Genomic DNA, 540,990 nt, shown 5'->3' on the forward strand with positions numbered 1-540,990 from the left:
CTGAAAAAAGACTGTAAAAATTAATGGCAACACTTAACATTGTATCCAGAACGCTTAAATATTTGTGTACAAACGTACGCTTAAATATTTTGTTATTTTGTTGTTAAATTTTATCTAAGAAAGGGATGTATGGTAATAACGATTAAAAGATAAAAAAGTTGTGTACTCATCTCATTAAGAAAATTGAACACTGATATGATAAACTGAAAAACGACCCCAAAAAAGTAGGAAATGTAAGGAAGCCTCTAACACTCTATCGAGTATTCTAAACATATGCTGCTTTTAAATATTTTGAGATTCTGCTGTTGCATTTTATGTGACGTAAGTGTGACAGAAACAGTGTTTAATAATAAAGTTAAAAGATAAAAAAGAGTTCCCTTATAAGGTATTTCTCCCACTTCCCTAGCGTGCCTTTGTGTTGTAACGGTAGCACGCTGGGCCGGTATTCCAGATGTCCGTGGTTCGATTGCCGGCGAAGGCGGTTGTATATTTTTCATCTTTTCTGCTTCTAATTAACCTAATGACTCTACACCCTTAGCTGGAATAAGTCCAAGACTATATTAGTAGCCTGCGACGCTCAGTGAGATCCTAAAAATACTTTAACCTGATGCGACGTTAAAATCTAAATCTTTTCAGTTTTTTTTTTTTTTTTTTTTTTTTTTTTTAAATCTTTCAGAAGACTTTGATAATAGTTTTATAAATTATACTTTTATTTGTCACGGAATGAGTTTCAGAATATATAAATTCCTACAACATTAATTAAACATTCTTTGTGATCAATGTAACGCCTGCTGTATTCTGCAACTAACTTAGCATGTCAATTACCATAAAAGTAAGGTTTTGTTCCTCTTTATTCTATCTCACTTCTTGTGAGTGCTAAAATAGCATATTTTCTTGTGTATTTCCCCTTTCCCTATTCCCCCCTTAGGTTATAACATGGAGGTAGGAAGTAAGATGGAGTAGCCCTAAACAGGTTTCTCCCGTACCCTGCTTTGAAGCATCGGCGATCCCTACGTGGTGACCAAAACATAGAGTCATTTACCATTAAGTTCAATGGGTTTTGACGGGATCGGATGTAAATATTTTGTAATTATGTCGTAAATATACATATAAATGTATATATTTTCTTTTTCTACAACACTTCAGAGTCCTAAGTATATGCAAACAACATATTTTTAAACATTTCATTCTGAATGGAATTAAATGCTATATTTTTCGCAGAATTTATACTTTTCTCAGAATGGTTTAATTTGAATGAAATATTTTCACACGTTTTGGTTAACTACATTATAAGAAAATTTAATTTAAGGTAATTGGATTTTATTCGGTTAAGGTACAAAAATTAAGATCAAAGTTTATTGTATTATTAATATTAAAATTATGCATTATTTCTTTTCTATTTATAGAGCTTCTTCTTAAAATACTTTCTTAAATATGACATGATTTTTTGGCTTCTGAAGCATTTTTTAAATCGAAAAATAGCATAACATAATTAATATATCTCTCAATCTCTCTTTAATATCTTTAAGCATAACATAATTAATTTATCTCTCATGCCCATTCAAAGTCAATTTATAATTAATGCTCTATTCGGTTCATTTTAAATTAGAGAATTGTTAGAAATTAGCGAAATACTTTAAATAGTACTTAACTTTCTCTGAACATTTCTGAAAGGGAATAAAATAAGGATTTTTTTTTTAAGTATTATTTAAAACTTGTAACTGAGTTATTATAAAATGTAAGGGGAATAATTCTTTTAATTATACTTATCAGATTTTTTACCATTAATTTCAACAATACATATTCCAAAACTCTTTATTACTTTCTTAAGTGCGCATCTCATAGCTTTTGCTTTACAATGCCTTTTAACAGATTGCATTCCAGTACGAACAATTCTTGCTTAAATAGTTTTATAACGTATTTGTGAACAGGATTTCAATTTATGTTTACAATTCAATATTAAGGTTATTATATATTTATATAACATTTATAATCATTATAAATTAGATACATTTAATAATTAGATTTCTTCACAGCTGTTCATAAATGAATAAATTCTTTATTTCAAATACATTTATAAATAATTTAATGAATATTTATGTATTTTGTTAAAGGCAGATACATGCTTTTTGCAAGCACATGCATAAATACCCATACATATTTCCTATTTTTCATTTCCGGCATGTGCAAATCTTTAATTTCTGTGCATTCACTATATTTTATTTTTAATTAACCCAAATAAACAAAACGTGTAAGCCCAAAAGGATTATTTTTCAGATATGTAAAATTAAAATGATGAGATTAAAATGAGCAACAGTAAAGCCTCTCCTCTAAAACATTTAAAAAAGGTACATGTTACAATAATATATGGATGTGAAAAAAATTTATTTTATTTAAAACATTTTGGCGTTTGGAACATAAAATAAAAGTAACGAATACTCTATCAAGGGTATCGAAAGACGTATACAATTTTAAAGGTACCGTAAGATATTTTTCATTCTTTAAGCATAACATTTTTGTTAAAATTTATATTTTTGTAGTTCAACAGCTTAGAATTTTATAAAACAAATTCATAATCAAAATGGCTGTTGTTAGTTATCGAAAAATAACCAAGATGTGATTTTTACGTAAATGTCACTAAACTATACAAATTGCTATTATCTATCACACTCTGAATGTTTCTTTCATGGAAAGTGTCCCTTTTTCGATTTGTATGGAACTGTCATGTGTCGAAATACTATCAGAACACTGTCAAGCGAGCTTCTGAATGTAAACAAAGAACTCCCCAATCTGGTGACCGAAGCTTCAAAGCAGTGCTTCACTTCTAGTGCCGGTTGGCCACTCCTTCCTTTCTTACCTCCATGGGTTATAAGGTATTTCTCCCACCTTCTTAGCATGCCTTCGTAGTGTAGTGGTCACCATGCTGGGCGCGTATTCCAGAGGTCCGTGATTCGATTCCCGGCAAAGGCGTTACTCATTTTTCACATCTCCTGCTTCCAAAAAAATCCTAATGTCTCTACAAGTTTTTAGCAGTAGGTTCTGAGAAAAAAAAAATTGCTTCTCCCCCTTAATGCCTTCACCAAATGACCTTCCATAAATCTTAAAAGGGATTTGCCCACTTATTGATTGTTTTTGTTTACTAACAACGACAAACAGCTTGCGAAGATCATATCGAAACTTTCCGTTTTAAATTTTCAACTTTATGCCCGCCTAATACAAGAACCGACTTATTGCAGCGGAGCAAACACGAACTAACATTTTCGTCGATTCGGCTGCACATTTATCTTTTCTTATTATTTATGGAGGATTGGAGGCCTAAGGAGTGGCAGAGACAACAAGAAGAATGGGCGAGTTCCGAGTGACTGGGCAGTAGAAATGAAACTAACTTATAAGGAATTTTAATATCTGTATCGTTTTGTATTCTTATTGGAATGTAGGTCCCTTTTAAGGAGATAATATTGTTTTAGTTACCTGTAGTTAATCCATGACTCGTTTTCATTGCTATTGCAGCTGCGTCATTCAAAATGAAATGATTCGCATAATTACCCCTTTCGATTTTTGGATGATGAAACTAGCAGTAAAAAAGGGAAGGAATTATACGAAGAAAGTCGCCAGCAGCAATAGTATTAGCGTTTCCAACAGTGTGTTTTTTCAGTAGGCAGGGCGGAACGCATTCCAAACTCTCACACCGCTATTTGTAAAATTCTAAACTTCATGCTAAAACTATTTGCCATTCAAAATCTACACAAATTCTGAAACCAGTGAAACCTATATAAATTCTGGAATGAGTGAAGTCTACGTAAATTCTCAAATGAGTGAAATCTACGTAAATTCTCAAATGAGTGAAATCTACATAAATTCTGGAAAAGGTGAAATATACGTAAATTCTGAGATGAGTGAAATCTACATAACTTCTGGAATGATTGAACCTCGTGACGAAAACAGGCAGAAAGGAAAGAATTAAATTAAATAGAATTTTCGTTAGTAAAACTTAAATATAAATGTCACAACATTGCATGCATTTAAGGTTAAAAAATATGTAAATAATACGGCCGGAACTGCATCCGTTCTCAGTTGTTGTTGTTAGCTATTAGCTCAGCATGAATTCGGAATACTATCTCCGGTTTAGCTTCGTTGTTTAGCTCCGCTTCGCCTTGCATTATGTTTAACGTTCTTAGCAGCTTGAAGTGTCACTGTGATACTGTGAAGACTTTTGTAGAAGGAGTATTTTTGTAGACCGTTCCAGAAATGCTTGAAAAAGACGATGCTGTGCCGGAAAAATAAATTACAGTATAAGGTATTTCTCCCACTTCCCTAGCGTGACTTCGTGGAGTAACGGTAGCACGCTGGGCCAGTATTCCAGAGGTCCGTGGTTCGATTCCCGGCGAAGGCGGTTGCTAATTTTTCATCTCTTTGGCTTCCAAAAAATCCTAATGTCTCTACAAGTGGCGCCGGAGCTAAAAGGGTTGTGGATGATGATTTTCCGCACCCAGGATTTGGCGACTAGGTCGGCTAAAACCCTAGTCGCCCTTTAAAAAGGGGAGTATATAAGGTATTTCTCCCACTTCATTAGCGTGCCTTCGTGGTGTAACGGTAGCACGCTGGGCCGGTATTCCAGAGGTCCGTGGATCGATTCCCGGCGAAGGCGGTTGCATATTTTTCATCTTTTCTGCAAAAAAAGATGACTTTAATTTAAAGTCATATATTTCGTATCTTAGGTACATATTTAAGTGATGTTTTATGAGTCATAAAATTTTAACTATGAAAAATATAGTTTCAGAACACTTAATTTATTTTTATATTTAAAGAGACTATGGTATTTGATTTTCAATTTGCTCAGTATGATAGCTGATATATATTTTTTATTCTAATCAGTTTTTTATTCATTTTAAATTCTGTTTAAAAAAATGTGTCTAAAATTACGAAAAAATAGTTTTGTATATTGTATAAATTTTGAAAAAAATTCGAAATTTATTTGTTCGAAAATTCAGGCTTGTCGGAACCCCCTTTGTGTTTCAGTTTCATATAAGTAAAATAAATATCTGATGTGGGCACCACATTGACTTCCTTGTACGGTCTATGTATTGTACACACTTTTTGTTGCATTATATTAAACCTATTTTCTCGAATTTCATTAGACATATACACTCATGTCCATAAATTAAGGATAATGCAAAATCAGGCAAAGGAAGATTTAGAAGCAAAATAAATTTGACTTATTTTTAAAGCTTATTTATTAAACAAAAGGTAAAGAGCAAAAAAAGATGCTATATGTTTGATATTATTAAAAAACTTAACGATTTTTTCTCCCTGGAGCAAATTAAAAAAAAAACCTATTTACAAAAAACCAATATTACATGGTTGGTATGATTGTTAATACATTGTATGTCTCCCAGACGATGCAATACAGTCCGTACAATGCCTAGGAATGCTGAGTATCAAGTTATCGATCTGATCTTGGGGTATATTACACCACTCAAAAAGCAATGCTCTCCGAAGTTCCGGTTGACATGTAGGAGGAGGTTGACGGCCTGCAGCTCGTCGGCCAAGTATGTCCCACACATGCTCTACTGGATTCAAGTCCGGTGAGAATGCTGGCCAGTCCATACGGGTGACATCCTCCGATTGAAGGCATTCGCTTACGATGTTTTCACGGTGAGGACGGGCGTTGTCATCCATAAACACGAATTGTGCGCCCATGGCGCCCCGAAACAAACGCATATGTTGTTCCAGAATGACGTCCCGATAGATTTGGCTTGTCATGGTTCCAATTTGAACATGCAGGTCAGTTCTGGAACTCAGAATAATTCCACCCCAAACGAGCATTCCTTCACCACCGTAACGGTGTCGTTCAATGAAGTTTTCTTGGTGGTAACGGGTACCTGGAGCTTTCCATGTGAAAGTCCGGCGAGAATCAGACTGCAAGCTAAACCTGGACTCGTCGGAAAACATCACACAAGCCCACTGCATGCTCTCTACTCCAGGCTAACCGCAGGCGACAGTGAGTTGCAGTAAGTGGAACGCATCTGACAGGTCTACGAGCATATAGACCAATCTGCCCTAAGTGTGTGTACACGGTCTGCCTTGAAATTGTCGTGGCCATCAATCCCGATCAACAGCACAGCAGTAGGACGTGACCTACAAGATTTTATGTATATATTCATCTCTATCTAATTGTAAATTTACGCGTCAACAACAGATACAGTTGACAAAGTCTTTATACTAAATTAATCTAAATGTTGTAATGTAAATGTGTTTTGTTTTGTGTATATGTTTAATAATAAAGGACAGTTAGTACGTCCACTCAAGCAGTAACAGGCGGCCTAACTGCCTAGATTACTAGCGCAACGATCGGAATGATTTCAAGCCCGGTAGTGCCTTATCTTAATGGCGGAGCCGGTTAGTGTCCCAAACACTAGTACCAGTGTCTGAAGAGAGCTGACGAGACAGGTCTGAGGCTGTGCTCCGCCTGTTTCTTTTGGCAGTAACTGCCAAATACCGGTCCTCATTCGGCGTTGTAACTCGGGGGCGACCTGTGCTGTAACGTCTACTCACATTACCATCATCTTGGAATCGTTGCCAAAGCCTGGAGATGACACTCTGGGCAATTCCAAGTTCGTCTGATACTTCCAGTTGGGTACGCCCACATTCCAGACGGCCGATAATTCTACCACGTAAAAAATCATCCAAATGCGTCCTTCGTGTCATAACTATTCGGTTATTGCACTGAAATGCTTATAAAGCGCCTGCGAACAATTTTACTTCTTTGCCTATACTCCTTTTATATCACTCTCTTACACTCTCGTCATTGTGACGAACCATCGGTGTCATCTGGTTACTTCCTGAAATTTGCATATGATTCTTGAAGATGTGTGTAGTGATTTTACAGGTGATATATTTATTTTAGAGTTCGATTTCCGCGTGACTCCGAATTATCCTTAATTTATGGACATGAGTGTATTTCTTATTCAATCAATTTAGTTCTCATTTCTCGGCAAGGTAAAAATGCATAAAAGCTCAAAATACGTTCATTAAAAGGCACAAAATACAGAAAAATTTAGAACACCAAATACAATTAAAAACATGTAAAAAAAACAATATTTACAATTAAAATTAAAGTTTCTATGCCAAAACAAGCGATTCGACCAACGTGCAAGAAGGCCACATTTTCAGTGCACAAAAACTGAAAGTTAACAATATAGTGAATTAGGCAGCTGAACCCACTGGTCCCACTGGGTTCAGCTGCCTAATTCACTATATTGTTAAGATTTTTGAATGTGAGCAAACAGACGCCACAATAGGCTTAGAGCCACTTAAATGTTTAAATTGTTAATTCTACAACTCTTGCATGTAGATTTAAAAAAGGCATAAAAACGTCACCAGAACATAAGAAGAACATAATCCAATCACTTTTAAAGCAAAAAATACACAATTAGCCAACACATAAGAATAAAATAATTGAGCTCACCAAGTCGGGGAGCAGAGTGGGAACATATATGTATGTCTGGTGAGGCCGATTGCAAATAAAGAAGCAAGTTCACAACTGCGTCTTATGGTAGTCCCATACACAAAATTTGAACGTTCAACGTCTGCTCGTTTTTGAGTTATGCTATGCGTAAATACAGACGTCGCAAAAAAGTCTCTTCTGAATCCATTTTTAAATCCATTTTATAATTCGTTTAGTAAAACGAGCGCTTTATCTTGACCAGATACAGATGTCACGCAAAAAAATCATTTAAATGGGTTCGAGAGCATCATCATCGAGCATATAATGGGCAAATTGAATATTTCGGTTGAAATATGATACCCGAGAGCGAGCAAAATGAATATTTTGATTGTAACATGATACCCGAAATATTTCGCAATTCGATCACACTTTTACTTTCTTCATTCCCCGAAGTAAAAAATAATTTTTTTTAAAAAACATGGAGATTTAGAAAAGGCATTTTTTCTGCACAAAATATGGTTTGCTTGAAATATCCATCGGAAATTACCCATCGGTGTATTTCTTAAATTTAAACATGAAATATGAAACAAAATAAGACAAAATTTTAAAAACTTGATGTTGACCACGAAGTCTTTTTAAATTTTGACATGACTTCCAGCCAGCTTCAAATTTTAAATGAAATATCACTTCCGGTTGACCCCTTGAAAACAAAACGTAACTGGATATTCTGGTAAGTAGAAAGAAGCGTAATGCGAGAATTTGGATAATCTTTTATTAGGTATAATTTGTCATATAAAAAATGGTTTTTCTAAAATAATACCAACATAATCTAATGTTTTCACCCTTGTACTTTTTATTAAAAACTGTATTTTATTCAGCAGTTGAATAACATATTTATTTGATTGATTTTAATTTAAGAAAATGAAATCTTTACATTTAAATACTTTGAAACAATTACCGTGTAGGGATTGATATTTAATTTTAATAACCAGCTAAATTTATGTTTACATGCTTTCCTATAAGCCTTCATTCTCCTAATTGTCAATACCAGAATATTTAAATTTGGTAGCTCTCGTGAAGTAATGCAAATTCAATCTTGAGGAGAAAAGGTTTAAAGACTGAATTCTAGAAGGCCCTGTACAGTAATTCTACTGCTTGTTAATATATTCGAATTTTTAGTTTAGTTCTTGTTATTTGAGTTATCACCCGAGTAAGGCATAGTGTTTTAGCGTCAAGTCAACGCACTGTGAATTTTTTCTTCTGACACCAGTTCGTACGGGGTTCGTAGATTTGGAGTGAATAACGACGATACTTGATAAAGTATTGAAACACACTTTATTTAGCCAATACTAATCAAGACAGCTCCAAAGTCGCGTTTTTACAATCGTCGATGAACTACTATAAACACGCTGACACGATCAGTGACACAGCCTTCAGGTTATCAGGCTATCACGGTGAAGACAGCTTCACTGCAAAGCTCTCGACTCTGCTCGGTCGTTCTCGGAACTCCACGTACTCTCGAGACTCTCCACGCTACAACTTGCGATGCACTCGGCGATACACTAGAGCACGGCTCCCGACTCTTCAGTTCAGTCGTTCCCGGAGCTCAACACGCTCTCTCGACGATGCACTAACCGCGATACACTACGAGACTCTTTCGGTGCACTCGACGATCCACTCGGCAGTCGCTGCCCGGCTGCATATTTCACAAGTGCACATCTGTGTAGCCACCGAGGGAATGGCTTCTAGGATGGGCCAATGAGGATCCGGTAATATTTCTGTCATGTCACATGACCTTTCGTGTGCTTTAAGATTTAAGCAAGATGGTTGAAAATATTCTGCAACGCAATTTTCTGTACAAAATAAACTTTTCATTGCGAAGTTAGATCAAATATAGGCAATTATGAAGAATTCACTACCTGGTTGAAATAAATACAAACACATGTTGGATACTTCGCAAAAATATCGATGTGACATATTACTTAATAAGTGGTAAATAAGATGAAGAAAGAAATATGTGATAAACATCTGAGCCCAAATGCAATCTTTACATAAAACTATGCGTATGAGAAAAATATTTACATCAATTATATATGTAAGTAGAAGTCAGCACTTTTTATTGCAGTCTATATGAAAAAGATGTGTTATAATAATAACCAATGCAGAATTTTATTCAATGCGAACTTTTACTAATTTACATTCGTATACATTTAGTGTGTTAAATTTCACATTTAATAACTACTCACTCTTAAATACACTACCTACACAAGAAATACTCATCAAACATTTATCTTTTTCACAACGAATATGTTCAATTTATTTACATATAATTTTTAATGTTAGCAATGGATCAATGTATTCTGATTCTTACACTTTAAAAATCAAAAGAATGCAAGCACTGAAATAAGAAGATTCATTGTAACCCTTTCAGTCATTCTCAGCTCAATTAAAAAAAATATACACTTGAATTCTCTTAATCCACATAATATGCCGTGAACATCAATACAAATATTAATGCGTGATAAAAATCACGAAAGTGAAATATCAGCGATTAATTAAAATCAGAAAACGAAAGCACTACAAGATTTCTACTATTACGCCATATATTTAAAACTACGAAACAAATGCAAATTAAAATGCAAACAACATATGCTCACATGCACGAAGATTTAGCGTCACAAGAGCAATAGCAGCTCATTGGTTCATATTCGAAACCCCTCCCTCAGTGGCTACGCTGATGTGTACTTGTGAAATATGCTGCCCGGCTGTCAACTCGATCGACTACGCAGGGATTAAATCGCTAGACGAGACACCAACTCGATACTAACTATCTCTCACTTTACGAGGTACTCTCACTCGCCCTCTCGACGAGGCACACTCAGAGACACTAACTGACTGCGAACCGGCAGAGTTTATATAGCTTTCGCCTTGTGTTCGAGAACATTCTGGGCTAAACTGGTAAGAATTCGTTCCAGAAGGTTCTCCAACCGTCCATGGTATATCGCCAATTTTGTCGCCAAATGGGTGATTTCTCACCAAATGTAGCAACCCTGCGCTTCCTTGTCATTTTATGGCAACCCTAAAACTGCTCTGCGGGGAAGCCATCTTACCGCGCCTTGACATTTCATAACAAAAGGATTCTTTTTACCCTACTCCTGTGTAGTTCCTACACGTACTTCAGTTGTCACATTAGAAGATAAACGAGTAGATATTACATCTACAATTGAATTTTCTTCTGTTATTTCTACAGTAATGACAATTAAAATTCATTTTGATCTGCACGTTTGTCTGGAATTAAAAATTATTATTGTATTCAGGTAATGTGCCATTTCCGGTTGTCCAATTTTACCCAAAATCTAATCAACTATTTATATGAATGCAAAAAGTTTAAATTCGAAAAGCAGAAATTTTTGGAAGTTTGATATAACAGTTATAGTAGACGAAAAAAATTATGGCACACACAGAGAGACCGTTATCATCGTAAAAATAACCAAAACATGTTGTGGGACCCTTATTCATGCTTATTCGCTGAAAACTCACCTTTGAAATTTTGGACTATATATATGACTGTTGTTTTTGTCGTATCTATAATAAAGCCTATTACTTCCCTCACCTATGTATGCAGATTACCGAAAGGTAATTTTTTTTTTATTCAGTACCCCGTAATATTCGATTTACACACACGATAATATATTTTGTCCCATCTTTCAATGTCGACCTACGCATCAAAAACATAAGCATCAAAGTCATATGACTTTTTGATAACTGAATAACAGCATCTCTGTTTGCTGCCATTCATCAAAAACTGAATGGTGGCACTTTTTTTATTGTTGCACTTAAATCAGAATTGAATGATCAAATCTTTCGCCGCTGGCAGTTCATCAAAAGAACGGTAATATAAATTATTGTTGCCATTTAAAATTTATCTTCATATGACAAAAATTATCTTTATGTGACAAAATCCTGATTTTTCAAACCCTTTTGGAAAAAATAATATTAGTAAATTTATTTGGTGTAATGGATAAATTTCCAATACAAAAAATAACTGAAAAACGGAATATGAATATATACAACTTAAAACAATATTCTGAAACAAATAAAACCAAAATAACACAAAACATCGGGACTTAAGAAAATGTGAGAAATCTTCAGAAATTAATTAAACTTTCGGTTCTGATAGGAAAGACAATAATTTTTCTCTAATTTGTACACACACCTTACAAAGCAATTTCAGATTGTGAATAAGGTGATTAATTAGAAATACGTAAAGTAACTTCCACTCCTCCAGCTAATATCTCCTTCAAAGTATACAGCAGGCATAACAAAACTCCCTCTGTTTCGTCTCTTAAATGTAGCTCGCCTAGTAACAAACAGTAATCTGGTTTCTGAAACATTATTCCATTCTTTTAGGTGGCATTCCAATACATATTTAAGGAATATTTCACTACGTATTTAAGTGATATTTTAAGTAATATTTCCCTTTATGTTTAAACGATGTATTAAGAGATATTCCGTTACATATTCAAGTGACATTCCACTACATATTTAAGTGATATTTCAGTATATATTGAAGTGAATTTTTAAGAAAAATTCCATTAGGTATTCAAATGACATTTTAAGTGCTATTCTACAACATATTAAATATTCAAGTGATATGTTAAGAGATACTGTAATAAATATTTAAGTGATATTCCGTTATATATTTAAGAGACACTCCAGTACATGTTCAAGTGATATGTTAAGAGATACTCTAACTAATATTTAAGTGACATCCCTCAACTTATTCAAGTGATATTCCGCTACAATTTAAGAGATATTCAGTATACATTTAAGTAAAATTTTAAGAAAAATTCCATTACATGTTTAAGCGATATTTTAAGTAATATTCCCTTGCATATTTAACTGATATCTTAAGAGAGATTCCATTACATATTTAAGTGATATTCCGTCACATATTGAAGAGCTATTAGGCCCCCATAAATACAATGCCTTACTCAGTTGGGGGGGGGGACAGAAAAATATATGCCAACACTTAACGCTGCATCTGAAATTATGCTGTGATGTTTTTAATTTTTTTAAATTTTGTTGTTGAATTATATAGGGCGTAAGTGCGAAGAAGATTCTGCTTAATAAATAAAGCTAAACTGACAAAAAAAATGGGTTAGTAGGAGTGAGGGTAACAGCAGACTGGTAGACTGCGAGCTCAGCGAGAGCGTAAAAACCCTTAACAAATCTTTTAGGCGACCATTAAAATCTGAAACCTTTCAGACTCCCACCTTCACCCCTCCAAGTAGGAAACATTTTTTGTTTGCTCTGGTTCAGGCGACGCTGATTAAGCTTTCTGCAATGATTGTGGACAGCGAGATTGCTTTATTTTATTTTTTATTTATTTATTTATTTATTTATTTTTTTGGTCTGTGGTTATAGCATTTACACCTTCAAATTTAAATTCATTAACGGTTAGTACTCCTGAACTCCCTAGCCAGAGTAATAAAGAATTACGTATATAAATTATAACACAATTAAATATCCGTTGATATCTAGGGTGGGCATAAAAAATTTCCCCGATATATGAAATCATAGCGGCTTATCCGCTCATTCAGTCGAAATGAAATTTCAGATATTATTATTTGAAGGTATGCGTTCGAGGTTGTGTTTATTCAAAATAACAGAGCTCGCCCAGTTACAGTTACAGCGAAAATTTCAGATATTGTTATTTGAAGGTATGCGTTCGAGATTGTGTTTATTCAAAATAACAGAGCTCGCCCAGTTACAGTTACAGCCAAAATTTCAGATATTGTTATTTGAAGGTATGCGTTCGAGATTGTGTTTATTCAAAATAATAGAGCTCGCCCAGTTACAGTTACAGTGAACATTTCAGATATTGTTATTTGAAGGTATGCGTTCGAGATTGTGTTTATTCAAAATACAGTTACAGTTACAGAGAAAACAATTTTGAAATTTCAAACGGCAACATCCATTGTTTTCCTTTGAAAATTGATCAGCGCATTGAAAAACCATAAATATCTTTGAAACGATAAATATATGATGAAAACTGTAGGCTGGAAACATTTAGGGGGGAATGCATTGTAAAGGACTCAAAGCAACATATGAGAAGAAAGGGAAAAGAAAAACTTTTCTTGGAATTACAAGTTTTCAACCTATACAGCGTTTCAAGATAGAGTTATCTACCGTAACTTCGCAGTTTTCTGGCCACCACGATCACCCGATTCCACTCCGATGAATTTTTGGTTCTGAGGTTATCTGAAATACACATCAGATCCACGAGATGTGTCATAACTGAAAGGTGACATAAAGCATGAAGTTATACGAATTCTGTCTGCGACATTACGTTTGTCATTGTTGTCAACAGTATCCCGTATGCAGTGCGTTATCGTCTACGAAGGTGGACACGTTGAAACTTGTAATCACAATGGCAATTTTTCCCTTTCCACTTTTGTATTTCCAAGAGTCCTTGATAATGTACTTCTTTGCAAATGTTTGACACCGTCAATTTTCGTCACACGTGCATCATTCGAACGCCATTTATGGTTTCCTGATCTTTTTTCCCAGGAAATAAGATGGTGTTTGTTATTCGAAAATTTTGATATGTTTTCACTGTAACTATGAGAGCTTTGTTGTTTTAAATCATCACAATTTCGAGCGCATACCTTCAAACAACAGTATCTGAAATTTCATTTCGATTGGTTTAGCGGATAGGCCGCTAGGGGTTCATATATCCGAGAAGTTTTTTTTCCTGACCACCCTCTACATTTGTTTACATTTCCTCCAAAATTTAAAGGGCAACGGTTGTGTTATTAACACATTTTACATGCTTCATAAAAATATTTTAATACGATTTTTGCATACGATGCAGTTAAGCGTGCTGAATGTTGTAAGCGCAAAAATCGAATTTTTGGCCGATTTGAAACTAATATTGGAAATCCACCGTCTTCTTATTTCATTGTTGCTTTGGGGGCTATTTTTCTCATCGTTTAATATTATCAAAATAGTGGTGAGCAAACGTAATCCATTTAAGCGGCGCCTGCTGTTGTTTAATCAGAAAAATTAGCGATTAAAAAGAAATCTATTGCCACTCATTGTGGCAAGTTTTGTACGATGCAAACGACAAACATACATACAACATGCACACGTGCGTACACATTCTTCATTTGATAGCAGAGATGAAGATAAATTTAAGGAAATTGTTTTCGAAAATCTGAAGGGAGAATCTGCAGCAAGAAATACAGAAAATGGCGCAATCTGGAATTAGTTCCTGGCATATCACGTCCGAGAAGGTCGTCCTGATTTACATCAGAGAGTTATTCAAAGCCTAAAGAGGGACTTAATCAGAATCTTTTAGAAGCGGAAGAACGCGCAATCTGAGGGAATCTATCTTCCATTTGGAGCTCTAGATATCGAGCCTAAGGTGAAGGTCATGATATGTGTTGAAGGTCAAGGTCTGTTAATATTGCAATGAATAAGGCTTTTCATAATAATACTGAGAATTATTGTTCAAGGTTTCCTTTCACACGATTTTGCTTTTTCGAGGAAGACTGGACAGTTTATCTTTTGGCAATCCACTCCAACGTCACTGAGCGATTGATTCCGAAAATAAATGGACCATATATTCCACGTATAACGCTCACTTTTAATGCAAAATAAAATCGAAATTTATGGATGCACGTTATACATCGGATATAAAAACGGTAGATTTAAAAGTAAGGAAAAAGGGAGCATACACTTTTTTTTTTTTTTTTTTTTTTTTTTTTTTTTTTAATGGCGGGCTCTAGCCGGCACCTAATAGGCGGCCACCCTTACTTCTGTGATGGAACAGACAATTTTACATCCATCCCTTCTCCGGGATTCGAACCGCCTGGATGGCGCATACAAAAATTAGGTTTCTACATGTACCTAAATGCTGTTTGCTTAAAAAATAATTAAAAGTTCCTCACATTCATCTTTCGTCATATCTTCAGGCACATCATCGAATTCTGTTTCATCTCCACCATCACTGTTAATTTTGATTCATAAGAAAATGAATTATCTTCCGTTCTATCTAGGTTGTTAGATATACTACATTTTTAATGACTTTTCAATTATTATGAGTTTAATTTACTTCCATGCTTTCATTATCCACTCACACACTATTTCTACACTGGCATCTCACATTTGGCTTCCTTTTTCTTCCTTGCCTTCGATGCTCATTATTACTCAAATAATGCCCCCCTTTGCTCGTAACACTAGAATAATATTCTTGTGCACACCTGCATTATATGCAACGCACTCTTCTTGCAGAATTATTTATTCTCAAGCGTTTCCTCCTCACATATTATTTCTCTTATCGCTTTGTCAATTCGGTATACTGTAGTTCGAAAGCCTGAGAAAAGACTTCTGACTGAAAGACTGAAAAAAGTCGGATGAATGACTTCAAAAGATAAGAGCATCGCACATGTATCTTTCAAGTCTCTTTGTAAAGAAAAGAGTGCGCGTTATTACGAGTATTTATTACGAGTTACGTTATTACGAGTGTAGATGCGCATTATATAGTACATTTTTGGTAACGTATTATGCTCTTTGGTTCCGTAATATATGTATATATATTTTTTAACTTTTGATGGATTTATCTTCTATAAATAGGATTTAGAAGCATTTGGTTTATTATATAGCTCCGAACAGTGTTGCCACCTTTACTAAACTGAGTTCATTTTAAAATTAGAATGTTTAAAATAGTGAAAAAAAATTTTGGGTTGTTTGTTTTCTTTATTTTTCATTTTTTTAGAATTTATTTATTATTATTATTATTGTTACGATTATTGTTAGCATGTAGTGAGAATTAAGTAAATTTTTTTATTATTTTATACGGTATTTTATTTTATTATTATTTTTATTACATTTGTTATTTTATTCACTTATTTATTTAAAATTTATTTAAAATATTTACTTATTTAATTAATTTAATGATTTATAAACTACTTTGTCTGCTTTTACTTTAAAAAAATTTCACTAGTAAAAGACTATATTTGTCTCAGCTAAACGAAACGTTGAAACAGGAGCAAGACAAAAATTATTAATTTTAGCTCTTTAATTGTTTACTTTATTAGCACAAAAAATCTATGAGTCTCGAAGCACGATTTTGCGTTGTTTGACTTCTCATTCGAGTCTGTTGCCATTCGTCAAACGTAAGATATTTTTCTTTCATGTTTAATCTGTGAGTTATTCATTAACAAACTGAACTACTCAAAGGCAATAGAAGCAGTTCTTAAAATTACTTTTGATTTGCTTTTGAATGGGATTGATTTCAATAAAAAAGCATTTAATTCGATAAATATCTAACTAAGAATATTAAACGTTTTTATAAAATTACATTGCGTATTTTATCACTTTTTAAATTTACAGAACATTCACTGACGTTAAAAAAATACAAAAATACCAACACCAAGAAAGAGTTGTGCTAGAATAACGAAATTTGGTAGGCCTGCTTATACATCTAAAAAATGACTTCTATTCAAATTTCGCGCTAGGCGCATAAGTGTGGCGCTAGCAGGTCCACTATGAACACGCAAATCATATTTGCTTTAAATTCGCGCTGTGAAGGTCGTGAGCGTTATTTATCGTTGACGTAGTGAGTTGATGTTAGTCAAGAGTGCCTTTAAGAAGACGAAAAAGCCATTACCAACAGCTCACCAAGTTTGAACGAGGTCGACTAATAGGGCTACGAGAAGGTATATTTTCGTTCCGTAATATTACAGAATGATTCACTATGCAGGATTGTTGGCAGCAGTGGTCAAGAGAGACACTATGCAGGATTGTTGGCAGCAGTGGTCAAGAGAAGATACTCCCTCGAGAAGCCGGGTTCCAGGCGACCAGGTGGCACTGAGAGGAAAGACTGCCATGTTCGGCGTATGGCTGTGGCACATCGTACTGCGTTTGCAGCAGAACTTCGAGCTGCAGTTGGCACCACAGTGACAACTCAAAGTGCGAGGCAGCTCTGTCCCGGTTACATTGCCACTCAGATTAGCACCGCCCCACACAAAATTCAGTCTACTATGTTGCGACCCCACAGAGCAAGGGCAGACAATGTCCCTGCCGAGCTTTACTCTGTCCCGAGAGCCCTCAGGCCTTTTGTGAAGTCTGCTTTTATAACCCCGTGGTTGAGACTGCCTAGGTACAGATCCTAACCAGTACTTCCCAGGCATTCGCCTGAGTCAACCCCCGGGGGGGAAGCACCACAGTGACACAACGAACTGTTACAAATCGGTTACTTGAAGGACAGCTCCGAGCCAGGCGTCTGTAGCGTGCATTCCACTGACTCCAAACCACTGCCGTTTTCGACATCAGTGGTGTCAACCTAGAGTTCACCGGAGAACGGAGTGGAGGTCTTCTGTGTTTTCTGATGAAAGCTGGTTTTATCTTAGTGCCAGTGATGGCCGTATGTTAGTTAGAAGAAGGCCAGGTGAGCGCCTGCAACCAACCTGTCTGCGGCCTAGGCACACTGGACCTACACCTGAGGAGCAAATTTGTATTGCAGCAGGGGCACTCTCGTGCCTATACTATGCACCTTCACTGCAAATTTGTACGTAGTGTGGTGATTCAACCTGTTTTGCTGCCATTCATGAACAGGATTCAAGGGGGTGTTTGCCAACAGGACAACGCTCGCTCTGATATTGCTGTTGTAACCCACCAGGCTCTACAGTGTGTGGACATGCTGCCTTGGCCTACTAGATCACCAGATCTTTCTCCAGTCGATTACGTATGGGACATCATTGGACGACATCATCTACAACGAGCATTAACCGTCCCTTGACGGACCAAGTGCAACAGGAATGGAACGCCATCCCACAAACTGACATCCGCCACCTGTAAGACACAATACATGCACATCTGCATCCAATATTCTGGCGGTTACACTGATTATTAGTGTACCAACACTTCGCATTTGAAATGGGTCTTCTCGCGCTTGCATTAACTTGTGATCTTGAAAAGTTAATCAATTAAATATATTACCCAGTTAAGTGAATTGCCGAAATTTCATTTATCTACATTCGTTTTTTCTTAGTGTTAGGAATTTTTTCCCCGTCATTGTATATGTAACATTCCCACGTTACATATACACTGCGTATTCATCACATGTTACATATACACTGCATTCTGTCTAAATGCATATTCATATCCCATAAAATGTTTCGCTATTCTGCTTGAGCGAAAACTATCGGTAATTTCTGCTAGTAAGCCATATTATGTTTTAAAAGAGCCGTTTTGAGCGATCGTTAAAATCCTGAGCCCTTTCAGACTTTTTATGGTTTTTTAGCCCAAAGAAGGGTTAGCTCAGAAGGGCTATTCATTTCGTTTTTGCATTTTGCGTCGATTCACTTTCTGCGTTTATTCACTTTTCAGACTGTTGCCACCAAATACTACAGCCCTGTATTATATTTAAAGAAATTAAATAATGAAGAATTTGCATAAATGTATGTATGTCTCTCGCATTGTGATAAAACAACGGTACCTAGAGCCATTAAATTTTGAATAACGTAATCCTCCTCCGAATATGGGCATCTGGAAACCCAAATTTGGAATTTGTTTTATTATCGATTTCATATTTTGTAACACTTTAACAAATTTTTGATTAAGGAACTAAACGATTTCAAAACGAGCAATGGGAACACTGTACCGGAAAAAAAGAAAAAGAAAGAAAAAGAAAGAAAAATTATTTTCAGCGCGCGAGACTGTGTACCGGAAATTCTAAAGATATGATAATTTTAAAATTATTTTGCGATATGGCTGTTGAATTGAGTTTTATAGTTTAAGTGCGAAGAACATGATATTTAATAAATAAAGGTAACCCAGAAGACACATTTTTACCTTCAGCGCGCGAGGCTGTTGTATCGAAAATTCTAAAGACATTCTCTTTTTAAAATTATTTTGCGATATTGTTGTTGAATTGAATTTTATGGTAAATGTGAAGAACATAATATTTGCATGATATTTAACAAATAAAGGTAACACACAGAACATTAAAAAAACTCCCCTTTGGGAGTAATGTAAAATCTGAAAGCTTCCAGACTTTTTTTTGGGGTCCTTTTTCGTATACAAAAGAAATGAAAAAAGAAAAAATATATGTTTGTATTTTTTATAATAAGTATTTTATGTGAGGCTGGCGGAGCATGAGGCTAATAAAGAATTATAAAAACTGATATCAGCTGTAGAAATCCAGACGTCTGGATTAAAAAGGAAAGTGAATAAATAATTACACGCATTTATATTCGGGATGAATGCGTGAGACATTTTTAATGGTTTGGAAAGAGTGATGCGAGTGGTTTATGGAACGGAAACCCGACTTCAAGCTTGTTAGAGCGCGTGACCTTGTGAGTAGCAAAGAGATCTGTTTAACGATGGAGATCTGGGTTACAGAATACTTATCGCGTATTATTTTGTTTATCAAGCTGTGATGCTCTTCAAACTTTCATGCAAATGCGTTGAAGATATGCAGCTTATTATAAAGAGTTTCGAGGAGAATAACAACTTCAGCCCAAAAGAATCTTTTTTAATGGTCACCCGAAAGGGTTTGTTAAGGTTTTTTACGCTCTCTCTGAGCTCGCAGTCTACCAGTCTGTTGTTAAACTCACTACTACTAACCCCCCTTTTTTTTGTCTTTTTAGCTTTATTAAGCATAATTTTCTTCGTACCTACGCCATCTACAGTTCAACAGCAAAATTACAAAAATTTTAAAAGCAGCTTAGAAGTATACGTTTAGAATTTCCGATGCAACATCAAATGTTTGCATACATTTTTTTTTTTTTTTTTTTTTTGTATGTGTGTGTGTGTTTTTATTTTTTTTCCCCAGTCTTTTCTCAGTTCATCGTATGAATGTTCAGTTTCTTACTAAGATGGCTTTACAAAGATTTCTTTTTTTGTCTTTTTATTATTCACGCCACATAAAATTGGATTCAACAACAAAATCACAAAATATTTAAAAACAGCATATCTTTAGAATTTCGGATAGACAGTCTCGAGCGCTGGAGATGAAAATATACCCCCCACAGTGTTGCCACTGCTCGCTTCAAAATCGTTCGTTGAGTTTGTTCGTTAATGTTCGAGTTCGTTCATTAAAATTCGTTAAAGTTTTACAAAATATGAAATATTTAATAAAACAAATTGAAAATTCCGGCTTTCAGGTGCCCATGTTCAGGTCGAGGACTACGTTATTCAAAACTGAATTGCTCTGGGTATCGTCGTTTTTTCACAGTACGAAGAATATGCATACATACATGCAGATTCTTCATTATTTTAATTACTTTAAAAATAAAAGAGGGTGATAATATTTGGTGGGAACAATTTAAAAAGTGATTTACTGTGAATAGTGGAAGACGCAAAATTCCGTTTCGAGTGGCCTTTTGAGCTAAAAAAAAGAACTAAGTAAATAAAAGAGAAATCTGAAAGAATTCGGATTTAACATCGCACCAGAGGATTTTTTTTTTTTTTTTTTTTTTTTTTTTGATGCTTCCGCTGAGTATTGCAGGTTACCAATCTGCCCTTGGACTCACTTCTGCTAACACATTTTTTTTTTTTTTTTTAGCTTTATTATTAGCATCGCTTTCTTTGTTCTTACGCCGCATACAATTAAACAGCGAAGTGACAACTTTTTTTAAAGCATACAAAGCATATGTTAAGGATTCCTAATACACTGTAAAGTGTTGACATGCATTTTTCTTTTCTTTTTTTTTTTTTTTTTAGTCTTTTTCTCAGTTAATCACAACAATGTTCAGTTTTGATTGAGTAAAAGGACTGACAATTTTTTTTTCTTACACATCATTAGCGTTATTTACTAAATACCACGTTCTTCGCATCGACGCCACATTAAATTCAACAGCAAAATCGCAAAGCACCTTGAAACAGCATATCTTTAGAATTCCTGCTGTAGTGTTAGGAGTTGCCATAGATATGTTTATATTCGTACATCATTTCTTTAAAAACTCGCGTATTTACCACTGAAAAGAAAAAACTGTATACTGATTCATTCAGTCCAACTAGTGTAATTTCACGAAAATATTTAATATTTCTGATCAGTCATTTCATAATTTTAATTCATTTTACTTCGATCAATCAGTTCAAAAATCAGAAAAAAAAAAATATTTTTAAGAACTGCGTTTATTGCTTAGATTCCAGTTTAAATTTGAAAGTTAAATATCTTACGCTTTACTGAATGGCAACACACTTGCGCTTGGAGATAAGCACTTTTGTTTGTGAATCAAAAATAAAAGATATTTACTAATTTATTGCTTTCGAATTCACTTAAATATACAACTAATCGCGTTACAGTAACTATGATATCACCAATCAATCAGCTTCACTTCGAGTGGTAGCCTCTTCAATAACTCAGTGCTTGACTTCCCTCCCGTCAGCTACAGATGATAGCACGCACTTTTCAGCGCAGGAAGCGGAAAGTGCCATAAAACTGAAACTGCGTATGAAATACTTATCCACCTCAAGGACTTTACCTCATGCATTTTACACAGCAGGATGCTGCTAAGTGCTCCGCATGTGACTTTGAAATTTTAGGCACTTATTGTACGGGATTAATCCGTATCAGCCTGTCCTAGCTTCTCCATCTAAGCAATATTAGACACAGAAAAGTGATAGTTTAAATAAAGTACACTGCGAAAAAAAAATATGCGACAGTTCTATATCTTCCTTGCTACTGGGCCGATTAATGAAATTCAAATTGCGTTTTTCATGTCCGAAAGAGCGACTTAGGATATATGTTAGATTTATATATAGCATTGTTCTAATATAGGTTTTTTGACACAAAATCGGATATTTTCTGAAGTGACATACCAATTTTTTTCCATAATTCGATTCTACAACTCAGATTATGCCTAAATTTTGTAAAATTTGGTGCGAAATTTATGGAGAAATTTAAAAATTTATCTTGGCAAACTTTTTTTTAGTTTACGCCAGGAATAATTTACTTCGCAAACTTCTTAATTTATAGCAACCTATTTTGCATGCACTTTAACTGAGGATATTCACACAAAATGATCTCCTGGCATTCCAAAGATTTCTAAATTAAAGATAAACATCAGTATCCGAAGCTTCAAAAAATTATACGACGACTCTCTTTCTACGGCCTAGATCTCTGTCAAGTATAAGTTCTCATGCTGCATGACTCAACCTGTGAACTTTAAACTGTAATAACCTTATAGCTGAAATAACCCCATGGAAACCTATCTTCTTAGTATTATTATTATTACAGTTCATTACAACATTGTGCTCCCATTATTTATTATAGTCATCTCATTATGTTTATCTGTATACTAATCATGTTTATCTGTTATTTTTCTAAATCATTTGGAAAGTTTCAGCTGTCTATTTTCTCAAACTTTCTTTGTAAATTCTTATAAAGCAAGGATCTTCTTTTTACTTCATTGTAAAGTCAAAAGGAAGTACTGTAATCGCAAAAAATTTCGTGTATCATATTTCAACGAAAATATCCATTTTTACGGTTATCCAATACAATTTAACGATGTTTTTGCGTGACATCTGCACGTAAGGACAGAATAAAGAACACTCCCCCCCCCAAATTATTAAACTGATTTAAAATGAGTTCTGAAAAGAATTTTTCTTGGCGTCTGTGCGTACGTATCTCGCATAACTCAGAAACGAGTAGCCTCAGAACATTGAAATTCTAAATGTAGGACTGCTATAACATGTAGTTGTGCACCTCGTATTTTGTTTGCAATCGGCCGCACGAAAGTATATAAATACATGTATATATGTTTTCCTTATTTTGCATAACAAATTTATTTTAAGCGTTCCTGTTCTCAACTTCTTAACTTCCCCACACATTCTCTCGCCAGGATGTAAATTTAAAGTTAAGTGAAGTGCTATTTAAACGCGTGATTATCTCAGTTTATTCAGAGCGTGTTTCGCTAGCGAAGTGCACGTTTCGTTATTATTTCGCGGTCACGCTAGTAACCCTCTTGGCCTTATCAGTTTAGTATCATGCAGGTTAGGTTTCTGTATATCTTAGGTGTAATTTTGAAGTGCGTTCTTCCACTCGTTTATTTTTCAGATTTGATTTGTATTATAGTCTACGTTTAGTTACAGCCGCAAGTGAACGGTATTTTGTAACGCACGAAGTCCGTGCTTTCTGTTAAATTAGTTTGATTTAATAAAGGGTTATTTTGCACCCTTCTTCTGTGCTGGTATTTAATTCACGCCTGTGCGAGAATTCGCCAGGTTCTTTGTAGGATCTAAATTAGTTTATGTGGAAAAGTAGAGATAGGTCTTTATATATCCACTCTGTTACTCGCTCAGTGAGCTCAGTTTCTTTATTCTTATATGTTTGTAAATGTGCGTTTTTTGCTTTAAAAATGATTGAATTATGTTGTTCTTATCTTCCGGTTAAGGTTTTAATGCCTTTAATAAATCTGCATGTAATGTTTGTCGAGTTATCAACAGCTTAAAAGTTGTTTAAGAAGGGCTAAACTTAAGCATTTTTACCATGGTGGCCATGTTTGTTTACATTTGAAACTTAGCAGAATAGTGGATTTGTTGCCATTTTAGAGAAACTAAGATTCTCAACAGCAAAGATAACGCCTTCATTTATTATTGCGAATTAAATCATGCTTAATCCATTCTGGAATTTATTCGAGGAAGTAACTGAGTTAAGATTTACTTCGTAATTTTTAATATAGATAGTTTGAGTTTTTGAGTTTTTATGTATTTTTGCCTTGTCGCGAAGTGAGAAATGAAGTAATTGAATGAGAGATACTGAATAGTCTGTGAAAAACTTTTTTTGTTTTTTTGTTTGTTTAATTTATTTTTATATATCGTTTTAGATTTATTATAGTATTTGAATAGAACATGTGGCAACGATTAGATAATTTTTCAGATGATATAAATTTTGTGCATTCTGAGTTATAGAATGAATGAAATGTAACTCTGTTAAATGAACCTAGCGCCAGAGTGTCACTATGGTAAATAAGTATAGTGAATTTTAAAGAATGCATGTATTCAATTGTGGTTTATGCGTTATCAACGAAGTAGATTTAATTCAGTCCAATAAAAATTAAATGAAATGCAAGAAAAAATGCGTATAGTTTAATATTCCGTACAAGGAAGTCATGTGGTGTACACATCAGATTTTTTTATTTATGTAGAATGGGAATGCATTAGCAGCTAACCTATGGTACATCGCTGGTGTCCCCCACACTTTTATCTCTACCTGTACATGTGTTGCCCAGAAGTCTGTATCTAGTGGCGCCTTCACCTTAATAAAGCGGGAGAAATATCTTATATTTTGACTAACAGCAATAGTCTGGCTCATTGGAGATTAAATAAGAAAGGTTTTTATTTCTAATAGTGTTTCCTCTCTTTGCCCTGTATAACTGTAATTCATACTGTAGTTCAATAACTGTAACTGACCCCTTTATGTAACTGTAACCGTATCCGACCCTTATATATAAATTTACATTTGAAACTCTCATTAGAATAGTTTATTAAGTCATTCGTGGACGGAATTCAGTATCTTTTTGTCGAGTGAGACCAAAAGTTAACTTTTAATTTTATGCACTGAAAATTTTGTCTTCCTGCCCGCTGACCGAATTGTTTGTTTTGGTGCTGAAACTGTAATTTTAATTGCGAAAATCTTTTTTTAACTATTTTTAACTTTTTTTAATGATGTTTTAGATTTTTCCGTTTTACGATTTTTTGTATATTTGTCAATCGGCGAAGTTAGAAATGAATTAATTGAATGAGAAATATATCTGTAATGAAATTTAGGAAATAAGTTTAAATAAAGTGTAGCGAAAATGTGTATTATTTAAGAGGCCGTACAAGGAAGTCATATTAACAACGTTATTTGTATAGGAAACTACATATTATACGCTTTAAATATTTATCTCTTTATGAAAAATAGTTTACGTAGTAAATACGTATTTATATAAGGAAAATATGTATTTTTTGTCGGTTTTAATATGCAGTTAAATAGGCATTTTTGAGAGGTACGTATCTTCGTAGGGAAAATACGTATACGAGATTATAATTTAAATACAGCCCGAAATGCAAGCCTGGAATTTTGAATTTAGAATTTTTATTATTATTATTTCATATTTTGTATCTATTTAAAAATTTTTTGAAGAACGAGTTCAGCGATTTGACAGCGAGCAGTGGCAACTCTATTCGAAATAAAAAATTTTTGAATCCAATGGACCAGACTGTTGCCATTCGGAAAAATGTAAGATATTTATCTTTCAGTTTTGAACAACAAACTGGGCTATTTAAAAGCAATATATTGCTACTTTTATAGATTAAATTTGAAACATAAATATCTTATGTTTTGATTAATGGCACCAACAAAGATTTTATATCGAGTTTTCAAACAAAAGTTTATTAAATTTGCACAAAATACGAAATAATTAAATAAAACAAGAAAAAAAATTCTGAAAGATTTAAGAATTTAACAATCGACCAAAAGAGTTTGTTAAGGACTTCTACTCTCTCGCTGAGCTTGCAGTCTACCAGTCTGCTGTTACACTCACTTTCCTACTAACCATTTTTTGGGGGGGGGAAGCTTTTTAGCTTTATTATTGAGCATCAATTTTTTCGCACTTGCGCCATATACAATTCAACAGTAAAATCACAAAAAATATTAAAAAACAACATATTTTTGGAATTTCAGATAGACAGTCTCATTCGCAAGAGATAAAAATGTTTTATTCCGAACAGTGTTGCCACTACTCGCTGTGAAACTGTAGAGTTTGTTAATCAAGAATTCGTTAAAGTTTTATAAAATATGGCATAGATAATAAAACAAATTCGAAATTCGGGCTTCTAGGTACGTTTTTTTTTTTTTTTTTTTTTTTTTTTTTTTCACAGTGCGAGAAACAGGCATAAGCGTTCATGCATATTCTCATTTTTTAATTTCTTTAAATAAAATACACGGCGATAATATTTGGTGACAACAATTTGAAAAGTGATACAACGCATTTAAGTGTTTCGACGCAAAATGCCGTTTTGAGACTAATATACCTTTCGTAACTAACATCTCTTTTGGGCTAAAAAATTTCAAATTCGGACTTCGAGGTGCACATGTTAGGGTAGAGGTCTATGCGTGTTCTAAATTTGTAGGTTCTTATCCCTGTCGTTTTTAAAACAATGCGAGTGACATACATACAAACATTATCTAACAGCGGACATTGATTTAAATGAAAATACATGTCCGATTAGAAATATGTAATATTTCTGTAAAATGAATCGAACTCATTAAAATCATTTAAATTTTTTTTTTTTTTTTTTTTTTTTTTCTTTATGATAATGCTTCGCATTTTCCTCTTTAAACTCTGGCTCGCAGTGAAGCTGCGTGTGGGAAGCTGCAGTGACGCGATCCTCTATCGCAACAGCGATCTTTTCATAACCAGTTATTTAAAGTAGAACGTGGAGAAATCTGCGGCACGATAGACAATGTTTCAGTTCACTTTCTCCGTTTATTCTTTACGAGGTCAACGTGCCTGAGAATTCGTAGCTTTTTAGGAGTCTAAGTACTGCGCTGCCACTGCTTGCTTTCAAGGTCAGGACCCCAGGGAACCCATCAGTTGTGGAGCAAGTTTTCGTTTTCATTTTGCTCCGATACCCTCTCAGATGATATCACTCTGATTTATTCAATGTTATTTTGCCTGAGCGCTCTTCCCCAGGCAATGAAATACTTGGGAATCTCGCAGTAGGAAAGGTGAGAAAAAAGGTGTGTGCCGTAGACGCAGTCAGCTCTACAATGTTCACGTTTACAGAGTGCTAAGTATTGCCAAACATTTTTTTATATATATGCTCCGTACTCTCTATATAGTTGTGGTGTAAACTTATGAAGATATCGGAAAGATTTGCACTGGAAAATATCGAAATGTTTAATTTAGATATTCTTTGCTGCGAAGATGTAGATGGCGACGGTTTGTAAACCAACCTGAAATAGAGTCCTAAGTTTTAAGACTTTTATTTTGGAATTTAAGGAAGGTGTTGTATTTATATATTTAAAATTGTGAATTTTGTGATTTCATAGGATGTTTCCATAGGATGTTATAAACATTATTATAATGATATAATTTTATGACCTGCATTCTTGAAACTCTTTTGATGTTAGTTTTAATGTATTACGAGTCGAGAGAGCTTTAAGACAAAGTTGCCTACTTTAGTTATTATTCGTGACATCAAAAGTGGTTAATAGAACACAGAAGAGTGAAGAGGACCTCCCAACCAGGATAATCATCAGTGACGCTGACTGCCCTACCTAAGGGCCCGGAGAATACATGGATGTTTGTAAATGTGTATGTGCGAGGGACCACCTTGCTAAAAATGCCCCGTAGAAACCCATAAAATTTTTTTACGGGGAATTGGCCTACGGGTACCCGAACAGCTCTCATAAAAACCCACAGACGGAAACCCGTACAGCTGTACGGGTACCCGTAGGCCAAATCCCCGTAAAATCCCATAGAAAGAAACTCGTACAGCTGTACAGGTACCTTATAAGGTATTTCTCCCGCCTTCCTAGCGTGCCTTCATGGTGTAGCGGTTCTCCACGCTGGGCCGGTATTCTAGAGTTCAGTGGTTCGATTCCCGGAGAAGGCATTGCATTTTTTTTTCATCTTTCCTGCTTCCAAAAAATTTCCTAATGTCTCTATAACCTGTAGGCCAAATCTACGTAAAAACACATTGAAAGAAACCTATACAGCTGTACGGGTACCCGCAGCCCAAATCCCCGTAAAAACCATAAACAGAAATCCGTATAACTGTATGGGTACCCATACGCAAAATCCCCGTAAAAACCTATAAACAGCAACCCGTACAACTGTACGGATACGAGTAGACTAAATGTCCGTAAAAACCTATAGAAACCTGCAGAACTGTAGGTACCATAAACGAAATCCCGGTAAAAACTCATAGCTAGAAATCAGAATTTTATGCGTATCCATACGCCAAATCTCCATAAAAAAATGGTTATTCCGTAGATCTATTCCTCATAAAAACCAGTAGATAAAATCCTGTACGCCTATTTAGGTACCCATAGGCCAAATCCCTGTAAAAACCAGTACACAGAAACCTACGGACCAATAATGGTACCTCTTGTCAAAATCGCTGCACAAAACAGTAGACAAAAATTCATAAACAAAACCAGTAGCGTAGAAGTATCCATACACAGAATCGTACATATAGCGAGTACCCATATACAAAATCCTTATAGAAAACAATGCACAAAACTAGAACTGTAGATCAAATTTCTATAAAAACTAGTAATTAAAAACATAAACCAACAGAAGTACATAATTAGCACTGATGAACTGTACAGAACTAAACGGCGGAGAAAGCATGTAGAGTAATTTTAAATAAAATTGAATGCGAGCACTGTAAACATGCCGCGAGCTGAAAATTCTCGGGAGGTTGGTCGTAGAGGAAGAGGGTTGAAAAATCCTTGGACCTTCCCCCCCCCCTCAGGGTGCTGTTTCCCCAAGTGCGCCAACGATAGGCGCATTTGACTCCTTGCCATGATGAATGTCGTGGGCTTGTGCTGACCTTCCATTTATCACAGAGTTGACCGTTCATTTGTAGCGTCTTCCCATGCTCACCTCAGATCTGAAATTATTGATATATTTTGCTAAACAAGTAAAATGTCCAAATTGAGATGATAATTCTTGTGATGCATTTTCATTTAAAAAATAATCTTTCTTGGGCACCACGTGACTTTCTTTTACGGCCTATGAAATTATACACATTTTTTGCTGCGTTTCATTTCTTTTCAATATAACATAGCACAATCAATAGTTACCACTTCGAACTGTTAACAAGGTTAAACACGACAAAATACAAAGCGTATCCAAAGAGCAAAGGTCGCACGATCTCTCAATACTCCGAAATCAACTCTTAACTAAAAACAGAACAGATGCTCTATACGACCTTATATAGTTTTGCCCTGGCCATTTCTCCCCAAATTTGGTGATAAAAGTTTGTCGCCAAAATCATCCCCAATCTAGCGAGATAACCTTGGGAAGAGGGCGATGTTATAACAAAGTTTATAACATTGTCCTCTTCCCAAGGAATGCATGTCCCGAGCAATGCAATCCCTGGACAGGAAGGAATCCATGCATACAACCAAGGAAATGCAATACTGAAACAATTTCAATAAATACCATATAGCAAATCAAAATCAATAATTAAATGCATGACGTTAAAAATTTCTATGTAAATGCAATAATGCTCTTAGTGTATTATTTGCATTAAATGCACTATGGAAACTACGTCCTGTGGAGCTAGCCTGTCATAATGAAAGCCCTTAGGCTTAAAATTTGATGACTTACGTATCCGAACTACGACCTACTTCAACCCGTTCTAGACTGTGCAAGGAGCGTCCCAAGGTGATTGTAGTTTAACAAAAACCATTTCCATCGAATTGAATTGAATAACCACGCATTGTCACCTTCGTTGAATCGATGTCTTGCTGCTCTCGTGTCGTATCGGGTCGTTTCTCCGTCGTCAAGCTGACTCGCTCTCGTGCAAAACTGTGCATCCCTTCCAATCGTGCCTGAAGATTTTGAATATATTCCTCAGGCTATAAAGGCACATCCGGAGGGCGAATAAACAACAATTCTGTTGGTTTCTCAAAACTATCTACGACGAATTATTAAAGATTTTTGATTAAAGCTCTCTATCAGGCCGTGAGACTATGCATGTAAAAGTGCGGTTTGCATTTTGTCTGTGCCGAGTAGTTTACAAAGCTCTTTAATTACAGCCGAGATGAAATTCCTTCCTTCATCGGAATGTAACTGGAGAGGCACTCCAAGCCTGGAAATCCGATGCTGTGTCAGAAAACCGCTGCTACAGTGACAGCCTCTTGATCAGGAATAGGATGCGCTTCAGGCCACTTCAATCAGTGACAATCAGTGACAACTGTTGCCATCAGCAGTTCGAGGCAGAAGTCTCAGTATATTGAAAGTAACGCGTTCAAGAGATTTCTTCGGTCTTTTCCGAATCGCAAGTTTGCCACCACTTTTGCCCGTCAGCCCTTTTATTACTCCAGTAGAAGCGCTTTTGAACTCTACACGAAGTCTTCATTACTCTGGCGTGGCCTCCAATCGGAATGCTACGCATCATCTCCTTCGAACTTCCTGTACAAGAAGCCATTTCAGATGTGGAGTGAGTCCCAGAGCCCAGTATTGTTTTGTCTTAGGGCTGTAGATCGAAGTGCCACTGAATTAAGGATAAGAATTAAATAATAAGTTGGGCCTTGTCTGGCTGCCACATGACGAGGCATAGATTCAATGCGTTTGCGGAAGCATTCTACGAGAACGGCGAGCCAAACATAGGATAGAACTGTCCATAATTTAGGGAAGGTCGCTAGTGTTCTGATATATGACTTCACAACTTTCTCCAAAACATCCGAAACGTGCTAAGTTGGATTTAAGTCAGGGCTTCTAGGTAGCCAATTTATGACACAGAAGTCAGAGGAATGCCCATCCAACCAGGCAGTAACCAACCGGGACCTGCGTCAGAGGTGCAGGTATCTTGTTAGAATATTCCATTTCCGTGTGAATGACAGGACAACATAAATGATTGGGGATGATCGCCCAGCAACAGTACGTACCGAATCACATTGAGGGAGGTTGGTACAAATATCAAAGATCTCAAACGATGCCAAGAGAAAACACCCCAGACCATGACTCAGTCACCATGGCCTTGTACAGTTCCAACCTGGCATGCAGGATCGATGTATTCGTGAGCCTGACACCATATTCCCAGGCTCTCAGCGGTGTTAACTAGTCGGAATTGAGACTCGTCCCTCCAAGCTAATCGTTTCCAGTCCTCTAGAGTCCAATTTCTGTTTTATCTTGCCCAGGCAAGACGTGCAGCTTGATAGCATGCATTGAGCAATGGTACTTTCGTGGGTCTATAGCTCCTGAAGCCGATATGGTGAAGCGAGCGTTGCACGATCAGTTTTCTGGACTGGCGCCTTGATTCAGCTAGGTGGTAATTTAAGCTAATGTGTGGCTTCACTGGCTATGTACTGTACGCCTGAGCCTTCTCACACAACACTCCTTCAAGGCTAATTGTTGTTTGGAATTTAACCGACCTTGAAAATCCTAGCCTTGTGATGACTTCGAAAATTGAATGGCCCATGCGTCGAGCGCCTGCAATCTATTCGCTAGAGAAGATATCTAAATCAGAAGTTTTATCCATACCAGCAATTGACAAAACTGATTAACTATAACCATAGTACTAGCTGTATATGCAGTTACCACAACGCTCTCAAGTGAGCATAAATGCGGCGCAGTGCTACAAAATTTGCATAGCCATGTCTATCCCTAATTCTTTGACACTTCAGGTATATATATATATACAGTGGTGGCCAAAATTTTGGACACTTTTGGAAATTTTTATGTTTTTGAACTTTGTATGCTTATAAAAAATGTTACGTTTTGCAAAATGCAAACTTGTATATATCATTTTAAAGAGAATTTATTACTGAATTCAATACAAAACACAAAATTCAGTTATTTGCAATACAAAAAAAAGTTATATGTACTTTAATATATGAAGTGGTTTGTAAGTTATGAAGAGGTTTGTAATGTCTAGCTTTCCTGGCCAATCACTGTTCTTGTTCTGAGAACCAGTCAAATGTTAGTAACTGCCAGGAGAAGCTGACATCATGTTTACACTTGAAACAATTCATTATTTTGCTTTGTTCTGTAGAAGGAGGACCTGTTTCTTATACACTGCAATTACAAGTAGGAATTTTTGTAAAAATTTTTAATATTTAGTCAAGAAGCAATGGCATCAAATAAAAGAGTAGATTGGACACCTAAAAAGAGGTGTAATATTATTGTGTTACGAGAAAGTGGTCTTTCCTATGCTGAATTTGCAAGACAGGTGGGTGGTTCAGCAACTGCATCTGGAGTCCGAAAATTTTGTTTACGATATCAGAAGACAAATTCAATAAAAAACAAAGAAGGAAAAGGCCGAAAAAGGTGCACCACATCTATTGATGACAGAAGAATAAAAAGACTATGTCTCCAAGATAGAAAAATGTCATCAGCGGCCATTAGAAGTTATCTGAATGATGCTGGTGTTTCTGTCAGTTCAAGAAAAATCAGGAGAAGATTAACAGATGTTGGACTGAGAGGTAGAATTCCACGAAAAAAGCCTTATTTTAATTTTCAGAAAGAAAAAAAGACTACACTGGGCAAAGGAGCACATTAATTGGACAGATGATCAGTGGTCACAAGTTATATGGAGTGATGAAACTAAGATATCGTTATTCGGTAGTGATGGGCGAAAATATGTAAGACGTAGAATAGGAGAAGAGCTACATCCTGACTGCATTCAAGCAACTGTGAAGAACCCAGTTAGTGTTATGATTTGGTCATGCATGTCAGCAGATGGTATTGGTCGCCTTCATGTCATCGATGGGACACTGAATGCCAGAAAATACATTGACACTATTCAAGAACCAAAACTTCTACCTTCCATCAGAGATCTCTTTCCGAACAATGCTTCGTTCGTTTTTCAGCAGGATTCTGCTCCTTGCCACACGGCCAAAATATCGAAAGAGTGCTTTCGTACAAAGAGCATTAAATTGTTGTCATGGCCAGGAAACAGTCCTGACCTCAATCCTATCGAAAATTTGTGGCACCGTTTGAAAACTCTTGTCCGAATGAGGCGCCCATCAAATACACTCCTGTCCATAAATTAAGGATAATGCAAAATCAGGCAAAGGAAGAGTTAGAAGCAAAACAAATTTGACTTATTTGTAAAGCTTATTTATTAAACAAAAGGTAAAGAGCAAAAAAAGATGCTATATGTTTGATATTATTAAAAAAATTAGCGATTTTTCTCCCTGGAGCAAATTACAAAAAAAAAAAAAAAAAAAAAAAAAGAGAAAGGAAAAAAAAAACTATAAAACTATTTACAAAAAAACAATATTACACGGTTGGCATGATTGTTAATACATTGTATGTCTCCCAGACGATGCAATATAGTCCGGACAATGCCTAGGCATGCTGAGTATCAAATTATCGATCTGATTGATCTTAGGGGATATTAAACCACTCAAAAAGCAATGCTCTCCGAAGTTCCGGTAGACATGTAGGAGGTGGTTGACGGGCTGCAACTCGTCGGCTAAGTATGTCCCACACATGCTCTACTGGATTCAAGTCCGGTGAGAATGCTGGCCAGTCCATACGGGTGATATCCTCCGATTGAAGGCATTCGCTTACGATGTTTGCACGGTGAGGACGGGCGTTGTCATCCATAAACACAAATTGTGCGCCCATGGCGCCCCGAAACAAACATACATGTTGTTCCAGAATGGCGTCCCGATAGATTTGGCTTGTCATGGTTCCAATTTTAACATGCGGGTCAGTTCTCGAACCCAGAATAATTCCACCCCAAACGAGCACTCCTGCACCACCGTAACGGTGCCGTTTAATGATGTTTTCTTGGTGGTAACGGGTACCTGGAGCTCTCCATATGAAAGTCCGACGAGAATCAGACTGCAAGCTAAACCTGGACTCGTCGGAAAATATCACACAGACCAATTTGCCCTAAATGTCTGTGCACGGTCTGCCTTGAAATTATCGTACCAGTGGCTGAAGAGAGCTGACGAGACAGGTCTGAGGCTGTGCTCCGCCTGTTTCTTTTAGCAGTAACTGCCAAATACCGGTCCTCATTCGGCGTGGTAACTCTGGGGCGACCTGTGCTGTAACGTCTACTCACATTACCATCATCTTGGAATAGTTGCCAAAGCCTGGAGATGACACTATGGGCAATTCCAAGTTCGTCTGATATTTCCACTTGGGTTCGCCCACATTCCAGACGGCCGATAATTCTACCACGTAAAAAATCATCCAAATGCGTCCTTTGTGTCATAACTATTCGGTTATTGCACTGAAATGCTTATAAAGAGCCTGCGAACAATTTTACTTCTTTGCCTGTACTCCTTATATATCACTCTCTTACACTCTTGTCATTGTGACGTACCATCGGTGTCATCTGATTACTTCCTGAAATTTGCATATGATTCTTGAAGATGTGTGTAGTGATTTTACAGGTTATATATTTATTTTAGAGTTCCATTTTCGCGTGACTCCGAATTATCCTAATTTATGGACATGAGTCTAAAAGGGAACTAATTGAGGCTATAATTGTTTCCTTGCATCATGTAATAACGAATGAAGAGCTCAAAACTCTTGTCAGCTCAGTGAAACGTTCGATGTGAAGCTGTAATCAAAAATAAAAGGTACCCTACTAAGTAAGTACTGATAACTCACTACAATCATCACTATCTAATGTGTATCGATAACTATTATCGTTTAACTTTTTTTGTATTGCAAATAATTGAATTTTGTGTTTTGTATTGAATTCAATAAAAAATTCTCTTTAAAATGATATATACAAGTTTGTACTTTGTGAAACGTAACGTTTTCTATAAGCATACAAAGTTCAAAAACATAAAAATTTCCAAAAGTGTCCACAATTTTGGCCACCACTGTATATATATATATATATGCATATATATAGAGAGAGAGAGAGAAAGAGGGATGTTTGGTACGGCTTATTGCAGCCAAAAGGGGAAGTGTACAGGTACATACTATAACAGTCCATATAGAAAATTTCAACGTTCTACGACTACTCTTTCTTGAGTTATGAGATATACATACACACATACGTACAGACGTCACGAAAAATTGTGTTTTAAGTCTATTTTAAATCCATTTTACAATTCATTTTGGAAAAAAGAATTCTTTATTCTGTCCGTCCGTACAGATGTCCCTCAAAAACATTATTAAATTGCATTCGATAGCGGTCAAAATGGATATTTTCATTGAAACCCGAAATTTTTTGCGATTTCATTACGTCTTTTACTTCGAACAAGGAAGTAAAAAGAAAAGTACACTTGGCGTTTGTAAAATTCACGGTAAGCAAAAGTTTATCACATTGGAATAACGTTCTATTTGCAACTAAGTCAAAGTTTAACACATTTAGGTACGGTACAGGTATTATTGTGGGACAAAAACCTGAATGAAGGCTTGAATAAAAAAAAAATCTATTTCCTATTGATAAGAACTGGGTGATTTGAGGATGTTTCGCTGTCTCTTGGATGGAAAATTCTATTTTTATAGAACATAACAGACATCAGTATACACCTGTAAATATTCTTAGTGACAACGTAAAAATAACTGCAAGAAAACTTGAAATGCGAAATGTATTTAAATTCCAGCTGAAAGCATTTAAGTTCTAAACATACAACCCTGAATGTTTTCTTGTATTTAGTAGGAAAATATCCTAAAATTATCAAAACTTCTCCATATTCTCTTGACTTAAATCCTATGGAATATGTATTTAGTGAGTTGCAGAAAACAATGACAAAGCATGGTACTTCTTCGAAAGCGTAATTTTAGCTGAAATGTACCAAATTAAATACTGAATGCTCCTGTTATTTTCATGTTTTCATCAAGTATAAACTCTTTGTTCCAGGTGCCTAATACTTCAGTTTCATACCTTTTTGAATAAACTATTTTTTTTACCCAAAACATTTTGAATAACTTGTTTTCAAAACAAGCGTGTTTTAAAATAGATGAACAATACATATGAAACGAAAATGAAGATATATCTCTAATTTAAGTAATTGATGCTTGCAAATTAAACCGAAAAACATTAGTGCCCAAAAACAAGCCAGTGTACTTCGGCAGTTCTCTAAAATGGCGAATGTATTTGAGCAAAGGACATGCATCAAATACGGTTTACCGAAAATTAATTATTTATAAAGCAGTACACGATGTACTGCTTTTATTTACTTATTTATTTTTTTAGATCGCAAATCTAAAATTACTGTTTTAATCATTTCTTTATATTCGAATTTAAAATAGTATGCTGGTGGCGCCATCTGAGATCTAAAAAGTAAATAACTAATTAAAATATCAGGTCTATTTATAATGCAGGTGGAATGGATGAATCCATTTCGCAGTCTCTTAGTCTCAAATTGTCTCAAATTGGTTGTCTCTGAAATAATTTTATGCCGTTCGTTAAGACATTTCAAATTTGTATTTGTTTCAAATATGGTGTTACAGAGATTTGAAGATTTTAGTTATTTGAAATCCGAGTCAATTGGTAAACACTCCGAGAAATTATATTCCAATATCTGAACATCCAGATAACTTTTATTCGTATTCGTCAAAACTTCAGTGCGCTCGGTTATGAATATTTTCACAAAACAATCGCATTGCAAATGCGGAAAACATTTATGTGATTTTTTTTTTTTTTTTTTTTTTTTTAAGAACCGTTGAAAATTTAAAAGAACCGTTTGACCATTCAGCATCTGCAATCCCTGATGAAGATAATTCCTAATAATTTCTCACCAAGACTACAGATTTCATCAGAATCGAAATGCCATCGAGTTTCAACTAAAGAAGTAAGCTATTATTTACGCACAAATATATATACCATTAATGATTCGAAAAAAGATTTAAAGAAATAAGAGAAAGAGTCGTTGTTATGTTTTATTGTCAAATTTCGTCACGCTTGAGACATCTTCATTGAAAACTTAAGAAATATTTTATAATTTATTTTAGTTTAAATTAAAGTATGTTATTTAATGATTAATTAAAGATGTTAAAATTATTTGAATGAAATATCAGTCCGAGAATTTCATATTTAACTGTCAATATATTTGAATTACAAAGTGTAGCCAACAAAAATATCTTACAGATAACAAACTTTAGATTTCAGAGAGAAAATAGATATCATTTTGATTATTTTCCTTTGTGATATAATTATTAGCTCAAAGAAACGTTAGCCTAGAAGGGCTATGAAGAATCTACATGAATGTATGTATGTTTCTTGCATTGTGAAAAAACAACGGTATCTAGAACCATCAAATTTGGGAATAACAGAATCCTTTACTCGAATATGAGCACCTGAAAGCCCGAATTTGGAATTACGAATTTATTTTGCTGTCTATTTCATATTTTGTAAAACTTTAACGAATTTTTGATTAACAAACTCAGCTATTCAAAGCGAACAATGCCAACAATGTAAGAGAAAAAAAAAAAATTTTAACTCCAGCGTGCGAAACTGTGTATCGGAAATTCCAAAGATATGCTCTTTTTAAGTTATTTTGTGACATTGCTGCTGAATTGAAGTTTAAGGATTTTAAGTGCAAAGAACATGAGATTTAATAAATATAAAGGTAACACACAAAGCGTTGAAAAAACGCTTCTTTGGGCGTAATATAAAATCTGAAAGCTTTCAAATTTTTCTTTTTATTTCTTACGTATGTTTTGATAAATACTTAGCAAGCGAAATTTAAAATTTATTAAAATTTTTTAAAATTTTGTTATTAATTTTTTAAATCATTTGTGTGTGTGGGGGGGGGGAAGATTTCTGGCCCATGAGGTCTTTTCAGATCGTGAGACCGACACGCATGCAATTTGGGTTTGAGACTACTGATGATTTCAGAAATAGGTAGCCTTGGAGCGAACGTCTTATGTTAAATAGAATTCATTTTCTAAATATGTTTGTAGAATTTAAAATAAATAAATTGCTTTTTTAATAAAAAAAAATTGCGTGAAACTTTTATTGTTTTGTATGTTTTGAAAAGATTGGAAGAAAACATGTTATTAAGTATTAATTAGAAATAAATAATCACTTTTTTACTTCCAAATTAGTTTTTACCTTTCCTTTTATAAACTAATCAAAAGAACAGTATAAATTCCTCTTAGATTGATTTTCCTGCAGACAAACTAGGTATAAAAAACATTTTTTTCGATCATGTGATTCTTTCTCATTCAGATATATCGAACATATACTTGATTTTTCATATTCTTTACTGAAAGCTACATTTTACAAATTCTTGCCGAACACTTTAAAAATACCAGCTGCTTTCAAAGGGCTACTTGTTGTCACAGATACTAAGGAACATTCACAATTTATGTACTCAGCGATAGATGGCGGCACCAACGCTATCAATTCAATGTTATATGTCTGCTTACCAATAGATGGCGCCACTAGAATTAGTAATTGATGGAATATTAAATATAGATAATAAAAAAAAGATCTTCGTGAAATACGTTTTTATTTAAAAATCATTAAAAAACTAATGAATTAAAAAAATTATCATATAGTTAATAAAGTTTTAAATAATTCTTTATACAAAATTCATCTACAATTTGTTCTGACGTCTAATAAAGAGCCTTCGGGCGACCTTCATAAATTTGTAAACACAATTCGTTATATCTCGTTTCTTTTAAGTGAACAGCATTTAGATACACGTAGAAAAATAACTTTTGTATGCTCATCATTTCCTTATTTTTAAATCTATCCTTTTTATATATCTGACGTACAACGCACACCCGTAAATTTCGATCTCATATTTTGTGTTAAAAGTTCATGCCGGAATGTACAGTAAGTCGAATTCGATGACTCGGTATTTTTTGCTGGCTGACTTAATGTCGTCTCGGTTGAGCGAGCAGTTCTATGGCAGTAAGACACAAGTATAAAAGAGAAATTAAGAAGCAGTGACGTCAGCTTTCAAGAAGAGGAGTTCCAGATGAGAACGTTTCTTCAGCAGTTACGGGTTTCCCTTTTATCAGAGTGATCATACACTTTAAGTCACGGGACATCTGCGTGTCTTCTCGATAAAAGTAATTCAGTAAAGTTGCAAATATTTTGGCGTGGCTGCTTCTTAACAGTCATCGGCGAGTGATTAAAATCTGATAACGTAGTCTGGAAATTTCTTTTGACTTCACAGTAAGTGTACGCGAAGGAAAATCTGAGGAGAGCTCTAAGTTCAAAGGACAGGGAAATCATGGGAATGAGACGCAGAATCGGCAGGTTGATTGCCCGCATACAATCCACGAAACCTCTCAAGAAACGACATCCATAGCAAACTGGTACCGTCAACAAAATCGTAATTTAATCAGTCTCTCAACATTTGATTTTCTAATTCTTCAGTAAGCCTTGTACGCGTTTCACTAGCGTCGACACGATCATAGTCAGGTACACAGTGCAAGGGCGGCGGCAGTTCTGTAATCTCCCGTTCTACTGGACCGATTGTCAAAATTTAACTTGGCCTTAGGATATGTATTACGTTTATATTTAGCGTTGTTCTAATACAAATATTTTGACACAAAATCTTACTTTTTATGAAATGGCATGCATATTTTTTTTCCATATTTCGATTATACGGCTCAAATTGTGCCAAGTGTTGCAAAAATCGCACGCCTGGTTTTTAAAAAATTAGCTCTCAAAATTTTAGCTCCTCAATCTTAACTGAATTTGGTATATATTTATTAATATCTCTTTTCTTATTAAACTTACTTGATTCCTTCTTTCACGATTTCTAAATTTAGGTTCAATCTAAATAAAAATTCCCAGATATTTTCTGATTGGTTTTCAAAATTTGTATGGTTTAATAATTTTTATAAATCTTTCGAAAACATTTTTGAACTAAAGCCTATAAAATTTCTGCCATCATCTTAAAGTAGATGTATTTCTAACTATACCTGCAAAAAATGAGAGCGTTTAATTTACACAAAATTTCCTAAGATATACGTGACTTTACGCATTGGCGAATTTTGAAATTTGGCATATTTGTTATAAGCTATAATAACGCCAAATGTGCTTCACACACTTTAATTTTTCAAAAAGCATGAACGATATACCCCCCCTTTTGTTTAACCGCTCGTGCACAATGAAAAAAAAAATGGAAAAGGAAAAGATGTTACTATAAGTTAAGAATTGCGTCAAGTGAATTATTCTTGGCACAAACAGAAAAGAAAAAAAAAAAAAAAAAAAATGTGCTCCGAGGTAAATTTTTGAATTTATCATTGCTTTTCACCAAATTTTACAAAATTTAATATTTATGCATAATTTGAATCGTAGAATAGAAATATGGAAAAAAAATTGGTACGCCGTTTCAGTAAATGTCCGATTTTGTGTCAAAATACCTATGTTAGTATAATGCTGTACTTAAATTTCATATATATCCCAAGTCGTCCTCTCGAAACATGAAAAACGCAAGTTAAATTTCGTCAATCGGCCCAGCAGAACGGGAAGTATAGAACTACCCCCCTTTTTGTGTGTGTGTGCAAATTGTACCTTTGGTAAATAGTAATAACTTAACTGAATTCTTTTCCTTTTATTAAGTTCTTCAGCTATCGGTTACGCGAGTGTCGATCCGAAACATCGATTTCTTTTTTCCTTCTTATAAATGAATAATATTTTTTCATCACTCTCAAGCGGTTACGAATATCTTTAATGAGGTAAGAACATAATTGACAAACTGGGGTAATGAGTAGCACCATGCACAGAAAGAACGCAGAAGGAAATCTTTCTCACTTTAGCTTGTACTCGAATATCCCGCACATTGGTGGGACAACATCATATCCTTGATCGCTGATGTGTTTCAAATCTAATCGTTGTAATTGATTTGAATTATGATGTGTATTGATGTCAAATTTTCTCCGCGTGCCAATATTACAGTTACGAATAGATACTTGCTTTTGTAAAGAAAAGTATATGCTGAATTATTCCTGCAAGATTCTAAATGGATTTTTAATGCGTCATCTCCTTCGTTTATTCGAATAACCCCTCCCCCGAACGGAGGGCAATATTTTGTCTTTTCCGACATTGGCCACTCATAAGTGGTAGAAGAAGGGCTGGAAGGGATGGCCATTTTATTATTTTTATGCTGGCCATTTTATTATAGAGGCATCTGATAGGCATCCACTGTTACCTCCTATGAAGGGATGGACAGTTACAACCATATCTTCTCCGGGATTCGAACCCGGGCCCTTTGGTATCGTAGTTGGCTCCCCTAATTACTATACCATCTCGGCGGCATCGAAATATGAAGTGTTGGCGACAATCTCCTTCATTCTGATGAGGTTCAACGCTATGATTATTTAAATCAATTACGTCATTCATTACAGAATCACGATATATACATATATATGTATATATACAGGGTGATTCTAAATTGCTTTTACAAATTAAGAGGGGATAGCACCCACCCAAAATAGCAATAATTACACTAGGACATAGGGTTGCATTCCACTCTGAGAGACAGAAAACAGGAAAGTAGAGACGCATCGAGGAAGGACAAGGAGACTATCAAGAATTAACCGTATGCAAATTTTCACTGAGACGAAGGAGCATTTTGCTCTTAGTTGGTACCGGAGAAAGCCAATCAGAGCAAACGGTGTCCTTGAAAAAAACCACATCATCGCTTCAAGTATTAGGGTAGACATCCTAGTTGATTAACTGGCAGGCCCTTACATATTGCTAAGACCGTTTGACCGGTGCAGCATATCGTATCTTCTTCGCACAAGTACTTCCCAGTTTATTGCAGGCTGTTCTGCTCCCCATTCAGATAGAGACGTGGTTTATGCACGAGAGCTTCAACACATTTTTCCGTCACGGTCCGTAACCTTTTGAATGCCACATATTCCGCACGATGGATCGGACGTGGCGCACCTGTGGCTTGGTTTCCTCGCTCGTCGGAACTCAATATTTTCTTCTGGGTGCAGATGAAATCTTTAGTGTACGAGACGCCTGCGCACTCAGCTGAAGATCTCATGATGAGAATCGTTGTTGCCGCGGATAAAATTAACACGACACCAGGAATCTTCGGGAGGGTGCTCCAGTCGTTCCTTCCGATGTCAACCATGCATCGACATGGGTGGTCGGCATTTTGAGCACTTTCTGTAAATTTTTCACTAAACGATAAATCTGATTGCGCAATTTTTGGTCTCGTTCATTCTCTTTCCCAACACTGTTGTAAGTTCAGAATTTAATTCTGATCTTCCTCTTTTCTGCCACTCAGTGTGGAATGCCAGCCTATTTTTTATGGTAATTATTGCTCGTCCGGATGGGTACTATGACCCCCCCTAAATTTGTAAAAGCAATTTAGAATTACCCTGTATAATGAAAAATCTGTAAGTACGTAGTTATGTCACATGGTGGAAAAACGGCAGCACCTAAAGAAGACACCCTAGTTTTGATACACGTAGTTCTCCACCCAAACACGTACACCTCGAAGACCAGAGTTTGAATTTCGAATTTTTTTTTTAAATTTATTTCATATTTTATAAAAATTTAATAAATTTGGATTAACAAGCTCGGTGATTTAAAACTAAGAAGTTAAAACAAATTTTCAAATGATCTTCGCGAAGACTTACGAAATACCATATTTCCTTGCTTATTTTTACGCCCAGCTTTTAAACACCATTTTTATTTTTAGAAATAATCGCGTCATTTACCTCTTCCTCGATGAGTTCAGACAACGAGCTTCGAAAAATTGTCAAATGGATTCGTCCACATGATGATTATTTCCTATTAAGACAAACCCTTGCAAACGACTGCGAAAGTTACGCCGAACCTTTTGCTTCTAAAGCTGTTGAACTTTATGCTAGACTAATACCAGAACCGACGAAACTCGGCGAAACAATCATGAACGGACAACGATGCCCAGTCGGCTGCGCATTCACCTTCGCAAATTATTTAAGAATTACTGGAGACCTAGGGAGTAGCAGAGACAATAACTGGCGAGATTATAAGTCACAAGGAACTAGAAAGGAAAATAATTTATCAGCTATTGTAATGCTAATATTACTGGGTATTCTTATTGAAATGTAGGTTTCTTTCAAAAAGTATAATAATAAATTTTTATAAAAAATTTTAAAAAGTATAATAAATTTCAAAAAGTATAATAATTCCAGAAGTTTTCTTTCAAAAAGTATGATAATTAATTGCTTGTAGTTTACCCATGACCACTTTTCATTTTGTAATCACGAACTTATTTCCTCAAATTATCCTAAATTCATGGATCCCACGAAGCAAGTTGAAAATGACATCAGAATTGCAAATTTTAAAATGAAATATTCCGGTCAATTTCTTTTCGTACGGGAGTCAAACTTCTTGTTTTTTTAAAATAAAATATAACGCGTATAAATCGAATATTTCATAACGAGTATAAAACTTCCCCAAATATAAGTATAGGAACGGGAGTCTGCATTCAAAGTTTAAATTTCGTTATTTGAAAAAAAAATTATTTTTTTAAAATTTGACATTGCCAACACATGAATATTTCCTTTATTTAAAGCACTTCTGTAACTAGAAGTACATAACTACGACTAAGGATTTCGAAAATAAAGGCGGTTAAGGACTTTTAAGCTCTGTAAGGGAGATGGGTATCTATGGGTATGTAATATATTCAGGAGCAGGAATTTGGAGGCGAAGACTGATTAAATCTTCAGTTTTATTTTCGATAACATGTTGCGGCTACACACAAGTCGGCACATTAAATGTGCTGTCCAAAAGGCTTACATTTTTGATAATTTTGTAGCAAGAAAGCAGCGCAGACAGACAGCAGTGTAGCTAGGCAAAAGCTTGGAAAACGAGTGCGTAATGTTCAGGATGAAATCTCAAGTCAGACTGACTTAGTTTTGGTTCTCAAAGCATTTTGATTGGATAGTTAATATTGCTCTAAAAATGACTATTGGCTGATTGAGTTTAAGTTCCATTTACATCGTCATAATTACGTAAGAATCATACGGCGTAGATTTTTCTTGAAATGACGCAGTGCAGAGAGGGGTTATTATTTTTAGAATTGAGAATGGAAATTTACGTTGCTAATTTATTCTTTTACATATTCTTTATATTCTTACATATTCTTTATATTCTTATGATGATTGAATTATAAAAGGGAATTACACAACTAGATGCTATTCATATATAAAATTTCAATATTCTACGGCTAATAGTTTTTGAGTTATGCGAGATACATACGTACGTGCATACAAACATCTCAAAAAATTCCATTTTACAATCCGTTTTTGCAGAATTCGTTTTTATCGTTATCGGGTTTATTGTATCCATACTTACAGACATCACGCAGAAAAAAAATTGTCCAAATGGAATAGCGAGCGGTCAAAACGGATATTTTCGTTGAAATATGGTACACGAAATTATTCACGATTAAAATACTTCGTTTACTTCGTAGGAGGAAGTAAAAGGGAGAAAAATATGTGAAGAAATTCTAACGAGTTACTAAACTGCATCATCGTTTCAAAATCACGTTCTAAAAACAAAAAATAATAAATAAAAAATAAATAAAATAAAATATTCAATATCTTGGTGATTTCTCAACTTTTGAAAAAAGAAATTTATTTCTGCGTCCCCCTCCCCTCCAGAAGGAAATGACAAAAGTAAATTTAACAGGTTTTGTTTTCAACTCAGTTCTCAGGATTAGAATGGCTTCTGCAAACACGCGTACCTTTCACCGCTTGTACTGTCTATTATCTTTCGTTGAGTTTTATATTGTCACTATTCGAAGGTCTGTTGCTTTTTTCGCTAGTCGTCTGTGAACGAATAGTTACTGCTATCTGCTTGTTCGACACACTTCGCAAAATCTTCTGGAGTGCGTCTGTACCACTGCGGATTCGCTATTGTCTGCAAGGTAAGATTTTACAGCACTAAAAATGCTATTATTAGCTACAGTCAGAGCTGGATTTAGACTTCATGAGGTCTTAAGTTAATTGAAATATGGATCCCTTTATAAGGAATATGGAGCAATTTTGGGGGGCCCCCAAGAGAGAAAGGACGCTAATCTATAGTTTTTGTAGCTTATACGTAAATTTGGCGCTGGTTATAGTAGGTGATCAAGTTTATACACCCCTATTTTGGTAGCATTAGTCGAATGGTCATATTAAACGATGAGAAAAGTATCATTCAAAACAGCAATGGAATTTACCTTATTTAATATAAATGCTGAAAGAAACATATAAATATGCACTTTAACAGAATTTTTATTGCTAAACTGGAAACATTTGTTTATGAACTGTTCATACAGACTGCAAAAGTTTATTCGTGAACTCTTGATAACATTTCTGGAAATTATTGAACCCATGATACACCCCTAATATTAATACTATTAACTATTGATAGTATTTAAATTATTAACTATTAACTGTATCAAATCTATTTAATGTCTAATAATTCTCAAAATAAAAATTCTTAATCGTTTACAGCAGCGGTTCTCAACCTTTAGACTAACGCGTACCATGTAAACAAAAATTGAAAAACTTCCGTCACAACATTTTGCAATAATTATTTTTCAAATTCTCAATAGAAATATTTAAAAATATATATATATTGCCATTTTCACAACTTATCGACTATTTGTATTAAATATTTACACATAAAATTTGGTTACCATTTTAATTATCAAAATTGAAGTTATAATACTTAAATTCTAAAATGTAGTGTTAAATTTGGGTCTGTTTAAGAGAGATCAATTTCTTTATGTCTGGCCTTATTTCACTTAGTTTTAACCGTAAATTAGGATCCACTTTTAATTTTGTTCTGCACTTATTTTTTAAATAAAACATGGAAGGAAATCCTTGTTCACACAAATAGTTGTGCAAAAGGCAATACAAATTTAATAATTTTATTTGAGATACCTTTAAATTCTGTTTTTTTTTTTTTTTTTTTTTTCCCCGGTTCAGCCAAAAGTTAGCAAGTGTGTTAGTTTCGAAATCCTCAGTTCGATTTCGATCACAGGAACTAACTATTAACTATTATCGAACAATAAATTAATTATTATAAAACTATATTAACTGTATCAACGTAAAATATAATCCTATACCTATAACTATAAATTAAATATTGTTAAACTATTAACTATTTAAATCGCAAGGGACAAATTTGAACGGTCGCCCAAAAGGGTTCTTTTAAAGTTTAATGTTAATTAGTTAGGCAATAAATAGTTAGCGGTCATAGTTGCACAAATAATAGAGAATAGTTATAGTTAGATAATTAATAGTGACTATATATAATTAGACAAATAATAATTGATATGTTTAATCATTAGATAATTAATAATTACTGTTTATAGTTAGACAAATAATAGTTCGTATTTTAATCATTGGTCAATTAATAATTACTATTTATAGTTAGACAAATAATAAATAATAGCTTTAATTACTGTACAATTAATAGTTTGTAATTTTAACTACGGTGTATTTGTTTATCATTTTGACATATTTGTTTGTGCATGACTATTTTGATAATATTAGCCGAATGATAATAATAAACGATGAGAAAAATAATAAATAATTTAATATAACCAGGAACATGTAGATATGTGCTTTCGCTGTACACTTCACTTTAGTAAAACATTTTAGTAAACAAATTGAGTAAAATTTAGTAAAAAAATTTTTCGACGATATTTTGATCATATTAACCGAATTGTTAATCGCGATAAGCGATGTGTTTTATGTTTTTGTATCCAAACGGGCGGGACTTCGGCAGCTCGATAGCAATATCCGAATGCTAATATTAACCGCAATTACATTAATTGGCGTCTCTTGTAATAATAATTATAGGAAATTTTTTATTCATAAGAACGCATTAATTAGTTTTCCTTTGTTGGAAATGCTCGTTTCATACATATCAAGAATATAGAATACACTAATGACGTACACCAAGGCATCACTCAACTGTATTTGGTTGAAATATACACAGCTATCTCATTATTTGATCTGAAATATATTTGATTTTGAAATTCAAATGGAAGGAATTTTTCCCAGTTGTCATGCATCGCCTGCACTCTATACCATTTAAATTTTGTAGCATTTATGTACGAAATACAAAGATTATTTTAGAACTATAAATAAATGAAAGTTTCAAAATAAATTAAATGAAAGTTTCAAAAAAATTAATTAAAAATAAATGAAAGTTTAAACATTTTTCGTTTGTTTGTATTTCTTTGTGCGAAGTAAAGGAAGTACATAATCGCGAAAAATTTCGGGTCTCATTTTTCAAAGGAAATATCCATTTTGACCCTTCCCGAATTCCTCTTGACTATTTTTGGCGTGACGTCTGTACGTATGAACAGAATAAAAGAGTATTTATTCCGAAACCGATGGAAAACTGGATTTTTTTCGTGACGAATGACTATGTATGTCACGTAACTCAAAAACGATTAGCCGTAGGAAACTTGGCAGCCGAGTACGATTAAATATTCAACTTTATTTCAATTGATATATGCAGCCAAAATTTCCTTGGTACTCTACTCGCGCCTATTCAGGAACATTAACATTTTTGATACTGTTGTAATAGAAAGATAGCAGAACATAACAGCGTCTTAACGGGAAGAGAGGTGGAAGCTAAAGGTGCGTAGTTATCCAGTATAGGAACTCATCAAGAGAAGGTTTCAATTTAAGTTCCTTATTAAGAGAAAGTTTCAGTTCTCAAAATCTGGAGTTCGATTGCTGTCGTCTTGTCCATGAATTTTATGGAAGAATGGTTACTAGAGCTCCAAGGAGGTTGGACATCTATTCTCCCCACCAGATTTTAGAAAGAGTATCCCGGAGAGGAGTGCGAGGGTCTACCACCCTTCTTCCCTATCACCAGTCCAAATCCCGCGAATGGGTTGGCTGCATGGGAGTTTTCGGGGTTTTCCCCATGTGTAACGTGTATACGAGCCAGTTTCCCTTAGAAAGTCCTCCACAAAGGCATCCCTTCCCTTAGGCAGATAGCCCTAGTGTGCTTTGCCATAATTAAATAAACCAACCAAACCAAACCCTATCACCAGTCCACACGAGAGGACTTTCAGCTCGCCATATATTTAGAGTGCCCCCATGCCGCATAGACGCTATATATTTACAAACATCCATGCCTTCTTCGGGATTCGAACCCGTGCCCTTTGGTACCGCAGTAGGCTTCCCTAACCACTATACCTTCTGGGCGGAAATTTTGAGTTTTCGAATGATGAAATGCTCTTACGAAAAGCGGAAGTGCAAATAGTAATTTTCAGTTACACAGACTTGAAGCACATTAAACTCAGATCGACGACCTTGAACCTATTATAATGCTAACTCAATACGTTTCAATACGTAAGATAAAAAATACGTAAATCAAAATTAGAATTTAAGCCAGCAATAGCCTCTCAATTCTCCCTTTCTATTCTAAAAATACTAATGCCTCTTTCTGCACTGCGTGACGCTGATGACGTAGCTAATTCGGAACTTGAACTCAAAATTTCGAGAACTGAAACTTTCTCTTAATAATCAACTTAATTTAATTAATATCAGTTAATAAACGCCAGTCCGAAAGTCACTTTTCACATTGCTGCCACCAAATATTATCTCCATCTATTATTAAAAAACTTAAATAATCTAGAATATGTAGTATGTTCCGTATATTCCGGCATATAAAGAGCACCTAAAATTTCAAACTGCAATTTAAAATTTTTGTGTATATTCGCCGTATAACACGCAACCTTTTCTTTAGGAAAAAACCTGAAAGATACGTGTGCGATACTCTTATCTTTTAAAATCGTTCATTCGAATATTTTTCCTGGGCTTTCGAATTATGGCATACTGAACTGACAAGCGATGAGGGGAACAATACGTGTGTGGGGAATTCGCTTGAAGGTTGTATTCAACGCTGCTGTGCACGAGAATGTTATTCTAGGGTTTTGAGGAAAGGAAATAAATTGGAGTAAAAATGCACCTCCCGACCCAATAAATTGCTGAATTAGGAGTCAGATATTTTCTCTTTCTGTAATCATTTGAAACCGTGATTTTGAAGTGAATATCGGAAGCTTTAATAATTCTCATTTGCTTTAGTCAAAATACAGTTGCTCTAGTGTACATTTAGTAGTAAATTTATCTCCTGCCAAACGAACAGGCTTTTGGTTTCAAATGCAAAGTCATTCAGTTTGCGAAAGAAAATGGAGACCATGCTGCAACAAGGATGTTTTCATGTCAGTGAAAACACATATGCGAGTGGAAAAAATGATATCACAGTTAATTAATATTCCAAAGAATTAATGTGCTCTGCGTAAAGGAGTACCGAAATGGAATATCCTAGAAGAAATAGTTTCGAAATGGCTCCTAGAAAATCGCCGGAAAGGACTAATTATAACAAATAATAGCGTACATTTAACCTTAAAGTAAGCGAAAATAAATGCATCAAGACTTTAAAACAATTTTGAGTTGGTGTAGTCTATTTATGACACAGAATAATTTAGTTCTATGGAGGGGGGGGGGACGAGAAAATATGAAAGTTTTGTAAAGACTTCCGAGATATTTAGTCAACAAATTAAAAGTTTCCAGAAGTATTTTATTGATCTACAAAGGCAAAAAAAAAAAAAAAAAAAAAAAAAAAAAAAAAAAAATTCTATTGCCACATACAGAAAATATGCATGAAACTTCAGTAATGTTTGATAGGATAGGAAGTAAAACAATTGATGTGAAAAGAACCCTAACACTCTATCAGGAATTGTAAAGACATACTATTTATAAATATATTGTAATTTTGCTGTGGAATTTGAGGCGTAAGTACGAAGAAAGTGACGTTTAATAAAGCTAAAAAGACAACCAAAAAAAATATTGTGTTAGATTCGAGAACAGAGAAGATCCGAGAACAGATAAGTAATCTGCGATTCTCAAAAACCCTTAACAAAATCCCTCTGATGCGACGTTAAAATCTGAATCCTTTTAGGTCTTTCATATTTCTTTTGATTCATTTCTTTTTCAATTAGGAATTTTTTAAATACATTTTTTTAAATAAAAATTAATGACAATTTTATTTCAAATTTTCTCTGAAAATTTAAAAATTTCTTTATCAGATTTTCTTTTGAGAATTTTATTTCAATTTTCTTTGACCTTTCCGAATGAAAAATGTTGAATATCTTAACATAAAATGTAATTAGCATCAGTAACATCTACTATAATGAAACAAACTCTTTCTCCCTGGCTGCCAGTTTTATAAATTGGATCCTCATTGTCGATTAATGTCTGTCAGTCTGTTGGATACAGTGCGTATTTTTTATGTGATTTAGCTTTCTAGCGATATTGTTATTTTTTTAAATAATCGGTTTTCAAATAAAATACAGTAAAGGAAAAATTTTAATTCTGTAACTAATGAAGCAAATAATAAGAGTAGTGGAGCCACCCATCCGATATAGCGTTTAGTGTCACTGACTGCCTTTCGGCATGGGGGCACTCTAAATATGCGGCAAGCCGAAAGTCCTCTCGAGAGGTTGATGGTAGGGGACCCTCAGACAAAATTGTAGGTTGAACTGAGCTAAATCTCACTGTCACCTGTAAGGTGCTCAAGTCTATTCAACGATAAGCGTAAACTTGGGCTCCTTACCACGAGGAATTTTGTGGACTTGGGCTGATTATAGGTCGGACACGTGAGCATTGACAACAACAACAATAGTAGAAGTTGTGAAACGCCGTTGAAGATATGCAATAGAACGAAGAACTGGTAAAAATTTCAAAGCTGCTAGGAATTCTATTGTTATGTATTGTGAATACGAAGTGCTGTATTTCTTCGAGTACTTTTTTCTTCTTCTTTCGTTTTTTAACTCATTTTATCATCTCAAATTCGACAGGAGAAAAATATGCAAAACATTTAAATTCCGAAGGATGGGGCTACAGTAAGAACATAACAAATGAATGCAATATCTAATAAAAATATCTCCATTTCGACTTCCTGTAACTCGAATCTCGCTCCTTCTTATTATTGTCTGTGTTACTCTTATACCTCAAATCATCCTTAAATAATTGGAGAACGCAATTGTGCTATTGATTCCGCGAAATCATTTACCGTATGTCGGTTTGCGTATGCTTCACGGTGATAGATCGGATATCGTATTAGACTGGCATACATTTTCACAATTAGAACAAAAATGTTTCGGCGTGACCTTCGCAGGTAGTTTGAGGGGATTTGTCTATGTAAGCACAACGGAAACAATCCCTATTGGACAAATCTACTTTAAATTTATGGGAGCTCCTTCTCTAATGCATTAAGGAAGGGGGAAAGGACGCAAATATTTTAAAAATTTTCAGAAACATGTGCTAAAAAGCTAACAAGAAAAATAAGGTATTGAAATTTAATGCAGATTCGTCTTTATATCTGATTGAGATCGGAGCTAACTATTGAAACTTAAGTATTTACTTAAAATTCATGTTAGCTCGATAACCAGAATGTTAGGTCTATTTAATTTTTGGAATTGTTTGTGAGTTGAAAGTTACGCTGGCATTGTTTCAAGAGCTTTATTTTAGTTATCGCAAAAATTGTTTATTTGTTTCGGTTCAAGATTCAAGCCAAAATATTTTTTAAATGTTACGTCTGTCCTGTTTACTTTAAAACTGCTCTTCTTTAGTTTTAAACTTTAGTTTTTTGCATTATATCAAGCTGGAAATGAAAAAAAAGGCCATAATTTAATTTTTAATTTGCATGACTTATTTATCATTGACGTAAGTGAGAAGGAAATTGGGTATCTGGATGTGATGCTTGACAAATGTATTTGACAGATGCATGATTTTCAATAAACGCCACTTAATGTGATCGTGGTTAATATGTATCATTTGGATATTGTTATCGAATGGCCGAAATCCCGCCCGTTTCTATATGAAAACGTGGAAAATGCTTCTCTGATTTTGATCAATGATTAGGATTAATATTATCAAAATATTTTACAACTAACTGCTACATGGCCAGCCTTCGCCTGACTTTTAAATGTACCGGAAAAATGCTTAAAGGGAAGACCAAATATTAAATTTAAGAACTGCAAACTGCACAGAATTTTACTCTGCAGAACAGCTTTATCAAAGAAAAAAAAAATAACCCATAAATTTCAATAAAAATGTATTACATATAAAAAAATTACAATGAAATAAGCAATATCCCTTAATACAAATATTAACTATCCCAATAAATAAATTAATCAACTTACTGTTGCTGTCTCTCGATAAATGTCCAGTATACAAGAGAAACATTAAATTTAAAAACTGCACAGAATTATCTCCCCCATGTATTCGAGTGGCAACAGTGCTGATATCGGGAACAATGGCAGCAGTGATATATCAGCAACAATGGCTGCGTGCCATTGTTGCTGATATAACGAGAGAGAATTATCCATTTGATGCGATTTCATCAAAAAACGTAAAATAAAAAAACTCATTCGAATTTTGAAACAATTGCTTCGAGATGCACTGGCTCTTGTCTAGATGCAGCTACGTACCAAATTTCGTAACCCTGGCTCTATTAGCTGACGGGCAGCACGAACGAAAGACACACACACACACGCAGGCAGGCTCTTCCTTATATATATAGATAGATAAATTTATTTTTTTAAATCTCCAAATATGAAAAAAAATTATAAAAATCTACAAGTGACAGAGAAATGGCTCCAAGTCAGAGATTAAATCACTAGATATCTTGGTTTTGATTTCAATCAACCATTTCAAATTAACCAAAGAAATAACCTTAGTCTGACGTAGTTTTCAGCAACTCTATGGATTCTGTGGGCGATCAAGCACAGGTCCCTCTTCTTCAGGAGCAAACACATTTCCGCAGAATAGTTTAAATTTTAAATTTTATATTTGCTATTTCTTTCATAATTAGAGGTATTCTCCTAATATTAGGATGAGAGGCGCAGCATCGATCAAATAATTTCTAGAAGAGTTAGGAACAGTTCATAAATGAGCTTTTGCGTTATAGACATTATGAACTGTAAGTTCATAAATAAACTTTTATATATTCCTAATACTATGAAAGTATTCCTATGTTCCTATCTATACTGTTGCATAGATGCAAATAATTTAGTGAAATTATATGCAATTTGTACTATATCTCGTATAATGTAATATGAAAAGCCATGGGAAGCATCGTTCGAAAAATAGAAGTACAGCGTTGAGGCCATTTTAACATTAAGGTAAACCGCTTTCTCTCCTAATTGGGGAGAAAGTGCGATGGCTATGACAACTAATGTTTAGTCACCAAATTTGGCGAGAAATAGCCCAAACTCGCCAAGCTTGGCTGCCATATTTTGATATTTTAGTCCGATTCCTATGTAACTGTATGTGTATCCGACCCTGTAACTGTGTATGCCTTCTAGCAATTTCGAGAAATCGAAGGTTCTGAAAATTTCTCTGGCAGACGGGAAAAATCCATACATAAGACCGGAGAGAGCATTACTTTTCGTGTTTTTAGTTCGTTAAGTTTCGAGAACTGAGAAATGGCCGTGCGAGCTTTCACTATTTAATGCGCTTTGAATTGTCTTACGTTTAACGTTCAACAGATTGAGGTGGTAACTCCTGATTCTGCTTTGTCGTACTGTGAAGAATTGTACAAATATACTTTTGTGTGGAAAATGTTTTTGGAAATGTGAAAGAGTTTTCGTAACTGTGAAGTGTTTTCCAAACATAAATTTTGTCTGGCTTTCACAATTTCTGTGTGCATTCAATCCATTACGAACCTATACACACTTAACAGTATTGACGTTAAATTAGTTGATTACAGTTGCTATTTTGAAGCGTGTTTTTTCTCAACGTTTCATGCAATCATTCAGCACATTTCGCGGCGCCGCCTATATTACTCAGCAGTTTTTATAATAAGCCTTTATCATAATGTTTATTGCAGGTGAACGTAAGGAAATTTAAAATAAAAGAAGACCACTCTGATATCACAGCACTAGGTAAGAGTTAAATTGCATTGAAATTCCTCATTTCAAAATTTCGAGTCTTTTGTTTATCTTTTTTTTTTTCCTGTCCGGCGGAGAAATTTGACACCTCGATGGAGAAAAATCCATACTTTGACATACTTTCATAAGTCCTTTGACAAGAACTGGTTGACCAAGTAATTCTGACAAGTCTGATTAACGATTTTTGCGGGGATGCAATCTTTCTATCTATGTAAAAACGCATCTCCCTTTTTCCCCGTTTAATCGTCCAGAATGCATTTTCTAAAATACTTTGTTTCATATTTGGGTCAACAGATGGCATTACTGTGGCTTAAGTATTCGCATTGCGTAGGATTTTGCATCGGCTCCCGCTGCAATCGTTTTCATTTCTACTTCTTTGTAAGAAACAAAGGAAATATCGCAATCGTAAAGGATTTCGGGTATTATACTTCAACAGAAATATACATTTTGACCGTTCCCGAATCCATTTTAACTACTTTTTGCACAACTTCAATACGTACGAACAAAACAAAGAAAATGAAATATGAAAAATTTTCCCCGAGCTGCTGCCTCATTTTATTTTCTTGGCAATTCAGATACGGCTCCGAATATTTGTTTTTCCAAATGGCGGGCCCTCAGCCGACTTCGGCTTGGTCACAACTAAGGCCAGAAATGGTGGCCACTTTATTATGAAGGCACCTAACAGGTGGGCCACCTTTACTCCTATGAAGGGTCGGACAGTTACAACCATGCCTTCTCTGGACCCTTTGGTACCTCAGTCGACTCCCCTAACCACTCATAATCTCGGTGCCTAAAACACAAGCACTCATAATCAGTCGATGCTTTCCATTACGTCGATGCTCTTGGGGTCCTCCATTAAATGTGTTAAACAATTTAAGTACCTAGGGAGTAGTAATAGATAATAGGCTTTCCTGACAACTACACATCTCTTTAAAGTTAAGAATCAACAGACTGACTACTTCCATGCGATCAACAACCTCGTTACGATAGGGTATCCCATGTCACTTACTTAGAATATGGTACAATACAGTGGTGGAAAGAATTATTCTGTATGCCGTTGCTATTTGGGGAACTAACATCCCTTCCCAAATGAGACGTTCACTACTCTCTGTACAGTCACACCAGCTTCTTCTCATTTGCAAGGCTTATCGTACCACGTCCACGGCAGCCTTACAAATTATCGCAGGCACGCCGCCTCTGGACTTGTTAGTTGAACGAGAGGCTGCAGAGGTTAACGTAAGCAGGCTACGACGCATCATGAGTCTCTGGGGATAAGCCTATATACATACTGATTATGAGCATCACATACCGCAAGCTCCCTGCCACCCTGTGGACACTATCTACTTTAATAGAACACAGGGCGCGGGATTTGCAAATGGTGTTTTCACTGATGGCTCTAAAACTCCAGGGGGCACGGGAAGCGGATTCTGTATACTTTCTGGAGGAGCTTTAACGTATGAGTGGAAAAGAAAGCTCGCTTCTGAAAACTCGTCCAGTCTCCGACCTAAAGAGTCGAACATTCCATCAGCTCCTAAGAATATGGCAAGAACGTTTGGATTAAGCCTCCACAGGGAGACGTGTTTACAATCTCATCCTTAAGGTCAAGACAACAATCCAAACTAATAGCAATTACATTACGTATTTCCTCACTGGTCATGGGCCCTTTCCTTCATACCTCTGCCGCTTTGGCTTGAGAGAAAATGGTAACTGTAAATGTGGGGAGGAGGGTCATTCAGACCATCTTGTGTTCTCCTGCCCACATACAGCACTTAACAGCCTCAAGCAACCAGGAGCCAGATTCTGACCAAATTATTTCCAGAATCTACAAAGTAACAGAGTTGCCCAACGGAAACTGAAAACAATAATTGACTACTGTACTAGCAATTACTCTTCTGACGCTGGAAGATAGTAGGTAGCCATAAAAGTCTATATAAGCTAGTTCAATATGTCAGCAATAGTGTATGTGATATGTATGTTCAATATGTAATTTTGTATTTATGCTGTGAAAGGTTTTCATACACAAAGTTCGTACTGTATCTGAATGCTGTAATATATCTGTACATTTTTATATCTTTTATTTATATTACCTAATTTATACTAGGGATTACGCGTACATCAATGGCATGCTTCATGTAAACTTTAACTATCATGATAACGCATATATATATAGATGTATATATGAATATGAGTGAAAGTATGTATACTTTTATTTGTTTCGGAATATATATGTATGTAAGTGTGTATATACCTGTATCTGAGTTGGCATCTATTATGTATATACATATACTTTGATTTTATTCTTCTTCAAGTGCCTTGTATGCACATGCATATTTCTTTTTTGCATTTTATAAATGTCGTCTGCTCAGCCGGGGATGCCCAGGGCTGTGGTCTGGCAGCTAGTGGTTGACTCCCGCTGAGTTGGTAACCAATTCTGCATGGATATATCTATACCTGGGTCGGAAGCCAACTCAGCGGTTTACTCCCCTAACCACTAAACCGTCTGGGCGGCTAAGCTCTGAATATTATGACTTCATTCAACTATTTAGGACTGTTTTGAACATGTGGGAAGACTTAGATTTACTCTCAATCCTTTGAGATTGCGACGCGTCTTTCTGCAAGCCATATAGCTCCTAATCTCATAAAAAAAAAAAAAAAAAAGAATCTTCGCAGACAGTGGGCTGCTTATTGCTCAGAAAAAGAACTGCCGCTGACGGAAAAAAAAAAAAAAAAAAATTGTGAAGACACACGAATTTGGTGCAAAAGAAGACTTTACACCAAATTCGTGAAGCAGAACTTTTCCCTGGGACCTTGTTTTGAATTGACACCACGGAACTTATAGAGTCTCACTCTTTTTTGTAACATACTACATTAAGTCGGTACCCTAAATAGAACTAAGCGACTTATCGCTATGTCTAGTTAATCAAACAGAAACGTAAGAAGGATGTAAAATACCCTTTTATTAAGAACTCACATAAGTCGAGCAGAAGGTACGCCTGGTACTTACAAAACCAGCCAGCACTTATGGCGTAAACTCTAAAAGTAGAATTTTCAATCAAAACTAAGTCTTAGTTAGCCAAGAGAAATATTTAACGCGCAAGTTCGTTCAAACCTACACCGGAGTGCCAGCACTACTTTCAAGACTAAAGCAACGCCATAAAAGGAATGCTATCGTAGACTATGTAATATTACAGTGACGTGGCCTTCAGCAGGCGGAACACGCTCTGACTAAAGCAATCTCAAACCCTCACTTAAATAAGCGCGAGCTAAAATTTGCATTCTGGCAGGAAAGCATGGAGAAGTGACAATGCAGTTTCGAAACATAAAATAACTGGTTATCTAAAATAAAAAGCTTAAAAACTTAATTTCTAGGATAATTTTTATAAATATTGAATATTTTCGTTAGTATACGAACTTTACATTTGTATTCTGTAAGGTAAAATGTAATTTAAACAAAGTTTATTTTCAGAATTCTCGTTCTTGTATGATTACTTTTAAAACTGAGTTTTATGAAAGCCTCTTCTTATGCATGAAATCTAGATTTAAAAAGTCTTGGATACAAAAATATGCTACATATTTTAACTCTCAAATACGGGTAGGTTTGAAATCTGTAATAAAGAAGTCTGATGCGGAAGCCACATGAGCTTTTTTATATGGAATATTAAATTATAAGCATTCTTGTTACATTGCATTTAAACTTATTTCTTCGAATTTCATTAGAGATAGATTTCTCATTCAATTTCAGTTCTCACTTCGCAGCAAGGCAAAAATACATAGAACCTCAAAATATCTTTTTAAAAATTGAAAAAACATACAAAAATATAAAACATCAAATACAGTTAAAACAATTTAAAAAAACGAATTTTATCGGCAAAAAGACACTGAAGATGCAGAAACGGACTTAATTCACTATTCTGAACCCATTTTAAATCAATTTTATAATCCGTTTGGAGAGAAAAAGTCCTTTATTCTGTTCTTACGTATAGATCTCACGCAAAAACATCGTTTAATTGCATTCCACAGAGCGGTCAAAATGGATATCATAGAAACTTCTTTCTCCTAAAGAAACAAAAGAAAATGTTTTTTATTTTGTTTATTTATATATTTATTTAATTTTTAGCCTAAAAGAGACGTTAATCCCGAATGGATTATTAGTCTCGAAACGGCATTTTGTGTCGAATCACTATCAATGGCGGTATCACTTTCCAAACTGTTGCCATCCTTGTCCTTGTATTTTATTCAATGAAATTAAATAATGAAGAATCTGCATGAATGTATGCATGTTTCTCGCATTTTGAAAAAACAATACTTAGAAATATCAAATTTTTAATAACTTAGCCCTTTACCCGAGCATGGGCACCTGGAAGCTCAATTTTTTAATTTCAGATTTGTTTTCTTATCTATTTTATATTTTGTAAAACTTTAACGAATTCCTGAATAACAAACTCAAAAATTTCAAAGCGAGCAGTGGCAACACTGTACGCTAGAAATAAAAATGTTTTATTTCGCGCGAGACTGTATATCTGAAATTCAAAAGATATGCTGTTTTTTAATATATTGTGATTTTACTGTTCAAAACTCAACGATTTCGAAGCGAGCAGTGGCAACATTGTCCGAAAAAAAAAACATTTTTCAATTCCAGGCGAAGGCGTCGCTAATTTTTCATCTTTCCTGCTTTCCCCCCCCACACACAAAAAACCCTAATATATCTACAGTGAGGTCCGAACTAAAAGGGTATTGGATGATGATTCTCCTCACCCAGGATTTGGCGATTGGGTCCCCTAAAAAATCCCAGTCGCCCTTTAAAAGGAGGAGTATATAAGGTATTTCTCCCGCCTTCTTAACGTGCCTTCGTGGTGTAGTGGTCTGCACGCTCAGCGCGTAATTGAGAGGTCTGCGGTTCGATTCCCATAGAAGGCGTTGCTAGTTTATCATCTTTTCTGCTTCCAAAAAAAGTACCTAATGTCTCTACATCTGAAACCTTTCAGGTTTTTTTAAAGGGGGGTCTTTTCTTTTTTAAATGTCATTTAATAAATATTATTTTTTTAATTTAATTATTCAGCATCTGTTGTAAATAAATCGAAGAATGCCTCGTTTATGAAAAGCAGAAGGTTACAATGAGTCGTGTTTTCAATTAAAGGGGGCTTTCAATTCCTCTCTAACTTCTTGTCAGTAAGCCAAAGCGAGGGAAACAAAACACGACTGTTGCCAGAAACAAATATGTTTGTTTGAACCTAGTATAAATGTACGTCGAGCATCCAGAAGATGCAAAAAAGTGTAATGTCGGCAAAGCACTCAGTTATTTTGCACTGTATTTTTACCAAAGATATCTAATTTTTATGCAAAACTGTACTTCATATAAAAGAAAAGCTCGTAAAACATTTGAAATGTTTTTATAATTCATTTATTAATTCATTAACTAAACCTTCAAAAAACATAAATATTTTTTAACACATAACATAACGCTTTTTTAACACAAAAATATAATGCTGATTTTTGTTGTTTGACTTCTAAATTAATACTTGTTCGGCATGTTATTGTGTCTTAACGTAAATATTGTTTCCAAGAAAAGAATTATTTCTGCATAGTTAAACTTGTAAATATCATTCATTAGGTATATCAGGGGGTTCCCAATGGGGTCGGTATTGATGCCTGAGGGTCGATGAAACTGTAAACGGGATCCATTATTATCCAGGAGTCAAATGGAAGTCGATATGCACCGATAATTGATCGGCGTAATCAAATCAAAATGATTACAAAAAATGTTAATAAAATTGATAATTAAAAAAATTATCAATCTTAATCTTTATCAAAGTTATGTCATGTAGTAAAATAAAAATGAAGGAAAAATACAGTGAAATTATTTAATGTATTATTTAAATATATAAATTTTTATTCATCAAATGCAATATAAAAAGTAAAACGCAAGAACACAAGAAAACGCAATCAAAAAGTGCAAAGAACACAAAACTGTTTGTAGAACGAGAAACAGTTTGAAGATTATGCAATTTTATGCTATATAGTATTAAAATTTTGCATTAATATATCGAGCGCAGCCTTCGCATTGATTAAAATCGAACTTTATTAGAATGTGTGATTTTTGTTTCTGAAAAATTGTTTATATTTATAAAATAAATAATAATAATAATATAAAAATAATTATACCTATAGATTATAAACCATTTTTGGAAAACTTGTGTTCATGTTTTTAACTTAATCGTTATCTTTGTTACTTTACACAAGTGTTTAAATTCTTTTGCGATTTCTCTTTTTCTTCTGTGATTTATTTTTGTCATAGTTGAAATCGCAAAATCAAGCATAATTTATTATTTTAAAAAACGACATTTTGAGATTTCAACTTTTTTATCATCAGATCGCGTCTTTAAAGTCCCAATTTTGAGTCTTATTCGTAAAAAATATTTCCAGCTGTTGCTTAAACCAACAGTCACATCAAGGTTCTGTATTAAATTCGATGAGGTCGAGGTTGTGGCTTAAACCATCAGCCACATCCTGTATTCTCCTGTATTCTGTATTCAAACACGTACAGTAAAATTTTAATACTTATAACAATCGATTGTAATCGGAAGAATAGGAGGACTGAAATACGATTAGGACGAAGAATGCTCAAATTGCGTGTGGGCCAAAAAGCACGATCTGAATACAGTTGACGGAACAGATTTTTTTTTTTCCTCCAAAATGTAAAATAGTATTTACGAAATAAAAAATATTTTACAGAAGTTTTAACTTTCGCTTCCTAAATATTTATTAAAACGTACATAAGCAATAAAAATAATAACGCAAAGGAAAAAATTCAAATTTGTATTTATTTTTCGTCTGAAATATAAAGTTTGGTATCTTGAAGACATTTTTGCCGGTTACACTTTGGCATTCAAATTTATTGATACAGCTAAATTTTAAATTTGTGTCCTGACATTTCTTTCAAATAATTCTAACCTGTTTAATTAATAACTAAATAACTTACTCATATTTAAACTTAAAATAAAGTTTGATTTGGACACTACATGACTTCTTTGTTAGTCTCATCATGTTGGCTTTCTTTCACTAAGGTTCAAAGGTTCACTTTCACTAAGTTTCACTAAGGAGTGCCGACACCTTTTTGAAATTTAACATCATGACAATAGCAACCATCGTCAAGCTTGCCGAGACCGCCCGTTTGAATATCTTAATCTTGGAGAACGGTCTCCAACTTCCGCAACGGTACCGGCACCCTTTCAAGTTGACCATCGCTCTTTGAGGCGCAAGGACGCCCTAACATAAACCCACAAGTGTACCTGTTCCCAAGCTTCGTTCAGACGGGGGCGTAAAGGGCATAAGTGGTTAAAGCCGAGCTCCGTTGCCAAGGCAACCAGTCTGTGCAACGTCACAAAATCTGGTTTAGGACTCGTGACATAGGGTTCAAAGTTTTCAACTTTACGCCGAGTTTGGGATAAGCGTCGACCAATCAGAGCGAAGCTAAAACGAAGCGGCGTTTTACAGAAGATTTCGCTGTCACAAAAGAAGCAGAGCGAATACGGGAAATCAATCGAGCCGAAGAACAGCGCGGGAAAGTTGTAGACACATCCACGCATGTTCAAATTTAGCTTCTCTGATTGGCCACGGCCTAAACCTCGTTCTCGCAAGTGTGAATGGAATTCCCGTATTGACTACGCCTCTATGCCCTTTACGCCGCCGTCTGAACACAGCCTTATGAACCACCAGCGGTAAAGTCGCTGAACACTGGTAGTTCGGTTTCGAGTTTCAAATCCCGCGAATGGGATGGCTGCATATGCGTTTTCGTGGTTTTCACCATGTGTAATGGGTGTACGAGTCAATTTCTCTTAGAAAGTCCTCCACAGAGGCATCCCTCTCTTTAGGCAGATAGATAGAATGCAGAAATAAAAATAGATATGTTTATATGTAAAAAAGCTATAAACTTCTCTGTTTCTTACTACAGCCTGATATCTGATGGCGTTTCGAAGTTTGTAGCGGATTTTAGATGTTCATCGGTTGGTGTGGAACTCTATGTTGTTGTTATTGTCTATGACTAATCTCATTTGTCTGACCTAATCAGGAAAAGCTCACGAATTTTATCCTGGCACTGTGTGCAAGACTGCGTCTTTCGTTGAGCTCTACAAATGATAACACGACTTCCCTCAATACCGCCCCAATTTTTGAAGGAGAATAATTCGGGGGATGGTTCCTAGAGTTTCCCACCCCTCTTTCCCTACCAACAATGTCTCGAGAGACTTTTCGACTTGCCGTATATTTTCAGAGCCCCCATACCGCACAGACAATATACATTTACAAACATACATGCCTTCTCCCTGATTCAAATCCATGCCCTTAATTATAGCACTCAGAGTCACTAAACACTTTCCACCTGCGCGGCAGTCGGTTTCATTTCTTATTAACTGTCAACACCGAAAAAAAAAAAAAAAAAAAAAATACCCGAAAACAAAGCGATTATTTTAAGTGCAAAATCTTATTTATTCTTGTTCTTCATTCTTCTAAACTTATTTGTTTTTTGGCAAATACTGTTTTGATTTATTTGATTATTAAAAATCACGCTAAGGCTATCTATCTAAAGGTAAGGATGCCTTCGTGAAAGACTACCTAAAGGGGAATGTGGCTCGTATCTGCGTCAAACCATAAAAGCGCCCATGGAGCTAGGGCATTCACCTGGAATCGAACGCAGATTAAACTACCAGTATTCAGGGACTTTACAATTCGGCCGCTGGTCCGCTTTTGACAAACACGAATCAAATCTGTATCTTCATGTCCTTGAATAAGATTTATATCATACTGTAATTTAATAAGCTCCGTTTATAGATAATTCTGGTGCATTAATCATATTCGTGTCTATTGGTAACGAAAGTATTGTTAATTCGGACCTCAAGCAAGTAAATTTTTTTAATTTTTGCAACACTGTATCTGCAACAAATGCATAACTAAACTGTTTCGCGGACCACGTGAAACTGCTTCAGGTGCCGCATGCTTCTCCTGGGCCTGTCAGTTCGAGACCACTGCAATAAAGAATTAGATCCAAGAATTATGAATTTACGACAAGCTAACGACGACGGGATAGGATACCGAGTTTAATACTGTTACTATTAATTCATATTTCGAATTTCACTTTGTAAGGTATTTTCTTCCTCCTTTCTGAATGCCTTCGTGGTGTAACAGTAGCACTCTCGGCGCGTATTCGAGAGGTCCACGTTCGAGTCCCGGCGAGGGCAGTGCTCATTTTTCACGTCTCCCGCATCGAACAAAAACCTAATGACTCTACAATTTCCTTATATGAAGTAAAAGAAGCATTGCAATTGCGAAGAGTTGTAGATATCATATTTCAAAGGAAATATCCATTTTGATCGTTCCCGATTTGCACGATTTTTTTCCCTCCTGACGTCTGTACGTATGGATAGAATAAAGTACTCTTGTATTCAAGACGGATTGTAAAATGGTTTCAAAAGGGACTTTTTTGTGACTTTTGTACATATGTCCCTCCTTTACCCAGCTTAAAAGTCTTTACCCTATGAAATAATAAGAGTACAAGATGTTTGAGTCCCAGATACGATAAAAACTGACTGCGATATTGAAGTTCAAAATCTGCAGTTTTTAATGCCATTTCAGACTTACCTTGAGAAATCGGTTAATAAAGTTAGAATAATTCGAGGAAATAAGTTTAAATGAAGTGCAGCAAAACATGCGTATAATTTAACGGAAAGCGCAAAGAAGTCATGCGTTGTCCACATCCGATTTTTTTTTTTTTTTTTTTTTTTACTTTGTCATTGTTTTAAATTCAATAACTAATGTAAAAAAAGTTCTGACATCGCTGCGTGACTCAGTCATTCTCGAGGATGAGTTGATAGTCACGTGGTGATGAAAGCAAAGTAATAAATAACTTGCGGACAAACTCGCCAGATGAGCGGGCTGCGCCCAAAGCAAAATTTTTGTGTGAAAGTTGTGGAGATATTTCATATTTAAACGAAAAACAAAAGAATATTTTTTAAATCTACAATTTTTAAGAAAATTTCATAAAAAACTTCACTGTCAAAAAACAGAGAAAAGAGACGGAAGAATAAACAGGCTGCGTGATTCCATAAAAGAATGACTCTACTTCTTTTTTAAAAAAGACAGATGGCAATTTTAAAATTCCACCTAATACGTGCTTCGGCGCAGCAATAGCAATGAAGACCAGCGAAAAGAGCAGTTTTGCAGGATGCGAAAATTAGCGTTTTCAGAATTTTTAATTAATTTGGAAAAGATGATCAATAATATACCCCCTCCCCAAAAAAATCATTTATCTAATCATATAATTAAGCAAAACAACGAACTTCGGTTTGGCGTATATTTTAACAAAGACTTTATCGATTTCGAGGGCAGCAGGTGCAGGTCCCCTCATCATCAGGATAAAAGAACTTCTGCTTTGATACTTATATGCTAGTTTAACAAGAGCCTTATATTCCAATTTTAACGAACCAAGTGACAGGTGAGAGCGGATTACTAGGACTAGTGGATTACTAGGACTAGCCGATTACTAGCAGGCGTATTTCTAGACCATTCGGGTATCGTCCAGAATCCGCAACTGTACAACGCGAGAACTCTTGGCGCCCCAGAAGCGCGGCGTCAGGAGCTTAATAGAAACTTTTGTTGTTGCTATATACTGAAATGTGAGCATTTTAAACTTTTGTTGATGCTGTATACTAAACGTGAGCATTTTAAACTGATATTTAAACATTGTACACAATACAATAATTGTATACTGATGCACGCATTGCAGCTATTATTTAACGAACCGGGAGGCGGTGATTGTAAGTTTGAAGCTTATTAAAGTGGATGTTGAATATCAGGCTGCATGCCGGCAAGGAACTGGTCTTAAAATTGAAGTATATATACGCTTTTTCCTCGGAAGATGCAGTGTTGATGAGCTAATCGGGAAAAACAAAGTTTTCTGGAAACTCCTAAGGCATTTCCGAAACAAATGACATGAACTGCTATGGCTTTTTCAAACAAAACAAGTCGTTCTAAAAGTGGGGAAACACCTTCAGTATTTTCCATGTTTTCGTGGGCAAACGGGCGGGACTTCGGTATTTTGATGAAAATATCCGAATGATAACATTAACCGCGATGATATTAAGCATCGTCTGTTACAGTTACTGCGCAATTATGTTCAGCCTTACATTTGTTATGAAAGATTTTATTCTTTGATTTTGCTGTAAACTCTAACGCAGCAAACTACGTCAGACCATATCAATTTCCCCTAAAAATGCCTTGCAAAGAATGAACTGATAAGAAACAGCGTCGTTTATCATCATCGTCTTATCACCATTTCTAAATCTTGGTGCTACGTAAGGAACGATAAGAGGGAAGTTTCATGTTCGATAACCCGAGTAATGTTCTGAAAGGTCAGAACCAAGCTGATTTTAATAAAATTTACAAGGCTTCCTCGGAGCTGAGAGATCGCCTCGCTTTGTGAAAATAATTCCTAGCTACTGAGCTAGATCACTCCTTTAGAATAGGTAAGAAATTTCTCAATTTTGAAAGGAAAGTTTATTTGTTGCCATCTGACGATAACTAAATTCATTTAATTTATTGAGTTTCCAACTCATTTACTTTTAAAAGAGTATAGAGTTAGCAAGCATACCTCTATATATTTATTAATAAATAATTATTATCTTACTTAATCATTCATGTGAATAATTGGCGAGGTATTTTTACCTACCGCCAACCTGTATGCATAAGTAAGGGAGGTAATGTTTTCTTTCCAAAAATTCGATAGGGAGTCTTCAGTGAGTAAGTACAAATGAGGTACACATTTTGACTATTTTTACAATGATATCTTACAATTTATATGTATTTGTATGACAATTTTTTCCACGATAATTCTTACATCAAACTTACAAAAATTTACGTTTTCCGTATCTAGCTTTCCGAATTCATATTAAGAATTGATTAGATTTTCGGTAAAATTTGTCAACCGGAAGTGGTATAACCAATAACAGTAACAACTTGAAGTCCGTAACATAGTTTCAATGAAAATCTGTATTCAAATACTATCCAAAATTTCTCAGTTTTAGTATTTAAGACTTTAAAATTAGTGTGAATAACCCATTAGATTTTAGCTAAAACCAAAAAAAAAAAAAAAAAAAAATACTTTGCTTCGAGTACTGAAAAAAATATCATGAAAAAATATATTATGAGATCTCTAAGTTTTACAAAATATAAAATAAAAATAGCTTTGCCAAGCATTAAGTATATTATAAAAATTTGTGGGAAGCCATTTCACCATTCTCATCTTCATACGACTTTAATCAGCCGAGAAAAACTCTGAAAGCGTTAATTTTCGTGTTCATTTTTCCGAGTGGCAATAGTCTCGGGAGTGGTTGGAGATAAAAATGCTTTATTAGGAAAAATGTTGCCACTGCTCGCTTTCAAATCGTAGAGCTTGTTATATTAATAAAGAATTTCTAAGTTTTACAAAATATGAGAAAAATAGCATTACCGAAATTAAATATGCTATTATTATATGATGTCATAATGATATAATGTCATATTTTGACGTTGAAGAAAGCACGCGATTGCATGTGACGTCATTGTATGCCGAAAATTGGGCGTTAATGTCAGAATTTTAAATTAATAGCTGCTGCTGGCAGCTTTCGTGTTTCTAGTTAGGATAATTATATATATCACGGTATATTATTGCCACGTTAATTCTTTTATTGATATTGTGAAAAAGTTGTTATATTACGTTACATTTAAATCATGACGTCATACGTATACGTATTAACCTTGTAGAGTCATTAGGTTATTATTTTGATTGAGGAAACATGAAAAATGAGCAATGCCCTCGCCGGGACTCGAACCTGGATCTCTCGAATACGCGCCGAGTATGCTAATGTATTTTCTCCCTTCTTTCTGCATGCCTTCCTGGTGTAACGGTTAGAATACTCGGGGCGTATTTGGGAGGTACAGTTTCGAGTCCCGGCGAGGACATTGCGCATTTTTCATGTTTCTTGCTTCAAGATCCTAATAATTCTACAAAATATGTTAAGTGCGTTAGAATTTTTAGTTGTATTCAACACATCGAAATTATGGCTTTAGGCGTTTCAGTAAGGTAAAAATATTCCGTTTTTCTAGTGTTAAAGCATGCGAATCGTTGTTTAGAGAGATCTATATTAAAACTCTTATACTAATCAATTTACTAATTAGATAAGATAAAAATGCTTTTAACATTAAAATTTCAACGCGGGAATGCTTTGTAAAATTCTATAATAGTGTGCTGTAACAGTCTATTCGTCACCACCAGGATTTGGAGATTGGATCTCCTAATTACCAGTCGCCTTTTAAAAGAAGGAGTATATAAAGTATTTTCTCTCTCCGTCCAGCATAACTTCGTGGTGTAACCGTAGCGCACTCGAAGCGAATTCGAGAGGTCCAGGTTCGAGTCCCGGTGAGGCCATTACACAATTTTCACATCTTCCGCTTCGAAAATCCTAAAGGCTCTACAGTATTTAAAAGGTGGTAGATGATGATTCTTCATCACCAGAATTTGGCGATTGTTTACCTAATCCCCAGTCGCCCTTTAAAAGGGGGTATTTTCTCCCTCCTTTCTGCGTGTCTTCGTGTTGTAACTGTTAGCACACTCGGCGCGTATTCGAGAGATCTTGGTTCGAGTCCCGACGAGGCATTGCTCAGTTTTTCACGTCTCCTGCTTCAAAATACCTTAATGACTTTACAACCTGATGTATCAAAAGAAAGAATAAAAAGTTCTGCTCACCGAAGCAGGTAGGAAAGTGGATAAATATATATAGATATATATTTATGTAGGTTTGTTACCGCCGATTGCAACCAAAATGGGAGGCGCATATCTACATGTTATAGTGGAGAAAGAAGTCTGCCAGCTGAGTATTCTAGAACTCATTTTTAGGGGTTTTGTCGGGAATATTCTCGAAGTAGATTTAAGCTATATACACCCGACCTGTACGGGGAGAAACTAGTGCCTTGAGTTCAGAGATTAGCTGGAGAGCGATCTCAGTACTTTGCCAAAGCTGTCTTCCCCGTTATAATCTGAAGGCTGTGTTGCTGATTGTTTCAGCGTGTTTGTCGTAGTTTTTGGATGAGTTCAAATAGTGTCGAATAAATTGATGAATGGCGAATAAATTGCGTTTTGATTCATCACCAAGTGTTATCATCAATTACTCCAAATCCACGAACCCGTAAAAAGCAACAATACATGCGTACGTACATACAGACGTCGCGAAAGAATCTTTTTTAAATCCATTTTACAATCCACTCTTCCAAACAATGCGATTTCCTTACTTATTTTCGAACCTTCCATTATGAGTTACTGAATGAGGATAGATATCTTCGACCTCTTGCAGCTCATGTGTTTGCCGAAAATCAGAATTTTCCCACCTAACTGAATTTTTCGGACTGGACATGACGTCACTGCCTACCATCAGTTTATTATTCCCACTCCAAGACGTGCTGTTTTATTATTTCTCAGACCTGTGCTGATTTGCGGTCTCCCCTTCTCACCATGAAAACCTCGCTTTCAAGCACCAGGAAAACTTTACTGTCAAGCGGACCATAGGGCAGTTATTTCAAAAAGCCGGAACACGTCATACAAATAGTATGATATTCGCGGCATATCAGCGGCACTTGGACTTTACAATCCGTTTTGGAAAAAAGAATCCTTTATTCTGTCTGAACATACAGATGTCATGCAAAAGTATCGTTCATATGGATTCGAGAGCGGCCAAAATAAATATTTTCGTTGAAATAGTATGATACCCGAAATTTTTCACGATTACAATACTTCGTTTGCTTCGTACAACAGTGAATTGCTTAGCATAAATACACGGTGAATTGCTTAGCATAAATATCAGTGGTCTCCAAGGTCTCCAGATATAAGTCCATTAGGGTGTTTTTTTTTTTTTTATTTTTTTTTTTAAATCGAGAATCACAATGTATTTCCATTTATCTCCTGCTAAATAGCTCTAGTCACTTTCCTGAAAAATTCAGAAATACAACTCCTTGCGTAAAACATTCGTCAAAATGCTTCAAATACGGTATTAGATGAAATCATCTCTGACCAGCAAGTTCAATAAGTCAGATCCGCTCAAATTTTGTTATTGGAATGCTGCAGGTATTATTAACAAAACTGATGAACTTTCGGACTTTTTTTATAGAACATAATATAGATATTGGTATGATCTCTGAAACACAAGTTGTTCCTGCCGATAGACTGTATATTGCCAATTATCGCACCTACAGAGGTGATAGACTTTCACAACGACGAGGAGGAGCTGCACTCTTTGTTAAAAACTCTCTACAATCATGCCTAGTCTCTACTAACTCTTCTTCTAGATACGAAAGTGTGACTGTTGCTGTTATACTCCCGCAGTTTAGTACCATTCATTTTACAGCTATTTATAATCCACTACGCAATCGTCTTTCTGAAAATATGATAAAAAATTTACTTCCTGAAGATCAGCAAGTTATTATTGCAGGAGACATAAATGCTAAGCACCCGGAATGGGGTTGTCGTCGTTCTAACACCAATGGACGTATTTTGCACAATTTCATCTGCAATCATCCTATTGTATTACATGTCCCTACTGAAGCCACCTATCGTCCAGCTACACCAAATCTCTGGGACATCCTGGATATCATCCTTACAAATACTTCTATCCCTATTTCCTTGCAAGTCAAGGCAGAACTAACATCTGATCATGTACCAGTCATTGCTTCTCTTGGTGTTTCTAAAGAAGACCCTCCTATAACCAGAAATAATATTGATTGGATTACTTTTCACAATATCTTAATCAAACATCCTCCTGTTTTCACTTCGCTTTCTACCAAACAGGATATTGATCTTGCCATACAAATCTTCACTGGCAGTATTCTGAAAGTCTTCAGAGATGCTACAGTTACTATTCAATTAACTAACAATAATATTCGACTTCCTTGCAATATCAGAGACAAAGAAAGAAACAGATTGTTCAAACTTTGGCAACCTAATTGGGACCCTGGCCCTTAAAAGAGAAATCAATATTTTTAATAGAAGAATCAAGAAGCTTATCACTGATTTTAAAAAGGAAACAAGAGAAGATTTTATATCCAAACTTAATATTAATAACGGCTCTTTGTGAAAGTATCTGCAAAATCTTAAAAGAACCAGTATTAACAAGAGACCTGTTCATACGGATACCAAAATTGCCTACTCGCTTAAAGACAAAGTTGATATCTTCGCTGAACACCTGGAGAAGCAGTTTACTCATAATATGGAACTCATGAATCGGACCTTTAAAGATGTACTGGAAAGCTATGTTTATTCCTGGCTCCACTGTTCTTCGCCTCATAACATCCCAAGGCTTACTTCTCCTATGGAAATTACTAATATTATTAGATATCTCAACATCAAGACAGCTCCTGGAAGTGATCAAATTACTAATAAAATGCTTCGTAATTTTACCTAGAAATCTTACCAGTAAATTCGCCAGTATTTTCAACGCTTGTCTTACTCTCAAATATTTTCCTGATCCTTGGAAGCAGGCCAAGATCCTTTTTTCTTTCCAAATCGGGTAAGCATGCAATCAAACCTGATGGCTCTCGTCCAATCAGTTTGTTATCCAGCCTTGGCAAAATTGACGAACGACTTATAAGATTAGAATCATTCCTTCACCTTTTAACAAATGATCAGTACGGATTCAGAAAAAAACCTTAGTACAACTCGTCAACTTGTAAGAATTGTAGAATTTATTGGATCTGCATTTCATAATAAGCAAAGTGTTGCGCTCCTTATGCTGGAAGTGGCGAAAGCCTTTGACCGCGTCTGGCATGAGGGACTTATCTTCAAGCTAATCAATTTGGGACTTCTTAGAGAACTTATTCTTCTGATTTTCTCCTTCTTGCAGAAACGCACTTTCTTCGTCGCTCAAGGAAATGAAAATACAATTCAAGACCATTCAGATCCATCGTCCTACAAGGAAGTATTCTCGGTCCAGTGCTATATCTTTTCTACATATCGGACTTTCCCCATCCTGGTTTGGACAATTATTCTCTGTTAGCATGTTATACCGATGATACGGCGATTACAATTAAATCTATCAAAGCAAATCACGCAATAGACAAAATGCAAAATTATCTCTATGCTGTAGAAGATTGGTGCACAAATTGGCGTGTAAAAATCAATGCTAGCAAGTCACAACTTCTAATCCTCAGTAAAACTAAGAAGCACATTGTTTTTAAAGGTCTCTACCTTTTTCAAGAAGCTATTCCTTTGGTCACAAAGGCTAATTATTTAGGAATTATTTTGAATCAAAGACTCACATGGTCCAACCACATTAAAAGTGTCAAGAGCAAAGCCATGGGCATCATGTGCAGATTTCTCCCTCTCATTCATCTCTGCAGATTCCTCCTGGAAAATTTTGAAATCTTAGCTTACGTACTAAAAGGCATATCTAGACCACTTGCATTCGACCAATACTTTGTTATGCTGCTTCTGCTTGGAACACGGTCACTGAAACTCAACTTCATCAATTGCAATCACTCAACTTCATCAATTTTTTATTGTTGTGGACATTATGTGTTCAGTCGTTTTAACTACTTGTAGGACAAATCTAAAGAAAATGCTTGTAATATCATGTAATCAAAAGTTAACTACATGTTATATGCCAGGATTGCTTTCTCAAGTACTGAGGGATAGGTAATACTCAATCTGCTCTCTCTCTCTCTCTTTTTTTTTTTTTTTTTTTTTTAAATGTTTGGTCATGGTATTATTCATTGCATGTATTTTCTATAATATATATAGAATACTAATATTTCTATTACAAATGTCTTTTTTCATTTTTAAGTGCTTTGTTTGTTGATATTCTCAAAATTGCATCTGATAATTAGTGTTATTATGTATATAATAGATATAAATACAATAGACGAATATAATAGATCAATATATTTTTAGTATATAATCATTCAATATCATTGTTATGGGAAAAAAGACACTTTTGACTGCACAGATTTTCTGCAAATCCCAAGTTAAATACATATGAAATCTTTTGTTTACAATCAATGAACGTTAAAATCAGCTACCTGTCGCAATACAATACAGCAGTGACACAATTTCCTACAAAGCCAGCAGTTCCCCTTTTACATGAACAAGAAAATTCTTTAAAAAAAAATTTACTTCTTTTTAACAAGGAATGTTCTTCGATTTCATGCGATCAGGACGCTATACAACTTATCCTTAAATAAGAAGCGAAAATTTGTAAATTGGATTTTTCAAGTAAAATTCCGTGCATTACCAAATAATCCGCGTTTTAAAATTCGCTCTGCTTCAGTAACACAGCGAGAATTTACATCTCCTTGAACAAAATCAAACATTTCGGAAAAGCTAAGCAACTCCATTTTTGAATGTACGAAGTCAGATCACAAATCAAAATACCGGTTTTTATCCGCCACATTAATGTGTGAAAGCGCCACCTATATGTGAATTGAATCGCAGATTGCATTTCCAGTTTTATCCTCGTTATGCTTATATGCCAGAAAGAAAATCTGTTTCGAGACTTTATGTACAGACTTTGTATTCCGGCTGCCTTGAACTTTCCGTTATTCAATGTCTAATAGTTAGACTTTTTTGCTTTACCTATTTTAATTTTTATACGTTTTTCGCAATGTAAAAATACAATATGTGTTTATATTCATAATGTTGTTATAATTAAATGCTAGAAACCATTTAGTATGATTGAACGGAGTGCAGCAGTTAAAGTACTACCGGAAGACATTCAGTTATTAGACATCGTCAAAGAGAAGCTACTAAAAGTGTAGCAAATACAGAGCAAAACCTTTGAGTAGAAGACTTTCTGTGCAAAGCTTGCTTCTATTTACATGGCACACGAGTATAATATGAAGTACAGGCAACCATACATACAGTAACGCTATAAGCATAGCTATATGGATTACGGCAGCCTTTCTTGTAACCTGAATCGCTTAGCTACTTTTTTTCCAATGCCGAGCGCTAGCAACACTTTCTTAAACACAAGCCTCCCTACTGAAGGCTCGTAGTTTAGTGACGTCACAAATTGTTGGCCTTCTCGATGGGGTGCGAAAAATCGCCCCTAAACCAAGGACATCTAGATGGCATTAGCAAGTTAGGGGAATTTCGTCCTTGGTCGTGAGAAGGCGCGTGCACCAAATCTCCTTAATTTGATATTGATACTTTTTTTTTCGATTTCAATCATGCCTTTAAAGTGCTGTGTGTCGTTATGCCGATAAAATTATTGTGACGGTTCTAAAGTATCAGTATATAGATTTCCTGAGCAACAAGATGGTTAAAATTGATACCGCGAGAAAATTTTACCATTTCGAAGTATTCTCGGGTAAGTTAAGCCTAACTTGAAATTTAAATTTATTAAGGTATTTGCTTCTACATTTAAAAGAATGGATTTGTTAATAATAAGGAATTTCATTTTTATAGAATACATTGTGTAATTATGTATCGATTAGTATCATTATGTATCGAACTGTATGGTTAATAATTATGTATCGAATTGTATGCTAAATATTTACTTACTTTTTAAAATATCCAATGTTTTACTTTTTGATTAATTTTATAACTTGGAACTTTTAACTTCATACGTATATGTCAGCAAATGAAATTATTTAGCTTAATATTTAATATATTGTGTTATTAAAAGTTTTTCTAAAGAAACTGTGAAGGCTGTGAACTGTGAAGAAAACTGTGAAGGCAATAAATATGCTTAGGGTTTTTTTAAATTGTAATATAAAGTGCACAGTTTTGCGTAAAACAAGAAATAATTTAAATTCCTAATACATGAAAATTCAAATGTTATTAAAACTTATGTCACTAAGCATCCTTTTCTTCCTCCCCCCTCCCGAGTGGGAGACAAACACACATATGCTTGCTATTACCTGTTTTGTTAAAATATAAATTGCATTACTAGAAATCCTACTTTTATTAATTTAAAATTAGTAATTAGGTAATTATAGGAATCTGAGCGAGCTTTCATCATGTCTAAAAAATGTTAAGATACCTGATGATTTAACAGTTGTGATTAAAGAAAATAGTATATTTTTTCTCCAGATAAGCACAGAATTTTCTCCTTTCATTTCTGCATCAGTCGTTATCCATGATGATCTGCAAGTGGAAGCATATTTTAGAGATATTCCATTAATAAAAATTAGTAACCATGAATTCCCTTTAAAAATTAATGATGTGCATAATCTCTGTTCATTGCTTAAAGAAGTTGCAAAAATTAAAGGTGATAATAATGAAAACAGCTTTAAAAATTTATTATTCGTAACTTAAGGCCTTCGTGAATTAGAAAAAAATGCCCCTGAACATAAAAAGAAAGTAGTTCAGTTTATATTTGAGCAGCTGACATTACTCGTTTTGCATAAAAATAATAATAGGTATAGTTCTGATCTGTTAATATTATCAAGTTTGATGTTTTCAATTTCTCCACATTGCTATAAATTTTTAAGAAATAGTGCACATGTTACTCTGCCACATCCTTCTACATTGAAAAGATTGTATTCTGAATATAATGTTGATCTAAAGTGGAGCAAACTCCTGAAAATTTCCTGAATTATGCTAAGGAAAAAAATCCGCTTTTTAGACGAAAACGATAGTATGTCACTTTAATAGTTGACGAAATTCACATATTCTTAGATTTCAAAGGTGAAAATATAATAGGAATCTAGCAAAGTATAATTGTGAAAACGCTTCTAATTCTGCTTGTGTTTTTATGCTGCAGAGTATTAGATCTTCATATAAGGATGTTATAAGTATTGTCCCAGTAAAATCATTATCAGCACAATTTTTGCATGGATATATTGTGAAAATAATAAAAGGTTTAGAAAATTTAGGTTTTTCGTGTAATATGTGTGCTTATAAATCTACCTTGCTAAAATTTAAAAACTTCTAACTTCTAAAACTATATTTTTTATGCAGTTAAGTGACTTGAATATTATTAGTATGAAGAGAGATTCCAACATTACCTTAAGTCCTTATCAAAAGTCAACCAGTACTTTAAAGCATTATTTTAACTGTAAACATACAATATAAGATCATACAAAAATTAATAATATATATAATATATTTTGTGCAAAGGAAAATGTTTCCAATATTATATCCGCGAATGAATTGAAAATATATATTTTCAATATATATAAATTAAAAAAAGAAAAATAATATGTATCTACATGATTAGAAAATACCCTCCTGTTAGTAAAGCTTTAAAATCATACATAGTTTAAAGACAGGTAGTAGGTGACCAACTGCGATTGTAAGCCGCCAGTTTGTGACGTGACGATCTCGTAGTTGGGCTTCTGTTTAAGAAGGTGTTGGCGCTAGCCATTATAGGTAAGGCTCCTCTAAACCAGGCTGAATCACCAACTTTTCTCTCTTGGCGAGGGAGGGAACGCGCTACCAATTTTGGTGCGTTTATCGCACACACTGGCTGAATGTCTGCTGTTTTTTTAAAGATTTATTTTATAGACGCGCGGCATTCAGCGCACATAAACTTTTCGGATAATTTATTAATTCTCGAATAGTATATAGACGTTTTCACTTAAATAAAAATTTCGTGTATATTTTGTAAACATATTCAAAATAACTTATTCTTTAGATGTTTTAGTTTTGTTAGCAGACTAAAATAAATAAGATATGAATAAAAACTTTCAATAGTGTCAAATGGGGAAATAGTTAAAGCGTAGAGTGTGCAAATAAATTTATCTTAATGACATTTTAACAAAAATTTCCATAAAAACACTGTAAATTCATACTAAAAAAATAACTTAAGAATATGTTGTCATTTTAGTCTGAGGTATATGGAAATAATTGTGCAAGACTCTGAAGAAACACTTTCTTTTAAATGTGTGAAATATTTCATAACATATATGGAAGAAGAAAGTACAGCATTCTGTGTTTTGGATGATTTTCACCAAATGTAATATAAATACGAACTAGAAACCGTAATAAAAAGTCCTTCCTCTCCAATCAGATCACCTTTGTGTTGCATTGTATTTGTAATACTTCTAAAAATGCAATTTTTACCTAAATTAAAAAACAGTTATTCCATAAAAGATAATAAATTTGAACATATATAGAATGAATTTTGTAATTTGAGTTATGTTACAAAATAATTCATAGTTTATATATTTTATACTAATAATTTAGATAAAACCTGTCCAATTTAAGAATGTGTGTTAACCACATTCTTAAATTGTAAAAGGACGACTTAACCCCACGTAATTCATTTCAAAGCATAAAAGAAAGCTTATTTTCTATTTTACACAGCAACAGCATTTTCATGCAGTCAAGGTTTTTTAATTGCTAGTTATTATACATAATACTTAATTTTTAATTTAATAATTATTAGAAAGCATAACTAACAAACTTCTTTTTAAAGCACCACAGTGATTGCAAAGAATGTCGTTAAATTTACAAAAGTATTGAAGATATATTGAACAGCATTATAACAAGAAACTACTGTACAAAAAAATTTAAAAGTATTAAAATGGCCTCTATTTAAGATGTAACTGCATTTATAATTATTTTGTAATTGTGAATAGATTATATTATTGCAATTAGATTATGCACTTACATAATTGCATAAAGTAATGAAATTAAGAGTTCCCAGATACAATGTAATATAATTACAATGCAATTATCTAAATTGTAATTATAATCACTTATTTAATACCACAATATTATTACAATCACAATGTAATTTAAATTGGGTACTATATTTGTATAACCTCCACTCAAAAGGAGGTACTGATAAGCCTGGAAGTTATTATCAACTAAAAGCCTGTTCAGGACAGTTTGATGACAATTTTCACCGGGCGAAAAGTACATTCTTAAGCCCAGGCAAATCATGACAATAAAAATCATTTAGTCTCATGATTCACTATATTTCAAACCCTAAATTTGAATTCTGCACCAAATTATTTACCTATATTTTAACATACTTTATGAATTATTAGAAGCAAATATCTTCTAAAAATAACTGTAAAATATTTGTATCCATTAATTGATTCAGATACACACTTTTATTATTTAAGTATATCAAAATAACAGTTTCATGTTCCTGAAATACAAAAATTATGAAAAAAGTTAAAAGTAATATTCTTAGAAGCATGATATTAGTCACCAGCTGCAAAATAGTTAATTTTTTGCCCTAAATACAAGTTTATTACACAGTAGTCAAACATGTAACTTAATAACATGTTATATAAAAAATTAATGATAATAAGTTTATCAGAAATGAATTAATTCTGCAAATAAACTTTCTGCATTTGAAAATTTTCTACACCTGAGGGGAGAAAGAGATCTAGTAAAATTAGATTTATTATAACTTCAGTTGGACCAAATACCTTCTCTCTCTATATATGCATCACTAAAGAAATAAATAAAATTATCATGCTTAAAAAACAGATGTACCATACCAGTTTTTTTCCCCTTGTTACCCTTTACATTGAGAAATAACCAACAGTACAACGCTGAAAAATACTATCCTTGAAATTTTGTTTAAATGAAGAAACACACGCACTATCTTTTTATTTAAGCATTACACTTCAAAAACATATACACATACCAATTTATTTTCACTAGCCTTTATACTGATAACATGCCATATAAAAATGAAAAGAATTATCCTTGAAATTTAGATAAAATGAAGTAACACAATGGGAAAATTTATGCACACGGACATCAGTTACAGATGGTGGTGGATTTGGAATGCTAAAGAGTGTTGGTACTGCAGTTTTTCTTAGTTTTTTTCTATCTTTGCATAGTGACTCAAATTGAGATTCCTCAAAATGATCCTGTAAATACATAAAGTAATAAAAAAAAAAGTATACAAAATAAATAAAAGTACAAAAAACAAACCACACAGTGAGGTTGTGCCAAAGGCAGCAAGCATGAACTGTAAGTAAGTATAGGCAATAAATAAACCATGTCTAACATATCAGCAGCAGCATCTTGTAAGCTTGGGCAGAATTTAATTATCCAATATTTATTTTTTGCCTATAATTTAAAGTGTTCTTTAGAACATTATCCAAAAATTAAATGAAGTAGTGTTTTGCTATAACATTAAAAACAACTAAAATAAAACTTTATATTTCTTGCTATAGTGCTCTTACAATAGATAAGAAAATAAGAGTTCACTTCACCCAACTTTTAAGATACTAGGCCGATAAATACATTTATAATTACAGCAGACTATGATTCTTGTTATAATTGTAGTAATGTTTATTGCTCTAATTGAAATATTTAATTTTTAATTCTCTAATCATTCAAAACATAGCCCTAATTTCGGAGCACAGTGCCAACATGCATTTTAAAAAGCATCAAGGCCAGTTTAAACAACAATTTTTTAAATTACACCGGCACAGACATATCCAATTAAAGTTATTAAAAACTCTAGAACGTAGTTCAGTAGCTTTCTGAATTTGTAGGCAATTTTTTATTTAGAGATGACAACACAAAATAACGCTTCAGAAAATATTATTTATCATGTATAAAAATCTGTTTTGTAACACAGATCAGTAATAACTGTTTATCAATGTCATGAGGATTTAATTTGACGAGATCACATTCTTTAGAAGTATCAAATTCATGAAAGGATTTTGGCTTGGCCTTTGAAATTCATCATTACAGGCAGATTTATTTGATTGTTATGCATGCATTAAACACTACACATGCATTAAAAACACTACACATGCATTAAAAACACTACAATTATTTTTGAAAAATACACATGCAGTTTCACAAGTTTTCTGTGCTTATTTGAAAGTTCTGCATTCATTTCTAAATCTTTACTCCATTGCCAAATTGTATAATACTGGATTATAACTATATGGTACTTGCAATTATTGATTAGATTATATATATTTTGTCTCATACTATTCAATTTATTCTACTGACATCAGATGTCAATGTCAAAATTCTGGAAGTTATTTTAACCAAGAAACAGTAGTGGGCACCGTGCATAAACAACTCATCTAACTTTTTAACAATAGTGATTATAAAATAAAGAAAAAAATTATATATCATTCCAACGATATTGCAACTATAGTATAATGTTACATATATCTTTAGCAAACATTCAGATTTTATCTTGACTTTCCAAATTATTATTTATTTTTTAATAAATTTCAATATGCTAATGATTTTCATGTTACATTAGTATAAATTCCACAATTAGCACAGGAAAACAAAATCTGCGCTTTATATTAGAAGAGAAATTTCTTTTCCACATTCAAAACATCCACATTGGCGATGTTTGGCGACGGGTACATTAACCCTAGACTAATTTAATTATAGCTATTATTACAGAAATTAGCAGATACTCAGGTTATTGTACACAAGAATTTCACTTTACTTGCACATTATAAACATCAGAGAAGATATAAACTCTAAATGAAGGCGTAATTAACATTATACTTACTAAGCAAAGTTCAGCGCCTGGACCAGGTTTCCAATTGTCTCTTCGGCAATTATTTACCCATATTTTTCTCCTTTCTTCATTTTTAGGAAATTTTACCAATGTATGACCTTTCCGTGAATGATTTGAACAATTAATAGCTGCACATCCGCCCATTTTACACAAAAAATCACAAAAAATTGTTGCACCGTAACTACACAGCCGCCATTAAATCTCCCACTTGGGATCGCGAATGCCTGATGATTCAGCCTGGTATATATGAGCCTTAATTATAGGCGTTGAGCACTCTTAAGGGCGGAAGTGGCCACTTTATGACCCTAGTTGCTTCCTATGAAGTCCTACGAAGAGAGAGACAATTTACATCCATGATTTGTCCAGGATTTGAATCCGGGGCCGGTTTATTTGTACCTAGCAAGCGTTGAATCACTTTTCAAATTGTTGCCACTAAATGTTATCACTCTATATTATATTTAAAGACGTTAAATAATGAAGAATCTGCATGAATGTATGTGTATATCGCAGTCTGAAAAAACAACGGTACCTATAGCCATCAAATTTTGAATAACTTAGTTCTACGACCGAATATGAGTCTCTAGAAGCCTGAATTATGCATTTCGAATTTGTTTTATTATCTATTTAATGTTTTGTAAAACTTGAACGAATTTTGTTTTAAAAAAACTCAACACGTTCAGAGGCAACATTGCATGGAATAAAATATATTTAACTCTAGCGCGTGTGACTGTCTATCAGAAATTCTAAAGATATGCTGCTTTTTAAATATTTTAGCCCAAAGTGACGTTAGCTCAAATGCTCTCGAAATGGCTTTCGAATCGTGTATATGTGCGTAAATGAAAGTAACACCTTTTTGCACGTAATATAAAATCTGCAAGCTTTCAGAATTTTTTTTATTCTTTTTTTTTTTTTTTTCATATTTGCCTAAGCTTAATCCGTCTGCGCTTTTCTGTAATTGTTACTGGCAACATTTACGATTGTGCGTGTGTAATCTGGCAACAGCGGTGTTTGAGTTACTTCTGTTATCAGCTGAAGCGTGCGATAAACTGAAATTTGCGCTGTACGCAAATGTATTTAAGAGCCAAATAAGAAATATAAATACTCTTCTCATTTTTCTGTATAACGTAGTAACCATTTAAAACTAAGCAGCATGTTTTGCTATTTTATGAATAATCCGTCGTGAAAATATCAAGTTTATTTGCATTTAGCAAGCTATATTTATCCACCTGTGCACCTTTAGTTTTATTAAAATATAGATTGTTGACATAAAGCTATGCTGCAATGAATTAAAGCTGTGCGCAATGAGGGCAGCTATCATCCCTATGAAATTTTTTCTTGAATAATACCGCTGAATGCAGAAGAACTAATCGGTGAGATTAGAAAGAATTGTACTTAATCTAGTACTAAATGGAAATATAAGAAGCGATTGTTGCGCATCAGATGTACAATAGTAATATATTTTCTGACATGATGTTTGAATAATATTCTAAAATGTTTTTCATGTTTGAATAATATTCTAAAATTTATTTTGTATGAAGTTTTTCTTGAAGAATTACGCTAATATATATATATATATTTATTATTACTTTCTTCAGATAATCGTCTGCTTCTTTAAAATGCCGAATAATGCAAATGGAATTATCACAAGGTTGGATATTACAGTACTAAATGATTCGTTTTCGTCTCTGTGTTCAGGTGCAAAAGAAGTAATAAATATGGTAAAGAGTTGGAAATCTGATAGCATTGATTTTGAGGTAAGTAGTGCCTTTATTTATTAATTATATTTATTCTCTAAGTACTTGTTCTTTCTGTTTATTCTGAAATCAAAAATCCTGTAGTGGAAGATCACCTGTGATAGTGACCAGTACTTCTGGAGATATACATTGGTACTGAACATTTCTTATGAAAACGTTTTAGAGAATTCTATAAAAAAAAAAAAAAAAAAAAACTGTACTTTTCTGTTATCAGAACAGGATTCAGACAGGTATGTACGTTTGTGCATATAACACACACATACATATATTTCTGAACCTAGTCCAAATAACAGAACAGTACCAAAAAATCTTTAGAAGCCTGTTGAAATTATGATCCAGTTTTCTATAAGCTAGGTCAAAGATGTTCTATAAAATTTTAGGTATAGCTTTTATAGAGTTATGTATAGAAATTTTTTAGAGATGTGTGTAATATTTTAGATATTTGTGCAGAGTTTCTAAAGGTTCCACGTACAGAATCTGTGTCATGCGTATGGAAACAACAAACAGAATTCTACGTAAAACATTCACTCCAGTTTATAGAATTCTGTAAGACAAAATTTCTATAAATTTTTATAGAATTCTTAATAAATTTTCTTGCTATAGTTTTCTATTAAAAATCATATAGGAGCTTTTGAGTATTTAAGAGCATTATAAAGAGACCAAAATTTTCCTTTGGGGTTTAAAAGAATGAATTTAATTTTCAATTTTGAATAGAATTGTTTAACCCAAATTTTGAAATAATCATGGAGAACAAAAAAAGAACCTCTGTAACAGAGGTGTATCCCTTCCAATAAAAAATTTCAATATTGTTTTGATTTAAAAAGTATTTAAATAAAAATTAAATCATTTTAGATAATAGTTTAATTAAAATTAGATGCTGTTGGCTGAGTGGCAGATTGGCCAAAAAATCGGCCCTGGTAGGAAAAAAATGTGTCAACCCTGAGGCCCCATATGGAATCTCATTATTCAGCAATATCACAAATTAATATTAAAATGAGCATATCGTAAAAATTTCTAATACAGTGTCTCGCACGCTGGAGATAAAAATGTTTTTTTTTTCGTACAGTGTTGCCATTGCTTGCTTTGAAATTGTTGAGTTTTTAATCAAAAATTTATTGAAATGTTACAAAATATGAAATCGATAATAAAACAAATTTTAAATTCAAATTAGGGCTTCCACGTATATTCTGTGGAAGATTACGTTATTCAAATTTTGATGGCTCTAGGTACCGTTGGTTTATTACAATGTGAGAAACATACATACGTTTGTGCAGATTCTTAGTTATTTAATTTCTTTAAATATAAGACAGGGCGATAATATATGGTGGCAACGATTTGAAAGTGATACAGCCTTTTAAAAGTTTTCGACGCAAAATGCCGAAACAAAATTAATAGTCCTTCAAAATAAATTGTCCCTTTAGGCTAAAAATATAGCTTCACAGAAAAGCAACACTTAAATCACATACACACACACATATATATGCAGTACAAAGTCCGAAATCCGGATTTGTCAGGACTTTGGCGATTCCGGATTTGGGATTTTTCTGGATATTAGATTATCAATTTAAATCTGGTAAGATGGCATGCAGAAATTATACAATTAAAATATGAAATCGTAATTTATGAAATAAAGAACAATTATGATCTAAAGGATATCAAAATTTACAAAAAAAGCTTAATATTTATTTGTTTACTTTATTAAACATTTCTTTCAATGTAAGTTGTTTAAGTTGCTTTCACAAAAAATTAAAAAAGTTCCTTTTTCTTATGTCATATACAGTTGACTTTTTAATGCCATACTCCTTGCATAATTTTGAGACGGATATGCCTTTATCAATTTTTTGTAGCAATTCCAGTTTTTGTTAAATAGACATCGAAACATGGTTTCTCTTTGTAGATACTTTGGCAGCTCCAGAATTGGAAATTCTTTTCGACATAATCAAAAGTTCAAGCTTAGCTTTTATAAAATTGCCATAATAATAGCGTCCGTTATACATTATTGATTGTGTATCAAAAGATTGGCGATTTTTCCCGCGTCTAAACTTTGGATCACAGTGCTTTCCTTAAATCATAAAAAACATCTCATCTCTCAATTTTGCCTCTTGGTGCTTTCCTAAATTCCAAAAATTTCATCTTCCCTAAATTCTGTTGTCCGGTGACATCATATCCTGCCGCCGCTTCTGGGTTTATGGTGAATAACATATCAGTTATTCTTAATTAAAATAGCACTAAATGTAATCTTTTGGCCTATGAATTTCATTAACAAAATCTATTTTTAGCATATGAAAAGAAATTTTTGTGGAATTTTTCCTCATCAACATTTCTTAGAGCATCTAAAAATCTATAATCATCGCCAAGCTTAATGTTAGCATAAAAGGTTGCCATACTCTTGTTATTCAATTTCTAATATAAAAAAAAGTTTAGCCATTGCTGCATGAGTTATTATTGAAGCTGTCATGTATTGATAAACATGCGGTGATGAAAGCAAAATATAATAAAATAATTACTCGCTAGGTTGGCCTCAGGGGTATAAAAAAGGTGAATGTTTCAGTTTGAGATATATGCCAAGCACACTCAGCTACAGAGCCAAATTATTAATCTCACAAATTTATGCTTACATGATTTTTTTCCCATAATGAGGTATTTTATTTAGTGCGTAAGTGAAATTAAGAATCAGAATTTTCAAGTGAAAATCTTCACATGTTTTATTATGGAAGGAAAAATCAAATGCGCATGTGTAAAGAATACGAAAAAAAAAATAAACAAAACATGGTTGATTCATAATTAGCAATTTAAATATTTTTTAATTCCAGGTACCAGTATAAAAATATTTCCTTCAGTTTATATAATCTTCAGTTTTTGCATTAGCCAAAATATCCTTCTCTGTGATCATCAATAGCAATGAATCCAAATTAGCTTGCTTCGTAGTACTCCTTGGCCCACCAGCGGCCGAGCGGTAAAGTCGCTGAACACTGGTAGTTCGGTCCGAGGTTCGAATCCCGCGAACGAGCTAGCTGCATGGGCGTTTTCGTGGTTTTCCCCATGTGTAACGTGTATACAAGCCAGTTTCCCTTAGAAAGTCCTCCACGAAAGGCATTCCTTCCCTTAGGCAGATAGCCCTAGTGTGCTTTGCCATAATTAAATACACCATTGTAGTACTCCTTAATCTACTTTTTACAATTTTTAATTAAAAAAAAGTTCTTTCGCTTTCAACTAGGGTGAGTACAAAGTTATTAACAAAAAAGACATTGGCGTATGCATTACTATATAAATTATAGTTCAAGTGTAATTTATATACACACAAGATGCAATTTTGACAAAAATTGCATTTAGCTTTGCATGAATGCTCATTAATAGATAAAGCATTCTCTCCTTCTGACACTATCAAATTTAAAATAATGATTTTCAATTGAATTTTTTAGTATTTCCAATTTACTTACTAGATCCTGATATTCATCCTTAAGATTATCAATTGTTACACCTGCATAGTGCATTAATAATATAGATAAATAGTCAAAAGAGTTTGGCGACAATGGCTTTTACGGAAAGTTTTTGGGATCGAGAAGTGATATGTCTTCATATAACTTCCTGTGCCATTTAAACCTATTTTTGATGGATGAAATGGTTTTATGCATTATAAAATTAAAGATAGTAACTTCGAATTGTTTGATTAATCGGACGAAGTAATCGGACGATTCTTCATCGTCCATTTGTTTCACATTTTGGCATCTTCTAGCAGGTAGTTCTTCTATAATTATTGCAATCCATTGCAAATGATTTTGATGTGTTAAATATTAAACCTAAGTTTCTAGAAATGGCTTTTAAAGAGCCTGTAGCCTCCCTAGCCATATCATATGCTAGGATGTAATCTAATCCTTTAGTCTGCAAATATTTCGTTACTGTCTTAGTGTATTGAGATAGTTTCAGATATACGCGAACAGACAAACTTATTCTAAAAGTTGATATTTTATTCCAGAATAGATTTTGTCATTTGTCGTATCTGTGCATTTTCTGTGTCTTCCTGAGTTGTCTGTGTCAATTCGATCGTTAGAGTTTCTTGATCGGCCTGAAATTGTGGCGCATAGCGAAAGCACTCCGGCTCACCCTATGCGCCACTGTGTTGGCTCAGCTTTTGTGACAGTGATCTTAGTAGTTACTATTTTATGCATATATTATTAACTCTAAGCATCAAAGGAAATCAACATTTTTTATTTTAGTTTTCAGAGGGATATACAGCTGCTATACCTCTCATCCCAGGAGCTGCCACTGCTTCTGGGTACTTATGGAAACATAGTTCACTATAAGAATAGCATGCAGTAATACTAGCAGTAAATTCTGCCGCAATAATGCCAATTAATTGGAATAGAATGAAACAATTACATCCGGCTGACTGATTTTGTAGATTAGTAGATGCTTGAATAATGTTCTCTTTTCTGAAAATTTTCTCTTCCAGAAAATATGATTGTCATCTAATTGCAAATTTCTGGACCTTTCTATGATATCTGTCTAGTTTTTTTTATTGTTATTGTGATTTTCTTAAAAATGTTCTCAAACTGTGAATATTTATCATAAGTCAGCAAACATTATCAGCATATAAAAGAATGATAATTTCAAATACAAATTTTAGTTATAAAATAACCATATATGATGTATTCAAAAATAAACACTTCTTTTGTAATTTTTTTTTTTCACTTTTCTTATCTCCATGTACAAAATGTGATCTGTTTCTCTTAAAAAATATCAGAGAATTCCACAAACTCTAGAATGTGCATCAGCTATCTGCCAGAAAAATCTCATCATTGTTTCCTTTAATGATTTTGCAGCAAAATACTGTTTTGCTGCAGAAATTTAACTGCCATTTTTTCTATTAAAATTGAATTAAGGATTGCTTTGAGCATGGTAGCATGAAGATAGGTTACGCATATAGTTAACAAAATTTAGCACATTTTGAAAATTTGGCGACATTTGCTAAGGTAGTTATGATAAATACATATGCACAGTTTTTCTTTTGAAATCTGTTAAAGCTTCTAGGGACTGTGGTGGAGAAACGGTGATTTAGACTGCACTTTTGTAAAGAACTGCTATGAAAATTGCAATGAAATTTTCCTCAAATAACCATAGGTTCAAATGATTTCAGTATTATTGCCTTATCATATCTAGTGACACATCAAGGAATAAGAAATTTTCTGAAAAACATGTTTCTTTAAATAACAGTTTGAACAGAAAGTTTCCAGTTGAAACAGTTGTATTCAGTGATGTGTTGCATGCACGTAGTCACAATATTTGATGATAGTAAGGAAAAGTCATTTATTTCTTAGCTATTTTTTAATATGAAAATAAATACAAATATTTCAGAATACATAAATGAAACTGATTTCAGTAATTAATTTCATACCTATTAAGGTTTTAATTGTGTAAAATTTTAAATTTCAACTTCTTCATAATTCAATAATAATAGCTTCATAAAATGAAAAATGTAATAGCTTTCATACTGAATTGTGTGATAAAATGGAGGGGAAAAGAACTGATGGTACTTATGTTATCATCCGGTTAACCAGGAAACTGTCACCAAGCAACAGAATTTAACATCAACTGTTGATAAGCATAGTGAAAAACATGCTTACAACATGTGCGTTTTCGTTTGATATAACCCCAACTGATTCTCGATAAACCATCTTTTATTTTAATGAACAAGGATCAGACCATCTCCCTGGTAGTTTGCCCTCAAAATTAGGTAAGAAGTTTAACAGTTAGCTAGGTACATCAATCCCTCAATCACCTGGGATACTACAAAGTTACTGGCCTAGATTCTACATGTGCCTGTCAGTATGGCTTCATTTCCCAGTGTCTTCTCACTCAAAATTAGGATTGAATCTTAACAGTTATCTAGATTCAACAATACCTCAATCACTAGTGGTATTACAGAGGTGCTGGCCTATTTATACCTGTACCTTTTGCAGGGGCTTAGCCGTACAGCTGGTTTAGTGCTTAGTGACTCCGCCTTCCATACCAATGTCCTGAATTCAAATCCCGGAGAAGGCATGGATGTTTGTAATTGTATAGTGTCTGTGCGACAAGAGGGTTCTGAAAAGGCATGGACAGTTGAAAGTCCTTTTTGAGAGGTTAATGGTAGAGGAAGAGGGGTGGGAGACTTCAATGGACTGTGCCCTCTGGGGCTGTTTTTCCTCAAAACTGGGGTGGAAACTTAATAGGAGAATGCAAAGGTGCCAACCTTGCTTCAACCTGTACCTGCTGGAGTAGCCTTTCCTGTAATGAAATCCTTCAATGCTAGTAAGTAATTGTTATAAAATACAAACAATATACCATCATTGAGTTCCTAATAAAAGAAGATGAGGCTGTCTGATATCATACATGTGGTATAACCGAGAAAAGCTATATGCAGAGGCATAAATGCAGTGTGTTTAATGGAGACAATGTTGAATAATGCATCCATATACAAAAAGAGTCACTTTGACGATAGCTGTAATTAGATTGATGTGAGTAACATTAACAATTTAAAATTTTTATACTGTGATTCTGTAGTTTAAACTTTAGATGACTTGACTAGAACAGAAACACGTTAATGTGACAATCAAAATCGTAAAAACAACCTTGTATTTAGCATAAGTATAATGAAACACTCAATCGATTTCGAGGGCAGCTAAAGGTCCCTCCTCATCAGGAGAAAGAAATACCAAAGGAGAAGGAGTCTCAGAAACATGTGGTCCTTATCAGCACTGCATGTGATTATAACTGGATTTTTAATCAGAGTTGCACTGGCCGCCTACTTTTACTGTTTTTTAATTTTTCTTGTCCTTTATGCTTGATCAGATAGCCTGGCTCAGTAAAAGTAGGCAGCCAGTGCAACTCTGATTAAAAATCCAGTTATAACCACGTGCAGTGCTGATAAGGACCACGTGTTTCTGAGACTCCTTCTCCTTTATTTTCTTCTTCTTTGGTATTTCTTTCTCCTGATGAGGAGGGACTTTTAGCTGCCCTCGAAATCGATTGAGTGTTTCATTATACTTACGCTAAATACGAGGTTGTTTTTATGATTTTGGTTTTAGATGACTTCTCAAAGATGCTATGCATCATGCAAGAAATCTATAATGATAAAAAAAGTGTTTGTACAAAAAATGTCGTGATTTAAAAACAACCAGTTTTTTGGGGGGGCTAAAAAATCCTCAAGTTTATTAAATTGTCTGAATTAAGAGCATTGTAAAATTTGCAGATTTCTTTAAGACTGTACAGTTCTTTTAAACCAGTATCACACTACAGATTTAGAAAATCTCAAGTTGTAGCTCGCTTAATTTCTATCAAACAATCTATAAATGAACTGTGACTATCAAACAATCTATAAATGAACTGTGACTATCAAACAATCTATAAATGAACTGTGACTATCAAACAATCTATAAATGAACTGTGAACTGCAGTCTTGAAGAAGCAGCTAAAGAAAGAAAGAATACAGTACTGTAAGAAATATGACTTTTGTGCCAAGGGTAAGCTGCATGTGGCCCATCAGTCCTAGTTTACCGGGGTCTTCCTCTACGTTCATCATTTAACACATATAAAAAATTTCCTTGGACTATATTTAAGTAACCTTTTGATTTCTTATGTAACAGAATACTGAAAAGCTGTTATAAATGTATAGTTATTATTTAAAATGTGTGATAATGATATACTATATTATGCTGATAATATGTATTTATATGACAGCTTTTTAAAGACGGAATAACAAATCATCTTGTGAAATGCTATATGAAAGACAATCCGGACAATGCCGTCTTGATTCGAGTGTATGGGGAGAAAACCGAGCTTTTCATCGACCGAGATTTGGAAGTTCGGAACATGCAGATGATGTGTGATGCGGGACTCTGTGCACCATTATATTGTGCCTTCACGAATGGACTTTGTTATGGATTTTCACCTGGCGAGGTTTTGGACACTAAAACGGTGCGAGACCCCATCATATCACAGTAAGTATTACTAACAAAATCATACACACACACATATGTACAGATACATACATAAACAGTGTGCTAAAAAGTACAGTAAAATTTGTAGGAATAATGCAAAATAGCAAAAAGACTTTTATAATCTTTTTGTTGTTTTGTTCAAATAGATAAACTTTAAGCATGTGGGCTATATCAAAGATTCAACAAAAAATGTATGTGTATAAAATTATTTTGATCTTATAATTATTGTATATTACTTATATGAGGGTTCCCTAAACATTTTTTCTTCGACGACCTGGTTGTTTTAATATTTTCCTTCATTACTCAGCAAAAATGTTTATAGCTTATTGGTAAATTAAACAAATTTTAATGTTCGAATATTTTTTCTTTATTGTGAAATTAACAGAAATACATACAAAAAATAAATAAATAAAAATAAAGGGAAGTGTGATGTTGTTTCTTGTTAACTAGAACTTTAAGGTCTGTTTAAAAGCTGGTAACTTTATTCTTAAATCTGGTTTATCATCTACTCAGTTTTTGTACTTATTTTTTTAGAAAAAGAAGTATTGAAAAGGTAGTTTAACATTTGTGAGTTTTAACAAAAGGCAGTAGAAACTTGCTTATCTTTTGTGCCCAAAATAAATATTCTCGAGGTCAGAATAGCCAAATATCTGACAGTGGTATTTTCTTGAAGCTGTCTTTAAGCACTATATCACAAGGAGTTCAGTTATGGATTCAGCATCATGATTCTATATTAATTGTGAAAAGGTTTCTTATCCATGCTTTGTTGCTATGAACTGGAGGAAAATATTGTTTCAAATTTTGTAGATAGATAGATGATTTTAGTGCAGTTATGTGGGAAATTGTATTTTTCTGTGCAATGTAACATGAAAATTCTGGAGAGCCACACTATGCCAGAAAAGCATGAATGGTAAATGAACATTGAGTAAATAAATGGGTATCTCGGTAATTTGGTGAGGTATCGACAAGCTGGCAATGGTTTTTGGCGACTAATTTTTGTCACCAAATTTCGCGAGAAATCGCCAGTCACCAAATTGGGCGACATTTTGATCTGGTTCTTGTATTACCGTAATAAGTATTGTAAGTGAATAAATGTAATTGATCACTATTTGCTGTTAGCATAATTCTACCCTCATATTGCCTTCCAGCAATTTCAAGAAGCAAAAGTACTTGAAATATCTCTGTGGCTGGGTTGAAAACTATATAAGGCCGGAGAGAGCGTCTGCTGTCAGTTTTTGTCATTGTTAATTATTAGCTTAGCATGAGTTCCGAGTACTCTCTCCAGTTTAGCTTCACTCTTTAGCTGCACTCTGCATTGTGTTTAACTCTCATAGTAGTTTGAAATATATCTACTGATATTGTGAAGAGTTGTATGACTATTTTTGTGGAAAGTTCCAGATCTCTGAAGTGTTTCTTTTGATGAAATAAATTTTATCAGCCTATCATGAGAGCTGTATGCATTCAATCTATTATGAACCCATATACATGCAGCACATTTTGGTGTCAGAAGTGAGATTGAATGCCAGTGACAAGAGCGATGGATGAGCAAGACAGCTGGTGGCAACCTTTCCTGCATTCAAAGAAGAGATGAAAGCAAGAAAGATTCTGTTAAAAAAGAGATGAAAGCTAGCCAAGATTCCATTAAGAAGAGATGAAGGCTGTTTGAAAAAAGATGGAAACTTGTCAAGAATCTGTTAAAGAAGAGTTGAAACTGTTCAAGAAAGATAGAGACAGTCGAACAGGAAATGAAAAGAGAAATTACTGCCATAATAGAAAACAGATTCAAAGCTATGGAAAGCAGAATAGAAACAGTTGAAAATAGGGTTAAAGAAACTAAGAAAGAGTTTCTTCTATTAAAGAAAAAATTGAAGAGAGGATTTCTGCCATCACCAAAGAAGTTGATACCTTAACTTCATCAGGAAGCAATTCTGATGGTTTTAAATTTTTACCGATGCCTTGTCATCCTACTTTGAAGCTATCCACATATGATGGTAAGACTTCCTGGTAAGTGTACTGTCAAGACAAGGCTTTGTTCGTGACTTTTGTCTGCCTTATTATCTCTTGTTTGGTCGCCCTCAAGGTTCACCTTCATCACCTGACGAGTGCATTCAAAATCTCCAAGCACAGTTTGAAGGGATGCATAATTATGCACGAGAGCGAGTCAACTTGGCAACAGAGAAGATGAAGACCCAATATGACATGAGAGCTACAGGACATAGAGTCAACGAAGGTGACAAGGTGTAGTTGTGGAATTTGTTGTCCAATTTGATGGAAAGGACTTTGCCCTAAACTTAAAAACCTTTAACCTTAAAAAGAACACTGTCATTATTTAAACTGCAGCTTTTAAAATGCATTTATAGCATCATGAAGCTAATTTAAATCCGAGAATGGGAATAGATTTTGATTTTACATCGTGTTAAATTTATTTTAATGCTTACAGACTTAATTTCCTCCAGGGCCAAAGCCTTTAGGTTTTTTTGTAGTTTCTGAGGCCTTTTGCATAAAAGGGTTGATAAATTTGCCAAGTTATTGGCCTCCATATTTAAGGGGTCTATGAGTATAAAAACAAACAAAAAATTTTTTAACAAAATGAAAGGTTTTATTTTTCAACAAAACAAAATTTTATAAGTAAATTTTAAAGTGTTTACTAATTTTTTATCAAAACATACGTAAATAATAATAATGTCAGAAAGGAAAAATTTTCAACTTACACTCATTAATTGTCCAAATCTGCAAGAAATTTCTATTGATTACACTTTGTAATTCAAACGTATTAACAGCTAAGTATTAAATTTTAGACTGTTGTTTTATTTCAGATGATTCTAATATGTTAAATTAACCACTAAATTACTTACTTTTAACTCAAATTAAAAAAAAATAAATTACGAAAATTTTTTAAGTGGGACAGAACTTGACAATAAATGATGACAGCCTATTCTCATTCTTTTATTTACTGAATTTCTCTTTGAGACATACATAAAAAATACATACATTTGGGTATATAAATAATTACAAACTTCGGAACTACTTTGATATACCCCCCAAATCGGAAATTTGGCGACTTTTTTTTCTCGCCAAGCAAAATACCTGTTTTTGGCGCCTTTTTTCCTCGCCAAGATGGATTCTCACTAAATGCAAATAATTAATACATAAAAATTACGGAATCATTAAATACAAAAAAAAAAGAATACATAAAAAATACAATGAATACATAAAAAATACAAATAAATGACACTGAATAACATATTATATACAATTTACACAAAAATTTTAACAAATACAATTGAAAATACATGTCGGCAATCTAATAAAAAGAATTATTTATACAGAAATTTTGAATTCCTCCCAATTTACCCCAGCAGCAATTTCAATAAATTTATTGAAACAATCAACATTAGCCGCTAAATATGATTTACGAAACATGTACATCGCAAGGTAAAATTTATAATCTGCCTTGCGATTGTACGTAGGCAAAGAAGCTTTAACATGCCTCCACGTACTTTCAATTGTATTTGTATGACACCCGGAATTGGGGTCTACAAATGTTAAAGAATGATTTACCTTTAAATGCTCGAAACCCTCATCCGTCAAACAATCATAACTTTTCCAACAATCAGAATAAACAGATGTACCTGGCTTAATCCATTCCTTAATTACCGACAACAACGTTTCCTGAGACCTATCATGCACAGCAACTAAAAAAACCTTACCTGATTTTTTTTCAACACCACCAAATTCAACTCATCTATTTTCACAACAACACCATCACCACCTACCTTCTCAGAATTCTCCTCAATATAATTCAAAATGGTCTCGTTAATGAATTGCCTCCAATCTGCTAAAGTAGTACTAGAGAAACCATATTCCTCTGCAATCCTACCTGTCTTAGTGCCTCTCAAAATCTCATACGTGATCAACAAAACCTCATACGTGATCAACAAAACCTCAAACAACTTAAGCTTAGACTTCGAAAACCAAGAATTATGCCTTATCGACATTTCAGTATTGCACTGATTACCACCTACCATTTTGCGACAAACATACACAAATCCATCCGAATATGACTTCTTCAACTTCTGTTTCATACCAGACCCACATTTCTTACACACTGCAGCCTTCAACAATCCAACCTCCATCAAAAAATAAATTAACATTTGCATATCCTGAGCCAAATGATGCAAAAATAAACAATTAACAATACATGGCCTTCAAACTGTCGGCCTACCCGACGAAAATGAAGCACAACTATCAATTTTCCGACTCAAAATTCCCTGAAACTTTTCAACAACACTATATACAGTAGGCATATTGAAAGCTAAAAGATAAAAATAATTAATAGAAAAAAAATATAATTGGAAAATACAACCAGATTTGCAGCAAAATACAGAAAGTCAAAAATCCGCTTGATCACTTCACAAAGAAATGGCGAATGAATGAAATGGCGGTAAAACATATAGGAAATCCAAAAATTGTTGCCACAAAACTTTAAAAAAAAACTCAAAAAATGGTACAAAATATAAGAAAATACTAAATTTGGCAACAGCAAAAACCTAAAAGCTGAAAATACCTAAATTGGCAACACCAAAATAAGAAACAGCAACCCTAAAAAGTCCGTAGGGAGTGCCAGATTTGGCGCGTAATTTTTGGGGGGTATAACAAAGTTGTACCCAAACTTCTGTATTTTTTACTACAAGTTTCAACTACAACAAATATCTCATGGTATTTCGAGTTTTATAAAGTTTGTAACCTTGAAGAAAAATTACTAGAAGCTATTTTCATTGCAAACTGTAGATGATCGTTTGGTCAATTTGATTCTTTTTTTACATTTATTAATTTAAAACTGGACCAAAAAAAGTCTGTTTACATGTAAATATACTCCTAAATAAGGTAATTATTATGTGAGAAATGAAAGAGGTATTAGAGGTTAAAAAACATTTACTGAAGGAGACCAGTTGTGTCATGCTTGTCCAGAAACGGTGTGTGAATGGATAATAAAAATCTGGAATGAAATTAAACCTGACATAATTCAAAAGTTCTTGAAAAGTGTCTTATACCTAACAATGAAGATATGGAACATAGGTTATTCATTATAAAAGTTTACTTTATTATGTAAATGAATTATACAAGCTTATTTTATTATGTAAGTTAATTATACAAGTTTATTTTATTATGTAAGTTTATATTATACAACCTTATATTTATTTTATATGATTTCTTCTTTACTACATTGTACAGTTTTATATCAATAAATAATTAATTATAAATTTTATTTATAAAACATTTTGGAATCATTAGAATCTTGATTCTTTTGATCAATTGCCAGTGCATATTCCACTATCAATCCACTAAATTGTCATAAACCCCCATTAAAATTTCATCAACTTTAAACGGCCGTTCGCACTGGGGTTTATCTGAGCTAACGGGGACAACTAATGTAGCCGACCCAGCTCCAAAACCAGTTTTTCTCCATTGGGCAGCAAGTTGAAAAATTTGTACTGCAGGCATAGCGGAGCTAGTTGACACAGGGAACTGACTCCGTTAGCTCAGATAAGCCTCAGTGGGAACGGCTCTTTAGGGGGTCAGCACCGACCTCACTGGGAACCTCACTAAGGAGATAACATAGATTAAGTATGGGTTGTTTCTCATATGTTGGTGCCTTTGATTTACAGTGAATCAGCAGATCTTGAGTAACACATTGAATACCTTGTAGAGTTCAGAGTCTGAAATCTGGTTGCTCAGTATCCGAAATGATCTAATCTCCTGACTGCTTGAATTAAATAAATAAAATGAAAATAATAAAAAAACCTCCCTCTCAACTACCATCTAAATAAATAAAAAAATAAAATAAAGTAGTATAGTCTAGAAATGGAGAAATAAATATAGTCAATGAAAATCAATAAAAAATATAATCAATAAAAGGAAACAGCTGTGCTGTAAACGTTGTTTTTCTCGGGACTAGTTGAGATTCCTGCATGTCTTTTTCAGGCATCTGCTGCCTGCACTGGGGCCATTGACAATACATTAATTAAAACTGTATGGATGTTGTTGATCAGGATCGCACTTTTGTGGTTCTGGGGAGGTTTAGCATTTTCCTGTCTGATCTAAATAATAAGACCCAGTATTTCCTGTTTACACATCAGCTTACTGCATATTTAAACTAATGATCTAAATCCAGAATTGCTGAAGTCCCAATAATTCTTGAGATCCGGAATCATTGCGACTTCAGTGATTCCAGATCTCAGTCTTTGTACTGTAACCATTTTTATTGCAGTTTGATATTATATGGTTTTTTTTCCTCTTTCAATAAATTTGTAGATTAATAGCTAGGAGGCTTGCAAAAATGCACAGTATTCGATCAAATGTAAATGGTGTCATCCCACAGCCATCATTATTCCCAGTACTACATAAATATCTCCAGCTCATACCAACAGAATTCTGCGATCCTATAAAGGATGAGAGGTAATTTTTTTTAGCTTTTCATTGCCATTTAAATTTGAAATTTATTTTTAAAATGTTTTATTATGAATTAAATTATATTTTATTTAGGTTTAAAAGTTGCATTCCATCGAAAGATGTACTGGAGATAGAAATAAACTCGCTGAAGAAACATTTAACTACTTTAGAATCTCCTGTTGTATTTTGTCACAATGATCTTTTATTGAAAAATGTTATTTACAATAAAGAAAAAAGTAAGAAATTCCATTATATTTTCTAGTTGGAATGAGATAAATTTATATTTGTCAAGAAACTTAACTTAGCAGTTTTTATTTTTATTTTTTAGATGAAGTAACATTTATAGACTATGAATATGCTGACTACAATTATCAAGCTCTTGATATTGGGAATCATTTTTGTGAATTTGCAGGTATTGTTGATTTAATGTAGAATATTTTTCTTGAAACAAAATTATATAATTAATAAAATTTTGAGGTTATTTATTAAAAATAAAAAAGTAAGCAGCTAAATTTGATTTTTAATTCCTACACTGACTATAAATAACTATCAGTTTAACTATGATAAATTTCCTGTTACTGTGTTTCATATAGCAACATTTATGCTATGTATTCTGCATCTTTCAATTGAGAATAATTTATATTAAAATTTAAGACAGTTATTTTAAAATTTAAAATTTGCTTGCTTATTAACAGTAATATTTAAGAATAAGTATGTATAAAGTAACTTCTACTTGCTTGATGGATTAAAGGCCAGAGCATTGTTAAGATAAAATATTGTTAACGCTTTAAAAAAAGTTAGCTTTCCCATTCTTACTGCTTAAAATCATAAAACATGTACTATGTGTCATTTGTAAATGTTAAGTAGTACAGTACAAAGTCTTTAATCCGGATGTCCGTAATCCGGAATGATATATAATCCAGACCTCAAAGCTACAAACTTTCTGCGCAGCGCATGCACATATGCATTTACACATGCGCATAATACCTTTACGCATGCACGTTTAATGTATAATGGACGTATAAGCTAGGCTAATATTGTCTAATTATCTATTTCAGTTAATGTTGTAGATTGCATTGTTCCTTAATCTTCTAATTGGATCCAGACTTATTATTTTTTGCAGACTGTTAGAGCAATTTTATAAAAAGTAAGCTTGAACTTTCGATTATGTCAAAAAGAGTTTCCGATTCTGGAGCTGCCAAAGGATCTACAAAGTGAAAGCATATTTCGATGTCTATCAAACAAAAAGTGGAATTGCTGCAAAAAATGGATAAAGGCATGAAGAAAGTGACAGAGAGGTTAGTGAAAATGAAAAAATTTCGATTGACAAGAAAAGAAATGTTTAATAAAGTAAAAAAATAAATATTAAGCTTTTTTTTGTAAATTTTGATACAAAAACCCTTTAGATCATAATTGCTCTTTATTTCATAAATTACGGTTTCATATTTTTAATTTTATAATTTCTGCATTCTATCTTACCAGACTTAAATTGATTATCTATAATCCGGATTAAAGACTTTGTACTGTACTATCAAATACAGTAAAATTTAAACAAAAATGTTTTTTTTTTCAATGATATACAAATAATGAATACATATTTGAGTATCATAATTTATACATGGTAATTATATATTGTATATGTGCATAGTATATTTGTGCATTTGTACAAGGCCGGATTTAAACTTGATGATGCCCTAAGCTATTTCAGATATGGGAAGTCTATTATACTCTATTTATAATTTTTGGGGACACCCCCGAGAAAGTGGGTATCCTAAGCTATAGCTTGTATAGCTTATACATAAATCCTGCACTGCATTTGTATATGCTAATTAAAAACATTGAAAGAAAATAACTGAGACCTTGAACATTAAATCTGTCTGCAGAATGTTGATGAAACAAAAAAAAAAAAAAAAAATATTGTTCTGTAACTTTCTGTAAAAACGATTATTTCTGAATGGAACAGAAATCAAGACTCAATGGATTCAGATTGCTTTCTTCTGACCAATTTTTTCTAGCATCAAAGAAATTTGCCAATTGTACTGAGAATACACCACTTCTAAAATCTTATTTTACACTGATGTCATTTGCAATACACTGACTACTACACTCATTTGGTTTGCCTGCAGAGCATAACCGGCTAGAAAATTGTATGCACTCCATTTATGTATTGCCCGTATTAGTTCATAATTTTGTCAAAAAATGGCAAAAGCAGTCCTCGAAGCCTGATCTCTAGTTAAGTATTTTTATGCCTAATTTTGTGGGAAAATTTTTTTTAATGAAATATACAAGGAGAGATTTTCTGAAACACAAAATACAAGTTAAGTTTGGGATAAGAAATTTCATGCTGTAAATAATAATAAAATTATAATATTATATATATATATACTATAAATATTTTTTTATAAAAACAAAATTTTTAGTTGTTGCTCTAAATTCATAAATTTAACAGTTAAGGACAAAAAGTTGCTCTAAATGGATAAATTTAATAGTAAGGACATTTAAAAAGAAATTGTACTCTGCTGACACCAAACTTTAAATGAAATTTAAATTTAAAAAAGTGACATTTTTTTGTACCAAATTGGATATGAAAAAACAGTTAAGCCAGTGGTTTCAACCTTTTTTTACTCCATGCTTTCTTTTATCCATTGGTAAATCATTCTTTCTTCTCTTTTCCAAAACTTGAAAAATACATTTATGCATTTATTTAGATTTAAATTATTTTTTGACGTGTTTTATAAAATATACATCAAAAAAGGTATAGAAAATGTTGATACATACCAAAACTTCAATAAAATTAGTTTTTATATTCATAAAATAAAGCTAAATACATAAGAGATAAATAAAAGGCTGACTGCCTCCCCCTACAAATATGAAATCTTCCCAGGGGTTGGGGGAGAATCTTTCCTGTTTGAGAACCCCTGATTTAAAGATTCTTTTCTTCAGCTTTATTCTGTATGTCAATTTAGAAGCTAATTATTCTTCCACCTGTGTCTATGATCCACCTGATTAACTTCTATAAATCATTGTTTCACATAAAAATGCCATCGCTAAAAATGTGTTGTCCACGGCTGACTGCCCACCTCTAGCTGTACCATTGTCCACAAGTACATTTTTTATTAATCACTATGTATTTAACTGATAAAAAAGCTGAAGATTTAGGTTTACATTCCGTGGCAATGAATAAATTTGGGAAGCATTGGTAAACACCAAAACTTGAATAAAAATAGTTTTAGGATTAGAGAAAATTTTCTTCTCTTTTGAATTGATCTGTTCAAAATAATAGAATATTTTATTGCATGCAGCAGGGGAGAAAATGTTTTGTTTAATTGTATTGTTCTTATGATGATGTAGATTTAATTCTGTTATTTAATTTTATTTATTTATTTTTAATTTATTTTATATATATGTGGGGATTTTAAACGATGAACAAATTAATTAACGAAAGACATTTTAATTAGACAAACGATTATTACATAAATTTAACATTTAAGAGAATTAAACAAGTAATGATTCGTCAAAGTTCTTTTTGAACAGAAGCAGCGTCTCTGCTTTCACGTCAATCGTCTATCATCTCAAAACGGTAATTCCCCTAATTTTTGCTTGGCGCCTTCGCAGCTCGTAGAGAGAATGACGTCACGGCATCTGGTTTTCATCACAGCTCCAAGCGATCGGCACTACATTTCGGCCATCCGAGGGTGGACTGGCCCTCCAGGACACTGCAAAAAACAAACAACAACAAAAAAAAAAAACAAAGCAACAAGCAAGAATATACAATAACATAAATAAGTGTTCGTGAAAAATTTTAAAGCGCCGTCCATTTCTTGAGGAATTCGGCACATGTGGTAGTGCATATGGGCCCCTCATGGCATCCTTCCTTTATTACGTCATAGGTGTTACCACCCTTAACTTTCTTGATCTTATAAGGTCCGAAATACTTCGCTCTTAATTTTAAGTGTGGTCCGAATTGAGTCCTTTTGATTGCCACTAAGTCACCAACTTTGTACAGCTGTGCTTGTCTTCTTTTGGCATTATATGTCTTTTTATTTTCCTGTTGGACTTGGAAAATTTGCCTCTTGGCTTGCTTTCGTAATTCTTCTCTTTGAGACTCGAATTGAGATTGAAACTCACTTTCTATCAGTTCTTTGAGCTGATCGGTGCCCTTACTGTTCATTTTAGTACCGAAGAGTAATTCGAACGGAGTGGTGTTAATGCTTCTTTGATATGTTGAGTTAAGCGTTCTCTGAACTTCGTGTGTATGTTTATACCATTCGGTTGGTTTCTTTAAGGACAGTTTCGCTAATACTGATATAATGACTTGGTTGATTCGTTCGACTTGTCCATTTGCTCTCGGCAGGCCTGTGGTGATTAGATGATGTTTAATATCTTCTTTAGCACAGTAGTCAGAAAACTCACTGGATGTGAAAGCCGTTCCTCTATCAGAAATGATCTGACAAGGGCTTCCAAAAATGACCTTCTGATTCTCTAACTTCGCTATCACCTCGGCTGAGGTCGTAGATTTTGTTGGATAAATCCAAGTAAATTTAGTAAAGGCGTCGACCACTACTAATAGGTGCTTGTAGTTTTTATGGGTACTTTCCAGAGGACCCAAGTGATCTATATGATAAGTATGCAACGGAATGTCCTCCTTGAATCGCGGATGTAAAAATCCTTCCTTTTTCCCTGCTTTGCGATTTATTAAGATGCAATGAACGCAATTCGCGATAACGTTTTCTATCTTCTGCCGAAGTTTGGGAATGAAATAGTATTCATCCAGGTGTTTCTCTGTATGTTTGATACCGGTGTGCCCTTTCTCGTGAGCATCTTTTATGATTTCAGTCTGCATACTTTCCGGTACGACTATCAATTCTTTACCGTCAATAAACTTGTATAGTACGCCATTTCTATTACAATAATTTTCATAACTTGAGGTTTTCAATAATTCCTTAATGGTTTTTATTTCAGTGTCATTTTCTTGAGCAAGTTTTAATTTAGGTAAGATATTTTCAATAGAAATGCATAAGACGTTTACAGGAGCTCTACTTAGAGCATCTACATGTGGCATTCTAACACCTTTACGATGCTCTATAACATAATCGAATTCTTGTAACATCAGAGCCCAACGAGCAACACGCGTCGCTAAATCTCTTTTTTCCATCGTCCGTTGAAATGCTGAACAGTCCGTCACTATCTTAAATGAAATTCCCAAAAGGTAAACACGGAACCTTTTCAGTGCTTCTACGATCGCGAGGACCTCCAACTCGTAACTTGAGTACTTTTTCTCTGCATCAGAGGTTTTCCTACTCATAAAATAAGTGGGGTGAAAACTGCTATCACCTGGGGGTTTCTGCATTAGAATCGCCCCGTATCCTTCTATACTGGCGTCTGTGTGTAGTTCGATTTCATAATTAGGGTTATAAATTGCAAGTACAGGCTTCTCAGCTAGCGCTGATTTCAAACGATTGAATGCGATCTTTTGTTCTTCACCGAATTCGAACTTATTACCCTTTTTTAGCAGGTTGCTAAGTGGCTTGGCAATTATAGAGTATTTATTAATAAATTTTCTGAAATACCCTGTCAGCCCAAGAAAACTTTGGATCTGTTTTAAATTAGATGGTTCAGGGAAATTTATAACAGCTTGCGTCTTCAAGGTGGATGGGAAAATTTGACCCTCCTCTATGACATGACCTAAAAAGTCAATTCGTTTCTTTAAGAATTGCGATTTTTTAAAATTTATTTCCAATCCGTATTCACTCGCTAGATTTAAAACTTGACTCAGCCTCTCGATTCCCTCTTCGTATGAGGCGGACAAAATGATGATATCGTCCATGTACGGCAAAACGATGCCATCGTTAACTAACGGTCGGAAAATGGTATTTATGAATCTCTGGAATACAACTGGTGAGTTACAAAGTCCAAACGGCACTTTCAAAAACTGGTACTGTCCTTCATGCGTAACAAATGATGTGTACTTCCGACTTTCCTTTTCGACGTCCACGTGAAAAAAGCCATTTTTGAGATCAATAGTGCTGAAAACACGTGCTTCTTGAAGGCAGTCTAGGATATCCTCAATCAGGGGAAGGGGGAATCTATCCTTTACGACAACTTTGTTTAAACGACGATAATCAACGCAAACTCTTGGTGTCCTGTCTTTCTTTTTAACGATGACCAATGGGCTGGAATATTCCAAAGAACTCTGTTCTATAATTCCTGACTTTAGCCATTCGGATATTTGGGTTTCAACAATTTTCTTTTCCGCAAACGGTAATCTACGCGGTTGATGCGATACTGGTTCGTTATTTTTAACGCAAATTTTTAACTGTATGTCCGTAGATTTGGTCTTACATGGCATATAGTTCGAAACTAGCTGTTGAACAGTCTCTTTAAAGTAGTTTGGAACACTAGGTGCAATGTTTATTTCTTCTTCGTTACTAGCTAGGTCAACAGGTAAAACAGATACAATATTTACTTTCTCTACACTCTGTGACTTACTTTTTATGGTAACCCCATTTTCATTTATTAATATTTCACCTTTTAATATTACGTTTAAGCCTAAAATGGCTTCATGTGTCATTACATTGTTGTCTACAACACAAATATCTGCAGTACACTGGAAATCATTAATTTTAATATTACCTTTAAAGAAACCTAGAGGTTTTACTTGACATTTACCGAACGCACTCAGCGTTGAACTTACGGGCACGAGGCCTTCGATATTCAGTTTATCAAAAGTCGATCTACATAACAAAGTAGTTTGACTTCCTGTGTCTATTAACGCGGTTACATATACATCATTAATTTTTACTTCTTTGGTCAACTTCGAGACTACATCAATATTCACGGTTGATACTTCTGGTTTCGAATTCGTATTTGAGCATTCGAAGCTTCGGTGCCCAAATTCTTTACATTTAAAACACTTGACTCCGTTATCTTTATGAACACATTGTTTGGAAATATGATCGCTTTCACCACAGTTGAAACAGGTTGTATTAAGTTTAATTTCAGGAATTGTTCCTCGACTATCTGTTACGTTACGCTTTGTTTGGTTAACAGAATTTTTTCAGTCATATTTATGTCTAGATTCAATTTTTTGTTTACTTTCAAATTTTGTTTTAGACGTTCGCGACTTTTCTTCATCATCACATATCTGTTGATAAAGCTTCAATTTGTTCTTAAAATCAGTTAATGTTTGTGACCCATACAAGCAAGATTTTTTAAATGCGGAGCCTGGTATACCATCTATAACATATCGTATTAAAGCAACATCTTCAATTTGACCATTTTTAGCAATTCTTTTCATATTTAAAAAATACTCATCAAATGTTTCATTGCTCTTCATTTTTTGTTTTGATAATAACTCGTGCAGTTCGGCCGAATTGCAGCTGGACCGGAATTCATTAAGAATGGCATTCTTAAAAATTTGCCATGAGTTCAACTTTGGTTCACTAAGAACAAATAGTTTTGCTTTGCCTGTCATCAGGCGTTTAGCAAAAATCAGTTTTTGTAAATCATTTAACTGAAGAATGGTAGCTGCATCTTCAAAACTTTCGACCCAACTACTGACATTTTCGTGGCTTTGGCCATCAAATTGAGCAACAAAAGATTTGATGTCTTCAATAGTAACATTTATACTACAGTTATGAAATACATTCGACTTGTTTTCAATTGTACTAAGAATATTATCATTAGCACATTGGGAAGGAAGTTGTCTCACTGTGGCACCAGAATTGTTTCTTAGTTTCGTTTCATCTCGAACATTATCATCTACTTCATTTTTATCCCCACCATCCACACCCTCTAAATCACTTTCGTTTTCACTTTCTTCTAAAATTACATTATTTTTAAGCAATTCTAAATTATTCAGATAAGAAACGATTCGGGTTGCTAAGTCATCTTGTGCGCCAGAGCTATCAATGCATAAAACATTGGCAATAGAAATTAATTCATAAGCCTGAAAATCTTGTTTGATTTTTTCGAGTTTTTCATTAAATTCTTTACTATTCTCTTCTAAAGAGAAACCACTAAATTGTCTTAACCTTTTTCGATTATTTCTGTCGCCCACATCGTTAAATATTATTTTGTGTAATAATTTTATATTATGCGCTTTTTCACTTTTCAGGACATCTTCCATTCCCGGCACATCAATTAGAAACATAGTTAATAAAATTGAGAAAATCACTCACTTCATATAATGGTAATCCACGATGTTCCTGGCTCTATAATCCGAAAACAGAAACGAAACAAATTACTTCCATACCATCCAATGGATCACAAATGGTGTCGACAAAAGGCGAGTAGAAACAGGTTATGTCCGATGGATTTTTGGCCACAATTCACGTCTTGACACTTGACATCCAGTATTATTAAAATTAATTCCAGTCCTTAATAGAGCCGCACACTATTTACTCACTATTACGCAGTTTCAGTTCAGGTAAATCAGCATACATTCCTAGGAGCTTGATGAGGTTTTTGTTCGAAACATAGTTGATTATACATCGTAAAACAGTCCAGCACAGCAACAGTTATTCTTCAAAACCGGTAGTAATCCAGCAAAGCAGGTAAAACTACAGTTCATTCGAGTGCTTAATTGCTATCCCACTTCTGAGAAAATTTTTGTGGGGATTTTAAACGATGAACAAATTAATTAACGAAAGACATTTTAATTAGACAAACGATTATTACATAAATTTAACATTTAAGAGAATTAAACAAGTAATGATTCGTCAAAGTTCTTTTTGAACAGAAGCAGCGTCTCTGCTTTCACGTCAATCGTCTATCATCTCAAAACGGTAATTCCCCTAATTTTTGCTTGGCGCCTTCGCAGCTCGTAGAGAGAATGACGTCACGGCATCTGGTTTTCATCACAGCTCCAAGCGATCGGCACTACATTTCGGCCATCCGAGGGTGGACTGGCCCTCCAGGACACTGCAAAAAACAAACAACAACAAAAAAAAAAAACAAAGCAACAAGCAAGAATATACAATAACATAAATAAGTGTTCGTGAAAAATTTTAAAGCGCCGTCCATTTCTTGAGGAATTCGGCACATGTGGTAGTGCATATGGGCCCCTCATGGCATCCTTCCTTTATTACGTCATAGGTGTTACCACCCTTAACTTTCTTGATCTTATAAGGTCCGAAATACTTCGCTCTTAATTTTAAGTGTGGTCCGAATTGAGTCCTTTTGATTGCCACTAAGTCACCAACTTTGTACAGCTGTGCTTGTCTTCTTTTGGCATTATATGTCTTTTTATTTTCCTGTTGGACTTGGAAAATTTGCCTCTTGGCTTGCTTTCGTAATTCTTCTCTTTGAGACTCGAATTGAGATTGAAACTCACTTTCTATCAGTTCTTTGAGCTGATCGGTGCCCTTACTGTTCATTTTAGTACCGAAGAGTAATTCGAACGGAGTGGTGTTAATGCTTCTTTGATATGTTGAGTTAAGCGTTCTCTGAACTTCGTGTGTATGTTTATACCATTCGGTTGGTTTCTTTAAGGACAGTTTCGCTAATACTGATATAATGACTTGGTTGATTCGTTCGACTTGTCCATTTGCTCTCGGCAGGCCTGTGGTGATTAGATGATGTTTAATATCTTCTTTAGCACAGTAGTCAGAAAACTCACTGGATGTGAAAGCCGTTCCTCTATCAGAAATGATCTGACAAGGGCTTCCAAAAATGACCTTCTGATTCTCTAACTTCGCTATCACCTCGGCTGAGGTCGTAGATTTTGTTGGATAAATCCAAGTAAATTTAGTAAAGGCGTCGACCACTACTAATAGGTGCTTGTAGTTTTTATGGGTACTTTCCAGAGGACCCAAGTGATCTATATGATAAGTATGCAACGGAATGTCCTCCTTGAATCGCGGATGTAAAAATCCTTCCTTTTTCCCTGCTTTGCGATTTATTAAGATGCAATGAACGCAATTCGCGATAACGTTTTCTATCTTCTGCCGAAGTTTGGGAATGAAATAGTATTCATCCAGGTGTTTCTCTGTATGTTTGATACCGGTGTGCCCTTTCTCGTGAGCATCTTTTATGATTTCAGTCTGCATACTTTCCGGTACGACTATCAATTCTTTACCGTCAATAAACTTGTATAGTACGCCATTTCTATTACAATAATTTTCATAACTTGAGGTTTTCAATAATTCCTTAATGGTTTTTATTTCAGTGTCATTTTCTTGAGCAAGTTTTAATTTAGGTAAGATATTTTCAATAGAAATGCATAAGACGTTTACAGGAGCTCTACTTAGAGCATCTACATGTGGCATTCTAACACCTTTACGATGCTCTATAACATAATCGAATTCTTGTAACATCAGAGCCCAACGAGCAACACGCGTCGCTAAATCTCTTTTTTCCATCGTCCGTTGAAATGCTGAACAGTCCGTCACTATCTTAAATGAAATTCCCAAAAGGTAAACACGGAACCTTTTCAGTGCTTCTACGATCGCGAGGACCTCCAACTCGTAACTTGAGTACTTTTTCTCTGCATCAGAGGTTTTCCTACTCATAAAATAAGTGGGGTGAAAACTGCTATCACCTGGGGGTTTCTGCATTAGAATCGCCCCGTATCCTTCTATACTGGCGTCTGTGTGTAGTTCGATTTCATAATTAGGGTTATAAATTGCAAGTACAGGCTTCTCAGCTAGCGCTGATTTCAAACGATTGAATGCGATCTTTTGTTCTTCACCGAATTCGAACTTATTACCCTTTTTTAGCAGGTTGCTAAGTGGCTTGGCAATTATAGAGTATTTATTAATAAATTTTCTGAAATACCCTGTCAGCCCAAGAAAACTTTGGATCTGTTTTAAATTAGATGGTTCAGGGAAATTTATAACAGCTTGCGTCTTCAAGGTGGATGGGAAAATTTGACCCTCCTCTATGACATGACCTAAAAAGTCAATTCGTTTCTTTAAGAATTGCGATTTTTTAAAATTTATTTCCAATCCGTATTCACTCGCTAGATTTAAAACTTGACTCAGCCTCTCGATTCCCTCTTCGTATGAGGCGGACAAAATGATGATATCGTCCATGTACGGCAAAACGATGCCATCGTTAACTAACGGTCGGAAAATGGTATTTATGAATCTCTGGAATACAACTGGTGAGTTACAAAGTCCAAACGGCACTTTCAAAAACTGGTACTGTCCTTCATGCGTAACAAATGATGTGTACTTCCGACTTTCCTTTTCGACGTCCACGTGAAAAAAGCCATTTTTGAGATCAATAGTGCTGAAAACACGTGCTTCTTGAAGGCAGTCTAGGATATCCTCAATCAGGGGAAGGGGGAATCTATCCTTTACGACAACTTTGTTTAAACGACGATAATCAACGCAAACTCTTGGTGTCCTGTCTTTCTTTTTAACGATGACCAATGGGCTGGAATATTCCAAAGAACTCTGTTCTATAATTCCTGACTTTAGCCATTCGGATATTTGGGTTTCAACAATTTTCTTTTCCGCAAACGGTAATCTACGCGGTTGATGCGATACTGGTTCGTTATTTTTAACGCAAATTTTTAACTGTATGTCCGTAGATTTGGTCTTACATGGCATATAGTTCGAAACTAGCTGTTGAACAGTCTCTTTAAAGTAGTTTGGAACACTAGGTGCAATGTTTATTTCTTCTTCGTTACTAGCTAGGTCAACAGGTAAAACAGATACAATATTTACTTTCTCTACACTCTGTGACTTACTTTTTATGGTAACCCCATTTTCATTTATTAATATTTCACCTTTTAATATTACGTTTAAGCCTAAAATGGCTTCATGTGTCATTACATTGTTGTCTACAACACAAATATCTGCAGTACACTGGAAATCATTAATTTTAATATTACCTTTAAAGAAACCTAGAGGTTTTACTTGACATTTACCGAACGCACTCAGCGTTGAACTTACGGGCACGAGGCCTTCGATATTCAGTTTATCAAAAGTCGATCTACATAACAAAGTAGTTTGACTTCCTGTGTCTATTAACGCGGTTACATATACATCATTAATTTTTACTTCTTTGGTCAACTTCGAGACTACATCAATATTCACGGTTGATACTTCTGGTTTCGAATTCGTATTTGAGCATTCGAAGCTTCGGTGCCCAAATTCTTTACATTTAAAACACTTGACTCCGTTATCTTTATGAACACATTGTTTGGAAATATGATCGCTTTCACCACAGTTGAAACAGGTTGTATTAAGTTTAATTTCAGGAATTGTTCCTCGACTATCTGTTACGTTACGCTTTGTTTGGTTAACAGAATTTTTTCAGTCATATTTATGTCTAGATTCAATTTTTTGTTTACTTTCAAATTTTGTTTTAGACGTTCGCGACTTTTCTTCATCATCACATATCTGTTGATAAAGCTTCAATTTGTTCTTAAAATCAGTTAATGTTTGTGACCCATACAAGCAAGATTTTTTAAATGCGGAGCCTGGTATACCATCTATAACATATCGTATTAAAGCAACATCTTCAATTTGACCATTTTTAGCAATTCTTTTCATATTTAAAAAATACTCATCAAATGTTTCATTGCTCTTCATTTTTTGTTTTGATAATAACTCGTGCAGTTCGGCCGAATTGCAGCTGGACCGGAATTCATTAAGAATGGCATTCTTAAAAATTTGCCATGAGTTCAACTTTGGTTCACTAAGAACAAATAGTTTTGCTTTGCCTGTCATCAGGCGTTTAGCAAAAATCAGTTTTTGTAAATCATTTAACTGAAGAATGGTAGCTGCATCTTCAAAACTTTCGACCCAACTACTGACATTTTCGTGGCTTTGGCCATCAAATTGAGCAACAAAAGATTTGATGTCTTCAATAGTAACATTTATACTACAGTTATGAAATACATTCGACTTGTTTTCAATTGTACTAAGAATATTATCATTAGCACATTGGGAAGGAAGTTGTCTCACTGTGGCACCAGAATTGTTTCTTAGTTTCGTTTCATCTCGAACATTATCATCTACTTCATTTTTATCCCCACCATCCACACCCTCTAAATCACTTTCGTTTTCACTTTCTTCTAAAATTACATTATTTTTAAGCAATTCTAAATTATTCAGATAAGAAACGATTCGGGTTGCTAAGTCATCTTGTGCGCCAGAGCTATCAATGCATAAAACATTGGCAATAGAAATTAATTCATAAGCCTGAAAATCTTGTTTGATTTTTTCGAGTTTTTCATTAAATTCTTTACTATTCTCTTCTAAAGAGAAACCACTAAATTGTCTTAACCTTTTTCGATTATTTCTGTCGCCCACATCGTTAAATATTATTTTGTGTAATAATTTTATATTATGCGCTTTTTCACTTTTCAGGACATCTTCCATTCCCGGCACATCAATTAGAAACATAGTTAATAAAATTGAGAAAATCACTCACTTCATATAATGGTAATCCACGATGTTCCTGGCTCTATAATCCGAAAACAGAAACGAAACAAATTACTTCCATACCATCCAATGGATCACAAATGGTGTCGACAAAAGGCGAGTAGAAACAGGTTATGTCCGATGGATTTTTGGCCACAATTCACGTCTTGACACTTGACATCCAGTATTATTAAAATTAATTCCAGTCCTTAATAGAGCCGCACACTATTTACTCACTATTACGCAGTTTCAGTTCAGGTAAATCAGCATACATTCCTAGGAGCTTGATGAGGTTTTTGTTCGAAACATAGTTGATTATACATCGTAAAACAGTCCAGCACAGCAACAGTTATTCTTCAAAACCGGTAGTAATCCAGCAAAGCAGGTAAAACTACAGTTCATTCGAGTGCTTAATTGCTATCCCACTTCTGAGAAAATTTTTGTGGGGATTTTAAACGATGAACAAATTAATTAACGAAAGACATTTTAATTAGACAAACGATTATTACATAAATTTAACATTTAAGAGAATTAAACAAGTAATGATTCGTCAAAGTTCTTTTTGAACAGAAGCAGCGTCTCTGCTTTCACGTCAATCGTCTATCATCTCAAAACGGTAATTCCCCTAATTTTTGCTTGGCGCCTTCGCAGCTCGTAGAGAGAATGACGTCACGGCATCTGGTTTTCATCACAGCTCCAAGCGATCGGCACTACATATATATATATATATATATATATATATATATATTCCCAGTTTTGCTTTCTTTTTCTTGCTTTTCTAAATAATTTTTATTTCATAATTTTGTAATCAATATGAACTGAAATTCAGTTTCAGAATTTGTCTAAATTCATGGATGTGAAAGAAGTCTCATAACAAGAGGACAAAAGTGCATACTTATATATATGAATGTAAAAAAAAAAAAACAAAAAAAAAACAAAAAAAAAAAAAAAAAAACCGATGGCTTTGTACAGGCTAGTATGACACAGTAAATTTAAAGTTAATCCTATTTAGTTTAACTTTCTATTGCATATGTAATTTTGGAGAATCTAAAAGAATAATGATCTGCCATTTGCATTGAATAAAGATATGGGGCTATAGAATTAAATCCTTATGCTTACATTCAGCGACATCAATGTCCAGATTCTGTGCCAAGCTTCGTCATCCCTGTGCTTGACTGCCACAATATTACATGTATACACTACACATTGGAAAATGCAAAATTCATTATTAATTTATACAAAATTGTTGTTACAAGCTACTTGTATTTAATAACTTTTAGCTAATTAGCCTCTCTAAAAAAATATCATGTATCTTTTCCAGAAATTATGACTTAAAATTCAATTACTTTTGTTTTGCATTGTTTTTACATTACATAAAAATGTTTAATTTCCTTCTGTTTTGTACCTATTATTTGGCTATTTCTTCTCTTATATTTCAAAATTTTTTTTTTTAATTTTAAATTTAGAACTTGAAAATTCAGTTTTCAGTTTGATAGTAATTGGCCAGTTTTCCCTTTTCTGAGATTCCCGAATTTCACATGTCTTAATGGCTTGTGAATTTGCCATGTTATTTGGCAAGTTTCTAATTTTTTTAAGTTCGACTTTAGGTCCTGACTTTATATTGTATAATTAACATAGAGACTTGAGTCCTATTGGATCAGATATAATATCTTGATGATTAATTTCCAATAAAACATTTTACTTTTTTAATTTCTTATTATCATTTTAATATTTTTGTGTTTCGATTGAATTATTTATATTATTTTCTTTTAATTTTATGAATACGTTTTGTTAAACATACAGATATAATTCAGAAATGTAATTCTGTTGAAAATTTTTTGTCTTTTCCTTAAAAAAAGACCAGAGAGTTGACAGCTGTTATTTATTATTTAATTTTGAATTTATTTGGCTACATTGTTTTTGTTTTAATTTCAGTTTTGATCTTTATTCTAAATAGTTTTTCTATTAGACCGTTTACCACTTTAAAATAATTTAACCATATTAATTATCTCTTAATTTTATTTATGTATCACATTATATTTGTGTGTGTGTATATATGTATGGTTTAAAAAATAGGGTGATTTATATACACAATTTGAGCTTGGACAGCACGAGTACAGGTATGTATGATTGGCATTCACGGCTGTTTTGGATGGCTCTTTTTCATTACCCAAACGATGATAATATCTCTGAACTCTCTTGCAATGAGTCCTTAAACTCATGCAGGAGAATTAAGGCTCTTCTAAAAATAGAGAACTTTCTAAAAAGCTCTGCCAAAATCAAATCGTTTTCAAATCAAGAAGAGGAAGGACAGTAAGACTTTGTCTAAAGATTTAGGGAAAATTGCACGGCAGCTCGTAATTCCAGAACAAGTTATTAAAAAATTTGAAGAAATGAAAAATATTATTAACAGAAATTACCCAAACTTATTTTTATTGCACAGCAATACTATGCAGGAAGTTAGATATTTAAAGAAAATCCTAATACTGAAAATGAAGATGGCAATGAAATCAAAATTCAAATTGTAAATTTAGCTCAAAAGCTGTACAAGCAGTGAAACTAACACGCCATTTCTCAGCTTAGCATTTTATTTAAACCACAAGAAGGGAGGAAAAACAATGAAGAAGACGTAAATGAAAAAAACATTGCTGACTGGAGTTCCCCAAGTAAATCAGCAAAGTCGTATAGACAAGAAAGAGCTAATGGAAATAGCACAGCAAAATAGATTCTCACACCTCAGTGATGAAAGTGACATTAGCAGCAAAGACCGGGGTGCCGATACTGTAAAGATTATGCTGGTTGTCCTTGCTCACAATGAAACCGAATGGGCGAGCATCCGCTGTCATTTACTAAGGGCTTGTAGTCAGAAATTCAAAGTGCAAGTAAAAGAAACCTGATATTCCTCTGCGCTAAGAATATTCAAGACTACAAAAACCTGCAAGAAAGATTGAAATTAAGAAACATTCCATCCCATACATATCAACTGGGTAACAAACGGACAGTAAAAGCAGTCCTTAAAGATATGCCCAGGGCAACTTCGAAAGAAAAAAATTAAAATAGGTTTACTGAGATGTAATTCCTCGATCCTTAAAGTTAAAGAATTAACACAGAAAACTCCATAAAGCATTGAAAAACACCCCATTTATTTCTTAGAATTTGAAAGAGCTGATGCTGACCTTGCAATTTTAAAGTTAACAACATTATGCATATTAATGTGCACATAGAAGAATTTAAGACTGAGAATTGAGGGCTGACCCAATGTTTCAACTGCCAGATATTCAGTCATATGCAACATCTCTGTTTCAATAACATGATGGGTATTTTGTAGGAAAAGTCATAAGAGCTAAGAATACCCAAAAACCAAAGAAGAGCCTCCAGTCTGAATTTTTTTTCAGGCTGACATGCAAGCAATTATCATGATTATTCTGAGTATCAAAAACAACTTCCGAAGATCCCAAGAAAACGCCCAAAAATATCAAGCATCCTGATAAAAATCCCAAAGATCTTACAATGAAATAGTGTAGAGTAGTTCAGAAAACTCGGAAAATAAAAATTGGATGAACATGAAAAAATAAATATTTAACATTTCAAAAGGAAGAAAGCTGAAATGTTAACTACAATCTTCACTACAAGTCAGCAGAAAAGTTTTTAAGTTTAAACTCATCAGCAAAGAAGTAACTTCGAATAATCTACTGAATGGAATCGGAGAACTCTACCAACTGAACTCTACCAATTGAAAATATTTTTTAGACTTGTTGTTTTTAATTGTTTCTATGCATGTTTAATTATTTTAATGTCATTCAAAACAGTAAAAACATTCTAATTTTTATAGCCTTGGAAGTGGGATGAAATAAGTTAAAAAAATCCTAATTAATACATTGAGTGAATCGTATCTAATTATGGAATAAATCAGATGCTCTCAAACTTTTAAAGTTCTGCACGACATAAATAAGAATCAGAAATATATGTACACCTTGCATTAAAAAAACGTGGGGACAGTTCTATATCTCCCATTCTACTGGACCGATTCTCTAAATTTCATTTTCCATGTCTAGAAAGTGCGACTTAGGATATATATCAGATTTATTTATGGCATTGTTCTTCTAACATAGGTATTTTGACACAAAATCAGTCTTTTTCTGATATAACATACCAATAGTTGCGCTTTCGAGACATGGAAAGTGCAAGTTAAATATCGAGAATCAGTCCAGTAGAACAGTGGAGATATAGAACTGTCCCATTATTGTTTTTTTGTGCAAGGTGTACATGTATCATACTTTAAGAAACCTTCAAATTGATCACTATGGAGTGGCAGGTACTTGCAGTTTATAATAATAAATTATAAAGTTGTGTTACTATTATAATAATAAATTATAAAGTTGTGTTACTATTATAAAATTCAATTAGAATTTAAAATGCTTTTCAGGTGTTGATCAGTATGAACCTGAGCTTTATCCTAATAAAGAATTCCAGCTGAAATGGCTGAAAGATTATTTAGAAGCATGGTATGAAGTGAATGGCTGGAGCCTTGACAACATCACAGATGAAGCTGTACAATTGTTGTACATTCAAGTTAACAAATTTGCTTTGGTAAGTTAGTTTCTTAACATATTAGATAAGTGCTGACATTCTTTTCCCGGGTATAAAGTATTGAGTGAGTTTTGCAATCTTTTCATTTACATATAATTTCAATAGTTAATATCAAACTTAATTTCATAAATTTAATTTTTTTAAGCTTTGTCCAAAAGAGTAAAATCTAAAATTACATAATTGTACCATGACAGTTATATATTATCGTATCTGAAAGCATCACATAGGTGAAGAATGGATGTAATATTGGGTCATATGGGAAACTCTGTCATTTTTCAAATTATCAAAGCATATTTTCTTCCAGTTATTTTATTGCTGCTGCTAAGAAGTGACCTTGATTGGTACAGATCTTTAATACATTTGCTCCTGATAATCCACTGTCACGTAATTGGCTTTGTTGTTGAAGAGCCAATTGCGCTTTGGCACATAGTGTGATGTTTCAGATAGCATTTATGTGCTGGTGCGGGAAAGCCCATGCCTCATTTTTTATTTTCAAGTTCAACCAGCATTATATTTTGGATATGAATGCTGGTATTGGTATGGAGGGAAGTTTAGAAACTAGTTGCAATTGTATGTGGTTTGGAATGAAAACAAAGTTCCATTTCATGCGAAGATCATATACAAATATCATTCTGAAATAAATAGTTTGAAGTAATATCATTGTAACTGTCTTGTAATAAATTCATTTGGAATATGTATGTATTTGTTTGTGATATAGTTTCATAAAAAATGCATATCGTTACTTATTTTGATTCATTTTTTAAAATGCCATGGCATTGCAGAAATAAAATTTACCCCTAGTGCCGATCACATGCTGGTGCATAGTCATAAAATTCTATGTTTAACAGTCAATGTGGTACACACAATAATTTTTTATTACCTCTTTTAAATCATATTTCTTGTAATAAGTAAGTTGGCATATGGGTACAATCTATTTCTATGACACAGCATTAATTATCAACTCAATCTCACATGACCAACAGCAGAAATATGAAATATACTCTTTTTTGCTCATGTTGTATAATTCTTACCAAGTGTTCTGGCATTATTTTCACTTCATTGAGATGCTAATAATGGAGAACCCAAAAGAACATATTATTTTCGACACATTATGTTCTTTAATTTAAAAAAGCTTGCTTGACCGCTGTATAAAATATGTGCAATATATGGGCAAAGTGCTGTTTCAGATGATACAATTGGAAGGTGATTTGAGAAGTATAAAAGCAAAAATTTCAGCCTCAAAGATGATGCCCGCTATGGCCGACCAACCTCTGTAAATAAGTATCTATTAAAAGAAGCTGTCACTGAAAATCCACATTATGCAGTTCAGGAACTATCTGACAGAATAAATATTCCAAAAAGTACAGTATTTCATTATTCATAGAAGAATGGGTGTGTAAATTGCTAAAATATGTGAGTATCCCATTCTTAACAGACCAAAATATGCTTGCTCCAGTTTTGGCATGTCATTCTTTGCTGAAAAGAAATAAAGAAAATCCCCTTTTTTTTTCTTAATAAACGCTGCTTACTGGAAATGACCATTTGTTATTATTCAATAATGTTACAAGAAAACAGTCATGGGTCATGGGGCAAGCCAAAATACTTCGTTTAGTAACATCTAGATGGGGGAAGGGCTCCCAAAAATGTTATTGTTTTGTTTATGGGGTGGACAAAGCGATTATGTACTCTGAATTGTTACCAACAGATCAGAAAATAAATTCAGAAAAATATTGTTCCCAAATGGTTTTTTTTTAATAGTAGAAATTGAAGCGAAGCAATGGAAACGTCCAATGGTCAAAGTGTCTTCCATCGTGACAATGCTCGGTCCCACATTTTGATGAATATCTGACGAAGATCTATTGAGCATAGCTGGAATGTTTTGTGTCACCTTCACAAGACCTTGTCTCCTCAGATCTTCATTCTTCTAGTCACTCAAACTTCTGTGAAAAGCCTCAAGTTCTCTAATTTGAAGATCATAAATAGTAACCTCTGTAACTTCTTTACAAATAAGCGCAATGTTTTTTTTTTTTTTTTTTTTTTTTAAGGAATTCTAGCTGCCACAGGAAGGGCAAGATGCTGCTAATGCGATTCCATGAAATTTTCAGTACTTACAGAAAATCCCATCGAGCATTTTTGCCTATTAAAGAAAAGACGGCAAAGTACGCGATTTTTTTGCCAAAAATGGAAAAGGCTTCTTCAGACACGTTGGGTTTGGTGTAACCTTGATTACACGTATTAGTTATTATTCTTGATTAAAGACTTTTTTGCCCTCTATCATGCATTTTCGAAAAAAAAAAAAATTATTAAAATTTGGGACCTGCCTACTACAGAAGAGTACTGATTTTTCATTATTATTTGAGGTGAAGAAAAAGTATTTTGCGAAAAATATTTCCTCACAAAAATTAAAACCTAGCGAAAATAATTGCTTTTACGGTATATCTCCTTAATAAAAAATAATGGAAATTTTTGATGAAAAATTAAATATAAATAAATGATAGTATAATAATTTTGAAAGAAAAATAAGAATAGATTGGTTTTTTTTTTCTTGTATTTAGTAAATGTTTTTTTTTTTTTTTTTTTTTTTTTTTTTTTTTTTTGGTTTGGCGCAATTGGCTCCGTCTCTTGTGATCGATGGGATCTTCCATAAGTACCAAATTTTCTCTCATTTTTTGTATTCATTGTCAGAAAATGACAGAACTTTCTGTCATCCGATAGTGTTTTGAAGTGCATTCAGTGATTCCCAGAATGTGGACTGGAGATAATTTTCGGTATTTCACAAAATGTTTTTAAGCCTTTTTTTTTTTTTTTTTTGTTGTTGTTGTTATGTTGTAATTATTAATTTTGAATTACAAAATACTGAATCCTTTTGTAGGATGGCCACTTCTGAAACTGATCAGTATTTTTAAAGCATAAAGAGACATTGCTGAGAAACACTAGCATACAACAACAAAAGTAATTAAAAAAAATTGCTAATTTATTTTCTTTCTTCTATTGACTAAAATCGCAAAACTCTGACAGTGTATCACAAGTTCTTCTCTTAACAATATTCTAGCTATACAAAGCTAGCTTCCTCATGTGTAATATGAATATAAGCCATTTTCCTTTTAAAAAGGTATAAGAGAACATAAATATCTTTCATAAATGCATGAGAATATAAATATCTTCTATCTCGTACCTATGAGAATATAAGTAAAATGCATGAGCAATTAAGTAACTGTAATGTTCATTCCTTTAAGTAATCCTTTTTAATACAAATTTAATTTTATTTGTCAGCCCTGTTATGCTGTGTGAGTGTTACCTATTTTTTCTACTTCAGGGTCAGTATAGAATATCTTGTTAAATTCTCATGATTTATTTACCTGTTTATAGACAAACTTCTTTTTAAGATCAGCATGCTGTTTCATTAATTATGTGGCAATAATGCTTTAACATCTTCTTCTTTAAGATTAAAAATTTCTAAAGTGACCTGTTTAATCTTGAAAGTGGTAGCATCATTAAGAAGCAAAGGCCATTGGGAAGATTTATAAATGAATGCTGTAGGTTGCATGCATCAGTTGTTGCTATTGTGCTTTTTACACCCCCCAGTCAATTTATATGAAAAATATAGTCCTCTTATGAAGATTATTATCAGTCTGAACAGACAAGCATTTTAGTTAATGTAGTGCACATTCATTGTAAGTAGGTGGCAAAGAATCCGTTCAGAAACAGTTTTAAGTAGCACTACTCGTGGATTTCAAAAACAGCAAACAAAATACAGTAGTACTTCAATTATCCAAATCAATTGGGACCGGACCCCATTTGACTAATCAAAAATTTGGATAATTGGATTTTTTCCGAAGAAGGAATATATGTACATATTTGCTAATTACTGTATGTACTGCATGTTGAAAATGAGAGAAAAAAACTATTTTTTAAGAAAAAGAGGTTTTAATTAATTAAAATGGAAAGGTAACACTTTTACGTACATGTTAGATAGCGTACTGTACAGTATGTTCAAGTGCTGATTGCTTGCTGAACATCTCAGTTAAAGTAAGCTGCTTGATGAACACCGTGCCTGCACTTAAAATTTCTTAGCCAGCCATTGCAGGCTTTAAAGGATGACGAGCCAAGCTTCTGAGCTAAGATCTTAGCTTTTTCACAAAGAATTGGACCCAAAATTGATTTTTCTATAGAACGTTGCTTCAAAAACCACTTGAAAATGACATCTTCTACATTTTTGTTTGTTGCTGCCTTCGTTGATTTTCTTGAAGAACGTCAATCTTCGTTTTCTGCATGAAGATTAAAAGTGTAGGTTTGCTCCTTTTAATGTATGAAATCGTTGACTGTCCAACACTACGTTTTCATCTTAATTTTTTTTCTTAAATTCTGAAAGCGATTCAGATAGTCGGAGTTTGGATAATTGGAGTAATACTGTAATAACTTTCCAAACTAGTACTTATCTGTGTACCAACTGGTACTTATCTTGCTCATCAAGCATTATCTTGTTTAAGTATAAATGCATATAATCAGATGGCATGTAAATAAAAATGCATATAATTAGATTTTTTTTAATACAGTCAAAAGTCGTTAATCCGGACTCGTCGGGACTTCGGCGATTCCGGATTATCGATTTTTCCGGATTATAGATCATCAGTTTAAATCTCGTAAGATGGCATGCAGAAATTCTAAAATTAAAAATATAAAACCGTAATTTATGAAATAAAGAACAATTATGATCTAAAGGGTATCAAAATTTACAAAAAAAAAAAAAAAAGCTTAATATTTATTTGTTTACTTTATTAAACATTTCTTTTAATGTAAGTTGTTTCGTTTTATGTGATAATACTTTCTCTTTAATTCTATAAACAGACATAATTTCTTGTTCAGTTACAAAGTTACGTTATTCAAGTCCCGTATTTTAATATGCATATTAAAAATACCCATCACAAGTAGAAAATATCTTTCTAAAAAGAATTTCAATGACTAACTCTATTTACCTTATCAACATTATCATATTAGCGGAGTAAACAAATTCTGCAAGTCTGTTCAGCAGCGTTTCTAATATGGTATCTATAATCATATTTTAGTCAGTTTGTGAAATTAGATTATAAGATAAACTTTTTTGAGACTTCATAGCATTTTACAATTTTCTCCATAACTAATATGCATTTGGCCTCAAAATTACCTTCATGGGTTTCATACTCACCATTTGATGAACATGGTTTGATAGCATGGTCAGTTTCAATAAGGCATGGCTTGATCTTGAATCATTTTTAATATTAGTCTTATGCCTTCCATAGTATAAATTACGCTAAAAACATCAGAGAATACCAAAATTTTGACATTGCACACCGACTGTCTACTAAACTTATTTTCATCATTGTTCCCATTACAGATTTTGCAACAAAATGTATTCCTGGAGAAATTTTGCTGCAGTTTCTTCCATTACTGTCAAATTAAATTAGTTTAAGATGAAAAATATCACAGTTTGTCTTCAAACATTGGAATTTGGAATGGAAAAGAAATGTACAAAAATAGTGATATTGCTTGACAGAAGAATTGTTATGAGTTTGCTTGTCCAAAGAATAATTCTCCCTATTGTTGGCAGAGTTTGGCACAATCTGAAAATTTTGCAGCTTCTGTTAAGCTAGTTGCGATAATGTGTAAATACTAAAAAATGCTTTGAATTATTTATTTTGCATATTATTTATTAATTCTTGATCTTGAATCTTTCTTTCTTGATGCCTTCTTATAGTGTATAACACTTTGTTCAATAAGTCTTGGGACTAACTGACAGATGGCGTAGTAATATCAACCTGACTTCGTTGTTCAAAAGAACTAGCCTTCAAATGACACGTGTCTGATTTTCATGGCATTTGCACCGGAAACAGCAAAGCTATTGTGGTAAACATGACACTACTTGTGCATTTGTGGACAAAATGGAGAAAAATGAATTTCGAGTGTTGACCAAACATTGCTATTTAATGGGCAAAAATAACGTCCAAGCTCAGAAATGGCTTGAAAACTAATATCCAGACTCTGCTCCATTGAAAACAACCATTTGTCGTTGGTATACTGATTTCCGTCTATATGAAGGCCGTCCGAAGCGTCCCAAAATGCAACAGTCAGCTGGCAAAGTCATGGCTTCAGTGTTTTGGGATGCGCGAGGTATAATTTACATCGACTACCTTGAAAAGGGAAAATCTATCAATAGCACCTATTACAGTGAGTTACTATTGCATCTGAAGAATGAAATCGAAAAAAAAAAAAAAAGCACATGAAGGGAAAAAATCATCTTCCAATGCCCCGTGCCACAAGTCAATGCAAACACTGGTTACATTGAACAAGTTAGGCTACACTCTGCTTCCCCACCCACCATACTCCCCAGATCTAGCCCCTAGCGACTACTGGCTGTTTGCTGATCTGTAAAAGATGCTCCAGGGGAAAAGATTTATCTCGAATGAGGAAGTCATTGCTGCCACTGAAGCTTATTTTGCGGACAAGGACAAATCGTTTTACAAGGATGGTATAGAAAAGTTAGAAAAGCGTTGGAATAATTGCATAGCTCTTGATGGTGATTATGTTGATGAATAAATGTAAATTTTGTGAAATGGATGTTATTTTCTTAGTTAGTCTTGGGACTTATTGAACGATGTGTTATTTTTTTAGAGTTAGCTAAATGTTAGTTAGTTAGATGTTCATCAAAAAATTATATATAAGCACTTTCAGATGATGAACTTCTGATTCATTTTAAAAGCTTACAATTTTTCTGTGTAAATGAAGTATACACTTGAGTCACTTGAATGTATGATTTTTCTTTTAGAGTTATTTACTAGAAAAATTCTACTCAGTTGTATGTATATGTATACATATATATAGAAACTTTTTCAGAGCTTTTCAACTTTCATTTTAGGCTGCTCATCTTTTTTGGGGAATTTGGGCATTGATTCAATCGGCACATTCCACACTTGGATTTGATTTTTTAGGGTAAGTGCTTTATTTTTAATACAAACTATTTAGTTGCTGTTAGATACTATTAAGTAATAGTACTTTCCAATGAACAAGATGCCATTTAGCAGGAAATGTAAATGTTAGCACAAAATCTTAATGGGAGATGGGAAAAACAACTCTAAAGATATTAAAAATGAAGTAATAAGTTGTCTGAAGTGTGATCTCACCAAAGCTGCAGATGTCCTGAGGTGGGCCATTTTGTGTCACTTAGAAACTGAACGACATAGTAGTTTATATCTGAAGAACACCTAAACTCTAAGCAGTGCAAATGGGTTAGCAGTTAGTTTTGATAGTTTAAGTGCTATCAAATTCAAAACTGAAAGATCTACAACTCTCTACGAGAAAAAAAATGCTTATATACAAAAAGTTGCCACAATCAAACCCTAAAATTATCACCCCGAAAGTAACAAATAAATAAATAAATTCTTTAAAAAACATTGTACTAAAGGGTTTGTTAAGGTTTATTTTTGACTCTTGCTGAGCTTGCAATTTAATAATCTGTTCATGAACGCACTCTTGCTAATAAAACTTTTTTGTCTAACTTTAATTTTAAACATCATGCCAGATAAAATTCAACAACAAAATCATGAAATTTTTAAAAGATGATGATATGTTTAGAGTTCCCAAATAGTGTTAGTGCTGCTCTTATTTTTTCAGTCTTTTAGTTCATCATGTCTGTATTCAGTTTTCTTAGTAAGATGACTTACATAACTTTGTCTTTTTTATCATTTTTATCTTATTGTTATTACTCATGCTGCCTAAAATTCAGCAACAGAATCAAAATATTTCAGAACAGCAAGTAATACATGGTAACGACATCTTTTTATTTGAAAAGTCAAACAGACAAAAAAGTGAGAATTGAGATTTTGTTGCTAATAGATAAAATAATGCAGAAAGACAGCAAATGAATTTAAATATTTACAGAAATTAACAATGTTCCCCTTTGTTAAGGACTGCATGTATGGGCTGTGCAAATCCCCATTGAAAATTTAGTGCAGATCCAGAACAACTAACCCTCATTGTCAAAACAAAGTTTGTCATTGTGATAGACTGGCATTTAGTTGTACTTTAGATTCAGAAGTTCATTCACTATATCCCTTTTGTTTCTTGATGACATGCGAGATCCCTCAACAACATTTGAGGTTCTGCAACCAGACTTGATCTCTCTCTCCATGGATTTGATGTTGTGTCTTGTCTTTATCCTCTCGATCATCATGTTGATCCTTTCTCTGATGAATTGATGAACTTCTACCCTACAGATCCCCTAGGTACCGGTTAGACAAAGAAGGCATGCCCAATAAGCAGATTATATGATAAACAAAGATCATGACCCAGAATCATTTATGATGGAAAAAATACGGTGATCTTGTTCACTGTTACCTGCTAGCAGTAATGGTAATTTTTGAAATACATGTAGCAATATAATGAATACTGTATAAATTTTCTTACCCTTTCAAGCATTAATGAATGAGTTTAAAACAGGTTCTATTCTTAAATAGAGCAAACTGCCAGTATGTGAAATTCTTAGTATGCTTAACATGCAGCAAGTCACATTATTCATAAATTTGCAAACTATAAACTTTAATAATAGTTTGTCTAATATTTGGACATTTTATTTGAATTATTCATAAGAACTAGCAAATCAGTCCTAAAAACAGGGAAAAAATTTTTAAATCCTGCTCTAGAAGACATTCCAGCTGGCAATTACATTAGTTAATTTTATATGAAATAAAAAAAATGGTAAAATTTAGTAATTTTAATGTGTAACCTTTGTAGGAGATATAAATATCTATAGAGAGAGAGATGATCTACTATTGTTCAATTAAATTTCTCTACTGTACCATCCGACTATGGCTGTAAAGGAATGGTTTGAATTTTTTCCGTACAGAGAATTCTACAAAGTCCTTTTAATATGGGAGTTGTGAAGTTTGTTCCTTGCTCAGAGTGAATAAAAGTAAGCACTCCAAATAGTGAAATCTATTTCTCCAGTAGGACTTCTGAAATAGTTGAAGCTTCTTGATCAGGGGTGGCATAAGCTTCCAACCATTTACTAAAATAATCCATGACAACCTGGATGTACTTTTCATTCTTAATTGTACCAGAGAAATGATGTAGAATATCTAGTGCATCCTTCTCTTTAGTACTGTATCTTTCTTGTATATGTGACATTTTGAGCTCCACATGCATCATTTTGCTGCATCACTTTGTCCCACAAACTTTATATGTCTTCATTACATCAAAATGACTTCCAACTTCATTTCATCGATGGAAATTTCACAAGTCTCACAATCTTTCTTCAGGCTAAAACAGATGTAGAAATGTGATGCAACTCCTGTGATATGTGTGGAGCTCATAAATCTGTACACAAAGATGATAATGCTACTGCGAAGGAGCACAATTTAGAAAGATTGCTATGGATATTCTCAGTACTTCACATAGGAAAATAAGTTTATCTTAGCTGTTATGGACTACTTCAGTAAATGGCCAGGAGCTGAATGAAATTAAAGAATGGCAGCATCAACTGCCACATGAGTTCTTGTAGAAAACTGAATTTTCGAATTTGAAATGGCATTCTTCATTTCTGCCATATCTAAAGGACTATGTATTATTCTCAATATAAAAATGACTCAAACTTCTTTACTTCCACAAACAAGAGATGTGACCAAACAATATTGAACCATCTCTCTCTATTTATAACCCATAGGTTGGGACTAAAAATGTCATTCCTGCTAGCAAATAGGAGAGCTGTTCATGAGAGCACTGGATTTTCACCATCATAAATGATTTTTGGCCGTGATCATTGTCTGGCATATGGCCTACTATTCAGACAACCAATGATATATCAGTGATTATGCCTCGTTCAGAGATGGATTAAAATGACTGCATATGTTAATGATTGCTTGTTCAGATGTTTTAAAATTTTACAAAGTATTAACCCTTTAAGCTAGCAGCTCCACCCATAAGATCTTGTATATTTTGACTCATATAGCATATCGCTATTTATTTTATTTTGTACATCGGCATTTCCATTCCATTATTTATTATCCTTATTACACCTTAATGTGTTTCTTCAAGTGGACGCGTCAGGAAATTGGAACAGAGAATTGAGACTCAAGATTCTGACAAAGTTCATTTAATTAATTGAAAAATGTGTCGTGTACAGTATCAATTGTCTGTTTCGGAAAAACGCGTTATGGAGTTAGTTTAGTTCAAAATTCATTAAAAAATACTTCCCCTGATGTGCCTTAATGAAGTTCGATTTGGGCTAATCTGTCATTTACCGCTTCTTAATTTTTATGTTTTTACTCGAATAATTAGTTAATACTTTTACTAATGTTTTAAATATACCTTAATTAGATTAGCATATTGCTTACTATTAGTATTGATTTTTACTTGTAAATAATCAAATGTTGTATTTTTCTCTTATAACACATTTCATTGCTACTTATTTTGCTTATGTTAAAGTTTTCTTGGAACCACGGTATTTCAGTGGCTTTTTAGCGTTCAAACTAGGATTTTTCTTTTAATATTTTTTAATTTTGTAGCACAATGTGCAAGTTTTTGACCACATAGGTCTTTTATTGTTTGTTCTTTCTATTTTACTTTAAATTATATATATATATATACATGTAGTGATGATACTAACTGGGTCAGACGAAGTGCAATTAGCTTTCAACACTAAAAAGCATCTGGTATTCACATCTGTTCTGAGCAGCGGCTTTCTGTCTCTAAGCAAGCAGTTGCAATGACAGCAGGCAAGCTTCTGTTGTGAGTCATGATGATTATCATTTTACTTCACAGTTGAACTCATGCCACTTAACATAAAATTTGCGTATATCTCTGGACTGAGCGAATATGTGACGAAATGAGGCATAAAAAGAAGAATCAGTATTAAGCTAACTCTTAGTGCAATTTGAATAAAAACCACTAATCTTCTTTAAAATATGTGAGACTGCTATAAGTGTAAAATATAAATGTTTGAAAAAGTTGTATAATTTAATGCTAAATACTTGAAAAAGTTTGTGAAGTTAATTTTATTCTTGAATTTGTTTTGTAATTCAGTTAAATATTAGATTATGTTTAATAATAATGTATCCTACTCACAGATTTATTTTATTCTTAAAAATTAAAAAGAGAAGTTCTGAGTGTAAATAATTGCTTTAGTTTACTGAGTTCCTATTTGTTTGATGGATCCTTAATTTTTTTTTTTTTTTTTTAAATTTATATCCTTAAAAGTACTTAATTTCCACATGCAGAAATGTGTATGTTTAATCTGTGTTGTTGCAATTCGTAAAGTTTCCCCCTAATGTCTGTCTGTCAGCCGTGTTCTTGTTTTCGACTTTAGGATTTTCGTTTTACTAAAACGCGGTTCACATATGTAGGTACTGCCAAAGATAGAAAACATGAAGAGTGTGTGTTTACAAATCCCTGGATACTCATCTTCGATCACGTACTTCAAATAAAAATAAATTAATGTAGGATTTTCAAGAAACTTGCATTTTACTGCAGTCACACTGTAAATCTATAAATTCTAATTGAAGTTCAGGTGGAACACTTCCAACGTCTACTGAAAATGGTGAGAAGAACAAACATTCTGATAAAAATTTCATTTTCACGAAAATTGGAAAATCTACTTTTGAATTCCATGTTGTAGAATTGAATTCCATGTCCTTCACACACTCATCAATTTTGGAAAGTGAGTGGAATTCTCATTTAGCAACTGACTTTCCCACAGGTTAAATTTTGTCTGAAAAGTTTTCATAAAGTATTAAAGATTATGAACAAGTAAAACTTTTCCCAGTAAATGATAGTTCAAATCATTGAGATGACCTGTAATATCGGCAAGAAATGCAAAGTCCTCAACGAGTTCTCATCACTGAACTCGTGAATAGATTTTCCTTTTAGATTCCATGAATTGTTGAACTCTCTTCAAAGAAAACAGATGCTGAAGCATCTTTCCTCGTTTCAACCAATGTACTTCCACGTAATACACAGCATCACCATATTCAGCTTCCAAATCACTCAAGAACTGTTGAAATTGCCTGTGATTAAGTCCTAAAGACCGAATGAAATTAACCACTTTTACAACAATATTCATCACATGTTCAAAGTTTGAGAAGGACTTCTTGCACAAATTTTCTTGGTGGATGATGCAATGGAAAGTCATCATAATACTATTTCCACTTGCTTTCACATCATTTGAGTAATGTTATTACTCCTATTTTCTCTCCAGTCATAGATTTAGCACCGTCCGAGGTTATAGCAGATATATTACTGAAGTCAACATTACATTTATCCAAATATTGTGTCAGACTCTAACACAAATCTGTTCCTTACTACCTGTAAGTACAATGACACTAACTAATTCCTCTACAATTGTGAAGTCTCTATCAACACCACGAATAAAAATGGCTACTTGTGCTTTCTGTTGCATCTGTTGATTCATCCATCGCTACAGAATAAAACTCAAATTTTTTGCATTTGGATTTTAATTTACTGAATATATCTGTTGCGAGATCCTCTATGTGCCTCGCTACTGTCACACCAGACAAGCTAATATTTGATATGACTTGAGCCTGTGATGGACAAAGTACATCAATTGCACTCTGAAGACATTCTTCTGAAAATTCTTCATAAGCAAAGGGTTTTCCACGCTTCGCAATTTTTTCTACTATCATGTAACTAACACGAACACTATTTTCAAATATTTTTATTCGCAGTGGTGAAGAAAGGCTGCTGAAAATTTAGTTTTGATTTTAATTCACTCACCTTATCACTTCAAAAATGACCTTGCAATGCAGAATATTTCTCACTGTGCTTAGTATCATAATGTCTTTTAATGTTGTATTCCTTCATCACAGCCACACTGTCATTGCAAATAAGGCAAACTACCTAAAATTCGTCATTTTCAGAAAATTTTTTCTCAAATAATATCAGGCATGTCAATAAAACGTTTAAATATCAAGAATAAGAGGGGGGAGTTTTTTTTTACAACAAAAGTCTCTAATTTAAACAATACTCCAAAAATGGGTGGTCCACTTTAGCAGTTTATTAATTGTCTGTTACTTAATACTATTTTTGACATTAAATTTTTTTACAGGTATGCAAAACAAAGGCTGGATGAATATTTTGCACGGAAAGAAGATTTTCTTAGTCTGAAAATGAATCAAAATTGTCGTAATGGATCGACAGTCAGTGAACCTTAGACTATATTTTTATGTTAATAAATTTATTGGTATTTGGGACTAATTTATTTCAAGTTTAGGAAATACATATTTTATAAGGATTTAGAATTTTGATTATTCATATTATCCCAATAAAAATAAATTATTTATTTGTGTCATCTCAAGGAAAGCATTTAAAAGAAAAACTGGTGCTAAGGAATAATATTTCCCCTAAAGTTCAAAAGTTATTTAGTTTTACAATATTTTAAAGTTTGCATAATCATGCTAGTCATTTTTTGTTATCTTTTCTTTGATGAAATCAAATACTCAAGAAGTTTCTTGAGGGTTCCCCTTCCCCTGTTTAGTCAGTATCTATGTAGTTGTGTAAGCAAATTTATTATATTTAGTAAACCAGAGTAATTTTTATACTAAGCAATAACTATCAAGAAAAGAGAAAATTATGAAAAGACAAATAGATATGTATTTCCTTTTCCACAATAATCATTTTTATATTTTATGTATTCTAGAATTATTTTGTACTCAGGAATTAAAAGGAAATCTAATTCGGTTCATTTCTTAACTAATGTTTATTGTGTTTACTGAAATGGAAAGTGTATTTAGATAAGATATTTGATTAATTGGATAATTAATATTGAAATATGTAAATAATAAACAAATAAATATGCTCAAGACCAGGCAAGAAAATCTGATGGACGAATAATCCATTCCATTCTTTCTGATTAATATGAAGTGGAAAACATCCCAGCAGTCTTTGATGGAATCATTTTAGCAGTAAAGTGTGAAAATGAGGAAGCATATTGTGTCAGATATTTGAAATCATTTGATGATATATTTACATAAATTAACAGAATTGGATTTGCCTCAGATTTCCTTACTATCTGCATATTTGGCAATATTTTTCTGTCATGTTTTTTGTAAAATATGTGTCAAAAAAATTTTTTTCCTGAAGTATTGTTTGATGAGAGTATGTATTTATTTTTAAATTATTTGCTTCAAAGTCATTTTACTAAGAGTTTCATTTATTGTGTTGCAGTGTAATTTTTATAATGTAATGCCTACAATTTTCCATTTCTTAGAATGTCACCTAAATGGAATTTTTATACAAGAGTGTATGTATTCTGTTCTTCTTAATAGCAAAATTTGCTTATCTTGTTTACTGCAGATTCTTCTAATTAGGTACTTTTTCAAAATTATGAATCATGTTAATGCACATAAACACAATAAAAAGTCTGCAAATGCAAAATTAATTCTGATACAATTCATTAGAATAGTAATTTTCCAAGAAAAAAAAGAAATGCTGACATGCTTTTGCGATGATTTTGCGCACCCCCACAAAAAGTTGCCAACAGCAAAATTTCATATATCATTTCCTAACTGTTCATCAAAGCATAAAGAGCATAAATCAACATGCACTCAAACACATGAGTGGCATGTAAATATGTCAATTGGCTATTGCCATGCTTTTACTCCAAAGTATAGCGAGAAACATGGTGTTTTACTACATGTCAATTGGCTATTGTCATGCTTTTACTCCAAAGTATAGCGAGAAACATGGTGTTTTACTACATGTTGAAACTGGAGGTGCATATAATCAGGAAGAACCTTCCTTTTTTATACAGTTCATCTATCTTGTCATTCAGAAAATCAGAACAATAAAAAAATTGTACTCCACAAATGAAGGGAGGGAAATAAAAACCTTTTTGCTACAAAGGCTTTATTTTTTTAAGATTTTCTATTTTAGGTTTTTTTTAAAAATTTAGTTGAAAGAAAAATAGAAACTTTTCTAGTAATACCCACTTTATTAATGATTTGGAGACTCAAAATGCATCTAGTTGTATTTTGATTTTAAAATACGGTAACAATATTTGAATTTTTCATTTTTTTTTGCTTTTAAAAAGGTTAACAGAATTTGAAATAGTTATTAAATATAGGATTTGAATAAATAAGCATTTTATTTAAAGCATTTAGTCACCCAACATATTTATGGCAAAATGTTGGAATACTAAGAAATAGTATATAGTTTCTTGCTAACTTCTCTGAAGCAACAACTGTCTCATTCCCAAAATGTCCACATTGTCCAGCAACGTAAGCAGAATGAATGTTCAGCAGTATTAACAATCATTTTACTAAACTGCCATCGGTGCATTCACCAAGTTGTTGAATGCACCGAATCCCGCATTCACCAAGTCGTTGAATGCACCGAATCCCGCATTCACCAATTCGGTGAATGCGCCGAATCCCATCCTTGCTTGTAATAATAAAAGTGACTACGTGTAGTGTTGTAAGTTTTTGGTCGCGTTCTTGGATATCTCGTTTTCATGTACGGTAAAAATTCGATAATTCAGCACTCATGGTCTTGTTATATCAGTTAATCTGGCACTTTTTTCACTAATACTACTGTTGTAAGATGGGCTGCTACTGGGCATTTTGATTTGCTAAAACTCAGCATTTGATTTGTATGTATTTCCTATTTTTCATTAGTTTTGTATCAGTTTGTCGTGTTTATTTAAAAAGTTTCGAGAACTTGATTCAGTTAGATAAATACACATTTTTGTTTTATTCAAATAAAACATATTAAATAATATAATGGAATAAAACAAAAATGTGTATTTATCTAACTGACTATAAAAAATGTTGAGACAGAAGTGTTATAATGTTAAATATATATGCATATATATTTAATACTAGAAAAATATTCATATTCTAGGATTTTTTTAAGAGCGAAATTTATGGAGCAGGTGCATATTCAAACTTTTTATTAAAAAGTATCTTATACGAACAGCAATAACGATTTCAAAGCAAAAATGAAAATTAACTATGAATAAATTTTTCACATTAAATGTATTTGGAGAATTACTACATGTAATTTTTCTTCCCTGTTCCTCAATATATTCAATAATGTGCAAAATTATTATTTTGAGGTGCTGTATAATTTTATTCCAATAATCTGGCCTCTCCGAAGTTTGTTCACATAAATTTAGAATAGAATGTAATTGTAATGGTTAAAAATTAAAGTGAACCTTTCTAATCCTATTGAAATATTAATCATGTTTTCCAGCCAGTAATCTTGTCAAGTAATTTGGTAGCTAATTTATGTTGTGATACTGAATTTTAGTCATTTGTATAGAGCTGTGATTTGGAATTTGTATTGTGCAATGTTTACTATTGTTAGCATAATTGCATTTTAAATATTTATGGTACATTCACTTCTGCTTTAATGAATGGCAAATGAGTGATTGGGGAATTCGGATTTCGAATGCTGTATACACTGTGTAATTCCACCCCAGTCCAGTTTGTTTTAAGAGCTTTAAATGTGGTATATATAATTATGAAGAGAAATTTAAGTAATATGTTATTTTATGAAGGTAAAATATAATTTTCAGTATACATGTTAGACTTTTTTGACAAATTAATGTTATTTTGCCAGATTTTCAATTTTTGAAATTCTTAGAGGTTGTAATTATTATCCAGTTCGATTCCCTAGCTTAATTTAACAAAAATTCATTGTTGTGAAAATGTACATAGAAAGTCTAATATATTTATAATCAATATTTGTGTCAAATTATAATGTATAAAACTTCCTGTGTCTATCAAACGTCTGCCAAAGATTTTATGTGAAATATATGTATGCATGTCATGTAAAAATAATTGGATGAAAAATTAAAATGTCAGAAATATCAAGAAGTGGAAATTTTGAAATTTATTTACTACAAAATATATGATTAAACCATGAAACAGTCAGTTTAGGAGTTATCCTAATATATGACAAAGTTAAAAATACGTTTCATCAACTCCTTTCCCTTCCCCCTTGAAAATTTAAAATTTTTATAACATCTATAAATGGGACAGTTATTAAAAATTTGTTTTGTATTTCACGTTTTTATGTATTTACTTTTTATTATTATTATTTTGGCTGTATTGTGATACTAGTGTGAAGGATGCCTGGCTTAAGTACTTGCTCTAAAATGGTTGAAACATTTTAATTGCTTGTTCAGTTTAATGTGTGAACTTAAACCTTGAATTTTTTAATTAGTACTTAAGAAGCCGTTTTTGGAGTCATGGTTTGCAGTCATAAGACTTTTGTCAGTTTCCTAAATTATTATTTTGAATATTGTATCATTTCACTTTATTTTCTAGTCATAATGTTTTAGTTTTGTTATTAGTGTTAGTCTGAATAAATAAAAAATTAATTATTTCTTAATGAAAACAATTTATTAGTTTGTTTTGTTATTAGTGTTAGTCTGAATAAATAAAAAATTAATTATTTCTTAATGAAAAAATTTTTAGTCACTGAATGTTTCAGTAATTTTTAAATGCATGTATAAAATGAAATTTATTTGAATATTATCGAAATAGAATATATGTATATATTTGTTCTCAACTATCACATTTGTTTGAAACCAAAATCAGAAAGCAAAGTCTTGTATCATTTTAGTAATAGGGGCGACACATGCAAATACACGTTAATAAATTGCATTCTGAATGCATCAGTTCTATTTTGTTTTGTTTGTACCTCTAAGTTTTAACTACAAATATTGTAAATATAAGACTGGGTAAATTTATTGATATTATTTATTATATTTATGATAACTTGTATATTTTTGGAGTGTGTAGTGTTGATTTTTTTTTAATATGGTGTACTGTTATTTTGAAAAAAAATTGCACTGCCTTTAACTTCCTGTACTGTTCTTAAAGATTAAAATATGTCTGTAGCAAAAGTACTTTAATGTTATTTTTTTAACTTCTATGTATATATGTAAATAATAAAATGTGAAGTTGTGCTACATAATCCTATTCTATTAATATTTATGTAAAAAAACCGAAATGTGCACAAATGTTTTCATATTTTGTGTGTTTTCAAAAATGTAGGCAACAAATGTGCAAGAAAAATGTCTGAAATATGTCTTTAGCTAAACTAATGAAATACTGAATAACATCACATTAAATTAATTGAACTGTTGTCATAGTAATCCTAAATGTCTCCTTAATATTTTTATTGAAAAACACTTAAATATCTTTACATATGATGAGTTGTTTTTCCTCTGTTATACGATGGATTATTTTTGAGAGACTATGCACACATGAACAGGAGATCAAAATTATGTTTTATTCGAATAGAAAATGCAGTGTGATTCTTCAAAATAAGTGACTGAAGTTTTTGAAGTCTGAGAGACTGAAGTCCTATGAGGAATGAATTTTAAGTGATTTTTTGTGCAAAGAAATAAACTTCTGAGGAGCAACAGTTAAATATTATACCTGTATTAACATATTAAACAAAGGCTTTATTAAAAATTATGCATATTCATATCTGTCAATAGGAAAAGGAGACAAACCTTAATTTTTACTTTTATGCTTTTAAATTAACTGATATTTGAATTCACCTATATTATGTAATTCATTTTCAATTCAGTTTTAATGCTTTCACAATACAATAAAGAAATTAGAAACAATATATATGCACTGTGCCCACAGAAATTTCTTATGCAACCTTTATTTTTGCAACCGTTGGTCACAGATGTGTACTTCTGATTGCGGAAAGCTTTAAGTAAGAAAAATACTCATGCTATGACACTTTTAAGAAATCCATTTTCTAAAAATCACAAAATGTAACTTTTTCCATGGCTTGCTGGTCTCTATAGTTCTGTCTAAAAATATTAGACTTCCGTGCAACAGAAATTGACCAAGGTAATTTAATTTCAAAATTTGAGATCATGTTTAGAGCTCATACTCAAATTGAAAAGCGAAGTGTTTCCGTTCATACATATTTAAAGATGATATCAGTTTAGGAAAAGCTTTTTAATGTTAATGTATTAAAAATGGGCATTGCTATGCAAACTGCCCAGAAAAGTATTCATCAGTATAATAGTTTCAAAAAGTAGATCTTATTCACAGAACTCTATAAAATTGAGTGATAGATTTCAGTATTGCTGCAGAACCAATTTATAATACTATTTGCATAAATTAAAAATGAAAAATATTTCTTAGTTTAATGATTTTTTATATTGTTATTAGGCTATGATTCAAAAATAATAAAACTACATGTTAGTATTAACATATTTTTAGCATTTGAAAACTTATAAATTACTTGTTATGAAAATTGTTTCACTTGTATGATAATATGTAACAAAATTATAAATTAAAGAATGTTACACACTAGTAAATGACGAAGAAATATCACTGCATAATATTCAGGGGCGTAGCTAGAGGGGGGCATCTGTCCCCGGGCGCAGAATCCAAGGGGCGCCAAACTGATGTTACGACATTTTAGAACTAAATGTTTTCCATTGTTGGCAAGCAGTAGGGGGCACGAAACCTTCAGTTGTCCCTGGGCGCTGAAAACCTTAGCTACGACTCTGATAATATTAAAGGAGAAAATTAATGTCAAATTATTCTTTGTTTTTTAACCAACCATCTAAGGCAAGGCAGAAATGTCAAAAGTGCAGACTTTTAAATTTGCATTATTTAAAAAAAAATTTTGTTATTGGAGATGTATATTTGCAGTCGGTAATTGCAGAAATAAAGGTTGCATAAGGACTTTACGTGTATAATTAAATTTCCTGGCACAGTGTATATTAAATTTACTGGTAATTATTGAGAATTTTCTTTAGCATCTGAAATATAAGATTATAATATATAGTGTATGCCTGACTTCATGATGCACACTGCTGAATGTTATTGGTATTTATGTATTATCCCCGTCAAAATTTTGTCAGTGGTCACCAATCACTAGTTGTTACTGTGGAATTCTAAACAACATGGTGATCCATAAATGGCGCCAAATTGTGCTACTTGGCCAGTCAGCAGGATAATATTTAAGTACCATGTTATCTAATATTACTAGCAATGCGTGTATGTTTGTAACTTTTAAACATGTAGCATTGTACTCCTTCTTGTCATAAAGCATATGCATGTTAAATATTGGTGAATCCATGCATGATATCACTGCCTGTGGATTGTTTTAACAGTTATTTTCAACAAATTTACGTATTAATAGTATTTTGTAAGAAGTTACTTTTCAATAAATTTTGGGAAATTGTTGAAAAAAAAAAAAATCACTTTTCTATAGAATCGCTTAAAAAGTTTTGCTTTCATGTGATAAATCTTTCGCATTCTTACAGTATGTTCCCGTTATATTAAAATAGATGGAAGTGTTATTCAGACGAAAAGAATTATTCCAAGATGATAAGAATTAAGTCAACTCCTGATTAACCACACTGCAGATCAACTGGGCCCTGTCTTAAAAAAAAAAAAAAAAAAAAAATCATTACCATCCCAATTCTTATTTTGTCATTGGGAGTTCTTAACTAGGATGGAATATCCCCCCTTGGGAAGTGAGAGAATTTCACAGTTTCAAGGGAGGAATGCACTTTTATGCAAGTTTTGGTATGTATCAGTATTTTCTGTACTTTTTTTTGTTTAATTTACAATACACGTTATAGTATAATTTTGATTCAGATAAATGTATACATATTTTTCAAATCCTGAAAAGGGCGAGGAATGATTATGAAAAAGGTACATGGAGCAAAAAAGGTTGAGAGCCACTGTTACAGACATTACACGTTTCAATTATTGTATTAGTTGTGTTGTTTGCTGTACATAATGCACAGTTTTGTTGAACAAGACTCGGAACATCAGAGAGGGGGAGGGGTTGGCTAATTACTGTAAGCTTGAAGGTGTTGGAATGTTTCTGTTTCATTTCGCGATAAATCTAGTGAACTCCTGGTGCAAAATGCAGTAAAAATTAACATGAGACGAATAAATGTTGTCCTGAGAACTTGCCATGAAGAAAAAGTTATGCAGTGCAGATATGCACCTGGTCTAATTGATCTGAACTTGACATTAAAACAAACACAAAGGAAAAAGTATCACCACTTTCATTTATTCCATCCAAAAAAAGAGAACATTAATCAAAAGAGGGTACCGGAAATTTTTATTACCAGAAAAGCAGCAGTTTTTTGCTGAAATTTACCAGAAATTTCAGCAAAAAATTAGTTTACAGGTTAATATAAACTGAATTTATTTTCATGTTTGAATTCGGGTGGTATGAAGGTTTACTTTGTGTCACATTTTATTTAACTCTTTAAAAGGCAATTAACCTAATTAGCAAAACTCTTGTTTTATTTACTATATCAGGTGTTACAATGAAATTATTTGCGACAATTACTCATATTTTGTCCAAGACTCGGGGGGAAAGAAATGACCACTTCTGGTGGTTAGTGTCAGTGACCACCGCCCGCAGAACACATCCGTAGAGAACAGTCTCTATAGTACTCATGGAAACAGTTTTTCTTTTTCAAGCAGAGTGCAACTTTGCATGTGCTGCATTCCCACACTGTTCTGACAGGCCTTTTCTTGCTACATTTATTCTTACAGGCTTTTTCATGGTGCTACATAATTCACATCGTCGTGATCTTGTCTTCGATGGCTGATGCTTATTTTCTCCAAGACGTATTGCGGCATCAACTGCTGGCTTATGTTTCTTGATTGCCATCTAGTGAGCTACAAGGGAACTTCAGAACTTCATATTTTCTTTAACATTTTAATCAGTTTTATTTAAATAAAAATGCATTGAATTCATGCCATATCTAATTAAATATCCAGCATTTTTTTGGAATTACATTAAATATTTTTTCTTCTTTTTTATATACAAGAGGTATAGTATATATAACATTCCTATATTAAGCTAAATGGATATTTATCAATTATCCTATAAAATGGTTTGGTATTTCATGTGAGCCTATTGATAATCTCTACTGATAAACATATTAATTCTTAAAGGAGCCCTTTTTAAGGGACCATTAAAATCTAAACGCTTTTAGATTTAAGATTTTGCATGCACTTAATCAGAAGTTAATTATAATTTGAGTAATTGCTTGTGTGAAATTTTACATCCGATGGCTAATAAATTCATGTGGAAATTTTTCAGTATTTATTATTTTTAGCATTCTTTTATATCATTTATAATTTTTAAACTGGTGGCCGAGAGAATTTTAGGCAGCTCGCAAATGCATTTCAATTATACATTTGTTGCAAAGATTTCAAAATTTTAGTTATATGAGGTTCAAATTTACATTATTTTCATTACCATTAAAAATGCACACGAAACGCACTACAAAATCGATAAATGGAGCTAATTAATTTACATTGTGATATAAATTTTATTCTGGATATAAGATTTTATTAGCGTTTTATTCGTACTTGGTAAAATATACATAAACTCAATTATTTTGCGCTAAGAATAATCGCGTTTGGGAATACATTTATAAGTGAATAGCCTTTTTTCACAATTAATAATTGATAAGAAAAGACTGATGAAAATTATTTCTAGTAATTCTGAAACGTCATCAAATGCCAAGCTGTAGTAAGAAATAAAGAATTTTTTCATTATATATATATATATATAAACGTATATTTTTATTTCGGTATCAAAATAAAATTTAATATGTAAGAGAAAACGACTAGAGTTGCTTGCAAGTTTTGTATCACGTTTGAAAATTTTTCTCTGAAAACTTAGAAAGTTTTTATAATTTATTTATTTTTAGTTTAACTTAAAATAAGTTAATGTTTAAACATGTTAGAATTATTTGAAAAAGTATCAATTAGCTGTCAATATATTTTAGGTTGCATGTACACTACGGGAAGGGGTTGAAATGTGACAGTTCTATATCTCCATGTTAGAACATTAGGAAAAGCCTACTTGAGATATGAGAAGCTATTTACCATTCTATGCGATGCGAGTATTCTAATCAATGCAAGACTGTTAAACTACTTGTCTGAAGATTTAATACTTTCAACACCCTCAATGTTCAAGCAGGATATAAGAAAGGTGGGCGCTACAGTAAAGTGACCACACATCCCGATTTTGGCGGGACAGTTCCGCGTCCCGCCAATTTTTAAAAATGTCCCGCTTTTTAGAAAACATCTCTGCATTTCTTATTTTAAATGTGTAGAGACATTGGGTTAATTGGAAAAACCAGAGAGATGAAAAATTAGGAATCGCCTTTGCCGGGAATCGAACCACAGACTCTGAAATACCGGCTCAGTGTGCTGATCACTACACCACGAAGGCACGCTAGAAAGGCGGGAGAAATACCTTATATGCTTCCCGTTTTAAAGGGCGACTGGGTTTTTAGGGGACCCAATCGCCTTTTAGTTCGGGCGCCACTGTAGAGTCATAAGTATTTTTTGGAAAGCAAGAGAGATGAAAAATATGCAACCGCCTTCGCCGGGAATCAAACCGCGGACCTTTGGAATACCGGCCCAGTGTGCAGAACAACTACACCACGAAGGCACGCTAGGAAAGTGGGAGAAATTCCTTATAAATGTACTGTAAAAATATTACCTATTATTTATTAATTATTGTAGTAAATATAAAGAAATAAAAAATACATAAATGAAAAAAAAAAACACATAAAATGGATGCACAGTAAACTAAATTAGGCGATGTAACGAGTTAAATTTACTCGGTGGTGTTTTATCGTTTTCGTTACGTCTCGTCAAGGAATATGTATTATTAACGGAGGAACTGCTAGCATTAGCTGGAGGGCTATTTGCTTTCCACACCATAAACCACAATCAAAGTTTCAGATCAGTTGATTGTACGTCGCAAATGATCGAAACATTGTACGACAAAAAATTTGCATGTGCAAGGACAAAAGTCGAAGCAATTATTTGTAGTGTTTTTTTTTTTTTTTTCCACTATATTTGTTGTCGCAATTGTAGAAAGAATTAGATAAATGCACATTTATATCCATATATTATGATGGTTCCAAGCACAAAGATTTAAAATTATTTCCCACAATTGTTAGACTTTTTGATCCAGAAACAGGAATTAAAATTAGAATATTAGACAACCAAGCTACATAATTTCCCAATGCTGTGAAAATTATTGAAGGGGACGAAATTTCAATTACGGAAGTGTCAAATGAAATTAGAAACAAAATTCCGAAAAAGACTTGATAATGACTACGTTCCTTTAGTTATTCGAAAGGACATCACTAAACGTCCTGATTTTCTGAAAGATGTCAGAAATTTTTATAATAACTGCTTGGAATATCTTGAAGAACGGATAGTTCAATTCGAGGATATTAAAAATTTTCATTGGGTGACATTAAAAAAGAAGATTTTAATGGGAATATGTGGAAAAATCTTTTTAATACTATATTAGTAACCATTTTCCGAAAAATAATATTTGCGAAAAGGATCTTTTTGATGAGTGTCATTGGTAAAAAGATACGTTACTGATGAAAAAAATTAAGTGTTAGTTGTCTGCAAATGTTGAAACAGACAAAAAATGGACGGAGTTATTCCTTCATTTTAAACAGAATAATATTCCTTATGAAAATATTTTGAAAATTGTAGAACACGCGCTCTCCCTTCCAGGAACAAATGCAGCAACAGAACGTGTTTTTTCTTGTATCAATAAGATATGGACTATTGAAAAAATTCAGTTGAACATTAAAACTTTAAAATCTGTATTAAGCCTAAAATGTAATTTGTACAGTTCATATGACAAATTTCATGACATTTTAAAATGATCCGAACCTATTGCAAAGTATTCTCTCGGATAAAAAATATGACCGTGAAAGAAAATCATAATTTTTTAAATAAAAAACATCATATTCAAATTATAATTTTTACAAATATTTTTATAGTTACCAATTGTTAATAATAAATATATTTTTGTATATTTATAGACAACTATATGAATGTATACAATAAAACATATTTTTTTGAATTATTAGTGTGCTTTCATAACTAAATTACAATTTTCAATTCATTCCATTTGTCCCACTTTGTCTCAATGAAAATCTGGTCGCTTTACGCTACAGACATAAACCATGTAGATGGTGTCTGTATCACTAACTAAGAGATACAGATATCGACAGAGATTACGTCAAGAGCTCAGGAAAAGATTTAGAGATGAATATTTGAATCTGCTAATCTAATGGGAAAATAATAAAGCCATTCAGAGACAAATACATTTAGGAGATACATTAGAGTTGCAGGTGAATCGATCCGTTCTCTGCAATGATTGTATCCTTTAGAAATGTTGGACAACGAGAGCTTGTTGTTATCTAAACAAAAAAAAAAAAAAAAAAAAAAAAAAAAGTATAATACTCATGTTGGTAAATATATTAACTTTAATGTTCCTGATAATATAGTTAAAATTGAATGCGGTACGATAACTGTAAAACCTTCACATTATGATTAGTTTTTCTGCATAATTGTGCTAAATGTATTGCTGTTTAGTGTTCTTGTTAAATATCTTGTATTTTGATTTATGTCACACCCACTATAAATGAAAAGGTGGGAGGAGATGTAGAGAGCAACTGAATGGTTGCATTAACGTAATTTTCCTTAAAGTTATTTTTCACGGTTTGGCAACACTGTATTTATCGTTTATGTTTGGAATAAAAAAGAAAAACGGAAATGCGCAATGAAATTCAGATAGAGTCTGGCAACAGCCTGTGTTTCGGTCGCAAATATGTGGTTACTCCATCCGGCGTTATCGGAGATGCCGGAAATTGCGCGATAAAGTTCGCATTAAACCCAAAGTGTCAAAATTGAAAAGCGACGTCAACGGGCGAGTTACTTGTATACCTAATAAGAAGATTTAAGTTGAGGTTCAGATTTTAGAACCTTGCATAAAGCTGAGTGAAAAAAAGTCTGGAAAATGACTTATTGTTACACTGTCGCTGATTCGGTGGAATTCTTGGATTTATCTGCTCCTGAATTTCACGAAACACGAGACAACAACGGCACTTTATGCTCTGGATTTAAGTGTAGCCCCTCGAAGATATGGATATCTATCGTATTTGTCTAGTCGAGTCGAAATAATTGCAAATCTGACAAGAACACGTGAAAATGGATACTTTCCTCCCGTTTCTTATCAAGAAGGAAATTCCGTCTGTCCTAGTAGGAAATTGATTCGAGTTTCGAGATTTGCAGCCTGGGAAATGCCCTCTTTCTTCAGCGATTTTATTATAAGTGTATTAGAAAGATTACCAAGGAACTCAGAATCAGGAAGAATTAGATTTTGTTTAAAATATATGAAAGAATTTTGCCGTTACGTAGAAAAATCGATGATTATTCTTGACGATAATTCTAGCGTATTTAGACAAATTATCTTGACATCTGAGAGACCGCCTATAGCTTATTACGCAGATAATCATTTATATTTTATAGATATAATAAAGTTTACAGTGGCTCCGAAGTTAATAGCGATGCTGTTCGAAAGCGTTTGTGCAGATTCCGATTTCGTTGCCGGAATTTTTTGTATGGTGCTCAGAAAAGATAGAACACCACTTTTATTCATGAATGAAGCTAAAGTAATGGAATATCTTTTACACCATCTGAAAAAAGAAAAGTATAATATCAGAAAAATTTTAGACACTGTTCAAGAAAATTTTTGGCACTGCCCACTGCTTCGAAGTAATCCGGAACATCTGGTAGTGTTTCTCAACTACGGATTCAAGATTAAATTCCGCCCCAAGATGCAATCAGTTGACTTTTTGCAGCTTTATCCAATGCGCCAACAGGAGATGTATACGTAAGCATGTACTTTTTTTTTTTTTTTAATTGGTTGCTTGTTTTACGTCCCAGCGTTTTTTCATTCAGAAATAACCAGTCCAAAAATATGGTAATTATGAGAGCTCAGTTTAACAGTTATAAAAAACATCTAAACGTAACCTGAACTTAATGAGGAAGTTGACATATCAGTAAAATACTCTGAAAGGCAAATAACACATTTTTAGGCTTTTTATTCAGTAAATAATAAGATATCTTGGTAATATGTGGCTTAAAATTAAAATCGTCTGATTTCTGAATGATGATAGCTTTTGAAATCAGTTTATGATTTCATTGTGACAGAATACTTCTTTGCTTGGGAAAGCTGAAGAAGGCCTTCGTGGAGGACATCGTAAGGGAAATTGGTTCGCATTATTATTGCACATAATGTATTAAATCACGAAAACCCCTTTTAAATCAGTTTGTTTGTGTAAATTCGAAATGGAATCAAACTGCTAAAATAAGTATTCCCCTACTTAATGCACCTATTGAATGCTTGCTTAATAACGAATGTATCTTGTTAAAAGCCGAGAAATTTTCTAAATATCAAACATTCACCATTAATTTATATAAAAATCTGACGTACGTCTAGAAAATTACCTTAAAAAGTGTTTTCGGGATGTTTAAAGTGCATGCGCTTTATTTCTTCCTGAAGTGGAGTCGCTACTTATAGCTTCCTACGTTTCTCATTTCGTAAAATCAAACTTGTTGATTCAAAAATGAAATTTAGATTAAGTCTTATCAACGTGGCCGACTTGCATATTAAACATAACGCATTCTTCCTCTGCATACATTCGTAATATTCAAAAAGTTTTAATTTTGAGAATTTGTACTTGAGATTAAAGTAACAAATTTAAATGATGTAAAAATAATTAATAAATAACAAAAAGAGAAGGAAAAACTGATTGGCATTGTTGCATTTCCCAAAGAAAAGAATAATAACTCAAAAATTAAAAAGAAAGATTAATAATTAATTGAAATTATAACAACGTGCAATTTTTTTAATTTCCTTTTCTTCGTTTTTTTACAGTTTCACCGTTAGTAATTTTACACGGTAAATAACTTAGTATAAAATTCCTGGTTTTAGATGGCCCCTTCAATTACACATTTCCATTTAAAATACACATTTATAAATAGCATGCTGCACAAATTCTAACGGATTGAGACTGCTTTGAATGGTGAATCATTCCAGAAAAGATTCTTCTACATTCTTATCCTTGGTCTTTTTAACTGTTTACTTGCATTCATTTTTTTTTCTATGTATAAGAATTGATATGTTGTAGCAGTATTTGAAATAAACGCACTAAAAATGTATTAGTTAAATCTTAAAATCTTTACACGTTAACTTATCAGCTAAATTCTTAATCTTGAATTAGAGTAAAAAGGATAATTTAAGGTTTAAGGTGAGATTTTCAAAAACTTAGCTGAATCGAAACAGATTTATATTATTATTCTCTTAATTTTTCACTGCTTTTGAAGACGAGAACTGTGTATTGAAATAGTAATTTTTTTTTTTTTTTTTTTTTATTCTTATTCGTACAAACAAAATACCGTACTAGTTGGAATGAATCAAAGTACTACAAACCAGTTTATCCCCCCCAGATTCATTATTATTCCTTTAATCTTTCAAACTTTATTCCCAAAGCCCATTTATTATAAATCACTGTCCAGTAAATAATTTCATAACAACTCAGAAGAATTCATCAACACAAACGTAATATTTCTCACTTGGAATGAAGAGATGAATGATGTCGAAGGAAATTTGTTAAGTTCTTCCAATAATGTTTAGTTTGTGCCACTTAAATCTGATACTATGGCCTTCACTAGGTATCTGGATGTGTTCTTTAGATTATAATTAAAATAGATTTCTTATTATAGTTTTTATTATCAAAATCATAACAAATTATTTATTTTCCTTTCTCTAGCCATAAAAATCATCACAAAGTGATAAGATTCAATTAACGGCATCATAGCAGAGCTTCGGTAAAACTTCCATTTATCAAAAGAATTAACACAATATTTACACCTTCTTTCTTTTAATTTTCGTTTCATTAATTCTAATACTATTGCTTCGCATACCCGACTGAGAAGATAATTTGGTGCCCGACTTTTGTAGAGTAGATAGCTTTAGGAGCGAAATTTTAACTTCACGTTTTATAATATACGACTTTCGAGATATATAGTCCTTAAAGCAACGGAAGTGTCAACGTCTTTCGAATTAACTGAACGCTTGACCAAGCGCTGAAAATCGGGTTGTCCGAAAAATAATGCAGGTTTTTGAAACTGTTTATATTTCCTGTACATTTTTAGCAACAAAAATATTTTGAATTACATTGGTTTATACATCATTTTGAAGCTCTATATTCGCTCTATATTTTTATAATAATCATTTTGTTCCAAAATTATTTAAAAAAATTTTTTGCTACGTGTTTTTGTTTAGATGTCATAACGGGATTTTCGGAAAATTCACTTTTATGAGTACAAGCTCGGCCACAGAGCAGCACAAACTGCTCGAAATGTCAACGAAGTATGGGGCGAAAGTGTTAATGAATCTACAATTCAACCGGTGGTACCAAAAGTTTCGCCGTGGAGAATTTGACTTGGAAGATCAAGAGCTTCATGGACGCTCTTCAGCTGTTGATGACGACGATTTGAAGACTTTAGTTGAAACAAACCCGTGCAAAACTGTTCGAGAGCTTGCGAAGGAGCTTGGCGCAAGCAAAACAACGATTTCTGATCACTTGAATCGTATAGAAAAGTCAAAGAAGCTCGATCAGTGGGTGCCTCACGATTTGAACGAAAATAAAAAAAAAAATCGCCGTTTTGAAGTGTCGTCTGCTCTTCTCCCCAACAAAAACGACCCTTTTCTTGATCGAATTGTTACGTGCGATGAAAAGCGGATTCTCTATAACAACTGGCGACAATCGGCTCAGTGGTTGAACCGCGGTCAGACACCACAGTACTTTCCAAATTTGCACCTAAAGAAAATTATGGTGACTGTTTGGTGGTCTGCGGCCGGTCTCATCCACCACAGTTAAGTACTGTCAGCAAATCAACAAAATGCACCAAAAATTACAACGTGTGTGCTCGGCATTGATCAACAGAAAGGGGCCAGTTCTTCTCTACGACAATGCTCTGCCGCATGTCGTGCAACTGACCCTACAGAAATTGAATGAACTGGGATACGAGACTCTCCCTCTTTCCCCATATTCGCCTGACCTCTCGCTGAGCGATTACCACTTTTTCGGCTCAGGCAAACTCGACGAGTTTTCGCTGTTCGGGTCCCCGCGTTATGACGCTATCCCGGCGTAGACGTTTTTCGATTTTCGAATCTGTGAGGTTTCGAATACCTGGTGAAAAATTCGAAGAAACAAATTGGGGTTCATAACATTAAAGTCTAGGGAGAAACGATGTATGAGTCCGAGGAAAATACTCCAGTAACTGCAGGCCTTGACGGAGATAAGCACGCATGGCAATGGCATATATGGATAAAAGAAATTGCCTATTCTCACTGAATTTTAGAGTCCAAGTGGTGACCAAAAGTTTACATAAATGAATATTAAAATATACAGTAATAGGAAATAATAAAATATACAAAAGAAAAATATATACAATATATACAGCAGACAGCATCCAAAAACAAAACACAGAAAAGTAAGGAAAGTGTACATAAATAAGTTATAGATTACATTATGGTAAATATCTTAAGACCGCAAGCGGCCGTTTACTAATTGTTACATTTGTAAAGTCGTACTGAATGACAGGTATTGTGCTATTGTTGATACTAAGAATATTATTGAAGAATTTCTCAGCCAGTAGGGCAAAGTAAGTATAAATTGTAGGAATTTCTAATTCCTCATGTATTGCCATATTCCTAATGAACCAGCGGCAGTTGGTGGCTTGTCTGAGTGTTACTTTTAGTAGCACTTGAATTTTCTTAATATTTGTGAAGCTGGTATATCCCCAAACAGGGCAAGCGTAAGAAAGTATGGGACGCAAAAGGGTTTTGTAAATGAGCAATTTGTTATCTATAGAGAGAACGGAGTTCCGGCCAGTTAAGGGGGTAAGTGTTCGTTTACGGGCACGGAACTTGCAATAAGCTGTGTAATGCGTGGGGTCCGTGTGAGTCGCCTATCTAAAGTAATGCCTAGGTGTCGGGCTTGCTTAGTCCACTGGATAGGAATATCGTACATGGTAATACAGTCTTCTGAGGCAAAAAATTGATAGTGGAAGATCATTTCAAGAGACCTGGACAGAATCATTTGGAGTTATTGAACAACATAATTGAACAACAAAATAAGCTCAATAAAGTCAAAAAGGAATGTATGAAATCTAAAGTTAGAATGTTAGTGAAGAGATGTCCGGGTTAACGTTTATTGCTGGCCCGGTCTTGAACGGTCTAACGGTCTTGGACCCTCACAAATGACTCTAGCAAAAAAGGCAAAAAATTGATAGTGGAAGATCATTTCAAGAGACCTGGACAGAATCATTTGGAGTTATTGAACACAATAGGAAAGTATTATACATTCTGTGCGGAAAACGTGTTACGTGTCGCACATCTGGTGTTAGACAGCACTTTAACACCAACCATAAGATTGTTCCCGAACTTAATGAAGATGAACGGAAAATGTTTATTGAAGGCAAATTGAGGAATTATAATTACCAGAAAGTTGGTTTTTGCAATTATCTTTCTAAAACAAACCACCTAACAACGGTTAGCTTTCAAATTTCACTGTGCTTGTGAAAACATGGTAAACCGCTCTCCAATGGGATTTAACCAAAGAGGTTTTGGGCACGCCCCCCTCAAAAAAAGTGTTTTGGGCACGCAGGCCCAAAAAGGTTCGCCACCACTGACGTAAAACGTGATATTTCATAAATAAAGGTAACACACAAAACGTTAAAAAACGCCTCTTTGGACGTAATTTAAAATCTGAAAACGTTTCAGATTTTTTTTTTTTTTTAATTTTAAACTTTTGTTTATTATTTATTTTTTATTTTAAGTTGTTTTATTTCAAGTAAAAAAATTTGATCCTATTCTAAAGATATTACCGATTCTTCTGGTTTATTACTGCCACCGTCTCTATCGTTGTAAATTAATTCTGGGGATGTTTTTCCGAGGACTTTATTTATTTATTTATTTATTTATTTCTATTTTTATTTTTATTTATTTATTTATTTATTTATTTTTATTTTATTTTTTATTTATTTATTTATTTATTTATTTATTTTTAATCTTTCGCTTGTCTTTTCGGTGATTTTCTCTTTTGAATACTTGACAAATTTATAGATGACAACACTTCTTTTAAATTTCTGTGAAGGATTTCCAAAATTCGTTTTTCAAATTTCTTTGAGTAACCTCATCTTTAGAGGAAATGGGTCCATTTTCAGTCTTAATGTCAATTCTTCGTTTGGATGTTGTAGAGTTGCGCGCCTCCAACCTGCACGCAACCAAGAGGTGACTGTTGAAACTGGAAAATAGACAGAGTCTTGCTAAGGGTTTAAGTCCCTTTTTATTCAACTTAAGAAATTACAATTGCGTGCTCTTGACGCTCACAAACTACGCCGACCCGGCGGTAAAATAAAATTAAGAACCTGAAAAGAAATAATAACAAGACTCTAACTACGAGGCTCTCTAAAAGTAACTAACCTCACCGCGTTTTACAATACCGCTGCTAATTCAGCAAACTTTGAATATCACGTTGAACGAATAACAATTCTCCGAGGCAAGCACACAGGCCGAAACGCGGGGTTCTTCAATTTCTGGCTAACTACCTCCGCGCTCGTGAAGTAAGAACAGCACATCTCGAACTCGTTTCCTTTCTATTTAACTCAGAATACTTCCGCTGATAATTTGAATCCTTGCGCGTTCTACTAAAATTTACATACTCTGGCATTGGCAGTTCCAGAGGAAAGTAAGGCTTGACAGGAAAGGTGTATTTAATTACGGCAAAGCACACTAGGGCTATCTGCCTAAGGGGAGGGATGTCTTCGTGGAGGACTTTCTAAGGGAAACTGGCTCGTATACTCGTTACACATGGGGAAAACCACGAAAACGCCCATGCAGCCAGCCCGTTCGCGGGATTCGAACCTCGGACCGAACTACCAGTGTTCAGAGACTTTACCGCTCGGCCGCTGGTGGGTGCTTGACATTAAAGACAGTTTAAACTTAAAATAAATGTTAGTTAAAATAAATATAAACCCTACAATGTAGCTACCCAACAGTCCACAACATATTTTTGTTTATTTTCAGGGAACCTATAATTCTTCCTTTTCCTTTGTATAATAACTATTACATGTAACTATGGCACATTTGCACATAGATTTATTGATAAATTTTAATCTAGTTTCATTTAAATAAATAATTGTTAAGAAATCTAGTTATTAAATATATCTAAATTTACAATGATTATCTAAATGTTAATGTTATAAAGTAAAAATCCAATTGTAAGATCTGTGTTAAAGTAAAGATTGTGTTAAAGTAAAGATCCAATTGTAATTCATAAAGCAAAATTACAATATGTATGAAATACTAATAAAAAAATTAAAAAAAAAAAAAAAGATGAAAGCTAAATTTGATTCAAACTTAAAAGTTAAAATGCATGTAGAATAAAGTTTAAATTATATATATATATATATATATATGTAAGATAAAAATATATAATGACTTTAGCATTTAATTGTAAACACAAATTGAAATTCTGTTGACATATATATTTATAAAACTATTTGAGCAAGAAATGTTCGCACTTGAAAACAATCTATTAAAAAGTGTTGTATATCACAGTCTGTGAAGGAAGTAGTAAAGTAGAAATTTTAGAATGTGTATTCTTGAAATAAAGGGTCAAAAAATTTTGGTAAATATTAAAAGAATTATTTCTTTACATTTTATAGTAATTCAGTTATAAGGTTTAAATGATATTAACCTGTTCAGTGCCGCGTTTTAACTCGGCAAGCACGAGTTAACTCGGGTGCGGCACTGAACGGGTTAATAACCTCCCTTTTTTATCCCTTTCAGAAGTACTTATAAATATATATATAATGGAAGAAAAGCAAACTAACTAAAAAAAGGACCTGTGAGGTCAAGAATTTTGCGCATTGAGTTGCAAAATTTGAAATAATATTAAAAAGTAAATTCTTCAAGCTATTGCCTATGAGCTAAAGTGATACTGCGGTTCCTTTGCAAAGTAGTTTAAACACAAAGTAAAGATCCAATTGTAATTCATAAAGCAAAATTACAATATGTATGAAATACTAATAAAGTAAAAAAAAAAAAAAAAAAGATGAAAGCTAAATTTGATTCAAACTTAAAAGTTAAAATGCATGTAGAATAAAGTTTAAACTATATATATATATATATATATGTAAGATAAAAATATATGAATCAGAATTATAATATAACTATAAACATTAATTCTTTCCTCTCTATTCTAAAATCGTAATAACTTCTCTGCATTGCGTCATTTCTAGATCACTCTATGGCCCGCGCAACTCCGATGACGTAATAATTAAGAACTGAAACTGTCGTTGTAAACCAAAACTTTTCTCTTCGCGTGCTTCCATCTTTCATAACTACGCACTTCAGCTTTTGCTCTCTACTGTGCTAAGATGTAATTTCGCTGGCTTGCTTTCTATCTCAACAATATCAAAAATGTAAATCTTCTGTGGAAAGGCACGACTAGAGTGCGAAGTGATTGTGGCCACAAATATCAATTGGAAATAAAAATGGAATTAAAACTGCTTCGACTGCCAAGTTCTTTAGATATTACCAAGTTAGCATTACTAGCATACTACGCAATCAAATTCTTCTTCAGTATGGGTCTAATCACGCATCTACAGTGTTCCGTCTTTTCCTTGTGCTTTTATTATGACATATATATACAAGGGTTGGGGAAAAAGTCATGGCAACTATTTTTTCTTGTAGATATGTGAACAGATCCCTTAACGTATATGTGTCGTGTGAAAGTTCTGCAGTAGTGTGTTTGCAGAACAACAGAAGGCTCTGTGATAGCGAGGGCTCTTAAATCAGTCAGTTGGTGAGTGTCGTGCGAGATGGAAGTAACCTGTGTTGAGCAGCGCGCTTACATCAAAATAGCCGTTCTCCGAGGGATCTGTAATTCAGAAGCACTCAAAAAACTTTCTTTTCTTAATGGTGGATTGGTTCTACTGTTGTTCACAAACCTTAAACAACACGCAGTAGTTCTAATCAATTTGCTAAATGATGAATACCTCTTAATGAATTCGTTCTCAACGGAAGTTTCACCTGTGACTGTGGAGTTCATCACAGCTCCCTTTCGAAGTTCAAGCATTTCCATTATCGTCGAAATCCTTTACTGATTCTGCGAATTTAGGCCAGGGATCGATGCTGTGTAATAACCACTTAGGTCCATGCCACCATATCTCACTATTTCGTTGCTCAGCTAACGTTATTCCTTTCGTGGAATTTGTCTTCGTTCCTCTGCTCAGCATGTCAGCTGGATTTTCCTCTCCAGGGCAATAATTTCAAGACTCCGGTGATGTTTTCTCTCGTATTTCTATTACTCGATGTTAGATGAATGGTTTCCATTTATTTAAATCGCCTTTTATCCAATGTAACGTCACAGAAGAGTCTGACCAAAAATATACATTCATCTGGAGTCTTTTTCTCTAACTGTTCTTTCACATTTGAGGCTAATCACGATGAGTGCCCCCATCAGCTTTAATCTTGGAAGGGACAGCTTCTTCAGTGGAGCTACTCTGGGTTTGGAAATGACAAAACTACTTCCTATTTCACTGTCCGTCGTGACATATCGCAGGTATATTACAGCTCCATATGCCTTCTGACTTGCGTCGGTAAAGCAATGCATTTGAATATCTCTCAATTTAGACTTGTTAGTCCTTCGGAAGTAATGTCGCGGAATGTTTACATTTTGAATCGCTGACAGTTCATTCGTCCACTTTTTCATTCTGTTTTCAAAGTGCAATGGTAACGGATCATCCCAATCTACCCAAAGTTGCCAAATTTCCTGCATTAGTATTTTTGCCCTAATAGTGAATGAACTTATAAATCCAATAACATCGTGAAACTATCCAATACTTTTAAGAACTTCTCTTTTTGCCATTAGCTTTGTTTTCCTTTGAGCTTGTGTAGTTATATTTTGTGGTTCTATCTTCAGATCTTCCTTATAATTCCATTTATATTCCAATACCTTCTGCTCCAGAACTTTCTGGATGTCATCATTTTCGTATTTGTCGAAAACTTCCTGCAGTTTCGCACAAATTGTTTTCCATTTTCGCATGTTGAAACCAGCAGCTTTCAATATGTATCTAATATCTTCATATACAAGTTTAGCTTCGTTTTCATCTTTATCCCCACCTGTTAAATTGTTTTACTGATAAACTTTCATTCAAAAGTTTAACTGCTCTCTGATTTGTTCTCTGATTTATGTGGTGTTTGATAGTAGCGGCGAACAAATAATGAGTCATCCAAAGTACTTTCGTGTTAGGTTTCCCATCCTTGTCTATAGGGTTATTTGCCAACAAAAATCTTACAGCATCCCTATCTTCAGGTAACAGAAAAATTTGGAGAAAGGCTTGTTCGATGTCGGTAGTAAATGCTATATTATGCTATATTATTTTATTAATATCTCTAACAACGGTGGATTTAAATTAGGGCCGGAATAGAGACAATCATTTAAAGAATATTCGTTTTTCGAATGGCTGGATGCATCAAATACAACTTTTAAGGATTTATACTGTTAAAAAACTGGTGTTGAGGCATGTAATAAATTCTTCCTGTTTCTACAGAACTTTGAATAATTTCCTTAGCTATACTCATTTTTAAATGCTTTCGTTAACTGATTGATACTGCTGATGAAGCAGTGGATCGTTTCTCAATCTTTTAACCAGTTTATTAAGGCAAGCTTCTGCGTTTACATAATTCGTTTTTAACTCAGAGACGAATTTTCATTCTAAGGAATTTAACCTCGTATCGCTCTTCTCTGAATTTGATAGTTCTGTTAAAATTCTCTAAAATGTCATTATCTATTTTGCTACTTTCCTTCCCTTGTTCAATTCCCAGTGCTTCTAATTCCCAAAACTGCTTTAACTGTGTTTATCAGGACAGCTATTTCTAGTAATTGCTTTTGGAAACATCACTGGAGTCCTGAGTAGGAACAGGGAGTTTACTTAAACTATGTTCGTGTAAGTGTAGAAGATATCATAAAAGTAGGAAGGGTTAAATTATCTCTTTATTTTCTTACAGCTTACAGCCGTTTTCGCCCTTCGGAATAAAAATACCATTACTTATGGTCTGAAACATAAAAATAAGAACTAAAACTACTTGAATTAAATAAGAACTAAGATTCTTTACAAAGACTAGTAACGCGAAGATTGGCCTTTTAAACTTTACGCATGTAATGAGCAGAATGCAGGAAACAACAATACGTCTTGAAGTATAAAAAAGAACTAAGTTTCTAGCCTCAAAGGCAGACAGCAACTAACTGAAATGCGCGCGCGAGGTAAGGTAGCGAGAAGTCTTTCGCTCTTGGCTAAAAAGCCACAACTTAAATACTTAACAGTTTGCAAGCACAATTTGCATAATCAAATTTGTTCGCTTTTATTCTGGACGGAAATGGAAAATAAGAGAGGAACGACAAAATTTTATATAAAATAAAGGTTAGTAAAACTTAAAATCCTTACATGTTGAGATCAATTTATCGTCAGCAATAATGTCCCTGCTAAAAAATTCACCGTTTTAATCAGTCCGGTCTTGAAGGCTATTTCGGAAAGTTGAAGTCTACCAGTTCTTACTTCATGATAGTAATCTGCTCAGAATCAGCTAACTGTAATTCTATTAATTCTTTGTTAATTTTGAAAATTGAGATAGCAGTAAAGTGTAAATTAGTTGCGCATATTTGGTTAGTTTCTAAAGCTTCAATTTCTATATTTAGGGATGGTTCATTTCTGCTTTCAGTTTTGACTCTCACAACATTGTAATTTTGTTCTACTGCCTGGCTAACCCCAAAGGCAAAAACAGACAGTCTCCTTTCGAATAACAGGTAATTTACACCTTTAATAAAACTTCTCATCGAACCATTGTCTGATAGAATACAAGTTGTTTCTAAATTACCCTTATCAGATAATGGACGTATCATCACGGTGCATGTTTGTAGCAATGTACTGCGGAAAGTTTCGGTTTTTAATTGGCTAGTCTGAAAATCTTCTTTACTTTCTTTACTGGGTGGAATTGCTAATACGATTTAGCTTTTTTCTAATTTGGTTTCGAGCTGGAAACAAATAGACCTATTGTGTTTTTACTACATATTTCATACATTTTTTATTTCTTACATTCCTTTGTTCTACGCTGAGGTTCAAGGCGTAAAAAACAACGAGCTTACCTTCTTAAAATATTTTTATCATCCACGGTTTTAATTTCACAATGCTCAGAATCGTGTGGTTCGTTACAATATATACAATTACTCCTAGCGACTGGAGAAATATATTCATAAATTTTAGTTTATTGCGTTTGTTGTTTATATTATCGTGAACGGGGTGGAGACGATCGCTTGGTTTATGCCTCCAGTTATGAATCATTTTGGCTTGGTGTTTTATTTTTGTTTCTCGACTGTCATTTAATTATGTAGGTCAGCGGTTCTCCACCTTTGACTAATGCGTACCACCTGCACAAAAAACTGAAAAACTTTAGCACGATCACTACATTTTGCAATGTTTATTTTTCTATTTGTCAATGGAAATATTTAAAAAATATATATTTTGCCATTTGTGCAACCTATTAGAACAGTCTCGCTGCTGGAGATAATTTTTTTCCGTGCAGTGCTGCCATTGCTCGCTTTGAAATCGTTAAGTTTATTAATCAAAAATTCGTTAATGTTTTACAAAACATAAAATACATAATAAAACCAATTCCAAATTCCAAATTTGGGCTTCCAGTTGCCTATATTCGAGTAGAAAAGTACGTTATTCAAAATTGGATGGCTCTAGGTACCGTTGTTTTATCACAATGCGAGAAACGTACATACATTTGTTCAGATTCTTCATTATTTAATTTCTTTAAATATCATGCAGAGATTATTATATTTGGTAGCAACAATTTGAAAAGTGAACCGACATTTTAAAACAAAATGCAAAAAGAAATTAATAGTCCTTCTAAGCAAATTGTCCCTTTGGACTAAAAATACTTTGTTTCTTTGCGTACCACCGGTTGAGAATCCCTGGCGTAGGTCTTTTGCGGCTTTCGATTTCTTTCCGAATGAATTCCATTAATTCATTAAAGTTCCATTTTTAGTCATTGTTTCTAGTGAGACTGCATTCTTGTGTAATCTCTGTTGGAATTAATTAAGATTTAACAGTTTATTCATGTGACAATTTATTATCAAATCTTTCCTCCCAAACCTGTTAACAATTCTATTGCTGAATCGTAACTCTCATTTGTAATCGAAAGTTCGGAAACTGCATTATAAGCTACCCACCTAATAACGACTTTAAATAATTGAAATTATTTACTTTCGATAATGAGTCATTGCTGTGTATAGCTGCTTCGAACTGACTTCACAATTCCTGCCAGTTACTTGAATCACCAAAAAAATGTAGAGATAGTTAATTTTGGAAGACGAATAAATTTATTACTTTCGTGTTTGAAATCTGTAGCGGTATTATTAGGAATACTCATACTTTCCTTATCCGAATTTTCGAGTTTATTTAATTCCTTCAATTTTCTTCTTCTCTCTAAATTGTCATAATTGGATTTTCTCTTCGTATTCCAGAGTAGATGTAACTTCGGTGAATTTTCGGACTATGGTAACTTGGCGATTTTTTGGCGAAACTCTGGCAACCAACCCTGCTACAGCAACCTGCTAGTTTTTTTTTTTTTTTTTTTTTTTTTGACGCCATTTTGTTTTCACGAAGTAAAACCATGTTCTTTTTTTTAAAGAACTTTTATGGAACAAAAGTGCTTAATCATGACGAAGATTAGGTCCGAAATTGGGAGAAAGTATAGAATCGCAAACTGCTTGCCGCGCTTTTAAGAATTGCATATACCCGATATCCATGTACGCGTCGACCTATTTTCACTTAAAAAAACATCCCAAAATTGCACAAAAATGGCATTGCGCACACTCTTTCTTGATTTTATCCATGTACACGTCGACCTATTTACACTTAAAAAGTCAAAGAAAATTGACAAAAATCCAATTCTTCTTTTACTCTCGTAAAAAGCGCCAAACAAATAAGTGGGCGATTCTGCACTTTAGCAGCGAAATTGTTTCTCTGTGCTTATTAGCTGAAATCCCGACTGGAATTTTCTGGAAAATGTCACATTACATGTCTCATGATCTCTCATTTCTCTGAGACAAAATAATCTGTGATTCGAACTGTGTACTTCTCTGATTACTGCTAAAGTCCTAGCTAATAACTTTTATCGCCTTACCAAAATATCGCCAAACTCCCTGTGGTTGATCTTTGGATTATGGTAACTTGGCGATTTTTTGGCGAAAATTTAGCGACCAACTCTGCTACAGCAACCCTCTGTTTTTTTTTTTTTTTTTTTTTTTTCCCGCCGCCACTTTGTCTTTACGAAGTAAAGACATGTTTCTTTTCTTTTTATTTACTCAACACTTTTTCCAACAATCTACTAGCCGAATTACACTTATGCTAGAAATTTTATGGAACAAAACTACTTAATCATGACAAATATTAACTGCAAAATTGGGAAAAAGTGAAGAATCGCAAACTCCTTGCCGCGTTTTTCAAAATCGCACATACACAATAACCATGTACACATCAACTTATTTTTACTTAAAAAAACATCCCAGAATTGCACAAAAATGGCATTGCGCACACTCTTGACTTTATCCATCTAAACTGCTATTTTCTCATAAATTACAAAAATTTGCACGAAAATGCAGAAAAATTTTGTGAATCTTTAAACTCGGTAAAAAGCACATATATGAAATTACCTGATCGCGAAAAATTATATACCCTATCCAAGGATGAACATTTCCACGCATAATATAAATAAAATATCCAAACACTTTTATCTCTAAATTATCTATTATAAACGTCACCAACGAACAAAACATTAAAAATGGTTACAAATACTTAGTGTCTACTTAGTGCCTACTACTGTAGTTATAATACTTAGTGCCATAACAAAACATTCAAAATGGTTACAAATACTTAATCTAATATTTAAATTATTATAGTCTAATATTTAAATTATTTCCATGCACGTTTACTTCCACTGAAACGTATACCAAATTGCTACAAACATATAATTCACAAAATAACTATCATTTAATTAAAATATAATTAAACCATGTACACGTCGACTTATTTTTACTTAAAAAAACATCCCAGAATTGCACAAAAATGACATTGCGCACACTCTTCACTTAAGGCTCCTCTAAACCAGGCTGAATCACCAACTTTTCTCTCTTAACGAGGGAGTGAACGCGCTGCCAATTTTGGCGCGTTTATCGCACACGCTGGCTGAATGTCTGCTGTTTTTTTAACGATTTATTTTATAGATGCGCGGCATTCAGCGCATATAAACTTTTCGGATAATTTATTAATTCTCGAATAGTATATAGACGTTTTCCCTTAAATAAAAATTTCGCGTATATTTTGTAAACATATTCAAAATAACTTATTCCTTAGATGTTTTAGTTTCGTTAGCAGACTAAAATAAATAAGATATGAATAAAAACTTTCAATAGTGTCAAATGGGGAAATAGTTAAAGCGTAGAGTGTGCAAATAAATTTATCTTAATGACATTTTAACAAAAATTTGTAAATTCATACTAAAAAAGTAACTTAAGAATATGTTGTCATTTAAGTCTGAGGTATATGGAAATGATTGTGCAAGACTCTGAAGAAACACCTACTTCTAAATGTGTGAAATATTTCATAACATATATGGAAGAAGAAAGTACAGCATTCTGTGTTTTGGATGCTTTTCACCAAATGTAATATAAATACGAACTAGAAACCGTAATAAAATGTCCTTCCTCTCCAATCAGATCACCTTTGTGTTGCATTGTATTTGTAATACTTCTAAAAATGCAATTTTTACCTAAATTAAAAAACAGTTATTCCATAAAAGATAATAATTTTGAACGTATATAGAATGAATTTTGTAATTTGAGTTATGTTACAAAATAATTCATAGTTTATATATTTTATACTAATAATTTAGATAAAACCTGTCCAATTTAAGAATGTGTGTTAACCACATTCTTAAATTGTAAAAGGACGACTTAACCACATGTAATTCATTTCAAAGCATAAAAGAAAGCTTATTTTTTATTTTACACAGCAACAGCATTTTCATGCAGTCAAGTTTTTTAACTGCTAGTTATTATACATAATACTTAATTTTAAACCCATTCTTATTAGAAAGCATAACTAAGAAACTTCTTTTTAAAGCACCACAGTGATTGCAAAGAATGTCGTTAAATTTACAAAAGTATTGAAGATATATTGAACAGCATTATAACAAGAAAGTACTGTACAAAATATGTAAATTTAGCATTACTTCTTTTTTAGTATTTGCATAGTTTCCTCCAAAGGAACCTTAATGGGAAGTTATCTTGCGAAAATTTAAAAGTATTAAAATGGCCTCCATTTAAGATGTAACTGCATTTATAATTATTTTGTAATTGCGAATAGATTATATTATTGCAATTAGATTATGCACTTACAACATAATTGCATAAAGTAATGAAATTAAGAGTTCACAGATACAATGTAATATAATTACAATGCAATTACCTAAATTGTAATTATAATCACTTATTTAATACCACAATATTATTACAATCACAATGTAATTTAAATTGAGTACTATATTTGCATACCCTCCACTCAAAAGGAGGTACTGATAAGTCTGGAAGTTATTATCAACAAAAAGCCTGTTCAGGACAGTTTGATGACAATTTCCACCAGGCGAAAAGTACATTCTTAAGCCCAGGCAAATCATGCCAATAAAAATCATTCAGTCTTATGATTCACTATATTTTAAACCCTAAATTTGAATTCTGCACCAAATTATTTACCTATATTTTAACATACTTTATGAATTATTAGAAGCGATATGGCAAATATCTTCTAAAAATAACTATAAAATATTTGTATCCATTAATTGATTCAGATACACACTTTTATTATTTAAGTATATCAAAATAACAGTTTCATGTTCCTGAAATACAAAAATTATGGAAAAAGTTAAAGTAATATTCTTAGAAGCATATGGTATTAGTCACCAGATGCAAAATTATAGTTAATTTTTTGCCCTAAATACAAGTTTATTACACGGTAGTCAAATGTGTAACTTAATAACATGTTATATAAAAAATTAATGATAATAAGTTTATCAGAAATGAATTAGTTCTGCAAATAAACTTTCTGCACTTGAAAATTTTATATACCTGAGGGGAGGGAGAGATCTAGTAAAATTAGATTTATTATAACTTCAGTTGGACCAAACACCTTCTCTCTATATATATGCATCACTAAAGAAATAAATAAAATTATCATGCTTAAAAAACACATATACCATACCAGCTTTTTTTCCCCTTGTTACCCTTTACATTGAGAAATAACAAACAGTTTAACACTGAAAAATACTATGCTTGAAATTTTGTTTAAATGAAGAAACACACACCATCTTTTTATTTAAGCATTACACTTCAAAAACAGATACACGTACCAACTTATTTTCACTAGCCTTTATACTGATAACATGCCATATAAAAATGAAAAGAATTATCCTTGAAATTTAGATAAAATGAAGTAACACAATGGGAAAATTTATGCACACGGACATCTTTTTTTCTATTGCATGTTCTCTGACATGATCCACAAGTGCCTAAAAATGTAACCAAAGAAACGCATTTCAATATTAACAAAAAATTGTTTACAGATTAAAATTCATTCATTTCATACCAGTATTATAAAGATGATGCATGAAACAAATCTGCTTTCCCATACTTTTAAGTAAAACTTAACTAAAATTTTATACTGGAAAATAGACTATATTTCTATATATTAGAAACAAGAAAATAATAATTTGAATGTTCTGCATTCATTTCTAAATCTTTACTCCATTGCCAAATTGTATAATACTGTGATTATAAATAAACTTGCACAATCCTTGCAATTATTGAAGTCAGATTATATATATTTTGTCTCACACTATTCAATTTATTCTATTGACTTCAGATGTCAATGTCAAAATTCTGGAAGTTATTTTAACCAAGAAACAGTAGTGGGCACCGTGCATAAACAACTCATCTAACTTTTTAACAATAGTGATTATAAAATAAAGAAAAAAATTATATATCATTCCAACGATATTGCAACTATAGTATAATGTTACATATATCTTTAGCAAACATTCAGATTTTATCTTGACTTTCCAAATTATTATTTATTTTTTAATAAATTTCAATATGCTAATGATTTTCATGTTACATTAGTATAAATTCCACAATTAGCACAGGAAAACAAAATCTGCGCTTTATATTAGAAGAGAAATTTCTTTTCCACATTCAAAACATCCACATTGGCGATGTTTGGCGACGGGTACATTAACCCTAGACTAATTTAATTATAGCTATTATTACAGAAATTAGCAGATACTCAGGTTATTGTACACAAGAATTTCACTTTACTTGCACATTATAAACATCAGAGAAGATATAAACTCTAAATGAAGGCGTAATTAACATTATACTTACTAAGCAAAGTTCAGCGCCTGGACCAGGTTTCCAATTGTCTCTTCGGCAATTATTTACCCATATTTTTCTTCTTTCTTCATTTTTAGGAAATTTTACCAATGTATGACCTTACCGTGAATGATTTGAACAATTAATAGCTGCACATTCGCCCATTTTACACAAAAAAACACAAAAAATTGTTGCACCGTAACTACACAGCCGCCATTAAATCTCCCACTTGGGATCGCGAATGCCTCATGATTCAGCCTGGTATGTAGGAGCCTTCACTATATCCACGTACACTGCTTTTTTCTCATAAATTAGAAAAATTTTACGAAAATGCATGGAAATTTTGTGAATCTTTAAATTCGGTAAAAAGGACATATATGAAATTACCTGATCGCGAAAAAGTATATACCCTTTCCAAGGATGAATATTTGCACGTATAAAATAAATAAAATATCCAAAAATTTTCCCTCTAAATTATCTATTATAAACCTCACCTACCAATTTCTAACGCAAACATTAAAAATGGTTCCAAATACTTAGTGTCAAATACTTAAATTCTTTCCATGCACATTTACTTCGACTCAAACGTATTCCAAAATACTACAAACATATAATTCACAAAATAACTATCATTTAATTAAAATATAATTAAACCATGTACACGTCGACTTATTTTTACTTAAAAAAACATCCCAGAATTGCACAAAAATGGCATTGCGCACACTCTTCACTATATCCATGTTCACTGCTTTTTTCTCATAAATTAGAAAAATTTCACGAAAATGCATGAAAATTTTGTGAATCTTTAAATTCGGTAAAAAGGACATATATGAAATTACCTGATCGCGAAAAAGTATATACCCTTTCCAAGGATGAACATTTGCACGTATAAAATAAATAAAATATTCAAAACCTTTTCCCTCTAAATTATCTATTATAAACCTCACCTACCAATTTCTAACGCAAACATTAAAAATGGTTCCAAATACTTAGTGTCAAATACTTAAATTCTTTCCATGCACATTTACTTCTACTCAAACGTATTCCAAAATACTACAAACATATAACTCTCAAAATCACGATCATTAAATTAAAATATAATTAAATTAAAAAACACTACTTAAAATAAGCACATACATTAAATTAATAAAAATTAGCTTACAATCCTAATTACTTTAAACTAAATCATTGCTAATAACAATTTTCCAATAATACCATATTAATTTATTTACTCCTTACGTTTAGAACAATGCATAAAAATAATATCCTCAAATAATTAAAAATACTAACTTATCTAATCTTCTACAGAATCTTGAGTGCATGGCGGATCACAAAATGTCCATTTTCCCCAAGTGCTACTTTGGTAGACGGTTGCACGGATTTTTGGCGATTTACGTTGGCGCAATTGTTGGCGCGATTTTTACAATTGTCAGCCATCTTGAAAAACGCTGTTTTTACGCATAGTAAAGTATTCGAAACTTAAAAAAAAAAAAAAAAAAAAAAAAAAAAAAAAAAAAAAAAAAATAATAATAATAATAATAATAATAATAAATATCGTTAAAAGTAATGGATTAATTTTTTGTTGAAAATGTCGTTTTTTAAGATGGCAGGCAAGTGTAAAGAAATACATTTACTATGAGTATAAAATACTAAAGTAAGGTTATTATTACAATCATATAGCAAAGAAGAGAATAAAAACACCGCTATAAAATCATTGTGCCAACGTTTAATTAGATTAAAATATTACTGAAATTGAATATCGAATTAAAAACCATCATACCAACATTTAAAAGAATTAGAGTTTGATCTTTAGATTATGGTAACTTGGCGATTTTTTGGCGAAAATTTGGCAACCAACTCTCCTACAGCAACCCTCTATTTTTTTTTCCCGCCGCTATTTTGTCTTCACGAAGTAAAGACATGTTTCTTTTCTTTTTATCTACTGAACACTTCTTCCAACAATCTACTAGCCGAATTACACTTATGCTAGAAATTTTATCTAACAAAACTACTTAATCATGACAAATATTCACTGAAAAATTGGGAAAAAGTGCACAATACCATACTCCTTACGCGTTTTTCAAAATAACACATATACATAAACCATGTACACGTCGACTTATTTTTACTTAAAAAAACATCCCAGAATTACACAAAAATGGCATTGCGCACACTCTTCACTATATCCATGTACACTGCTTTTTTCTCATAAATTAGAAAAATTTCACGAAAATACATGACAATTTTCTGAATCTTTAAACCCGGTAAAAAGAACATATATGAAATTACCTGATCGCGAAAAAGTATACACCCTTTCCAAATATGAACATTTCCACACATAAAATAAATAAAATATCCAAAAACTTTTACCTCTAAATTATCTATTATATTATAAACGTCACCAACGAATTCATACCGCAAGCATTACAAATACTTAGTGTCAAATATTTAAATTATTTCCGTGCACGTTTACTTCAACTAAAACGTATACCAAATTCCTACAAACATAAAATTCACAAAATAACTATCATTTAATTAAAATATAATTAATATAAAAGAAGCCATAAATTCAGAAACACTACTTAAAATATAAATAAGCACATACATTAAATTAATAAAAATTACCTTACAATCCTAATTACTTTAAACTAAATCATTGCTAATAACAATTTTCCCAATAATACCAAATTACTTTACTTCCACCTTACATTTAGAACAATGCATAAAAATAATATCCTCAAATAATTAAAAATACTAACTTACCTAATCTTCAGAATCTTGCTTACATGGTGGATACACTTTTATTATGGATTCAATAAAATTATTGAACGATTTTTTCTGCGAATTTTTCCTCCACACTTCCTCCGCTAAATAAAAAGCAAAATTCTCTTTATCACAATGCTTCGGAATGACGCATTAAAAATCTAGAATTCACTTTAGACAGCGCCATACAATCCCAAAATTATTCAACCCTACTTCACACAATGAAGCTTAATACAAAATAATATACAGCCACAGATATTTTTCCAAATTCCCCCCTTTTCCGATTAAAGAACCGTAATTCGTCCATTAATATCACATGACATATCCCATGATCTCTCATTTCCCTCTCACAAAATAATGCACAATCGGAACTGAGTACTGCTCACATTATTACCAAAGTCCCAGGTAGTAACCTTTATCGCCTCCAAAATGTCGCCAAACTACCAGTTACCATATTCTAAAGATCAGCCGAATTAGAATATTATTAAATTCAAATACTTTAAAATACGTTATATAGAATATAATTAACATTAAAACATATGTGACAATAATTATCTCAGAAATTTTTGAAAATAGTGTATTAATTTTTTTAACAAAAATTGAAGTATACAATTATAAAAGAAAAGAAAAATATGTACTTACATTTTTTGGAGTCATTTAACCTGTTGTTTACAAAAAAATCGGAATCATAATTGAATCGGCTGATCCACATTTCTCGCACTTCATTAAAGAAGCAATTAGCAATCCTCCAAAAATTTAAAATAAATTTCCTCTGACGCTATTAACAATTTATAAATAAATCTTTGATTAGGAAAGACAGGTTGGCCAAAATAAGGTCTCAAAGGGCAATTTTTTTATTCCAATACCAATAATTCTTGGTAATTACCAATAACAACATTCATCTTCGAAACGGAGAAATCCATTCCATTTGAAATCTGAGGAATTCGAAGAGATGAATAATAAAATTTTAAAATGGCGCGGTAATGCACAAATATTCAGTAACCAATCAGGGAGCTGATTACATCCCGCATAGAATTAAAATTATTTAAATAAACATTCATAATAAAATCATTTTTAAAACAAATGCAAAATTAAATTGTATTTCAATATTTAACAGCCATAAATAATGTTTAAAACATTAGATTAAATTTATAGATATTAATAAAACCAATTACTTTTTCAGTAAGGTGACGTCATTGATTACATCATCCACAACTTAAAATTATATAATATATTATAAACAACAAAATTTTTATTTCAAATAAAAATGCAAAATTAAATTGACTTTTAATATTTAGAAGCCATAAATAATATTTAAAACACGGAATTATGCATAATAGAACGCATTATTTTTTTAATAAAATGACAACAAAGTATCGGTTACCATAAATAACTTATCCAGCAATGGGTTTACCATAAGTCGTATTACTCGCCAAAAGAAAAATCGCCAAAATCCGTGCAACCGTCTACCAAAGTAGCACCTTTTACCAGATTTCTTGCACCGCCATTCAAACTTATCTGTAATATCCTTCCTTTCACACAATCTCATTTCATACCCACATGTTGGACATTCATACTTATCCGCAATTAAGCAATTCTTTTCAATTACACATAAACGCAATAAAAATTTCGGATTTACTTTATATAGGGCCATGGTATCCAAATATTAAACAACACTGTTTCACAGAACATAGAATGAAACTAATGCTGTACAGCAGATATTTTTACAAGTTTACCCCCTTTTCCGATTAAAGAACAGTGATTCGTCCATTAATGTCACATGACATATCTCATGATCTATCATTTCCCTAACACAAAATAATGCGTAATCGGAACTGAGTACTTCTCACATTATTCCCAAAATCCTAGGTAGTAACCTTTATCGCCTCCAAAATGTCGCCAAACTACCTGTTACCATATTCCAAAGATTAGCCGTAACGGTGAAGTTCAAATTCATCCGCTTCGATTTTCAAATCAAGTTCAATTTGAGTGCTAGAATTACTCAGAGTCTTTGATTTTTCGTTTAATATGTCTAAATTTTCTTCTAGTACATCTGTATTAGTGTCATCTTTACTTAATTCTATCTAAATTTTCTTTAGTATCTTGGACACTGCGGTCCTTATTATTTTACGTTTCGATTTCAGCTTAGCGATAGGATCTTCCATAATTATCTCACTTTAAAAATAGAAAACTTAATCATACCTCGGCAGTCTTCGCACACTTGCCACGTGCTAATCCAAATGTACGAATGTTACCCGGATTCCCGGCCGATGCACCAAAAAATATGTGTGGCTAATGTACACTAATCTAACAGATGAATGGAGCTGCGTATCTAAGTTCTGCGATGAATCTAAATGTCACATCTAGATTTCTATGAGTAGTGTTTCAGTGATATTTCTGTCTAAATCAACATTTCACCAAGTTTTAAAAGAAATTTATGAAAATACCAAACAAATTGATCTAATCTAAATCTCATCAACAGCATCGAGCTGATCAAAACAAATCGAAAGTCAAGTTCTGAATGTTGCCATTCCGAGGCAGAGAAAAGTTTCTGTTCAAATCGTAACATGATTCATGAGATGTTTACTTAGAAATGTTAAATAATTTTATTAAATGACGCTGTTTAGATTCATTAAAATCATCATACATTTTTTTTATGATAACTGTTTTTACTTTCAACAGGCCTCCGGACTTTATAAATGCAGAATGGAGTGACTTGACGCCAAGAGAGGAGGCCATTCTCGAAATGTTTGCTCATTTCTGCACTTTCAAAGTTTCACACTTTACTATCTATATAAAAAGTTTGCGCTACGTCTGGAGATCTATTCCCGATACCTTCATTTCGTACAAGGAGATGAGGACTTTGCTGCTCAGGAACGTTGACGCTATATCTGTGGAAGACATGTGTAACAAGCTTCAAGAAAGGGAGTTTGTCATTTTCGATACCATCCTTCAACCGAGGAGCCTGGCACACTATTCACGGTGTGCGCTGAGAAACTCACTGAAGCGAAATTCGCAGTTGCCAGAAGGGATTGAACTTCTAAATTTGGCAAATAATTTAAAATCCTATTTGAGACTGGAATTTTAATTTTATATGAATGGTTTTGTTTCTCTAGTACGACAGAACCTCGATCTATCGTTTTTATCTGAATGAAGGAAGAAGAGGGAATGCGAGGTAATCCTCAAGCTAGTTATATATTGTGCATTTCAAATAAATAATATAGTGTAAATAAGTAAAATATATAAGTCTCAAAATATGCGTACCCTGTTGTTGTTACAGATCTAATATAGGTAACAGCCCAACTTTAACTCAGTTCCGCCCCAATTTTGAGGCAGAGCACTCCGAGGGGACGGGTCCGAGGTCTCTTGCCCCTCTTTCCCTATCACCTACCTCTCAAGAGGACTTTCGGCTCGCCGCATATTTGGAATGCCCCCATGTCGCAAAGGCACTGTATATTTACAGACCTCCACGCCTTCTCCGGGATTCGAACTCGGGCCTTTCGGTATGTAGTCAGAGTCACTAACCACTATCAGGGTTGGACGGCATGCGTACCTTACAATACAGCATGATTTCGTCAAATCGTATTACTTTATATCGATACTTCGTGATTGAAACTTCCACAATTTTTTTTTAAACACTATTTGTGACTTAAAATATTTTTGGACCAAATCGACAGAGAAACACGCCAAAGTGAAACTTGAAATTAATAAAGAAACAACCTTGTATTTGGCGTAGATTTAGACAAAAATCTCAATCGATTTCGAAGGCAAACATCTCTATCTTCATGATGGGGCACAGAAATTCGAAAGACTGGAAAACAGCGGGTTTAGCGGTTCTATTTATATCTTACTGCAGTAAAGCGAACAGGAAGATAATGCGTCGGGAAAATTAGTAATGAAAATTGAAATATAAGTTAATAGAATTTTAAAGCGTTTAAAAGCGTTAGGAAAGACTGGATTAGATTTTATTCATTAAGTAAACAAGCTGAATCTTTGTGAATGTGAAAAGCTTCAAGAAAACCTAATTCATCAATGGAAGAAGCATTTTGGATAATTTTTGCAGACCCAACGTCAAAACTATGATTAAATTCCCAACTATATCTGAAATGAAATGTTACTAACAATTTTATTGCTAGATCAGTGTAGTCGAAATTGAAGGCATAGCAAGTTAAAAAAATTTAGTTTTCTTTGCAAGCACTCCGAATGGAAAATTAGGCTACTGGAACGTTAGTTACTATCAACAAGATTTCAATTTCAAGAAACAATGGTGAGAAAACGTATACAGTTATTTACATAAAAATTTATTTGGAATCAAAGATTTTGAAACGTGAAATTAATTCCTGCGCGATCCACCGAGTATCTATTGTACGAAAAAGACAATTATGAATTTGGAAGTGTTTTTGAATGATGAATTTAAAACATTGTATAGAAATAAATGTAGCGTTGTAATGTTTGTTTGTATATAAAAATAAATGAACCTATCTGGAAATCGATGAACATGTATGATATTGTGTAAATTTCACTAAATTGACAAATTAATTTATTCCCCTTTCTTAATCCCAATGCATTTGCTGTGTTACTGTTTATGAGCGAGCTTCTCGATATAAAATCTATTAAGCCTATCTTTTAAAATGAAATGATTCAATATTAAAATTCTGACTGAGATTTAATAAATTTTCTTAAAAAATGTGTTTTCTAGGTGTTTAAATGTATGGGATATACTATTCTTAAATGGGTAAAAATTTTGCTGCTTCGCTTGATTCTTAATATCCACACACAAAAGAGCTTTTACACAAAAGAGAATCGTGGAAAGAAGGAAGAATGGTACCTGAAAGACTACGAACACTGTTTAAGACTATAACTGAGTATAAGAAAATATACTGTTAAACTATACATTGAATTCAACAATTTTACCTTTGCGGAAGACAAAGGACGGTTGTACGTGGTTTAGAAATAAGCACTGAAATAGACTACGTAATCGAAAAAATTATGAGACTGAAAAAGTACAACAAATATCACAACGAAACGAAGGAGAAAGAATTAATTTTCCTCTCTTATCGGTAACCCTAAAGAGAATGAGCAATCCAAACAGACTTTTAATGAACTTCATATCTATAACTGTAGGATAAAAGTGGAAACATATCATGGAAGGGAGGGAGTTTGGCATGAAATTTCTTGGCAAGTTTGTAGTAATGGGATCTAAGTTCTAGTTCTTCGTTGATTTCTAATGTACCATTGTGCATTTGTAATTTGTCTCAGTGTGCTATTTTAAGCAGTTTGCAATCTTTTTCTACCGTTACTATTAGAGTACGCCCATACAGGGCAAGCATAACAAAGTAATGGTCGCAATATGGATTTATAAATGAAGTAAACCAAACACAGTAGACGCTTCTTAATGTGATTTCGGGTAATGTCACCATTCGAATATTATTATCGAATAGCCAAAGGCCCACCCTCTTGTATACGAAAGCATAGAAAATACACCGCTTATTGTGATCAACAGTTCGGCTAATATGATCAAAATATTAAAGAATACTCAGGTCACCTAGAGTATCCACGTAAGTTCAAAATAGATTATAAAAACTGCCAAGCGACAGAGAAATGCTGCCTTAAAATTAGGCAAAAACGCATCTACCTTGAAGCAAATTTTGAATAATTCTATCGATTCTGAAGGCGATCGAACACAGGTCCCTCCTGTTCAGAAGAAAAAAAAAAAATTTTTTTTTTCTGAAAAGGGTCTTCGCGAAACTAATGAAAAACTCATAAACGGACTTTTGTATTTTTCTAACTAAAATTCTGTGAAAGTACTTATTTATATGTTTATAATAAATGTGTTAAATTTCGTCGCTGCTTTGAGAGATAATATTTCTCATCCTCTAAATATCAAAATAGCCGTGAACAAACGTGGTCACATTAAGCGGCGTAACTGTACTTCTAAATGCAGAATCTGGAGTAATTATTATGTGGCTTTGGTGACGAAATTCAGTTTCCTTTAATTTCAGAAACACTTCCCACACACACACAAACAACAACAACAACAAAAAAAAAAAAAAAAAAAAAAAAAAAAGATTATCTAATACAAAGCTTTGTTCAAAACAAGTTTATTTAGAGTTGCTAAAAATTTTAAAGCCTTAATATTTACAGCTGCCATAAATATACAAAACATTTTCATAAAAAATAATCATAGATCAAGAAATGTATCAATTTTTTATTACAGTTTGGTTTGGTTTCTGCAACGAAAGGTAAACATAACTTAACATAAGTACGTAACCTTAATTATGATAAAACAGGGGTTCTCAACCAAGCCTCCTATGCACCCTTTTACCACTGCTGGAAGATAATCCTTCTCTCTCCTTTCTAAAACTCAAAATATATAGAGAGCGAGAGACAGAGAGATTTAGATAACTTTTTGACGTGTTTTATAAATTAAACAACAAAAAGTGTATAAAATGTTGATGAAGAGCAACATTTTAATAAAAGTAGTTTTTTTATATTCATAAACTAAGACTAAATACTTAACAGATATATAAAAGGCAGACCGCATTAACGCCGCAAAGGGGGATGGTTGAGAACCCGTGATAGAATGTAAAATAATATTCCATTTACAATCAAACCATTTTTTTTGTAATATTGCATTTAGAATCAAATCATCACGAGCATGAGTGTAAAATGACAAAAGCTGCAACAAGAAAAATCCATATTCATTTTAACTTTTTATTGTTACCAAGCAAATTTAACCGATCAAGAATTTATAATTTAATTCATCCGATCCAATAGTGTTGGTTATAAATGAGTTTGAATACATTTTATTCCAGTATTATTATAAAAACTAGATCATGATAATTTAAACATAAATATGCATGAAGCAATCATAAAATTTCACAAATAACATTCCGTTTCCATCCATGAAGAATATCACTGCATCGATGGAAACGGATACAATTAAGAAACGCTTTTTTATTACGCAAATGAACATATAACTTTCATTATTATTTTTAAATGATCAACAAAGAAAAAAAAAATAAGATTCATTCTAAACACATTAAAAAACAGAAACTAAATTATTTCTATGAAAAACCTAAAAAGAAAAACAGGTACTTTACTTTTATCCGAGCGCAAACCATATATCGCCAGAAATGTTTCCGTCGCCATCATTGAAACTGCAATGATTTCCTGTGCGTCATTATGAGCGTGCATTTCTAAAAATCGATAGAGTTATCATAATTCCACTTCGTTTAAATGAGGACAAAAATAGACTTGTCTACAACATAAGAATAAGTCGAACTATATTTTCAAGCCGTTGTGGAGAAGTGGTAAATGGCATAGGAACAGACAATAAGAAATAGTATGCCATCACATAAAAGTTTACGTGGCTGAATTCCTGTGCAAAAAAGAAACAGACGATGTGTTTCAGAAAGTTCTAAATGATAACAAACGTTTTTGGACCTAAAACTAAAATGAAAAAGGTACCTTTAAAAAAAAAAATATTTCTGCCTGTGTGTTACAGACTCTGCTTTGATGTTTAAATTAAATATTTTGGATGTTGGCATAAATTTCATTAAAACGATTGCTTCCTTTTTTATATTTTAAATGAAATGAATGAGAATTACTTCTTTTTTTATTTATTGAAAGTGTTTGTATTTCAATTGGTGACATTTGGCGTTCGGCTAAAGGAAAAGTACCGAAAAACCTTCAGTGTTCAATTATTTACCTTCGGTGTACCTGCTGAACTCATTTATATTGAATATTTTGGGATTTTTACTCCTATATTTTTTATTCTGTTACAAATCAGTAGGTGAAGAATATAACTGCAATAAGGGAACATATGCAGTTTTTTGGCATGTTCATATTTTGGAAAAATCCCACCGAGTTGGACATACTCTTTCACAAATAAATTTATATGTACTCCAAATTCGTCAATTCAGTCACCAAAATACTGCAAAATAACTGGTGGGGAAATTAATTTAAGTTTCATTAATTCAATAAATTTCACGTATTGCTGGGAAACATCTTCCTTACTAAAGGCTAAAAATTAAAAAAACCGAGAGATTTGGAGATCTACCGGAAAATGAGATGAAAAATTGTGAGTCTACCGATAAAAAAGGGAGCGTTAACAGCTCTGAGGCATGCTTTAACACACTGAAAGTGAACAAATTACACCGGTATATAATCTAAGAATAAAATAAAAAATAAATAATATAATTAGAATTATATATATATATATGTAATAAACCTTCATAAGAATGCAGGCACGTCGATCTAAGTGAAAGTCTGATTTTCATCTTCATTGCAGATTAATTAAGAAGGGGTTGAAATAAATCTTTGGCATCTTTTTGCAAAAATCACTTTACTGTCAGTTTATGGTACTTGCACAAAGGTAAAAGTAGCTTTAGGCCAATTTTTATAAAATGTGCACACCTTTATATGCAAAGTTCTTGTTCACAATAAAGGTGCTAAAGGTTTATTTCATCCTCTGCTTAATATTTGAATCAGCCATGCACAAGGGTGCCCAGCATAAAGGTGCTAGCACACTTGTAAAGGTAAACATTTTTCCAAGTTATGCAGATGCAACACCTTTATGCACTGTTACGAAAGTTTCTGTACCTTCAGCGTTCTACTTCCATAATGGTCATGAGCACACTTAGCAAGGTTCTTTCCACACAGCTTCTGACTTGGATAAGGTTTTGGGCACCTTTTAATATAGGGCAACATTATAAAAAAGGTCCTCCAATAGTTTATCTACCTCGGCTTTACTTTCCGATTTCTGAGGGAAACTGGCTCTTGAAAACAAGTTTTATGTTTCTTCTCTATGTATATTCCAGCCAGTTTCCCTTAGAAATTTCTCCATGAAGCTGTTTCACCTTTTAGACACATAGCCAATTTATGTTCGGCCAGCCTGTTTTCTTTATTCAATACACTGATGAATGAAGACAATAGAAACACTTTAACAGATAAATTTTATGCCTATTTTAAAATTTATAATAAAAAAGAAAAACATCTATAAATAAGAGAAATACTATTTAACAAATACCAAGAAAATAAGATCATTATACTAAATATATCTTCAGAAATGTCTAAAAAAAGGATTCCAAAAACTATTTACAACAATCATTTTACAAGTTTCACACATTTTATAACAAAAAAGAAGATAATAATAATAATAAAAAGGAGAGATTCATAACAAAAGTAAAAAATGTTCTAGGATATTCTCCTACATTTTTCCATGTGATATGAAACATTTATACAAATAGAAATGATAATTTTTGCACACATGCACTCCAATAAAACATATGACTTCATAATTATGGACTCGATGCTCAGATTTCGATGAATCTAGAGATTTCCTCTGTGTGATTCGCGGATAACTTTAAAAAAGAACTTATCACAGTTTTATACTATGACTTTCGATATGCCATTCTAGCACATAAGAGAGATGTTCTTTTAAGTCAATTCATTACATACAAAACATTCATCGAGTTCTTCACTCATTGTTTAATTCTCTGAATAGAAGCATTCAGTTCATGCTATACAGTGAGATTTCTAGTGAAAATGCTGTACGTGGCAATTAGGCAAGTCACAAATAAAAGAAGAGGATTGGAAGAAATCCCACAACTCCAGCTGAAGACGGGGCAGTACGGGCACTGGTAGGATCCACATACTTCACAGATACTCAGCACAAATAAGTTGTACACGTCAAACATGGTTTCGTTGAAACGTTCTGGAAAAAATATACAAATTATTAGATTTGCATCATTATATTAAAATTTGATGCACTCTACTCAGCATGGAAAAAGTATAAGTGCATAAGATAATAAGTGTTCTATTTGAGGCAATGACAACACACTGCTTTCAAATAACGGAATTTGTAGACTAAAATTGAAAGATAACGATCATGCATTTTGCCAATAGTGCACTATGCCGGGGGGTTAAAAATATTTAATTTTAAACAGTGTTGCCACTTCTCGCTTTCAAATCGCAGAGTTTGTTAAATAAAAATTCATTAAGTTTGTACAAAGTATAAAATAAATCAAAAACAAATTCGAGGTGCCCAAGTTCGGTTGGAGGACTACATGTATTATTAAAAATTCGGTGGCTCTTAGGTGTCGTCAATTCCCCCCCCTCTCCTCCCAAAGTGCAAAGAACATACATATATACATACAGATCTTCCAATTTTTTATTTTTTTTAAGATAATACATGGCAATAACACTTTGTGGGAATAATTTGAAAAGTGATTCAGGCATAAAAATGATAAGGCAAAAAAGCAACTTTCGAGACAAATAGCACCTTTCACAGGGAAAAAAAGAGAGAAGTTCGTTTGTTGAGGAATAACGGAAAAATTATTATCGCAAATCAATACGTAATTTTTTAATTGTACATATACTATTGAAAAATTATTATCGCAAATCAATACATAATTTTTAATTGTACATATACTATTGCCAAACCAATACATAATTTAAAATACATTAATTTTTAATACATACCTGGAGCATAATAATCATACACACGAACTGGCAACCATCTGGACATATTAGCCACTGGATACCATCTCTGAATAGTGAATGATAGGCACGTTAAGTCTTGGTCCAGCTATAAAAAGATACCTCTGGTTTAGAAATTAAAATAATCTCATTACAAATGACAACATACAACAATGATCGATATATTTCCCTAATAAAAGATGTATGTGATTTACAAAAAAATTAAAAACATGATAAAGAAATTAGTATCCGATCTTTATTGCTTAATAACAATATAAGATAGGGGTCGGCAAACTACAGTAAAACTATAATGACCATGAGTAATGTTACTGTCATATTCTCTCGTTTGTCGTTGTTTTTAAAAGCACTTCCAACAGGTGAATATTAGTGCATTGTGAGAAGTATGGCCATGTTGACAATTTTGCTATAGAGATGCGCATAGTATCGTCTCTCAAGGTAATCTGTGATATTTTGCTCTTTTTATTTTATTTTATTCACAACCTACGGTTACCATGTCAATCTCAAAATCAAATAATAAGAGAAAAATAGGCTTTGAATACCATGCTTTTAGAACAGAATGAAATGCCAATTATTTTGTCATAGAATTAAATGAAAAATTTTATGTTTAATATGCAGTGGCGCAATAGCTGTGCAAAAAGAGAGTACAATATATGACGCTATTGCCAAGCTAAGCACACGAAATGGTATTGAAGCCTCACAGAAAATGAACGATCATTAAAATTTAAAAGTTTAAAACAAATTGCTTCATCATAATGCAGATTATTCGTAAAAATGGCTGAATCTCCGCAATGCCCTGCCCTTTCTCGTATTTTGATTTAGGAGCGCTATTGGGTGGCGAGAAATGCCCTAAGTTTATAGATATACTGATGTCAATTTCTCGTCTTTGTTTTGTATTTTATTTGATGTTCAGTTGTCTTGTAACATGCCATTAGAAATTAAAAACACTTTCTGCAGCAAAATTCTGTCATTCTTCCATCACCGCAAAGAAACCTGTCGAATCTTTCTCAAAGATTATTTGAAAAGATCAAGAGAGGAGCTCAATGATAATATTAATATAAGATCTAAGATAGAATGGCATACTTAACATAATGAATAGGGAAGAATTTCGCTACAAATTATTAGCATCTTTTTAGCTAGGAAAGAAAACTGTATTTAAAATCTTCAGATTGCAATACGACACCTAGAAGAAATATTTGCTTTTCACACTCACATACACACCAAAAAAAAAAAAAAAAAAAAAAAAAAAAGACGACGACTGTATGGAATTATATACCATAAGGAATTTTGCTTTTAAATCAATTAAATTAGCTTGTTAATCAACAGCAAACTGCCAAAACTTGAAAACCCAATATCTTATGCTTTGTTGATTGGCAACACACTGGTGCGTGGAAGATAAATGTATTTTACTTCCGGCAGTGGCAACATATTGCATTTAAATACAATGTAAGTTACGTTTAAACTCACAGTTCATATGCATGACAGTAACAAAGTTTAAGAGAATTCATGCAAGAACAATAGCTACCACTTTTATTTCATAGAAATGAATACTTATATAGGAGTTGGGAGGGAAAAAAAATGCGAAAGTTGTAATTTTTGTTCACGAGTGTTCATCTTCAGTCATTATTACAGTTTCGTGGACAATATCCAGGATAATCTATCAATGTCCAGGAAAAGTCATTTGCCCAATTCGTTGAGGTGGGGGGGGGTGATCGAATGGTTGAGGTGGGGGGGTGATCGAATGGATCGAAAACATCGCGGCAAAAACATCGCAGACGAAAATGTCGCGGCGAAAACAACGCAAGGCGAAAACGTCGTGCTACAAAACATGTGGGAGAAAACACCGCAAAGAGAAAACATCGCAGTTCTAAAACATCGTGGTACAGAACATCGTCGTCGAAAATAAAGCGGTTCAAAAACATCGCAGTTTAAAAACATCGTCGTTGAAAATATCGTGGTAAAAAATAAAGTATCTACAAATCATCGCATGACGATAACATCGCAGACATGCTTTTTTCAGGCATGCTTTAATAAGTGTAAATGGATATTCCCATAATGATTTGTGAGCGCAAGATGGAAAGAAGGATAATTTTTACTTTCATATTTTTTATTAATTAATAAATTTTTGCTGAGAAAATAAAAAGGAAACTTAAGCATAAAAAATTAATGCAACTTATAGCACTTAATAGAATTTTAAACCGACATAGTTAACTAACAAAGGCCATTAATAAATCATTTTTATAAAGTTTTTACTGGTAATATTTCATGAAAAGTATAATCTAAAAGTTACATTTAATTTTCTATGCTTAAGTTTCCTTCTTACGTTTTCAGCAAAAATTTATTAGTTAATAAAATATGTGAAAGTAAAATTTATAATTCTTTACACCTTGCGCTCACAAATCATTATGGGAATATCCATTTACAATTATTAAAACCTGAAAAAAAGCATGTCTGCGATGTTATCGGCATGCGATGATTTGTAGATACTTTATTTTTTACCACGATATTTTCGACGACGATGTTTTTAAACTGCGATGTTTTTGAACCGCTTTATTTTCTACGACGATGTTTTGTACCACGATGTTTTAGAACTGCGATGTTTTCTTTTTGCGATGTTTTCTCCCACGATCTTTTGTAGCACGACGTTTTCACCTTGCGTTGTTTTCTCCGCGACGTTTTCGTCCACGATGTTTTTGCCGCGATGTTATCGGCGGACACCGATCGAATGGATGGAAATGGGGATGTCACAAGATGATACTGCTAGGCGTCTCAATGTCTCTCGTAGTGTGATCCAACGACTATGGAATCAGCTTAAATCCGAGGATTCTGCAGTGGATGGAATGGCCAGCTCAATCCCCAGACCTGAATCCGACAGAGCACCTTTGGGACTACCTTGGGAGACAAGTTGCTGCTTTAAGACCTCCTCCAAGATCGTTAGATGAGCTTGAACAATGATTACTCCGTGTCTGGTTCTTACTTCCCATTTCATTGACTGATAACTTAACTGACAGTATGGAACGTCGCTGCCGCTAACGTATTGTAGCTAAGGGTACACACATTCCTTATTTGAACCCATTTTTGTAATGTTACCACCCCATTTTTCCTAAAAAAACTATGATATACAGATTCCCAAGACTGGAATTTTTTGTTGTGATTCATGTTTGTGTTGAATTTCAGAAACATTCTATGTCGCATTCATTAAAGAACTGTTCAGGGAACATGTCCTCTAAATTTCTTCTTTCTATGCTATTTCATTCTCAAACTACACACAAAAAACATGCTGTTCCTAAACATTTGGAGGGCAGTGTAGCAGTGTGTGTTGATTAAATTTAAAAGACAAAAGTCTTATCATTTGCGGAATGACAATACCCCAGTATGTTAAAGATAAAAATGTTTTATTTCGAGCAGGAGCAACATATCCTTTTAAATTGCTGAGTTGATAAAACCAAAAATCTGAAAGCGTTCGGATTTTATATTACGCCCAAAGGGGCGTTTTTTTTTATTTACACGCACATAACACTTTTTAAGAGCATTGGGCTAAAAATATTTAAAAACTGCATATCTAGAATTTTTGATGCACAGTCTCACACGCTGGAATGAAAAATATTTTATTCCGTATTACAGCTGTCACTTTGAAATCGTTGACTTTTTTAATAGAAAATTCGTTAAATTTTAAAAATATGAAATAGATAATAAAACAAATTTAAAATTCAAGAGGGGATAATATTTGGTGGCAACAATTTAAAAAGTGATACAACCGTTAATAGTAATTAGAAGCAAAATGCCGTTTTGAGGCTAATAGCTCTTCTAAGCTAACAGCCCTTTGGACTAATAAATTCAAAATCTGAGCTTTGAGATTTGTATAGAGGTCTATATGAATTCAAAATTGGGTGGCTATAGGAGCTACCTTTTTTCCACAGTGCAAGGAATAAACAAACAATCAAATAAACCTACATAGAGATTCTTCCTTATTTAATAGTACAGATTAATTTATTTGCGCATTTTGCGAGAAGATTTTATGCTTTTTTATTATTCATTTTATTTATTTTTGATTGTTTGCTTTAGAAATTATAATAATTTCATTGCAAGTGACAATATACAATTATCTTGAAAACGCTTTCCTTTAACAGGTTTCCTGTGATTTGAACAAGATTGCCAAGTTTGTCTGTTAATTAGATTCTCATGAAAATCATGGAGGAAGATTATCTCGATTGATTTCAATACGAATTCCGCTCTTTCTCTGTGAATTTGTCTTAGTGTTCATTATTTTGATGACAGAATGTTTTACAGCAGGGCTGGCCAAACTTCATGCCAGTAAGAGCCGCACGTTTGAATTCAGGAATTTTCGAGAGCCGCATCTAGAATTTCTAAAAGCCACAAGTTCATATTTACATCATTATAGAAGTAGTGGAAGAGGTTTTAAATAGAAAGAAATCCCTGATAACTTTTTAAAAAGAATCTAAACTAATTAATTACTTCCTTTTGGACACTGAATAGTTTTAGTTTAAGATATTTCATACGTATATTTTATATGCATGAGCCGCACAAATTGCCTGCGAGAGCCATATCAGGCTCGCGAGCCGCACTTTGGCCACCCCTGCTTTATAGGGTGAAATTCACTGCAAAGAATTTGCATAAAAGTTTTGAATTCGTTGGTCAAAATGCTCCAGTGATGCTAGCATGGGCTGTATTCACTTATTCAGCTCATATAACAGAACCAAAAAGTATGAAAATCGAGTTGTATATAGAGTTTAATACACTCATGTCCATAAATTAAGGATAATTCGGAGTCACGCGGAAATCGAACTCTAAAATAAATATATCACCCAATCACAACACACATCACTACACACATCTTCAAGAATCATATGCAAATTTCAGGAAGTAATCAGATCACACCGATGGTACATCATAATGACGAGAGTGTAAGAGAGTGATAGATAAGGAATACAGGCAAAGAAGTAAAATTGTTCGCGGGCGCTTTATAAGCATTTCAGTGCAATAACCGAATAGTTAAGACACAAAGGACGCATTTGGATGATTTTTTACGTGGTAAAATTATCGGCCGTCTGGAATGTGGGCGTGCCCAACTGGAAGTATCAGACGAACTTGGAATTGCCCAGAGTGTCATCTCCAGGCTTTGGCAACGATTCCAAGGTGATGGTAATGTGAGTAGACGTTACAGCACAGGTCGCCCCAGAGTTACAACGCGGAATTAGGACCGGTATTCGGCAGTTACTGCCAAAAGAAACAGACGGAGCACAGCCTCAGACCTGTCTCGTCAGCTCTCTTCCGCCACTGGTACGACAATTTCAAGGCAGACCGCGTACAGACGTTTAGGGCAGATTAGTCTATATGCTCGTAGACCTGTCAGATGCGTTCCACTTACTGCAACTCACTGTCGCCTGCGGTTAGCCTGGAGTAGAGAGCATGCATTGTGGACACCACAACAGTGGGCTTGTGTGATGTTTTCCGACGAGTCCAGGTTTAGCTTGCAGTCTGATTCTCGCCGGACTTTCATATGGAGAGCTCCAGGTACCCGTTACCACCAAGAAAACATCATTGAACGACACCGTTACGTTGGTGCAGGAGTGCTCGTTTGGGGTGGAATTATTCTGGGTTCCAGAACTGACCTGCATGTTCAAACTGGAACCATGACAAGCCAAATCTATTGGGACGTCATTCTGGAACAACATGTACGTTTGTTTCGGGGCGCCATGAGCGCACAATTTGTGTTTATGGATGACAACGCCTGTCCTCACCGTGCGAACATCGTAAGTGAATGCCTTCAATCGGAGGATATCACCCGTATGAAGTGTCCAGCATTCTCACCGGATTTAAATCTAGTAGAGCACGTGTGGGACATGCTTGGCCGACGATTTGCAGCCCGTGAACCTCCTCCTACATGTCTACCGAAACTTCGGAGAGCATTGCTTTTTGAGTGGTGTAATATCCCCTAAGATCAGATCGTTAATTTGATATTCAGCATGCCTAGGCGTTGTACGGACTGTATTGCATCGTCTGGGAGACATACAATGTATTAACAAACATACCAACCATGTAATATTGGTTTTTTGTAAATAGGTTTTTTTTTTTGTAATTTACTCCAGGGAGAAAAAGTCGCTAATTTTTTTAATAATATCAAACATATATAATCTTTTTTTGCTCTTTACCTTTTGTTTAATAAATAAGCTTTACAAATAAGTCAAATTTGTTTTGCTTCGAACTCTTCCTTTGCCTGATTTTGCATTATCCTTAATTTATGGAGTGTAAAAAGATGTATGTTATTTATTAAAAATTACAATACATACAAAAATTAGCATCTGAATTTTCTTCATTAATAATCATAATTATTTGAGGTATAAAAAACTTACAAATAAAGAATATTATTGTAAGAATATTACTCTTACAATAATATTATTGTAAGAATTGTTATTGTAAGACTATTATTGAAAGAATATTTATTATGAAAGAATATTATTGTAAGATAAATAATATATATCTAAATATTAGGGTTCATGTGATTGTAATTCAATTTTTATATATTTTTTTGTGTTACGTATTTATATTTATTTTTGAAGCGTTTTGTGCACCCATAAGATGATTTCACAGTTATTTATTGCTTATTTAATTCTGAATTTGCAGTTTCATTTCAGGTTTTTATGTATCTGTTTGACGCATAATGTTGAACATCTTTCATTTCTATGTTGACTGGTGTTGGAGTTGTGAAGATAGCCCAGGTACAGCCACAGAAAAAAAGAGATCTATGAAGCTATAACAAGCAACAATATCAATCCAACAATAAAATCAAATCCACCTATTATTTACGCCTATGTTGTGACAATTTTTATGCTAAAATTAGTAGTATCTATATTACTAAGTATCTAAATATTAACACAGAAGAAGTCTGTTCAAATACTCCGAGTTTTTCTATTTCAAACTTCAGTTCAAACAAACTTTAGCTAAATCCTGTTTACCTTCAATATAAGCAAATTTTTAAATAAAAAAGAGAACTACTCACATAATTGAAATAAAATGAAACTCTTCTTTCATCATAGCGAGCTTCTCTGAGGTTTCGAACTTTTCGTGATTGTACGTAAGAATCTAGAGTCTGCTGTTGAACTACATATCCAGTCGGAATATTAACTTCTAATACTGCCATACCACTTCTTGGACTTTCTTCTAAAAGAGTCCACCTGAATGAAGAGATGAGAAAATAAATAAGTATTAAAATTCAGAACATTTACTAATAAATTACTAAAAGAAACATCAGAAGGAGAGCGATAAAGAAGATTTTGTTAACATCACACACGCACAAAATTAACATTAGAGGCTGTGCGCACATTTTAAGTCTTGTCATTAAGGATTCAAAATGTGCACATTAACAAATTACTGATGGAAACACATATCAAAGACAGAGTGATAGATACTGGTTTGTTAACCAGAAAACTAAAAAATGATTTCCTTAGAGAGATTTCATATTACGAGTTGTGCACATTTTTTCAAAGTTTCATAAAACAGTACAGGATTTAAAAATGTGTGCATGAATAAATTACTAAAGGATCAGATGCAGAGTGATAAAATAGGTTTTTTTCATGACCGCAAAAAATTCATACAGGGATTTTACATTAAGAGTTGTGCACATTCTTTGAATCTTGCATAAAATAATATATAAATATATACAATTTATGCAAGATTCAAAACGTACGCATTAACAAATTACCGGAGGAAACACTTTTTTGGAGCTATAAGAAGACTAATTTTTAATTACACTTATAATTTCTCAATGATAAATGATAATTGTGTAAATGAATAACAAAATAAAATAAATAATTCTACATTAAATTTAATAATAAAATTTAATGCATTTTAAATTCTTACAAATACTTTCCAAGACACTTTTTTTCATTTGTTTTAACAATTAAAGAATCCTCTATTAAGTATAGCGCATTTTTAAAATTTTATTTCCTATATCAAATAATTTCATTTTTGGTGGATCAGATTCGGCAAGTCAAGCAAGCATGCATGGTCTATATACCAAAGGTGAGATTTGCTTTAAGAAGGACTTTCTAAAGGAGACTGGCAGCTGGTTCATATTTACATCGTACACTACATTTAACACTTCTGCGTCTTCCATAGATTATCAAATAAAAAACTATTATAATATACCACATTTTCTAAACATAGGGGGGGGGAACAAAAAGTTAGATTCAAAGTTTCATGACACCTTAAAGTGCCTAATTTATTTTAAAATTTAAAACTTTCAAAATTTAAAAATAAAATCAATGCATTAAAATATTAATTCTACTTCTGATTATTTCCTATTATAATTGTAGAAAGCACATCCATATTAAAATTCAGACCTCTGACAGGAGCTTATTTCAATATGGGAACTATTCCGTCCAAAATAGTAACCTCTGACTTTGAGATCGAAAGCTTTGACAGGTGGTGGAGTTTGCAAATGAGGCCAGTCCACGTTATACTGTACAGAGAGCTGAACTAGAGCAATGCCGGATCCTTGTGCTCGTACCAACACAACGCCCCATGCATTGGATATCTGTAAATTAAAAATAACTGCATACTAAAATACATAAAGATTTTTATTAATATAAGAGGAAGTAGAAATTATAGAAACATAATAATATACACTAAACATAAACCGGAAAAAACGGACAAGAAGAGTATGCATTTTAAAACAAACAATTCTTCAAAAAAAAAAAAAAAAAAAAAAAAAAAAAGGAATTACCCCATTACACTAACCAGCTAGAGTATGAAAAACTCGAACTGACTATATGCTATTTATAAGTAATACTGGAGTTATGCATCGGAGGTGTTATATTTAAACATAAGACGATTGTAAGATAAAATTAGGCAAAGTTACATAAATAATATAAACTGTTTAGTATACTCATTAAAATATCGGATTACGTAAATGCAGAAGAGTTGATATTTTGGAGATCGCTGCACTGGAAATTTTGCATTTTTATGTAAGTAGATAAACATTTGGGATTTTGTTAATATACTGGGAGTCTGATTCTTGTTATGTGAGGATATTTGTTACAGGTAAGGCTGTACAGAGCTCAGATCTTTCAGTCCAAAAGTAAAAAAATTCATAAATAAAGTTCATGGTCTCAGCTCAGTAAGTTAGATAATCCAATATTTTAACACCTCCGATGTTTCGAAGCATTATGGAAATTGTTAACGTTGCTCGGAGTCAATTATTGGGATGTATCCTAGGCATTGCTCTTTCCGCTTTTTTCATTTTCAGTCCTAAGGTGTGACTTGGCATAGGTCGAGTCCTAGAGCACTAAGCTTTTGGTGTACTTCAATGATTTTTGATTTTTTTATAGCTGGTGTTGAGATATCCCCAGTCTTTTAAAGTTAAGATCTAGACTGGCGGGTTTCCGTATGTGTAGGTCACTTGTAAAAAGGCAAAAGAATAGGTAATGGTCTGCCTCTCCTTTGACTCCACAGACGCAATTGTCGCTATTACAGAGGTTCCTTTTGAGAAAATATATGGATATGGGCCAGGAACAGTGAGGTAATAATTTAGGAAGGACTTGAAGCTTCTTTCTGTGCTGACATTTGAGAAGAATTGATGCGAGTTGGCCTTTTGTAGCATTATTCCATTCTTCTTGCTACTCGTGGCTTAGATGCTTGTTTAGAATTTCGCGTAGTTGCAATTTCGGAAGCTTGACTTGAAGAACTCGCCTTCTTGGGAAAGAGCTGCTGTTTTTGCCAGATTGTCGGCGATATCGTTGCCAAAGTTGCTGCTGTGCTCTTTGATTCAAGTTATGGTTTTTTCTGTAGTCAGTATTGATCTTCAGAGCTTTGATTAATTTCACAGGCCAGGTAAGAATGGTATGAAACAGCAGGCTAGATGAGCAAGAGAAACACAAATGCGGCATATCCAGTATGAAAGTTGGGCTCAGTGAGTTTTCAGTTTCAGTCCACAATTTTCCTACAGGTTAATAATAAGTTTCTAAAATTATTACTGGCTAAAGTCTTTAGGTCATCACCAGCATTTTGTAAGAATAACGTGACAGTGATTAATATCAAAATAACACAGTTTAGAGAGATGTATTATAGGCAGTTACTATTTTTTGGATGGAAAGAAGAAATATCCAAATTAAAATGAAAACATAAGGGATTATTGCAAATTAAAGTTAAAATTTTGCTTCACATATTTTTTATCTTACATATACATACATACATATATAACAAAATAAAAATAATAAACAATCAATTTTAATAAAACAGTAGATAAATCACACACTGAAAGCTGTTGCAATTTAGTAGTAATAAATTAAAATCCTAATTAAACACAAAATCAAAAATCATATTTAGATACATCAAGTAGAATAAAAACGAAATTCATTTAAACAGTGTAAACAAATAAGTGAGAAAATTTTAAAATAAAAGAATTTTACTATTTAAATTCGAGAAAAAATTTTAAAAATAAAACTTTGATAAAATAATTTCTTAATTTAAGAATTAATAATTACCGAGCCTAAAAAGTTAAAATAAAAGAATTAGGGTTATGGATTATTCAGCGCCATCTTAAAAAAAATTATTTTGATTATTGCGGAGTGCTAGAAAAATCCCTATCACAAACCATCTGCATAAAAAAAAAAAAAAACTGCCTATGGAAAATACAGAAAGGAAAAAGAAACAGCAAGAGCTAAAAGCAGTGATAACAGATGATGTCTGCCAAATGAACATTTCAAGAAGCAAAATTATTCTAATTGGCAATTTTTGTGTGAATTTGAACTCGATCCTGTTCTCCTCTCTCTTTAACACCATTTATAACTTTTTTTTTCACTTTTAAAGATGATTTAATTCCTATAGCTAAATAAAATTATTTTTCAGATTAAATTGCTCGAAAATATTATTAAACAATTAATAGCATTTTTCTGTTGATTATAATATTGGTTATTCATCTCAAAATGCGATTTGACGTTGTTTCACTTTTTATTTGAGTCAGATGCCATTCATCATCAAAATGTAATTTTTCTTTCAAATTTAATGTTTTCTTATTGATGAACAAATTAAACTATTTAAAAGCAATAGATGAAGTTCTTAAGAATAATATATATATATATATATTTACATTTGGATCAGATTCAGTTAAATAAAAATGTATTTAATTCATGATGTATCTAATTAAAAAACATTAAATATTTTTATGGAATTACATTTCATATTTTTTCACTTTTCAAACATATTTTTTCACTTAACTGGATTGAAGCAACAGATGAAGTTCTTAATTTTTTTTTTTACTTTTTAATCAGATTCATTTAAACAGAAAGTCATTTAATTCATAATATATCTAATTAGAAACATTCAATGCATTTACAGGATTATATTACATATTTTACACTTTTTAAACACAAGATATATAATGTTCCCGTATTAGTCTAAATCCTGTGAAATGTTTCGCTCTTCCACTTGTCCCACGTCTAGCGATAATCTCTATGAGAAAACAATATTAAACTTTTGGGCGGTTCCTAAAATCTGAACTGTTACTAATTTTTAATTTTCCTCAGATTACCTGTAATTCTGAACTAATTAGAAATCTTTTCTCCAGTTATCCAGGAGCTGACAATATATATTACAAAAATTATCAGTCATGAAATATCCCTCATCACCCAAACAGTTTCAAATAATAGACATCTAATTATGGAATATTTGCATTCAGTTACAAATGATACCTCAAACTGCTGCTGTTTAGACAAATTTTCATCACCAATATGTATTTGCTTAATAAATCCAGGAACAGAAGGAACTTCTATCGTTACGGTGACGTCAATTACGTCCCGCACTCGAGACTGGATGGCGTGCTCGATTAAAGCTTGCATTGCGACAATGCTGTCCTGAAAGAAGCACAATTAATTAACAAATAGGTTATACTTGTAACAGAAGTAAAAAGTTACAAACATATTAACATTAGAAAAATGCATTACCAATTAGATACACTGTAAATTATATGCATTTAAAATTATATAATTTAGGTACATCATATGAAAGCACAGGTTGTAGAGATATTAGTTATTTTTGAAGCAGGAGCACAGACAAATGTGCAATATCCTGACTGGGACTACCGTTAAACCACAAAGGCATGCAGAAAGGAGGAAGAAAATATTTTATAAGGTGACTGCAACACACACTGATCATTATTTTCACTTACAGTAACAGTTAATAGTAGTTAGTGAAATACAAGACCTTTCTAACACTTTTGGAGTAACCTTTTAATAACTAAAAATGTCAGTAAATACCTGATGAGAACTTGGTTCTGATTAGAATGAAAGCTAATTTATCTAACTAAATACAACATTTTACTATGATAAATTAGGGGAAAAAAAAGAAAATTAGAAAAAGGAAAATTAGGAAAAGATTCTGGCACATAACTATCTATTTGTTTTCAAGCATAGCAGTTACCAGTATAATGTATGCAGGCCTAAACTAACATAAATGTGGCTGTAGTTATGCAGTTTATATGTGCAGTAATTTATCTGTAAGATTTATTTAATATTTAAGTAGCGTAGTTATTCTGTATTGTATGGTAATTAAACTCCATGCCTTTTGCAATTTCATTTATTAAAATACCCATTTGCAAGATCCTACCAAATTTTGAAATAAAATGTATCAAAAAGGGCGTCTTATTTTTGAGAAAATATATTAAATAGATTTGTAAATTATTATTAAACTCATGCCCATTAAATCCATTGGTTCACCTCTGACTTATAGGTCAATAGTTATCTGGGGTCACCCATATATCACCACACAGTAACTTCCTCACTCTGGTGATCTATTAATTACCAGTGAACAGTGTTAAGTACATTTATATATATTTTAAAATTAAAATTAAATAGAAGCAAACTGGTGCTTATAAAGGCTGCTGATCATCAGTGAATTCTATTTTGATGTTTAATGCCCCATACTGGTAACCCACTAGTGAATGAATGGTGGTGCAAAAATGTAATTAGATTTTTAAATTAAAAGAAGAACGAGATGCAACGAGAAAGTTATTAAAAATGTGATTACATCAGAGACCAGAACCTATGATGACAAGAAAAAGAAATGTCGATGGTTACTGGAAATCAATCCATAGGCCCCCAGTGTATGAACAATAATATAAATTTAGAGAAATTAAAAAATTATGACTAAACTGAAGGATACCAATACTTATCAAAAGCAGTGATCATCCATTCTGTAACATTACTGATCAGTGGCATATTGAACTAAAAGTTGTCAAAACAAGTGGATGATAAGTATTTAAAAGTGTAACACAACAGACTGCTTCAGAAATTTTAGAAAGACACTACTAACGACATTTCTAACTTCAAACAAGATAATAGTATCTCAAGAAAGCTGTTACGAATGTATTTATATCAGAAACCGGAGCCTATAATGATACAGTACACTCCCGATTATCCGCGGAATTGGGTGGCGCGACCGCCGCGAATAACAAAAATCGCGGATAATCCGAAAAAAGCTAAAAACGGGTATAGCAAAAGAGAAAACAGTCATTCCAACTTTGAAAATGTATATGCACAATAAAACGTAAGATAAACAGCATGAAATGTTTAACTAACGCTTAATATTTTAGTATATCATTCAAAACTAACCTAAAATGCATTTTGTTAATGAAAACAAAAAAGTGCTTCGTACTTACGAGAGGCGTCAAGGATACACAGAAAAATTAAAACATATGTACTGTTTTAATACTGTAATGTATTATGTAATTACAAAAGCATAACTGTAAAACTACACCTTTTAGAAGAAATCAGTCATTTGTGTCTGCGTCTTGCTTTGGAAGCATTTTCTCTTGATCTGAGATTGCATTTTTCGTAGCATAAGCTTCTAGGCCAACTCCGCGTCGTCTTGTTCTTCCAAATAGCTCAGCAGTCCGTCGACTTGTTGCAAAGCCGCTTCCGCATCTGCGCAATGAGCTCTTCTTTGCCTTCACTTCGCTCTCCTTCATTCTCGGTCTCTTTCCTTGCTTTCTTCAGAAGTTCGTCATCTCTCAAGCGTTCGAAGCCAGATTCGTTGACGTCACACTCCAACCACTCCTTAATGTTTTCAGCATCGACGTTCTCACCACCCGAAATTGTTTTCACCATATCGACAAGAATTGCCGTGAGCGTGTCTACATCTTCATTCTCTTCTTCACAACTCAAAGGGGTTAGGTTGTTGTTGGCTTCAACATTAGGCATGAGTTTTCTCCATGATTTTATGAGGGTTGACGGTTTCACTGAGTCCCATGCAGATGCAATATCGTAGATGCTGTCGAAGATTGTGTAGTGTTTCCAAAGCTCTTTCAGATCATAACCTTCTTCGATTTTGGCCATTAGCAGCTTGGTTCGGTATGTTCTCTTCATTGTTGCAATGACTCCTTGGTCCCGATGCGTGAACGAAGTTCAGGTTTCTGTGGGCTCCTGGGTTAGAAAACCCTCATCCCAGTCGAATACATGGATCTGTTTCCGAACGTTGTCGATCGTGAATGAAACATACATAAACATTGAGGTAAGGCATAAGTTCTTTTTCATGTATGTTGTAGAAGATCTTGAGATTCAATTCGAGTCTGGGAAGCAGAATAAGCAGTATGTAAACGGAAACGTCGATTTAGGATGATTACTATGGGAGAGTGTCGATCGAACGAGCTCGCAGGCAGCAGTGGTGGCGGCTGAACGCTGAATGAGTTGAAGTCAGGAAAGCATCGAAGTAGACCAGGAGAAGAACGTTGATTGGGGTGCGTTAGTCACGTGTGCTAGGGGGGGGAGAGGCAAAGGCTCTTTCCAGTCCATACGAAATTTTGAAGGGAAGGCCAAAAAGTAATGGGGGAGGGGTTAAAATTAAGGAAAGCCAGCTGGACTCAGAAAATAATTTGGGCTGTAAAATAATTTCTAACTTCCATTTTGTCTGAGGAGGAATATTTCCTTTAAGCATTACTTTGAAATCACATAAGCGTTTGTAGTTGGTTGACAGTGCATTTAAGTTATAATTATTTATATATATATAAAAATTATTTTTATTTATTTATTTATTTATTTATTAGTCCAAAGGGATTTGAATCCCGAAGGACTATTAGTTTCGTTTTGGCATTTTGCGTCGGACTCATAAATGTCGGTTCACTTTTGAAACTGTTGCCACAAAATGTTAGAGTCCTGCATAATATTTGAAGAAATTAAATAATGAAAAATCTGCATAAATGTATGTATATTTCTCGTATTGTGATAAAACAACGGTACATAGAGTCATCGAATTTTGAATAACGTAATCCTCCAACGAATATGAGCATGTGGAAGACCAAATTTGAAATTTGAAATTTGTTTTATGATCGATTTCTTATTTTTTAAAACTTTGACGAATTTTTGATTAACAAACTCAAGGATTTCAAAGCGAGCAATGGCAACGTTGTGCAGAAAAAACATTTTTATCTCCAGCGCGTGAGTCTCTGTATCGGAAATTCTAAAGATATGCTCGTTTTAAAACTATTTTGCGATATTGCTGTTGCACTGGATCTTATGGTTTAAGTGCGAGGAACATGATATTTAATAAAGAAAGGTAACACACAAAATGTTAAAAAACGCCCTTATGGACGTAATTTAAAATCTGAAACATTTCAGATTTTTTTTTAAAATTTTGTAATTTATATATTTTTATTATTATTAATTAGTGATAGTTTCTTAATAAGGCACCTGGCCTTCTTCTGTGCACTGGTCATTAACGTTATACTGTAATGAGGGAATGGTAGGATTGTTAACTTTAATTATGTTTGCAAGGAATCGCTTTGCGATTTTAATCATAGTCTCAACTAGTTGAGGTGTGTTTGTTTCTCTGTGTAAGGCTTCATTTCTTATGTACTCCTTGGTCCATGGGTTGGATTAGCGCAGTAACGTTTGGGGGGAGAAACTTTGCAAACATTTGTCCATCAGAAGACTTTAGCACGCTTGTTGCTGGGTGAGAAGGTGCGTTGCCAATCAATAGCACAGCTTTTTCAGGCAGGTTTTCGATTTAAGATGCTTACGCACTTGAAGAACAAAGATTTTTTCGAGCCATCTTGAAAAATGTTTCGGTTCATCCATCCTTTTTTTTTTTTTTTTGGTTAAAGTAATCAACGGGCAAATTTTCTATCCCTGTGCCTTTGAAAGAGCTGGGTTTTTTTTTTTTTTTTTTTTTTTTTTTTATTATTTTTATTGCAAGACATGATAGTGATCCTTTCCTTGCTGCTTTTATGACCCGCCGCTTTACTTTCACTTTCAGATGCTAAAGAACGAGTGGGAAGACATTTTCACAAAAGTCACGATTCGTCGGCATTGTAAATTTGTTCAAAAGATAGCTCTTCTTTTAAAACAAATTCTTCGAATTCATGGTGGAAATCGTCGGCTGCTTGTTGGTCACCACTAAGTTTCTCCCCATGAAGTCCAATTTCTCGAATTCCATGTCGCTGCTTACAACGAGTCAACCAGCCAGAAGACGCATCAAAATTTCCTTTCAGGCCTAACAACTCAAAAAAGGTTTTTGCCTTCGCCGCAATGATAGGACCATTTACAGGAGTACCCTCTTTTCGAACTTGAGCTAACCACTCTGCCAATGCCGTGTCTAGCTCATCAAAGGTCTTCATAGTTTTTCGCGTTTTCATTGCGGAAGCACTGTCCGATATTGATGCAAAGTTCACCAGTTTGTCTTTTTGCTTTAGAATGTCACGCACTGTTGCGATTCCGTAATCCAATTCCATCTGCTGCCTTGTAGCGCCGTTTGCTACTTTGGAAATTAATTCTAGTTTTTGCGCAATCGTCAACACAACCTTCTTTCGTTTCCCTGACATTTTAAATCAGTAACGAAAAACACAAAACCAAAAAGCACAAGCACTGAACACAATAAAAGATAAGAAATTAATTCCGACCGGTTCGCAAACACTATCAGGCTTAAACTAACAATGGCGAGTGGGAGGAAGTGGACGTATCAGTAAGATTAAGACGAGAGAGGGCCGTGGAGCGGGCACTGCAAGGGTGAGTAAGAAATCACTTACTCATCAGAGGGGAAGGTTCCGAGAAGGCATCGGATATTTTTGCCATAAATAAGCACGATGTTTAGCAAATTTAACGTTTCGCTCAGTTTTGTTACCATTTTTATTTTCTTTGCTTTACGCTTGGAAAAAAAAAAAAAACACTTTGTGCGGCAGGCGCGGATAATCGGGAATCTACTGTATTAAAAAGGAAGGTATATTCAAATGTGAAGAAATGCAATATAAAAAAAGAGTAAAATTGTGGAATGTATTTGCCCCTTGAATCAAATGAATTGAAATAGCATTACTTTTCAAAAAAAAAAAAAAAAAAAAAAAAAAAAAAAAAAAAAAAATATTTCAGAGCAGATGAATCATACAACTTAGAAATATGTTAAGTTGTCATGAATGCATGAAGATCATATTCATTCATACAACTTGATCCATTTCTATACAGTTTTACCTCTTGAAAATCATAAGTTACATGATATTTATCATTTCAGACGAGAAGACTTAGAGCCAGAATACAAAACGCGCATGACTACATGTAAAATTTAAAATTAGGCAAAAAAGTGATTAATGTGGCGCAGAATAAAGCTCTATTAATCTGGAAGACAATCAGATACAGATCTCTCTTCTTCAGGCGAGGGAGCTTCCCTTATTGTAAGAACACAATAATGTAATATATAGTGTATCTAGACACACAGATTCTATCGCTAATATTACAATATGAAATCAGAAAGATATCAAAAAGCACAGACAAATTCATAACAACCATTCCAAAGTGAAAATTCAGAGCAAATATATTTTATCTTCCCACTATAAGTAATCCAAGAGTGATGTGAATAGAGGTGTTTTAGAATCATAACCTGGCTAACCACAATGGCCATTCTGAATTCTAGTATGTTCAGGGTGTAAAATTACAACAATAGCGATTCATTACGAGATCTAATCTATATAATCTATCTCTAATCTATAATGATTTCAGATAAAACAATTTATAGAATTTTATGATAATTAACTAGTTAGTATAAGTTGAACCTTTACTTTTTAACTTCTTTCCGTAGTCCTCACCAGAATGCAGATTAGTTGTTGTGTACTTAAGGGTTGAATGAAGTTGGAACTACCGGCAACCTCATGTTACAATTACATATTATCACCAGCTCCACCCAAGTTATTCTGGATTTAGCATCTTGCCACCTGTTGTTTAAACTAGATGGCGTTAATTATTTTGAGCCAGCCTCTTGTGTGTGTAGTCTCAGACTATGTTACCCACATTTGAATTTAACTTTACCTGATATTAATTTAAATAAATGCATGCATTGGAGATTTAATCTGTTACACAAGTAGTGGTTTCTTTTCATTTAAATAAAAAAGTTATTTTAACTTTCTTAAGATTTTGACATTTCTTTCAAAGTAAAGCGATTATTTGCTTCTAATCTAATAGGGTCTGCAGGACATTGTCACGAGCCTCTAGTTACGGAAGACCCCCTACAATTCAAATTCAATTACTTTTATATTAAAAAATAATAAAAATGAAATGCAATAATTACCTGAGTTGAAGCCCATCCTCCATATGTTAATCTTTGCGAATTGAGCCATTCTACTATTTCTCTCTGAATGACAGCATTTCGTTCGACATGTACTAGGAGACCATAAGCAGTTGCTTCTATATTTGAAGCATCATATTTATGAGGTAGGCGTGGTATCAAGTAAGGTCGAGTGTTTTCTATCTTTGTTGTTGGACCACGAACCCGTTCTCTTGCCCAGTATCTCATACCACCTGAAATTTCAGTTCCATTTTTAAATGATTATACACAATCTGAATGAACAAAATAAAAATGGAAATAAAGAATTAAATATTAACAATAAACACATAGAGATGGTTTTAATATTAGTCCCAAAACGGCTTAGTAATAAATAGAATACACAAATAATAAGCTTACTATCTGAATGCTAAAAATAATTAATAAAAATCAAAACCATCATTGAAATGGTAAAAGTTTGTCTGTAAAACAGAAAAGAGAGAAATTTAGAAGCTTATTCACAAAGACATAAAGAAATGAAATTCAAAACAAGTAAAATCCCAAAATTTTCCAACAAAAATATAAAAGAAATGTCAATTAAGCGTTTACAAACCAAGAGAATACCCTAAAACAACAGAAATATATAAAATAAGAAGAGAAATACAGTAAAAATCTGATTCAACTTTAGCAAGAGGAGGTAGATTAAATTCAGTTGAAAACACTGCCTTTCAGGAAAACTGAGGACCTTTCTGTTCATCCAAAATTAGCTGATGAACTAAACTATCTTAAATTAAAATTTTAATTGTATTTATCTTCCTATTTTATATATTTTTTATATATTTCTGTCGTTTTGGGGGAATTCTTTTAGTTTGAAAACACTTAACTGATATATTTTTACACTTGTATAGGGAAATTTTGGGATTTTACTGGTTTTGAATTGTCTTTGTGAAGTAACTGCGATATATATTTGTCAATAGATATATTTATTCCAAAAGAGAAACTGTCTTTTCTCAGTAACATGATTATTTTACACCATTAAACAACAAGAAAATAATAGCTTTCTTTCGATATTTATCCTAGATAGTCTTTACAGAAAGTTGGATGCTTTGGTAGTATGAATATGCCATATTAAAGTTTTATTAAATTATTTTACTCTGTTTTTTTCATAATAAAAAGTATTAAATAAATAATTACTGCTCCTCCATTATTTAAAAATATGAATAAAAATCATTACTGATTGGCTGTCAAAATTTTATTTTTCATTATTTTTTATTACATTCTTTATTTTTTTAATGGAAGGCTCAAATAAAAGCTCAATCTAATGCTAAAAAGCTTATAAACAAAAATAATATTTATAATTCTTCTTAATAAAATATGCAATTCCAGTTAGAATGTGCCAATTTTGCACCTAATAATTTATCAACAATTGCAAAGAATCTGCATTCTATTATTCTAGCCTTCCAATATATCATCAACTTATTTTTAATAACATATGACGTAGCCTTTTGTATATTTACGGAGAAAAGGTCTTTAAGTTTCTGAAAATAATCACTTCTTAGCAGAGGCATAGTTCTAATTTTCATAATGAATCCCAAGATTTATTATTCTAACTTTCATAAAGTGAAAAGGATATGAAATACATCAACTGAAATGATCATTACGGAGCTGAAAAACACACAAAGTTACAAATTTTAGACAATTTAAAAATATAATCAGCATTAAGTAACATTTTTGCAGCTGCATAATATTAAAAAAATCATTTATTACCCTTTAAGTTCTCAATCTGATAATTAGCAAAAGTAGAATCAAGTAGAAACCTCTACAACATTCTTAGATAATAGTAAAATGAACAAATCTAAAGCCAACATACTTTCTTCTCTCATATGAGAATCCAAATAATTCAAGGCTTCATTTGCTTCTGGGCTGTTGGCTAATGTCAGTGCATATGTTGTGATAGCAAGAGCATACGGATCCTCCGAATCTTTAGCAACTTTAAGCATACGTTCAAGGTAGCTCTGTGCTTGACGCCTAGCAGTAGATATTCTAGATCCTACATCCTACGAAATGTAATTTCATACTGATTAATTATATGGTCTTTATTTTAAGTATCTTAATTGATTATCAATATTAACATAACAATGTACACCTTACACACTCAAAAAAAAAAAAAAAAAAAAAAAATGAGACAGTTCTGTATCTCCCGTTCTACTGGGCCGATTGACAAAATTTAACTTGCATCTTCCATGTCTCAAGCGCGACTTAGGATCCACATTGACCGCTATCAAATGCAATTTAACGATATTTTTGCGTGATATCTGTACGTAAAGACAAAATGAAGGACGCTTTTTCCAAAAAACGGATTGCAAAAGGATTTAAAATGGATTCAGAACAGAGTTTTTTGTGATGCCTGTACGTACGTACGTATGTTGAGAGCTAATTGTTTAAAAAATACTACTGCGATTTTTACAAAAACTCGGCACGCGGACATAATTTGAGTCGTAGAATCGAAATACGGAAAAAAAAATTTCGAAAATCGGTCCAGTAGAACGGGAGATATAGAACTGCCCATTTATTTTATTTTATTTATTTATTTATTTTTGGGTGCAAGGTATACTATTATAGAAATTATACTGGAAGTGCAAATATTTTTGCAGATGCTTATGTTTTATTTCATGGACATCGAAGATATCAATCATCATTTAAAAGGCAATGTAAATATTGTACCTCCTATAACATTATATTAACACAATTTCTTTCCAATTTCTGTGGTTCTGATCATATTATTTACGGCTGTGGTAATTATACTGTTTTCATAAAAAAATTAATGTTACTCAGCATTTGTTTCATTCTCACCACAGATATTGCGAGACTTTTATGGCTTAAGTGAGCCTTTTATGGCATTAATAAAACATAAGTAATATTTACCAAATCACTCTGAAACCCAAATAGTTAAATAATCCAACTGAGTATAATTTCCAAACAACACGTAAATTAGTGAAAAAAATCAGGACTTTACCATGCAACTAATTAAGCATACAAATCCCATTTATTGTGTTGTTCGAAAAGTAATTTCTTTTTCTTTTTATGAAAGTGAAAGAAGATTATCTTATAGTGAATAAATATTTTATTAAATTATATATTGTCCATTCCGGTCCAATATCTTTTGCCATCTTTCTGGCAGTAGCATGCCACGCTCATACAACTGTTTTTTTTTTCCTCTGGCAAAACAAAATTGATCCAGGTGACTTAAAACCTTCTCATTTTAAGTAAAACTTTTTTAGAGACCGGAACAAATAATAATCAGAAGCTGCCAGATCTGGAGAATATAGTGGGTGTGGCAATATATCCCATCCAAGCTGTAAACGCTTTTGGCGAGTTAACAAACTTGTATGCAATCTTGGTGGAACACTACCCTTTTTTTCTGTGTAAGTGAATCATTCTGTTTGTCCAGCTGATGACAGTCAGCTGCAGTTCAGAATTGATCGTTGTGTTGTCCGGTAGAAGCTAAAAAAATGGATCATTTTCTTGACGTTTCAGAAGCAAATCACAAACGTCATTGCGACGGCACAAATTTCTTCCCGTTAGAACATGATGAACCCCCATGTCAAGCTTTGAGATTAAACATAGACGTTTTAAATGATCATGAACGGTCGAATTCGATAAATTTAATCTCTGAGCAATCTCACGAGTTGTTATTCGCCGGTTTGCACCAATTAATGCCTTCATTATCTCTTCATCAGCTTTAAATGGCCTTCCAGAACGTGGTGCATCTTCAGGGTCAAAAATTGCCGGACAGAAATTTTGCAAACCAGTTTGGGCACTGGCTACCTGTCAGTACATCGTCCACATACACATAGGATAATTTTTTTCTTGCTTGAACAACAATTTTACCTTTTCGATAGAAAGAGAGAGAGAGAGAGAGAGAAAAAAAAAAAAAAAAAAAAAAAACTAAAATGCTGCTTTTTACTTTCTATATTTGGAAGGGCACCAACCAAAAACTACTGCGTAGAATCAATCGAACTTTTTCACAAGAAAGCCTTTCTATATCAGCTATCAAAATATATAATGATTATACGGCTTAAGTGCGAAGTTTCTGTGTAAATATGCACTTAAGTCCTCTGTTGAGGAAAAACGAAATTACTTTCAGAACAACCCAATAACAAACAGTATTTAAAGATCTCATTTCATATAAAATGCTCGACTGCTATCCAGTCAGCTAAACCTTGGAAATTAATTTTTGGAATTATACTAATTATAATAGCGATAATTAAATACATTACTCCTCTTAAATCCTTCACTTCTGAAAGTGTTATGAGAACATGAGCTGTCAGTGAGATATTATGATACCGAACACCACCGTAACGAGACTCCACCTGAAATTTAAAAAAATATTTTATCAATGTTTTTATACAAATATAAATATTACATAAGAAAATTTAAAGTTCATACTTTTGATACAATCATGTTTTGTTTTCAGATAGGTAAATAATTACCAATAAGCTCAGTTTGTATATTTTTTATACTTTATGGCCCAAAAATAATTCTGTATCAAGATTTTGAAGAAGTATTTATAACATTAATTTTCCCGCTTAATTATATTACTTAACCACTTGAGTGGCAAAAACGCCTTTATTAGGTCACGAGATTTTTTAATTTTACTATGTTTTTGATTTGGTATATATTAGATTATAAAGTAGACACCACTTAATGTGATTACAGTTAATTTTATCATTTGTATATTGTTATCGAACTGTTAAAGTCCCACCCATTTATATGCAAAAAGATAGAAAATACATTACATACTGTGATCAACAATTTGGTCAGTATGATCAAATTATTGTCAAATAGTTTTTTAACTAAGTCACCGAATAAGGAATAAAATCACCAAATAATCTCAAAAATAGATTATAAAAAATCGCCAAGCATCAGAAAAATGTTGCCAAGGAAAAGGGTTATGTCGCTACACAGCTTGTTTTTGATTTGGTCAACCATTTAAAATGAGGCAAAAAAGGAACCTTAGTTTGGCATATATTTTGAATAACTAAGTAGATTTTGAGGATGATCAGACATAAGTCCCTCTTCTCCAGGAACACAAAAATTTCTGCAGATTTTTTTCCCTGATCCTTAAAAATATATAAATAAAGTTTCCTGATTCTCCCATAAAAATTCTGTGAAAGTATTTATATGTTTCTTGATATTTTTATATTAAATAAGTTAAATTCGATTGTTATTTTGAAGGCTATAACTATGAAAAATATCATCTTAATGAATATAATTTTATGAAATTAGAAATGAAAATCAGAGGATTAATAGGATAGTTTTTTTTAAAGACGTTCACAGCATCATTTTCATGACTGCTTCAAGGTGCCACTTTTCACTCACAGAGTATATATACTCTTATAACTTAACGATTAAGAATGTGACTATATTTTTTTAAATAAATATTTAAGCGAATGATCGTTATTTTTAAAAACACTATATAATGAGTCAAAATGTCTAATTTTTAAGTAGTATTTTCTTTATTCCCATTTCTCCCAAACAATAGCTTCTCAGTTTAAATGCTTTGTTCAAGATGCTGTGAGTTAAAAAAAAAAAAAAAAGAGAGAGAGAGATTTTAGATTTTTGGGAGTACTTTTGTGGATATTTTACATAAAAAGAGATTTTCACAATTATATATATATTTGTGTGTGTGTGTGTGTGTGTGTGTGTGTGCATGTGTGTATTAACACAAACACGGGGACTACAATTATACAAAATTATGTTGCTACATATTAAATGCGAAAATCATACTAAAAGAAATCATATATTAATTAAAAATTAAATTATAATAAAAAATAATATATATAATACAAATATTAACCCTCTCACTGCATACTTTTTTATCAAAATAGGTTCAAAAATTGCATATTTTTTAATTACATATTTCAAATCTGCATATATTTTAGAGTAAAATTTTTTATATATTTTAGAGTTAAACTCTTTTACAAAAATTTTTTATATATTTTAGAGTTAAAATATACACACACACAAAAAAAATTCCCCAATATATAGAATTAAATCATAGAAAAAGGTTGTCAGAATACTGAAATTGAAGAATAATGATACAAAAGGAAAATTTTGAAAATTAATATTGGTTAAATTATGATTTATTTTAGAAAATACAAAGGTAAAACATATATACTAATGAAAATATTTGCATAATGTAATATTTTGCATATCAATTTTGCACCACTGTCGAACATTTTCAATAGAAGCTGAATTTTCAGATTCATCAATATCTGCAGAGGAATCTGAGAAATTCTCATCAGTTTCGCTATAACTATTTTCAAGATACTTGAAATCAGAGTCAAAAGTACTATCAGTGTCGGAAATATCGTCAGGCGTATAGGTTACATCACTCGTGAAAAACTTCCTGCCAGACATCTTTGAGCTCTGAAAAGTACGCACAAAAGGCTACATTACGTATTCTCATATATTTAGCAGAAATATGGACAACTAACGCCATCTGTTAGCCCACATCTAAATAAACAATTAAAAATCAGAGAAAAGCCGAAAGGAAACCTTGAACGGGGAAACAGCAGGTTGCAGAGTTAAATAGATGGCAGAAATTCATCCCCGCGGCCAATCGCGGGATGCACAAATTTTGCTACTTCTACGTTGCCCGTGGAAATCGTGGGATGCACAGCGAGAGGGTTAAAATAAATAAATAAAAAAATAAAAAAAAAAAAAATCTGAAATGTTTCAGATTTTAAATTACGTCCAAAGGGGCGTTTTTTTAACATTTTGTGTGTTACCTTTCTTTATTAAATATCATGTTCCTCGCACTTAAACCATAAGATCCAGTGCAACAGCAATATCGCAAAATAGTTTTAAAACGAGCATATCTTTAGAATTTCCGATACAGAGACTCACGCGCTGGAGATAAAAATGTTTTTTCTGCACAACGTTGCCATTGCTCGCTTTGAAATCCTTGAGTTTGTTAATCAAAAATTCGTCAAAATTTTAAAAAATAGGAAATCGATCATAAAACAAATTTCAAATTTCAAATTTGGTCTTCCACATGCTCATATTCGTTGGAGGATTACGTTATTCAAAATTCGATGACTCTATGTACCGTTGTTTTATCACAATACGAGAAATATACATACATTTATGCAGATTTTTCATTATTTAATTTCTTCAAATATAATGCAGGACTCTAACATTTTGTGGCAACAGTTTGAAAAGTGAACCGACATTTATGAGTCGGACGCAAAATGCCAAAACGAAACTAATAGTCCTTCGGGATTCAAATCCCTTTGGACTAAAAAAAAAAAAAACCAAACAATGAAAAATGCTACATAGTGTATGTATGTATCATAAACATACAATTAAAGAAAAAATATATTTTAGCCCAAAAGGACTATTTGTCTCGAAAGGCCATTTTGTATCAAACCAGTAAAAGCACTGAATCATTTTTCAAATTGTTGCCAGCAAATATTATCACCGTGCATTATATTTAAAGAAATTAAATAATGAAATTATCTGCATGAATATACGTATGCTTCTCACACTTTGAAAAATAACGGTACCTACAGTCATAAAATTTTGAAAAATATCGTCCTCCACCTGAATATGGAAGCCCGAATTTTGAATTCAATTCATAACTTATTTTATATTTTGTAAAACTTTAAAGAACTTTTTATTAAAAAACTCAACAATTTCAAAGCGAGCAGTGGAAACATTGTACGGAATAAAATATTTTGATCTCCAGCGTGCGAGGCTTTTTATCCGAAATATGCTGTTTTTAAATATTTTTAACTCAGATATGGGCTTTAGCCCAAATACTCTCGAAACTTGAATGTGTGTGTAAATTGGGGGGGGGAGGAGGAACTTTGGACAATAATGTACAAAGGTGGTTTTTTTTTTTTTTTTTTTTTTTTTTTTTGGGGGGGGGAAAGCTTTCAGGTTTTTTTTTTAAATTTTATTTTAAAAATTTGCTATATGCTAGTTTTGTTAACCTTTATTGAACTGTGTTATGCAGAAAACATAATGCTGTAATCAAATTATAAATTTGTCACATTTAATACTTACATAATTCATACAGAAATTTAAAATGCAGTACCATTTAAAACCTGCATTAACTATTTAAACAGAGAAACTTATTCCTATTGCTCTTCATATTTGTATTATTTTTCATTTGAATGCTTTTTAATTCTTTCTTATTCATTTATAAATACACCACGTTTATCTTACAAGAAATACATGAAAGTCTCTTAAGCGTAGAACAATTTTAAGCATGTTATAGGAATATTTTGTACTTGTTCAGATACAAGTGCCCATGTTCGGAATTTTATATTCTTTAGCTACTTTCATTCTGCAGCTTTTTATATGTAATATACTTTAAAGTAAAAAAAAAAAAAAATGAAATGGTAATTTAATAATAAACATATGATAAAGATAATAAAATATACACAATGAATGTTACAAATGTATATTGTATACATTTAAATATTACATGAATGGAAAAGATAACTAAATGGTACATACATTTATACATGTATAATACATTTAATGTGTAATACATTTTTAAATGAAATTAAGTTAATTATGTTTTCTTTCAACAGTAAGAAATACATGATAAAATGCCTCAAAACAAGTATTCCTAACCCTTTTCTTGCATCAGCCTCTTTTAAAAGAATGGTTTCTTTATTGATCCCCTTTACATTTTTCTCTCTAACATACAGTATACAATTAAAAAACATAATTCATTTGATTTACGTTTCTTTATTTTTGTATTATTATTACTTTTTCTTAAAAACGTAAACAGAGAAAAGGTTTCAGAAATAAAATCACAGATTCTAATTGCACAGAAGTTTGATTACAATTAATGTGATGGCTGGGCTCTATGTAGTGACACAATATGTTTAAAGCAGCCGAGCGGTAAAATCGCTGAACACTGGTAGTTAGGTCCGAGGTTCGAATCCCGCGAACGGGCTGGCTGCATGGGCATTTTCGTAGTTTTCCCCATGTGTAACGTGTATACGAGCCAGTTTCTCTTAGAAAGTCCTCCACGAAGGCATCACTCCCCTTAAGCAGATAGCCCTAGTGCGCTTTGCCGTATTCTCAATACACCACCAATACACCAATATGTTTAATATTTGGCATAAAATTGAGTAACTTAATTCTTAAATCATCTCTTCAAAAATATTCAACTTGTTTTTCATACTAAATTATTGACTTAACTAAAGTGTACTTCTGCTAGATAAAAAGAAAGAAAGTGAATAATGCATATTCAATAACAACTTTCATTTTGGGATATTTCTTTCGGGTGACTTTTAAATCCCAGAGCTTAGCACACCTGTGTATTAACCCTTAGCGCTCCGTTGGCTCCGCCACGGGGGCCATCCGGCATTTGTTCCGCAGCTCCGTAGGCTCCGCTACGGGACCATCCGGTATTTATTCCGCAGCTCCGTAGGCTCCGGTGAGGAACAAAATGTTCTTAGCATGATTACGCTTAAGATGTTGCGGTATCGTCGTCGCTGGCAATTGTTATCTGTAGTTAAAACGAGCTCACCCTCTGTACTGTTACAATTAAAACATTTTTTGACCTTTTTTATGATTAGCAACATGAAAAAAAAAATAATTGTTATGATGAGAATTTAGAATTTAGTGTGAGTGAAGACGTGTTTGATTTTCCGGTGTTAAAAGATATTGCGAAAGATAATGTTGATTAGAATTCTGACACTTCAAATATTGGTTCCTAAATTATACTACCAAAGAGACAACGAATGAGAATTATTGAAAGAGAAGATGATGATTCGCAGGAAGACTTCGATGTTACACTTGCCCAAGTAAACCCAGGATGCACATGGGAGATTGTTTTCAAAGATATCACACCATTGTAAATCACAAAATTTAAAATTTATCTTTCATTTGCAAGAAGAAAGTGCATACGCATAAAATAAATAAAATTTAAAACATTCAGAAGCACGTGTAATTCTTCTCACTTAAAATAAGACTCCGTTTCACTCATTCCACTGCGAAAATGTGCCGGAGTTGCTGGTAGGCAGTGGTACAAAAATGTGCGGAGCGCTAAGGGTTAAGATACAATAACACGCCGAACAAATATTAATTTAGAAGTCAAACAACAAAGATCAGCGTTATATTTTCAAATTTTCACACACCTGTTGGTCATCACTACGTCTATTTAAAATTCCAACGACACCCCGCCCCCAGTGGGTCGATACCGACCCTATTCAGAGCCCCTGACTTAAAATATTATTTAAATTTTAAACAGTACACATAAAATAGGTTTAGTTTTTAAAAGTAACTTCATATAAAAAGCATCCATTCATATACGTTTCCCGATAATTTACACATCAAAAAAGGACTTAAAAATGGCAAATGAAGAAAGTACTTACTGTAGGGGACATTTTCCGATCTAATGGCTCAAATGTTGTTTCATAAAAAGCCCCATTGGGTAATTGATGATCAAGTAACCAGTTAACAGCTTTCGATATAATATCAGGATCAATATACAGAAAGTTTTCCCATTCTTGAAAAGTTGCTTTGTGGAAAATCCTTGCACAAAATGCTGTTAACCTGTGGATTAATTAACAAGACAAATGTTGAAACTATCTTCTCCATAATTCGCTTTGATACAAGTATTCTAAAATATAATGAATTATATTTGAAACTAAGCCTAACAGAATATTAAAACATGAAGAGATATTAGTTTAAAAATCAATTTTCAGCACAAGAGGTGATCTTAGTCTCGATTTTCACATTTCAAATTAAAAGCTGTCACCGCAAAATGCCTGGCGTATATATTCTATCAGGAACTCTAAATATACGATGTTTTTTATGTATTTTTGATTTTATATGCTGTATGTGTGAAGAAAATGATGTTTAATAAATAAAGACAAAATAATAAAAGTTAATAACACAAAAAAGGTCATCTTTTAAAAAAAAATAACATTTATATTATGAAGAGAAAAGACCGAAAAAAAATTAATGACAATGCTGTAATGCAAATGCATATGCTGCTTTTAAGTTTTTGCGATTTTACTGTTGAACATTATGGTGCATAAGTGCAAAGAAAGTGTTGTTTAATTATCAATTATAAAACACTAGAAGTTGCTTAGGTCTTCATATTAAGAAAACTGAACATTGATATGATGACCTTGAAAAAAAACTGATTAAAAAGAAAAATATATGCAACACTTAACACTAATGAGTATTCTAAAAATATGCTCCTTTTAAAAGTTTTATGGTTTTATTGGTTAATTTTATGTGGCATAAGTGTGGAAAAGCAAAGCTGAGTAAGAATGTTTAATTGATAAAAAGAGTTATGCTAGTATGAGTGAGCAGGCTGGTAAACTGTGAATAGCATAAAAAAATAGTGAGAGCATAAAAAATCTTAACAAACTCTCTGAAACAAAGTTAAAATTCTGAATGCTTTCAGATTTTCTGCTGTTTTATTTTTTTTTCCTTCACCTCTCTAAATTATATGCTAATCTTGATTAAAATTGCATAAGAAATTCTAATTTAAGGATTTTTTTCCCTGGAAGAAAAGAAAGTGAAAGGACTTTTTCAAGCCAAGTAAAATGTTATAAAACATATGCCATGAATAAATATAGTAAAAATCCAACTATCCAGCATTCATCCAAAGAGAAAGTTCAAGTGACAGGAATATTTTAGAATTTCAGAGGAAAACAAAAATCCCCCCTCCCCCAAAATTAAATAAATGAGAGGTTTATAATACTACCATTATAGAGGTCATTAAATTATTAGCATGTATATGTATATTGTTGTCAAATAGTAAGATTTAGCTCCAAAAATGGATAAGCATAATACTACAACACAATCATAAGAATTTAGCTTTGGTATGTAAACTAGATTAATTCTTGATAAGCTAGCTTAGTTTTCGTAAAACGGATATAAGTTTTTTCTTTTGGGGGGTTTACATTTTGGGAAAAATAATTAATATTTTGGGAGTGCCTTTCATGAGACAGAAAGTAATAGGGTAATTTCTATTTCTAAGTTACAGGATCCTAGCATCAAGGTAGACACGATGTGCGACTTAATTTCAAAACATAAACTACAGCCATGCAACGTCAAAAACTGTGATAATAATTTGTATCTGTTTACATAAAGAATAATCTGTTCCATTCAACTTCTGCCAGAATGGTTTAGTTTAGTTTAGTTCATTAGATTACGGCAAAGCACTCGAGTGCTATCTGCCTTAAGGGAGGGATGCCTTCGTGGAGGACTTTTTAAGGGAAACTGGCACGTATACACATTACACATGGGGAGGAAAACCACGAAAAAACCCATGCAGCCAGCCCGTTCGCGGGATTCGAGCCTCGGACCGAACTACCAGTGTTCAGCGACTTGGAAGAATGAATGACGCAAGTTGTGCGACGTCTCCAGCCAACTTTAATGTTCGGTGGGATTTCATAAGCAGATAAGGTGATTCAGTTTCATGTTTAAGACCTACGAAATACATCGGCTTTTATGTCTGAAATTCATCTCCCCCCTCAATTCTTAAATCTATTCAAGTAAATAGCAAATAAGAGGGCTGTTTTTATAATTTTGGAGCGGAAATTTATTTCGTCCGTTCTACCTTGAACTCCAATTTTTATGCACTCGCTCAACTATCCGGAATTTTCAATTATCCGAAATTCGGTATTTTAAGAGCTTTTGCCGTATTACAAGAAAAATTTTTTCTAATTTTAAAATTTTATCTTAAACACAAATAAAAAATATGATGAAAGCAAGGAGGAAAAAATGAAGAAAATTGCTTGCAATTACATACTTTATGCCATTTAGAAGGAAGAATCAAATCCTACTGAAATAATTAAACATAAGAAAATACAAATCTTATGGAATAAAAATTTAAGTAACACACTAAAATTTCTAGAAAATTAAAAATTTAATATAATTTCCTTTATACTTTACAAGTTTATAAATAAAATTTCATTTTTTTCTCACATTTTATTATTTAAGATTATTAACTGCATTTCAAGAAATCAAATGAGTATAACAGTCTGGACATAATTTCTAATGGATAGACTTTTATAACTCACCACACGCTTGGTTTCGAATTCCAGCGAAAAGGGGTAAATGATCCATCCTTTTGTTGATAACTTAATTGTCTCTGGTACCCTAAATATTAACAAAGGCACATTATTATGGAACAAAGGAAACATTAAGATATTTCTAAAGTTGCATATAGGGAGTCCGCAAAGTGCCTGAACAACTTTACTCTTTTACTGAAATTATTGAATTAACTGAAAATTTTATTTTTTCAATGTAGTTGAAAACTAATAAGGACTTTTAATTAATTTAAAAAAAAATGTTTTCCAGTGAATTTTATTCTTATACTTTTATTTTTGTTTTTACAATACATATAATTCAGGACTCAAGCAGTTATTCTTGGTATAATTTACAATTAATTTCAAATATTTCGTTGAATAAAATGCTCTTATTCTTTCATTCACATGATTCAATGGCATTTTGGTAGATCATATAACATAGAACTAAACAGCCTTACCTATGTTTAAATGCTTAAATGCTTGCTTCTCTATATCAGGTTGTCTCTGCCCTGTTAATCTCAAATATAATAAAGTATATAAATTAGCTGCAAAATTAAACATATTTTGTTCACCACACCAGGATGGTTTCCGCAATAAAGTGCTGGCATTTACTGGCATAGTTGCAAATGCAGGACCCGTCACATCACCTGAAAAATATGAAGTATATTAATATTGACAGAACTGGGTACAATAAACATCGTGTCTATAAAAGTGCTCAATCAGTCTCTCATTTTTGTAACTGGTGGTTACAGACAGTTACAAAAATGTTTTGAATGATGCAGATATTCATGCTGTGGGCATTTTCAAATTTTAAAAAATAAATAAACAAATAAATAAATAAAAAATTTACCAAGATAATAAATTTCAGAATTTGTGATTTTTGACATCATCTTTGTCACAAATGCGAAGTTCATTTATTCGATCTTAAATACCATTCTTCCATTATTTATTAGTATGTAATATTTTTTTAATTTATAATTTTGTTATAAATTATATTTATAACAAAATTATAAATTTATTCATGCGAGTTTTTAAATGTTAAAAATAAGTTATTGATATTCTCCTGAAATCTTGTTATTTTACAATGAATCTATTACTTAAATTTATAATACAATACAAAATACAAATACAAAATTAAATAATACGATACAAAAAATTAATTAAATTAGAAATAATTTTAAATTTAATTTATGCAAATAATGTTATGAGTCGGCTATACGGCAATATTGAAGCATTCCGATGTTTTCTCTGACATGCGTTCTACAGAGTTTTAAGATATCCTCTTTGAACTACATCTTTGTATTGATCGAAACATTTTACAACAATCTGCATAGAAATACTTATCACATAAACTATTAATATCAGAAACCTTTTCCTAAGACATTTTATTTTTACTTGGATACAAATGCAAACATTCTGCTCTTCAATTTGGCATGGCTCCAAAAATATGGTATCCAATTTCAAAATGAAATATCTCTGCCAATCTTTGTTGTCAGGCAGCCAGGTTTTTCATACTTTATTTTTTATAACGAGTACAAAAACATTCTGTCTGTAAGTATAGGGAGCACGGAAATAAATAGATGGAAAATTAGATTTCAGAATTTTTACAAAGTTGAGTTTTTTTAAATTAAAAAATGGGAAACATGAGTATTTGTGCCATTTGAAATAGCTTTGTAATTGGAATTGATATTTACAATCAACGGTCGTGAAAATAAAGTTTGGGTAAGGGCTTTTATTTTCTTAAATATACTGAATAACGCAAAATTTAGTACAATATTTGTTTTATATCTTCATATTAAAATGATAACAACAGCAGTTTTCCAAACAAGAAACTTAAAAATCTAAATACATTTTGTGAATTCCTAATATTATTTCAATGTTGAATGAAACAATTAAAAGTAAATAGATGATGACCCTAATGTCGAAGTTGAAGCAGACATGGGAACCATCTGCTAGTGAAGCCTTGAAACTGCGTTGAAGTGCATGGAGCGTCAGCCAAATGTGACCATGTCATTGTCAAAGGGATGCGCGACTTGCCTGCCCGAAACTTTCACCGAGAAATTCAGCAAGCAATGACTTTCAGTACTTGTAAGTACTGTGCAGTAAAAGCATTACCTTTTCATTTTAGTTAATTAAAACCTCTTTTCCTTTAAAAATAGTTTTTTCTCCCATTTTCAAAATACAGTAATTAATTAAAGTGTACGTAGACCCTTTCTTCGGAAAAAATCCAATTATCCGGCTATACAAGTATCCAGTTATCCAATTATCCGATTCGGTCCCAAATGGTTCGGATAATTAGAATTCTCATATCAGCATTTATAGGAAATTCTCTTCGCATCTTCAAATTCGTCACTCACAATTCATTCCTCATTAGCTTCTTCAAACAGTTTATCACATAATGAGCTTGGATTTGTTTCAGGAGGCGACAGGCATCCTCTAGCATTAATGTTGCAACTTCAGTTTTTACATTATTATCAACGGAATCATTAAATTCCTGAAAATTCACGTTAGTTGGAGACATACTAATTTTTCAGCTTCCTTCTTTATTAAAAGGCTGGCATGCTTAAAACAGTTCTTTACCGTCTTTCTGAGAAGTGGTTATAAATCCTAAATGTTGCCTTAAATCAAAATCACGATAGTTGGCGACTTAACACCTTCTTGGCGATATGTCTTGTTATTTGGCAACTTCTATACTTTATTTCGACCTTATATGGCGATTTTATGTTTTACTTATGTTAATTGTTGATCCCAATAAGAAATTTATTTCCCCCGTTTTTGTATACAAATGGGCAGAATTTCAGCATTTTGATACCAATACCAAAATTATATAGTTCCACCGCCTCATCCGTGACCATGAGCGCAAACGCGTATGCGCCATTCGAACCGAATTATTCTCTAGGGTGGAAGGATGGGGACATTCTTTCCCTCGAACATATAAATTCTCTCTCTCTCTCCGGAGAAGAGAAGACTTTCAGGTGACCTTTCACGTCGCAAAAAGTAATAACGCCCCTTTTGCGCGAGTCTATGTGTTGGCAGAATGCCAGCCAAAGTTGCGTTTCAGACGGTCGAACTATAACTGCAATCACATTAAGCACTGCCTACAGTATGAACAAATATACTGGTTTACTGAATTTTAGAAAGTTTTACGGTAGCAGACATGGAGCATTTCGTTTTTAATCCGTTTCAACAAAGTCATGTAATTTCTAAACAATCTCTCTAATTCAACATTGTTATTTTACCAAACATTAAAATGAAAAGAAGTCTATACAAACCAACAACAGAAATCTGAGCTTGATTTGATCCAAACATGTATAATCTGTCTAGCCGATAAGGAACTATCGGTGTTTCTGTAATATTTGTATCCAAGTATTTAATAAGATAAGCTCCTTGACTCAAGTCCAGCTGCACGGTAGTATGCCTGTACTGAGGTATGCCATCAGCCTGCAAAATAATAATAATGATAATAAAAGTCTGAAAGGGTTCAGATTTTAACAATCCCCTGAAAGGGCTCTTTTATCAGAAATTATCAACAGACATGCCCCAGGTGGAACAGAAAAACTTGTTATAGTGTATTATAATGGTGTATTATAATGAATATGCATTTAGACTGACATGGGAATGTTGTATATCTTCTGTGCATTAAAAACGGGAGAAATATGTAATGTAATTCTGTAAAAGATTTAATGTTTCTAGTTAGAGATAGCATGGAATAAATGTGTTTTTATTTAACTCACTCATATTCCAAAGTAAAAAAATACTGTTCTTAAGAACTGCATCTATTGCTTTTAAATAATCTAGTTTGTTCATCAACAACAGACATATTATTAGATACGAAAGAAAAGCTGAGACTTGAATAAAAAGTGAAACAATACAAAATCGCATATGGTAGTAGTTTTTTTAAACAAAGGTGCATATTTAATTGCATGCAATCCAGAATATAATATTTTTTCCGCTTTTTTCACAATTTTATCTTTGAAAATCCTGAGCAGAAATTATACAAATCATTTAAATTCCGAAGGAAGCGGTTACAGTAAGAACATAAATGAAAAGTAATATTATTTCTTTAAACGAAACCTGCATTCCAATAAGAACACACAGTAGCATTACCATTAAAATATCGAATATGTATTCATTTCTTATATAGATAGATGTCTTCCTTTCTACTTCCCTGCTACTTGAATCTCACTCTTTCTTATTCTCGCCTCAGCTACATCCTTGAAACACCCATAAATAATTAGTAAAGATGAAAGTCCAATCAACTTGGTGAAATCATAGACTGTATGCCAGTTTATCTTTGCTTTGCCGTGATGGGGTCTGTTCTTGTATTATGCTGGCATAAAATTCAACAGTTAGAAGGGAAATATACAGCATGACCTTCACAGGTAGTATGCGAGGGTTTGTTTTCGTTAGTAAGACAAAAACAGTCACTATGGATGAAACCATTTTAAAATTTAGGGGAGTTTGTTCTTTGAATGCAATGAGAAAGAGAGAAAATTTTAAGAATATTTTTTTAAATTTTCAGAATCTTGTGCTAAAACACTAGGGAGAGAATTTGTGAGGAAATATGGTACATAAACGTTGTACACAAAAAAACTTCAACCTGTCCCCCCCCCTTTTTTTTTTACACCAGTTAAAACTTTACATTGACTGGATTGGTTTATTTAAACTGTGGCACAGTTTGCAAAGGCTATCTGCCTAACGGGAGAGATGCCTTTGTGGTGCGCTTTCTAAAGGAAACTGGCAAGTGAAAAACCATGAAAACTTCCGTGCTGCCCGTTTATTCACTTAGAACTGAATCGAGGACAAACTATCAGCGCTCAGCGACTTTATTATTTGGTCATGAAGTTCTCTTACAAATGGTTGCTCTTGAATTCTATGTGTAACTTAGTTTCTTCACTTCTAATGATGTTTATTGTTACATCATTACTTATAGTGTTTTTTTTTTTTTTTTTTTTTAGTATACTGTTTTAATATGTGCAACCAAATGAACTTATTCTCCACCGAAAAATGCTTGAATATACAGGTAAACTGTTAACAATATTTTTCTGTTAATTCTAATGTGGATTATCGTAATTTCGGGTAGATAAGCCGCGGCTTATACGTGTTTAAAAGAGGAAAATTTAGGTTGGCGGCGTATCTGAGGGAATTTTAGTTTTCTTCTGTCCTTAAAAAATCGCTAAATCAAACCTATGACTTTTGTTTTACTGGCAACAGCTACGTTTACTTGCCAAGTGCTGTGTTCATTCATACACGTTTTTACTGCTTTGTAGCTTGCTTTTTGTTTGCCTTATCATTTGCACTTTAAAAATATTAATATTGTCATTGCTGCTACTCGAAGAAAAAGTTATACAGCTGCTTTTAAGCTTTCGGCAGTAAAGAAAGCCATCGAAATTGGAAATCGCGCTGCGGCTAAAGAATTTCAAATTGACGAGCGATGCATTCGGCGGTGGATGTCTGAACAAGAATTAGAGAAAATGCCTAAGAATAAAAGATCTCGTCGAACTGGTGTCATAGCCTGGCCTGTTTTGGAAGACAATTTAGAGAAATGGACAATAGAGCAGAGAAAAAAGTGGATTATCAGTATCAACAGTTAGAATTTGCCTTCAAGCAAAGGTATTTTCTCAAGAAATGGGCATTAAAAATTTTGTTGGAGGACCTAATTGGTATTTCAGGTTCATGAAGCGAAAGAAATTATACGTCCGGACCAAAACAACAGTTGGACAAAAAGCTTCCAGCGGACTGGCTTGAAAAAAAGATAGCTTTTTTGAATATACATCTAACAAAATTGAACAAAATTTGAAAAGAGGGCAAATAATTAATATGGACAAAGTGCCCGTTACTTTTGATTGTCCTCCGAGCAGAACTGTTCATTCAATAGAGGAAAAAACTATTTCAGTGTTAACAACCGGGAATGAAAAGACTTCTTTTACTTGTGTTTTGGGTTATGCCACCAATGGAGAAAAGTTAACCCTTTGATCATTTTCAAGAAAAACAATTACGAAAGGAAACTTTCCAAAGGAGTTATTATTTGCGTCAACGAAAAAGGATGGATGTGCGAAGAAGGGGTGATGTTTTGGCTGAGAGAAATTTATCGAAAAGGAAAGGTGCTTTTTTCCAACCCTGAGGACTCATTGTTCTGGATTCAAGGCGATCCCATTTAGCGGATACGGTAAGATCTGAAGCAAAAAAAAACTTAGCACCGATGTCTCGCAGTGATACCAGGTGGGCTTACAAAAATTTTACAGCCGCTAGATCTCAGTATCAATAGAACTTTCAAGCACGAACTACGAAGGCAGTGGGAGGAATGGATGCAAAGCGGACTCCATTCCTTCACGAATTCCGGACGAATGAGAAAAGCTTCGTATGAGGAGGCTGCCTTATGGGTCGATAAAGCATGACAATCAGTCCGAGCTGATACGATCGTATCGGCTTTCATTAAATCGGAAATCATTGAAAAAGAAAATGAAAGTGAAGATAGTGACGTTGAAAGAAGTGGTTTAGAATAGAATGATGAAACTGACCTTGATGGACATTTGTTAAATTTATTTAAATCAGACATCGAAGAGTCGGATTTTGAAGGTTTTGTATAAATAAATGTAGTTTAATTTAATTAGAAAATTCTGTTTGTTTATCTAATTTACGTATTATTTTTCATAATGTGGTAATTTATGCTGATAAATGGAATTTACCAAAAACGTAAAAATAATATATAAGAAATCATCAGAGTTCGTTTCGGCAAGCGGCCGAGCGGTAAAGTCGCTGAACACTGGTAGTTCGGTCCGAAGTTCGAATCCTGGCCGTTTTCGTGGTTTCCCCATGTGTAGCGTGTGTACGAGCCAGTTTCCCTTAGAAAGTCCTCCATGAAGGCATCCCTACCCTTAGGCAGATAGCCCTAGTGTGCTTTGCCATAATTAAATACACCAACACACACCATCGTTTTCGGCAAGTTCAATGTAAGATGTTTCTTCTTTATTTAGATATTACTGATTACATTTATGTTGTAAATGTTATCAATGATGATTACATCTTGTATGGCAGGGAATTACTGAATGAATGAATATTAATTGCCATGCTTCGGAATGCTTGGCTACGGCGTATATGACGGTGCGGCTTATCCGATGACCTTTTATTTTTTTCAGTCAATTATCATGTGTGCGGCGTATACGCCAGGGCGGCTTATCTACCCGAAATTACGATATTCCCCTTTCCTGCTTTTCTTAACTCCTCTAATCGTAATTTTCTTTTATTCAAAGATGCTATCCCTGGTCAATTTGAAATTCTTTATATATATAAGCGGCTAAAGTGTGTGTCGCCGATAGTTTATTGTTGCCACTCAGAAAAATGAGCGCGGAAATTAACATTTACGCAGTTTTTAATTAATATCTCGGCCGATTAAAGTCGTACGAAGATGAGAACGGTATCAAAGGATTCGGAGTTTTTTGGAATCCGAGGATACGCGTCTCGATTTTCAACTCGGCGCCGTTCCGTATATATTCGAGAAAAAAGAGTTTGGCACGTAGCCAAATCACTGTAATAGGGAAAACCCAAGAAAGAAAGTGGAAAATTTAGGGAAAACCTACGGGAAAATTAGTTTTTAATTAATATCCCGGCTAATTAAAGTCCCAAGAATACGCGAATGGTCAAAATGGACCACGGACCTGCGGAATCTAACGGTGTGCTTCACTAAGCCCGGGAGCCAGCCGTTTCGGAGGAGATAATGTTACTTCACCCCATATATATATATGCGGCTTAAGTGTCTGTTTGTCGCTGATAGTTTATTTGTTGCTTGCGTAACTGTACTAGCCAATGGGGTGAAGTTGCCACAGCACAGGGTTGCCGTTTCAATTGAGACGTAGACAATTTCCTGTAAAACTTGCCTTTGCTATGACCATCCATAAATTTGAGGGCCAAACGCTTAAGCGTGTTGGCATTTTTTTTACCTGAGATTGCATTTGGACACGGTCAACTTTATGTTGCCTGTTCAAAAGTTTGTGAAAGAAGGACGTAAAATTAAACATAATGGATGGTCCTCTGCAAGGCGAGCTTACAAATGATGGAAAGATCTACACAAGAAATGTTGTGTGCAAAGAGATCATTGACATGTGAATTAACATTTCATTATTTAAATTACCTTTATTGATTGAGCTAGCGGTGTGCTCTTAAGAAATGTACCGCCAGTGGTTTCGTTCACTGCACTCTAAGCAATTAAGCAAGTAGAAGGGGGAACCCCGTGGGACAGTAAGGAAAGGGGCGTCCTCGCCGCCTGCCCTGGGTAATTCAGTTTGAATTAGCAGACACCTTTGCACAAATCATTTTAATTACAATTTATAATATCTAGAACAGCGGTCATTTCGTATGACCGCCAGGCCTTCTAGTTACTACATAACTGAATAGCAGTTTGTTGATAAATCTCTAAAAATAATAAATTAAATCGAAAGAAAATTTTGAATGACTTACCTCGACATGAACTCGCCTAGTCACAACATCTTTAGCTACTTGAGATTTTGTCATTATAGTTACATCAATGTCACCAAGACGAGTAGGAACAATAGGCATATACACAACAACAGCTTTGCCAGGCTTTATCTAAATAGAATGATACTCATTAGAAAGCCATCAACATTTCTTTAGATATAAATTTACTTTATACAACTATAAAAGTATATTGAGAAAGAAAGCTATAAATTTGCTGACCTGTAAGAAAGCGTTTAAATGAGTGTGAAATGATTTGAAAATCATTCTAAACTAATTTCCTAACATGAAAATAAAATTCCAAATGATTCATTTAAAAAATATTAATGCAGGCAAAATTTTGCAGTGCTTCAGAAATATTTTGAAGTTTCATGCAAGGCATTTTGTAATCAAAAATATTGATTGACAATTTTAGAAGCAAATTTTAAAATACAATTTTGCAATACTTTAAGGATTTGAGTTAAACTAAATAAGGCAAATTTTTCTTGTTTATATGCTTGGCCTAATTAAAGAATACAGAAGATTAAGAAGTTCATAAAGTATTTTCTTTGAAGATAATGTTTACTTTTATTTAAATAAAGTTAATTTTATAGATTTTTTTTTTCAAATCATTACTTCAAATTGCAAAACACTCGTACGACAAATAACTTAATTCCTACTTACAACCATTGCAATTAACAAAGACTAAAAATGTTGCAACACAGTAACTTTTAATAACTAAAATGGTGTTGATAAAAGCTCTAAGTTTTTTAACGAACAGAAACTTACGAAAACTAAATGTTGATGCTCTCCAAAAGAGGTTCTTGGTTTATAAGATTCAACTTTCCCAAATGATTCAACGTGGACAAATTTGTAATCAGGAGAATCAGCTACTACGACGAGAGCCTAACATGCAAAAATAATAGAAGAGAATTAATAATTACAGTACACACTAAAATAAATAATTCACCTGAACATTAAAATATTACTTCCTACTAACATACTTACTTTTTCATATTTAAATTTTTATTTGACTTTTTTATATTTAAAATTGATGATCAAAAAGAATAACAATAAAAACAAACAAAAAAAATTGCTCATTATTCATCGATTACTGTTTAAATAATGAAAAATACATAAAATAAAATTTTAAAAAATTCAAAAGATTCAGATTTTAACGGCTTCCAAGAGGGTTGGCTTAAAGTTGAATATGGTTTATCAGTAGAGAGTACCCATAGAGATGTCATGGGATAAAGAGAGATTTATAGACTAACATGGGAATGTTCCACAGCTTCTGTTTATTTGAAAAGTGAAAAAAATATACAACATTGTATAAATATATTGAATGGTTTGAATTAGATATATCATGAACTAAATACATTTTTTTTTCAATCAATTGAATTAAAAATTTTTTAAAATAATATTTTTAAGAATTGCATGTATTGCTTTTCAACAGCTTACTTTTTCATCCATAACAGACATATTCAACCGGAAAAATAAATATCTTACATTCGGCTGAATGGCAACGGACTTGCATGAAAAGTAAAACAAGGCTTTGACAGCCGATAACATTTAAAGTGAATCAACTCAAAATCGTACTTTGAGCTAATAGCGCTTTGGGGGCTAATAATCATATATCTCTGAAATTTGTTCAAAACTGTAAATTTACTGCAAAGCATACAAATACGAAATTTCTTTCCCAAAGTAAATATAACTACTCACGTCTCCAAAAGTAGCCTTTAATAGTAGATCATTAATATCAATGAGCATGCAATTAAAAATCAAATGAATCTTATTAATTATACTGAATATCAGGTTAACTACCACTAGTACCTTTTGTACAAGACCTTTTACTTTTTATATATTTTTTACACTCTAGTATGTTTATCAACAGTTCTAGTATATTCTTGAGTGTAAATCAGCATTCTTAAATTTTTTTTGAAGTGGAGACCACTTTTATACATGTTCTGTGGACCATCTTACTCTTGTACTCTTGGAAATCATTTTCTTGCATTTTTAAAATAGAATTAATTAAAATTCATTTAATTTCAAAACTTCTGTTCTTAATTAAACCACAAATTTATTGAATAAAATGCAAATTACTTTGTACACAATTTTATTTTGGTTCATATGCTTTAAGAAGATATATATATATATATACATGAAACGGATATATACATATTTATTTAACACAAATAAATTAAATTATAAATGCATTATTATGATCAACTCATTTTGACCGAAGTAAACCTTTTCTAGATATGAAATATGTCTATCAGATTTCTTATTTCAGTAAACAAAGAATGAAATGGAATAACACTTTAATGCTTCTTATTGCCAATATTTTCCTCAAAAAATAAATACTATGATAAGAGATAAAATAACATATTTAATTTAATGATAGCAAACAAAAAACTTGTCTCTCGTATATATATATATATATTTCTACAGAAAGGTGTTTGGCGCAAGTTGTCTCATAATGGGAATGATTCTTATTTTGATAAAGAAGCTACATGCAATTAATGTAAAAATTGATTAATTACCTCTATTTCATACAGCATATAGTTGAAAACACTTATCCGAATGCCAATTTGTTCTCCTTGCATGCTTTTTGTTGGCATTTCCACGTTCATATAAAAAGGCTTTACGCTAGAAAACTTTAAAAAAGTTTGCATAAATGAATTCGCTAGAAATAAAATAACATTTTTTCGTTTGAAATTAAAATATTAAAATGTTCATATGAATTTTAAAATTATCTGAGTCTGCCTTTGCAATCATTCAAAAATATTTATATTTATATTTATTTAAACTGTTATTTGTGACATGTATGTGCATAAAAACCTTTTTTATAAATAAATATAAATTCCAGTCACAACAATTTATTTACAAAATATCAGAACTGCAAAACAGTATAGAAAACAAAATAAATAACACTACAATAGCAGTAAGATACTGCTATACACGTCAACTTTTAGCGGTTAATGTGAAAAATATTTTTTAGTTCATTCGCGCAGTTGTATATAGATGAAAAATGAAAATTCAGCTGCAAAATCTAGATGGAACACCGCTAGACTTACTGTCTAAGAGACTAATTTTTAGATTATATTTAAATAAAATAAAAATATTTGATAAAAAATTAATAAATAGGATGCTCAATCAACCATTTACATTAGGTAGAAGTTACTAAATATGTACAAAAAATATAGAATTTATAAAATAATGCAAACAGCAGAAATAAAGTTTTTAAAAGCCTTTAAAGGCATGGAACTGAAAAAAAAAAAAAAAAAAAAAAAAAAAAAAAAAAAAATTGAAATATTACCTGTGAATTAAAATATCTTTTATTTGGTGAGAAAAAATCAGAATATATTAAAACACGAAAGTTACACATCTACTTTCATAATGTGCTCATAAGTAATGAATGAAATTTTCCAGATTTTTCAGAAAAACTTATTAAAACTTCTGCTGAAATTTTCTGAAAACGAGTAAAAGAGAATGAGGGACCCAGAGATGGAACTGATATTTTAAAAGCCAGAATATATTGACAGCATGTTAGTGAAGATGATAATCTAGTAGCTCTTATCAGAACAATACACGAACTTCCAAATTAAAATATTAGTTCTATATTTATATGAGAATATACGATCCTTCTCAGTTTTAACAGAAAAAGGTTGAAGATTATTTTCATTTAATTAAAATAAAAAACATTTCTCAATCACTGAATAAACTAATACCCACATAATTATTATGGTACTAATTATTAACTCCTTCACATCCAATCCGCCCGACGCGGCCCTACATTGAAACAACCAGAACCGCCCGAAAACGGCCGAGATTGTAATCTTCTTTTCTTCCCTTCCCCTAAGGTATGCAGTAGCAGGTGCACTTTCGCCAAATGCATTGTATCAGTTTACTGCAAACAGCTTGTCCTAAGAGGTTTTTTTTATCTTGACATTCTTCTGGTTGATCGTGACATTTCGTTGTTGATTCTTTTGTGGTACAGTGTGGTTTTAAGATTTAAACAGCAATAAAAGAGCAGTTTAAAAATTTAAGGATTATATTTATTTTTAAACAATTTATTCCTTCCTATAAAAATAACGGAAATAAACAAAATCTCAGTCGTGATCATAACAAAGCCGGAAAGGCTTGTTGATCTGACCTTCAGAATAGTTTTATAAAGAACGGGGTCAAAGGCTTATGGAATCATTGTTAGAAAGTACAAAGGATGTCATTGGAAATCTTCACACCTGTTTTCTGCGTTAATGGACGGGAAGGGAAGGAAATTGCTGTGAAACTGGAAAAGTATTTTGGGCGGTTCGGGTATTTTGAGGATACAGCTTAGCGAAGGGTCTGGATTTCAAAGAGTTAAAGAAACAATTTGAATTCTTTTCCTCAATGCATGATGGAATTCTTTCAAAAAAAGTTTTTAAAAAATCTTTGTTGCAATTTTTTAAAGTTTGGAGTATACTAGCTTTTAATTAATAATTAACTAAATGTGGCTATTATAAAATAAATTACAGGTTTTCTTTTATGGCTTTTTTTTAGAGGGGACAAAAATATTTACATGTTGTCATTCAGAAAGTGTTATCACAAATTTTTAGATTTACACTTCGAATTATTGATAAATAAACTGTAAATCATATTTAGTTGACTTTAGCAAATGAAAAAAGCTTCAAAAATAAATAAATCAGATTTTTCAAATATATTTTTTAATAAATATAACCTGAATTAAGAGCACTAAAAATTACCTAACAGTCAGGTTAATACTATTCACTCTTTTATCCCCAAGAGAAAAAATACAAAATGAAAAGCAATTAAGAACTAAATCAAGTAAAACTGTCATTACAAAATAAGATGAGCTGAAAAGACACTCACTTCAATTGTTTTGTCTTGGATTCCAAAACCATCTACATTATTCATACCAAAAGAACTAACCATCCATCGTGTAGGAATTTCGGGAACAGGTACATTAAAAATATAATAACCCAGAGGCCTAGAAAAATCATGCATGCAAATTACACAAAAAATCAATTCTGCAAAAAAGTACGCAAGAATTAATATAACAACATAGCAGTTCATCCTCTAAAAATTTTGATGACCCTAAATTCTGATGCGCAATGAATTCTAAATTCGAAGTTTTTTAACACTTCTGTATTCTGCCACTTCCTTGCACCTACTCTGGTGCTGATCCTGTATATACAGCATATTTCAAAATTCTGGGAACACTCTAAAAAGTTTATTGTATCTATATGAGTAGCTTTGGAAAGAAACAAAGTACATCATTTCAAAGAGCTGTAAATTATTTTCTTATTGCAAGTGTTAGGTGCAGTTCCATGTATCGTCGCTAGGTTATACCATAATTAAGATGGCACTTTTTGGAGCTGAGAAGGCTATTTTCATGCTAGAATTTGATAAAACAAAGAGTGCAACAGATGTCTAACGAAAATTTCGGAAGAAGTACGAGAAAGCAGTTCAACCCAGAAACGCAATCTACAATTGAAATGTGAAGTTCATTGAAACAGGGTGTTTGTGTGCCAAGATGAGATGTGATCGGCAGTGCAAGATGTAATGCAAATAACATTGAACGAGTGAGAAGCTTTCCCAAGGAGTCCGAGAAAATCTATACGCAGAGCTTTGCAAGCGTTAGAAATGTCCACAACAATTATGTAGCGTGTTTTGCGTAAAACCATACCGGACATACCGACCATGAAACCATACCGACACAGTTAGTGCAAAAGTTACATCCTAATGATCAGCGATCCCAGTTTTGAAAAGGAAAATTTTGTATAATACAATTTTTTAACAATCTACAATAAATTTAAAGTGTTCCCGGACTTTTGAAACATGCTGTATATCATATAAAATGTAAAAAGGGGTCAATTCTGTAAATTTATTCTGAAAACAGCTTAATCAGGTGATAATTAAAAAATACATTTTTACCCAATATTGATATCATGCCAAAGCCAAGCATTGTCATACAATCGTTGAATACGCTTGATACGATTCATTTTGAACTCTTTCAGTCTGATATCATCTTTAGCAGGGCCTAATTTAAAAAATAAGTTATTCATATTTCAATAAAAAAATTCATTTTAAGATGCTGCTAATTCATTATAATAATAAAATAATAACAATGCTAATAATAAAAATCCATTAGATCAGTTAAAGGTAAATAAAAAAACCTACATCCAGTTTCATCTGAACCATCATTACAATCTTTATATCCGTCGCAGTGTTGGTCAAATCTGTAGCACTTTTCCTCCAGGCAACTTAAATAGCCTAAACTCTGATTACAGAAATCTAAAAAATAAAGATAAGAAATTTAATAATATTAGTTCTACAAATGATAAACATCAAATTATTCAATTAAAATATTCATCAAACTTTCTAAAAAAATCGTTGTTCCCAGAATGATATTATGTTTTTTCAATCATTGATAGATTATGATATAGTAAACCTTTGCCGAACGTGGACTTGCAGAATATGATTTTGCATATACGTGTTATCTTAATTTTTCCATGTAATTTATCCAGTGCTAGAATTTAGTACATATACGGCAGGGCCGTTCCTAGGCCATTGGCTGCTCGCGAACTTTCCTAGAATCGCGACCCCTCTAATTAAAAAAAAAAAAAAAAAAAAAAAAAAAAAAAAAAAAAAATGCTCAATGATTAATAAAATTTTTATTTCATACTCACTAAGTACTTACATATGACAAATTGTACAAAAAGTACTTACAATGAATTTAAAATATTTAGTCGTAGTATCGCGAGAGTCCGGCTGCCCCTGATTTTCGCCGCGCGCGTATTTTTACGCGTTGCATCCCTCCCCCGCTAGGAACGACCCTGATACCCAGTATATTGCAAAGCATTAGCCGCATTGCCATGAGGTCGACCTCACAGCACTGCATCCAAATGTAGAAATTTTAACATTTCTACTTAATAAAACCAATGGAACATGGGATCAAATCAATCTACCAATCAAACCAATGGATCTATGCTTTAATCAACCCAATGGATCAAGGAATCATAAAACATTCAAAGCCTTTCAAGGATATTCAGGCATGTTTACACATCTGCAATTAAAGCACTAAATGGAGGAAAACATGGCACGCTAATAGCATTTTAGAAGCAATTCAACACAAGCCACTGCACTGAGATGATTAACAACGGATGGGAACAGATGAATGCACCAATGTTGAATGCTGATTCCCGTGGGGTTCGGCCAAAAGTTTTTAACAGTTTTAAAAGATTTCTATAGACTGACAATGAAGCCAGGAAAATTGCATAAACTGAAAAAGCAATTGGCAGTGAAGAGTTTTTAGATATGGGAATCAGTATATAGTATACAACTACTGAATAGTTTTATACCCTTTACGCCAACTTGGTTAATCATTATTTATTAATTTTTGCTTTCATCCCCGCTTGACTATCAACACCAAACTACACCAGAGTCGTAGTCTGAAGATTTCATGCCGCCCCCTTTTGCTATGAATGGGAAACATTTCATTTTAAAATTTTGTAACATCAGCTTGGGCGCCCTCCATATGTTGTGCATAGGGACAGAGTTCCCCCTTGTCCCTCTCTAGCTACGCCGCTGATCAACACATAACAGCTCTAGAAATGATTGACACAGTGAAAAGTACACAATTTTTTTCAACTGAATACCAAAGAGCACGGCAACCTTTTATGTTGACACTGCACTGCAAAGTATTGAGTGTTTTAATTTCAGGTAAATTTCTTCCTATAAGCAAAAAATAGATTTTGTAAGATACAAAGCAAAAGATTACATTTTGCACAGTTTGAAATTAGAATAACTGAATTTTTGTTCAGATAAGCAGCAGATTTAGAGAAGGTTTCTAAAGCAAAATTCTTAGAATTGAGAGAGGCGCTTAGCAGCAGAACTTAGGAGACGCAGATACTGCAGCAGACCGCAAAATGTCTAGGGATAGCCCTTGACAAATCTTAAGTATATATAGGAATTTATTTATTTGGAAAATCCCATGTAGCCGATTTACTCACTGGGAAATGAGCCTGGCATGAGGTAGCAGCATTCAGTAGTCATTCAGAATAAGTCTGGTTCAAGAGCAAATTTCTTAAAGAAAAATGGATCAAGAAACTCTTAACGAGATGTATTTCATTTCAGAAAACCTTACTTAAACTCCTGATGCACTTCTAATGAGTTTTAATACATTAGGTCTTGCTGAAATGAACTCTATGAAAGCGTCACACCATTCTAAGTTCAGTTTGTGGCCTTTAGAAAACACGTTAGGGCAAAATTGCCTAGTTTCGACTTAATGGGGATTTTTATAGTGAAAACTGTAGTAAAAGCTAGAACTACATAGAAGCACCAAAATAGACGGTTTTTTCAACACTTCTACTACGGTTTCTAAGACAATTCAGACAGTACATTTCTTTGACCATAAATTAATGTCAATACGTTAATTAAAATAATATATTTTAACAGAAGCTTTATTAGAAAATAAAGTATACAGTTCTACAAAACTCCAGAAGTTCTGAGAATAAATTAAATTTATTAATTATTCCCTGAAATTTCTACAGAGTTATTTATATTGTAATATAAAATTTTTGTTGATCTCTTGTCCTGAATTTATGGAAAATATGTATTATAGAAATCAGATTGCACGAAAATAAAAAGTAAACACATTAATTCATATTTAAAGAGTGTGCTGTTTATTAAGCTGACAATATACTGCGTCAAATAAATAACAAGTGCCATCTTGACCAGGAAAATGATTGAGAAATTATAAATGCAGGAAATAAGATGTTTGGCTCCCCAGCTCCAACAATGAATTTAGTCAAAAATGTAATACTTTTCAATTATTGTAAATAATGTTAATACAGTTTTCTTGCTTTAAATAAGATATTTTAAAACAGTGCTTCTTAAGTGTTTCAAACGTGAAAATTTTAATGAAATTCCAACATTTGGCACCCTTTCTTTTAATTCACCTCTCTCCTTGTTCCAGCTCTCATAACGAATACAAAACTTTGCCGAACATAAGTATAGGAACCAGGAGACTGCATTAAAGTTATTTAATTATTAGTCGAAAATAATGTGTTTTTTAAATTTCACATTGCAAAACATTTATATTTTTGTCATTTAAAACATTTCGGTAATTGGAAGTATATGGCTATGAGCAACGACTGTAAAAATAAAGGCGGGTTATGAAATTTTAAATTGGGTAGGGAGGTGAATATATGTATAACACAGCATGTTTCCGGGAACACTTGAAAAAGTCCGGGAACACTTGAAAAAATATATTGTAGCCAAACGAATAGTATTACAAAGCAACGAAATACATCATTTTAAAGCGTAAGGTTGTAAGTTTTTTTCAGCAACAACTTTGTAATGCTACTCGTTTGGCTACAATAAATTTTGTAAAGTGTTCACGGACTTTTGAAATACGCTGTTCGTATATATATGTAAGATATAACAAAATACGATAGCTGCTTTAAAAATTATTAGCGATCTCAAAATTAACACTCTAGATTTGGTGCTCTCCCCCTAAATTCATCTATTCTCCCGAATTCGAGATCTTTCTACGTTATATAACGCTACTGGAAAAGGACAACTAAAACTAATATTAACCAAACATAGCCTTGTCTCTAGAATCGCACCTACTCTTGGATAAATACCTCTGACGAGCTAATTACGTCATTCTTCTTCCCTAATCGCCGCTCTGTCAACATCACGTCGCTTTACCTCTGCTAAACTGCCTTCGTCATTTCTTGTTAAAAACCAATTTACATAGAAATTTATCCTATTTCATCAGGACTGAATCATAGAAATGTATTGGATTTCATTATGATTCGATAAACATCTGCTGAGATGACTTTATATGCGTGGAAATAAAAAGACTGTGAATTCGTCAAATTCATGTTTTTTTTGTTATCTTCATCTGTAAGCCTTCACCATAAGCAACAAAGACTGCAAGCTGGTTCCTCTTCTATGCTTAAAAAACATTACACACACGTATATAGTATATATATATATATATAGAAAGAGAGAGAGCAGTCCCATATACAAAATCGCAACGTTCTACGACTAATTATTTTTAAATTATGTGAGATACATACATACGTACGTAGGTATCAGGGGCGTAGCTAGAGGGGGGCAAGGGGGCATCTGTCCCCGGGCGCAGAATCCAAGGGGCGCCAAACTGATGTTACGACATTTTAGAATTAAATGTTTTCCATCCTTGGCAAGCAGTAGGGGGTGCGAAATCTTCAGTTTTCCCTGGGCGCTGAAAACCCTAGCTACGACTCTGGTAGGTATAGACATCACTGAAAAATCTGTTTTGAATCCATTTAAAATCTATTTTATTATTTGTTTTCGAAAAAAAAAAAAAAAAAAAAAAAAAAGAGTCCTTTATTCCGTGCGGATCTACAGTCGTACAAGGAAGTAAACATATGTATTATTCCACAAGCAACTATGAGTTTTAAGACAACGGTTGAATAATAAAATAAAATTTTTTATAGAAAACTTATTTACCTAATCGCCGAGTGATATTTGCATCAGTAAAAACGATCAGACCAGCATACTAAAAAATAAAATAAGTATTATTAGCAAATATGTAATTATTGAGTAAACAATCACAGAACTATAAAACAAATTTGGACAGTATGTGGTTAAAAATATTTTATTGCACAGTTTTAGTGAATTAAAATATACCATATTTGTTAAATTCCAACCCTAGGTAAAAAATTCCAATATAATGAGAGACATTCTTTGACTTTTACTGTTTTAAATACACATTCTACAAATACTAAAATTCTAAAAAAGGAATTAGACATCAAGAGTAATTTTCTTTATAAAAAAATTAACAAGCTGATATGCTGTTACTGTTATTAACTATACAATAAATTGTTTGGATATTTAAAAACCCATTTTTTAAGCTATTAGAACAACTTGCCACATTACTGAAAATATGAAGGAAGATTAAGCAAATAATCTAAATTTAACAAAATTTTAATCTAAATTTTCCCATTTTTAAGACTTTTTTCTGAAGTCAAATTATAAACAAATATCATTATTGAACATCACTTTTCTAAGAAGATCATCTCGACTAAAGACCAAAATTTACTTAGAATCATGGAGTTAAAATAAGTTCACTCTATTTCTGCTCAGTTTGAAAATTTCAATTTATTGCATTATTTGTATTTGAATTTGAAGGATAATCCTATTTAATGAAACTGAATTCTTAAGATTTTAAAATTTCAGTCACTGTTCAGAAGTTTTGAATCTGGCTGATTTGAAAATAATCTAAATACTCAGAAAGAATTTCGCTGACATTCAAATGTATTTTTTAATCTAGTATATTTGAAAGTAATTTAAACACTTTGAAATAATTTATCCTAAATTAAAGCTATGATATCATAGTTTTTATGTAATGATACTTAACTAAATTCTTTTTTAAAGCATTTTTAGCTTCCTAAATGTTTATGAATTGAAGCAAATCTCAAAAATGCATTCAGAAATAATATCTTACCTGCAGAGTTGTATATGCATCTATTCCATATGTAGCAGCTGGATAATGAACAACATTTTCCAAATTGCCTTCTTTTGACTGCCAAAGATGTGCCAAAGTCCCATTCATACCTTCATCAAAAAGACTCATTTTTGTCAAAACCTAAAAACAATGAAAATATCTTCTTAATAATAAGGATTTTTGATATTAAAAAAATCTGCATTTGTTAGATGTGTTAAATATTCGAAGTTCTATAAAAGTTATTCAATTTTTATTTAAGTCATTATTATGAATTATGAAACTACAGAAATTTAATATTTTATGCATTATTTTTCTCTCCCCGTGGACACAGCAGTTTGTTTTCCCTTATATAAAACATCAAAGAATTGCACAAACTCAGTACCGTGCACATTATATATATTTTATGACGCATGACTGTTATTGTCCCTTTGTACATAGCAATCTGTTTTCGCTTAAAAAAAATCAAAGAACTCGACAAACTCAGCATCGTGCGTAATCTTGTCATCATGCACTTTAAACACTACATACATTATACCATATGCATTATGGTTGTTCTTCCCATGGTAACAACAATCTGTTATCACTTAGGAAACATGAAAGATTCATATAAACTTGGCACTGCACACATTAAACACTACAGAATTATATGCTACGTTGCTATTGTATTACGTTGCATTAATTTCGGTTATAAATGACAATAGGGTTGCCAAAATAAAATTAATTTGAAAAAAAAAATCGAAAAGTAAGGTTTCTAAGTTAAAATCATTATTTAACATAGAAATCATCAAATCTGATGTGCCTCTTATTCTTCCCTTTAGCCAACTGAAATTTCAGCATTTTCACAATTCAGTAATAATGGCTTCATAGAATAAAAACATATTCAATAGCTTTTATACACAAATATGTGATAAAATGAAATGATAAATCAATAAAAGCAGTAGATTGTACACCATATGATTACCAAATATTCTATTTTATTCTATATCACATGCTCTATCTCTTTTAGCGTCTTAATTTTTAACTATAGTCCAAGGTCCAGCAACTTCCACAGTCTAGTTAAGTAAAATCAGTTTATGTGTCAGCCAATAGAGCGCTCCTAATACAACCCAACATTCAAAATCTGCTTGAATCGCAATAAATTCTCTTAGTTTTATATTCCTATTAAATTCTTATATTAAAATTTAATAATTTTATATTCCTATTAAATTATTATATTCAAATCCATTTCAAACAAAAGAATTTAATATTTTTATATTCCTATTAAATTCTTATATTTAAATCCATTATCGCCTTTCTCAGTCTCCGCCCCCCCCAAAAGGTGTATAAAAGATTGTGGTATTCTCATGACTTACCGAGCAGTTTGATTATGAACATGAATCATGTGATACAACCACCTTGCAATAAATCATCAGAGGAATTTTGTTGATCCTACTACTCGGACTATACAGTGTCTATGGGGTTATCTTAAGCAAATAATTGCACAGAATGCAAGAGGAACAATACCCAACGCTACCTAGCCATTTTACTGAATTATTACGGTGACCTTTTAACAAAGGGGATAAATTTCTGACCATGCTGAGAGATACCAGGACAGTGTTTGTGTGAATAAAATATAGGGATGGGTATTTGCCTAAAGAAAGTTGTATGGATAAACACATTAAAAGTTGCAGAATATCCTTTAGACGTAATAATGAAATCTTTCTTTCTTTCATTTTAAGCTTTACAATTAATTTACTTATTGTTAAAGCAATATCCAACTGCACTGCTCCAGGGAAGCCTAAGGAATCGATCCTTTAGGGTTCAGATTCTTTTCCCCTTATTTTCTTGTGGTTTGACAAAGGCTCTGTTCTGAAGTACAATCAGTAAATATAGTCCATCAGCCACTGTTGATAGCGCAGCAGTATTTTGGTATTTCTGGCTTATTTCCCTCATGTTTTTGTGCTTCTGATGTACATGTCCTTGAGGCAGTCACTACCTGGTTATCAAGGTGCAAAGGTGTACAACTCATATTGCTGTATAGATAGAGACACACTTAACTTGCTTTTTGTTTGTACTTATTGTTAGATCTACATTATAGCAGTACCTTTAAATGTTACTTTCATATGCAAATTAATTTTGCTGAATTAGAAATTGTAAATAAAACTGCTGTAATAATTTTAAATAAAATCTATATCTGTAAATAAGTCTTTAACAAAACATGAAAGAAAAGTGACACAAGGGACTTTTTTCCTAGAAAATGAGAAAATGTGTATTTTTGTGGTGCTGTGCGCAATAAAATCGCATTTTTTTAGATTAGGGATTCCGTTTATTTTACACAGAAAACAAATATAAATTTGATTTTTTTCCCCTTCGCATTATTATTATTATTGTCAATCATGTTTTGACAAATATCTGCAAGGGAATAAGGCATGCAAAGAAAAAAAAATCCGCTAGAAATAATCTCTAATTTTAGTGAAAGAGAAAAGGAAAAAAATATGAATTTGAGAAGTAACAAGGATACAGAAAAACAGCGCAGAAAACATAACCAAACATTATTGAAATAAATTTTCAATTAAACCATGATCAAGAAAAATTAAATTTTAAAATTATAGTTATAATTATATTATAAACTTACACGCAATATAGCCCCACACACGTGTAACACCAAGTTAAAAAAGGGTGTTTTCATTACATTAAATATAAATATGGTATACACATTCACTCTCATTTTGCTAAAATAAATTCTACCCAGTCAGCTGTTTTCAGATCATGTATTTGGTACGCATGCCATCTGAGTTTGAGACCACCGTCTTACACTATTTATTTTCCTTAAGTTGCAGGTTATCCTCTCTTGGTCGGAAAGGAAAATATTCTCTTTACAGAGGATGTGATGCATTATATAAATTTATCAAGCTATTTTTGTCTGAAAATGTATTCAGATCACGAAGACATATGATTATCCCACAGTGCATGGTAAAATTTGAAATGTTAGAATTCCAGTAGAAAATGGGATGGAATCCTATGGTATAAATATTTAATCAGTTACTTCCATACCTGTAGGGACATAAATATATATTTATGATATAAATTGACACAGCGATATATAAAATCACTAAAACTAAGAAGTATATTTCAAAAATAGTAGACGGAAATAAGAAAAAAGGTCATCATACTTCAGCATGTCCAAATTCATTTCCTCCTTTCATATCAAACAATGTTTTATCCAAAGCCGATAATCCAACATAAGAAGCCGGTCTTCCTACGACTACAACTTCCACCGTTTCTCCTGTTTTGTCTTTTTTGTTGTTCAGCACCACAGTAAACTGAAAATTATATATAATAATTTTATTCTCATGCAGATATATGTCTATATTATAATAAACATAGAATATATGCATATATAAATTATATTTATTAATAATCTCAAATTACTGTATTTATATCAGCTTCAGACTTATTTCAATAAGCAAAACCACTGATATTAGTAAAGCCTATTATGTATTGCATATTATATAACTATAGCCACAGAAGCAGGTACGCATAAATTGTTCAAAATTACAGATGTATATAAAAATGTTAAACACAGCAGACGCCGTATCATTTAGATACCTGTTTGTAGTTGAAAACATAGAAAATACATTGCTTATAATAATGTAATAAATTAGAACAATTTTTTTAAAACTGAAGCAAAGTCGTCTAATAAGAGATGAAGTCACCAAATAAAGTCAAAATGCATTATAAAAATTGCCAAGTGACAGAGAAATGGCTCCAAGAATTTTGTCCTTGCGTTGATATTACAGTAGATTAGTGCAGACCCGAACACGTCTGTCCTTATCTGCTTGAGTCGGCTGATGCGGCACCCAGCGATTGAATTTGTACGTCAAGTTTATGCGATGCATAGCGCGACTAATGGACATGGCACTAACATCTAACGCTTTAGCAAGCTCTCGAATGGGTGCATACTGATCTTCTTCCACAAGTTTTCGTAGGCGGTTTCATCAACATCAATAAGCCGACCAGAAAGCTCTGTTTCTTGAATGCCATGGTCCTTGTTTTCGAACTTTCGTTACCAAGACTTCACAGTGTCACATGATACAACATTGATTCACATGATACTAAAATTGTGTCACATGATACTAAAATTTATTTGGTGACATTCTTCAGCTGATTTTTTTGCAGCAGAATTGGAAGTAAATGACGGTTCTAATCTGGCAGTGTGACAGTTCCATTTCAGACACCTTGTACTTAATGATAAAGTTTTTTTTTTTTTTTTTTTTTTTTTTTTTTTACAAATTTCACAACAGAGTGCTCTAAAGCAAGTCTCTTTCTTTCAAATGACAAAAATCGTTTGACAAAATATGATTAAACACGCCAACGCGAACTGCTTGCGCAGACCATATTTGTGGTGGCAGAAAACTTTCCTTAAAATAGGATAAACTTTCTAGAATATTTCATAACAATCAATTGCACACACATATATGTATGTTCTCTGTTACTAAATACTTCTTGTGATTTACATATATAGTTGCTTAAGAAAGGATGTAGTCATTAAAATTTAGATTATCAGCTATAAAATACCCTAATAGTAATATGTTTTTAAATGCTTAATCCCCTCCCCGAAAAAAAAAAAAAATAGAAAAAGGAATATTTCAAAATCCTGTGTAAAATTACAGGATTAAAAATGTTTAGTTTTCATCATAGAGATATACTTCACACAATATAGAAATATGGTTTTCAACAGCTTCAGTCGGAAGACATAAAAATAAAAACTAAATAAATATTTACCAAAGCATTTGAAATAATTCTGTGCCAAGCCTTTTTAAGAAATTTTCAAACAATTCTTTACATGAGCATTTAATAAAATATTAACTCCATTTGATTTCTAAACTTTCTATCCATTTACCATAGAAATAAAAAGCAGTACTTAATGTAAGAAATTGAATGAAAATTCCTAAAAATACAAATCAAGACCTCCTTCCTCGCAAAAATAGTTTTCTTTTGATTTATTTCTTGAAAATTTAAGGTCATAAATCTAATTAAAATTTTATAAAATGCAACATACATTACAACTATGATGTAGTTTTCAGTAAACTAAAATCTAAGACATAAGAATAGTGCTAAACGTGTCTAAATATAACAAATGGAGAGAAAGAAATTACATTATTTCTGGAGATTCCATCGACAGGAAAGGTCAAACTATCCACTACAACTTCTCCTTCTCTGGCAACATTGTAAATGACAACAGTTGATGTCGGAGCCATTTCAGGTGACAGAGAAATTGCAAATGTTTTGATGCTGGATGTCATAGTTTCTTGACCAGCAAGCAAAATTATTCCTTTAGACACGAGCTGAAAAATTATTTATTATTATTATTATTATTATTATTATTGCATAATAAAAGCATTCTCGTTATACATTGATTTCTAACAGCCATTAAAAACATCTTTGCACTTAATTGCATTGCTTGATAAGTACTCGTAATTCTAAATTTTGGCGGAGAAATCTTAACTGCAAAACGGTTTCTATTTTTACTTGACAGAGTACCCATGTGAAAATTTCCTCTATAAGTAAGATAAGAGAAAATATTTCTTAAATTAAACACAGCTATTATTTAAAATGTATTTATTTTTTATGAAATATTTTTTCTAATCAAAATGATATTAAAAGTTTTATTAGAAAAAAAAATTACATCTGTTTTGAAGATTTGTATCCTTTCCCTCTATGCCATTAATCATTTCAAAGTTTATACAAGCTTAAACAATTTTATTCAAAAATGAAAATTTAATTCTTTCTTTTTACCCCCCCCCCAAAAAAAATTCTGTTAATTTTATAATGCTTTTAAATAGTCAAATGCTTCTATATTAGCTTTTGTAGAATATTCACGTGGGAAAGCTTGTTTAGATTTATAGTCTATTTTTCTATAACCTGAAACAGTTATTTTCACCAGAGCTCTATTAATGCTTTACGCATTATATAATATTCTATATAACAGAACCTTTAGGAATTGTGTACAAATTTTTTAGCATCTCTGTACAAATATGTATAGAATATCTATACGTATCTCTGTAACAATATCAATACATAACTCTACAGACGCTATACTTAAATTTTATAGAATTTGATAGAAGATCTCGGATTGAGATTATGGAAAATACTGCCTTAATTCTAACTATGAAGAAGTTTGATATCGGACTTTTTGTACTGAACTTTTGTACTGTTTTTGTACTGTTTGAGGGTATGAACATGATACAATTGTTATTTTATATAATATTAAATTTATTAATATTAATTATAATTATCAATAATATTAATAATTTTAAACAACTAAAAGCACAGAAACTTTCTTTAATGATTAAACAGCTTTTCAATATAAGCAACTGACTTCACTTTTATCCAAAAGATAAAATCAAACTTTGCACATTTGACCAAAGTTTATATTGTGCGAACTCCGATAAGTAAGTAATGAGACTAGGATCTTGCTTGAACTCAAAGTGGGGCTACTTATATATAGATCCTTAAAGCAAATGAGAGGTTCAAAAGCAAGTTGGAGATATTTCTTTCTGCAGTTCAGATATTCCTCTGCATAGAACATTACAATACTCCCTGCCCAGCGAAAAAACGCATATTATGAAAATGCAAAAATGGAGCTCAAGTAATCCCTTTGGCACTGATTGCAAGAATAATATATACAAGACCAGAGAATGTAAAAACTGTAACACAATACATTTTAACTCCATTCCACAAGATTTTAACTCCATTCCACAAGATAGCATAATTAATGATATCATTTATGATGACTGGAAAAAGATGCGGAAAATTATGCACGAATCATATAAATGTGAGCCAAACCGAATCATATGAATGTGACTTTAGGAGTTCGAGGTTTGGCTTCATGAGGGAAGGTCGTGCTTTCTTGACACTCAGACTAGTTTAACCACGATAATTTTCTTACGCCCTCGTCGTGTTATACAAGAAGATAAATCTGCCTCATGCGAGGTCGATTGTTCGGCACTTAGCACATACTAACACAGAACATCTTCCTGATAGACTGAATGATATTGCTAGGTTTCAGCGTAAGGTTCTGTCAGGCCATCTGCTTGACATTCGTCTCCACCGTGAAGAACAGAACTTTATTGATTATTTGAAAGTGATGGACATTGATATTCGTCCCTTCAGAGATCCCGAACGACTCGATCGTTCTGCATTCTCGTCTGATGAGGATTTTTCACCAAATCTTGGAAAAATAGGACATCTACGCCTTGAGATGCTGATAGCGATACTGCCAGTATTGCTACATCAAAATCTGATGACGCCGCATGGATTACACCTTCCAAAGTCGCTAAGAAATCGCTGGTTCAGAATGTTCCGCCTGTGCCAGTTGAAATTCCTGTTAAAACTGTTACCTCTCCCAATGTAATTTCTACTAAAAATAGTTTGAAGCCTCGGAAGCAGAATAATATGAACTGTAACGAGGTTCCGAGCAATTATGAAATTCACACAGATGCCGTTTTAGACACTGTGTCTGAACTTAGGAAAACTAGATTACCTTCGATCACTTGCCCTAGTCCGGATGTTAAATGGAATGAAATTAGGACTTTGTTCTCCAAGCATCGTGTATCTGGATACACTGGTGTGCTGTCAAGAGGCAACATTTTCTATTTTATTTGATGCACATACCGTGACCGTGCACTTGCAAGCTTCATGAAAAATGAAATTCAATTTAGTACATTTATAGAGACATTAGGTATATTTTTGGAAGCAGGCAAGATGAAAAATGAGCAAACGCTTTCTCCGAGTATCGAACCACGGACCTCTGGAATACCAGCCCAGCATGCTGGCCATTACAACACGAAGGCATACCAAGAAGGCGGGAGAAATACCTTATATACTCCCCCTTTTAAAGGATGACTGGGGTTTTTAGGGTACCCAATCGCCAAATCCTGGGTGAGGAGAATCATCATCCGACACACTTTTAGTTCGGGCGCCACTGTAGAGACATTACATATATTTTTGGAAGCAGCCAAGGTGAAAAATGAGCAAAGGCCTTCGCCGAGTATCGAACTACGGACATCTGGAATACCGGCCCCGCGTGCTGGCCATTACACCACGAAGACATGCCAAAAAGGCGGGAGAAATACCCTATACATTCAGACCATGATACAATTCAATGACTTATTCTGATATTACACGTCACAACAAATGGAGTTAGAAACTCATTTTTGTAAATAAAATAAATGAACAAATAAGTAAAATAAAAACAATATCAGTAGCTTTAAACTTTTAATCCAAATACTTTTAGTGAGGGAAACTTACCACATACGAAAATGATTCGACATAGTAATTAGCTCGTACATGAAAGATGATATATTCACCGACCTGAAATAAATATGCTTTATTAGCTCAAGTATATATACACGTCAAAAATATATATTCATTAAAACGTAAAAATTAAAAATAAATTAAAATCTACAATTAAATATGATTACCTTGGGAGTTCGAGTACTTGTTGTCACCTGCAAGAACCTGTTTGTGGAAGAATAAGCAGCATAAATTCTCAGCTGGGCCCTAGCGGATTCGGACGTGACTTCATCTCGATAATAGGTCTAAATTTTTAAATAATTATATATAAATAAGTATCCATTTATTTATTATAATATATTATTATGTATTTCTTCATTCTAGCCATCAGAATGAAATTCAAATACAAATAATTTGTAATAACACAGATTTAATTTATAATACTATAATTTAAAATACTATAGTATATAAATTAATAAGTATATAAATTAATATCTATATCATAATATAACCTAAAATATAAAATATTACAAATCATTGGAGTTAAAAAAAGATTACATAGTATCAGATTTAAAAAGAGCTTAACTTTTAAAACCGAAGTGCCAGAACCCTGAGCAAAAGCACACAATTAAAATGACATGAAATGTAAAGTGATATACAATAAATGAATAATAGAGTTAATGACAAGTAGTAATTGTATTAAAATACCAAATCTCCTCTTGTTTAGGATTTCAACTGGAACTATAACTTCAATAAACAAATGAGAAGTATTGGAGCTGGGCTCCAGAGGGCTAAATTTAAGATACTAATAATTAATTCTTATAAGGGGAACATATGACTTCAAATCTACAGTTTTCACTAAGACTCTAAACTAAGATTCGTTTCACTAAGACTTCCTTTTGTTTCTTCTTTTTTTAAAGCTCGAAAGGGCTATTAGTCTCAAAGCATGATTTTGCATTGATTCACTTTAAATGTCATCTACTGTCAATGAGTCATTTCACTTTTCATTCGAGTTTGTTGCCATTCGGTAAAATGTAAGAGAGTTGTTTTTCCAATTGAATCTGTCTGTTATGGATGAACAGCAATGGATACCATTCTTGAGATTATTATTATTTTTTAAAATTTTAATCGTGCTGATTGAATTAAAATGCATTTAATTCATGATGTAGATAATTTAAAACCTTCAATATTTTTAGAAAAATGACATTCTATATTTTTTCATTTTTAAAATATACAGAAGATATAGAATATTCCCATGTTAGTCTAAATGTATCTTCATCTTTCTTTCTTTACTTTTTTTTTGTGCTTTTTTTTTACTTTTTATTATTTATTTATTTATTTCTGTGCGTGTATGGGCGTTATTTCTTAAAAAAACTTTTCTCATAAAAAAATATATGCATTATTGGAACAGATAAAGCACCAAGAATCAGCATAATATTCATAAATTTGTAGTAGTAGTAGATTTAAAGGTTTAATATAAACCTTCTTCTTTTTAGCTTCAGAACTGGAGGGGGAAAAAAGCATCCATCAGAACATAACTTGCCTTTAGTATACTATACTAGTCAAAAGCTCGCACAAGTAGAATTCTGTCAACTACAATTAAAAATAAAACATTGCAGCTGTTTTTTTGACTGGAGTTTTGTACAACTCATCTTCTTATTTGTGAATTTCTGTATTTATCTTTCTCCTTTGCATTTATTTTGGATTTAATATAACAGCCATTCTTTTCATGAAGCTGTATATATTATTTGGATTGCATTTCTATCTCTAGCAGGAATTCGTGTCAACATTTATGGTCGGTGCCACGTGGTATCTTGCTAATAGAAAAGTAGTTAAATATTTTATGCTACATTATTTACCGCTACATTAAGTTTTAACCATCTATTGTCTAAAAAACCCTCTAAATTTTTTTTAATGTAGAGAGGCATACAGGTAATGGACTATATTGTTGCGTGGATACGGGTTCGTAATAGATTGAACGCACACAGTTATGATGAGAGGTTAGTAAGAATTTATTTTAACAAAACAAATACTTCAGAGTTCTAGAATTTTCCGCAGAATACTTGTACAAAAGTTCACAGTATCACAGAGTACAATCAGTAGTTAGGTATCAAACTACTAAGAACGTTAAACACAATGGCAAAGCGCATCCAAAGGGAAAGCTAACTCGGATATTTCAACTCACGGGGAACTAACAGCTGGCAACAACAATAACTAAGCAGCTGGTGAGCAGATGCTCTCTCTTCTTAAATAGTTTACAACCGGGAGCCGAGATATTTCTAGTACTTTCTACTTTCTGCTTCTCGAAATTAATGGAAAGCAATACAAGGGTGGAAATTACGGTTACAGATAACATAGTGGTCAATTACATTTACTCAATTTCTGTACATATTACGGTAATACAGGGACCAAACGGAAATGGTAGCCAAATTTTGCGACTTTTGGTCATTTCTCGCCAAAATTGACGACAAATGTTGTCAGCTTGGCGATATCTCGCCAAATTACCGAGATACCTGTTTACTAAATGTTAAATGCACTTGCCCCTGTATTCTTACTTTTTCGGCATAGCTTCTCTTTAAATTTTCCATGATACAAAAGAAATACAACATGATTACTTAAAATTAGACTAGAATTACCTATCTAAGTGGAAAATTCGTAACACTATATGTATATATTTATATATATTCCAAGTTTTTTTCAATGAAAAAAAAAATAAAAAATGTTTCTATATAATTAAAGTATTCATTTACCTCTAAAGTCAGCATTTTTATGTCTCTTAAAGTTTCTTTAGAAGGAAACTCTGCCTGCAGATCAATATCTATTTCCCATATACCAGGATTTAAAGAAGACATCTTTTCGGATCGAGTGTTCAAGCGTCGAGATCCACCATTACGAAATTCCACAGTAGGAGTAACTTCAATTTTTTTCTTTATTAAACGCTCGGGAGGCAATGCAGATCCATCCTGATAAAAAACTGCAACCTGTATATAAATTTAAAAAGTCAGTATTAAGGTTGTGCACTATATGAATATATACAATTGTATCAAAAATAGTTTTCTAACAGATGGTTGAATGCTCAGTCACTTGAAAAAGGAATCATTTTTATCAGTTTGCAAACAGCAAACGTGAAACTCTGTGTGAAAGTGAGAAAAATCTGCCACAAATATATTTGACATGATTTGTAAAACCTTCATCACTGTAACTGAATTATGTTAGACAGGTTTACAGTTTAGCCATCTCCACGCTTGTCCTATTTTCCCGCATTCATGGTACTCTGCATTGAGAATTCATCCCATTCATCCATCATCTTTCAGTAGTGAGATTTACTGCCATGTTGTAAGGCATCTGAAAGGGTGAAAAATGAGGTGAAAGTGACTGAATCTGTAGCACACGAAAAACTCGATGCTTAACGACAGCGCCCGAGATATCTCGGGAATGCCTGTAAAATCGCGTGGCAACTGACACTCTGCCATGCACATGTTTTCTTAGCTGTGGGTGGTGTGCAAGCGGCTTTTGTGATTGGTTCCTCCATGACCCTGAGCTGCAGTCGGCCCAGGCAAACTCGACGAGTTTCGCAAAAATGGGTACCCGTGTGAAGTCGCTATCCCGGCGTAATGCTTCCGACTTTCGAACTTTTGTAGTTTCGAACAGTTTATGGTACATGTCGATGCAAATGAAAGTTCAGAGCAGTGATAAAACTGGGAGAGTACGTAAAAGAGTCCAACGGAAACACCTCTGCAGTGCAGGCCATGACGAAGGTAAGTGCGCATGATAAGCAAATGGCACGGAGAGAGAAAATCAAAAAAGTGTCTAAAGCTCACTGAATATGAAAGTCCTCGTGTGTGTAGTTAACATAATAATAGTACGTAACATAAAGTAGCATTGAATATAAAACATAGTGAAAAGTAAAATAAAATAAAATAAAATATATACAATATATACAGGTGAATCATTTACAGCAAAGACAGCAACACCAGAAACCTATCAGTATGAGATGGTGTATGGATATATTTAATTTGTGACAATTAGGTGAATGCATAAGTTAAAAAGATAGTTACTGATCGAGGCACCTAAGGACCGCAAGCGGTCGTTTTCTGTTTCTTTCAGTATTATAGTCGTAATTAAGCACTGGAATAGTGCTGTTGTTAACATTTGGAATATTTTTGTAGAATTTTTCAGCAATGTTAGCAAAATGAACAAATAACGTTGGCATCTCAAGCTCTTGGTGAAAACCATCGACAGTTCGCCGCGTTTCTAAGTAAAATATTTTGCAGTGTTTGAAGTTTCTTAAACTGTAGAGTTCTTGCAGTTTTGTGATACTAGCGTATCCCCAAACAGGACAGGCATATGAGAGTATGGGATGCAAAAGAGTCTTGTAAATGAGCAATTTGTTATCAATAGAGAGAACTGAGTTCCGGCCAATTAAGGGGGTGAGTGTTCGTTTACGGGCATGGAAATTGGCAATAATCTGTGTAATGTGTGGGGTCTAGGTGAGTCGCCTATCCAAAGTAATTCCAAGGTATCGGGCATGCTTAGTCCACTGAATAGGGGTGTCATACATGGTGATGCAGTCTTCTGAGTCGATGTTGACTCTTTTCGTGAACCAGATAGCCTTTGACTTGTCCACATTGATCTTGAACTTCCAGGCAGTAAGCCAGGACTCGAGTGTGTGGATATGTGATTGGAGTGCTTGTATAACGGGCCAGGAGATGCATTTTTTGAGAGAATTGCCGTGTCATCGGCGTACATTGCCAGGGTGGTGTGTGGTGATTGTGGGATATCGTTCGTGTAGACATTATAGTAAATGGGCCCAAAGAGGCTCCCTTGCGGGATGCCAGCCTTGATAGAAAGTGGGGTAGAGTGTGAATTGTTTACACGAATGATAAAGTGTCTATCCTTAAGATAGGAATAGGTGATGGCTGTGATGTACTCTGGGAAACCCAGAGTGATGATTTTGTACATGAGGCCCTCAAGCCAAACCCTATCAAAGGCTTTAGCTACATCGAAGAAGATGGCACCCGTAGTTTGTCGGTCTTGGAGTCCTTGTGATATCATCTCAGTGACTCTGTGGAGCTGGTGAACTGTAGAGTGCTGAGCTGCAGTCGGCGACGTGGCCGCATTATATACGAACTGTAAATTCCGTTTTTTCGATTAGCTTACTAAAATCCCAGTTAGATCATGTCACACAATTGCTTAGCAAGTTCATGAATTAACTTCTAGTGTTAAAAAAGTTAAACTTGCTTTTATACGCTAATAACATAGTATCTTTCGGAATTTCTAATTTATTCTACGAGGTGTAGAGCCTAGTGCTCAGGCACCCTGGTGTAGCAAACACCGTTCCAAGGAGGAGGGATTTTTTGACTATGGGTAGGATCTTAGACCCAGGCACCCTGGTGTTACACTAAATTTTATCTCGTGCAAATTTGTTTTGTTAGTCGATACAGATTACAAGATTATCACGCTGTTGCAGACTGTGATGTGCCGCTATGTGATACACGATGTTTCAGACTGTAGCATACTGTCAATGACATTTATGGATCGTAAAATGTTATTTACATGACTTTTACTTTAGCTCTTATTACCTATTGTAACCTTGACTACAGTTTTGTATTACTTTTGGCTAGATTTTTTTTTTTTTTTTTTTTTTTGACTACTTCATTGAAGCCCGAGTTAACACGGATAATGTCATGAACCATAATAAATATCTTGTTTCTTAATCGAAAAAAAAATGTTTCTTTCTTTTTTTCCCGCCTTACAAAGCTACATCTAGTGAGCTATATCTGTAGATAATAAAAATGTTTTAAAAAAAATCAGGAATTTTCGGCATAATTTGTAACATAAATTCGGTCATTAAGCGGTTAAACAGGAGAAAGGTTCAAGTATGACAACGCCCTCTGTCTGCAGGCTGTCTTCACACATGAATTTTTTACTGGAACACAACATGATCTCACTTTCACATGTACCTCACTCACTAGATTTGGTTCTTTTGGGGTTTGCACTTTTCCAAAAGAAAAAGACCTAATTCAAAGGTTGCATAACTTGCATTTTGGCATAACTGCAAAAATTCTGAAAGGGGATCGCAGAAGGCTTTTGACTTGTTTCTAAAAGAAGATTTCCATGACAAATTCAGGAAGTGACAGGAACATTGTACAAGATGATTATATTAAAGGTAATAATTTGGAAACACGGATAAATAAAGAACTTTTTATGAACAGAACAAGTATCAAAGCCTTTTGATACCACTTCGTATAGTTTCAGCAAGACATGAATTAAAATACAAAAAGTATGCCTTGATAAACTGAAGTGATCTATGGTTGATGCTCATGAATGGATGAAATGAAAAGTAATTCCAACAATAAAATTATTTACATGAATGATCATGAACGCGGAGTGATGTTAGTTACATAAAATACTGGTTTCTTCTGAAAAAAAATGTCAAGGCACTTTACAAGTGTATTTCTAAAAAAATTTAAAAATTACTTTAAGAAACCTCCCCAAAATAACTTTTGAATTGAGTTTTCAGATCGTTGTTGAACTGATAATGGTATTATAGCACAAGACAACAAAATTTAACCTTGAATTCAAATTAAATTTACAGGGTTTTTTTCCGAAATCGGCATTTGAAAATAAGCTTTATTCCCCCCCCCATTACACGCAGTTTTATTGCAAATTATGTTAATTCTTTCTTGAGTGCTGTATACACAAAACGTATTGAGCTAAAAAATTAAAAACACATAAAATGACACGAATATAAAATATTAGGTATGCATAAGCAGAAAATATATGCTAAAGTATAAAATACTACAAATATTTACAAAAGATTTTAAATACATCTGCAATGCAATATTAAATATTGCATAACTGTATAAATCAAAGTTTCATAATCATTTGAATTTTATATATCCAAATACAACAACATCAATTATAATTTTTTTTATCCAAAATTTAATAATGACATTTCCTTAAAGCAGTTCAAGTTTCTTTTTCAGCTTCATAACACATTCAAAGTTTTCATTTGTCATTAATTGCAACAATCAGTACCTACGAACTCCAACTTGCGTGAATAATCTTGACATTAAAAGTCAATACAAATTATAACAAATGTTAGTATGACTCACTATTTACATGGCATTTCATTTCTGTGACAGTTAGTGATATATGACACAGTCTTCACAATACATTTTTTGGACAAAATGTCAAGTAATAGAACAACATTTCATTGAAAACAGTCAGATGTAATGCTAGATAAATAATATATTACATAACCCATTTGAAATTTGAATCAGAAACTATCACAAATCCTTGGAACGATTTTCAAAAAATAAAAGATAATTTTTATATTATCTTCACTACTATGCATTTTAAACTAGTTTCAGAAAAAGAATTTCTAACATACAAACTTCAAGAATAATTTAGATTAAAAAATATATCGGATTACATGGAATATTAGAATTACTAAATTACATGATGAGTGTCAGTTTACTAAATATTTAGCTGGTAAAAATCATACATATAAAATGTATGAATATCACAAAGAAAATTTAGTTTAATAAACAAAACAGCACTCTTAAATATTTTCTCCTTTTATATAAAATCTAGGTAAATATAAATTCTATACAGAATACCTGCTTTAGACTGACATGAATCCTTATAGCACTTTTTATAAATTTAAAATCCAAGATCTGCAATCATCGAAATTTCAGCTATTCCAGAAATTTCAAATTTAGATAATCAAGTTTAAATCTAATAAGATGACATGCAGAAATTATAAAATTTAAAATATGAAACAGTTCCTTATGAGATAATAAAGTATTTATGGTTTTTAGAGATTGAACATTTATTAAAAAATCTCGATATTTATTTGTCTGTTTTATTAAAAAATTTTTTCAATTCTTTCTCATACATATGTCTTCAAGCTGTTTCATTTTCGGTGCTAATATTTTCGCTTAAATTTTACAGATAGCCATAATTTCTTGTTCATTTGTTAAGTTCCATTGTTCACGTCCTGTAATTGCAATATCAACAATTTCCACTAAACTGTTAATTGAAATCTTTTCGTTCTCAAACACCTCTTTGTCACTTGTTTCACTACCAGTAATGATATTATCCCCATTAAGAACCAGATGTATTACCTGAAACAGATTTCTCCATCCATTAATAGACTCCTGATTAGAGAACAGTCATCACAATGGAAAATTTCTGTCACATCCTATTAATTTATTTCAATATTTCTTAATAAATTCCATATTAATTGGAAAGTTTATCTTCTACAGCATTTAAAATCTACACGAAAATAAGTTTGCAGTTTTGATTAATTTTTGAATTACACTTTCTTAAGCCTGACTTGTGCCAACACCATTTTACTCCAGCTAAGGCTACTATAGAAGGCAAGTATCAAATCTACTTTCACTTTGCTGATCCTGCTACAGCTCCAGAGTTATACACTGTTTTTCACATGACCGAAAATTCAAACTTTGATATTGATCAGAAAACTGTAATAAAAACAATTTGCACGAAGTAATAAGCTGGAGTTAAAAGGAACAGCATAGTTTACTGTATTAACTGAAGTTCTTTGGAAAATTCTTTCTCTTCCCACCTGTTACTATGCAAAAAAAAAAAAAAAAAAAAAAAAAAAAAAAAAAAAGTATGAACAAAATTTCACTCCCCACAACTTCTTACAGCTTCATTTATTGCTTAGAATATCAGGACTTGTGTTTCTCTTGATTTGCTTTGCAAACATGAATGGTCCTGAATCGGAACAGGGAGCTTACTCAAGCTATGTTCAAGAAGGTGTGAAGTAGACAACACAAGCAGGAAGGGTATACGAAACCCTCTATTTTCAATCTTTTACAGAATCTTCCGAACTTCGGAATACAGAGACCAACCACTTGTGGTCTGAACGTAAGAATATAAAAACTACTAACTAAAACTCTAACTAAAAAACTTTGAATTAGTATACAAATGCCTAGCACTAAGACTGGCCTTTATTTAAAAAAGGTACGTATGTAGTACGCCGAGCTGCTTAAACTACAATACGTTTGCAACTATCCAGAGGGCTAAACCTCTGGCCTTAAAGGCAACCAGCAACCGAGTGAAAACTCGTAAAACTACAGTGGCAAGCGGCTTGCTTCCTAAAAACTCCTTCTCTCTCCCGCTTGGCAAAAAGCCACAACACAACTTAAGTACTTACGCGTTAGCAAGACAATTTGCATAAACAAGTTAAAGCATTTAATTCAGGTCGGAAGTAGAAAATAAGAAGTGATAGTAAAGTTTTAAAATAAAATAAACGTTAGTAAAAGTTAGGATCCTTACAAGAACAGATAGAAAAAAGTTATCACGCTCTTCATAACTACACGAGGGCTGAAAGTGTGGTCATGGCTAATATCAATCCATGTGCTGCCACTGGCCAAGGTGTGATTCTCTAGCCAGCAGGTCCTTGAAAGCGACATAGAGAAATCTCAGTTAGACGGGAGAAAAATTCAGTTTTACCGCACATCTGCCACTTTTTTCTTTCAGAATTACAGTCTTCATTTCTAAACTTTGAAACAAACAAAAAAAAAGTGCTTGTGGTCTGGATAATGGATGTCCAGACTTAGTACTGTTTGCATTAAACTTTGTACTGTACACGTTTTTCATTGTAATAATTACAGTTTTCTTTAGATAAAACACGTTTAAATACATATTCTAAATTAATGACAGAACAAAAGTTATGATAACTTACATATACTTTATATGGCATACCAGGTTTGAAAATCTGAGGACTGGATCCAAGAAATTCCAACTTAATGCGTGAACTGAACACCATGGCTTGCGAGAAACCTTCTTCAATCAAATTCAAGTACCTTTCTCCAACATAAGCAGTTACTGTAATGATGGATTTATCCAATTGAGGTATAAGCTTCTCAAATTCTCTCATGGGGAATTTGAAATTCATAGTTCCATGAAACTAAATAAGAAGTTAAATTTAAAACATCTCTGAATAAAATATCAGCATAAATTGATACAATTAACATACTTATTATCTAACTATATAAAATAACATATTAAAACAACATATCCACGTACTTGTTCATTGACTTTAAAAATGCTTACATATTACGAGGATTAAAAAATGTAAAATCCGTTATGACATACCTATAAGTAAATGTTCTATATATTAAGCAGAAGTTTAAATTTTATTACTTGATTTTCTTTTAATTTTTCAATGTAAGATCTGATATTACGTTGGTAATGTCGCAACGCAAGAGCATTAAATTGTGCTCGAAGTATAAAAAGATATTTAAATTGTTTTTTTTTTTCTGACAGGAGCAGATTAAAAGATAATTCTTAATTAACTAGGTTGTAGATTAAATAAACACTGTCTAAAAAAATCTGATGTGGACACCGCATGACTTCCTTGTACGGAATATTAAATTATACTAATTTTTTGCAGTTTAACTAATTTCATCGAATTTCATTAGAGATACATTTCTCATTCAATTAATTCAGTTCTCACTTCGCGGTAAAGCAAAAATGAATAAAACCTCAAAATATCTTCATGAAAAATATAGAAAAAAATAAAACACAAAATACAGTTATAACAATTAAAAAAAAAAAAAAAAAAAAAAAACAGATTTACCCCTAAAATTAGAGTTTCTACGCAAAAACAAGTAATTCGGCCACCAAGCAATAAGGCATAGTTTTCGGTGCTCAAAACTGAAAGTACTTTTGGTCCCACTCGGCAAAAAAACATTCAAGGTGCAAAAACTGACTTAATTCGCTATTTTGCTGTTTCAAATGTAAACAAATATGGCTGCTATGGTAAACTAAAATTAGGCTAAACCGCATTCAAACAACTTTTAAATTGTTGATAATTCTACAGCTAATGCTTGCAGATTAATTAAAGGCATAAAAAACTTACCAGACGATAAGCATAACATAAATCAATCATTTTTTAATCAAAAAGTGCAGAAATTATCAATTTATAAGAATAAAAAAAACTGAGCTCACAGAGCCGAATAACAGAGTGGGTATATATATATATATAATAAAAAATTTTTAAGGAACAGAAATTCAATTAAAACCATGAATTATGAATTATTAAAAAATATTTTGGGCAGTGTTTTAATTAGTAATTTAAATAGTATTTTCTAGACATATTGCTTTAAAAACATAAAAATTTGTAAAGAAAAATCCATAAACGCAAAAATACCAAACTCAAAAGTAAAAATTTTAAGTATTGAAAAAGTAGCAATTGATCAGAGATTAAGCGACTTATCAAGGGGAATAAACCAATCTATCATCAATTAACACTAAATAAATTAAGTGAGAGTGTTTTGTCTTTCTTCCAAGTAAGCATCAAATTATATTTCTGCCAGAGTCAAACCACAAGTCACGAATAGTGCTCAATCAAAATAAAGACATTAGTCCATTTAAGCCAAAAGAATCTTCACAAACAAAATAAATTCGTAAAGAAATCTTTTAAATTTCAGTTGTTTAGTAAGAACATAACTAAGCGGGATGCTTAGTTTAGAAGATATATTCTGAACTCTCTCATTTTCAAACCGAAATTCAAAAGCATGTATTTTTTAAACATAAAAAAGTATTTCAAAATCAAAAGAAGATCAAAATGACAAAATCTTAAATTAAAAAAAGTAGTTATCTTACAATGATCAAACCCAGGAAGAAAATTAAAATTAATTGAAAGAAATCTCTTCTAAATCCCTTTTAAACCAATTTTGTAACACGTTTCGGGAAAAAAACAGTCCTTTATTCTGTCCTTTCGTACAGATGTCACGCAAAAACATTGTTTAATTGCATTCGATAGCGGTCAAAAACGATATTTTCGTTGAAATATGACACCCAGATTTTTCGTGACTGCAATACTTCTTTTACTTCGTGTAAGGAAAAGAGAGAGAGAGTTACATTTGTTTATTGCTAATGAAAAAAAAAAAAAAAAAAAAAAAAATACTGTCACAAACCACTATTTTTCATTTTACATTATCATCTTCAAATTAGATTTAAAAGATACTTGAATAATTATTTTCGTTTAGCTAAAAATCGTACAATTAAAGCTAAAATATTATTCAGAATATTTTCTACAGCTATTGCAAAATAGGTGATTGTGTTTACGCTATAGTTCAATTACAGTGTTAATACAACAAGGGCGTAGCTAGAGGGGGGGCAAGGCGGAACATTTGTCCCTGAGCGCAGCATCCAGGGGGAGCCAAAAATGATGTTGTGAAATTTTAGAATTAAATATTTTCCGTCCTTAGGAAACAGGAGAGGGCGCGAATCTTCAGTTATTCCTGGGCGCTGAAAATCCTAGTTAGTACTATGTAACACAATTACCTACTTCTCAATATTCAACATTCAGAAGTACAAGTATTCAAAATTTTACATAGGTGGTTTAATTTTCTTTTTTTTTTGGGGGGGGGGAGACTGTAGAAATTAAAACAATTATTTTTCTTTTTAAATTTTTTTGAAACCGTTTTGTGTTGCATTACTTTTTGGGAAGAGTAGGAGAGAATACATAAAGATTTAATTTTTGCAAATTTAGTTTCATCACTCAAAAATGAATGACACAGACTGATTGCAATAAATAAAAGGAAAACTTTGCACAGATATTTTAAAAATTTAAAAAAAAAAAAAAAAAAAAAAAAAAAAAAAAAATCCTAATGTGCACTTCAGTGCTGCACTTACCAGCCTATAATGCTGTTTGATTGTAGGAGGAATATTTCCGACTCGATAATTCATTTTCAATGGCTCTATAGAAGCAACTAATGTCAAATTTCCAGTAACAGGAACACCACTAGTATAGCTGAAAATATTACATTGAAATGAAACTAATGTAATGTAAAATATATTCTGTAACATAATAAGATTGCAAAATTCTCACTCAAGATGAATGACTTAAATGAAGCAATTGAAATTATATAAAACATTGATTATTTTGAAGGAAATGTGTTTCTCAAATATTTCTCGCCTATATCATTTAATCATCTATAAAATTAATAATAAAACAAAAGCTACAAAATTAACTCTCTAACAAAAACTGTATTATAATTTGCCAAGATTTACTTAATTTGAGCCATACTTTACGAAGCATATTTACATATCGTATGCCCTATCCTGTTAAACTTTTTGTGCGGGGGTGCCAAACACTGAGTGCGGTCTGCAAAAATTTATTACTTAGGAGGAGGTTGATTGTAAGACAGCATCTTTCTTACGTCGTCATTTTGCATTCGACAGACTTATCAGAAAACTTCGCTTTTTCTTGCGGTATCCAAAAACCTTCACCTTCGTGAGTCTCATCATTATCATGAAATTCTCATTATTATGCCAAACATTTTTAAAAATATCTGCAGACACATACCCCCGATGATCTTGCAATGTCCCACGTGTCAGATTTTATATTTTACTGTTGTGTCGGTTTATAAAATGCTAATTTATATCTGCATTTGAGCTAGCCTAAAATTCCGATATCCACTGGCGATCGACAGGTATACAATTTCAGGGAAAAAGTAAAATGGAAATATTATTATTTTTTTAAACTCTAATATTGATAATTTGATTGTTATTGTGCACAGTGTCATTCCCTAGCCAGCAGGTGTTTCAAAGTGACACATAAGAATTTCAGTTAGTGTGTGGGGGGGGGATGCCACACCTACTCTTTCCGGCATATTATTTTCTCCATTTCATGAATACTGTATATTTTGTGAGAGAAAATAATTCCCCCCCCCCAAAAAAAAAAGAACTGAAAGGTTTCAGATTTTAAATTACGTCCAAAGGGGCAATTTTTTTAACGTTTTGTGTGTTAATTTCATTTATTAAATATCAGGTTCTTCGCACTTAAACCATAAAATTCAATTCAAGAGCAATATCGCAAAATAGTTTAAATGGAGCACATCTTTAGAATTTCCGATACAGAGTCTCGCGCGCTAGAGATGAAACTGTTTTTTTCTGTACAACGCTGCCATTGCTCGCTTTGAAATTCTTAGAGTTTGTTAACCAAAAATTCGTTAAAGTTTTACAAAATATGAAATGGATAATAAAAAATTCCAAATTTCAAATTTGGGTTTCCACATGCCCATATTCGCAGCAGGATTACGTCATTCAAAATTCGATGACTCTATGTACCGTTGTTTTATCCCAATGCGAGAAATATGCATAAGAAATATGCATGCGGATTTTTTATTATTTAATTTCTTCAAATATAATGCAGGAGTTTGAAAAGTGAAACGGACATTTATAGTGAAGCAACGCACAATCGCAAAAAGAAAACAATACTCCTTCAGAGACAAAGCCCCTTTGGACTAAAATTCTAGTGGTCCGGAGGTCCAAATATTAAATGTTCAGATTTCGGACTTTATATATATATATATGTATATATATGTGTGTGTGATGTACCAGCTTTAGTCGTAGCTTAAATTATCAGACGATAAGTTTAAAAAAAAAAAAAAAAAAAAGAGATCCATTTATTATTATTCAGGAGAAATAGCAGTTACAAAATCAGATATCCGGAGTAAATAAAAAGAATTACTAATAACTTTTTGTATGAAGTTTACTGCATCGTGACATTTAAAAAAAAGCCCCCGATATTCTTTTGCGAGTCCTTTTATAGCCTCTGGAAAGGCGGAGCTTCCAAGAAATGACGTCAGCCAATCCAGTTCGCTTTAAATATTTCCAGAACATTCTATAACTGTACGCGTACCAAAGGCGGGAAAAACAAACTGACTACGGGGCTGTGGATTTAATTCCACGTACTTTCAAATAAGAGACCATCGACATTAAAAATGAAAAGAACATATAGTTAGAGTTTTAAGTGTATTCTTGATTATGGAATTTTATTATTACATATATATATAAATAATGAACATATATTTGTAAATATTATCATCAGAAATACCAAAAATGTAAAGCATACATTGAATAAAGTTATTGTTTTTCTTGTGTACTAACAAATTTTATGCTTAGTTTATATTACTAAGTTATTCAAATATCACTGTAAATACTTACTTTGCTTCAACAATTCCATACACATATTCCTCTATGTCAGTAAAGAAAGATGGCATGGTAACATTCACCTCAAAACGAGTTTGATCTGAAAAATAAAAGTTTGCATAATCTTTTAAATGCAAATCAAGTAAACCTTTCCAAGAAATAAATCAGCTTGATCTGTATAAATTCTAATTAAAATATTTTGCAGAACTAATTATATACTTCACAGATAATGAATAACAGTACTTAATAATAGTAATAATAATACAATTAGTATAATAGCAATAATAATAATAGGCTGTTATAGAATAATGATTTCAAATCAATCATCACTTTATAATTTGCTTGATTACAGATTACATTCATTCAACATCAAATTATAACTAATTACATAATCTTATAAAATAAACATCATTAGCTTAATAAAAGAATTATTAAAAACCGTAGCTGATAAATATAAAATTTTGTGACCTTAATTGTCACGTGCATATGAATATTTAGATTTTTATGATTTAATTATTTTAAAATATTGAAACTTACAATATTCTTCCACTAAGAAATTCTGTTCTTCAATTTGGCCCTATAAAATGGGAAAAAAAAAAAAAAACTCATTTATTAAACATTAAATTGCAAATAAATATGTTATCATTACTTTCTTTCTTCCCAAATATATTACGAGTAATAGCACAGACTATACACCTATAGCACTGAAATGAATATTTTTGCTTCAGGTAGAAACCGATTTTAATATATTGCCACACATCAAGAGATGTTTAAAAGTTTTTAATTATGATGCAAAATAAACTGTCAATTTCTTGAACAAGTTGGTAACGCAGACATCCTAAATTGAATTAAGGTGAAAAATTACGTAAAATTTTGAAACGGGAAGCTAAAAATGATACAATTAGCATTTAAAATGATGAAAAAACTAATAGCGGCGAGTTAGGAAAAGTCGTTGAGCTGTTGAGTAAATCCCTTCCATAGTGGTAGAAGTTCTGTCTGGAAACATTCGAAGATCATTCGTTTTTCATTTGGTTCACACATGTTGCAATGCAAGTAAAATATGCCAAGGTGAAAAATAAATGCACTTTATTTTCTACACGAGTTTAATAAAATATTAAGAATTTGAGCCTTATGGTTCAATAAAACGCAATTTAAAATACTCATAATTATTATATTTGATCCTGATTTATGATGATGATTTTAAATTAGGCAAAAAGTTTGGCATAAATTTTGAATACAACTCTATATGTTTTGAGGGCAATTAGACACAGGTCCCTCTTCTTCGGGAGCATTTTTTTCTCTGTGAAGATCTACATAAGATTATTAATGAAACCTTACAAAATGTGAAAGTGTCAATAACTCAGTGCAATTATCTGCAATATTCAGATCAGCAGAATGGTAATGTTAATTTAGAATGGTAAATTATACTTCAGTGGTATTAGTAGAATGACAATTTATAAACATTTTTATTATATTTATTGATTTTAACAATACTTACTTTTTGCATATCACACTTGGTAGAAAAGAAAAGTTTTGTTAATAAACTAATCCCTCCCTCCCCCCTCAAAAAAAAAAAAAAAAAGAGAGAAAGAAACTAAAGACTTGGGGTGGGGCAAGATTCTTCCACTGCCCAATGTTCTCCTTACTATTCTTTAAATATATCACTTAAAATCAACAATCACAGATTTGGAATAATGATTATTTTACCTGAGCTATGACTTGCAAAGTCCATTTTCCATAAACTGGCTGTTGAGATAAAGGATATTCTAAGCTAACAGCCCCTAAAAGAAAGATGTAATTTTTTAAAACAACTTCAGGAACATTATTTCAGAGAGGGAAAAAAAAAAAAAAAAAAAAAAAAAAAAAACGGGGTAGAGTAGACTTTAAGGTACCTTTTGTATTATGGCAAAATTGTTGTTTGATTTATCGCCAAGTTGTTGTTTCATTTATGGTAGCCTGAGTAGTTGAATTTCATGGAAACCCTATTGTGACGTAATCGGGTGCATGATTCTGGGAAATTTTGAATCATGGGATGTTTTGTAAGCGTTTTTATGGTGTGTGTTGGTTTGATTCTTTAGATGGTAGAATGGCCGAATGTAGTAAGATTAATTTGAAGTTTCTGTATGATTTGGAGCGAAAGGGGAAAAGAGCTTTAATTGACTGGTTAAGGTTTACTTATTATTAGCTATTATAAGTATATTATACTTATTATTAGCTATTATTAGCTATTATAAGTGTCCTGTATGTAGGAAGGATATGCGTTTAGTCGAACGTAAAAACCGTTTAGATGGATTTGAATGGGTTTGTAGGAAGAAAGGTTCAGATGGTCACTATGAGAAGCGTTCGATCAGAAAGAGTACCTGGTTTGAAAAAAGTCATTTGAGTATGATTGATATTTTGATTTTTACGTGGCTCTGGGTGTACGAAGCGAATTCGAAAATCATGGTAGGTGAATATTTGCTTTTGGTAATGCTTAAATGTATAACATGTTTTTCCTTTTTTATGTTATTTTATTGCTTGGTTTAAAATGTATTTTATTGAGATTAAGCATTTTCTGTTTGCCTATATTGTAGAATTTGGTGCTCCTTTGACTTTTTAAGTGAAAATATATTGATGTGTACATAGACATCAATATATTTTATATAATATAAAGGGAGTGCGCAATGCAAGTTTGAGCAATTCTGGGATTTTTTTTAAGTGAAAATAGGTCGACGTGTACATGGGTAAAGTTAAAAGAGTGCGCAATGCCATTTTTGTGCAATTCGGGGATTTTTTTAAGTGAAAATAAGTCGATGTGTACATGGATACCGAGTTTGTGCAATTGTTTGTCTTGTTATTTTGGCTTTGTGTAGCGGCGATTTTTGGCTTCGCAAGCCAAAATAACGAGTCAAAGAATTGCACAAAATCGGTATCCATGTACCACCAAAAATCCCCAAGTTTCGCCAAGGAGTACCCTAAACTATACTTTTACCAAAAAACGTAACAATATATTTATATTTCATAACCCATGAATAAACAGAGCTCCCTTATTAAAAATTACTTTAGTAATGAAAAATTCCTGTAATATTCATATTATATAACATTATCATTCATATCAATTCATGCTAAATATTACAGTAAGATGGCATTCTTATTTGAAAAGCTTTAAAAGAGTAATTTTTGCATTTTTTCTCGTTACCTTTTTAACATCTTACTTCTTACCTTTACCTTAACATCTTACATCTTTTTTAAGATCATGAAAATGTTGATTTTAAAAAGTACAAAACTGTTACACAAAATTCTAATCTTCACATCCAGGCTGGCTTATATGAGGGTGACCACAAGTGCAGGATTAGTGCATATCGTTAAATGGGAAAACAAAGTATTTTTTATGACTTTTATTATTTGCCTAAAATTTAGGGAAAAAAAATTGAACATATAATTTTTTAAAAAAATTAACGAATTTTTTAACCCTTATCAATTAAAAAACGAAATGATTTTACAAAATCTGAACATTTGAAATCAGTATAGTATCTCTGAAAATTGAGTATCGCACTAATTAAGTCATAATTACATACATTTTTAAGCTGGTGTGTAAAACTTAAGCAACAATGTAAAAATTTAGCAGATAGCCATGAAATTGCAGAAAAGGAGGTCTGGAGACCAATACAATGAACACATAAGTCAGTAGAAACGTCATGCGTATGCAAATATCAGGAACGAAACGTCAGAGGCGACGTGAGCGTACACAAAACGCGTAATGTCGGCGCGCGCAGCTTAACAGTAGAATAAAAGGAAGGACAGAGACGCAATTCAACATATTCGCTGCCAGTGCCAGTGAGTCAGTTCGTGAAATATAGCTAGAAGAAATCACCTGGACGACTTCACACGTGGAAGAATTATCGGAAAGCTGGAGGAGGAGCGTCCAGTGTAGCTGCAGAGTTCGGAATCAACAAAAGTGTCGTTTCGCGCGCTTGGAAAGCGTTCCAAACCACAGGTAGAGCTGTTAGAAAGGTTGGCGGTGGCCGCCCGAGGACGACAACTGCAGGGCATGACCGATATATCATCCTGCAGGCGAAAAGAGGACGACAGCAGTCAGCAAGCGCCATTGCTCAGAAACTCTGTACAGCAACGGGGCGACAAGTGTCGCGGTTTACTGTGGCCAGACGCCTTCACAAAGGGGGCCTATTCGCCCGCCGCCCTGAACGCTGCCTCCCATTGAAAGTTGGCCACCGACGCCACCGTTTGTGCAGATAGCACAAAAACTGGACAACTGATCAATGGAGTCGTGTCCTCTTTACGGATGAGATTCAGTTCAGTACCAGAAGCGATTCTCAACGCGTTTTGATTTGGAGAGAGGTCGGGACCCGGTTTTATCCCAGTAACATCAAGGAAAGACACCGTAACGGTGGTCCTGGTGTGCTTGTCTGGGAAGGCATTATGTTGAACGGGCGAACTGAGCTACACGTTTTCGACAGAGGGTCTGTAATAGGGATCGCTATTATGAGGAGGTACTCCTTCCCCATGTGCGTCTGTTACGAGGTGCCATTGGCCCAGACTTAATTTTTATGGATGACAATGCACGGCCACATCGGACTCTTGCTGTTGAGGAGCTACTGGAAAGCGAAGATATCACTCGAATGGATTGGCCAGCGTACTCCCCAGATTTAAATCTCATCGAACATGTGTGGGATGCTTTGGGTAGACGCATTGCAGGCCAATTACATCCTCCGGAGAACACCCAACAACTCAAACAGATGCTGATTGAGGAATGGGCACTCCTACCGCAAGAAATGTTGCACCAGCTAGTTCTGAGTATGTGGAGACGGTGCGAAAGAACCATTACAGTGAGGGAAGGGCATATCCCATATTAAGGAACATCCGCTTGTTGTTCTTCTTCTTGGATTGACAATCATGAGTCACGATACTATGAGTTTCAATAAAGCTTGTTTTTGTTTGATTCCATACCGTATGCATTGTATTCCTTTTTCAGCTCCGATGCTTTTGTCATCCTTTGCGTACAAAATACTCTCCTTCATTTCTGCATTTCATGTCTCTCAGTTGATTTCTCGTGGAGTTACGGCAAAAAAAACCTGCTGTTGCTTATGTTTTGCACACCAGTGTATGTTTGATGTAATTGAAGCAATTTTTTTCCTGCCTTTTTTCCCTACAAAAATTACGTTGGTAAAACTCTGATAAACGCCCTAATTTCACCAAATGTGGCGATATGTGTTTTGCGCTGGTTTTTGGCGCGATTGCGTGTTGTATGGCAACCATGTCGACGTTGAAAAATCTTTTGGTGGAGTAGTTTAATTGCTAGTTGGTTCGTGTCGCGTGTGTTTTTGAAATGGCCTATGTTGCGATGAAAGACGTGGTGGGAAGGTTTCAGCCGCGTATTTTAGATTGTGTGCAGAGTAAATTTAGTATGAAAAGGTACGATGGAGTTGTTAACGAGTCTTTTGTTCACGGATGTATTTATGAGGATCGTAGTGTATTTTTGGAATTTCTGTGGGAGTCGGGACTTTTAAAACGGAGTTTGACGTGTCCGAAATGCGAAGCTGATATGAGAACTCGGACGAAAAATGGTGTTTCTGATAGACTTGTGTGGGTTTGCAGTCAAATTGTTGCTAATAAAGTATGTGGGTATCAGCGGAGTTTAAGGTTTGGATCTTGGTTTTCGTGTAGCAAGTTAACGTTGGAGGAAGTTTTTATTGTTACTTTCGAAATTTTGAATCGTAGGAAGGCATGTGATATAGCAAAATCGTGGAAGTTTTCTTCACAGACGTTGTGTGACTGGCGAAATTTTATTAAAGAATGTATTTTGGACTTTGTATGCTCTGTATCTGAGAAGATAGGGGGAAAAGATATTTCTGCTTTTAAAAGAAGCTTTCATTATGGTAAATGCATCTTATTTTATTGTTTTTATTTTGTAGAATGTTATATTCATTGTTTTTTGTATGAATTTCTGTTTTTATTGTTGTTTTTTGAATTTTCTGAAATTTATTTTAGTTTATTTTCTTGATCTGTTTTTAGTGTAGATTGTGCAATTCGTAGATGTTTTTTAAAGTTGAAACAGAACGCTGTGTACATGGTATTCTTTGAAATTTATTGTTGTTATGTTAATTTATTAAAGCGAGGTGTGCGTAGTTCGTAGATTCGTTCGTTGCCTACAGTGTGCCATTCGTAGATGTTTTTTTAAGTTAAAACATGTCGCTGTGTACATGGATTCTTTTCAAATATTTTTGGTTAGAAACTTTACGTTTTTGCTATCTAAATTTTTTGTTTTTGTTTCGGATTTTTGGCTTAAATCGTGTGTTTAAAACGTAGTTTTTGCATGTGCGAAAACCGTGTTTTTGGAGACATTTTAGGCTTAAAGTTCGAAATGTAAACAAAAAATTTAGATAGTAATATGGCAGCGTGAAGTTTCTCGCCAAAAATATTTGGCGAGAAATTTGGCGACTTAAGGGCGCATATCATAGTTCCATTACATTTTATTTGCTTGACTATAAACTAATAAAAAATTGCTCAGAATCTTTTCTGTTATAAGATAAATACGCACCAAACCATATTCTAGAGAGATATATAAATGTGGTAATATTATCTATTAGTTTACTCTTTAAGTAAGGTAAGCTCTCGTAAATTTGTTCTTGCCTTGAAATTAAGGACTTTTGTTGAAACGTTTCAAGAAATGTGCCATTCCATTTAGTTCTATGCTCATTGAAATAACAATCATACAAGGTACATTTCTTGTATTTAGAAAAAGCTTTTCCACAGTCAAAACGAACTTTTGACAAAAATATTGATGCGGGTTCGTAATACTGAATGCTCACAGTGTAGAGTCGTTAGGATATTTTGAAAGCTGGAGACTTGAAAAATGAGTAACGCCCTCGCCGGGATTCGAACCACGGATCTCTGGAATATGCGCGTAGCGTGCAGACCACTACACTACGAAGGCATGCCTAGAAGGTGAGAGAAATACCTTATAAGTTTTAAGATTTATTGACACTTAAAACTGTCCTTAAATTCTGTCCATATTTTTTTAATCTCTAAATTTGGATAGACGAGAAAACATTTTCTGATCATGTCTGATGTCACGAACAAAGACCCTATTTTCTGACAGCTAAATGGAATCTAATCGGAAAGAAACGGTGGAAGTGTAAGGTGGGGTATTGCTTTGATGTCAGCATGGAACCACGGACCTCTGGAATACGCGCCCAGCGTACAGACCACTACACTAAGAAGGCGTGCTTAGAAGGCGGGAGAAATACCTTATAACAGAGCCAATGACAGCTTGATAAGATTTATTTTAGAAAATGAAAAACTTCAGTTCTGGAATTTTCCACAAAAGTACTCGTACAGTTCTTCTCTCAGTACAACAGAGCATAATCAGTAGTTACCACTTCAAACTACTAATAACGTTAAACACAGTTCCATACAAAGAAGATCAAAGAGCGAAGCTCGGTCTACCAGGAGCCGAGCGGTAAACGCTGCTGAATACTGGTAGTTTGTTCCGGGGTTCGAGTCCCAGCAAACGGGCTGGCTGCATGGGCGTTTTCGTTATCTCCATGTGAACCATGGGTACGAGCCAGTTTCCCTTAAAACGACCTGCACGAGGCATCCCTCCCTTTCTGTGTAGTGCTGCACGTAATTCGCACGATCTTTTCAATGCTCCGAAATCTGAACCCAAAAAGGGGGGCAGATGCTCTCTCCGGTCTTATGTAATAGTTTCGACTGTATATGAAAATTACCGCATATAGATATATATATTATAAAATCTTTCAATTTTTCACAAACCATATAGAAATAAGTTAATTAAAAAATAAGGTAATGTGCTAACTATTCCAGTTTGCTCCATGTTACTCACCTTGGTTAGTCTGCCTGGAAAGCCATCTACGTACAATTGTTCGATTCGGGTCTAACATATAAATATCGACGGCATCGGGGAAAGCTTTCAGATGTGTAGTGATGGGAAATGCTCTGAAACGAACTAAACAGAAAAGAAAATCGTGAGTAGTATTAAACTGAAAACACATTGCACATTAATTTTACGAATGACTATTTAAGTAATTTAATACCGCAATCCTGACATAAACATGAAAATATCTCATGTGGACACTACATGACTTCTTTCCACGGCCTGTTAAGTTGTACACATTTTTTGCTGCACTTCATTTAAACTTATTTCCTCGAATTTCATTCCATGTATATTTCTAATTCAATCAATTTAGTTCTCGCTTCGCGGCAAGGCGAAAACATAAAACCTCAATCTTCAGTAAAAACTGTAAAATACAGAAAAACCTAAAGCACCTGATACGGTTAAAAACAACAGGTAATACTGTGAAAATACATATCTTACATATAATATTTAAAAGACGTACACCAGATACGGTAAAACCTTTTTTTTTTTTTTTTTATAATTAAAACAAGAGTTTCTACGACAAAACAAGCAATTTGGCCAACGGGTAGGAAGATAAAATTTTCGGTGGACGAAACTGAAAGTTAACATTTGGTCAGACTACGGAAAAAGATAATGAAGTCGTTGCACCAACTGACTTCATTGACTACTCTACTAAGAGTTTCAAATGTAAGCAAATGGCGGCCTCATTAGGCCTAGCGAGATTTAAACCTTTATATTATTGATAATTCTATAACTATTGCATGCAGATTAACTAAAGGCATAAAAATCTTAACCACAACAAAAAAGACAACGCAAACTTTAACGTCCTACATCTACTAGTTTTTGAATTATGGAAGCCACATTCATGCGTACGTACCTACAGATGTCACGAAAATATCTCTTCTGAATCCATTTTACTGACGGTTTTGGACAAAAGTGTCCTTTATTTTGTCCGTAGGTACAGATGTCATGCCAAAACAGCGTTCAAATGCATTCCAGAAGGGTCAAAATGGATATTTTCATTGAAATATCATACCCAAAATTTTTCGTGCTTACAATGCTTCCTTTAAAAAGCATTTCGAAAAATATGCAGTGAAATTCCACAAATTCTCAAAAAAAAAAAAAAAAAAAAAAAAAAAAAAAAATTATTGTTTTATTCATTTTTTTAAGGAATAAACACATACAATATACATGCATAAAAACTGACAGATTTTATTATCCATGTTTTTCAGTTATCTGTATACTGCTTCCCGGGCATTAGCCCGGATTGTGCACTGTAATATATTTTTAACGAATTATCCTTCTACACATTAAGACATCTGGTATGAATAAAACAGCTGTGCATAAAAAAATTGCATTCATATGAGTGCATAAAAAATTTCTTTCAATAATTTGAAAACACAGAACTCTTTTAAAATTCAGAATATTAATATTTGTGTGAAGTAATTTTAAACTGTCGTTAATGCTCATTTATTTACATCATCTTGTTAATACACAGGAAAATCTCATCATAATTTAATATTACAATTTTTCCCCAATGCTAAAAAGGAAATTAAGAAATTACCTGTTTGACCCTGTTTATAAATTGGCCTGTCTGTCTGAATGAATATGGTCATGGATCTCTGTGAGAAGGTAAGAAGCGTTTCGTTGATAAAGGCTGTGCCTCCAAGTACCCCATTGATATTACCTTCTACACGAAGCTTGTAAACACCGGGAACACTAGTTGTAGGAACCTAAGTGAAAAAAATATATTTTTAAAATCATGGTTTACCGTGTAAATAACCAGACATCCTTTTTTAAAAGCAAAATACAACGAAACAATTGGAAAAACCAGCCCTCGAAAATTCAAGCCAGTAAAAACATTCACTAGAGTAGAAACTCTTGTATATTTTTTACCTTACCATTACCTTAGTATTTTTTATCTTTTGTATTTATCTACCATGTACCATTATTTCAATATTTTTATCTTTAGTATTTATCTTCTATGTACACCTTGCACAAAAAAAAGGGGGCAGTTCTATATCTCCCGTTCTACTGGGCCTATCGACGAAATTAAATTGCACTTTTCACATCTCCAGAGCGTGACTTAAGATATATATTAGATTTATATATAGCATTATTCTAACATAGGTATTTTGACACAAAATCGGATTTTTTTCTCAAATGACATACCGAATTTTGTTCCATACTTACAATCTACAATTCAGGTTGTACCTAAATATAAAATATTGCAAAACTGGCGAGAAATTTATCTTCTAGAATACAGCCGTTAAATTTAATTTTCAAATTTAACGGTAGTTTAGAAATCACTCTATATGATGATGCAGATTTAGTTATAATCTTAAATGCACTTCTACATCAAATTCTTGCAAAGCAAACTTAAAAGTGTTAAGCGAGATATTGAAACTAATAAGTATTTTCGTAGGATAAAAAAGTATTTCGAAGAGACCATTTCAACGAATGTAGTCCATACTTATGTAACAGAATATAGTGAATTCATTATTTGAACAGTTCAGAGAAGAAAGATTCAATGACTTTAGAAGCCTAGATCAAACCATTAAAATAATTAAGCATCCGGGTGTAGTTCTTTACAGTACTTTGGAAAAGAATTTCCAGTGGATGCAAATTGAGGATTTAGAAATGCAACCTGCAGATTTCACGATTTAGACTCATGTGTTTGTCGATTCAAAATCGAAACTTGAAAATTTGGATCGAAATCGGTTGAGTAACTAAGAAAAGTGCAATTATTAACAAGAAATTTTGAGTGCTTGAAACAGATTACCTGACATTTTTAGCAACATAAAAATCTAGCAATTGGCTTTGTTCATGACTTTTTATCAAAATATTTTTGTGACACTTTGTTCACGGCATTAAATAATATTAAAACGAACAAAAGAAAACAGTTAACAGATGAAAGTTAGAGGCGTTCGCTTGGCCTTGAAGTGCACCGAGTATGAATATGCAATCGAAGAATTAGCAGCCAAAACTTCAGTGTCAAAAAAGTCACTAATTTCTAGTTTTCATACCATTTGATAATCACTTTTTTCAAATGCACATTAATTTTCTGTCTTTTTTCACTTTATACATATTTTTTGTTTGACTTTTCTTTGTTAAATGGTTTGTTTTATTGTTACAAAATAAATATCAAAAATATAAATGTATTTTTTATTATAGTTGCAAATATAATATATATATATAATTTAATTAATGAAATTAAAAGGAAAAGTAGAAACTTAAATGAGTATTTTTTGTGCAATTTGTTTTTATTTGGATAAAAGCTAATTTAATACGCTTTCGAGCCGCCCTTATTTTACGCTTTAAATACTAACTAAATAGAAATTTTTTTCATTTTGAACAATGTTTCTTGTATTGTTCAGGGTTACCCCTTCATGTATATGATTGTAATTAGCTCGTTTAGCTTTTTAAGGCTTTTTTAAGCATTTTTTTCTCTCATGTTTTTAATTTGTTTCTATTTTTGCATATTAATTTTGTAATTCTAGGGTTGCGAATACATGTAGGGAAAAGGTCTGAACATTTGACAGCCACTAAAATGTTGTTTTGAAGTGGAGCTTGAATTCGAATATAGCTTCAATTTTTATATTGTGTCTCAAATAATTCAGAGGAACGAAACACGCATTCAAAACTCGTTAATCAACTTGGTTCAAGCCTTCAAAACACTTTTTCCTTGACAAGTTCTGTTTGAAGCGTTAAACCGAGGAGATTAATACATATTCTTTGTCTATTGTTCTAGTTTGTATTATTTTCAATTTTGTATACGTATTTGAAATTTCTTTTAATTTTATATATAATTTCATGACATCATTTTATATGCATGTAAGATATAACAAAATACGACAGCTGCTTTAAAAATAATTGGCGACCTCAAAATTAACGATTCTAGATTTGGTGCTCTTTCCCTAAAATTCATCTGTTCTCCCAAATTCAAGATCTTTCTATGTTACGTAACAACCTAAGATTAAGCACTCATAGCTTAGAGTACTTTCTGCATGTAATTAGCATAAATTATTCTTGGCATCATTCCTTTCCTTAGCTTCCGCTATGCGAACATCCACGCTGCTTTGCTTAAAATGCATGGGCTTTATTTTTAAAATCGGTGTACATAGAACTTACTGTAATTCATTATGATTGGATAAATATCTACTACAAAATGATGTGATATGCTTGAAAATAAAGATTGGTTATTTATCGAAATCCGATTCGTTATCTTCATGTGTATGCCTTAACCATAAGCCATGACTGTTACCGAAAGCTGTTGAGAGTTCCAGTGTTTCCTTCTACGCATCACATCATTACATATATATAATGCTAATGCTTTCTTCCGAAAGGTTCCTTTCGCGCCAAGCCCTTTTTCTCTTTGAAAGGAGGGAATATGTAAGATAAAAAATATGTAAATCAGCTTTATAATTTAATTTAGTAATAGCCTTTTAATTGCACTTTTTCAATTGGGTTATTTTCCCTTTATTCTATAAATAATAATAACATTAATGTTACCACCTTATTTTTCCTCAAAAAAACTGTGATACAGTCAAAAGTCTTTAATCTGGACGCCCATAATCCGGAATGATCTATAATCCGGAACTCAAAGCTACAAACTTTCTGCGCATGCGTAAACGCATAATGCATGCGCATAATACTTTTACGCATGCGCTTTTAATGTATGACGGACGGTATAAGCTAAGCTAAAATTATCTAATTATCTATTTCAGTTAATGTTGCAGATTGCTTTGTTCCTTAATCTTCTAATTGGATCTGGTTTATTCTTATTATTTTTTGCAAACTGTTAGAGCAATTTTATAAAAGTAAGCTTGAACTTTCGATTATGTCAAAAAGAATTTCCGATTCTGGAGCAGCCAAAGGATCTACAAAGCGAAAGCGAATGTTTCGATGTCCATCAAACAAAAAGTGAAATTGCTGAAGAAAATGGATAAAGGCATATCCTTTGTTTCTCTAACCATTCCGAAATCTGTTTACCAATTTCACGCTGCTCTGCGGGGGGGGGGATGTCGCAGCGCGCAATGAACTGGAAGTTGATCTGTCAGCACTATCCTTATCTTCAGGGCAGATGTTTTTATTTTATCCCGCTTATAATTCCTTACTAAATGTAGTATTTCATCTCGATGTACTCCGTCTTTGATATGATTTAAATCAAATTCCTCGTCATTATAAATATCACGAATACACATCAAATAGCTTTCTGGTTGCAATTTTCTAATTTCGACTATGCGTAATGTATGCTTTACGCATGCGCGCGTTGAAAGAAATGTTTAATAAAGTAAACAAATAAATATTAAGCTTTTTTTTTTTTTTTTTTTTTTTTTTTGGTAAATTTTGATACCCTTTAGTTCATAATTGCTCTTTATTTCATAAATTACGTTTTCATATTTTTAATTTTATAATTTCTGCATGCCATCTTACCAGATTTAAACTGATGATGTATAATCCGGAAAAACCGATAATCCGGAATCGCCGAAGTCCCGACGAGTCCGGATTGACTTTTGATTGTATATTGTTTCTCCAAGACTGGATTTCTCTGCCAAGCGTGTAGTTTTTTGTTGTAGTTCATGTCAGTCTTTAATTTTAGAAACATTCTATGTCGCATTCATTAAAGAATTGTTTAGTGAACAAACCCTGTAAATTTCTAATTTCTATGTTGCTCCATTCTTAAATTAGACACAAAAAACATGCTGTTCCTTAACTTGCGGAGGGCAATGTATTATGCGTATAGATATAGATATAATTCTAGATATAGGAATTTTAGAAACAGTTATATGAAAGCTGTGTATGATGTCCATTTGTCATAAAATATTTTTCTTTTTTTCACAAACTTAAAATTTAAAAAACGAAATGAACAATTAATGAAAACAAGAAAAAAAATGAAACTAATAAGAGATTGTCCACTTATTAGTTTGTAACAGATGGTGACGTTATGTAGCAATAAAGTGATTTGTGAAAACGATAAAATTAAAGTGTTCTATAGCATGGTGAATAAAAAAATTCTTGTATAAATCCTAAAGTTTTTAATCTTTGAAAATATTGAAACTGTATGAAATACAAGTATAAGAGAGTGCGACTTTGTTTACTGTTTTAATAACTGGTAGAAATAAAACACTTTATCAGATTAATTTTCAATATAAACTATTTACAATACTTATTTTCAGTAAAAGCCAAGCTAAACTGTTAGAAATGCAAATTTAAAATAATGTAATGTTAATTTACAATAATAAACAACTGATAATTGTTATTTTCAGAACAAAATAGTAAATATACATAATGTAATGAGAGAATATATTGTGACATCACAAGCTTAATCCGACCCATCTATGACGTCACTAAGCTTCCTCTTCAATTTTTTTTTTTTTTTTTTTTTTTTTTTTTTTTTTTTTTTTAATGCAGTCTATTTTTGCAGAAATAGTCAATTTCGCACTTTGAAAATATGTCAGGCATGGCAAAATAAAGATCTTGTGGAAGTTTCACGTTGTCAGCCGCAAAATCATTCAAGTTGTATGAGTTTTCATAGTTCTTTTAATTCCCCCCCCCTGGTGTGCACGTAAGAAGAGCATTTCTAGGATATACGTAACGCATACTTTCTTGAATTAAATATTGAAAGAACAGAAATATTCTTCATGAATAGTAGAATATGATAGTATTTTAAATAAAATTTGTATAAATGCATACCTTTAGCAAAAGCGTTTCTGGAATATTTTGTTTAAGCTCTTGGACTGCAGTTGCGAGTTCAACTCCATCACGCTGTATAGATGCTCTCACATTTATAGGAAACATAGTACGAAATACACTAACTGTAACTCTGTACACTTGACCAGGTCGCACCATTTTGGAAGCCATAACAAAGTACGTACTAACAAGAATAAGATAAAATTAAACTAAAAAACAAAATTTTTAATTAATGCTAGTATAAATCAATCTTTCATTCAAATATACATTTCCCAAAATTTACAGGGCAAAAATTAATATAACATTTTCCAAGAAAATATATATATAAGAACAATTAAAAATATTTTGAAGTATGTTAAAAACGGAGGAGTAAAATTACAAAATACTATACAAAACAAGGTACTATTCCGTTTTGAAGACCGTAAAAAAATTGCAGCGAAAATGTATGCGCAAAAGCGCCAAATCTAGCAAACGGGCCCGTTTCACAGCGCGCCAAATCTAGCGTACGCGCTGATTTCAGATTGCGTAAGTTTATATAGTTCTATATTTCTTTAGACGCTATTGAAATACTAGTTTAATTTTTAAATCTTTTTTTGATTTTAAATCCTTTTTTGATATCCTATGGATTTAACAATTTGAGAATTGCCCATGACGAAAAGTCTGCAATAGAATTTTGGGTAAAGTGCAGAATCACCCACTGCTTGACGCGTCGGTATCCATGTACACATTGACCTATTTTCACTTAAAAATATCTCAGAATTGCACAAAATTGGCACTGCGCACACACTTTATCTATATACACATCGACCTATTTTCACTTAAAAAGTAAAAGAAAATTGACAAAAATCCAGTTGTTTTTACCTTTGTAAAAAGCGGTAAACAAATAAGTGGGCAAATCTGCACTTTACCGAGAATTGTTTCAAAGAAAAGGCATCATTCATTATAGAAAATAATGTTTGAACAACCAACGAAATGAAATTATGCTTTAGCGATAACTCGGTAGCGAAATGGCGATGCAGGCATCCATTCAGTTATGTTTTGCAATTTTTATATAAATTATAATAATGATCTGAAGTAGTTATTTACTCTTATGCTTCCATTCAGTCATGTTTAGCTTTTTTATATAAATTATAATAATAAAAATGTATTATATGAAATTAACCTTTCAACTAAATTAAAACATCAATCTTAGATAGTTATTTACTATTATACTTCCTTTTTCCTTTCTTGCGTTAGGGTTGCCGCAATTATTTTTGGCGGCACTGGCATGAACAATAGTTTGGCGAATTTTTACGCAGTCAAAACCAAATAGTACCCAAAAATATTATTAACAGCAGAAGTTAATATACACATGTCTCGGTGAATATAATTTATTAATAAAAAATATTAAATCTATAGAGCTAGCAAATACGAACACAAATAATTGAAAACTAAACTGGGAAAAGAAAGAAACTTTGAAAAAACTACATGAAAGAATTCACATTTTAACGTCACACCAGATTTGTTAGGGATTTTTCTGCTCTCGCTGACCATCGTACGTTACCAGTCTGTTCTTTTTCTCATTCCTGCTAATACATTTTTTTTCTTTTTTTTTTTTGTATTTTTAGCTTTATTATTCTGCATCGCTTTCTTCATATAAATTTTTACTAATGGATTATTAAGTATATCCTTTGCAAAAATCAGTTAGTAAATAAATTATTACTTGCAACTTTTGCGCAAGTATTACGCAATTTATTACGATTAATTGATATACTTACTTCAATTTCAACCTTAAAATTAACTATTCTAGATTTGGTGTTCTCCCCCCTAAATTCATCTGTTCTCCCAAATTCGAGATCATTCCAAATTACATAACACTGCTTGAAAAAGGTAAGTAAAACTAAAATTAACCAATCACGGCTTAGAATCACATATGCACCTACGCAGTATATATACTGCTTTGCGAGAAATAATTATTATTATTCAATTCTGGCATTTCTTTTATCATGTGTACGATCGCACTTTACCGAGCACCTCCAGTTTTTTTTTTTTTTTTTTCTTTGTCGCTGGACTTGGTCTACCGGCAGTCAGGAATAGCGCATAGACTCTTTTGGTTCAATTTTCATCTGAAGACGTGTTACGGAACTCTAGTATTTTACCCATGTTACGCTTTAATTGCTACTACTGTTGACTACGGACTTCTTCGAGCTCCCATCTTTATGAACTGATAAGTGTTCGAAAATCGTCAAGTTTAGTTATACTGGGATAGCGAGAACTTTCGCGGGTACCCGACAACAGCGTATGCATCGCGCCTGAACCGAGGAAATTCCCTAGTTACTTCAAGCATTTTTTCAAAAGAAGTGTCAAGTGTGAATGCGGACCGAAAAAAAAAAAAAAAAAAAAAGCAAGAGGTGCCAAGCACTGCATCTATGTCTGTCGGTTACGTTGAACAGGAACGTTAGGCTACGTTAGGAAGGAGCACCTTCCAAGCTTTACAGCTAAAATTCCTAAGACGGATATGTTTATTATTGTTGCCCAGACGGTATAGTGGTTAAGTACTCGCTACGGCAGTACATATACTAAAATTGGAACGATACAGAGAAGATTAGCATGGCCCCTGCGCAAGGATGACAAGTCCTTTATCTTGGGGTGATCCTCAGTAAAACTCTATAATGGTACCCACACATAACATCTATCCTTAATAAGTTTCGGGTTAGTAAAGTTACACTTCACCCCTTAATTTCTCGAAACAGTGTATTTTCAATAGACAACAAGTTGCTTATCTATAAAACCATACTGCGCCACATACTATGCTATGTCTGCCCGGTCTGGGCATATTCATGCAAATCTTATAGAAAAAAATTGCAACAGGCTCAAAATTGTGTCCTAAGACAGATTACCAATTCGCCCTGGTACGTTCGAAATCAAAAGTTACATGAAGAATTGGTATAGAACAACTTAAGTGTTTTTACTGCCGGCTCGCCCGAAACTTTTATGCCAATCTTGTTAATATCAACAACCCAGTTATAAGGATTTACGATTAAGACTTTAATGACCCAAATAATAGTCAACGGCCTATGGCCATACTTAGTACCCATATTGTATAACTTATTTAATCTAATATGTACCTCTTAATATTGTGTTTAGACTTAAGGTTTAATTATTACTAGTGCACCAAGAAACTCACACTACTTTGCCTATTATTTATACGAATGTTTTTTCTGCATCAGGCTATAGCCAGCTCATTCCTCCTTTCTCGGCCTTCCCAGATAGCACTTCAGGTCTATTGAAACTTCATGCACACTTTAGTCTTTCTAGAAATTTATCTTTTAATTTATCTTTTAGAAATTTATCTTTACGTTCTGGACAACGAAGACACATTGATCGTTGAAAGACTATCTACTTTCCAAGTGTATAACAAGATGTGTAGAAAGAAGACTCTACTTTGCAAATATTTTATATATTTGTTTCCTTGTCTGTATTTTCTGAATAAATGCTTTGTACGTCTGTCTGAAAATGAAGGAGGAGGTTGGCAAATCTTCCAACCAGGAATGTGCGTGTCCGGAACACCTTAGCCCTAACATACCACGTGGTACTAGCCTACGACGGGTAAATTTGTTTTTGTATTCATTCGGCAAGATGTCAAAATTTTACTTCCCCTCAATGTTATTAATTGAAATTAATTGGGCGGAGCATACAAATGTAGTAGTAGTCTATTATTACCTATACTTTACGTCTAGTGAAGCACGAATAATGGAAAAATCATCTAATAATCATCTAATCTTAATGGGAAAGAGCTGCAATTTTAGATAATTTTTTCCATTTTTTACAAATTTTGTTTTCTTTTTTATGAAGTATATAAGATATACACTATGCCTTAACAAATTAAGCATAAAAAGGTGGCATACTTTAACGCGAAAAATTTGTGGAATAATCCGGATCTAATATCTAATTAATTACAGCCAAAATCAGCAATTTTTGTTTTGAAGTTTCTCCCAAAATCGGATCTGGAACGTCCGCCACCAATTTTGTATCAATAGACTGTTCTGTGTGTTCACTAGATCTGTGAGTTTTGAGGCAATCTTTCGCCAGCGAACATCACGCAGTCTGTCTAAAGTTAAACGCACTGCTATTGAAGTTGCTGGCATAAAGTTAAATGCTATCTTCCTAAGAGAAGGGATGACTTCGTGGCGGATTTTCTACAGAAAACTTGCTTGTATCCAGTTTACATATGAGGAAAACCCTGAAAACGCCCATGTAACCAGAACCAGCCAATTCACCTAAGTTCTAATTCGGGGGGGGGGAGGGGAAGTACCAATTTCAACGGTCTAAACCACTCGACCAATGATGGAACTGAACCAGTGTTTAGTCGTTTTAACGCTCGGGCTCGAATTAACATGAAAGCTTTCCACGAAATGTCAAAATAGTCACAAAAAACGATTTAAACAAATCCGCAAAGACTACAATTGGCCACTTCGCTGCTCGTTGACTCGTCTTCGTGAAGGACTTTCTAAGGAAAACTGAGTTGAGTTGATGTTAATCCTAAAAATTCTTTCTGCTTGGGAGAAATTCAACTTCATCCTGCACACACAAATAAAAAAAGAATTTTAAAGCTAACAGTAACTGAAATTTCAAATAATGTATTCTTTGTAACATTAAGGAGGATTTCTTCCGATAAAATTTGGGAACTGCCATAGTTTTTAAAAGTTCGATGTTTGCTACTTTTCAATCACTGTATATATAATTTTTTATTAGTTACATATCTTTAAAAAAATCCTGATGTGAACATCACATGATTTTGTACGGCCTATTAAATTATACACATTTTTGTTGCACTTCACTTAAACTTATTTCCTTGAATTATACTAGCTTCATTAACCGATCCCTCGAGGAAAGTTGACATCAGAAACTACAAATTTTGAAATTAAATATCTGGGTCAGTTTCTGTTGTACGGAAGTCAAACTTCTTGCATTTTTAATTTTTCTTGACGAGTATAAAACGTTCCCAAATATAAATAAGGGAGACCGCATTCAAAGTTAAATTTCGTTATTTCTTGAAAATGTATTTTTCACGAAATAACTAACATTAAATATGACATTGACAAACCTGAATACTTTCGTCATTTAACATATTCTCGCCCTACATCTCAAAAATCACGAAAACACCTATGCTAGCAGCCCGTTAGCTGGGATTTGAGGTCGCGTCGAACTACCAGTAGACAGCGTTGTTACCGCTTGGTGTTGGTGAAGCCACCGTGTAGCTTAATGGCGTTACTAAGCACACAAGTAGAAGCGTTACATGTTATACACAGAACGGAACAGAAATTTAAATGCACAATCATAGTTCCTCCGCACTAAATCTACATTTCCTGTCCAGATTTTGATGGAGAATTCCCCTGAAGACGGATGCAAAGGTTTACCGTCCCTTTTCCCCGACCACCAATCATTTGGGTTTCAGCTTGCTGTCGTACAGATACGAGTACTACAATGTATACAGAACACTATAAAACGAGTCTAAAGTAGGTATACTCACGGTTCATGCTTCAGATGTTCTTTCCTGTTTTCTCCTAGAAATTGAGGGTAGACATCAGATCCTTGGCAGGAAACAGAGGTGAGAAAGAAAAGAAAAGCAACCGAAAACTCCAAAAGCATTTTGACCTGCGGGGGGGGGGAAATATTAACAAAATATCTTAATGTTACCAGCATTTTCTAAAAAGTTATTCTATACGGAAATATCCACAGGATTTAAAATAAAATTAAAGGTACTTGTTCATTAGTCGGGTGCAAAACTATTTCAAAATACTCAAGCGAATTCAAAATACTCAATGTGATAAATAGCCAAATATAAAGCCCTTGTTAGCTTAAACAAAAAACTAGGGCGCCATATTTGGTGACGTTCGATTTCTGATCTACTGAAACAGTATTTACTGTCGACTCGAAAGTGTAAATTCTAGTGCTTCTCATTCAGTTGTGTAGAATATTTAGAATTTGAATATATTTTGGATCTTTCATTCTTTATCATTCGTGAAATGATGTTTTTTTTTTTTTTTTTTTTTTTTGTTTATTTATATTACGGCAAAGCTTTCGAAGGCTATCTGCCTTTAGGGAGGAATGCTTTCGTGGAGGACTTTTTAAGGGAAACTGGCTCGTATACACGTTACACATGGGGAAAAACACGAAAACACCCATGCAGCCAGCCCGTTCGCGTTCGGCATTCGAACCTCGGACCGAACTACCAGTGTTCAGCGACGTTATAGCTCGACCGCTGGTGGGCCCGTGAAAAAATATACTCTGCTGCAGAAGAAGACTGATAATTTAGTTTAGCATTTACGTATTATCCGTCGACCGCTGACGGAAGTTTCGGCAACGATCGCCAATCATTACTGCGGAATTCTAAAGGAAGTTCTCATCCATAATTGGTGCTAAATCGCGCTATTTGGCCTGTCGATGGGATAATACATAAATACCTTTAGTTTTTAAGTTTAATAGATGAGTTTTCAAAAGTATTTTTGCGTATTTCAGTATTAAATTAAAGCGACCATCGCATATGCTTTGGCGAATTTTAAAATTAATCTGGCAAATACTGAAAAACAAGAGAGCAACCTTCAAAAAATGAAAAACCAGAATACGGAAACATAACAAATAAAATTTATTGAACAAATGGACAACATTTATTTGAATTAAACCAGAAATAATACTACTTATTTATTCTTGGAGAATAACGTTTTATTTACATTAGTTCAGGTTACATATCGGCTGCTATAAAAGAATCAAATATTTCATTTCCTTTTATACTACCATCGTAAATATGAATCGGAGTGTTGGCAAGCCGTTCTTTTTTGTCTTTTGTTTCGTCATCTGGCTACAGCTTTCCTACATATAATTTCATTTGGTGGCGGCCACTTTCACTTTTTGCACTTTCTCTCAGTTAAAAAAAAAAAAAAAAAAAAAAAAAAGTGTTCTTGTAAGAAACCTGCTTCTTTTTCAGTTGAAAGCAATTTAAATATGGTCAGGATTTTAGAGGGAAAATTAATTCTAAAGAATACGAAAAAATAAACGATATTACGTCTTATTTTTAATTTGACGTAAAATTAAAAGTTGCCAACATTTAAAAAGAAAATATTTAACGATAGAATGATCAAAAGTAAGCGTGAAAAAAAAAAAAATTATGGCACACTGCAAATATTACCAAAAAATACTGCTTCTTTTCTAATTGATTATAAGTTAAGCGAATCGGTGTGAAAAACAAATCCACCTCTGGAAATTAAAAAATCTAGGCATTACGTTTATTAAGCCTGGCGACTAATCTTCCGATTTTGGTGATTAACCGAGGTGTCTGCTTTAATCGAGAAACACCTGTTTTTGCTCCTCAACAAGTCAGACCTATGTCAGATCGCCCTTCAAACCCATAGTTTGAATTTTTTAATTAATTAGTCGGGCAATAGTCTGTGAAACTAATTAAATAACCAAGAGATAGTTAAATCAAAATTAGACCATGAAAGGGGGCAACCCTCTAACATGAAATATATTTATCAAAATTAAGGAGATCTAGATCACTGACAATACTGGAAAATCTCAAAATTAAGAGAAAATGACATTTAAAATAATTTAATTAACATTAAAATAATCGAAGCGCTTCAAAACTGGAACAAAGTACTTTTTTTAAAATTTTCATAATTTAATTAATATTAAGATTTAATTTCCTCCGACGTCACCCCATAATAAAAATTTTAAATATTTGAAGGATTATGAAAAGAGTTCTCGAGTAAGAAACAGAATAACCATTGGCTAAATCAAAAGGAATCCTCTAAACAAATATTAATCAAGTTTTCAAGCAAAAAACTAATAATCATCGGATAAATCAAAAGCAATCTTCTAAACAAATTTTAATTAAATTTCCAATTTTTTAAATTTCGACATGTGTATTTCCTGTTAAAGGATTATTATACCCCTTTCACGATGTAGTTTTCATTTAATTATTATACCTTGACTATACATTTTTTTTAAATATAGATTTTTTTTAATATGTTTTATAAATTAGACAACAAAAAGTAGAAAAAACGTTGATAAATACCAAAACTTTAATAAAAGCAGTTTTTTATATTCATAAACTAAAATTTAATACTTAACAGCTAAATAAAATGCTGACCGAAGTTAGTAACAATAAAGAACACGCCAACAATCTTTTGTTTCTCATTCTAACGTCTGTTAAGCACAAAAGCATCTGAAACGAACTAAGTATTTTATAAAACAATCTCTTCAAAATCTACCAACATGAAATTTATACTCGGACAACGTACAAACCGGAGAGGAAAAATATGTTGATAAATTTAACTCGATGAAAAAAGTTAAGAATCATAATTCATGAAGGCAGGATATGGTAAATGCAGTATAATTACGTATGTCACTTCTGTATAATTATAGGACATTAACTTTATACCTACGCAGAAGAACCCTTCAGATGCGGATTCATTAAAGCTAAGATTTAAAAAAAATCTCAGTAGCCGCCTTTTTCTGCTGAATGAAATCGTCTGTTTCAAATAAATCCCCCGCTTATTCGACCGCTTAGGTACGTGAAAGAGAATAACTGAAATTACTTTATTGAGGTTTATTAGATTATGGTAGATCATTGGAGAGCTGTGTACGTAAGCAGATGATACTTTCGTGGAGGACGTTTTAGGAAAAACTGGCTCGTATTCACATTTTACACAGGGAAACTTCTGTGCCTTTTCGCCAAGATTTGACCGCAGATCAATCTATCAGTGTTCTGAGATCTTGCTGCTCGGCCGCTATAATAGGTCCCCATTGCAGATGGCTAAAAATCATATTAATGCGGATAATAAGACAGATAGTCGACAGTTTCAAGGCTCAACAATTTTTTTTTGGCCGAGGGAATCGACACTGCAGCTCTTATATAGGTTTCGATCAATTGTATGTAGTGCTATGCTTTTGTCGATCTTGTATAGATATCCTAAAAATAAAAATTTAACATGTTGACTGCCACAGCAAAATCGGGTAAAATACTCTGTCGAACATTTTTTTTATTATTATTCTAGAGTTTTATTGTCCAATTTATCTTAAAAATCAGTTCGGTACTTAGTTTTCGTTTATTGTTTTGTTTATTTTCATTGTTTTCGACGTGCGTCAGGTTGTCTTCCACATAAATAATAATTACTTAAAAGTTACTGCAGTAAAACATGTATTAAAATTATATAATAATTTTTGAAAAAAAGCCTCCATAAGTCGAGAAGCAAGAATACGGAGCAACTTCCTGAGGCCATAGAAATAATTTTAACTGTATGAATCTGTGCGTTTGTGAAGCATCGGTGACTCACATGGCTTCAAACAATACAAAACCTGTGAATTACATCCGAAAAGTAAGACCGCTGTGAATGGTGTGATGCACATGGCAGCTGAGGTGTTTATCGGTACTTACGTATTAACGCCACCGCAGCGGAAGTTGCGCTGATGAGCCAATAAAGAACAATCCTGTTGTTCGCACGCAGTTATCTTTTGGATTCCTTTTTGCCTTGTTTGCTGATTTTTTACGCCATTTTTAGTGCTACGAAAATGCGCCCTTGGGATTTGCCAAACATAGGAGAAGTTGCAATTTTATTTTTTCAGGAACGAAATATTTTTTTTAAAAAAATGTTCCAAAGGTAAGAAATTTTATTTTGGTAAACGTACGTTTTGGAAATGTAATTTAAGACAGTGTGATCAGCAAGTGGGATTTAGAAAAGACAACTAGTTTGAAGGAAGCATAATTCCATTTGTTCAGTTTTGAAATTCATATACTGCTGGTGCGAGGAGTTGACGTCTATTAAATTTTGAGAAAAGCAACTTGATTTATGGAATAAAACTGTTATACATTGGAACAATTACATGCTTGAATTGATGAAAGTTTGTTTACTAAGCGTAAAAATAATTGTGGTCGAGTATTACCCGAACAGTGGGTGTTTGGTGGTATATGTGGAGAAACAAAAGATTCATTTTTTTGTCACTGTTCCTAATAGAACTGGCTCTGCCATTCTTAATAAAATTATTGAAAACATTGCAGATGGTAGCACAATTTATTCTGACAGTTGGAAAGGTTACCAAACAAATAGAATAGAAAAAGAAGGATTCATACATGCTAAAGTTAATCATAAATACAATTTTATTGATCCTGATACAGGAGTTCATACACAAACAGTTGAGAGAATGTGGGGCAGTGCTAAATGGAGGAACAAGAGACAAAGGGGGACAGAGAGACATCATTTAGAATCTTATTTAGGAGAGTACATATGGCGACAGCATCAGGTCAAAAATAGAGACTGTTTCGAATCTATGCTAAACTCTATATCGGCCCATTTTCCACAGAAATGCGATTGAATACTTTGATTTTTAAATAAAGTGTTTTGATTTTTGAAAGTGTTTGTTAGGTGTCGAAATTAGGTGTTTTAATTTATGATTTGTCACAAATATTTTAGGCGTAGATTGGCGACACGTTTCTGCTAATCATAAACCTTGTGTATGTTATGCCAGTACTGACAACGTGACGGCATCAACTGTATGCAGTATCGATGATACGCACTGTCGTCGTTATGCCGGTGACAAATGTGCATTAATACTGTTTCTCGATATTATATCGGTATTAATTTTTTTCGTCGTGTCGATCGTTTGCCTACAACTGATGTCACCGATGCCATTTTGTGCCGGTGTCGATCCTACGCAGTATAGATCCTGTGCCATGCCTTGCCATCCAACGCAACGTCGATCTTGCGTCGTGCTATTTTACAGTGACGATTCTATATCGAGCTGATTCCACGCAACATCGATCTTATCGATTCTATGTAGCGTCGATTCTGTGTCTGACAGTCCTATTCATGCTTAGGATGGGCAGACAAATATCTAATTGGCTCTCAACTTAAATTAAATTGTTGAGGGAAAGGAGGAATTCTAGAACATTACTAATTTATTGCTACAAAAGTATTCAGCATGGCACAAAAAAAATTTCTTCTGTATCCATTTTAAATAAATTTTTTGGAAAAAAAAATAGTCCTGTATTCTGTCCGTACGTACAGATGTTACACAAAAAAAATTATCTAAATGAATTCGAGAGTGGACAAAATGGATATTTTCGTGAAAATACGATACCAGAAATTTTTTGCGATAACAATACTTTATTTCGTACAAAGAAGTGAAAAACAATTAATGCAGTATGTTTCATTGCATTACGTTTTACAGACAAAACACCTGAAGACATTTCACAAATTAGATGGAAAAAAAAGAAATATAGAAAAAATATAGAAAAAATAGTTCTATATGTGTAATTATGAAGAGTAATATTATAATGAAAATGCCTGTAATATTTACAGATATATCTTTTATGTATTTTATATAAGATAAACATGTTCTACACTCATAATTACGGATTGTTGGAAGAACCTGAAGTAAATTATCTGCAAATTTTACATACATATCCTACAATATTTCACATGCAAAATACATATTCTGCTTACATAAACCCTTTCAATAACATTACAAGCAGAACGGCAGTAATCTACAGATACTTCCTTACTTTCCTACACATACAAAAAAAAAAAAAAAAAAAAAAAAAAAAAAAAAAAAGTTCTACTTACACTATTATTTTCTGTAACATTAAAGACCAAATATCTGTAACCTGCCGCCCAACAAGGACAGTGGATAGTGACTCGGACTGCAGTAGCGAAGAGCCGGGTTCGAAACGCGGATAAGGCATGGATGTTTGTAAATGTATAGTGTCTGTGTGCATGGGGGCACTCTAAATATGTGGCTAGCCATAAGTCCTCTTGAAAGGTTGGTGGTAAGGAAAGGGGAGTGGGAGATCCTCGGACACGTTCCACCCGGGGTGCTCTCTTTCAAAGCAGACCTGAGCTAAAGTCGGGTTGTCACTTACATGGTGTTCAAGACTCTTGTCAACGACAGGAGCATTTGATGTCGTGGCGAGGAGTCAAATTTGCCCGTCAAACGTCATTAATCTACAGGTTCTCCCTTTGGTAATTCACATACACACACAAAATAAATAAATAAATAAATAAATAAATAAATAAAAATAAGTTTTACTTAAGCTGGCCATTGTCAGCCAAGAGACTGGCAACAATAACACAATATCCGTAACCTTTAAAGATGCATCCTTTGGTTCACATACAAAAACTATACTTCCGGAATTACTTCCTATAACATGACATCTCGAAACTCTGACCTTTGAAGGTATTGTAGAGTCATTAAGGTTATTTTGAAACAGGAGACGTGAAAAATGTGCAGTGCCCTTGCCGAGACTCGAACCTTGGACCTCTCGACTACACGTCGAGTATGCTGCCAATTTCACCACGAAGGCATGCGGAAGGGAGAAAGAAAATATCTTACAGTATAATTCTTGTAAAGTTAAATATCCCTGTTATGCTAGCTCATGGCATCCCAGTTTCTATGAATTTTCATAGTAACCTTACAGATTCATTTATTTATTACAGTGCTGTGTTGATCTTGTGCACTGTCGATTCTATGCAGAGTCGATCGCGTGTTGTGCCCATTTTACGCAGTCTCAATCTTGTACTGCGCCATTTTACGCAGTGTTGTTCTCGAGTCCCGCCAATTTGTCTGTAAAGTCGGAATTCTATATACAGTTCCATAAGAGTCACAAATATCGATATTTATCCCTGATTCCAAAAATTTGAAGACATCGTAGCAACTTAGCGTTCCAGAACACTTTATCCACCACTGGGAAGGGGGGGAAACAATACCAAAGAAGAAAGGTATAGCAAAAATTTTAAAAATAAATCAGCCACTCTTCCTGTAAGGGAAAAGCATAAAATATGATTTCAATCCAATAAGACTCACATCTTTAATCACAGAACTTTGACCTGATCCAAAAAGAGAAACAGATACATAAAACAGAAGATTGATGATCATGATTGCATACGGAATTATGTTCTTATACATGCGATAGGCAGCCTAATTGTATTTTAATCATCTCTCAGACTCATTTGCTCAAAATGTCGTCAGCGTTTAAAGATAGATTCCATCAGTTACGAGAGGTATAGCATAATAAGCACTGCTATTATTCCTTTTCAATGATAGCTGAGTCAAACTGCTATGATTCGTTCGAATGACTAATAGAGATTGTGCTTGCCTTATAGATTCAAATGACTGTTTTGCAAACTGCTTTTAAGAAATTCAAAAGTTGGTGTCTAGGGACCAGTTAAAGGAACCGGGGACTATGGGCCCTTGCCCTATAATTCTTTGCAATGAGTATATGACAGTGGTCTCAAACTCAGATTGCATGCCGGCCGAATGCAGAATCTAAAAAAAAAAAAAAAAGGTGAAAGGCGGAAACTCCCCCCCCCCTTTGTTTTAGCCCAAAGGGGCGGTTTGCCCAGAAGGGCATTTTCCGTTTTGGATTAATTCCGTTTTGGCATTTTGCGTCGTCCACTATAAAACAGCGTTTCACTTTTCAAATTGTTGCAACCAAAGATTAGAGCCCTGCGTTATATTTAAAGAAATTAAATATTTCCGAGCAAGCAATGGCAACACTGTAACAAAAAAGAAACAACAACAACAACAAAAAAAAAAACAAAAAAAAAAAAAAAAAAAAAAGAAGAGCATTTTTTATCACTAGGATCTCTAGGAATATTATTTTATGAATTTTATAACTGGGGATATTTAGCTTTACCCAAGTGCAAAAAAGATTAATGAAATCTGCATCTTCAGATTTTTTAATAAGATTTATATCACAACTATATATATTAATTAACTCCATTTGAAGATTTCCTGGAGCGTTACTCACGTTCGTTTCTAATGGTAGTGAAAATAATGTAAAATTGGACAAAAATTATTAAAATCTTGCTATAATAAATAATGTCTTTAAAATGCTAAATAATTTGCGGGAAATGTACTGATGGAGCGCACAAAACTGCTTCGGGGGCCGACAATTTGAGATCCCTAATATATGACACTGATGCGAAATATACAGGGAGATGCAAAAGTCGTGTTGATCAAACTTTAAAGAATTATAGAAATTCTAAAATCGATATAAATGACAGATTGTTTTCGTTACGGCTTCCACGTGTAACGTAAGAGAATCCGCGCTATCTTTCAGCTTTGCATTATAGTTTTAGTAATACAGAATATAAAATGGCACATTGTACATTGGATTTTATTATTATAAACCGAAATTAAATAATGTCTTACTGTGCCGCATTTATCAATTCAAACTTCATCGAATTTATGCGCAGTGAAACCTTAGTTCACGAACTTGATTTGTTCCCGAAGGTAGTTCACCATCCGAAAAAATTTTAAAGAATTAATGTAAAATGAATTAATCCGTTTCCGTATCCCAAATGATTGCTTAGAAAAAATTACTTGGGGTGCAAGTTCGCAATGCAAAAGCCAACGGAATTCATTAAAGCTCTTGCATTCACAATACAAACACAATACTTAACATGTAAAAAAATAAGAAAACTTGAATTCAATTTAACCGTATTTCTAGGAAGGAAAGTTGACGACGCAAGTAGAAAACGGTGAAGAAGCGAAAGAACAAAATGTATTTATTTCAAGGGGAAAATCCTATTCCATACTGTATATCTGGCGTCGTCCTGCCCTCCTTTTTTCTTTTCTTTTTTTTTCTTTTTTTTTTCCTCTTTCACTTACAATCGCTCGCCTCTACTGGAGAGTCGTGAATCTTTGTCCTATTAAAACAATTGCCCATTGTGGTTTTCTTCTGTCTATACTTTTAAGATGTTCTCAAAGCACGACATGGCTTTGTCACTGCAAATATTTATGCTACGGCTAACTACTGCTTTATGCAGCTCAACCGGGATATCAGCTAGTGCCGTACCAAAGCGAGCGGGTTCGAATTCCGGAAAAGCCATTGATGTTTGTAAATGTATAGTGTCTATACGGCATGAGGGTACTCTAAATATGCGGCAATTCAAAAGTCCGCTCGAGAGGTTGTTGGTAGGGGAAGAGGGGTGGGAGTACCTCGGACCCGTTCTCCCGGAGTGCTCTCCCTCAAAATTGGGGGGGGGCGAAGCTGAAGTCTTCTGTATGGTGCCCATGGCTCTTGCTAACGACAGGCGCAATGCCGCGATGAATTTTATAGGCTTACTCTGATATTAGATAAGCGAGATTTGTCACAACAACACTGCTTTATCAGGGTGGTGATGCTCTATGAACCTCTGCTGAAGAATTATCCCATTTTGCACAGATTTCCCGGATCAGATAATTAAGGATATCTACCATTTCCGTCTTCTTCTTCTGAAGACATTGTCCCCACTGCATTAAGTACATTTTGGAGTATTATTTATTCGCATCTCGAAACACCATTCATCATCCAAAACACTTTTTTATTTGGAAAATCTTCTCGTGAACCGATCTGTTCCGGATCTGAGACGTCTGTGAGCCAAGGTTCCACTGTGCATTATATGAATATCCTGTCCTAGCGTTCAGTGTTATCCGCGTTACGTTCTGCAAGGAATGATCCGTGGATTCGCTAACACTTATAATTAAGACTATCTTGAGTATTGATCTTTGGGACTGCGGAGAAGCTCGGCTCACAGGTGGCAATTTAAATTTGTTTTAGTTAAGGTGCACCGTTTGGTTCAGCTTGTATTTTGGCAACAAGTCATTTCTACCTTTTCCTGAGAATACAGGAAGAATCTGAATAAGAGGGAAAAACTTTAAGGGGCAGTAGAAGGCAGCTATACGAGCAATATTCGTCATAGAATGTACGGTCGGAACACAAAGGGCGAGCCGCTATGTGACATTGTAAATAAATGGTATAAAAAGGATCGGTCCTCGCACCCAACGTAATTTTCTACCGTGGATTGCCGAGAGGATGGCTGCTTACAAGAACCACGAAATTTCCAGGGTAATGGATTGGTCGAGGTGGTCCTATACCTTGACCACTAAGATCACCGGATCTCTAGTATTTGGACTTTTCCTATGAGGTCATATGAAAAGCCTAATCTTCGAGCCCCACATTGAAACCAACATGGATCTAGTCGCCAGGATCGCCGTTGTTGCCGGCCATATTCGGGAAATGCCTGATGTCTTCGCAAATGTGCGTCAATCCCCCCCCGTCCGAAGCCTGCATTACAATTGGCCTTTGAGCCATTTCGATGAGCATATTTTGTTAATAGAATGTTTTCTGAAGTATCTCCTTTCATTCTCGTATTAATTCCTAAATGTGACAATGGAAAACTATCATTTAACTTCTCACCGCTTGCGTTTCGACCATACTTTCTATGACGAATATTGCTCATATAGCTGCCTTTTATCACCCCCTAAAGTTTTGCCCTCTTGTTCAGATTATCCCTGTATAATCTTCTACGCAAGGAAAAGCTAGGAGGACCCCCCAAGAAGACATTACTAAGACAACGCGGAAGCAGATGGTTAACAGTGGAAATAAAGATGTTTGCAGGCATTAAGAACAATGGGTTCGTCATCTAAAGACATGCATCGAGGTAAAGAGTTATTCTGTTGTTAAGAGTTTGAATAACTAAATTAGTTTCTACATTGATATTTGAAATGAAACGCCTTTTGGACTTCTGAACACCAGTCACGTCACATTTGAGTTGTTGTTAAGATCGCAACAACGGTAAGTTAATTTACATTCCAATGATTAGCCACATCATTGGAATGTAAATTAGCTATATAACGTTAGCTATATAAGTATAACGAGCACAGACAAGAAAACGCAAATTTTGTTGTTAATTATTCAATGATTAGAGATATTAATCTGTAATTTGCATTGCTTCTGCTAACCGCCATTACCCATAATCACTGAACCGTCACCGAGGAAGAACGGTACATCGCACACCAAACGGCAGTAATGGCAAGATCTAAAACATTTTGACTTGTTGCATGACTTCCGCCGCACTCAGTTCGTTGGGAGCGATGCATTCTCCAACAGAACAATGTTCTTCGGGAATTCTAAAAAAAAGTTTGCAATCAAATACGAATGTTGCAATGTACGAACTCTTTTATGGTTTGATTATCAACAGCGATGGGACGTGAAGGGGCTTCAAAATGGTCTCCTGAGCGCAGTTCCGACGAGGTTTTGTTTATTCTGCCGCACGCGGAAGCATCAGCGATAATAATCGTCGACGCCACACCATTTGTCCACCCAAACAGATCTTTATGAAGAGAGTAGAAACCCACTAGGCATAAACAGAGGAGATAGAAGGGTAATAAAATTATATCATCTCGTATACCAGACACGTTTTTAGGAGGGTGCGTGGACATACCGGTAAACATGTGTGGAACCTATCTGATTCACCTCTAAATTCTGGCTCCCTACAGACAGTCAGGCGATTTCCACTGGAATAGTCCGAACTCTGAAGAAGGTTTGAAACAAAACTTTTTATTAGAACTTAACGGTTATACGATTCGAGCAATTACAAAACAAACCACACTTTCGTCAAGTACCGTATATTCTGTCGTATAACGTGCACTTTTGATACAAAAAAAAAATATGACCAAATTTATGGGTGTCGGTTATACGCCGGATATAAGAATGATAGATTTAAAACTAAGAAAAAGATGAGCATACAAAAATTAGATTTCTACATGCATCTAAATGCTTTTCAATTTAAAGAGATGACACACTTTATAATCTTAAAAGTATTTTCATTATCGGATAACATGAAAAGTTCGTCATATTCGTCTTTTGTGATATCTTGAAGTACATCATCGGATTCTATTTCATCTTCACCCTCACTCTTACTCTGATACATAAATAAATAATCATCTTCCGTTCCGTCGAGATTGTTTTAGATGTACTATATTTTCTAAATCGGGTTTAATTTCATTCTATGCTTTTATTATCCACTCACACACTATTTCTGGACTGGCATGACGTGCATTTGGCCTCCTTCTGTAAATGTTTTTCATCTTCTAACAACATCCATGTATTCCACTGTAGTTCTAAATTTTCTTTGAATGGTTTATTGATACACTCAATCTATGGAGTCTATACAAAATGGTCTGGATGACCATTCTTCTCCCAATCGCAGCTGTTAGAGGTCAAAGCGTCTGAGATAATCAAGAAAAGGCCCATCTATAGTGATAAACTGTAGCAGATAGTCACTACCTTAGCGAAAGGTCGTATTCGAACCGCGCAGAAGGCATGGATGTTTGTATACTGCCTGTGCGGCATGGGAGTACTTAAAATATACGGCAAGTGCTCACGAATGGTTTGGCGGTAGGACAGAGAGGTAGGAAATTTCAAACCCATCTCCCGGGGTGCTGTTCTTCAAAAACCCAGCAAAGTCGTACTGTCACCTACACGGTACTCAAGGCTCCTGTCAACGACAGACGCACTCTTGTACTCCTTTGCATGATAAAATTCGTGGGCTTGTTCTGATAAGGCTAGACAAAAAAGATTAACCACAAGTATATCGAACTCCAAATGTAATTTTAATTTGAAAACCTCCTTATAACTTATAAACTATGTATAGCATTCTCTAAAGATGACAATGAAATTAAAAAAAAAAAAAAAAGAAGAAGAAGAATTATTGCATGCAGGTATCACATATCCCCCCTTACGTTACACCTATAACTTTAAAGCATAGAAAGATGGATACAAAACGCGAGCAGCACAGCTAGGAAAGGTTAAAGCCGATTCAAACAAATCTAAGAGCTGCGCGAAAAATAGTCCGAAGACGGTCAGCGGTCGCTGCCAAAACCTCGCTCTGCAACTGCAAGAACTCTATAAACTCTTCAAGAACAATACGAGAACATGCATGGTGAATATGATATACATTATGAAACCACTAGACCATCCATACTTCTTTTTTAACAAAATGAAATGTTTCATTAACAAATAAATTAGAAAAGAAAATACGAATAAGGTTAATACAAATCTGTACATTCTCAAATCTTTGAATAAGATTTATAATACAATGTAAATTAATGAACACCATTTATAGATTTTTTTTCTTCCTGCCGTGTTATTCACATTCGTGTTTAATGATAATGAAATTAATTTAAATTCGGTCTTCAAATAATTACAATTTTGAGATCTTCCTAGCATCGTATTTGCAACAAGTTCATAATTAAAATCCACCAATTTGAGACAACTATGTTAACTGATTTGCGTTCAGGTGGGAGCCGACGAAAGCAGAAGTAATATAAAGTTTAAAATAATTAGATAACGGTTAATAAACAGAAATATAAAAATCACATTCAATTCCTTTTAGCCAGTCTAAACTACAATAACACTTCGACAATTAGTTTTAAATTTTATTAACAACTAAGTCTCAACTAAACACTATCCTATCATCTCTTAGTTTGCGTCATGTACAGTTGCTCAGAACACAACGTTAAAGGAATGAATGTTAGATTAGGTTATTTGAATATGACAAAGCGTATCAGCGATGTCGTCCTAAGGACAGGGTTTTCTTCGTGGAGGACTTTCTAAGAGAAACTGGCTGGTATTTATGTTAAACATGTGAAAACCAAGAAAATCAACTATGCATCCAGACCTTCGCCTGGTATTTACGCATGCTGATAACTTTTTTACATACAAGCCGCTTGCCCGCCAGCCGCATAAAAAATCGTTATAAAAAAAAAAGAAAATACATAAAATTATTTTAATATATCCCGCCAGTATCACTTCACGGGTCTAACTAGAAATTAATTATATTGATTAGTAAATATTATTAATATTAGTAAATAATGTATGATATCAAAACTATTGATTTAAATCAGGGATGTAAAACTCAATTTACACGCGGGCGGTATGCACGATATAGAAACGACTTAAGGGCTATTTTTTTAAAAACAAAATGAAGAAATGTTACTAAAAGGAAAAAAATTAACTGCTTGTTATATCGAATATTAAATTCTTAGACTGATATTCCTTTCAAATAGTTCTATCATGTTTAATTAATCATTAAATAACTTACTTAAATTTAAACTAAAAAAAAAAAAAAAATAAATAAAAAAAAAAAAAAAAAAAAGAAAAATTTCTACGATTTCAAAGAAATTTTTCCAAGTAGAACAAATTTGAAAGTAAATAATGGCAACCTGATTTCTTTCCCTTATTTATCAATCAGATAATATCAGATTCTGATAAAGTTTGTAACCTTGGGGATAAATTACTGGAAATGATGTTTATTATGTACTGTATATGTCTATAGGTCAATTCGGTTCTTTTCTCATCAATTTTCAATACCAAAAAAAAGGTTGGCATATAAATCACATTGTAAATTAATTAACTACATTCATAAATTTTTTCACGAGTTATTCACGTTCATTTTTAATGGAAATAATAATAGTACTAAAAAAAAGGTCTGAAAGGTTTCATATTTTAAATTACGTCCCAAGGGGCGTTTTTTTAACCTTTTGTGTATTACCTTTATTTATTCAATACCATGTTCTATGTACTCAAACTATAAAATTAAGTACAACAGTAATATCGAAAATTAATTTTAAAATGAGCATATCTTTAGAATTTCCGATACAGAGTCTCGCGCGTTGGAGATAAAAATGCCCCCCCCCCGTACAGTGTTGCCATTGCTCGCTTTGAAATCGTTTAGTTTTTTTTAATCAAAAATTCGTTGAACTGTTACAGAATATGAAATCGATAATACAACAAATTTCAAATTCAAATTAGGGCTTCCACATGCTCATATTCTATGGAAGATTACGTTATTCAAATTTTGATGGCTCTAGGTACCGTTGTTTAATCACAATGCGAAAAGCATACATACATTTATGAAAGATTTTTCATTATTTAATTTCTTTAAGAGAGGGCGATGATATATGGTGGCAACGATTTGAAAAGTGATACAGCCTTTTAAATTTTTCAACGCAAAATGCCAAAAGGAAATTAGTAGTCCTTCAGGGCAAATTGTCCCTTTGGACTTATAAAATCGAACTTGAAATCTTTACCGTATCTGCAACAAATAAATAACTGAAATATACACCTATTCGGGCCGTACAAAATTGTTTCGGAGGCCGCCAGTTTGATTCTTCTGATTTTAGTTATTGATCTATGATATTAGAACTATTTATATCACATAAAAACATACGATATTAATATAAATTGTGATATAATATTTATTGGTAAATAATGTATAACTTTAAAACATGTACTTAAATAGTTATTAGAATGTTATGATAATTTAATGGTATTTTAATGGTACATAAATAATACTAAAAGTTAACTAAAATAATAAAGGTCGTTATAGTATATATTATAAATTATGGTATATTAATGGCATAACGATAATAGCATTGCATTAAAAGAGTTAATTATGGCGATGTATTAATGTTATTTAAATGACACACTCATAATATTACGGTATTGATTATTGTAGGCTAGTGTTTTACTGTGAATGGAATTTTGTCATCGATTTTAAACCTACTTCCTGATAAGCTACCGAGTTCAAATTTTCTATACACACTGTTGTCGATGGCAATCAAATTCGATTTAAAAGATTTTTTTTATTTAGTGTTTAATAAATTTTTCGCAAGCATCTTTGTTTAGCGAACAAACTAAATAGGTCAGAATTTTACTGTTTGTACCATCGAGTACAGCGGGAAACAAAATCTTTTTTATGAAGCTTGTACGAAAATTGCGACTTAATTTTTTAATTTTGAACTTTTTTAATTATTTTACATATATGATTTTAAAATTTCAATATCTAAAAATTTTGGATATTTTCACAGATTATAAAACAAACTTTTCGTTCTTTTTTAAAACAAGAATAATAAAAAAAATTAATTCAATCATTTTCTATATATTTTTTTAAATAGCGCTGCAGTGTGAAGCAGGCGGAAGAAGAAAGTGTTCCTCTCGAAAAACATGCTTTAGAGTTCGCCACCTTGGAACACTTAATGACAAAAATTGCTATATTATTATTTTTTTTTCATGTCAGCTTCAAGTAAAATGCTCGTTAAATAATTTTATTATTCTATTCTAAAGATATGCTGTTTTTAAATATTTTGTGATTTTGCTGTTGAATGGAATTTTTTGAGGCGTAAGCTGCAAGAACGTAATATTTAATGAATTAAGGAAACACACAAAAGGTTAATAATAAAAAGACAAAAAAAAATTGTAAAGCCATCTGAGTAATAAAAATGAACATTGATATGATGAACTGTAAAATGCTGAGAATGGTATGCCAACACTTAACGTTGCATCGGGAATTCTAAGAGTTGCTATGTTGCTTTTAAATATTTGCAATTTTGCTGTTGAATTATACATGGTGTAAGTGCGAATAAAATAATGTTCAATAATAAAGCTAAAAAGACGAAAAAAAGGGGATTACTAGGAGTGAGTGTAGCAACAGACTGGTAGACTGCGAGCTCAGTGGGAGCATAAAAAACCTTAACAAGCCCTTTTGGGTGACCGTTAAAATCTTAAACTTTTCAGAAATCTTTCCCTCGTTTTAGTGCATTTATCATCTTATCCTTTTTAAATAAAAGTTTTACTCTATAAAAACATTTTATTTTCTAATCTAATTTCTATATTTTATTTTCTAATATTTTCGTTCACAGACAAAAATAGAAACATTTATTTTTACACATTCTAATCCAGTGGCTCGAAGTTGATTTAGAAAAAGAAGAAGAACGCGGGAAAAGAAAAAGAAAAACTAACGAAATCCACTTCTGCTGGTAAAATGTTTTTTCGCAGATCAGAGCTCAATCATAAATAATTTAGCCGGATATTCCTATCGATTTGCGGAACTATTAATCTTTCAGAGAACTCACCTTTAAAAAAATGCCCCGTTTATCTATAATTAAAGATACAGTGTGGCAAAACTGGGGTTTGAATTTTTTTTTTACTAATCACTCCCTAAACTAGCACGAGTTAATATAACAAGCTCAGGGGCGTGAGTTAGGTAAGGAGCATCGAAGGGAACTCCCACATTAATATCTGACCTTGCAAAAGCAAAGTGATCAATCAGTGGTTATTGATCGCTTTTCACGGGATTCAATCTGCCACTGGTGATGTTGACGTAATAAGCGATGACACGCTGAGAAAAGAAATTACAGCAGAACCCGCTTAAGAAGTTTTCTAAGACGACCCAAATAAATAAATGGAAGCATCTTTTCAGTGCCAGAGGTCCTACTAGTCTCGATTCCCTCGTTTTATCCGTATTACTTTTCAAATAAAAGGATACTGTCATCTAATGTTATCGCCATGTATCATTTTTTTAAGTCGATCAGCCGATACAGCAGTTTGTGACACTGACTGCAGCAACGGTGGTCCCGGGGATCACGGAGAAGGCGTGAATCTTTGTAAGTGTACAGTGTCTGTGCGGTAAGGGAACACTCAAAATACATGATGTCCCATTTTGAGCTTTCCTAGTTCAGGCTTTCTAGCGATGGCAACAAAAGTCCAAAAATCCTTTTAGTTGGAGGGAGGACACTGGAAGAGTAAAACTGCAGGTAAAATTCGTGTATTTTAAGTTACTCACAGGGATAAAGAAAAGATCAAGATCATTCTTTTGAGTAACCCCTCGCCGCAGCGATCCTCGTAGGGTGACTTAACAGAAAATAGCCTAATGTCACTACAGTGCATTAGCTCTTGTGTTAGCGCGTTTGAAACTGTAGTTCCAATCTGCTATGAAGCGAAATATGGTAGTGGTGTAGACATCCCAAACTAATTTTAAAAGCGTATATTTGTTTTCTAGTAATGTAAATATTTAGAAAATTTTGAATCTTAGTTTTATTCAGTTTTTCTTTTAAATTCTGTGCTGTAAAGAATCATTTATATGCCCCCCAAACACTCATGGAAATGAAAAAAGGAAGTATTTCATGTTTTCCTTGTTTTAAAAGCAACTAAGACTAGCAGTTCTTCCTTAATGCTGCTAAAGAAGAGGAACTTATTTTGAGTGCCCTTGAAATGGATAGTTTTATTTATGGATAGTTTGAAATCGATAGTTTTATTCAAAATTTAATCTAATCTAAGGTTGCTTTTCGGCCTAATTATAAATTTTACATTGGCGTGTTCCTCTTCCGATTCGATATAATAATATATATCTTTTAAATAACTTTCTTATTTATACTCACATATATTACATTTAAATAAATATGCAAGATCGTTGTACAAACATACATACAACGAGATTCTCCGTTAATTTATATTAGAGATAGTGCTAAATTACGTGCACCTTATCAATTCATTGGTTTTCTAACTCCGGCATTACGAGAGTCAAGGTTGAAAATGATGCTCACTGAGAAAGTGTGATCAGATGAATCTGGTGATAAATAATGACTCGCTGAAGAAAAGACAGTTGTTGGCCGCGAAAGAAAAGTATAATGGCATCTTTTAAACCACTAGGAAGTGCCTCTCGATGAACCCAGATAAGAGTTCTCCATTCGCAGAGCTAGGCCATGATTAGCCGATAAGCGATTGAAACATGATTCGCGTGCACACAAGTGGCTACTTTTCATTGTCATGGCAACGATACAGGAACATACGGAAAGGAACCGAAAGGATTCTCAACCTTTTCCTTGCGCCTGCCCCTTTTAACTCAATAGTTTTCTTCGCCGACTCCTTTATATTTTTTTTTCTCTTGGGTATACCATACAGCATAATCATATGCAAATAAATGAACATCGGTAACTTTAGGATAATAATTACACTAAGAAAACGCTTTACACACACACACACAAAAACAACAACAACAAAAAAAAAAAAGTACTTTATTCCATTTATGAGTCCAAAGAAGCTTTGTCCCTGAAGGACTATTGTTTTCGTTTTGCGATTTTGCGTTGGTTCACTATAAATGTCCGATTCACTTTTCAAATCGTTGCCACCAAATATTATCGCTTCATTATTTAATTTCTTTAAATAATGAAGAATCTGCATAAGTGTATGTATGTTTCTCGTATTGCGATAAAACAAAGGTACCTAAGCGAAAATGACAACACATTATGGGGGTGGGAAACCTTTTTATCTTCAGCGCGCGGAACTGTGTATAGGAAATTTTAAAGATATGCTCATTTTAAAATTATTTAAAACATTTATTTGAGATATGCTCATTTATTTGAGATATAATTATCATTTATTTTAGATATGCTCATTTTATTTATTTATCATTTAAAATTTTAAAAGATATGCTCATTTTATTTATTTATCATTTAAAATTTTAAAAGATATGCTCATTTTAAAATTTATTAAAAGAAAACTTTTGTCTTCAGCGTGCGGAACCATGTATAGGAAATTCTACAGATATGCTCATTTTAAAATTATTTAAAACATTTATTTGAGATATGCTCATTTATTTGAGATATAATTATCATTTATTTTAGATATGCTCATTTTATTTATTTATTATTTAAAATTTTAAAAGATATGCTCATTTTAAAATTTATTAACAAATTTTTTTTAACTTCAGCGCGCGGAACTGTGTATAGGAAGTTTTAAAGATATGCTCATTTTAAAATTATTTTTCGATACGGCAGTTGAACTGAATATTTTATGGTTTATGAGCGAAGAACATGATATTTAATAAATAAAAGTAACACACAAAACGTAAAAAAAAAAAAAAAAAAAAAAAAAAAAAAAAAACCCTCCTCTTTGGATGTAATTCCGGAAGCAACATCTCAGTTTCGAATTGCACAGAAGTTCGATTTTAATGTCTGTGATGGTTAGCGCTTGATGAACTGACGCGTCCTTTTTCTTCTATACAGAAAAGAACCCGACTGACCGATCAGTATCTACAATCCGTGACGAAGATAATTTCCAGCAGTTTCTCTCAAAGGCTTCGAAAGGATGTTACAGAACAAATAAAACAAACGAAAGACTTTACACACACACATACATTTTATTTTGTTTTATTTTTAAAAACGAAACTCTGTGAAATCGGTCGATGATACGAGAAAGAAGATACATATAATTTGTGATATCTGCAGATATATTCCTAGTAAATATTAAATCTATAAATGAATTGCTAGGTATACTAGGATAATCACTTGGCAACACATTGAGATGAAAATGATACTTCATAAAGTGAAATGCATTTTCATTTCGTTTCACGTCGACATTGAAATAACAAGAGGAATATCTGCATCTACAGTAAACTCTTCATCCATCCACAAAGTCTCAGGACATCTCAGAATATTTCATCAACGCCCTAAGCAAGAACATCTTAATCTCTTGAATTAAATGTTGGCTGAATATATAGAATAAATCTAGAATATGCTATGCTAGAATAAATCTCGACTGTCCATTAGCAGTTACATCAACCATACAAACATCGCCTGTTTCTGAATCCTAGATCAAACCTAAAACTTGAGTTTTCACAAAAATCCTTGATAAACTCTGGATCGGAGTTAGAAACAGATTTCTCATTACTTCTGAAATGACATTAAATATTCTTCTCTCATTCAACACCACATATTTTTATAAAACTACTTTTTGAGCTTTAACGCTAATTAAAACCCAAGGCCGTCAAATATCGCACCGACATTTAATTTGTTACACAACAGAAAACGAGCATATTTGTCTCATAGGAATTTTCTTTAATTTTTGCTTGCTTAAAATAAATCCTAAAATATTTCTTTTTATCTGTATATTGTTTACCAAGGAAGTAAATTATTTAATGGAAGATATTTATTTTTATTATTATTATCTTATTATTATTATTATTATTATTTTCTTTATTTTATGCTTAATATCTGGGGTCGCGGTTGAAAAAAGTTTAAGAAGCACTGATCTATCTAATGATGCATTTAAATTGACGGCCAAAATGCTGACGTTGGAGCCAAAATGCGGCCAAAATGCTGACGTTCTGACGTTGGAGGGGGAGGGGAAGTTCTGACTAGTGGGTAGTGAGAAAAATACTTCCGCTATATCCCCTATTCTCGTATCTTTGTGAAACGATATCCCCCTTTCCTTCCTTTTAAGTCACGCGTTTCATTACAGATAGATAAATAATTCATCATAAGCTTTTATTCACATATTCTTTTCTCCCCCTCCCTTGACTGGACACTTGTGAAAACACCGATTCGAAGTCGAAACGATGAGTAATTTGCGGGCACCACCCTGACACCTCCACTCTAAATGGAAACAAGGCGAGAGATCGAAATTCCTATCAGCGAAGTAGGGGTCGAATCGAAGAATCGGCAGCTTTCGTTTTAGAACTTCTTCCCCCCGCCCCCCAATAAAAAAGCAAAAGAATCCAGGGGATGATAAATGTTTAAAGTTCGGTGATAACCCCACGCATCCATCAAGTCTTCTTTACGAGGTCTTAAAAATTGAAAGCAATTTACCCCTTTTCCAAAACAAGGGCGGTGGCTGAGTGGGATGAGATGGAGAGCTTCAAACCTACACAAACAGTTCGAATGTTTACCAAACAAACTGCAATCGGAAGACGTCATGCCTTAATTACGTAACAGTAGTAACATTCGGACCACTGTCTCGAGTGAACATAGTCATAGATTAGTAGAAAATGTGGTGCACCAAACTAACTTGCACTAGGAACTAGTAAAAGACTACCGGAAAATGCGATGTACCTAGCCAGTTCGGACTATGAATGCTACAACTATAGCCGAAGCCTAGCAGGTGTAGTGATTAGGGAAGCTGACTGCCGTACAGATGGTCCCGGGTTCGAATCCCGGAGGAGGCATGAATGTCTGTAATGTAGCGAGTAGTGCCTGAGAGGCAAGGAGTCACTCAAAGCGTTCGTGGAGACGATATTCCTTTGGAAAAGTTGGTGGTAGGAGAACAGGGGTGGAAGGCCCTCCGGCCACCCCCGTGGGATGTTTTCCCTCAAAATGGGTGCGGACCTGCATAAATAGTACGGCGATACTGTCATCTGTAGGACAAATGGTCTTATGCTTCACCCCCTTCTACCTGTACCTATACAACTACAGTATGTTATTTTAAAATAGAAACTTCAGGATCATTTTACGCGGTACGGTTTCCCTTCGTAACCATGGGAAAGACAGCTGCAGCAGACGGCACGTGTCACTTAATTTTCTCCCTACTCCATTTCCTTTAGAGCGTTTCGCTTTATGAATTGCACGCAAATTAAAATTAAAGGCTCTAGGTGGTATATAATTATAACGATCTAAAATTAAAGCAAGTGAAAATCTTGCGAGTAATTTCTAAAGAAGATAGTTATAGTAAGCTGCCCAGACGGTATGGTGGTTAGGCGAGATTACCGCGGTACCGAAGGGCCAAGGTTTGAATCGCGGAGATGTCGTGGTTGTTTGTAAATGTATAGTGACTTTGTGACATGGGGGCACTCTAAATATATAGCGAGCCGAAAGCCGTCTCATGTGGATTGGTGGCAGGGGATAGGGCTGAGAGCCCTGGGACCCTGGTTCTTGCAACCATTCTTCTATGAAATTCATTCACAAGACAACAACAGTTGTAGTAATAACGTAACAAATGAAAAGTATTTATAAAAAAAAAACTATTGGTGAGTGTCCAAACATTATTTCTTAAAAAAAAAAAAAAAAAAAAAAAAAAAACCTAGTAATATTTACATTACAATATCCATCAGATATCGAACTTTCATTTCAGTGTAGAAGTGGTGTTAGCAGCGGAAGACTTGGACTCGAGGTCCAACCTTGCATGGTCCGAATAATTATTGATCATAAGGAGTTACTTCAGAATTAAATGAAATACAAGGACATTGTCTCGTACATAAAATGTAACAGTTGGGGATAAACTGGTGGCATGAGGTTACTGCTAAAAGTTTTTTAAGTACAAATCAAAGCGCATAGTGATACAAGAAGTGGAATAATTATAAGCAACTTTTATAATTCATTAATGCAGAAGAAATAAAATAAATAAAGAAATAGATTATAAAAAGTTACGAAATTTGTATGGTGTAGAAAACAAAATACAGAAACTTGTAGACACATTAAAGAATTTTTTTTTGGGGGGGGAAGCAGGAGAAGTGAAAAATGAGCAAGGCCTTCGCTGGGAATCGAACCACGGACCTCTGGAATATGCGCCCAGCGTGCTGACCACTAGACTAAGATGGCATGCCAAGATGGCGGGAGAAATACCTTATATCCCCCTTTTAAAAGGCGACTTGGGTTTTAGGGGACCCAATTGCCAAATCTTGGGTGTGGAGAATCATCATCCACCATTCTTTTAGTTCGGGTGCCACTGTAGAGACATTAGGTAATTTCTACGCAGGAGAGATGAAAAATGAGCAATGCCTTCGCCGGAACGCAAACCACGGACCTTTGGAATATGTGCCCAGCGTGCTAACCACTACACTACGAAGGCATGTTAAGAAGGAGGGAGAAATACCTTATAAACTTAATGAATTATTACAAAGTATTGCTTATGGTTAACCAACCAGTAAGTCCAAACACGGCTGACATAACCAAGCATGGGGCGCAATATGGGTTTGTAAATGTGTAACTTTTTGTCTAGAGATAAAGGGACGTTCCAGGCAATTAATGAGAAAAGGGGGATCCGGAGCTTCTGGATAATAGTAGATTGTATGTGTGGGGACCATGTGAGATTTTTGTCGAGGTTTACACCGAGATAAGTGACATGCCTAGCCCACGGCAGGGAGGAATAGTTACAATTCCACCAATCTACTTTTTCCCAGTGAAGAGAACAGCTGAAGATTTGTCTACACTGATATCCACTTTCCATCTAATTAGCCAGGTCTCAAGTGCCTGGATGTGGTTTAGTAATGCTAGTAATCGGCTATGGATACTAATCGATAAATAACGGTATAAAGCCCTATGGGCATCTCACATGAATAAGTCTTGACCGGTGTTCCCATAAGGGACACAGCAGAAACGAAGGGAAGCGAACAAAACACCCGGATTTGGAAAAGTCGAACCCATCGGCAGTGGATAAGGTTTACAGTGAGTTGGAACGTAAATAACAGAAGTTAGGTGAAATTACATGTTTGGGAAGTTTCTTGAAAATGTGAGATCTGTCACGTCCTTAAGGAACAATCTGCACAAAATACTTTGTAAGTAATAAAAGGGGCAAGAGAAAATAAAATGGATGCAGTGTTTAGTATAAAAACGCAAATACAAATTGAACAAAAGTAAAAATAATCCAGAAAAATATAATTTAAAAAAAGAGAGAGAGAGAGAGAGAGAAGAAGAAGAAGAAGTCCTCAGAGAGAAGAAGTTTCTACAAACAGAAGAGAAAAAATAACGCGAATATTTTTTAAACTTTCAGAACCTAGCACTAAAAAGCTAGGGAGGGGGAAGATATGCGAAGAAATATTGTATACGAAAATTTCATGTCTAATTTTCTATAAGTGTCCTCCCCCCTCCCCGCATTTTCAAAATCTTCGAATAGGTGTTAGATTTCTCCGTAAACATACATTTTATCCTTTTTTTCTTCACTTTTGACAATAATCTTCTTAATTTTATTCTAACGTAATAGGCAGTTATACGCTTTAATGCATTATAAGGAAGGAATTAATAAAACATCGTGAGAAACAATCGGGCCAAGGTGAGGTGTGCGAAATGATGAAGGCACGCGAGAGCGCCGTAAGTGTTTGTCCAGCCCACCAAATGATTGGTATCCATACACAAATTGAAGGCTTGGTAGCCACAACAGAGCGCAGACCGGAGGCTCATTAGCAGATGTGTATTGCTGGTAAGTAGGTGGAACCACGCAGCCCTCGTTTGTGCCCTCCAGTTAAACGTGAATGTTGAACTGAATAGCTGAAGAGGATTAACATTCATTTTTGTTTTCCCACGCATCTCAGACAATCGATTAAAAGCAATGAATATGCAAATTCCCATAAACATTCAATGAACAGCTTATTTGGAATTCCTATGGGAGTAGGAATCGCTATAAAAATTAGTACGCAAGATAAATAAAGGTGAGCAGAAGATTTCTGGAATGGTAATTAAAAAAAAAAAAAAAAAATACACATATTTTTACATCTCTATTATCGTATGAGAAATCTGCTTGCTTTTTGTTTTGTTCTGTTTCTTTGCATGTATGTATTTTTGTTTATATGTATGTATGTAAGATATAAAATAGGAAACAAAACTATCAATTTTAATTTAGCAAGAGTCCTTTTAATTCCTCATTTTAATTTGGCAGCGTCCTTTCCTGTCTTAAAACTACTAATATATGAATCTAAAGTGCGTCATCTGAAAATTAATCTGCATTACAAGAATAGCATTGCGGATATTTTCTATCCAATCGGAGTTCAAAATTTAAACAAAGTAGCCAACATTATAAATATCTCTTTGCTGAAATGCGCACTTACCTTCCTCTCGATGTGCTAATATGTGCTGCTTATTTCTCCGCTTTATTCATTGTCTAAAGATGCTACAAGTTATACAAAATTGTGCGGGTGCATATCGCACCCATAATAATGATGAGTAAAAATTATGTATACTAAAAATGAGTTACCAAGGAATAAAACTATGCGTTGAATGTACTCCACGTCTTACAGGTTTTTCTCATTCGTAATATCATCTTATGAATCTGCGCAATTGTTTTCTAATTCAAGATATCTGCAGAATATATTTTACATGCATTATGCATGAATGTGTTAACCAGTTATTTTATTTTAATTAACTTTATCGTCTTTTTTCGATTTCCGTTTTCATACCAGAACGCTAATTTCTAGTTCGCGTGTATTCAAATAAGGTAGAAAGACATAGTATTTAAAGGAAGATTTTAGAGGGTAAAATCAGAACGTGTACCGTCTGCTGAAGATAGCAGTTTATCTGCGTTATTCTCGCCATTAAGCTTATCATTCCGATATTAGGTACGAACCAACGTGCGCGCATTTTGTCTGTGCAGCCTCTGGGTTAACGATTTACTTAAGATAAATTCTTTACTTTCGAGTTACGCCGTAAGTGCTGGCTGGTTCTGTAAGCAAGAGCAGTGCCTTCTGTCAATCTATTGTTTTTAATAAAAGGGTCTTTTACAGCCAAGTCTTTCCAGGACATAGCGATAATTCGCTTAAGTCTTGGAATGTTCTCACTTACTTTATGTTACCAAAGACGATGAGACTCTACAGTGTGTTGTCTGCATTGTGCGGCACTAGAGTTTGTCAATTTTGAAGAGACGTAGTCCTCCGTCTAAACCTCCGAGACCTAATTTCGAATTTTTTATTTATTGTATGTTTTGTGCGAATTTTACGAAATTTTCATTAACCAATTCAGTGATTTAAAAGAAATGTGCTGCCGCCTGGGAAACCGTAAGATATTTATGTTTCAATTGGCTATTTAAAAGAAATGCCACTAGGCAAAGCAAAATTCGAATTTTCTGTTAATCTTGAAATAAAATATTTTGATCTTCCACTGCCAGTGGACTGCCATCCGGCAAAGGGTGAAATATTTCTTTTCAGAATTAATTACTGATTGACAAATCAAGCGATTTAATAGCAGTGAATGATTTAAAATCAAATCTTGTAAGTGCTTTAAAAACAAATTTTCGTCACAATGATTATTAATCGTAAAGAGTCTGATACACGTTTTTGGGGCATTTTCGAAGTTTGGTTTCTTATATCCGAATCGATAAAAAAATTAGTTCCCATTTCCCAAGGTGACTGAAAAAAAAATTAAGATTTGAAGACTAAAATGTTAGAGTCCTGCATTATATTTGAAGAAATTAAATAATGAAAAATCCGCATGCATATTTCTCGCATTGTGATAAAACAACGATACCTAGAGCCATCCAATTTTGAATGACATAATGCTACTGCGAATATGGGCATCTGAAAACCCTAATTTGAAATTTGGAATTTGTTTTATTATCAATTTCATATTTTGTAAAATTTTAACGAATTTTTGATTAACAAACTCAACGATTTAAAAGCGAGCAATGGCAACATTTTTTCCAAAACAAAACAAAAAAAAAAAAAAAAAAAAAAAAAAAAAAACACCTCCTTTTCATCTCCAGCGCGCGGAACTGTATCGGAAACTCTAAAGATGTGCTCATTTTAAAATTATTCTACGACATTGCTGTTGAACTGAATTTTATGGTTTAAGTGCAAAGAACAAGATATTTAATACATAAAGGTAACATACAAAACGTTAAAAAAAAAGCCCCTTTGGATGCAATTTCAAATCTGAAACCTTTCAGATTTTTTTAAATTGTTTTAAATTGTTTTCTTGTTTTATGTTTTATTCCGGAAATATCGCGCATTTGGTACGATGTGTTCCGGTTCCATGAAATAAGGCCCATACGGCACCTGACAGTAAGGTGTTCGTGAAGTGTGGATCTCTGCAGAGCAGCCATGAGGGAAACAAAATTCCCTAGGATCTAAAATTTGTAGGACCCAAAATCCTTTACCAATCTAAGTTATTTAGTTTCTACCGAGCAATGAAAAATAGAGAGATAGAGGAGAATCCATTTTTGGTGATTCAGAAAATCTTAGTATAATTTCTAGTGTCTTAAGCAATTAGAATTTTTTTTTTTTTTTTTTTTTTTTTTTGGTAGTATTTTTGGCGTTGCTGATCTGATGGGTGAGCCTGGCGATACTGTTGATTGGATGAAAAACTTTAAGTTCTGAGAAAATTTGCATAATTTCTGATATTCTGGGGCGATATGTTTCTTAAGTGCATCACTGTATTTTAATTTAGAAGTAGTAAGTTTTACAGAAATGGTATGAATAATTATGGCAGGAAAATCTTTTTTAGGAGGGGTAGGCTTATTTTCTGAGGGCCGGCCAGTGGCGCAGTGGCTAGCGCGTCGCATGGGGTTCCATTCCCGTGCTGGGCAAGGTTGACTCAGCCTTTTATTCCCTGAGCGGGTCTTCCTATATTATTTAAAAAATAAATAATGAAAAAGCTGAATGGATTGATGTTTCTCGTATTGTGTGAAAACGACGATACCATAGAGCCATCTAATTTTGAATACCGTAGTCGTCTACCCGAACATGCGCACCTGGAAGCCCGAATTTTGAATGAATGTTAACTCAAAAATTTCGATCTTACAATGAAAGGTTGACTAAATATTACAATCACAATACCTTCTTGCGTCGGTCCTGGCATCGTAAGACACTTCGCGAAGACCAAGTATTTGTCCAATCCATGAAAGAGAACAGTCACAAATTCAAGGTTATTAACAGTCCAACAAGTGAGCAGCCATCACCAATTCCAAGGCTATTTCCACCTCAATCGGAAACACTGGTACTTCAGTTGAACTATTCGTATAATGGACTTTGTACGTTAAGTACTGACAAACTTTCTGCAACACGTGGGATGGTATTTTTTTTAAGTGGATTTCGTTGGCTTCGTTTTCAACAAATTCTCCGGGACCGCTCAACATGGCTCGGATGGTGTTAGAAACAAGAGCGTATTCTTTCTTAATAATGAACTCGTGACCATCCGAAAAAATGAGTTTCACGTATTCGGCATCTGGGCCTTCGCAGCCTCCATACGTTGGTTTATCTTCCAAAGCAACCATCTTAATGTTAATCCACACTAGGGCTAAAGTTCACACATGCTCCAAATCGGAGACAACCTTCAGATCTGAAGCAGAAATGCAACTGAACTAAGAATCCAAAGTCATGCACAAAGAAACTTCATAGCAAGGAATATGTGCAGACGTTCTTTGCTTCATAGAACAATACGATCTCCTTTGCCATTCGCCACCACTGGTTCTGACGTCACTTGTCTCAGACTATTCTCTTTGACCACAAAGAACTCCCGAGATTAGAGTAGTTCTTTGTTGATTAGGTACCTAACACCTAGTTGGGCTTTACTGTATCTTTTCTTAAAAAAACACTTCAGGCGTTATTCCTGTGCAGGACAAACAAACTGGCATACTTCTCTCATCAACTCAGTACTATCAGAATAGATATGAAGCAGTGGCATAACTACAGCTTCTGCCGCCCGGGGCGGTGCCTTAATCTGCAGTCCCTGAATTTGTCTCCCTTCTTGATAAGCAAAAAATTTCAAAATGACATATACAGAATTAAATTAAAATTCTACGTGTATTTTTGAAGAAAAACTTGTTTCAACATTTCAAGATTATTATTATTATTGCATTTTGTCCGCAAAAGAATCAATGAAATTTGTAGAGGTAGGTATACTTGATTGCTCCAACTGCTGCTCTGTAGACAGTAGCGAAAGATTTCTTAAATGCAAAATAAGCATTTGTAATTCTTAAATATTTCTTTAATGACTTCAATCTTCGATAAATTTTTAATAATATCAATAAACTTTCACGGTATTTTAATTACAGAGAAAAGATATTAACAGTCGATTATCAGGGATCATTTACGAACTCATTTCCGCTCATAAGCTCATTCGTAAACTCATTTACGAACTGTTCCTATTCATAATGTATCTGGAAATACATTTCAGAAAGCGAGTCTTCTTCTGTCAATGATGCCGGAAATTGTTTTCAGTTTTGATGTTGCCTCAAATCAAAATCAATATACTCAGGACTTAATTCCTTATTTAGCGAGATGTCTCATGTCATTTGACAATTTCTATACTATATTTCGACTTCATTCAACGATTTTAACCCAACAGCGGCCGAGCGTCGTAAAGTTGCCGAACACTGGTAATTTGACCTAGGTTCGATTCAAGGCCAAAAAATTGCCATGAATAGAACTGTTTGCCGCGTCTATTTCGATGCCGCCGTTCTGTCTTCATGCCATTTCGTCTTCGAGTCAGTAAAAGCTTTTGAATAATATGTAAAATGTTTTTGTACACAATTTTATACAAATATATCATTACGCACGACATAAAAGTTAACTTATACCTCTCTCTAATATTTACTAATTTTAAGAGAGTAATGTCCGAACAAGATTCCAGAGTAATACAGTTTTCAATTAAGATTTTTAAAAAATGTGAATTTCTTGTTTGCATGAGTGATTTCTCTGAACTAGCTGATTAAAATTTTAAGAAATTTTGTCGAATCATTTAAATATTGTACCTGCATAATTTTAGAAACGATAATACAACTTCTGTTAATATCAAAAATTTGGCCATAATTATGAAATGTGATAAATTTGTTCTATTTGATACGGTGTCCACCGATAACATCGCGGCAAAAACATCGTGGACGAAATCGTCGCGGAGAAAACAACGCAAGGCGAAAACGTCGTGCTACAAAACATCGTGGGAGAAAACATCGCAAAGAGAAAACATCGCAGTTCTAAAACATCGTGGTACAAAACATCGTCGTAGAAAATAAAGCGGTTCAAAAACATCGCAGTTTAAAAACATCGTCGTCGAAAATATCGTGGTAAAAAATAAAGTATCTACAAATCATCGCATGACGATAACATCGCAGACATGCTTTTTTCAGGTTTTAATAAGTGTAAATGGATATTCCCATAATGATTTGTGAGCGCAAGGTGTAAAGAAGGATAAATTTTACTTTCATTAATTTAATTTCATTTTATTAACTAATGAATTTTTGCTGAAAACGTAAGAAGGAAACTTAAGCATAGAAAATTAAATGCAACTTATAGATTATACTTTTCATGAAATATTACCAGTAAAAACTTTATAAAAATGATTTATTAATGGCCTTTGTTAGTTAACTATGTCGGTTTAAAATTCTATTAAGTGCTATAAGTTGCATTAATTTTTTATGCTTAAGTTTCCTTTTTATTTTCTCAGCAAAAATGTATTAATTAATAAAAAATATGAAAGTAAAAATTATCCTTCTTTCCATCTTGCACTCACAAATCATTATGGGAATATCCATTTACACTTATTAAAGCATGCCTGAAAAAAGCATGTCTGCGATGTTATCGTCATGCGATGATTTGTAGATACTTTATTTTTTACCACGATATTTTCGACGACGATGTTTTTAAACTGCGATGTTTTTGAACCGCTTTATTTTCTACGACGATGTTTTGTACCACGATGTTTTAGAACTGCGATGTTTTCTCTTTGCGATGTTTTCTCCCACGATGTTTTGTAGCACGACGTTTTCGCCTTGCGTTGTTTTCTCTGGGACATTTTCGTCTGCGATGTTTTTGCCGCGATGTTTTCGGCTGTAACCATTTGATACTGCATAATTTACTAATTAATTTGTAAAGTTATTAGTTCTTTTTTTTTTTTTTTTTTTTTTTTTTTTTTTTTTTTTTTTTTAAAGTACGTGAAAAATGAGCAATGCCCTCGTCGGGACTCGATCCTGGACCTCTCGAATACACCGCGAGTATCCTACCGTTACACTACGAAGGCATGCAGAAAGGAGGGAGAAAATACTTTATATACTCCCCCTTTTAAAGGGCGCCTGGGAATTAGAGGACCCAGTCTCCAAATCCTGGTAGTGAAGAATCTTCATCCACCACCATTTAGTTCAGGCGCCACTGAATGTACCTGAAAAATGAGCAATGCTCTCGCCAGGACCTGAACCTGGGCCTCTCGAATACGCGCCGAGTATGCGTTACACCACGAAGGCATGCAGAACGCAATGAGAAAATACCTTATAAACTAAGTATAAGTTCTTTATATTCCGTATTTGTAAACAATTACATATATTATAACCAACCTGTATTACCTATTTCATTTCTACTTGACGGCGAAACGACTCACGGCGAATCAGCTGTCAGCGACAGAGCGAAAAGTTCTAGACCCCAAACTGGCTTTATAGCCGTTTTCGTGGTCTTCCCGATGTGTAAAATCGATACAAACCAGTTTCCTTAGAAAGTCCTTCCTGAAGGCATCCCTTCATTCACACAGATAGCCCTCAAGTGCTTTGCCGTAATCAAGTAAATCAAATCAATCAGAGATTTTTATATTTTATTTGACAGCATTATTTCAGTTTAATTGATCCTATTAACTGGACTGTTGATCCCAATAAGCGATATCTTTTTCATATTCTCTTATATAAACGGGACCGTTTTTTGGCAATTCGATAACAGTATCCGAATAATAATATTAATCGAGAACACATTAAGCCGCGTCTATCGTGTTTTAAATGCTTCTTTTCAACGAATAATAAACATTGTTCTATGAATAGGTACAACAGCCGCCCAAAGCTATCCAATGCACACAAACGCAAGAGGTTTTAATAATGTCGCATATTTACTTAAAGCCGGCTGCCATGCCATTTAAGCCGGCTGCCATGTCGTCGGCAAACATAGTTATTTGAAAGGGCAGACTCGCAGAAGCTGAAATTTCTGGCAAAGGCAAGCATAATTCGAAGATTTCTTTTGCGAATAAACTCGATTAACAGACAAGTTCTTTTCTTGGAAGAACTCGCGATAACCCCCTTTTTTAAGCATTTAATGGAAAATTATAAACCAAGTGTATTGGAAAAAATTTTCAGTTGCTACTACAAAGAAATACCAATAAAAGAAGAAAATCTTGAAGCTCTCCAGAAAGACATTTAATCGTCCTTCTTCACTTCCACGAAAATAAATAAAAGAAAAGAAAAGAAAATGGTAGTAGGTTGAAATGTAAAGTAAAATAAAATATCGCAATGGTTGCATTACTTCTGAAAACGAAAAAAATGTTATCATTTCTACTTACTAAAAGAGTTATCGAGTACGAATTGTTTAATAATTTTTTTTTTTTTTTTTTTTTTTTTAAATTCTCCGGAACAAACTTTGAAACTACCGACATTACTTAAGCCTTCACTGAAAAAAAAAAAGGGGAACAACGTACAAATGGATCCGTATCAGTGCGTTATCTTATATTAGAAAAGGCAAAAATTAAAAAAAAAAAAAAAAAAGAGAGTGTATGCGTTGACGCAGTTAACAGATCAATGTTCGCGTTTAAAGAGTATTAACTGCTACAATACTTTCTTTACACCTTGTATTTAGTAAACATACATTAAACCCACCCTTGTACCAGGATTAGCGACCTCTGTTTTTTTATTCTTATGTGCTGGTAAATTGTGCATTTTTTGCTTTAAAAGTGGTTGAATTATGTTGTTCTTATGTTCCGGTTACGGTTTCTATGCCTTTAGTTAACTGCATGCAGTAGTTGTAGAATTATTTAAAAGTTTTAGAAATAAAAGTTTAAGTAGCGCTCGGCCTAAATGAGGCAGCCATTTGTTTACAATTGAAACTCTTAGTAGAATAATGAATTAAATCAATCGGCGCCCTAACTTCAGTGACTTGCTTTGAAGCTGAGGATAACAACGATTCGTAAAGCAATTTTAAATGGAATACCATAATATTTGGAAAATAAGTAACATGTCATTTTTATAGTTTAAAATTGCGAATTTTAACATTCCAATAGTATATTTCCAATATTATTATATATTTCAATAGTATTACGAATTTTAATATTCCAACGGGATGTTATAAACCTTATTATTATAACCTAATTTTATTATTCGCGTTCTGCGAGCTGTTTTGATATTAGTTTTAAGATATTCTGAGACAAATCAGCCTTAAGGCATGAGTTCCTACTTTAGTTATAATTTATTGCCACTTCAGTTATTATTTCGAGCTTTAGCAGTGGCATCGGCATCCTTGTTATTATAATTCAGAGAGGCGAAGAGAAGAGAAGGACGAGGAGAAAAGAAGGACGTGTGTAGCGTGGACGCACTCAGATGATCAATGCTTACGAGTAATGTTTCGAAAATGACATCAATCAAAAACAGTCTGACAGAAGTGAATAAGATATAAAAAAAAATTTAGTTCTGGCTGTACGCTCGACGAGTTAACATCACAATTAACACATCGAAAAAAATTATTCGAGATAGATCACTAGCAATAAGGGTTAAACGTTGGGGAGGACACAAGCACGTTGGTTGGTCATTTTAATTTAAAGCGTGGTTTGATTCGTTGGAGGATCAGTGCTCGAGAGGATTGGGAGTTCTGACTTCAGTGTTAAATGTTTCGTCATAGTCCAGACTATCATATAAAGTTCGTGACAGTCTAGTCTATGAAGAGTTCGCAGAACAGAAAGAACCCGTTTCCTTTAGAAAGTCCTCCACGAAGGTATCCCTCCCCTTAGGAAGATAGCCCTAATGTACTTTGCCATAATTAAATAAACCAAACCATTTCCAATTTAGTATACTGCCCGATGGGCTAAATCTCTCATTAAACTAATGTCTTAGGGCACAAATTAAAAAGAAAGAAGAATGTATGTTGCAGACCATAGAATGCAGAAGCTACAGTATGCTTGTAGCTTCTGCATTTGCTACGGTCTACTTTCCCGCATGGCTTCATGGTGTAGGTGGAAGCCCAGTGGACGCGTATTCGGGAGGTCCGGAGGCCGAATCACGGCGAAGGATAGCACGTTTTTGACGTTCCTTGCATCGATATAATCTAATAACTCTGCAATTAAAAAAAAGTATTATTTATTTTTTAAATAAATCAAATAATTTTGGTGTAGTTTTTCTCTAATGTTTTTTACATGATTTCTTCTTTACTAGATGATACAGCTTTATCTAAATAAAATTCATTATCAATTTCATGAATAATTCTTGTTTTGTTATCAATGGGATCTTGATTATGCCGATTCATCGGTGGTTTATATTTCGCTATCGACTCCTAGATTATCACCCTTCAAAACTTCATCAAATCCGATAAAGCCAATATCGACTCTTGGGCCTAGAGCCCAAGACCTATAGACTTAAAAGCCTATAGACTATAAAGATAGGCCTATAGACTAAAGGCCTATAGACTATAGGCCTATAGACTATAGGCCTATAGACTTAAAAGCCGAAGAAAACGGAACATGTTTTTACAAGTTGACTTAAAAAGTAAGTGATTTCAGTTAAGGTAGGATTTATTGATTCACAGCTTATAAAGAGAGAAATTGTGTACTCATAACAGGAGCTATACGTGAAATTATTTTCCGATATTAAAGAAACCTCAGCCAGATTCAACATATAAATTCACAGCAGTGTAGTTCCTCCTGTATCTTCCCCGTAGCTTATCAGAGCTAGGTTTTCTGAAAATTTTAAAAGCCTCTGTCGTACATAGTTTTTCGCTGGTAAAGTTAGTTTGATTGCTAAATTGTATTGCTTTGATTATGCTTACTTTTATTCAATCTCTTCAATTTGTATTTGCATTCTTGTATTAGCATTTCATCCATTTTATTTACTCTTGCATTTATTATTTGAAACGCATTTTCTGCATATTCTTCATTAAGCTACCCCGACATGGAAGGTGTTCTCACACTTAAAAAACCGTCCAAGCACGTGATTTTTTTTCTATTTTTTACGTTCCAGCGCTTCGCCGCCTTGTTCTTTATTGATAATTGTTCTTTATTGATCTTGTTCTTTATTGATATTGTACGAATGTGTTGCAACCCTCTTGGTATAATAATCGGCCTCATAAGCCCACCCAACAGAGACAAACAAAACACAGTTAAAAGGTTAAAACAAATAATTAAAACAGAGATTAAAAAGAGATTTAAAACATCAACCGTAATTTTCAGTGTTGTTCTATTCTCTTTATAAATCCTTTGCAAATCTAAACTCTTTATTGCGGCTGTAGAATTCCTTGATGTTGCCATGTTTTTCTCTAACATGTCGCAATAATACGCAGTAATCGACGAAATGTCGTGCATTGCCTTCACTACAAAAACTACAAAGACTATTATTTTGCAAAATTAAATCTCTTCAGGTACGTCGGGAAGCGGCTGTGTCCTGTAATTATTTGATCGTAATCAAAATCCCATATTCTCATATTTTTAGAAACTTCAAAATTCAACAAATAATCTTTCCTTTTCTCAGAAATGTTCCATTTCTCTTTTCAGCATTATAATAGAAATCCTTGATTTGACCAATAACAATTACAATCATCTGCTGTATAAGAATCTTTTGCTGATATTTTGCTGTGTTTCATCTTTCTAGATCCGGGTCCTTTTGTACGCTCCCTATGTCTTTCCTATCTCCGATGTCCCTCTTGGGAACAACGGTCCAGACTCATTCAGGCGTCGTGCCCTTAGAGGTTTACAAGGTAACTGATCCGGAAACGCGACGAGCCCAGCTCAGTTACCATCAGATATTGCAATGTTTAATATGACTATATTTTTATTTGAATGTAGGTTTCTTTAAAAGAAATTACACTGTGATAGTTAGTTACCAGTAGTTTATTTATGACTACTTTTCATTTGTTCTTTTTTTTTTTTTTTGCCCTAATGCGTTCCTTAAAAATTAAATTATTTTCATAATTTTTTCTTTCCATTTTTGGACGATAACAAAAGAGGAAAAGTGCGCGAGGAAATGCGATAAATACTGTGATTTATTAGGCCAAAAATGTTACGGAATAGGTTCAGTGAAAAAGAAGTGCTACGGGTTAAAAAAGGAAATAAAATTACTAATTCTAATCTCCTTTACGAAATCCACCCATCCATGCTTGGTTAAGAGATCGGACCCCACTGCGCACGCGTGTTTCTGATTCGGGTTGTAATTACCGTGGCGAATCAGTAATTCATAAACTGACGGACAGGTCAATAATTATCAAATATCTCTGTTGTTTTAAACAATAGAACTTGAGTGACAGAATGAAATTAAAAAGTAAAAATTCGATTATCGTTAGTATCGAAAACATTCTTTCGAACTAACAAGCAGTCAAGACTGAGGAGTTATAAAATTTGCTACGTTTTTCGAACGAAGCATATAAGATCGAAAAGAATTCCGAGGCCATTACGTTTTATTTGTCGTACTGATAACGATATGATAACGCACTGAATAATTTTTATCGACAGAAAAGTCCACCCGAACATGTGAAACTTGAATTTTGATGATTTCAATTTAGTCAGAAAACTTAGCGATTTAAAAGCACTACATTGCCCCTCGTCACTTTTTGTTTTTCAGATTTAATCCACAAATTAAGCGATTTAAAAGAAATGTGTTGCCAGTGGGGGAAATAAAATACTTTTATCTTTCTCGCGCCAGTGTGTTGCCATTCATCAAAGCGTAAGATATTTAATTTTTCTTTCAGATTTAACCTGTCTGTCTTTGTTTAAAGAACTAAGCGATTTAAAAGCAATAAACGCAGTTCTTAAAAATACTTTTTCTAATTTTTAATTCAACTGATTTCGATAAAAATGAATTTAAATCATGAGATGTCTAATTATAAATATTACATAATTTTATCAAAGAAGACTAACTGCATTCATTAAAATCATTATATGATTTTTATGATAAGTCTTTTAGGTGGCTGGCCGCTTGAGCCGCTGATTTTCAAAGAAATAACATAACGAACTTAGGAAAAAGAAAGAAAGAAATATGGCAACCCCTAACATTGTAAAGGGAATTCTGAAGGAATTATAGGGAATAATGATACGCTATTTTTAAATATTCTTTGATATTGTTCCTGAATTTTATGTGACGTAAGTGCAAAGAAAGCGATGCGTAATAATAAAGTTAAAAAGATGGGGAGAAAAAAATAGCGTTAGCACGAGTGAGTCCGAGAGCAGGTTGATAGCCTGCGACACGCAGCGACAGCATAAGAAAACCTTAACCAATCCTCCGGTGCGATTTTGAAATCAGAATTTTTTTTCTTTCTTTATTAGCCAAAGGGTCAATTTGCCCAGAAAAGCTATAAATTTCGTTTTCGCATTTTGCGTTGGTTCACTATAAACAGCGTTTGACTTCTCAAATTGTTGCCACCAAATATTAGAACCCTGTATTGTATTTAAAGAAAGTAAATAATGATGAATCTGCATAAATGTATGTATGTTTCTCGCACTGTCATAAAACAGCGGTACCTAGAGACATCGAATTTTGAATAACGTAGTCCTTCACTGGAATATGGGCATCTGGAAGCCCAAATCTGGAATTTGTTTTATTATCTATTTCATACTCTGTAAAACAAACACAACAATTTCAAAGCGAACAATGAAAACACTACACCGGGGGGTATGAATATTTCCAATGCGCGAGACTGTGTATCGGAAATTCTAAAGATATGTTCTTTTTAAATTACTATGTGATATTGTTGTTGAATTGAATCTTATACGGTTTAAGTGCGAAGAAAATGATATTTAATAAATAAAGGTAACCCACAAAACGTTAAAAAAATGTCCCTTTACGCGTAATATAAAATCTGAAACCTTTCAGATTTCTTTTTTTAATAATTTTATCTTTTATTATATCAAGCGTTGAACATCGTCGTCGCTTAATATAGTTTCGGTTAATCTCAGCATTCGGATACTATTATGAAATGGCCGAAATCCCGCCGTTTGTACACGAAAACATGGAAAAGACATCGCTTATTGGGATCAACAACTCGGTTAATAGGATCAAACTTTCTACAATGTAATTTTAAACTGGAGTTAATTCAAGTCAAAATAATTCATAAAAATTATTAAATAACAGAGAAATGTCAAAAATTAAGGGATTAAATCAACAAAAACATTACTTTTGATTTTAATCAACCGTTCCAAATTAAGCTAAAGAAAGCAACCTTAGTTTGGCCCAAATTTTGAATACCCCTATCGATTTTAGAGCGGTGAAACATAAGTCTCTCTTCTTCGGGAGGGTGGCGGGGAATATTCGCCTGAATTTGTTTCCCCTTTGCTTACTTCCGGGGGGGGGAAATCCATGAACACATTTACTAAAATGTGTTTAAGACTTAGGATTCAACATCTGTTAAATAACTTCCAGAAAATTCATGAATCGTTCGTAAATGAACTTTTCCATTAAAAATATTGTGAACAGTTCATAAGCGAATTTTTGTATTTTCTTGTATGTGAATTCTTTGAAAATAAGTATTTATCTGTTCTTGGTTATGTTTATATTAAATTGGTTAAATTTCATTGCTGTTTTGAAAGGCATTTTTTCTCATCCTGTAACGTTATCAAAATAGTCGCGAACACATTAAGCGGTGCCCACTGCATATAAGAGAAAGTTTCTGACATGCGTGCAAAAATCACGTTCCTGTCACATAACATGCGAATGTTCAAAGCAGTAAGCCAGGCACTTTGATTTATACACATATCCTGTTCAATTCTTTTCTTGTTATTTTTTTCAGACGAACATATTTCAAAAAGCCTGTTCGACAGTGGGAAAACGAGTGAGTCATCAAACGACGTCATCACTACCTAGGTATTATTCTCCCTGATGTTTTGGACGAGAAGAAAAACACTTCTTTGGAAACAAAATGGCGTTTTTCTCTCATTTAAACGGATGTAATTTTCTTTGAAGATTCATACTTACTGCGAGGATGTGTTCCAGTCTGTCATCGCTTGACTGTAGAAATGCTGTTCCTAAAAAGTTGATATATTTCTACAGTCACGGTTGCCTGATTAGAACTTTTTTTATCCCAAATTATGCAAATCTGGCCTTTTCCTCTCTCGACTAAATATTGTTGGCGTTACAGAATTCATTTCGTTTTTCACTAGCCATTTTTCACCAGCTAACATTATTTACATAAAAATCGAATGAAAACTTTTTATAACCTACTCTTTATTTCCTGAAATGATACCACTTGAGTTTTTGAAAAACACCAATCTTGGAAAAGATTCAAGTATTTGAAAATACTCGAAATTTCACACTTTCTTCGTCATTTCAATCTTTGGAATTCTGACCTGAAAATCTTTAAATATTTTATTTACCAAGTCTAACTTTTGTGGGTCTTTACGTGCAGTAGAAGCATTTATTTATAAAAGAACGCAATACAATGGAACTTCGGATCACAAACAGTGTTGCCACCTTTTCAAAACTGCTTACCCGAACATTTTAAAATTAGATTGTTTAGAAAAATAAAAAAAAAAAAAAAATTGCATCTTTTCCTATTAGTTTCGAAATACGATTTTGCGTTGTTCACTTCAAACGTTCACTTCAGTCCAGTCTGTTGCCATTCGGAAAACGTAAGCTATTAATCCTTTATACAGAATCTGCCGCTTATTATTAATTACGAAACTAAACTATTCAAAAGTAATAGATTAAGAATATTATTTTTTAGTCACATTGACCGAAATAAAAATGCGATTTAGTCATATTGACCGAAATAAAAATGCGAATTCAAGACATATCTAATTAAAAACTTTGAATATTTTTTGTAGAATTATGCTACATATTTTTCCCCTTTCAAACAGACGAGATAAATAAAGCTCACTTTTAGTATAAATGCGTGTTCATCTATTATCTAGTTACTAAATATTCCGCTATCCACCTGAGCCATCTCTATCGATAATCTCTACTGATAAATAGTATTAAAATTTAAAGCAGCACTTTTGGGCGATTGACCTTATTTGGAGAATTCATTCTATAACTTTAACCGAATTGTTTATCACAATAAGCGATGGATGTTTCATGATTTCGTACGCCAACGGGCGAGACTTCGGTAATGCGATAGCAATATCCGAATGATAATATTAACCGCGTTTAGATTAAGCGGCGTTTACTGTAGTTTATATTTTTTCTGGTCTTTCTATCCATTATATATCCCTAATTTTGACAACTTAAAAAACTTGTTACTTTCATTACTTACTTTTAGCATGTTCTTCACATAGGATAGCATGTAACAAATGAAGCAATTTCAACCACAAATTTCGGATACTTAAAAGCAATGAGTTGCCACTGCATTAAATAAAATACTTATAAATAAAATTAAATACAAATAAATTCTTATTTGTGATCTGACTGATTTCAATAAAAATGCATTTAAATCATGAGATGTGTGATTTACGAAATGACAGTAGCTGGACTTATTCAAATCTTTAGCATACATTTTTGTTTTCTAGACGACCCGCCGCTGGAGAGGATGGTTTTCAAAGAAATAACATAACGAATTTTTAAAAAAAATGTATGGATATACCCCTAACAGTAAGAATATAAATTAAAAGTAATCATGAATAAACTACAGCTAACTATCGCATTATCATTTCTTAAAACTCATTTACCTTCCAATAACAATACACAGCATTACAATACCTAATAACATATCTTCAATTTTTACTTCCTGTAACTTGAATCTCGCCCGTTCTCATTGTCGTCTCTACTACTCCTGGCTTTAAATCATCCCCAATAAATTAGAGAAGGAGAATGTGCAGCCGACTCGGAGAAATCTTAAACAATGTCGGTTCGTGTTTGCTTTTTTTCTTATTCATTAAATTTTTCTTCGGTACGAGAATAAAAACACTGGTGCGAAATTTGTATATATAGCAATATCCGAATAGCATTTGTATATATAAGCAATATTCGATTACAGGGGTAGGTCCATTTAACATTGAGGTAAATGGAGCGCCAAGCCGGCGATGTTTTTGGCAACTAATTTGTGTCGCAAAATTTGGCAAGAAACTGCCAAATGTCATTAAACGTAGCCATCATATAGCGATATTTGGGTCCGACCGCGTGTAACTGGAACTGGTCCGATCCCTATGTATTTGAACCGAACTGAACTGAACTGTTCTTGCCGAGAATATCACACAGGAGTGTGATGTGTCCGGCTCAGTAATGTCCGATGGATGCATAACGTAATATCAGTCCGGATCGCGGAACCCCACGGGGGAGGGCCGGAGGAAGGGGAAAAATATGTAATTGTTAATGTATCAGGTCATATAATAACTGTAACAATGTATGCCTTCCACCAATATTGAGAAATCGAAGGTACCGGAAGTTTTCTGCAGGCGGGATAAAATTATATAAAACCGGAGAGCAGATCAATTCAGTTTAGTTCGGTTTTTATTTCAGAGTTTAGCTTAGAGTAATGAAAATATTGAGAGATCACTCTGCGAGCTTAAGCATTGAGGCTTTGCATATTGCCTTCTGTTTAACGTTCTTAGTAGTTTCAGTTGGTAACTACTATTTGTCCCGCGTAATACTGGAAGAGCTGTACGAGTACTTTGTGAAAATTTCCAGAGCTGTAAAGTCCATTCCAGAGCTTTTTGGAACATAAATGTTATTAAGCTATTATAAGCTATGTTTGTACATAAATAATCGTAAACTTCATTCATTTTTAATGACAGCTTGACACTGGATGGAATCACTCGCGTTCTTTTTCTTGTTTATTTTCAATTGTGAAAAGCAGTTCACATATAAACGTATTCCCAAACAAGCGATTAGTTTTAGTGCACAAGTTCGTAACTCAGCTGTTTAATTTTTGGACATTTTTAAAAGTTAATCAAATCTGGATTTTCAAACCATCGAAAAACATTTATAGAATATTTTAGATTTATAAGCTTTATTTGCTAATTACCTGGTGTGTTACTGACGTTCGTTTTGAAAGGTAATAAAAAAATGTAAACTCGGGTTTCAAAATTTAAAATCTTGAAATCTTAGCAACACTGTATCTGGAACAAATGTAATACTGTAATGTGTTCGCGGGCCAGAAAATATTTCTCTGGGGGCTGCGAGTTTGAGACTGCTGGGGTATGCAGTAACTATGTTCCGGATATGCTTGTTATCTCCATATTTTTCTGCAATCTTTTTTTCCCTTCAGTGGTGATCCTACCCATTTTATTTGGTGCTTAACTCTGGTCATTAACTTTTCTAAAGCTTAGTGTTGAGGAATTGATAAAAAATTTAAGCGAAACAACATAAAATCACTAGGAAATTCAGAGTTGACGAAATGGTAGGAGCAGGCGTATTGACGCGTAGTTGTAACATTGTATCCAAAGACGTAAACAATCCAGCCTTTTTCAAGTCAAGAACTAAATTTCTTCTTTACGAGTCTTGTACGATCTTTTCTGACTTGTGCGTCGGAAGCTTGGCCGCTGAATTTACATGATGATGAAACTTTAGGGATTTTTGAAAGAAGAATATAGCGTTGCATACTTGATGAGGTCCGTGTGAATGGACCATGGAGAAGATCTAATTTACAAGCTGTACAAGATCTATAGACAACCTGATGCAGTAAATTTCTTCAAACTATACAGAAACTTAAATGGGCTGGTCATCAAGCCAGAATATACGAAACTCGGTGTAGTATAAAAAATTTCGTGCAAGCCCATAAGAGCCAGACCTCGGGGTGGCCCTTGATGAGATGGAGCGATTGTGTTGAATATTCTAAAGGTCAAAAACTAGAAAACAGTTACCAAAAGCATAGATGCCTGGAGAAGACTTCTAGAGAAGGCCCTGCTTAGGTGGTTGAGCCAATGAACAACAAACAGAAAGTACACTCTGCACCAAAAAAAGGGGGGCAGTTCAATATCTCCCGTTCTACTGGTCCGATTGACGAAATTTAACTTGTGTTCTTCAAGTCTCGAAAGCGCAACTGAAGATATGTACTAGATTTATATATATATAGTATTGTTCTAACATAGATATTTGATACTGAATCGGACTTTGAAATAGCATAGTGATTTTTTTCATATTTCGATGCCTCAAATTATGCCTAAATATTAAATTTTGTAAAATTTGGTGAGAAACTTTCCGAGATATTGAAAAATTTATCTTGAGGAACATTTTTCAATTTATGCCTAAAATAGTTCACTTAGCGAAATTCTAATTTATGATAACCTAGTATTTTCACTGTGCACAAACATAAAAGAGTTTTAAAACGCGAAAATATATAAATTCGTGTATATCATGGGAGAGCGAGTTCAAATGCCGGAGAAGGCATGGATGCTTGTAAATGTATACAATCCGTGCGCCATGGGGGCACTCTAAATGTGTGGCAAGCCGAAAGTCCTCAGGAGAAGCGGGATGAGAGACCCTCGGACCCGTCCGCTGCGGTGCTCTTCATCAAAATTGAGAGCGAAATTGAGCTAAATCGCACTGTCACCTGTATGGTGCTCAAGGCTGTTGCCAACGAAAGGCGTAATCTTGTGCTCCCTGCCACGAGGTTCTACTTTTTCTCTCTTTGTATTTCTAATTTTAACGGGCTTGGGCTGACTGCACGTCAGACAAGTGAGCATTATTGACAATAACAGCATCTACTTTGAAGTGAGGGTAAAAATTTTATAGGTTGTAATTAAAAATGTTTTCGAAATTTTTTTAAAAATTACTAAAAAATACAAATTAATAAAATAAATAAAATAATAAATAAAAATAATTTTATTTGGATTGAGCCTATATTTTGATTTATGAAAGAAGGAATCAAGTAAGTTTAATAAGAAAAAAAAAAAAAAAAGAGAGAGATACCAACAAATTTGTATCAAACTGAATTAACATTGAGAAGCTAAAATTTTAAAGCTAATTTTTTTTTAAACTACTCGGGCGATTTTTACTAAACTTGGCACTTTGGCATAATTTGAGTCGTAGAATGTTTGAGCAATATATGTAAATCTAATATATATCCTAAGTCGCACTTTTCAAGCACGGAAAATACAAGTTAAATTCCATCAATCGGCTCAGTAGAAGAGAGATATAGAATTGCCCCCCCCCTTTTTTTTGTGCACGATGAGCAGCAAGTTGGAAGTGTTTTAAATCGGATGTATACGTATGTCGTTTTGATATTTTAGACATATTTTAGTGCGTTTTAAGAGGGGGTGAAGGTAAAAGTTCAGTTTAAGACATTGGCCAATAGTAAAATAAATGTTTATTTTCATTTTTTCTAACATTCACTTGGTACTCTCGGAATAGTTAAAGATGCGACGATAACTGTTTGACTTTGGGAAGATTAAACAGGTGTTCACATTAAATGAGAATTTGACCTTATAATCAAAACATGGCAGATAGTCTTCTTCTCACGTGGCCAACAATTGCCTAAAAAAATTTCTCGAGAAAGTAGACAAGTTATTAAAAACCGAATTCATTAATCAAAACTCAGTGTCAATTAAGTGTTAGGCTGGTAAAATGAGGATATCGCATCCGCGTTAAATAAATAATTGCAGCACCCCACGGGCCATAAATTCACGGTCATTGACAAGTTACTATAAAAAGGCAGTAAAAGAGTTACTCTGTTAGGTTTGTGCAGTGGCACGCCCTCCGCGTTCGAAGCTCAGTCCCGCGTGGTCACGCGGAGATTCCTTCAATAATTAAGATCCGGAGATGCGTCACGTGTGATTAAGACTTGAGAATCGAAGAGAAATGAATGCCGCCCGGGGCGATATCCATCTCCGGAGATCAGGAGAAAGATATTACTAGAATGCCCGACCATTGAATTTGATAGTTCGATGGGGTTTTTGCTATCCATTATATTAGCGTGTGTTCGGAGCAGCATTTTGTGAAGCGAAAAAATTCGACCTTGAATGACTCGCAGACATCAGCCTATCAAAACCTAAGGATTTGCCCTCCGGTATCCACATAAATGAAAACTGATGAGGAAATTTATTATATGTTCATTCGAAGTTCTTTTGTAGTTAACTCCGAAATTTTTGAGACAGGGGCAGACAATATGTGCAAAAGATAATTTGTGATAATAATTGCAATTTATATGTCGTAGAATAAATTTTGAAAGACAGGGTGACGCGAGAGAACTATCGCTCTATGATTTTCTACGGCGGGGCTAATTCGAAAATAATACCTTCAAAGTCTCCAGTTAGCACATGGAAATTAAGCTCCATCTCGGATTCATCCACTACTCAGCTATCGGTATTCATCCCCTATCGGTTTCCTCTACTTTAAGAAACGAATAGTTTCAAGTATTTAATCTTTGGAAAATTCGCTCACAAAAGTGTACTGAAGTTAAAGGAAACTGCTTTGAACATTCCTAATGTAACTTTTATCATTTAGCTGTACCTGAAAAGTTTCAAGGTGAAACCCATATCTCGCAGCATGAAACGAGAAAAATTCCGCCCGACTACCAGCCGGACCTCTTCCAATTAAACTCAGAGGAGTTACATAATCCTATAAGGTATTTCTCCCACCTTCTCAGCGTGCCTTCGTGGTGTAGTGGTCTGCACGCTGGGCGCGTATTCCAGAGGTCCGTGGTTCGATTCCCGGCGAAGGCGTGGCTGATTTTTCATTTCTCCGGCCTTAAAATAACCTAATGTCTACAATCCTACGTGATTTTGTGATTTTGCTATTCAAAGGAATTTTATGTGGATTAAATGAGAAGAAGATGATATTTAAACCGAGAAATGACTGAAAAAAAAAGAGAAAAATGGTGCTTAATAACAAAACGAAGAAAACAGAAAGAAATGAGTTAGCAGGAATGAGTGCAACAGCAGAATGGTAGACTAAGATGAGCTCAGCGAGAGCGTAGAAAAACCTTAACAAAACCTTTGGGCGACCGTTCAAATCTCAGCACTTTCATTTTTTTCTTTTTAATTATTTTTATTGAAATCAATCCGATTCAAAAGTTTAAAAAAAAAAGTAATGTTCTTAAGAATTGCATCTGTTGCTTTTAAGTAGATCAGTTTGTTAATTAATAACAGACAGATGAATATAAAAATATAGTACCTTACATTTTTCTATACGTTCCATAAGGCCAAGAAAGGAAAACGGGGAAAGTTCTACAATTTTCTCGTTTGACCTTGTTTCATTACTTGTTTTTCTTTAAGTCTTGTTTCTGTGTTTTGAGTTACAGACGATATTTTAAGCTTTTTAATACAATTTGGACAAGAATTAATTAAAAGAAATCTTTAGCCGAATTTTATAAACTTTATTTAAAAGCACAGCTTATATAATCGAGCTTTAAAAATTGCAAAACCTTTGAAAACATTTCAACAACAAGTACTGAAATGTAATTTGCCTCCAACTTTTCCTTTTCGAGGGTTAAAGTATAAGGGATTTTCTCCCTTCCTTTGGCATGCTTTCCTGGTGTAACTGTAAGAAGAATCGGCGCATATTCGGGAGATCCGGAGTTGTTATCCCGGTGTCGGGGGGGGGTTAATGCGGATTTCTTCAATTCCCTCACATCGAAAAATTTTAAATGATTCTACAGTGGCGCTGGAACTAAAAGGTAGTAGACTATAATTCGTCACCACCAAGATTTGGCGATTGGGTTCCCTCATCCCCAGTCGCACTTTAAAAGGGAAAGTATATAAGGTATTTCCTCCTTCCTTTCCGCATTAGGATTTTTTTCAATGAAAATGGTATAGACATTGGCATTATAATAGAAAAGCATGCCAGGGACTCTGTATTCCTAACTACAGACAGTATCGATGCGACAGCATCAGCCACTGCAGAGGTGGAGTAATGATATATACTAAACGATGTTTTAATACATGCCTCATTAAGAGAAACACTGATCTAAATTGTGAACTAGTGACTGTGTGTATCTCCCTTCCTACGTATAACATCCATTTTATAATCCTCCGCAAAACATACTGAAGAACTTTTAAACACTATTCTGCCTCAGGATATTTATTTCTACAATAGCTGCGGGAGACTTAAAACTCTAAACCCGTTGATTGGAATTGTCGTAGGAGCAACACCAACGGTAAAATTTTTCACGATTTTATATATTAAACAACCGTGTTGTCATTCATGCTCCTGAAATATGCACATATAGGCCTAAAAGACTGGAACATTCGTATATATTGGATTTAATTTTGTCCGCCACAACTAATCCTATGGCTTTGGAAGTGAAACATGTCATGTCATGAGATCATCTTCCTGTTTTTGTAATTCTAGGTGACCAAAGTCTAATAAAAATACTACTAGAAAAAATACTGACTGGTTACTGTTTGAGAATTTAATGAAAAATCGCACTCTAAATTTTCCTAATCTTCATGCAGATTCTGGAATTGATTCAGCAATGAATACTCTCACCTACAATGTTCAAGAAGCCATCACTTTGCAAGTGTCAGTAAAGAAAAAAATTATAGACTGCCAGCAAACATCCGCTTCCTAATAAAACACAGAAATCGGTTGCGGAAAACATATCGTGTCACCTGGGACTCTCGGCCCAAACGGGAAATTAATAGACTCAAACAGTAAGGAAATAAGGAAATCCAGAAACTTATCAAACATCATAAGGAAGAGTTATGCAAAGTGAAATGTTAAATCTTAATTTATACGATGGAACCTTTTGTACGTTAAATTGAAAATCTAAAGACTGCATGTACAAGCAATCGACTTCGCCATTTTAGGAATAAAGTTGCAGTTTCTAATCAGGATAAGGCGAATTTTTGTGATACTTACCTCGAAACAAAATTCACACCACATGACTGACTTTGAAATCGTGACTATAACCAAAGTACGAGATTGGCTGAACTCTCCGTGTGCAAAACATCTACTGAAACTTACCTATCCCGAAGTCCGGGATCTTAGTAAGAAATTGAGACCGACAAAGGCCCCAGGTATTGATGGAATCTCTAGTCACGCTATAAAATGTCTCCCAAACTCAACAGTATGCAGACTCGTTAGCATCATGAATGCTTGCCTAAGGAGTGCGTGTTTTCCAAGTCAGTGGAAGAATGCAAAAATTATTATGATTCCAAAGACCACTCACAGCCGGAAGGATACAGGCCTATGAATCTCCTGCCTGGTTTCGCAAAGATATTTGAAAAAATTATCCTTAGCAGAATGAGATTCCATCTATCCAAACTGCCACCGGAACAATTTGGATTCAGGGAGCACTTTCCCACGACTAAACAGCTAAATTGAAGTACAGAATCGGCTCTTCAATTAAAACTGAATGTTACTATCCTCATACTAGATGTGGCGAAGGCATTTGATCGCGTCTGGCATGAAGGACTAACATCTAAATTCACTGATATCGATTTCGAAAGAGAACTTATCTTGCTGATACACTCGTTCATCAGAAATAGAATTTTTAAGGTAGGAAATAGAATTTTTAAAGGGTTGATGATTCCCTTTTTACGACAAGAAATATTCAAAGTGGTGTGCCTCAGGGGTCGGTTATTAGCCCCGTACTCTACTTGCAGATTTTCCGAAAATTCACTCAAACAGTAGCTCTAAACTGGCCTGTTATGCGAATGACACTGCTTTAGCAGCAACCCCCCGCGAACATAAGCCATGCAGTCAAGAAGCTGCAAACCAACATCCCTTGCATCGTACAGTGGTGCAAGCGTTGGAAAATTCGCATCAGTGCTCAGAAGGCTAAGCTCCTTATCATCAGACGGAATAAAAGAAATCTTACTGTTACATAGTTCTGTCTCTCAAAACAGTGAAGATCTAAAAGCTCAAGCAGCATTCGTTGTGGTCAGCACTAGGGTGGGTGACCACCTCATCTGCTACGGTAGGACTCTTGACACTTGTAAATATGTATATAGCATTTATGACTACTGTCTGAACCGTCTCGTTATGCTTTTTATATTTAATTTTATTCTGTATTTTTTTGCAAAATTTTTATTTTAAGCTGACCTGGAATAACTCAACCAGGCAGATGTCTTTGACGGCTCACGTGAAAATTCTTCAGACACCCTTCACTTCCTAAGTAGATTTCTTTCACACATCAGGCATTACCTCATCTGAAATACTATTAGAATCATCTATATCAAGACAGCCGGTAAACAACATGAGAAAAGTATGTTAAACGTGACATATCAGCGGCACCTGGGACTTTCCGCATACCTTCTTGGTGAAACTGGAAGCACACTTGAAGCATATTCGGAAGGTCCGGAGTTCGAATACCGGCGAGGGCTTTCACGTCTCCAGCATTAAAAAATCCTAGTGACGCTACAGGAGCTTACTTAGGGCTATCTGCCTAAGGAGCGGGATGACTTCGTAGAAAACTTCCTAAGTGAATGTCTCTCGCTAAGTCAAAATCATTAAGTTACACATGGGGAAAACTACGAAAGCTCTCATGCAGCCAGCCTTTTCGCCGAGAGTCGATCCCGGATCAAACTACCAGTTTCAGTGGTTTTACTGCTCCGTCGCTGGCGGACCTTTTTAATTTAGAATAATAGCTGTTTTCGAATCTTCTCGCATGTGTCATAAATCAGCCTGTGTTAAGAGGGGGGAAATTTCCAAAAATTTGTTCATTTTCAGTTAATGTTTAAAGAATTATAGCAATCCCCAGAGCAAGTTGCCGCGGCGTAAATCACTAACACGTCCAGCTAACAAGAGGAAAGTCCGTGGTTCGTATCCCTGTGAGGATACATTTAATGTAACTGTTTACACTGTAGAGACATTAGGATTTTTTGGAAGCAGGAGACTTAAAAAATGAGCAGGCCCTCACCGGGAATCGAACCACGAACCTCTCGAATACGCGCGAAGCGTGCAGACCACTATAACACGAAGGCACACTAAGAAGATAGGAGAAATACCTTATAACACTATGTATAATGTGAATTTCATATTTTAACATACGTATATATTAGAAGAACGTATTAGAATGTGAAACGGTTCTTTAAAATAAATGTTTCCTAAGTAATAAGATTTTTAAAAAGAAACATGGAAGGAATGTTGTATAATGTCGTCTGAAAAAAAATGTAATATACAAAGATTGAATAATAAGGATGAAGAACACCTAAGCTTGTCAACTTTCCTCGAAGAACATTCTAAGATACAGAGAAAAGATTAACAAAAGGTTTCATACGAAAGCATTACTTTCACACAGCAAAAGAAATTGTACTGAATTTTAGAAAATTGCAATCTCGGAATTAGTTTTAAAAAAAGTACTGGGGGAAAATACTAACAAAGAAAGAGAAAACAAGGAAATGGGGAGGGGATTTAAAGAGATCATCTATTCACTTCACAAGAACCTTCGTTATGCCCCATCAAGCGTTGAAGGGCCTCTAAAACACATGTAGGATAATAAGACAGCTGTGTATGCGTCAGTGATGAGGGTTGCGAAGAGATTTTGCTCTCCCCCCCCCGAAAAAAAGAAACACTAAACGTAGAATGAAACATAAATTTCTTCAAATTTGAATACTAAAAAGTTTTCGAATGTCTGGAACACTCATTAACAACAAATCGAAAAAAAAAAATTCATTATTGAAAGTTTTGAATGAAACAAAAATTCAAAACTGCGTCTACTGAAAACAAATTTAAGAATACAGTTTTGAAAAGTACAGCTTCATTTATTAAGAACACGAAATACAATTTAGTAAATAAAGTACATAATTATAGCCGTTCAGACTTGGCATTAAAGCTTAATCATCGTAACAAATCAGACAATGTAATTATAACGCCATTTCTAATTATAACTTCAATTTTCTAGTTTCTATTTCTATAACGTTTATTTTCCGTTTCTTATTATAACGTTTACTTCAATCATTCTAACTACAACATATTATTATAATAATATATTATTAATAATGAACAGTAATTCTAATTCTAATCTATTAATAATTCAGACATTTCTAATCATATTTTTTACGTTGTATTTCTAAATACAATTACTTAAGTCATTCTAATTGCAATATATTAATAATTCAGTCATTTCTAATTATAACTTTTACTTTGTATTTCTAATAATGTCTAATTCTGCCATTCAAATTATAATATATTAAGAATAATAATCAATCATTCTAATTACTAATTATTATTATAAGTCTTGGGTCATCATAATTATAATCATTCAGTCGGTTTCTCAGTTAATTTGGCAAAAAAATAGTCAACTATTTGGTTACCTCAAACCTTGGTCAATATTGAGACTGTCAGGTGATTTACTGCTCCGTCTATATACGCTTTGGTTTCGTTTTTTCATTATGACAAAGCACGCAAAGGGTATTTGCCTACGGGAAGGGATGCCTCCGTGGAAGACTTTCTCATGTAAACTGGCTCGTATCCACATTACACATGGGAAAACCGGAAAACCACTCCAGCATCCAGCCTGATTGTCTGGAATCGAACCTATATTTAACTACCAGTGTTCAGCGACTTTACCGCTGGTGGGTTCGCCTATATAGTATGTAAATAACAAAAACGTCCAAACCTTTTCAGTTGCAGCTTTAAATTTAACAATGCACAGTTTTTGTTCATATATCAATCTCTGCCAAACTGCGGAATTTCAGAAACATAAAATGTGAACTCAAAAATTCAAAGTAATTTATTCCTGCAGATTTACAGAAATTATGAAAACTTTTATAGAAGGTGAAGGTCCCAGGTGTTCACTCATTTTTGAATGGTAACTTTGAATGGCTCTTTTTTTCCTTCAGCTTAACGTCTTTCAACCTCTTAATCTATGTAACTTTTTATACATTATTGCTTATGTAATATAAAAATGAAATCTCGTAAAATCAATTTAAATCATAAAATTGATTGAAAGATTAAATTTATGCTCTTAATTATAAAATTATAATTTCTGAAATGAATATTTTTAATTATTGAATCCGCAGCCCTGATAAAGGAAAGGATTTCTTAATTTTGATTAGTTATTATTTAAAATATATTTATTTTTAATTAAATATTTATTGAAAAATATATTACAATTTGTTATAGAAAAACATCACATCTATTTTTAAATTTTTTTATTTGGCCCGTTTACATCACAGATTTTAAATATTCCAAAGCTTCTGTAGAATATGTTTTAGAAAATTAAAGCAAGGGAATACATTTTTATAAAAATCTCTATAGAACAGATAGCTACATATATTTCTATAAAATCTCTATCCATAACTCTATAGAAAATGTGTGTAAATTTTACAGAATTCTACAGAAAAACTCTAATCTACTTTAGAGAAACCAAGGCCATAATTTTAAAGGCTTCTAAAGTTTAACACTGAATTTTTTTATAGAATTCTAAAAGTGATATTCATAAGGGAAATGCCAAAATACCTAGCAGGCGTTGGCTTAGTTTAAACTAACTGCGGGAGTGTTTCGGTTACCAAAATGGCTTACGCTGGGTAACGCGATTTTCATTGCTGGCCGAAAGCGACTGTTGCTGCCAAAACTCTCCATATTAAAACTTAAGTACTCAGTTCTTATATGCACGTAACTTCATTTGCATTCTGGTGAAAGCTAACGAAAAGTACGAATGACATCAAAATTCAAATCATAAGATAATGAGTTAGCAATTCAAAATTTTTATATTTTTCCAGTTTTTTAAGCAAAACAAGGTTTCCGAGTTTATTTCACTATGGCAAAGAGGGAGGTTTTGGGGAAGGACTTTAAGGGAAACGGGCTCTTATCCACGTCACACATGGGAAAAATCACGAAAACGATCATGCAGCTAATTCATTCACTGGAATCTGAATCTAGCTCGAACTACCAGTGTTTAGCGACTTTACCACTGAACTAAATAAAGGAACATTATGCTTTGAACCACTAATGTTTTCAAATATAAGGCGCCAACTACCGCCTTCATCGATGTAGTGGTTAGTGATGGTGGTTGCTGTATAGTTGGGTCTGGCACGAATTTTGCGGGAGGCACGGATGCTTGAACATTTGCGCCTGTGCGGCAATGCAGCATGGGGCACTTGACATACCAACGAGCCGAAAGCCCTACAGAAGGTTTGATGGTACGGAAAAAGGGGTTCGAGATCTTCGAATCCGTTCTCCGGGGCATTATCCATTAGAATTAAGACGGAAGCTGCAAGGCTAGTGCAGGTAGGACCTCCTAATCAAACCACTGATGAAATTGTTTTATATGTATTGTCCTTCTTTTCAAGTACTAGTTTTACAGATGTAAGTCTTTTTCCTCTCTTAACCTGTATCGATCGCAGGAAACAGGGCTGCACAGATAATAAAAATTACCAAAATGATTTGACTACTTCTAGTGGAATGCTCAAACTTACGTCGGTAGCGTTATTGTAATCTAACAGTGTGATAGGAGTTTCAAAAGAACGGTCCTCTCAAAATTTGAAGCGCTACAACAAACTTTTCACTGCCTCCACATTGAGAAAGAGATTACATGCCACACAACAGCAAAGGTCGCGGATGCTCTTTGACACGTATTCTACCAGAACACATCACGAATTTCCGTCGGCAAGAGCATTGCAGAGGAAGCGAACCACTGGGCACAATGAGACATCCGGAGAACGGTGATCTGCAGTTCCCGATCATAAAAATAAATAAATAAATAATTGCTCGATCACGCGACCCTTTCTTCAAAGTGGACTTTATATTGCCAAATTACTGAGTAAAATAGAAAAATATCTGCAGCTTCCCGGAACTGGGGCTGAGAATCAGCCAGGCATACATACCTAACACAACTAAGCACAGAATTCTTTTCGAAAGCTTTATACCCAGTTATTGGGTTTATTGAGAAGGTTTAGAATAAATATCACGACATAATACAGATGTAGATCAGGTTTTCAACTAAAGGAATGAAGATGCAGAAAAAAGCATCTTACGATATTTATACAAATCTCTTGATTTCTCCGTAGAACTCATCTTTTGGGGCACTGCTTACTAGTTCTCTGGATATGGTTTACTGAATCTCTTCAGTGCTATTCAAATAATGAACTTTGAGAGGATAACTTCGCTTTACGGAAGAGAAAGTAGTCTATTGGTGCTACATTTGATGAATAAGGGGGTGTAATTCGGAATTCTGGACACTTTTCCTAATCTAGCTAAATCAGCATGCTGTTATAAAGTATTTAGAGGATTACCAACACAGACAGTCTACGTGAAACAGCGAAACATCTTATAGCATACTAGATAAATATGCATTTAGACTACCATCGGAACGTTCTATGTCCTTTGGATATTTCAAATATATATATATAACTTTATTTTACAAATATATTAATTTTTTAATCGATATAGCATAAATGAAGTGCACTTTTATTGTTCACAAACATGCTTTGAAAGACGTTTAATTGCTTACAGTACAGTGTTTCACTCTAAATTGGCAGCGTTATATGCAGGAATGCATATATCAGCTCTAGCAAGTTGAACAACGCTTCATTATTCACTGACTCAGCGTCCAGCCTGGAAGCTATTAGAGATGAAAAGAGCAAAAATGACCAAGTCGACATTATCACGAATACTCTGCTTCGACTCGTACCAAATAAATGTCCGAGGTTCATCTGGGTCCCTGCTCGTGTAGGTATAGCAGGAAGTGAAAAGCTCGTGTAGGTATAGCAAGAAGGCGGGAGATATACTACGTTATAATCTTATATTAGAAAAGACAAATGTGTGTGCCGTGGACGCAGTCAGCTAATTAATATTCACATATACAATGTATTAAGTGTTGCAATACTTTTATATATTCTCTGCATTATTAATATTTAAAATGTAAACTGCTGAAAGTATCTGCATGATGAAGATATCCGAATTTTTGACAGATATTTTCATCTGTAAAAATTGTTACTGCTTGGAGTTGTAAAAAAGTTCTACATTTTTGGCTCTTTTTTTTTTTTTTTTTTTTTTTTCCCCAGGCACGTTTATTCACGAAGTGTATAGGAACTGTTAACGTAGAAAATTTGAAAAGAATGGAAAATATCAAAATATTCCATTAAAATATTTTTTGCTTAGAAGCCGTGGATGGCAATGATTTATGAAGCAATTTAAAAATGAAAGCTTGATTTAATTTTTTTAACAGGAAAAACGTCATTTTAATGTACTTAAAATTTTTATTAATTTTAAGATGCCATTGAAACAATTAGTTGAATGTTACAAGCCGCCTTATTATGCCCAACTTTATAATTTGCATTCTGCGAACGGTTTGTTAGTTATTATTTCCAGCTTTAACAGTAAGAACAGCATCTCGTTTAATATGATTCAGAAAGGTGAAAAGAAAAAAACGACCAGAAAAAAGGAAGAGCGAAGAGAAAAACAAATGTGTGCGCCGTGGACGCACTTGGTTGTTCAACATTTACGTTAGCCAGGAAAGTTTTCGAAGATGAGAATAATCAAAAACAGTCTGAGAGAGATCATCGAGCAGTCGAAAAAGTTTAGTTCTCTCCGAGTGCTCGATGAGTTAATATCAATATTAATACATCTAAAAATGCATTCGAGACGGATCATTGGGGACTGAAAAGGCGGATTGAACGTTGGGACAGAACACAGGCACGTTGATTTGTCATTTTAATTAAAAACTTTATTTGATTCGTTAGAGAATCGGGAGCTTACTAGTTTTAGAATAATCTTGTATAATTTCAGCTAGCAATCATTAATAAGGAATACAATTAACCAAATATTTTCTGACTTTTAAACTTCCTGTGGTATTGCTACATACAATTATATATTATATAGGCTAAAAACAGAACTAAAAAATCGCAGTATATTTGTTAGAAAAGAAGGACACTCTTGAAGGAGAAAATGAGTTAAGCAATTATTTTTCTTGTCACTAAAAAGTCTATGCGCAAACTTATCCCCGAAAACTTTGGAAGAGGAAAGTTAAGTGCATCGATTTCAGATTTACAGTCCCTATTGTGAACAAATGAAACGGCAAATGAAAATAAATTGAGCTCGTAGACTCGATAACTTCGTCGACAAGCACTCCGTCTTCCCTCAAAATTGAATCTTTTCCTTTATCTAGAGTGCGATGAGCATAGATAAAATACCAACAACTCAAACTGAAACAGAAAAAAGGTAAATACAAGAAGCTAAATTTTTTGGAGCCAGTTTTTTTTTTTTTTTTTTTTTTTTCGGGAAAGAACCCGTTCGTTTAGGCTACTTTGTTTTCCATTTTACATTAAAAAACGCGAAGAGGATAAAAAATATATGTAAAGTGGACGTACTCAGCTGATGAATGTTTATTAATGCTTAACAATGCTTTCACCTAAATCATAGCGTACAGATTTTGGTTCATTTCATGAATTGATTTATTCTGTTAGCTTGACTGCGTAAAATTTGAGTTAATTGTAAAAAATGAAAAAATAAATAAATAAAAAATAGATAATAAAAAAATCTGAAAGGTTTTTTTTATTTTAATGGTAGCCCAAAAGGGTTTGTTAAGGACTCTCTCGCTGAGCTCGCAGTCTACCAGTCTGCTGTTACAGTCACTTCTACTAACCTTTCTCCCCCCCCCTTTTTTTTTGTTGTTTTACCTTTATTATTAAACATAATGTTACGAATTTATATTTAAATAGCTAATTTCAGTAGAATTATAGTTAAAATTGTTGTATTTCCCGTGCCATGCTGCGGGAGAGAAATTTTAAGAGAAAGCTTTGCCAGAAAGGTAAAAATACAGGAGCATGAGCATTTAACATTCAGTAAAAGTTTATCTCTTTAATTTATAAAAATGAATAAATGTAATTGAACACTATGGCAGCTGTAACCGTAATTTTACTCTTTTTGCTTTCCAGAAATCTCGAGAAGCAAAAATTACTAGAAATTTCTCGCCAGCGATTCAAAGCTATAAAAAAAAAGCCAGAAAAAAGAACATCTTAGCTCAGCTGCTCAGTCAGCTACTGTTATCATTGTTGCGAATTCAGCGTGAGAGCGGATTAGCTTTCTCTTCAAAAATGGGCTCTGCATGGCATTTTATTTAACGTTTTTAGTAGTTTAAAGTATAACTACTGTTTATTACTGCATTAATATTGTGAACACTTGTACGAATATCTCTGAGGAAAATTGAAGCGTTCTGTTGTATTTATTTTGATAAGAATACATTTTATTAATCTTTTATAGTACTTGCGCATGCAATCTATTACGAACCCGTACGCACGCAACAATAATTTTCTTCGCACTTACGCCATACACAATTCAATAGCAAAATTACAAAAATTTTAAAAGAAGCCTGTATTTAGATTTACTAAAGCAGCTTAAAGTGTTGGGAAATATTCTTCTGTTTTTCTCAGTGTTTTCTCAGTTTATCATATCAGTGTTCAGTTCATTATTAACGTTTTGTGTGTTTCTGTTTTTTCTCAGTTCATCATATCAGTGTTCAGTTCATCATTAACGTTTTGTATGTCCACTTTATTTATTAAATACCACGTTCTTGGCGCTTTCGCTGCATAAAATTCGATTCAACAACAAAATCCCATAATATTTAAAAACAGCATATTTTTAGATTTCCCGATAGACAGTCTCGCGCGCTAAAGATAAAAATGTTTCATTTCGTATAGTGTTGAGTTTGTTATTAGCTCGCTTTGAAATCGTTGAGTTTGTCAATCAAAAATTCGTCAAAGTTTTACAAATTCTGAAAAAGATAATAAAAGAAATTGGAAATTCAAAATTCGGGCTTTCAGGTACTCATGTTCGAGTGGAGGACTACGTTACTCAGAATTTGATGGCTAGGTACCATTGTTTTTTCATAGTGTTAGGAACATGCATACCTTCATGGAGATTCTTCATTATTTACATTCTTTAAATATAATGCAGGGCGATAATATTTGGTAGCGACAATTTGAAAAATGATATGCCGTTGAAAGTGATTTAATGCAAAATGCCGTTTCGAAACTAACATTTCTTTTGGTTTAATAAAAACAATCAAATAAATGATCCTGTTTCGTTTAATCTTTATTGAATGTTATTTATTTATACTATCACTAAGTCTCAGAGTTTCTGTACAACTTTAATGTTGGATTCATTCTCTGCTTTTGAAGTCTCGCCTTCTCATTCCCATGCAGTTCATATCGTAGCGAGTTTCACGCGTTCGCTTATTCCATTATTCCGTTCGTCAGACAATCGGGGACTTACTAGTTATGCTTATTATGGAAAAATATGGGATAAATTTTGTCAGAACAGGGTCGACAATTTCTGAATCTATTTGATTGCATTGATGGCTCTAATGTGTTTCAATGTGTTTTGTACATTGTTATAATGTTATGTATCATTTTACTTATTTCATATTCTGCATTTTTATTATATATTAATTTTATTATATTTTTAGGGTATATTTTGCATGTAATTGCATTTCTGGCCACATGTTTTGTATAGCAATGCTTATTTCTAGCACGAAATTGCAGATCTTTCAATTTTGTAGATAATTTTACAACAATTGCATGCACATTAACTAAAGGCATAAAACATTAACCGAAACATAAGAATAACATATTTGAATCACTTTTACAGCAAAAAAATGCACAATTTACCAACATATAAGAATAAAAAAAAACTGAGTTATTTATATACGTTTGGTGAGGCTATATACAGTGTCTCACAAAAGTGATGGGACACTTGTGCTTTACAAAAAGAAACTGTAATAAAATAAATTTAAAAAACATGTAAAAATTTTTGTGGGTGTGTTTCATACTTAAATTTAGTAACAATTATTACGTAACATACATTTTCTCAAAATATTAAAATAGTAATTTAATATAAATACAATTGTTTAGAATGGAGCAAAAAATGGCTCACATAAGTGATGGGACACCATTAGATACTACTACGTACTACAATAAAATTATTTTGGGGGGTTTTTATTTTTACTCAAAAGCAATTGGCAATAATTTATTAAATCGTCTGCAGTCTTTCTCTCCAGTTTGTTTTGGAATTTTTGTGTTTTTTAGCTCTGTGGAGCCATAAATGCTAAACGAAAAGAAACTTTGCCTGAAATTCGAAAATTAGTTATTAATTTGCATATTGAACGTGGAAAATCTATTAGAGAAACTTCTGAAACAGTTAACATGAGTCATTCAGCAGTTTTCAGTATCATTAAACGATATAATAAGAATCATATGATTCAGGATAAAAGAAGATCTGGCCAACCATCAAAGCTATCCAATGGAATAAAGCGAATTATTGTTCAAAATATTTAAAAAAATCCAAGAATGAGTGGTCCTAAAGTTGCTGCTGATTTACAAGCATTATATGGAGTAATTGTTAATCCTGAGACTATTAGAAGAATAATTCGATCTGCTGGAGCAGCCAGGAAGCAGGAGAGCAGCCAGGAAAAAATTCTTCGTAAGTGAAAAGAATAGAAAACTCAGACAAAATCCAACATAAATAAGAACTCTGATTACTGGAATGAAGTTATATTTGCTGATGAGAGTAAATTTAATATATTTGGTTCTGACTGTAGAATCTTGGTGTAGAGAAAACCCAGGAAAGAATTTCGCAAACAGAACTTGGTGCGAACAGTAAAACATGGTGGAGGAGGAGTTATGGTATGGGGGTGTATGTCGTCCGCTGGAGTTGGTAATCTTGTTTTTATTGACAGTAAAATGGATCAGTACAAGTATATTGACATTTTAAATCAAAATTTGAAATCTTCAGCACGAAAATTGATTCTTCGTAACGATTTTAAATTCTACCAGGACAATGACCCCAAGCACACTGCTTTGAACGTTAGACTCTGGCTGCTGTATAACTGTCCTGAAATAATAAAAACACCACCACAATCTCCAGACTTAAATCCCATAGAGAATATTTGGTAAGAATTGGAATCAAGAATTCGCAAACACACCATTTCTTCAAAACAACAATCAAAATCATTGCTTCAAGAAGAATGGGGTAAAATCACTCCAGAAATCACAAAAAAATTAGTCAAATCCATCCCAAGAAGATTAAATCGCGTTTCAAAAGTAAAAGGAAATCCAACAAAATATTAAAACATTTTAAGAAGTAAAATTTTTGGATAAATATTTGATGGAAAAGTAAGTGTCCCATCACTTATGTGAGCCATTTCTTGCTCCGTTCTAAACAATTGTATTTTTATTAAATTACTATTTTAATATTTTGAGAAAATGTATGTTATGTAATAATTGTTACTAAATTTAAGTATGAAATACACCCACAAAAAAATTTTACATGTTTTTTTAATTAATTTTATTACAGTTTCCTTTCGTAAAGCACTGTCCCATCACTTTTGTGAGACACTGTATATCTGTATACTTTGATCTGGCTGATTGCAACTAAAAAAGGAAAGTGCAAAACTGCACGTGATATCACTCCCATATACAAAATTTCAACGCTCTAAAAATCGACGTTTTTGAAGTTATGCGAGATACGTACATACGTACGTACGCACATACACGTATAGACGTCACGAAAAAGTCTCTTCTGAATCCATTTTACAATCCGCTTTGGAAAGAAGACTCCTTTATTCTGTTCATACTACAGATGTCACGCAAAAACATCGTTCAAATGGATATTCTCGTTCAAATATGATGCCTGAAATTTTTCGCGATTGCAATATTTCTTTTATTCCGTACAAGGAAGTAAAAAAGTTTTTGATTTCTAGTGGCTAAATGGCGCGCTTTTAAAAACCACCCCAAGTTTGGCAGTAAATGCACAAATTTAATTAAGAGCTCCTTTTGGAATGTAACAGAGCAATTCAGATTGTTAAAAATGATCCAATAACATCCTAACAGGAATCTTTGAGACATGAATGATCGTCTCAGCTCCTTACTCGACTTCTGACACACAACGGGAGTTCTAAGTCAAATGAGTGGCACGCAAACCACGCTCGAATAATTCCAGAACCACCCTTTTGTTTAAAAGTTCAATTACTCAGGCTAGATGTCGCACAAGTAGCGGTTAGAGGACGACGCATCAAAGAGAAGACAAACTTCGCTGTCAGCACGAAAAAAGGCATTAACGAAGGGGATGTCACAGGTCAGTTTTATGAAAAGAAATACCCTTGGAGAAGGGCACTGTCTACTGTGTACCTTGTATTAAGAACGTGAAAGGCTGCTTTGAAAAGAGTCCCAAAGATATGCGTAATAAAAATATATGAAATATCCCTTATAAAAACTTCTTACAGAATTCTATAGAAAAACATCTAATGCACTGACGATCAATTCTTCCCTTTCATTCCAAGCTTGAAAATGCATATACATTTACTTAAATTTAGATTATTTTTAATGTTAGAAACAAACAAGAAAAACTATAAAGATTGTTGGTAAGTATCAAATTTTGAATTAAAGTAATTTTTTATATTCATGAATGGAAGCTAAATAATTAACAGCTAAGCTGGCCCCATTCCCCCTGTGGAACTATGAGATCTCCCCCCGGTTGCATCGCAACTGGTCTAAGGAAAAGATTTCGGTAGGAATGAGATTTCAACCGAGCTCCTGAATGACTCCTAATTCGAAGCCTCACTGGAGCAATTTTAATGACTATTTTTCCTTCGTTACTTTGCAAAGAAAAAAATTAATTAAAGACCCTAAATTTAATTTAAACCATTAATTTTGGAAAGTTACGTCATTTCAAACTAAAAATTGTGCCTTTTTTCTTCGATTATGGCTGAAGAATAAAAGCAGTCTTTAATTAATCAGGAACACCTACAGAAGTATTGGCTTCTGATCATTTTAGTACAGTATGACTATCCACGATTGAGAAAACTCTGGTCGTCAGTGCAGATGGTCAATTTGGAAATCATAACAATTAATGATATTCAGTATTATAACGTGTCAGGAAAGGGGGAAATAGATCATTAGGCTCTGCTTCGAAATAACCTTAACAAAAAATTAAGAAAGAAGGTAGAAATCTTTTGGAGAAATTAGATTATTTGATTTGAAAATCATAACAATTAATGATATTCAGTATTATAACGTGTCAGGAAAGGGGAAATAGATCATTAGACTCTGCTTCGAAATAACCTTAACAAAAAATTTTTCTACAGACAGATAGAGCTCTACAGAAATTAACATAGAACTTTTATAGGTAGAAATCTATATTAAAGAATCTGTACAGATGAAGATAGAAATCTGTATATCTGCATCTGTTTTACGGACAAATATGTGTAGTAATGTTTCTCTATAAAATTCTACAGAAATTTTACAAAGCTTCCACAAAAAAGAATTTTATAAAAATATTGCTTTGTAAAATCATATAGAAAGTTTATAAAGACTTCAGAACTGCATTTACTACTTTTCAGTAGCTTAGTTTGTTAATCCGCAACAGACAGATTCCGTTGGAGAGTTAAATAAATATCTTACATTTTGCTGAATGGCAGCAGACTCGAATGAAAAGTGAATCAACGCGTAATTGCGTTTCGTGACTAAACGTCCTTTGGAGTTATACAAATTTAGACAGATTAATATCAGAAACCATAATGTCACAAACATAAACACAACAAACAAATGTCAAACTGCACTCAAGGGACAAGAAAACTTACCGTTATGGTATTTCTCTTCCAGATTCCGCCTATATTCTAGCAGTCAAAAACAGACGGAAATCCACATCAAACCTTCCCACGCTGCTCTCGCACGTTGAGGAATCGAGGAACATTTGCTATTAAGAGGATCTGAAGTGTGCGTGTGTGGGTCACAGAACAAACGAATGGCTCGTGCCTACCATCTGCCACTCGATTCCCGTCCATTTGAAAAGGCATGGCAAATCGGAAATTCGAGATTTCCTCTCGACAGGCGACACGTAGAACGGATTCGTTTCCAAAGCAGGTGAACCTCGCGGAAAGTGTTTGACGAGTGGGGATTCTATAAAAGGATACTGAAGTGGACGAACTTTGCTTTGTGATGCAGAAAGTGTAAATTTTTGCAAGATATCAAATGCAGCACCGTACTGTTGTGTGCGTACAGCTTCGTAATAGATTGAATGCACAGACAACCGATGATAGTTTGATAAAATTTATTTTACCAAAAGGAACACTTTACAGCTCTGGAACTTTCCACAAAAATACTCGTACAGTTATACTTCAAACTACTAAGAACGTTAAACACGACGCGACAGAAAGCGCGTTTTGCGAGACGAAACAAACAGTGATATGTGAAATTTAGACATACGGAAGCATTAAGCAAAGCTCTTTAAGTCTGACTTGGTCTGGACAAATCATGCAAGAGCTATCTGCGTAAAAGGAGGGATGCCATCGTGGAGGAGTTTCTAAGGGAAACTGGCCCGTATCCACATTACACATGCAGAAAACCACAAACACGCCCATGCAGCGAGACCGTTCGCCTGGAATTGCAATCACAGAGTTCTTTAGTATTTATCTGTCCTGATGTTCCTCCCATGCTTTGGGTCTTATTTTTTAAAAAGTCGCCTGACTTTGCTCTCTATATACTATTTCATACTTCGTGCAAATTTTACGGAATTTTGGTTAACAAATTAAGAGATTTAAAAGCGACGTGTTGCCACTCAACGAAGAGTAAGATATTTAAATTTTCTTTCAAACTGAACCTGTCTGCTATTGCAAAATTAACAAACTAAGCGATTTAAAAATAAGAAAGGAAGTAATTACATCTGCGATTACTGAAAACAAGTTGAAGTCTTTACAATCGTTACATATTTTTTTCTTTTCTTGTAATAATTATTTTGATTACGATTACTTTCTTTAAATGTTGATGCCAAATACAAACTTCAAATTACAAAGCGTCTCAAAAATAAGATTTTCTGATAATAATTTCAACGGGGGGGGGGGGGTAGAAAGAGTTTTTTATACAAAATTTAACTTTTTATTTGGTCCTCAGAAGAGCAGAATGTTTATAAAGTTTCAATCAGCTAAATAAGAATTATTTCGTGTCCCCGTTTATTTATGACAAAATTTATTGACTCCCCCCCCCCTTTAAATGGCGGGCACTAGCCATTTTAAGCTTTGGCCACTATTAAGGCCAGAAGAGTTGGTCATTTTATTATGGAGGCACCTAACAGGCGGCCACTGTTGCCTCCTATGAAAGACAATTTTACATCCACGCCTTCTCCGGGATTCGAACCCGTGCCCTTCCGTACGATAGTCAGAGTCATTAACCACTTTCTCGTCTCGACGGCAAAAATTTACTGACATAAAAGAGGATGAACGTTGATTTGGAGACCATTATAACCCACCAACGATCCAGAGAATGATATTGTTAAAAAATGGTAATCCAGCTGGACTACCTGCAAGTTTTCACGGTTTTCCATATGACTCACCAATCAGTTTCTCGTAGAAAGTTCTACGTAAAAACATCCCTGCCCTTAGGCTTCCCCCTCTCTACCTTATTTTGAGAAGATTTTTTTAATGAAAAGAAACATTCTAGATTCCATTTTTATGAAAATAAAGACATGTACTGTATATTTCCTGTGTTACAGGTTATATATGAAAATGTGTTTTCTCCTTGGATGCAGATAACAGAGAACTTAATAATATATATATATATTTTTTTTACTTGAAATATAATTTTTCCATTCTGAATGTTGCACAGAAAATATTTCATAAACTATACCTCTAGTGGTTAATTCAAGGATATCATAGGAAAGCCACCAAGCTGCGTCAGTAAGGTATAAAGTAGACAGCCAAGCTGGAACAAAAAAAAAAAGTGAATTTAGTTACGACTGCAATAAGAATAATTTACAACACTTTAAAGAAATATACATTTTAGATAACACAGATATATAAAATGTATATTTCTTTAAAATGTACATTTTATATATACATTTTAAATAACATAGATATTCTTTGCCTTATTCTTTGCTTATTTTTTACAATTTTTTATAGTTATTCGATGTTGTACAGTTTCACTTTAAAGAGAATAATAGGAAATTCACTTTTTAATCGTTACGGTATTTTCCTTTCGCAAAAATTAATTTCGGATTTCCGATTATTTTACAAAAAAATTTTACTTTTAGTATTATCATTTTAAATTAGCAAAATTTCACTTTACACTAATATACCGAATTTAGTCGCATATTTTCTCATTTAGTTAAAACGTTAAGGTTTTTCTTATCTAAAAATATAAGCTTAGCAAAAAGGTTATAAGGTATTTCTTCCGTCTTCTTAGCATGCCTTCGTGGTATAGTGGTCAGCACGCTCGACGCGTATTCGACAGGTCCGTGGTTCGAGTCCCGGCGAAAGCATTGTTCAATTTTCATGACTCCTACTTCAGGGAAAAAAAAAACGTCTCTACAAGGTATTCATGCCTTTTTTCCTTCTTCAAGACCAAGGATAATAATACTTATTGAACGATACAACGGACCAGTCTCAGCTGTATATAAGTGCTACTGCCCCGATTTACCAATTCGAGACGGCAGACTTTAAAAACTCTCAAACCGCCGCTACTCAGTGAGCGCAGGATCGCCACTCGCGACTCCCAAAGACGGCGGTGGCAAGAACATAAGTGCCTGGAGATCTAACTGGTCGTCAATTTGCTGTATACCAGTACCCAATAATATAAACAGGAGTCCCCAATTCAAATCTTCCGCCTTCTTCAACCGCCTTTTTAGCATGCCCTCGTGGTGTAATGCTCGGCGCGTATTCGAGAGGTCCGTGATTCGAGTCTCGGTGAAGGCATTGCTCATTTTACTGACTCTTGCTTCCAAAAAAAATCTTAATGACTCTACAGCGTATCAATTTGAACTTTTAAATGAATCAAAATTCAATTTCAGATTGGTGAAAATTTGATAGAACTTTCAATAATATCAGACAGAAAATTTTCTTCATTAAACAAAAGTACTCTGCAGCGGAATAATGTTCTTTTTTGAAAACGAAACTTGGTACAGAAAAATCGGCGTCAAACAGTGGCTCATCTGACAGCCCAATACAATGTAGGTCCAAGTGCAAGTGTTTCGGAACCCAGAATTCAGCGGACGTTGGATATGTGACTGCGCAGCAGACGTCCCACACATGTGCCTCCATTGCCCAAGCGTCATTGACAACTGCGCACACATGGGCCCGGAAACATCGAGACTGGACCACGGATTAAATGGAAGACAGTTGCCTGCTCGGATGAATCACGACTTCTCATTTAACATGTAGATGATTGTATCAGGGTATGCCGTCTTCCAGGCGAAAATTTGCTACCCTCCCCGGTTATAGCAGAAGGCAGGTTATACACAGGCTGGTTGTGGCAGTATTATACTTTAGGCGACATTCTCAAGGGAAGCTCTAGGATCCTTAGTTGTGGTAAAAAAAACCATGAAAGCTGAGGAGTATCTGAACATAAGTGCGGATCAACTGCACCCTTACATGGCGTCTCTCTTCCTGACTGAAAATGAAATCTTCCAGCAGAACAACAATACCCCCCCCCAAGGCTCGAATTGTGTTGGAGTGGTTCGAGGAGTATGAATTCCAGTTAATGTCCTTCTCACCTAACTCGCCGGATCTTAAGCCGATAGAGTACATTTGGGATCTCATGAAGAGGCAGCTCAGAGCTCAAATAAAATCAAGTCGGAGTATTCCGATTTAGTATGATCGCTGCTTAGACATTTGATACAACCTGTTCCAGTCATCTACCAAGAACTTGTGGCATCTATGCAAAGGGCGAGTTGCAGCTGTTTTCCAGGCCAAAGGTCGCGCAACGCGTTATTGTGTAGGTGGTCATAATGTTTTGGCTCTTCAGTTTATATTCTATAAACATAATTACTTAGTATGTTTTATAAGAAAATAATCTGTATTTATAGATATATCCTTTGGGATTTTATATAGGAAACATGTGCTCTGCTTATACAATTGCTTGCTGTAATAATAGAAGCAAATAAACTGTAACGGTTACAGATCCGTTAGGAATTTTACTTTAGAAAATTATGTTCTACTTGCATAACTATTTGCTGTAATATTACAAGAAACAAATCTGTAACCTTTACAGGCATAATCCTTGTAAAGTTACAGTACTTGTAAAGTTCGATTTGATATTATTTTTATTTCCATTAAAAATGAACGTCAAAAACGAACCAGAAAATCTATGGATGTAGTTAATTAATTTACAATGTAATTTATATGCAAACAGCTTTTTTCACAGTTGAAAATTGATAGGAAAAGAAACACCTTGACCGATCAGCATCTACAATCCGTGGATAAAGATAATTTCTCCCCCACGGCTACAAATTTTATCAGAATCTAATACCATCAACTGTCAAGCTGTAATAAGAAATAAAGAGTTTATAATTATTTGCATGCAAATATGTTCTTTTTTTTTAATCATGAAAGGAAAATTTAATAAATAAGAGAAAGAAATTGAGTTGTATTTATTTACTCTCAAGTTTTGTCTCACTTGGAAAAGTTTCTCCGAAAACTCAGAAATTCTTCATAATTTGTTTATTATGTTTAAATTTAGGTAAATTATTTAATGATTAATTACATGCCAGAAATATTTGAAAGGAATATCAGTCTAGGAATGAAATATTTAGTTGTCAGTATGTTTGGATTACAAGGTGTAACCAACAAATATTGCAAGCATAAAACTTCAGATTTCAAATAAAAAATAAATAGAAATTAGAATTTTCTTCTTTTGTTGTATTACTATTATTTTTACTTATATTACGCCTTTATACGTATTTATCAAGCAAGATTTAAAATGTATTTAAAATATTTTTAATTTTGCTGATGAAATTTTTTTTGGAGGGGGGGGGGAATCCGGCCTCTTAATTGTTTCCAGGATGTGCAAGCAGCCGGCATACAATTTGAGTTTGGCCCCTCTGTTCAAGGCGTTCAGAAAGTAAGCTACTCTGCACTCTAAAGTGGATTCGTCCACCTAGTGACTGTTTTCGTCTTACTAAAAGATTTGGAGTGCATAGACTCTGATTGATGAAGCATTTTACTGATTCTTCAACAGAGATAATTTTCAAAGTTTCATAAAAGTCGAGAAAACAGAAACTATATTAGCTTGAATGAATTTTTTTAAACAAGGTTACCATAACATACCGGACAAGCAAGGTTGTTTTATATACCAGGAGCTTTACAAAATGAAAAAAACGTTGACAATAAAAGGACAGATAGTGCTTATTTAGCAAGGGGCCTATCAAGGGGGGAAAGTCAGCCGCGTGCCCCTGATCAGGGCGGATGCCTCTGAAGGACTCAGTAACATTTGAGCTCCTTCCCAAAGCAGCTTCAACAGCTTTGTTCCCACTTGAGCCTTAGAGAGGGGGACTCAAGCAATTTTATTTCCAGATGATCCCGGTCGAGAACATCCTCCTCATGTCATTTGTAACACAGTCTGTGTTTTTACACCCGTTTTCTGTAAATAACAGAACACAAAGTAAGTGTTTTCAACGGCATAACACTTTTTTTTAATCGCCATTTAGACTTTTTTGACCTGACTTTTTGACAGTGTGTTTCAGTTGATTCTTGCGAAAGAATACGTTTCTCAAAATTGAAATTGATTAGAAACTACCTTCGATCGACAATGAGCCGAATAAGATCTAGCGGTTCGGCAATCCTTTCCACTGAAAATGCTACAGTTAAAAACATTAATTTTCATGAAAGTATAAAAAATTTCCAGAAGTAAAACTCACCAATAAAAAGCAACTTTTTTTTATTATTGACAGGAAAGTTAAAAAAAATAATAATAAATATTAAATGAACAAAAATGGAAGATCAGAAAGCTTTTTTAGATATATGTTTGGCTGGTAGATGTAAATTGGTTTTTCTTTAATCTTAAGATTTTTTGTTTTCCAAATCATTTCAATTACTTAAATTTTAACTAAAATAAATGTTAATTATATATTTATATTGACATTTTGCATGCAGATCATTCCAATAACGGGGTGCCCCAAGGAGATTTCCGCCCCAGGTCACGATAGCTGTAGGTCTGCCACTGCCTGCAGCAAGGGCCTCTTGGGTGTCGGCGGATCAAAGCAGAGGAAGTAATACACCCAAATAATTGAAGTCTATGCTTTTGGATTGCGTCCACACTGAGCATATCCTCCGTGTCCAATTAAAAAAATGCAAGTTTTGGATACCGTGCCAGTTTTTTGAGTTTGTATCTTCGGTTCAAAGAGGAGGTGAAGAGACGAGCGTTTTTTTTTTTTTTTTTTTTTTTTTTTTTTTTTATTATTATTATTATTATTCTTCCTCCACCCCTGTTCCGTTATGCCCGTCAAGGCAGACTGCAATTGGGTGGCCCGGAGCTCACCTTGGGTGGCACTTTAATTGAAATCTTTCGAAGAATGCCATCGGTTTGTTTAGATAGCAGGTGGAATTTGAAGTTGTCTTCTATGCAATTAAATGCCCACATTCCCCCCGTCACACTGCGTTACAGAGCCCGTTTAAACAGTTAAACTGTCCAGAAATATGCTATTAAATACAGTATTAATATGCGGTAATGAAGTACATAAACAAATAAATAAAATTAATAGATAAATAATTTTTAAAAACATTTTGAAAGCTTTCAGATTTTATAGCATGCCTACAGTGTGTTGGCACTGCTCGCTTTGAAATCGTCGAGTTTGTTAATCAAAAATTCTTTAACGTTTAAAAAATACTAAATGGATAATAAAATAAATTCGAAATTACCATGCGAGAAGCATGCATTCATTATTCAATTTCTTTAAATATAATACAGGGGGATAATATATAGTGGCAAAAATCTGAAAAGTGATACAGCCGTGATTCGATGCAAAAAGCCGTTTCGAGACTAATACCCCATCTGGGCTAATAAGAAAGTAAAATTGGACTCTCGTTACATCTTTCGTTAATCCATGTTTATTATTCCTAAATATACGAAATTCCGTTTAGGCTAATTGCATTCCAGGTCAACAACAACAACAAAATTGTTTATTAAATTATTTTTTAACTTTCTTAAACGAAATAAAAGAAGTGTTGTAATCGCGAAACTTTCGAGTATCATTTCAACGGAAATATCCATTTTGAACATAATTTTGCGTGACATCTGTACGTAAGGATAGAATAAAGAACTCTATTTTCGAAAGCGGATTGCAAAAAGGGATTCAAAATTAATTTTTCAAGACTTCTGTTCGAACGTCCGTATATATATATCTCGCCTGACTTAAAAACAATCAGCAGTAGAACCTTGGAATTTTGCATATGGAACTGCTTTAAAAGAATGCGCACCTTTTTTTTTATTATCGGCTACACTAAAAGTACATATATATAAGTCCTTACTTGGCCTTTATTTTCGCAATCGTTGGTCGCACTCATATATTTCCAAATACAGAAGTGTCTTAAATGAAGAAAATTTTCACGCTCTGGCAATGTCAGATTTAAAAATAAATTGGTTTGGTTTATTTAATTATGGCAAAGCACACTAAGGGCTATCTACTCAAGGGTAGGGATGCCTTCGTGGAGGACTTTCTAAGGGAAACTGGCTCGTATACATGTAAAATAAATTAAATAAATAAATAAATATAGAAAAATAACGAAATCTAACTTTTAAAGCGGTCTCCCGGTTCCTATACTTATTTTGGGGAAAGTTTTAAACTCGTTATGAAAAAACAAAATTATAAGTAATTTAATTAAATCATAACTTTGTAAAAAGCTATCAGTACAATAATATGCGTTAAATTTGTAATATGATAATCTATTATTTTTTAATTTTAATATTGTTGATTGTTTAATAAAATTTAAGTCTAGGGACCGGAGCAACGTGTAAAAAGTCGGATTTCGTATTTCATGCAAAATTAACATTTTTCTTTTATTTCTGCACATTTTTGTCATTTAAAACATTTTAAGTATGTTTACGACCAATGGTTGCGAAAATAAAGGACTTTTGTAAACACAGTTACACTAGAAACTCTTACACAACTTATTGTCATGCTGCTCGCATTATCCGTTACTAAAAAAAAAAAAAAAAAAAAAAAAAAAAAAAAAAAAAAAAAAAAAAGTTCGTCCAAGCAAAGATTGTTTTCGTCTCACTAATAAAGAGAAACCCTCGCCCGCTACTCGCGAAGGTCACGTCGAAACTTCCCTGGTAACTTTATGCGAGCCTAGTACCAGAACCGACCCATAAACGAACGAACACGAACTGACGGATGACTGAGGCCTAAGATGGAGCAAAGACGACAGCAAGAATTGAAGAGATGCAAGCCACAGGGAAGTAGAAATAAAGATATCTTATTAGATATTGTAATATTTATATTACTACGTATTCTTATTTCATTGTAGGTTTTTTTAAAAGATAAATAATGATTGTTATCAGTACTTTATTCAGGACTACTTTTATTTGTTACGTTCTTACTGTAACCGCGTCCTTTAGAAATGAAATCATTGGCATGATTTTCCCCTGTTAATTTTTAAACGATAAAATTAGTAAAGAAAAAAGGGGGGCAAAAGAAAAAAAAAAACGCGAGGAAATCGATATACATCTAGGATCAATGCTTAACGGATGTAGAGAGGGAAACGCAGCCAACCATTTTCGAACACCTTGTGCATGGCACTAAAATTTATAATCATGAAATTTATATGCTAATATTAAAAACGGAACAAATTCTTTGCATATCAAACATTATTGTCTGAGTTTTATACGATCTGTCCATTCATCATGCAGGTGATTAGTATAAGCATTGCCACAAAAAAAAAGACAAAATGATAAAAATTCGATAACTGGGATTTCGCAATTTATTCCATTGTTTCAAAAAATCATAACAAAAATAAATGGGCACAAAATTATTACTTCGTTATTTTTCTTTATTTTTACCAGCCTGAGAAATTACACTAGGTTTTTATTAATATCGTGACACTGCAGGTGTTCCATAAATGTTTCAGATTTTAATTTTATTTAAAGAAAGATCCACGGACTAGCTAAATTATCAAAGTTTGATAAGAATAATAATACATGTTTACACAGTAGATATGACTGTACAGTAAAACACTATTATTAAAATCAATGCTAACGATGGACCACCAAAGTTTCGAACCCTTAAACGAGTTCGGAGTATTTCTGAGAATTCCATTTGCGGGGTGAAAATTCTTTTCTCTTTTTGGACGCTATTTTTTGTGTAATTGCTTCGAAAGAGGCTCCTATTGTAATTGATTGCAAACCTGTAATTCGAAGATAAATGAATTAGCAGTTCTTTTGAAGCAACCGCCGTGCGCAAAGAGGATAAATATATCAAAGTGAAGGATTGAAAAGTACGGTGTGCTGGCTCACTTTTATTGACACTTTAATTTCTCCTTCGTGCAGCACACAGTCGTTGTATCGCAACTCGAGAAATGTTTTCGCAAGTTACCTTTTAAAAGCACACTGTTGTGAGGTGATTTCTTTTTTCTTGCTTGCTTTTTTTTAATTCTTCCCTCCCCCTCCACTTCAGCACAATCATTGCAATGTTCCATGCTGGCGTAAATCCCATTTCAGACTTTCTGAAGCTTGTAACAAATATCGAGGGATTTAAGGCCTTTTTTCCAACATCTGTGTGTATTCTGATGAATGAAAACATCAAAAATCCTACCATTTCAGCCTTTCTATTTTTAACCTTTCATTATAGCTGGTGGGAATATTAATGTGCATAAAGAACACCTATATCAGCCGGAAAAGAAACATCTTCTTGGTCTGAATACTATAATAACACTGTTAGGCAGACAGTCGTAAAAAAATCTTTTCCCCTTATATAGTTTAATATTTTTTTTTTCTACAGTGAAAGTCACATTTTTAAAAGTCAATCAAATAATAAATCTATTTTACTAAAATGGAAGACCTTGTAATACCTAGAGGGCGCGTTTCAGGAGTGGCGGATACGGGGATACCTTCTTCGAGTGGTAGAAGGGAAATAAAATACCTTCAGCGGACCAACAGGCAGAAATCCAACCTCTTGAGGCAATGGCAATCATTTTTCCATGATAGGTCATTTTATGGATCTAGATCAAAGGTATCCACATATGTAACTATACCAAATGGAGCAACTATATTCCAGAGCCATGGAGCAGGCAACATAGCTTCCAAATTTACATGTGATTGAGCAGTCCAGGACGCCCTGAGAATTTACATCGACTTAAATGATAATGATAAAGCCAGCGGACTTGTTATTTATTATGAGTCTAAGGCTGTCCTAGAGGCAATACTGAAGGGACATTCCAAATTCACCCAAGATGTACACCAACACCTAGAAACAATCAACCAGATGGAAAAGACATGCATTATGCAATGGATACCTGTGCATGTTGGAATCGATGGAAACGATGCAGCCGACGAACAGCCTAAAAAGGCAAGAGATCTCAATAATTCAATCCCCGTCACTCTTGAAAATGTTAATGTTATTGCCAGATATAGACTCGAAGAGATATGTGAGAGTGATACAAACAGAGAAATCGCAAAGACTAGACCGAGAACCCGCCATTTTAGAGGAATGAAAATTAATGAAGATAGTATCAGATAGTAAAGAACTCGTAGAAACTGCCCTGAGACGGAGCTCTTGCAGAACACATTTTCACCTGTCCGGCAATACTTGCAGCTCTGCAAAGTTTGGGAGAATTTCCTTTCTAGGGAGAGCTGTAGAGTGAATAAATAGTGAAACTGGCAAAAGCAGTGATTTCACTCATTGATCCATACGACTTCTCAAAGGACACGACACCAACCAACCATTTACTAAAAACTGTGATAGTATTACTACTTACGATTTTCATGATTCTTTAAAACATTATTTTTTAATTCAGATTTAATACCAGCCAAATCTTTAAAAGATTTCATTTTTAAATTTCAATATGATTTTTACTTCCTTGTACGAAGTGAAGGAAGTATTGTAATCGCAAAAAACTTCGGGTATCATATTTCAACGACAATATCCATTTTGACCGCATTCGAATTCATTCGGACGGTTTTTGTTTTCCCTGACATCTGTACGTGAGGACAAAATAAGGGATTATATTTTTCCAAAACTGATTGTAAAATGGATTCAGTAGGGAGTTTTTTTGTGTCATCTTTACGCATGTATTTCGCGAAACTCAAAAACGATTAGCCGTAGAACGTTGAAACTTTGTACACGGAACTGATATAACATCTAGTTGCACATCTCCCTTATATATACGAGGATACACTTTCTTAGCCGGCTTGGTGAACTCTGTTTTTTTATGCTGGTAAATTATGCCCCTCCCCCCCCCCTTTTTTTTTTTTTTGCTTTAAAAGTGATTGAATTATGTTGCTCTTATGTTTCGGTTAAGATTCTTATGCCTTTAGTTTATCTGCATGTAATAGTTGTAGAATTATCAACAATTAAATGTTCAAGTGACTCTTCGGGCATAAAAAATATTTATTCTCAATTCCCTACCCCGGAAAAAAATTCTTTGAAAACATCTACGCCAAAACTTGCCAAATATCAGAAAAATGTCACCAAGTAAGGGCCTGCATCATAAAGCAGCTTGCTTTCGATTTCAGTCAACCGTTTAAAATTAGGCGAAAAAGCAACCTTAGTTTGGCTTAAATTTAGAATGATCAGAATATAGATTTCTGTTCTTCAAAAGCATTAAAAATCTGCAGAATCTTTTGCTCCTGATCCTTTAAATTAAATAAATTTCGCTGGAAACATCTACGCTAAACTAAGGTTGCCTTTTTGACCAATTCTGAATTTTACATTGACAAGATCTCTCCCACGAATGAGGGATGTTCTCCGAATATTAAGATTAGGGGTACAGCATCGGCCAAATAATTTCCAGAAACGTTATGAAGAAATCCTAAATGAATTTTTGACTTTTCCTTGTTAAAATGCTGTGAAAGTACCCCTTCATATGTTTACCCCTTAGTAAAAGTCGACAAATTTTCAGATTGTGCCAAACTCTGGCAACTGTGCATAACAGCTTTTCAGGCAACCATGCTCATAGCAATCCTTTAGTGAAGCAGCGTTGCCATCCGTTCTTTTGTAGTATTTCCAACGGCTTTCATAAACAAATTGTAATATTTTATGCCTTAAATTTAATTTTAAAGTATGCGCTTGTGGACTTTGCCAGCGATGGAAGAAACTGTGGTAAAATTTCTTCAAGAATATGTGGAACAAATATGTGGGATGTGTATGAATCTTCAAGAATATGTGGAACAAATATGTGGGATGCGTATGAATCTTCAAGAATATGTGGAATGTGTGGAACAAAGAGCAGATGTGTATACGTTTGATAAATAGCTGATGTTACGGGAAATAATGCCGCATCTTTGCGGTTCTCTGATGCAACTAGTGTAAACAGATGGCTGTATACTTGGGGAGAAGAAAAACGGAAAAAAAAAAATAGAGGGGGGAGAGAGAGAGAGAGAGAAGGAAAGATTTTGAAGAAAATGGTAAGTGCTTTATTTTTCAATGCATCATGCTATACTTATTTAACAATCAAAATTTGTATTTTAAATTACTAAAGTATATTTTCTTTTCATGTATCGATAATGTTTGCCAATTTACAATAAATATCAATAGTTTGAAAATATTTTTAAAAAAAAAACCGAGAAAACCACCATCTTGCACCCGATAAGTAACTTTTACCTTTTCATCAGCAAAAAATAGCCAAATTGTGCCAAAGTGGCTGTGTTAATACGTAAGTAACTTTTTTTCTGGTCGTTTAACGGTATCAAAATAGCTGTGGACAAACGGGATCACATTAAGCGGCCCCTACTGTAATTGTTAAAATCATCCATATTTAGGCTATCAGGACAGCGATAATCACTTTCACGTTACTGTTCTTTTATCTCTATGCCCACTTTGTCCAGGGCCGGAGCTATATTTTTGGATTAGATTTAGATTATATTAGATTATTCAATTATGGCAAAGCACACGATGGCTATCTGCCTAAAGGGAGGGATGCCTTCGTGGAGGACTTTCTAAGAGGAATCCCTCACTTTAGGCAGATAGCCCTCATGTGCTATATTTTTGGAATTCAGGTGCAAACTCTGCAACTACAAAATTCTACCGTCAGATTCATTCCTAAATTGTAAATAAATTGCAAAACTTATGCTGCCTTGCGCGATTGTTTCTGGCTTTCTTCGCGTTCTAAAAAAAAAAGTATTGGATAAGAAGGAAACAGGAATTGAAAAATTACAAGCTATAATTATATTACAATTTTTTAAATGACAGTTATTATTCAATTCTTTTGATAGATGTAGCAATGTTAATCAGCTTCTTTCATTCTTTATTATTATTTAAATTTCTTTCGTATGAATGGCAATTTTATCACTGAAAAACACTACCAAAACTACTGCATTGAAAAATGTTACACTAGTCTAGTCTAGTCTGTACCGATATGGCCGAAATGTCGCGCAGTAGCGCAACTTGTCCGGCTCATGAGAGTAAGTCCAGTGAGCATATGACTTTGAACATTCGTGACAATTTGGTGAGGTCAAAGGTGGTTTACAGGGGGCGACCATGAGTCGCAAAGCCATTGAGAGGCGAGCGCAGTGAGAAGTGCACGAAAGAGGAGCCGTGAGGATACTGTGTATTATGTTTGTGTTGTTACATTAAAAAAGACACAGACAAAGCCGACAATTTCTTTTAGGACATGTGAAATATAATACATGAAACATAAAAGTTCAGTATTGATAATAATAACTACAAATAACATGAAATTAAAAGGATACAAAATATTGATATAAATACAATTGAGAACTCAAAATATATACACTATGCACAAGAACTCTGCACAATTAGCATGATAAATTATGTAGGGAAATTTAAGTCCCGGGCGAGGTGGGCCGCGAGTGGACGTAACGATGCATCTTCTTCTAGAATAACATAATTCAAGACATTAAGGTCAGTCATGTGATTGCATTCTTGAGCCTTTTTAAATAATTTAACATTGGCCTTATGTAAATACATTTCTATGGAATCCAGTTTTAGGTCTCGATGTAGAGTCTGATTTGAGACGTAATAGTGGGCGTTGGTTATCATCCTTAGAACTTTGTTTTGAGTAATCTGAAGTTTGCTCAACTCCTTTTTCTGAACCGTTGCCCAGGCGGGAGACGCGTACGCAAAAATAGGCCGCATTATGGAGTTGTAGATGTGTCTTTTACGCTTCATATCCAATCTAGAAGTCGCAGACACAAGTGGCGTGAGACTTTGAATGACACCAATGGCCTTGCCTCTGACGTAATTTATATGCCTTGCGCGATTGTTTCTGGCTTCCAGAGGAAATTTGAATTGTATTTAAGTCCCAAATAAGTAGCGCTTTTGACCACAGGTACTACGGTATCAAAGAGTTCCAGCTGGACAGTCAAGGGATGGTTCATTTTATTTTTCTTGAAAATCAGGAGTTTGGACTTGTCGGCATTTATTGCGATTTTCCACATAGCGCACCATTGCTCAAGTTTGGGCATAAATCTTTGTAGCTTCTTTACGGCAAAATTTGGCGACCCAGACTTGACAGCAAAGGCTGTGTCGCCTGCACAGCATCCCATGAAGAAGTTGTGGTCCAGATGTTCTGCAGGTAGGTCTGCCACGTAGAATAAGTAGAGCACAGGCCCGAGAATAGACCCCTGCGGAACCACGGCCTTGACATGCCTCTTATTTGAAATACTTTCACCAATTTGAATAAAGAACGTCCTGTTGGACAGAAAAGAGTGGATGATCTTTATTAACTCACTGATGAATTTTAAGTTAATTAACTTGTAAATAAGCTCCTCATGCCAGACGCGGTCAAATACCTTCGCCATGTCCAGCATGAGTAAGGCAACTTATCTTTTGTTGTGCAGTGCACTGCCTATGAACTCATTCAGTCGTACTAAATGTTACACTGAACTACTACTATTAAATATACCGAAGAACACTGTATTGAAATACTACTGAATACTACGAAATACTGAATACTCTACTGAACTAACTACTGAATATTAGGAAATAATGAAAACTATGAAATATAGCAAAAAAGCCAACGATTGAATATTACGAACTACTGCTACTGAATATTATGAACTATTGAATACTATGTAGAATATATTATATTGAAGAGCACTATACTGAAGTACTATTGCTGAATACTATGAAAAATACTATATTGGAATTAAATTAACTTCTACTAACTAAAGTAATTACTACTACTCAATACTACGAAATACTAAATATCGAGATGAATACTACACTGAAAAATACATGCTGAGCTATTACAGCTGAATGCTACAAACTACAAGATACTAGAAAGAATACTAAACGCCCACCAACGGCCAATTGATAGCAGGCGAATGGGCTGCCTGCATGAGCGTTTTAGGGTTTTTCCCCATGCGTAACGTATATAAGAACAAGTTTCCCTTGGAAAGTCCTCTATGAATGCATCCCTTCCCTTAGGCAAACAGCCCTGGTGTGCCTTGTCATAATTAACTAAACCGAAGCCTAAGAACACTAAACTAAACTGCAAGTATTAATCACTTCGAACTATACTTATTTCGATTACGAAATGTAGTCTTCAGGGACTATACGTATTCAATTACAATTATTTACTATAGTAAATTACAATTATCTACTATAGTATTATTCCTATAGGAATAATATAGTGAAACTACAACTACTGTACTTATAAATAATACTGAAACTACTACAACTGAATATTATGAACTACTAAATGCTAACAAAATATATATATACTCATTTAGTACAAGTGAATACTGCGAATAAGACTACATTGAATTACACTGACTACCAATAAGTATTTGGACACCTATCACCTATGCAAATGACGATATCTGCGGTCCTAAGTTCATAATATTCACGGACTCCGCCGGTATATATCGTGTAGGAAACAGCATCGGCTTTAGTCGCATGCAAGATACCTCGCAGTTCGCAGCTCTCTGATTTCGAGAAAGGTATAATTATCGGGTATCACAAATGTGGCCGATCCTTAAGGGACATATCTAGCGATCTGAAGTACCCAAAATCGACAGTGGCCTATGTGATTAAGAAGTGGAAGGTGAGCGGTGATTGTCGGAATGTGCCCCGAGTCGGCAGACCAACGAAACTGGGAGATAGAGACCGACGAGCCCTGTCCAGAGAAATTCGGAAGAACCGCACCCAACCGATGGCCCTCATCCGCGAGGAGTTTCAACAGGCATCCGGAAGTATTTTTTCAATGAATACAATCCGTAAGGAAGTACATCTGCTTGGTTTTCATGGTCGTGCTGCTGCCCATAAGCCTTTGATCACAAAGTCCAACCGCGCCGCTCGGTTAATGTAGTACAAAGCACATCGAAATTTGACCGTAGATCAGTGGAAACGGGTTCTTTGGAGTGACGAATCAAGGTTCACCCTTTACCGTTCGGATGGCAGTGTCTGGGTCTGGCGTCTACCTGGAGAACGTCTCCTGCCAGAATGCATTGTGCCAGCAGTCAAGTTTGGCGTAGGTGGAATTATGGTCTGGGGATGTTTCTCCTGGTATGGGCTGGGACCCATGGTCCCCATTCATGGTAAGCTCAACTCTGATGCCTACTGCACTATTTTGGATGACAATGTGCTTCCTACGTTATGGCAGTTTTACGGGTTGGACCTATGTTACTTTCAGAACGACGATGCCAGTTGTCATGTTTCGACGTTAACCAAGGCTTGGTATGGTGCCAATGGAGTTCATCGAATGGACTGGCCTGCCCAGAGTCCAGACCTGAACCCTATCAAGAACCTCTGGGACGAGTTGCATCGCCGAATTCAGGGGTGCACTACTCGTGCAAAATCGGTGAAGGAACTTCTATGTCTTCTCCAAGCCGAGTAGAAGAAAATACCACTAGCTGCCATACAAAGACTTGTGGAAAGTATGCCCCGGAGGGTCCACGCTGTAATTACCTCTCGTGGAGGCTCTACCAACTATTGATTTTGAATAAAGTTAGTTTTTCTTTTCTATCACAGGTGTCCAAATACTTATTGGTAGTCAGTGTACTACTGAATACTATAAATAACAGTACAACTAAAAAACGAAGTACTCAATATTATGAACAATACTAGGATCTACAGAATACTTCGAAGTATATTATACTAAACATAGAAATATTGAATATTACGAAACAATACTACGATTTACTGAATATTATTAAAAGTACTATTCTGAATACTACGAAGTTTTCTTAGTATATAATACACTAAGTATACTGCGAAGAATAGTCCGAAGAATCTACTATCAATACTACGAGGAATGCTAACCTAATACCACTAATACTGAAAGCGATGAAGAATACTGTAGTGAAAAATACTAAACTAAGAGTAAAGAAGAACTAAAGAATACGCACGGAAGTATACTGAAAAATACGCACGGAACTACTACAAACTGCATCATACCAGAAACACTACTATACTATCGTACAACTACTAAACACTATAAACTACTAAAAAATACTACACTGAAAATATTAGAATACGCTGAAAAATACTACCAATTTCCTCGAAGAAACTGAAAAACCCGAAGTCACGACACTCGCTACTAAAAGTCACGACGCACGGAACAATTTCGTTACAAATAAGTCGGCTGCGGACAGACTGGGGGGGGGGAATGAATTCCATTTCGAGACTAATATCAATCTCTAAAGATCACGAAGATCCTTTCATTCTACGAGGCATCAATGAACCTGCTATAGATACTGACCTGTTATTAATCGGCAACAGTATCGCCGTCCGTCGATTTTCTAATGGTGCCAGAACATTACGTCCTATTAAAGAAAATAATACCTATAGCACATTTTAATACTCCAGTAATGTCAGTTATTAACAAATAGCTATTTCTTTTTCTTCGCCATAAACCTGTCGGAGACCATAACGATAATAGATTCATTGTGAGTTCCGAGAAATGATCCATGGTCGAATTAAACTCAGTCTATTTCCAGCGGATATAAGCGGTCGGACAATAACTGTTAAGCGATAATGTTTTCAACACGACTGTAATGACGGAAATTAAGTTTCATTGCTCTAGCACACCGTTTCTGAGATTCTGGTCCTTGAAGCGTGTCCATGCGGTCCTCCTAGATTTACAAAAATACCCTATTACCTGAATGGGAAATTAACAAGATTTTACATCCTTTCTTGCTGATGACATGCGGCTGAGTACACTGGCATATCTTTCAGATGCATTCTCAACACTAAATGAGCTAAATCTCTGTCTACAAAGTTATTCTCTGATTTTTCTCAATGCCCATAAGAAATTAAATGGATCGGAGAGAAAACTGTGGGACATTTGAAGTTACGATGGCGCTTCGAGCCAAAGGTCATGACAACCCGACTTGTATATTCAGAATGCCTTCTAATGGGAGCGTAGCAGGCTGTCGATAGAGTTTGAATGCCGACAGACATACTACATATTTGGCACATAAAATTGTTCATATCAAATGTTCGCATCTTAGAGTATAACCTTAATGTTATACATATTGTATATAAGTGCATACATAATAAAGGATTAAAAAGACCAAGAAGATTCCGTTTTTAACTTCCTGACTGAAATTTATTTCAGAAACTTGGTTTATAAATTAGTTGCATAAAACAGAGAAATTCTTCAATATTGACGGCCTTAGAATCCTTCTTTAGTGGAAAATGAGGTACTTACGTATTATTCCGTCGAATTCATCATTTCGTATCAGCAGTTAAACAATATCGTAAAAATAAAAATTTACAATTTAGAGCGTTTTGTCTTAGACAATGCTCCAGGATGTCCATTATCTCTGAAGAATTTAATCGTGTTGTGTTTCCTCCTCCCCATACTACTGCTTCATACCTCCTTTATGGATCAAGTAGTGGCATCTACGTTTAAGCAACATTATATGAGGACAATCATAAATCATGCTATCTAGGCAACTGGCAAGGAAGGGTAGCTATTCTAAGAGTTTTTTGGAAAACTATAATTTACGGAACGTAGTAGACAGTATTGGAGACTCGTGGTCTGAAATAAAAATGAAAGCTTCCTGGAAACAAGTACACCCACAAATGATGAGTAACTTTACAAATTCTGAAGATATAATGAACTAAATTTGATGAACTCAACAGCGAAGATGCTAATGAATTGATTGAATATCACTCAGTACCTATGTCAAATGAATTCTTAATCGTGTTAAATGGAAAGTGAGGAAGGAGAAACTGATGGCTGGTGGTCAACAAATTTTTGATAAGTTTACATTGTAGAGACATTAGGTATATCTTTGAGATCCGGAAAGATGAAGAATAGCTACCACCTTCGCCGGGAATCGAACCACAGACCTCTGGAATACCGGCCCAGCGTGCAGAACCACTACACCACGAAGGCACGCTAGGAAAGTGGGAGAAATACCTTATATACTTCCTTTTTTAAAGGACGACTGGGGTTTTTAGGGGACCTAATCGCCAAATCCTGGGTGTGTAGAATCCTCATTCAACACCCTTTTAGTTCGGGCGTCACTGTACAGACATTAGTTTATTATTTTTGGAAGCCGGAGAGATGAAAAATGAGCAACCGCCTTTGCCGGGAATCGAACCACGGACCTCTGGAATGCCGGCCCAGCGTGCAGAACCACTAAAGCACGCCAAGAATGTATATGTATATGTGTTTATATGTTTTTACGTCGTCTTATTTTTTGTTTCTAACAGTTATTATTATTATTTGTTTCTGTTCGTTTGTATGAATGTTTTAGGTCCAGGGATAAAGTGAATTTCCCTGGTCGTATTTATTATTTCTTTTCGTTTTCCTTTTACTAACTTTTTTGTTACTCGGTTCCTGATGTTTGGTTTCCCGGGGCTTGTAGTTTTTCCTTTTTGTTTTTTCTTGTTCTCTTGTTGAGTGTTTTGAGCACGGCTGGATCGCTGGCTCGTCGTTTGTTGTTGGATGGGCTTGCTCCCATGTAGAGTCATATGACCAAGCTTGTCTTGGTTAGGTGGGCTGGGGGCTGCGCCCCGTAATTATACCTTATAACATATAAAACATCCGAAAACGCTTAAGTACGTCTCCTTAATTATTGTTACGTACGTACGGGTTCGTAATGGATTGAATGCCCACAGAACCGACGATAGCTTGACGTAATTTATTTTTCAAAAAAAAAACTTCACAATTCTGGAACTTTTCACACAAAAGTTTTCTTACAGCTCTTCTGAGAATGACACAGAACAATCAATTTACCACTTCAAAACTAGAACGTTCAACGGACCGCAATACAAATAGCTTGCACATTGACTCTGAGCTTTACACTCTGAACTAAATTAAACTGATACTCTCTCCAGTCTTATATAGTTTTCCCCTGCTCGCCGAGAAATTTCCAGTATCTTCGATTTCTCGAAATTGCTGGAAAGCACATGCAGTTATACAGGAACAGCACCCAAATCTCGACAAATAGTTGCCAAGTTTGGCGACTCCTCGCCAAATTTGGCTATAAAATTAATTGCAAAAACCAATGTCAGCTTGGCGCTATCTCGCGAATTTGGCGAGATAACCTCAACGTTTAATGGACTTGCCCCTGTAACCTTATTTTTCCGGCGATGCTACGCATGGTGATGCCTTTCGTGTTACATTATACAAGAGATACTACAATTTACATGTAATTTTATTAAAATTATTTACATGTATGCAAAATTCGTAACATTATGTATTACACTGATAAATAAATATTTTAAAATTTAAGTTTATTTATTCATTTATTTTTTTGCATCCCTCTGCTTTCGAACATTCAACATGCGTACATATTTTCAAGAACCAGCTACGTGCAAAGTCGGAGATCCGCCTGTATGATCACAAACAAGTCCTTCGACTCTCAGAAATACGCTAATCTTTACGCTAATCTTTTCTTCCATGACAGCTATAAAAATGCCAGCAGTAGATCACGGTTCTGAGAGGTCAAAACATCTAGCTTATCATATATCATTCGGATATTGTTATTGAATAGTCGAAGTCCCACCCATTTCTATACAAAAATATGGAACATACATCGTTTATCGAGATAACAATTCAGTTAATACGATCAAAATATTAACAAATAATATTTTTAACTAAAACAAACAAATGATTAAACTAAAAATGTTAATCCATGTTCTCGAAACGGGTTTGAAAGAGACTGGTGTGCAGATATGCACATAGGTAGGAAGATTACCTGTATGCGAGGCCGTTGCCACCCACAGTGTAATTCATTATGAGTACAGCACTTCCTCCACATTTACAGACAAGTAAGCAGAGGTGATTTCGAGTGGCAGGTGGAACTTGGGACTGCTTTGTAACGTCTCAAGACACGAGACAGTTAAGATATATGTCAACAAAGAAGAAGCCGAGAAAAAATAACTTCAACCAAGTTTTCGGAATTACTTAACCCCACAGAAATTACAGTAGCTCACATTTGTTTTCGAACACTTGAATTTTTGAAGTTTATTTTACGTAAATCTTGCACTAACTATTAAAACACAGACTTCAGTTTTTTTGTATATATTACTTCTCTATTTGAAGTTTGCATCTTGTAAAATATCAACAAAATATTGAAAGTTATGAAAGAATTTTTTCAAAAAGTGCTAATCAGTAACTCACTTGATAATTCGGAAGCTCGAGATGTTTTGGAAAAGATCCTTCTCATACATTTTACTTCCTTGTACGAAATCACGAATAATTTCGAGTATCATATTTCAACGAAAATATCCATTTTGACCGCTCTCGAATCCATTCCAGCGAAGTTCTTTCGTGACATCTGTAAGTGTGGACACAATAAAAGACTCTTTCCTCCAAAGCAGACTGTAAAATGGATTTAAAATAGGTTCAGAAGGGACTTTACCATGACGTCTGTACGTACGTCCTTATGTATGTATCTTGCATAACTCAAAAACGAGTAGCCTTAGAACGTTGAAATTTTGTATATGGCCTGCTATAACACGTAATTGTGCACCTCACTTTTTGGTTGCAATCGGTCGCAACAAACGTATCTAAATACATACCCATTTTGTGATCCAGCTCGGCGAAGCTTCGCTCTCTTTTGTGTTACAATTCTACATATGTTCACTAAAATTATTTACAAATATGCAAAATTCGTAGCAATACTGTTAATAGTGGCTCTTCTGTAAAATTTGTCTTTCAGTGCTAGAGATTATTTTATACTTTACCTATTTTATGCGGTTGACGGCTTCTCAGATCCTCTTGCTTAGATGGTTTGATAATGTCATCGCTTAAAACTTTGTTGAATAAAAGGCATATTGGCAGGCATTTGTCCGATACAATGAAGCCGAAAATAATGAACGCTGTACTTCCTACATTTCTTTTCAAATTCGGCAAAGTTTTAGAGCAGTTATGTGTGGACAAAAATTACAATTTCCATATGATAAGACGCAGTAACTCAAAATTAATTCCCTGTGTAAAACTTTATTTTACTTTTGAGTCAGGAATGCAGACTGTTTTTTAGGTTGCGGCATTATTTTTACCAGGTTGTTGTACTCACTTAAATAAAGTTACTCTGCAAAATAAATAAAGTGTAAAAATAATAAAAACCCCACTTCTTTTGCACCACAAAATGTCTAAATCCGTTCAAAAGTAAACGTGGCTACTTGCTCGATAGATAGGGAATATGCAACAAAAAAAAAAGGGGGGAGTTCTTTTTAAGTAAATACGGTAATTAGGAGAGAATCCCGACTTTGACGGTTCAGCAGAAACGTTATCATCTGAGGGCTATGAAGTTCTGGGTTCAAATTCAAGTTGAAGCTCTGTTAGCTATATAGTAAAACGCAAACATTATTAGAAAAATTCAGAAACGAAAGGAAGTTTTACAAAAATTCAGTAACACTGAAGACCGACAATTAGCTTAGAGAATAAACAGGATTGATTTACTTTTAGGAGGCTATGTTAGAGAAATGATAAAAATTTTCTACGTTACCATTCGGATAATTTTTATCGAATTGTATACAAAAACATAGAAAATAAAAAATTCGGTTAATATTATCAGAATATTATCGAAAAAAAATTTTTTTAATGAAGTCAGGTCAAATAAAGTCAAAATAAATTATAAAAATTGCTAAATGTCAGAAAAATATAGATAAGTAAGGCATTATGTCTCCCAATAACTCGGTTTCGATTTTAGTCAACCATTCTAAACTAGGCGAAAATAAGGCCTTAGATTGACATAGATTTTGAATAACTGAATTAATTCTGAGAGCGATCAGACACAGCTCTTCTCCAGTGGTAAAAAGTATGTATACAGAATTCCCCCCATAAAAATTCTTTGAAAACATCTACACCAAATTTATTTATTTTCGGGTAGCTTAATTTTAAATTTTACTTTGACAGGTTCTCTTCCAAAGAAGGATCCTGAGTATTAAGATTAACCCTTTCCGGCACGCTACCTTTTAAAGTCGGAGTTTTGATTTTAAAAAAAAAGAGAGAGAGGTAGGCAGTCTAATTAGGCCTAGAGCAGTACACAAGTAAAATTTTGTGAAGATAGCACTTATCGTTTTAAGTCTGTGGGTGTGCCCAAAGTAGCACACTAGTAGATAGAAAATGACAGTTCTGCATCAGGAGGAGCTGAGGAGCTGAGGGCGTGGTCAATGACATCACAGAGGGCGGGGCCAAAGGCAACGTCATCACACTAGGGGGCGTGGTTTCGAGTGGAGTTGAGTTGTTCGTAGACTACTGATTGAGTTGTAGACCTCCTGCTTTTCATTTAAAGTTAGTTTTTTTATATTGGCAACGGGAAATATTTTCTGCATCTTAATTTTGATGATATAGCGATGCTGCCCTTTCTTGACGAAAAAGTGAATTATATGTTTTAGAAATATATTTTTTAAGTCTGGTGTTAAAATTATTCAATGCGCGACTCTGAAAACAATGTAAAAGAAACAAATATAAAAAAAGACTTTCCTTTAATGATAGATCATCATGTCATGAAAATGAAATTACAAGATAATTTGTTTTTATTACTCAATTTTATTCTGATACTTTTATCCTTTCTAGTTTTAAATGAAACTTTAACTTATTTCTTAGGTTTTCTGTTCATAATAACATATTCATTTACTGTCATATTTTTTTAATACTTAACACGTTTCTAATTTGTAATATTTTATTTAATTTCCACATACTATTTTTTTCATACCTTTCATAAATTTCAGCATACCCTGATTTTTAACTTATATGTTATATTTCACAAACGTTCCCGCACATGCTGTTTATTTGTTACATTACTTAATTTTAGATGCAATTTAACACTTTTTTTAACGTTATAATGTTCAATATATTCTGAATTTTAACTTCATTTACTTTTTTTAAACCACTCTAGTATTCTATACACACTTTAACTTAGTGGTATGAAATTGTATTTAAAAAGAAACGTTTATTTTTCGTGATCTTAGTTCTTTTACTAAATTTTCTACAGAATTTCTAATTTCTTTCACGTGTTTAACAATATCTTCCTTACATTACCGAATATTTTTTAAAAAAACTTAAGTCTATAACTGTTAATTGCTTTTCTTACGTTCATGATTTCCCTTCTGTGTTTATATTTCTTAATTCTAGCTTAACTTATTTATTATAATGTTTTTATTTCTGTCTCATCACTCGTAATTCCAACATTTTATCCCTTTTTATTCATTTTAACGATATGGATTGTTTTCATTGACTCCATATTCAAATTTTTCCTTACAATTTTTATAATACTTGTTTTATTCCTCGATCATAATAGATCATCTACAGGTTTTACTCAGAAATTTCCATTCACAACTTTACAGTTTAATACCATTTATATCTAAATGTATTTCTTTCTCATATAGTTTTATGATCTTCAAAGTTTCTAACATCATATTTAGTTTTAAATCCCGATTACCTTTAAGTGTGTTGATAATTTTCATTTCTAATTTTACAACCACGTTCAGTGTTTCATCCACACATACCAAAATATTTCTTACATTTTCTGATATTTAGTCTATGTCATATTTCAGTACTTCAAATGAATTTACACTGCTCACACTATTATTTTTTCATGTTTTAGAGACACTAACTATACTAATTTTACTATTTTTCCTGCACTAATTGCATCTATGTCAGCACTCATGATAAACTAGCAATTGTTTTGCATCACATGCATAAAGAAATTCTTAAAACCAACTTTTTCAATATCGTACTCAAATTACTGTTTTCCAGATGGGAATTACCAGTATTCTTTGGTTTTACTCTGTTACATCTTTTTAAATTTTAACATCTTACTTTTAATTCTAACATACATCTTTTAAACAGTTTTTTCTTTTAATGATAGCCTTACCTTATTTGTTCAAATTAATTCTTTCATTCACCTTCTTTACTACCTTTCAGTACCTTCATAATTCACTATGCAAACGCAATGTCTTTCACTGACATTCTGTTTAATAATACCACAAGTTTCCTTAATTGACAAAAAGCGAATTATTTCTCATTTCAAAATAGAACTACTATATTTTTGCACAAACATTACCTTTATCCATTCAAGCCACCCCTTAACCTGTAACTGACGTAGCGATAGGAAAGGAGATTCTTATCATATGCTCTTTCGACAATTGAGGTTTCTAGAACTTCTTTGACAAGTATATCAATACAATCAGAAAATATACTTAACACTTTTACCCAGTTTAAAGGCAACATACTGTTATAAGAATGGTTTTAGTTAAATTTATAACACAAATAAACGCATTTTGTGCTAAATAGGCATAAACATTTAGATTCAGAATATTTCTTTTTAATCCGATGTAAGACTTGAATTTCATTCATGATACGGATTGTCTCTTGATTTTTTTTTTGTTTACCTTACACTAATAGAAAATTTTTATTTTACAAGTTCAGCTTTTAATGAAATAGAAATAAAAACTACGATACACCTGCTGTTTTTAAGAAAAGGAACTTTGATATATTTCTGGAAATGTAAATGCTTTTAGAGTTTTCTTTCAATAACGTTGATTTTCATTACTTTACTAACTTCAATAATTCTCTTATTAGCTAATATGAATGAAAGAAGATTGTCAAAAATGTGACACAGTATAATTCTTACGAACATATGTACCTTTACCAGCATACAGATATTACCGATTGAAATGAAGAAAGATACAGATATTTTACTCCAATCTACATTAAATTAAAAAAAAAATATTTAAACTTTCATACATTCCAAAGAATAAACGAAAACTCAATAGATATTGTCATGTTTGCATATATGAGATAAAAGTTTTATGAATGGTATCTAAAGTAATGCTTAGAACTTCATAAAAGCGAACATTCACTATGTTAATACACATATCATCAGTTATTTACATTAATCAATGTAATATTAATCATTACATGTACTATATGCATATATATTTAAAGTTTAATTGTCTTACAATTGAATAATTAACTATTGAGAGAAAGAGGTTCATATCTTACACTATTTAATTCACATGGAACAAATTTTTCCATCAACCACATTGAACCACGTTTATTAAATTCGCCAAAGCTCTTTTATTTCTGCATTTTCACACTCACGACACATTTTAAATGTAACTATTGATTACCATTTCAAACACCGATATCATAACTCAGTGTAAAACTACATCATAACTCATTTTTTTCCTACTAACTACAATTTCATATATTCAAGAAGTACATCTAAGACATGATCATTTTCTATGTTCTAGCAAATCGATTCAATTGCGAACATACTATTAAGACTTGCGATTTTAGAAGACTTGTATGTATTAACGATGTCAACGTTTCTTCGTTTTTGTAAGATTCGTATCAAACCATGTCGCATTCGAATGTGGTGTAAGAGATCACTTTTTCTTTTAAACACTTGTAAACAATGGATGCAATTTATAAGAAGAGAAGTATCATGCTGTTTCAAAACATCATCATCAGCATATTTCTGTTTCTTTTGACACCAGCAAAATTTAAAAAAAAAAAAAAAAAAAAAGGTTCGTGAGATTTTCTTCAAATTCTGTTTTACTTGAAAAAAATGTCCGAACATTCAATACGATGTAAAGATTCATATTGTTTTAAATTCTTATGCTCACTAAATATTTTTTATCACAATTTACTCTTAAAAGTAACTTTATAAGTTTTCATATCCTTTTTACATGAAAAGAACTTGTGATTATTCACTACAAAATTCTAAGACGAGAAGCTTCGCGACTTTTCAAACTACAAACTTAAATTTCTTAGGACATACACTACATCTGATGTTTCTTTCATGAGATTTCAAATATCTCTTCAGATTACTCGTATTCAAGAAACCTTACAAATATATCACATAAGTTCAGCGAATAATCGCTTCATAAACTCTTAAATTTTCAACACGAGTGAATCGCTTGAAGCATATACTGCACTGTAAACATACAATACTTAAAAAAATTGTTATAAAAAATAAAAATACATTCATTTCACCAAGAAGCTTTTCTATTTAAATACATTTATTTATTTCCAAAGAACAAGTTTCTGTATTATACATAAAATATACTTAGAATTTTCTTTCATTAGTTAATATCAAATTAACAACAATATCCATTTACTGATATTTGATATACATGTTTGCTTTAAAATTAAAACTAAAATTTCAATATATTTCTATTAAAAAAAACATAATGAAAAAAAAATACTCATAACATCAACCAAAGACAGAAATTTAAATAGAATAGCTGTACTTATATTAGTGCATTTTTATAATCTTCATAACATTTCGATTCAAAAAACCTATTACAAAATAAATGAATTATTTTTTTCTGCCTTAAAGAATCTCTTATATTTTTAAAATTAATACATAAAAATATATTTTCACCAATATATTTAATTCTGTCCTCAACACTTATTATAATGCAATCATATCTTGTTTGTGAAGGATGATTTACAATGCAACCTTCGCATTTATATAGCTTTTTTATCACTGAATTTAATTCAGTTTTGATAGAGTTTATGAGTTCTTTAAAAAGTTCATCATCATCACTTACCATATCCGAACAATTGTTTTTACATTTGATTTGCAACGGTAAAATAATTTCAAAAATACTTTTATATAAAGTATTAGATACATCAGGAATAATTTCTTTCAATTTTTTTAAAATATCACAGTTTACTTTTAGGTATGTAGGTTTTAGTTTAAAAGAATTTTCATCTTGTTTAAAAACTTGTTGAAAAATACACTCACCTTCTTTGTTGAAAACTACCAACTCATTATTGCAAATGATGCTGGCACTCGTATAGACCAGATTAAATTCATATATTTTTGAGGAAAATTCTTGCCATGTTGCAGGAGTTATAACAACACCGCGTGTAGTAGGGTATAATATTTTATTTTGTTCCACACATTCACGTAGATGAATGTTCATTCTGTTTTCAAACTGATTTATGGACACAAAATATCCCTAACCAAGAGTCCAAGTGATTATAATAAATCCAAGTGATTATAATAAATCAACTTCGAACTTTCTTTTTTCTGTTCTCAATTATTCGGCATGAAGATATTTTCAGGAACAGATTTCATATAGTGGGCAAACCAGTCATCCTCTGGAAGTTCATCCTCATTATCTTCCAAGCGTCGTTTTTTGATTTTCGAAATTTTTATGTTTCGGAATGTGATACTAATTCTAGGATCTTTAACGTCAGGTTGAGAGGGTATTCCATGCATCCAAAATTGGTTCGTTGGGGGTTTCATTACAAGGAGAGTTCCATGAGTTAAGTCCACGCTTCGAGATGTGAAATTTCGCCTGGTAAATACCATTTGACATTTTGCACCTAAACTGATGACAGGTATATCACTTTCAGGTTCGAGACAAGTTTCATTGTCTTTATGCGTTGAAATTTTCGCCACTCCGTCAGGATAATAGTTCAATAAAGCAAAATTATATTTTTTGCCAGTTATCGTTTCAACATAATCTTTTACATTTAGAAGAGTTTGAGTCCATGGTTCTACACAAATGCTCGTTCCAGAGAATTCGTAACTAAGTCCTTCATCACCAAAACCGAGTACTTTTCTTCGTGGAACATACTGAGTCCCACTAATTTCAAAACTAATATTTTTAAAATCATAATTTGATAGTTCATCTAGCAAAATATCAGCTTCATTTCGTGAATAAAATTCTTCGTATAATTCCACATTTAACTCTGTATCACATATATTCCTCATATTCGCTTTTGAATCTAACGACAATTCTGAATGATATAGAAATACGTAGCATTCTTAAATAGCAAAAATTATCTAAAACATACATTAACGAAATGATTTCATCAACACTTATCGTAATACATTCTTGTCATGTCTTGTTTGTGAAGCCAGTCTTTCCGGCGTCATATGTGTAAAAATAATCATGATAGGATAGTGGGAAAGAGTTATAGTGTCCTAATGTTGTTATTCTGAACCTCGATATTACATGTATGCATAAGGAGAATCTTAAAAGCATCATCCACTTATCATGATAGAGTAATGGAAAATTTCTAAAACTCTGATAATCATACGCGAAAGAATGTATTATCTTAAGGTTGTTGTTGCTATTCCAAGTTTGACAATACATACAGAAGTGAAGGAAAACCCTTGATGAGTGCTGCACGTTATCATGATAACGTGAAGTCTACAGCTCTTATAAAGGATGTTCCTTCACTTCTGTATGTATTGTCAAACTTGGAATAGCAACAACAACCTTAAGATAATACATTCTTTCGCGTATGATTATCAGAGTTTTAGAAACTTTCCATTACTCTATCATGATAAGTGGATGATAACTCTTTCCCACTATCCTATCATGATTATTTTTACACATATGACACCGGAAAGACTGGCTTCACAAACAAGACATGACAAGAATGTATTACGATAAGTGTTGATGAAATCATTTCGTTAATGTATGTTTTAGATAATTTTTGCTATTTAAGAATGCTACGTATTTCTATATCATTCAGAATTGTCGTTAGATTCAAAAGCGAATATGAGGAATATATGTGATACAGAGTTAAATGTGGAATTATACGAAGAATTTTATTCACGAAATGAAGCTGATATTTTGCTAGATGAACTATCAAATTATGATTTTAAAAATATTAGTTTTGAAATTAATGGGACTCAGTATGTTCCACGAAGAAAAGTACTCGGTTTTGGTGATGAAGGACTTAGTTACGAATTCTCTGGAACGAGCATTTGTGTAGAACCATGGACTCAAACTCTTCTAAATGTAAAAGATTATGTTGAAACGATAACTGGCAAAAAATATAATTTTGCTTTATTGAACTATTATCCTGACGGAGTGGCGAAAATTTCAACGCATAAAGACAATGAAACTTGTCTCGAACCTGAAAGTGATATACCTATCATCAGTTTAGGTGCAAAATGTCAAATGGTATTTACCAGGCGAAATTTCACATCTCGAAGCGTGGACTTAACTCATGGAACTCTCCTTGTAATGAAACCCCCAACGAACCAATTTTGGATGCATGGAATACCCTCTCAACCTGACGTTAAAGATCCTAGAATTAGTATCACATTCCGAAACATAAAAATTTCGAAAATCAAAAAACGACGCTTGGAAGATAATGAGGATGAACTTCCAGAGGATGACTGGTTTGCCCACTATATGAAATCTGTTCCTGAAAATATCCTCATGCCGAATAATTGAGAACAGAAAAAAGAAAGTTCGAAGTTGATTGCACATTGGACTCTTGGTTAGGGATATTTTGTGTCCATAAATCAGTTTGAAAACAGAATGAACATTCATCTACGTGAATGTGTGGAACAAAATAAAATATTATACCCTACTACACGCGGTGTTGTTATAACTCCTGCAACATGGCAAGAATTTTCCTCAAAAATATATGAATTTAATCTGGTCTATACGAGTGCCAGCATCATTTACAGTACAGCTATTCTATTTAAATTTCTGTCTTTGGTTGATGTTATGAGTATTTTTTTTTTCATTATGTTTTTTTTAATAGAAATATATTGAAATTTTAGTTTTAATTTTAAAGCAAACATGTATATCAAATATCAGTAAATGGATATTGTTGTTAATTTGATATTAACTAATGAAAGAAAATTCTAAGTATATTTTATGTATAATACAGAAACTTGTTCTTTGGAAATAAATAAATGTATTTAAATAGAAAAGCTTCTTGGTGAAATGAATGTATTTTTATTTTTTATAACAATTTTTTTAAGTATTGTATGTTTACAGTGCAGTATATGCTTCAAGTGATTCACTCGTGTTGAAAATTTAAGAGTTTATGAAGCGATTATTCGCTGAACTTATGTGATATATTTGTAAGGTTTCTTGAATACGAGTAATCTGAAGAGATATTTGAAATCTCATGAAAGAAACATCAGATGTAGTGTATGTCCTAAGAAATTTAAGTTTGTAGTTTGAAAAGTCGCGAAGCTTCTCGTCTTAGAATTTTGTAGTGAATAATCACAAGTTCTTTTCATGTAAAAAGGATATGAAAACTTATAAAGTTACTTTTAAGAGTAAATTGTGATAAAAAATATTTAGTGAGCATAAGAATTTAAAACAATATGAATCTTTACATCGTATTGAATGTTCGGACATTTTTTTCAAGTAAAACAGAATTTGAAGAAAATCTCACGAACCTTTTTTTTTTTTTTTTTTTTTTAAATTTTGCTGGTGTCAAAAGAAACAGAAATATGCTGATGATGATGTTTTGAAACAGCATGATACTTCTCTTCTTATAAATTGCATCCATTGTTTACAAGTGTTTAAAAGAAAAAGTGATCTCTTACACCACATTCGAATGCGACATGGTTTGATACGAATCTTACAAAAACGAAGAAACGTTGACATCGTTAATACATGCAAGTCTTCTAAAATCGCAAGTCTTAATAGTATGTTCGCAATTGAATCGATTTGCTAGAACATAGAAAATGATCATGTCTTAGATGTACTTCTTGAATATATGAAATTGTAGTTAGTAGGGAAAAAATGAGTTATGATGTAGTTTTACACTGAGTTATGATATCGGTGTTTGAAATGGTAATCAATAGTTACATTTAAAATGTGTCGTGAGTGTGAAAATGCAGAAATAAAAGAGCTTTGGCGAATTTAATAAACGTGGTTCAATGTGGTTGATGGAAAAATTTGTTCCATGTGAATTAAATAGTGTAAGATATGAACCTCTTTCTCTCAATAGTTAATTATTCAATTGTAAGACAATTAAACTTTAAATATATATGCATATAGTACATGTAATGATTAATATTACATTGATTAATGTAAATAACTGATGATATGTGTATTAACATAGTGAATGTTCGCTTTTATGAAGTTCTAAGCATTACTTTAGATACCATTCATAAAACTTTTATCTCATATATGCAAACATGACAATATCTATTGAGTTTTCGTTTATTCTTTGGAATGTATGAAAGTTTAAATATTTTTTTTTTAATTTAATGTAGATTGGAGTAAAATATCTGTATCTTTCTTCATTTCAATCGGTAATATCTGTATGCTGGTAAAGGTACATATGTTCGTAAGAATTATACTGTGTCACATTTTTGACAATCTTCTTTCATTCATATTAGCTAATAAGAGAATTATTGAAGTTAGTAAAGTAATGAAAATCAACGTTATTGAAAGAAAACTCTAAAAGCATTTACATTTCCAGAAATATATCAAAGTTCCTTTTCTTAAAAACAGCAGGTGTATCGTAGTTTTTATTTCTATTTCATTAAAAGCTGAACTTGTAAAATAAAAATTTTCTATTAGTGTAAGGTAAACAAAAAAAAAATCAAGAGACAATCCGTATCATGAATGAAATTCAAGTCTTACATCGGATTAAAAAGAAATATTCTGAATCTAAATGTTTATGCCTATTTAGCACAAAATGCGTTTATTTGTGTTATAAATTTAACTAAAACCATTCTTATAACAGTATGTTGCCTTTAAACTGGGTAAAAGTGTTAAGTATATTTTCTGATGGTATTGATATACTTGTCAAAGAAGTTCTAGAAACCTCAATTGTCGAAAGAGCATATGATAAGAATCTCCTTTCCTATCGCTACGTCAGTTACAGGTTAAGGGGTGGCTTGAATGGATAAAGGTAATGTTTGTGCAAAAATATAGTAGTTCTATTTTGAAATGAGAAATAATTCGCTTTTTGTCAATTAAGGAAACTTGTGGTATTATTAAACAGAATGTCAGTGAAAGACATTGCGTTTGCATAGTGAATTATGAAGGTACTGAAAGGTAGTAAAGAAGGTGAATGAAAGAATTAACTTGAACAAATAAGGTAAGGCTATCATTAAAAGAAAAAACTGTTTAAAAGATGTATGTTAGAATTAAAAGTAAGATGTTAAAATTTAAAAAGATGTAACAGAGTAAAACCAAAGAATACTGGTAATTCCCATCTGGAAAACAGTAATTTGAGTACGATATTCAAAAAGTTGGTTTTAAGAATTTCTTTATGCATGTGATGCAAAACAATTGCTAGTTTATCATGAGTGCTGACATAGATGCAATTAGTGCAGGAAAAATAGTAAAATTAGTATAGTTAGTGTCTCTAAAACATGAAAAAATAATAGTGTGAGCAGTGTAAATTCATTTGAAGTACTGAAATATGACATAGACTAAATATCAGAAAATGTAAGAAATATTTTGGTATGTGTGGATGAAACACTGAACGTGGTTGTAAAATTAGAAATGAAAATTATCAACACACTTAAAGGTAATCGGGATTTAAAACTAAACATGATGTTAGAAACTTTGAAGATCATAAAACTATATGAGAAAGAAATACATTTAGATATAAATGGTATTAAACTGTAAAGTTGTGAATGGAAATTTCTGAGTAAAACCTGTAGATGATCTATTATGATCGAGGAATAAAACAAGTATTATAAAAATTGTAAGGAAAAATTTGAATATGGAGTCAATGAAAACAATCCATATCGTTAAAATGAATAAAAAGGGATAAAATGTTGGAATTACGAGTGATGAGACAGAAATAAAAACATTATAATAAATAAGTTAAGCTAGAATTAAGAAATATAAACACAGAAGGGAAATCATGAACGTAAGAAAAGCAATTAATAGTTATAGACTTAAGTTTTTTTAAAAAATATTCGGTAATGTAAGGAAGATATTGTTAAACACGTGAAAGAAATTAGAAATTCTGTAGAAAATTTAGTAAAAGAACTAAGATCACGAAAAATAAACGTTTCTTTTTAAATACAATTTCATACCACTAAGTTAAGTGTGTATAGAATACTAGAGTGGTTTAAAAAAAGTAAATGAAGTTAAAATTCAGAATATATTGAACATTATAACGTTAAAAAAAGTGTTAAATTGCATCTAAAATTAAGTAATGTAACAAATAAACAGCATGTGCGGGAACGTTTGTGAAATATAACATATAAGTTAAAAATCAGGGTATGCTGAAATTTATGAAAGGTATGAAAAAAAAATAGTATGTGGAAATTAAATAAAATATTACAAATTAGAAACGTGTTAAGTATTAAAAAAATATGACAGTAAATGAATATGTTATTATGAACAGAAAACCTAAGAAATAAGTTAAAGTTTCATTTAAAACTAGAAAGGATAAAAGTATCAGAATAAAATTGAGTAATAAAAACAAATTATCTTGTAATTTCATTTTCATGACATGATGAACTATCATTAAAGGAAAGTCTTTTTTTATATTTGTTTCTTTTACATTGTTTTCAGAGTCGCGCATTGAATAATTTTAACACCAGACTTAAAAGATATATTTCTAAAACATATAATTCACTTTTTCGTCAAGAGAGGGCAGCATCGCTATATCATCAAAATTAAGATGCAGAAAATATTTCCCGTTGCCAATATAAAAAAACTAACTTTAAATGAAAAGCAGGAGGTCTACAACTCAATCAGTAGTCTACGAACAACTCAACTCCACTCGAAACCACGCCCCCTAGTGTGATGACGTTGCCTTTGGCCCCGCCCTCTGTGATGTCATTGACCACGCCCTCAGCTCCTTAGCTCCTCCTGATGCAGAACTGTCATTTTCTATCTACTCACGTAAATGTGAAACATCCACTAAATCAGCTTGCCATTGTTGATCTATAGAATACACAATTACTCTATTCGTTGGAAATTTTCGGCGAATTGGCTTGTGAAGCGTGTACGCATCTATTCCCTCTAACCATGTTTGAATCTCTTTCCTGGAAACTTTACCTCCTGCAGCACGATGCAAAGCTTCAACACCACCAAAACTTGCAACATGAGCCGGATCCTGATACGATAAATTCATATTCATAGCCTATTGAATTATTCTTCATATGGATAATGATAAGTCCCCACTGTCGTTAAGACGTAGCGTAAAATCAATAGGAATTTTATGAAATTCTGTAAAAATATAGATGGATGATAAAATAACGCATAAAACAGTGTATAAACACACCGCAACGGTGGCTTCTCCTGGAGCAGGCATAATTGCAATTGATGAGCTGATTCAAATTCCATTTTCTTATATAGGCTTTTTTACCTAAATCTGAATGTATCCCGTCAGCTTAGTGGTTAAAATCTTCAAACTACTCAGCTGGTGAGATATTTTGTTTCAGGGTTCAATCCTATATTTTGAATCATAGAACATTTAAAAAAAAAAGAAACTTCTAAAATAGATTATTTTCTTTTTTCATTCCCTAGAAGACGCCATAAGCAATTCCTAAATACATTATTTTCTTTTTTCGTCCCTAGAGGACGCCATGAGCATATATCTCCAAAAATCCCCGTTGCCAATTTAAAAAAAACTAACTTTAAATGAAAAGCAGGAGGTCTACAACTCAACCAGCAGTCTACGAACAACTCAACTCCACTCGAAACCACGCCTCCTAGTGTGATGACGTTGCCTTCGGCCCCGCCCTCTGTGATGTCATTGACCACGCCCCCTGATCCACTGATCCACCTGATGCAGAACTGTCATTTTTATACTACTCACACTGATTGAATAGAGCTTCGAAAAGAGTGCTGAAACGATCATTGCTGTCAATGAACTGACCGATGAGATGCGGAGAAACAAAGAATACAGTCTCTCAGTTGTCCTAGATTATCGGTGAGCCCGGTCTGGGCACACCTAGGGTTCGCCGTTTGATTTTAGGCAAGATTTCAAGGTAAAAATTTAAAACTAATATAGAATAAGGAGATTAGCATACAGCCAAAAAATTAACATATCAATTTCTTTTCAAACAATTCCTTTTATACCCTAAAAAGAATCTGGAAGGTTTCTTTGAAAAATGAGGGTCTTAAAAAACTTAACATGGCTAAAATATACGGACTGGTTTGTGTTGAGCTGCCATCTACTATAAGTAAAGAAGGTTCAGAGTAATTTATATTAACCTATAAATCCCTTTTCATTCAATTTTTCTATGCGTACAGAAGGAAATTTTTACGTGTGTCCAGACCGGACACACTGCGCCGCAAAGGGTTAAAGGTACGGCAACAGTCAAATAATTTACAGAAATGTCTCCTCTTGCATTTATATTAATATTATTATATTATTATTATCGATTGCTGTTTTGAAGAATATTTTTTTCTCATTTTTTAAAATTGATCATTCAATTAATGTTAAAGAAATAGTCGTGGAGAGACGAGATCATTTTAGGTGGCGCCCACAGTAACATTAACTGAATTATAACAAAACGAGTCAAAATATTCATCAAAACAGCAATCGGATTAAACAAATTTAATACAAATACAACAAAAACATATAAATAAGTACTTTCACAGAGCTGTAATAAGGAACAGATAAATATTTGATTAAACTGTGCATCATGTCTTCAACGTCAAAGTTCATTTACGAATTGCTGAAAACATTTCTGGAAATTATCCCTGATTCACGCAAAGAGAAAATGCATGCTTTTTTGCCTTATTTTTAAATCGTTGACTAAAATCAAAAACGAGCTATTTGGCGATCTAATCCCTTATTCTGACTCTTAGCAATTTTTAATTTCTTTTTTTTTTTTTTTTTTTTTAAATTTCTTTCACGAATCGTTACTTTGGAATTCTAAAGTACACAGACATCCATAATTGGTGTTAAATCGAGCTTTTTCGCCGGTCAACGAGACAATACGTAAGTACCTACAGCTTTCAACATCGAATGCAAAAGATGGCCAAAGGGGATATGGTCCCTCTAAGAACTCTCACAACGTGACTTCTTACTGGATATGAGGTGGTTTAGGAATCTATGTCATATTCGGTCCGACTGGAGCAGTACCGCTGCTCTTAGGTTCTGAGAAAGGGAAGGAGAGTTGCAGATGCCCTCACAAGAGCGTCCTAGAAATGTTCTGTAGGGTTTAGATCTGGAGATCTGCCTGGCGAGTCATCCGGTTAATATCCTCTACCAGATTAGGTCTGTGTGGGTGAGAGCTATAGCCCACAAGAAAGAAATGAAGGAGAACTACATCCCCGAAAAAGAGATTCATGGAGCTCTAAACCTCTTTACTATACCTCGCAGCTGCTAAACATGATGTTCAATATGAAGGTCAGTCAATGCGCTCGTCCAACATGATAAAAATTAATTATATTACTTCCAGAAAAGTATCACTTGCGATTTATCCATTTTAACCAAAATCTAATACGTTGTTCCCATGGATAAAAAAAAGTCTTAAACACTAAAATCGCGAAGTTTTGGAATATATTTTAGTACAGTTTTCATTAAGAACCGTCATAGATTTCATGTAAAGTACCACTTGCGGTTGTCCAATTTCACCTAAAACCTAATGAACTCTTTAGGATCTGGATCGTAATTTTCGCATCTGGTGTCTACTTCGTAGAGTAATTACTAGTAATTATCTTAGCCCTTGGGCACTCACTTTATTTTTAAATTAAATCAAAGGTACACTATCTTGTGCACCGCGTCCTGGAGACGAAAAACTTAAAAAACAGGTGGCAAGTCAGGAAATCAATCTTTCTAAGCAGTTCAAAATTCTTAAAGAAGATGATGGCATAAGATTATTTAAGCAATAATTTGCAGTCGTAAATATTTGAGTAGATGCGGCATATCTTGCATACATTAAGCTAGCTACGTGAACGTTCGTTGCTGATTGAGTAAAGGCGGGAGAAACCACGGACTTTATAAGAAATAGACTAACCCAAAAGGGTTTTCTCCCTCGTTTCAGGCGTTGCCGGCTGTCACCTTGATCACATCCGGAGGAGTAGGGGCGATTTTCAGAAATTTAACATTGTTGCCTATTGCAGCGTGTATAATTGTCAAGAAAAAGCTGGTTGTAGCGCCTCATTTCACAAACTGGAATTTCTACATATTTTTATTTTTGAAATTGAGATTGATTTTTATAAATTTAGCATATTCATCAAGCATAATTAACGTTCCAAATACTTATAAAGCTATTGCATGCTTTCAGAGCTGGATATTTTTTTTACCTTTTCCCATGCTATAATTAAATTTGTAACTAATTCTTTTAGAAAATAATATTTTAAATCTGAACTAATAGAAAATTTCAAACAAGCAATTTTCTCTTGCAATTTTTATGCTTTTTATTGGTGTAAATAAGTAAAAAGTACTAAAATATTTAAAAACAAATTTTTGAAAGTTTTGTTTAAAATTCTAAATTGTGCTGCATTTTTAAAATTATAGATGAGTAGTATAGCACAATTTCTATAAAGGAATTTTATTTCAATTATATTTCATAATACATCATAGTGATAAACACTTTTGACTAGTTAAAAATTTTTATACATTTAATTCTAATATTAAAATTGCAGTTAACCGTAATAATTAATTTTGCTTGTATTTTATAGCGATTATTTTTTTTAGTTTATTTTTAGTTCTGCATAAGATTTTTTTTATTTACTGCAAATTTAATTTATTAGCCCAAATCGGCGGTAGCCTAGAAAGGCTGTTAGTTTCGAAGCGGCATTTTGCGCTTTTTACTATATGTGTCCGTGTCTCCTTGCAAACTGTTGTTACCAAATATTATCGCCCTGTATTATATGTAAAGAAATTAAATAATGAAGAATCTGCATGAATACATGTATGTTTCTTGCACTGTCACGAAAACGACAGTATCTAGAGCCATCAAATTTTGAATAATGTAATCCTCCACCCGAACCCGAGTTTTATATCCAGTGCGAAAATTCTAAAGATATGCTGTTTTCAAATGTATGTGGTTTACCGGCGAAGAACATGATATTTAATAAATATAAGTTACACACAAAACTTAAAAAAAAAAAAAAAAAAAAAAAAAAAAAAAAAGGTTCCTTTTGGGCGTAATATAAAATCTGAGTGCTTCTAGATTTTATTTTATCTTTTTTCCCCCTCATTACGCTCAGAAAATTTTATGCTCCGAATTTTATGAATTATTAAAATAATTAATCCACTTTAATGTTAATAATTTAATGATCATATAATCAAATGGTCGTTTTGTAATCCATGATCGTTTTGTAATGTTATTATAGTTTGCAAAATCACTGCCTGAAAATGTTCATTAAATTTTAAAAAAATTATTATCAGATCTTGTTTAATTTTACCTTATTTATTTCAAAGCATCACGTACTATCAATCTTATTTAATTTTACTTTATTTTTACGCAAAATTAAGTTCATAAATTTTGTGCTTAGAGTTTTTTCCTTTTACCAAAGATAAGATGTTTGTACAAGAATTACGCGTGGAAAAAATGCGCGAAATTCAGTAAAAAGGGCTTTAATGAGATATATTAAGTCCTATTTGGAAGAAATTGTGGCTTTCATAATCTCATCACTATACAACGTATCACATTTAATAATTAAAAAGAGTTATGTGATACAAACGCCATAGGTTTCAGTGTTAAAGTAAACCAGATCGTCCCTACTCTTTCTTGCCGACATGTCGGTGACCCGTGTCCCGCCCACTGGGTTAGTCTATCTCTTATAAGGTCCATGGGAAAAACAGAGAGTACATCATAAAAGTCACATGACGAGAAGTCAATTTCTAATTGGACCATGCAATTTGCAGGGCGGTCTTAACGCAAAAGCGAATTATTTCTTCTATTCTTGTAAATTCTAACTTCAATTTACTGATAAGCACTTTCATTGCCCTTTTAAGAATTCATAATTTTAAGAATTGAAGTATTTCAGCTAAATCTTAAACGTCTTTCGGGAACCAAAATGAACTCTTTATAGGAATGTAGAATGCTTAAATACGGAAAAGAGAAATTTTTGTAAGTTTGGTATGAGAATTATCAAGAACGAAAAAATAGTCGCAGACATGGCACGCAACAAATAGACATGACTGTAAAAATAGCGAAAAACCTGTTGTTTGGACTCGCATTCGTGTTTATTCACTGAAAACTCGCCATCGAATATTTTGGATGGGAAACATTACCTTCCTTACGAAATGTATACAGATTTACAGGAGGGAAAACATTTCATTATCATTCGGTTGTTAATAAAGATCTAAAATTTTAAAAGAAGGGAGGGGTAAATAAAGAAACAAAAGCTCATCATTAAAGGAGTGTCATCTCGCGTGTTTACGTCGCTGAAAAAACTGGTCCTGGAACATAAAATACCTGCATCGTGTGCCACAATATCGCGTCTGTCTCGGCACGTGCAGTTTATCACAAGCAAGAATATGATTCCATGAAAAAAGTACATAATTAAAAAAAAAAGTTGCGTGCCGGGTTAATTCCGATTCCTGCCGAGAATCCGATTGGATGCGTTCGAGAAACAGAAATGATGTGCAGTGAACCTTGCGTATTTTCCCCTTGGGTTTTAATCTGCGGCAGCCATGACCTTGAACCGATGAAAGTGTTCCATAGTCCAGATGTTCGATGTGTTACCCGGTTTCTCTTGTTTTCTTTTTAATGGTACGCGAGCAAACGTCGTGATTAAATTTGTAATCGGCACGCGAAATTGAAGCAAAGCGGAATTACTGGGGGGAAGTCTGTACGCAAGGCTCTTCTCCCAAAAATCAATGAAATTACTGATTTTCAAAATAAAATTGCACTGCATTGAGACAAAATGTTGAAACGAACTGTTATGATAAATGGAATAGAAAAGCTCTTAAAAATTTCATGCCATACCTTAAGTGGTATTTATTTTCTTTGGCTGTTTTAATCGCCTCAGCTCTTTATATTAGAAATCAATGTAGAAGAAGAGAAACGTGACAGCAACTATCAGCAAACTCTGTTTATTGTGAAATCTGACTCAATTTAAAGACAATTAAATTCGGAGAGGGGGGGAGAATCACATTTGAACCTGCAGGCCGTCCCCCCTTTTTTTAACTCGGATCAGCAAAATATTTCTATCCGTATTCCGTATTCACTTCTTTCTGCATGCCTTCGTGGTGTAACGGCAGCACACTCGGCGCGTAATTGAGAGGTCCAGGTTCCAGTTCCGGCGAAGGCATTGCTCATTTTTCACATCTTCTGCTTCAAAAAATCCTAATGACTCTACAACCATTTTAAGAGTCCTAAAACTTACACATATATAGACAAATGTTTTAATATATTTACTGCTTGTTTGTTATTGAGTATTTAATAGAAACAAGAATGGGTTTTTACAAAATATTAAAAAAAAAAAAAAAACTATTGGAAATTAAAATGTAATTGAAATCATCTTTTTTTCAAGGTTTTCACATACAATTTTTTTCCGTCCTCAGAAATTAATTTATTACAAAATCCAACCTTAAAGTTATGAAAGAGATTCTAATGAACACAATACAAAAAAATTGGGGTAAAGCCATTCAAAACTGTAGAAGAAAGTTGTTACATTTTTCTTAAATAGCTTAGTTTTAAAAAAAAGTTACTGGTAATTTTTTTTTTTTTTTTTTTTTCAGCTTCAAATTAATTAGTCTAACAAAATTATTGAATACTGTTCATAAAAAAGAACTGAATGTTCTTAAATAAAAAATTAAAAAGGTACTATGTCCCTTTAATTGTTAAACAACAATAAGATACTTTTATGCACCAAAATATAAAACGCTTTGAAACATAAAACAGCATCCCCCCCGAAAAAAACCTCGCAATTTATTAGATAAGATTGAACTTTTAAAAAATTAATCACTTAAAATAGTTATTACATATATATATATATATATATATATATATATATATATATATATATAATTTTAAAAAATAATTAGACCAGCTTTATAATTTAATTTAATAATAGCCTTTTTAATTTGGTAATTTTCTCTTATTTCTTTATTCTTAATAACATCTGACATAACAAAAGATCAAACTTAAATTAACAAAATTTCGATGTTTGCACCATCAGATAGAGCGGGAGAAAAAAATCTTTTAAAAGAAATTTGTTGGAAATTTTTAACTTGACTTCTGATTTTATCCGAAATCGCTCGATTTGTTCGACTTTTTGATGTCTTTAAAATTTCAGAGATTTTTAATAATTCAAGCGTTATAAGAAAAACTTTTTTAAGACGAGAATATTATTTTTTTTTCAATGTGGTGCAGAAATGCGTATTTTCAAAATTCGTTTCAATTTTCAAAAGTTATTACTGAAATGATTTTTCGCACCTATGTTCATTTAACGCACAAACTAAAACCTTCAAAATTTTACTATTTACACCGCCGGCTAAAGTGGGAAAAAATCATTTATATGAATTTTATGTGGATTTTTCCGACCATTTGACAGGACAAAATTGTTGGAAGTAAAGCAGTGATTATTCATAGCTGAAAAACAATTATTTAGCTGATTAATTTAATTAACAACGTGCCATTGAAAGCAAAAGGATGAAAATGAAATTAAAAAAAAAAAAATGTTTTTATGACATAGCTCTCATTTTATTCTCACAAAATAATTAATGAACTGAAAGAATTTCTTATTTACTGAAAACAATTTATTATGTAATTCAGTGACAACAAGAGATTAAATAAATCTCTTTATAAAATTCATCTCCAGTTTTATATTTCAAATAATAAAAGCGTAGGCACCTAACTAACGGAATGTTTTGATCTGATTTTAGCTTTTAAATAACCGAGTAATATTTTACGAATGGCAACACACTACAACGTAAAGTATAAAGTATTTTATTTCGAGCAGTTGCAACGCACTGCTTTTAAATCAATGAGTTTGTCAGTAAAAAATTCATTAAAGTCGCATAAAACATGAAACAAATGAAAAAAAAATTCCGAATTTCAGGCTTCGAGATCCCCATATGTTGGAGTAGAGGACTATGTGTATTAAAAAATTCGATGACTCTACATGCCGCCGTTTTTCCACAATGCGAGGAACATGTACATTCGTCATTTTTTAATAGTCCTTACGAGCGGCGGCCGAAGTCCCTGAACACTAGTAGTTCGGTCCGTGGTTTGAAGCCGCGCAAACGGGCTGACTGCATGGCCGTTTTCATGTTTTTCCCCATGTGTAACGTGTATACGAGCCAGTTTCCCTGAAAACGGCCTCCATGAAGGCATTCCTCTCCATAAGCAGATTACTTTATCGTAATCAAATAAATAAATCAAACTATTAATTAATAGTGGCATAAATTAGTTCCCGAAATTAAAGAGATCGCTAATCGCCCCGGAAATTCCAAGGGGAAAGCAAACAGATAAAAAGAACGGCACAAATCAGTTCCCAAAATCAAAGAGTATATGAATCGTCCAGGAAATTCTAAATGAAGATGGATTGAAGGCTAAGTCAAGATGGACATCTTACAGAATAGGAAATTCGAAGTTAGGTTATCGAATATTCTTATTTTCCGGAAGCAATATGCGCCAATTTTTTTTTTTAGTCGACCGGAAAGAATAAGTATTCTTCTGTAAACGATATATGAAAGGTAAGTGTCAAATAACGCCCATCAGATAATAATGTTTCATTTTTCTTTACACATTTATTGGTTATAAATGCCCCCGATCGGGGAGCATCAGATACCAAGCGTAAATCCTTACTTGGTATTTTTTCAACTTCACAGCTTCGTATAATATCGAAAGAAGAATAGCGTCCAATCGAAGCCATTTTCTCAACTAATTGTCCCGAACGAGAGAAAATCAGCCATGCGATAGTTTTAACACGTAGGAGTCGTAAACAAACACAGGCGATGCAATCATGTCGCTTATATCGAAAAGGTTTTTTTTTTTTTTTTTTTTTTTTTTTTTTTTTTTTTTTTTTGTGACGCGAAGGACAATGAAAATTCTTTGAGGTGTCATTTTTGTTTTTAAATCAAATGAAAGGGGGAGAAGAGAAATACAGTTCAGGAATCTATGATCATATTCTATTCAGGAAAAAATAAACGGATAATATGGAATGGAATACTGGAAGCTAACTGAAAGAAATCGAAATTTTTATTACAGTATGCACTGCTTTCTGATCACTTTTGTCCACGGCTATTTTGATAACATCAGACAACGATGGGGAAAAAATCCTTCAAAACAAGCTACGGAATATGAACGGTTCATAAGTTTCTGGAAACTATTTGACCGATTCTGTAGCCCTAATCTTATATTTCGAAGACAATATGGCAATGTAAAATTTTAAATTAAGCCAAATGCAACCTTAAGTTGTTGTACACGTTTTCAAAGATTTTTTGGCCCTCAAGGGAAAAGAAAAAAATTCTGCAGAACACCCCCTCCTCTTAAAGAAGAAAGACTTGTGTCTGATTGTCCGCGAAATCGATAGAGTTATTCAAAATACAGGTCAAACTAAGATTGCTCTTTTGATATTTATCATGTCACTAATATCGAGAATGTTCTGAGTTCCCTTCTTTTATTTTCTTTTTAAACATGAACATAGAAAATCCCTTAAGGTGTCATTTTTGTTTTTAAATTGGAACTGCGAACGCTGGTTGGTGAGGAGAAATGTTATATTCATTACAGGGGGGGGGGGAGAAAAAGAAAGAATTATAAAATTAAAAATCTGGATAGCATGAAATGAAATCTTGAAAGCCACTTAAAATAAATTTAAAATTTTATTAGATATTCATCAAATACGAACAGAGATAACTGAAGGTCCTTCCTACTTTAAACATTTTCAGTGCTGTAGGCATCACTAATTTGAATCTGCGCGCAACAAACTTTAAAAAATTGTGGAAATCCCAAAATGGATCGGAAACTGAAAAGATGGAGATAACACCCGGTTACTGTTACAAATAATATGTCACTCAAAATTTCAAATGCTTTTGAGGTTACTGACTTAAAAACCGTTTGTTTAATATGCAAAATAGACATGAGATTTTCTTAAGCAGAACAAATTTCTACTACTGAGCATTAATTCGCAACGTATTCTCAAAAACATATTATTGAAACGCTTAAAGAGAACATTCCAAACGTTCGGAAACCTAACAAGACAATGACATTCTGTTGGGCAACCTTGTAGAGTAGCTACTACCAGGTGATCAAAAAGTCAGTATAAATTTGAAAATTAAATCACGGAATAATGTAGATAGAGAGGTAAAAATTGACACACATACTTAGAATGACATGGGGTTTTATTAAAGCAATAATTAGAAAAGCAATAATCTGATCAGAAAAGCAATAATTAGCTTTTCTGATCAGATTAAAATTAAGATAAAGTTGACAAATTAAGACAAAGCAAAGATGATGTTGTTTACAGGAAATGCTCAATATGTTCACCATCATTCCTCAACAATAGCTGTAGTCGAGGAATAATGTTGTGAACAGCACTGTAAAGCATGTCCGGAGTTATGGTGAGACATTGGCGTCGGATGTTGTCTTTCAGCATCCTTAGAGATGTCGGTCGATCACGATACACTTGCGACTTCAGGTAACCCCAAAGCCAATAATCGCACGGACTGAGGTCTGGGTACCTGGGAGGCCAAGCATTACGAAAGTGGTGGCTAAGCACACGATCATCACCAAACGACGCGCGCAAGAGATCTTTCACGCGTCTAGCAATATGGGGTGGAGCGCCATCCTGCATAAAAATCGTACGTTCCAGCAGGTGTTTATCAGCCAGGCTGGGGACGATGCGATTCTGTAACATATCGGCGTACCTCTCACCCGTCACGGTAGCAGTTACAAAAACAGAATCACGCATTTCCTCGAAGAAAAAAGGCCCGATAACAGTACATTTTTTGAACTTTTTTTTTTTTTTTTTTTGGTTCTAATAAAACCCCATGTCATTCTAAGTATGTGTGTCAATTTTTACCTCTCTATCTACATTATTCCGTGATTTATTAAGTTTTCAAATTTATACTGACTTTTTGATCACCCGGTATATCTGGAAACTAAATCCTGCAGACCCTACTAGACTAAGCGAGTTATCGCTATGTCTCAACAACTCAAAAGTACAGAAAAAGGTCCTTTTAGTCGAAAACTGAACAAAAGGGAACAGCTCATGCCACAAACGAACCACCATTTATGGCTATGTAAATTACGCGATAAAAGAAAATTCAATTCAAACGCGGATAACGTAGTCTAAGGTTCAATAGAATAAGAAATTAGTTGGCTCAGTTATTTTACCGGTGCGTACGTTTAGAGCAACGGCTAGCGAGAATGCTAAAGCAGGAACATCGTTTTAAATACAGCTGGCATAATATACTGTTTCTTTCTATGAGTTCCTGGATTTGGAGTCATTGATGACAACACTTGATGAAGAATCGAAACACAATTTATTCCTCAGTATTACACAAGAGAGTTCTAAAGTCTAAAGACACGTTTGCAGTCGTTAAGAAACTACGATAAACACGCTGAAACAATCAGAAACACAGCCTTCTGGCTACAACGATGAAGATAGCTTCAAGGCGAAGAACTAAAGTACAGCTCCCGAATCGGTCCGGTCGCTCTCAGGCTAATCTCTGAACTCAAAATACTACTACTGAAGTCAGCATACCACCGATACTCTCAAGATACACTTCACGATGAACTGCTACTTCACGTACAGGCAGGGTATTTATATTGACTTGCCTTCAAGAACCTTCTCGGGACCGGTAAGGCTTCGTTTCTAGAATGTCCTCGCTCCGTCTATGGCATATTACTAATTTTGTCGCCAAATGGGCTATTTCGCACCAAATCTGGCAACCCTGCATTTCCTTACCATTTTCTGGCAACACTAAACCCACTTTGCGATGAAGCTATCTTACATTAATGCAGCTGGGCATTTCGCAACATTACTAACAGCAGGCGTGAGTGCTAGAAGCACTCTCCACTAAAGATTCAAAGCCTTCAGCTTAAAATTAAACCCTCAGTCAAAGCTAATTTGTATTCTGGTGGGAATACGAAAAGAAGAGGTTACAACTCAAAGCAAAATTATAATAACTGGTTAATTACAGGAAACTTAAAACTTGATTTCCAGAAATTAGAAGAGTTCACCTCAGAAAAGAAGTGGCTGGGAGTTCAGTCAAAACGTACGAAGGACGAAGTCAGGAATACTAAGAGCGAAGTCAGAAAAGTCGGAAAGACTAAAATACAAAACGGACGAAGTCGTAAATGAAATGTTGCAATCACCAACAACGAATATGAGAAAGATGGAATCGCAATCAAATTGATGCGTTGCGAACTAAAACTTCGTTTCACATAGGTACGAACGGCTTTAAAGATTAGAGTTTAAACTTAAAGTGACATATTACTTGTTATACAGACAGTTTTATTGCGTGGTTGACCGAGATCTTTGACACAGAAATCGAGAATCATATTCAGGACCATACACAAATTAAAACGTGAAACGTATATCCAAAAATAAAATATCGTTTAGAAAAATGGTTCCCGATATTAACGGATTACGTGACAAACATTTCTATGTAGATTACCTCTACTGTTTAGTAATGAAGAATCTCTTTGTATGGATGTTCCTCGCATTGTAAGAAAATGGCGACACCGCTAGCTATCAAATTTTGAACACCCGAATATGGGAACCTCGAAGTCAGAATTTTGAATTTTTTAAAAATATTTATAAACATGTTTCAAGACAACTAACTAAATATCAAATAAAATACAAAACAAAGACGTAAAAACTGACATCTGTATATCTGTACTCTCAACGCGTTCCTTGCCACCCCGGAAAACGAGGAACGGCAGGCATTTTCGGAGATATGGTTAAGTCCCTGTCTTCTTAAGATTGTATAAGGGGCAAAAGTAATCCAAAGGGGCAGGCATCCCTGGGTTCTGATAATTTTCTCCCAAAAACGCGCGGCACTTTCCCGGATAATCACACTAATAGATCTGTTATTTGTACATAACTACATGCAATCAATATTAGTTGTTTTCCCTGCACTGGCAATAAGACGCAGTGCCTGATTCTGGAGAGTTTCTAGATTATTGAGAATTTGCTTAGAGGAAGTGATTAACGGTTTACAAATAGGTAAAATAAAGGTATTATAAGTGGTGTTCTGAATTTTGAATTCCAAATATAAATTTCATACTTTGTACAAATTTAATGAATTTTTGATTAATAAATTTAGCCAAATGAAATGCTCAATTCTCGAGCAAAAGCTAAGGTATCTTCCTACGTTCACTACAAACACTCTTTTTAAACACAGAATGCTGATTAAATATACATCTATTTAATCGAAGTTGGATATAAAATTATTAAAATAAGTAAACGTTTAGGAAATATTTCACATTTTTTTGAAAAATAGGCAAATATAATCAAATTTTTGGAAAATTTATTATCTATATTAAATATTCTGCATTTTTTTCCACTGCAAATACTTCAATTTCCTTCAAAAATTTATTACGATACTTCTAAAATTTACCCAAACATGCTAAATTACTCGTACGTGGAAAAACACAATTTTTTTTATTCCTTATTTTTTTGCATAGAAATGCCTATTAAGTGCCCAAATTAATACAGATAGCTTAGCTTTTAGCCCAAAACGTTGTCAATAATACATAAAACTTGTAGCAAAATTTTATAGAAATACTTTTAAAACATTTTGAGTAGAGCCACCCAGACGGGAAAGTGGTTAGTGACTGACTCTTACATCCGTACCGAAGGAGCCAAGGCTCGAACCCCGAAGAAGGCATGGATGTAATATGTCCATCCTTTCACGAGAGGCAACGGTGGCCCACCTATTAGGCGCCTCCATAATAAAGAGTGTAGTATAGGCCTTATCAGTATTTCAGCGGTCCTAACCACTCAGCCACTGGAGCGGCCGCAAGGTAGACTGAAATTCTTTATGTTTATTCGATTTTCCACGGTAAAAGGATTCCATCACGAAAGACATTTGCAGGTTCGAATGTATACAACGTTACAGTAATAATCTCTTTTCAACATGTTCATCAAAAATCATGCATCTTTGAAAAGGCTTTAAGGAGATGATATTTCTAAAGATATATAGATTAGATGATGATGCTTCTAAAATGATGATTAGATATAAGATGATTAGATGCTTCTAAAATATAGAAATATGTAAGATATGGCAAAATACGATAGCTGCTTTTTATAAAAAAATAATTGGCGACCTCAAAATTAACATTCTAGATTTGGTGCTGTCCCCCTAAATTCATCTGTTCTCCCAAATTTGAGATCCTTCCATGTTACGTAATGCTTAATGAAGACACCTCCTGCCCAATCAAATAATTGTAAACCAAAACAGTTTCTGACTCGAACGGAAACTAATTGATTCCTCCATTCTTCCAAGAAATATCTTGCCTGCAAAAGAAGGAATTGATATGCGTAAAAAATAAAGATTGTGATTCCTCAAGCTCAGTTATGTTAAATGCGTCATATATATATAACTTCGTTATGTTCGCCCTAGTTATGTTGTTAATTAAACTTGGCATCAGTTGCACAATTTATTTGTTATGTATTTTTTTAATGTTTTACGGAATTTTCCCCTGCATTAGCGCACGAAACTGATTGCTTTAAAAATTGTTCCGAAATCAATTTCATCTAACCTTTCACCAAATCAGATAAGTTTGCTTGACCCTTAATAAACACAGCATTGTTATTCCCGAAGCACAGAACAATAAAATGACATCACCCGTTTCTTATCTATTCTACACAACGTACACAGAACCACACCCCAAATAAAACAGATATTGATCTATGTGATTAAATAATGAAGAACCTATTTGTGCGAATGTTGTTTGGTTAGTTCCTCGCATTATGAAAAAAATGATGGTACCTAGAGCCATCAAATTTTGAATACAACTACCCCTCCACCAGAACACGTGCAACTCGAAGTCCAAATTTTTAATATGTTTTTTTTTTTTATTTATTTATCCGCTATGTTTTTCGCACGAACTTAATGAAATTCTGATTAATAAACTCAGCGGTTTAGGAAAAATGCATTGCCACTGCACGAAACATAATATTTTCATGTTCCACGCATCAGTGTGCTGCCCTTCGCCAAAGGGTGAGATACTGAACTTTTGTTTTAAATTTAACTGCTTTTTTGATAAGCAGAGCAAGAAATAACAAAGCAAAAATCGCAGTTATTCATCTTTATAATTAATAATGAATAGATGGACTCATTAAAATCATTATATATTTTTTGTTTCTTTAAATTAATTAATTATTTTAGTTCCTACTAGCTACTTTAAATGCCGGTGCCAGGTACTCACTTTCAGTTATAAAGTGTCTCAAGATTCTATGACAATAATTTCATCAGTTGGGAAAAAAGAATTTTTGTAAATACAAAATTTAATTTTTATTGGTCATCAGAAGAGCAAAATGTAGTCAATTAATAAAAAGTTTATAAAGTTTCAATCGGCTAAATGAAAAGCCCTTCGTATACCCGTTTAATTATGCTCAAAATTTACTTACATAACAGAAAATGAAACATATCATTTGGAGACCATTATTATCCACTAACGGTCGAGTGAATGACGTGGCTGAACCCTGGTAGTGCAAACCCAGGGCTAGTCTCGGCGAATGGATTGGCTGCATAGAAGTTTTCCCTCTTGCTTTCGTGAAATACAGCTCAGATTCCCTTAGCAAGTCTTTCACGAAATTATTCATTCCTTCAATCAAGTCGTTTATTGCAGCGTTTCTCAAACTTTTTGAAAAGTTTAAAAATTAGAATGTTCTGCGGACCGCTTTACTGTCGGCCCCTTTCAAAAGTTTAAAAATTTTTTTTGTTAATTAATACCAATATACAATGAAGAAGACATGGACTGTGACGATATGATATAAGGTTGTCCAAGATAAACCTTGCTTTGGGTCGGTTTATCTTGGGCAAGCCGAGTAGATAGCCCTCGAGTGCTTTTCCCTAATCAAATAAACCAAACCAATAATTCAGGGCTAATAGTGTTTGGATAATCCTTATTTTATTAACCAAAAATTAAATAAATATTGGTACTCATAAAAGATATATATCTTTCAGTTTTAATCAGCAAACTCAACTATTTAAAAGCAATGTGTAGCCACTGCCGGAAATAAATGTGTAGCCTTTTTATCTCTCATGCTTCTCCCATGCTCCAACGTGTTGCCATACAATATATCGTAAGAAATGTACTCGTAACTTTCAGATTTAATCTTTCTGTTATGAAGTAGCAAACAGAGGGACTGAGAAAAAAAATTAACGCAGTTCTTAAAAATATTTTTTCTACTTTTCAATCTGATTGATTTAAATAAAAATTCATTTAAATCACGAGATATCTAATTAGAAATATAATGTTGCATTTTTAATGTAATGCAAAATAAAATAAAATATACATTTAAAATTCATCACATATTCAATTCCGAATAAATCATACGCAAAAACCAAAAATAAATAAATAAATAAATTAGTAGCAGTAGAGCGTGTTCTGTCTTCTGGCCACGTCGTTACTTTAAGCCTAATCTCACACGACTTTTCGGCGGAATTGTTACATGCCTGCTAGTATTCGCCAATGAGCTTTAAGAAGGGCAAACCTCTCTTTAGTTATTTCTGCGCAGCTTCGGCTGTTTTGGTTGAGTTAGCGTTAGATTAGTTTCTTATTTTCTACCTTAAGTTAAAGCCCAAGTGGAGGCTTACTGTAAGCCCGAGAGGGGCCATCTGCGAATCATTACTGAGTCGAATAAAATGTAATTTAACCCTTCTTTGGACTTGTCTTTTCCACGTGAACTTAGCGATAATTGATAATTCGCTACAGAGTTCATAAGTATTCTAGCGGCCAAAGACTACCAATTTAGCTAGAACATTATAAGTTAACGAAATCTGTATCTGTATGTAATCTGTACTCTTGGAATAGAATTTTTACTGCAGTGTAAAATTAATTAACTCTATTTGTAGATTTTCTGGGCGTCACTTACGTTTATTTTTAATGGTAATGAAAATAATGTAAAACTGGATTCAAAATCATTAAAACCTTAAACCTTTCTTTGAATTCACAGCATAATAAATAATCTCGTAATAATACATTTTTAAGGCGTTTGAAAGAGCGGTTTCGTTATTTTGCCCATTTGCAACGTAAATTCGAGCCAGTTTGTGCCGGAAAGTCCTCCGAGAAGCAAAATAGACAGGCCGTATGCTTTAAAAAAATTAGTATATATCGTATTGTAAAAATTAATATATATCGTATCGTAAAAAATTAGTATATATTGGTATATAGTATAAAAAAATAGTATAAAATTAGTATATAAAAAATTTGTATGTATGTAATTTAGTATTAGTACTCAATATTAAACAAGATGTTTTGAATTCCCCTAACTAGTTCGGTATAATTATATTAGGCCTTGAACACCAAATTACTATGAAATCATTATTATTATTATTAATTATCATGCTACTTCTAGCAATGGAATATCCTATTTTTTTTAAATTTTTGACTAACCGGATTTGGGACGTTAATATGCGTGTTTTCAACCAGCATGTACAATGAAGACGAGTACCTTAGAGTTCAGGATGAATAATGAAAGGTATTTGCTTATCTACGAACCTATTACATAAAAAATAATGGAAAGAATATTAATTCTAAAACACCGGCGAAGGACAATCTATTGTGCAAGGTAAAATTTGAGTGCCGTTTTGTGGTTTCCGCTATGACGAAGCCACTCACGTTTTCGAAATGTTTTTGAAATTTCGCAAGATCACGCGAGATATTACCATAACCGTTTCTTTTGAAGTCAAACATTTAGCACAACCACATCACTGAAAAATACATCAACATTAAACGCATGACAAGGGAACTGTAAAAATGAATATCGTAGCAGACACTTAAAAAAAAAGTTGAATACCTATTCATTAATTTCCATAAAAATCCCTCGGAAATTGCACATCACAGCCGTGGTAAAATTTTTGGTCAGAAGCGACTTTATATATATATATATATCTTATTCTTGAGAATTACAACATGAACTTTTCTTCCTTTCATGCTCTTGCTCTTTGAAATTAATCATGGACATGGTCCCTCATATTAAGTGATAAAATTTATTTTACTAAAAGAAACACTTCACAATTCTGGAACTTTCCACTAAAATGCTCGTACAGCTTTTCACAGTATCACACAGTACAATCAGCACTTACACTTCAAGCTACTAAGAACGTTAAACACAATACAATGTAAAGCTCATCTTAAAGGCGACGTTATCACTGAGGACTACAAGACAGCCATTAACTCAATATTAAATTGACTGCCCTTTCGGTTTCCCCTTCCTAAAAAAACAAAGGAAAAAAACTACAGTTTCATATGCAATTTTACTAAAATTATTTACACATGTACAAAAGGTTGGGCGAATTAATCATGGCAAAGCACTCAACAGCTATCTGCCAATGGCAAGAGATGCCCAAGTGCAGTACTTTTAAAAAAAAGAAAAAAAAATGCTGTTTTTTAGTATTTGTTAACACGTATTATAATTAACACAGAAATGGTCGCATTAAACTGTTTAAAAATTTATCTGCATTTTCGAACTTTTAATAGGAACCTTATGTCACCAGCTTATCACCAAAGTAACTACTTACTAACAATTATTCGAATCATACACTATTTCGTAATAATCAACCAGTTCTGATGGGAGATTGGATCTGCAGTCGGAGTCCTCCGGTGCTATAGCAAAATTCTACTCGCAAAGCAGTTTAATCTACCAAAGTAGGTCGACAGTTATGCCATTTTTTATATTATTTGTAGAGTTCTACAATATCTAGAAGCTTGTATGTCAACATCCTAAACAAATCAGTCTAAGAAGGTTAAGGACAACCTTTAAGTCTTCAATGAAGTCTTCTTTTTCGCTGAACTTCATTGCTGTTCGACGCGCTGCGTCGAAGCGCGTACGAAGTGAAATTTTAAAATTGCCATCCGTCCTTTTAAAGAGACGTAGATTGAATTTTTTTATGGAATCAGGCGGCCCTCCTTCGTCACTTTTTCTCTGTTTTTTGACAGTGATATTTTTTGTGAAGAAAGTTGAAGTTAGTCATGCCAACATAAAGCTGAAACACTGAGATTTTTGCAAGAAAGTGAAGAGAATCAAGCCAACACACACTGAAACATTTGAATAGCAGCCCCCCCCCCTTTTTTTTAATATTTCGGTTAAATTCTTCCGCATTAAAGGCTATTTATCAAGGATTTCCTTAGCTTCATTTTTAAGTGATGGAAATGCTTTGAAACTGTTGACATCTTCTGACCAGAACTGATGCCAGCTAGCATTCACTGTGGATGAACGTTTTCGCTCCCATGCGAGTTTAATCTTAATGCTGTGTGTTATGATGAGTTTTTTCTAAAATGCGATTAATGTACAGTGCTTTCGTTCGTCTAGTGCTTTATTTGCGAAAATCTAAACTTGCCTGACATAATAGGCTTTTGAATGTCTTTACGATTTCTTGATCCACTGGTTGGATTTAGGAAATGGTGTTCAGTGGAAGGAATAAAACCTCTTCGAAGCATATTTGTGAGGGCCTTGAGCACCATGTCCTGGAACATTATCGAAAATTAGAGCTTTAAAGTTTTAAGCAATCTTTGACAATTTTAATGAATGAATTTACAACCTAATCATTAAAGGGAGCCTATCGCAAAGCGGATGACGCTCTGCAGCGTAACGCCTATGATTAAACTTTTCGAGGTAGACAAATTACATGGAGACGATTAAGATAATGCACACATGCAAAATCGCATTTCGAGAGTCTGCGTTTGGCAAGGTTTACGGTACTTGTAATTTTCACAAGGACCTATCATTTACAGAATGAAGAGGACAACAAAAGTGCTCTTCCCAAGTCGTGATCGACAGTCAATTAGGTCATGCACGATTTCGACCAGCGTGAATCCTAGATGACTCTGATAAATCCTCTCTCGCTCTGCTCCAATCATCATTTACTTCCTGTTTGGAAAAATTCCATTTCAGGAAAGAAGTTTCGAAGACTTGCAGAATCTTTATCAACTGTTCATCCTTGTCCTGGGGTGCTCTCTCATAGACACCACATATTACACCTATTAACTAGGCTTCGACTGTCTAAAGCTATAAGCTTTACTCCTGAACTGCTGGAAATAGAATTCTGTCTTGATAATAAGTTACCAGTTAAGGAATTACTACTATCCTCTAGTTAAATATTTTCACGAAAGCCATCGGCGAATCAACAATCTATCTATTTAAATAAATAAAGAAGAGTGTATGAGTGTTTGTCTTTCTTATAAATCTACAGTTTTATTCCGACTTTGATGAAATTTGGCACACTTAAACTTCAAAACAAGAGATCACTGTCTACATCAGATTTCTTAATAACCTACTCACGGGGCAGTCTTTGTATAAATATATTTTATGTCAGTGTAAAGAACTTTTGATTAAAAGCTAGCGGTTTAAAAGCTTTCAGTTGCTACTTGCAAAGCGGAAGATAATTATATTTCAAATTTAATCGGAAATTTAATCGGCGGTATAAAAGACATAATTTGCCACTCGGAAGAACGCAACATATTTATTTTTCTTGCGGATTTAATAAACAAACGCAGAGGTTTAAGAGAAATGTATTGTCATTTGACGAATTAAGATTTTTTTTTTAAATTTCAAGCAGCATATGTGGTTATTTAGGAAAAGAATAAGATACTAAACACTTTTTTTAATGTATTCTGATATTCATTAACAAACTAAAAGAATTAAATATATTTTCGTTTAGAAGGTCGTCCCAAGATTTCAGTAAATTTGAGTTTTTTTCAATTTTTTGTTTCTAATTGGTTTCCAGTTTTTAGCTGATGAAGGTTCAGATTTGATTTTATTATTTAAAAAATCCTTAAAAAAAGTTTTTCGTTTTCTTGGTATTAAAAGTTTAGTTTAGCATAATCGAGGACCACCCAATTTTTGAGTGTTGTTAAAATGACAATTAGGTTTAAAGTATATTTGTTTTACTCTTTATACTCGTTATTTGCTTTTGAATTTCGGATCTGCATATTGATTTTAGACCAATTTGATTTTTTTAATCGTCTTTTTACATTTTTTTTTATTATTATTATTAGTCAGTTTAGCACAAATATGTTGTATTCGTTTTTCTAAGTGTTCCGAAGTCGCGAAGGGAAAACCCTGGTACATTTGAGATTCGATTTTTCGGTTTTATATGAATTTTAATGTCTTACATGAAACGATTTTTGAGCTCAAATGAACTAGGAGAACGAAACATATTAATCGACTTTTATGAAACTTTAATTCATTTCCCCCTCATGAGTTATGGAGTTTTAGTAAAAGGAGATTAATTTTATTTTTATATTTTTATTTCTTGTATATTTTATACCTTTTGCATTTTCATTTCTATTTTTTAGAGTTTGTATTACTGTGAATTCTTATTTTAATTTTGATTAGTTTTAGATATTGTGTTAAACCTCTTTTACACGGTTGCAATTATTAATATTGTTGAGGAATTGTCTTGCTTTGACTCCAATTTACTTTTAACTTTAGATGCTTTAAGTCTATATATGTGTAGATTGTATTAGAACAGCGGTGACAAACTTTCAGGAGAGATAGAATACACCTAGACAAAATCACATAGAAATGCATGGTCGGAACCACTTTCCTGGCACGGTAGTGACGATACAAAAAGCAAAAAAGGAAGGACACAAACAATGAGACAAAACATGTTTTATTATGTTTAGTACAGCAGAAACCTACAAATAAGAACAAAAACAAACAACAATCGTCATTAAAGAAGGTGTTCGAAATTATGGCTCCGGACAGTGATGCAGGCCTCGCATCACATGGAAGATCTGCATCACGAATGGAAGATACATGACGCGCGGTTCCTGCATCACGGTCCGGGTCGTAATTTCGAACACATTCTTTGATAATAATCATTGTCTTTTTTTTTTTTTTTTTTCCTCTACCGCGCCAGGAAAGCGTTTCCGACCATGCATTCCTATATGATTTTCGATCGTCTTAGGTGTACTCTTGAAATTTTGTCAACGCTGTACTGATACTACACAAGTATCAGTTTTTACTAAGGCCACTTCATAGCACCGCGTTAGTTGTACAGTTTTATTTGAGCTTGGTAAAATTTTTCACAATTCGCTTTGAACTAGCATACAAAGAAAATCACTATCCATCAAAGATCGGGAAAAATTTACCCCATCCCCTAAATGAAACCTCTCTGCTCTGCGTAAAGCCTGAGCAACGTCAGGTATTTCAGGTAGCTCTGAAATAAAAATCTCTAACTAAGTTTACAATAATTTAAATAACGGTAATAATAATAATTTAAATAATAACAAAAGGCAATGGCCATCTTAAATACCCAAATAATTGTGTAAAATGTTTTTACGAATTTTTTCTATATGTAAATAAGTTTAGTGAAATTACATGTGAAATTGTAGTATCTTTTGTGTAATGTAGCATGAAATGCTTGAAAAAAGCCAAGCTTGAACATTGAGGTAAGCGGCCATCTCATTAAACTGGCAAGATATCGCCAAGTTGGCAACTAATTGTCACCAAATTTGGCGAGAAACCGTTGAAATCAGCGAGAATTTGGCAAGAAAAACAAATCTGACGAGAAACCGTTCTCAGTTTTTAATTTAGAGTTAGAACTCAGTGCGAGCTTCGCTCTTAGCACTGCGTTCTATTTAACGTTCTCAGTAGTGTAAAATGGTAACTACTGACTGTGGTCTGTGATACTGAGAAGAGCTGTAACGAGTACTTTTGCGGAAAGATCTAGAACTGTAAACCTTTTTGTTTGGTAAAATCAGTTTTATCAAGCTATCAACGGTTCTGCGGGCATTCAATCCATTACGAACCCGTACGAGTGAAACAATATGTGTGTTGTATTAGGTAAATCTTGCGTAGTGTTCATAATTATCTGCATATTATGTATTTACAGCAACATTTGACTTGTACTCACCTTATAATTCTTTAATCACCATTTCATTAGCTTTCTGTTCAAGTAATTAAAGTACGTGCTTAGAAATTAACTACGCCTCTTAAGTAAATTGATACAAAAATTTCGAAACTTTTAATTTGGTTTGATTTAGGCTAGGGATTATTAGCTCGGGCATCCAGGAGCCTAACGACGTTTCGATCAGTGATGTAGCCATAGTCCAATCTTCCCCCAGAGGCTTTACAAGGTAACTGAAACAGTAATCAATACTGTAATGCTAGTATCACTGTGCAATTATTAATGGAATATACATTACTTTTGAAGAAATACTATAGTGACAGTTACCTGTAGTATATCGATAAATCCTTTTCATTTGTTATATTGTTACTGTAACCGCGTTTTTCGGGAATTAAATCATTCGCACTATTTACCCCTCTCGATTTCCGGACAATAAAATAAGTTGAAAAAAATCCGTTGTGGACGCATGACTTCCTTGTACGTCATGAGAAGTCCACATCACATTGTAAAGAGTGTCCCAAAATTAACGCAAGATTTGAATTCAATATAAAAGAAAGTCTTTAGATATTTATTTTTTAAGTGAATTATAAAGTACATAGGATAGGGTTATTTATAGAATAACACATCGGGCAAATGGCCTCCACGGCTTTGCTGGCACCCTTTCGTCGAAATTTTTCATGACCTTTCTGCATAACTATGGCTGAATTTCGTTGATGAAGCGTTTAATTTCCTCTTGTAATGCACATATGGTTTTGGGATTGTTGACATAGACCTTTGACTTCAAATAACCCCATAAGAAGAAATCTAATGGTGTTAAATTACATGATCTAGGAGGCCAATTCTGATCATTGAAACGAGAGATTACACGATCAGGAAATGTCTCATGCAGTAATTGAATTGTTTCATTGGCTGTATTGCATGTAGCACAGTCTTGTTGAAACCACATATTGGCCACTTAATATCATCCAATTTCGGCAGAAAGAACTGTGTTATCATGTCGCGATATCGAGCACCATTAACAGTTGCTGCTTGATCAGCCTCATTCTCAAAAAAGCATGGTCCGATGATGCCTCCTGCTACAAATCCGCACCAAACAGTGACACGTTGTGGGTGCATCTGTTTTTCGCTAATCACACGTGGGTTCTCCGAACCCCAAACACGCCAATTTTGGCGATTAACAAAGCCATCGAGGTGAAAATGTGCTTCATCGCTTAGGATTATTTTGCACGAAAAACCAGCATCCACTTTTTGATGATTAATAATCCATTTCACGAACTCTCTTCGCTGTTCATGGTCATTAGGCTTCAGTTGTTGTGTTAATTGAATTTGTAAGCATGAAGACACAAATCTTTTGTGAGTATACGCTGTAGAGTGCTTCTTGAAATTTGCAATTCTTGTCCACGACGCCGAATTGATGTTCCTGGGTTTTCACCAACACTCTCACGCACTGCTTCAATATTGACATTTGAACGGCTTATTTTTGGACAACCGGTGTGTTTAGCGTCTCCAACTGATCCAGTCTCCACGAATTTTTCAATTAATCTTTTCACAGTTGACGAGATTAAAACACTATTTTTATCATATTTTGTATACAATTTTCGAACTGCGGCCGCCAGACTTTCATTATTTTAAAAATATTGTTCAATAATGAAGACACGTTGTTGCATCGTATAACGCTCCATTTTCACTAACCCTAAACTTTTGTCTTTCAAACTGTTCTTTTTTCAGGGTTGCCAACAACTTAATGCAAAAATGGCGCCAAATTAAAATCTTGCGTTAATTTTGGGACACCCTTCATATTAATATACAAATAAATAGTAAAATGCGTATATTAAATTATACATTTTTTGTATATTAAATACACATTTTTTGCTGCACTTCATTTAAACTTATTTCCTCGAATTATTCTAACTTAATTAACTAATCCCTCTAGGCAAGTTGAAAATCACATCCAAAATTGAAAATTTTGAAATTAAATATCCCAGTCAATTTTTTTTCGCACGGGAGTCAAAACGCCTTGTAATTTTATTTTTTCACTACAAGTGAAACTTTCCCAAATATAAGTATAGGAACTGGGAGATCGCTTTCAAAGTTAAATTTCGTTATTTGTCGAAAACGATTTTTTTTTTTAATTTGACATAACCGAAACATGAATATTTTAGTCTTCTAAATCACTTCTGTAATTTTCCAATTACAGAAGCCGGATAAGGGTGTGTGTAATAAAATAAGGGTATATATATATATATGATAAAGGGTATATATATATATATATATATTTACAGTCTGACGATTGCAATAAAAGGGAAGCACACAACTAGATGTTACAGCAGTACCATATACAAAATTTCAACGTTCTACGCCTAATCGTTTCTCAGTTATGTGAAATATATGCGTACGTACGTACAGAAGTCACGAAAAAAATCCATTTTGAATATATTTTAAATTTCTTTTACAATCCGTTATGGAAAACAGAGCGCTTTGCTCTGTCCGTACGTGGAGATGTCATGCACAAAAATAGTCAAAATGGATTTGGGAACGGTGAAAATCGGTATTTCCGTTGAAATGCGATACTCGAAATGTTTCGCGATTACAATACTTCAATTGCATCATACAAAAAGTAAAAGAGGGGAGTAAAAAGGGGTATACTATTGCCAGCTAAACGAGTTCGTGGATAGCTTTTTCCGAACTCTGTTCCCTGGCGTTCCGAAAGCAAATTTTATGAGAAACATTACTACACTGAGGTTAGAGAACAATCAATCTTGTCTGTTTTTATGCATTTAATACAATTTTTAAAAAAATTTTAAAGAAATCATACGACAAAGTGGTTTAAGTCGCGAAAATAATAAATTTAGTCATGAAGCACGACATGAGATGTTTCACGTTGCCATTGAAATACATACAAACGCATTTCTGTTAGTGTTTCAGTTCTGCGCTCAGAAGTAATGATGTATTTCCGTGTTTGATTCGAAATCCGATAGATACGAGTGCAGCAGACTTAGAAAAATTAATTGATTTGACACATTGTGACATAAATAAAAATGCAAAGAATTATGTCCGAATGTTCAGGTAAACTCAGCCATCGACGCAATATGATTTTTTGAGCTTTCATTTATTAATCGCCTAATAAATATATAAAATAAAATACTTTTAACAAATTCCTGAAAGGATTCAGATTTGACGTCGCACTGGAAAGTTTGTTAAGGTTTTTCATGCTCTCCGAATGACTCTGTCTGTTCTTGGACTCATGGTCGCTAAAATCATTGCTTTTATCCTCTTTACTGTTAAACACGACTTTCTTCGCTCTTACGCCACATAAAATTCAACAGCAAAGTCATAAAATATTTAAAAACAGCCTATTTTTAGAATTCCTGATATAATGTCGAGTGTTGCCATCACATTTTTTATATTCGCTGTGTTATATCTGGTGGAGGATGCCGTCATGGAGGGCTTTCTAAGGGAATCTGTCTCGTATCCCCATTAGGCATGGTGAAAACCACGGAAAAGTTCAAACAGCCGGAATTTATAAATTTCTGTTAAATTCACCCGTCGAAGCAGTTTGGGGTTTTGCACTTTCATTACCTTATTAATCAGCTTGGCAAGAAGAGAATTTTTTTTATAGGAGTGGCCCATGATAGATGAATGAGAGAGAATGCAGAAGAACAACTTCGATCAGTACATTATGATCGAAAGCCTTCCACTGAAGGTCGATTTAATTGGCTTAAAAGTAGTTCGACTGGATGGGCAGAGTTAAAGATTTCTAGCTCAACACGCACGTAAAATTACTTCTAATTGAAAACAGACTTTTATTGTTATTATTATCCCCCCCCCCTCAGCAAAACATCCATATGTAATCAACATTCCCTATCGTCAGTTATGCAGAGCAGAAATAAGATACGAATAACTACAACTCAGCGCAATTATCGCAAGTGATGACTTCATTTTCATGAAAAAGGTAATGTAAACATTCAAGCAGAACGTGGCGAAAGAAGACAAAAATATAAATGAAATATTTATACATAATTTTCTCAGCTGAAGAAATATTTAAATTTCAAATTGGAGTAGGACATCGGATCACGAACTCCTAGCTTCACGAATAAATTATTTGAACAAAAAACGCTTAGGGTGACGAAAGTCGTCTCGAGTTATGAACACTCAATTTCTCAACATTTGGTTTTCAAATGTGTTTTCAGGTAACCTGCGCCACATAATAAACACTCGCGACTTCTAGGAATATCATTTTAATATTTTCCATCGTGTAATTGTCATTAGCAAAGCCTGGACGCAAGTGACTTACAGGAGCAGGAATATGAATGGCCAGATTCAGTAGCAGGCAGAAAAACTGACTTATGGCGTTTAACCGAACTGGACTTTTGAACTATTATTTACTTTCTAACCGTTTATTTAATTGAATTATTTCATGTACCTAAAACTGCAGTACATTTTAGCAGGCTTTAAAGTGTCATAATAACGCAGAAAGAAACATTACCGATTGTCCTTCTTGGCCCCCGCCAGCTATCGAAGTAAAAGCTTTCATTGCAAAGTTTTTTTAAAGGGTGTCGTTAGGTTTTGTTCTTTTTTAATGAAATAAGAAAATTACGAGAAACATTTCATACGATTAGAAAAGTTGGACAGTCGCAAATATATTTGCGAATTTTCTAGAGAACAATTTTTGGCGCTTGTTGTCCTACCACGTAAAAGATTCAATTTAAGCATTTGTACACTTCCATTACAATAGTAATAATTTTAGAACGTTATAGAATATTTTATTCCATATTTTTTTAAGCGCTAAAGAGAACAGATGTCATAAGCTTACTGTTCAACCATGGGAGAGGGGAATCTTTCGGTTAGTTCAAGTTAGTTTTCGGTTAGAACAGTTAGTTCAAGTTCTTAGATCACAGGCATCGGCAACTTCTTTTGGTTGCCGGTTAAAAATTAACCAAACTGTGTGTATTAAAAAGACGTTTTGGGTCAGTGGTATTTTCATTCTAGAACCGTCTTTCTTAGTAAATAATAAGACACATTTTATTGAGAAACCGCGTATCTGAAAGATCCAAGAATGCGTTTTTAGCAACAATCTAAGCAATTTTTACCTCTTTGTTGTTTAATATTTATTTTATAAGATGGACATAAAAACAAAGGAAAGTCGTCCACAGCAATTATTTTAAATCTGCCCTAATTGGTAAATACGTAGCTCCGAATCGCGCATGCGTGTTTGTGCTCATGGTCGCGTCTGCTGAGTGATGATAGTATGTATGCTTGATAATTTTAACGCAATTCCGGATCATAAATATTTTTTCAGGCTACTAAAATACCTCACAGAGATTTAATGGCACCTAAATTTTTTAATAAACTGCAGATAAAAGATAAAGTGAGATCTTAAAAGATGTAATTATGAAACTAATCGTTATAATTAGAAGAAAGTAAAGTGGTTGTATGATAGACAATCGGACCAAAATCTTCAATCAAAATACATCAAAACTACGCGTCAGGAATTGAGTTAAAATAAAAAGAAAGCGAAAGCGAGACCACACACTTTCAAATAATTAGCCTGATTTGCTTTTAATAAAGGCCTCCCAGTATTTTTCATCCTGGTTGGTCTAACCTAACACTTCTCAAACTGTGGTTCGTGGACCAGAAGTGGCCATCGAATCCTGAACTTGTGGCTCTCTTAGATTTTCAAAGATGTCCTCTTATTAGTAAGCAAAATCAACAAGATTTTAGATCATTTCTTGCTGATGACATGCTGCTGGCATATCTTTTAGATGTCTATTCAAAGCTAAATGATCTAATTCTTTGTCTTCAAGGCAATTCTTTGAGTGCTCTCAAAGTCTATAACAGGGGTGGCCAAAGTGCGGCTCGCGAGCCTGATACGGCTCTCGTAGGCAATTTGTGCGGCTCATTATGCATATAAAATATATGTATCAAATATGGTAAACTAAAACTATTCAGTGTCCAAACGGAAGTAATTAATTAGTTTAGACTCTTTTTACAAAGTTATCAGGGATTTCTTTCTATTTGAAACCTCCTCCACTACTTCTATAATGATGTAAATATTAACTTGTGGCTTTTAGAAAATCTAGATGAGGCTCTCGAACATTTCTGAATTCAAACGTGCGACTCTTACTGATATGAAGTTTATCCAAACCTGGTCTATAAGATATTAAAAGAGCTAGACATGAAACTTAGTTTGTGGGTTAGTTACGTAAAACAGAGAATTTTATTATAATGTTACTGCAAAAGATATTATACTGTTACTGCAAAATTATTAATGAATGAAATTCCGAGCGGAACATATGATTAATTTCTCGACTTCCTTTAGCAGTGGAAACGAAATATAGTGAACTTTGCAATGGCACTTTAAAAATTATAATTCGGTTGCTTTGACGTATATGTGCAAGAAAGAGTTCTTATCCCTAATTCAGAAGAAAAAAAAAACTGGACTTCTTGTATGGCCTGTTAAATTATATATATTTTTTTTTTCTGCACTTCATTTAAACGTATTTTCTCGAATTATTCTAACTTAATGAATCGAGATCCTTGGAGACAAGTTGATCCAAAACAAATTTTGAAATCGAATATCCCGGTCAGTTTTGGTGGTACAGGAGTTAAACCTCTTGTACATTTTCTTTTCTTTTAAATTTGACATTGCCAAAACATTAATATTTCCTTCCTTTAAAACACTTCTACTTCTGTTATAGTAAGTGTATGACATAGAGCAACGATTGCGAAAATAAAGACAGAGTAAGGAGGTCGGTATATAGGCTGAAGACTGCCACTGAATTAAGGATAGCAAGGGCTATGCAAATTGACTAGCGCTGCGCATCATTTATGCGCAAGTGAGGGCGCTGTGGTAACTGCATATATAGCGCGTACTCTGGTTGTTCTGAATTAGTTTCCAGCATCCCACAAGGAAGTGTTCTCGGTCCAGTCCTGTATCTTTTCTACATATCGGACTTTCCACGCCCTGGACAATTATTCTTTGTTAGCATGTTATGCTGATGATACGGCGATTGCAATTAAATCTATCAAAGCAAATCACGCAATAGACAAAATGCAAAATTATCTCTATGCTGTAGAAGATTGGTGCACAAATCGGCGTGTAAAAATCACAGCTAGCAAGTCACAACTTTTAATCCTCAGTAAAACTAAGAAGCACATTGTTTTTGCTGTTCCTTTGGTCACAAAGGCTAATTATTTAGGAATTATTTTGAATCAAAGACTCACATGGTCCAACCACATTAAAAGTGTCAAGAGCAAAGCCATGGGCATCATGTGCAGATTTCTCCCTGTCATTGGAAAATTTTCAAATCTTAGCTTGCGTACTAAAAGACATATCTATACCACTTGCATTCGACCAATACTTTGTTATGCTGCTCCTGCTTGGAACACGGTCACTGAAACTCAACTTCATCAATTGCAAGTAGTGCAAAACAAATTTCTGCGCATTATTACTGACTCACACTTTCTTATCCGTAACAGAGATTTAAAACTTGAGACTATTCCAGATTATATCAGAAAATCTAGCGAAAAATTCTTCAACAATGCGACTTCGTTAATTACTCTCAAGTCTTTAATTATGAAATTCTCTTCGAAGATAGAAGCCTCAGACGACTAGCAGCTCACACCTTCATGGGAGGAGATGACAACTTTATCACTTAGCTCCTCAATTGGTAGCTGTTCCAATAGTTCCAATGCATCTGATCTTGATTGAAGTTCTTCTGTAGCATGAATATTGTTCTTGGAAAATTGTTGTAACTGTTGGTGTGAGTTTTTTGCTTTGCTGTGATGAAATTGTTGTGTTGTAACTTTGTAGCCTAGGTTGTTGTAGTATTGCTGTAGCGATTAGTGTTGTATCGTTGTATTGCATTGTGTTGTAGTTTTGATTGAGGTTTTTTTAGGAACTTGAAATTGTCATTGAAACCATTGCTATAGAGTATCTTTCTCATATTGTTGTCATTTAAATTGCATTGTCTTGGATCATTCTTGAAAGCTCTGATCGCTCGTTACGTTTTGCGAACTTGTCTGATTGGATTGTCTTGCTACTTTTGGTACTTCACTTTTCCCCCTTTTCTCAGTTTTCTCCTCTGAGATTTTTTCCACGTACGGATATCTTTATGTCATGTGCCCTCGGGCTTTAATTCTGGAACCGGAAATGTTGGTCTTCGCAATAGTTCGGTCAATTAATAGAGTCTAAGTCTGAATTAGTTGTTGGAATCGCCAATATGGGTAAACTGCCTGATTTTGACGCCTTCGATCCCGGACAAATCGTAGGTGCGCGACGCATGACCAGTTTCCGAAATCGTCAGACAGCTAGGATTTTCAAGTTCAACAGTGTCAAGAGTATACCAAGAATACATTGATGATGGAGGAAAGCTAGCGATCGGGCAAACTGGAAAGGTTAGGTTAGGTTATTTAATTACGGCAAAGCACACTAGGGATATCTGCCTACGGGGAGGGATGCCTTCGTGGAGGACTTTCTAAGGAAAACTGGCTCGTATACACGTTACACATGGGGAAAACTACGAAACCAACCACGCAGCCAGCCCGTCCGCGGGATTCGAACCTCGGACCGAACTACCAGTGTTCAGCGACTTTACCGCTCGGCCGCTGGTCAAACTGGAAAGGTGCGTGGTGATAGACGGCTCAGGTGTATTGTACGTAGCCAGCGAAGCCAAACATTAGCTCAAATTACCACCCAGTTGAATGACTGTGCCACTCGTACAACCAGTTAACGGACTGTGCAACGCTCGCTTCATCGTATGGGTTTTGGGAGCCGTCGACCTACGAGAGTACCATTGCTCAATGCTCACCATCGGGCTGCACGTCTTGTCTGGGCAACAGAGCACAGAGATTGGAGTGTAGAGGACAGGAAACGAGTAGTATGGAGTGATGAGTCTCGATGGGAAGAATAAGGTGATACGCCGAACATTCTAATTTACAGAAGTTCGAAAACGTTTCAGAATCCCTGGTTTACCCAAAGGTTTTCAATCAAGAAGGGAAAATATTACTTCTATTCAACACTTTTCCATTCAAAAAATACACATCCCTACATTCTCACACTGACTGAAATGAAAAAGCCTTAACTAGGGCGCAGTCTAACAAAAACTCTCGTTTTCACTTAACGTGATTTTTTTATAGTTAAATAGTAACTATAGCAGAATCTAAGACATTTTCCAAGGGATGGGACCAAATTAAAAATAAAAAAATCTTAGTCCATTTTTCAGATTGAAAGTTATTCACAAAATGCTTAACAACACAAAATGTTTCATGTGCAAACATTTAAAATGTTTTAAAATGGTAGCAAATTTTACATAAACGTATATTATTAGCCCAAAGGGGCAATTTGCCTAGAAGGGATATTAATTTCATTTCGGCATTTCGCGTTGGTTCACTGTAAACTGCGTTTCTTTTTTCAAATTGTTGCCACCAAATGTTACAGCCCTGTATTATATTTAAAGAATTTAAATAATGAAGAATCTGCATTAATGTACATATATTTCTCACACTGTGAAGAAACAACGGTACCTAGAGACATCAAATTTTGAGTAACGTAGTCCTCCTCTCGAATATAGGCATCTGGAAGCCCAAATTTGGATTTTTTCTTATTATCTATTTCACATTTTGTAAAACTTTAGCGAATTGTTGATTAGCAACTCAACGATGTTAAAGCGAGCAATGGCAACACTGCAGAGGAGAAAAAAGAAATTACCTCCTGCGCGCGAGACTGTGTATCATAAATTCTAAAGATATGCTCTTTTTAAATTATATTGTGATATTGTTGCTGAATTGAGTTTTATGGCTTAAGTGCGAAGAAGATGATATTAAATAAATAAAGGTAACACACAAAACGAAAAAAAAAAAAAAAAAGAGTCCCTTTGGGCGTAATATAAAATCTAAAAACTCCCCCCCCTTTTTTACCACATACATTATTAATTTTAAAAAAACTACAAACTCGGAACAGAGAAAAGGGCACAATTATACTCAAGACCTCCTGAATTTATAATGTGAGACCACACCCTAAATTTTAAATGATTCCAAGTTCATAACTGCATTCTAAAATCATGCGATCAGCATTTTATTTAACAGTTAAGTATATTTTTTTTTAGTTTATGAATATAAAAAAACTACATTAATTAAAGTATTGATATTTATCTGCATTTTCTATATATTTTATTATTTAATTTGTAAAACATTAAAAAAAAAAAAAAATTATGTCAATTTAAATAAACGCATACGTATTTCTCGAGTTTTGGAAAGGAGGAAGGAACGTGTTCTAGCCATGGTGAAAAAAGAAGCGTGGAGTAAAATAAATTGAGAACCAGCAATTTAAAGGATGTTTTGAGTTCTGCTTAAAAAGGTCCTAAATTCGAGCCTTTTGGGCCTAGCGATGATCAGCCTTTGAGGACCTATAACCTTATGGGTCTCCAAAGATAGCCCTACAATTTATCCTTCCCGTAAAAAACAAGGAAAACGGTCGTTAGGAGCTTTTCAAAAAACGCTCGACTAGGTCCCCGAACTGACTGAATGGGGCCCCCATTTATACGTCATAAAAATAAAGAAAATGGATATGGTAAGAACCCTTGAAAAGGTTGCATTTAAGGCTTAAGATAGTCCTGGTTATAGTTAAATAATAGATAAAAAACGAATATATTACATATAATAATAATATATTATATAATTTTTTAATGAAGAGTCTGGTCTTCATAAAGTAAGTAGCGCCCTCTAGTAGAAGAACGAGAAATTAGGGACAGGCTTTCGGCGGAGAAGCCGTATGTTCAGTGAAGTGAGTGATAAAATCAGTAATTCTGTCCTAATTAATATAGATTTTGTATAGTGTATATATAACCTAATAACTGTTTTAGATAACGCAAAAAGATTATTTGACATTATCTGGGTCTAAGACACTACATCGGCCACAATTGGATATTACAATTAATGACATACCGCGTGACCTAAAAGTCCGTTAACATTTGAAAATTCAATGATTTTCCGAATAATGTAGGTAAAGAGGTAAAAACTGACACACATGCTTGAAATGTTTGAGGTTTTATTAAAAGCCAAAAAAAAAAAAAAAAAAAAAAAAAAAAAAGTTCTTAAAACGGCCAACAGACGGTGCTTCAGAAGATAACAAAAGTAATAATTAGCATAACACTCGATTTTTGCCAAGGAATATGTTCTTTATAAGAAATTTTCAACGTGCCGGCCGTCATTCATCAACAATCCCTGTAGTCGAGGGACAATGTTCTGAACATCAACAGGCAGAAAAAATTACATACTGTATAGTATATCTGTAGGTATGGTGAGAAACTGCCGTCGGATGTTGTCTTTTAGCATTTTTAATGAGGTCGGAAGATCGCGGGGTAACCCCACAGCCAATAAATAATCACAATCCTGAGAGGACAAGTATGACAGAAGTGGTGCTCAGAACGCGATCCTTACTAAACGATGTGTGCAAGAGATCTTTCACACGTGTAGCAATATGAGATGGAGTGCCATCCTGTATTAAAGTCATACTTTCCAACAGGTGTTTATCAGCCAGATTAGGGATGATGCGATTCTGTAACATATCAGCATAACTCGCACCCGTCACATTGACAGTTTGAATAGCAGAACCACGCATTTCCTCGAAGAAAAATGGTCCGATCAGGATTCATGTAAGAAATCCACATCACACAGTGCGCTACACCTGGAGGCGAGGATAAAAAGGAGACAAAGTCATGAAGGGACTGATTCCCTTTCTCACAATAGCTCATTTCATAAACGATTCTCAAGCGGCGTCACTAACATTTTGCTTCCCAGCGCCATATGTTGCCCCCCCCCCTTCTTTTTTTTTTTTTTTTTTTTTTCTTTCAATAAAACCCCATGTCATTTCAAACATGTGTGTGAATTTTTACCTCTCTACCTACATTATTCCTACTACTGAATTTTGAAATGTTAACGGACTTTCGGGTCACCCGGTATTACATAAATCATTTATTATGTGTAATAATTAATATATTTCATTACATAAATCATCATTCATTGACAATATATTACATAAATTATTGTTTTGAAAACTAAAATGCATTTTTGTGAAACAACTTATAAAAATAAAATATAACTGTTTAACTGATGATTCAATATTTCTATTAAAGGATCATTGAATGAGCCGAAGGATCAAATTTTTAACTTTTTAACTGAGCTAGTGTAACTTCTAAAAATTCGCAATACATTTTACCCTCATTAGTTTAATAGCTGTAAGTTAATTAAATATTTTTAATACTTCTAAATATAATAAACAGTATTAAAAATAAATGTTAAAACATTTTTCTTATCTTCTTAAGGTATTTAATTGCGCACGTACCCCCACCAAAAACATTTTGTTGCAAAATGTTTGCTTTTTGCTTTGTTGACGAAATATATACTAAATGTAATTTTTTTATTGTATTTTAATATATAAACACTTCTCAAAACAATTAGAGGATATTGTGAGTTTGGTATGAAATAACCATATAACCGACAATTTTTTAAGCAAAAATGAAATAGAAGAGGTTAGAAAATTATGACGTTTACGGAATATGGAAATTTTGTCTGTGACATCAAAAACTACTCGTTTCAGATAAGGGCTGAAAAACGACCTGCAGCATTCGTCTTGTAGGAGGAGATTAAAAACAACTGATACGCGTTGAATATTTTGTGACAATGAACACGATATCTCAGCAATATGATTTAGCTGAATCTGTAACCTGGAGGGCAATCGGTCATTTAAAGGCGGCTCAAACACAACCCGTTGTAGCGGAAGAGTTAGGAATTTCTCAAAGTGGAAGTCCAGACTATGGAATAATTTTTGGAAAACTGGAAATGTTCGCCGAAGTTTGGGACAAGGTCGTATGCTTGCAACAACACAAAATGAGATCAGCATTTAACAATAACTGCCAGAAAAAACCGCACTATTAACGCCTCTTTCTTGCAATAGCACCTTCAGACTGCTACTGCTACCACAGTTTCGACTTTACCTGCTCGAAGCCGACTCCACCTTGTGGACTTATATGCTCGCAGACTTACGGTTTGTGTTTCGTTGACACAGAACCACCGTGCTGCCCGCAAAAAGGTGGGGGGCACAGGAGCATATCAGATGGGGACGAGATAAGTGGAGAAACATGCTCTTCACGGACAAGTCCCGCTTTAACGTACAACCTGGTATAGCGTACAACCTAACGTATAAATTTAACGTACAAGGTGGATTCCTATCGGATGAGAACCTGGTATAGGGAATATTCCTAAATTTGTGCATGAAAGTGTCCCCTTTGGCAGAGGCGGAGTTATGGTCTGTGCCGGTATTCCTGTCAATGGCTGCACCGACTTAAACTTATCAGGAATGGAGCACTTACCGTTACCCGATATAGAGATGAGAACCTCGGGCCGATTTTGGTCCTTTACGTTGCAGAAATCGAGATGAAGTCATTCTCAAGGATGATAACGCCACACCACATCGTGCTCAGCTGATGAACAATTTCCTTTTCGACGAAGGAGTCGTTCAAATGGGCTGGCCAGCATGTTCCCCACGTAGAAATGAATCCTTAGAGTGTGTTTGGGACATTCTAGAGTGAAGGGCTGCTAGTCGTTTCTTACTCCCAGAAACAAATCAGGAGTTTGAAAGCTTTCTTCTACAGGAGTAAAAGAGAATACCTCAGTCCCTCATTGAAAACCTCATCGAGTTCATGCCTGGTCAGTGCGCGACATTGCTTTCGATCAGGGAAAACCATACCTCTTACTGATATTTATGTTGTTTCCGAGAAATCACATTTTTTGTTTGTTTGTATAATATTGTGCAGTTTTTGTTTACCCACAAGTACCGTCAGCAAACTTTAATTACTCCTTGTTGGTTGTTTCTTTTCCTTTTGTCATATCTTAAAACACTTGTACATCATACATCAAAACATTTCCTCATCCGCCGTTTATATCCAAAATCATAATATCCCTTAATTGTGTTGAGTAGTGTACATCTAAGACAAAAAAATATAAAAATAGCATAATCGTAGTTGCTCTTATTTAGAGTAACATGATGATAATATTATAATAATGTCATAATCTTAAAAAGTTCTCGAAACAATATGAACGAAAAGACGTTTTTCTTATTACTATAAAAAATCTCATCATAATTACGATTCGATGTTATAAATTTATATTAAGGTTGCGCACATTTGTTTTCGTACACTTGTAGCGTTGAATTTTATTTGCATAGATCTCGTATTAAATATTGAAACAGAGACTTCAAATTTTTTTAATGGATTATTTTTTTTAGTTTAGGCCTTCCTTGATGCAAAATAAACATCATCAAAATATTAATTGCAATAAAATATTTTTTTCGAAAAGTGTTAAACAGTAACTAACATAATAATTCAGACACTCCCAAAATTTTGTTCAAATGTTTTGAGAAACGATGTTTCTGGTCATAATCTTTTATTTAAATGAAAATATATCAGAAAAATTACCGTCTGCATTTGGAAATCATAACTTGTTTAGCAAAATACTTCAACACTTCCATATCTGTAGAGAACATAACACAACGTTACAAATTAAGGAAACACCATTATTCATCATTTTAAACAATATAAGAAAGAGTAGACTAGAAGAGAAACACGCTAATGTGACAATCAAAATCGTAAAAAACAACCTTATATTTAGCGTAGGTATAATGAAACACTCAATCGATTTCGAGGGCAGCTAAAGGTCCCTCCTCATCAGGAGAAAGAAATACATAGAAAGAAGAAAATAGGAATCACAGAAACACGTGGTGCTTATCAGCACTGCACGTGGTTATAACTAGATTTTTAATCATTTTATTTGAAGTTCAGATTTTGAGCGTAATGTGCATTTGCCCCTCGCTCCCTATTTTAACTTCGCTAATATTTCTTTATGCTTGATCAGACAGCCTGGCTCAGTAAAAGTAGGCGGCCAGTGCAACTCTGATTAAAAATCTAGTTATAACCACGTGCAGTGCTGATAAGCACCACGTGTTTCTGTGATTCCTATTTTCTTCTTTCTATGTATTTCTTTCTCCTGATGAGGAGGGACCTTTAGCTGCCCTCAAAATCGATTGAGTGTTTCATTATACCTACGCTAAATATAAGGTTGTTTTTTACGATTTTGATAAGAAAGAGTATTCGAAATTTCCAAAAAATACTTGATAAAAAGCGTTCAAAGAACTTGGGTGTTATAAAATTATGGAAATTCCGTAGAACTATTGAAAGTGCAAACTGAAGTCTAAACTACATTTAACACCAAGAAATCGGAGATTTATTCTGCGAAAAGTGAAACAAGATCGAAAACTTAATTTTATAAAATTTGCAGTGCATTTAGAAGTGGTTTGCAATAAAAGTTCATCCAGAAACTGTTGGAAGAGTCATTAAGAGACGTGGATACAAAGGCAGATCAGCAAGAAGGAATGTCTTCGTCAACAACAACAACAACAACAACAACAAAAAACAAAAAAAAAAAAAAAAGTGGGAAATACGCATACATTCCGGAAAATCCACAGTAAGCAAAGATTTATCATGTTGAAACTATGTTATATTAGCAGACTAATCAAGATTTTATACATTCGGGTATGATGGACAGATAACTAATTGTGAGGAAGCCAAATGAAGAATTCAATCCAAAAAACTTATTGCTTGCTATTAAAAATGGTGTTAGAGGCATAATGGTTTGGGAACGTTTCGCCAACTCTGAGATGGAAAGCTTAGTTTTTATAGAAAGTATAAATATATAAATATTCTGAATGAAAAACTGAAAGCATCTGCAAGAAAACTTGCAATGAAAAGTGCATTTAAGGTCTATTAGGACAGCGATTCTAAACCTACAGTTCTAAATGTTCGTTTGTAGCCCAGCTATTCTAACTTTATCAAAATTCCTCCATATTGTCTGGACTAAAATCCTATCGAACATGTATGAAATGAGTTGGAGAAAAGAACAAGGAAACATGATATTTCTTCGAAATCTCTATTAAAATTCTTACGGTGGAATGGAACAAAATGGTACACAGAAAAATTAGTTAAATCCATAATAAAGCGCCTAAAAGGTATAATTTCAGCCAGAGGATACCCAACAAAATACTGAATGTCCCTTTATTTTCATGTTTTTGTTAAATACAGTCTGTTTATTCAAAGTGTCCGAACACTTAATTTGCCAAAAACATTTTGAATGTATATATATATATATATATATATATATATATATATATATTTAGTAGTAATTGTTTCATAAGAATAAATTGAATTTAATTAAAAAAATTAAATTTAAATACAAATTTAATTAAATATTCTTTGCGCCATTGCAAACAAGCAGGTTTTAAAAAACAGAAGTTTTTTATGAGAAAGAAAAATAAAGTCATTTCCCTAATGTTTAAGAACTGATATTTCCAAATAAAACTGAAAAACACAAGTGTCTGAAAACAAAAGCACACTATATTTGGCACTTATTTCAGCCTTTATATTTCACTCTATTTATTAACAGAATGAACTTTCTTAAGCACAATATAAAAGAGTAACATATGTCTTTATAACTATGGGTTTTCGAAATTTTAAAATTTTGTGTCACACAAATAAGAATAAAAAATACGGGTAGCATAATGCATCTATATTTTTTATATGTAGGGAGTCGTTTTACATTCATTTAAACCTTTTATTTAAAAACTGTACCGCGAAAAATAATATAATGTACCGTTAGTAGTACCATATACCATCGTTGCTTTATACGCTTGTGTATTTACAGAAGTTTTAATCATAGGAATTCTTTTAATTATATCTTTTACTCTCGATCGACTTTTTTTTTGGGGGGGGTCGTTTTTTTTTATTATTATTATTATTTTATTTTTTATTTTTAGTCTAAAGGGACTTGAGTCCCGAAGGACTATTACTTTCGTTTTGGCATTTTGCGTCGGACGGATAAATGTCGGTTCACTTTTCAAACTGTTGCCATAAAATGTTAGAGTCCTGCATTATATTTGAAGAAATTAAATAATGAAAATCTGCGTAAATGTATGTATATTTCTCACATTGTCATAAAATAACGGTACATAGAGTCATCGAATTTTGAATAACGTAATCCTCCAACGAATATGAGCATGTGGAAGACCAAATTTGAAATTTGAAATTTGTTTTATGATCGATTTCCTATTTTTTAAAACTTTGACGAATTTTTGATTAACAAACTCAAGGATTTCAAAGCGAGCAATGGCAACGTTGTGCAGAAAAAACATTTTTATCTCCAACGCGTGAGTCTCTGTATCGGAAATTCTAAAGATATGCTCGTTTTAAAACTATTTTGCGATATTGCTGTTGCACTGGATCTTATGGTTTAAGTGCGAGGAACATGATATTTAATAAAGAAAGGTAACACACAAAATGTTAAAAACGCCCCTTTGGACGTAATTTAAAATCTGAAACATTTCAGTTTTTTTTTTTTTTTTTTTTTTTTTTTTTAAGTAAAAGAGTAGAAATATTCAGATTGTAACATATCATACATATTACAATTTTTAAAAAAATCGACTTTTTTTTTAACTTTCGAGGGGGTCAGAACTCAATCCTGGGAACACTGAGTAAGGTCAATTCAAATTAGGATTCGATGCGAAACGTAAATTAAGAACCACTGATATAATAACTGCAATTACTTAATCTTAGCTATAATATATATATATATATTAAGACACAATAACACGCCGAATAAATACTAATTCAGAAGTCAAACAACAAAAATCAGCGTTATATTTACAAAATTTTCACAAGACTAGTTTCGATGGTTTTACCGAACCCCCATTCTCAGCTGCAAAACCGCAAATCCGCTGAATTAGTATATATATATATATATATATTAGGCAGTATACTATATTAGGCATTATTTCTTTTACGTCAGCTTAGTAGTTTGCTATCGTACTTTAGAATTTTGTGTTATGTACTGATAATTAAAACTGAAATTGTTTATTTGTAACTCTAAATATATTTTATAATGGTGTTTTAAATTTTAGTGGTGTTTTTAACATTTACGCGAAATAACAAAAAAAAAAATTTGAAGGAAGATTACAGATTCATTATTCTTTTCTAAATTTTGAGATGTACGATTTATTAAATTCTAATAAAGTTGTAGTCAATTTCACTACTGAAGTCAGAATTTTCCGTAAAATTCTATATTAACAATTCAGAAAATTTATTATTTTCTTCATTTTTGATGAACATTGAATTAATGTACAATTTACAAAAGTTAGGATGAATAATCTAAAAAATAACAAGCATTGTAAAATAAACAGTTTAAAAATCATTAGTTTTCCCCCTTTTCCTCTCATAATTATTAATATTAATTAATTCCATCTGTCTTTTTTTAACTGAATTAATAAGTCAACTCGAAAATTAATAAAAATGAAAGATGCAATTTGATATAAGAAGTTGCCATCTCCGTGAAACGCGATTAAAATGAAAGTGATTACGAAATTCAGTATTCATTAAAAAGCTAAAGACTTATACTTCTAATATTCGCATACGCGATTTAACTTTTCTATTAAAATATATATAGAGATATATGTATGTATTTCTTACCGAACTTTGTTATCCCACATTCGAACAGCACACACAGCCACGAGCGCCACCGCCCAGTTTTCTTAGAATACAATTTAAAATTACATTTCAGGTAATACCATGAACTGACAGCACTTGCTTTCGTTATCCGAATAAAATTTGATCAATAATTGAAAAACTGTGATGAACATTAATGGAAGGACGCGCGTGAAAAGCAATTAGTATTTAAATAAACTTCGAGAAAAGAACGATCCGAAGCACTCACCTGAAACAAGTCCAACGTACCGAACAGGTAGGATGTGTTTATGCAGCGTAAAGTAAAGAATTCGACGCTATTCGCTGGTTTCGCCCCAACAGCATACATAGCCTACGGCTAGACGCTGACATGTCCGGCGCTAGATCCCGAACTTCTGTAAGTCATGTTAAAGAGCGGATTGTTTAATTTGGGGATGTTTTACGTGGTTTTTAGGAATGATGCAAAGCTAACGTTGTCTACCATTCGGAATGAGAATGTCAATGATCTCACAACACAGGCAGGTTGCCGCGCTTTTCTTTTTAGTCACGCGAGAAAAGTATTTTCGGCGACCGCAGCGACCTCTAGGAGCGCGAAAAATAAACTTCTCCCTAGCAGACGAATTTTACTTCCGTACGTTTAGCAAGATTTAAACTATTTCATACATTTAACAATATAAAAATTTGAGTAACAAAACAAAAAATAGTTTAAATAAATTAAATTTTCTCTCACTAAATATTTATCAAAGCATACATAAACAATAATAATAAAATCGTATAGCGAAAAAGTCAAATTCATATTTATTTTCCATATGAAAGCTGGCGCTTATAATCTCCACAGGTTGCGCGCCATAAAATCTACTGCCACCACCTATCTAAAATTTTAAATTTAGTACCGGTAACATAATTATATTGGTTATGCTTTGCGATTCAAATATATTGACAGCTAAATGTTATATTCTTATAATATTTATCTGACATTTCTTTCAGATAATTCTAATGTGTTTATTGAACCATTACATCGCTTACTTTAATTTAAATCAAAAGTAAACAAATTACAAAACTAATTAAATTCCTAAGTTTCTCGAAGTTTTCAGGAAATTTTCGATATGCTGCAAAATTTGAAAATAAAAGTAGGTACCTAAAAATACATATACTTGTATGTAAATAATTACAAATTTCTTTGTTTTCTACTACAGCTTGACGCCTGATGGCATTGCGATTCTGATAAAGTTTGTAGCCTTGGGTATTTTTCAAAGCAGGAGATATGAAAAATGAGCAATGCCCTCGCCGGGAATCGAACCACGGACCTCTCGAATACGCGCCGAGCGTGCAGACTACTACACCACGAAGGCATGCTAAGAAGGCTGGAGAAATACCTTATATACTCCCCCTTTTAAAGGGCGACTGGGGTTTTTAGGGCACCCAATCGCCAAATCCTGGTGGTGAAGAATCATCATGCACCACCTTTTAGTTCGCCACTATAGAGACATTAGGTATTTTTGAAAGCAGGAGATATATGAGTAATGCCCTCGCCGGGAATCGAACTATGGAGCTCTCGAATACGCACCGAGCGTGCAGACCCCTACACCACCAAAGCATGCTAAGAAGGCGGGAGAAATACCTTATAAAGTCTTCGAATAAAAATTATAGCATAGTGTAAATTAATTAGTTCCATTTATAGATGTTCTGGTACGTTTATTAATGGAAAAGAAAATCATAGTAACTAAATCTTGAAATCTCTGCAACGGTATACTGGAAACAGATGCATAATCGAATTGTCTTCGGGGGTCGTTTAAAATTACTTAGTGGGCCGCGAATTTGGCATCACTGATATATACTATCACAAAAAATCTGCCTTTTTAACTTTAGAGGTGCTATTAGTCTCATATTTTTTTATCTGTATCACTTTTCTGTTTATATCACTTTTTAGATGTTGTTACTCAACCATTATCACCATGTATCCTTTTTAAAGAAGTAATATGGCAACATAAATAAAAGCACCAAGCATGTTGCCGCCAATTGTTATCTCCGAGACTGTTTTGGATCCTGTTTGATTTTTGGCATACTGTAAATCTCCCATTCCTTGGTGTTAGCTTGAATTGTGGTCTAGACTTTAATGCCTTTTCAACGGTTTCGAGGGATTTCCATAATTTCATAACGCCAGAGTTAAATGAACGCTTAGAATCAAAAATTCTTTTGGATATTTCGAATATTTTACTTTCTTTAAAATGGCGAATAATTAAGTTTCGAATAGAGCTTGTCATTAATTTGTAACGTCGTGTGATGCTCACTTTAGGTATGGAAATGTTGATGTGTTTTGCTAAACATATAATGATTTCCAAATGCAGACGGTAATTTCTGTGATGTATTTTCATTTAAATAAAATATCTGATCACATGACTTCCTTCTACGGCCGATTATATAATACACATGTTTGGCTGCTCTTCATTCGAACTAATTTCCACGAATTCCATTAGAGATATATTTCTCATTCAATTAATTAATTTTTCAATTTGCAGTAAGTTAGAAATACAAAACATCTACACTACAAATTGTAAAATACAGAAAAACATAAAACACCGAACAAGGCAATTCGGCCAGCGGGCAGGAATACAAAATTTTCGGTGTACAAAACTGAAAGTTAAATTTTGGTCAGACTGGGCAAAAAGACACTTAAGTTGGTGCACCAGCTGACTTAATTTACTGTTCTATTAAGACTTAACTTTTAAATATAAGGACACTTTTGAATTGTTGATAATTTTACAATTATTGCATGCAGATTAATTAAAGGAATAACAAGCTTAACCGGAACATAACAATATAATCACTTTTAAAGTGATACAAGTGTAAAGGCTATGCAAAATATGGCAATCCCTAACATATGCTGTTTTTAAATAATTTGTGATTTTGCTGTTGAATTTTACGTGACGTAAGTGTGAAGAAAGCAATGCTTAATAATAAAGCTTAAAAAAAGTGTGTCATCAGGAGCGAGTAGAAGAGAAGATTTGTAACCAGCGATGCTCAGGGGGAGTATAATAAACTTAACACATCTTCCAGGTGCTACATTGAATTCTTTCAGAATTTCTTGAATTCTTTCAGAATTTTTTTCATTTAATTTTCGTTTCAAAGATAATTTTCAACCATTTTTATTCTGAGAGGTACTGTAGTTATACTTCAAAAAAAACGAGGCGTCGGAGAGACACAGTCACAGGGAATCCCATGAATAATCCCCGATTGCCATAGAAACGGTTCAAATAAATATGCACCTTAGTATGAATCACTGGGATATAACAGCTATGATAGAAGAGATATGTAATTATTTTTTCGGAGCAGAGATGTACGAAAAATCAGCTATGCCTTCGGCCGAGATTTTAATTTCGAATTTTCCGATACCTCAGAAAAACGACAAGATTTACAGTCGTCACACATAGCCGAGCAAGTGACTTTTAAGTCCGAAATTTGAATTTTGAATATGGTTTTAATTTATTTTATAGTTAATTTTAAAAAAAAATAATTAAATTTTAACGGCCTTTAATTAATAATTCAGTAATTAAATTTTTAATGGTCTTAAATTAATAACTTTAATTTAATATTTAATTAATTAAATTTTATTTGGCTTTTAATTTTGAATTATTCAAAGAATTTATAACCAGTCAGATATAATCCAGAAATCCAGCTCCTTTGAAAATTCTTAATCTGCTTCTTAAAATAAAACAAAAAATTTTGAAAATTTATTGTATATTACTTTACTAAGCTGTTTTGTTTTTCAGTTTTAGTGTATGTACTTCCTGTTAGATTGTTCCCTCTACTTTTGATTTAATTATTATCTCTTGGTTATATATATATATATATATATATATTATAACTAAGGTTGTAAGAACAAACGAAAAAAGACCAATTTAGGTCAAAATTTTGCGCATTGTGCTGCAAAATTAAGGAAATTAGAAGAGAAATTTTAGAAAGCTCGCCAAAATGTTACCAAAAACTGTGGCTCCGAGAAAACTCCATCATAAGCATATTGAGTTACTATGAAAAGTGTGAAAGAGGAGAAAAAATATTTGAATATTTACAACTTGAGTTAACATATTTAGTATCTATGAAAAGTGTGAAAAGGAGAAAGAAATTTTTTTAAATTAATAAAAACTGTTTGCTAAACTAATTAGGAATTTTAACATAGTAAAAATCAATTGAACATGGTAAAATAATTGGCTATATGCTCAATAAAAAGTTAATTATAAACACAGAAAAATACTAATCAATTGAACAAGTTAAAAACAAAAATATTAAAATTAAAATTAAAATTAAAAAGCGGAAAATGGTTAATTAGCCCAACTCGAAGCTCATTTTGGCTTTTCAAGGAAAATTTCTTTAAAATGAACCTCGAACTAAGCTAACCCCATTACGCGTTTCGCCGATATATATATATATATATATATGTAAGATTCTAGATTTTATGTTCTCCCCCTAAATTCCTCTGTTCTCCCAAATTCGAGATCTTTCCATGCTACATAACGCTCAATGAAGATACCTCTTGTACAATCAAATTGTAAACCAAAACTTTTTTTAACTCGAACTGAAACGTTTGACTACTCATCCAAGCTGCTGCTTACTTGCCTAAGATGACGTCGTACTTTAAAACCCGTGTACATGGAAATTATTGTATTCAACTATGATTGAAAAATATTTTATTTACAGAAACATGATCTGATTTGAATTATCCTACAGTAATATTATATATCGAAACAGCCTTATCTGGAAGTTTTTGGTTTATACATTCATCCTTCTAACTACGCAGTAAAGTGTCTTCGGATGACAGAAATTAAGGTACTGGAGACCTTCATCTACGTATTTCTCTGAATTTATATTTTTCAAATTTTGCTGTATTTTAAGAAAGAAATTACTATTGTTTGAAAATTTTGTGTATGAATTTCTTTAATGTTTTCAAGATAAACGTTGAAGGCTCTCATCTTATGAAAAAGTCTGTTGTGTACACCACAAGACTTCCTTGTACGTAATATTAAATTATACGCATTTTTACTGCATTTCATTTAAACTTATTTCCTTGAATTTCATTAGAGATATATTTCTCATTCAGTTAATTCAGTTTTCACTTTGCGACAAGGCAAAAATACATAAAACCTCATAATATTTTTATTAGAAATTGAAAAATATAGAAAAATAAAAACATAAATGCAGTTGAAACAATTTAAAGAACAACTTTTACAAATAAAATTTGAGTTTCTGCGCAAAAACAAGTAATTCGGCCAGCGGGCAAGAAGGCAAATTCTTCAGCGTACAAAACTAAAAGTTTACATTTGGTCTAACTCGGCAAAAAGACACTGAAGGCGTAGAAACTGACCTAATTTGTTGTAGACTCTATGCTGAGTCAAAATATGGGATAATGTAATAACTTAATTGAATGTTAATTCCAGAATGGATTAAGCATGATTTAATTCGCAATAATAAAAGAAGACGTCATCTTTGTTGCTGCGAAGTTTAGTTTCTCTAGATTGGCAACAAACCCACTGTTCTGCTAAGTTTCAAATGTAAACAAATATGGCCGCTATCATAAACAAAAAAATTAGGCTTAACCGCACTTAAACAACTTTTTAATTGTTACTATAGTTATTGCAAGCAGTTTAACTAAAAAAGCATAAAAACCTCAACCGGAAGGTAAGAACAACATAATTCAATATTTTAAAAGCAAACAAAGAAAAAGAAAAAAAAAAAAAAAATGCACAATTTGCCAACATATAAGAATAACAACAAAAAAAAAAAAAAGAAAAAAAAAAAAAAAAAAAAGAAAAAGAAAAAAAGAAAAAGAAAAAAAAACTGAGCTCACGGAGCCGAGTAACAGAGTGGATATATACTTTTGTGCGGCCGACTGTAACCTAAAACGGGAGGTGCACATCTACATACTATAGCAGTCGCACATACAAAATTTCAACATTCTGAAGGTATTCCTTTTTGAGTTATGCGAGATACATACATATGTACGCACAGACGCCACAAAAAGTCTCTTCTGAATCCCTTTTAAATAAGTTCTATGATTGAGGGGAAAAGAGTCCTTAATTCTGTCCTTACGTACACTGAATTACCTAGGGCAGGCGGCGAGGACACCCCTTTGCTTACTGCCACACGGGGTTTCGCCCTTCTACTTGCTTAATTGCTTAAAGTAGAGTGCAATGAAGGAAACCACTGTCGGTACATTTCTTAAGAGCACACCGCTAGCTCAATCAATAAAGGTAATTTAAATAATGAAATGTTAATTCACATGTCAAAGATCTCTTTGCACACAACATTTCTTGTGTAGATCTTTCCATCATTTGTAAGCTCGCCTTGCAGAGGACCAACCATTATTTTTAATTTTATGTCCGTTCTTTCACGAACTCTTGAACAGGCAACATAAAGTTGACCGTGTTCAAATGCAGGCTCAAAATGCCAACACGTTTAAGCGTTTGGCCCTGAGACTTATGGATGGTCATAGCAAAGGCAAGTTTTACAGGAAATTGTCCACGTCTCAATTGAAACGGCAACCCTGTGCCGTGGCAACTTCACCCCATTGGCTAGTACAGTTACGCATAAACTATCGGCGACAAACAGACACTTAAGCCGCATATATATATATGGTGTGAAGTAACATCATCTCCTCCTAAATGGCTGGCTTCCGGGCTTGGCGAAGCACACCGTTGGATTCCGCAGGTCCCTCGCACGCTATTTTGACCATTTTTTGGGACTAATTAGCCGAGATATTAATTTAAAACTAATTTTCCCCCTACATTTTCCCTACATTTTCCACTTTCTGTCTTGGGTTTTCCCTATTGGACGAATTTGGCTACATGCCAAATTCTTTTTTCTCGAATATCTACGAAACGGCGCCGAGTTGAAATTCGAGACGCGTATCCCTCGGATTCCAAAAAAATCTCCGAATCCATCCATACCGTTGCCATCTTTCTACGACTTTAATCGGCCGAGATATTAATTAAAAACTGCGGAAACGTTAATTTTCGCGCTCATTTTTTCGAATGGCAACAATAAACTATCGGCGACACACACTTTAGCCGCTTATATATATAAAGAAAAGATATTGAAGTTTCTTTTGCATCAGGTATATAATGACAGTGAGAAGAATTTATTCAATTAATCATAAATTGAGTATTATATTTCTACATGATAAGTTGGCAAATCTATGGAAATATTTTCATCAACAAAAATTTGAAAGACTTTTATTGAATATTTACTTTGTGAAAAAATTTGAATATTTACCTTATGAAACTATTTTCGTCAAAAGAATTTACAAAATTTACATTGGACATTCTAAGAAATTGAGGACGTTAAAAAATTATATTTGTGTTCAGTTATTATTTAGTTTTATTTAAAGATTATATTGTTATTGTAATAGTTGAAAATTATATATTTAAGTATTCCGTAATCTGTAAATGAGAAAGGCCATGAACAATGATGGGGCATAGGAAAACCTGCATCAATTATAAATCCTTTTAAACAGCTGTCTTTAGATTCTTTGAACCATGTTTAAAGATGTTTTCTCCTCTTTTCAATGATGATAAACAAATTTTTGTACTTCCTTGTACGAAGAAAAGGAAGTATTGTAATCACGAAAAATTCCGAGTATCATATTTCAACGAAACTATTAATTATGGCCGCTATCGAATGCAATTTAACGATGTTTTTGCGTGATATCTGTATGCAAGGACACAATAAGACCACTTTTCCCCAAACGAATTATGAAACTGATTTAAAATGGATTCAGAAGAGATTTTTTCGTGGCGTTTGCATGTACGTATGTACGTATGAATCTCGCATAACTCAAAAACGATTAGCCTCAGAACGCTGAAATTTTGTATATAGGACTGCTATAACTTGTAGTTATGCATCTTCCTTTTTGGTTGCAATAGGCCGCCCCAAAAGTACATATAATTACAAAACAATTTTTTAAAAGCAAAATAAAATCATGCCTAGAATTTTCGCGCATTAAGCTGCTGAAAAATTATCATTAAAGACATAAAGTAAGAAGTTTAGATCTAATTTTTCACAAAGACCAAAAATTGAAATTCATAAGTAATAAATTTCAGATAATCCTATAAATGCAAAAACGAATTTAAAAAATGTTGTAAGGATCTTAAGTTTTACTAACGTTTATTTTATTTTAAATCTTTACTATCACTTCTTATTTTCTACTTCCGGCCAGAATTAAAAGCTTTAACTTATTTATGCAAATTTGTCTGGCGAACGCAAAGTACTTAAGTTGTGGCTTTTTGCCAAGCGAGAGAGAGGAAGGAGTTAATAGAAGCAGGCCGCGTGCCTTAGCAGTTTACTCGGTTGCTGTTTGCCTTCCAGGCCAGAGGTTTAATCCTCTTGATAATTTTAAACGTATTGTAGTGTTAACAGTTCTCTGTACTACATACGGCTTCCTGTTAATATACGGCCAATCTTCTCGGAGACCCTTGTTTGTTATTCCAAAGTTAAGTTAGAGTTTAGTTAATATTTTTATGTTCTTACGTTCAGACCCCAAGTGGTTTGTCTCTGTATTCCGAAGTCCGGAAATTATTGTAAAGAGTGAAAAATAAAGGGTTTCGTATACCCTTCCTGTGTATCTTGTCTACTTCCCACATTTATTGAACATCCCAGGCAGCACGTTTCCAAAAATGACACCAAGGTATTTGACTTGCTTGGCCCAGGGGATGTTGACTTCATACATCTGGAGGGTGATACTCAGGTCGATGATTCTTTTTTTGGTGAAGTAAACAGCTTCGCTCCTAGAGGAAGGAACTGAAGGGCGAGCCTGCACAAGAAGGAGGATAAATCAAACACGAATCTTAGCTACCTTCCAGGACTGGGCAGAGAAAAGAATGTCCGAATATCACAAAGATAAGTAAAATTTTTTGTTACTTTGCAAACTTAAGTTAATCTTTCATTCTTACTGCAAGTGGCAGATTTCAAGACGTTTTACCTCATGTGACGTCTACCTTTATCGCCAAAAAGGCGAGAAATGAGCTGTTACCTATTTTGGTATTATGTTTTTCAAAAACTAAAGTTGATGTATAATAGGAATGTGTAAATACTTGAATATTGTAAAAGTTATTGTATAAATTTTATTTAAAACATTCTGGCAAGAAAGAAGTCTTAGTCTGAAAGACTTTTGAAATGTAGTATTTCAATGTAGAAGAATTGGCACTTGCTTGGAAAAGAATAGAAGTTAACAATGTACTACTAACGTATGTTTTAAAATGCGTAAAATTAACGGCATGTTAATATGTTCTTATATACAATGTGAACTGTTATTTTAAGCGTTAAGAAATACTGTGATATGTTAAAAGTGAAAGTAAAGCCAAAAAAATTTTAAACTTATTCGTGTGACTGAAAAAAAAAAAGAGAAAAGTATTGTTGATATGTGTTAAAGGTTGAATGAATGTAGTTAGGCTCTCTGACGCTACACTTCAGAGTTAGCCACTTTCAGAATAGTACCTCAGGGTTTAGAGATGAAGATAGGGTGTGTTACGAGGTCTTGTTATGTTGAATTTTAACACATTAGTGTTTTGATTGTAGGCGGCAGTGTTGAACACGTATACATAAACACATTCGTGTTTGGTGTTTTCTTTTACAACACATGTCAGAGAGCACGGGGAGAGATAATTAAAATAAAGTCATGAATGAAATAAGAATGTTAAGAGAAATATAAATATTCATGTTACTTGCCATTTCATTGTGTAATGTTTCATTAAACTAGTTTTCCTTCCAGATCTCTGGAAGGAACCAGATTTGAATAAAAGCTCCTGTTTAGATGCAGTACAGATGAAAAATTGGGTGTCCATGGAGCTGCTATTGTAAAAACAATTTTTTTTTTTAAATTTCTAGTTTCTAGTGAGAAATGTTTGTAAAAGATTGGCCTCGCGTTAGATTCTAGAGCTAAAAGTTTTCAACAAGGTCGTTTTAGACCTCAGTTTCAAACTAATTAACTCTGGCGGGAAGTATGTAAGGATCTTAAGTTTTACTAACGTTTATTTTATTTTAAATCGTTACTATCACTTCTTATTTTCTACTTCCGGCCAGAATTAAAAGCTTTAACTTATTTAGGCAAATTTGTCTGGCGAACGCCAAGTACTTAAGTTGTGGCTTTTTGCCAAGCGAGAGAGAGGAAGGAGTTAATAGAAGCAGGCCGCGTGCCTTAGCAGTTTACTCGGTAGCTGGTTGCCTTCCAGGCCAGAGGTTTAATCCTCTTGATAATTTTAAACGTATTGTAGTGTTAACAGTTCTCTGTACTACATACGGCTTCCTGTTAATATACGGCCAATCTTCTCGGAGACCCTTGTTTGTTATTCCAAAGTTAAGTTAGAGTTTAGTTAATATTTTTATGTTCTTACGTTCAGACCACAAGTGGTTGGTCTCTGTATTCCGAAGTCCGGAAATTATTGTAAAGAGTGAAAAATAAAGGGTTTCGTATACCCTTCCTGTGTATCTTGTCTACTTCCCACATTTATTGAACATAGCTTTGGTAAGCTCCCTGTTCCGAGTCAGGTCTTTGCATGTTCCCCAAGCAAGTAAGGCGGAACATGGAACCTGATAATGTTAAAACCAAAAACTCTTCAAAGGTCAATAAAATTTATAGAAAAACGAACATAAAAGAAAAGGAATTCAATCAATTTCAATGCCACTTCGTCAGGAGGAGGAACACTGAAATCTTCATTAACTAGATTTATTTAAAGTCCGTTGTTAGGGCCAACTTTACAGCAATTCTAAAGCTAGAAAATTTTACAAAATTTTACAATTTTCATCTATTTCTCGACAAATATCAACATCTTTTAATCCATAAGTTAATCCATAAGTGTCTTTTAATCCATAAACTGCTTTTAGTCTTGTTCCTTCCAAATCTGGAAGGAAACAATATTAGTAATGTATTTTACAAAGATTTCAGTCTTCCTTACAATTACTCCTTTATTGCTTCATTTGGCCCTCATACACTTTCATTCATACTTAAACTTCTTTTTCCCCCGTGCTCTCCAGAAATTTTCTCTGAAATGTACTTAGGGTACTTATGTTGTGTTAGTGCGAACAAAACTACCGCTACACAGCATCTAACTTGTTAAATTTGACATACTAGACCTCCCAAGACTCCTTACACGACAGCACTTTCCTAATGTGCTAAGCGAAAGCTTAAACTGAACTTTAAAGTGTTAGCTGGAGAGCCTAATATTAAACACACACACATATATATTCTAAAACATTAAATTCTTTGACAAATTCATTCACACGGAGGCCAAAATTTATCTTTTGTACAAGTTTAACTTTACGACACTTCAAGACAGAGATTAAACATTTAGATATTTACACAGCACTTTTAAATTCACTTTACATCAAAAGTCATAGTTGCTTAGTTACAATTTACCATCTTTACACGAAATCTTAACTTTAAGTTAACAGATTTCAGTGTTCAAAGAGTCTTTCCGACTAAACAAAAAGATAAGGTATGAATTAATTAAGGGTACGTTCTAAGTTTTATACAGTTAATAACTTGTTGCTTAGTGAACTTTGAAACCAAAATAAAGTTTAAAATAAGTGTGGTGAAACCGTGAGGAGAGATTCTGAAAACGCGCATCTGGGCGAGGTCATAACGAGCTGGTGACCACCATCCCGAAAGACAATTCAATAACATGGGAACTACAAAACAAAAGTAAGGGTAAGTGTGAATCCTTCGGCGAAAAGTGGTTTAAAGAGTTAATAAGCAAACAAAAATCTAAAATGCAAAAAGCTTGGGGAATTCGTTAAGGAAGAAAATAAACTATAAGTTTCTTCGAAGAGTTCAAAGAAGATTTCTCCCCAGCGTTATTCGTAGTTACAGAACTGTTAATTATGAGGCAGCATTGGTTATTTCTGGTCTTTCGCCTACTGAATTGTAGGATTCTTCACTGTGTATTTCGAAGTTACAGAGCAAAGTGAAGAAAGAACCTTAAGAACTAGTAAGCGAATAATCGCTTGAGTTCGTGAGATAGAAAACAACAAGTAAGAAGGGGGAAATAACCCTTTATTATTCCAACTAAAGTTTAACAAAAGTCCGTCTTAGAGTTGTACAATAAAGCCGACACTTGGGCTTGAACTTAAGAGACTAAGAATTAAACTAAATTAATCTTAACTAAAGAGATATAGCCGAAGCTATCAAAATTCTAACAGAGTTGGCCCCTTAACGCTAACTGACTGCGAAGCTATCAAGGGCCTAAAGTACGGCCAAGCGTAATAAAAGCTTACGAGAGAGTAGCCTAAAAAGGGTGGACGCGTGCAGTCAGAATATCTGGTATATCTCTCACTAAGACTGTAGAACTACGCGGTTAAATACCGCTCTTCCGCCTTAGTATTCAGACGTGATTCTAAAACTACATTCTGGCCGGAAGTGGTAAGTTGAAATTAAGAATCGTTAGGAAAGGAAGTTTAACTAAAAATTTAACTGTTAATAAAATTAACATAATCCTTACAAGTTTAATAATCTTAAATGACCTAGATGTTAGAGAGATACTTTCTAATGACATCCCTTGCAATCCCTTGAAATGGATGCTTTCCTTTTCAAATTCAGCCTACCCTTTAGACTTAAACCCTGTGACAGTTGTTACTTATGATGATAATGTTTTCCAAGAATATAGAATTATTTGTTTTACAGATGGTAGTAAGTTAAATGGAAAGGTTGTACTTACATTTGTTATTTACGAAAATGGCAGGGAGAATGTAGCTGTTTAATACAGGATACTAGATGCATATTCTATTGCTACGTTTTTCTTTCCTTCGGCTCAGGCAAACTCGACGAGTTTTCGCTAATTGGGTCCCCGCGTTATGACGCTATCCCGGCGTAAATGTTTTTCGATTTTCCAATTTGTGAGGTTTCGAATACTTGGTGAAAAATTCGAAAAAAACAAGTTGGAGTTCATAACAATAACGTCTGGGGAAGAACGATGTATGAGTCCGAGGAAAATACCCCAGTAACTGCAGGCCTTGACGGAGATAAGCACGCATGGCAATGGCATATATGGATAAAAGAAATTGCCTATTCTCACTGAATTTTAGAGTCCAAGTGCGACCAGAAGTTTACATAATTGAATATTTGAATATAGAGAAATAATAAAATATACAAAAGAAAAATATATACAATATATACAGCAGTCAGCATCCAAAAACAAGCACAGAAAAGTAAGGAGAGTGTACATAAATAAGTTATACATTACATTATGGTAAATATCTTAAGACCGCAAGCGGTCGTTTACTGTTTGTTTCATTTGTAAAGTCATACTGTAGGACAGGTATTGTGCTATTATTGGTACTGGGAATATTTTTGAAGAATTTTTCAGCCAGTAGGGCAAAGTAGGTATAAATTGTAGGAATTTCTAATTCCTCGTGAATAGCCGTGTTCCTAATGAACCAGCGGCAGTTAGTGGCTTGTCTGAGTGTTACATTTTGTAGCACTTTGATTTTCTTAATATTTGTGAAGCTGGTATATCCCCAAACAGGGCAGGCGTAAGAAAGTATGGGACGCAAAAGGGTTTTGTAAATGAGCAATTTGTTATGTATAGAGAGAACGGAGTTCCCGCCAATTAAGGGGGTAAGTGTTCATTTACGGGCACGGAACTTGGCAATAAGCTGTGTAATGTGTGGGGTCCATGTGAGTCGCCTATCTAAAGTAATGCTTAGGTATTGGGCTTGCTTAGTCCACTGGATAGGGATATCATACATGGTGATACAGTCTTCTGAGTCGATGTTAATCCTTTTCGAGAACCAGATGGCCTCAGACTTGTCCACGTTGATTTTGAACTTCCAGGCATTAAGCTAGGACTCGAGTGTGTGGATGTGTGATTGGAGTGCTTGTATAACTGGACCAGAAGACGCATTTTTTGAGAGAATTGCCGTGTCATCGGCGTACATTTCCAGGGTTGTGTGCGGTGATTGTGGGATATCGTTCGTGTAGATATTATAGTAGATGGGCCCAAGGAGGCTCCCTTGCGGGACGCCGGCCCTGATAGCCCGTGGGGTTAAGTATGTGTTGTTTACACGAACGATAAAGTGTCTATCCTTAAGATAGGAGTAGGTGATGGCTGTGATGTATTCTGAGAAACCCAGAGAGATGATTTTGTACATCAGGCCCTCCAGCCAAACACGATCAAAGGCTTTAGCTACATCGAGGAAGATGGCACCTGTAGTCTGGCGTTCCTGGAGTCCTTTGAAGATTAACTCTGTAACTCTATACAGTTGGTGGACCGATGAATGTTTCTTTCGGAACCCATGCTGCTGCGGTATTATGATGTTGTTTAGATCAGTGTGGCCAAGGATTCTTTGCAGGATGATGTGCTCAGCTACCTTGCTGAGCGAGGACAGGAGGCTGATAGGCCGGTAGGAAGCTGGCTCTGCTGGTGGCTTGCCAGGCTTTGGTACAGGAGTAATGATGGCAGTTTTCCAGGGCGTGGGATAGTGTCCCAGTCGAAGCATATCATTTATGATAGAAACCAGTTTTAGTAACATGAGGACCCCCATGCACTTGATCATTTTATTAGAAATCTTGTCAATTCCTGTGCTTTTTTTGATGAGAAGTTTCTCAATGTAGCCGTAAACCTCTGAAGGTTTGACAGGAGTAATGTTGTTCGTGTGTGGTTTTGAGAGGAATTCTGTTAGTGTGGTGTTAACCAGGTGTTCTGTTTGAGGGTGAGAGATGTTGTTTGTGCAGAACTGAGAAGCATAGTGATCAGCTAGTGACTCAGCTTTCTCAATTTCGGTGAGGGCAATTTTCTGTTGGCCGTTTAAGGGCGGAATGTTGGTGTGGCATCTCTTAAGTTTAGCAGTTGCCTTCCAGACAGGGCATTTGTCTGCTGAAAGGGAAGTGAGATAGTTGATCCAGTCGCGTTGTGTGTGTTCGTGAGTACGAGTCCTGACCTGGAAGCCTATTCTATGATCACTGGATCTGTCTACAACTTAAGCGAACAATATTGACTCAAAGAAACCGGTATGGACAGCTATCAACAACTTATCGGAGAAAGCCATTCTGTGGTCCTCAGTTGGTGGGCGGGTGGGTCCATTTAACTTTACTGAAAGGGGACAAGGCTTCAAGGAGCTTTAGACCAATCGCAGTACAGACAAGTGACGAAATTTATAGCGGGCGCTGGCTGAAGTTCTAGGAATATTCTCCCATTATTTCACTAACTCACACGCTGCATTCGTAGTTCGAAAAAAATTGCACAAAACAGTATTATGACCAACACGCAGCGGAATATGCTGCTGTGTTATGTGAAGGAAAATTCCGTTTTTTAAGGGGAAACTTAACTCAGGAATTTAGAGCTAAGAAATAAAGAGTGATATGGGATATCACGAAAGCAATGGTAAATAGATAAAAGTAAATGAATTAAGCTTACTTCAAATCCTTTTAGAAATAAACAATTTTAATCATTTAAATTTATAATATGATTAATTTGCATTACGATCTAATAGCAAACTAAGTTTTTTTTTTTTTTTTTTTTTTTTTTTTTTCTAATGCTTACATTAAAACTGTTTTCCCGCAATTTATTTTACAGTTACTATTGGAAAAATATTTCTTTCTTAATATTTCTTCCCTTTTTTTTTATTTTCTTTTACTATGAAAATTATTTCTTTTAGGAAAAGAAATAAAATTCATTCGCTATTACAGTATGGCCGATTGCTGCTGCATTCAACTATCCCACACGCATCAAAATGCTTTATTTTAAATAATTTATTCTATAATTAACATGAAAGAAAATATTTTTTCAATATAAAATATATAACCAAAATTAAACTAATCTATCCTGTATGTGTGATTAATTCGTTTTGCAATTTTTGTCACACAGTTACTAACACCTTTTTTTTAATATTACATTGCTGTTACTTGAATTTTATATATATATAAGAACTGCTCAGTTTAAATATTCTTCCTTCTCAAAAGATTTTATTCTGTGAAAATAATTAAAAGATAGTAATATTTTCACAGTGTAAGTACTAAAGTAAAAATAATCAGTGTAGGTCTCTTGCAGTTGAAGTCCTTGTCAAACCAGCGTTTCGACACATTTTAAATAGAAAACTAATAATAATCAATATCTCTTTTACAATATAAAAATGAGAATGCTATGAACATTTTTTTTTTTTTTTTTTTTGTTAAATTTGCAAAGAAACAATGATTTTTTAATACTATAATAGGTTACAAAAGTACTATTCCATGAACAAACCCTCAGTCTTATAGCATTGTTACTTTATAGCATAATACAATAATAATGCAGTATAATTCTACTAACAAGCCCACCAGCTGCCGAGCGGTAGAGTCGCTGAACGTAGGTAGTTTGGTCCGAGGTTTGAATCCCGGCAACGAGCTAGCCGGCGTTTTTGTGGCTTTCCACATGTATAACTTGTATACGAGCCAGTTTCCCTTAGAAAGTCCTCACTTAAAAACCAGTTTTAAAACGTAATAAAATTACACACAAAATAATAATAATAAATAAATAAATAAATAAATCTGAAAGCCTTCAGATTTTATATTACTTCCAAAGGGCCATTATTTAACGTTTTGCGTGTTATCTTTATTTATTAAATATCATGTTTTTCGGACTTAAACCATAAAATTCAATTCAGCAGCAATATCATATAATTTAAAAAAAGCATATCTTTAGAATTTCCGATACATAATCTCCCGCGCTAGAGATGAAAATGTTTTTTTCTGTACAATGTTGCCATTGCTCGCTTTGAAATCGTTGGGTTTCTGAATCAAAAACTCATAAATGCTTTACAAAATATGAAATAGATAATAAAACAAATTCTCAGTTCCAAATTTGAGCCTCCAGATGCCTATATTAGGATGGAGGATTACGTTATTCAGAATTTCATGGCTCTAGGTAACGTTGTTTTATCACTGTGCGAGAAACATTCATACATTCTGCAGATTCCTCATTATTTAATTTCTTTAAATATAATAGAGTGCGATAATACTTGGTGGCAACGATTTGAAAAGTGAAACGCCACAAAATGGCAAAACGAAATTAATAGCCCCTCTGAGCTAAAACTTATTTTTGAAAGTATCACATTAGTAGTAGTACAGCTACTGAAAAAGATATTATAAAGCTGTTTTATAATTTTTTTTTTTTTAATTTTTATTTTACAGTAGTGTGAATTTCGCGTAATAATGAACGACATTCCTTTTTGTGTTCACAGTATTATTGGTAAGGTATTCAACTGTTAGATTTTAAAGTAAACGTAATTCTTGCTGTACATAAATCGAGTAGAAGCTTATCGGATGTCTATATATGTGTTAAATAAAGAAAGTTTATGTGCTTGATAAACTTATTATCTTCTACATTTTTAAAGCATATAATTACAATTTGTATCTATAATGTCTGGAATAGTATAACTTTTCTTTCAGTAGAAATTGCGTTCTTGTTTTCTGAATGTGGCTCCAAATACTCTCTCAGTTCATCGCAAATTAAAATAACTATAAATTTTGGCAATCTGAAATACGCAATGAAAACATCTTTTGGCAGAGCAAAAGCATCAATATATTTTCTATAAATTCGCCACCGATTTAGAGATCTACGACCGTATTCTTCGTTTAAATATGAAAAAATCAGCAGCGAAAACACATACAAAGCCATTGTCTACTTAGTACGTCAACTGCACAACCCTGATTGACGACGCGGCAACACTTTTTCACGCGCTTTCGACAACTTCCGTACTCAGAGAATATAGGATGTCGGGCAGACCTGTTTTTTACTAGCAGCGACATCTGGCGGCCCACAACTTGCTGTCGACTCTCGTAGCGTAGAATAACCGTCCTGGTGGTTGAGTCGGTTGAGAGTGGTCTTGTCCGCAAGGAACCGGTACCTTTGCCATACCTTGCGGGCAGCATTTCTCTCCTGAATAAGTTTCTTTAGTTCAGGATCAGTAGCCTTTTGCCTGTGGGAGACAGGAGTGCTGTTGGCATCCAGGGCAGTTGTTAGATCAGAGGTGAAGTTGTTGACCAAAGCGTCTAACTCATCACCCGTGAGGGAATGTGTAGTGCAGTGTTGTTTAAGGCTTTGTCATATTCTGCCCAGTTAGTGATGAAGGCCTTTTTGTGTGGTGTGCTACAGACTTTCTTTTCTTCTAACGCCAATTGTTACATTATTTTCTTCCTTCACCTTCGTACGGGGTTCGTGTGGATTTGGAGTGAATAACGACGACACTTGATGAAGTATCGAAGCACACTTTATTGGTGAAATATTAATCAGGACAGCTCCAAAGTCACTTTTACAGTCATGGAAGATCTATTATAAACACTCGCTTGAACAATCAGCGACACAGCCTTCAGGTTATCAGGTTATCACGGTGGAGACAGCTTCACTGCAAAGCACTAGAGTACAGTTCCCGACTCTGCTTGGTCGTTCTCGGATATTCACATACTCTCGAGACTCTCCACACTACAACGCGCGATGCACTCGACGACACACAAGCACAGCTCCCGACTCTTCGGTTCAGTCGTTCCCGGAGCTCAGCACACTCTCTCGACGATGCACTAACCGCGATACACTAAGAGTCTCCTTCGGTGAACTCGACGACCCACTCGGCACTCGCTGCCTGGCTGTCAACTCGATCGACTCCGCAGGGATTGACTCGCTAGATGAGACACACTAACTGATTGCGGACCAGCAGGGTTTATATAGCTTTCGGCTTGTGTTCGAGAACATTCTGGGCTAAACCGGTAAGAATACGTTCCAGAAGGTTCTCCATCCGTCCATGGGATATCGCCAATTTTGTCGCCAAATGTGGCAACCCTGCCTTCCCTTGCCATTTTATGGCAACCCTAAAACTGCTTTGCGGGGAAGCCATCTTACCGCGCCTGTACATTTCGTAACACTATTCCAAGCCGAGCTTCTGAGCCTAAATCTTGTCGTTAAATGGATACAAAACACTTGTCGGAAGAAAGAGACGTTTAAAATATCGTATTTGGACAATTTCGCTTTCTTCTCTTTCTTTAACATGATATACTACTGAATGAAAAACGGGGGGGGGGGTGGAAATTCACTCTATATTACATCCGACTGGGCATACTGCAGATGTTGATTTTACCTACGTTGCTTATCGTAATATTGATTTATTGTTGTCTGCTCTTAAGTCTTATCGGAAGCATGTGGCTTGGGAGAAAATTGTGGCTGACTAGGAATGGTAAATATCTTGCTTCTTCGAAAGCCCAGAGGACAAAGAGATTTTCCCAAGTGTTTTTCATCGATTTAAGTGTAGGCATTTTCAACGGGATTATAAACTTAGATTTTAAACGGTCATGAGAAAGTTTCGAATTTACTTACTTCGTTTCACTGTTTTTACTAGTGGATTCCGTGCTTGCGGTGATGCTATGGAAGATGTGAAACATATTTTATTGCTCTGAAGGTTGCATGCGAGTGCCAGAAGTGTATTTAAAGTGAAGTTTTGGGCAGCTCTCTATTTGCTGGCCTCCTGTTTTCTATGATCTTGTTAGATGCCCCGAAGCTTTTGTAGTCTTGCAGGACTTAATTTGTTCTTTGAACTTAAGTACTATTATTTATATGACTGGATTTTAATCTTTTATGTTTCATTGTATTATTTTGCGTATTGTATATGTATGATTACGTTATGTATTGTATTGTTGATGTATCGTTTTTCCTTTTTGTTAGTATTATTTAAAAGTATATTTCATTTTTATTATTGTTGTATTATAATTAAGTTGGTTTATTTTATTTCATAGAAGTATTAATAGTTCATGGTGTATTTTAGTATTTTTATTATAATAGTATTTATATTTTATATTTTTCTTTGCTCTCTTCAAACCTAGGTAATATATTTTTATTGTTGAATTGTATCTACTTGTATTATGAATTATTTATTTGCATCTGTATGCTTCGTGGAATTTACATCTGTATTTCGTGGAACACGAGTATTTTTTTTTTTTTTCTTAATTAAAAAATGTTGTAATTCTATTACGAGTTTTTCTCAAAATTGCTTAAGTATTATTTGTTCTAAGAAGAATTTTCCTGCATACAAATTGATAGAGTTCGGAAACTAACTTCTAAAATGTCATCGACGATTTGGCTAATCGAAACACAACAAAATAGCATTTTAAAATGCCGGAATGGAAGTTTAACTTCAAAAATTAACAAAGGGCTTTATTTATTTCCCTCTGTGTCGTTTTCACATTTTATAAATTGGAATTTTTGGTGAAGGATGGTGGGAATCGAGAGGGATGGCAAAACATCTAGCGATGCCTAATAAATAAAGTTAATTAGGGGAAAAAACGAATAATAAAAAATCTGATGTGTACACCACATGACTTCCTTGTACGGAATATTAAATTATACGCATATTTTCTTGAATTTCATTTAAATTGATTGGATTGAATTAAATCTACTTCGTCGACAGCGCATAAACCACAATAGAATATATGCACTCTTTAAAATTAACTATATTTGTTTACTATAACGACACTCTGAATGCACAAAATTTATATCATTTGAAGAATTATCGTTGCCAAATGTTCTATTCAAATACTATAATAAAGCTAGAATGATGTATAAAAGAAATTAAGCAAACAAAACAGAAAAGAAACAGTTTTTCACAGACGATTTAGTATTTCTCATTCGATTAATTCATCTCTCACTTCGCGACAAATACATAAAAACTCAAAATATCTGCATTAAAAATTACGAAGTAAATCTTAAACACTTATTTCCTCGAAAAAATTCCAGAAAGGATTAAGAATGATTTAATTCGCAATAATAAATGAAGGCGTTATTTTTGTGTTGCGAAGCTTAGTTTCTCTAGATTGGCAACAAATCTACAATTCTGCTGTTTCAAATGTAAACAAATATGTCCGCCATGTTATTTAAAACTTAACCGCACTTAAACAGCTTTTAAATTGTTGATAATTGTACAAATATTGCTTCCAGAATTACAAAAGGCATAAAAACCTTAACCGGAAGATAAAAACAACATAATTCAATTATTTTTAAAGCAAAAAATGTACAATTTACAAACATATAAGAGTAAAGATACTGAGATCACTGAGCCGGTTAACAGAGTGGATATATATATATATAGTTATATACGTTTGGTGCGGCCGATTGCAACCAAAATACGAGGTGCACATCTACATGTTATAGCAGTCCTATATACAAAATTTCAACGTTCTGAGGCTACTCGTTTTTGAGTTATGCGAGATACGTACGTACGTGCGTACATACGTTCGTACAGACGCCACGAAAAATTCTCTTCAGAATTAATTTTAAAGCAGTTTTATAATTTTTTTGGTGGAAAGGTGTCTTTTATTTTGTCCTTACGCACAGATATCACGAAAAACATCGTTAAATTGCATTCGATAGCGGTCAAAATGGATATTTTTGTTGAAATATGTTGCCTGAAACTTTTCGCGATTACAATACTTCCTTTTTACTTCGTACAAGGAAGTAAAAAGGAGGGGGGGGGAAAAGGCGTCTTATTAAAAACTGAACATTGGTAAGAAGACCTGAGAAAAGACTGAAAAAAAGAAAGGCAACAAACACTTTATTAAGAAATCTAAACACAAGCAGCTGTTAAAAATTTTGTGATTTTGCTGTCGAATTTTATGCGGCGCAAGTGCGAAGAAAGTGGTTTTTAATTATAACGTTAGAAAGATAAGAAAAGTTTTGTAGGTCATCTTGTTAAGAAAACTGAACATTGGTATGATGAACTGAGGAAAAAACTTCTTAAAATAGAAACATATATGACAACACTTAACACACTATGGGAATTATAAAATAGGCTGTTTTAATTTTTTTTTTTAATTTTACCATTGAACTGTTGGTGGCATAATTGCGAAGAAAGCAATGGTTAATAATAAAGCTAAAAAGAGAAAAAAATTGTATTATCCAGAGTGAGTCCAAACGCAAACACATTTAGAAACTGTAAAATTAAAGTTAATAATGATACAAAAATAAACAAACATAAATCTAATACACCCATTTTTTCAAAACTTTTATACATATTCTTAGCCTAATCGTTATCTTTAAGTTAAGTTAGTAATAATTATGTTATTTCGGTATATAGGGGCTCGACGAAGAAAACCATTCTTTTAAAAGGGAACGGTGCAAGAAAAAGGTTGGAAATTTCTGATTAGATCCCGCAGTCGACATCGAAAATCAAGACTGCCAAATATTTGCATCCTATACCGGCAGCTGTTTCCTTTTACAAAGCTTAATACTCCAACATCCAGGACAATTTGATTACAAACAAAACGTTAAAATACGTCACCGGGTCCGGAAGTTTAGGGAAGATATCGAATTACTTTCAGTGTTATTGCCAGTGATGCCAATCTCGGAAGTGTTCTAGGGATTAAGAAAATCATATTACTCGTGCTTTCTACCATGCCTTGTTAAGCACGAGGCGCATTTAATAGCATCCTATAGGATTCTTTTTTTAATAATGAAATTGAAGAAATGGGAAATGGTATTTTCTAGATATGTTTCTGTAGATAAAGAAAGCTCTGCGATTTAAAAGGAGGGGGGAAGGAAAAAGAAAAATAGACTGTGTTTATTGATAAAATCAACTGCAACAAATTTCAACTGCAACAAAACATAACGTAACATGCCATAACATAGCCTAACAGAATCGAAAAGAGTTCTAACTTTCAAGAAACTATGTATTTCACTTAGTTGGTATTTGGTTGCTTGAGTACGTCAAAGCACACGAGAGTTAGCTAATGCCTTCATGGAGGACTTCCTAATGGAAACCTGCTCGTACTCACACTACACATTGGAAAACCACTCATGCAATCATCGCTATCGTTTGGGTTTAGACGTAGGTTGAAATACATGTATTCAGCTGTCTTGAACACTCAGCCACTGGGCTGTGGTTATCTGAAAGCTAGGTACTTGTTCTAAATATAATGTAAACAGCACGTACTTTTATGGCATATGCACATTTCCGAAAGTACCAGTGTTGTACGTTGAAATGCACATGCTAAGAATTAGCATATCATATAAAACATACTTTATAATCCGAGCTGGGAACTTTGATAAAAGTACCAGAGATTATGTTGAAATGTACGTCCTAAGAACATTGTTGTAACATGCATTTTAGCAAGTTGTGTAGCATGTACTTTAGAAAACGTGTTGAAAAGTACCAAAATCTATGTCAGTTTAAGGCTGTGTTTTTGCCTACTTTGAAATGACTGACTAAAATCGAAACCGAGTTATTGGGAGATAATGCCTTACTTGGCTATATTTCTCTGACATTTACCAATTTTTATAATTTAACTTGACCTTATTTGGAGAATTTACTTCATTAATTTTTTTTAATTATAATACTCAATCCAAAAATTCCTATTTGATCCTATTAACCGAATTTTTTATCCTAATAAGCGATGCATTTTCCATGTTTTCGTATACAAAAGTGCAAGATTTTGAATACAAAAGCATGGTGCCATTGGATAACATTATCCGAATGGTAACGTTGAAAATTTTTATCATTTCTCTAACATAGCCTAACATAACATAACATACTAACAAGCCTAACATAACTCTAACATACATAAGACATAGCCTAACATAACTCTAACATAACATAGCAGTTTTCGTCGCCAAATGCTTCCGAATATGGCCACCATTTGGAAATATTTTATGCGACCACTGTGTAATTATAACTGGTCCTATTACTATGCAACTGTAAGCATACCCGGTTTTATCTAATTGTAACTGTGTATGCATTCCCGCAATTTCGAGAAATCGAAAGCGTTAGGAGTTTCTTAGTGGCCTGGAGGAAATTATAAAAGACAGGAGAGAGAATCGACTTGCAGTCTTTAGAGTTCGGAGTATTGAGAAATCTCCGTCTGAGCTTCGCTCTGTAAAAGTGCTTTGCGGTGTCTTGTGTTTAACGTTCTTAGTAGTGCTTTGAGGTAGTAACTGCTGACTGTGCTCTCTCATACTGAGAAGAGCTGCCCGATTACTTTCGGGAAAACTTGCAGAACTGTAAAGTGTTTCTTTCGAGGAAATAAATTTCATCAAGCTATCATCGGCTCTGTGTGCATTCATTCCATTACGTAACAATTTCTGGTGTCAGAACTGCGATGGAATCCCGGTAATAACAGAGATAAATGAGATGCCAGGAATAAGAGAGATGAAACTAAGGACCTTATCACTTCTAATCGATGCGTGCGGCTAGGAGGGACATTTCCTAGAAACGAGATTCTAGTAGCACTGCTTTAAAAGGGAGGCTTCCGAGAAATGTTTCGTCTAACTAGGTGGAACATGTTCCGGCTAGGCGAAACATTTTGAAACTTTTCCGAAAATGTTCCGTCTGGAGACGTGTTCAGCGCACGTCCAACCAATCAGACGAAAGTTCTGCTTCTGAAGGATCACGGGCAATTTTCAATATGGCGATGGCTCTCGTTGTGAAATCATGGACGATGGAAATAGATGCCAATTTAATTGAAGAAATACGGAAAAAGCCGTATATATATTGCTGTTTTGTCGTAGTATAACTGTCTAAGTCATTTTTAAATGTTTATATATTCATTAAATTTATAATCGTGGAAATTTCAGGGTAGACAATATTTTATGACGTGCTCGGTGATGACATGCTATTTATGATTATTTGTTTACAAATTATTCGTCGTCAAAAGTTCTCCAAATTTGTCGCATTTCGGGCTGATCGTGTGTGTGTGTGTGTGTGATTATGGCAAAGCCTCGAGGGCTATCTGCCTAAGAGGAGGGATGCCTTCGTGGAGGACTTTCTAAGGGAAACTGGCTCGTATACACGTTACACATGGGGAAAACCACGAAAACGCCCATGCAGCCAGCCCGTTCGCGGGATTCGAACCTCGGACCGAACTACCAGTGTTCAGCGACTTTTACCGCTCGGCCGCTGGTGAGCCGCGGCTGATCGTGTGAAAAGAATGTTATTGTTATATAACAGAATTTTCTTTTTAAGGGGAATAATGATGAAAAACATTTGTATATACATTCATTAATAAAAAGCTTATTCATTACAATAGTACTAATAAACATACATCAACCATCGCATGTCTCTTGCTCTGTGTAGGTAAATGCAGCAATTGCGCAAGTAATAATAACTTGTATTCGCACTAAATGGATTTAAGTTCATACAACATTTGATATGCTAAATAGCAGCTATTAGCGCTATTTATCTCTTACCTAATGTACCCACTTTATATATTATCTCCATCCTTTTTAAGTTTTAAAGTTCTTATACAAAAACTTTACCAGTATGGATGCACACTTTTAAAATAATTCTACTTTAATTAAACTTAGGAGATAATATAATCAATTAATCAATACTGTTTAGGAAATAAATTATTATTAACTAACTTTGCAGCAATTGCGCAAGTAATAATAACTTGTATTCGCACCAAATGGATTTAAGTTCATACAACATTTGATATGCTAAATAGCAGCTATTAGCGCTATTTATCTCTTACCTAATGTACCCACTTTATATATTATCTCCATCCTTTTTAAGTTTTAAAGTTCTTATACAAAAACTTTACCAGTATGGATGCACACTTTTAAAATAATTCTACTTTAATTAAACTTAGGAGATAATATAATCAATTAATCAATACTGTTTAGGAAATAAATTATTATTAACTAACTTTGCAGCAATTGCGCAAGTAATAACTTGTATTCGCACTAAATGGATTTAAGTTCATACAACAGATGTATATATATATAACTGAAATAGGCCTATGCGGTCAAAAGTTTTGCGCATTGTGCTGCAAAATTAAGGAAATTAAAAGATAAATTTTAGTTCCCATGCTAAAAAGTTGCCAAAAACTGCGGCCCCGCGAATAATTCAACATAAAAAATTTAGTTGCTATGAAATGTGTGAAAAAAGAGAAATTTACAATATTTGAATATTTACAAGTAAAATTAACAAAAATAGTAAGCTATATGCTAAACGAATTAAGTAGATTTAAAAACAGTAAAACACTAATCATCAGGCTAGTGATTAAAATTCACCCACTTACACACAACCTTTGCATTTGTAACTATACTTGGGAATTTAAACAAAAAAATAATTGAGCAAGCAGCCTTTATAAAATATTTAACATTAAATCATGTACATAAAAGTTATCAAATAAATATATGGATACAAAAATAACTATTTACAATAATAAAATCAAATATATACAACAGATCATTACAAAGAAAAGGACATCTCTTTGCACGTTTTTTCTCCTTAGCTTTTAGAATCACCAGAGTCGAAATAAAAGTGATTTACTTAATAGCCATCACCTTTCTATTACTTCGTGACTATTCTGCTTTCTATAGCTTAAACGTAAAAGTTTAAACGAAAAGAGTGTGAGCGATAAAAAATACAACACGGAAAAGCAATCGTCACTTGAAAGGAAACGTCACTTTCGCCAATTTGAGCGATAGCTGATTCTTGCTTGGCTTTCAGCCTGTTTACCGAGTAAAGATGGTAACCCGATTTCGCGGAAGCTCATTTCTCAGCACTGTTCCTTCTAACGTTATGTTCCGGCAACAAATATCGTATATGATAGCAGTTTAAGACAACCGGTGAGAGCCTTTCCTGCATGTAAAGAATCTGCTAAAGAACAGATGAATGCGGGCCAAGAATCTCTTAGAGAAAAGATGAAAGGTGTTCAAAAAAGATGGAACGGCCATCAAGTCATTTAAAGAAAAGATAAAAACAGGCCAAGAAAAGATTAAAGCAAGTCAAGAGTAAATGAAAAGAGAAGTTACTGTCGTAACAGAAAACAAATTCGAAGCTATAGAAAGCAGAATAGACACAGCTGAAAATAAAGTTGGAGAATTTAAAGAAAGAGTTCCTGCTGCCAAGGAAGCTGAGAGGTTAAAGAAATTTATACCGACAGAAAGAAACAATTATGACGATTCAAAATTACTACCTACATTTTCTCGCTCCACATATCCCGCAAAGATCGCTTCTGGAAAGTGTACAAGATTCAGTTTTCTATAGTGACAACCCAGTGCTTAAACTAGAGCAGCTGGGCTCCGGTACTTCTCAATTTTTAAGATAAATTACAATTCTAGCCGGAGAGCACAGGAGGCCTAAATAAAATGAGCTCCGGTACTTCTTTATAAAACTGAACCACAATTTAAAGGGAAAAAATTTAGAATTTCTAACGTTTTAGTTTAACAATAAGCAGACTTTGCAATACTCAATTTCCCTTGAAATACGAACTCATGAGAACATGAGACGTTCAAGTAAATTCCGCTCACTCGCATGCGGAAACCTTTCCCTTTAAGAAGGGCAATAAATTTGGGGGGGAGTTTGTTTAGGAACGCGTAAATTTCTCTCCATGCCATCGTATCTAGTGTATTGTTATCGATGGTTTGTCATCTTCCCAGGAAGGAAAATTTGTGTTCTTAAATGTACATTAAGTGACAGCGAGTACAATAAGAGTGAAATACTAAGATAGACTTCTCAAGCACGTCCTATACATCGTCTTTCCACAGCATTCACTAATGTAATCAAACACGGGGGGGGGATCGAAAAGTGTAACCAGCAACTTTACATTCATCCTTAGGAGTCAGATTCAGGACTCATTTTACCTCTGACATACATCCGCTTGATGGCTATAATTATATCAGCAGAGAGCCGCGGTCAAAGAGAACGTTCTCTCTTACCAAAATTCCCCTTATTTTTTGTTTCCACCCACTCATACCCTCACGCCTTCATTCTGTTTCGCCCTGTTTTTAATTTTCATCAGCTATACTTTAAGTATATTTAATTTTTGTGATAATTTTTCTCTACAATCAGAGCTTAAATTGGGCCGCAGCTCACCGGATCCCGGCTCTTAGTTTTTGTAACAAATCATAATTCTAGTCGGAGCGCACCTTAGCCCTAAATAAGAAGGCTGCGGCACTTAATTGATGTAATTGAATAACAATTTCAGTAGAAATTTTATCTCGAAAATTTTATTTTTACTTATAAAACTATATTAAAATCGCTTATTAAATTTTAATTTATCTCTTTACACTTAATTTAAATTATTTACTTTAATTATTTGATTAATTTAATTTTAATTATTTACTTACACTTAATTACTTTAATCTTTAATTATTTCAATAAATAATAATTAATTAATTATCTAATAATTACAAATTAAATTATAATTAATTAATTACACTCATGTCCATAAATTAAGGATAATGCAAAATCAAGCAAAGGAAGACTTAGAAGCAAAACAAATTTGACTTATTTGTAAAGCTTATTTATTAAACAAACGGGAAAAAAAAAAAAAAAAAAAAATAGCGATTTTTTTTACCCTGGAGCAAATTACAAAAAATACCTACTTACAAAAAACCAATATTACATGGTTGGTATGATTGTTAATACATTGTATATCTCCTAGACGATGCAATAGAGTCCGTACAACGCCTAGGCATGCTGAGTATCAAATTATCGATCTGATCTTGGGGGATATTACACCACTCAAAAAGCAATGCTCTCCAAAGTTCCGGTAGACATGTAGGAGGAGGTTAATGGACTGCAACTCGTCGGCCAAGCTTGTCCCACACGTACTCTACTGGATTCAAGTCCGGTGAGAATGCTAGCCAGTCCATACGGGTGATATCCTCCGATTGAAGGCATTCGCATATGATGTTTGTACGGTGAGGACGGGCGTTGTCATCCATAAACACAAATTGTGTGCCCATGGCGCGCCGAAACAAACGTACATGTTGTTCCAGAATGACGTCCCGATAGATTTGGCTTGTCATGGTTCCAGTTTGAACATGCAGGTCAGTTCTGGAACCCAGAATAATTCCACCTCAAACGAGCACTCCTGCACCACCGTAACGGTGTCGTTCAATGATGTTTTCTTGGTGGTACCGGGTACCTGCAGCTCTCCATATGAAAATCCGGCGAGAATCAGACTGCAGCTAAACCTGGACTCTTCGGAAAACATCACACAAGCCCACTGTTGCGGTGTCCACAATGCATGCTCTCTACTCCAGGCTAACCGCAGGCGACAGTGAGTTGCAGTAAGTGGAACGCATCTGACAGGTCTACGAGCATATAGACCAATCTGCCCTAAGCGTCTGTACACGGTCTGCCTTGAAATTGTCGTACCAGTGGCTGAAGAGAGCTGACGAGACAGGTCTGAGGCTGTGCTCCGCCTGTTTCTTTTGGCAGTAACTGCCGAATACCGGTCCTCATTCGGCGTTGTAACTGTGGGGCGACCTGTGCTGTAACGTCTACTCACATTACCATCATCTTGGAATCGTTGCCAAAGCCTGGAGATGACACTCTGGGCAATTCCAAGTTCGTCTGATACTTCCAGTTGGGTACGCCCACATTCCAGACGGCCGATAATTCTACCACGTAAAAAAATCATCCAAATGCGTCCTTTGTGTCATAACTATTCGGTTATTGCACTGAAATGCTTATAAAGCGCCTGCGAACAATTTTACTTTTTTGCCTGTATTCCTTATATATCACTCTCTTACACTCTCGTCATTGTGACGTACCATCAGTGTCATCTCGTTACTTCCTGAAATTTGCATGATTCTTGAAGATGTGTGTAGTGATTTTACAGGTGATATATTTATTTTAGAGTTCGATTTCCGCGTGACTCCGAATTATCCTTAATTTATGGATATGAGTGTATATAATAATTATTGATTAAATAACAATTTATAAACATTAATTAAATAGCTATTAATTAATTGGACAATAAATAACTATTTTAATTTATTATAATTTTAAAATTATTGATGCGTTTAATAATAATTTTATTTATTTATTTACTCTTGTTCCTCTTTGCTGACGGTCTTCCATAGAGCTCCGGCACTTCTAATTTTAGAAGTTAAGCCCTGCAAACGGAAATAAATGAGATTCTCAAGCTAAGGGTTGCCAACTCACCACTTCTCTGAGAGTAGACGAGACGATATTCTTCAAACTCTGCCCCAAAACCAGAGGCTAGACTTCGAAACTCTTATCCGGCGTGTTCAGTCAGGAAGTGGCTTACCTAGAACATGATATCTTTGCGGAAAATATATGCACGGAACCCAGAAAACTTGTCCAGAGTTAAAGGTTCAAGATGCTAACGAAATGTCTATCAGCTGAGAAGTTTCCTGGGGCTTTGCACCCACTATGGGAGATTTGTACGAGACTTTTCTTCCATCTCAAAACCCTTTCACAGACTGGTGGAATTAGCAAACTGAAGGAGGCTTTAACATCTCCAACCCTAATGTATCCCCAGCTCGACAAACCATTTATTCTCAACACAGATACGAGCAATGAGAGTGTCGGTGATGTTTCATCCCAAGAAATAAAGGCCAAGAATATGTTGTGCCTACTGGAACAAATGCCCACCTAAACAGGAGAGAAATTACTGTGGTACCGGGCAACAGGTAAAATATTTAATTACAATGAAATTCCCCTAAAAAATGATCGAACAGATTTCTGTATGTCGGAAAATACTTTAACTCTCTGGCTGATCATCCCGCGATTTTTACGGGCAACTCAAATGTAGCAAAAGTTGCTCATGCCGCGATTTCCGCAGGCACATGTTTTTCTTCCTTTATTAAGGAGCGCATCCCGTTTTTTCCCCGTTTAACCATTGAAATAAATTATATACAGTATTAGGTGTTTAGTTTACGTTTTGGCCAACAGATATCGTTAGTTGTCCACTAAATTGCAGCATTTGAAGGCACGTGGTTTTAGCGCTCAAACTTCACTTTTTGCCGCTTTTTTGGCTGCTAGAAAACGTTCAGCGATTACCTTGATTATTTAATTAAATTATTGATTAGATTTAATAATTAGATTGATTATTAAGTAGATTTATTGAATCCGGTACAAAGACTGTAAAGTTTGAACTCTATCTATTTGAACTAAACTGCATTTTTAAGGTATTTTTCCCTCGGCGCTTCATATTTTCTTAAATTTTATACATTTTACTTTTTTATATTATGCAATAAATATAAATTAACTGTAATTCGACTGAAATTTATTTAAAAAAAGATTTTTTTTTTTTTGTGTGTGTGTGTGTGTGTGTGCGTGTGATAACATCTGAAATTGGTTTTTCTGGCAACTTCGTTTCTCATGATAAAAATCTATATTAAAAAAGATTTTTTAGGAAGAAAAAGTAAATTTTTCAATTTTCCTATATATAGATAGATTTCAAATGTGGGAGGGAGGGAAAAACGCAATTTTGGAAGCGATTTCGGTCCACAAATTGAGCAGTCAGAGGGTTAAATGTGTTAAAATGAAAGATCCCGACTTTTAAATCTGGATCACGAAATGAGAGTAGCATTATCATCTTTACGCCTAAATATAAAGAAGTTATCAAGAAACGACTATCTCAAATTTGTATTAAATGTAATATGCGATTTATTATTAAATAAACACTTTTTCCCAACTCCGTAATACAATTTTATTTCATATTTTATAGAAAATCGCTATAATCATCAGGCATCCCAAGTAGTACTGGAGGGTAGTATTTTGACAACCAGTCAGATCTCCAGGCGTGCATGTTCCTCGCCAATATGATCCCCGGAAACCGGGACTGTTGATCCTGTGCGTCCGGGAGGTAGCAATGGTAATAGAGAACGTTTTAAGTCTGCCGCTTCGCCCTGGGCAGTAGCACGATTAGCGTACATTAACCTCTTGGGAAACTTTGACTGGTGACCTACCCCCTGGCCGATATGGGGGATTCTCAGTTGGACCGGTCCGTGTAGTGCCGAATAGGCGGAAGAGTTATTATTACCGTATGCTATAGTTTTAAAAATATATTATAGGTTCATCAAACAATTAACCAAGAAAAATTCTTTTAAATTTATCTTGTTGTTAGTCTGTCAACAAATTTTTAAATTATTAAAAGTGCACTGCGGCGTAAACACTGCTCTAAATTAAATGAGCGAAATCTCTTGTCTGCAAAAAAAATTCTTTGACTTTCTCAATGCCCATGAAAAATTAAAGGGCTTTGATAGGAATCTTGGTTTCTGGGTTAGTTGTGTAAAACAGAAAGTTTTTACGATTTCTAACCGTAGAATCTGTTTTAGTACAAAATTATATAGTTGTTGGAACGCAATGAACTCATTAAGCGACAAAGAAAGTTAACTGAACTCTCTAATCACACGAAACTTAAGCAGTAGGTATGATTAGTTACTGGGCCTTATCACTAGCGAAGGCGGAATGTTGTGAACTGCATGATGATCAGTGGCATAGGTAAAGGGCAGCGTTCCGCCCTGGGTGGAACACTATTTTGTAGGGGTTGGTCAGGCGGTGGAGGCAGGTGAAAAATGATTGGATTTCTAAATCGAGAAAAAAAAAATTTTTTTTTACTCGAGATAAAGTATTCAAAGAAATCACTACGTCGTTTCGCGAGCTAAATTTTTTTGTTATACGTTTTTTGTTCCGGCGAAAGTTTTTGGATGCAGATTACGAATATCAACTCAATTGTGGTCACGGTGACATTAATAAGGAAGACTTCCTCGTGTACTTTACTTCGGAGTTTTAGTTCCGTTATTTCGAAGGAAATGGGAACAGAAACGTGGAAGGGCGGTCCTTTTGAATTTTGGCAGTTTTCTAAAATTCTCTTGCATTCACTCCTGTTATTCTCCCCTTTTCTGCCTTTTTTTACTTGATTGTTATTTAACATCGTTTTTTCACTCACGCCACAGACAGTTCAACATCACAAAATTTTTAAAAGTTACATAGCAATATACGTTTAGAATTTCCGATGCAGTGTTAAATGTTGGCATAATGTTTATATGTTTTCCAGGCTTTTCTCAGTTCATTATATCAATATTTAGTTTTCCTAGTAAAATGGTTAACAAAAATATATACATATCTTTATATGTCTCTCTTTTTTTAACTTTCTATGTATCAACTATATATTAAATTTAATGTTCTTAGAACTTATGCCACATAGAATTCAATTCAACAGCAAAGGCACAAAATATTTAAAAACAGCCTATCTTTAGAATTCCTGATACAGTGTTAGAGGTTGTCATACAAATTTTTGTATTCGCTATATTATTTCTTTAAAAACTAGCCGCTCGTGCATAAAAAAGTATATAATGATTATTTATATAATGATTTTAATTAGACATATCTCATTATTTTAATACCTCTATTTAAATCGATCGCAATAAAAAGCGGACAAAATTATTTTAATTCCAGATTATCATTCCAATTAAGTTTCAAAGTATCTTAGGCCTTACTGAATGGCAACACGTTTGCACGTGGAAGATAAAAGTAGTTTATTTCTGGCCGAGGCAATACATTGCTTTCATACAGCTGAGTTTGTTAAAACAAAAATAAATATCTTACATTTTTCTGAATGACAAGTCTCACACGCTGGAGATAGAAGTGTTTTGTTTTGCGGCCGAGCGGTACAGACGCTGAACACTGGTAGTTCGGTCCGAGGTTCGAATCCCGCGAACGGGCTGGCTGCATGGGCGTTTTCGTGGTTTCCCCCATGTGTAACGTGTATACGAGCCAGTTTTCCTTAGAAAGTCCTCCACGAAGGCATCCCTCCCTTTAGGCAGATAGCCCTCGTGTGCTTTGCCGTAATTGAATAATCCAATGCAATCTTTCACTATAAAAAAAAACACTTGAATAATACAACAGTCCTCGCGTATTCCCCCCCTCTTTTTACTAATTTTATCGTCGAAAATCGAGAATGGAAAATTATGTGAATAATTCAATTTCCAAAAGACACAGTAAGAAAAGAAATAAAAAGTAGTCATGTATAAACTACTAGCAAACATTGCAGTATTATTCCTTTCAAGGGGGGGACCTACATTTCAGACACAATACATAGTAATATTAAAATTACATATAAGATATCTTCACATCTATTTCCCTGTAAGTTAAATTTCATCTGTTTTTATTGTTCTCTCTGCTACTCCTTAGCCCCCAAACTCTCCATAAATACACTGGTAAAAGAAATTAAGAGAATTTTCATATTTGATTTACGATCTCCAGAACTACTGGACAGATTTTAATGAAATTTGGTGTGAACATAGGTTAATACAATACAAATATAATAAACATTTAATAGTTATAATAGACACAAATGTTCGTGTGTAACACTCATGGGAGTCTGAAGGTCTGAAACAGCAGTTGCAGAAGACACAAAAGAAATGGGTTAATAGGGGGTATGGTCCCCTATTACAGCCATACAGGCCTCGCAGTGTGATGTCATACTGGAAATAAGGCAGTTTATCAGTGCCTGTGGCAACTGGTCCCACTCACTCAGCAACGAAGTTTTCAGTTCCTGGATAGTTCTCGGAGAGGGGTTGCGAGTTGTGATTGCCCTCCTCAGAGCGTTCCAAACATGTTTTACAGGGTTGAGGTCTGGAGACCTGGCTGACGAATTCAATGGTGAAAATCCTCACTCTTGAGAAATTTGTCGACCAAAAGAGCTTTATGTGGCCTTGCGTTATTTCCTGTAAGATGAACTCGGGGCCCACTACACCCTGGAAAAGGCGAACATAAGGCTCCAAGACTTCATCCCTATACCTCACACCAGTCACAGAGCCTCTGTCAAAGACGTGGAGAGGTTTGCGGAAATCCAACATGATGCCTGCCTAGACCATTACACCGCCACCGCCATAAATGCTGATTTCGTGGACATTGGAGGGTAAGTAGCGGGTCCCTGGCACTCGCCATATGAAAGCACTGCGAGAATCGGTGTTTAGGCTAAAACATGACTCGTCGATAAACAGAACGGTCGCCCACTGCTCCGTACTCCAATCACTATGCTGCCAGCACCATGTTAATCGGACTCTCCTGTCCATAGACAAGAGTGGGACGCAAACAGCCAGTCTTTTGGCAAACAACCCTCTTTCATTCAGTCTTTTGGAAACAGTCACCCTTGTTACACGGGTTCGTGTGGCTGCATACAGGTTCCGAGAGAGCTGAGAAGCTGTAGCCCCTCTGTTACACCTCACTAAAATGGACAAATAACAATCTTCTCTGTCCATCATGGCTCTTGAACGACGTTGCCAGGCTTTCTCTCGATGGATCCAGTATCCTGGAACTGTTTCCATAGGTTTCCATGTGGACAAATCCATTTTAATATTTAGGGCCGCTCGTTCTCTGAATGCATTGAAAAAAAAAAGGGGAAAATAACGTGAATATTTTAAAAATTTTCAGAAAATGGTGCTGAAAAACCAGTGGTGGGGGAACATGGGATGAAATACAGTATTCAAGTACAAGGACTATGTGTGTTCAAACTTCTGTTAATCAGAAGGCTACGTGTTCAAATCACATTTGTGTCACCGATGAAAAGAATGGTAAAAAAATATATATATTTTTTCAACCTTCAACTACCTTTTAACTGTTTATATAAATAAAGATTGCAGAACTTGACGACAGTAAGAAAAAGATCAGATCTTAAAAATAATGAAGTTGCCACTTCCCAAAATATATTAGTTTCTAGAAACAATGCAGGAAGTGCTGCATTAATGCACTGTCACTTTCTTTGCACTTCCACTTTGCATAAGAAAAATTATCGTAAATCAACCTTGTCTTCTTTTCGAGATGGAAAACTTTTGTTTCAAGATTATTATTAAAACACAAAACTTTTTATTATTTCATAGTACTAACCTCTATCTCTTACTTGGGGGAAAAAAAAATTACTTGACTTTTCGAGTGTGTGGGGAACCTTGTAAATATTTATTATTATTAAATACATTTGAAACTGATAATAGAATAAAAACATAAAACTCAGAATAATAAAAAAATGCTTATATTTTTATATAAAAATAAATTTCATTTACATAATCCAGCAAATACTAAAAGTCAGTTAAGATACAAAAGTATAAATTCTCATAACATCACAACAAGATAAAAATATATTCATAACTAGTAAAGTGCATCTATCTTTCATATGTCATGCTTTACAAACATTGTATGAAAGGGAGTTGGAGAACATAATTGAACTCTTATCCCTGAAGAATATTCTGAAGGTTGGAAGTAGAGAACATTATGTTAATTTTTAATCCCCAATAATTTTAATCTCCATCCATTAAGTGCACAGTCGACTGCTGATTAACCAAGCTGGATTTTTGATTATTGAAGAAATATAGGAAAATCTCATTATCACAAATCACCTACACAAATCTGGCAATATTTGTATCTTCCCAAAAATTCAATATTTGTATCTTCCCATTCTTTTATGATCTGTATCTTTCTTTTGGCAACAGAGACTAATTCGGGCTATATTTTTCAAGACATGATATTCTTCAATGCAAGTATTTCATGATACTCTCTGTACCACAAAATGATTGCCATGTAATAACTGAAAAATGTTTCATTTATAAATATTCATTCATTTCTGCTGACCCCTATGCCCTGTTGTTTTTAAAAACTGTCAATGAAAAATATAAAAAGGGCAAAGAAAAATTCATGACACAACAGCACTGACAGCAAACGATGTCACAGTCTTTGAGAATGGTTTTACCTATAACTAGCAACAGGGAGAGAGAACAGAGCTGACAAAAATTACCCAAGGCCTTCTCAAAGGGTCCACTTCACTCCACTCATTTTTAAAAATAAAATCTGAAGATAGGAGCTCCAGTTATTTTTTTCATATATAATTGTTCAGAAGTCAAAATAATTAACAGCCTGAAAAATTATTTTCAAAAAGAAATTCAGTATTATGAAATCTGCTCTTATATGGATTTATTATACCTAATAATAGAGCCTTTTTGCTTCCAATTTATAGAACTTCGCTTTTTTTGGGAGTGCAAACTAGCAGTGAACTCCTAACAAAAGCAAATTATCACTGTGTCTGAATAGAATTACGGAGTCTTGAAAAACTTGAACATAAAACGTACTTCTCACGCTTGACAACATCAACTAACACTTGTGGCGATGTAACTTAAAGTCAAATTAAAATTAAAATTTAACCTAGTAGCCAAAGACTGCGTAATTTAATTTAAAACTCAGTTAGCTCAAAACTTCTCATCGACGTAACAATTTAAATGACAGCAGCTATAACGAAAAGCCGAATAATTACAATTTTATCAGTGGTGGAAAAACTCAGTTAATGTGGGCTTGAGAGGCAGAAACATACTCTGTCTTAGCATCCAAAACCCTCAACTTAAATACTCTCTAAATAATTTGCATTCTAGTGAGGAAATCTAAAACAGAAGTGATAGTAAAGGCTGAACTTTAAACGGTTAATGCAAAATAATAGTAACCGAACAAATTCAATTTTTTTTGCTATTATTTATTGAAATATAATTTTAAAAACAAATTATGCAAGTATGCATTATTTTCTAATAAAGTAATTATTCATTAAGTTATTCTCTTATGTCATCATACTTAGGGACCCGCACCACAATCAATACCAGAGGTGACAGATTTTCTCTACCGCATTGTCCTTAACATATAAATTTATTTAATTTACAAAATTAAACATAGTAATAAAGGGTTCTGCCTTTCTTATGTGAGTTTGAACTTGTTGACATAGATGTAGCTAGCTCTTGTAAGTATGATTATTTAGGGTGATTTGAAACAATTTCTTTATTTCTAACAACATTTATTCTTTCACTATTTCTCAGTTCTTTTAATCTTGAGAACTAATTTAATTACACCCTGATTATGAACATTAAATTAGCAACAATGAACATAGTCTCCAGATTATACAGCTTGAAAATACAGTCAGCCTGATAAGAAAAATTTTTTACTTAAAATATTAATTACAATAATTATTAAAAATGTTAAGGACAATTATTATACGTATTTCTGAATTAACCAAGGATAATGTTCCTGGTATCACCTTGGTAAATCAGAAGTTGATCATGTCAATATTTGCGAAAAATTTGCACAGCTGAATCTTTAACAATTTCATATAAACACAAATCAGAATCATTTTTCTCCTTCATTAAATGCTTGATTTGCAGGTGTCTAAACAATAATGATTACATTTATCATAAAATAATAATGAATAGTGGCATGCCATTGTTTTAACTGGAGGGAGAAACTGAGAAAATTAAACTTCTTATTGAGTTACCACTAGTTAACAGCATATTTTGGGCAGCTGGGGAGCAGATGAAAGTCAATTAATCCTTCTTCGCATGGAACTGACATAAAACCCTCCCGCTCAAATGAAAACCCACTTAGTCTCCATTGGAGTGAGGTATCATGAGAGGTAAAATGATGCTCCTTTTAATGATTTTAAATGTTAGGTAGAAATATACTAGAATATGCTAATGCATGAAATGTCAGCAGACTAGCATAGTCCCTCTAGTACATAAACAGCTTGCCACTGACTATGAACAATTTTATACAACCCTGGTACAAAAACAAACATACAAGTATTGGAATAAGTACACTTCAAGTGCTACAAAATAAGGAAGACACAGAGAAAATATAATATTAAAAAATATCTGTGACAAATTTCAAAGAAATTAAATGCTCCTATAAATGCTGAAACTATGCAATAAAATTAATATGTATCTGATATATTATGACAAATGGTAATTGAAGTCATATAGGATGTAAAATAATAAGTAAAAAATTATGATTACACAATCAAAAATATTTTGGCACTGCTAATTAACTCCCACCATCCAATAACAGTATATACAAACAAAATAAACATGTGTTATGTAAGTACACAAATTTTTTTATCAAATTTTAAAGCCTTAGAAACCATAAGCACATTTGACAAATTTCCATACAATTCAATACTTAACTGTAGTTATAGCTCATCAGAACTCATGACAGGTACTTCTTTCCTGATAAAAACTCTAATTTCTGCCAAGTACATCAAAGCTCTTGTTAGATAGATCTATGCCTTTCTTTTTCCTTCATATTTTAATCATTTAATACCTTACGTAGCAACAAAAGTAATTGCTTTCCGAATTGTATAGAGAATAGATAAAACTTCAAAAGAAAATTCAATTTTGGAAAAATTATCCCGTCAAAATTATCATTTGAAATACATGTATAAAGAAATTTATTCTGAATTAACATACATACTCATTACTTCTATCAATCTTATTCCCTAGTTTTATTTTCTGACTTATTAAAACTGATGCTAAAATAATTTTTTTTAAATATGTAGGTAAGCAATTCTTCCATCCAAAATTATTCAGGTAGAAAAGTAGATTATGCTTACATGATAAATAATAAAAAGGATATTAAAAATTTATTGTTCTTTTCTTCATCCTTCATTTAATTTCAATCAAAAAGGAAAAGAAGATTCTTTCCTTTTTAAAAAAAAAATTTTAAAACTCATATAATTATTTTACACAATTATTACATCATTATTAATTCTTAAGAAACATATCACACTGCTATCAGTTAATGTTATGGAACATTTTTGTTTAGAAATTAAACTTCGCATAGATTGTTCATGTGCTTGCAATATGTAAGTTCAGTACTCATTGTAGAGCAATCAAAGCATTTGAACAAAGTTAACAAAATACACAGCAAGTAAATAAATTAACAAAATATATGACGGCACTTTTTTCAATAAAAACAAATATACATTAAGTTATTTACACTGAAATAATTTTAGAAATTATAAAGAACAATACAAAAAAAGAAAAAGAAAGGGAGGGAAATGTATGAAATTTGATAAAATGAAAATTATAGTAAATAAAAATAACAGCACATTTGAAAAGAAAATAGCGATTTTTAGATTAAAAGGTCACATTAATCAAAACAATAGCTAAAATGATAATTTAAAATCTAACTTAAGTATTCATATAATAAGCTTTAACTTCTTTTAATAAACAAATCCTGAAAATATAATAGTAAGTTAATTTCCCATCCTTGTTTTGGAAGGAACTTTTTCCAGTTTCAATGGTTGTATGAGAATTTTCCTATGTGTGATCAATTGCAAATGTCACAATCTGAAAATTCCTTGTAAATATATAAATGTCCTCTGTAGCATATAAACTTAACAATGCTATCAAAGTTTAACAAAAATTTTTAAGTAACATAATGGCATTAAAATACGCTTAATGCTAAGCTTTTTTTTTATAAATGTTTACAATTTTAGTTCAAAATTATTCCTACAGTGAATTAGCATTAAAACATATATAAGATAAATAGCATAACTAGATTCAAATAAATCATGTTATCTGGTTTATTATTAAACCAGATGAGCAGCTTTTTTGCAGTATATTTTATAACATGAAGTATTAATTATGAAAACTAATACTGTATTAGAGAATACAAGGGTGCTGAAATTTTTGATCTTCCTTTCAATTCATTGAGCTCAATGACTGCCAGACAGCACTGGACATTTCCACCTATGCTTCTAATTAATTTTACAGCAGCTTCCATAGAACCTAAAGGATATGAGAACAAAATAAAGAAATAGTTTTGCATCACATTATAAAAATATGACGTTATATGTACAGCAAAACTCATTTAACTGAAGTAGCATACATTCTAAACAAAGTTTGGTCTCTTTCAGAGGAAACGTTTCTACCAAGATATTGGAAGAAACTGGGGAAGAGGGGGAAAAAAGAAGAAGAAGCAGAAAGGAAGAAATAAACAATGATTCACCAATGGAGAGATTTACCAGACATCCTGCTTTGATCGGGACTGTCACGGTTTGATGGTATGGTCCCTGCATCCCAGCCGCTTGGTTATTTTGTCCCAATTATTTTGCAAAATTTTAAAACCACAGAATATACATAATTAATATCAATACAATTCTACAAGATTTCACAACATTTTTATGACAGATGTCTTTCTTACAATGAGCTATGGGAGCACAGCTTATATACTTAGATACTTATACGTGTTATACTGGGTTTCTACTGCACTGTGGCAGTACTTCCCAGTAGCATGAGAGATGTCTCGAAGGAACATGGCATTAAAGGTAAATTATGTGGGTTCTTTAGCAGGAAATCATTAGAAGAGGCTAAAAGGGGGGGGGAAGAGAGGAGCGATGCAAAGTCCTTGCACGTGTCGCCATCTGGTGGCGATGGATGTGGTAGGAGAAGAGCTGGAAATCAATATGCAGAAAGCCGGGCGCAGGAGCTGGCGAATCAGGAGGCAGCTTGGCGCTTGAGTGTAGTATCACGGACCTGGGAGAGGTGTCGTCAAATATGGCGGTAGAGAGTGACAGAGCCAGAACCATTGGCGAGTGATGAAAAATATTTGCTGAAATAATGCAGATAAAAATTTAGAACTGACATCAAAATAATTTTCATAATCTTGTAGTAGGCCCTTTTAAATCATGTGCAGTGAAGTTGTAATATTTTCACAAAATATTTACGACTGGGCCTCGAATCGTGGATCTCTTGGATTGTAGATACGAGCTTTACCGTAGGGCTAGGCTTCTGCTCATTAAGCTTGCAGGAAATTGAAGTCCTTTCGTATGTGAAAAGATGTTTTCCTGTGGATAAGTGTCCAGGTGAAGTTAAATGTTTGCGTTGATCATATTGATGATATGTGCAGCGTACGGTCTATTAAAGTAATCTTCTTCAATTACTTCATAAGCGAGGATGTTCGAAAAATTTGCGTGGGTGTTTGTTGTAGCTTTTTTGAAGAAATTTGCATTTTATCTGTTTATAAAGTCTTGAATATATTCAATGCGGAGATCATGGTGAAGGTTTTTGTTTCGAATGAAGAAGGGTGCTACAGTAATTAACCTGAGAAATTTGTTTTTTACTATTTCCAGCTTTTCAATCTTTGATTTCTTCGCGTTTGCCCATGCAGGGGAGGCGGGAGCACAGCTTTGGTGAAGCAGAATTTTTTATTTGGATAAACAACGTGGACTTAACATGGTCAGCTCAGGCGTTCCTTTGGAGTCGCAACTCGGGCACCCATGCGTAGCGCTGTCCCAGGATAACTAAGTTGAAGATTTTCTATCATGTGCAGTTGCGAAGCTCGTAGTTTCCATAACAGCATAGAGCAAAGAGAGAAAGTCAGTAACGGGGAATGAGTGTGAAAATCTAACTAACAGTACAGGTAGCCAATCAAAACAAGGATCAAGGATCAAGGAAGTGCAATTTACAGAGTTCATAGGCAATTACGCCTTTACCTCCACATCTTCAAAGGAAATTAAATCATCCGACAGAGGGGATTGTCAAGTATGGTAAAATTTTGATAAGCCGAATGACTTGGAGTAAGTGCCTTCACACTGAGTCAAAAAAAGGCAAAAAACTCAGAAGGTCTTAATTTTGCGCCGAAAAAGGGCCAGAATAATTTAGATAGGGGCAGCCATAAAAATTTTGACTAGAGAAATAAAAGGTGATGTTTCCTTGAACCTTGATAATAATTTTCTTTGCATACGTCAGATGAAGAATACGAAGGAGAATTCCAATGCACGTTCTTCGAGGTGGGAGGGAGGGGGGAACCTGTTTACAGGTCGAAAAAGTAGTTCTGCCAGTGATCAGCTAGGAGGGAGAAGTTTCATTTTTGACCGCTATTCAATGCAGTTTTTAAAGGCCAAAAAGGACACTGTTAAGCGCCTAAGAAAGTTCCTTTTTAAAGGAAGAGAGAAGCTATAATTTAAAAATCTTTTTCAGTTTTATTTCATTTGATAGGTTAAAGTATTTTAAATCAGTCCTATTTGACTGTGATGTTTCTTATTAAAGAAACGTTAAAGGAGGTTCCTCGAGTTAATGCCGTGTGCATTAAAGAACTTTAGAGGTGGGGGGGGGTTAAGGAACGAAAGGTAGTTATTTACGTGGCTATCAGTGTGCTCATATCTAGCCCGTTTAAATGGCAGAGCTGAATATTCCCTGTTAAGAACCACTCTGGGTCTTTTCCGGGAAGAAGCAACAGCAGGATCGTATACGGGTAGCATATGAAGCACAGGATTTGCAACACGTTGAATATTTTTGAAAAATCTTTCTGAAAGTCGCTGTATATAGCGATTAATGGGCATAATTTTGAGGTCATTATGAATCTCTTCGTTCCGTACAAACCACGGAGCTTTTAGAATTTGCCGAAGCATTTTAGATTGAAAAATTTGGACATGTTTTCTGTTAGTCAGTGCACATGGGCCCCATACGGGACACGCATACGTAAGAAACGGCCTAATCATTGATTTGTAGAGCAAGATTTTATTATCAGTTGACAGGTTGCTATGACTAGCTAAAAGGGGGCATAGGGCGGTTTTGACAGCTGTCGCACCCGCTATGATTTTGCGGATGTGAGGCTGCCAAGTTAATTTTGAGTCTAGTAAAACACCTAGATATTTGTAAGAAGAGACGCAGGGAATGGGTTCACCGAAGAGCATTAAATTAAGTAAACTTGGGATGTTTCTTCGGATGAACATAGTGGCAGCACATTTTGCGACATTAATTTTGATTTTATACAGACCGAGCCAGAGTTCTAAAGTCGAAAGGTAACTCTGCAATTGTGAGATTACCTGGAGGGTGTTGGAGTGTTGTGAAATGATGGCTGTATCGTCTGCGTATAATGCAAGATCGATATTTGGGGCCTTAGGAATATCATTTACATAAAGGTTAAAGATTGCAGGGGCGAGGAGGCTACCTTGAGCCACCCCAGCATAGATTGGGCGGGGAGAGGAGAATTCGTGGGTTAACTCGCACGCGGAAACTGCGTCCGGTCAAGTACGAGTTAATAATTTTAATAAGATGGGCCGAAAAACCAAGCCGCATGAACTTGTAAATAATCCCGTCATGCCAAGTCCTGTCAAAGGCTTTGGCAACGTCCAGATAGACAATTCCAGTTTTCTCTCGCTTACGAAAGCCTTCATGAATGAATTCCACTACACGGAGTAACTGGTGTACCATGGAGTGTTTAGGTCGGAAGCCGAATTGTTCCAGGATTAGTAAATTTTGATCCCGACAGAATTCATTCAGGCGATTAAGTAAGACAAATTCATAGATCTTAGAGAGAGAAGATAACAGACTTATGGGTCTGTAATTGACGGGCAGGTTTAAATTTTGTCCCGGTTTTGGAATGGGGACGACTGCTGCAATTTTCCAGCAGTCGGGGAAATAGCTTCTCCTGAGCATTAAATTTATGAGAACCCTGATCCATACGATAAACATAGGGAAGTTTTTGATCATGCGATTCGAAATAGAATCTATGCCAGGTGCTTTGTCAGGTTTCAATTTACCAATCAAAACATCCACTGCCTGTGGCTCCAGCCAATCAGGCGGTTACTAAATGCAAGTAGAAGTAGTCCAAGGAGGTAAAGTACGATAAGCAGTAGTATTAAAAAGAAATGCCAGTCACTGAAGCTTCAGGTGAATAAATTAAAAATCTGTTGCCAATAATACAATAAACATACTTCAACTTTTTGATGAAACAGCGATTGTGAAAGTTTTTTTTTTTTTTTTTTTTTTTTTTTTTTTTAATCAGCTAAGCAATCTGGAATAATAAAAGTTGTGAAGAAAAAGATACAATTTTTCAGTCATTTCAAAGAAAAAAAGATACTTTTCCATTTTGCCGGCACAAACGATAAAGTCGCCAAAAATAGTACAAACTCATGCCAAATGGAATATCCTTGCTGGTAACCTTTTATGCCTCATTTTCAACACAAGTCGCAGCCATCTCTTATCAGATTCATTGTTTCTTTCAATCCTCGCAAACAATGACATAGAATTTTTACCAGGTAGTTCAACTTTATGCCCTAAGGCCATTCGCAGTAATTAAGTCAATTAGGATGCAATCACACCACTCACCAGAAAAGGAAAATATAGAAAAGGCAAAGGGTTAAATTTATCAATTCAAATAAGACTACAATAGCAAAGTAAAGTACTGCGGTTTTACATAATTTCTGAGTAAGCTATTTGTACGAATTGAAATAATTCTTGCATTTAAACTTGTATTCCATATTAAGATTTAACTTGAAATTAATGTAGATAATTACTGAAAGAATTAGATTTTTGTAGCGTAGTTTATGTGAGATGAGGTCACTTGTCACGTGATATGAAACGCCAAATCAGGATGTTGCACCATGAAAGCATAGTAAATTCTTAAATTAATGCGTTTTTGCAAAGTTATTGTCTTTATTTATTGTCTTTTTACAAAATTTTAAATGATATTAAAATGTTTATGACTTAAAAATAAAAAATTCCTTAGAACTAACAAACATTAAAATTTTTTATGTGCAAACTGTGTGTTGTTGCCAATAAAGTCTGCTTGGCGAGATTTGCTGTGGCGAAATGGAAAAGTACCGAAAAATAATTCATCACTCAATCTTGTTCAAATAATATAATACTGTTATGAATTTTGTATACAGACAAATAATTTTAATGAAATTGTTATACTTTTCTGCATAATGTAACATTACAATCTACAGAGACAATGCTCCGCTAGAAAAATACGAATACAAGGGCAAGTCTATTTAACATTGAGTAAATGACTATATCACTAATTTGGCAAGATATCGACAAGCTGTTAGCGATTTTAGTAATTTCAAGAAGCAGAAAGTACTAGAAATATCTCGACGGTTAGGTGAAAACTATATGAGACCAAAGAGAGCATCACTTTCTCAGTAGTTGTGAGTTGTTACTTCAACATGAGTACTGACACTATTGGGTGTTTGGAGTATTGAGATATCTCTAAGTTAGCTTCACTCTTCAGATGCGTTTTGCACTGCATTGTGCTTAACATTCTTAGAAGTTTGAAGTGTAACTACTGTATCTGAGATACTGTGAAAAGTTGTACATCTATTTTTGTGGAAAGTTCCAGAATTTGTAGGTTGTTGATAAAATTTATTTTATGAAAGAAGTGTTTCCTTTCATAAAATAAATTTTATTAACAACCTATCATCAGACCAGTGTGCATTCAATCTATTACCAACCTGTATGCACAGAACAATTTTTGGTGTCAGGAGTGGGGTTGAATGCCAATGATAAAAGAGATGGATGAGCAATTAAGACAGCTGGTGGCAGCCTTTGTTGCATTCAAAGAAGATATGTAGCTGGCCAAGTAGAGATGAAAGGGAGATAAGAAGTGACGAATGTGGTGCAAGAAGGGATGAAAGTGGGCTAATAAAAGATTGAAGCTAGTCAAGAAAAAATGAAAACAGAAATTACTGCCATAATAGAAGACAAATTCAAGGCTATAGAAGGCAGGACAGACACGGCTGAAGACAAATCTGGAGAAATTCAAGAAAGAGTTTCTGCTGTGGAACAACAAATCAAAAGTTTCTGCCGTCCAACAACAAATCGAATAACAAACTGATGGCAGGAGGTAAACTCATCTACATGCTGCCCTGTGTTGTCTTCCAGACTGTGTCAGGGATAAAATGGACATTGTTGGAAAACTGAACTTTTAACATCCGGTTTGGACGTGTCCCCTACCATCACACGGCATATGTGGCAGATATTACAGACTTTTGCATACTCATATTAAAAGAAGTGGTTGTACTCCAGTGACCAGCAGTAAATGAAACCATAACTTTCCAGAATTCTCATCTTCAGAGAGCCTAACATCAGAGTTATTTCAGAATGCACAACTATGCCACGAAGAGAGAAATGCTGCAGATAAGGTTTGCACACATTTCTGCCATGGAAATTAAATACTTTTAAGGATTTTTAAGGACTATCAATGAAAAAAATTTTAAGTCTATTAAGCAAATAAGAACTGAATAAACTAAACAAATTATCCATACTTGGACTTTACTTTTGTAATCCCACTTTTGCAATTTGTAAAAATAAAATAAATCTGTAAATAGGATATTCCCAAAACAGAATTTTTATAACAGTAAAATGTTACATAAACATAACAACAAAATACTTTGTAGTTATTATTCATAGTATTTGCTGCATACAAATAATAACAAAATAGCTCATCTATTACATGAATCAGTTGACATTAAAACAGAAATATGGATTTACCTCCAGTTGCAATAAGATCATCTATAATAATTATATTTTGTCCTGTCGTAACAGCATCTACTTGAATTTCTAAAGCATCCTGTCAAAAGTAAATAATAAAATATAAATTAATTCACTTAATAACATTTGAAGATGACCCAATTACAGAACATTATGAAATCTGAAGCAAATAAACACCACAAATGCACTGGTAATTCATTTAAAAACATACAATTGCAGCCACACTTTAATAATGTATATCCATTAAAAGGTACATAATTTGGTTTTATAATAAAGGTACAAATGAATGAGTTCTCACAAAAAGTCCCAGAAAGCTTTCCAGCACTTTTCCAAGTCACATTCAACAATCCTCATATACACAAACCTCCAATAATTACTGTGCAAAACAAACAGAATATGCTTAGTCTTATAATGTTTTCCAGTCCACATTTACTTCACATATTCATTGCATATCACTACAGTAAAAGATGTGTACAGTCAAAAGTCGTTAATCCGGACTCGTCGGGACTTCGGCGATTCCGGATTATCGATTTTTCCGGATTATAGATCATCTGTTTAAATCTGGTAAAATGGCATGCAGAAATTATAAAATTAAAAATATGAAACCATAATTTACAAAATAAAGAACAATTATGATCTAAAGGGTATCAAAATTTACAAAAAAAAAAAAAAAGCTTAATATTTATTTGTTTACTTTATTAAACATTTCTTTCAATGCAAGTTGTTTAAGTTGCTTCGTTCTTTATGTGATAATACATTCTCTTTAATTCTCTAAACAGACATAATTTCTTGTTCAGTTACAAAGTTCCACTGTTCAAGTCCTATAATTGCTGTGTCGAGAATACCGACTAATTTGTCAATTGAAATTTTTTCGTTTTCAATAACCTCTGTTACTTTCTTCGCTATCGGAGGCGAATTATAATGACGAGCCATTTGATTTTAATCATATCAAAGACGGAGTACATCGAAATGAAATACTACATTTAGTAAGCAATTATAAGCCAAATAAAATAAAAACATCTGCCCTTAAGATAAGGATAGTGTTGACAGATCAACTTCCAATTCATTGCGCTCGGGGGCGTTAAAGATAAACAAAGTTTAGATAAACAAACGTTAAAGTTTAGATAAACAAAGGATATACCTTTATCCATTTTTTTGCAGCAATTCCACTTTTTGTTTAATGGACTCCGAAAGATACTTTCACTTTTTATATCCTTTACATATTAGTAAATATATATCGGAAATTCTATTTGACATAATCGAAAGTTCAAGCTTACATTTATAAAATTGCTCTAACAGTCTGCAAAATTAATAAGCCGGATCCAATTGGAAGATTAAGAAACAACGCAATCTGCAACATTAACTGAAATAGATAATTAGATAATTTTAGCTTAGCTTATCCCGTCCGTTATACATTAAATGCGCATTCGTAAACGACGATTCGTACGATCATTCCGGATTATGGGTGTCTGAATTAACGACATTTGACTGTATTTGGTACTTCTTTGTTATAGTGGCCCCCAATCATATTTGTTGATTTTAGATTTGCACCAAGACCTCAGCTATATTTTCACCAAGTTTGTAAAGCACAAATGTAAAAATAAACAACACAATATACAGTCAAAAGTCGTTAATTCGGACACCCATAATCCGGACCTCAAAGCTACAAACTTTCCGTGCATGCGTCGCGTTGACGTATGCGTAAGACGTTTACGGCAGCAAATATGCCTGTGCGCATGTTCAAAATCGTTTAGGAATGTGCGTTTAATGTATAACGGATGGTATAAGCTAAGCTAAAATTATCTAATTCAGTTAACGTTGCAGATTGCATTGCTCCTTAATCTTCGAATTGGATTCGGCTTATTATTTTTTGCAGACTGTTAGAGCAGTTTTATAAAAGTAAGCTTGAACTTTCGATTATGTCAAATAGAATTTCTGATATATATTTACTAATATGTAAAGGATCTACAAAGCGGAAGTATGTTTCGAAGTCTATTAAACAAAAAGTGGAATTGCTGCAAAAAATTGATAAAGGCATATCCTTTGTTTATCTAAACTTTAGTGTTTGGTTATCTAAACTTTGTTTATCTTTAACGCCGCAGCAAGGTGCGCAATGAATTGGAAGTTGATCTGCCAGCACTATCCTTATCTTCAGGGCAGATGTTTTTATTTTATTTGGCTTATAATTCCTTACTAAATGTAGTATTTCATCTCGATGTACTCCGTCTTTGATATGATTTAAATTAAATTCCTCGTCATTATAATTCGCTTCCGATAGCAAAGAAAGTGACAGAGGTTATTGAAAACAAAAAAATTTCGATTGACAAATTAGTCGGTATTCTCGACACAGCAATTATAGGACTTGAACAGCGGAACTTTGTACCTGAACAAGAAATTATGTCTGTTTATAGAATTAAAGAGAATGTATTATCACATAAAAATTGAAGCAACTTAAACAACTTACATTGAAAGAAATGTTTAATAAAGTAAACAAATAAATATTAAGCTTTTTTTGTGTGTGTGTATTTTGATACCCTTTAGATCATAATTGTTGTTTATTTTGTAAATTACGGTTTCATATTTTTAATTTTATAATTTCTGCATGCCATTTTACCAGATTTAAACTGATGATCTATAATCTGGAAAAATCAATAATCCGGAATCGCCGAAGTCCCGACGAGTCCGGATTAACGACTTTAAACTGTATAATAATAACAATAATACCACATGTGATTTCCTAAGAATATTTTAAAGAATTCTTATCCTTTTCATTATTATTTTATCACATGTAAATGTTCCAGTCAACAGCAGCACTTTCACCTATATTAAGCTGTTTGTTATACCATTTCATGAATGTCAACTTCTCTGCCGGAGAATTCATAAATCTAATTGCAGTGACAAATGATATTCTGGAACCACTGAACCAATTTCCAACACAGAGGCCCTTCCTTTTACAATTTTTAACACTACACCTCCAAATGTTTCGATTGTTAACATAAAGTTTCATGTTGTGGATATTTTTGCATACTCACTTATCGGGTAAAAGAGCTTGTTTTTGAAAAAATATCACAATATGTAGATTTTTTTATAAGAACAGATTAATAAGTATCTCTTTATTTCTTACTGGAAAAGTTAGTTTGGTATACCTTCCAAGGATCTAGAATGGATCAATGACGTGCACTGAGGTACCACTATAATGTCAATACAAGGGAGAAGTGTAGCAGAGGTTCAACTGGGAAGTAAATATGCATCAAATAATATTATGCTCCACTTAGAAAAAAACTTTACATGTTAACATAACCACTTTAGTAGAAGTCATCAAAATTTCAGATGTGCCAAACTCTGGTGGTTACAGGTGAAAACACTACAGCAAAAACATACTGGAGGGAGAAAAATCAAGTCAAAAACATTGTCCTTGAAAATAAAGATGTTACAAAAATCACAATTTTAAAACAATGCCGTAGAAAATATCATGGTAAAAAATAAAGCATCTACAAATCATCGCATGATAACCTTGCAAACATGTTTTACAGGCTTTAAAAGTTGTAAATATATATTCGCATAATGATTTCTGAGCACAAGACACGACGACTCCTTTTTTTCACATTTTTGAATGAATTAATATTTTTTTTCCTAAAAAAAGGAAGATAGAAATTTAAACATTCAAAAACAGAAAATCAGATGAAAATTTATGCTATGAATAATAGTTAATAGAATTTTAAACTTACGTAGCTAACTTTTAAAGTACATTATTCAATTAATGTCTTTTATGAAGTTTTATTGGTAGTTTTCATGAAAAAATTTAAATGATTAAAAGAGGAAATTAAAACTGATTAGAAGAGGAAAGATGAGAAACTGCATGAGGTGATCTATATTAAAATTGTTTAATTTGTTATCAAATGCATTCTAGCAAAGCATACTAAGGTTACTTGCCTAAAGGGAGAGATGCATTTGTAGAGTCATTCCTCAGGAACTGGCTAATACCCATGCTATAGATTAGAAAAACCACAAAAATATCATGCAGCCAATTGTTCACTGGGTCGAACTACCAGTATTTAGAGACTCTACTGCTTAGGCAATGGAAACCATTTTGGTACTTTTCTGTTTCGCTGCCACAGGCGGTTAAAGTTGCCAATAATGGTACAACTGATGCCAAACGGAATATCCTCGTTGGTAGCATTTTACGCCTCATTTCAAAACAAGTTGCAGCCATTTCTTATCAGATTGATTATTTCTTTCAATACTGGCATACAATTACAGTAGAAGTTTTACAAGATAGTTCAATTTTATGCCCTAAGGCCATTTGCGGTAATTAAGTCAATTAGGATGCAATCACACCACTCACCCGAAGGCAAAAATATAGAAAAGGCACAGTCAAGGGTTAAATTCATCAATTCTAATGTGAATGCACTAACAAAGTAAAGCACTGCAGTTTTACATAATTTCTAAGTAAGCTATTCGTACGAATTGAAATAATTCTTGTATTTGATCTTGTATTACAAATTAAGATTTAACTTGAAATTAATATAGATAATTTCTAAGAGAATTAGATTTTTGTAGTGTAGTTTACATGAGATGAGATTCCTTGGTGATCACATGATATGAACTGGCGAATCAGGATATAGAACCATGAAAGCATAGTAAATTCTTAAATTAATGTCTTTCGACTCGTTCTCTCTTTTTTTTTTTTTTTTTTTTGGTAACTGCTTTCTCATATTACTTTTATCACTTTAGAAACTCTCCCACTTTTAAGAACTGCGGAATCATTTTCTGAGTTTTTTCCCTATGTTATGTGCATATTTGTTACAAAATCGCCCAAAGTTTTGTTACTCTGGGCTAGTGCTCCTGCGCGGGAGCCCGTTTCTGCGATCTGCGTTCGCCTGAGTCGTCTTTTTAAAAATTTATTGTCTTTATTTATTAGCCTTTTTACAAAATTTTAAATGATATTAAAATATTTAGGCCTTCAAAATAAAAGTTCTAAGAACTAACATTTGTTAACATTTTGTATGTGTATACTGTATGTTGTCGCCAATAAAGTCTGCTTGGCGAGATTTGTGCTGGTGAAACGGAAAAGTATCGCTATTTCATTAGGGGAATACGTTTCAGCAGAGGAAATTATTACAAAGATTTAATTTTTATGAAAAGAATATCAGATCAAGAAAGAGAAAAAATAATTTTACAATTTGATAAAAAATTTTAATACATGTAACCGCATGCAGTTCACATCTTCCTTTTTCTAATCATTTTTAGACTATATATTTCATGAAACACTACCGTTACAACTTTATGAAAGAAATTATATAAATAACAACCTTTAATACATTAGTTTAAAAATTATATTAACCATTGCATGTAACATTAATTTCCTGCTCATTTTCAATTTTTGAATGCTTAAGTTTCTTTTTGTATTTAGAGTAAAAAAATATTAATTAATTCAAAAATATGAAATAATGTGGTCACTCCATCTTGCATTCAGAAATCATTATACAGTCAAAAATCGTTAATTCAGACACCCATAATCTGGTATGATCTATAATCCGGACCTCAAAGCTACAAAATTTCTGCGCATGTGTCGCATTGATGCATGTGCATAGGCGTTTACGCATGGACGTAAGACCTTTACGGCTGCTCATATGCATGTGCATAATACATTTATGTATAGCGGACATTATAAGCTAAAATTATTTAATTATCTATTTCAGTTAATGTTGCAGATTGCATTGTTCCTTAATCTTCAAATTGGATCTGGCTTATTATTTTTTGCAGACTGTTAGAGCAATTTTATAAAAGTAAGCTTGGACTTTCGATTATGTCAAATAGAATTTCCGATGCTGGAGCTCCCAAAGGATTTACAGAGCGAAAGTATGTTTCGATGTCCATCAAACAAAAAGTGGAATTGCTTCAAAAAATGGATAAAGGCATGAAGAAAGTGACAGAGAGGTTAGTGAAAATGAAAAAATTTCAATTGACAAGTTAGTCGGTATTCTCGGCACAGCAATTACAGGACTTGAACAGAAGAACTTTGTAACTGAACAAGAAATTATGTCTGTTTATATAGAATTAAAGAGAAAGCATTAGCACATAAAACAAAGCAACTTAAACAATTTACATTAAAAGAAATGTTTAATAACGTAAACAAATAAATATTAAACTTGTTTTTTTTTAAATTTTGATACCCTTTAGATCGTAATTGTCCTTTATTTCATAAATTACGGTTTCATATTTTTAATTTTATAATTTCTGCATGCCATCTTACCAGATTTAAAATGATGATCTATAATCCTGAAAAATCGATAATCCAGAATCGCTGAAGTCCCGACGAGTCCGGATTAACGACTTTTGACTGTAGCAGTTATTCCATTTTGCATCCAGAAATCACTATGAGAATATACATTTGATACTTTTAAAAGCCTAAAAAATACACCTGCAATGTTATCGTCATGCGATGATTTGTAGGTGCTTTATTTTTTACCACAAAACTTACTACAGTCATGTTTTTTAACCCCCTTATTTTTTATGACGATATTTTATAACATATTTTAGAACTGTGATGTTTTCTCCTTGCTTTCTTTTCTCCCATCACGATTTGTACGACAACGCTTTACCTTGTGTTGTGTGGTGATGGCGATAAGGAGCGTGCCTTGCACCCTCCGATAAGTGTGGCAACCCTAGAGAAGAAGTTTCTTACGAGTAGCGAGCAGAGCGAAACAGGCCGGCTGTCGGGGAATGTGCGCGAAGTTCCGAAATAAAGCTTAATTTTTATTGTGCACTATGTCTTGTTAATATTTATATTAATGCAGTAAGAACATAATCGGTGATATGGAATTCGAGGATTGGTGGTAAAACACAACCAGGAAGTCACTATAATGGTAACCCGGACTGTGTTAAATCAAGCCGTATGAACAGTTTTCAAGCACTTTCGGTTTTGACTACAAGCCATCACTCAAATCTCCAAACCAGAAGTAATGGATTACATCGGTTTTCATCCTCTGAATCGCAGATGAGTAGTAATTATAGATCATTTTATAATTCTGTTTTCTACTTATCATTAAATTTCATTTTCTTTAGTTAAATTTTTGCTTTTATTTTGGCTTAAAAACCTTGCACAATGTCTGATGTTCATTCCGTCCAAATTCCGGTTTATAACCGATCAGACTCATTTTTATGGTTTATTATGTGTGAAAGTACCTTTACTCTTGCCACCCCCAAACCTATCACAGAATCCATTACTAAATATAATTATGTAGTTGCTCATCTTCCTCCAGATATTGCATCACTAGTGAGGGATTTACTTATGAAACCAGACCCTATTGATCCATATACAAAGCTTAAAATTGAGTTAATAAATCGTTCAGGAGAATCTTCTCAGCAAGAAATTCGCCAATTATTATCTGGAGAAGAATTAGGTTCTCGAAAACCTTCCGATTTGCTTAGAAATATGAAACGTCGAGCAAAATCTTTAAATGTTCCTGATAACTTAATGTTAGAATTATTCCTTCAACGTTTGCCTTCGACTGTTCAGTCTATTTTGGCAGCGGTTTCCAATTTAACTGTAGATAAAGCTGCAGAAATTGCCGACAGAATTTTAGAAGTAAATCCAACTCCAGGGACTTGTGCCGTTTCTCGCACAGTCGATCAGTCTCTTGAGGATAAATTATTTAAACAAATAGAAAAATTAAACAAACGTATTGATCGCATTTCTCTTTCTCGTGGTCGCTCGCCAAATCGCAGAGATCGCAATAAGGAAAGAAACAATTCCAAAAGGAGAGATTATTCTGTTTGCTGGTGTCATAGACGTTTTGGAAAAAAGTGTAAAGATGACAAATGTACAAAACCTTGTTCATGGCAGGGAAACGAAACCAGCAAAGAATAGAGGCGACTTATTCTTTGCCTCAAGTTTCACGTCGCCTGTTTGTTCGTGACCGCAGAACAAACCTTTCATTCTTGGTCGATACTGGCTCTGACGTGTCCTTACTTCCAGCAAATAATTCTCAAAAACGGAATTCGTCCCAACAAACACTTTTCGCTGCTAATTCTTCTACTGATTCAGAAGTCAAACAACAAAAATCAGCGTTAATTCACAAAATTTTCACAGTGTTTTCACAGTATTTTATTCCTATGTTTTCCATGCTCTTCAAGTTTGCTCCTCCAAACTAGCCCTTGATGAAGAACTAAATTATTTAAAAGCAATAGCTATTGACAGGGGCTTTTCACCCAACATTATTAATCAAGCAGTTAAAAAATTATCATCTCAACACACTAAAAGCCACACTCTTATTTTAGGAGATTATAAAAATTCTGTTGTCATTCCCTTCTTTCCATCAATTAGCTATAAAGTTGCACATATTTTGCAGAAATTTAACTTTCGGGTTGTTTACTCTCCCGTCAATAAAATTCCAACTTCTATACTCAAGGACCCCATTCCGGATATGAATTCCTGGGGTATTTATAGGATTCCTTGCTAGTGCGGTTTAATTTACATTGGCCAAACTAAGAGAGCCTTAAAATTTCGCGTCAAAGAACATGAGGCATATGTTAGAAAAAAGGAAACACAGAAGTCTTCTGTTGCTCAACATTGTTGGTCCGAAAATCACACTTTCAATTTTTCTGCTGCCAAAATTATTCAAAAAACATCTTCCATTGGAGAACTGGATTTTCTGGAGGCATTTCACATTCATAAAAATCTTTCTGTTCTAGTTAACGATCCTAATTCCAATCCAAATTTGCCTTCGGCTTTTAGAGAAATTATGTTTTAGTTCTGGTTTCGCCAACAGATGGCGCCACTTGCTTATTCTTGTCCAGGCTTTCTTATCTTATCTAAACATTTTTTCCTATCTTGTTCATTTGCGGTTTTGCAGCTGAAGATGATGGTTCGGTAAAACCATCGAAACTAGTCCTGTGAAAATTTTGTGAATTAACGCTGATTTTTGTTGTTTGACTTCTGAATCAGTATTTATTCGGCGTGTTATTGTGTCTTAATTAATTCTTCTACTATTCATGTTTATGGTCAAAAAACACTTTCTTTGGATTTCAAATTAAGACGACAGTTTACATGGACTTTTCTTATAGCAAATGTTAGTACACCCATTCTTGGAGCAGATTTTCTCCATTTCTTTGAATTGGTGTCTGATCTCAGAAACAAATGTCTCAAAGATTTAAAAACGCATTTTAAAACCGCATTTTAAAACCGTCGGTTGCGTGAAAAATGCAAGCATTTATTCAGTAAAAACTGTATTTAGTGATACACCATATCACAAAATTTTAAAAGAATTTCCTTCAGTTACTAGATTACCAGATCCTAACCAACCTGTTAAACATAACACCGTTCATTATATCATAACTAAAGGTCCACCTGTGGTTGCAAAACCTCATCGGTTAGCTCCAGATTGCTTAAAAATAGCAAAACAAGAATATCAAACTATGATGCAATTGGGGCATTTGAGACCTTCGAGCAGCAATTATGCATCCCCACTTCACATGGTTCAAAAAAAGGGAAGTCTGGAATGGAGACCTGTAGGAGATTATCGAGCATTGAACGCTCAAACAATAAAAGACAAATACCCTATTCCATGCTTAGCCGATTTTACTGCTGCATTGCACGGTACTAAAATTTTTAGTCATGTCGACCTGATTAAGGCATACCATCAAATACCAATTAACCCAGCCGACATCCACAAAACCGCCATATGCACACCATTCGGTTTATTCGAAAGTACCCGTATGCAATATGGCTTATGCAATGCATCCGCGACTTTTCAACGTTTTATAGATGAAGTCACGCGGGATTTAGAAGGTGTTTACGCTTTCGTCGATGATTTGCTCATAGCCTCTAAAGATTCTGAGGAACATTGCAGGCATTTGAAAGCTTTATTTTCTAAACTTCAGGAATATGGACTTTCCATAAATGTTTCAAAATGCACCTTTGGTCAAACGTGTATTGATTTCTTAGGTTTTCACCTTAGTGAAAACGGAATTGAACCTTTTCACGTTTTTCAGAAATCCATATGGATTTCGTCTGATCGTTACCTCCATCAGAAGGCAACGTGTACCTTTTGACTCTAATAGATAGATTCTCCAGATGGCCTGAAGCCATTCCCATCCTGGATATGAAAACGGAAACCATTTGCAGAGCCATCTTTAACTGTTTGATATCTCGTTTTGGCTGCCCATCGATCATAACAGACCAAGGTTCTCAAATGAGATCCGCACTTTTTGCAGAATTTATGCGCATTTTGGGTACGAACAGAATCACAACAACAGCCTATCATCCAATGTCCAACGGCACTGTTGAACGATTTCATCGACATTTAAAATCTTCTCTCAAGGCTCACGAGACCAATAACTGGACTGAAACACTACCAGTTGTTATGCTTGGTATTCGGACAGCCGTAAAGGAAGATCTACAGTCATCTTGTGCTGAACTGGTGTACGGCACAACTCTCAAGCTGCCTAGTGATATGATAACATCATCTAAGATATCTCCGTATGACACACAATTTATGACGAATCTTCGGCATAAAATGCAACAATCAAATCCAATAGCAGCATCTGCACATTGCCAAGAAAAGTGTTACGTAAGTGCTACCTTAAAGTCATGAAAGCATGTATACTTGCGTGTCGATCGAGTAAAGCCACCTCTGTGCCAACCATATACAGGTCCGCATAAAGTCCTTTCTTGAACGAACAAAACTTTCACAATTGATATTAACGGTCTGAAATCTACTGTGTCTATAGACCATGTGAAACCAGCCTATTTGCTTTCGGTCTCTAATTTGCCTGAACTGAAAACAAATAACGACTTAAAGACAGTTCAGCAGAATAAATCTGCAAACGAACTCTCTAAGACACAAACTGTCACCAGATCGGGAAGACATGTTCACTTCCCTAAGAAACTTGCTTCTTACATGACAATTTAAAACATTTTTTTAAAATTCATATCTTAACATATTTCTTGTTATTTCATGTTTATTATATGTGTCAATACCTTGTTATATATTGAATTGCATTTTGATCTTTCCTAATTTTATATTCTAATTTTGAAATCATGTAAAAAATACCCGACAGACAGATCCTCTGAGATAATTTCATAACCTATGTCGTTCCTTTGAATAGCCATTAAAGGAACTGGGGGGGAAACTCTGTGGTGATGGTGATAAGGAGCGCGCCTTGCGCCCTCCGATAAGTGTGGCAACCCTAGAGGAGAAGTTTCTTACGAGTAGCGAGCAGAGCGAAACAGGCCGGCTGTCAGGGAATGTGCGCGAAGTTCCGAAATAAAGCTTAATTTTTATTGTGCACTATGTCTTGTTAATATTTATATTAATGCAGTAAGAACATAATCGGTGATATGGAATTCGAGGATTGGTGGTAAAACATATCAGGAAATCTCCATAGTTGTTTTCTATGCAACATTTTTGCTGCACTATTTTTCACAGACACCAGCTCTGACAACTATGCTCATAACAATCCTTCAGTCGAATAATGTCACCATTTTCGTCAGTGTTCATTTATTCATTTATTCCAAGTTTCAACAGTTTTTATAAGCAATCATGTGTTTTTGGTTTAAACTTAATTTTAAAAAAAGCACTTGTGAAATTTAAGAGGGTTCATAGCCACATATTAGTTAAAAAAATAAGCACCTATAAGCACTTTTCAAGCACATTTTAAGAAAAAAAAATAAGCACCTGTCTAATTACATTATACACAACTGCATAACCTTAAAAGAAAAATTAGACTTGCAATTCAAAATATGAGCAATGCAATATTTATTAAAAGAATAAGCATTACCTCAACCATGGAAAACAATTAACTTTTTTTTTTTTTTTTTTTTAATTTTAAATGACAGTTCAATTTACGGAATTCGTTTACAATGAGAGAGAAAAAAAAAAACACTGTGCAGAACTAAACTATATTACAAGATTTAATGATGAAATTTCAGTTCAAAATATAGAAAATAAATAATAATAAGCCATATTAATCGTATTTGCTTGGCACCTAATAATAAATACAATTTATTTTTTCTCTTATATTAATATTTAAAGAATTTAATCAAAATTCTGAACATTTTCTAAATTTTCATTGCATAACTGCTTTCCCTTAACATATATTCCAAGCAAAGTAATTTAAGTAAAAAAGAGGAACATTTCTGAAATCAGGAGAGTGAAATTGCTTCATGCAGTCATCCTTTAACAGTAAAAACTTAACTAACCCGCATACTCGGAAATTGCCAAATATTCCATATAGTCGAGCGTAACTCGAAGAAGAGGAGGAGGGGAGATTGTAGCCGTTTTTTAGATTGCTCGGCTAAATAAATGATTTTGACATTCCGATATGTGCTTCATATAAAAGTAGACCAACAAAACTGAGAAATATTCTGCTTAGAAAGAACAGTAAAACTCTTTTAAGTGTTCATAAATAAATCTCAGACTGAACATCAAAATTAATTATCTCTGCAAAATAATTGTGCAATACGTGCGGCGTAATTCTTCCATACGTGATATTACGCAATCGGAATCAACAGCTGCCAGTATTCGGACAATAGAGAACTAAATAAAGGAAAAGAAAGAGACTTACTAATCTGGAGTGTTTTTGATTATAATTTTGAACAGACCATTAAATTTCCGAAATAGAATCATTCTTCGCTTGGGTTGGGTAGACCGCAAAACTTTTAGTCCTATTCAATCCAGATTGGACAGTGACAAAAAAAAAAAAAAAAAAAAAAAGTCCGCTGCTTCAATATTAAGAGATTTTGCGGAGAAAGGGGAGAACCTCCCAACCTCCATACTGTATAATGTATTGGAAAAAAAAAAAAAAATATTCCGACTATTCGATTACTTTCCTTTTATTTAAGCCATTCCGAATATTATTCCTTAGAAAGCTGTGTAAAAATAAACCCATTTTTGGAAGTTTATCTACACTTCAGTAGCTACTGCAACTATATTATAAATATTCATACATATGCTCACAATATAAGCATAACGATCATAATAAACACGAATATGAACTGACCACGCAGAACGAGAATGTAAATTATTAAAATCTTGATAGAAATTCAAACATGTGTAGTATTTGGTTGGGAGAAAAAGAATACCAAATGTATTGGAATTTCTACGGTTTTCGCAATTCTTTGACCAATAGAACGACGTGCACCTGTCTGTACTCTCGTGCGCACCATAGGTTACGTTAATGCGGAGAAAGGGGGAAAAGCTATTTCCAGGAGTATGATTCACCATCTGACGTTCCATTGTAAGGAAGAAAAGTTGTTTATTTAGTTTCGGATTTGGTACGGGGGAAAATAGCGCGTTCGTTAGAAAAAGCACTAAAAGCAAAAAATAAGCACTAAAAAAATAAATAAATAAATAAATAAAATAAAAATAAATAAATAAATAAATAAATAAATAATAAAAAAAATAAGGGCTTTAAAGAAAAAGTAAGCATCTATAAGGGCCTTTATATTTTATTTTCAAATATAAGGACTTATAAGCACTTGTAAGGACCGCTACGAACCCTGTTTAATAATGATGGAAGAAATTCATAAAAGCTGGGCAGGAATACAGAATTTTGCCATAAAATCTTTAAAGGAAATAACGAGGAGATGTGTTTAGTAACCATCTGCCACTGCACAAATCTCAACTAGAATTCTCTGTTTTTTTAAACTGAAAACAGATTGCTGTGCACTTGGAGAGATGAACAGAAGACATGCTTTGATCTTAATTAAGATGGAATTAACAAAAACTTAGCCCATTAACACCTTATCAGTTTATCGTAGTAGATATGTAAAATACACATGGACACAGCAATGCAGTTACTGTTAGACTAAAGCACTTAATGTTATACTTAAAATACTACAACTTTAAAAAAAAATTCATTCAAAAAGTTTGGGGAGGGGAGAAGATGTAACAAAGAAAGCTACATGTCATACAAAAGGTACAACCCAGAAAAAAGCCTATATTCTGAATAGTTTGTGAGCATAAGTGGCAGACCAGTTAAATGAAGAACTTAACTTTCAGTACACCACATCGTCAGATGCACGGAATGTTCATTATTAAAAAAAAATAATAATTAACGATTCAGGAGTGCTTTGGAAAACTGCATAATCCCATAAGTCTATCTCCAACTTGTACACCTAGAAAGATGAATCAGAAAGTGTTGAAAGAATTTCATGCATTAATATTATAAGTAGAAAAAATTAAACTGAATATTTTGCAGGATTTAATTCTGTACTAATGAATAGGAAACGATACTTTGGAATCTGTACTTTTTTCTTTCAAATTCTCAACCAACAATTGCAGTTTTTAAATATGTATTAGAAAGGAGAAAAAATCCATAAAAAAGGAAGTTTTTTAAAAAACATTATACAGTCAAAAGTCTTTAATCGGGACTCGTCGGGACTTCGGCAATTCCGGATTATCGGTTTTTCCGGATCATAGATCATCAATTTAAATCTGGTAAGATGGCATGCAGAAATTATAAAATTAAAAATATGAAACCGTAATTTATGAAATAAAGAGCAATTATAATCTAAAGGGTATCGCAATTTACAAAAAAAAAAAAAAAAAAAAAAAAAAAAAAAAAAAAAAAAAAAGAGCTTAATAATTATTTGTTTACTTTATTAAACATTTCTTTTGAAGCGCGCATGCGTAAAGCATACATTACGCACAGTCGAAATTAGAATATTGCAACCAGAAAACTATTTGATGTGTATTCGTGATATTTATAATGACGAGGAATTTGATTTAAATCATATCAAAGACGGAGTACATCGAGATGAAATACTACATTTAGTAAGGAATTATAAGCGGGATAAAATAAAAACATCTGCCCTGAAGATAAGGATAGTGCTGACAGATCAACTTCCAGTTCATTGCGCGCTGCGACATCCCCCCCCCCCCCGCAGAGCAGCGTGAAATTGGTAAACAGATTTCGGAATGGTTAGAGAAACAAAGGATATGCCTTTATCCATTTTCTTCAGCAATTTCACTTTTTGTTTGATGGACATCGAAACATGCTTTTGCTTTGTAGATCCTTTGGCAGCTCCAGAATCGGAAATTCTTTTTGACATAATCGAAAGTTCAAGCTTACTTTTATAAAATTGCTCTAACAATCTGCAAAAAATAATAAGCTGGATACAATTTGAAGTTTAAGGAACAACGCAATCTGCAACATTAACTGTATTAGATAATTTTAGCTTAGCTTATACCATCTGTTATACATTAAACGTGCATGTGTAAACATATTTTGCGCATGCGCACACGCATATTCGCAGACGTAAAGGTCTTACGCGCATGCGTCAACGTGATGCATGTGCAGAAAGTTTGTAGCTTTGAGGTCCGGATTATAGATCATTCCGGATTATGGGTGTCCGAATTAACGACTTTTGACTGTATGTGTATTTAATTATTTAATAATGTATTTAATTTAATAATGTATTTATAATGTATTTAATTTCTATCTGAAAGTTAAAGTTTAGTACTTGCAAGATTTTGGTTACATTTTGTAATTGAAATACATTCAAAGCTAAATGCTAAATTTTCAGACTGACATTTCTTTTAAATAATTCTAACATGTTAATAAATTATTAAATACCTTACTTCAACTAAAATTAAACAAATTATAGAAATATTCCAAGTCTGCAGAGAAAACTTTTCAAAAGCACAAAACTGAGAGTAATTACTGACAACCTAGACTCTTTCTCTTATTTATAAAAATTTTCTTTGATACATTAAAAAAAATAAAATAAAATAAAAAAAAATAAAAAAAATATCCATGTTTGTACGTATAAAATTACAAACCACAACCAGACACTTGACTGCATTTTGATTCCAATATAGTTTGTAGTCTTGGAGAAAATTAACTAGAAATTATCTTTACAGATTGTAGATGCTTATCGGTCAATCAGATTCTCACCTTACTAATTTTAAACTGAGGAGAAAAAAAAAAAGCTGTCCATGTATAAATGTATTCCCAAACAAAGCAATTACTCTTATTGTAAAAATTCATAAATTTATTTTTTGGCAATTAATGAATAAAAGTTAATCAAATCTGCATCTTCAAATCTCTGAATATGATTTACATCACACTGTAAATAATTAGCTTTATTTATAGATTTTTTAGCATGTTATTCATGTTAATTTTTAATGGACTTCAAATAATTAAAACTGTGAAATCTTTGCAACACTGTATTTCAATGACTACATTATTCAAATAGTTGAAATACATACATAATTGATATGTGTATATACAAGGTAGATAAAATTGAAACACCCCTATTCTGAGCTCTCTATACATTGAACTACTGAGTGTAAAGGCTCCAAATTGTTAAACATACTATTCAAGACATGGGAAAATGAATTACATAAAAAAAAAGTTTAAAAAAAAAAAAAAAAAAAATTAGTTTGAGAAACACCGATAGGTAGTGCTGTACAACAGAACATATGCTGAAATGACACAAAATACACTTCATAACTCATTTTAATCGAACATACCAAACATTCATATCACAAAGACTTAACTGATGCAAGGGAAGCTGCTCAATATGGTTTCCATCTTCAAGATGTAAAATCTGCAGTCTGTGGACAGCTTGTTCAACTACGGATGGTAATTGGTTGATTGAGATGCTTCTTATATGCAGCGTGATACTGTCTTTCAAATCTGCCAAAGTTACCAGACGTCGTCAATAAACAAGATTTTTTAAGTAATCCCATAGCCAAAAATCACATGGATTAAGATCTGGAGAACAAGACGGCCAGAGAGCGAAATTGCAGTTAGAATGACAGTTTAAGTTTCTTAACTTTTTTGTGTTCTTTTTTTCATATCAGCAATCTATTAAAAAGGAATATTTCCATACCTCATGTCTCTCTCTCTCTTTTTTTTTTTTTTTTTTTTTTTTTTTGTGATTATTTGTGCCTTTTCAGCATATTTTCTGTTGTACAGCATATCGGTATTTCTGGCACTAATTTTTTTTTTTTTTTTTCCACGTAATCCCTTTCCCAGGGTCTTGAATAGTATGTTCAATAATTTCGGAGCATTCAGTAGTATCTCAATGCATAGAGAGCTCAGAGTAGGGGTGTTTTAATTTTAACCACCTTGCACATATATATCAATCTGATTACAAAACACTTAGTTAGAAACATACACATAATTTATCAATAAATGCATACTTACTGATCCGTATTCTAAGGAATAAAATTCTTTTTTAACATTGCCTGGCAGCTTCCCAGGTTTCCTGACGGGTATAAAAGGCACATTCATTTTTAATGCAAGAGTAGGTCCGAATAAAAACCCACGGGATTCTATGCCAACAATGCAGTGAACATCTGAGACTTTTTCCTCAATGTAGTTTTGAAAGAGTGAAATCATTTTGTCGAATAGGTGTGGATTTCGGAGAATTGGCAAAAAATCTCTGAAAAAGAAGGGAAAATCTTATACATACATTATTAAAAAAAAAAGTACATTAATATGACTAAAATATGTAGTCCTGAGTATATATAACAATTTAACATATTTCTTCAACACTGCATATGGAAATGCAAACAGAATCTCTGCAAAACAATCATTAACTTTTTTAAAAATTAATTACTCAACAGACAACACTTAATATGATCACATTTGCCCACGGCTATTTTGATAATATTAACTAAATGATACCCTTAGACAGGAAATGTATACTTCAAAATAGCGAATGGAATTAAAGTAATTTGTTTTAAAAATATCAATAAATTTATAAATAGGTATTTTCACAGCATTTTAGTTAGAACAATCCAAAAGTCTGCGTATGAACTCTTCATAATGTCTTTAATGCAAAAGTTCATTTATGAACTGTTTATAATATTACTGGAAAATATTTGGCTGATGATGTTTAGTACACCTGCTATAAATGACAATACAGCTTTGTCCTGGTTTTAAAGGAGAATCCCCAGAATATAGGTACAAAGGTATTACTAAACCACTTGACAGAACTTTTGGCTTGATGCGTTTTACATGCTATACAATTAAAATCATCCAAGCTTTCTCCAGGATTTGAACCCAGGCCCAAAAATATGGCAAACAGTAATTACGAACTGCTATACTGGTTAAGGCAAACTTTAATTACGAAGGGCAAAACAAAAATAATGCAGTTAAATCATTTAACAATTCAACAATGCCAATTATAACTGAAAGACTTTTATATTCACATGATATCAGCTTCAAATGTGGTACCATGTTAGTTCATAAACTTTAGTATTACATAATACTTGACTAAATAATATCAACGTGGTTAAGAGTACAAAATAATAGTTTTCATCTATTCGGTCTCCATTTTTTTTTTTTTTTTTTTTTTTTTTTTTTTTTTTAAACTAAGAGAAAAAGCTATTCCCCCCCTTTTTTTTTCCTTTTCTTAGAGAAACAGTCTTTCTTGAATTATTAAAAACACTTTTTATAATTTTATTGTTCCATACAATCTAAGAAAGAATATCGTAGAGAGAGTTACTGTAATAATCTAAGAAAAACTGTCATTACATTTATTTTTGCAGTTTAAAGACTGTGTTTACGTGTTAAAACAATTGCCCAAGTAGAAGTCATCAAATTTTCAGAATGTGCCCAACTCTGGCCACCATTTACATAACAACATAACAATTCTTCAGGCAACCTTACTCATAGCAGTTCTTCAATTCAGCGATGTTGTCATTTTTGTATGCATTCTTCCTACTATGTTTCAAGTTCCAACAATTTTTATAGATAAACTGTGATAGTTTTTGCCTTCAACTCAGTTTTAAAATCTGCATTTGTGGAATTTGCTAGCATTGGAAGAAACTGCGGTAAAATTTTTGTAAGAATACTTTGCCACACAAATTGATTTAATCTGCTATTAAAAGAATTGCCAAGAAATTTCCATCAGAACAATAGAAATCAAAACCAGCTTCTAAGAGATTTCTTGATTGATTTTTATGATAAATACCAAATTAGAATGTAATAATAATTATATACATATTATGTAAATTTTTGTAAGTGAATTAAATGATGACTCATGTCATACTGTCATAAAATGTCATAACATTTTTTCTTCTGTAACAAATATAAAATTTTGCCAAGGTGGTTGCATTAACAAGTAGAGAAAAAACATGGGCTATATTGCAGAATCGCCGCATATCGATGTGTACATGGACAAAGTCAAGGGAGTGCACAATGCCAAGTTTGTGCAATTCTATGTTTTTTAAGTGAAAATAGGTTGATGTATACATGGATACTGAGTTTGTGCAATTCTTTGACTTGTTATTTTCAAGCTGATGTAGAATCGCTTATTCGTATGGTGTGTATCGATGTGTACAAGGACAAAATCAAGGGTGTGTGCAATGCCAAATTTGTGAAATTCTGATTTTTTTTTTTTTTTTTTTTTAAGTGAAAATAGGTCAATGTGTGCATGGATAGCACGTTTGTGCAATTCTTTGACTTACTATTTTCAAGCTGGCAATTTTGAGAAACGTGCAAAGCAGTGGACGATTCTGCATTTTCCCCAAAACATGTTTCATTATGCAAAACTATATAATAGGTTCTCCTTTCTTGAAAAATGAGTTTTTAAATTTAAACACTTAAGGGTTATGGGCATAAAATTCTGCAGAGAAGGATGGCTTTTACATGAAAATTTCTGACCAATGGATCACATTTCAGTTTAAATGTATATTGCAAAAAAAGGAGTCAATGTACAAAGTAATTATTTTGGAACTATAATCAAGAAAATACCACTTATGTGTGATATTTTGAGGAGCTACAGGGTTTCAGAGCTAAAGCCACAATACTGGAAGGACTGAAGGTTGTCAAATAACATTGTTTTATAAATTGCTCTCATTAAAAAATACGTTCCCCTTTAAGTAAACTATAAGAATATAAAATGGTCACATACAGTGGCTCCCAAAAGTGTTTGTACACTTATGATTTTCATTGAAATAAGGCTCTATCTATTCATTAAAAGTAAACTTTATGAATGAGATTTTAATATTACGATCTATAATCTATTCGTAACAAAATTATATGAAATATTTTTTAAATATAAACTTTATTTTTAAGAAATTAATAATAAAAAAATGACAAACATTTGATCTCCCAAAAGTCTTTGTACATTTAAAAAAAAAACTTGACATATTAGTAAGTATTTTTATTTTTTGTTAAATTAATATTTAGTAGGATATCTTTTAGCATCCCCAACAGCTTTTAAGCAACTGAGAATAGATTTTACTAGTTTTTTTTTAATTTCTGTATCAATGTTCATCCATTCTTCCATCATGACTGTTTTGAGTTCGCTTTTCGTTTTGATGTCGTGTTTTCGTACTCTAACCTCCAGTTCTTTCCAAATATGTTGTATGGGGTTCAAATCTGGCAACTGAGGTGGTGTTTTCAAAATCTGTGGACAATTATAGAGATACCATAGGTGAACGTTAAGAGCCGTATGTTTAGGATCGTTTTCATGATTAAAAATAAAGTTGTTTCCAATATCCAAATTTTGGGCTGAAAATTTTAAATTATCTTTTAAAATATTTAAATAAAGAGAATGATTCATTATGCCATCAATAAATACAAAATTACCTAGTCCTGATGCTGCCATGCACCCCCACACAAGAACAACTCCACCACTATGCTTAACTATTCCAACTAAGTTCTTAGAGCGAAGTTCCTCATTTTTTCTTCTCCATACAGTCATTCGACCATCAGAACCAAAAGTGTTAAATTTGCTTTCGTCAGAAAATAGGACATTATTCCAGTATGTTTCGAGTGTATTTATCATTGATTTTGCGAATGAAAGCCTAAGCTTTCTGTTTTTCTCACTAACAAAAAATCTCTTACGAGCAGAACGCCCATGTAAGCTTCTCTTAGAACTCGTGGAACAGTTTGAGGTGAAATTGAAGAGCGAAACTTTGCAGAAACTTTTATGGCACTCAAATGTGGATTTTTCACAAGTTTCTAATAATAAATCTCTCATCACGTTTAGTTAACTTTCCTGATCGACCTTTTCTTAGCTTGTTTTCAATCCGATTTTCTTCTTTAAAGAGCTTTATCACATACTGCATTGTAGAATGGGATAAATTAACTAATTTACTGTTATTTCGAATTGATTTACCACTACTATGGTGAAAAATTATCAATTTCCAAATGCTGTTTGTAATTTCTTTACGACTGCGACCCATTTTTCAATAATAAATAGAATATTATGAAGTAAACAATAAAAAATTAAAGTAAATGATTTTTTAAATGCCACCACAAGGCAAAAATTTTTAAAAAGTGGCAAACAATAATTCTAATTTTGATTTTATTCAAAAATATTTCAGTGTACAAAGACTTTTGTGAGATAAAATGTTTGTCATTTTTTTATTATTAATTTCTTAAAAATAAAGTTTTGCTATATTTTAAAAATATTTTATGTAATTTTGTTACGAATAGATTATAGATCTTATTAAAATCTCAGAAATTTTATTTTTAATTAATGGACAGAGCCTTATTTCAATGAAAATCATAAGTGTACTTTTTTGGGAGCCACTGTATCCTAAACTAGACTGAATCTATGGACTGTTATTAAAAAAAAACTTCCCAAAATAGTTTTTACTAATAGAAGCACATATTTTTTTATGCAATAAAATTTTACAATGAATTTTACAATTAAAAAAGGCACACTCCCTTGCTATTGATTAAAGGCAATATTATACACTTATAAAGTATTTGGATCCAAATTATTTTAATCCAAATAATTTCAACTCTTGCAATCATTATGATTCTGTAAATAACTTTTCATGCTGTTCATAACCTAAAAATGCATTAACAGTGAAATCAGTTATAGATTCAACTTAAAATATTTCTCGTATGAAAGAATTAACTCTAAATATCTGAAAAAATATTTTATGACATTTATATGATTACACTGGATATTAATTTGTAAATATTTCACAGTTTTGTGCATTTATGCAAATGCAGAATATCTTTACTCTTAATAATGATATGTATTTTGTAATTTATGAAACATTTATGTAAAAATTACAAATATGAAGCAACAGTTTCAGATATGATAGTAGTTGCATACACTAAAAGGCGTTTTCAATCTTATGTTTGGCACCTACATGCAATGTGAACACTACATATGGACAAAATTAATATTAGATAAAGAGATTCATTTCTATAATCGTTATCAATCAATTAAGAGACGGATTTAGCTAATCAATTGCTAATTAATTTTTTAAAACACAGTTAATATATTTTGTCATGTCACTTCAATCTGCGAATGAAATATATTTTGTAGCAAATATTAAAATCTATTCATAAATTTCATGGACAAACAGATAAAGTCTGTTGTGTTAACAGTTACGATTTTTTAACAATTGCTTATAGTTACCAAAATATAATCCAACGTTCGTTTACCTAAAAAGAACACCTTTTTTGGGAAAATCTGGATAAGACTGAATGGCACTTTTAATTTCAAGTATTATACTTTCGGACATTGTCGCGCTCAACGCTTTACCGGCGAAACCACACTCAGATTTCAATTACTAACCACGTGAAGGTTTTTCAGATCGAATGATAATCTCCGAGATATGATAATACAAGTGGTTTCTTAGAGAGGAGCAGTTTGTATTAAGGCTCCTATATACCAGGCTGAATCATCAGGCATTCGCTATCCCAAGTGGGAGATTAAATGGCGGCTGTGTAGTTACGGTGCAACAATTTTTTGTGTTTTTTTTGTGTAAAATGGGCGGATGTGCAGCTATTAATTGTTCAAATCATTCACGGAAAGGTCATACATTGGTAAAATTTCCTAAAAATGAAGAAAGAAGAAAAATATGGGTAAATAATTGCCGAAGAGACAATTGGAAACCTGGTCCAGGCGCTGAACTTTGCTTAGTAAGTATAATGTTAATTACGCCTTGATTTAGAGTTTATATCTTCTCTGATGTTTATAATGTGTAAGTAAAGTGAAATTCTTGTGTACAATAACCTAAGTATCTGCTAATTTCTGTAATAATAGCTATAATTAAATTAGTCTAGGGTTAATGTACTCGTCGCCAAACATCGCCAATGTGGATGTTTTGAATGTGGAAAAGAAATTTCTCTTCTAATATAAAGCGCAAATTTTGTTTTCCTGTGCTAATTGTGGAAATTATACTAATGTAACATGAAAATCATTAGCATATTGAAATTTATTAAAAAACAAATCATAATTTGGAAAGTCAAGATAAAATCTGAATGTTTGCTAAAGATATATGTAACATTATACTATAGTTGCAATATCGTTGGAATGATATATAATTTTTTTCTTTATTTTATAATCACTATTGTTAAAAAGTTAGATGAGTTTTTTATGCACGGTGCCCACTAATGTTTCTTGGTTAAAATAACTTCCAGAATTTTGACATTGACATCTGAAGTCAATAGAATAAATTGAATAGTATGAGACAAAATATATATAATCTGACTTCAATAATTGCAAGTACCATATATTTATAATCACAGTATTATACAATTTGGCAATGGAGTAAAGATTTAGAAATGAATGCAGAACATTCAAATAAGCACAGAAAACTTGTGAAACTGCATGTGTATTTTTCAAAAATAATTGTAGTGTTTTTAATGCATGTGTAGTGTATAATGCATGCATAACAATCAAATAAATCTGCCTATAATGATGAATTTCAAAGGCCAAGCCAAAATCCTTTCATGAATTTGATACTTCTAAAGAATGTGATCTCGTCAAATTAAATCCTCATGACATTGATAAACAGTTATTACTGATATGTGTTACAAAGCAGATTTTTATACATGATAAATAATATTTTCTGAAGCGTTATTTTGTGTTGTCATCTCTAAATAAGAAATTGCCTACAAATTCAGAAAGCTACTGAACTACGTTCTAGAGTTTTTAATAACTTTAATTGGATATGTCTGTGGGGATGTAATTTAAAAAATTGTCGTTTAAACTGGCCTTGATGCTTTTTAAAATGCATGTTGGCACTGTGCTTCGAAATTAGGCCTATGTTTTGAATGATTAGAGAATTAAAAATTAAATATTTCAATTAAAGCAATAAACATTACTACAATTATAACAAGAATCATAGTCTGCTCTAATTATAAATGTATTTATCGGCCTAGTATCTTAAAAGTTGGGTGAAGTGAACTCATATTTTCTTATCTATTGTAAGAGCACTATAGCAAGAAATATAAAGTTTTATTTTAGTTATTTTTAATTTTATAGCAAAACACTACTTCATTTAATTTTTGGATAATGTTCTAAAGAACACTTTAAATTATAGGCAAAAAATAAATATTGGATAATTAAATTCTGCCCAAGCTTACAAGATGCTGCTGCTGATATGTTAGACATGGTTTGTTTATTGTTTCAGTTTTTTATAATACTGGGCCTAATTTAATTACCTGCATATTTATTTATTGCCTATACTTACTTACAGTTCATGCTTGCTGCCTTTGACACAACCTCACTGTGTGAAACACTTTTCTCACATTTCTTTCGTGTGGTTTGTTTTTTGTACTTTTATTTATTTTGTATACTTTTTTTTATTACTTTATGTATTTACAGGATCATTTTGAGGAATCTCAATTCGAGTCACTATGCAAAGATAGTTAAAAACTAAGAAAAACTGCAGTACCAACACTCTTTAGCATTCCAAATCCACCACCATCTGTAACTGACAAGAGGATAAGAGAAGTAAGATGTCCTAAGCCAAATACTGAAGTGGTAAATTATTTAATATTCTCCAAAAAAATTGTTGAAAAAATCATTGTTATTACAAATATATTAATTCAGTCAACCATTGTTTAAAAAAAAATCACAGCATAACATGTTTACTATTTCTTTTTGAATTTAGGAAACTCTACCTGCTTCAAATGAAGAGTTGTTAAAAAAAAATAGAATTCCTTGAGCAACAGCTTCAAGAAAAAGATGCAAAATTGACATCATTTTTGTCCGATGAGCAAGTAGGAACCCTTGCTGTGCAGTCAAAAAGGAACTGGTCAGAAAAGTCCATTATAAAAGGACTGAAGATGCGATTTGCTTTGAGCAAACATGGATATAATTACCTCAGAAGTACTGGATATCCAGCACCATCGTACAGTACCTTGAACAGGAGGATTAGGGACATAAAAATTAATTTCGGCATTTTAGAAAATTTGTTTTTTTTCCTCAAGACAAAAGTTCATTCATTGGATGCTCTTGATAGGAACTGCTGCCTTTTAGTTGACGAAATGGAAATAGCTTCATATCAAGATTTTGATACATCGTCTAAGTCATTCATTGGAAATGTTACGTTAGGAAGCTAAGCATTACACTATTGTAATGCTTAGAGGCCTTAAAACATCATGGAAACAGATTGTTGCCAATGAATTAACAGGGCCTTCAACATCAGGTTCTGACATGAAAGATCTAATTCATAGAACTGTAGTAGCAGCTACAGAAATAGGTTTAACTGTAAGAGCCTCTGTTTCAGATATGGGAAGCAATAACAGAGCAATGTGGTCGTCATTGGATGTGTCTGTCTCTAGGAGAGATAGGAAGACAAATTACAACATTGGAGGACCTGATGTTTTCATTCACAGTATTGCAGATGTACCACATCTCATTAAAAATATGAGAAATACATTTCTTTCAAGTATTATAATATTACCAGAGGAATTTCGCCACCAGCATGCCTTGCCATCGAGGATAGTATCTTCAGTGTATGTGAAACGACTCTGGTCAAGTGAGATAGAAGCAGATGCTGCCCTGAGATCTCTACATCACTTGAACAGAGTTCATCTCTTCCCAACACACTTTTCCTCGATGAATGGGGCATCTGCTGTGCAATTGTTTTCTGTAAAAACAGCTGCTGCTATTGAAAAAGCAGGTATTTTACACCAAGTTGCAAAAGAAGCATTAACTTCTGCATGGTGGCTGAGACTTGTAGCAGAATGGTTTACAATTATGACTACAAGGCATCCAAAAAAAAGGCATCACTATCAAAAATCAAGATGAGAAATTTAATATTTTATTGAAATTCATTCATGTGACTGAAACTGTTCAGTTTGGGAAAGCATGGAAGCCATTTCAAACTGGCATTATTATGAGCACATTGAGTGTTGTGAAACTCTCAAAAGAATTATTTTCCGAGGGGTTTACATTTTTCTTACCAGGCAGGTTGACACAAGATGTGCTGGAAAATGCCTTTTCACAGATTAGACGAAAGTTGGGTGCAAAGCCTATTGCTTTGCAAGCCAAGAGAGCACTGAAATTAGTGTGCCTATCACAGTTCATTTCAGATATCAATAATCCAAATTATTGTTCTGAAAGTGACCACAGCCTCTTTGATGCTTCTGAATTAGAGGTTGCTATCAGAAAGGAGGTCTTGCATCCTATCTCCAATTCTGTAGTGCCATCTACCTCTTCTGCAGTGGCAGTGAAACGTCGCTTGCCCCCAGCTGTGGAAGAAAATGATATACATTACATCGCAGGAGTCATATATAATAAGTTGTTGAAAAAAAAAGCATATGTGAAAATTGTAAAACAGCTATGACCATTTCAGAGGACATGCTGGAACCTGACATACCCGAGCATCGCACAATTCTTACAAAACATAGCAATAAAGGTGGACTGAAGGTCATCTCTTCAGGAATGTATCAAATATGTAGGGAAGCTGAACGAGAATTTCAAAAATGTAAAGATGTACTCCTTCGTTTACAATCAGCCATCACAAAAGAATTAGTTAAAAGAATAATTGATAAATGTACGCATGTGGCCATGCCAGAATGCTGTAATCTTAAGAAAGTAATTATTGATAATTTTTTTATTACTAGATGCAAAGGCCTTACACAGCATCTTATCAACAAAAGAGCCCATAACGTTTCATATTCATCAGCATCGGCCAATAAGAAACAAAAAGTAAAATAATTTTAGAAGGTATGTATGTTTTATATTAAATAATTTATGTGTTTTATGTAATATGTATTACTTTTTCCTAGGCTACGAGTATATAAATTTCTGTGTTTGATGTTATATATGTTACTTTCTGCTAGGCTATGAGTATATTATTATGGTATTATTTTCTTGTTTCTAATATATAGAAATATAGCATATTTTCCAGTATAAAATTTCAGTTCAGTTTTACTTAAAAGTATGGGAAAGCAGATTTGTTTCATGCATGATCTTTATAATACTGGTATGAAATGAATGAATTTTAATCTGTAAACAATTTTTTGTTAATATTGAAATGTGTTTCCTTGGGTACATTTTTAGGCACTTGTGGATCATGTCAGACAACATGCAATAGAAAAAAGATGTCCGTGTGCATAAATTTTTCATTGTGTTACTTCATTTTATCTAAATTTCAAGGATAATTCTTTTCATTTTTATATGGCATGTTATTAGTATAAAGGCTAGTGAAAATAAATTGGTATGTGTATCTGTTTTTGAAGTGTAATGCTTAAATAAAAAGATGGTGTGTGTTTCTTCATTTAAATAAAATTTCAAAGATAGTATTTTTCAGCGTTGTACTGTTTGTTATTTCTCAATGTAAAGGGTAACAAGGTGAAAAAAACTGGTATGGTACATCTGTTTTTTAAGCATGATAATTTTATTTATTTCTTTAGTGATGCATATATATATAGAGAGAGAAGGTATTTGGTCCAACTGAAGTTATAATAAATCTAATTTTACTAGATCTCTCCCTCCCCTCAGGTGTAGAAAATTTTCAAATGCAGAAAGTTTATTTGCAGAATTAATTCATTTCTGATAAACTTATTATCATTAATTTTTTATATACCATGTTATTAAGTTACACGTATGACTACTGTGTAATAGACTTGTATTTAGGGCAAAAAATTAACTGTTTTGCAGCTGGTGACTAATATCATATGCTTCTAAGAATATTACTTTAACTTTTTTCATAACTTTTGTATTTCAGGAACATGAAACTGTTATTTTGATATACTTAAATAATAAAAGTGTGTATCTGAATCAATTAATGGATACAAATATTTTACAGTTATTTTTAGAAGATATTTGCCATATCGCTTCTAATAATTCATAAAGTATATTAAAATATAGGTAAATAATTTGGTGCAGAATTCAAATTTAGGGTTTGAAATATAGTGAATCATGAGACTAAATGATTTTTATTGTCATGATTTGCCTGGGCTTAAGAATGTACTTTTCGCCCGGTGGAAATTGTCATCAAACTGTCCTGAACAGGCTTTTTGTTGATAATAACTTCCAGGCTTATCAGTACCTCCTTTTGAGTGGAGGGTATACAAATATAGTACCCAATTTAAATTACATTGTGATTGTAATAATATTGTGGTATTAAATAAGTGATTATAATTACAATTTAGATAATTGCTTTGTAATTATATTACATTGTATCTGTGAACTCTTAATTTCATTACTTTATGCAATTATGTTGTAAGTGCATAATCTAATTACAATAATATAATCTATTCACAATTACAAAATAATTATAAATGCAGTTACATCTTAAATAGAGGCCATTTTAATACTTTTAAATTTTTGCAAGATAACTTCCCATTAAGGTTCATTTGGAGGAAACTATGCAAATACTAAAAAAGAAGTTATGTTAAATTTACATATTTTGTACAGTAGTTTCTTGTTATAATGCTGTTCAATATATCTTCAATACTTTTGGAAATTTAACGACATTCTTTGCAATTACTGTGGGGCTTTAAAAAGAAGTTTCTTAGTTATGCTTTCTAATAAGAATGTGTTAAAAATTAAGTATTATGTATAATAACTAACAATTAAAAAAACTTGACTGCATGAAAATGCTGTTGCTGTGTAAAATAAAAAATAAGCTTTCTTTTATGCTTTGAAATGAATTACATGTGGTTAAGTCGTCCTTTTACAATTTAAGAATGTGGTTAACACACATTCTTAAATTGGACAGGTTTTATCTAAATTATTAGTATAAAATATATAAACTATGAATTATTTTGTAACATAACTCAAATTACAAAATTCATTTCTATATACGTTCAAATTTATTATCTTTTATGGAATAACTGTTTTTTAATTTAGGTAAAAATTGGATTTTTAGAAGTATTACAAATACAATGCAACACAAAGGTGATCTGATTGGAGAGGAAGGACTTTTTATTACGGTTTCTAGTTCGTATTTATATTACATTTGGTGAAAGTCATCCAAAACACAGAATGCTGTACTTTCTTCTTCCATATATGTTATGAAATATTTCACACATTTAAAAGAAAGTGTTTCTTCAGAGTCTTGCACAATTATTTCCATATACCTCAGACTAAAATGACAACATATTCTTAAGTTATTTTTTTAGTATGAATTTACAGTGTTTTTATGGAAATTTTTGTTAAAATGTCATTAAGATAAATTTATTTGCACACTCTACGCTTTAACTATTTCCCCATTTGACACTATTGAAAGTTTTTATTCATATCTTATTTATTTTAGTCTGCTAACGAAACTGAAACATCTAAAGAATAAGTTATTTTGAATATGTTTACAAAATATACGCGAAATTTTTATTTAAGTGAAAACGTCTATATACTATTCGAGAATTAATTAATTATCCGAAAAGTTTATGTGCGCTGAATGCCGCGCGTCTATAAAATAAATCTTTAAAAAAAAAACAGCAGACATTCAGCCAGCGTGTGCGATAAACGCGCCAAAATTGGTAGCGCGTTCCTTCCCTCGCCAAGAGAGAAAAGTTGGTGATTCAGCCTGGTTTAGAGGAGCCTTAGTTTGTATGTTTGCCTAAATTTTCGAAATGGAAAGTTTATATCACATTATCAGCTATATAAATATTTTCTGCGTTTCTCTAAAATTTATATGGAGCCTTTATATGCTGTTCTTAGACAACTTTTTATGGACATGTCTCACATAAACAAATATATAAACCTACAAATTCTTTTTCTCAAACAAATACACTTCAAATGACGGAAACCCGCTACATCCTATCGCTGTCTGCAAAATTTCCCTCTGAAAAAAAAAAAAAAAAAAAAAAAAAAAAAAAACCTGAAGAGGAATCGCTTAGCGAGTTTCACAGAAATATTGCACTTTTGATTAAGCAAGTTTACCTAAATCTTTCAACGCAGTAATTTAGCTTTTTTAACACCTATAATTCTTTATTTATTAAATTTTGATTTACCTACTTCTAAATTTAATTTTAATAAGCTAGTCTCCGCTTTTGACTATAATCTCTGCCACGTTTTTAGGTTCAATAGTTTCTCGTTAACATAATTAAATGCTACCTGACTGGTAGACACTTTGTCGATCAGGTAACAGGAACACTCTCCACTCGTAGGCTCATCCAAACTGGGGTCTCCCAGGGGTCCCTTCTTGGACCTACATTTTTCAATATCTACGTAAACGACATTCCCACGACACTCGCAATGTATGCTGATGACACTGCGATTCTCTCTCAAAATGCATTTGTTAGTCCAGCTATACAAAGGCCTACAAGATTACATACATACACTTGAGACTTGGCTGACCAAGTGGAAAATTAAAGTCAATCATTAAAAAGTTCCGAGTAAGTAAACTGGTTTGTTATACATGCCCAGTTTGGGCGTATTCCTGCAAATCTGCCAGAAAAAAAGCTACAAACTGCCTAGAATTATGTACTGCAGCGGATTACTGATTCTCCGTAATACGTGAGAATTACGTGAGGAATTACGCGTAGAACAGTTTAAGCCATCCTATTGCCGCACTGCCTGGATGTTGGAGCTAGGGTTTTCAGCGCCCAGGGACAACTGAAGATTTCGCGCCCCCTACTGGCTGCCAAGGATGGAAAACATTTAATTCTAAAATGCCGTAACATCAGTTTGGCGCCCCTTGGATTCTGCGCCCGGGGACAGATGCCCCCCTTGCCCCCCTCTAGCTACGCCCCTGTCAAAAACGAATCAATAATCCTGTCATCAGGGTATATGGTTTCAGGACGATGATATTCGCACCAGCGGTGAAATTAGCCGCTTGTCGCGAACGACGCACATTGTTCTCATCGGATTAAGCCTCCAGACCGACGAGAAGCGAAAAAGAAAGTTTGATTTTTGAGAACTGGCATGTACGCTTTTCGAGTAAGTGACGCTTTAGAATAATGACGTTTTTTTAGAATAGTGACGCAGTAGAATAATGACTCTATTAGATATGTAGAACAATGACGCTAAGTAGTTAGAAGTGTTTTGATGTTGTAATGATTTAGATATTGTTCCTCTTTTGTGTAAAATGTCAAATAAAGTGATTCATACAAAATAGTGGTAATTTTAGATGAGTTTTTGAAACCAAATCGGCTAGTCTACCAAAGCGGCGGACCAGAATCGAAGAACGCGGATCATAAAGGTAAGAAACCTTTCTTCATTTGCTTATCTAGAATTTCGAATGATCTGTTTTTTACTGAATTGAAATGATATATTTAATGGCGCCCGAACAGGGACCGCCGAAGTAGACTATATTGAAGTGAAAGATTTAGGAATGTTTGAAAAATATTTCCTTTTGATTTGAGAATACTGATTTGTAATTTGAAATATTTAAACATGTCTACTAAAATAGAAGAGTTAAAGAAAAGGCGAACTGTAGCTCGGAGTGTGACAACAAAGTTGATAAATAATTGTAAAGAATACCACCAAGAAACAGAATACGATTTGTGTATTCTTTAATGAAAGTATTGATTTATTAGATTCAAAATATAACAGAGCCTAAAAGAATTAGATAAACAAATACAAGAATTAATTGAGGCTAATGAATATGAATCGGAATTTGAAACTTGCGAAGTTTATTCCGAGAAAATAATTTCCATGAAATCAAAATTAACATTTATGTTAAAAGAGAAAAGGAAACCTGAAATTCCTGTCTAGAATACAATTGATAATATTGTGAATGATATTTCAAATATTTCTGATTTTCATTCAAAAATTAAATTGCCCAAATTATCGATTAATAAATTTAATAGCGATCCTGTTCATTGGTTATCATTTTGGAACCAGTTTGACAATGCAATACATCAGAATAGTGATTTAACAGATACAAACAAATTTAATTATTTGATTTCGTTTTTATCGGGTGCTGCTTGTAATGCTGTTAGTGTTTTTGCATTATCAAGTGAAAATTATTTTGCCCCAAATGCACATATGGGAAAACTGTTAAATTTAGAACCTGTTAAGAATGCTAGCAACATATTTGCATTACGTAAGTTATATGATGATATCGAAATACAGATAAGAAGTTTGAAATCACTTAATGTAACTTCTGGCACATATGGCTCATTATTGACACCAGTTTTATAAAAATTAATTCCGAATGAATTGAATTTCGATTTCCAAAAAAAAAAAAAAAAGGAAATCTACAGATAATTTCAATGTAAGCGAATTATTACTACAAATACAAGATAAAATAAACAACCATAATTCGAGCCACTTTTTTAAAGAAAAAAGAATAAATAAAATTTCTATTCCAACGGCTGCTGTGTTAAAGGTTTTAATTCACAGCTGCGTATTTTGTGAGGATTCAGAAAAAGAAAAACATATTTCCGATGTTTGCCCGAAGTCTGTAGCAGACAGAAAGGTGTCACTTCGAAAGCTAGGAATATGTTATTTATGCCTTAAAAGGGTTAACCATTTGGCAAAAAATTGCTTTTCGAAGATAAAGTTTGATTCATATGGTTGGAAATGTTGTAAATTAATCAAGCATTTGAGAATAAATAAATAAAATGTTTTCTAACTCATTTCTGGCAACCCTAAAAATGCCAAGACACACGGGCGTCAAATACGTCAACTATGTTAATCACGTGATATTAATATATCCCATGATCCTCTTATTCTTTAGATATTACTTAAGCTTCTGTATGTGCTTGTCATTCCGTGGATTCGCGTCATGGACGCCACGAGCGACAGACGTGCGAGCTCAGAGCTCCGCAATGCGAAAACGGATACCACGAATACGGCGCCGCCAGCAGGCAATCACTCGACTTCGCAACCTTTGCAAGTTCTTACAGATATGGATACTACGAACTCAACTCCTCCTGCTTCTCCTTCAGCCCAAGAACTCTCAAAAAGTGCACTTCAAATATACGCGCTAAAGACCCGGCACACTGATCTTCTCTTCGACATTCAGCGTCTACAGAGATCTCAAACTCCCAACAAGGACCTGATGATGAAACAGCTACAGGATGAGGGTGAGAAAATTTTATTTTCCTTACACACACTCTGCACCCGCCTCAACATTAACCTCTTCACTCTACCAGCTACAGAAGATGAATTCATTAAGGAATTTCAAAAGACCACCAAAACCTCTGAACCTGAAAACAATAATCCAAAATCTACCTCACCCTCATCCTCAGACCCACCCAAAGAAACTTCTCAGACTGATACCAAAAAAAGATCCAGGCCAGTCGACAGTGACGGCTCTGCAATCCCCCCTAAACATTTGATTGCAAAGAAACCACCCAACACTAAAGAAAACTCTAACAACATTACAATTACAAACTCTTACACTAACATTCAAAACGTCACAGAAACCACAGAAAACTTAACGCAGCAGCCGGCTGAAACTACAACACCTAAAACTCAGACACCACCACCCATCTTCATTAAACCGCGTGCTGATTGGTTCCTTTTACTGAATCAGCTACGCAGACACGCACCGACTGTCCAATCCAAACAAGACATTGAATTTCTACGCCTCACCACCACTAACGAAACAGATTATCGGACAGTCGTTAGATTTCTCACCGAAAACAACATTCAATTTAAGTCACACACACTAAAATCTGACAGACCACTCAAAGTGGTCATTAGGGGATTACCCTCCAACACACCGATCAACGTTGTGCAGACTGCGGTCGAAGTACTTGGTTTTAAAATCCATAAGATATCGCAGCTGAAAAAATTCAAGACAAAAATGCCGATGCCACTCTTCTATCTCCAGATACATAACAGCCTCAAAGCATCAGAAATATATTCAGTCACCGAACTCCTTGGCACAGAAGTGGTGATGGAACACTTCAAAGGGCAGAAAGGTCCCTCCCAATGCTGGCGTTGCCAGGGATTCTTTCATTCTTCGGAGGTCTGCACGTTACCCCAACGATGTGTTAGATGCGCTGGTCCGCATCAGGCGAAAGAATGCACCAAGCCCTTCGAAGAACCCAACAAATGTGCCAACTGTTCCGGGAGCCACGCAGCAAACTGGAGATCCTGTCCAAGATTCCCTGGATCCAAAAATCGTCAACCACCAAAGCCAAGTCAATGAGCTCCCCACAAGCCACCTGCAGCGACGTGACGCCGGAATCATGGCCGGCAACCCCTCCGAAGCAAGCGCCGAGATGGACACGACCGTCCCTGTCTCCGACTCTGAACCAGCTCCAGAGGTGAATCCGGACGATTTACTCATCCAGATCAAGCAACTCTACCTACTCAAGGCTAGATTTACAGATTTGGAGCAGAATCTGTCCAGGGCTCGAAGATCTACTCCTCTTGCAAGCATCGATCTCAAGTGCGTGGAACAAGAATCTAAGGTAACGCTTTTTAATCTTACCACTCTTGCTAAACGCCTAAATCTGCCTCTCTTTGCCATTCCCCCAACTGAGGAAGAATGTATAAAGAAATTACTCAAATCGGCCAAAGAACTAACTAATGATGTTATCTCGGGAAAAATAATGCTAATTCTGATAAAACACAAAAATTAGATAAAAATAAATCCAATAGCCCAATCCTAAAACCTGCAAAGTTAAATACAGAAAAAATCCTCCATAGTGCTAAGAAAATTCAAAAATTATCTTTAAATTCAAGAGATACTAACGATTTTCCCAAAAATAAGAGAATTAGAAAAGTTGACGAAGAAGGATTTCAGCAGCCTCCTCGCCATCTTGTAGCACGTGGTGCGCCAAATTCCCCTTCTAAACCGCAATCAAACAATAGCCTACCTCCATTTTGGAGCGAACAACCAGAGGAGGAATTGCCTCCCACCCAACCTGCGGTTAGGGTGGAAGAGAAAAATGATCTCGTGGAGCAACCCGGAGACGGTACTCCCCCCGCTACTGAAAGCTCTAACAAAGCTAAAATGAAAATTCCTTTCTTCTTTGTTGAACCCAAAGATTTTGAGTTTCTTACATCTCTAGTCCAAGCAACTGTGCCTACGGCTATTTGCAGAATGAAAGGCAAGTTTTTACGCATTGAAATGCAGTCCGAAGAGGACTATCGTTCGGCCCAAGGCGATATTTTCCGGAGTACCTTTGCAACTTAATGCAATTACCTCCACAACTTCGTTAAGAAAACTGAAGTGATTAAGAATAAGCACTGGCTAAAGGGTAATGAAGGAAACCATTAAGGGTTTACGGGGAAAGAAGTGAATTAGGAGTCCACTCTAAGGACGAAAAAAATTCTTTCTTCTTTCAACCTGTTTTACCAGATTGAAAGAGAGAGAGGTGATGATTGAAGGCGAATTCCTGAATGCATTGCATTAATGGAATCGGAATGATTGAAAGACAATCAGCCGGGAAACTTAATTTTCCAGGGCTTGGGAAAGGTATTTTAGGTAATACGGAAAACCGCAGTAATTGCTAATGCCTTGGGGATGGGCTGGGGGGGGAGAGTCTTGCGACTAAAGCTCGGAGCAAGGGATGGTGGAACGAAAAGAAGGGGGGAAAAGGATTCAAGAGGCGAAAAAGTTCTCCTACCGCCTGTGGCGAGAGAAGAATAGGAGCAACTTTTGAAGCGGAAAGAACCGTGAAGAAAGTTAACTGTAGAAAAGACGGAGAAGTTTTAAGATAGTTAAAGGGAAGGCAAGCGAGGAAAAGGGGAGAAGAAATAAAAATAGAGACAGGATTAATCTGAATTACCTGATTGCAGATGATGACTGAAGATATGCAAGCTTGTATATTTGTGCAGTTTGCTGGAATCAGAAATACATATATAAAAGTGTTTTGAGTAGCATATGGAGGAGTTAGATTTTAAAGATTAGAATATTAATTTAAATTTTAATAATTAAACAGTTTAAGTTAAATAATTAAGTTAGATGATAAAATAATAAAGAAACGTTAAAAACTATTGCAAATCTGATTTTTAATTGTCTGGACCGTGTTTTATGAAAAGATGAGGTCTTGGCAAGTGGAGGAGCATGTTACCTATAGCAGCACGGATATAAAACCGAGAACGAGGCCGAATTAGGTCCGGCGGGCATGTGGAAATATAGAAATAGTTAAGGGTCGCCGGGTTAGGCCCGTGAAGTGCTTGTTAATTTAAAAAATTTTTAGAGAGAATTCCTAGTCAAGCAGACACCTCCGCTTTGGCTTCCTAGGAAAGATGGTAAAAGTTCTATCAAGAACGCTCCTAGGTCGCTTAGCTGAGCTGGGCTCAGCTGGATCATAAGCAGGAAGTGAATGCAAGACTGGGTTTTCGATCTGCGTTAATCTATTAAAGAATTTTGCCGGAAAAAGGCATCAAGGGGTAGAATTTTGAGATCGTTATGAAGCACTTCATTACGGACGAAATAATGAGCATTTGTCAGAATACGAAGCGTTACGCTCTGGAATACTTGAATTTTCTTCAGGTGGCTATTGGCAGCAGTTGACCAGACGACAGCAGCGTACGTCAGGATCGGTAGGATGGTGCTCTTGTATAGAAGGATCTTGTTATTGAGGGAGAGGTTGCTGGTTCTTTTGAGGAGAGACATCAGTTGGGTTCTTGTAGTTCTTGCTTTGGAGATGGCATAATTGATGTGGGTATTCCAGAGCAGCTTCGCATCTAGATAAACTCCCAGATATTTGTAAGATTCCACCCAGGGTTCATTTTCTTCAAATAATCTGAGTGGAGGGAGTTGACTATGGACATTCCTCTTTCAGGAAAAGAAAACTGTGGCGGCACTTTTTGCGACATTAATTTTGATTTTCCAGGTAATGAGCCAGGACTCCAAGTCTGTTAAATACAGCTGTAGGTGATTGAGAGTGGCGTGTAATGTTGGGTGCTGTGAAATGATGGCTGTGTCGTCTGCATAGAGTGCTAGATCGACACTTGGTGTTTGTGGTATGTCATTTACATACAAGTTGAAGAGCGTAGCGCTAAGAATTCCTCCCTGAGGCACCCCAGCCAAGATAGGGCGAGGAGAAGAGACAGAATATTTTACTTTGACAGAAAAGGTACGATTAGTGAGGTAAGAGTGCATTATGTGCACAAAATTAGCCGAAATTTCAAGTCGCATGAGCTTGAATAAAATTCCGATATGCCAACATCTGTCGAAAGCCTTTGCTACGTCTAAATAAACAATAGCTGTAGGCTTTCCACTGCGAGAACCTGTATGAATGATTTCAACTACCCTCAGTAGCTGGGCCTGAGTTGAGTGTTTAGCACAAAAGCCGAATTGCTGAGGAATAATAATATTTCGGTTTCGGCAGAAATCATTCAGGTATCTAAGCAGTATAGCTTCGTAAATTTTACTAAGTGAAGACAGAAGGCTGATCGGCCTATAATTTTGAGGGACCTTTGGGTCCATTCCAGGTTTTAGAATAGGAATGACTAATGCATTCTTCCAGCTATGAGGATAATATTTTAGCCTTAGCATTGAATTTATCAAAACTGCTAGGTAAAATATGAATTTTACTGGTAAATTTTTAATCATGCGATTAGAAATCCTATCCAGGCCGGGTGCTTTTGCAGGGGTGAGATTTTTGACAAAAGCTGAAATCTCAGTCATTGTTGTGGTGATGGGTTCCTCAGTATTTGTATCTGAGGAGAGAAATTCTTCAACTTGGTGTTGGACTTCATGCGTGTGCTCTGCACAGGAATCGAACATGAGTCCAGTGTTGGGTGAAAATTGTGTTTGAAGGCTGTCTGCTATGCGTTCAGCCTTTTCGGTGTCTGTTAATGCCATCCGGTCGTTGACCGTGCCCATTAGGGGGGGAATGTCGTGTTTTGGTTTGCGAAGCCGTGCGCTAGCAACCCAGAGGCTATTATCAGAAGTCTTTAAGGACTTAAGATAGTTTGCGTATTTTTCGTCTGTGTATTTCTTAATGTCAGACTTGATCTCATTCTGGATCCTTCGCATTTGCACTCGAAAGTTTTCCAAACGTGTATTTTGCCAGTCTCTGCGAAGGCGGTTTTTAATTTTGATTTTATCTTTAATGTGATCAGGTAATTTATAATAATTTTGCCTGAATTTGGGTTTGGAAGCAGCCGTAAATGCGCTTCCTAGGGTTTGGTTGAGCCTGTCAATGGCAAAATCAACCCCCTGATTATCGTGAATTTTGATAGGGGGGAGAATACCATTTTCCAAGACATACCGAAAGTTGTCCCAATTTGTGACTTGCGCCGGTAAATTTTGGTTAATTTTGGATGTTTTAAGGGTGAGGTGAACCGGATAATGGTCAGAGGACAATTCCGGAATCACTTCGATCGAATAATCTACTGGAATATTTTTAAATAAGGCCAAATCAATAATGGAAGGAGCACCTAAACCCCAAGGAAACTGGTAATGGGTAGGTGTGTTTGGCGCAATAATTTGGATACGGGCGTCCTGAGCCCAAATTTTGAGTTTATCGCCATAGTTGTTGGCAGTGACACAATCCCAACTTCTATGACGGGCATTTAAATCTCCTGCGATAATCAGGTTATTTGCAACACCACTTAATTTTCTGAGATCAGAGATAAATGCGGGTCCCTGTCTCGGAGGCATATAGCAGGACGCTACTGCTATTGGGGGACAATTTGGAATATGAATTTGTACTATAGTCGCTTCTAAGGCCTCCAGTGGTGGCGTGGGTATCATAGAATGCTTTAGGGAGCGTTTTACATATATGCTAGTACCGCCACTAGCACGAACAGTGTCACTGATGCATACCTCTCTGTCATTTCGGTAGCAGAAATAATTCGCGATGTTCGCGCTAAGTCCCTCAACCAGATGTGTCTCCTGAACGAGGAAGAGGTCCATGTGATGCTCATTAATAAAATCCCGGACTTCGTGAATCTTCTTCTTGATTCCATTAGCGTTCCAGTAGGAGATCAGGAGAGAATCTTCAGTTGCACTATTGAATGTGAAGCTTTTAGTTTAGGAGGCCACAGTATGCCTCGTAAATGTAAAATGCTCTCTCAGGCCCCGTGGAGACATTTCGGAGCCTTGGGAGAGCATTTCTAAAAGCCTCTAGGAGAATTTTATGCTCAATTCCAAATTCAGATGCAATTTGGAAAACACTCCTAAGAGTATCCGTGCAACTGCCATCATCTGCGGACTGGGCTGGAGCCTGGGCCGGTGGTGGTGGCGGAAGGAGAGGACTCTGCTTCGGCGCTTGCTTCGGAGCTTGCTTCGTCGCAGGTGTTTGCTTCGGTTCCTTGGTAGATGATGGTAGTCCGGGATTTTTCCGTCCGGAAACGACATCACTAAAAGAGGGATCCGTGCTGCTAATTGGAGCTTTAACCGGAGCAGGTACAAATTTTGACATCCCGTTATCCGATCTAATAGGGGGGGTTTTATTTTTATTTGCCGGGTTTCTGGGGCAGTAAAACCAGTTGGCTGCGTGCCGCCCAAGGCAGTTCGCGCAGGTTTTGGCTTCCTCCGGGTCTTTGGTACATTGGTACGCGTAGTGCGGGCCGGCGCACCTCAGACACCGGATTGGCAGTGTGCACACTGCGGAACTGGGGAAGAAGCCTTGGCAGCGCCAACACTGGCTCGGCCCCTTCTTCCCGATGTGTTTCTCGAATTTGATTTCGATGCCAAACATTGAAGTCTCTTCAAAAATATCATAGACATTCAGAGACGGATTTAGCTGGACTAAGAATAATGGCATAGGATAACGGGACCTGTGCCTACGGAGCTGAGTCACACTGATAACAGAGTATCCTAAGAGTTGTAATTCGGACTTAATTTTCTCAGCTTTTGCAGAATTAGGTAAGCCACGAAGTATAGCCTTTACGGGCCGATCCTGTTTCAAGTTAAATGACTTATATTCGGCGCCCTGATTATTTAGAATTTGGGCCACCGAACGATAGTCCTCTTCGGACTGCATTTCAATGCGTAAAAACTTGCCTTTCATTCTGCAAATAGCCGTAGGCACAGTTGCTTGGACTAGAGATGTAAGAAACTCAAAATCTTTGGGTTCAACAAAGAAGAAAGGTATTTTCCTTTTAGCTTTGTTAGAGCTTTCAGTAGGGGGGGAGTACTGTCTCCGGGTTGCTCCACGAGATCATTTTTCTCTTCCACCCTAACCGCAGGTTTGGTGGGAGGCAATTCCTCCTCTGGTTGTTCGCTCCAAAATGGAGGTAGGCTATTGTTTGATTGCGGTTTAGAAGGGGAATTTGGCGCACCACGTGCTACAAGATGGCGAGGGGGCTGCTGAAATCCTTCTTCGTCAACTTTTCTAATTTTCTTATTTTTGGGAAAATCGTTAATATCTCTTGAATTTAAAGTTAATTTTTGAATCTTTTTAGCACTATGGAGGATTTTTTCTGCGTTTAACTTTGCAGGTTTTAGGATTGGGCTATTGGATTGATTTTTATTTAAATTTTGAGTTTTATCAGAATTAGCGTTATTTTTTCCCGAGATAACATCTTTAGTTAGTTCTTTAGCCGATTTGAGTAATTTCTTTATACATTCGTCCTCAGTTGGGGGAATGGCAAAGAGAGGCAGATTTAGGCGTTTAGCAAGAGTGGTAAGATTAAAAAGCGTTACCTTAGATTCTTGTTCCACGCACTTGAGATCGATGCTTGCAAGAGGAGTTGATCTTCGAGCCCTGGACAGATTCTGCTCCAAATCTGTAAATCTAGCCTTGAGTAGGTAGAGTTGTTTGATCTGGATGAGTAAATCGTCCGGATTTACCTCTGGAACTGGATCTGAGTCGGAGACAGGGACGGTCGTGTCCATCTCGGCGCTGGTATCCGTGGGGTTGCCGGCCATGATTTCCGGCGTCGCGTCGCTGCAGGTGGCTTGTGGGGAGCTCATTGTCATGCGTCCGCACTCTGCGAGAGGCACCCTGCTAAATCCTATCGTTCGGTGGCCCAAATTCTAAATAATCAGGGCGCCGAATATAAGTCATTTAACTTGAAACAGGATCGGCCCGTAAAGGCTATACTTCGTGGCTTACCTAATTCTGCAAAAGCTGAGAAAATTAAGTCCGAATTACAACTTTTAGGATACTCTGTTATCAGTGTGACTCAGCTCCGTAGGCACAGGTCCCGCTATCCAATGCCATTATTTCTAGTACAACTAAATCCTGCTTTAAATGTCTATGACATATTTGAAGTAACTACAATGTTCGGCATTGAGATTAAGTTCGAAAAGCATATTGGGAAGAAGGGACCGAGCCAGTGCTGGCGCTACCAAGGCTTCTTCCATAGTTCCGCAGTGTGCACACTGCCAATCCGGTGTCTGAGGTGCGCCGGCCCGCATTACGTGTACCAATGCACCAAAGATCCGGAGGAAGCCAACACCTGCGCGAACTGCCTTGGGCGGCACGCAGCCAACTGGTTTCACTGTCCCCGAAACCCAGCAAATAAAAACAAAACCCCCCCTATTAGATCGGATAGCGGGATTTCAAAATTTGTACCTGCTCCGGTTAAAGCTCCAATTAGCAGCACGGATCCCTCTTTTAGTGATGTCGTTTCCGGACGGAAAAATCCCGGACTACCATCATCTACCAAGGAACCGAAGCAAACACCTGCGACGAAGCAAGCTCCGAAGCAAGCGCCGAAGCAGAGTCTTCTCCTCCAGCCAACTCCACCGGCCCAGGCTCCAGCCCCGACCGTAGATGATGAAAGCTGCACAGATACCCTCCGGAGCGTCTTCCAAATCGCCTCGGAATTCGGTATAGAACATAAGATCCTCCTCGAGGCTTTTAGAAATGCTCTCCCTAGGCTCCGAAATGTCTCCACGGGGTCTGAGAGAGCATTTTATATTTATGAGGCATACTCTGGCCTCTTAAACTAAAGGCCTCAAGTTCAACTGTGCAACTAGTGAAGATTCTCTCCTGATCTCCTACTGGAACGCTAACGGAATCAAGAAGAAGATTCACGAAGTCCGGGATTTTATTAATGAGCATCACATGGACCTCTTCCTCGTTCAGGAGACACATCTGGTTGAGGGACTTAGCGCGAACATCGCGAATTATTTCTGCTACCGAAATGACAGAGAGGTATGCATCAGTGACACTGTTCGTGCTAGTGGCGGTACTAGCATTTATGTAAAACGCTCCCTAAAGCATTCTAGGATACCCACGCCACCACTGGAGGCCTTAGAAGCGACTATAGTACAAATTCATATTCCAAATTGTCCCCCAATAGCAGTAGCGTCCTGCTATATGCCTCCGAGACAGGGACCCGCATTTATCTCTGATCTCAGAAAATTAAGTGGTGTAGCAAATAACCTGATTATCGCAGGAGATTTAAATGCCCGTCATAGAAGTTGGGATTGTGTCACTGCCAACAACTATGGCGATAAACTCAAAATTTGGGCTCAGGACGCCCGTATCCAAATTATTGCGCCAAACACACCTACTCATTACCAGTTTCCTGGGGGGTTAGGTGCTCCTTCCATTATTGATTTGGCCTTATTTAAAAATATTCCAGTAGATTATTCGATCGAAGTGATTCCGGAATTGTCCTCTGACCATTATCCGGTTCACCTCACCCTTAAAACATCCAAAATTAACCAAAATTTACCGGCGCAAGTCTCTACAAATTGGGACAACTTTCGGTATGTCTTGGAAAATGGTATTCTCCCCCCTATCAAAATTCACGATAATCAGGAGGTTGATTTTGCCATTGACAGGCTCAACCAAACCCTAGGAAGCGCATTTACGGCTGCTTCCAAACCCAAATTCAGGCAAAATTATTATAAATTACCTGATCACATTAAAGATAAAATCAAAATTAAAAACCGCCTTCGCAGAGACTGGCAAAATACACGTTAGGAAAACTCTCGAGTGCAACTGCGAATGATCCAGAATGAGATCAAGTCTGACATTAAGAAATACACAGACGAAAAATACGCAAACTATCTTAAGTCCTTAAAGACTTCTGATAATAGCCTCTGGGTTGCTAGCGCACGGCTTCGCAAACCAAAACACGACATTCCCCCCCTAATGGGCACGGTCAACGACCGGATGGCATTAACAGACACCGAAAAGGCTGAACGCATAGCAGACAGCCTTCAAACACAATTTTCACCTAACACTGGACTCATGTTCGATTCCTGTGCAGAGCACACGCATGAAGTCCAACACCAAGTTGAAGAATTTCTCTCCTCAGACACAAATTCTGAGGAATCCATCACCACAACAATGACTGAGATTTCAGCTTTTGTCAAAAATCTCACCCCTGCAAAAGCACCTGGCCTGGATAGGATTTCTAATCGCATGATTAAAAATTTACCAGTAAAATTCATATTTTACCTAGCAGTTTTGATAAATTCAATGCTAAGGCTAAAATATTATCCTCATAGCTGGAAGAATGCATTAGTCATTCCTATTCTAAAACCTGGAATGGACCCAATGGTCCCTCAAAATTATAGACCGATCAGCCTTCTGTCTTCACTTAGTAAAATTTACGAAGCTATACTGCTTAGATACCTGAATGATTTCTGCCGAAACCGAAATATTATTATTCCTCAGCAATTCGGTTTTCGTGCTAAACACTCAACTCAGGCCCAGCTACTGAGGGTAGTAGAAATCATTCATACAGGATCTCGCAGTGGAAAGCCTACAGCTATTGTTTATTTAGACGTAGCAAAGGCTTTCGACAGATGTTGGCATATCGGAATTTTATTCAAGCTCATGCGACTTGAAATTTCGGCTAATTTTGTGCACATAATGCACTCTTACCTCACTAATCGTACCTTTTCTGTTAAAGTTAAATATTCTGTCTCTTCTCCTCGCCCTATCCTGGCTGGGGTGCCTCAGGGAGGAATTCTTAGCGCTACGCTCTTCAACTTGTATGTAAATGACATACCACAAACACCAAGTGTCGATCTAGCACTCTATGCAGACGACACAGCCATCATTTCACAGCACTCAACATTACATGCCACTCTCAATCACCTACAGCTGTATTTAACAGACTTGGAGTCCTGGCTCATTACCTGGAAAATCAAAATTAATGTCGCAAAAAGTGCCGCCACGGTTTTCTTTTCCAGAAAGTGGAATGTCCATAGTCAACTCCCTCCACTCAGATTATTTGAAGAAAATGTACCCTGGGTGGAATCCTACAAATATCTGGGAGTTTATCTAGATGCGAAGCTGCTCTGGAATACCCACATCAATTATGCCATCTCCAAAGCAAGAACTACCAGAACCCAACTGATGTCTCTCCTCAAAAGAACAAGCAACCTCTCCCTCAATAATAAGATCCTTTTATACAAGAGTACCATTCTACCGATCCTGACGTACGCTGCTGTCGTCTGGTCAACTGCTGCCAATAGCCACCTGAAGAAAATTCAAGTATTCCAGAGCGTCACGCTTCGTATTCTGACAAATGCTCATTATTTCGTCCGTAATGAAGTGCTTCATAACGACCTCAAAATTCTACCCCTTGATGCCTTTTTCCGGCAAAATTCGGCCAAATTCTTTAATAGATTAACACAGATCGAAAACCCAGTCTTGCATTCACTTCCTGCTTATGATCCAGCTGAGCCCAGCTCACCTAAGCGACCTAGGAGCGTTCTTGATAGAACTTATAACATCTTTCCCAGGAAGCCAAAGCGGAGGTGTCTGCTTGACTAGGAATTCTCTCTAAAAATTTTTTAAATTAACAAGCACTTCACGGGCCTAACCCGGCGACCCTTAACTATTTCTATATTTCCACATGCCCGCCGGACCTAATTTGGCCTCGTTTCTGGGTTTTATATCCGTGCTGCTATAGGTAACATGCTCCTCCACTTGCCAAGACCTCATCTTTTCATAAAACACGGCCCAGACAATTAAAAAATCAGACTTGCAATAGTTTTAACGTTTCGTTACTATTTTATCATCTAACTTAATTATTTAACTTAAACTGTTTAATTATTAAAATTTAAACTAATATTCTAATCTTTAAAATCTAACTCCCCCATATGCTACTCAAAACACTTTTATTCCATGAATTTTTGTTCCAGCAATCTGCACAAATGTACAAGCTTGCATATCTTCAGTCATCATCTGCAATCAGGTAATTCAAATTAATCCTGTCTCTATTTTTATTTCTTTTGCCCTTTTTAATTCACTTTTCCTCGTTTGCCTTCCCTTTAACTATCTTAAAACTTCTCCGTCTTTTCTACAGTTAACTTTCTTCACGGTTCTTTCCGCTTCAAAAGTTGCTCCTATTCTTCTCTCGCCACGGGCGGTAGGAGACCTTTTTCGCCTCTTGAATCCTTCCCCCCCTTCTTTTCGTTCCACCTTCCCTTGCTCCGAGCTTTAGTCGCAAGACTCTCCCCCCCCCAGCCCATCCCCAAGGCATTAGCAATTACTGCGGTTTTCCGTATTACCTAATTTACCTTTCCCAAGCCCTGGAAAATTATGTTTCCCGGCTGATTGTCTTCCAATCTTTCCGATTCCATTAATGCAACGCATTCAGGAATTCGCCTTTATTCATCACCTCTCTCTCTTTCAACCTAGTAAAACAGGTTGAAAGCAGAAAGAATTTATCGTCCATAGTGAGGACTCCTTATTCACCTCCTTCCCCGTAAACCCTTAATGGTCTCCTTCATTACCCTTCAGCCAGTGCTTTGTCTTAATCACCTCAGTTCTCCTTAACGAAGTTGTGGAGGTAATTGCATTAAGTTGCAAAGGTACTCCGGAAAATATCGCCTTGGGCCTTGGGCCAAAGCCAAGTACAAAACCCAGTCAGACCGTTGGCAACACGAACAAATTTAATATACAACACAATTCATTTCCAACACTGCCGGCTGCACACACTCCCAGTGCAAATAATACTCGTCCTGGAGTATCCTTCTCTGCTGCCTTTACGGGTATGCAACAGTCTGCACCCCCACTTATTCAAATTTATCGGTCCCCACTGGAGTAAACTCGAATCTAAATTGCACCGAAATCCTTTTGGCTATAATCCAAATTTCTAACCAGTCTGGTATTGACCAGAGCAAATTACTTTTGGCATTCAAAAACGCCTTACCGCAGCTCAGAAGCTCATGCGACTTGAAATTTCGGCTAATTTTGTGCACATAATGCACTCTTACCTCACTAATCGTACTTTTTCTGTCAAAGTAAAATATTCTGTCTCTTCTCCTCGCCCTATCTTGGCTGGGGTGCCTCAGGGAGGAATTCTTAGCGCCACGCTCTTCAACTTGTATGTAAATGACATACCACAAACACCAAGTGTCGATCTAGCACTCTATGCAGACGACACAGCCATCATTTCACAGCACTCAACACTACATGCCACTCTCAATCACCTACAGCTGTATTTAACAGACTTGGAATCCTGGCTCATTACCTGGAAAATCAAAATTAATGTCGCAAAAAGTGCCGCCACAGTTTTCTTTTCCAGAAAGAGGAATGTCCATAGTCAACTCCCTCCACTCAGATTATTTGAAGAAAATGTACCCTGGGTGGAATCCTATAAATACCTGGGAGTTTATCTAGATGCGAAGCTGCTCTGGAATACCCACATCAATTACGCCATCTCAAAAGCAAGAACTACAAGAACCCAACTGATGTCTCTCCTCAAAAGAACCAGCAACCTCTCCCTCAACAATAAGATCCTTTTATACAAGAGTACCATCCTACCGATCCTGACGTACGCAGCTGTCGTCTGGTCAACTGCTGCCAATAGCCACCTGAAGAAAATTCAAGTATTCCAGAGCGTCACGCTTCGTATTCTGACAAATGCTCATTATTTCGTCCGTAATGAAGTGCTTCATAACGACCTCAAAATTCTTCCCCTTGACGCCTTTTTCAGGCAAAATTCGGCCAAATTCTTTAATCGATTAACACAGATCGAAAACCCAGTCTTGCATTCACTTCCTGCTTATGATCCAGCTGAGCCCAGCTCACCTAAGCGACCTAGGAGCGTTCTTGATAGAACTTATAACATCTTTCCTAGGAAGCCGAAGCGGAGGTGTCTGCTTGACTAGGAATTCTTTCTAAAAATTTTCTAAATTAACAAGCACTTCACGGGCCTAACCCGACGACCCTTAATTATTTCTTTACTTCCACATGCCCGCCGGACCTAATTCGGCCTCGTTTCTCGGTTTTATATCCGTGCTGCTATAGGTAACCTGCCCCTCCACTTGCCAAGACCTCATCTTTTCATAAAACACGGCCCAGACAACTATAAATCAGATTTGCAATAGTTTTAACGTTTCTTTATTATTTAATCATCTAACTTAATTATTTAACTTAAACTGCTTAATTAATGAAATTTAAATTAATATTCTAATCTTTTAAATCTAACTCCCCCATATGCTACTCAAAACATTTTTATTTCATGAATTTTTGTTCCAGCAATCTGCATAGATACAAGCTTGCATATCTTCAAACACCAACTGCAATCAGGTAATTTTGGTTAATTCTGTCCCAATTTTTATTTCTTTCCCCTTTTTTAATCCACCTCTCCTCTCCAACTTATAACACTTTTCCTTGCTTCCCTTCCCTTTAACTATCCTAAAACTTCTCCGTCTTTTCTACAGTTAACTTTCTTCACGGTTCCTTCCGCTTCAAAAGTTGCTCCTATTGTACTCTCGCGGTAGGAGAACTTTTTCGCCTCCTAAATCCTTCCCCCCCCCTTCTTTTCGTTTCACCATCCCTTGCTCCGAGCTTTAGTCGTAAGACTCTCTGCCCCCCCAGCCCATCCCCAAGGCATTAGCGATTACTGCGGTTTTCCGTATTACCTAATATACCTTTCCCGAGCCCTGGAAAATTATGTTTCCCGGCTATTAGTCTTTCAATCTTTCCGATTCCATTAATGCAATGCATTCAGGAATTCGCCTTATCCAACACCTCTCTCTCTTTCAACCTAGCGTTGAAAGCAGAAAGAATTTATCGTCCATAGTGAGGACTCCTTATTCACTTCCTTCTCTGTAAACCCTTAATGGTCTCCTTCATTACCCTTCAGCCAGTGCTTCGTCTTAATCACCTCAGTTTTCCTTAACGAAGTTGTGGAGGTAATTGCATTAAGTTGCAAAGGTACTCCGGAAAATATCGCCTTGGGCCTTGGGCCGCAGCTCAGAGTGGCTCCATCTGGTGCTGACGCGGCCTACTACATCTTTGAGAGCTATGTCACTCTCCAATTCTCTGATTCCCACATCCATTAAAATTCAATACTTTGAAAGGGTTGAAAAATCTTAAACTATGCACCTGGAATGCAAATGGCATTCTTTCCAAATTTCATGAGTTTAGAGACTATGTAGAAGAGAAGGATTTTGATATCATTTTTGTCCAAGTGACCAAACTCCAGCCAGGGAGAGCTCCCAAGCTTGTAAATTATGCACTTTATAAAAATGACAGGCAAGCTTCGAATAAACGTGATGTTTATCATGGTGGCACTTGTATTTACATAAAAAATTCAATCCCGCATCGCAGAATTGACACTCCAAATATGAGCAAACTTGAAGCAACAATAATCGAAATTTTTATTCAAAATTTGCCATCCCTAGTCATGATCTCTGCCTATCTTCCACCAGGTGGAAATTTTCCTGTGGTCGATTTTAATAAACTGCTCAATTTTTCAAATAATCTTATCATAGCTGGTGATTTAAATTGTCACCACCAGGATTGGCGTTGCCATAGATCAAACCCTGCTGGTCGTGACCTCCTAAAATGGGCTCAGTGCGCCCAAATTAAAATCATTGCGCCGGATTCCCCCACTAGATATGGTTCACGGGGTACCCCCTCTTTCATAGATTTGGCACTCTTTAGAAACATCCCTTTTGGATATCCAGTGACTGTTGAAAATTGTTTATCATCAGATCACAACCCCGTAACCATCGACCTTAGCTGTACTATTTTTACTCAAAATTTTCCGGCACTCGTCTCTACAAATTGGGACAATTTTCGCTTTAAATTAAATTCTAAAAGCATACCCTCCCTCGAAATTAAATCCTCGAAATATTATTTGAATTGGCATAATTAGAGACTATGGCATAAATGAAGACTTGATTGTATAAGCAATAATGGCAGTTTGAATTTTATGGCATAGAGATGCGATGCGGCGTGCGTGCTTCCCACTTGGAAGTTCGTGGCTGAATGATGTGGTGGGCGGTCGGATCCTTTTATAAGAGTAGTAGCATTCGTTGCGATTGGTCAATTTTGCACTTTGGAAACGGTAATTAATCTCAACAGTAGAGTTCATAGTTCATTGGTAAATAGGTAAATCTTGATTAAATACGAGTTAAATAATTGAAATAAAATAAAATAAAATATATACAACATGTAAATCTACCAGTTTCCATCGTGAAAAATGTTTCGCGGTCTTTTGTGTTTTTGAATAAGAGTGTTATCATAGTTGTTGAGTTGTTGGATATTTTCATTAGGATGACTATTGCAGCGGGAGAAGAAGTTATGGCTGTGTTTGAGAATTTCGCTGTCTAAAGGCTTGATATTTAGGTCTCTATGGATTGCCGAGTTGCGTACATACCATGGTGCGTCTATTAAGATTCTAAGTAATTTGTTTTGCATTCTTTGCAATGATTGACGATTATTTCTAGAAGTGGCTGCCCAGGCCGGTGCTGCGTAAAGAAGAATAGGGCGGATAGCTTGTAAATAAATGATACGTTTTGTATTTAGATTTAATGTAGAATTCCTTCCTATTAATGCGTATATGGCCATGAATGCCTGATAGGCTTTGTTCCGAATATTGATGATATGGTTGCGGAAAGTTAGTCGATAACCGATGTAAACTCCTAGGTACTTGATTATATTAGTTCTTGGGATATTCTGTCCTTCAATTTGTATGTTTCCGATGTCTTTTTTAATTATTGTTCTTCTGAAGTAAATGAGTGCAGATTTGGAGGTATTAATTTTAATTTTCCATGCTCTAAAATATTGTGCTATTGTATTGATGCGGTCTTGGAGATTATTTCTAGCGTGAATAGGATTCATAGACTTGCTGAGGAGTGCAGTGTCGTCTGCATAGCTTGCAATAATTGTTTTGGTGCAAGGAGGGATATCATTGATATAAAGGCTGAAAAGAATTGGCGAGACGACCGAACCTTGAGCTACACCTGCTTTTGAAATTCTGGTGGAAGAAAGGATATTTTTAATTCGAACTTGAAAAGAACGATTTCGTAGGAAATTAGAAAGAAGAATTATAAGGCTGGGTCTAAAGTTGTAGTTGATGAGTTTGATCAGCAATCCATCAATCCAAACCTTGTCAAAAGCTTTTTCGATGTCGAGGAATATACCAGCTACGGTTTCATTTTTATTGAAACTTTCGCCGATATATTCCACGATGCGTGAGACTTGATGAGTAGTTGAATAGCCTGGTCTGAATCCGAATTGATTATTGTTGAGAATATTGTTGGAAAAAACATAGGTTTTGATTCTTTCAGCAAGGATTTTTTCAAAAATTTTTCCTATTGTAGGTAGCAGGGAGATTGGTCTATAGCTTGAAGGTTCAGCTAGGTTTTTCCCGGGTTTTTTGAGTACGAAGATGATGGCATGTTTCCATGCATCAGGGAAGTAATTATTCCTCAGGCAAGCGTTGAAGATATTAGTAATTAAAACTATTGTTTTGGAGGGAAGATTCTTCAAAGCTTTGTTAGAAATTTGGTCGTAACCAGTGGCTTTCTTGATATTTAGATGTTTAATGATGGATTGAACTTCTCTGGGGCTGGTAGGGGGGTTGAAGTTCCTAGAGTTTTCTTGGATAAAACTATTTACATGATTTGAGATATTGCAATCGTTTGGACAAGGGTAGAGGTTGTTGGAGAATTGATCTTCATAGTTATCTGCAAAGATTTCAGCAATTTCTTCTGGTTTATTGATGATAGAGTTATTAATTTTGATAGGTCCAATGCTATTGTTGGTATGTTTGAGCGCTTTGGCGATGCGCCAGACAGAGTGGTCGTCGTGTGAAAGGCTTTGCACAAAGTTTTTCCAGGCTTGGTCCGTATATTCACGGATGATTTTCTTAAGTTCTTTATGGCATTTGTTGAAGTTCCTTCTATTGTTAGGGTGTTGGGTCCGTTGCGCTATTTTCCTGAGTCTGTTCTTATCCCTGATTTTTTGTCTGATATGGAGAGGAAGGGTGATTGTGTCTTCTTTTTTGTGCATTTTAGAATTATTAATAGCATTATGGATTTGATTGTTGAGGTGGTTGATCGCTTCGTTAATATCTGAGGTGTTGCTGAGGTTGGGAGCCGCATTCACATTTTTCTGCATTATATATTTAAAGTTGCTCCAGTTTATTTTTGTTTTTAAAGGAGGTAATCCATGCTTTAACCCATAAAGGGTAAAGTGAAGAGGTAAATGATCTGATGAAAGATCATTTGCTACGTATACAAAAGGAGCTTGAGGTATTTGGTAGGTAATGATAATATCTAAGATATCTGGTCTTCCACGTAGATTTGTGGGAATATAAGTAGGTTCATTCGGTGCATAGATATTGATTTGGCTATTAAGGAGGTAATTATTGAGGATGATTCCGTTTGCGTTAGTGGTTGAACTGTTCCAGTTTGGATGTTTACAGTTGAAATCGCCTGACATGATGGTGGGATAGCCTAGGTTGAAGATATTATTGAGATCCGTGATATTAAGCAGGTTGTTAGGTGGTTTGTAGATAGAGACTATTAAATAATTAATGTTGTTGCTTTTTATAATGCAGCCGCAAGCTTCAATGCTTTGGAGTGGAGGAAGAGTGGCTGGGTAACAATTTAAATATTTTTTTGTTGCAATAAGAGTGCCTCCGCCTCTGTTATGCAGTCGATCAGATCGGAATACATCGTAGTTTGGGAGTTTGATATTGTCTGTTGCTTTAAGGTGAGTTTCGTTTAGAAGAAGAATATCAATGCTGTGGAGGATGAGGTAGTTTTTGATTTCGAAGAGTTGCCTTTTTAATCCATTGCAGTTGAAAGAAACAAATTTAGCATAGTTGATATGTCGATATATTGGTGAGGTGCTATTTTGAGAATTAAACATTGTGTTTTTCGAAGACCTGTAGCGCCTTTAAGGCGATATCCAATTTAGAGTTTGAGTTGCTGGAATTCCTGTATTCTAAATAAAGGGTGTGTAGAGATTTAATGAAAACACTGAACTCTTCGAAAGATTTTTCTTCATTATTGTTGATATTTTTAATAGGAGTTTCTGAAGGAGGGCTTGTCGGGTTTTTAGACCCAGAGAGTATTGCGGCGTATGATTGGCTGTTGTATATTGGCTCTCTAATTTTTGATTGGTTGCTAGTACTGGTGGTTTTGATTTCAGTCATAGCACTTGGAATTATGGTTGATTCTTTGATATTTTTTAGTTTAGGATCTATTTTGTTAAGAGGGTGCTCCGGGCATTTTTTGTCGCAAGATGCATGTGAGCCTTGGCATAGTACGCATTGAGGCGTGAAGTTTTTTCCCTTATGCGGGCATTCAAAAGATTGATGTTGTTCTAAACATCTGACGCATCTTGGTGGGTTGTGGCATGCTTTTTGGGTATGCCCGTACCGTTGACACTGGAAGCATTGTGTCGGTCCGGGCCTACCTTTATAAGGAACAATTCTGACCTTCATATCCATGAGGTATTTGATATCGAACATACGTTTGCCTGAGGGATTGTTAGGAGTTTCGATGTAATACATTGGAAGCTCTGTGGGGATTCCGTCGCGCATGCGCACCATGCGTATTACTTTAATGATAGGGATTTGTAATTTCTTAATTTCTTCTTTAATCTCTTCTATTGTGTAATTGGTAGAAAATCCTTTTAGTACTCCTTTCAATGCTTTATCCGAATGTAGAAGATAGGTGTGGTAAGGTATATGCTTGGTTTCAAGGTAATTTTGTGCTGCTTTGTAATCTTCTATGCTGGTAACTTTTATAACGAAGTTTTCACCTTCGAGTTTGGCTTCGAATTTTCCAAATTTGAGGGTTTCTATAAAATCTTTTCTGATATCTTTCCAATTGATGTCCTGGGTTATGACAAGGGGTGGTATTTTGTTGGGTAATGTATTGTTTGAATCATTATTAGTATCGTTATCTTCCATATCTTGGTTATCTAAGTTTTGATCTATTGTGAGCGCGTCGAATTGATTTGAAAGTTGTGTTGGAGGGGTGTTGTCGTTAGAAAGATTTCGTGCTCTTTTTCTGGGAGCGGTCCAGGTATCATTATTGGTTTGACAAATCCTACTGATGGCTTCATATAATGAAGTTTCGTGTTTGGGCAATTCGGAAAATAATTTTGCTAATTCTGTGTTTAAATCATTTAGTTTCTTTATGTTTTCATCTGATGGTTTTTCATTGTTGGCATAGGTTAATAATTTGATTTCACGTTCTAATTCTAAACTTTTAGTAATCATTTGGCTCGCCCTAATTTTTTCATCATCTTTGTCCGTTTTCTTATTCATGGTCGGTATTGAGGTTCCGGTCGGTGATTGAAGATAAATTTTGATCAAGCGAAAGTAGTAGTCACTGCCTATTCGAGCTGGCTGTCGTATGCGAGAGCAATAAGATACATACTTACGAAAAATTCAAGAAGCAAAGAGAGCGGAAAAATTCAACCTAGTCCCTAGGGCTCAGCGGCTGAATCGTTGGCAAAGAAATAGAAATCCTGGCTTAAAAATTCAACTCCGTACTCTCCAAAATGAGATCAAGGCATCATGTGACCAGTTCTTCCAATCACAATACACGAATTACATTCAGTCCTTAACGACCAATGATAACAGTCTTTGGCGCGCATCAGCCCGCCTACGCAAACACAAATCTAACATTCCGTCCTTAGCTACGGACGCAGCGGTGGCTCACACAGACGCTGAGAAATCCGAATTAATTGCGGATTCTCTTCAAACTCAATTTACACCACATAATGAAGGAATTTTTGCGAACAGCGCAAGTTCTTTCCCACAAGATGTTGAACGTTTCCTCTCCTCGCCTTTCGCGAGAGATATACACTATACATCCATGAGCGAGGTAAGTGAATACATTACCAAGCTCAAACTCAAAAAAGCCCCTGGTATGGACTCTATTTCTAATCGTATGATTAAAAATTTACCCACCCACTATCTATTTTTCTTAGTAATGCTTATAAATTTTATGATACAGCATTGCTATTTTCCTCAAAGCTGGAAACAAGCACTTATTGTGCCTATTCCAAAACCAGGCCAAAGCCTTTCTAACCCTCAAAATTATCGACCTATCAGCCTCCTATCCTCGTTATCTAAGATATACGAGTTTGTGTTACTTAAACGCCTGAATGATTTTCTCCGAAATCACAACGTTCTGATTGATGAACAATTTGGATTTCGAGCAAAACACTGCACCACGCACCAGCTGCTGAGGACAGTGGAGTTCATTCACGAAGGGTTTCGTAACAAAATGCTTACTGGCGCTTTATTTCTTGACATAGCCAAAGCATTTGATAGGACTTGGCATATAGGAATTATTATCAAGCTCATACGACTTGACGTTTCGGCCCATTTAATTCATATAATTAATTCGTACCTCACTAATAGATCTTTTTCTGTACGAGTTAATTCTTTCATTTCGGCACCCCGTCCCATACTCAGCGGCGTCCCCCAAGGGTCACTTTTAGGCCCAATTTTGTTCAACATTTTTATAAATGACATACCAAAATCACCTAGTATCACTCTTGCACTTTATGCAGATGATACGGCCATCCTAGCTCAACACAAACGCCTTGAAAACTTGGTCCAAACCATTCAGAGTTATCTCTCTAGCCTTGAGCACTGGCTCATCACTTGGAAAATCAAAATTAATGTTGCTAAATGTGCTGCTATGATATTCAAACGTAGCCCCCTCCCGTACCCCTCCATTAACTTAAAGTTTTTCGACGATTATGTTCCCTGGTCAAACTCTTACAAGTACCTAGGAGTTGTACTTGATTCTAAATTAACCTGGCGCCTTCACATTGAAAGTGTTCTCAATAAAGCGAAAGGTGCTAGAGCCCAACTTTACCCATTTTTAGCTCGGAAGAGCCAACTGTCAATTAAAAACAAAATTCTTCTCTATACATCAATTATAAGACCTGTCTTCATGTATGCATGTACAATCTGGGGTACTGCTGCAAAAACTCATGTCACAAAACTTCAATCTTTTCAAAGTAAGTTCCTACGTATGGCCCTGAATGCAGGCTGGTACGTCCGTACAGATGTGATTCATTCGGACCTAAACATTAAACCTGTAGATTACCATATTAAAAAGCTTAGACAAAATTTATTCCTCTAATCTAATCGGTGTCTTTTACAAAGTTGGCCTTGGCTACAAAGAACCTTAATCCAATCGGTTTTGATCATGCCATACGGCCAGTTGGTTAGAAAGAATAGTGGTGCAATACGCACCCGCACTGAGGCGAAAAATTCAAAAGGATAAAAATCCTGCGATTTTAAGCGAAAACAAAATGAGCAGTGGCTGTCCGAGCGGCGAAACGTTTCTGCGTTGACTGCTGAATTTCTTCGCTCACCCTCCTGGGTCGTTATTCGTCGAGGCCAGTCACGAGGGTGGTCACCCACCCAAGTGCTGACTCGCCGGTTGCTGCTTGAAAAGAGTCATTGGAGCGGGGAATTTCAAAGGGAACAGACGTCGTGCGGGTCTCGTGCCTGCCACCAATCCGACTGCGATAAGATCTCCGTGCCTGATAAGATCTCCCTGTCCGGCGTATCTGACTGCGATCTTTCGACTAACTGCCATGAATGCTCAGTAGCCACCGCTCAGTCTCGCCAGATTATGCCTTTAATTGCTGTGACTTTTCATGCCACTGCTTATCATTGATAGCGTTTCTGCGGCGCGTTTTTAATCTTTTTTGGTTGTTAATCTCTCTAGTTACCCTCAAGCTCACTTAGTTAGGAGTGAGTCAGGGGCCTGAGAGATTTCCTCCTGCTCATCCGTCTGCCGGAACGCCGTCGTGCGGGTCCGGTTCCGGGGCGCAGGCTCTTTCTCTTGCTGGGGCGCAGGATCTATGGATTCAAAGCGTCGACATGGATGCGAACCAGACAATTGAGAAACTTATTGAATTTTATAACATTCAAATTAGGGAATTAGATAAAACAAAACAACTCAATGGATCCTTCACCGAAATTGAGGAGAAATTTCATTCCTTTCTAATCAGCTCCCTGGGCATGATTAAGATTCTCAATGAGGAGAACCTTAAAAAGTGCCAGGAGCACATTAACACCCATCATAATCTTGATGTACAAAATGATAAACATTCCTTTTCAGATAATGATAGAGGCCGTAGCCCTATCAAGCTACACGATACTTCATCAAACAACACCGACGATGAAATCACTTTGGATAAAGACATATCTTCGGATGAAGATATAACATGCAAGCGTCGAGGAGACCAAACAGTCAGAATTAGAAACTCGCACCTTGCGACTAAAAAACTGAAACTCAGCATAAAGCATGCTAATTCTTCACAGCTGACCAACAATAAAAATCAAGAAGCAAAAAATACGGTTTGTGACCAAACTAAAGATAATACCAAACAACCCATTACTAAAACTATCAGAGAAACGGAGGATAATTCTATCATGGACACCTCCAACCAGGAAGATGCAAATATCAATTTAGACAATACATTGACCAATTCCATCAACAAAAATCAGGAAACTAAATCAAATAAACTTCCACCGATTATACTTAAAGAAAACAAGTACTCTTATAGCAAAATTAGGAGCATATTTAATCAAAAGAATTTCAAATTCATTGGAAATAGTATTCCTGATGGGATCAAAATTACTACTAATGACCCAGATACCTATAGGGCTATGGTTAAGATTCTTAAAGACCTGGGGGTGGAGCACCACTCTTACATTCTCCCCCAGGACAGAAAATTGAAAGTTGTTATCAAAGGACTCCTTAGGAGTACCGAAACAGATGAAATTAAAGAAGAACTTGAGGAACTAAATTTCAAACCAGAAGAAATTAAGCAATTAACCAAAAGAAGAAATGGAGAAGTTACCAAACTTCCCTTATTTCTCATTACACTACCCAAGGACGAAGCCTCCAAAGAAATCTACCAAACCAGATATTTATGCGGACTCAGGATTAATGTTGAGGAATACCGAGGCAGACAAGGTCCCTTGCAATGCTTCAAATGTCAGGGATTCAACCATACTCAGATCGGTTGTAATTATCAACCCCGTTGTGTTAGGTGTGCAGGATCGCACGAATCCAGAGACTGCCCAGACAAAAATAATAAAGATAAGCCCCTGCTCTGTGCAAACTGCGGCCAGAACCATACTTCCAGCTTCAAAGGATGTGTAAAGTTCCCCAAACCTAAGCAGGAAAAACAGAAAACTTACCAAAGCCGAATCATCGAAGGAAAATCATACGCACAAATGTTAGCTTCTGGCACTTACAACGAAACCATTAGTGAGGCAAAAAAGATCTTCTCAGACCTTGCAGAACTAGTTTCCATAATCAAAAGTGCAGGTTTCCTGCAAATAACACAGCAAATAAAACAGATAAACAACACCAACGAGGAAATGAAATCAAATAACAATATTAATAATGGGTCTTAACTCTATCATCAAAGCACCCATACAAGTTATGATATGGAACGCTAATAACATCCTTAAATTCCGGAAATTTTCTCCTAACTAAAGACATAGATATTGCATTAATTACCGAAACGCATGCTAATCCCAGCAAAAGAATAAATATTCCAAACTACCGGTGTGACAGACTCAGCCATAAAGGTGGAGGAGTAGCCATTTTCGTCAAAAGCTCTATTCAATCCTGTCTCATCAGAGAGGATAGGACCAATAATCACGAATTAGTTACGGTCTCGGTTTTTCTACCTTCTTACGGCATCATCTACTTCAACTCTCTGTACAACCCTCCACATAACCCTCTTGATGAAGATTTTCTAAAAAACATCTTATGTACCAATAATGACAATATACTGGCCGGAGATCTCAATGCAAAAAACACTGAATGGGCTTGCCGACAAACCAACAGCAATGGCAATATGCTCAAGAACTTCATCACTAACTACCCAGTCTACTTATACGCTCCAGATAACTATACCTACCTCCCGGAGAATGTGAGAGAAGGAGATATTCTCGACATTCTCCTCACCAATATTTCCATACCAATCTTTATCGACTCTACAATAGACCTTACCTCTGATCATATCCCTGTTATTGCCACTCTTGGCACCAACAAAACTGCCAATGAAAAATTCATCAATAAAACCGATTGGAAACGATTCCATGATATTCTTGAAAATAGCCCACCTAAGCTCAATAGCCTCAAGACTACCTACGATATCGAAGTTGCCATTGATATGCTCACTCACAGCATCAAGAATGCCTATAACTCAGCCACACAGAAGATTCCTGCAAACAAATTCCAGGAGATTCTCCCCCATAGTATTAGAACACTGATCAAAGAGAGAAATAAACTCAGAAAACGATGGAACCGGTCCTGGGACCCTCAAATAAAATCAGAACTCAACAAAATTAACAGACTTATCAAGAAAAATATTACCAACTACAAAGCTGAACTTTGGCAAAATAAAATTCAAAAATTTAATGAACCTGGAAACGAATTCTGGAGCTTTGCCAAACGCCTCAGAATTACACCCACCTGTAATAAGCCCATCAAAAAAGATGACAAAATTGCATTAACCAACAAGGAAAAAGCTACTCTTATGGCAGAGCACCTTGAGAATCAATTTATTCCGAATGATACTCCATCAGACCCTACCTTCACTTATGATGTTAGATACTTTGTTCAAAATTATATCAATAGCCCCACAGCAAAACTCAACACAGATTTTACTAATCCAAAAGAGGTTATTGAAATCATTAAACGGCTCAAAAATAGAAAAGCCCCTGGCTATGACGAAATCAATAACATCGCAATTAAGAATCTGCCACTCAGCATTATCTCAAGGCTTGTCAGTATTTACAATGCTTCTCTTGATAAGTCCTACTTCCCCATGAATTGGAAAGTCGCTAAAATTATCCTAATTCCTAAGCCAGGCAAAGACACCACTTCTCCAGATGGCTACCGGCCTATCAGCCTACTGCCCGGACTTGGTAAGATCCTGGAAAGAATTATTCTCAATAGGATGCATCAGTATATTAATAGACTCCCTCCTGAGCAATTTGGATTCAGAAAAACATTATCCACTACGAAACAACTCGTCCGATTAGTAGAATTCATAGGCAGTGCTCTTCATAACCACCAGAAAGTTGCATTACTCATGCTTGACGTGGCCAAAGCTTTTGACCGCGTCTGGCATGAGGGGCTTATTTTCAAATTAATCAAACTAAACTTCTCACCAGATATGACTAAACTTATTCATTCCTTCATCAAAAATAGAAAATTCTTCGTATCTTTTGGACAAGACACCTCAAGTTTCAAGTACATCCGTGCCTCTGTCGCTCAAGGCTCAATATTAGGACCCATACTTTATCTCTTTTATGTATCCGACTTCCCTAATCCTGATCATGAAATTAACAGATTCCTTGGCTGCTATGCGGATGATACTGCTCTTGCAGTAAAATCCCTTAGCCCCAATGCTGCAATATTAAAACTCCAAACCATGATGCCTTTGATTGAACATTGGTGCAAACTATGGCGTATTGTTATTAATGCTGAGAAATCTCAGCTTCTCATTATCAGCAGAAACAGAAAAACTCATCAAATCCTCACTAACGAACTTAAACTCTTTGACAAGAATATCCCCATAGTCAGCAAAGCTAAATATCTTGGCATCACCATTAATCATAGACTCACCTGGACTGATCACATCAAAATTATTAAAGGCAAAGCCTATGGAAACATGAAGAGCCTCATGCCTCTACTGGGAAAATACTCAGAGCTAAATCTCAAAAGCAAGAAACATATTTTTACAGCTATCATCAGGCCCATCCTCTGTTATGCGTCGCCTGCTTGGGCTACTATCAAAGACAAAGAAATTAAACAGCTCCAAATCATCCAGAATAAATTCCTAAGGCTAATCACTAACGCGCATTTCTACGTTTCTAATGCCACCCTACATAAGGACCTAAAGATAGACCCCATCAAAGATTTCATTCAGAAGACAAATGAAAAATTTTTCAATAAGGCTCTTACTTGTCCCTTCATGAACCAATTCCAAGTCTTTAACTATGCTCCCTTGCCAGAAGATAAAGACCTGAGGCCCTGGGCGGCCCATCAATTCAATCAAAATTTTCCGACTTAACATCTTGTATATATCTGTATATATTTTACACTTGATTTCACTTTATATTAATCCAGATTGAATTTACTCCAGCTTTCTTATTATTATTAATTGCCATGTATTAACTTTTATTTCTTTTGTACATATGTATTATACTTAATTTTCTTTATTTTCAGGAACTTTATACCTTATGCATGTTCTATCTTAACTACTCCAGAATTACCTTACGCAAGTATCTTTATATATTCACAAATTTATCAATTTATGCAAATTTTATATATTACGTATTTCTCCTCAATTTTCTATATTATTAGGGAATCATTAGGAAAAGAGAATGCTTTCCCACCACCGCGTTTTCCAATAAGTCTGGTTCCCATTCTGTGACGCAGGGTCACCCCCTTTTCTCCTGACCTTTAGTCACCACCACCTAACTGTCAGAACTACTGACTTCAGGTGCCACCACATATCAGGAGCCGGTAAAGCGGCATTCACTAGCTGCACACCGGCCATAGCAAAATGGATGGATGGATGGATGCTTGAAAAGAAGCCTAAGGTTAAAAGAGAAGTTCATGGCCTTAATTGAATAGAGTTTTTCAGATAATTTTTCAACTGTGATACTTGAAGTTAATCAGAATCCTCAGCGAACTTAATTATCGACATGACTGCCTGAAATCCTAGCATAAATTTTTCAGCGGCATTCTTCGCTGTTCTTATTTTTCGTATATGATTGATGATGTTACTTAATAAGTTATTGATTTTGGGGTCTTTAATCCATTCTATTGCTTCTTTTAGATCTTCAGGTGGGGGTTGGATGTTTCTACTTCTATTACGACTGGATTCGGCGTTTTGAGTGTTTCCATTATCTGTTCTTGTCGGGAGAGGAGGAAAATCTTCGTTGTTATGGCTAAATTTCGGAGCACTTGGTACAGGTTTTTTCTTTTCATATTTTTTCTGATAAACCTCACATCCACGATACGAGGATACATGTTGCTTCGAGCAAAAAATGCATGTAGGCTTTTCTTCCGGTTTTAATGGGCAGAGTTTACTTCGATGATGTGCTCCGCACTTACAGCATCGTTCCGGTTTCGTGCATAAATGTTGGGAATGCCCGTATTCCTGGCAGCGAAAGCATTGAATAATTCTTTTCTTTGGTTGATATTTTTCAATTTTTATGTTCATATTGAACATATTGTCAAGATGATAAATGGCATATCCTGCTTTGTTTTTCTTCAATTCAATTAAGAAAATAGGTAATTTTTCGAGGTTAAATTTTGGGCTGCGCGTGAATTGTTTTACCTTCAGGACTGGGAATTTACGTCTTTCAAGATCGTCTTTGATAAGTTCTTCTTTCATGCTGGCCGGTAGATTCTTTAATATCACTTTCAGGGGTTTTTCACTTTCGAGTCTATAGGTGTGAAACGGTATATTCCTGGATTGTAGTAGGCGTGTGGCAGCTCTATATTCGTTGGGAGTTTTAACTTTAACATAAATTGATTGCATTTTCGTATCAGCTTCGAATTCTTCCGTGCATACCGTTAAAAGTAATTCTCTTATCTCCATCCAATTTACTTCTTTTTGTGTAAATACAATAGGTGGTGGAATTTCCGTTTCGCTGGTGGTCTCCATGTTATTTTCGTTATCTTCATTATCTTCTAATTCCCTAAATCTATTTTCAGTGATGATTTCCATAGGCGTAGTTTCTTTCGGGGTCTTCGCAGTTTTCTTGGGAGAGATCCATTCTTCCGTCTGGGTTTCGGGAGTTTTCCCGTGCTTGTTCGAAAGTAATTCAAAAATTTTTCTAGCTCCGTGTTCTTTTATTATTTCAAAAATTTTTTCATCAGTTCCTCGTTCGCGTATATCGTTATTATACATTGCATTTTCGGTGGGTTTAACGTTTTCCGTATATTGGGTCATGCTTCTCTCCTGTGATGGTTCATCCATTTTCCCTTCATGCGTTGTTTTCTTTTTCTTATTCTTTTTCGTTTCGGGCGGGATTAAAAAGTCATTCATCTTTAAAGGAAGTTTCTGTTTGCTATTTGCAGGTTTTTCTGAGAATTCCGTGTCCTGAAAATCATAGGTCCGTTGGTCCGGTTCCGTAATGTCTTAATCTGTGTCGCCGACTGTCCTAAAAAAGGACATTTTAATTACCCGAAGGTGAGAAAAAAGTAAAGTGCAATCTCTGTCCGCCTACTGGACTGGGACAGATCTGCGAGAATCGGGAGAGTACCTTCAGTACGTCCTACACGTTTGCCGTCACAGCTCCGAATCCAATTTATTCCTCAAATCAAATCAAATCGTTTCATGAACGTAGCAGTGTTAGTCGATCCCGACTTTAACTGATTCTTTTGTAGTTGTTTGCCCTAAGGCGATGGAGTTAGAAGGAGAAGGCGAAAAAATCGCCGCGCCGTTAAGGGCGAAGCTCCGTTGCGTGACAACGCTAATCTGGAAAGGCAAGAAAGCTGTTCGGTGATGCGTGAATGGCGGGATCGGTCAATGACCCCATACGTAGCGTCTTTAAACGCTCTTTTGACTGAAACTGGTTCCTATGAATGTTCTCTCGGTGAAAAGGCACTCGTGAGTGAGGGAAAAGCTATCTCGGTACACAGAGAGTTTGAGTAAATAGTAAAAAGTCATTACGCAGTAAACTAAGTCCGTTAGTAGTTTTCACTGGGTATTTACACAATAAACACTATTTACAATAAATTGTAAATATAATACACTAGTAAAAATCTTGGTTAAATAGTAAATGATAAAATGAAAATTTGAAAATAAAACTTGATTATATAGTTGATGAGTAAGATAACAATAGTAATGTGCGGTCGGGTACCGGACCAAGTCCATTTTATAAAGTCTTTATATACACTATTTACAGTTACCACTTGGTATCGTGGAAAATGTTCCTCGGTCTTTTAGTTGGTGCGATGACTGTTGGGTCGTAATCTGTAAGTTTTCTGATGTGTTCATATCTTGAATGCGTAATTTTAGAGTAAAGATTATGGCTAGTTTTTAAAATTTCGTCTTCAATGGCATTTATTTTTATATCTTTGTGGAGTTGGATGTTTCTTGTAAACCAAGGAGCATTTAGGATTTCTCTAATAATTTTATTTTGATATATTTGAATTTTCTTCCTGTAAGATTTACATACGGTGGCCCAGACTGGAACAGCGTACAGGAGCATTGGCCTGATAAGAGTGAGGTAAATTCTTCTTTTTAGATTAATGCTAAGATTGGATTTTCTATTAAGGAGTGGTCGTAATGCCATTTTAGCAGCGGTGGCTTTCCTAATGGAGTAGTCAACATGGGTTTTAAATTGTAGTTGCTGGTCGAAGTAAACTCCTAGGTATTTGATGGTGGTAACTTCATTGACTTGTTGTTTGTTAATTTTGATATTATTATGAATGGGAGTGTTTTTATGGTGTCTTCTGATGAAAATTACTTGGCTTTTGGTAGGATTAATTTTGAGCTTCCAGATATTGAAGTAGTGGGCGATTTGATTAACTGCGATTTCTAGTTTATCAGCTGCAAGTTGCGGCTTCAGGGATTTGGTGACTATAGCTGTGTCATCTGCGAATTTGAAGATTTCCGAATTAAAGGGAATGGGCATGTCATTGGTGTAGATGTTGAAGAGTATAGGGCCAAGAACACTTCCTTGTACCACTCCACTTTTGATTTTTTTCTTTTTGGATATGCGATTGTTGATTCGGACTTGGAAACATCTCCCTTTAAGGTATGAGTAGATTAATTTAATGAAATTGATAGGCAGACGAGCAAGGTATAGCTTGTAGAGTAAACCCTCATGCCATACCTTGTCGAAAGCCTTTTCAAGATCAATAAAGCAGCTTGCAATAGTATTTTTTTTGGTGATGGCCTCTGCCATATATTCTGTGACATTAAGTAGTTGATGGGTGGTGCTATGATCTTTTCTAAATCCAAATTGCTCTTTTTTAATAATATTATTGTTTTCAAGGTGGTAGGAGAGATGCTTTTTCATAACCCGTTCGAAGACTTTGCCCATACAAGGTAGCAGGCTAATAGGTCTGTATGAGTTTAATTCTGCTGGATTTTTTCCTGGCTTGACTAAGACAGTGATAATGGCATGTTTCCATTGCCCTGGGAAGTAGTTAAGACGAATGCAGGCGTTAATTATATTTGTTAGCAGGACTATGTAACTATGAGGGAGAATATCCAGTATTTTGTTGGTGATACCGTCAAAACCAGGGGCTTTGCGTTTTTTAAGGTTGTTAATTATAATTTTGATTTCATTTGGAGTAGTAAAGGGCATGCTTTCAGTGTCAGTATAATAGTTGAGTTGGTTGATAAAATTATTGACTTCGGTTTCAGTGTCTTCATCTTGATAATTATTGGTGATAAAGGTATTTTCAAAGTGGTCAGCTAACGCTTCTGCCATATCACTGTCTGTGTAAGCCGTTCCGGTTACTGTGTTGATGGGACCAAAGCTGCTATTACTATTCCTGAGAGTTTTGGCGATTTTCCAGACAGTGTCCTGATTTGTATCCATTGAATCAAGTAGGAGCTCCCAATTATTGGATTTATATTCGTTCATGAGGTTTTTGATGTTTCTAATTTTTCTATTAAGTATGTTTTTAATTCTAGGATCAGCTGTGAGTCTCCAAAGTTTTGCAGTTCTATTTTTATCTTTAATTTTATTGCGGATTTCTTCGGGTAATTTGGGTTTTTTATATTCTTCATACCAGGTAGCTTGATGCAGTGCAGTATTTATGCTTCTATTGATTTTGGTGATATTATATTCTATGTCAGCGGAGTTGGATAGAGCAGGTCTGGCTGGAAGTTTTTCTAAGTAATTATTGAATATGTCCCAGTTAATTATTTTTTTCATTGGGATTCTGTTGTCAAAGCCATAGTAGATGAATCGCACTGGGAGGTGGTCAGAGGTAAGTTCGTGGATGACTTCTAGGTAAGGAGTTTGGTGGATATTCTTGGTTATGAGGATATCAAGAACTTCAGAAGTGCCGGTGTGGTGGTACCTAGTAGGTTCATTCGGTCCTTGGATTTTTAGGTCATTATTGATGGCAAAATTGTAGAGAAAGTTTCCATTTGGGTTATTGGTGCTTGAGTTCCAAGATCTGTGTTTTGCGTTTAGGTCTCCTGCAATGATGATGGGCTTGTTGCTATTGGTGAGTTGATAGAGGTCGTTATATGTAATAATATTGTTGGGTGCACTGTAAATGGAAATGAAGATGGTAGGCTCGTCTATGTGCGAGTGCACAATAACTGCACAGTATTCCAAGCTGTTTATGCCATTAATATTGTAGCTGGTAGCTTGCAGGTGTTTTTTAGTGAGGATGAGGGTGCCCCCTCCTCGGTTGTGTCTTCTGTCTGATCTGAAGGTGTTATATCCTTGAAGTTTGAATTTATTCGCGGCACGTAAGTGAGTTTCATTAATTAAAAATATGTCAATATTATGTTTTGATAAGAAGTCTTCGATTTCTGTGCGCTGGTGCGCAACTCCATTAGCATTAAAAAATGCTATATTTAGGCTGCTGGGGGCAGCAGTGTGAATATTATTGATGTTGCTATTGTAATTAATTATTACAGCTGACTAAAAGTTCAAAGGCTTCCAAGCCTATTTGGATCTTGTCCATAATTGTTTTGGCATTGAAAAATCTCTCTAGGAGTTTTTTTCCTTTATGGAACAGATTTTTAATCCACATAAGCATGTCAGAGGTGGATGTGTTGGAGTTTTCTTCGTTAGTGTTGGTAGTTTGACTATTATAATTATTATTTGTGTTTTCACTGTTACTGGCTGGGGTGGAGTGTCTGCTAGGCAATGGTGGGAAATTAGCAGTATTGTTGATGGGTACAGGTGCTGCTGTAGAATTAGATTTTTGTATTCTCTGTTGTTCTATGGACTTTTTTATGTTGTCTGGATGTTTTTCACATCCTCGATATGACGAGACGTGAGGTCCCCCGCAGAGGCAGCATTTTCCAGGCAGATTCTTGTCCTTCTTACAAAGATACGTGAAATGTTTGTCTCCGCATTTGAGGCATCTAGGATTATGTTTACAGTGTGCCTTACTGTGTCCGTAACGTTGACATTTATGGCACTGTTTGTGCCCTGGTGTGGGTCTGAAGGGGCAAATTTGCACACCTAAGTCTAATATGTGGGTGATTTCGAAAATTTTTTTGCCATTGTTGTTCCTGGCGACTTCTGCAACGTATGTGGGTAGTTTGATTATTTCGTTTTCTACTTTTTTGGTGATTTGTCTGACGTTAGTGACAGGGATCCCTAATTCTTTTAACTCTTGTATGATATCTTCGGTGCTGGTATGTCCCGGTAGTTTTTTGATAACAGCTCTGATAGGTTTTTCGTGGGGAAGTGGAAAAGTATGGTAAGGTATGGCTTTAGTATCAAGGAATTTGGTTATTGATCTGTAGTCATCGGAGTCACGGACTTTGATGTGGATATCTCCTCCTTTTAAATTACTATCAAATTTTTCGACGAGTTTTTTGAGCTCGTCCCTTATGGGTTTCCATTCAATAACGTCTGATATGATTATAGGCGGGATTCTCTTTGTTGTTTTGTAAGGTTTGATAAAACCGTCTTCATCGGTGATCTGTGAGTTCAAAATTTGCGTATTGTCTGTTGTTTCCATTTCATCTTCAAGTCTTAGGGCTGTGTATCGATTTTTAACAGATGTTAGTGAGGAATTACTTCCGTCACTCAGCGTTCTTTTATGTGTTTTCCTAGGAATGCACCAATTATTTGTGCTATCATTTGTAGGTAGGTTGGAGTTTTGAGAGTTACTATTTTCATTGTTGTCTTTATTGGGAATATTTTCGGTAATAGCCTGCTCGTATTGGCCATCTAAAAGGATTTTCTTGGCAATCAGCCGATCATAGGTGTCACAAAGATTGTTGAAAATATCAGGAGTGACCTGAACCGTTTGGTTTAAGATCAGATTTTTTTGGATAGCGAGATGAGTGATTTGCGCATCAATCTCCTCGCGAGTGCCTTTTTTGATGAGATTTTCGATAGCATCAGGATTCCGTATGAAGTCGTACGGTTCCATTACGTAAAAAGCGTGATACTAGTCTGGCATGTCAATCATGAATTCATAAAAGTCGAAATACTTACGGAGAGTCAAGAAGAGCTGTGAAGTACACCCTATTCGGTAAAGATCCAAAGCTCGAATGAGTGAGAGAGAACTGTTTATTCCTCAAAATTGAACAGAGTGATAACCGAGCACTTCAGCGAATTCCAGCATACGATCCTGCTATTCGCAGCTCACAGAAGAGACCGAGAGCCGTGATTGGAAGCCACGTAAACATCCAGGTGCTAGGCTCCCACCTGAGACTAAATTCAAAATTAAGCAGCGAAATTACTTGCGAAGAATTTGGCAAAGGTCACGAGATCCCAATATCCGTGCCCAATTTCGCAAGATACAGAACGAGATAAGGACCGAAACCCGCTTATTAAAACAAGCGGAGTGGAAAACATTCATTGAGTCCCTAACGACTGAAGACAAATCGATTTGGCGCGCAGCCGCCCGATTACGCAAACATAAAACATACATTCCGCCCCTTCAAACGGCCGATGGCGCGCAGATGGCCTACACTGACTCAGAAAAGGCAAATGTCATAGCTGACAGCCTTGCAACTCAATTCACAACAAACCACGACTCCTACTGTAACCGTCCGGTTACACAGGGGCGCATACAAGCACGGGTTAAAGATTTTCTATCACAACCTACCACACCAGAACTCAGGCCGACGGTTCCTTCTGAAGTCATGGTTTTCATTGACAAACTGAAACCTGACAAGGCACCTGGCATAGATTCTATTTCGAATCGCATGATCAAAAACTTCCCCCCTATGTTTATCGTATGGATCACGGTCCTCATAAATTTAATGCTCAGGAGAAGCTATTTCCCCGACTGTTGGAAAATTGCAGCAGTCGTTCCCATTCCAAAACCGGGACAAAATTTAAACCTGCCCGTCAATTACAGACCCATCAGTCTGTTATCTTCTCTCTCTAAGATCTATGAATTTGTCTTACTTAATCGCCTGAATGAATTCTGTCGGGATAAAAATTTACTAATCCCGGAACAATTCGGCTTCCGACCTAAACACTCCACGGTACACCAGTTACTCCGTGTAGTGGAATTCATTCATGAAGGCTTTCGTAAGCGAGAGAGAACTGGAATTGTCTATCTAGACGTTGCCAAAGCCTTTGACAGGACTTGGCATGACGGGATTATTTACAAGCTCATGCGGCTTGGTTTTTCGGCTCATCTCATTAAAATTATTAACTCGTACTTGACCGGACGCAGTTTCCGCGTGCGAGTTAACCACGAATTCTCCTCTCCCCGCCCAATCTATGCTGGGGTGGCTCAAGGAAGTCTCCTCGCCCCCGCAATCTTTAACCTTTATGTAAATGATATTCCTAAGGCCCCAAATATCGATCTTGCATTATACGCAGACGATACAGCCATCATTTCTCAACACTCCAACACCCTCCAGGTAATCTCACAATTGCAGAGTTACCTTTCGACCTTAGAACTCTGGCTCGGTCTGTATAAAATCAAAATTAATGTCGCAAAATGTGCTGCCACCATGTTCATCCGAAGAAATATCCCAAATTTACCCAATTTAATGCTCTTCGGTGAACCTATTCCCTGGGTCTCTTCTTACAAATATCTAGGTGTTTTACTAGACTCAAAATTAACTTGGCAGCCTCACATCCGCAAAATCATAGCGGGTGCGACAGCTGTCAAGACCGCCCTACGCCCCCTCTTAGCTAGTCATAGCGACCTGTCAACTGATAACAAAATCTTGCTCTACAAATCAATGATTAGGCCGGTTCTTACGTATGCATGTCCCGTATGGGGCCCATGCGCACTGACTAACAGAAAACATGTCCAAATTTTTCAATCTAAAATGCTTCGGCAAATTCTAAAAGCTCCGTGGTATGTACGGAACGAAGAGATTCATAACGACCTCAAAATTATGCCCATTAATCGCTATATACAGCGACTTTCGGAAAAATTTTTCAAAAATATTCAACGTGTCGCTAATCCTGTGCTTCATATGCTACCCGTATACGATCCTGCAGTTGCTTCTTCCCGAAAGAGACCCAGAGCGGTACTCAATAGGGATCTGTATGTATCTGTATCCTTAGCCTGAAAACTGGTATGCAGTCCTGAGAAGGACTTTTACCAGGCCAAAATACCCTTATTAGGGAGCCTAGCTGTAAATATCCTCCTGAAACAAACGTTTCAATCGGAGCAAAGCACCTCCTTAGTGCTGAGAAGGTAAGAATGTGGCATTTAGAATCGTGGAAAAAACAATATATATGATGATTCCGTGGAAGTTATGGCATTTTCTTATCGGGAAGATATGGCGTATGCAGATGGCATTTTAGTTGATAAGCAATTGATGATTATAGGCATTAGATTTGGGCTGCGTTCCGCACGTCCTTCCTTCGTGAGGCTTTAGTGCTGACTGAAATGGTATGGGTGATGATCTGGATATTTTTAAAGCGAGCGCTACTCTGATTCGTTGAAAAGATCACGTGAACACATATACACATTTGCGATTTGCCAGTCCTTAATTTTTAGTCCTTCTGTGTAATCGCATGAAATATAAAGTAACTTGATTAAATATGAAGAAAATAAAATAAAATATATACACATATGTACATTTACCATCTTTCGTTATGAAAGATGGTACGCGGTCTGTTATGTCGCTGAATCAGAGTAGCGTCGTAATTTAGAAGGTCGGTTATTGTGGAGTCTGGATGTTTGCTGCAATTTAAGAAGAAGTTGTGGCTGTTTTTGATGATTTCACTGTTCAGTGGCAAAATTTTGAGATCTCTGTGGATAGTGTTGTTTCTGATGTACCATGGTGCATTAGATATTATACGGAGCATTTTATTTTGGAGAGTTTGAAGTAGTTCTCTATTAGATTTGGCTGTGGCTGCCCAAGCGGGAGATGCATATAATAAAATGGGTCGGATGGCTTGAATGTAGATTAATCTTTTAGTTTTGAGGCTGAGATGAGAATTTCTGCCTGTGAGTGCAATGATTGCGTTAAATGCTTTAAAGGCTTGATTTCTTGTGTAGAGCATGTGTTTCCGGAAAGTGAGCTTGTTATCGAGGAATACTCCTAAGTATTTTACTTCGTTAGCTTGAGGGATGGTTTGATTATTGATACTGATATTTTCAAGTTGTCGTCGTAGATTATTTTTCCTGAAATAGATGAGGGTGGATTTGCTTTCATTTATTTTAATTTTCCAGGCTTTGAAATATTGTGAGACTATGTTCAGATGCTTTTGTAGATTTTTATTTGCTTTTTTGGGGTTTATGGATTTGCTGAGAATAGCCGTGTCATCTGCGTAGCTGTAGATTTGAACATTTGGATCAGTAGGTATATCATTGATATAGATATTAAAGAGGGTGGGAGAAATTACAGAACCTTGAGCCAGTCCCGCAGTGGGGTAATGCTTGGTTGATAATGAATTTTTTACCTTGACTTGATAAGATCTGTTTTTTAGAAAGTTTGAGATGAGCACAATAAGGCTGGGTGGAAATTGATAATTGATTAATTTGATAAGGAGTCCGTCCAGCCAGACTTTATCAAAAGCCTTCTCAATGTCAAGGAATATACCGGCTACTGATTCCTTTTTAATGAAACTTTCGCCGATATACTCCACTAGCCTGGTTATTTGGTGTACAGTTGAATATCCTGAACGGAAGCCGAATTGATGATTTTTCATGATATTATTTTGATTTAGATGGTCTTTAATTCTTTTGATGATAATTCGTTCAAAGATTTTCCCTATGGAAGGGAGAAGAGAAATAGGTCTATAATTTGCTGTATTAGATGGGTCTTTTCCAGGTTTCTTTAGGATGAAAATGATGGCGTGCTTCCAGCAGTTTGGGAAATAGTTATTTCTTAGACAAGCATTGTATATATTACATAGAAGGATGATTGCTTTTTTGGGTAGGTTTTTAATGGCTTTATTGCTGATTTGATCATGACCTGCTGCTTTTTTGACATTGAGATTTTTTATGATATTTCTTATTTCATTTGGGTTGGTAGGGAGGTTTGGGTTATTGCTGTTTTCTGAGATGAAATGGTTCACATGATTAATTACATTTATATCGTTACTGCAAGGGTATGAGCTGTTGGAGAATTGGGATTGAAAGTCGCTGGCAAAAATTTCTGCAAGTTCTTCGGTTTTCGAGATAGTGGTATTGTTTCTTTTGATTGGGCCTATTGTGTAATTCCTGTTTTTTAAAACCTTTGCAATTTTCCAGACAGAGTGATCGGTGTTGCTTAAGCTGGATACAAAATCATTCCAAGCTTTGTCGTTGTGGTCTTTCATTAATTTCCTGAGTTCTTTTTGGGCTTTGTTGAATTTTCTTTTATCTCTATGATCTTGAGTTCTTTGAGCAATTTTTCTTAGATTATTTTTCTCGGTGATTTTTTGAAGAATATAAGGAGGTAAAGTGGCAGGGGTATCGTTGCTAGCAGATTTGGAGTGATTAATGGCCTGATTTATATGATTATTAAGGTAGTCTATTGCTGCTTCAATTTCTGGGCCTGAACCTAGGCTGGTAGTGGCTTGGATGTGCTGGTTGAGGAGGTAAGTGAAGTTGTTCCAGTTTATTTTGGTTCTTAGGGGTGGAAGGCCATGCCTAAGTCCATATAGTGTGAATTCCATGGGTAGGTGGTCTGATGAGAGGCAGTTTGCAACTTGGATATTAGGCGTCTGTTGTATGTTATTGGTAATGACGACGTCAAGGACATCGGGTTGACCGTAAAGAGTTGTAGGGATGTACGTGGGGTCTTCAGGGGCGTAAATTTCAGCGTTACTATTGAGGATATAATTATTTAAGATGATGCCATTATTATTGTTGGACTTGGAGTGCCAGTTTTGGTGCTTACAGTTGAGGTCTCCTGCTATTATTGTAGGGTATCCTAGATTGAAGATGATGTCTAAGTCATTGGTACTGATGAGGTTATTTGGTGGTTTATAAGCAGAAATAAGAAGAATTTCAGTATTTTTACTATTTAATATACAGGCTGTAGCTTCCATGCTAGAGAGTGAGGGTAGATTGAAAGGGTAGCAATTAAGATAACGTTTTGTGGCTATGAGGGTTCCTCCGCCTCTGTTGTGGATCCGGTCGGTACGAAATATATCATAATTTGGGATTTTGAAATTGATTGCCGGTTGTAGATGAGTTTCTGAGATCATTAATATGTCAATGCTATTTTTCTGTAAATAATCTTTCACTTCTGTAAGTTGTCTTTTAATCCCGTTACTGTTGAATGCGGTGAATTTTGCGTAGTTGATATGCTGATTATTGTGGTTAATATTAATGTTGATGTTATTCATAATTATGATTTTCGAATACCCGTATGGCCTCCATGGCCAGTTTTAACTTAGATTGGTTTTCTTTTACATTTCTGAATTTTATATAAATTTGGTAGAGTTCCTGAATAAAAGCTTGAAAGTCTTCGAATGACTCGTCTTTATTGGTGTTAATTTCTTGGTTTTTCTGGGGTTTCGTATTTGTTTCCTTTTCCTTGATATTTGCTGTGACGCTTGCATAGGATTGGTTCTCAGTAGGTGGTTTCCTGGTTGTTGATTGGCTCGAAATGGTAGGGGTATTTTGAATTTTGCTCATTGCGCTGGGAATTATATTTGAGTGCTCTTTATTGCCTCTTGCGGTGTGCTTATTATTTGGGTGTTCTGGGCATTTTAAGTCACAGGCTGCATGAGAGCCTTTGCAGAGAACACAGATAGGAGAAATCTTTTTCCCTTTTTGCGGACATTCAAATGATTGATGCTCTTCTAGGCATCTAACGCATCTAGGGGTATTGTGGCACGCTTTTTGAGTGTGGCCGTATCTTTGGCATTGAAAACATTGTGTAGGGCCTGTTTTTCCTTTGTACGCCACTATTCTGATTTTCATGTCAAGGAGAAGTTTGACACTGAACATCCGTTTACCTTCTGGAGTGTTAGCGGCTTCGATGTAAAACATAGGTAGTTGCGTAGCTATGCCGTCGCGCATTCTGGTCATCTGTTTAACTTTGTTTATGGGTAATTTGTAGTCCTCAATTAATGCTTCCTTAACTTCGTCTTCCGTATAAGTTGTGTCTAGACCTTTTAAAACACCTTTGAGTGCTTTATCCGAATGTAATAAGAAGGTATGATATGGGATTTTTTCTTTGTCACATTTATTTTGTACTTTTTTGTAATCTTCTGCCGAAAATAGTTTAATTACAAGGTTTCCATCTTCTTTTTTCGCTTCTATTTTTTCAATGCTTAATCTTTCTTTTAGATCCTTCCTAAGATCTTTCCAGGATATTGTGGCATCGGTAATAATAATTGGGGGTATTTTATTGGCTATTTTGGCGGGTTTAATGAATTGGGTATTGGAGTTTTGTTCTTCTTCCATTTTATTGCCGTCATCAAGGTTTTGATCAATTTTGAGGGTGCTGAACTGATTTGATAATTGTGTAGGAGGTATTTCCTCAATAGATTCATTTGAGTGACGTCTATGTCTTTTCCTGGGTGCTTGTGTGAGCCACGCGTCATTTGTGTTAATTGAGTGCTCTTTGGTGTTGGTAATTTTATGAAATTCGTCCGGGGATAAAGAATTGTATAGAATTTTGATGAGTAAGTCTCTATTATCGATTTGTGGTAAATTGTTTAAATCGTTTTCAAGTTTTTGAAGTTTCAATAAGTTGCTTTCAGATAAATCTTTTGAATCATTGTTTGCCTTTAAAAAGGCAATTTCTTTGATAAGCCTTTGTTGTTTGTTAAAGATATCGAGTTTTTCGAGTTCCTGATCCGTTATCCTAATTTCGGTTTCCATTTTCGAAGTCATGCCGGTGATTAGATAAGCAAAATTTATGATAGAGAGAGATGATGTCACTGCCCTTACTGGATGTCGTATACGAGAGAGAGACAAAACATACTTACTATCATAACAAGAAGTTCAAGGAGGGAGAAAAAACGTTCCTGTCTCTATGAGCTCAGGGGAACGTGTGTGACTACTGGCGACTGTGTCAATAGGGAATATTCGACTCTGCCTTTTAAACGGGCTAGATATGAGCACACCGATAACCACGTGAATAATTACCTCTCGTTCCTTAACCCCCCCCGCCTCTAAAGTTCTTTAATGCACACGGCATTAACTCGAGGAACCTCTTTAACGTTTCTTTAACAAGAAACATCACAGTCAAATAGGACTGCTTTAACTTACTATCATCTTTCAACTAAAATAAAACTGAAAAAGTTCCCTCTAAAACTGAAAAATATTCTTTAAATTTTTAACTTCTCTCTTCTTTTAAGAAGGAACTTTCCTAGGCGCTTAACAGCATCCTTTTTGGCTTTTAAAAACCGCAATGACTAGCGGTCAAAAATAAAATGAAACTTCTCCCTCCCAGCTGATCACTGACTGAACCACTTTTTCGACCTGTAAACAGGTTCCCCCCTTCCCCCCCCACCTCGAAGAGCGCGCATCGGAATTCCCCTGCGTGCCCTTCATCTGACGTATGCCAAGAAAATGATTATCAAGGTTCAAGGAAACTTCACCTTTTATATTTCTAGTCAAAATTTATATGGCTGCCCCTATCTAAATTATTCTGGCCCTTTTTCGGCGCAAAATTAAGACCTTCTGAGTTTTTTGCCTTTTTTTGACTCAGTGTGAAGGCACTTACTCCAAGTCATTCGGCTTATCAAAATTTTTACCCTATTTGACAATACCCTCTTTCGGATGATTAAATTTCCTTTGAAGATGTGGAGGTAAAGGCGTAATTGCCTATGAACTCCGTAAATTGCACTTCCTTGATCCTTGATCCTTGAGCCGTGATTGGCCGAGAGTTCGGCATCTACCCTCCATCCAAAAGGGTCCAAAAACACGCCCTCTCAACTTAACGAAGCTATGCAATGGTTACAAGACGAAAAAATTCAAGATTTCATCAGCAACATTATTAAACATATGGACAACATAAAGAAAGCAAAAAACACTAGTGAAAAATTTGCCGCAGGTTTCCGCGCTGCGATGTATATCATGAAAATTGCTGAAGAAGAAAATTAGTTGGATTAACTTAAAAGACGGAAATATGGACTTTTAATCGATTTGCTTATTTAGCAAATTTTCTCTTATCCAGCAGCCTTCGAGGTCAGTACTTGGGAGGGTGACCCCCCACGTGACGGGCCTCGACGTATCACCCTTAAGAACTCCAGAGAGGAGGAGCCTGATACTAGAAGAGATTACTGCTTGACTGAGGCTTCACCGTGAAAAACTCAGAAATTTGATTCATTAGGACGTACTGAAGTTACTCTCCTGATTTTCGCAGATCTGTCCCAGTCCAGTAGGCGGACAGAGATTGCACTTTACTTTTTCTTACCTTCGGGTAGTTAAAATGTCCTTTTTTAGGACAGTCGGCGATACTGATGAAGACATTACGGAACCGGATCAACGGACTTATGATTTTAAGGATACGGAATTCTCAGAAAAACCTTCAAATACCAAACAGAAACTTCCTCTAAAGTTGAATGACCTTTTGAGCCCGCCTGAGACGAAAAAGAATAAGAAAAAGAAAACTTCGCATGAGGGGAAAAATGATGAACCTTCACAGGAGAGAAGCATGATACAAAATACGGAAAACGTTAAACCCACTGAATCAGCAATGTATAAAATCGATTTACATGACCAAGAAAAGGAAAGACAAATCTCAGCACTAATAAAAGAACACGGAGTTAGCAATCTTCTGGAAATTCTTAAGCACGGGAAAACTCCCGAAACCCTGACGGATGAATGGATCTGTCCCAAGAAAACTGCGAAGATTCCGAAAGAAACTGCGTCTATGGAAATCATCACCGAAAATAGATTTAAAGACTTAGAAGAAAAAGAAGATATTGAAAATAACATGGAGACCACCAGTGAAACGGAAATTCCACCACCAATTGTATTTACACAAAAAGAAGTAAATTGGATGGAGATAAGAGAGCTACTTTTAACGGTATGCTCGGATGAATTCGAAGCAGAAACGAAAATGCAATCTATTTATGTGAAAGTCAAAACTCCCAACGAATATAGAGCTGCCACACGCTTACTACATGCCAGGAATATACCCTTTCACACATATAGACTCGAAAGTGAAAAACCATTGAAAGTGATATTAAAAAATCTACCGGCCAGCATGCAAGAAGAACTGATCAAAGATGATCTTGAAAGACGTAAATTCCCAGTCTTGAAGGTGAAACAATTCACACGCAGCCCAAAATTTAATCTCGAAAAATTACCAATTTTCCTAATCGAATTGAAGAAAAGCAAAACAGGATATGCCATTTATCATCTTGACAATATGTTCAATATGAACATAAAAATTGAAAAATATCAACCAAAGAAAAGAATTATTCAATGCTTTCGCTGCCAGGAATACGGACATTCCCAACATTTATGCACGAAACCGGAACGATGCTGTAAATGCGGAGCACACCATCGAAGCAAACTATGCCCATTAAAACCGGAAGAAAAGCCAACATGTATTTTCTGCTCGAAGCAACATGTATCCTCATATCGTGGATGTGAAGTTTATCAGAAAAAATTCGAAAAGAAAAAACCTGTACCAAGTGCACCAAAATTTAGAAATAACAACGAAGATTTTCCTCCTCTCCCGACAAGAACTGATAATGGAAACACTCAAAACGCCGAATCCAGTCGTAATAGAAGTAGAAACATCCAACCTCCGCCTGAAGATCTTAATGAAGCAATAGAATGGATCAAAGACCCCAAAATCAATAACTTATTAAGTAACATCATCAATCATATAAGAAAAATAAGAACAGCGAAGAACTCTGCTGAAAAGTTTATGCTAGGATTTCAAGCAGTCATGTCGATAATAAAGTTCGCCGAGGATTCGGATTAACTTCAAGTATCACAGTTAAAAATATAAAATATTATCTGAAAAATTCTATTCATTAACGTCATGAACCTCTTTTAACTTTTGGCTTCTTTTCAAGCAGCAACCGGAGAGTCAGCACTTGGGTGGGTGACCACCCTCGTGACTGGCCTCGACGAATGACGACCTTGGTGGGTGAGCGAAGAAATTCAGGAGTAAACGCAGAAACGTTTCGCCGCTCGGACAGCCACTGCTCATTTTGTTTTTGCTTAAAATCGCAGGATTTTTATCCTTTTGAATTTTTTCGCCTCTGTGCGGGTGCGTATTGCACCACTATTCTCTCTAATCAACTGGCCGTATGGCATGATCAAAACCGATTGGATTAAGGCTCGTTGTAGCCAAGGCCAATTTTGTAAAAGATACCGATTAGATTAGATTAGGCTTCACCGCCTTCTACCTTTCCCCAAGGCCCAAGGCGATATTTTCCGGAGTACCTTTGCAACTTAATGCAATTACCTCCACAACTTCGTTAAGGAGAAAACTGAGATGATTAAGACAAAGCACTGGCTGAAGGGTAATGAAGGAGACCATTATGGGCTTACGGGGAAGGAAGTGAATAAGGAGTCCATTCTATGGACGATAAATTCTTTCTGCTTTCAACCTGTTTTGCTAGGTTGAAAGAGAGAGAGGTGACGGATAAGGGCAGATTCCTGAATGCATTGCATTAATGGAATCGCAAAGATTGAAAGACAATTAGCCGGGAATCATAATTTTCCAGGGCTCGGGAAAGGTGTATTAGGTAATACGGAAAACCGCAGTAATCGCTAATGCCTTGGGGATGGGCTGGGGGGGAGAGAGTCTTACGACTAAAGCAGAGCAGGGGAAGGTGGAACGAAAAGAAGGGGGGAAAGGATTCAAGAGTAGAAAAAGTTCTCCTACCGCCCGTGGCGAGAGTACAATAGGAGCAACTTTTGGAGCGGAAAGAACCGTGAGAGAAAGTTAACTGTAGAAAAGACGGAGAAGTTTTAGGATAGTTAAAGGGAAGGGAATTAAAGAAAAACGTTAAAAGTTGGAGAGGAGAGGTGGATTAAAAAGTGGAAAGAAATAAAAAATGGGGACAGAATTGACCAAAAATACCTGATTGCTGTTGATGTTTGAAGATATGCAAGCTTGTACATGTGCAGATTGCTGGAACAAAAATACATTAATAAAGTGTTTTGAGTAGCATGTGAGGGAGTTAGATTTAGAAGATTAGAATATTAATTTAAACTTCAAAAAATTAGGCAGTTTAAGTTGAATAATTAAGTTAGGTGATAAAATAATAGAGAAACGTTAAAACTATTGCAAGTCTGATTTAAGATTGTCTGGGCCGTGTTTTATGAAAAGATGAGGTCTTGGCAAGTGGAGGGGCATGTTACCTATAGCAGCACGGATATAAAACCGAGAAACGAGGCCGGATTAGGTCCGGCGGGCATGTGGAAGTATGGAATTAATTAAGGGTCGTCGGGTTAGGCCCGTGAAGTGCTTGTTAATTTAAAAATTTTTAGAAAGAATTCCTAGTCAAGCAGACACCTCCGCTTCGGCTTCCTAGGAAAGATGTTATAAGTTCTCTCAAGAACGCTCCTAGGTCGCTTAGCTGAGCTGGGCTCAGCTGGATCATAAGCAGGAAGCGAATGCAAGACTGGGTTTTCGATCTGCGTTAATCTATTAAAGAATTTAGCCGAATTTTGCCGGAAAAAGGCATCTAGGGGTAGAATTTTGAGATCGTTATGAAGCACTTCATTACGGACGAAATAATGAGCATTTGTCAGGATACGAAGCGTGACGCTCTGGAATACTTGTATTTTCTTTAGATGGCTATTGGCAGCAGTAGACCAGACGACAGCTGCGTACGTCAGGATCGGTAGGATGGTACTCTTGTATAAAAGGATCTTATTGTTGAGGGAGAGGTTGCTGGTTCTTTTGAGTAGAGACATCAGCTGGGTTCTTGTATTCCTTGCTTTTGAGATGGCGTAATTGATGTGGGTATTCCAGAGCAGCTTCGCATCTAGATAAACTCCCAGATATTTATAGGATTCCACCCAGGGTATATTTTCTTCGAATAATCTGAGTGGAGGGAGTTGATTATGGACATTCCTCTTTCTGGAAAAGAAAACTGTGGCGGCACTTTTTGCGACATTAATTTTGATTTTCCAGGTAATGAGCCAGGACTCCAAGTCTGTTAAATACAGCTGTAGGTGATTGAGAGTGGCATGTATTGTTGAGTGCTGTGAAATGATGGCTGTGTCGTCTGCATAGAGTGCTAGATCGACACTTGGTGCTTGTGGTATGTCATTTACATACAAGTTGAAGAGCGTGGCGCTAAGAATTCCTCCCTGAGGCACCCCAGCCAGGATAGGGCGAGGAGAAGAGACAGAATATTTTACTTTGACAGAAAAGGTACGATTAGTGAGGTAAGAGTGCATTATGTGCACAAAATTAGCCGAAATTTCAAGTCGCATGAGCTTGAATAAAATTCCGATATGCCAACATCTGTCGAAAGCCTTTGCTACGTCTAAATAAACAATAGCTGTAGGCTTTCCACTGCGAGATCCTGTATGAATGATTTCAACTACCCTCAGTAGCTGGGCCTGAGTTGAGTGTTTAGCACGAAAGCCGAATTGCTGAGGAATAATAATGTTTCGGTTTCGGCAGAAATCATTCAGGTATCTAAGCAGTATAGCTTCGTAAATTTTACTAAGTGAAGACAGAAGGCTGATCGGCCTATAATTTTGAGGGACCTTTGGGTCCATTCCAGGTTTTAGAATAGGAATGACTAATGCATTCTTCCAGCTATGGGGATAATATTTTAGCCTTAGCATTGAATTTATCAAAACTGCTAGGTAAAATATGAATTTAACTGGTAGATTTTTAATCATGCGATTAGAAATCCTATCCAGGCCAGGTGCTTTTGCAGGGGTGAGATTTTTGATCAAAGCAGAAATCTCAGTCATTGTTGTGGTGATGGGATCCTCAGAGTTTGTATCTGAGGAGAGAAATTCTTCAACTTGGTGTTGGACTTCATGCGTGTGCTCTGCACAGGAATCGAACATGAGTCCAGTGTTAGGTGAAAATTGTGTTTGAAGGCTGTCTGCTATGCGTTCAGCCTTTTCGGTGTCTGTTAATGCCATCCGGTCATTGACCGTGCCCATTAGGGGGGGGAATGTCGTGTTTTGGTTTGCGAAGCCGTGCACTAGCAACCCAGAGGCTATTATCGGAAGTCTTTAAGGACTTAAGATAGTTTGCGTATTTTTCGTCTGTGTATTTCTTAATGTCAGACTTGATCTCATTCTGGATCCTTCGCAGTTGCACTCGAAAATTTTCCGAACGTGTATTTTGCCAGTCTCTGCGAAGGCGGTTTTTAATTTTGATTTTATCTTTAATGTGATCAGGTAATTTATAATAATTTTGCCTGAATTTGGGTTTGGAAGCAGCCGTAAATGCGCTTCCTAGGGTTTGGTTGAGCCTGTCAATGGCAAAATCAACCTCCTGATTATCGTGAATTTTGATAGGGGGGAGAATACCATTTTCCAAGACATACCGAAAGTTGTCCCAATTTGTGGAGACTTGCGCCGGTAAATTTTGGTTAATTTTGGATGTTTTAAGGGTGAGGTGAACCGGATAATGGTCAGAGGACAATTCCGGAATCACTTCGATCGAATAATCGACTGGGATATTTTTAAATAAGGCCAGATCAATAATGGAAGGAGCACCCAACCCCCCAGGAAACTGGTAATGGGTGGGTGTGTTTGGCGCAATAATTTGGATACGGGCGTCCTGAGCCCAAATTTTGAGTTTATCGCCATAGTTGTTGGCAGTGACACAATCCCAACTTCTATGACGGGCATTTAAATCTCCTGCGATAATCAGGTTATTTGCAACACCACTTAATTTTCTGAGATCAGAGATAAATGCGGGTCCCTGTCTCGGAGGCATATAGCAGGACGCTACTGCTATTGGGGGACAGTTTGGAATATGAATTTGTACTATAGTCGCTTCTAAGGCCTCCAGTGGTGGCGTGGGAATCCTAGAATGTTTTAGGGAGCGTTTTACATAAATGCTAGTACCGCCACTAGCGCGAACAGTGTCACTGATGCATACCTCTCTGTCATTTCGGTAGCAGAAATAATTCGCGATGTTCGCGCTAAGTCCCTCAACCAGATGTGTCTCCTGAACGAGGAAGAGGTCCATGTGATGCTCATTAATGAAATCCCGGACTTCGTGAATCTTCTTCTTGATTCCGTTAGCGTTCCAGTAGGAGATCAGGAGAGAATCTTCACTGGTTGCACAGTTGAACTTGAGGCCGTTAGTTTAAGAGGCCACAGTATGCCTCATAAATATAAAATGCTCTCTCAGGCCCCGTGGAGACATTTCGGAGCCTGGGGAGAGCATTTCTAAAAGCCTCGAGGAGGATCTTGTGTTCGATACCGAATTCCGAGGCGATTTGGAAAACGCTCCGGAGGGTATCTGTGCAACTTCCATCATCTACGGTCGGGGCTGGAGCCTGGGCCGGTGGAGTTGGCTGGAGAGGACGCTGCTTCGGCGCTTGCTTGGGAGCTTGCTTCGTCACAGGTGCTTTGTTCTGGTCCTTAGTAGATGATGGTAGTCCGAGATTTTTCCGTCCGGAAACGACATCACTAAATGAGGGATCCGTGCTGCTAATCGGAGCTTTAGCCGGAGCCGGTACAAATTTTGCAGTCCCGCTATCCGATCTAATAGGGGGGTTTTTGTTTTTGTTGGCTGGGTTTCGGGGACAGCGAAACCAGTTGGCTGCGTGCCGCCCAAGGCAGTTCGCGCAGGTGTTGGCTTCCTCCGGGTCTTTGGTGCATTGGTACGCGTAATGCGGGCCGGCGCACCTCAGACACCGGATTGGCAGTGTGCACACTGCGGAACTATGGAAGAAGCCTTGGCAGCGCCAACACTGGCTCGGTCCCTTCTTCCCGATATGCTTCTCGAACTTGATCTCAATGCCGAACATTGTGGTTTCTTCAAAAATGTCATAGACATTTAATGCAGGATTTAGCTGTACTAAAAATAATGGCATTGGGTAGCGGGACCTGTGCCTACGGAGTTGGGTTACAGAGATAACAGAATAACCCAGGAGTTGCAATTCAGCTTTGATTCTTTCTGTTTTCGCTGAGTTGGGTAAGCCGCGTAATATTGCCTTTACGGGCCGATCCTGCTTAAGGTTAAACGACTTATATTCGGCGCCCTGATTGTTTAAAATTTGGGCTACCGAACGATAGTCTTCCTCGGACTGCATTTCTATGCGGAGAAACTTACCCTTCATCCTGCAGATGGCCGTAGGCACAGTAGCTTGCACTAAGGAGGTAAGAAATTCAAAGTCTTTTGGCTCTACAAAGAAGAAAGGAATTTTTCTCTTTGAATTCTTAGAGCTTTCAGTAGGGGGGGAAGTACCGTCTCCGGCCCAAGGCCCAAGGCGATATTTTCCGGAGTACCTTTGCAACTTAATGCAATTACCTCCACAACTTCGTTAAGGAAAACTGAGGTGATTAAGGCAAAGCACTGGCTGAAGGGTAATGAAGGAGACCATTAAGGGTTTACAGGGAAGGAGGTGAATAAGGAGTCCACACTATGGACGATAAATTCTTTCTGCTTTCAACCTGTTTTACTAGGTTGAAAGAGAGAGAGGTGACGGATAAGGGCAGATTCCTGAATGCGTTGCATTAATGGAATCGCAAAGATTGAAGGACAATTAGCCGGGAATCATAATTTTCCAGGGCTCGGGAAAGGTATATTAGGTAATACGGAAAACCGCAGTAATCGCTAATGCCTTGGGGATGGGCTGGGGGGGAGAGAGTCTTACGACTAAAGCAGAGCAGGGGAAGGTGGAACGAAAAGAAGGGGGGAAAGGATTCAAGAGTAGAAAAAGTTCTCCTACCGCCCGCGGCGAGAGTACAATAGGAGCAACTTTTGGAGCGGAAAGAACCGTGAGAGAAAGTTAACTGTAGAAAAGACGGAGAAGTTTTAGGATAGTTAAAGGGAAGGGAATTAAAGAAAAACGTTAAAAGTTGGAGAGGAGAGGTGGATTAAAAAGTGGAAAGAAATAAAAAATGGGGACAGAATTGACCAAAAATACCTGATTGCTGTTGATGTTTGAAGATATGCAAGCTTGTACATGTGCAGATTGCTGGAACAAAAATACATTAATAAAGTGTTTTGAGTAGCATGTGAGGGAGTTAGATTTAGAAGATTAGAATATTAATTTAAACTTCAAAAAATTAGGCAGTTTAAGTTGAATAATTAAGTTAGGTGATAAAATAATAGAGAAACGTTAAAACTATTGCAAGTCTGATTTAAGATTGTCTGGGCCGTGTTTTATGAAAAGATGAGGTCTTGGCAAGTGGAGGGGCATGTTACCTATAGCAGCACGGATATAAAACCGAGAAACGAGGCCGGATTAGGTCCGGCGGGCATGTGGAAGTATGGAATTAATTAAGGGTCGTCGGGTTAGGCCCGTGAAGTGCTTGTTAATTTAAAAATTTTTAGAAAGAATTCCTAGTCAAGCAGACACCTCCGCTTCGGCTTCCTAGGAAAGATGTTATAAGTTCTCTCAAGAACGCTCCTAGGTCGCTTAGCTGAGCTGGGCTCAGCTGGATCATAAGCAGGAAGCGAATGCAAGACTGGGTTTTCGATCTGCGTTAATCTATTAAAGAATTTAGCCGAATTTTGCCGGAAAAAGGCATCTAGGGGTAGAATTTTGAGATCGTTATGAAGCACTTCATTACGGACGAAATAATGAGCATTTGTCAGGATACGAAGCGTGACGCTCTGGAATACTTGTATTTTCTTTAGATGGCTATTGGCAGCAGTAGACCAGACGACAGCTGCGTACGTCAGGATCGGTAGGATGGTACTCTTGTATAAAAGGATCTTATTGTTGAGGGAGAGGTTGCTGGTTCTTTTGAGTAGAGACATCAGCTGGGTTCTTGTATTCCTTGCTTTTGAGATGGCGTAATTGATGTGGGTATTCCAGAGCAGCTTCGCATCTAGATAAACTCCCAGATATTTATAGGATTCCACCCAGGGTATATTTTCTTCGAATAATCTGAGTGGAGGGAGTTGATTATGGACATTCCTCTTTCTGGAAAAGAAAACTGTGGCGGCACTTTTTGCGACATTAATTTTGATTTTCCAGGTAATGAGCCAGGACTCCAAGTCTGTTAAATACAGCTGTAGGTGATTGAGAGTGGCATGTATTGTTGAGTGCTGTGAAATGATGGCTGTGTCGTCTGCATAGAGTGCTAGATCGACACTTGGTGCTTGTGGTATGTCATTTACATACAAGTTGAAGAGCGTGGCGCTAAGAATTCCTCCCTGAGGCACCCCAGCCAGGATAGGGCGAGGAGAAGAGACAGAATATTTTACTTTGACAGAAAAGGTACGATTAGTGAGGTAAGAGTGCATTATGTGCACAAAATTAGCCGAAATTTCAAGTCGCATGAGCTTGAATAAAATTCCGATATGCCAACATCTGTCGAAAGCCTTTGCTACGTCTAAATAAACAATAGCTGTAGGCTTTCCACTGCGAGATCCTGTATGAATGATTTCAACTACCCTCAGTAGCTGGGCCTGAGTTGAGTGTTTAGCACGAAAGCCGAATTGCTGAGGAATAATAATGTTTCGGTTTCGGCAGAAATCATTCAGGTATCTAAGCAGTATAGCTTCGTAAATTTTACTAAGTGAAGACAGAAGGCTGATCGGCCTATAATTTTGAGGGACCTTTGGGTCCATTCCAGGTTTTAGAATAGGAATGACTAATGCATTCTTCCAGCTATGGGGATAATATTTTAGCCTTAGCATTGAATTTATCAAAACTGCTAGGTAAAATATGAATTTAACTGGTAGATTTTTAATCATGCGATTAGAAATCCTATCCAGGCCAGGTGCTTTTGCAGGGGTGAGATTTTTGATCAAAGCAGAAATCTCAGTCATTGTTGTGGTGATGGGATCCTCAGAGTTTGTATCTGAGGAGAGAAATTCTTCAACTTGGTGTTGGACTTCATGCGTGTGCTCTGCACAGGAATCGAACATGAGTCCAGTGTTAGGTGAAAATTGTGTTTGAAGGCTGTCTGCTATGCGTTCAGCCTTTTCGGTGTCTGTTAATGCCATCCGGTCATTGACCGTGCCCATTAGGGGGGGGAATGTCGTGTTTTGGTTTGCGAAGCCGTGCACTAGCAACCCAGAGGCTATTATCGGAAGTCTTTAAGGACTTAAGATAGTTTGCGTATTTTTCGTCTGTGTATTTCTTAATGTCAGACTTGATCTCATTCTGGATCCTTCGCAGTTGCACTCGAAAATTTTCCGAACGTGTATTTTGCCAGTCTCTGCGAAGGCGGTTTTTAATTTTGATTTTATCTTTAATGTGATCAGGTAATTTATAATAATTTTGCCTGAATTTGGGTTTGGAAGCAGCCGTAAATGCGCTTCCTAGGGTTTGGTTGAGCCTGTCAATGGCAAAATCAACCTCCTGATTATCGTGAATTTTGATAGGGGGGAGAATACCATTTTCCAAGACATACCGAAAGTTGTCCCAATTTGTGGAGACTTGCGCCGGTAAATTTTGGTTAATTTTGGATGTTTTAAGGGTGAGGTGAACCGGATAATGGTCAGAGGACAATTCCGGAATCACTTCGATCGAATAATCGACTGGGATATTTTTAAATAAGGCCAGATCAATAATGGAAGGAGCACCCAACCCCCCAGGAAACTGGTAATGGGTGGGTGTGTTTGGCGCAATAATTTGGATACGGGCGTCCTGAGCCCAAATTTTGAGTTTATCGCCATAGTTGTTGGCAGTGACACAATCCCAACTTCTATGACGGGCATTTAAATCTCCTGCGATAATCAGGTTATTTGCAACACCACTTAATTTTCTGAGATCAGAGATAAATGCGGGTCCCTGTCTCGGAGGCATATAGCAGGACGCTACTGCTATTGGGGGACAGTTTGGAATATGAATTTGTACTATAGTCGCTTCTAAGGCCTCCAGTGGTGGCGTGGGAATCCTAGAATGTTTTAGGGAGCGTTTTACATAAATGCTAGTACCGCCACTAGCGCGAACAGTGTCACTGATGCATACCTCTCTGTCATTTCGGTAGCAGAAATAATTCGCGATGTTCGCGCTAAGTCCCTCAACCAGATGTGTCTCCTGAACGAGGAAGAGGTCCATGTGATGCTCATTAATGAAATCCCGGACTTCGTGAATCTTCTTCTTGATTCCGTTAGCGTTCCAGTAGGAGATCAGGAGAGAATCTTCACTGGTTGCACAGTTGAACTTGAGGCCGTTAGTTTAAGAGGCCACAGTATGCCTCATAAATATAAAATGCTCTCTCAGGCCCCGTGGAGACATTTCGGAGCCTGGGGAGAGCATTTCTAAAAGCCTCGAGGAGGATCTTGTGTTCGATACCGAATTCCGAGGCGATTTGGAAAACGCTCCGGAGGGTATCTGTGCAACTTCCATCATCTACGGTCGGGGCTGGAGCCTGGGCCGGTGGAGTTGGCTGGAGAGGACGCTGCTTCGGCGCTTGCTTGGGAGCTTGCTTCGTCACAGGTGCTTTGTTCTGGTCCTTAGTAGATGATGGTAGTCCGAGATTTTTCCGTCCGGAAACGACATCACTAAATGAGGGATCCGTGCTGCTAATCGGAGCTTTAGCCGGAGCCGGTACAAATTTTGCAGTCCCGCTATCCGATCTAATAGGGGGGTTTTTGTTTTTGTTGGCTGGGTTTCGGGGACAGTGAAACCAGTTGGCTGCGTGCCGCCCAAGGCAGTTCGCGCAGGTGTTGGCTTCCTCCGGGTCTTTGGTGCATTGGTACGCGTAATGCGGGCCGGCGCACCTCAGACACCGGATTGGCAGTGTGCACACTGCGGAACTATGGAAGAAGCCTTGGCAGCGCCAACACTGGCTCGGTCCCTTCTTCCCGATATGCTTCTCGAACTTGATCTCAATGCCGAACATTGTGGTTTCTTCAAAAATGTCATAGACATTTAATGCAGGATTTAGCTGTACTAAAAATAATGGCATTGGGTAGCGGGACCTGTGCCTACGGAGTTGGGTTACAGAGATAACAGAATAACCCAGGAGTTGCAATTCAGCTTTGATTCTTTCTGTTTTCGCTGAGTTGGGTAAGCCGCGTAATATTGCCTTTACGGGCCGATCCTGCTTAAGGTTAAACGACTTATATTCGGCGCCCTGATTGTTTAAAATTTGGGCTACCGAACGATAGTCTTCCTCGGACTGCATTTCTATGCGGAGAAACTTACCCTTCATCCTGCAGATGGCCGTAGGCACAGTAGCTTGCACTAAGGAGGTAAGAAATTCAAAGTCTTTTGGCTCTACAAAGAAGAAAGGAATTTTTCTCTTTGAATTCTTAGAGCTTTCAGTAGGGGGGGAAGTACCGTCTCCGGCCCAAGGCCCAAGGCGATATTTTCCGGAGTACCTTTGCAACTTAATGCAATTACCTCCACAACTTCGTTAAGGAAAACTGAGGTGATTAAGGCAAAGCACTGGCTGAAGGGTAATGAAGGAGACCATTAAGGGTTTACAGGGAAGGAGGTGAATAAGGAGTCCACACTATGGACGATAAATTCTTTCTGCTTTCAACCTGTTTTACTAGGTTGAAAGAGAGAGAGGTGACGGATAAGGGCAGATTCCTGAATGCGTTGCATTAATGGAATCGCAAAGATTGAAGGACAATTAGCCGGGAATCATAATTTTCCAGGGCTCGGGAAAGGTATATTAGGTAATACGGAAAACCGCAGTAATCGCTAATGCCTTGGGGATGGGCTGGGGGGGAGAGAGTCTTACGACTAAAGCAGAGCAGGGGAAGGTGGAACGAAAAGAAGGGGGGAAAGGATTCAAGAGTAGAAAAAGTTCTCCTACCGCCCGCGGCGAGAGTACAATAGGAGCAACTTTTGGAGCGGAAAGAACCGTGAGAGAAAGTTAACTGTAGAAAAGACGGAGAAGTTTT

At 34.2% G+C, this 540,990-nt stretch overlaps 4 protein-coding genes, 1 non-coding gene and 2 pseudogenes across 11 annotated transcripts; 3 read left to right on the top strand and 4 right to left on the bottom strand.

The window, feature by feature from the left end:
* The first annotated feature begins 44,791 nt into the window (after positions 1–44,791).
* Positions 44,792–165,344, top strand: eas (ethanolamine kinase 1). 6 transcript variants are annotated; one of them, XM_085819957.1, is made up of 11 exons: positions 80,461–80,918; positions 81,064–81,222; positions 88,942–89,201; positions 95,517–95,660; positions 95,748–95,890; positions 95,983–96,066; positions 113,457–113,620; positions 120,513–120,586; positions 126,711–134,178; positions 135,169–140,347; positions 163,530–165,344. In XM_085819957.1, exons 2-9 carry the CDS (start codon positions 81,085–81,087, stop codon positions 126,814–126,816), a joined length of 1,113 nt encoding a protein of 370 aa, XP_085676083.1. In that variant the 5' UTR covers positions 80,461–80,918; positions 81,064–81,084; the 3' UTR covers positions 126,817–134,178; positions 135,169–140,347; positions 163,530–165,344. The 6 variants fall into 6 exon arrangements, with proteins under 6 accessions (XP_085676086.1, XP_085676084.1, XP_085676083.1 ...); XM_085819960.1 differs by lacking the exon at positions 80,461–80,918 and adding an exon at positions 44,792–44,942 and having other exon boundaries at positions 126,711–140,347; XM_085819958.1 differs by lacking the exon at positions 80,461–80,918 and adding an exon at positions 65,358–65,503 and having other exon boundaries at positions 126,711–140,347.
* On the bottom strand, positions 77,591–79,782 carry LOC146996118 (peroxynitrite isomerase THAP4-like). Its single transcript, XM_085819962.1, has 2 exons — positions 79,460–79,782; positions 77,591–77,834 (listed from the first exon to the last, which is right to left on the bottom strand). The coding sequence occupies exons 1-2, from the start codon at positions 79,610–79,612 to the stop codon at positions 77,619–77,621; spliced, it is 369 nt and encodes a 122-aa protein (XP_085676088.1). The 5' UTR covers positions 79,613–79,782; the 3' UTR covers positions 77,591–77,618.
* Positions 142,881–143,402, top strand: LOC146996119 (histone-lysine N-methyltransferase SETMAR pseudogene; annotated as a pseudogene).
* Positions 165,345–166,932: 1,588 nt separating the features above from the next.
* On the bottom strand, positions 166,933–406,589 carry Mcr (macroglobulin complement-related). Of its 2 annotated transcripts, none has more exons than XM_085819950.1 (36): positions 406,305–406,589; positions 331,168–331,242; positions 266,255–266,379; positions 260,746–260,926; positions 255,614–255,782; positions 254,017–254,139; positions 247,881–247,954; positions 246,711–246,750; positions 246,189–246,273; positions 243,873–243,990; positions 240,913–241,137; positions 233,942–234,172; positions 231,380–231,496; positions 231,207–231,269; positions 228,053–228,241; positions 226,067–226,216; positions 222,915–223,055; positions 221,918–221,966; positions 217,595–217,708; positions 217,349–217,454; positions 216,284–216,401; positions 213,955–214,068; positions 212,201–212,317; positions 211,418–211,546; positions 206,233–206,401; positions 203,419–203,607; positions 202,952–203,030; positions 200,285–200,465; positions 194,162–194,254; positions 191,752–191,938; positions 189,909–190,138; positions 183,059–183,220; positions 179,711–179,904; positions 178,369–178,543; positions 171,333–171,438; positions 166,933–170,565 (listed from the first exon to the last, which is right to left on the bottom strand). In XM_085819950.1, exons 3-36 carry the CDS (start codon positions 266,371–266,373, stop codon positions 170,372–170,374), a joined length of 4,731 nt encoding a protein of 1,576 aa, XP_085676076.1. In that variant the 5' UTR covers positions 266,374–266,379; positions 331,168–331,242; positions 406,305–406,589; the 3' UTR covers positions 166,933–170,371. The 2 variants fall into 2 exon arrangements, with proteins under 2 accessions (XP_085676076.1, XP_085676077.1); XM_085819951.1 differs by lacking the exon at positions 406,305–406,589 and adding an exon at positions 406,061–406,293.
* LOC118184208 (U6 spliceosomal RNA) lies at positions 263,277–263,385 on the top strand. Its single transcript, XR_004757381.1, has one exon. It is a non-coding gene; the product is annotated as a U6 spliceosomal RNA (small nuclear RNA).
* LOC118184204 (elongin-C pseudogene) lies at positions 293,703–295,213 on the bottom strand (annotated as a pseudogene).
* A 35,183-nt stretch (positions 406,590–441,772) lies between the features above and the next one.
* Positions 441,773–475,441, bottom strand: Aprt (adenine phosphoribosyltransferase). The gene is made up of 4 exons (XM_035353837.2): positions 475,216–475,441; positions 469,999–470,236; positions 452,839–452,917; positions 441,773–446,349 (listed from the first exon to the last, which is right to left on the bottom strand). Exons 1-4 carry the CDS (start codon positions 475,293–475,295, stop codon positions 446,213–446,215), a joined length of 534 nt encoding a protein of 177 aa, XP_035209728.1. The 5' UTR covers positions 475,296–475,441; the 3' UTR covers positions 441,773–446,212.
* Between the last annotated feature and the right edge of the window lie 65,549 nt (positions 475,442–540,990).

This window comes from Stegodyphus dumicola, chromosome 7 (assembly GCF_044657685.1).
Source record: "Stegodyphus dumicola isolate Sdum_Otavi_A_Nest chromosome 7, ASM4465768v1".
Classification (NCBI taxonomy): domain Eukaryota; kingdom Metazoa; phylum Arthropoda; class Arachnida; order Araneae; family Eresidae; genus Stegodyphus; species Stegodyphus dumicola.

Excerpts from the sequence above, each read along its gene's own strand:
- LOC146996118 (XM_085819962.1), bottom strand. The coding sequence starts at position 79,612 with ATGGGCGGATGTGCAGCTATTAATTGTTCAAATCATTCACGGAAAGGT. Across the intron at positions 77,835-79,459 it reads CAGGCGCTGAACTTTGCTTA|GATCATTTTGAGGAATCTCA; the intron begins GTAAGTATAATG and ends ATGTATTTACAG.
- eas (XM_085819960.1), top strand. The coding sequence starts at position 81,085 with ATGCCGAATAATGCAAATGGAATTATCACAAGGTTGGATATTACAGTA. Across the intron at positions 95,891-95,982 it reads TATTTACAATAAAGAAAAAA|ATGAAGTAACATTTATAGAC; the intron begins GTAAGAAATTCC and ends TTTATTTTTTAG. Across the intron at positions 113,621-120,512 it reads AAGTTAACAAATTTGCTTTG|GCTGCTCATCTTTTTTGGGG; the intron begins GTAAGTTAGTTT and ends CTTTCATTTTAG.
- Mcr (XM_085819950.1), bottom strand. The coding sequence starts at position 266,373 with ATGCTTTTGGAGTTTTCGGTTGCTTTTCTTTTCTTTCTCACCTCTGTT. Across the intron at positions 231,270-231,379 it reads CAAGTACTCGAACTCCCAAG|GTCGGTGAATATATCATCTT; the intron begins GTAATCATATTT and ends TATTTATTTCAG. Across the intron at positions 206,402-211,417 it reads CTAGGCGAGTTCATGTCGAG|GCTGATGGCATACCTCAGTA; the intron begins GTAAGTCATTCA and ends ATTATTTTGCAG.
- Aprt (XM_035353837.2), bottom strand. The coding sequence starts at position 475,295 with ATGTCCGAAAGTATAATACTTGAAATTAAAAGTGCCATTCAGTCTTAT. Across the intron at positions 470,237-475,215 it reads AAAAAAGGTGTTCTTTTTAG|AGATTTTTTGCCAATTCTCC; the intron begins GTAAACGAACGT and ends CTTCTTTTTCAG. Across the intron at positions 446,350-452,838 it reads TGATCTTATTGCAACTGGAG|GTTCTATGGAAGCTGCTGTA; the intron begins GTAAATCCATAT and ends CATATCCTTTAG.